Source organism: Microtus oregoni, unplaced genomic scaffold (assembly GCF_018167655.1).
Source record: "Microtus oregoni isolate MIOR12 unplaced genomic scaffold, Mior012 000026F_ref0000081, whole genome shotgun sequence".
Lineage (NCBI taxonomy): Eukaryota > Metazoa > Chordata > Mammalia > Rodentia > Cricetidae > Microtus > Microtus oregoni.
This window is the reverse complement of record NW_024543085.1, coordinates 27,523,876-28,100,591: the sequence shown is the minus strand read 5'-3', so window position 1 is coordinate 28,100,591 and position 576,716 is coordinate 27,523,876. Positions and strand designations below refer to the sequence as shown.

The window sequence follows — 576,716 nt, the reverse complement described above, 5'->3', positions numbered from 1 at the left end:
ATTATCTGCCATCATCCAAAAAAAACTACTGCTAATGTTTTGGTGAATATTTTTGCCAACATTTTAACTACACACACACACACACACACACACACACACACACACACATGCACAAAATACACATACTTATATGCATACATATATCTGCACAACAGTATGGTATAGTCTCCCTTATTAAAGTGTTTCAGAATTCAGAGTGTTTTGGCCATGTGCTGTGTGATGTTTCAGCCCATGAATGGAAAGGTGGTCCTAGAGATTAGTGTGGGATTGAAAAATCAGCAAGGGATGTCATAGTCATAGCTGTCTTTGATTGTGTAAGGACACTCTGTGACACTCTCACAACACTGAAGTTATCAAAGGACATGCTTATAACATGTCCCCGAGTTCATTAAATGATGCAGGACGGAGTCTATATGAGATCCTTTGCTGCTGGAGAGTTCTCTAAGTCCAAATCCCTGAGGTTTCAAAGACCTGGACATTCCGAGTGTCGTGTCAGCTCTCAGAAAGGTTCAGATTTAGTGGTTTTGGATTGTGGATCCTCAACTGGTGCATATATCTCTCTATGCAGTGTGTGTGTGTCTATGTGTCTGTATGTTAACAAACCAAAAGTAGCTGGATGGTAGGGACACACACCTTTAATCCAGTACTTGGGATGCAAAGGCAGGCTGATCTCTGAGTTCGAAGCCAGCCTGTTCTACAGAGTGAGTTCCAGGACAGCCAGAGCTACACAAAGAAACCCTGTCTTGAAAAGCAAGCAAATAAAAAACAAATAAAACAAATAAAAAAGCAAAGAAAAAAAATTGAGGTGAGACCTTGGGTGTGATTCTTTTCAAAGAGAACAAGGGGAAGACAGAGAGGAAGACATCAGTTCTCATGTGGTTCTCTTTGTGGCCACAGTGAGCTGTTTTTTTTTTTGTTGTTGTTTTTTTGTTTGTTTGTTTGTTTGTTTTTGAGTCAGATGACATTTTAGCTCAGCTATGTCGGGAGGAGGGGTGGGATTCGCCAGCAACCTCAGTGAATCAGTGAACGTGGGCAGATTTTGCATGCTCAAGAGCCACTGTGATTGTGGATAGCCCTGCTGGACCTCTTATTCCAAGTCAGGCAGACACCCAGCCTCAGTTGTCTAATCTATAAAATGGGGCTAATAATGGCACACCTAGAGTGTTTACATTTATACCCGCAGGCAGAGCCTGATTCAAAGAGCAAAGTCAGGGATTGACTTGGAAGATGGCCCAGGAGGTGAGGAGATAGGTCAGAGAAACAGGTCATGGCATCTCTGTCCTTCTTGGGGGCTCCTTTGGCAGATTGGAAAGATCTGCCTGGATCTGGAGAAGACCTTCCTCTTGGGACACAAGCTCTCTTCTGCTTTGGAGTGTCCCTCACTTGCAGCTGAGACCTACAGTGACTGGGAAGTGCTGTGAGCAGGAGATGAGATAGCCTTGGCTCCCAAAGCAGGGCACTGTTGCTGTAACACTTTCTCTTGCAGCAGGGGTCGAAACCAGATGTGGTGCAGGGGTGGGACCCAGGCCCTATGATACCTCTGGCCTCCACAGGCAGGAAGAGGAGATCAGACAGAGAGAGGCTATGGCATAAGTCAGGAGGGGCGGTGATTAGCTGAGGTCTCTGACGAGACATACGGAGGAAGGAGAGAGAGAGAAAGAGAGAGAGAGAGAGAGAGAGAGAGAGAGAGAGAGAGAGAGAGAGAACACAGCTATTTAACCTCCCGAACTTTTAAAAGCAGGTTGCGCTGAAATACACACTGTCTCCCCGCTTCCAATCCCTTAGGGACAATTGGCCCTGGTCTCACCCCATCATCTTACACCCCTCTTGCTTCCCAGGAAAAGTCTTGCATTCTAATATGGAGTAGGGTGGTGGTGGTGGAGGCGGGGGGGGGGGGGGAAGGTTTGGAGCTCACAGTCTCACTATAGGCCAACCTGGATTCATCTAGGCTAGAGGCAAGCGGGTCCGTCCACAAGAAGGAGCCATAGTATCTCTGGCGCCTGCAGTCTGCGGTGGTCGGTCCAAACGCCTGCGACACTGATTTGCGACTAGACTGGAATGTCTCTTAGGCTTCATTTCTAAGCAGTAATAAAAGGGGCTCAAATTCAGAATCATTTCCTACAGGACCAGTGAGGTGACTTACGCTAACCCACCAAACCTATCGAGGCCATCTGCCCTGGATACTGCCTTTGGTCAATGTCTTTGGTGGCTCGGGATTGGCCGTGGGAGTATTGACACCACGTGCATGGGTGAGCACCCCAAGCTGGGTGTTTGGAGATTAGGATGTTAACTATTGTCAGTGCACCACTGCCCTCTAGAAACCATCTGGGAAGGTTTCTAGAAACCATTCTGTGAATGGTGCTATCAACTATGCCGGGGAACTGTTTTGTGAATGGTTATCTGTTGTTCATAGGTGCCCTGATTTTGGGGTTGGTCGGTGCTAGGCCCACCAAAAGGAGGCATCATGGTCTAGCAGGCCCAAACATTCCAAGCTCCTCTGTGGGATGTATCTGCTTCTGTCCACCTTAATGCATGACCCCCCAAGTCACTTAGGTGCCTTTTACCAATATGGGCTGGAGTGTCCCCTCGGTCTCTGTCTCCTTCCCTCATTTCTCCAACCCCACCCACCAGGAGCTGCCTGCCACCAAATTGCCATGCCAGCAATTTCCTCTGCCGCTTAAAAGGCCATCAAGACGGCATCAAACTGCCTGTACATGCTAAACCCAAATGGCTATGGAGCAGAGCCCAGAGAAGGATGCTAAATTGGATTCTATCAAATCAACATCAGCTGCGTGCAAGCCGCTGATAATGAAAGGCTCCTAACGATGGCGTTCATCTCTCTAAAGAGATGATGAGGAGCTGAGAATGGATGGCTGTTGGCTCTTGTTGAGGAGAGGTGGAGGCAGCCAGGATAGGCCCTGTGATAGATGACCCTTGGTGGATACCAGCAGGAGGGAGAGATGCAGCACAGGCTAGAGAGGGCTGTTCTCCATTCACAGATCGGGGATGGGTGTTGGAAAGGTATGGGCATTCCTCTGCCCAGCTCACACACACAAAGCCCAGAGTCTAGCATTCATCAGGACCCTTCTCCCTCCATGTCCCACTTCCACTGTCCCTTTGCAAGTCTCCAGGCCCGTGATGGTAACTGCAGAGAGGAGGAGAAGAATGGAACAGCTGGTCTAGGGTCTAGTCTGGGGCCTCTTACCCTCTATTTACGGCTCCAGCTTTATTCTGGATTATATCTTCTTGACATGCGTGTTAGTTTCCTGTGGCTACTCTAGGCTCAAAACAACACAGACTTATTAGCATATAGTTTTAAAGAGAGAGGTCTCATGAGTCCTGCCCCATAGTTAATAGCATGTAGACCAGGCTGCTTTCCTCTCTGGGGCCTCCAGGAAGGGTGGTTTCTTTGCTTTTTCCAGTTTCCAGGGATCACTATCCTTGACTTTTGGCCCAGCCTCCATTTTCAAAGTCAACATGGCTTCCTGTTTTCTTTTCCCCTTCTATGGCAACCTCTCCCACAAAATATAGCTAGGCACGGGTTTTACACTATTAAGGTCTCCGATGATGAGGATGAAGCCACCTGGACAATCAAGGCCATTCTCTATTCAGTGGCCTTGACTTTAACCGTACCAGCCCTTTCTTTTTGTCATCTAAGGCGGCACCTGTGTGGGGGCATGTTTTGGGAAAGCCATTGATTTTTGCCTTTGTTGTATGCTGAAGCCTTTCTGTTCACATGTTCACGTTCCCTTCATTTGGCTGACGTGCTTGGTGATGAGGCTGCAGCCAGATGGGATCAACATTCCCAGCCTGGGCTGCCATGACCACAGGCAGACAGCACTGAGGAAGTGGCGATTGCGGTTGTCACTGCCAAGGTCTGTGCCAGCTGGAATGGAGTGTGAGAGGCCTGCTGGATGGGGCTGCCTCGAGTCTCCTTCCTGAGAGTCGGAAAGCCGGTGATGGCACTGTTCACTCGCTGGTCCGTCATTGCTTTCAAAGCCACATGGGTAAGGGACAGTGTGCAGCTTTGTAGACCCATGCTGCAGACCCTGGGACTCAAGACAGGTCAGGGACTTCCTTGTCCCTGGTGGCTTCACAGGCAGAGCTGGAACTCTGAATTTCTCCCAGTGCTGTGCTCGTCTGGAGAAAGCGTCTTGAGATGGTGCGAATGGCTTAGCTTGACAAAGGGCTCAGCAAGGTAGCAGAGTCTGCACAGGGCAGCAGATAGCAGAAGTAGCATGTGCTTGGGTGTCTTAGTTAGGGTTTCTTTGTTGCCATGAAACACCGTGACCAAAAAGCAAGTTGGAGAGGAAAGGGTTTATTTAGCTTATGCTTCCACATTGCTGTTCATCACCAAAGGAAGTCAGGACAGAACTCAAACAGGGCAGGAACCCAGAGGCAGAGCTGATGCACAGGCCATGGAGGGGTGCTGCTAACTGGTTTGTTTTTTCATGAATTGCTCAGCCTGCCTTCTTATAGAACACAAGACTATACCAGCCCAGGGATGGTACCACCTATAATGGGCTGGGCTCTCCTCTATTCACCACTAATTAAAAAAAATGCATTATAGCTGTATCTTATGGAGGTATTTTCTTTCTTCTTCTTCTTCTTATTATTATTTTAAAAATGTTTTTATTGAGCTATACATTTTTCTCCCCTCCACTCCCTTCCTCCCCTCTCCCCTTCTACCCTCTCCTGTGACTTCCACTGTCCCAATTTACTCAGGAGATCTTGTCTTTTGCTCCTTCCTATGTAGATCCATGTATGTCTCTCTTAGGGTCCTCTTTGTTGTCTAGGTTTTCTGAGATTGTGGACTATAGGCTAATTTTTTTTTTTTTGCTTTATGTCTAGAAGCCACTTATGAGTGAGTACATATTACATTTGTCTTTCTGGGTCTGGGTTACCTCATTCAATATGTTTTTTACTAGATTCATCCATTTGCCTGCAAATTTCAAGATGTCATTATTTTTTTTATTATTATTATTACCACTGTATAGTTGTGTAAATGTACCACATTTTCTTTATTCGTTCTTTGGGTGAGAGGCATCTAGATTCCATGTTCTTGCTGTTACAAATAATGCTGCTTTGAACATAGTTGAGCATATGTCCTTGTGGTATGATTGAGCATCCTTTGGGCATATAACCAAAAGTGGTATTGCTGGGTCTTGAGATAGATTGTTTCCTAATTTTCTGAGAAATCACCATACTGATTTCCAAAGTGGCTAAGTGTGCACGCCCACCAGCAATGCAGAAGTGTTCCCTTTACCCCACAACCTCTCCAGCTTAAGCTGTCATCAGTGTTTTTGATCTTGGCCATTCTTATAGGTGTAAGATGGAATCTCAGAGTTGTTTTGATTTGCATTTCTCTGATGACTAAGGATGCTGAGCATTTTCTTAAGTGTCTTTCAGCCATTTTAGATTTCTCTGTTGAGAGTTCTCTGTTTAGGTCTGTACCCCATATTTTTTATTGGATTGTTTGTTCTTTTGATGTCAGATTTCTTAAGTTCTTTGTATATTTTGGAGATCAGTCCTCTGTCGGATGTGGGGTTGGTGAAGATCTTTTCCCAATCTGTAGGCTGCCATTTTGTCTTGTTGACCATGCCCTTTGTTTTACAGAAGCTTCTCAGTTTCAGGAGGTCCCATTTATTAATTGTTATGGCAGCATTTTCTTAATTGAAGTTCCTTCCTCTCTGATGACAACAGCTTATGTCAAGTTGACACCAAACCAGTCAGTACATTGGACTTCCTGTCATAGAGTTACTCTATTATCCAGGCTTCTTATCTGCTTGTGAGATTTCTGTTGCTCACTAGTAGGGATGGTTGTATACCATTGGTATACAGTACCATTTCTGGCATGATGACTCATGCATTTATAGGACATTGGGAAGCCTAGTTCCCATGGGTGTCTGAGGTCTCAGGCTCACCCTTGCTACCTTATAATCAGTTAATGCTTGACCAGTATTTGAAGGGTGCCTTCACTTCTGCATGTGACAAGATGAACCTTTATGAGCAAGCCCAGGCTTGCTACTGAGAATCTTCAGGACTACCACCTCACAGTAACTAGACTCATGCCTGTGAATATGGGACCACACAGGACCACAGAGACAAAAGCCATTGTCCTGGGTATTGCTCCAGTGAGTGAGTGAGATTACCTCAAGTTCTGATATCGCATTCATTATTTTATAGATGCATCTGCATTTTCATTGGTAAGAATTCCAAGTACATGTGTACTCACAGGGAATGCTTAGAGTCTGTTATCTGACTAGCTTGTACCCAAAGTCCCCCCCAACACTCTGCCCACAGACAGCAATTCCTGATCACTAATTGGCCCCCAGGAGCTGTAGGCTATGTGTATGTGGAGAGAAATTGGCACTGGGGTCTAACAGAGGTAGTTTTGGGCAAATTGCTCTATTTGTTTAAGTTCTAATCTCTTCATTTGTAAAGTGTGATGTGGGATTTCCTTCTGTATGCGGTGAATACCATTTGTTGAAATACGGAGTGGCGGGCTGTGTCCCGCCACCCAGCTAGCTTTACCCGAAATAATTACACGGAAACTGTATTCTTTTAAACACTGCCTGACCCATTAGTTTCAGTTTCTTATTGGCTAGCTTTTACATATTGATCTAACCCATTTCTATTAATCTGTGTAGCCCACGAGCTGGCTTACCAGGAATGATCTTAACCTGCATCTGTCTGGAGTGGGAGAATCATGGCGACTCCCTGACTCAGCTTCTTTCTCCCAGCATTCCGTTCTGTTTACTCCGCCTACCTAAGGGTTGGCCTATCAAATGGGTCTAGGCAGTTTCTTTATTAATAAGAAATCACTCCCACATCATTTCCCCTTTTTCTGTTTAAACAAAAAAGAAAGGCTTTAACTTTAACATAGTAAAATTACATATAGCAAAACAGTTATCAAGCAAGAATTACAGTTACAATATTTATATCTATTTTATCTTTTATCATAACTAAGGAAAACTATAACTATCTATTCATTCTTCAACTCCATCAAAGACTCCAGAAGGATATAATACTACCTAAGTAAACAAGAAATAAGAAAACTCTAGAAATGACAGAGACATCTTGCTGCCTGGACAGTCACCCAAAGTTCTTTTGTATGGTTGGGGCATCCATCTTCAGCCTTCAGGCCCATAGTATCCAGCAGACATTTCCATGAAGCAGGAAATTTCAAAGACAGTTCAGTCACTTTTTGCTGTATCCTGCAGAATGTCTCGCAGACTTTCATGAGTCAGGAACCCCGAAAGACCATCTCACCTTTAGGCAAGTTTAGCAGTCCTCTCTCTGCGGGTTCTCTGTGTCCATTTTATGCAACAGTCCAGGCAAGAGCAGTTTCTTGCCCAAATGGCTATCCAACTCCATAAGGATCCTCTTTGATGCCCATCTTCCTCTCGAAGTAGATTGGTGCCACCAGGAGCAGATATGTCTGATTGTCATGAAAAGTCCTAAGTTATTAAAATATTTTAAATGCCATATTCTGCAGCCTTTGAGAGATATGGAGAATGCCTATCTGAAATATATCTCTATATATCTAAAAAATCTAAGTAACATGACTACAAACTTGACTATTATTTATGACTATCCATCAACAACCTATATTTCCTAATTATACATTACATTTTAAAAATGAACTACACAATCACAATACCTTAATCAAGATCAGAAATACATATACATATCACAAAATTAACCTTAAAATCCATACCAATGCAAATTATTCATACCTATATCATTTCCCCCTTTAAATGTAAAAGAACATTTATAAACAATATTTTGAGAACATGGGCGCAGTTTTTTCTCTCCAAACTGCTTTCTGCTGAATGGGGGCGCTGTTAATCAGATCATTTAGGGTATAACCTGTGTGCCAGGTTTATCTCAGTTGCCAGTTGAGTGAAGTAATTTTTTGAGGGTGTTCACAGGAACTTTTCGGGAGGTCGTGGTCTATCATACCATATCGGGATAGATGCAATCCACAGGGTCTGGTCCTCTGTGAAAACAAAAGAAGACCCTTTCCAAAGCATCATATCCTTAGATCCAAATTCTGAAATCGTAATACCCTTATATCCATTCTGGTTTAGCTTGGCAGCCCATGTAATGAAATGTCTGTCTGTACTTAGCTCCTTTACAGTCAAAAGTTTTAAAGAAAACACAATGTACATAATCCAGACTCTCTGTGAATTTTCCATTTTTACATGGCTTATTTTTTTTTATTTCTTTTAATCTCTTAACTATCTGTACTCTGTCTCTTTAAAGACTTTATCTTTTTTTTTTAAAACCATTAACTTTATTCTCTATATTCTTTTTCTTCTCTCTCTCAAGCCTATGTACATTCATCCAACAGTGTGGTCTTTTATGTCTGAATCTGTTTTATTGTGAATCTGTAACATTTTTTTACTATCCAGGAGCATTTCTTAAAATGTTAAGCAGTTCTTAAAAACTTAAGTTGTTCCATGTACAGCTAATACGGTACTGCCGGTGTCCTGCCCAGTTGAAAACCTTAAATGCGCTGTTTTTATGGTAATTACGGTAGTTCCTGCCTGAGACCAGCACAGTTCATGCCTCAGAGCCATTTGGTGCCCCTGAGCCACACACAGTTCCAGGCACACAGCAGTCCACATTGCCATCAAGCAAGCCGTAGAGCTTTACTCCAAATGCTCCATTTAAAAGCTCTGTCTCCCACAGGAGCCAGACAGAGATCGCAATGGCGGCACAGCCCAGAAAGCCAGCATTTTAAAACAGCCAGTTTTTTCCTGCTGCTGAGTCAGGACAATTTCTTTGCGGCACGCAACCCACAAACAGCAAAAAGCTGTCTTAAATTCTCTCTCTCTCCTTTTTAAGCCCTCTCAGGTTTTATGTGGAGTTCATTAGCACGTTGGGTGCCACTCTGTTGAAATACGGAGCGGCGGGCTGTGTCCCGCCACCCAGCTAGCTTTACCCAAAATAATTACACAGAAACTGTATTCTTTTAAACACTGCCTGACCCATTAGTTTCAGTTTCTTATTGGCTAGCTTTTACATATTGATCTAACCCATTTCTATTAATCTGTGTAGCCCACGAGCTGGCTTACCAGGAATGATCTTAACCTGCATCTGTCTGGAGTGGGAGAATCATGGCGACTCCCTGATTCAGCTTCTTTCTCCCAACATTCCGTTCTGTTTACTCCACCTACCTAAGGGTTGGCCTATCAAATGGGTCTAGGCAGTTTCTTTATTAATAAGAAATCACTCCCACATCAACCATTGGTGAATAAAGAAACTGCCTTGGTTTATTGATAGGGCAGAACTTAGGTATGCAGGAAAAACTAAACGGAATGATGGGAAAAAGAAGGGCAGAGTCAGAGAAAAGCTATGGATCCTCCACCTGAGACAGATGCTGGGAACATTACCCCGTAAGCCATGCCATGTGGCAAGACACAGATTAATAGAAATGGGTTAAATTAATATAAGAGCTAGCCAATAAGAAGCTAGAGCTAATGGGCTAAGCAGTGATTTAATTAATACAGTTTTTGTGTGATTATTTTTGGTTTAAGCTAGCCGGGTGGCTGGGAACCAACAAGCAGCCTTCTCCAACAAAAGTGGAGCAATGGCCAGTACAAGTCCTTATCAAGAATCTGTTTATGTATCAGGTCTAAAAGGGAGGGTCACCTGGTTATCAGCTATAGTTCATTTCGTTTGCACAAAGGCATTGTGAAGTTTAATTCTGTGTGCCAGCTTTACCAGGGCCCCAGCCCCAAGCATCAGTCTAGGTTTGGCTGCATTTGTACTTTATAATGGCTTGATCAAAAAATCAGAAGGTAAAGCATAAAGCAGCTTACCATCCATTGTGATTGACAATGAAGGCTGCCTGAATCCCATCAATTGAGGGGGGTCCCAATAGCGGATTCTCTAAACTGTCCTTGGACTCTCATCTGCAGCATGAATTCCTTCTGGAATTTCCAGCCTGACACACAGATGTGCAACCTGCAGCCCTTACAATTCCTGCATGCCTGTTCCTTAAATCAAATCTCTTTCTTTCTCCTCTCTAATGTGGACATTCTATGGCAGGAATGTGGTCATGTTGTTAACATAGATACGGAAATGAGACAAGCTGTGTTACCACAGCCAGAAGTAAATGTGTCTATTCATCTAGATGTCCTACATTTCCCAGCCTTCTGTGCACTGAGCTTGGTCATGGGACAAGGTCTGACCACAGGAATGTGGCACAGTGATGCATCAGAACTGTCCCTGTGTTGGGACTGCCCAGTTAGTTTGTGCTTTGGCTGAGTGGAGAAGTAGACCCAGAGGGGGTCTCTGAGAAGAAACCACCAAATAGTAGGAGCCTTGGTTCCAAAACTGTCCTGTGGAAGGCCAGCTTTATGGAACTGGGCTGTACATACACAAGAAACACACCCTTGTGGTAGGAAGTCAATTAGACTTTGAAGTAATTTGTTGTAGCAAATGATCCACTTTGACAAATCATGGTCTAAAGTTGCCCAGCCAGCAGAGGGCAGTCAGGAGTCCAACTCCAGCAATCTGATTTGTTCCTCATTAAGTTCCTCTACCAGGTAGCGGGGCTTCAGTGAGGCAGTGTATCGAGAATCGACCCTTGGGAGCCTCCTTGTATATGACAGTCACTACTCTGCAAAGGTTTCACCTCAGACAATTATTTCACAGTGACTCTTATAATACTGTTGTGGGCGAAATGGAATATCCCAGACAGAATGATGACTTCCTTACTGGTTGCAAATCATCCCCAAGATGCATTGATTAATGACCAGATGTCAACCAGAAGGTCCCCAGTGCTAGGTCATAAAGGCTTGCCTGTTCTCCTAAAGAACCATACGAGATGTCTGTCTTCTTTGACATTTTATCCTGATACATGAAGACATAAGAAGGGTGCTTAGCAAATTGATAGATGAAGCAAAGCTAGAAGGGAGAGCTAATATGCTGGATGACAGAATGAGCATTGGAAAAAGGTCTGGGCAGGCCAGAACAATGGGCTGAAACTAACAAGATAAAATACACGAGGTATAAATCAAAGCCCTGCCTTTGGTTTAAAAACCGAGTGAATACTGGATGTGGGCTGCTCCACACAATAGCAGCCCATGTAGGAAAGAGTCCTGGGGCTCTTGTCTATTAGATGGATGTGAGCCAAGAGAATGACAGCCTTTTTAAAAACGAGGACCACCATAGGCTGCATTCATAGAGGCATCGTGCTCAGACCACGCTCTTTCACTCAAGTGTATACTGATTGCTCACTATGTGCTGGGTCCCAGGATAGACAAGTGAATGACGCACATCAACCATGCCCTTATCAAACTTTTTTTTTTTGGTGTGGCAGAGTTATCCTTTGATCTGTAAGTAGGCCATAAGAACTCAAAACCATGTGGTGTGAGGAACCAGGAATAATGAGGTTTAGGGCACTTTGGAAACGCAAAGGATTGTGTCTCCATACAAGCATCACATGCATTTCAGAGGAAGAAAGAATAGTGGCGAGGGAAGGTGGCCACATCTAGGGCTTGGCACTATCTTCTCATTCTTTCCATTCATCTCCCCAATAATTCCGATGTAGACACTGTTTCCCCATTTCAAAGATGAGCAAACCAAGGCTCAGAGATGCTAACCCAGCTTGGATGTGTTTTCAGAGCAGACAAGTGGCTAAGACAGGATCTGAATGGTTTCTGCATGAATTTAGAGCTCTTTACTCTTTTCTGTTCATCACCTGACTCAGTGCCCTCCTGTGATTAGAGAAGGCATTTCTAGCATCTGCAGTGCTATGTAAAGGGACTTCCTTCCTTGGGGATGTTTTTGTTTTTTTCCAGAAGTTGTGAGTCTCCTGGGATCTCCCACAAAGGACTTCTCCACTGACACCTGGGAGATAGTGGTGATGGGAAAGGACAGGCTTGAGTGTCACAACCTGACCCTGGAAGCTCCTTTAACAGAGGCGCCATCTCCAACAGCTATGCGCCACCTACTTTTAATAGCTAATGCCTGCTTATCCTTCTGGCTTTAGTCCAAAATCACCTTCCGCAAGAAGCCTTTCCTTTTGCTCAACATTTGTCAGGTGCCTCCTTTATGGATTCTCAGCATGTCACTGGGCAGCTCAATGTCTATCTGAAGTTCTCTGAGAACGGAACTTGGATCTGTCTTATATTCTTCCTTGTCTTCATTGCCAGCACACAAGAGGTACTCGTAAAAGCTGTGACAGTTTACACCATCTCCGAAGATCTGGGGATGGTTGACACTGCAAAACCAACCAGTGTCTATTGGGTTTTGTACTTTACTTCAGTCAAACCTGGCTTGGGTGGAGTTGCTTTATGGTTGGGCATGGTGTGAGGATGGACCAGAGTGCAGCAGGGGCTGCCGGGTCTCTCCCTAGAATCTTCTCTACCATACTAGAAAACATGTGCTTGGTGACCATGGAACCAAGGACAGGCCAAGGTAGAGAGTGAGTCTCCCTAGTGACCTCATGGGTTACTTGGGTCTCTTTGTGGATTCTCAGCTACCTTATGTTTCTTCCCAGTATCCTCAGGACTGTCCTGTCTGGACCCGAGGACTGTAAGTCATTACTCTCTTGTTTGCTGTGTCCCTGGATTGACCCTCTGACTACAGAGAGGTCTGGATTACTGATGGTCATAGAGGATGATGTCAGCCATTAAGTGGAGACAAAAATTCCCAAGAGCTCTTTCCTTCTTATCAATAAGCACAATGGTGAACTCCATAGTTACTGTAATAAAGGAACACACAGAGGAAGTTATCGCTCATGACTAATGAGAGGACCGTTGTTCAGTGACAGGTAAGTATCAGATGAGGCAGGCCCAGGTCGCAAACTGAGTTCCCCAGGGAAAAGAGGGTCTGGAGTCCATTGGGTCACCTGGCCTGACTCTAGGGGAGGGGCTCAGCAGGGGTGGGTATTAAATCACATTTTAAATCACCTCTGTGTGGGAGATGCCAGTCAGGTCCCCTCAGTTGGGAAAGGTTCTAATCCTCCACTTGGAGAATGGTTTGGACAGAAGCAACTGGACTGGGTGGCTAAGGGCTGTCAACCAGCGGGATGACTTCCTACAGGAGGACGGCTTTGGGAGCCGTTGCACCCACAGAAATCCACTCTGGATACAAAGCCACCCTTTCTTCTTCAAATGTGCCACAGCAGCTTTCAACTGACTAATTCTCTAGAACCTTCCTTTGGCTCAGAAAAGAGGTCTTTTGACCCATCTGATGTCAGTTGTTGTCTGTTTTGATTCTGAGCAAAACAAAGGGAAGTAACTAGCAAATCTCAGTCAGGTCATCTCCACGTCCCTGCGTGGAGCTTTCCCACCCCAACCTTGACCTCACTCACTCCTCTCCTCTCAGAAGCTCATTGCCCATATTCTACAAGAAAGCTTTGTGGATAAACAGATGTGGTATATCCATGCAGTGGGGTGTTATACAGACTCCAGAAGAAGGGAATTCCAACACATACTGCAATATGGATGTGCCCAAGCCCAGTCTGAGTGAAGTAAGCCGGACATGTATCACTCCACTTCCAGGGGCAACCCAGAAGTCTTGAAATCAGAGACAAGAAGCAGAGGAGCGATTTCAGAGGCTGCAGAGGTGGAAAGGAGAAACTGCGTCTGGATACAGAGATTTAGCTACACAGGAAGAGAAGAGCCCGAGGGCAGTGATATTGGTTGTCCACAGTGTGAATCTCTTTACCACGGTACTTAAAAATGGGGAAGTTGATAGATTTTACATCCTGCACATTTGCTATATATAGTAGGGAAATAAGGCTTTTACCTTCTAGTCTGAGTCTTCACTAGGGTGACTGGGGTGCCCTAGGCTTTGATTGGACAGGTGACTGGGGTGCCCTAGGCTTTGATTGGACAGGTCGTGCTGTCTAACTTACTATCTCTGTGTACTTGGCTCCCACGTCTCACCCAAAGTGAAAACGTTAGTCCTCTGTGCAGTTAGACTAGAAGAATTTCATTCTATGTATCACAAGCAATCTCCAAACACTCAGTACTCAGCACTAGAGTAACTAAGTACTGGTCCCGAGGGTGACGAGCTGCTCACACTGGAGTCAATAGACAAAGGCAAGGACAGGCAGAGTCTCTGAGTTAATCCAGTGTGTTGGACTTCCGCTTCTCAGAACATGGTTTCCTCCCGGAAGGGGTAGCCGCTTTAGACAGGAAGGAGGACCAGGGTGTGGCCACCAGCTGCTTTTCCCAACATGAGGCAGATGGAAGACACACTCATATATGGTTCAGGCCATGAAAGAGTGAACATCTAGGTATACCCAGGTCCCTTCAGCTAACCCTGGGATATGCTCTGGATATCATATCCTGGTTTGAGCTAGGGCTGGAGCTGGGGGCCCGGATGGGGCTGGGGCTGTGAGCTGCCCACTCCCAGCTCAGCCTTATTGTCCGTCTCCCACCTCCCCCTCTTCCCATATTAAAGGCTCATTTGTCTTCTGCACTTCCCTGTTTCCTTCCACACCCCACTCTGCCCAAGTGCTATAATTTATTCACAGTGCACATCTCCAGCCTGCCGCCCTCAGTCGCTGATACCATCCATATTCTCTATTGCATTATTTAACTCTGGAAAATGTTCTGGCCCCATAGTGGAGAGCGAGAGACTCATTAGTCTAGGCCCCACGTATTTAGGTCTTCGAAACTTCAGAGAGCTTCACAGCCATTGTCCCCAACCCCCCCTTCTTTCTTTAGAACAGTGGCCACAGGAGGTAGGTGGGCCTTGGTTCTGGTGCCCAGTCCATACCAACCTTCCCAAGAAGGTACAGTGAAGGTTCCGACGCTGACCCTGTTTGTCGTTTGCTGACCATGGTTGGTCCTTTAATGGCACACTTTTCATTCTCTGTCTATGGTGGCCTCATGTGTGAAGTCTATTAGACCAAATGGCCTCCCAGACCTCTGCAAGGTACACACATACTGAACTCGAGTTAAAGCTAAACCAACTGCACCTTTCAACGTGAATTTCTTTTAAACACATTTTGCAACTCATGATGAATAGACATATTTCCAAATAAGCTCACTATTTTAGATAGTTTGAAGCAACTGAAGCCCGAGAATGCCCACTGCCAAGGCTTTACAGTCATTGAATTTATATAGCAGCTTTGTTTTCAAATACATGAGTGTGTTTGGTCTTCTCAACCTCGTTGCAGAAAGTGAGTTGAAGGGAATGAGGAGCCAGGTCACACAGAGGGAAGCTAAAGTTCTGAGAGCCTACATGTGTTCCTTAACCCACCCAGCTACACAGCAGCAGGGATCTGAGACTTAACGTTTTCTGGAAATTTCTCAGTGGGACACTCCAAAGCCCCTTGGTTTCCCTGGTCACTTGTGACAGGCTCTTTCTCTCTTCGGTCAGAGCCATCCAACCAGAAGTCTGGTAGCCCTTTGCTTTTTGGACTGCATCGCGATTCACATCTGATCAAGTACAGACTTGTTTTCTTGAGGATTCAGAAGCCCTTCCTCAGGTCTCAGCTAGACTGGACTCAGGCTCTAACTCCCTAGCTAGGGTCCTCCACCCCAGGCTTCCTTAAATCTGGTCTCCAAAACTTAAACCCTGGCTACTGCCCACCTATACCCTCGGTTTTCAGCTGCTGGTTTGAACGCCTTCCGAAGAGCTCATTGCTTATTGAGCAAAGCGTCTGTTTTCCGCTATGGTGTCTATGGCTGTTGCTTTCATCTCGGTTGCCTGTCTGTCCCACACCCTAGGCCTACACAGTTCTGGGCCAGCAGTGATTCTCCAAATAAGCCAGGTGGCTTTCTAGCCCCACTTTTTTCCTCCTGATGGTTTATTTGTACATCTTTCTTCTTTTTCATTTCTGTTTCTGTTTTGTTTTGAGACAGGTCTCATGCAACTGGGCTTAAACTGGCTGTGCAGTGCTGGGGAGCAAAACCAGAGCTCTGTCCACACTAGAGACGTACTCTACCAGCTCTGAGCAACACCCCCAGTCCCATGTTCGGCTCTTTATGCCTCATCCCCGTTTCTTGTCTTGCATGATGCAGCTCATATCATGCCCTGGGGCCGGATTGGGCACCATTCATCTTTGCTCCCATAACACCCTGCATCTACTTTCAACACAGTCTTTCCTGTGGTACAGAAAGAAATGTGTTTGCTTATCTATCTCCATTATAAGACTTTTTGTTTCTTAAGAGCAAGAAACCAGCCCTCACTCATTTTTATAGCAGCGATGCTGCATCGCCAAAGCAGTACAAAGTATGTGTGTGGTGGGAGTTTGAGAGCAAACACTCTCTTTGATTTTATTCTCAGAACAGTGGAGGGGAGCAAAATGCCTAAGGATACAGGGTGTCCTAATAAAGACTGTGTTTCTTCTATTTGTATTGATCCCAAGGGCCTCTTTCAACAATGCTTCTCTGAGGTTCAGATGCTCAGTCAAGGTCACCCATATCTGCTCAGCATCTCCTTGAGTTCCGAGTTCAAGACCGAGGACCCATCTCTCAAAGCGAGCTGTTAATTAAACATCTTAGACTTAGAGAATACTTTTGTCCAGGTATATCCAGTCTTTGCTGTTGTGATATGATGTCATCTGTAGAGTTCACATGTGAGAACTGCACAGTCAAGTGTCATAAAAATGGCAAAAATGTCTCATAATGTTTTAAGTAAGCTTGTGGTTTTATGTTGGGCTACACATGTTGCTATACTTGATCACTGGTGGCCTGTGGACCATGAGTTATCCCAAAGTCATAGATGTTCTCAGGAGTCTGGATGGCCATCTTTGGAATTAGTGTCCTTGTCCTCAAGGATGAGCTGGGTACAGATTAGGGAGGGATTAGTGCAAACTCACTCGTTCTTTTCATTTGGGGGAGGATAGAATGCAAATCTGAGACCCCCCCAGTGTTATCATCTGCATCTCAAAGATGCTGAGGGCTCCCAGATCGTTCCAGGGATACATACACACCTGGGCACTACAATTGCTTTCCTTGCTACTCAAGGAGAATAAACAAGTGTTGGGACAGAGGCTGGCAACAGCTAAGGGTGACCAGAAGTAGCAATCGCCTTTTTCCCCCTGCAAGGACACTTCATCCATGGACCTAACAAAGCAATCACAGTCACCCACTGCTTCTATCTTTTACTCAATCACCTAATGATTTCTCAGATCCGGGTGGCAGAACCACCGCCCCAGTATTAACACAGACTGTAATTACCCATTCTATTCCCTACCACCGCACCTCCAGTTTAAAGCTCTTAACTGGGCCAGATTTTTCCCGTCTTCTTGCTGTGGGCATAAAAAGGACCGAGGTCCTCTAATCACTGCCTGGGGCCTCCGAGCAGCCAGCCATAAACTGCAATATCTGCTCATTTATTCCTGTTCATTCAATTGGCTTCAAATTGCTCTGAACGAATTCTTGGGCTGCAGAAGATGCTGTGCGGGCTTATTTTCATTAGCAGAAGCACAATGAGCAGGAAGGTGGGGAACGAAAGGGAAGGACTCTATTGCTAGACTGTTCTCTGTGTTCCCAACCTTTCCCATCAACCCCAAGGCTCATACCTCCCCTTCCATGGAGGAAACTGGCCACGCCAGGGTCTTCTGCAGAGAACCTGGGTCTTATTGGTACAGAATGCTACTTCTGATAAACTCCCGATTTAACAGGTCCAGCATGGGAAGGAGAGTTATGCCTGCACTTTTCTCCAGCAGAGCTGTGTCTGACTATGGTTTTTACTTTCCCCTGGGAAGAACTGGTGGAGTTTGCTTAGAAGGAGGCAAGGTCTCGGCTGGACATGACCTTTGGGGTTTAAGCTGTGAAGTGATTCTAAAACGCAGGTGATGTTTCTCTCTTACCATCAATAATATCCTCATTAGGATCCCTCATCCTCCTAGCATCCTGGGCTGAAAGGATGCTTCTGAGGTCACACTGTTTGGTCTCTCTTCCTTGAGTTTTCTCTTGATTTTCTATTTTATGGTTTTTACACTTTAGGGGATCTCAGACATGTCTAATAAGAATTTCACCATATAGCAGAACCTCGTTGCTTTCTTTCTTCCTTTCCCCGTCCCTTCTTTTCTTCCTTTCTTCCTTTCCCTTCTTCATCTTGTCTATAACTTAGACTGTTAGGAAGTTTGGTCTTTTTTTTTTTTTTTTTGCTTGTTTTTTGAGACAGGGTTTCTCTGTGTAGCTTTGGAGCCTGTCCTGGAACTAGCTCTTGTAGACCAGGCTGGCCTTGAACTCACAGAGATCTGCCTGCCTCTGCCTCCCAAGTTCTGGGATTAAAGGAGTCCACCACCACCACCCAGCTAGGAAGTTTGTTCTTTAAGCCAGATTATCCTCAGTCCATAAACTCCATGAATTTTAGAACCATATAACTTTAAGAGCCGGAAGAAGTTCTGTTCACCGACCTTCCCCTTCTATTCATTCAGGCCAGTGACTTCTAGACACTCTCCAGTCTTTCCAAAAAGCTTTCAGAATGTTTCTACTTCCAATGACCTGTGTCACCCTGGAGGCTGAACTGAACAATTTAAAGAGGGGTTGTCGTTCTTTCAAAGGTTTCCTCCAGAGAAGTGGGTTGGACAAAGATTTATCACACTTCACTTTTCTCTTTTCTTGGCAACCATGTGGGATCTCAGAAGCAACACCCCAACCATTCAGCTTTGTGATGGAGAGCTTACAGGGGAGGTGGGCCTGTGCTAGGAAAAATGCTGGGTTTGTACCAGGATTCTTGCATTTGAGGTGTGGGCATGGATAGGTAATGAGGGCCTGGGGTGAAGGATATTGGTGATCATGGGCAGCACTGTATGAGGAGCATAGTCCTGCTGGAACAGACGAAACAGCCAAGAGAGAGTGAGGGAGGAGGATACTGATTGAGCGTGGGGTCAGTTTTGACCAGTATATGACGCATGTATGGGAGGATGTGGTCAGTGCTGGGATAGCATGAATCTTACTTTTGTTCTTCTAGGCTGTACAGACGATTTTTAAGGCTATTTATGCAACTGATCTCTGATTGATGCTTTTCTCTTGGACCAATGGTTTATGTTTGAAATCAGTGGCTCCAGATCTTACTGAGAATCCGAGAACTGCTGGATTTTGCAGGACTCCTCCATTTTGCCAGCCAGGAGGCAGAGAAACAGGTTGAAGAGACTGCTCATTGTATAAGGCACTTGAAATAAAGGTATGAGGACCTGAGTTAGAATTCCAAGGACCCATATAACTCCCAGGCAGGCATGGAAGCCTACCTGTAATCCCAGTACTTGGGAGGTATAGACAGGGGGTCCCTGGAGAGAGTTTGCTAACAGGACCAGCTAAACCAGGGAGCTGTGGGTTCAAGTGGGAGACCCTACTTTAGTCTATAAAGTGGAAATCAATCTAGGAAGATTTTTGCCATCAGCCTTTAGCCTTCACCTCTGTATTCATGCTTGTACTCATATGCATTCACGCATGTGCCCATATGTACACACAAAGATGCATACACACACTCACACAAATGCACACAGACTGAGCTTATCACATGGACAGACAACATGTTTCTGCTAGCTTCAACCCAACCTTTCTAAGCAAAAGAATCCAGCTGCTGTATTTCCCACTATCCTTTCTCTACCACTACCATAGCAATAGTGCCTTGGATACAATGACAGAAGTGGTCTAAAAGATGATAAGAAAAACCCTATTTTCCATGTTTTTGCAGACATTTTCCTCTAGTCTTCCTTGATCTGGTTGGGAGTTTTAATCCCCCAAACTGGGGCAAACAGTGTCTAGCAGTAGGCTCATCTCTTCGTCTCACTTCTCTCGAGGGCTTACCCCCCTGCCTACCAGTAACTACAGCTTTCTAGTGGCAGTGGAAGCTGGAGCAGGCTTGAAGCTCTGTAGTTTGACAGACAGAGCTGGGCACCACAGCAATCTGTAATGCATCCCAGAGGTGAAGGCAGGGGCAGACCATGATGACTCATGCTATTTCCCAAAACTCTAAGACTCCCTGGCAGCTGAGCCAGCTTGGGCTGGTAAGTCCGGAGCATGACCTTCCCAGAAGGTTCATTCTGACCTCAGAAGAGTGTTCTGGGTGTTAGGCTTAGGTCTCTTAGTGTTGAAATACGGAGCGGCGGGCTGTGTCCCGCCACCCGGCTAGCTTTACCCGAAATAATTACACGGAAACTGTATTCTTTTAAACACTGCCTGACCCATTAGTTTCAGTTTCTTATTGGCTAGCTTTTACATATTGATCTAACCCATTTCTATTAATCTGTGTAGCCCACGAGCTGGCTTACCAGGAATGATCTTAACCTGCGTCTGTCTGGAGTGGGAGAATCATGGCGACTCCCTTATTCAGCTTCTTTCTCCCAGCATTCCGTTCTGTTTACTCCGCCTACCTAAGGGTTGGCCTATCAAATGGGTCTAGGCAGTTTCTTTATTAATAAGAAATCACTCCCACATCATTTCCCCTTTTTCTGTTTAAACAAAAAAGAAAGGCTTTAACTTTAACATAGTAAAATTACATATAGCAAAACAGTTATCAAGCAAGAATTACAGTTACAATATTTATATCTATTTTATCTTTTATCATAACTAAGGAAAACTATAACTATCTATTCATTCTTCAACTCCATCAAAGACTCCAGAAGGATATAATACTACCTAAGTAAACAAGAAATAAGAAAACTCTAGAAATGACAGAGACATCTCGCTGCCTGGACAGTCACCCAAAGTTCTTTTGTACGGTTGGGGCATCCATCTTCAGCCTTCAGGCCCATAGTATCCAGCAGACATTTCCATGAAGCAGAAAATTTCAAAGACAGTTCAGTCACTATCTGCTGTGTCCTGCAGAATGTCTCGCAGACTCTTTCATGAGTCATGAACCCCAAAAGACCTTAGGCAAGTTCAGCAGTCCTCTCTCTGCGGGTTCTCTGTGTCCATTTTATGCAACAGTCCAGGCAAGAACAGCTTCTTGCCCAAATGGCTATCCAACTCCATAAGGATCCTCTTCGATGCCCATCTTCCTCTCGAAGTAGATTGGTGCCACCAGGAGCAGATATGTCTCATTGTCATGAAAAGTCCTAAGTTATTAAAATATTTTAAATACCATATTCTGCAGCCTTTGAGAGATATGAAGAATGCCTATCTGAAATATATCTCTATATATCTAGAAAATCTAATTAACATGACTACAAGCTTTACTATTATCAATGATTATCCATTAACAACCTATATTTCTTAATTATACAGTACATTTTTAAATGAACTACACAATCACAATACCTTAATCAAGACCATGAAATACATATACATATAACAAAATTGACCTTAAAATCCACACCAATGCAAATTATTCATACCTAAATCATTTCCCCCTATAAATGTAAAAGAACATTTATAAACAATATTTTGGGAACATGGGCGCAGTTTTTTTCTCTCCAAACTGCTTCCTGCTGAATGGGGGCGCTGTTAATCAGATCATTTAGGGTGTAACCTGTGTGCCAGGTTTATCTCAGTTGCCAGTTGAGTGAAGTAATTTTTTGAGGGTGTTCACAGGAACTTTTCCGGAGGTCGTGGTCTATCATACCATATCGGGATAGATGCAATCCACAGGGTCTGGTCCTCTGTGAAAACAAAAGAAGACCCTTTCCAAAGCATCATATCCTTAGACCCAAATTCTAAAGTCATACCCTCATGATATCTGTTTTGGTTCCACTTGGCAGCCCATAGAATGAAATGTCTCTCTGTACTTAGCTCCTTCACAGTCAAAAATTTTAAAGAAAACACAATGTACATAATCCAGACTCTCTGTGAATTTTCCATTTTTACGTGGCTTATTTTTCTTTATTTCTTTTAATCTCTTAACTATCTGTACTCTGTCTCTTTAAGGACTTTACCCTTTTTTTTTAAACCATTAACTTTATTTTCTATATTCTTTTTCTTCTCTCTCTCAAGTCTATGTGCATTCATCCAACAGTGTGGTCTTTTATGTCTGAATCTGTTTTATTGTGAATCTATAACATTTTTTTACTATCCAGGAACATTTCTTAAAATATTAAGCAGTTCTTAAAAACTTAAATTGTGCCATGTACAGGTAATAAGGTACCGCCTGTGTCCTGCCCAGTTGAAACCTTAACTGCGCTGTTTTTATGGTAATTACGGTAGTTCCTGCCTGAGACCAGCACAGTTCAGCATGGCAGAGCTGAGCCAAGCCGCTCCTGCCTCAGAGCCATTTGGTGCCCCCGAGCCACACACAGTTCCAGGCACACAGCAGTCCACATTGCCATCAAGCAAGCCGTAGAGCTTTACTCCAAATGCTCCATTCAAAAGCTCTGTCTCCCACAGGAGCCAGACAGAGATCGCAATGGCGGCACAGCCCAGAAAGCCGGCATTTTAAAACAGCCAGTTTTTTCCTGCTGTTGAGTCAGGACAATTTCTTTGCGGCACGCAACCCACAAACAGCAAAAAGCTGTCTTAAATTCTCTCTCTCTCCTTTTTAAGCCCTCTCAGGTTTTACGTGGAGTTCATTAGCATGTTGGGCGCCACTCTGTTGAAATACGGAGCGGCGGGCTGTGTCCCGCCACCCGGCTAGCTTTACCCGAAATAATTACACGGAAACTGTATTCTTTTAAACACTGCCTGACCCATTAGTTTCAGTTTCTTATTGGCTAGCTTTTACATATTGATCTAACCCATTTCTATTAATCTGTGTAGCCCACGAGCTGGCTTACCAGGAATGATCTTAACCTGCGTCTGTCTGGAGTGGGAGAATCATGGCGACTCCCTTATTCAGCTTCTTTCTCCCAGCATTCCGTTCTGTTTACTCCGCCTACCTAAGGGTTGGCCTATCAAATGGGTCTAGGCAGTTTCTTTATTAATAAGAAATCACTCCCACATCATCTTAGGGCACTCGTCATTGTCAGTCACCTTCCCTCTCTTTTCCCCAGAGCCTCTTGCCAGCTACCAGCTCCCCTCCTCATGGTTAACAATAATAACTTATACTTACTTATAGTCTACATACATATCTGATTTTTTTATAGTGTTAGGAGAAGGTGGTCGATATCATCATCTCATTTTGCAGAAGAAAATTCTAAGGATGGCGATATGGTTAGCTATTGATCTTAGGTCTCACAGAGAGGAAATACAGAATTGAGACTCAAATTACAGTTGGTCTGCTGCCAAAACTGTGGCCTAGCCACCACAGTATGACAAAATGGGAACCTGTGCTGTGAGGGATCCCGGACAGATGGGTCCTTTCGTTGGTCCTGGTGTACAGACTGTGGATCTTCCTGCCCAGCTAAGCTACATGCCTATCCTTTCTTCTAAACACCAATTGTCATCCATTCTACCGAGGTGAAGTCATTGAGAGGCAGCTGAAAACCGCAGATTCTAGAGACCTTATGTCTAGCTCTGGTGCTACTTACTATACCTTGTATAATATGTGACTTGGGACAAGTTGCATGGTTCTTGTCTTCTACAAAGTGGGAACATCTTGCTAATGGCTACCTTCTGTAGGGCACACTTTCTTGCAGGAATATCCCTTCCTGTTTGGTATACCTTTGTGTAGGGAATATCTTTGTGTGCGGCATGGCTTTCTATGAGGCATGCCTTCCTGTGTTTATTATTATTATTTATTATCATTATGGTGATGATAATATTGATTTTTTAGGTAGGGTTGCTGCTCTGTGTGGCCTTGTCTGTCTTGGAACTCACTTTGAAGACCAGGCTGGCCTCAAACTCACAGAGATCCACCTGCCTCTGACTCATTAAAGGCAGGAACTACCACTACCTATTATTATTATGTTAACCAGACACAAACTGGAGCCATCTGAGAAGAGGGAACCTCAGTTGAGAAAATAGCTCCACCATGTTGGCTCAACGGCAAATCTATGGGATATTTTCTTAATGATTGTTGTAGGAGGACCCAGCTCACTGTGGGTGGTGCCATCCCTAGGAAGGTGTTTCTGGGCTGTGCGGGAAAGGTGCCTAAGCAAACCATAGAGAGCAAGTCAGTAAGCAAGACTCCTCCATGACTTCTGCGTCAGTTTCTGCCTTTAGGCTCCTGCCTTGGGTTCCTGCCCCAGTTCCCCTTCATAATGGATATAACCTGTAAGTGGACATAAACTCTTTCCTCCCCCAAGTTGTCTTTGCTCATGGTCTTTATTAAAGCAATAGAGAAAAAATGGAGACATCTTTCTATGGGCTATATGTTCCCTTGGGGTAGTATATCTTCCTGTGAGGTATAGCTTCCTGTACTATATACCTTCTCTAACAGAAAGCATCGTGGACCAGGAGACAGATATTGGGATTCTCTTTTCAGGAATGACACATGACAACAGCCTTGTTTAAGCGTCACCACTAACCTCCCTAAGCTTTAACGCCTTTACCTGTAAGATGGGTCTTCTAATTCTCTGGAGTATCGGGGTTTTATTAGAAACAAGGAAGATAGCAGTGCTTTAAAGGCAGAAAAGATCTGTGCTACAGAGAAGATGGGAAATGATGATCCCTTGGGCCTGCCCATTCCCTGTGGAGTTGTTACTCAAAGCATCCCTGTGAGGACATTGTGGAGAAGACAGAGTAAGGGAGGCTAGGTCAGACGGTGGAAGTGGACAGGAGCCATGCACGCTTCTGAATGGGTGGAGCCCGTCACGGCTTTGACAATGTTTTCCCCAGGCAGGCCTACAATGACAGAGAGAGGGCTTAGTTCTAACAAACGCCTGTTTTAGGGTGCTACTGGATCATAGGAGTCATACGGACTTTGTGCTAGGGTTGACTGTGTTAAGACAATGCATTGGAGAAAAGGTTGTGGACGGTTCCTATGGTGGGACAAGAACTAAGCTAGGGGACTGTGTGTGGGAGGAGCTTCTTTTTAGGGCACTGTTGTCGTATAAGAGTCATGTGTCTGTCTTTGTGGTCACCTGTATTATGTGGACAGACATCTACATTATCCTTTAAATCTTCTGGGACACCCATTGTGGCAGCACATGCCTTTTTTTTTTTTTTTTTGGTTTTTCGAGACAGGGTTTCTCTGTGGCTTTGGAGCCTGTCCTGGAACTAGCTCTGTAGACCAGGCTGGTCTCGAACTCAGAGAGATCCGCCTGCCTCTGCCTCCCAAGTGCTGGGATTAAAGGCATGCGCCACCACCACCCGGCCACATGCCTTTAATCTTAGCACTTGGGAGGCAGAGGCAGAAAGATCTCTATAAGTGAGAGGCCAGCCTGGTCTACGTATCAAGCTCCAAGCCAGCTAGAACTACACGGTGAGACCTTGTCTCAAAAAATATCTAAGATAAGTGATTCCAAATTTGTCCTAGGTAAGCCAAACAAGCATTGGTAAGTTTAATATTCTGAAAGCGTGGGTCCACATCTCTCCTAACAGCCTCAGAAAATGTGTCTTAAATTCTAATGAAGGGAAGAGTAAAATTTGTCATCCCCCTTCTGAGGATCTGGTTCTTTTTCATGGAGTTTGTTCTGAAATCTATTAATGCCCAAAGCTGTGAAGGGACAAAATACTGCTTGAATTAAAACTTATTAAAAGCCTAATTTTGCTTCAAGTTGAGGAAGACACACAATCCTTGGATCAAAATGCAGTAGCTGAATTCCCCTATGAGGGAGAGAAGACAGCCGGAGGATGCCTGTAGCAGATACTTTCTATTGTTGTGATAGGATGCTATGATCAAGAGCAGTTATGGCAGAAAGATTTTATTGTGGCTATGGTTCCAGAGGTTCATAATGGTGATTCACAATGGTGGTGGTGGGGAGGTATGGCAGTAGGCAACCGGCATAAGAAGCTGAGAAATCCCATCTTTAACCACACCCACGGAGAGGGTGAACTGGAAGTGGAGAGAGGCCACATACTCTTAAAACCAGCTCCCAGTGGCTAACTTTCTCAATCTAGGCCACGCCTCCTAAAGGTTCCATAACCTCCCAAAACAGTGCCAACACCTGGGGAAGGACCATGTGTTCAAATACCTGAATTGATGGGAGATATTTCTCATTTAAACCACTGTAACCCTAACACACACACACACACACACACACACACACACACACACACACACTAAATTCCATTGTAGCTCGGCACCAGGAGAGCCATCATTGGGGTGAGTTTGGGACCCGCGGCAGCAGCCCAGGACAGGGAACTCAGACTTTCCTCATCCTCCCTATACTTCCTGGGCTTCCTGCTGGGCCTATACTCCCAGCATACTGCCTCTCTCTTCCTACCCCACCCAGCTTGCATCCAGAACCCTCCCCCCTTTCTGCCTCCCTTCCCTCTTGGGGCTCTGGGGCCGAATCCTGAGGACAACCTAGTGGGCGGGAGCTCCTTTGTTTCAATAACCTGCCTGCAGCAAGCAAGATAGGCGCTTTGTTTACGAGCTACCCAACCAGTACAGAGATCTGATCTCGGCATCAGGAGAGCCATCACTCGAGCACCAGGAGAGCCATCACTGGAAAGTGCCATCACTGGGAAGGTACATCAGTAGGCAAGGAGACCTGATCCTGTAAAAGAAGATACATAGGGAAGCATTCGGAGGAAGAGATGGGCAGACACCAATGCAAGAATTCACCCAACAATCTGAAGAACAACATGAAACCACCAGAACCCAGCGACCTCACAACAGGAGGACAGGAACACCTTAATCAAGAAAAAGTAGAAAAAAATTGACTTTATGAAAGCGATTGACGCCCTTAAACAGCATGTAAAAAATGCCCTTATAGAAATGGATGAGAAGTATAACAGAAAGTTTGAAGAATTGAATAATTCAGTGAATGATACCCTAGGAAACCAAGGAAAAATAATCAAACAGATAATGGAAACAGTTCAAGACTTGAAAACTGAAATGGAGGCAAAGAAGAAAACACAAACAGAGGGCCAGCTGGACATGGAAAATCTAGGTAAACGAATAGAGACTACAGAAACAAGCATAACCAGCAGAATACAAGAGATAGAAGAAAGAATCTCAGATTCTGAAGATAACATAGAGAAAATAAACACACTTATCAAAGAAAACATTAAGTCCAACAAACTCTCATCACAAAACATTCAGGAAATATGGGACACGATAAGAAGACCAAACCTAAGAATAATTGGAGTAGAAGAAAGAGAAGAAGTGCAGCTCAGCGGTCCAGAAAATATATTTAATAAAATTATAGAAGAAAACTTTCCCAACCTAAAGAAAGATGTACCTATGAAGGTTCAAGAAGCATACAGAATACCGAATAGGCTGGATCAAAAAAAATCCCCTTGCCATATAATAATCAAAACACAAAATATACAGAATAAAGAAAGAATATTAAGAGCTGCAAAGGAAAAAGGCCAAGTTACTTATAAAGGTAAACCTATCAGACTTACACCTGACTTCTCTATGGAAACCATGAAAGCCAGAAGGTCCTGGATAGATGTACTGCAAAAACTAAGAGACCATGGATGTGAGCCCAGACTACTATACCCAGCCAAGCTTTTGTTCACTATAAATGGAGAAAACAAAATTTTCCAGGATAAAAACAAATTTAAACAATACGTAGACACAAATCCAGCCTTACAGAAAATAATAGAAGGAAAATCACTAACCAAGGAGTCCAACAATGACCACAATAACTCAGACATCTAGAGACCCTTCACCAGCACAACTCAAAGAAGGGAAACACACAAACTCTACTACTAAAAAAGTGACCGGAGTTAACAACCATTGGTCATTGATGTCACTTAATGTCAATGGACTCAACTCACCTATAAAAAGGCACAGGCTAAGAGATTGGATACAAAAACAGGATCCAACATTCTGCTGTTTACAAGAAACACACCTCAACCACAAAGACAGGCACCTACTCAGAGTAAAGGGCTGGGAAAAGGCTTATCAAGCAAATGGACCTAAGAAACAAGCAGGTGTGGCCATACTAATTTCTAACAAAGTTGACTTCAAACTTAAATCAATCAGAAGAGATGGAGAGGGACATTTTATACTCATAACAGGAACAATTCACCAGAATGAAGTCTCAATCCTGAATATCTATGCCCAAACTCAAGGCAGCCATCAAACCGCACACAATAATAGTAGGAGACTTCAACACTCCTCTCTCACCAATGGACAGGTCAATCAGACAGAAACCTAACAGAGAAATTAGAGAATTAATGGAGGTAATGAATCAATTGGACTTAACAGACATCTATAAAATATTCCACCAAAATAGGAAAGAATATACCTTCTTCTCTGCAGCTCATGGAACCTTCCCGAAAATTGACCACATACTCGATAACAAAGCAAACTTCCACAGTTACAAAAAAATATTAGTAACCACCTGTGTCTTATCAGATCACCATGGATTAAAGTTAGAATTCAACAACAATGCTACCCCCAGAAAGCCTACAAACTCATGGAAACTGAACAGTCAACTACTGAATCATACCTGGATTAAAGAAGAAATAAAGAAAGAAATTAAAGTCTTCCTTGAATTCAATGAAAATAAAGAAACAACATACTCAAACTTATGGGACACTATGAAAGCAGTCCTAAGAGGAAAGTTCATAGCACTAAGTGCCCACTTAAAGAAAACAGAGAAAGCACATATTGGAGACTTAACAGCCCACCTGAAAGCTCTAGAAAAAAAGAAGCAGACTCACCTAGGAGGAGTAGAAGACTGGAAATAATCAAACTGAGGGCTGAAATCAACAAAATAGAAACACAGAAAACAATACAAAAAATCAATGAAACAAAAAGCTGGTTCCTGGAGAAAATCAAGATTGATAAAACCCTATCCAAACTAATATGCAAATTAATAAGATCAGAAATGAAAAGGGGGACATAACCACAGACACAGAGGAAATTCAGAGAATCATTAGATCTTACTACAAAAGCCTGTATGCCACAAAACTAGAAAATGTAAAAGAAATGGACACTTTTTAAGATAAATACCATATACCAAAGTTAAACCAGGACCAGGTGAACAATCTAAATAGACCTGTTAGTCGTGAAGAATTAGAAGCTGTTATCAAAAACCTCCCTACCAAAAAAAGCCCAGGACCAGATGGTTTCAATGCGGAATTCTACCAGAACTTCCAAGAAGACCTAATACCTATACTCCTTAATGTATTTCACAATATAGAAACAGAAGAGTCATTACCAAATTCCTTTTATGAAGCTACAGTTACTCTGATACCAAAACTACACAAAGACTCAACCAGGAAAGAGAATTACAGGCCAATCTCACTCATGAACATCGACGCAAAAATTCTCAACAAAATACTGGCAAACCGAATCCAAGAACACATTAGAAAAATTATCCATTATGATCAAGTAGGCTTCATCCCAGAGATGCAGGGCTGGTTCAACATACGAAACTCTAACAATGTAATCCATCATATAAATAAACTGAAAGAAAAAGAAAACATACGATCATTTCATTAGATGCTGAAAAAGCATTTGACAAAATTCAACATCCCTTTATGATAAAAGTCTTGGAGAAATTAGGGATACAAGGGTCATACCTAAATATAATAAAAGCTATATACAGCAAGCCGACAGCTAACATCAAATTAAACAGAGAGAAACTCAAAGCCATCCCACTAAAATCAGGAACACGACAAGGCTGTCTACTCTCGTCATGCCTCTTCAATATAGTGCTTGAAGTTCTAGCAATAGCAATAAGACAACATAAGGGGATCAAGGGGATTTGAATTGGAAAGGAAGAAGTTAAACTTTCGTTATTTGCAGATGATATGATAGTCTACATAAGCGAACTCCAAAACTCCACCAAAGAACTTTTACAGCTGATAAACAGCTTTAGTAATGTGGCAGGATACAAGATCAACTCCAAAAAATCAGTTGCCCTCTTATACACAAAGGATATGGAAGCAGAGAGGGAAACCAGAGAAGCTTCACCTTTCACGATAGCCACAAACAGCATAAAATATCTTGGGGTAACTCTAACCAAGGAAGTGAAAGATCTATTTGACAAGAACTTTAAGGCATTGAAGAAAGAAATTGAAGAGGATACCAGAAAATGGAAGGACCTCCCTTGCTCTTGGATTGGGAGGATCAACATAGTAAAAATGGCAATTCTACCAAAGGCAATTAATAGATCCAATGCAATCCCCATCAAGGTCCCATCAAAATTCTTCACAGATCTTGAGAGGACAATAATCAACTTTATATGGAAAAACAAAAAACCCAGGATAGCCAAAACAATCCTATACAATAAAAGATCTTCTGGAGGCATTACCATCCCTGACTTCAAACTCTATTACAGAGCTACAGTAATGAAAACAGTGTGGTACTGGCATAAAAACAGAGAAGTAGACCAATGGAATCATATAAAAGACCCTAATTTTAACCCACAAACCTATGATCACCTCATTTTCGATAAAGGAGCTAAAAGTATACAATGGAAGAAAGAAAGCATCTTCAACAAATGGTGCTGGCAAAACTGGATGTCAATCTGTAGAAGAATGAAAATAGACCCATATCTATCACCATGCACAAAACTCAAGTCCAAATGGATCAAAGACCTCAATATCAGTCTGAACACACTGAACCTGATAGAAGAGAAAGTGGGAAGTACCCTACAACAGATGGGCAAAGGAGCTCGCTTCCTATGTATAACCCTAGCAGCACAGACATTAAGGGCAACATTGAATAAATGGGACCTCCTGAGACTGAGAAGCTTCTGTAAAGCAAAGGACACTGTCACTAAGACAAAAAGGCAACCTACTGACTGGGAGAAGATCTTCACCAACCCCACAACAGACAAAGGTCTGATCTCCAAATATATAAAGAACTCAAGAAACTAGACTTTAAAATGCTAATTAACCCAATTAAAAAATGGGTCACTGAACTGAACAGAGAATTCTCAACAGAAGAAGTTCAAATGGCCAAAAGACACTTAAGGTCATGCTCAACCTCCTTAGCAATCAGGGAAATGCAAATCAAAACAACTTTGAGATATCATCTTACACCTGTCAGAATGGCTAAAATCAAAAATACCAAAGATAGCCTTTGCTGGAGAGGCTGTGGAGGAAGGGGTACCCTCATCCATTGCTGGTGGGAATGCAAACTTGTGCAACCACTTTGGAAAGCAGTGTTTCAGTTTCTCAAAAAAATCGGGATCAACTTACCTCTGTACCCAGCAATACCACTCTTGGGAATATACCCAAGAGATGCCCTATCATATGACAAAAGCATTTGTTCAACTATGTTCATAGCAGTATTATTTGTAATAGCCAGAACCTGGAAACAACCTAGATGCCCTTCAATGGAAGAATGGATGAAGAAAGTGTGGAATATATACACATTAGAGTACTACTCAGCGGTAAAAACAATGACTTCTCGAATTTTGCATGCAAATGGATGGAAATAGAAAACACTATCCTGAGTGAGGTAACCCAGACCCAAAAAGATGAACATGGGATGTACTCACTCATAATTGGTTTCTAGCCATAAATAAAGGTCACGGAGTCTATAATTGGTGAACCTAAAGAAGTTAAATAAGAAGGTGAACCCAAGGAAAAACATATAGTTATCCTCTTGGCTATGGGAAGTAGACAAAATTGCAGGGGAGAAAATTGGGATCTTGGGGGTGGGGTGGGATGGGGGTAAGGGGAGATGAGGAGAGAAAAGTGAGAAGGGGAGGATGGGGGGAACTTGGGGAAACAGGATGATTGGGATAAAGGAAGGTTGGATAGGGGAGCAGGGAAGCACAATTCTTAGTTAAGGGAGCTACCTTAGGGTTGGCAAGAGACTTGAACCTAGAGTGTCTCCCAGGAGCCCAAGGCGATGTCCTCAGTTTGTTCCTTGGGCAGCTGAGGATAGGGAACCTGAAAGGACTCTATTCTATAGCAATACTGACGAATATCTTGCATATCACCATAGAACCTTCATCTGGTGATGGATGGAGATAGAGACAGAGACCCACACTGGAGCACTGGACTGAGCTCCCAATGTTACAATGAGAAGTGGAAGGAGGGAGCACATGAGCAAGGAAGTCAGGACCACGAGGGGTGCACCCACCCACTGAGACAGTGGGGCTGATCTATTGGGAGCTCACCAAGGCCAGCTGGACTGTTACTGAAAAGCATGGGATAAAACTGGACTCTCTGAACATGGCGAACAATGAGGGCTGATGTGAAGCCAAGGACAATGGCACTGGGTTTTGATCCTACTTCATGTTCTGGCTTTGTGGGAGCCTAGCCAGTTTGGATGTTCACCTTCCTAGACATGGACAGAGGGGGGAGGATCTTGGACTTTCCACAGGGCAGGGAACCCTGACTGCTCTTTGGACTGGAGAGGGAGGGGAGAGGAATGGGGGGAGGGGGAGAAGGGTGGGAGGGGGGGAGGGAAATGGGAGGTTGGGAGGAGGCGGAAACTTTTTTTCCTTTTCTTAATAAAAAAAAAATTAAAAAAAATAAATTCCATTGTAGGAAAGGAACCCTGAATATATGGGACCCCGTCATTATCTTCCAAATTTGTTTGCTATACAAACATTCGTATAAGGTGATCTGGAGAAGTCACTCCGCACCTTGCCTGTAAGACACATTAAAATCCCAAGAGTTCCACAGAGAAGAGTCTCTCAATGTTGTTCTGTTTTATGTGTCTCTTTACTTTTGTCCCTAGCTTCTATTTCCTGGCCCCATCATATGTCAGGTAGTTATCTCTGAGGTCTAAGGCTTTTGTCCCTTCCTGTCCTGCCTTCTGGGTAGCACCATTCAGACATCTAACCTCTAGAGGCCTTCCTGGGGACATTCATGAAAGAAGTTTGCCTTCTTCTTTGAGGGTCCTCAAGGAAACAGCACCTGGAAGGTACCTGGTCTCATCTCCAGTCCTAAAAGCATGAAGACAAATTGGATGCAATTTAGAAGCAAGTAACTTAGGTGAGTAGGAATGATGTCAGGGGAAAGAACTGCACATGCAAATGTCTACTTGGGTTACAGAGAAGCAGCTGAAGGAGGGGACTCTGGGATGCATCCCTCATTTGTGAGTGCCAGGCATAGCGAGCCTTTCGTGATACAGACCTCCGGCTGCTCTCTTCCTGACGTGGCCTCCCTCTGCTTCAGTGTGTCAGTTACTTTTCTCATCACCATGACCACAATACCCGGCAGAGGGTACCATTTATTATAGGTGGCAGTGATATAGGACGGAGTGGTTTGGTACATGGTGATGGAAACCTGTGGTGTAGCTTTTCATATGGGGCCGATCAGGGAGCAGAGAGTTGAGCCAAAGTCAGGGCCAAGCTATAACCCTCCAACTAGGTGCTATTTCCCAAGAGTTCCACACCTTCCAAAATAGCGCTAACTGGCTGGGGACCAAGTGTTTGGAAACGTAAGTCCATGGGAGAGGGTGCCATTTTATATTTAAACTGTAACAGATTCTTGTCTTTTGAAACTGGATGAAAATGATTACTGTTGTTGCTGGAGATTAAAGACATACTGTGTATTAATAATTGCCTAGCCTTGTGCCTGGTACACTGGAAGAGCTCAGGCAATTCAATAAACGAGGACCAAAAATAACCTTAGCCTCATTTTCAGGGTCTCAATCCATAGAAGATGAAAGTGAAGGTCTGTGAGGCAAGTGGGTGACCCATGACAGAGGGCTCATCACAGAGGGAGAAATGCTAGCTCGATGTTCATTGGAATCTGGGTCTCTTGAGCACCAAGCTGGCACAGGAAATTTCTAGAACAAAATTTTCCCAGAATAATTAAGACATAAAAAGTCTGGAGAGATGGCTCAGTAGTTAAGAGCGTGTCCTGCTTTTGCAGAGGCCGTGAATGTCAGTTTATCATGCTTTCATTGTTAATGTCCATGCCATAAGAAAGAAGAATGGAAGCCTTTCAGATTCCAGGTTCTTCCATGTTACTTAAAAGAAAGCAAGTGCGTTGATAGCAGCTTTGCTGGCATGAAGTGGAATGTAGGCTTTTGTAGCAAAGGCCTTCCGAGGTTCTTCTAACTCACTTCAAATGTTGACATCAATGTATATGGATATGTTATTCTAGGGGCTCCGAAAGGCAGTCATAAATTCCTTATTTCCTAAAATTCTCATTAGATATCTCTAGGTTTATGTGAAGAGAACTTATTACAACTTCCCACAAGTAAATTAAGCTCCCTCTCATAATCCTGCTTAAGGATGCCAAAGCTCTTTACTTCTAAGGAATCTCACAAGGCATTTTTTCAATCAACATCTATTGAGTCAATAATGATTATGTCTCTACCTTCTATTAATCAAAATCAACTGCCAGTCAGAGCTTTTGATCAGTCTCTGACCATTGCTTTCTCACTGGGTTGAAACCGTTCTGGGCTATAAATCAAAAACATGATGTTTTCATATAACTAAGCAAATTTATTTCCAATGAACTATTTATGTTGTGTTTTTGGAAATATTGAGAGTTGCCCAAAGATTCTCATTACAGCTGCCAAGAAGCACTGGAAACCATTAGGCACAAGATCAAGAAGCTAGAAGATGAGCTATGATGATGGCTTAGTTGGTAAAGCACTTGCCATGCAAGTTTGAGGACCTGAATTCTCTTTCCAAATAAAGAGCCAAGTGGAAGCATGGTGGTGTGAGTTTGTAATTCTAATACTGGAGACAGAGACCGTCAGGTCCCTGGACCTACTGGCCAGCCAGCCTATTCAGGTCAGGGAAAGACCCTGTCCAAAAGCAAAAACTTAGATGGACAACTCCTGAGGAACACCAGCCGAAGCTGACCTATACCTCCGTATACACAAGGACATAGATGTCTACACACCAACACAGAAATGTATTCACATGTACATGTAGATAGAGGAAGATGGTAAAGGCAAAACAGTAGTAACATTTAGAAGGAACCTTATGAATAATATAGTTCAACCTCTACCTTCAAAGGAACTGAGATTTGAGAAACTTGTCTAAAAACACTAGCTGAGGTCTCAAAGAGTTGGCTTCCAGACCTGTTGACATGACCTTCTTTTCTGAGAATGACTGTGGCACAGGGGAAGACCTTATGGCCATTACTGGGCTATCCTGGCGAATTCCTTCTTATTGAGAGCCTGGTGACAACCGATTGTATTTCTTTTTTTTTTTAATGTTACGGTTTGATATGAAATGACCCCCTACAGATTTGTATATTGAATGTCTGGTGCCCAGGTGATGGCACCATCTGGGGCCTGGTTCTGGAAAGTTTAGGAGGTAGGATGGTAGCAGGAGGAAGCAGGTAATGGGGGTAGGCCCTTGGAGGGATCTTGTCCCTGGCCCCTTCCTCTCCTGCACTCTTTGTTTCCTGGCTACCACATTGTGAAAAAGTTCACATCACTACAATATTCAGCCTGCCCCAGGCCCCAAGCAGTACAGCCAACCAACCAAAGAAGGAGCCCTCAGAATCTGCCAGCCAACTACAGAGGGGTTCTCAGAATCTGCCAGCCAACCACAGAAGGGGGCCCTCAGAATCTGCCAGTCAACCACAGACGGAGCCCTCGGAATCCTCCAGCCAACCACAGAAGGAGCCCTCAGAATCTGCCAGCCAACCACAGAAGGGGCCCTCGGAATCCACAAGTCAAAATAAATATTTTTTTTCTTTAAATTGGTTTTGTAGGTATTTTGATCACAGTGATGAGGCTCACTCTTGACAGATGTCTTCTGTCAAGAGTCTGACATTCGAAAGAGACATAGGCCCTGACATTTTAAGGTTAGGCTGGGCCATGGGAGGAGTCCATGTTCTCCTGAGGCCAAGTGCTGGAGTCACACTCTCCTGCTTTCTTGTCATGTGTCTTAGACTTCCAGATTTCTTCAGTTTCCTGATATAGTTCAATGTCTTTCCAATGAATCATTCCTAAGATAAATAAATCCAATTTAGAGCTGATATTTGATGCTAGCTACACACAAAAAAACACCCTTCACTAAAAGAAGGTATGGGATTTATAAAGAGCGCTTTTGCCATGAGAAGCCAGACTGTGGGACTTTCAGTTTAATGTTCTCTGTAGCACAACATGTGCCTCAGAAATATACATATAAGTCCGTGATATAACTCATGGTTTGAGCAGCACAATAATTGTTAGACAATGGAAGTTCTAGGGGAGAAATCAATCTTTTGTGAGTGTTATTGAAAAATCGTTTTAAAATTTTGAGCTAGAGAAAACAGAACCACAATATACCTAAATTCTCTATTATATTAAATTAGAATAATGAATCTGGTTTACTTTAAAATGTGGTCTTATAACATGATTTCTAAGGTAGATTTGCCAAAACATCAATATGCAAAATAGAGCTTCTGTAGATGTTGAAACCACTTTTGCTGATACATTTAATAATACCACTTGGTTTTCCTGGGAGTTCTTAGTGGGCTCAAATGAATGTGCATCCCCAGACAAAAGAATACATATTTCTTCAAGACTGTGAGGGGAACAATGCAGAGTTTACGTGGTATGAATTATTTTATCCGTCGAGACACTCCATGCAATTGCTTGCCGTCCCTGGAGAGAAGGAAGTGTAGGAGTTGAGGGATGTTTGTATATGAGTCCATTCCTGTAGCAAGGTACTTGAGTTTATACATTTCAAACAGAGGAAATGTTTATTTTGTCTCAGAGTGCTGGAGTTTTCAGTCCATGCTCGGTTAGCCTGGTTGATTTCGGGCTTGTGAGCCTATCCTTTGTAGCAGGACCATGCTACTCACCTTGTGGTTACTGGTGAGCAAACAGAGAGAAAGAGGAGGGGACCTGTGACTGGAAACTTTTTAACTAGGTCCTATTTTTTCAGATATTCTTTTACCTCTCAACAAAGTTGTAGTTTGGGGACCAAGCTTCCACCACGGGGACATTTGCAAGGTGCACATTTAAGCCATGGCAGTAGGCTAGAGTTAACCCCAGGTATGTGTTGCTCTCCAAGTTACATCTTAGCTTTCCAAGAATATTTTGGACAAAAAGAAAATGATGGCTTGGTTTATGTATTGTCGTTATAACTTGTAGTGTCTTGTACATAAAGGGGTGTTTAATAAATGCTAGAGAAAGAATAGATTGGAATAGAGAAAGAAGAAAGGACTAAGGAAGAAAACACTACTGGAACGCACAGTGCCCATGGGCAGTTTATTCTGAAATTGTCTTATCAAGTCCTTGGGACACATGTCCCACAAACTCCTGTAGTTGGCTGGGAGACTCGTAGTCATCTTGGTTAGAATGAGAGGTGGGGAACTCATCAGCATAGAGAGACAGAGAAGGGGAGTTGGGAAGGGAAAAGAAACTGAAACAAATTAGAAGTGGGAGGAAGCAGGTAGGATTGAGCAGATGAGCATGGTAGGGAACTCAGAGTCCTTGGCCCCCAACCCTACTGGCATCCCCATCTTGCTCACAGTGCCTGCTCTTCTCCTCTTCCATCTCAGAACTTTCCGGAGGAACTTTCATAGCTAAGTAACACACCAGCTTCCTTTCAATGTGTTATCAGGACATTTGTGTTTTAGTAGATTTTTTTTTTTTTGCTATAGGAATGACTTTGTAATGATGGGATTTCTACCACCAGCCAGCGATTGGCAAAGTTTTGCTTGGTTCTGGAAATGAATCTTGCTTAATGCCTCTCACCGGTCCCTCCCTGCTTCCCCCATCTCCTTCCTGACTCACCCTCCTCCTCCATGCACCTTGTCTTCCATCTGTTCCCTTTTCTCTACACTCACTATTTGACTAGTAAGCCAAGAATTAAAGAATTCCACACACACACACATGCACATGTTCACGTGTGCACACACATGCATACACATGCATATACATACACACATGAACACACACTTATGCACAAGGGAAGGAGGTAATTGTACCGTCTATTCATAAAGAAGCATCTAATATTTTTGCAGAATGTAAGGAGTTTTCTAGAAGCTGTCTGTTTCTAGAAGCAGTTACTATAACAATGAGACCTGAAATCTAACTTTCTCAACATGGGCTGGTGCCTCTATCCCGAGGCACCTCAGTTTCCCTTCTAAATGAAAATCCTGTAGTCAATATGCCCTCTATTTTGTTTGGCCTTATCAACTATACCATAGAAACAACCTGAATGCATGCCTTGATAATATTGTCAATTACTCTGGTAATGGACTTTTGGAGTCAGCATATCAAATGTCAAGTTTATAAATACCAAGGTTCTATCCACTGTGTGGTACTGAGTTCCAGAGAGAGGCAGTTTGGCAGCGTTCCCTCTTGGCTCTGGTCCCTTGTAAAGCTCTGAGCAATCTGTTTTGAGATACAAAGAATGAAGTTCCCCACAGATGTGTCTCTTTGAGATATTCCTGTTTTGGTGAATGTTCCCAAGGTACACCATGGAGGTTGTTCAACCAGCTGCCAGTGGTTTCTGCCCTCCCAGGACAGATACTGCCACAGCCTGTGCTTTGGCTGGAGCGAAGTGAGAGGCTGGTGTTGGGATCTTAGCAGGTGGTGAAGTGAGAGTAGGAACCCTGCCTTGATACAGAGATCTTGGGTCATCGGACGTATGGACAGAGGACTGGGTAACATAGCATCCAAGGGCACCAACACACTTCCTTTCTGGTTTGTTTCTTAGAAGCATGTCAGACAGGATCAATATCATTCAGAGAAGGAAGGGGAGATCAATTGTTTTTCATATTTATTGATCTTATTCAGTGCATGGCTGAGGTAATGGGATGGGAGGGGAGAAGAGGAGAAAGGGTAGCCCTCAGAAGGTGAATGAGTAACCATCTATTGGAGCAGTGGGAAGGCCGGGGAGTTTGCTGGTCACAGCCTGCTCTGACTCCCTTCAAGGATGGGTGAGGGGTGGAGACTCATGTGCTTCTGGGGTTGGGGGAAACACTCACCCCAATAGGCGTATCTCTGTGCTGGGGGCTGGAGTCTTATTCAAATGCAGCAGAATTTTCTTTTCTACCCTGTTTTATGCTAGTTTAGAATATAATACATGTCCAATTTTAGAAAAGATGGCTTACAAAGGAGTAATATAGTAGAAAAAATTAATTCCACTTATGTTGCAACTGTTCCAACCTTTTTTTCTACATATGATTTATGTAAGTTTACTGGAACTTACATGTATGATATCATATCTTGTTTTTCTTGCTTAATAATAGAATATGTTGGGCAGTGGTGGTACGTGCTTTTAAACCCAGCACTCAGGAGGCAGAGGCAGGCAAATCTCTGTGAGTTAGAGGCCAGCCTGGTCTACAAGAGCTAGTTCCAGGACAGGCTCTAAAGCTACAGAGAAACCCTGTCTCAAAAAAAATAGTAAAATAAAATTTCCATGTTATTTAAATATATCTTCATACTATCCCTTAAATAAGACCTTTTAAAATATAGAATAACTATTACAGAAAATTTGAAAAATACAAGAAGAATAGAAGAGGAAGTGAAATTAATCAAAATGTTGCCACCCAGAAATGACTTCTATTGATATTTTAATGCTTCATTTGGAATGTTTTTCTATATCTGTATATCCTCTAGTCTATGAACCTCGATGGCATTGTCAGTCTTGCTTTTCACTTATGCTTCAAATTATCTGCAAAAATATAATTTATATACTATTTGATCTTATCTACATAGCAGTCTTTCACTATCACTGAATTATGAAGAACACAGTGATGGCTTTATTTGTATTTGTCTTTAACCGCTTGGGAAATGGGAAAGAATAATATTCTGGACAACTAAATCTCAAGGGCTTAGGAGACACATCCAGTTCACAGCTGTCATCTTGACAGGATGGTGTGGAACATTCCCACTGTCATGGACAGTCCTTTAGCACAAGCACTAGAGAAAAGAAGGCTGTTCCATGTCCTTTGTGTCTAGTTTGCTTCTGTATGGCTTAGTTTCTTTTCCCATTGCTGGGGTCAAAAGTACACTAACCAAAGCAATTTCATGGAGAGAGGATCTTTTTCAGCTCGTAGCTGAAGAGAGCAGAGCAGCATGGCAGAGGAGTCAGGGTGGTGTGGGAGGTCCTTCTGTCTATGTGTTGCTTTTATTGGTTAATGAAGAAAGGAACTGCTTTGGGCCTATAACAGGGCTAGGCAGGGAAAACTAAACGGAATACTGGGAGGAAGAAGGCAGAGTCGGAGAGATGCCATGGAGCCGCCGCCAGAGTCAGACATGCCAAAACTTTGCCGGAAAGCCACTGTCATGTGGCGATACACAGATTAATAGAAATGGGTTAAATTAAGATGTAAGAGTTAGCCAATAAGAAGTTAGAGCTAATGGGCCAAGTGTTTAAATTAACACAGTTTCTGTGTGATTATTTCAGGTCTAAGCTAGCCGGGTAGCCGGGAACCAACAAGCGGCTCCACTCTCCTACATCAGGGTGGTGGCAACTTGAAGCAGGTGGTTGCCTTACATCTACAACCCAGAAGCAGGAAGGAATGAACACCTGCTGTTACTCTGACCCCTCTCTCAACTTTTGGAGTCCAGGACCAGGGAACGGTGCCCCCTTCAGTGAGCAGTCTTTTTACCCCAGTTAACACAGTGAAGATAACCCTCACACTCACGCCCAGAGGCCCACCACCCAGGTGACTCTTGAGTCTATGACTCTGGTCATTAATGCTATTAAGATATGCTTTGGGACTCCCCTTGCCAGAAGCACTTCTAGAACTTTCTGTCTCCTGCTATAATCCTCAAATACCTCTTAGGAAGAAGAAGCTTTCAGCCTCTCCTTAGCCTGGTTCAGAGCTAGTCAAAGTCAGAGTTCAGGCAGGTCTTCCCTCGGTGTGCAGGAGGGTAAACATTCTCTGTATTTCAGCAGTGTTGACAGTAGGGAGAGGCTATGAGCTCCCATTCCCCTGATCTGAGGGCAGGCTTGCTATCATCACACCCAGACAGTCAGGGACACAGAGGCCTGGATCACAGAGGGAGACAGGGTATTAATTGCATAAACACAGCAGAACATTGAGAAGGAAAGGGCCTGGGACACACACCCCATGCCAAAGGCAGTTTAAAAAATTAAGCACAGCTTCAGTTCACTTAATTCATATTTCAGCATCCAAGTTCCAACTGTCATGTTATAAGCAGATGACCTCCCTGGGCCTTAATGTCCATGGGGAACATTTCAGTGGCCAAAGAAATTATTGCTAAAGATATGTGTTTGGCAAGATGATTCTGGACCCCAGTGGATATTGTATTAAAGAATCCTCATCCTTGTCCACCGCCTCTTCTCAGATGATATTAGAACAGAAAGGGATGAAAATGGAGATTTTTCTTCCAGAGAAGAGTGGGATGGGGGCTGGAGAGATGGCTCAGCGGTTAAGAGCATTGCCTGCTCTTCCAACTTCCAAAGGTCCTGAGTTCAATTTCCGGCAACCACATGGTGGCTCACAACCATCTGTAATGAGGTCTGGTGCCCTCTTCTGGCCTGCAGGCATACATGTAGAAAGAATATTGTATACATAATAAATAAATAAATAAATATTTCAAACAAAAAAAAAATAAAAAAAAAAGAGTGGGATGAGGGAGGGACCTGATACCTCCAAGCCCCGGGTCAACTCCTAGACCCCTACTTCTATAAGAGCAAAAGATGAGCTTCCTCTGCCACAAGACCAAACTCCAGGGTAGACACAGGGTCATATACAGGCACAGGGCCTGTCTTCCTTATCACCACAATGCATCCTCCCTTATTCAGCCTCAGTGTGCTCTCAAAAGGCGAATGTATCTTAGGAAAGACAGTGAGATTTGGGACCAGAGATAGTGTTTCTTTATAGTCTCTCTTAATAATATTAATTTTTGTTAAATGCCATTTAACACACACACACACATGTAATATGAGATACCTGTGTAATAAAGCAGGGTGATAAAGCACACACTGGTATAATCTGCCACCTCGACTAAGCCAAAATTTAACATCGTGGTGGATGTTGTTTGCATTGCTCACTCAATTCTTTGTGGATTCTGCTGTTCCACAGAGAAGCATTGTTGGACTGGGGCTGTAGCCTAGTGAGGGAAAAGCCCTGGGTTCAATTCTTCTCACTGAAGAATAGAAGATAGCCACTGTTTCGAGTTTACCATTCCCTGGACTTTGAAAGTATAATTTCATTTCTCTTTCTGTGAAGCCTTACACCGTATGCTGCTCCATTCTTCTTGCTTTTGAGCACAAGACAAAAGACATATGGATGATAATTTTTGAGGCTTGCTTTTTATTCCACATATGGTTCTAGGATTGTCCTTGTGATGGATGATAATTTTTGAGGCTTGCTTTTTATTCCACATATGGTTCTAGGATTGTCCTTGTGGCTGTGAGTAGCAGTATTACATTCATTTTTCACTATCTAATATTCTGTTGTGCGGGCTATAGTGGGATTTATGCATTTGCTTTTCCTGTCGGAGGATAGTTGGCTTTGCGTTCACTGTGACTGGGAGCATCCTTCCTGTCCTATGTGCTTGAGTCTCGCTGGGATGCACACTCACTGCAGAGCCACTTGGCCTCTCATAGGTCTAGTTTTAACTTTCAAGAGGTTTTCATTTTTTAAAAAAACAACCAAACAGCATTATTAATCTTTTTTTTTTTTAAATTCCATTAACCATCAATACACTAGGAGTTAAACATGACTAATTCCACTGGCTATATTTGCCATACTGACTCAATTAGAAAAGGTGATTTACTTTTTTTTGTTCTGGGGGATAAGGAGGGGTCTTGTAAACTGTAATTTTCTATTTTTTCTTCTCTTTAAAGAAGATAGGGCTAATGCCAGATGGCCAAGCGCTTTGGAAGGAATCATAAAGAAAAAGTAAGAATGAAGATGAATTTATCACTTATGGAAACTCAGTCAGATAATCAAAGTGTAGGAAGATTTTTTTTTTTTGAGACAGAGATTATATCAGGGAAGTCCAGAGCTTGCTAAAGCTCCACAGTAATGCTAGCCGTTCATAATTTCCTCTACTTATTTCTAGTCCTCGGTCCCACTGCTCCGTCATAGGGGACCAGAAAGCTTGATAAACAAGGTGGATAAGGAGAAACAGAAGCTTTGATAGAAACGGCATAAAAGGTATATGCCCTCTTCCATCTTCCAGAGCCTCACAGACAGTGAGCAAGGCAGGGAAGAAGTTTTAGCCCAAAACCAGGATCAAAGATGTCTTTTACAACTATTGATCAAATGGAGGCTCTGTTGTTTGAAATAATGATGATTAAGAGAAGTTCGTACTGATCAAGATTAACAACAAAAGTCATAGGACCTGTTTCATGTTTCATCCAGGAGGAGGGGAAAGTTCTGACTACAGAGTTTTCTTAACGGGATTCTGGGAGACAGGGGATTCTTTCATGATACTACTGAGCTCAGCTTACTCAATGTTGGGGTTGATTGTAATAAGGTTAGTAGCAATCATAAAAAAAAACCTGTGTCAAGTCATTCTATTATAATGTTACTTTATATGTAAACTGTTTGGCTATACATAAAATCAAGTATGGAAAACAAAAACAGTAACCTGGGACTAGAGAGATGGTTCAGTGGTTAAAAGTACTTACATCTCATATAGAGGACCAGAGTTCGATTCCTAGCACCCTTGTGGTGTGCTCATCCCCAGGGAAGACAATTTGCCCTGCCCTCAGCATTTCTTAGTTGCCTGTAGTTTTCTGTGTAAGGGTGAGGCCTCCAATCTGCACCCCAATCTCCACTCTTGTCTACATTTCGAGCTTATTGGTGTAGTCTCTGTTCAGTATGCGATAATAGTTAATGAAAAAAGAAGCCATGAATTTGAAAGAAGAGTAAGGAAGGGGGTATGGGACCATTTCAGAGGAAGGAAAGGGAAGGGGGAAATGCTCTAATTATAATTTCAAAAAGTAGCTTAAGAATGAAAAAAGAAGCACTTACCAAAGGATTGAAGCTAATAGAGGCAACTCTTATAGCAGTTTATAAGGGGAAATTACTGTGTCGTATTTAGTTAATGATCACAGAATTGATTTAAACCATCAATTTATGTGATGTCCAAACAACTTACATTTATCCTTGCAGTGATACTTTGAGTCCCACTGGTGTAAAGGGAATTATGATATTATAATAAAACCGGCTAAAGAGCGAAGGAAAAAAAGGCAGATGACCCCCGAGGAAGGAACGGCATCTGGGTTGACCTCTGACCACCACCCCCTTTGCAGATATGCATGTGCACTTGGATATGTGAGCCCGCAAGTACACACACCCCTCTCACCAAAAGGAAGTTGGCAGCATTTTCCTTGTGCCTGACCGCGTGTGTTTCCCTTGCTTCGTTTGGTGTATAAAGATATACCTCCATGGTTTCTCCTAAATGTTTTCCACTTTGCCTGCCACGGCTCAGCCCTCTGCTCACCTGGAGCTGATTTCCAGGTCTCACGATTCCCACTTTCTCTCCTTCCTTTTGTAGGCAGCCGTGGTCTCAGTACCATTTATTGTAAATTCATCTTTTCCCCGGGGAACCCGCAATGCCGCCCCTGCAACAAGGATATGGGTCTATGTCATAAATCTGGAAGTCTGGTTATGTAAGTCCTCTATTTTGTCTCTGCATAAGGAAACTCTTTGTCTTCTTCTTGAGAATCTGGGGAAGAGAGGTGGAGCCAGCCAGTGTCCTAAGTCACGAATACCTGGGCCTTTGAGCTTTTACAATCTGTCTGTGTGAAGCTTGCTTAGGAGGGCAGCACCATCGGGACTGTGCCAAACCCATCTGTCTGTGGTGCCCAGGCTCCCCATTCAATGTATGAAATGCCAAATCTCTTATAGCCTGAGGCTAAACTTCTAATATCCTTATAAGTCCTGAATCCCTAAGACGGAAGAACCATCTGACATAAATGTTAGAGTTTACCCAAGGACGGGAGAAATAGCAGGGTTGGCTTGTAAACCAGTTGTGCTGGATGCGGCAACCTGGGAGGGAAGCAGCCTGGTGTCGGAGCGGCTTCACAGAGCACAGAGGAAAAAATGAGGCGGGGGAGAGATGCTCCCCCAGGGATGTGTTCTCCCGCCCAAGCCTCTGCTCTTTGACAGACAGCTTTCGGGATGCCTCTAAAAAAGGCTGACATGACTCAGCCCAGAAAGATCTCTCAGACGCGGGGAGAATCTGCTCAGTTCCTGTACGATAACACTTGCTGTGTGCTTGTTACTATCCTAGGGGATGAAGGCCACAGGAGTAAAACAAGTTGCCAGCATTCCAATAGGAGGATCCAGGCATTAAACAGGAGCAAGGTAATTAGATACGAACAATGCTCGTCGAGAAGAAAAACATGATGCTCAGGGATCATGCCTCGAGGAAGGGTGAAAGGCAGGAAGGTGCAGCTTTGGGGACCTCTGCAGGGCTAAGGTGCCAGTTCTGAACTAGTAAGAAAGCAGTCTTACCATTCAGGGGTCACGGAGAACACCATGGGCTGAGGAGAAAGCAGTGTGGCAGGAGGAGGGAAAGGCAGGCAGCCACTGACGACTTCCATTCAGTGTGCAGGAGTTTGGTCCTAATTCAAAGAATGGAAATAAATCACTGGGAGGTTTCGAACAGGGACGCGAATTACGAGGGCTTAAAGTTGGAAAGCAGTGTGTGTTGCTCAAAAGACGCAACAGTTCTTGGAGACGTGAAAGGCTAGAGCAATCTTTGTAATTCCCTGTGCCTCTAGATCATTGCCTTAACCGTTCCTCTGACCCAATGTTTCTGTTGCTGCAACAAAATAGTCGAACAAATCGATTTAAAAAGAAGAGCAGGCTAATTTTGGCTCATGGATTTAGTTCATGGTCACTTCTCCCAGCCGCTTTGGACCTGTGATAGCACTGCACACCGTGGGCATGAGAAACGATGGTGGAGGAAGATTGTTTACTCCGTGGCTGCCAGGAAGCAGAGAGAGTGGAGGAGGGAGGGGCCAAGGTTCCAACAGAGCCATATGCATACTTTTGGTGACCTTCCTTTCATTGGGCCCACTTCCTAAAATTTCCTAAAATTTCCTAAAATTTCCTAAAACTTCTCGGTAGAGCCACAGAGTGACAGTCAACCCAAACCCTTAATGCATAAGACATCCCCAATCCACAGCAAAGCAGCCTGCCTCCAAAAGCCAGATGCTCTGAACACTGAACTCTTTGCCAAGAGGGGCTTGGGGCAAAAAGAATGGAGCTTTTCAGGCTTGGGTGGAGGTGGAGTCTGCATGCCTCTGTGTAGTCTATCTATCGTAGCTGCTTTACAAAGGATATGTTCTGACTGCAATATTTATCAGAGGATTATTCGGCTTCGTATAGAATCCAGACTGTGATTTTTGGAGACTACTGATCATCCTCTCTGATACCAGGGTCAGGGCTTCAAGTCTCTCACTTCCCTTGAGGTTATATTTCCTTCCTTCCTTCCTTCCTTCCTCCCTCCCTCCCTCCCTCCCTCCCTCCCTCCCTCCCTTCCTCCCTCCCTTCCTTTCTTTTTCTATTTTGGTATTGAAGATTGAGTCTAGGACCTTGTGTATGCTTGGTGTATGTTAGGCAAGCATTCTACCCCTGGGCTAGCTCCCCAGTCATCATGGTTTTTCATTTCCTCTGGACCAAAAACATACAGCAGGGTTCTGCAAGGGCCCATCACCTCATCTGGAGCAGCCTCAAGTTTTCTTCCATGCTCTTGGGGTGCCTCATACCCTGTCCATCCAATCGCTGTCTGGGTCTGTGATGGAATCCTCGGAGACGTCTGCCCAACTATCCTCTTCAGAGCTGCCCACTTCTTCCTGCAGCAGCCCCCGCTCCCACATGAGTCACAGCATCAAATGCTCCCAGCTGCTCCAGCCAACTTGGCCTCCCCTATTTTGTTACAATGTGCCAGGCTGTTTATGGCTGGAGAGTTTTAGCTTTGGACCTACTTTTGGACCATCTGTGGTGCAGAGGAACCATGACCGGAAGCTAGGAGACTTGAGTCCTTAATAGAGTCTTGCCGTGTGATCTTGAGGAAGCTCGTCCAGATGTACACTCAAGAAATCAAAAGATGGTATCATAAAGTCTGACTGTGGTGGAACTCACGTCTTCTCCCTCCGATAAAGCTAGTTGGATTTCATTCAAAAACTATTTTTATGTAATAGAAAGACATAGCTCCAGTGGGTTATATGCCACATAGAAGCATATTTGAATGCAACATGTTAAAATTTGTTTTGCTAGGCGAACTCATTAGACACAGATCTTAGAATAAAGCTCTTTCTGCCGTCTGTGTATGTGTATGCTCAAACTATTTATTAACAGGCCATTGATGGGGAAGGATTTGAACTTATTTGGCAAGTCTGCATCCAAGAAATAGTCCCAACAAGAGCGCTACTGCAGCGTGCATCTTTCCAGAGTGATCTTCCAGGGCTAGGCTCACATGCAGGTGACTTCAGTTTGCTCCACTGTCAGGCTCACAAAACCCATTGAACCTGGAATGTGCTGCTCTGTGTTAATAATCCAGTTCTCTCCCTCCCTCCCACCGCTTTTAGACAAGCATTTTATTTGGAAATAATTTTGGATTTAGAGATTCAGGTTTGGTGCAGCTTCCCTTGATCTCTTGTATACTCCTCTGGCCGTTGTCAGGGTGGAGAATGGGCACAGGTAGAGTATTCTTACCCAGGTACAAGCGTCACTCAGAGTTTATCTTCTAATAGCATCGTATTATGTACCAAGACTCATTCCAAGCAACCATTTGGCAACCTGTGGTCATATCTCCCTTGTTTCTTCTGGTCTGTCCCTTCTCGTTTGCCACTACCCTGACTCTGGAAGAGAACTGATCATGTAAGCCAAGTCTCTGTCTGGGTTTGTCTGATGTTCTTGCGTGATTATACCGGGGCCACAAGCTGTGATCAAAGCCTTCTTGGTCCCGCTGTGTCCATGCGCAGTGATCTTGCCCACTAATAGCTATGGTTAGTCAGCATTTGGAGACTCAACCCAATCCTGCTAGCATTTCTTCCTCATGAGCAGGATCAAGGATGGGTGAACATAGGGCCTAAAACTTGACCTCATCTTCTTCTACCCACCTACATGTGGGGGAGGGATTTGCTGGAGGAGGCCCCTCATTGAGAGCCACAGGGCCATGGAGCAGTGTTACCACTGAGAGTGTGAAGGCCAAGGAACGCATAAAGAGCAACTCCTGCTAAGTACCTTGGCTGAGGCTCTGTGGGCAAATTCTCTGTTTTATGTCACTGAAAATTTGCTAAGGAGTTGGGCAAGAATAAGCCAGTCATTGTCACAGGGAAGAATTACCGGAGAACACTGGAGATGGACAGCCAGCCTGTGACTTGAAGAGACAGCCCAGGTATATCTGTGAGCATATGTGTAGATCATATATGAATATGTGTATGTGTGTGCTTGCATGGGTGAGTATATGCATGTGAGCTCTTGTATTTGTGGATGTATGAGAGAGAATGTAGAGATAGGGATGGAGAGACACAGAAACACAGAGACAGAGAGACAGAGAAACAGAGAGAAAGAAGCAGGCAGTGAATTACACCCTGAGTTTTGTGTGTTCAGTGAGTACATCTCAGCTCCCTCTATCTGTGGCATGAGTCCCCAGCAGCCCCACCATCACTGTAAGGAAGAAATAAGTTTAAGCATCCTTGGGTGAATATAAAGTGATATACCTCCATTAGACAGTAACGTCAAGGCTAGCAAAAGTGTGAGTGAGATGTGCTATTCACAGACGGGAAGGCTGGCCCCATAGCTCAAGTCCAGCTTTGGTACAAGGTTGGATTCACCTGCTGTGTAGATCTGAGTAACTGCAGACTTGAGCATCCCTGCTGCCTGTCTTCCCACTTGCTGCTGAGGTGCAGTATATTATACACTAATTAAGGCTGTTAATGATTATGGCAATCTAGTAAGTAATCTCCAGTATTATCTTGATCTATCTCTGTCACACTCCCTTCAACAGGCCATTAAGGTGACAAGCATCATAGAGCGCAGTGTGCCCCTCTGTCAGCCTTCCTGGTGTTTGCCTCCCAGGAAGAGCTGTGAAGTCTCTGGGGCTGAGTCATCTGAAAATGCAGCTGAAGGATGAGACGGACTGAGTTCTTCTGCAACCCAGAGACGGTGCCACTCCTTGGAGCCTGGGCACAGGGGAGGTCTTCCTTGATTTCCTCCCTGTATAGGGGAAATGTTTATGTTTCCCTTGGGATTCATACGCTCATCTTTGGGGAATAAATACATTGTTATCTTTGCTTTGACAGCAGCAGCTTAGGGAAGGAAGGGTTTGTTTGGCTCGCAGTTTGAAGATAGACAGTTCATTATGGAGGGGAAGGTATGGCGGACGCAGCAGCAGACATCAGCAGCAGCAGTCAGGAAGCAGAGGGATAGGGATGAATGTGGGCACCTGACTCACTCTTTATTCAGACCAGGTCCTTGGCCCGTGTAATAGTGCCACACACATTCAGAAGAGGTCTTCTCTCCTTGGGGTGGGGGAGAGTCCTCATGAGCATGCCCAAGTGTTTGTCTCCTGTTCTAAATTCAGTAATGTTGATGATGAAGATAAATGAGGATTTGAGTCAGAAGGGTTTCCATGGTGGGATTAATATCTTTGGATGGGAGAAAGTGAGACAGAGGAGCTCTGGTCCCGTACTGTGAGGATACAGCCGGGTATCAGCCCAGAAGAGAGCTACTGCCAGGAGCCAAAGCTGCCTACACTCTGCCCTTGGACTCTTAGCCTCCTAAAGTCATCCAAGCTACTGGGTTTTGTGATGGTTGCCCTAGTCATGCAGGATATCCTGGCAGTATTTATATACTGAAGGGGACCTCAGGTGAGCGTGAAGGATGTGGGTCCTGCTTTGGATCCTTTCTGAGTATTCTTAGCAGCAGGTGGGTTTCCATAATTGGTGTTGTAAGTCAAGAACACACAGCTGAGAGACCATTCTGTTGCTTTCTGTTTTTTCTTTATCTGACAGCATCCTCAGGCTCTTACTGCTACAAGTACTTGTGCTTTCTCCCCTTGGGTGGTCATATAGGTTTGCCGACTGATTCAGGAAGCATAAAAAGAAAGGAAGTGGACTTCAGGATTTTTATCAGTCAAAGAGACGCAGAACCAACCCTCACTATTGCTCAGAGGCTAAAATTGGGAGCCGGAGCAGGGATGTCTTATGGTCAGTGACCTCAGTAGAAAGCATTTTCTCTGCCTCCCAGACATTGATTCATCATCTTTAATTTTGAATGGGATATGCATATTGTATAACCTTTCAAACCACAAATCAACTTCCATCTTTTTCTTCATCATCTTCATCATAAAATCTATCATGGAGGAGTTGTGCTATCCAGGGACCATCTATTTCCCTGGCACTCATGCTTAAAGGGGATTGGGATATCAAATGTACTTTTAGAGCAACGTAATGCTCTCCCCTGAATGGGGAGGTGCCTATGTGGTCACACAGCCTCTCTGCTGGGGAAGAAACAGGAAACCGGGGACAGCATTACTGCTTGGGCAGTGGTGGGAGGAGGCCAGGAGTAGATGCTGGTCTGGAAGGCTCTGAGACAACCAGTATGGACCTTCCTTAGCATGCAGGATCTCAGACATAGCTTAGCTCAATCTGTGGTCTGTACCTATGACTGAGAATCTCAGCAAGTTGTAGGGAGTGTGCACTCATGAGGTAGTGATCACATTCCTTTAAGGGCTGTGCACACATTTCTTAAGTGTGCTAACCACAGAGCAAACATCACTACTGCCTCTGCCTTATCACAGGGAGGAGATTAAACGACCAGGGAGGAAGAATCACAGTATTGGGATTGAGCCAACCTTGGCTTGACTCCAGCATCTGCCACTCTGTTCTCTGGTCCACTGGTTTTCACACACTTTGGGGGTGAAAAATCACAGTTGAGAAATGTATTTTTACTTCAGGGCACACTCTCTAGAGCGCTGATTCTCCACCTTCCTAATCTTGCAACCCTTTCGTACAGTTCCTCATGGTGTGGTGACCCCCAACCATAAAATTATTTCTGTTGCTACGTCATAACTGTAATTCTGTGACTTCTATGAATTGTAATATAAACATCTGATGTGCAGGACGATTTTAGGTGACTCCTGTGAAAAAGGGTCATGTTACCCCAAAGGGATTACTCCCCACAGTAGTAAGAACCACTGCTTTAGATTCATTTGAAGAGACTTTCATAAACTAATAATGACCTTATCCAAGGATGGTGCATCCTAACTTTAAAAAAAACACCTTTCCCTTTTCAAAGGTCAGTTGACCCCATTATATTGATTGACTTATTGTTGTATACTTGTAATCAGTCACTTCCTATGGCACAGATGGTCCTAAAGCCCTTATACAGCTTTGCATTTTAATAATACCACTTCTTTATGCTATATAAATAATCTACACAATGGAATAGAGAAGGGGTTTGATCATAATTTATTACATTTAATTACAGAAATGTTGGCTTTCAACATCTCCGACATCATTTTAGATACATTTGGATATAACCATTCCATATTGTGAAGTGTTTATTACCTAGAAAATTAAAGAGAGAATTGCCATAAATGAACCTTAAATTCTTTATTAAAATCTTGGGGAAACTCCTTCTCTGTTGCATTTTGTAAATGGTGTGGCTGTTGTATAAAAAATGAATTTATCAAACACTTAAACTATGTACTAACTACAGATAGCCCAATTAAATTTATTTTGCCATAGTTCCTCTGATGCTTGCATTCTCTTCTCCACAGTGAGAATTTCTGAAGTTGGTGTTTCTTACCATAAATTCTGTCTTGTAGTGTGCACTGGACAGTGATCATGAGTGTGGTGCCATTGTCTGTGGAACCATAGGTCATGAACAGTAGTCACATCATTATCTCTTTAGTTGAATTAGGTGTATGATTGATAACGTATGTCAGAGGTCGAGTTTATATTTAAAATACCTTCAAAAATGATGTCAGTCTTACTTGGCCCCGAAACAAAAGTATTTATGCACAAAGGATATAGACTAGCAGAGAGATGGTTTGATGTTAGCAAGCAAAGCAGATTTTAGCATTTAAAAGACAACATTGCTTCAATATTTTATTGCAAAATAACAATGGAATGCCTTACAGGGTGGTTATGAAGTGAATTTGGTTCCCCTAAAATTTCTGTATTGAAAATCTAACCCTTGCAGTGACTGTTTTTGGAGCTCAAGCCGGTACAGATGTAATTACGGTCAAATGAAGTTACGTGGGTGGGCTGGAATCTAATAAGACTGATGACTTTATAAGAACAGGGAGAGACAGCAGAGCTGTAGGATGCAGAGGAAAGGCCAGATAAGGACACTGGAGGTAAGCAGTCACCTACAGAGCCAGGAGAGAGTCCTCGGGAGAAATCAAACCAGGCCTTATCTTGCCCGTGGTTTTCCAGGACTTGACACAATATAGTCGCTGTGCTGTGCTATTTTGGTATGGCGGCCCAAGCAGGCTAATTTTAGAATCTAAGAAAGAAGCACAAGTGGGTGAAACTAGGAGGGACATTTCGTGGCTGACATTGGTGTGAAGGATTGTCTATCGTGGTCCTATATGAGAAGATGAACATTCGTCTTCAGTGACGGGTGTCAAGAGCTGGGAAGGAAGCCTTGGTGACAATCATGGAACATACTTTTGAGAGTTGCTGCCTCTCCTGTCATCCGTCTGAGGTGCCATCTTCAAGTCCAAGTTGGAAAGTGGCTGAGAAGCCTTAGACTCTAAAGTGCTAGGAAAAGCATCATCTACCTATTTTGCCTTTAGTTTCCTCCTGCCCACCCCTGTATAAGATTCACAAGAAGGCATCTGTCTTAAGATTCTTAGAAAAAACCTCTTTCAGTTAGACTGAATTAACAGCCACAGCCTGAGCTGAGAGCGGTAAGAAGTGTTGCATTTAGATGGGGTTTTTCTAAATGGTGCACAGACAATAGTCACACAGTAGTGACGGTGTTGGTTTTATAGAAGAGGAGGTATTAGTCAGCCCAGGCTCCTATAACAAAAAACCACCAATTAGGTCACGTAAAATGCAGGCATTGCTAGCCTTCGAGAGTGTCACATAAAATGCAGACACTCTTGGAGCCTAGAAACCTATACCGGGATGCTAGAAAATGTGTTTCCTGGTGAGTCCACTCTCCCTTGCTTTCCTTGTGTCCCTACAAGGACTGTTTCTTTGTTTGTATTGTAAGAAAGCTCTGGTCTCTCTTCGTCTTAAAAAGGCATCGGTCCAGCTGAATTAAGAGCACAGTCCTATGTCCTTCTAACCCTAGTTAACCTTTCCAAAGACTGTCTCCAAAGACACATGTCGGAGGCATAGGGTTTAGTATATTAATTCTGGGGGATACAGTTTAGTTTATAATCTCTGGTAATTTATTCATTTATTCTAAATCTCTCCTGACAGCTGACAGATTCTGAGGGATGTAATGGTTTTGCTTGTTAGTGCCACGGCGACCATGTCTCCTTTGGTCATTTGGATAGTTTGGATCTTAAATATCCTCTGTGGCCCACATGGTAAAGAATTGTTTCCCTGAACAGAATTATAAAATTATTTAATATGGAGCCTGTTGAGAAGTCTTTGGGGCTCACTCGCTGGGAGTGTGCCCCTGAAGCAGACCATGGGAACATGGCTGCTCCCTTGCCTTTCCCTCATTGGCCTGGGATGGAACAGTTTTGCTCAGCTCTGTTTTCCTGCCATGAAGGGCCGCCTTCGCACATGCCTAAAAATCAGTGGGTTCACAGAGACCCACACGGGAGCACCGGACAGAAATCTCAAGGTCCAAATCAGGAGCAGAAGGAGACGGAGCACGAGCAAGGAACTCAGGACCACGAGGGGTGCACCCACACACTAAGACAATGGGGATGTTCTATTGGGATCTCACCAAGGCCAGCTGGCCTAGGTCTGAAAAAGCATGGGATAAATCCGGACTAGCTGAACATAGCGGACAATGAGGAATACTGAGAATTCAAGAACAATCGCAGTGGGTTTTTGATCCTACTGCACGTACTGGCTTTGGGGGAGCCTAGGCAGTTTGGATGCTCACCTTATGAGACCTGGATAGAGGTGGGCAGTCCTTGGGCTTCCCACAGGTCAGGGAACCCTGATTGCTCTTCGAGCAGATGAGGAAGGGGGACTTGATCGGGGGATGGGGAGGGAAATGGGAAGCGGTTGCGGGGACGAGGCAGAAATCCTTAATAAATAAATAAATTAAAAAAAAAAATCAATGGGTTCACCCAGCCATGCACCATGCACTGAAACTATAGCTCCTTTACTCTTCGTAAAATAATTCTCTCAGGTATTTTGTTATGGTGACAGAAAGTGGACCATACAGTCATTGTATCTCACCTACAGTGGATCCATCTTGGAGTAGATGTTTCGTCATATGTGTTGGCTCACTGAGATCGCTTTGTAATCCTCTCCAATAACTGAGCCCAATTTTTGATTTGTGAAACCATGCTAGAGATGGGATCACCCACCTAAGTCCCCGACACTTGTGTCAAAACCAAACTCTTGGGAGGCCCAAGCAAGAGGACTGCCAAAAGTTTGAGGCCAGTGGTTACCAGGTCATCTAGGGCTACTGAGAAGCAAGGCTCTGTTTCAAAAGAACAAAACCAAAAAGTAAGAAATAAAAAAATAAAACAAGCAAAGTCCAGTATCAAGATGTTTTGAAGTCATAGTTCCATTGGCGCAGGTATGTGATGGGGTGCGGGTCAAGAAGCATTTGGCCACCTCCAACTTCCTGTATCCTTTGGCTTCATTTGGTTGCATCCCTGGCAACCCTTTTAAATGCTCAAGTTGAGGGATGACTTGGGTGTTCCCCAGGGAAGAGTGAGTGAGTGACTCAGTACCTGAGGTCAGCTGTGTTTCCAGATGAGAAAAGACCACAGATAGTCCCTCAATCTTTGCTCTGCTCCAAGTGGGCTTCTTTATGGAGTGCAAGTAGAAATCATGTGGGGTGACATCACATAAGTCAGAGCCTCTCAAAGGCTTGGGGTGACTCTAGAAGGACTTACAAGCTGCTCCCCTGGGCCTTGCATGGCCTTGTTGAGAAGACCAGTTGCTTGAGGACATTTAGACATTCACCAACAATGATAGCATGGAGGCGAGGGTGTGGGGCAACAGCTGGAGTATCCACAGACTCCTAAAAAGCCCATTCCAGAAGCTCAACAACCAAACACTAGTCTCTAAAGAGTGCCCCAACCCATGTTGGGCATGAGGCTGCAAACCTCAGTGCCCCTCTTTTTGCTTTATCAAGTAGTCAAGGCAGACCTCTGATGCTCTTAAAGGATGACCTCAAACTCTTGATTCTTCTGTTTTTCCCTTTTGACTACCAAGATCATAAGTGTATCCCACCACTCTTAGTTTATGTGGTGCTGGGCATTGAACCCAGGGCTTTGCACATGCTAGATGGGCATTCTACCCATCTACCAACCAAAGTAGTTTCACAGTCTGTGCATCCACATCTCTGCCCCACCTGTCTTTCTTGATCTGCCTGCCCCTGGATCGTCATCATCCTAAAGCGCTTTCCTGGAGGTCAGCCTCTAACGCCCTTAGAATTTGGAAAGTTATCGCACATAAGGGCTAACCTTAGATCTAGGGCACTGGGGCGCAGGTTTATCATCCTCATCTCTGTATTGATTTATTTTCTGTTACTTAGAAATTAATGTCACCGACTAGGTATGTTATAGCTTTGGCTCATAGCTCTGGTCCAAGGTCAGGGTCTATAACTGATGATGGCTGTCTTGCTGGCAGAGTTCCAAGGTGGAGCAGGGTATCGTATGGTATATGTGCTCAGATGTCTGCTGTTTCGCCCTCATTTTATAGAGCCTCAAGGATTCAGTCACAGAGGCACCATCTTAATAGGTTTCTATAATTCTAATTGCCTTCCAAAGTCCTCCTTATCAGTAAATCATGACATTGTTGCTATCTTCACAATTACTCACATATAGCGCTTAAATTTCAACAGTGAAAACACAAGTGGACCTCATTCTGCTATGGAGCTCTCTTCAGTAGGGATATCACCACCACCACCATCTCCTCCTCCTACTCCTCCTCTTCCTCCTCCCCCTCCTCCTCCTCCTTCTTATTCTTTTTTTTTTTTTTGAGACAGGGTTTCTCTGTGTAGCTTTGGTTGCCTGTCCTGTAGACCAGGCTGGCTTTCGAACTCACAGAAATCTGCCTGCCTCTACCTACCAAGCGCTGGCATTAAAGGCATGTGCCACCACCACCCTACCATCTTCTGAAGCTAGGGAACCTCAGTGTTCAGCCGAATAGTTTCTTGCTCTAGGATCTCAGAGTCTGTCTCATCCCCCACCACCCCTCCCCACCACCAACAGCAGCTGCTTTGTTTTATGTCCTTTGCAGATAAAATGTCTTCTTCTCTTTGGAAGGCACCACAGGCAGCCATTCAGACTTTCAGCTTTAATGAACCCGGCCCTCACACAGTCTTCCATGGTGTTTAGTGCAACATATATGTGTAGAACTTCCTGATTGTTATTATTGTTCTTGGCATCCTGGTTGGGTGAAGATTGGAAGACTTGCCTCGTGGAGTCTTGGAGTGAATTGTGTGGAGCTGGGTTTAGGAGGAGTCAGTCCTGGTGGCTGAGAACTTGTCTGTGTAGTTCTTCCTCATCAGTCCTCTAGAAACTATTGTTAGCACTGTGTGCTCACTGTTTTGTTTTTCCACCTTCTGTGAATGATCTATGCTGTATATTCCAGCTCAAGGTGATTTTTGAACCTAGCATGGAATTATCTTACATCTGTAGGTGGCATGTGTCCAAAAAGCTTATCAGTTCTCGAGGACAGAGACAATGTCTCATCTTGTTTTCTATGTAAAATAACAGTTAAAAAAATCTATTTGAATGTGGGCTATGTGGCATAGGGAAGGCAACCATAAGTGTCACGTGACCTTGTCACCAAAATGGAAGCTTCAGTGATGGGGGAGAGTCTTCTGGCTTGTGTTAATTTCATTGGTTAAATAAAGAGACTGCCTTGGCCCTTTAATAGGACATAAAATTAGGTAGGCGGAGTAAACAGAACAGAATGCTGGGAGAAAGAAGCTGTGTAGGGATAAGTCCCGCCCCTTAGGGGGCGTGTTCGCCTCGGGCTAATGTCTGCCTATAAATTTGGCGAGCAAGCTCCGAGCGCTCGCTTCTGCTTTCCTGGTCTCCACGGGAACGGTGGTTCTGTAAGTCTATTTCTACATTAAAGCTATATATATATATTTTTACTCTCTGTCTGCATTCGTTTACGCCGCTACATTTTGGCGCCCAACGTGGGGCTATTTTGCCCCCGACTCAAGCGGGTAGCCTGCTACCTAACACAGCACCCTCCCGGGTGCTGTTTTTCAGTTCGTGACTCCGGCCCCAGTGCCGAGTCCGAGACCCACTCGGCGACACAGGCCCATTCTGCCTGCCTTGGCTAAGTTTTGCAGCGGAACCCCACTGCCTGAATTAGCAGAAGCTCAAGTACTTGCGGTTTTGCAACAAAAGCTGCCACAGTGTCAGATTTGGTCTGTTACAAAGTGACTTAGCCGGGCGGTGGTGGCGCACGCCTTTAATCCCAGCACTCGGGAGGCAGAGTTTTCAATTGCTCCTGGCAACACCGCTCTATTCCCGAGAGAATGTTGAGCACCAAAGACACTCCACCTGGAGCCTTTCTATTTGGCAGAACTGGCCTTTGGGCAAAGAAATGCCCATACCTCAACCACTGACACAGATACAGAGCGTGCATCAATGGATAAAACAGGACTGTCATATCCTGCCAAGACAGGGTAAGATAGTTTTGAAAAGTTCCTTGCCTTTAATAATGGTATGTCAGTTATGTTAGGCCTTAGCCAAAATTGGTTGACTCAACATTGCAAACGAAACTTTGGGTGATTGCCCAGGTAGTCAGTTGTCTCTGTCAATTGTTGCACATTTTGGATATATCCCGTTTGTTGAGTAGTGTTTATTCCCTTCTCAGATCTTTGACTGAGTTGAAGATTATATAATTGTAGTTACTCTTTACATTATTTGGACTCCTTGAGATAGAATGTTTAGCAAAGCTTTTGTTCTCAATATTGTTTGTTATATTTATTATTTGTTGTTATTGTATGTAGTTGTATTTGGTTTAGTTCTGTCATATTTAGACAAAAAGGGGAGATGTAGGGATAAGTCCCGCCCCTTAGGGGGCGTGTTCGCCTCGGGCTAATGTCTGCCTATAAATTTGGCAAGCAAGCTCCGAGCGCTCGCTTCTGCTTTCCTGGTCTCCGCGGGAACGGTGGTTCTGTAAGTCTATTTCTACATTAAAGCTATATATATATATATATTTTTACTCTCTGTCTGCATTCGTTTACGCCGCTACAAAGCTGAGTCAGGGAGTTGCCATGGTTCTCCCACTCCAGACAGACGCAGGTTAAGATCTTTTCTGGTAAGCCAACTCGTGGGCTACACAGATTATTAGAAATGGGTTAAGAGGCTGAAACTAATGGGCCAGGCAGTGTTTAAAAGAATACAGTTTCCGTGTAATTATTTCAGGGCTTAAGCTAGCCATGTGGGCGGCCGGGTGCCTGGGACGCAGCCCCGCGGCTCCTATTACAACACGTCAGAAACATTTTAGCATGGCACAGTGATGGTCATAATGACGAATGAATGTATACCCCTGTGTCCCATCTCAGGTGAGAGCAGGTGGCCAGGGCAGGGCTCAGAGAGCTTCCTTCCGAAACTGAGACAAGGTCTGAACTGGTAGGTAGGAATTAGGTGGAAGGGAGGGTTGTCTATCCACGGTGAAGCTTGATAGAGGCCCAGCGGCACCACATAGCAAGTCAGAGGAGGCCCATGCCTTTGGAAGACTGAGTGTGGTTAAGTAACGTCTGTCGGTCTGCATGTTGGGGCCATGCTCCTGTGTGTATGTGCAAAGACACAAGGTTGTTGATGAAGGTGTGTGTGCGTGCATGCGTGTGTGTGTGTGTGTGGTCAAGGTACCCATGGATGCTCCGCTGGTAAGTGAGAAGAAACTGAAGAGGGGGTTGACTGTGGCTACATTTGCATTTCAGAAGCCCCGTTCGAGGTTATAGGGCGGTGGAGACACTGGTCAAAGCTATTCCCACTCAAGACTGATGAGGGTTGGAGTCGACGAACAGCTGGGGAAAATGCGTGAAATAACTCAGAGGAGGGATGACCAGAACAAAAGACTCACCTTCGGCTGTTCGGTTACGAATACACATTTTATGGCAGTCCAACCAAAGAAGACACGCACCACAAAGAATGGGGATGTCATGGCGCAGCTCTCTCAGTCACCCTGGGCAGATGTTATTTGTCTTCCCCTGTCTTGGGCAACTGATGACTTCATTTCATTTCCAGAGCTCTCTGAGCTCTGCAGTCCACTCAGAACACTGGCCTCATTTTCTCTGTCTCTCTCTCCATTTCCTCACCCACCTCATCTTACACACTGGCTCTTCTAGGGCCTAGGAAAATTGGGAGCTGACAAGAGTTTGGGATGAAGGATGTCTTGGAAAGGGGCAGAGAGGGGCTTTCCCAGCTTGGAGTGTTCCCAGTACCGAGGCCCAGGGTCTGTCATTCACCCACGCTTTGAGTGGACTTGGACATTCTGCTGTGGGTCCTGAGAAAACAAGTCAGTGACTCCAAGGGATCATAGCAGGATCCAGTTATTTCTCACTGATCGTCAGCAAAATGAGAAAAATAAGAATATATTGCTTTTCATAAGTTTGCATTTTTTTCTGCTTAAGAACCCGACTTCATCCCGAGATTATTTCTTCTCGTTTGGTGGTGTTAACAAGTCATTTTAAAAATGAAATGATAGTGATAATAGGATTTATTTTTAATGTGCTTATTTGGCAAAACAGAAACTTGGCAATCCTGTGTTGATCTACCCTCCCCCAAATTATTTTGAAATTTTCTTGGCATGCAAAGTCTAGAATCTGGGAGCTTTTGTGATAGATGTTCTGTTCTTGCTTCTGGGGGTGCCTGGCAGAGCGTTGTTTGACCTGGAGCTAGGGACAGCACAGGGTCACACTCAGTCCTAGAATTATGAGCCATGTGACTTCTGAGCTTCAGATTCCCAGTCCGTAAAATGGGATGAACGTAGACCCCATCTATAGAGGGTTGAGTGAGTTAATGTGTGTTCTGTATTATATATGATAATGCAACCAAGGTTCTCTCCAAGGAGCCTGGAATGCTTTCCCACAGCTGATTAATGCAACCTGCCTCCCTTGTCTTTCCCACGTAGTTTATAATAGGAAGGGGCAGAGAGACAAGGTGACTGACTGGAGGAAAAGATGGGAGAATGTTCTAGAGCTATTTGAACGAATAGTTGTATCTGGGTACCAAGGACTCTAGCAGATACCAACATCCAGGTACTCAAGTCCCTTCTATAAGTGATGTAGTGTTTTTTCATATAACCTGTGAAGATGGCATGTTTTAACCTGTTTCTAGGTTATATTATAAAAAAGATTTATTTCATTTTTAATCATGTGTATGTGTGTGAATCTGTGCATATGAGTGCAGGGGTCAGTGGAGGCCAGAAGAGAACATAGGATCCCTGGGAACTGGAATTACAGACGGTTGTGAGCTGCTGGATGTGGGGGATGGGAACTGAATTTGGGACTTCTGCAAGACATGCTCTTCGCCGCTGAGCTATCTCTCCAGTTCCTAGATTACTTTTAATACTCAATACAATGTGGAAGCTATATAAGTAGTACCTTCCTGTTTAAGGAATAATGCCAAGACAATGTCTGTATATGTTCATTGTTCACATAATTTGTGACTCTTTTGGTACATGGCTGACTGCACCCAGAAGATTGGAACTTGAGATTGGGAAGACTAAGATGGCAGACTCCAAAGGGAAACCAAAGAGATGTCAAGTAATTGTCTCCATGCCTTGGAAGTTGTTTAGTTTTCTTTTCCTGTTACTGTTATCCCTAGACCTGGCTCTCAGATGCGCTGGAAAGCTGAAAAAGTCTGTGCTAACCCCAGAGGGGGTTCCCCCTACAGAGCTCTCTGACCTCTATTGTTCCTAGAAGACGTGTAGCTGCCTCTGTACCTCTTCCCTCTGGGAGGTGTACAACTTCCTGCCCGTACCCAGTTCCAGGTACACAGAAAGACCCTGTGGTGCTTTTTCTTGGCTGTCCACTTGACTACATCTGGAATGGACTGCGGTTCAGAGACAGATGGCACACCTGGAGAGATTGTGCTTGGTTTGAAATGGGTGAATCCCCTTCTAGTCCAGACATCTGAGGTGAGAAGACGCAGGTCTTTAATCTGGATTTTACGGCAGAAAGACCCAAATTTGGGCCACACCTTCTGCTGGAAGCCTACATAGGGACGTGGAGGAAGGAAGCTTTTGCTTTTTGCCTGTTTGCCGCCCTTTCCTAGCAATGCACTCCTTCTCTGGCACTGGACCCCTCTTCTTTGGGATCCCAGCACACACTGAAGACCAGCAGAGGTGTCCAGCCTTGTGGACTGAGCAACTCCTGGATTCTTAGACTCTCTGTTTGCAGCCATTTTTTGATTACCTGTGCTGCAGCCTGTAAGTCATTCCAATAATACACACATTTATCACACCAGAGAAAAGTAACAAATATACCAGGTAAAGAGGTGACAAAGCTCACCCAGGACACAACTCCTCTGGGATCTTTGGGGAAAGGATAAGCAGTGAGAGCATGGGGAAGGCTCCACACCCAGAGAATCAAGCAGGGCACACACACTCGTTGAGTATTCATTCCTTCCCCTAGTAAACCGCTTTGCTCAACCATCTACCTGATGAAGACAGCCCTTCATTTCCCATCCAACTCCCGCTCTTCCTTCTAGATCCCTCCACTCACTTCACTCACTGAAGACCCAGTGCGAGTTCCTAGTGGTCTGCACTGTGTTTAGGGTTGGAAATAAAATATGAACGAGGCTCCTTGAGATCGACAGCTTGATCTGTTACGCTGAAGTGTGTGTCTCATAGAGATACAAAACAGTGAGAAAAATGTGATCGGTCTTCTGAAGTACCAGTTTGGCTTGAAAATTAGGGGAGGAAAGGAAAACAAAGCAACCTAAATGCTAAGTAATTTAAAATAATATTCTTATATTAAAATAAACAGAGCTAATATAGAATTAGGGGTAAAATTTGCATATAGTTAAAAAATAAAACTTGAGATTTCAAAGTAATTTCATGCAAGTGGTTGACTTTTTTGGACTACAGCCCAGAAACTTGGGAATAAACATGTTAATTCTCTTCTGCTGATGGGTGTTGGTTAAAAGTTTAAAAGCTCTTTCTGTGTGTCACAGAAGGAGATAAAATAATTTTAACGAGAGAAGAGCCCTAATAAAGATGGCAGATTAGAGATGTCACTCTTGAGGACTACTAGGTAAATTTACAGATTAAACACCTGGATTTGTTTCTGCTGCCTTCCCCGACTCCACGGAAATGACCATAAAGTTCTTTCTTAAGGCAAATAATGTCTGGAAAATTGTGTAAGGCAGAAGGCAATGAGCACATGACAAATGACGTGACAGGAAGAGAATTCTGTAATTGCACCAGGCTAAAAAGGAACATATTTGTTCACAGCAGAAAAGAGAACAAAGGCATCCTTCCTGGAAGTCTATTTTTGCAAATGTGCTGTGGACTGTATGCTATCTAACCCTCATTCATGTGCTGCGCCCTTATCCCTAAGATGCCTGTATATGTGCACAGGACCCTTCACAGGTAATCATGAGAGTTAACCCTGACTGTTAGTTTGCTGGAATTAGAATTCAGAAGTACCACGGAAACACCCCCAGGAGTACTGGGAAGGTGCTCTCGGGGGGATTTAGCTGAATATGGAAGACCTGGCCTCCGTGTGAATGACGCCACTCCACAGGTGGTGATCCTGGTCTTCATGAAGGAAGGGAGCAAGCTGAACACCAGCATTCATCTCCTGGATTCCTGTCACCAGCCTCCTCAGGCTCCTGCCACCATGCCTCTCCTGCCGTTAGAACTGCATCCTCAACTTGTGAGCCAATAAATCTTTCTTCCTCAAGTTGCCTTGGCTGGGTATTTTGTCAGAGCATTGAGAGGAGAAACTAGTATGACTCCTAATCTGATAAAGATAATTTTCTTATAACAAGAGATAGTGAAGAACCCCCCAGGGGACAAGATCACAGAAATGAAAAGCAAGATCAAGAAATAAATAAATAATGCACAGGGACACCATCACCACGATAACAACAGAAATAAATCTAGCAACACAATAAAGTTGGGGAAGATCTCTACGATAGTAAGTGAAACTAACTTAGAGACTGAGATGAAAGAGAGAAAGAAAATTGAGAAGACTTCAAATTTAGATCAAATATATTTAGAAAGGAAGACAAAATGAAAGAGAGGGTCCTGGGCAGTGGTGGCGCACATTTTTAATTCCAACACTCCTGAGGCAGAGGCAGGCAGATCTTTGTGAGTTAGAGGCCAGCCTGATCTATAAGAGCTAGTTCCAGGACAGACTCCAAAGCAACACAGAGAAATCCTGTCTCAAAAAAACCAAAGAAAAAAGTGAGTTTTAATAATAAAAGGTCCCACAAAATGTTAAGGACAATGGAGACCATACCACACTTAATCACAACATGGGTTAAAAAATAAAAGCTGGCACTGCTTAAAAGTTGAGTGATCGGTGGAGGGAATTCAGAGAGCAGAGACAGAAGGACGGAGGATGGAAGGAAAGAAGAAGGAGAGGTAAGAAGGGGATGAGGACGAAATGTGAACTATCAGTAGAGATCAACGAGATGCAGACCAACAACAGAAGACAGAGCAGGAGAAAAACCCTCAGAATTCTGAGGCAACATCTGTTTGAACCTAAAGTTCTCTATCCGGTTAAACCGCTTCAAATACGAGGGCGCAGTAGGTGTTCTGCGATGTGCTTCCCCAATGAGGACATCTCGGGTCCCTGCCCTTTATCAGGAGTCCAGAGAGTGGACAAATGATGACGCCCATGGCTGTGGTGTTGTTAGCTGCTGTGCTGAAGGAGAGAGTTCTGGGAAGGAAAAGTACAACATCTCATTAAAAGATTACCTATTCTACCTATTTTTACGCATGCCTTAAGGTAATCTTGCCTTTCCGGAGGTGGTCCCTTGGCCGGGTCAGTGACCCTGTCCAACTGGAATATTAGGTCTCCACCTAGGCCAAGATTTTATTCTCTTGACCAGAAGCGATTTCTTTAAAAAAAAAAAACAAAAAAACAAAAACAGAAACAAACAAACAAAAACTCTAACATTACCTCCTCTTAGGAAATAACTCTAAAGTTACTTGGGAATGAGATAAGAGACCAGAGCCCCCCAATACTTCCGGCACCTTTGGCCTCTGACAAGGTGGAGGCTGCCAAGAGACCCATGATCATTCATGGGGAAGGTTATTTAAGGCTTGGTGGTGAAACTGGTTCTGAAAGTAGTGGCTAGGGTGTGGGGAATCAGATTTTGCAAATTTGCCAGAGGCAAGGTCCTGGGAGCTGCTAAACTCCAAATCAATAACCTGTGAGTTTTGTGGACCAATTTCACAATTTATACCAGGACCCAGGAATTATGGTTTCCAGTCTCATGTATCCTTTTCCAAGACTGACTAGCCCTCAGATAGGGCTTTTCATGGACAATGGGACCTGGGTTTTGAGTCATTTTCTAAGCCATCCAGATGAGATTGTGCCCCAGTGATTTCTGGAATAGACATCTGGCGATTTGTGGGCTTTGTGATATGTTTCTGAGGCGAGGACCACCTTTTTTTTTTGTTTTTTTTTTTTTTTTGTTTTTTTCGAGACAGGGTTTCTCTGTGGTTTTGGAGCCTGTCCTGGAACTAGCTCTTGTAGACCAGGCTGGTCTCGAACTCACAGATATCCGCCTGCCTCTGCCTCCCGAGTGCTGGGATTAAAGGCGTGCGCCACCACCGCCCGGCTGAGGACCACCTTTCTTGATTGGAACGAAAAGATGCTGGAGATGTGTGAGCTGATCAGCCTGGCATATGCTTAGAACCAGGAGGTAGAAACCACCCATCCCTTGCATGTTGCTATGACCTCAGTGGGTAGATTGCACCTTCATTCCTGCATTTGAATAGCAGCATCATAGAATGTCATTGGTGAGGGAGCAGGAAAAGTATTGGTACTTGGAACCTGTGAGCATGGTTCCAGGCCCACCCCATCCCTGACCATCTGGGTCACCTTACATATCACCTTCCCTCTATGCAATTCCATTTCTGTTAGGAAGATGGCAATCTCTGACTTGTTTCCTTCAGGTGTTCTGAGGACTGCATAGGACAATCTCAGGACAAGTGCCGCATAAGCCCTGAAGGGCTTTGTGGTCAGTGTGATGTAACTGTTTCTCATAGCACACAAAAACGAAGCAACTTTCATTCCCTGATATGAAGTACCCACCATGTGCTGGGATTCTAAACCAGACACCGGAAAGACAATAGGCCAAGAGCAACTAAGCAGAATGCTGAATGTTTTGGGTCCAAGGCAGAGATTTCTACTTGCTCATTTTTGGTACCACCTCTGGGTGTGGGTCCATGCATTCTAGAGATTGCTTCCTGCCTCATCTTTGGATAGAAGAACATTTGTGTGGTCAGTTAATTTATGTTCTCAGAATAGCTCAAGGTTACAAGCGCCCATGAATGGGAGACAGAGCAGCCAGGATGGACCCTGGCCTGCCTCCTTGCTTTCTGTGCAACTTGCTTCACTTTGTAAGCTCTGATTGTTTGAAAGCTGCTACCTTGGTGGCAAGAGCTGGACGGTCTGTGTCCTTCATCTTTCCCAGCATTTGCAGCTGACTCATTGGTGAATCTCTATTGAAGTCCCCTTCCCATCACCCTTCCCAGTGGTACCCTGAGCCGTAGACAGCTTGTTATCATTGATGGATGCAGCCAGGGCATAGGAGCTTTAATTCCAGCTCTTGTATGTAATGAGAAAATGGCCGAGAGAATGACAAGTCGCCTAGAGGTGCGGGTCAATTTTCTCTCATAGATACAGGACAGCAGCCTGCACAAATGGCCTGTGATAGTCACCCCGCTGGGTAGCTGCACTTCAGGAGATACGCTGGGCACATCCCCTGAGGACTCTGCCTCAGGAAATTTCTCTGCTCCACACAAAGTTGACCTCGGCGGGTGACCTGGTGGTGGTTTCATCCCTGGCCTGAGCTCATGGGAAACACGCTAACAGCAGATATTATTCTCATAGTCTCTGACCCTCCATGATACAATTCTGTAGCCATTCAGACTCTGCAGTAATTGATGTTGGTGGTTGATAGGGCATTTCCACAGAACAATCCCCCAAACCTGATGTACTGGCAGTGACCAGAGAGACTCCTAGGAAGAGGTGCATCTGAAGCTGCTGTAGAGAGCAGGAAATGGATGGTGCCTTAGCCAAACTATGGAATATTCTAGAATATTCCAGGGTCTTTCTGATCCATGTAATTATTAACTGTTTAGATGGTTTCTAAGATGAATTATTCCATCCTGGGAGATATACTTAACTGCTCAGGGGACTGACCCTGAATTTCTTCAATATCTTCCACAGTAATTTTAATGAGCTAATTCCCAGTCTTACCCATGACTGCCATGATGATTAGATCCGTAAATGTTCAAAGTTTGTTTCTTTCTCACAGTAAATCCAAATAGGTGGTCTGGACTGGTAGGTGTCTAGTTTTCAAATAGCTATTCCTAGACTCGTCTTTCACCTGGGTTTCTGCCGTCTTCACCAGACAGCTTCCAGGTTCACCATATCTATTTGCAGTAAGGCAGCTGAAGGAAAAGCAGGGCCCAGTCCAGGAAGTGGGCACACCTAATTCCATTTCAGGGTCAGTGGTGGTGCTTAGGCGCAAGACTCTACCTATCTGGTCGGAAGCAAGGCACTTACTTAAGTTTATTTCAAGGAGCACAGTGCTCTTTAATGTTAGAGGATATTGTAGTCCTATAGTTTTGAACATAGTAACCGTCTAAAGAGTTTATCTCAAAAACATGGCTACAGAGTGCCGCTATTGTCCTATGAGTCTCTAATTATACTCTAATAGTTTAGCAGTTGGAGTGTTGCTATATGGATGGAATAGAATAGTGGGCTATACAGGCTTGTTTTGTTTTTGGAATATTCTAAACATTTTTCCAGGAGTATAGAAACAGAACGATGAATAAAATCACCATTTTACTTGTAGAGATTACAGTCCATAGATATTTCCTAGTTCCTTTCCTCCTTCCTTCCTCTTTCACTTCATCTCTCCTTCCTTACCCCTTCTTACCCCTCTCCTTTGGCAAAGTCTGACATGCTTAGGTTAATCTCTAGTTTGTTATGAATCTGAAGTTAGTCTCAAACTCCTGAACTTTCTGTTTCCATCTTCCAAGTACTGGGATTAAAGATACATGCCACCATACCCAGTTATAGGTATTTTTGTTGATAAAAAGCTAATTGATTCATAAAATTCTTATTTTGGTGTTTTTTTTCTTATAAGATTCTCTTGAATTTCAGTTGTCAGCTGACACATACTGCCAAGCACATACAGCAGTAATAAAGCTGATGAGCTAGAAGCTAATGATCACAAACAGGAAAATCAAACACCCTTTTGTGTGTGACAGTTAACCTTATGAACATATATGTACAGTCACTGTGTTAGATTTTACATATATGTCAAAATCACATTGTCTTCAGTCAAAATGGTTGTATTGTAAGTGCAGTTAAGATTACCGATGTCAGCTGGGCGGTGGTGGCACACGCCCTCAGTCCCAGTACTCGGAAGGCAGAGGCAGGTGGATCTCTGTGAGTTCGAGGCCAGCCTGGTCTACAAGAGCTAGTTCCAGGACAGGCTCCAAAGCTAAAGAGAAACCCTGTCTTGAAACAACAACAACAGACAAAAGATTACCAATGTCTCATGAACTGTTGAGACAATATAATAGTTTCTGGTCTTGATATTATCTGAAAATGGTTCAGAACCACTGACATATGCTTCGTTCTTTTATAGGACTGTTTATTTTTCCTAAGGTTACAAAGCAGGAAAGACATCGTCATGAAGAAGGATTTGGGGGATTTATTCCTTCCTGACATTTTCCCAGTGTTCTGAGTCATTCCCTCTGAGCCAGAGCTTGACGAGCAGCCAAGCGGTATCTAGGCCCCAGAAACACAGTCTCACGAAGCTTCAACTTTTCTCAAATAATTCAGGCATGTTTTGATCTAAGGAAGCCATAGCGGCACTCTTTAAGTATATTCTTTCCTACCCGCTTCCCTCATGCAGCTCCATTACTCAAAAACCATCCCCTCGACTCTCATCTTCTACCTCTTGTCTTTCCCTCACCTCCTTTCCTCGTGACACACAGCCCAAGAGTCTGAGCATCATCACAACATGAGTCTGGAGGAGACTTAGACTAGACCCTGAGGCAGGTGGAGCTGAGCAGAACTGGAGGAAGAGGGAGAGAAAGAATGGCTAGAGATGGATGGTGGTCGTCCCCGTGTTCTTCTACTGACAAGCCTCCTGCTCAACCGCATCTCAGAGAGGGCCATCCGAGGTGCCTTGAGTGCTTAAAATAAGAATCATGGCTGAGTCATACTGGGACCATCCAAATAATTGAGAGTGACATGATCAGCAGACCCTGGAATATTCCACAGTTTGGCCAAGAGAAGGACCTCATCCATATCCCGGTCTCCATGGCAGCCTCAGAAGAACCTCTCAGGAGGAGGCTTTGGCCATTGGTCAGTGCATCAGGCTTGGAGGACTGTTCCCTTGGAAATAGCTTATCGACCATCAAGGTCAATTACTGCAGAGACTCTGGATGCAGCAGAATTGTTTTGTGGGAAGTTAAAAAAAAAAACAAAAAACTACCCAGACATACTCACTTGTCAAGTGATTCATTTAGCCCTGTTATCTGCAGAGGACGTTTTCCGTAACACCCAAGATGCCTAACAGTGTGGATCAGTATTGAACTCTGTCCTACTATGCTTTTTTTTATGAGTACAAACCAATAATATAAATTGATTTCTAAATTAAACAGCTTATAAACAAGAATAAAATAGATTATAGCAATGTATTATAAAGAAACTACCTGAATGTGGTTTCTTCTCAAAATATCTTGTTTTGATTTATAGAAAGGGTTTAGCGCTAGAAGGGAAGTAAAACTGTGGAAATCAAAACTGGGGATGAGATAAGGGATGGCTACCATATGCATCCATTGAGTGTCTATAAAGAGCTGAAACCCAAGACACTGTGCTGTGGGATAACGGTCTGTACCCTGTCACTTGTATTTTAATAAAATGCTAATTGGCCAGTAGCCAGGCAGGAAGTATAGGCAGGGCAATGAGAGGAAAGCTTAGTCTGCAGTCATCACAGAGGAAGCTAGACACAGAACAAGCAAGATGAGAATGCCTCACTGATATAAGGTACCAAGCCATGTGGCTAACATAGACAAGAATAATGGGTCAATTTAAGATGTAAGAATAAGTTAATAAGAAGCCTGAGCTAATGGGCCAGTTTATAATTAATGTAGACCTCTGTGTGTTTCTTTGGGACTGAATGACTGTGGGACTGGACAGGACATAATCTTTGTCAACAGCGCTGTGCTAAACAGAATGAACCCACCTCAGCCTTCACGGGCTATGGAGTCGAGTAAAGCATTGACAATGCGATACCTGGATGATCTGGACCAATAGTCCAGGTGAGTACATGATCTCATGGGCTAGGGTTACATAGGGAAAAAGCTTCTTCAATAAGTCCTCATAATACACCAGAGGCTGCAAATTGTCCCTCGATATCCCTTCTTTTCTTCTCTCTTTAATACTGGCACTCCTAAAATTTAACTATTGGTGATGTAGTTGGTAACCACATTTCCCAGGCATCCTTGTGGTTGAGCTTGACCACATGACTGAATTTTAATCAATGAGGTGTGAGCAGAAATAATGTGTACATTATACATTATAATGTATACTGCTTCTAAGATGAAGAGTGTACCTTCCTTTTTTGGTTTTGGTTTTTCGAGACAGGGTTTCTCTGTAGCTTTGGAGCCTGTTCTGGAACTCACTATGTAGACCAGGCTGGCCTCAAACTCACAGAGATCCACCTGCCTATGCCTCCCAAGTGCTGGGATTAAAGGTGTGCGCCACCACCACCCGGCTGAGCCTTCATTTTCTTAATCTGCTGTCTAGAATGTGGGCCAAGAGGAGATAACATGATCAGCCACCAGTCTTGCATAATCTATTTGTCTTTTCTTTGTGTGTATGGACTAAGATACCAAATCATATAAGACTGAAAAGAGAATTCCAAATTCCCTCCTCTTCTAAACTACTTTAGATTCCATGGTACATTTCAGGAGCCATCTTTTGGTCAGTTAATCTGGACAGCATTTGGTAAGTGGTCTACCAATGTTTTAGATTCAGTGAGGTTGCCTCGGTTACTTATAGGTACTTTCCTATGCAATTCTCCTGAAAACTTCTATAAGACAAGGTGCTTCTGCCTAGGGGAGCTAGAAGATCAGCCTTAAAAGAATTCATGTTTTGACCTGAAAACAAACTCCTTTCTATTAGGAAGTCAGGGAACATATAGATACCAGCAAGACAGGGTCATCTCTTACCTTGGCTTAGAGCTCTTCAGCTCTAAGGTTCAACCAGGGTTCAGGGCTACAGTAGAAACTACCCCTCAGTTCTGGGCAATCCTCTTCCCATGTATGGTGAGAAGACTCACTCGTCTTAATCTTTAGGCTTGGTCTTCAGACTAGGGGTTATTTCATACTTCTTGACCTCTTTATTGCCACATTCTTCCTCCTTCATGGTGCTAAGACTGACCATCACTGTTAAGATGTATCTCTCAGTTTAGTGTGACTCTCAGAGAGACCAGACATAAAGAAACAAACCTATGATGATGGCAGCATTTAAGTTCCACACACAAAAACTGTTACTTGAGACAAATCACAGTGTGCTGTAGTAACAAAAACTTCTAGAGCCTAAGTCTAGCACTACTCAGCCAAGAGTCTCATTTTAGCCACTCAGGGTACCTGAGATGACCCTCAGATGTGGTCCAACAGGAGGCTTCAAGCTTCTTTGTGAAATGAGAAGAGAGACAGAGACCCATTTATTTTGCCTTTCAATCAAAAGGACTCATGGACTGGACAAAAGAAGTCATGTGACAACTCCTGACTTCAAGGGGAAGAGGGAGTAGGAAGCAGTGGTAGGTAGCAATGTTGGATGCCACAGAGGTCATCTGGGTAAGGGCTGAAGGTCAGGCATGCTCCACAGGATGCTTCACAGGTGCAGAGAGGCGTGAAGGACAGCTGGCTAGAGTCGTCATTTTCTTCTCCCTTTACGGCTTCTATTTTTTGAGTAGATCTGTTACTTCCATTATAACGAGAGTTTCTATTTATAATACACATAATTTTGGACATGTGTTGTATGTGATTATAATTACAAATAAATAAATATGTATATACTGGGGGTGGATGCTCAAAAAAGTTTTGGGAATAAGGCAAGCAAATGCAAATGTTTGGAGACCACTGGGCTTGAGGAATAGAAAACAGACATCCTTAGGTGGCGAGAACTAAGGGATCTTTGAAAATAGGGCACCCCTTAACTCTTAATGTGGGGTGCACATAATCTCAGTTTCCTTGGCCAAATTCCTTTCCGGAAGCTTCCAGATTCAGTGCCTGAGAGCAGAGGCTATGGCAAAGCGAGTTAGGGTGAGTAACTGTTGGCATCATCTGCCTGCAGCAAATGTAGAGGCATCTGAGCCCCTGTCAGAGGCACCTGGTCACCCTGCACATGCGGAATGTGGGGCACCCAGAGGAGAAGGCTCCTGAGGTGAGGAAGAAGACCATTGAAAACAGAAGCAGGAAATCCGGGTGTCACCTCTCACTGCTTTCCCTTCAATGGCTGGAAGCTTTTGTTTTTTTTTTTTTTTTTTTTTTTTTATTGCGAAAAGAAGAAAAAAAAACATAAACAAAAAACAAGTTTCCACCTCCTCCCAGCCTCCCATTTCCCTTCCCCTCCTCCCACAATTCTCCCCCTCCTCCCACCCTTCTCCCCCTCTCCCCACCCTTCTCCCCCTCCCCCCACTCCTCTCCCCCTCCCTCTCCAGTCCACAGAGCAGTCCTGGTTCCCTGCCCTGTGTTAAGTCCTAGGTCCTCCCCCCTCCGTCCATATCTAGGAAGGTGAATATGGCTGGAAGCTTTTGAAAGAGTCTCTTCAGACAAAAGCAACGACATGAGCCTGGCTGTTGAAAATAGTGCTGTGGGTGAGCAAAGGGAGGGATAACAGAGAGGGGTCACTGGAGAGAGGAGAAGGGAAGGAGGGAAGGAGAAAGGGAAAATTAATAGTCAAGAAGTTAATGAGCTGAGCATGGTGGCTATGCCTGCCTTAGCATGCTTATTCTAGTAGAGGCTGAGGCAGGAGGATCCTGAGTGTTCAAGGCTACCCATGATGAGACCCAATTTCAAAGACTAAACAAGCAAAGCAAAACAAAATGGTTCACAGGAGTGAGTTAGATGGCTTTCTCTATCCCCTGAGGATAGAGAGTAAGAGGGAATGAATAAATGTTTATGCATATGTGTATATATGTACATGCATATGCATTTGTGTGTTTGCTCACACATTGCTGGAAGCTGCTGTAGTTTCTCTGGTTAGAGTGAGTGAAGTCCCCCACATTTGGGACATGAAGAGACACGTTGGATCCATTTGTATGACCAGCTGAAAGGAAGACCAAGGATAAGAGAGGGACACAAGAGGAGCTGCCTGTGGGGCCGTGTGAGAAATTGCATCAGGAGACAGATCAGAAAGTATGCACTGAAAATGATGCCTTATTTTTTCCAAAGCCATGGAACTGGAAGTCCGTGGCCCCAAGAACTTGAGGACCGCCCAAGCTGGGGTTGGTTCTCAGCAACGATCTTCAAGAAAAGCCTGACAGGATGTGTAGGTCAGGGGCTCAGACAGAGTGAATCTAATGTGGGAAGGCCCTGAGTTGGGATTTTTAGCACCCAATAAAGGACAAGGAGAACACAGGAAGCAAGAACACTTTCCTCTGCAAGCAATCTTTGGACCCCCCCCCCCCCCCTCGAGAGGAGTAGCTGCTAGCTTACTTTCCTCTGTCTTCTCAGTTGACTCTGGAACATTGGATCCCGTTGTAGACAATACTTAACCCCTTCTTTCAAGATAGATTTCAAGGCCGGGCGGTGGTGGCGCATGCCTTTAATCCCAGCACTCGGGGAGGCAGAGGCAGGCAGATCTTTGTGAGTTCGAGGCCAGCCTGGTCTACAAGAGCTAGTTCCAGGACAGGAACCAAAAGCTACGTAGAAACCCTGTCTCGAAAAATCAAAAAAAAAAAAAAAAAAAGAGAGAGAGAGATTTCAAAGAAGGCTAAAGATACATTTTTCTTTTATTATATCTATATCTATCTATCTATCATCTATGTCTGTTTGTTTGGTTTGTTGGTTGTTTTTCTGAGACAGGGTTTCTCTGTGTAGCCCTGACTGTCCTGCAACTAGCTCTATAAACCAGGCTGGCCTCAAACTCATAGAGATTCACCTGCCTCTGCCTCCTGAGTGCTGGGATTAAAGGTGTATACCAACACCACCACCCAGCAAGGTGACCAGATATTTAATAATACCTTTTAAGTACTATTTAAATATATAGTGATACATGATATTTATTATGAAAATCTTATCTATAATCTTATGTTAATGTTCTTTCAACATGTTATTGATTTTTATCAAGGAATGATTTCCGCATCCTGGGACGCATGGGCCAATGTCTGAGACATTTTTATTATCATAACTACAAGGGCGATGGTTGTACTGGTGGCTAGTGACTGGGGAAGCTGTATCATTCAGTACCATCCCGCTCACGCTGCAGGCTTATCTCCCCCCAAATATCAATAGTGCTGATGTTGAGAGACAGGTGGAACACAGGTTTTTGCCGTTGGTTTTAGACAGAAAGAAAGCTGAATCTGTGACAGCCTGTCTCATGTCCCCTTAAGTATGTTGTGCCCTCTACTTGTAATAAAAAGCCAAGTTTCCAAGGTCAGAATGCTATGATGTTATATGGCTAAGTCCTGGCCTCTGAGACGTAAGGGGAGGGGTCTTATTTGGGGAAACAGTGGCTAAAACGGAGCTGACTTGGCTTGGGGGAAGGTCAAGGGGACATTTTTCTCCTGTGTGCTTTATTGTCTACTTTCCAGAGGTGAGCGTGTTGATGATGGAGCACCAAGTCAGGAAGGACCTTGGTCTCTGACGATTTTGTGGTGCCTGTTGACTCCCTCCCTTCTTCCAGGGTTCTTCCGCATGAGAGGATGCACCCAACCTATTGACGCCTTTGTTACTCGAATCTCCTGAGCCTTGTAGAACTTCATTCTACCTCTGGTGCTCCCAGGGAGGCTAAGCTCTAGAGTTACCCCCACCACACACACGCACACACACGTTCTTTCTTTTTCTCTCTTCTTCTCTCCTCCCCTTCCCCTCTTTCTTTTTTCTCTCTTTTCCTGTTTTCTTCCCCATACTCTCCTTCATATTCATTTTTTCCACAGAGATGAGGCTTGAACCTGGGGCCTCATAGTAGTAAGCTAAACACTCTATATTGAGCTGAATCCTCAGCCGTATGTATGTATGTATATATGTAGTATGTATGTATGCATGTAGTATGTATGTATGCATTTTAAACAAGATCTCACTGAGTTGCCCAGGCTGGTCTTGAACCCACTCTGTAGCTCAGACAGGTCCTGAACTTCTGATCTTCTTACCTTAATTGAGAGCACAGACCCTGGTGGAGGCATCACATCTCCTCTGGAGGCTCCATTCCCACCACAGCCATCTGTGTATCTGTGGGCACTCGTCACCATCTCCTGCTAACCTGCCAGCCGTCTTCAGGCACCATTGTCCCATTTTTTTAAATGCCAAGCCAGACTCTACCTTTGGGGAACGTAGCTCAGCCTTCCAGGGTGACATTCTCGGCTGCTAGTGAATTCTGTGCTTTGGATGCGCGCTATGGTGTGGGCACAATATACAGCCTCTTCGCACTCTGATCCTGGCAGAGGCGTTCAGAAGTTACGGAGGAGTGGGTCCCGAGGACAGCACGTGGGGCTCCGGGGCTGCTGTCGCTTTTGAAGTCTGAAGTTTGGTGGAGGCGCTTCGATTTGGAAGCGTTAAGGCGTGTTTGCCAAAGGCTGGAGTTTTGATGTGGCGTGAAGGAGCTGTTACTTTGAGGGGGAGAGAAACACCTTCCATTTCTTTAGGGAAAGATAAGTAATGTAACTTTGCCGTTTCACAAGTCAGATCTTCTGGAGAGCAGCTGTTCCTTCAGGAATGGCTGGTCCAGAGGCGACATATTTAAGTTCGCAAACACCACACATTTAGATGTTAGACATTTCAGTGTTGCTAAAGAAAACCAGAGGAAACAGCCAACTTTCCCTCTTAGTTTGTCAAAGAGAGACTTTATAAAATTAACTTGGCGCCTGGTAGAGGGACTGGCTCATTTGCCAGTCTCGGCGATGGGGAACAGGGTGGGTGCCGTACTTGGGGTTGGGAAGCCCAGTGATAGGAGGAGGGGCTACCCTAGCAAGGAAGGCAGTCTCTCTCTCATGGAGACGGGCAGAGAGCAGCTCCGGTGGCTCCCTTGCTTCTGCTCGCCCACCTCACAAGTAGCCCAGCTCTGCTCTTTCGAGAGGCAGTTATCTTCACAAGCAACAAGACAGCCACTCCCCCGCCATATGGACCGCTAATGCTTCAAAGATGCAGAAGGGAGGCAGGAACTGGTAGGGAAAAGAGCTTTCCGTGAATGAATGGAAGGCATTCCTTTGGATTTGGATGAATGACACCTGGGTTTAAAGGACATGCTTTGGTTGGATAAATGGCTTCTCTTAGCCTTACGCTCCCGTTATCTTTTATGCATGTGTTAGTTTAGAGACTAGTAGGAAGGCTGGATGCTGGCACAGAGAACTTGGATATAGCGGCAAGAAGCTGTTTCCAGAATTTTATCTTTAGAGGCATAGGAGGGACAGAGAGGATCTTCTAGAAGAATCTAAAGGGCTTCTTTAGGAGTGTGAGATGAGAAACCTGGAGATGGCTTTTCCCAATACTGTATTCATGGAGCAGCTATAGGGCTGGCCTTCCTCATAACAGCAAAACTCCATCTCCAAATGCCAGGGTCTGCTGGAAACAGGCAAAGAAAGTTTTGAAGGACTTGTTTCTCCTCCTTCATAAATCCCAGGGAGGAGCAGGGCCAGCCAGTCTCCTGACGTATTGTTTTAGGTCTCTGCCTGTACGATTGTTGACTTCATCTTCTCACTTTCTGCTCTGGTTCCTGGAAGTGACCCATAAATGCCCTGTTCTGTGAAGCTCTTCCTTAAAATAGTAAGAGGATGAACTCATCTGTAGGGCTGGAAGGACCTTCTCTTAGAATCAGGCATAATCACATCACCCTGGTTTCACTAGTTCACACAGGCAGATGGTGGAGAGGCAGGAGCCAGAAAACACGCACTCATCAAATAGCTCCCCACTCTTCTGCAGCCACAGGGGAAAATCAGCACCCTTCTTTCATCATAGAAGGTAAACAAAATGAGTGCGCACAGAACATTAGCTCCCCAGAGGTTGTGTCACCATGCCACACTTCCATAGGCGCCCCCCTTCCACCTAGAATAGTAGGAAGAAACAAGGCTTCCTCCAAACCATCAGTCAGAGGTTCAAATCCCAAGGCCGACACTGTGTGAACGTTGGCAGGTTAACCCCAGAGATGTTGCATTCTACATATAAAATGGAGCTGATGGTATCTATTAATCGAAGCAAATAAGAGTAATTGTACAACAGGCGGAGGGACCTCTACAGCCAAAGCTCCTTCGCCATGCTAACCAACTTCACTCTGACACCATCTAGCCGTCAGCTAAGCTGACAGTGATCACAGAAAAGAAGGAGCCAAGGAGGATGACTGTCCCAGGGAATATTCCCCCTCACTCTGCCATTGCTTATAGCCACATGGTCTTATAGCCAGGTCATAGGTGAAGGGAGGCTGGGGACACCATGCTGCAGGGCTTCTGAACCCATGACTGCACAGTTCAGGCACTGCCAAGGTTGGGGTGGGGTGGGTGGTACAATGTGGAAGCAGGAAGCTTGTTCAGACTGTATCATCTACCATCCGCTGCTGAGTCCCCCTACCTTGTGCCACTGAGGGATTCCAGCTACGAGAAAACAAAGCAAAACAAATATTCTTGACAAAACTGGAAACACCACAATCACCGTGTGCTGACTGCTACTTGTCTATCACTCCTGCGGACGCTGAGAACGTCCAGTAGGGACAAGGGATATTTGAGCAAGTAGCCTAGGAGAAGTATGGTAGTCCAGGCAGAGGGGGCAGAAGAGGCAGAAGGGGTAGAAAGGGCAGAAGGTGGAACCCTCTGCACCCATGAGGCAAAATAAATCCCCACTCCTTTAATCTGTTCTTTCAGATATTTTGGTCACATCAATACAAAAGTCACTAGTATATACCACAAGGCCTTTAAAGGGGTTTAATGCAGTCCTGGAGACAGGGAGACGTTGTGGCCAGCAGAGTAAATGGTTGCTGACCCTTCCCCACATGCTAACTCCTTCAGGAATAGCCACTGGGCTACACAGGGGACCAGGCCAGAGGAGCAATTCTAAAAGCTCCGAGGGCCTGACTCGGGGTAGCATCTTGAGGGACGGCTTGAAGTCATAATGTGGAGAGAGACTGGGAAGCCTTGGTGAGGGACTGATGATGGGCAGCAGGCCAAGGGTGATCACTTCATTGCTTTCTCAGGTAATTTGCATCTTGGGTCCACTCCCTCTTATGGCTCTTCGGTCATAATGCCTGCAGTTGATTTCTTCTTTGGCCATTGACCTGGGTGATTCTTGAATGCAGAGGCTATGTCTTATTCATTCTCCCCTCACCTCTCATGCTTATAGGAAGTAAGGGCAAACTGCCACAGAGCCAAGATGTTGGTGACGTGAACAGAGGCCTATGTAAAGGAGCAAATTACATCTCTCCCCGTACACTCATGGAGGATAATGTGTCCAGATGCTTTATTACAGCCACAAGTGTGGGGTCTCATGGATGTCTCTCGGGCCCCTGGGGGGCTGATGATGATGATGATAGACATGATGATGATGTGACATTAGGTACCTTCCTCTTTGCAGAACACAATGCTTCTGAGCTTACCTGGGAGCACAGGTGGTCCAATCAATAAATGTGAGCAAAGTGGCATGATTGGAACCTCCAGGCTAAAAGAGGCCATGGGCTCCAGGGACATTCCCTCTACATAGCAACCACAGCTATTATAGCTACAAGGGGTTCCACGAAGTCTCTTCTATCAACGGTAGATAAAATTTTTATCCCTTTAGCCTCGTTATTATACTTCAGAACTAGCCATCTCTCCATCTAGAAAGTTTCCCCAGATTCCTCAGCCACTCATATTTATGGCTGCTTTTCTGTTGTGTTTTTTGCTTTTCCTGGTGAGTTGTAGGGAGCCCTGTCTGACCTGGTAAAGTGGGAAGAGCCCAGGGCTGGCTGGGGAGGTAGTGGTGGGAAACAGAAAGATGAGACACACAGGCAATTTCTCCAGACTCCTGAGCTGGGATGTACTGTTCATGCTGCAGAAAGAATCTGCTGTGGGCAGAGGGAGGCCAGCTGCTGGTCCCTGGATTGCTTCAGCATGAGATTTCCCGTTAGCTGGATTATTGAAAAATCTTTGCTTTGGTTAGTCGGTTTAGACCCTTTGTCTTAGGCTGCTTCCTTCCCTTGGCCATTTGTACAGCCAACACTCTATTCCACTGAGTTGGTGATTCAGAAATCATTCAGGATCCTGATGTGAGGCTCACACCATCTGAAATGCCAATTTTTATTATAATCATATAATATAAGCATAGGTAATAGTTATTACCTACAATGATATAGGCCCATCCCAAAACACATTCTTGACATTTTTTTTGTCTAAATAACAGATATTATCCATTGCCTAAAATTTGCTGTGGACATGTGTGTGTGTGTGTGTGTGTGTGTGTGTGAGAGAGAGAGAGAGAGAGAAAGAGAGAGAGAGAGAGAGAGAGAGAGAGAATGCATGAGAGTGCGCATGCATATGTGTGTGTGTGTGTGTGTGTGTGTGAGAGAGAGAGAGAGAGAGAGAGAGAGAGAGAGAGAGAGAGAGAGATGTGGTGAGTAAACACGTGTGTGCCATGGCATTCTTCATCCTTGAACATGTCAGAGGACACTTTCAGGAGTCAGTTCTTTCACTGTGCTGTGGGATTCAGGAACAGAGTCTTTGCTGCTAAGCCATTTCTCTGGCCTCAGGCTCAGCTTGCTAAAATGTGGGTTCTAGGGATCGCTCTAGGTCCTCAAGCTTGAGCACAGACGGAGCTATGCTCTTGGCCCAGCTTTCCTCCTTTCTTGTGTCCATTCCCACTGCAAACTTCAGTTTGTCTTTATTTCCTAAAGCATTTTCCCCTAAGATTTATTATTGCCAGGTGGTGGTGCACATCTTTAATCTCAGTACTCAGGAGGAGAGGTAGGAGGATCTCTGTGAGTTTGAGGCCAGCCTGGTGAGTTACACAGAGAAACTCTGGTGTCCAGAGTGAATTCTAGGACAGCCACAGCTGTTACACAGAGAAATTCTGTCTCAGAAAAAAAAAGATTTGTTTATTGCTCTTATTTATGTATATGAGAGTTTAAGTGCTCCACAGGCACACAGTTGCCTAACAGTCCAGAGGGCGTTGGCTCTCTGGGAACTGGAGTTCCAGGTAGGTGTGAGCTGCCTTATGTGTCCCTGCAGCAGTAGGAAGTGCTTTTAACTGCTGAGCTGTCTTTCCAGCCTTCCTTTATGTCTTTTAAAAATCACTTTATAAAGTCAACAACAGATGATTCTAAATATATGAGGACTTGGGGGTTGCCTCCTGATTAATAACATGTTGCCATGCACCAGGCCCTCTCTCTTCCCTAAACGATTTCAGGCTAAAAGGAGGTGGCCCTTGTGAATCAGGACAGTTTTATGTCAACTGATTCCAGTCCGTCCGTCCCTCCGCTGACATGCTCAGTGAGTCTGGATGTTCAGTTAAGAGCAACAGTGATTGTTTCGTGACTAAATCTGTCTCAGTGAAGCTGATGGATCAGGGGGTGTGCTGAGCATAGCACGATTTGAAGCTCTACTCGTGATTTAGCCTGCGAGGAACACTAGGTGAACAGAGAAAGCTGTAAACAACTGAACCAAATAGCACCAGGCACACAATTTCTTCAGATACCCACCCGTGACCTCGGTTCACGTCACAGTCTAAGCCCCAACTATCCATGGCTGGGTTTTCATCTTCCTGTTTGATTTCAGGTAAACTTGTGCTACAGTCTGGATCTTGAATATCCCCAGGGTGGTTCTATTGAGAAGTTGTTGGCTCTTTGAGGGGCAAGGTCTACCGAGAGGCCATTAGGTCACTGGGACTACGTCTTAGAAGAAACCAGTATAATCCTAGGCTCTTCTGGGCTATGATGAGAGAAATTTTATTCATTATGAGGCTTAATGTGCTACACTGTCTTGCTGCAGGGCTAAGAATGATGAGACCAACTGATCATGTGCTGATACCTCCGAAACTATGAGCCGAAGTAAGTTTGAGGGTTAAATATTTCACGTATTTGAGGTTCCAGAAAGCTGACTTGACTACCACACCATACTTTCTGGTAATCCATAGGCTACTGCCTTTCTTATGCCATTTCTACAAGCAAATCAAGACTTTGTCAGAGCTAAGTACTATCTTTACTTATCATAGTACTTACGGGTTTTTAAAAGCCACTTTAATTTTTATTGATTATTATTGGGGTAGGGCGCATGCCACAGCATGTGTGTGGAGGTCAGAGGTTAGAGGACAACTCTATGGAGTCAGTTCTCTCCTACTCACCTTTAAGTAGGTCCCAGGCACTGAACTCAGGTCATTACGCATCAAGTACCTTTACCCTCAAAGACATCCTAACAACCCATTAGAGTCACTTAAAAAGTATGGTGGCACATGCTGGTAATCTTGATACTTGATATGTCGAGGCAGAAAGATCAGAATTCAAGGTCAATCTTGAATGGGTCCATAGTGAGCTCAAGGCTAGTCTCTGTTACATGAGACCTTGTCTTCAAAAAAGCACCAGTTTATAAGCATACAGATGTGTCATGATGCCGTGGTGTTTTCGTAGCATAGTGGTCACTGCACTCACCTAACAAATGTATCCCGGTGAAGCTTTTGAGTGTTGTACTCTGTATTCGTTTCCCCCTTACGAACTATGGGTTTTATCTCATAATTTTTACACGGTGACTAATAGGAACATCTGTGCTGCATTACAGCAAAATTGAATGCGACGGGGGAGGGGTGGTGTGTGTGAGCCTCAGTCTAAGTCGACTGGGAGAGCAAGACAGTTCTCACGATGGGGCAAAAGGATCCCGCTGAATGCAAATGACAGTGGATCTGACAACAGACAAGGCTGATTTCTCACCAAACACCCATTACTCAAAAAAAAAAAAAAAAAAAAAAAATTCCACTTCCAAAATGTACCTCCTACTTTAAAGAAATAGAAACCTGACAAGATTTCTTGGCTTATTGGGCTGGCATTGTTTCAGTTAAGCCTGTATCAAAACACAGACCGTGTCTTCACAGTCTGCACGGCGTGTCCTGAGATACATTGGCTGTGTGCAAAGACATGCAAGGGGAAGGACTAGCATGCAGTGAATCCTTAGGGTAGAATGGGTGGGCTCCAAGCATTGTCTTATTTGGCATCCGCGGCCTTTGCTCCTGTACCCCCTTGGACCTCCTGGGTCCTACCATGTAGCAGGTGTTTATCTGACGCCTGGGTGTCACAGCTGAGCAGGAGTCCACCTCTCTCACGAGGGAGCTGAGCTTCTGCTGAAGGGAACCACTGAACAAACAGAGAGATCAGTGTGCCCTCTACCTCCGTACAGGCTCCAGAGAAACGTGGTGCTGGGAAGGGGTCCTTAGAGCAGAGGGAATAGAAGGGACAAATGGGGGGCACTGGGGAGGAAGTAGTCAGGGCCTTCATCCTTGTTTCTATAGGAAAGGTAAAGAAAGGAGGCTCGTGTTGCTCGGATCCATCGGTGGACCTGTTAGGGGCAGTGGGAGGGAAGGAGGCTTTTTTTTTTTTTTTTTTGGCCTACCTATGGGGAGAAGAAGACAGTATAGACAGGGCTGGGCTGTTTTTTATATGGAAGCCTGTCTTGCCCCACCACCGTGTACCTTCCACTGTCTAACTACAATCTTCCTAATCACAGCTTCCTCTTTATTCCCCAGAACCCATTTAGGGGGCTGAGAAGGCTCTCTGACAAGTACTGTATTGATTTCCACAGGCTGGTATAACAGAGTACCAGAAACTGGGTGCCTGGAAGCCATAGCTACCTGTTGCTTCCTAGTTCTAGGGGACAGAAGTACTGCTGTCTGGGGTCCAGCCTCCAGCTGCACAGGGCTTTGGAAGGAATCCACAGAGTCGGCATAGCTAGACCTTTCTGTCTGAGGGTATTGATAGAAAAAGACACTCGCATACTCTCTTGATGGCTTCTTTTTTTCTTCTCTATTCTCTTGTGTTCCTTCTATGTTCTTTCTCTACTGTATACTTTTTTTTCTACATCTTATATACTCCAACAAAGTTTTTCAGGAAATATAGGAATCACAATGTGATTCTATTTTTTAAGTAAATGATTGTAATGAATACAGGTAAAAACATGATTTTCACTCTCTTACAATATTTGTATTTTATGTATTATTTTATGTATTACAGGTGAGAAATAAATTATCCCAAGAACTCACATATATTCACGCCCAAGCGACTTGTTACAGATTAACTGTGTGGGCAAGCAAGGTGTTCTTGTCAGGCCTTTTACTGGAAGGCTATATTTTGCAGTTACAAAGAAAAGACCAATTACTTTATTACATATTTTGAAAGGTAATCTTATAAGGAATCTTAAAGGAATTACAAACCTAAACTTTCATATATGAAAAAGAATTCTTAGCAGAAGAATTGTAAATGGCCAAAAGATGCTTAAGGAATTGCTCAACATCCTTAGCCATCAGGGAAATGCAAATCAAAATGACTCTGAGATACCATCTTACACCAGTCATAATGGCTAAGATCAAATACACCGAAGATAGCTGATGCTGGAGAGGATCTGGAGTAAGGGAAAAACTTCTCTATTGCTGGTGGGAGTGAAAACTTGTATAGTCACTTTGGAAACCAGTGCGGTGGTTTCTCAGAAAATTGGAAATCAACCTCCCTCAGGACCCAGCATACTACTCTTGGGCATATACCCAAAGCATATGACTAAAGGATGCACACTCATGCCACAAAGACATTGTTCAACTGTGTTCATAGCAGCATTATTTGTAATAGCCAGAACCTGGAAACAACTTAGGTGCCTCTCAACCCAAGAATGGCCAAAGAAAATGTGGTATATTTACACAATGGAGTACTATTCAGAGGAAGAAAATGGTATCTTGAAATCTGCATGCAATTGGATGGAACTAGAAAAAACCATCCTGAGTGAGGTAACCCAGATTCAGATAGACAAACATGGTATGTACTCACTAATAAGTGGATATTAGACCAAAGCAAAGGATAACCAGCCTATAGTCCATGACCCCAGAGAAGCTAGGCAACATGGAGAACCCTAAGAGAGGCATACATGGATACCCCTGAGAGGAAACAGACAAGATCTCTTGAAAAGATTGGGGGGGGGCTGTAGGGGATGGGGAGGGGAGAAGGGCAGTGAGGAAGAGAGCATGGGGGAACGGGATGAACAAGAAGAGAGAAAGACAGAGAAGGAGAGCAAGGAAAGAGATATCTTGATTGAGGGAGCCATCAAAGGGCTAGCGAGAAACATGGCACTAGGGAAATTCCCAGGAATCCACAAGGATGACTCTAGATAAGATTCTAAACAATAATGGAGAGGACACCTGAACTGGCCTTTTCCTGTAATCAGATTGATGACTACCTTAACTGTCATCACAGAACCTTCGCAGATACAGAGATCTACAGTGATGCACTAGAAACCATTCCAAGAGAAGGAGGAGTGAGAATATGAGCAAAGGGGTCAAGACCATGATGGGGATACCCACAGAAACAGCTGACCCCAAGCTAGTGAGAGCTCACTGACTCTGAACTGATAGTGGGGAAACCAAACTATGCCTATTGAATGTGGGGGACAGTTGTGAGGCTTGGGTGGGACCAGGATTTATCCATAGCTCTTGAACTGGCATCCTGGAGCCCATTCTCTTTGGAGAGATACCTTACTCAGCCTATATATAGCGGGGAGGGCCTTGGTCTTGCCTCAAAGTGAAGTGTCAGACTTTGTTGACTCCCCAGGGGGAAGTTTTATCCTTTCTGAGGAGCGAATGGTGTGGGGGGGGGAGAAGGGTAGAGCAGGGGGAGGAGAGGGAGTTGGAATTTGGGGATAGTTATGTAAAATGATTGTACTAAAAAATTCTTAATAAAAAGAAAACAAAAAAGAGAAAAAATAATCAGTCAGCTCTACTTTAAATCTTTAGGGTACATATCCACTCATTAATAGATTTTTATATCAGGAGATTAAGGGCAAAAATGGGCATAAGGAATTAACCATCACTTTGGGTCATCAACCAATCCTAGCAATAAATGTGTGTCAGTCAATAATAACTGGGCTGCTTTATTCTTGTTCCCTGACCTTAATGAGTTCCTCATTCAACTAGGTGCTTTTCTAAAACTGGATTGTCTTCTTGGGTTTTCCACCTCAAACAAAGCTATTAACAAAAACATCCTAGTCTAACTATGTTATTTTGAAAGCTTTGTTTTAGCTGTGAACATGTCTCTGACATTAATGTTAAAAGAATTTAAATTAGATAGGCTACTGGGACTCAGTCATGAACTTGAGCTACATTCTATGCAGCTCCTTAGGTGAAACTCACATACCCTGGCTATGAAATGTATCCTTGTATTTATGTTTATTCATCAAAATTCTGTATAAGCTATCATCATTATTATCAGTTAAGTAGTACAGCTTGGGGAAGAATCAACTTGACAATCCATAGATAAAAATACCCAGTAGAATGGGATGTTTCCAAGAGATAAACACACTATATTACAAGCAGTAGAGATCTTTCCACATTCATTTACACCTTACTCGATACCATAGAAATATTACAGTAACAAGCATTTAAAGGCACAGCAGAAGCAAAAGACATTCTGGGGTCAGTAGTTCCATGACCTTGCTTAAAATAAAATTCACCCATCAGAGAGCTGCCTCCTGGTGGGCTGACAGGTTGGACTTCAATTGCCACCTACTGCTCCATTAACGTGGCCACCAGCACTGAGGTCAGAAATCAAGGTGTCTCCGGGGCCATGCTCTCTCTGAGGTTCTAGGTAGATAAATTCTTCCTTATTTACCTAAACTTCTGATGGGAGCTATCAATTTCTGTGATTCTTGGCATTGTCTCTGCATGGCTCCCTCTGTCTCTTTCTTCCTAAGATCTCTTTTCTTTTGTCCTTGCCTGTGTCCAAACCTCCTTATCTGAGTAAGAATACTAGCTATATTGTGGTGTGGGAAGGTATTGCTTTTATTGGTTAATGAATAAAGAAACTGCCTATGGCCAGTGCAGGGCAGAATAGAGGTAGACAGGTGGGATGGGGGAATTAAACTGAATGCTGGGAGAAGGGAGACGAAGTCAGGGAGATGCCATGGAGTGGCCAGAGGAAAAAGATGCAAGCTGTAAGCTGGAACTTTGCTGATAGGCAGCGAGCCTTGTAGTAAAATATAAACTAATAGAAATGGGTTAACCAAAGATAAAAGAGCTAGCTAACAATGTGCTTAAATGATTGGCCAAGCAGTAATTTAAATAATATAGTTTCTGTGTGATTAGGAGTCTGGGCGGCTGGAAAACAAACAAGAGGCTTCCTACCACAATATTGGATTAAGAAGGCTCATGACCTAATCTTGATCGTGTCTGTAAAGATTTCACTTCCAAACAAGTTCATAATCACAAATACTTGGGGCTAGGACTTCAACAGTTCCACCTTCTAACAATGACATGTCATTCTCTTGTTCCAATCCCTTCCCTGGCCTCATATCTTAAGAACTGGGCCAAATGTACTAGTGCAATCTACCCACCTCCTAACAAAGCATCTGCGTGGGCCAACTTTTCATGGATGTGTCAAACACCTGAGGAGAACTACTCAAAAGGAGAGAAGCCTTCCTTAGGTTCATGGCTTCAGAGTCTTAGTTCATGGTCTCCTGGTTGCATTGCTTTAGGCCAGTGGAGAGGCAGGATCTCCAGCTGGGGAGTATGGTGGAGCAGAGGTGCTTAACCTACTGGTGCCTGGGAAGGACAGAAGGGTTGGGGTTCAACTGGACTTCACTGGACCTACTTCTAGCTAAGTCTAACCCCTAAAGTTCCCAGCACTCCCCAGTCTGCAGAGAACCAACCCTTTGACAGATGAGCTTTGGAAGCATTCGCTAGCCATAACTGGGAGGACAGCTTGGACTTTAGGTTTTCGCCTCAACCCCATTGTACTTATGACTTTCAGGGCCCAAAGTCCAGTTCTACTTTCCCCCCTTGAGTCCTTGCTGAAGATGGTGAATTCTTCATTTTAATGCATGCATGTGGGTGGGGGACCCTGGAGGCTAGAAGAGGGCTTGGATTCCCCAGAGCTGAAGCTACCCGAGTCTCTCCACATGAGTGCTGGGCACCAAACTTGGTTACTCTTCAAGAGCAGTTTGTGCTCTTGCCCACTGAGCCATCTCTCCAGCCCCTTCTCTGAATTCTTAAAGCAATTACTCATGTCATTCTGGTTTCATCTGAAGCAAATTATCAAATAGAAGCCTTATCTGAAGGTTAAAGTCTAAGGTAGCTAAAGGGTGTGGCCTTTATGCAACCCAGTTTGGACCTGAACACTGTTTTTTTTTTTTTTTTTTTTTTTGCCCCTTTCTAACTGTGTGCCCTTGAATGAATTTCTCATGCCTTTGGGCCCTCAGTCTCTACATTAATAAAATGTGGATGAGAACAGTGCCAATCTCCTAAGTTGTTGTGAGAATTAAATGAGGCACCTCCCATGGAGAGCTCAGCGTGGGGCCCGCACATTCACTATTTCTGTTGTAAATAGAGAGGACTTTGCCTTTTGAAAATGTCTTTTTTTTTTTCAGGTGGTGCTAAGGCTGAGCTTGAGAGTGCTCCCAGAGGTCCAGCCATTGAGGCTGAGACAGTAGGGGAGGCAGGGCCATGTATATGACACAGACAGTCACGTCCAGGGACCAGGCTGAGAGATGCTGTCCTCTACATGGACAGAGGCCTATCATGGTCCCTACCGATGGCAGAAACTCGCTTTCATAAATGAATGGATTGCCGAATGATAGGAGGTGTAGGTTGAAGTAGTTGTAGAAGGAGCAACAGATAGGGATGGGCTCCTATGAAATAATTATATCAAGTCAGAGATAGGGTGGGGGGGGAGTGGAGAAGGGCAGGTGGGAGTAGGGAAGGGCAGGAACGTGCAGCATACTTTGGCCAGTTCTTTCGTTTTTCCGTATGATATTTACCGCTCATAGAACAAGCATGGCTTACCACATTGAGACTATTATGTCAACCAAGAGCCAGCTCAAGCTGTCTTTAGCAGGAAGGGAACTTTATTAAGAGAAAACAGAGGTGTGAGTTTCAGGGAGCCCAGTGCCAGAGAGGAGTCACAAGCAGTCATCCAAATGTGCCTTGCTCTGTCTCCGGCCTCCTCTGCTCCTCTTCCAAAGCTCCATTTGAAGACTCACTTATTCCCCTGCTCATGGCCCAGCATATGTTCTTATCAGTTCCTGATCTGGTGAGGAGGGAGGCCAGTATGCCTAAGTGTAGTAAGGAGCTGCGGGCTGCGTTCCTGCCACCTGGCTCTCAGCTGCCTGGCTAGCTTATGCCCCGAAATAACAACACACAAATTGTATTCTTTTAAACACTGCTTGGCCCATTAGCTCTAGCCTCTTACTGGCTAACTCTCACATCTTGATTAACCCATTTCTATTAATGAGTGTAGCACCACGAGGATCTTAACCTGCGACCACCTTGGAGAGGAGAGCTATATCGTCTGCCTCATTGCCTTCCCCCCAGCATTCTGCTCTGTCTACTCCGCCTACCTAATTTTTTGTCCTATCAAAGGGCCAAGGCAGTTTTTTTTATTAACCAATGAAAGTAACACATAGACAAATGACCCTCCTCCATCACCTAAGTACCCATCTCCTGCTGAATCCTTCGGGGAAAGCACTCACATCAGCCCGCTTGATTGCATGCCCACTCTGGACCATAGAGAAGCTATTAACCAGTACTTTAGCCTCCACCTCTGCATATGAAAAGACTAGAGAGAGAGAGAGAGAGAGAGAAAGGAATCTCACAGAAGAGGATGGTGGAGGATGATGGATGCATCACAGCAAAGAGCCCAACTCAAGCTGTGACTTACTTTGGGGTTGCTGGGACAAAATGCCAGGCAGAAATCACATATAGGAGAAGGATTTATTTGAGCTCCGATTCAGAGTGCTTAATGCAGCAAGGAGAGGAAGGCAGGGCTGAGCAGCTCATATGACAGCAGCCTCCTGTGGCAGAGGCTTCTCTTCCACTTTGGAGGATTGGAAGGAAGGAGTGTTACTGAAAGTTAGCAGAGACAATATACCTATATGAACTCACCAGTTCCCAACTTTCTCTAGCTGGGCTCCAACTCTCAAAGCCTCCAGAACCTCAAAAAATAACACCACACATTCAAAAATATGAGTCTGTAGAGAACATTGCAAATCTAAACTCAAACTAGTCTTTTCCAGCAAGGTGATCTGCTCTGTACTTTGAAAATGCTATATTACGAAATCTTCACCATAACCCTGGGAAGAGGTCATCAGCATTTTCATTACGCTGGTTTAGAAACTGAAGCTTTGAGAATGGGTAATGGTGGTGGCTCAGTTGGTAAAATGCTTGGTGTTTAACCACAAGGGCCTGAGCCTGGATTTCTGTCACCCACAAGAAAGCTGGTAGTGTCTAGGAGTGTCAGTAGCCCTAGCGATAGAGAGTGGAGACAGGAGTCCCTGAAGCTCACTGGTTAGATAGTCTAACCAACCAGTGAGTTCCAGCTTCAATGAGAGCTCCTGCTTCAAAAAACTAAGGGAGAAAGTGATAGTGGAAGATATCCAATGTCAGTTTCTCCATATGCACACATGCATATACAAGTGCATGATCATCTGCACACATGTGCACGCGCTCACATGCATACACCATACATAAATATACCACACACACACATACTTGGAAAGACATCATTTACTTAAAGGTATAGTTATTATTATTAGTTTAAGATAGTAATCTAAGATTTAAGATCTGTTTAAGGCACCCTTCATGAGCTGATTTGCCAATACCAGAGTTAATTGGTAAATAAAGATGGACTGATTAATATGATATTTTTATTTATAAATACAGAAATGCTTACAAAGAAGTCATGCAGATTCACACAAACATACCCCTCTCCCTGCTGAAAGTGGTTGGTGCACTTGATTGCAGCTGGCCACCCATCTCCCAGGTTCTAAGGCAGACCCACCCTTGCCTCATAACCTGGGACTCAGCTGGGTACTGGGCATGTGAGCTCTTATGCATACCAGTCTTTGCTTGCCAGACATCTGTCTGTGAGGCTGAATCCCAGCCTGCAGATGGTCAAAAGAAATGATACTTATTAGGGGCCAGGCTCTCCTACTTCATCCAGTGGCTGATAATGGTACCAGAATCCTCATAGGGAAGGTCACTGATGCTTCTGCTTAGAGAGCAGACACAATCACTGGATTATCTGCAACTCAGGGCTGCCGAGTAGCTGGGCAGGAGTCATTTACAGAGGAATAATTCCCAACAAGGGATTCTGGTGACCTTATAAACCAAGAGATTGAAGCAACCCGGCTCCTCTCTTTTCAGCTTGGAATTAATTCCACCTAATTCTCTGCAGTACATTTGATATTCTTTTCTAAGAAAGAGAATACAGATTCTAGCTGTCGGTGCCATTTCTTTGAAATACTAAAACTACCAGTTTTAGTAGTGTTGGGGCTACTTGAAAGAAAATGGAACCCAGTATACTGGCTATGAGAGGAAGAGAAACGTGGTGTGGAAAGAGAGGAAAATTGGGAAGCCTACTTTAAACAAAACAAAACAAAAAACATTTCAATTTCTAAGTACATAGCTCTTTTCTGCACATTTTTGAAATGTAAAAATTTTATTTTGTTACCTGTGTGTGCGCATGTGTGTGTTGTACACATGGGTCTTGGTACATGCGTAGAGACCAGAGAACTTTCCTTCCATCTTCAGCTGGGCTCCAGGGATTGAGCTCAACTCATCAGGCTTATGTGGCAAGCCCCTTTTCCTAATGAATCACCTTGCTGAGCTTGTAATTAAAAATATTATTTTATTTATTATGTTTGTGGTGCTGCAGATCAACCCAGGGCCTTGCACATTGTAGGCAAACATTCTCCACTGAGCTACATCCTTGTCTTGGCTCTATTTTCAGTGGTTGGTTATAAATGGTTGATGGGGATATGTGTTGGGGATTGGGGGATGTAGTGGCATTTCATTTGTATTTTAATAAATAAAACTTGCCTGAAGATCAGAAAAGTAAAACAGTCACCCTGAGCAGTCTTACAGACCAGACAACAATGACAAACAGCTTAAATCCTAGTAGCCACACTAACTTCCCATAGCAACCAGGCAGTAGTGGTACACGCCTTTAATCCCAGAACTAGAGAAGGTTACAAGACAGGAGGAGGTGGTTCTCACTCACAGTCTCATTCTGAGATTCCTGGAGGCAGGATCACCGTTTTCAGATTGAGGTTGAGGTAAGAGTCAGTGGCTGGCTGCTTTGTTTTTCTGGTGTTCAGGTTGAACTCCAATATCTGTCTCTGAGTTTTTATTAATTGTGATTCATAGTAGGCATAAATGATCTTTCCTAGTGTCTCCTTTTGTTCCGAGGATTTCACAGATATTTTTCTGAGAGTATCAGGGCTATCCTCTCCTTTGGCAGCAAGTGGGAATTCCACCATCAGGCTAAGTGGAGACAGTCTGAGATCTGTTTCTCGGTGCCTCTCAGGGTCCAAGATGGGAATCAAAGGCCAAATCTGTGTTGTACTTCAGTCTCTGGCTAAGATAGGGACAAGGGCCTGTCGTCTACCCTGTCACTACCCTGATGGCTAGGTGTGCGAACATCAGGGGTGGAGCTCAGAACGAAAGAGACACTGAGCCTTGAGTCTGAACTTGCCTAGTAGTCAGAGCAAAACAACAAAACAACAACTCCTAATATTTTCATTCCTATTCAATACATGTTTAACTTTCATATCTCAGTTGATTTTTGAAAGGAACACTCAGACCTCAGTTATAGCCAGGAGACCACAGGAACCCTGGGTGGTGGAGAAACAGAGACCATATGACCTTTGACTGCACAGATTAAAGAGCTTTACAAGGAAGGTTTCTCTGCTTAGGCCCTCAAACCTTACTGTGGAACCATAAGTGAGGTAGACTCAAACCCCAGCTCATCTGAAGGAGAAGTCAGAGTAGCCTTTTGGGAGCCAAGCGCACTTGCTACAAAGAATAGACTAGATTTTTACATTTTTTCTTTTTCTTTTTTTCTGTTTTTTGAGACAGGAGTTCTTGTGCAATCATGTTGGCTGTTCTAGAACTCACTTTGTAGACCAGGCTGGCCTCAAACTCACAGAGATATGCCTGCCTCTATCTCCCCAGTGCTAGAATTAAAGGCATGTGCCAACACTGCCCAGCTTGGTTTTTACATTCTTATCTAATTGACTGTCTTTTTGAGAGAACTAGAACTCTGATTAGCTATAAAGCCAGAGGGTCAGACTCAAGAAAAATCATTCCACACTCTAGAAAGTTGGGGCCACTTAGACTTTGCTCCAGCGACTCCAATTCTTCTCTGGTAAGAACCTTTAAAATTGGACGTTTTATCAATGATTTAGTTCAGAAATTTGTCCCAAGAACTGAGTTCTATGGAAGAACGAGGGACTGTCCTCCTCAAGCTCCATCAAGGCTTCTTCCATGTATGAAATGGAGTTTTAACCTCACCTCCATTATCAGGTTTCTGTTGGGCCAAAATGACCTCCAAGAAAGGGGCATGTACAGTCTCGAACCTAATTCTATTCTGATCAGTTAATATGTTCAGTTACATGTCAAAGATACTTCCCTGTCCCATCATTCACCAAAGACCCCAAACAGAAACTTACAGGAAATAAGAGTTCATAATGAAGGCCAAAAGTGGTCACTGGGGACGCACCAAGGATGCTTCCTGACACAGGGAATCGGCGTGCTATTTATCTTGCTCTGCCGTCATGGAGAGGGACATTACCCCAAAGGTCACCTGCTGGTCCACTAGAGCACTATCCATTATATACCACGACAGAAAGCTAGACAAGGAAGGGGGGAGAAGACATCCCTCCTAGCTCTATGCTTTGCAAGTTGACTTGCCATTTTTACTGGTATCTCCTTGACCAAATGTTAATTGCTTGGTTTTCTTCCAAATGGTTATATACTAAGCTAAAATTAGAGTGTTATCAGTAATGGAACAGAAAAGAATGGGAGAATCAGGCTCTTTTTGAAAATATACTACCAATAATGAAATATTAGGAGTGTCTGAGGGTTTGTTTGTGTTTTGTCTTTTGACTCAAATATTTCAGATGATCCCTGGAGGTTCCATAACACAGTAAAGGGTATATTTATTTATACTGAAATTGTTGGCAAATATTCTAAGCATTACTGAGGTCTTTTACTGCTATGTACATGTTGGATTAAAATGGATAATACAGGCTGTCTGATCTCAGGGTGTTTATACTTCATTTATTTATTCAATAAACACTTGATATTTTAAAAACTTTTGTATATCATTTATGTGCTAATTTCTGAAGATATAAAGTCAAAACAAAACTATGACATTGAAACAAATAAGAGTAATTGAAATAAATATAAGGACAGGTATCAATAAAATGGAAAACAAAGTGAAATAATACAGAAAATCAGTGAAACCAAAAGTTGATTCTTTGGTGGTGTTAGTAAAACAGAAAATATTAATCAAGAGGAAAGAGAAGGTACAAATAAATAAAATACAAACTAGAGAAAGAACTAACTATAAAGTAAGAATTAAAACAATGATTGTATGTGTAAACATCTATATTAGGAAATATAAAGTGTCAAATTAGCACAAGATAAAGAATTTAGAGAATGCAGTTAGACAAATAAATGGCGAAGAAATTAGAATGGAAACAAAAGCCCTCTTATTTACATTCAATTCAGCCTAGGTCCAGATAGTCTTATATTTCTATTGTAAGAAACTGAATTCTAACATATATATAGTTAGAAAAAAAGAAAATCTATATATCCTAGTTCTTGGTTAATATTTATTTCAAAGTAAAAAGAGCAATAAGAAGTGAAGCTTTAAGCATGTTTTTCTTATGAATATAAACACAGAATTGCTAACTAAAGTCTTAGCAGATAAAATTCAGCAAAGTATTAAAACATATGAAGGACAAATAAGATTTATTCTTAGAAAGCATGGCTAGCCAAAACAATCTTATACAATAAAGGATCATCTGGAGGCATTACCATCCCTGACTTCAAACTCTATTACAGAGCTACAGTATTGAAAACAGCTTGGTATTGGCATAAAAACAGAGAAGTCGACCAATGGAATCGAATAGAAGACCCGGACTTTAACCCACAAACCTATGAACACCTGATTTTCGATAAAGGAGCTAAAAGTATACAATGGAAAAAAGAGAGCATCTTCAACAAATTTTGCTGGCAAAACTGGATGTCAATCTGTAGAAGAATGGAAATAGATCCATATCTATCACCATGCACAAAACTCAAGTCCAAATGGATTAAAGACCTCAATATCAGTCCGAACACACTGAACCTGATAGAAGAGAAAGTAGGAAGTACTCTACAACACATGGGCACAGGAGACCACTTCCTACGTATAACCCCAGCAGCACAGACATTAAGGGCATCATTGAATAAATGGGACCTCCTGAGACTGAGAAGCTTCTGTAAAGCAAAGGACACTGTCACTAAGACAAAAAGGCAACCCACTGACCGGGAGAAGATCTTCACCAACCCCGCAACTGACAAAGGTCTGATCTCCAAAATATATAAAGAACTCAAGAAACTAGACCATAAAAGGCTAATCAACCCGATTATAAAATGGGGCACTGATCTGAACAGAGAATTCTCAACAGAAGAAGTTCAAATGGCCAAAAGACATTTAAGGTCATGCTCAACTTCCTTAGCAATCAGGGAAATGCAAATCAAGACAACTTTAAGATACCATCTTACACCTGTCAGAATGGCTAAAATCAAAAACACCAATGATAGCCTTTGCTGGAGAGGTTGTGGAGAAAGGGGTACACTCATCCATTGCTGGTGGGAATGCAAACTTGTGCAACCACTTTGGAAAGCAGTGTGGCGGTTTCTCAGGAAATTTGGGATCAACCTACCCCTGGACCCAGCAATACCACTCTTGGGAATAAACCCAAGAGACATCCTATCATACAACAAAAGTATATGCTCAACTATGTTCATAGCAGCATTGTTTGTAATAGCCAGAACCTGGAAACAACCTAGATGCCCTTCAATGGAAGAATAGATGAAGAAAGTATGGAATATATACATATTAGAGTACTACTCAGCAGTAAAAAACAATGACTTCTTGAATTTTGCATGCAAATGGACGGAAATAGAAAACACTATCCTGTGTGAGGTAAGCCAGACCCAAAAAGAGGAACATGGGATGTACTCACTCATATTTGGTTTCTAGTCATAAATAAAGGACATTGAGCCTATAATTTGTGATCCTAGAGAAGCTAAATAAGAAGGTGAACCCAAAGAAAAACATATAGGCATCCTCCTGAATATTAACCTTCATCAGGAGATGAAAGGAGACAGAGACCCACATTGCAGCACTGCACTTAAATCCCAAAGTCCAAATCAGGAGCAGAACGAGAGAGAGCACTAGCAAGGACCTCAGGGCCGCGAGGGGTGCATCCACACACTGAGACAATGGGGATGTTCTATCGGGAACTCACCAAGGCCAGCTGGCCTGGGTCTGAAAAAGCATGGGATAATACCGGACTTGCTGAACAGAGCGGACAATGAGGACTACTGAGAACTCAAGAACAATGGCACTGTGTTTTTGATCCTACTGCACGTACTGGCTTTGTGGGAGCCTAGGCAGTTTGGATGCTCACCTTACTAGACCTGGATGGAGGTGGATGGTCCTTGGACTTCCCTCAGGGCAGGGAACCCTGATTGCTCTTTGGGCTGATGAGGGAGGAGGACTTGATTGGGGGAGGGGGAGGGAAATGGGAGGCGGTGGCGGGGAGGAGGAAGAAATCATAAATAAATAAATAAATAAATAAAAGCATGGCTAGTTTAACTGCAGAAACTCTACCAATGTAACTTGCCATTTTTTAATTTATTTATTTATTAAAGATTTCTGTCTCTTCCCAGCCACCGCCTCCCATTTCCCTCCCCCTCCCCTAATTAAGTCCCCCCCCCCTCAGCCCGAAAAGCAATCAGGGTTCCCTGTCCTGTGGGAAGTCCAAGGAACCCCCACCTCCATCCAGGTCTAGTAAGTTGAGCATCCAAACTGCCTTTTTTAATAGACTAAAAAGAAAATTTGCATCATATCTCAATTGATGTAGAGAAATTAATTGATAAAGTTGAAGTATTCATGGAAAAATTCTTAACAAGCCAAGAAGAGAATGGACGTTTATTCAACTGGTGATTTTATACTGAAAATATGCAGGGAACATTGTTATTTTGGAATGTTAAAGGCCTTTCTTTTAAGATTGGGAATAGAGTGCCATTATCACTGCCTCAATCTAAGACAATACAGAAAAATGTGACTCAAAAAAATGGGAAAAATCAGAGGCTGAAAGACTGGAAAGGAGGAGCTGAATGTTATTGTTTGTTTGCCTAGAAAACAGAAGACAAATGATTAGCATAAACATTTATGGGTCTCAGGCTTGCCTAGAACCAAACAGCATTTTTCTGCAACAGTCATAATCAAATACACTATATTTTACAATAGAGCATTATTCTCATTGACAATAAAAGCAAAAATGAATTTAAGAATAACAGAATTCTGCAGAGAAAAAGTTAATGCTGCTGCAATATTCAGAGCACTTTATCTGAGTGAAGATGGCACATGTCACGTTCAAGGATAGGATTTCAATATTTTAAGGATGTCAGTTCATCTCTAATTAACCAATAAGCATATTTAAAGCTTAAATGGAAACTCTAGTTTGTTTAAGAACGTCAATACATCTGTATTCCAAAACTTACATGGAAGGATAGATGCCCACATCAACTGAAAAGAGGGAGTAAGTAGAGAGAGCCATCAGAAGGCTAGGTACTTGGGAGGGGTTTGGGGAAGGAAAGGTGATGTAATTCTATTTTAATTTAAAACATTTATTAGGAGGCTGGAGAAATGGCTCAGTAGTTAAGAGCATTTGTTGGCTGTTCCAGAGGTCCTGAGTTCAATTCCCAGCAACCACATGGTGACTCATGACCATCTGTAATGGGGTATGATTCCCTCTTCTGGTGTGCATGAAGACAGAAGACTCACAAAAAAAACATAGAATACATGAATAAATACATTTAAAAAGCATATTTAAAAACAAAGTAGTAAAAAAAAAGTGGGTAGACAGCTTCCAGCATCCCAATAGGAAGTAGGATATTTAGTTAAAGTGACTCATAAATGAGTGTGGGCAAGATGAGTTATTTAATTAGCAGATGGGTAAATTCACATGCCATGTAGAGAAACATTAAGCTTGATTCCCATTAGTATTGCATATAAGTGAACTAGAGATAACTAAGAGGGAATGCGATGCTATGAGGCCACCAGAAGAGGACCTTTGAGACCTAGGATAAGAAAAATCATCTATAGCAAAATTTCAAATAGTAGGAGGACATTTAATTATAATCACATCAGAATTCAGGGTTTCTCTTGGATGAGGGATACAACGGAAAGTTAAGTGGCAGTTGATAATTGGCAGGAGACATTTCCCTGTGCCTAAAGTGGATGAAAGTTCTTTATCTAGAATGCATTGGACATTCTTGTAAATCAATAAGCAAAGGATGAAAATGTCAGATGAAATATGGGCAAGAGAGATAGACATGGATGGATAATGGAGAGATAGCCCATGGGATTGGAAATCTAACATGCTAACCAGCACATACAGAGATGAACCAAATCTATTTTTAAAACGAGGATTAAGAGATCTCTTTGACCCACGAGAAAGAGACAAATCAAGATGTGGAACTATGCGCTGTGACCCGTCTGGTTTGGGTCTGGAAATCTGACTGGGCAGGCAAGGGGATGGAGAAAGGACAGATACACAGGCAGAGAAGGGGTGAGGTGGGCTGTTCATAGGAGTGTCTATTGCTACAGACATTCCGAGGGACAGAAGGCCCTCATAAACACCCCATTCTAGGTAGACATGCCTTAGGCTTCTAAGCAGAGTTAGAGGTAATCTGGGTGCCTGTCAACGGGAGGTGAGTAGTTAGAAAATGTGACAGTAATGTACACAGTCGTTCAAAGTTATAGGTTGGATATATGTTCAGCAATATGTTTGGATGCTCAAAGCATAATATTAAGGGGAAAGATTAAGAAGCGTGTGAAAGTGTGTGTTTATACAAATTAAAATTTTAAATGCATAAAAGAGATTGACATTTTATAAGAATGCATACAACAAACTAGTAAACAAAGGAACACCATTAAATTCATTGTAATAGTAGTCAGTGACCTGTGATTTCTTAAAAAAAAAAGAAAGAAGAGAGACATAAATGAGAGAGAGAGAGAGAGAGAGAGAGAGAGAGAGAGAGAGAGTATGAATGAGCCCATCGTGAACTAGGAGCATGGTTGAGTCAGTTCTCTGACCCCACGTCTAGTAGACTAGAAAAGGAAAAAGAGGTGACTAAATATGATCACCAGGACTTAGGAGTTTGTAAAGGAGACAGACACATGCTGACTTAGTCACCACGGGACAGTTCTGCTCATGGCAGAACAGTGACATGAATGATGGGCTAGTGACGACAACTTAGGCGGGGGCTGGGAAAGTGAGGAGCAAACATGTGGAGGAGACAGGACATGAATGGGAAACTTAATAATCACATGTAGACATAAATATGTAAATACCCATAAGTGTATACATAAAAATAAATAATAAAATTCAAAAATGAATAAAAAAATCAAATGTGGATAACTATGGATACATCTGATAAGAATGCAAAGGGCAGAGATGATCAAGTCTCGAATCGGGAAAAACATCTTGGTACTAGGGTAAGCCCATTGCACTAGGCAGCCGACACCATCAGCCAGCCTGAGGCCATGTCTAATTTTAGAAGTAGACGCCAGTTGACTGTGTAGGAAAATACATTGAAGCTCTGCACAGTCAGAGACGAACATGGTTAGTTCAACGAGAGAGCTAATCAACACATTAGTAACAAAATAGAAACTATTAGACATGTAAACCTCTAATGTTCATCCTTACAGTGGAAGTGAATCCTTTTAAAACCAGCCCCCGCCCCCTTAAAGAGCCATGACATTTAGATCCTGCTTCCAAGTTTGAGGTGTAATGAGATGATTTATCATGGAAAATTATTGCTTGATCATCAAAAAGTAATGAAAATTGTCACAGCCTCCCTTCTTAATGATATTTCTCCCTGACCTCCTTCTTCTACCCCCAAAAGGAGCTCAAGGATGCTAGCATGTAGCCAACTCGGGGGTCCCAGGATAGCTAATTGATAGAAGAAGCCAACCATAAACACATTTTTCATAAGTAAAGATAAATCCTGTAACTTTTTAATTAAAGCATAAAAGCCCATCGTTAAAGGTACATAAATCACCGAGAAGCCTTTAATTCTTCATACTGTTTTGTTAGGTTTCATGCATGTTTCCAGATGGTTTCACTCCATACTCAAAGGGAACAGGCTTGGGAGCAGTGGCTCGGCAGGACTGGGACCTGGGTGTCCGTGCTGGGTGAGGACTTGGTATTGCCTTACACTCAGGAGAAAGAAACATGAGGGTTCAGCTCTCTTTCCCCCTTAATCTCAGTCTATGTTCATAGGTCCTGGTCAGTTAAGGCAGTGACCAAGGCTCAAGAGACAAGCCCAACAGCTCTGTGGAGAAACAATCCAATAAGGTGAGGCTATAAAATGTCCAATCAAGAAGAGGCATGGATGGGAGGGGGAAGGAAATGGGGAGGTGTAGGGAAGAGGGTCTGGGAGGGGAGGAGGGAGGGGAAACTGCAGATGTAAAAAATATATATATAATAAAAATCATTAAAAAGTTAAGAAAAAATGCCTGTCAAATGCTCAGGAACCTTGAAGTCAGCATCCTGAAAGAGAGGGATTTGGGAATTACACTGACATGGGTTGGCTCACCATGGAGGCTAGAAGCCCAAGCTCCAAGTGTTGACAAGGGGACAGATCTGTTTCAAGCCCTTTCTCTTAGCTTCTGGTAGTTCCTTGGCTTGTGACAGTGTGTCATTCCCTCAGTAGGAGTGTCTGCATCTGAAGCTCCATCATAAGGAAAGGAGTCAGATCGGAATAGGAGCCTGCCCACTCTAGTATGACATCATCTTAGCCAAGTATACCGACCGTAACCTTCTTTCCAAACATACTCTGAAGTGCTGAGGGAAAACTTCAAAATACGAATTTGCTGGGGGCAGGACATAGTTAAACGCATAATATTAGCATGAAAGTGATGTCCTTGTGTAATGATACCCAAAGCCTGAGTCTAGCTCATCTGAGGACCATAGGAACATCTCTCACTGCAAGCTGCCTCCAGTCTGATGCTCAGAGGAAACACGCAGTTCCCAGGCATGCTTTTCTGAGCCTGGGCCTATTAAAATTCGGTTCTGGCATGTATCTCATTGAACTTTTTTTTTGTGTGTGAGTATTCTGATCTTGTGATGGGTAGTCCCCTATTGTGTGTCTCTTGCTTGCCTCCCTTAACAACAGAAAGAGCATACTAACCTCCTGTCACCAATAAGCCAAGGATGGACATTACCTATGACTTAACCCCTTGACTGTATCCTCCTGGGATATCATCCATTAGAGTATGCAGAAACTCTGTGCTCCAGGGCTGGAGCAGTGCAGGAAACAGTCTGCTTCTGTAACCTGGTCCTGTCTGCTCAGCTTTTTCCTAGGTCATCCTAGAGGTCTTCGAGGTTTCCCACTTCTGAACCACTGATGCTCTTCTAATAGGTTCTATCTTTGCCTAAGAGGTGGGTGGAATCCGTTTCTGTGACTTACAAAACAAGCTCTGACAGATGTACCCAGGATGTCTTCCTGGTTACCTGGGGAGGTGTCGCTCCATCCATTTTAATCTCAGAACGAGTCAGGATGCATCATAAGATCGAAAAGATGACAGATGACCGTGGAGTGGTTGTTTTTTCTTTCCATGAGTAAGACCTCAGACCTGTTCTCTGAGGGTGTGACTAACTCAACCAGGTTGGCGCTGGGGTGGACAGGAAGGAGGCGACAACCAACTGCCACACACTAATTTATATTCCACGACAGCTCACGTTGTATGTCAACTGTGCGGGTAAACAGCTTCACTGGTGGCAGATCACAGGGCCCAGCGATGTTTATCTTGTTAAAATGGAGTCTAAACCAAAGAGATAAGCTCTGTGTCATCTTGGGGGAGGTAATCCACGTGTGTTTGGTTTAGCTTCTGAGATGTGGGCTCTGGTGTTATTTGTGTCTCCACAAACATAGGCAGGGTGGGTAATTCTTACTGATTTGAGTTGCTTTCAGATGTATGTGTGTGGGGACCTCCCCCAAACCAGACTATTTGACAAAATAGTATCAAGGCACGTGGAGAAATATCTATGGCAAACTGAAGGAGAAAGGCAAAATAAGAGGGAGGAAAAAAGGCATGTAGGGGGGTTATTTTTGATTAAAAAGCCTTGCTTTTGTATTTACCTGCCTGCGGCAGTGCCCAATCTAGTCAACAATGTGTAATTCCATTACCATTATCTCCCAGTTCACTTGAGAGAGGCCTCAGCCTGGACAGGCCGAATAAAGGACTTCAGTGTTCTGAACGCTTCTTTCTTATTTCTTCCGCGACTTTATTCCTTTATTGGCAGCTGGCTTAGCGGGAACTAAAGGGGAGCCAGTCAAATTGTTAAGTGAGATTTTAATGTGGGTTTTTAAAGCACTCGGAGAGGGGGAGGTGGTTAAATTAAATAAATGAACAATGCCTCCGCATCTCGTGTGACTGATGGCCGAAGTACTGTGGAGGGCCCTTAGCCATATAAAAGAACCTCAGCTTTTTTTTTTTTTTCTTCAAATCTTTGGGCTTTTAATGAGGAAAGTGATTTGGGTTGAATGGTAGGACTCCCGGGTGTCTTCTAGCTGTGCCACTCAGCAACCTTGTGACTCTGTTTCTCTGCCTGTACCCCACGACCATCTTTGTCTTTAGCCCACCACAGAGGTGACGCTGGGAGGAAGAAAGGGATGAGCTTCCTCTAGTGCCAGAAGTACCAGGGAGAACGGAGAGGGCAGGCGGGAGGTAGATACCGGCAAGTCTCATTTGCTCATGCTAATGGGACACAGGGTTCCCAGGGAGAAAGGAATTGCAAGGATAAAGCCCGGCTCTTGTGTTCAATCCTCGCCTCCCATGGGGTCTTTTATTTCCTGTCCTTACCCTCGTGGACTCTTCCCGGAAATGCCCACCAATCAGGACGCAGAAAGGACAGACGGTGGCTTGGAAAGATGCTGGGGGTGTTGTGACAGATGAGGCCTCCTGGGAGCGGCTTGTGTAGAGCGGCAGTTGTGATCTTACTTTCTGGGAGAGGAATTGGGGGTGTTGAAAAAGCACACGCTATGCATTGGTGTGTGTGTGTGTGTGTGTGTGTGTGTGTGTGTGTGTGTGTTTGAGGGGAGCTGGGAATGACTATGGCAGATGCCTGTCCTTGCCATTATGAATTGTAAGAACTCTACATCTGAAAGCAAGAACAGGGACGGCCTTTTTTTGAGGGCCCAATATGTGCGCAGTCTCGTGGCAAATGCTTTATATGCCTTGCATTCTTTAAAAAGTGCTTCTAACTTTCAAAAACTGGGCCTTTATGAGTAAATTTTTTGAGCGCTTCCAACATATGCACATGTATTTATTTATGAGTTATATATATGCTATTGTAATGTGTTATGTATAATATATGCACAACTGTATATATTTTTAAAGAACGAGGGACATAAATAGGGACAGAAGTTACACTTTCTCCCCGCATCCCCATGGAGCCGTGGGCAGATGCTAGGTGCTCATAGCTCACCCTGGCAGTTTCTGTTCCTCACAGCCTGCTTCTCAGTAGGTGTTATGGCTTCCATTTTGTAGATGAAGAACAGTGGCTGAAATTGTTTTAGGGATTTGCTCAGGTCTGGGGCTATAGTCTGCGTCTCTGATGCCTGATCTGGGTGTCTCTCCATCACTTTGCCCCTTCCTTCTTTTCTACCTACCCCAAGGGCTCTGATGCCCAGGCAGGAGTCCCTGTAGCCCATGCTCCCCTCCCCACTTCCTTCCTTCCTTCCTTCTTTCCTTCCTTCCTTCCTTCCTTCCTTCCTTCCAAGGCTCCCATGTTGATCAACAGGAAACACCTGCATTTTCACTCATTCACATCAATGTTAAATAATCCCATTCCTTTTTTTCCTTTTTTTCTTTTTTTGCAGATATTTACTGTCCCAGCCTCCCTTGCAGCTTACAATGGCCATATGACCCAGTTCTGGCCAGTCAGACGAGAGGAGGTTTCTGAGATTGTTTTCTTTGGCTATTGGACTGGAGTACTCATCCAAAAGAACACCCCGGCACCCCACTGCCTACTACCCTGCTTCTCCTCCCTCTGTGGATAATAATACATAGAGGAGAGGCTGGAGCACAAGCTGGACATTTTCTGACTCTCAGGAAACGAGCACAAAAATAAGAACTTGTCAAGAATAAGTAGTAAGAATAAGGAATAGGAAATCCGCAGGAATTTCTCCTGGTAAGCTCGCTCACAGAGTTGCTGCGCCAGTCTCAGGGACTACCCGCAGCCTTGTTGCTATGTGAGATGTGAAGTCGATCATCGGTAGAGCCGCTGGATTGGTATTTAGTTATTTACAGAGTCTTTCCGAAGGACACAGCCTCTATTTTGATCTGCCTCTCCCATTGTCAGCCTATTTCTTCCATTTCTCTCTGTGTTCAGTCTCCTGGCGCCGTGGTTGATCTTCATTGTCAACTTGACGGGCTCTAGAATCATGCAAGAAACGCAGCTCTGTGGTGTGTTGATGAGGACATCTCAAGAGAGTTTTAACTCAGGCAGACCCATCCCATGAGCTGGCTCTCCCAGGCTGAACAGAAAGGACAAAGACAATTGAGTGTTGGCTGTCATCTCCCAGCTTCTTGGCTGTGATAAACTGTACCTTCAAAGTGCGAGCCAACATCATGCTTCTTCCCGTCTTCCTTAGGTTCTCTTTCTCGGGTATTTTGTCAGAACAGTGAACAAAGTAACCAGTACAGAAAAACGATGCTGAGATAAGAGTCTGTTGATGTGGCCCAGCTGACCATCTTGTCTGTAAGCTTTTGGAACGAATTTGTGGGAGGAATGTGGAAAACTTTGGAGCTGTGAGCTAAACAAGACTTAGGGTGCTCAGGGCTTAATGAGTCATTCTGATTGGAGAGTGGGCAACCAGGATGCTGACCGAGGGCAAGCAGTGTAAACTGCTCATCAAGTTTCATAGCGGGACGAGAACTATGTTGGGGAGTGAGCTGGAAGCCATTTGTGTTATATTTTGGCAAAAACAAAACTAGCTGTATTGTCATAAAAATTAACATGAGACCGAATTCTAAGTAATGGACAGAATTATTTGATAGAGGAAATTTCAAGGCAGCATAACATTTGATCAATGTCTTAATTATCACTTATTGTACTTACCCAGCTTTCAGCAAGACAAGATCACACAGAGTGAGCAGGAAAGATGCAGAAATGTGCAGTTTGGTGAGAACAGGAGTATGTGCCCAATGAAAGATCGGACAGAGTATATTCAGACAGAGTATCTTTAATTGTTGCAAAGATTAGTGCTATAAAAGAAAAAGCTCATGTTCTTTGCAGTGATAATAAGAAAATTGTTCTGAGGATGAGATCCTACCTGTCAAAGGCTCCAACTTGTGAAAAAACAAATTTGTTTCAAAGGAGAGACCTGAATTGATAGCGCCGCGGAAGGGCTCCCTGCTTGAGAAGACCTGGTTAGAGGAATGTTTCCCCGGCCCATCCACCAGAAAATACAGAAGCCACTATACTGTAGTGGGAGAGGCCAGGGCACATCTTCAGCTGGCACAGTACTTGGTGACATTGTCCAGAACTGTAGAGCTTGTTTTGAAGATAAGCAAAATACAAGATTTTTAGATCGTGGAGGCTTGCCCCAAGGTTCCAGAGTGAAGCCAGGGAGCACGGGCTGGGTTGGAGTCCCTAATGAGGCACCAAAAAGGCTGCTGTGTGAAGCTGTGGAGGTGAATCCCAGTTCTGAGGAAAGCTGCCAGAGTGGAGCTCACTCAGGTGAGAGGCTATGTGTGTGGCAGGTGGCAAAACTGGATAGGCCGAGCTGCCCAGGTCTTTTGAAGCCTTGATGACGTCACCACAAGCTCACATTCTGGCACGGAACTGCTATTGCATATGGGAATTATGTAGTTTAACTCCTTTTGTAGGGGCTTGTAATTAAGATATTATATTCTTACTTAGAAGAGACATTGAACTTGGCTTTTAAGACATTGGGAACTTTGGGAGATGAACATTTTTTCATTGTGAAATTATCATGAGACTTTAGGGACCAGGGGTAGAGTGTTATGATTTAAAGTGACATGTTTGGGTGCCAAGATGACAAGGGGTAGACATGTGGGGTTGGCCTTTATTATCAACTTAACATTATTTGTGAACACCCAGGAGAAGCTTCGTGGGGCACGTGTGCGAGGGTATTTCCAGGGATGTTTAGCTGAGACAGGAAGACCCTCTGAAAATGTGGGCAGCACCATCTCAGAAACTGGAGGGTTGAGTGTGTCCCAGACTGAGCATAAAGAGGGTGAGAAGGAAGAGTTCCAACAGTCATCTCTCCCTGCCTCTGATAGCAAACACGGTGACCATTTGCCTCCTGTTCCTGTTGTCCCAGCAAGAGCCCCACTTGACACCATGCCTTGACATCATGATGGACTGTACCCCAAACTCGAGTCCGGATGAATCTTTTCTTATATTACATTTGTTAAATTTTTTGTTTTTTTTGCTATAGCAATGAAGAAATTGACGAATAGAATGAGTTGGCTTTTAGGAAACTGTGCTGGAACCAGATGGCACAAGAAAGGTTAGGACCCAAAGGTCCTTTTAGAGTGATGGTTAATTTCTCCTAACTCTGTTCTATGTCCTGCAGTTATGGTACTCTATATTTGTGTGTTTATCATGGCTGTTTTTCTCCTTCCCTTTTGTAGTTGTGCCCAAACTGACTCTCATAGTTCCCCCCACTTGCTTTCTTTAGAGTGTCGCTGCCCACGTAATCTTACCCCAGAGCCTTGTGCCATTTCCTTCTTCTGTTTGCTTTGGTCTTTCCCTGGCTAACCCTTTCTTATCCTTTAAGTCACAGCTCAGAGGTTATCATTTCCAAGAAGTTTCTCTAACCTGATAACCTCTTCCCCTTCTCATCTATTCTGTATATTTGTTTTCATAGAATTTACTACAAGCAGAACTTTTTCGTCTGCTGACCTTGTTTATTCTTATCTCTACCTACGATGTATGTCACAGGAGCAAGCACCTTGATTGCTATGAGCTCGACTTCAGCCCTGGTACCTAGACCAATGCTTGCCACATCATAGGAGATCAAGGCATATTTCCACAACAAATAGAAGAAAGGATGAATGGACCTGCTTATGCGAGCCCTTGTCCCCATTGGAGCATTTTGATATTTATGAAACAAGCATACTCCAAGTACAGCGATCAGCTTCCCAAAGGACTGAAAGTGCTTCAACTTTCCACCACTTAGAAGAACACGTTATGTTATGATTTCTCATGGAGGTGAGCCTTATTTCTTAAAATACTAGAATAGCAGAAACATTGTTGATAAATTTTAAGAAAGAATAATTACAACTTGAATATGATGATCTTATCAGAACCAAGAAGTGTTTGAGGAGTGACACCCTTTCCTTTAAGATCCCTTCCTCCCACCTGAGCCCCCGTGTCTTAGTCTCAGTCAGGACCCTGCTCTTTTTTTCTTTACTGCTTTGCCCCCTACTCACCTGAGAAGCCCGAGGGCAGTGACTATGGCTGAGAGCTTTGACCTGCAGCCCAGCGCCATATGGTAGGCATTACGTGGATGTTGTTTGAATGGGTGGCTCTGAACATGATATGAGTTATGCAAACTCTCTTGTTGGCATCTTCTTCCTTAGAATTACAATAAAACAGAAAAATCTTTACAGTCATGTAAAAATCTGTGGTCTTTGGAAGATACTTTTATCAGTGCCTTCATCTTATCAAGTTTTCCTTTTCTTCTCTTTCTTCCCCTTTCTTTATCCCTCCGTGCTTTCCTTTCTCACTCCATCCTTTCCTACATCCCTCTTTCTATGACATGACACATCGTCTTTCACTGTAAAACTTGAATGCTTGGGTAAGCATGGAGAATCAGGAGGACAAAGATAATGGGGCCTGAAAGGAGTTAGTCACTGGGGAGGAAAGAGTGGGATGCTTCAGTTTTTCTTTCAGGAGAAGAAGATGATGAAGAAGGGCTCACAATGCTCATGGTAACATAGAGGAATTACTGCCGGGAACAGCAAAGGGACATTTGGACTGACAATTTGGTGTTCCCGTGGAAGAAGCAACTGCAAATTCCTTCATAGAGAAGTTCACTTGATAATGAAGCAATTTTCCCCAGGAGACAGGTGAGAATGTGATTGTTCGGGTGATGGAGGATAAACTAGAAGAGGAAAAAGCAGCTGTTATTTATAGTTATCACAGTGTGGTCAGGTTAGGACAACACCCACTCAGCCCCAAGGCTTCCGGTTCCTAGAGTAAATTGGTATAAGATGACCTGATTTCCACTACCAGAGACCTCTCTGAGATGCTAGGTACTCAGTTTGGTTCTCAGACCCTTGTTGGCTATAAAAAGTTCTTACGGATAAAGGGGGTAGGGATGGAGGGGGAGAATGGGTACTCCTGGGGAAAGGAGAAGCTGCCAAGTCCATGGGAAGGCAAATCCATCTGGGCCCACACAGAAGAAAGACAGGACCCTGAGTTACATGGAATGCAAGGTGGGCTTAGAAATTGTCTTAGCTTAGTTTCCTGTGTCTGTGATAAAATAACCCAACAAAGCACTTCAGGGAAGAAGGGTTGATTGTACTCACAATTCCAGGTTATAATCCATGATTCTAGGGAAGTCAAGGTCACAAGAACTGAAACTGGTCAGATTACATCCACAGTCAAAAGCAGAGAGCAGTGGATTGATGCACGCATGTTAGTGCTCAGCTCACACCCTTCCCTCTTATACGGTCCAGGGTCTGAAATGGAGGGAGGGATGCTGCTAGTGGTGGGCAGGTTTCCCTTCCTCAATGGTGTAATTAAGATCCTCTCTTACAGATGTTCTCACGGGCCAGTCTAATCTAAAAGTCTCTCACTGGACTCTTTCCTGGGTGACTCTATGTGGGTCAGATGGACAGCTAAAACTAGCAGTCACGGAAACTACTGAGAAAAATTGAGAATCCTGAACTGGGTTATGTAAGTATTCAGGGGGAAGTGATGAAGAAGTGGCTTCATACAGGGCCGCATTGACTGGGCAGAGGTGGCATTTCTAAGGAAGACGTGGACAATCCAGGTAGGGAAGAGACAGGCTTACCTGAGGCGATTCCTCTCGCTCCTTCCAGATTGTTCAGTAGTAGCATCCCTGAGTTCCATCCTTAGTGGAGATCCTGGGTAGGGTGGTGGTTATCTCCCTTAAATGTGACCTCGTACACATTGCAGTGGAAGTCCATCGATACCTACTGAGTCAATGGTACTGTAGTAGATACAGAAGTATCTGTGAGCCTATGGCACCGTGGCAGATACAGCAGTAGACACAAAACAGCTAAAACGCATGATGTCACTAGACTAGAGATGGCCATTAGCCCAAATACTCATTTCTACTTCATCATTACCCACTTCCCCCCCCCGAACATGTCAAATGATGAAGAGCTCAGAGCCACTCCAGGAAATCTATTCCTTCAGAGAGCTCGGACTCCTAGAAAGACATTCCTCCTATGGAGCCTAAATGGCTCTACATAAACAAATTATGCTCATTGATCTTGCTTATTTATGTAGCTTATAGTTGCGTGAAACTGATACTACAACCCACCTCCTTGACAGCCCTTCAAATATCTGAAACCTCATGTTTCCCTGAGTCTTACTTTTTGAAGTCGAAAAGTACGGGTTCCTTTTTATTTTCTCAACTATATCGTGGTTTTAAATTTTCTCTTGAGTTGGGCCACTCTCCCCTGAATGTGCTCAGATTTATCACAAAGTAGAAGGCCTTGGGCTGCATGGATGATTCATCTCAAAGTGGAGCAGTGGCCACCACTCCCTCCGGGACTCCACTCTCTGTTAATGTACCTGACATCCAATTGACCTTGGCAGCATCCCGGGGTGACTCATATTGAGCGTATAATAGGTCTCAGCTCGTTGTAATATCTCCTTGGCACTTTATTTGCAAAGCTGTTCTCTACACCTGTGTATAGATGGGTGTGTCCATCTCAGGTGGCCATTTTTTCGGGGGCTTCCTGATTGATTTGAAAGCAGAGTGTGCTCTTCATTGCGAAGCTCTGGTCATACACCTGCAGGAGAAAGATAATGAGACTTCTTACTGTCACTTGACAATGTATCTAAAAGAAAGCAAGATCATCCCCTCAAAGGGTTGAAAATTGTAGAGTTCTTTACTGATGGCCTCTCTGAGAGGCAGAAAATGAGGACATCTGGTTCATCATTACTCACTGTGAAGGGCTTCCCAGAAATCTAGTGACAGCTACTGCTGTCTCCCTGCCCTCCCAGCCTTCCTCCTGCCTGGCAGGCCCCCCCCCCCCGCCCCGCCTGAGCTTCCCTTCCTGCCTCGCACTGCAAACTTCTCCCCATTACTAAATGCTGTCTTCCGGCACTCTGGGTTGCCAACTCGGATGTGCTTAACTTCCTCCCTTTTTCCCTTTCTCAGCACGAGACCTCATGTCAATACCAAACTTCCCAATGAACACTGAAGGCGTCCCAAATCCAAAGTTTCTTTTTTCTCTGAGCAAAGAGTTACAACACTCATGTTCAATAGCTTTAGTGTAGTCTAGACAAACTTGATAACCATGTCTCGTCTGTCTTCATCAAAGTCACTAGTAATTGTATTAAATAGGATCAGTTCAAGAACATATATCCCAAGGAAACTGTCCTTCATGCTGCCGCTGATGTATCTGTGAACCTCTTTGAGATTTAACCATTGAGCCCATTCATCTCTTAATCCACATAACCCATATTCTTCCAAACTTTTATTCATCAGATACCTGATACAATTCAGATATCCTCTTTCATATTTTCTTTTTAAAAATGTTGTATGTGGTTTTTTAAAATTTATTTTAGGAGGATTTCACACAATGTATTCTTTCCCCACTACCCTCCTCTCAGATACCACCACCCCAACTTCATGTTTAAACTTTTAATTTTTCTTACTCCATGCATGTGGGTGTTTTGCTTGCACATCTGTGTACCACACATGTTCCTGAGGTCTGTGCTTAGAGAGGGTGTCAGATCTCCTGTGACTGCAGTTATGATCGAATTAGCCACCATGTGGCTTCTGAGAATCAGATCTGGGTCCTCTGAAAGAACAGCCAGTGTTAAACACTGAACAATCTCTCCAACCCTCCTATGTTTTCTTCAAGCGTTACAGGCTTACTGAGTCATGACATGAGACTAATGAACAGAGTTCATTTTTGTGACTGCTTTGGAATAATTGTTTGTGATGCTCCTATGTTTATATAGTGCAGCCTGAAGCCCCAAACACTGATGGTACTTGGAGATGAAGTCTTTGTAGGTGATAGGGTTTGGAATATGGTCTTGTAGGGTAAAGAATCCACTTACGGTGGGATTCATGTCCTTATGAATAATGAAGAGATACTTAAGATCATTCTCTTTCTCATATTTCCCTTTTCTCCTCTCTCCATGAACCAAAGAAAAGCCTTGGGAGGTCATGGTCAGGAGTACTGTCCTCACCAAGAATCCACCCAATGCTGGTACTCATCTTAGACTTCCAGGCTCAGAATATTAGGAAATAAACATCTGTTTTTTTAAAGCCACCTAGTGTATGCTTTTTTATTACAGTTGCCAACTGATGAAGACAGCAATCCCTGGCTTATCCCTAGTGATGAACCAAGTCTTGCCTTGAACCACCAAGTTAACACCCTCTGACTAAGAAATTGGTCCATTGCTGGACTATGTGTATGTTCATGGACTTTACAGAATTTACATTGTTTTCCATTTTGTAGTAATAGAGTAATATTTAACTGTATTTGGCTTTCCTTCTATTCTACCATTTGAAACAATGCTTTCTTACATTAGTAACTAATTTTTGTTTTACTTTTTCATATTTTATATCCATACCATGTCTGGGTGTTACTCTCTTCAAGTTCCCAACCCTGCTACAAAAGAATATTTCCATTCTCTCACCCTAAGGTGACTTGTTCTGGTGTGGGAAAATGCTATTCGGATGTATTTATGCAATTCCCCCTGATCCATCTAGCATCAAGAAGAAATCCTCAGGTCAAGTTGACTGCAGACTGGTCGTTAAGTGACAACATGAGGACTTCTTTGCTCAGGCAGACAACCTGCTGAGTGATCTCCAATAGAGGAGCAGCTTGGAGCAGAGAGTAGGGAGGTAGAACAAAGGCAGCCCTGAGCACGATGCAGATGGGATGGAGGAGTGGTTGGCTGGGCTCGGAAGTGAGAGCACAGAGGGCTGGTAGTGCGATGAAGATGTTTTTAGCAGCAGCATTTGTTTTGTTCACTTTTAAATAAGCTGCTTAAAAAAATTGAGAATGCAGTTTTTTGCACATGGTAAAATGCCATAAAGAACAAAGGATATTAATAAAATATGTAATAAAACAATGAAGTATGCATTCCCGTCTATTTCCTGTTGAACTTTTTGGTGCATTATTTTAGAGTACTCTATGTATATGCAGGCCTATAGAGATAGGAACACACTTCCTGTATACTTGAAAATATGCAAATACATTTACAAAGCCATTGGTTTTCTGCAGAACAGAAACACATATATTAACTTCATCTCATTAAATATCTGCACAGTATTCTATTTCATGGTATGCCATAATTGTAATAGTAGTATTCACAGGAAAAAAAACAGAATTGATGCCGAACCTTGGATATTAATCATAAGTCTGAGTGGGGGGAATAAATGAGAGGTGCCTGTGGTACTTTGAGAATGTCCCCCATAGGCTCAGATGTTTGAGTATTTGGCAGCCAGTTGGTGGCGCTGTTTTGGGTATGTTTTGGAGATGTGACCTTCCTGAAAGAAGCATGCTCACTGGGGGTAGGCTTTAAGGTTTCACGATTACAAGCCATTCAAAGTTTTCTCTCTGTTTCCTGCCTGTGGTTTAAGATGGGGGTGCTCAGATGACTGCTTCATGCCTGCCTGATGCTTGGCTTCCACAACACAATGGTGATGGACTCTTATCCCTCTGGAACCATAAGCCCAAATAAACCCTTGCTTCTATAAATAGACTTGGTTATGGCGTTTTCTCACAGCAATAGAAAAGGAACCAATACAGCATCTATTAACAGATTTACACATTGAGCTTCCTGTGTAACCTAAGACAGATAATGTCAATATATTCTTTGCCTTGGTTTGTTGATTGGAGAAAAATAAATCACAGTCACTTGATAGAGCAAGAATGCATTCCTTTAAATACTAGGCTTGGAAAAGCAGCAAATGGAAAGAGTATATGTTAATGTTTTCTTTAAAAGTGATATGTGGGAAGAATAGAACACTCACTGTGGCTACCATGATGCTGAGTTGGGTTGGTGCTGTTGACACCTCCAATTATATTATGACTGGATCCCATTTGAACAGGTTTAGAGGTTTGGTCACCAGTGGGCAAATATTGTTGGGGCAGACTGACAAGAAGTAGAGCCTTGTGGGAAGTCTTCAGGGCACTGGAGCCTTTGCCTAGAGGAAGCATTGCAGTTCTCCTGGGACACCCGAATTAGTTCCCTCAAGAGTGTTGTTAAAAGGGAATAAATGTGGCTCTTCCCCTGTCTCTTTGACTTTCCACTGGTGATGTGACTTCTCTCTCTTTTTTGTGCTCTGATACTTGTGATGGTATTCGCTGTGGGATCCTCTCCAGAACTGAGCTAGTGCTGGCACCGTGCTCTCGAACCTACAGAACTAGGAGCCTTAATAGACCTCTTTTCTTTATAAAGTTACTCAACCGTGGCTATTATAGTATAGCAACAGAAGGTGAACTAGCACAGATGGAATCTGTTACCAGGCACCTGAATGCCTGGCAGGGTAGGCTAATCTGGACCAAACCTCTGTATCGAAGCCTGTCGTTGGTCCTCTTTAATGCTATGCCAGCTGATGTTTGCTAAAACAGTCCCCATTTGTGATGTATGCAATAGTCATGGTGTAAATATTTCCACAGTGTCTGATTTCCAGCTGCCAGCATGGCCTCACTGGGTGCAGAGATGGCGAAGGATGGGCATGATTGCTTTCCCCTGTCCTTATATGTTCCACACACCACTGTGCCTTGGACATCTGCCACTCTGAATTCCGAGGAATGTATGCCCTTTGCAAATCTGTCAGCAGAGGAGCCTTAGGAGGAACTCCTCCAAAAGCAATAAAAGAAAATGGACCTCAGGAGAACAGAGGCAAAGAATGGGGCCTGCCTCAGAGTCCTGGAGGGAGACAGTAAAGGGGAAAGAGTTACTCTGGGTTGAGACTTGAAGGAGAATCCTTTCTGAGACAGACAGTTGTTATTCCCTATTCTCTCTCTCTCTCTCTCTCTCTCTCTCTCTCTCTCTCTCTGCTTCTCCCCCCCCCTTTTTTCCTCTCTCCAAAACCTTTGGTTTTTGGTATGTGTTGGGAGTGAGGGGCTGAGGAAGGGTCTTGCTATTTAGTCTCAGCTCATGTACAACTGGCTATGTTACCCAGAATGACCTTGAAGTCAGCACTCTCCTGCCTCAGCCTCCTAAGTGCTGAACCTGTGGATGTGTGCCACCATGTGTAGCTCTTCTCTGGCCCTTGTGCAGGCCTGGCCCTCGTGATGATCCTGGCATCTTCCTGAGATCTCCACAAACTTCCCAGGATGGAGTAGAGAAGGTATAAAGACATTCTTAGGGGAAAATGTGGGAAGGAAAATCAAACTACTAGTCTGGCATTCCCTGGACTTTATTGTGCCTTCTATCCATAAGTACTGCCCATTGTCTACCCTTTTCCCTTGTGGTGTGATGAGGATCAAGATCATCTACAAGCAAAGCTTTAGGAGAGAGGCCCCAAGGGGAGTAGTGTTCTGCAGACACAAGGTCTCACACTGGGGTCCTACTCAAGTTGGTTTTCAGAAGGCTCTCGGTCAGGGGCTGGAGCCAGACAGCTCATTAAAATGAATAGGACCTAGCAGGCCTTCTGCATCTCTCCTGGACGTCTCTGATTGCTGACAGTCTGGAACTGATGACAGCCCACTTCAAGTGAATGCTGGACTTGAACGTTCCCTGTGTTTTGCTTCCCAGACCCTTGGTCTGGTTTTGTCGTTTTCATTTAACACAGTGAGATGTGTTGAGAAGCTTGACCCCAGATTCCTGCAGGGAGGTCCCGGCTGGGTGTGTATAGGAGATCAGTCCTGCCCCGTATCAGGATATCATGTGCCCCCCCTTCTTCCTTATCCTAAAGCCAAGTGGGCTCAGATAATGAGAGTGAAAGGTTAAGAGGCCCAGCAAATGATCTGTTCCCCCTTACCTCACTGTATCGGGCATGTATTACTTCCAACTTGCTCCCGTGAAACACCATCCGATCCCTGCATCCCTGCCCTGGAGAGCCCTGAACCTCTTTGGAAGATGCTGAGGCTGCAATCAAGTGTTTATACTTTCTTTTTGAAGAAAGACTGGAAGCTTGCCAGATCTGGGACCCTGCTGTTTCTGACCAATAGACTTAGGGCCATTCTCATCCTTTTCCCATGTCTTTCCACACCACCGCATCTTCTAACTTTTCATCGTCATTATTAAAGAGATAGTTCGCCAGTTGGTTGAGAGAGAAAGAATTCTACAGAGAAGGTGAAGAAGGCTAGGAAGGAGTGGTTGAGGCACATAGGAGCTGCTTCTAGGACCAGACAACCAAGATCCCCAGTGTCCGTGCACATGTAGGGTCTGATGGGGCATCTTCTCTGCCTTTGTACCCTCACTGTGCAGTCCAACAATCCATAGCAAAGCCGCATCACTGGCTGTTAGCAACAATAGAGACAGGCAGAGGAAAACCAAGATGTTTTCCTACCAAGTGACTGATGGACAGTGCATGTAATAGAGACCTTTGGAAAATAACACCATCAGCTCCAAAGTACAGTCGCCACAGGTCAGGGGGCAGGGTCTCTTGCCTTATGGAGGAGTCCCAGAGGGAGCTGACAGTGGTGGGCGGACAAAGCCTTAGATGAGTAGAAGGGAGTGAGGCACGGATGCTAACGTCTGCATTGTCATTGATTTCCATGGGATAGTGAAAAGGGAACCCTTTGGATCCCAAGACTATCACAACTATGGTGACAAGGATGCACCATCCCCACCCTCCCCAAAGGAAACCATTTTTCTGTCCTATGGCTCAGCATCTAGAAGATAGACCCATGTGTTCTAGGCTTACTTAGCCCCTTAATGACATGAGGAAAAATAAGTTTGAATGGATTGAGAAGCTGTAAAGCTGCTGTAGATCTTTGAAAGAGCAGTTGCCAAGGAACACGCACATCAAAGGCTGCTGGAGTGTATGGGGGACATCTTGTGACACATCCTGATGGTGGCAGGGCCACCTGCTTTCTGTCTACAACGCTGCCCCGTCGGTTTGGGCAGGCTAGGATTTCCCATTCTTTTCTATTTGGGATGAAGTCGATAATTATGCTCTCCTGCAGGTGGCGCCACAATGTAGGTTTTCAAGCAGCCTTTGGCCAGAGGTTTTTATCCTGAGCATAGTGCAGGACCCAGCTATGGGACAGCTCTTGGGAGAAAGATGTCTCTGTAGCACCACCAGACTCTGGGAAATTGTTTAATAAACAAACCTGGCTTTGTCTCTGTTTCTAAACTAATAAAATGGTCATAATTAAGTGAGAGGAATTTAGGAGTCTACTCTCTCCTCTTAAACCTGGCCCTTTTATTCAGCCACGAGAGATGAGCCATCAAAATCTCACAAAAATAGCTTCTTTAGAAAAATAGGGCTCTATGAAGCAATATGTCATTTAACTCCTCCCTCTTGTGGCCATGGGGCCAGGCGCTGACCTACCCAGCTCTGCCACCAGGCCAGGGATGCAGTGAGCGAGTCACAGACCCATCAAAAGCAGGGACCGGCTAGACTACCCAGAGTATGTCTGTCTTCACCCCTCATCAGCTGGTGGGGGTAGCAGAGCTAGACAGAGCTAGCAGAAGAGCTAGAGGGCTTGTCGCGAGTGCAGGGCCATGGCGTGGACCATTGCATGACGCTGGCTTTGCCCGTCTGTTGATTCACGGGGAAGAGTCAGGACAGCAAAGCGCCTGCCCCCTGCATTGTACCACCGGAGAAAAGAATACTTTCCTATGACAGGGAGGACACGCTCCTTCCACGTGCATTGCGTTAGAATTCCAAATCACGCTCACAGGGGTTGTATTTCGTTTGAATGCCACTGCAACCAGAACGCAAAAATGTGGCCGGGGAGGGAGGGAGCGTCACTGAGGGCACATGACCTGTGCAAAATGATAGTGATGGTAAGTACCAGAGTCAAGGAGCAGGTCAGTCTGCCTTCTCAACCCCCACCTCACTCTGGACTTGAGGGGACATTCAATAGGCCCGCAGGTCTCTTGCTGTGGCTATTTTGACCCTTTCTGCCATTCCTTACAATGGTATGAAGCCTGCCTTCCTCCTGTGGTATTCAGTGGGAGCCAGGGAAGCAAAAGGCAGTGTGCAGGAAGGTCCCATTAAGAACAGGAGGGCTGGCAGGGGCTGCACCTGCCCTTTGTGGCTCCAGCGTTCTGCACGCTCTTTCCCTGTCGCTGAGTTCCGTCATTACTCTTCAGGCACCATGCGGTATTCATTCCTCTGAATGAAAATAAATGACACCCCACACCAGGCAGGAGATAAAGGATAATAAACACACTTTGTTTGCTGCCTCTGGAAAAAAAAATCTTTGACTTCCTGTCCATCCATCAGGACATTGGGACTGGAATTTGCACACACACACACACACACACACACACACACACACACACACACTACAAGGAACAGAAAAGACAACCAGGCAGTATTAAAAACACTTGCTGGAATGATTGATGATTGACTGAGAAGGGGGTTAGTCCTCACTTCCTCTCTCTTCAGCGTTTTTACAGAAGTCCCCTGTAGCTGAGTGACAGTTGTGTTTGAAAAGATCTTGTGTATACCTTTAGTGAAGCATATTATTTAAGTAGCCTGGAAAGGTTTTCTGTAGGACTTCCTAAGCTGCTACTTCTAGGGTGAGCCAGTTGGGGTGGTGTCATGTGCCAATTTTAGAGGTTTGAGTCCAGGTGAGACAAGCCTTATGCAGACCCGCGGGGACAACTTCCTCTGATTTTGCATGCCAGGTGTCTCTGCTGTCTCATGTTAGACAGACATTTGGCCCCGGGGCTTGCTCGGTTCTGGAAGGATGTCAAAGCAACAGCAGCAACACGGAATTATTGTTATGTGTTTCTCTGGGCTTCGGAAACTAACTTGATATTGTGTGCTTTATCTCGAGTCGGGGATCCAGAGTTTCTGAGAAGAGAGGAGCCAGATCAATGCATTAAGGGGAGCTAATAAGATAACCCTTGCTGTTTTCTGGGCCTTGCCATGCTCAGCGGACAACCAGAGCCTAACCGGGCTCCATGCTGTCTCCTGGAACACCCTTTAACTGTAACAACGTCTGTCTCTCTCCTGCACACATTTAATTCATTGCCTCCTTCTGGGGAGAGCAATTTCAACCAGGTCCTGTGTGGGGAAGCCCAGGCCTACCCACAATATGTTGCCTGCCCCCAGGCCTTGTATAACGTGCCAGCTCACAGCTCATTTCAAAGTCCACCCAGTTTATAACTTTGATTTCTGTGAAAATATAACCCTTATAGGAAGGTGGAGGCATTCATACTGCTGTCGGTCATCTCCTAATAAGTAGCTTCTGAGAGGTTTGGATGAGAGGGGCAGATATTTGCTGGGAGTTGCTGGGGTTGAGGGAAGCTAAGACGAAGAAATGGCATGGGTAAGTGGCTTGGGAGTCCCAAACCATAGTCTTGAGACTATGAGTGGCTTGACACTTCTTTCATCACTGGCTACTCTCAATGGACATGGCTGCCAATGCCATTTTCCCGGAACTAAGGCAGAAGTAGGCTTACAGAGCTGGGCAGACACACAGGTCGGCATTCTGGTTTGTTTGGTTTTTTTGGTTGGGCATCTTGGTGGGGAGTGGTCTATGCAGAGATATTCTAGATAGTGCTATCTGCTTCCTTTCCCCACCGATTTCTTGCCTCCCAGATGTTGTCTCAACTTAAGCAACCTTGGGGTTTCTTTCTTCGGGCATCCAAAACTACTCTGACGTTAGCATTGTCTGATATATGTTTGGGCTATGGTCCAGGACCTAGGGCTTCAGAAACAGAGAAGCAAGGTCAGCCTCTGGACATATCAGGTTCCCCAGGAAGCTTTGGGGCTTCATTTCTTTTTTAGGACTAGAAGACTTGGGCTTGGGAATTCTCTAGTGGTCTGTAGGGTTACCTTGGTTGGGGGGGGGGGGGGGGGGAATAGGGCTGGACCAGAATTATCGTTTAGGGATGGGTGTATGTTTTGGCAGGTGTCTGTTAGGAATACCCGAAAGTGCCTCTGACAGCCTGAACCCACATGCCTGAGCGGGAGGGTGCCTCAATCCAAGCGTACTTGGTGTCACCATATATGCGCCACTCTGCCCTATGTCGCCACCATCAGGGTGGCTCGAAAGACCCAGGGGGTGTCTGCAAAGTCCACTCTGGGGAGAGCGGGCGAGCCTGCGGCGGCGTCAACGTGCAGGAAAGCGCCCCCTGCCCCCTCTGCCGGCCGTTCTACTTCGGTCTAGATGTCAGCCGCGAGCTCCGAGCCAGCGAGCGAGCCAGAGAGGGAGCGGCGGCGGCGGCGGCGGCGGCGGCGGCGGGCCGCGGGCGGCGGGGAGGGGGAGGAGGCGAGGAGAGGGAGGGAGGAAGGGAAGCAGGGAGGGCGGGAGGGAGGAGAGGAGGACCCAGAGAGCGCCAGGCAGCTGGAGTTTTTGCAGCGCTTGGCCGGGCTTCAATGCACAGCAGCAGCGAGCCGCGGCAGCAGGCAGCCCGGGAGCTCCGGCGGCGGCCGAGCCAGCGGCGGCCCCGCTCCCTGCCCCCTGCAAACTTTGCGAGCAGCCCGCCCGGGGGGCCGGGGGCGCGCCCGGGAGGCTCGGCTTGGACCACGGCCGCACTCTTGGCCGCCGCAGCGCCAGCCGCCGCTGTCGCTGCTATCACCGCAGCTCCGCGCCTCCCCGGGGAGCAGCCGGCGGCTCCCGCGGCCCCCAACCCCGGCCCCTGGGCATTGCCCGGCTAGTCCCCGGGCAGGGGTGGGGGTAACAGCAGCGCAGCTAGCCCTGGGCTGCTAGGGGTTGGCCGCCACTACCCAGGGTGGCGCGCAGAGGCTCAGAGAGCGCTCCCCGGCGGGTCCCCAACGCACTCACCGCCGCGCCAGGGCAGCGGCCCGACCCGGCTAGCATGGGCGGCGCGGAGTGACGCCGCCGTGCCCGCTTGGCATCAAGGACATTCAGCCCGCGGGGGTGGGGACGAAGGGGGGCAGCCCCGCGTCGCCGCCGCAGCCCCTGAGAGCACTGTCGCTGCTTGGGCTCCGGGGCTGGGTGGAGGAAAGGGGTGCTTGGAATCGATCCACATTTTCTGACCTTTTTGTTGGACATTACGCCCACCTTGGACGTTGCAAGAGGAGCTGTCAAGCCCGGCAAGCTCTGATTTGGCCCCCTCCGTTTTCCTCTGCTGCTCGTGGCTTCCCCGTGCCTCGGTGGAGTATTTGCGTTCGGGGCTGGGGCTGAAGGAGGCAGCCACACGCGCGCACACGCACACGTTCAGAGGAGGGCGAGAGGCAGCGGTACAGGCACCATCTGCAGTGTCAATGCGGCGCTGGGGCTGAAGGAGGGAAACGCCGCTCTTCCAGGTAAGGAGCCACCGGCCGGGCGCAGGGCCAGCGGGGCAAAGCGGGCGGAGGTGCCGGGTCCGGTCCCAGAGTCCTCGCCTGCTCCGAGACAGCCTGACACACACACACACACACACACACACACACACACACACACACACAAATCACACGCGCGCGCACACATGCATACACGCATACACTGAGCTCACGCACCTGCCCACGTCCCACCTGGACACCCGCGTAGGTGCAGCGCAGCCCGGAGCAGGGATTTCCCGTGTTCTTCTCTTCACCGGACCTAGACTTCTCTTGCCCAGGACTTTCAGGGTGGAATTCGATAAATGACTGACTCTCCTATCTAGCCTGGTAGGATGAGGGAGCGATTTTGCTGTTTCTAGCTCCTTTCAATTCCTAACTGGTTTTTACAAAACAGGAGAAGTCATGGGAGGTCTTAGGAGACCCGCCCAGTGCAATTGCGTCCTTGGCTTTTGAACACTCTATTTTTTCTTTCCTTTTATTAAATAGGATAAAGACAGAGAGATATATACAGATAGATATATAAAGGACAGAGATTAGGAGATTGTGGTCATCGGGCGCCTGGGAGGAGGCCACATAAGCTACCGGGGCTGCAGTTCTGTAGGGCGGCGCATGTGGAACAGACTCTGCGTTTTGCTAGTAAAGGCAGCACACACGCCTTTCCGAAGCGTGGCACTGCTTCCCCGGAATGTGCCGGGATTTCAGGCGGGGAGGGGCTTTAACATCAAAGCTAGAGGAGGGATCCTCGTCTAGGGAGGGTGCTGCGGTCCTTTAAGGAGGATCAACCCTTATTCACGTTGCCAGTTGCTGGTAGACAGCAAGCAGACAGGGCTTGGGGATACAGCTTTGTGGCCAACCTCTCACTCCCTTATCCTTCTCTGTGCAAATGAGGCAGTTTCCCAGGGTGTCTTTAGCTAACACCTGTCACATGTCTTGGGGTATGCGTCTGAGAACGCAACCTAGGAGGAGAGTAGAGATGGATGTAGACTCTACATCCAGGCAGAAAGGACCGTGAACATATTGGCATACCTGCCCTTTAAGGTATTGGGTCTACTGTGTCTCCCAGAGTCCAGATCCTCTGCGTGCAGAACTGTTTTCCAGAAGTCAATGGTTCAAGTTTACTTCCCCAGAGCTCCACCCCCTCAAACCCTAGTTTCAGAGCCTGCTCATTCTGAAACTTTTCCTAGAATGGATGGGGAGGGGGTTAGGGTTCCAAAGGGCTTTTTCATGGCTCCCCTATTAAAGTCTAAGAGAGACTTCTTTGGGGCCTCAGTTATTGCCTGGAGAAGAATAGAAGGTTCAAATACATCATGATTTCAGGCTCGAATACACATATAGAAAGTTTCTATCCTTCTATAGGTGTCCCTTTGTGGTGTTTTTGGGGCACCCTGATAAAAATGGGATATACTTCTTTCTTCTTCATAAGATCATGTGTTCAGAGAGTCTCATAAACCTACCAAAGGGAGAAATATGTTGGGAATCTTCCAGAAGGTGAGGGACAAGGACTCTTGAACAAGGGGGACTTAAGTGCAGGTGCAGGGTTTCCACTGTCTTAGAAACCCTGATGATGGGGTGCAGCCACAGAGGGCTTTCTTTGTACCCTCAGCTCTCCTGTTTTTCAAACTTTTTTTTTTTCTGACCCCACCAAGGTCTCTGGTTAGGCTTGGGGAGGGGGTGGGGAGCAGATGCCCTAGGAGGGAAGCCTTATGCCTTGCTATGTGTTGTGTGAGCTGTCCTTTGATTGATTGAAAAAGGTAGCAGGGATAAAGGAAAGCGTCTCACAATGAGAACCTGGATCAGTGAGAAACATTCTTCTTTTTAAGAATGGTGGGTGTGCACACATCCAGCTGCACACATGCGCCTTGCCAAATGCAGTCTTGTCCAAGCACGGGTGCCAGGGGCATCCACTTCTGACTTCTGGGTTGTGGAAAAACATTGGTACGTTACAGCGTGCACACACTTGGAGAGTGTGGATGGGGAGGGCCCATCTATGCATGCGCATGGCTGTGGCACATGGTTTGGAACAAGCAGCAAACTAGTCACAATGAGTATGTCCCAGAGAGGCATTCCTTCGTGGGAACTGTGAGGGCAGGAAGCTGGGGTGCAGATCTCTCCTGCCCCAACAGACGTCTCTGTTCCCCTCTTCCCTTTCTCAAATATTTGCAGCCTCAGGATCTGTTATTTTAAAGACAAGGCAACTACCATTATGCTGGCTATAAGCTAAGTACTGGAGCTCAAAAGAATCCCCACACTTTATGCACTTACCATTGGTTTCTAGGAAATGATAGACAGTAATTAACACTGTGTGTGTGTGTGTGTGTGTGTGTGTGTGTGCATGTTTCATTTCCTGGCTCTTTTGCCCAGCCCTGGAGTATACCACAATATCCTTGCTCTACTATTCTTCTGCGGGCTTTAAGTTCTCTGGTCCACACTGGAAGACACTCAGTTGCATGCACCAGGAGAGGCCCGGACACAAATGACTCTCTTTGGTCATCCTTATTGAGGCTGGAAGTTGTTCTGGAAGCATCCTGTGAACAGCAGGCATAGTTCACCCATGATCTGCTCTGCGCTCACTAAATCCTGCTTACACACACACACACACACACACACACACACACACACACACCACCCTGAAAATGTTTCAGGGAGGAATTTCTCTCCTAGGCAGCCAATTTGCTCTGGTCGCCTTCCCTGTCTCTCTTCTCCTGCCTGCAGACAGGGAAATCCACATGGCAGAATCTGCCTCCACTTGGCCTACAGATCCTTTTAATCATGAGGAGGGCTGCTGGGAATTAAATGGGGGCTTTCTAGGGTGGCAACATTCCTACCTAGGACAGAGAGCTCAGGGGGATGGGTTAGTAACTGTTGAGAGCTCCTAGGTATTGCCAGGCTTTGATGGGAAGAAATTATAGCAAGCGTCTCTCCTCCCAGCCAGCTAGGGGGCATTTCTCAGCAGCTCCAGCCCAGTCTCACCAGAGACGGCACTGCACAGACAATGCACACTGGAGACCTGTTGGAGTGGCTATCCGACTGGCTGTGATGGGGCGGCGGCAATACTGGGAGCCTACCATGATGTGATTCTGACTTTGATTACTCTGCAAAGGATGCATCGCTCTCACCTCGCCTTTTATTTGTGTACCGTGCTCCCTGATGGGAAACTGGCTCAGGCCCGCAGCAGTTGTGCAGGGTTCATTTCTTTCACGCGACACCCCCTTTCCTCCTCCTTCAAAGTCCTGTCCCTCCCTCCCCTGCGCTTGCGACCGCCGCCTCCCAGCTTTGTGCTTGTATCCACCAGCCCATTCACCCTCAAATTTGCTGCACTCCACGAAATCAATATAACATGAATTTAACGACAGCTGGATGATTAAGTGTTATTTATATTTAAAAGCGGCATTTAAAAAAGACATCGTGCTAATAAATCAAAGGGCTGTTTGGGAGATGCACATGATTAGGGTAATTGCCCTGGAGGCTCTATTGAGTAAGGCTTGGTCCACACAGAGCCCTGCAGACGCTGTCTCTTTAAAAGCTAGTCCTTACTGTTCCCTCCCCTAACACCCACCTGATCCTCTCTCCTGTCCTGCCTTACTCTGGGTCCCCCTCCTGTCCTTGCTTCCCAGGCAGCAGGCAGATATTCTAGTTATGACAGGAAGGTGGAGCCAGCAAGGAGACAGGAGCAGGCTAAGCCTCTAAGTGGAAGGAGGCGGATCTTAAAAGGGAAGGCAGGCAGGGGTCCCGATTCCCGGCTGGAGGCCTTGTTCCAGAAGAAGGAGGCTGCTTCTCCACTTGCTGAGAAGCAGAATAGCTTCTAGAAGTCCTGAGTGAGGAACCCTGTCCTTTGATCTCATGGGATCAGCCTCCCCAGGGAAGCAGCTGTGAGGACATTAGTGTTGGCCCTTATGAAAACCCTGGGATGGAAAATAAGTACTAATTAATGATGATCGTAGTGGCCGGTGCTTATGAAGCATTTCCTTTTGATCTGCCTTCATCTGAATACTCTAGATGGAGTTGCTCCCTTTAGTGTCCGTTAGCATCCAGAGGCAATGCCTACCGCTGTCCCTATATTCTCCCAAAGGAACTGAGATGAGGGAGGTTGAGGACTTTGTCCAAAGTCACATAGCCACCAAGTGGTGGAACCAAGTCTCAGTGCTGAGCAGTCTGACCTGGCTTCTTACTGCTTGCCAAGTGAGTGGGAGAGTGTGATGGGGGTCCTGATGGCTCCTTTGGATTATCTCCGACCCCAAGCAAAATGTTCTATTTGTTGAGCCTCAAATTTCCCTGTTAATTAAGGGGATTTTCCTTGGCTGAAGGTGGATTGCAAAGTTGCACGGATTTTCCTAGTAGACCGATCAGCTCTGAGGTTGACGGTTACTTGATTTGGAAATCTCTGTTTTTTTCTCTGAGAAAAACACAGAAGACATGGCCGAGGGACTGAATGGAGTCTCCATCTTTGCTCTGGATTTCGGGAAGCTCTAGGGGTCTGGTTCTTTGTAGTGAGTATTTAAAATTGTTGGTCTTGTGCAAAGCATACTCTCCCATGGAATGCTCAGAGAAGCCTCTAAGGTGGGGTATTGAGGCTTACCATTTTGATGGCATGAGAACTTAGGCTGAGATGACAGTTAAAGATGCCCCAGACCCAGGTTGCTAAGCAACAGATGGCCAGTTCACTGTCGGGCAAAAATTCGTGCTATGGCACCGCTCACAGGTGGTGCTCTGTAGCTGTTCTTTCATTCATTCACTAGCTCTTGGGGTTTAAATTTTAGGATCCAGAGGCAGGGACAAGGTCATGTCATACGCTGTGAAAGTTTCTGCCCAGGGAGGGTAATCCTGCAGCTGTAATGGAATTTGGAATTCAGAATAGAAGAAGAAAAGAAGGTGGAGTGGGTACAGGCTAGGAATCCCATTGTGACATGAAAAGATACACAAGTAGGGTCCCAAGAAGCTAGGCATTATGCTGGGTGTTGTCCCACCCAAGGCCAGGGCTCCCCAGACTCAGTCCATTGGGTCTTCATACTCTCAGGCACAGAATAAGAGAGGGTCTAGTGGTTAGGATTTCCCTATAACTTTCAAACAAGAGACTTTCATCCCATGCACAATGTAATTTGCTTTTCTACACTGTGCAGTGATGGAAAGTTCTGTTAAACTTCGGGGAGGTTAGAAGCGGCTTGCTTAGAATTTTATCACTCCCCCCCCCCCCGGGTGGGAGGGGGCAAGAGTTGGGAAGGCGGAAAGGACTCAGATTTAAACCAACAGGTGCCTGTGAGTTCTGAAGCATCCTAGGAGCCTGGGGCTGTCAGCTGGAATATCCACTCCCCTCCACGGTGCCTTTCCCATGAACCAGGATTCGCAACAGCAAATTGGATTTTAGGATGTTTTTGTCACCCCAACACAAAACACATCACTAGCTAAGAGGATCTTGTCTTCACAGTCAATGTACTGAACCCAGCCTAACGTAATCAATTCCGCAGCTCTTACAAGGAAAAGGCTTTCATTATAAAATGGGAGGAGAGGAACACTTGGAGATGAGGCCACTGAAACTACAGCTACTACAAGTCTTTCGCTGCAGGCCAGCGCTTCCCATTTGATGCAGCTCATGAAACTCTTCTTGGGAGAGCGCAGCTCACTTCTCCTGGGCCAGTGAAGAGCCAGGAACCAGAGGGTGAAGCGGAGCGAGCAAAAGTGGTGGGCTGTTTCTGTTTACACTGGGTGTAGAGCCTCGTGCTGGCAATTGACACTGGGTTTTCAATCGAGCCAGTCTATGTGGTGTGGCAGCATTGCAGAGGGTAGGAGGTACATTTTCTCACCCTTCAACTCAGGTTTGCTTCTTGAAGGTAATACCAACAAGAGAGCAGAAAATCCCAAAGTCCGTTCTGTGGTTGTGTAAATAGATATCATACACACCAAATTTATCAAGTCTAGTAAGTTTGAGACACTAGGTAATTTAAATGAGTTAAGCTAAATGAGCTTCTTGCTGTGGAATTTCTCACAGGCTGTAACACACCAGCATGCTCCATGGTGGTGTAGCACTGGAATCTATCAAGAAATAAACACTGTCGTGTGTGTACATGTGAATGCCTACATGGTCTCTCTCTCTCTGTGTGTGTTTTCATGTTCATATGTATGTGCCAGTGTGTGTGGATGTGGAAGCCAGAGGTCAATGCTGAGAGCTTTTCCAGTTGATCACCACCTTACAGTTTTTGAGGCAGGGTCTCTCACCGAACCTTGAGCTTGCCACTTTGGCTGGACTGGCTGGCCAGCGAGTCGTATACGCCCTTACTGTTTACAGCCCTAGTGCTGGGATCCCAGTGCCTATTGTTGTGTCTGGCTTCTCTGTGTGAGTGCTGGGGATTGAACCCAGGTCCTTAAGTGCTTGCATCCTGAACTCTTGATTGACTGAGTAATTCTGTAGCTCATGTTTTCTTGTGACCTTATTATTGACTGCATGATTTCAGCTCAACTTTTATAACCAAGTCTTAGGTTCTGGTGACTATGAGGTTCCCCAGTCCTCAGAATTTTGTCTCTAGCGTCAGTGTCTGCTGAACCATCTCCATGTTCTACCTTTCCCGTTGTCCTTCCAAGGTCATAGAACTTCTCAGGCATGTGGACATATACTTAGATTCATACATGATTCCTACACGTTCTTTTTGCTTGATAACCACCGGTGTTTTAGGAAAAGTAGGCATTGGATATAGCAAAATGTAAATCTCAGCGTGGTCATTACCAGAAAAGTGGTTTTTGGAGAGATTACTTTATGTCTCAATACTCTGTTACAAAATGAAGAGGTTGTTCTAGAGTGGGTGGCTTAAAAATATTTAATATAAAGTGGAGGAATTCAACTGAAATATTATAATTCAACTGAAATATTATATGAAATTCTAGTGACCATAAGTGTAAACAGCATTATTCTGGCCAAAGATGAGGATACCTGGATTTGCCCCCTAGCCTGTCTGCCCCTTGCCCCTATCTCAGCCTAGCTTCCTCAGATGCTGGTGGGACATCACTTGATGGAGAGATGGTGAGGCTCAGGGGCTGGACCTTTGTGGTTCTTCCTACTGTGTCTGGTAATGGAGCCTTTACAGGAGCCTGGCCTTGGCTCTGAAGGAGGAAAGGCAGTAGGAGCTTTAGGATAACAGGGCTGGTATGAGTTGTCACTGGGTCGCTTTGAGGGGGAAGCTGGAAGGAAAGAGGTGAAGTGACCTTTTCTCCTTCACTCTGTGGAGCAGTCAGGTTTATCCTCTAGGATTTGACTCCCAAGCTTTATTGAATAATAAAACATTAAAAGAAGCCATAATGTCTGGCACCTCATATTGGGCACCATATGTAGTGAGTCTTTCTCTGTCCTGCCAGCCAGCTCCCCAAAAAAGACATGGAGACTTATTGTTAATTATGAAAGCTTGGCCTTAGTTTAGACTTGTCCCACCAGCTCTTATAACTTAAACCAATCCATTCTTTTTATTAATCTACAACTATCATGTGACTCTTGCCTCTGTCCCATTCTGTGTGTCTAACTATATCTTTGCCTCCATGGCATCTCTTGTGTGCCTTGATTCATCTCCTTCCTCTCTCTCTGCCTGAAAGTCCCATTTGTACCTCCTGCCTAGCTATTGGCTGTTCAACACTTTGTTAAACCAATCACAGCAATATATCTTCACACAGTTACAAATACTCTACAACAGGGTGGGATAGGACAGATGGGGGCAAATGCATCAATTGAGCCTCATGTAAGGACTGTGTGGCTTCAGGGTCTTGACAGAGAGACGGGAAGGAATTCTCTAGTAAAGAACTCCCTAGATTCATAGAGTTGTGGTAGCCTTAGCCAACCACACTGCAGGTCACCCAACCCACAGCCCCCACTCAAACCACATTAAGAATGAGTGCTGGCATTCCTAGGGCTATTACTACGTTGTTTTTGCTCTTGACAGTGAAATTATTGTATAGTTTATAATGAGCTAATACTGATAAAATTGTTGAGTTGGTCATATTATCAAAAAGAAGAGTTACTGGACAGGTATCAAGACATTTCCCTGACGTTGAGCTGGGTTAGCTCCTGAAGCGCCTTCCAGCATGGTATGGGGGCATCCCAGGCTCATGAGTGGATACCACAGCTGCTGGGAAAGCAGGGGCAGAAGCCAGTGATCTGTCCCCTGGCTACTTCTGAGTCCTGTTATAAGCACTGAAGGGTGGTGCAAGAGAGGATAGTTCTGCATAAAGTTTTCTTTAAGTTGTTGCTTTTAACCAGCCCTGTTCCCTCAAAATTTTATTATTTATTTATTTATTTGTTTTTGGTAACACTTGCACTTTGAAGGCCTTCTCAGGTCAATCTGGGCAAAGGCTCAATGATCACACTGTGTTTGTGACCTCTCTCTCTCTCTCTCTCTCTCTCTCTCAGCTCACTTCCCTATTAGAGGCTGACCCGTCTTCCTTCCCTAGATGCACTTGCTTTTAACTACTGATGCATGTGAGCAGCTCACTGGCAGAGAGACCCGGGTTTGCAGCCTAGTCTTCCTGAGCGTTTTGCGCCCCACCTGTGCTAGAAAGCGCATCTTGTGCAATCAGGAACTCCATTCGTTCTTTTCCACGATGATAAAGGGGCTGTTGCCCGGCAAGGGGCAGGGATGACAATGGAAATCATGTACAACCTGCTCTCTGTATCTACGGGCTCCACATCTGTGGATTCAACTAACTGTGCATTGAAAATATTAAAAGCAATCACATTGCTGCCGCATGTGAAGAGACTCTTCTCCTTGTTCTTACTTCCCTGCACAATGCACCCTAATGGCCATTTACATAGCATTTCCATTGTATTAGTGTTATAAGTAATCGGCAGATGATTTAAAGTATACAGGAGGATAGGCCTATGCTGCATGCAGGCAAGTATTATATCATTATATATAACAGTCTTGAGTATCTGCGGAGGTTTTTTTTTTTTTTCCATCCATGGAGCGTGGAACTGTCCTGGAACAAATTGTTTGCAGATGCCAAGGGATGACTATATTTCCTGATGTCCTAGATTGAGAGGAACTATTTAATACTTCTTTTATACTCAGCCAAATCCAGAGGGTATCTTTTTGAGGTGATTGGTAAATGCTTGCTGAATGCGCAGGATGGGGGTGGATAGGGTGTGGTGGGCTTTTCATGTTGATGAGCAGAGAATCAAAGTACCACTCTCTGGGTGAAACTTACTGTGGGTTAGATGCTGATGGACGGAGAGGGATGGGTCAAGCTAATTTATCCAGAGCTGAGTCCACTGAACGTCCCCTCCTCATGTCCCACTTAAAAAAATTACATGACCAAGAAAGTTCTGCAGATACTTTCTCCTGTGTCCTCTCCATCTCAAAATTCTAGCAAATGTATTAAAGAGAAGCCTGTATATTATTAATCATGTTTTACAGTTTATCTGGCAGTGGGTTGCTTTGTGTTGATGTATATAAACCTGCTGACATCCCCTGGAATAAAAGTTCTGTTTGGTAGAAAACATTTTTGGGATGGGGATATAGTTCAGTGTTAGAGTATTTTGCTTAGCATGTGCAAGGTCCTGGCTTTGTTCCATAACTAGAGGAGTGGGGGAGAAAGAGGAGGAGAATGGGAGGGAGAAGGTTCGAAGGAGGAGGAGGACAGTAGCAGCAGCAACATTTTAGTAGATAGTGTCCTTCCATGGGATGTTTTTAAGTTCAAGGTCAACTTGGAGGAGAGCATACTAGGAAGAGGAATTCACTGTCCTAGCTAAGTGAAGACATGTGGGGTCCATCTTTCAGAGATTCTGCCCATCTCTTGTCCCTGTCAAATGCTTTTGAAAGGCCCTGAAGTGACTAAATTCTTACACCACTTCTCTGAGCATGGCCACACAGTCTGCAGGCAGGTGCAGGGTGCAGGGTTTGCTTTTAGAAGTGTGAATGCACCTCTGGTAGATCACAGAGCACATCATTGACCAAGGTGAATGTTTGCAGAACATGTAAGTAATGACATTCACCTTTTCCTAAGCAACTCTCATGGAAGAACAGACCTCAGAAGAACTGATCAAGGGAAACGTTCCTTATCAAATTGACAAATGAGACTTGCATTATTAAGACACATCTCCCTAAATTTTGAATAGTTGAAACCAATTTCCTCCTGAGATGTGTTGGGGAGCCTTTGTCACCCCAAAGGGGAATGAAGGTTTGTGATTTGACTATGAATTCATGGCCTTGATCATGAAATCGTGCTCCAGAGATTGTATTTCCTATAGGAATCATTTTAACCACTGGTTATTCAATTTTAAATAGGTAAATAGTGTGCGCATGTGTGCGAGGAGGGGTGGATTGAACAGAAGGTCCTGAAGTAATAAGGGCGGCGGGGCTGCGTTCTCAGCACCCCCGGCCGCCTGCCTGGCTAGCTTATGCCCAAAATAATTACACAGACACTGTATTCTTTTAATCACTGCTTGGCCCTTTAGCCCTAGCCCTTACTGGCTAATTCTCACATCCCGATCAACCCATCTCTAATAATCTGTGAGAACCGGTCTTACCGGGAAGATTCTAGCCTAGTCCATCCTGGGTAGGAGCTTCATGCCGGGAGCGGGCATGGTGTCTCTCTCAGGCGTCTGCTCCCTAGAGGAGAGCTGTCAAGTCTCTGAGCTCACTTCCTCTTCCTCCCAGCATTTTGTTCTGTTTACTCCTCCCACCTATCCTCTAACCAATAAAATGGGCCAGGGCAGTGCCTTTATTAGCCAATGACCTTCCTCCATCAAGGTCCTGGAGATTTTGTAGTTTGGTTGGTTAGAACTTCATGATTTCAGAGAGTCAGAACATTACAGATGGAGAACCAAAATCACATTGGGTTATCTTTAGTCTTTCTAGTAGATATTTATTGCTCACCCCTGGATCTGACTTAACATTCTTTTGACTACCAGATAAAACATTCAGAGCATATTCTTGAGAAGCCATTAGCTTCCATCAGCGCCAAAGCTAAGGATGTCATCAGATAGCATCTGAAATCTATAGCAGAGTTTCCCCCACTTGCTGTATCCACCTGCCCATGGTCTCAGTGTTTGGTAAATGTGTTAATTTATATCTGCTTTTTGATCTGTGTTCATAGTAGTTCATGAAACCATTTTCCATGGTGGGTCATGTTAACTGAGGCAACACAAGTCTGTGTTCCTCGACTACAACCACTCATATTTGGCTCAATGTATATAAACTATCTCTCACATTTTTTTGAAAGGAGAGTTGTGTTTTGCATGGACAAGGGTACCATTCCAAGTGGTATTTGGCTTTGGATTACCTAGGGACAGCAACCGATAGCTTGTTTGCCCAACTGTTGGGCCTCCAGTCCCCTCCGCCTGAGCACCTAGTTCCCTTCCAGAGTGAATAACGGTTGCTAACATACACTTACTAACAAAACTCCCCTGAGACCCATTCATAAAGAACTGCACTGGTGATTCTATCAGCATTAAACTGTTTGGTGACTGAGTTTAGAATTATAGGAATCGGGGAAATGAATTAGCCGTAAATCAAGTCCCAGCTGAGTTCAAACCCAACTGCAGTGAGTTTTAAATTTAAGCAATCTCACTCAGATGAAGCAGTTGTGAGTTAAGCACTGGAGGTCTGTTGCTCTTGACTTTGGAGAAATAAGTGTGGCAACCATCCTTTGATGGGAAAACCTGACAGCAGCTTGTATTGATTCCTAGCCGGGTTGGGAAAGTATCACTTCATTTCTTCCTTATAAACTCTTGGCTCTCTCTCTCTCTCTCTCTCTCTCTCTCTCTCTCTCTCTCCTCTCTCTCTCTCTCTCTCTCTCTCCCCACCCTTAAAGTAGGAATCCTATTTGCAGGGACACAGCAGAGGGCAGATGGGAGAGGGGCTTAGGCCCACAGGGCAGGGGGACTATACATCAGTTTCTCTTTGGCCCTACCCATGCCAAGTCCCAAGGAAGGGGACTCGGGGCTGCTGCAGGTGGTGTTCTGTGGCTTGCTTCCCTGCTTGAGCCATATTGGAGTCTTCCTTCTGGGAGATGAGCACAGACAATCGACAAAGAGAACACTGAGGAAGCGGCACAGACTGTCATGCTGTAGCTGTCAATTGTGGTCTAATAAGAAGTCACTTATGTAAGTTACAGGGTCCCCCAACTGGAGCTTGTCGGAAATGTGACTACAGCCTCTCCAGGCTGATTTTTTTTCCCTCTCCTGCAAAAATAATCCTGTGGTTTTTATTTTCAGAGCAATTGAATGTACTGGTCAGGGAATAGAGAGGCCTAGCTTCTAATCCCAAGTCTGCGGAGTATTCTCCAGTCACTTCTGTCTGGGCAATGCCTCTATTTCTCTCTTTTTGAAGCCAGGGATAAGCCCTTCTGTCCCCCACCTGCAGCCCAGGAGGATGAATATGGTCAAACATATTAAAGGCCTGGCTTCAGAAACCAAGGTCTTTTTACACACAAGGTCAAAGAAAATCAAGAAAGAGAGTGATGGAGCTAGGCTTCTCTCCATGAATCCTTTAGCATCTCCCCATGTTTGCGGCTCTGGTAAAGAGATATAAAGGATTAAAGCTATTTGCCCAAGGCCAGAAAGAACAATGCAATTGGGACAGCAGGAGAAAGTGCACTGGGATGCTCAACACCAGAAAAGAGGGGGCCTCTGCAGGGTGGGTGGGAGAGTTGGTTATTGTAGGTTGAGCTGGGGACTTTGGAGAAGGAAGGGGTCAAGATTTCCTTACATTCCCAGATTTCACTGTACTCCATCCAAATATACTTATTTTAGCTAGAGAAGTTCGCTGTGATGTTATAGGGGATTCTACCAACTATTCTATCAGTCATCCATTCAGCCAGTGTCTGTTGAGTACCTACGACATTGCCAGAAACCATGGAAGGATTGATTTGCAGAGGAAAGGGCCTCTTTACTGTCTGTAGAGAACAGTGGATTATGAATATAGCATGGTGTGAACGGAATCTAAATGAAACATGGTAAGGGTGGAGGCATGATGAGATCATAAGTGGGCATGTGTCCAAATATGAGAAGAAGGACATAGAGATGACTCTTGGCAGGAGGAGAAGTGAACTGAGTTTGAAGGGTCAGTTGAGCAGTGAGCATACGAAGAGAGGCTTGAAGTAGAGGAGAGAGCATAGGTAGGCATAGAGAGGGTACGAGTGAATCCATGGGGTCATATGAAATTGTTCAAGGCCAAGTGGGAAGGGGTGTGTAGAAGCCAGGCCAAGAACAGCAGAAGTGTCCCAGGGAGGGATTTGCCCTGTAGGTCGAGCTTTGGGGTATTCCAAAGAAGAGAGTCAATCTGATCAGATTCTCTTGTAGAAAGGCCTCAATGGGGAGCATGTAGATATCAGTTGGAAGTAAGGTAACTCTGACAACCTAGGGATTCCTGAGCAGGGGCCGAATAAAGTCAGTGGGAAAAGTGGGAAAGGAGGTATGTAGGACTTAAAGTTAATGGTGGTAGCTATGGTGGTAAAATAAGGGAAGGGGACCTGGGGATCCCTTATAGGTGTCTAACTTGGGCAGCTGGTGGCAAGTGAGATCCTTGATAAAGCGGAAGTTTCTAGATGGAGATGGGGCTGGAGTACAGATCAGGATAGCAGTGGTGCTTTCCTGTCTGGATATAGTGAATTGAAGGATGTAGGGAGTCAGGGTGGAGGGGATCAGAGACCAGTGACTTGACCTTCCTCTTCTTGCCCATGCTGTTTTACCACTGTGACCATGGACTTTACAAGCTCACTTTGGGATCTAGCAGCAGCTCGGTAAACAAGGAAGACCCACATGTGGAGTTTTGCATTTATGTGTGTGTGTGTGTGTGTGTGTGTGTGTGTGTGTATTGAGCTCTACATTTTTCTCTGCTCCTCTCCTTGCCTCTCCTCTCTCCTTCAACCTCTCCCAAGATCCCCATGGTCCCAATTTACTCAGGAGATCTTGTCTTTTTCTACTTCCCATGTAGATTAGATTTATGTAAGTCTCTCTTAGAGTCCTCATTGTTGTCTAGTTTCTCTGGGATTGTGATTGTAAGCTGGTTTTCTTTGCTTTATGTTTCAAAACTACTTATGAGTGAGTACATATGATTTTCTTTCTGGATCTGGGTTACTTCACTCAAAATGATGTTTTCTAGCTCCATTCATTTACCTGCAAATTTCAAGATGTCTTTACTTTTTTCTGCTGTGTAGTACTCCATTGTGTAAATGTACCATATTTTCTTTATCCATTCTTCATTAGATGGGCATTTAGGTTGTTTCCAGGTTCTGGCTATGACAAACAAAGCTGCTATGAACATAGTTGAGCACATGTCCTTGTGGCATGATTGAGCATCCTTTGGATATATACCTAAAAGTGGTATTGCTAGGTCTTGAGGAAGGTTGTTTTCTAATTTTCTGAGAAATCACCACACTGACATCCAAAGGGGTTGTACCAGCTTGCATTCCCCCCAGCAATGCAGTACTGTTCCCTTTACCCCACAACCTCTCCAGCATAAGTCGTCATCAGTGTTTTTGATCTTGGCAATTCTTACAGGTGTAAGATGGAATCTCAGAGTTGTTTTGATTTGCATTTCTCTGATGACTAAGGATGTGAGCATTTCCTTAAGTGTCTTTCAGCCATCTTATATTCCTCTGTTGAGAGTTCTCTGTTTAAGTCTGTATTCCATTTTTATTGGATTATTTATTCTTTTGATGACCAAGTATATTTTGGAGATTAGACTTCTGTCTGATATGGGGTTAGTGAAGATCTTTTCCCATTCTGTAGGCTGTCATTTTGTCTTGTTGACCGTGTCCTTAGATTTACAGAAGCTTTTCAGTTTCAGGAGGTCCCATTTACTAATTGTTTCTCTCAGTGTATGTTGGGGTTATATTTAGGAAGTGGTCTCCTGTGCAATGCTGTCTTGAACAGTTTACTTGAGATGTTTCTTACAACACCCCAGGCATCCACCTAGTTTTAGGAGAGCCCCACTATTTTCCAGTGGGGAAAAATGACAGTCCTGGGAGGTTGAGTGGTACCCACATTATTAAGGAGCAAGCCTGGGCAAAAAGAGGGCAATGGAGAATGAGAGGCCTTTTTTTTCTGCTCATTTTCTTGTTCGGTTTCTTGGTGCATGTCCCCCTCTCCATGTCAGCGGGGCCACATTTAAAACACTATAGTCTAGTGAAGGAGTTTCATCAACCAAAGAGATGACAAAGAGATTTTGACCTTTACCCTCAGGGATAATGACTTGTTTATCTAGACCAACGTCCTGAGTGATAGTGAGGTATGATAAAAAGACAGGGAAAATTAGGGGGCCATGTGGAGAGTTAGAAGCTTTTCATTCTGGGGTCTTCTTTTTCTTTCCTGCTGAGAGTCAAGACACTTGAACACAACTGATAAAGCCAGAATTGCCTACAGAGATAATATGTGTTTTCCTAAAGATGTCTCAAACAAGAATGTTGAAAACAATAGATTATACTTATTTAGGGTCATAATGTTTGTGCCCTTGAGTGTCCACTCTCATCCCTAAATTCAAATGATGCTACTTGTAAAACCATGTATGATTTCATTTACAAAAGCAAATTCTTTAAGGTTGGAAAAAGAACTAAAACAGATCATATATTTTCATTTAACTTTTAAGCTGGGATTTAAATCTTATTGTAAATTATGTAAGAATGTAACATAAAAAGCTACAAGATTATATACATACATACATACACACACATATACATACATACTAGCCATGGTGAAGACAACTGTGCTTGCTAATTTTATATCAACTTGACACAGGCTAGAGTCATCAGAGAAGGGGAACCCCAATTTTAAAAAAAATGCCTTCATAAGATCGGGCTGTAAGCAGGACTGTAGATCATTTTCTTAATTAGTGATTGATTTAGTTGGTTCCATCCCTGGGCTGGTGGTTCTGGGATCTATTAGAAACAAGACTGATCAAGCCATAGGAGCAAGCCAGTAAACAGCCCTCCTCCACGGCTTCTGCATCAGCTCCTGCCTCCAGATTCCTGCCTTGCTTGAATTCTTGTCCTGACTTCCTTTGATGCTGAGCCATGATGTGGAAGTGTAAGCTATATAAGCCCTTTTCTCTCCTATATGCTTTGGTCATGGTGTCTCATCACAGCAACAATAATCTAACTAAGGCAATGCCTAATTGACTACTTTCGAGAACATGTAAACCCATGACTTAGTTTACTTTTCATCCATTTCTTAAGCATCTCTCTCACTCTCTAACATTCAGACTTACCTGAACAAACTTACTAACTTTGTTTCCCTCTGGCCTGCCCCCCAATTCCTCTCTACAGGGAGTCTGGGATAAAGCTTTGCCTCAACAGAGGTCCCTGATAGGGGAACACCTCTAGATGCTGGTGGCAGATTTAGGTTGCATATCATCTGAACTACTACTAGCAGTAGGAGCCTGGCGACATAGTCAAGTTGATTGTATAGGTCTGGATTGGTCCAGAGTGCTAAAGAATATTTCATTATTCAAATACCTTTTAGGCAGTGCCCATCCAGGGGGCTCCCTGTGTGCACCTACTTTTCCTTCACACAGGTATAGTGAGGGCATTTGAATTAATATGCCAAGCAGAACTTGGCACCTAGTAGATATTAAAGCAGTGTTTGTTGTTTGTCTTTGCAGCATGTTGGGAAATTGACTAACATATCTATGACATGTGCTTAGCAGTCTATGGGAAGGCTTTCTTGTCCCATTTTGTGGTCCCTATTCACCGTAAGACATGTAGACTGGTCTGGTAGTGGATCTCTGATTCTGTGTGCCTGTTCTGAGGACTCAGCACAGGAACTGGAGAGAATAGGCTCTTTGCTTTAAGCAGAGTTTGGAGAGGAAATAATACCCAGCTCCTTGAATGCAGCAGAGGAGCGGGCTGCGTCCCGCTGCCAGGCTAGCTTAACCCCCGAAATAACCACACAGAAATTGTATTAATTAAATTACTGCCTGGCCAATTATCTCTATCCTGTTATTGGCCAACTCTCACATCTTTATCAACCCATCTCCATTAATGTGTATCGCCACTTGACTGTGGCTTACCAGCATGAGTCTCGGGCAGGAGAATCATGGTGTCTGCCTGTCTGTCCTTCTTCCCAGCATCCAGTTCTGTCTACTCCACCTACCTAAGTCTGCCCTATCAAAAGGCCAAGGCAATCTCCTTATCCAACCAATGAAAGCAACACAAATACAGAAGGACTCCTACACCACGTGAAGTCGATGCAGACCTTTTGGGCGCCCCGTGCCTCCGTGGAAAGGGATCAGTCTTGGGTGAGGAGTGGTGGGTTCAGTGCAGGATATCAGACTAACATAACCACTGTTCTGCTGGTTCTTTAGAGCTAGGGCTTCCAAGAGTTCAGCCCAGAGGCCGCCTGTAGCTGCAGAATTTCAGTGCAGTTCCAGGGGACATGATGCTTATGCTTTCTGCTAGATTGTTTATGGTTGATGCTAAACATGACTGACCTCCAGGCTTCCTCACAGAATGGAGGTAGAACAGGAGTGGGGTGGGGGCACAGGCCATGTTTTGGGGCACTCCCCTTTCGATAGTTCTGCATAAGCAGCAGGATTCCTGTTCATTTTTACTCACAGTTCTGTATCCAGTTTTGTGCATGCTGTGCTCTTCTCAGTATGTTAACTCCAAATGTGGCTGCATGTCTGTCCTTGGAGCAGTCAATGGTTTTCCAGGTTTATCTGGAAGTACACTCTTTCCTTTCTGGAGGCAGAGAGCATGGCTGGAGACCCTGGGGAGGGAAGTAATCTAACCGCAGGGCTTCTGGTCGGGATGGAAGGAGAGCTGTGGCCACACCCAGCTCTCCCTACACACGTGTCTCCCCAGCCCTGCTGCGGTGCCTCTAGAACCTACAATGAGGGATCTGAATTTTAGCCACAGCTCTCTCCAACCCTGTGACAAAGGTATGGGTCTCCACTGCTCCCCCTCTTCTTGCACTGCCTTCTCATTGGCCGACAGGCTATTAGATAGCCGCAGAGGTGCAACCCGTCACCTGGTCAAATGAGAAGACAAGAAAGGAGGCATCACATGCTTGAGATTCAACATGCCAGCCGCGTACATAAGTGTCAAACTGGATGGAAGTCTCCAGGCTGAGGGTGAGCTCCAAACTGTGTGTTGGGTGGAATTAGAGGGAGCAAGCTCTGCTGATCCCAGCCCTCTTTGTAGGAACGGCTCCTACTCATTCCATTCCTCTCCAGTCCTCCTTCCATGGCTTCAACAAGACTGGCCTTTCTTGGCAAATACTTAGAAACAGACTCATTAAATAATTTGTATAAACCGTGTTTATGTTACTGGCTGTCATTATCCAGTGAAATACTATTTTATTTGCATTAGGATTTACAGTGATGTAATTGCTCTCAGTTTTAATTTGATGAGGCCTGGGTTGGTGTGTTCAAGAGAGCCAGAGTAAAAGTCTAAGACATATCACACAACCAAATATAGAAAACGGAGTCTGCAACTGTCAAATAAAATTTCCCCGGCACATATTGTTTTGAAAGAATGGCATTTTCACCTAATACTTCTATTTGCAAACTTTAAAATATTGCCAGGCACGGGAGAGACTTTAATTGGCTAACCAAGGTTTTAAATGCGCTTACATTCCAACCATTTCCTGGGTCCAGTCATTTTCGTGTGGCAGGCGTAGCTTACTTAGAGACTCTCTGCAATATCAGGCTGCCAAGAGTTTCCTGGTAAATTGCAATTTATTGACTTTATTTTGGGTATTTCCATTTTCTTAATTGCACATTTCTTGAGAGCAACCGTCTTCTTACACACATTTATAATTCCCGCTGGACCCAACATAATGTTTAATTTTCTTCTTTCTCTCCGCATACTCACTAGGTTTTCTGATCTTCAAAAGAGAAGTGTTTTTGTTTTGTCTTTTTTAAAAAAATTATTTTTTAAAGATGGGACTTTGCGATATAGCTCAGTCTGGCCTTGAATTCCCAGTGAGCCTCCTGCCTCAACCTCCCAAGTTGCCTAGCTTAAAGAGGGGTGTTTGAGTGTTCAGATGGTTAGAGGACACTAACCACTGGAAAGCATATGAGTACGCAGGAAGCGGGAAGCAGTTTCATGGGGAAGTCTGCATATGGAGGTGTCTACGTGATAGCATTAGTGTGTTTATTCCATTTAGTCATCCTTACTTCCCAGTGGACGGCTAGAGGCATTTAGTGAGTTGGAGCTTGATCACCAACTTACCATATCCCATGGGAAGCACGAGGAGCTGCTAATTCTTCCTTTCCATCTTAAAAACACCATGAAACCAGGCTGATTTCCTGTTGTCTTGGGCTGGAAAATTCTGAGCTTTTATAAATACTTTTGAAAAGCGAGAACTCTGACATGGTTGTAAAAGTCCAGGAAATAGAGATCTTTCTTTGAGGGCACATGCAATTGTCCTTGGCAGCTGCTTACCTATTTTCATCCCTTCCCTTCCCTACTCTTTTTCTCTTCTGTGAAGAAACTATCAAATGGCAGGCTTTTGCCAACTCACTTCCTATCTGTCTTGTCTGAGTCAAACATCCTGGCGGGGCTGGCAAGTTGTGAGCCTTTGCAGGGGATGATGGGAACATCCCAACACTGTTAGTGGTTAGGCAGGCTCGTTCTCTTATGACTCCGCCTTTGATTGGCCAGTTACAATGTGCAGCAGGTGAGTATAGCAAAGGCCAGGGTCAAAGTCACATGCACAGCAGGCTGCTGGCCAGAGGCTTTAGGAATCAGGAGCAGCTCTGCCCACCTTCATCTTACATATGTTTTACATGATCCTCTGCAGTCTGGTGTTTTTTAAGTGTGTGTGTGTTTGAAATTTAAAATCTGAGCTTATTTTTATCACATTTAATTTGGGGTGGAGGGACCATTTTTTGACAGATTGCTCCCAACTGTGGGCCATCTCCATCAGTGGACTGAACCTTACTGTAATACAATGTGACTACTCTTATCTCATTTGACCTTCCCAAGTCTTGGAATTTGTCATCTGTAGGTTTGATAAATGTGATTCTCAGTCTTCATTCAAATTACTGTAAAAATGGGAAAAGCCTAGCATCAAGGACAGAACCCTTTGCCTGGACATTTCCTGGAGAGCATCCATTCTGAGTTTGATGAATAACCATTGAGTTACCTTCTCGAGGTCTGGGAAACGGTGGGCTGCCAAGGACCCAGCATAGACTCTGGAGGCAGACAGGCCCGCCAGTGCAGCTTGACTTATGCCAACACCACCGCAGGGACAGACTGTTTTCTGTAATGACAGGTAAGTGACAGCTGCAGGCCTCCTCTTGTGCTACCTGCCACCGAAAGCAGATTACAGATTACGAACTCACTGTTTCCTCTCCTACCAGCCTTTGTCAGCCATCGGGTCCACCCCACTCTACAGGTGAGGGAAGGCCTGCTATCTGTCAGTCCCAGTTGGTCTAGTAGGAGACAGAGTGCTAAGGTAGCAAGTACCTCCAACCCTGCCATGCAGCACACTCAGAGGGCATGTAGGACATGCAGGTGACAGAGGTCCCTTTTTAGGGCCTTGGGATGAGGCAAAACCCTTTTCTGTGTCATCTACATAGAAGAGCGTTTGCAATGCAGTGCCATGGCCACTCTGGTGAGTTCATCTGAGCTGGAGGCAGCAGCACTTTGGATGCAGTTCCCATTCCCGGTGGCACAATTAATAAAAACCCCGTGAAAGATATTGGGGTTCAATCTGAAGACCAGGAAATCAAACCAGCCAAGCAACTAGAGAGCTCTTACCTCTAAGAAATCCTCAGACTGAAAGAGAGAACGAGTTCCTGTCTCATCCTAGTTTATATTCCTCTCTAGTACTGGCATTAAAGGTGTGAGCCACCACCATCTGGATCTGTTTCTGCACTGATGTTGTGTAGCCCAGGGTAGCCTTGAACTCAAAGAGACCTATCTGCCTCTGTCTCCCAAATCCTAATATTAAAGTGTGTGCCTCCACTGCCTGGTAAGTATGACGGACCAGTGTGGCTGTTTTACTCTCTGATCTTCAGGCAAGCTTTATTTTATTAAAATACAAATGAAATACCACTACAATCCATCTTCTGGGGTAGTGGTTCTCAACCTTCCTAATGCTGCGAATGTTTTTTATGCTGTGGTGACCTCCCAGCCACAAATGATTTTCATTGCTACTTCACAACTGTAATTTTGCTACTATTATGAATTATAGTATAAATATCTATGTTTTCCAATGGTCTTAGGCGTCCACTGTGAACGTGCCGTACGTGACCCACAGGTTGAGAACCGCTGTTCTAGTGGGTCTGTGGGCAGACTGCTTGGAAGACTGGAATTCAGACAGAATGGGAGCCCTAGATAAGAACAGAGACACAAAGGACTCCGAGCTTGCTAGAGGGCAAAGATTCCTGGAAGCTACTTCTAACCAATCATCTGTCTTTGACATCACTTTCCAATGAGAAATTTTTCTTAACATCCCTCATGTTCATTAACAAATCCAGTAATGCCTGCTGAGACAGTGCGGCTGGAAGGCTAAGTGTAGGCTCTGAAGGAAGCTTTCCACCCCCAGTTCACCAGCTGTGTGTGTGTGTGTGTGTGTGTGTGTGTATGTGTGTGTGTGTGTGATCACACTGCTCCGGATGAGTGTGAGTTAAAGTGGAAAGCTGAAGTAGCCACATCGGTTCTCCTTATCTTGGGGTTTCACCAGCCGCAGTTTCTGCTACTTACAGTCAACTACAAGCCAAATACACTAGATGGAGTCTTCCAGAAACTCACGAGTCTAAAATCATGCACCATTGTGAGCAGCATGATGACATCCCATGCCTCCAGGTTAGTCTCTCCCAGGACACCAGTGATCTCTTTGTGCATTGTAGCTGCACTGCGCATGCTACCTGCCCGTTACTCAGAGCTATCTCCTTATGGTTTGCACGGTACTGCAGGACTTGTGTTCAAACAATGCTTAAGTAGTAGTCTAAGGCTATTACGCAGTGCCTACACATTTAACTTCACATGCTCTCGTCCCATAGGGATCAAACAATCACAAGTAGAGTGAGCCACTACAATTAGATATTGAGGGAGAGAGGGAGATTTCCATATTTATACTATATTCATTATAGTATATTGTCATGTTTATTGTTTTTATTAAAATCACTTATTATGCCTGGTTTTTAAATTAAAGTTTATCATGGGCATGCATGTACCTATAGGAATAAGCAGTAATATGGTATTTAATACTATACATATAGGAATAAGCTGTATATATTGTATTCAGCACAATACATATAGGAATAAAAAGTATATATAGTATTCAGCACTATGCACATAGGAATAAGCAATATATATGGTATTTGGCACTATCTATAGTTTTGGGTGCCCAGTTGGATGTATCTATCATTTATAGGTAAGAGGAAGACTACTGTAATTTACTGGCATGTTAACTTCTTTGGCTGTGTCCTTAAGTATGTTACTTACCTCCTCTGCTATCCAATCTCTTTATCACTGAAAGGTTAATACATTAAGGACTACGGTGACAATGAAATGGCACACATGGGAACCAGTTTGTATACTGTTTGACATATATTAATTGTTCAGTTGGTAGGAGCATCTATGATGTTGTGGAAAGTTATTCCTTGCTCTCCAGAACTAAACCTTGTTAGTTTTGCTTCTTGCCACCCTGAACTGGACCAACACACTTGATCCTCTTGGTTATTGTCACATCTGTGTTGTCCTGGGCTTTGGCAATCCTTGGGGTTCTGTGACCAAGTGGAAGAGCAGGTGGCTGTTCCTACCACATCCATTCTCTCTCTCTCTCTTTCTCTCTCTCTCTCTCTCTCTCTCTCTCTCTCTCTCTCTCTCTCTCCGACCTCTTGAAAAGGGACTTCAAATATTGATAGGGATTCCTTCCATTTTGGAAGCCTCAAGGATTCCCCAAGAGTCTAGATTTAGCAACTATGTCTACACAACCAATCTGGGCTGTTTGGCCATTTATTTTGCCAGTGTCAGCTTGCAAGTGTACTTTATTTCTACAGAACATGCAGAGGTGACACAGATAATGTTCCCCCAGACCATAGGTATGCTGATTGGCTTTTTATTTCTGGTTTTCTACCCAGGGCTTTAACTGTGGCTTTAGGAGAGAGAATGCAGGAGATTCTTGGCAGTGACTAACCACTCTAAGTACTTAGAATGGAGACTGTGCCAAGTATCATAGGACACGATCAGCTAATGTTCTCCTGCAATGAGTCCCAAAGCTGATATGGTTCACTGGAGACCAGAGAGGTGTGTTCAGTGTGTGTGGCATCTACACACTTGAATATGCTCCCTTGTATCCAGCAGAGAGAGTTATGAAAACACCCATTTCTGCTGTGTTCAGCCCCAGGCCCTGGTTTACTGCCAAGGCAACCTTAGACTGCACAGCAAAGGCCCAGGAGATTTTCTTGCATGGTTTTCACAGCGTGTGGCCATCTAGCCAGTCAGAATCCATTGCCCCGAGGCATCCTGGTTGTCAGACAATGTTCAGTTCTCCTGGGTTCTGAAAAATAAGTGACATGTCTTCATGTTGACACATTCTTCAGCTTGGAACACTGCACTATTCCCAGACACACACTTACGGGGGAAGAAGGAACCACGGGTTGACTGTGGAGAAGGGCAGGAACAAAAGCTCGGAGAGCCTGATAACTCTCTCTCTCTCTCTCTCTCTCTCTCTCTCTCTCTCTCTCTCTGTGTGTGTGTGTGTGTGTGTGTGTGTGTGTGCACATGTGTGCGTGTGTATATCTTGAAGATGATGTGGCTTCTAACCAACACAGTTTAGCTAGATCCGAATAGGATGGTTTTTCCACTGTAGAGCACGCAATACAGGAGAATTGTCACTCCTGTTCTACCTTTCAAAGAAAAGTAGGACTCTCTGGTACATATGTCTCCCTGTAACCCCGCCCCGATTCTTGTCACAGTCATCCTTTACTCTCCATCACATCTACGGTGATGACAGAAGAGCCCGAGGTTCGGACAGTCTGTGCCACGGCTGGAGTATGTGTCCTGGTAGTTTAGGTTTGAAAATCGTCATCATCTTCGTATCTGTGTCTGTATCTATAATCTTCCGCCACCATCCTAATAGCTAGCCTTGGACGAACTGAGAAGCTACATTTTGCTGTATGCACACCATTCAATGTCCCCTTCGCATCGCTCCTTTCTTTAGACAGGATGTCTAACTCTCTGTACTGTGCCTTCCTTATTTTCCTTATTGATTTTTAGACAGGGTCTCACTCTGTAGACTAGACTGGACTTGACACCACAGAGAGCTTCGCCTGCCTCCTGGGCTATAGTTCCTACACCCATCTTCCAGAGGTGAGAAAGACATGCTCACGTGCTCCATTGGCCAGTCTCGCATCGTCTTGCACAGGAAACTTTCCTTTCTCTTTCACCATGGTGATTTCTACTTACCATGTCCCGACTGACCAGTGGGGACAGAATTCCCCAAGTTTTGCTAAACATCTGGGTAGTCCAGTGAAGACCTGGATGTCACAGTCTCCTTCTCTTCCTTCCCCTGTGTGCCCTCTCCAGATCTCCTCATCTCAGGGATACAGATGTGATAGAGAACGCCCACTGAGGCAGGGCTTCTTAGACCTTGTTACTCACGGCTCCATTGCCTGAGAAATTTTTAGGTGATCCTAAATTTGTCAGTGTATGACAAATGTACATATAACTCAAAAATTTTCTAATTATAAGTCATAAAGAGTTTCTTTTAAAATAGCTTGCCAATTACATATAGTTTTAGCATTTATTAAAGATGAAAGTAAATTTACATACTAGTGAGGTGGGCACGCTTGTTTATTTTGTACATAAAGAATTAAATCTTGGCTAACTATTTGATACCGGCAGACACAGAACATTCTCATCATTTTTCGGAGTTCATCAGTATTTTTATTTTACAGTCACCAGTGGAAAGAATGCCACTTCATACAGATGCACAGTATGGAATGTCAGAAGTGTGGCTAGGTCCATTCTAGAAGTTGTTGGAAATTCTGACCTAATATGAAGCCATCTTTTATTTTTTTATTCATTTAACCATCTTTTATTTTTTTTTAAAATAAATGAAACTTAATCTGGCAACTCAAACAACAACTTTAAAAAATATTTACTTTTATTTATGTGTATGAGTGTTTGTGTATGTATTATTACTTGTCTGGTGCCCACAGAGGCCAGAGATGGATGCTGGATTCTGGGACTGGAATTTACAGACAATTGTGAGCTGCTACAACACAGGTGCTAGGGAATAAACTCATGTCCTCTGCGAGAACAGCAAGTGCTCTTAACCACTGAGCCCCTCTCCCAGTGCCTCAAACAGCATGGGTTTGAAACAACCCATATATTATTTTAAAAATTATTTCTTTTTTTTGAGATTTGAATATAATTACATCACTTCCCCCTTCTCCTTTTCCCTCCTAAACTAGCAGTTCTTAGCTGGTGGGTCATGAACCCCACAGGGTCGCTTATCAGCCTGCGTATCAGTATGTTATGATTCATAACAGTAGCAAAATTATAGTTAAGAAGTAGCAACAAAATAATTTTATGGTTGGAACTGTATTAAGGCACCATAGCGTTAGCAAGGTTGAGGACCACCACCCTAAACCCTCCTTTATATTCCTCCTTGCTCTTAAAAAATTCTTACACGTTGAGGGGTGATGGCGGGAAAATAATAAATGTCTGTATTTTCCCTCATCAAGTGGCTATGTTTGGATGAGAGCAGAAACTGTTGTGTGCAAGGTACAAACAGTGCAACTCATCATGCACAGGAGACTTAAACCTGAGCCGAGAGGCTTCCAGTAGTTCCTCACTGGGGTTGCTTGGCAGGACGGCACGCCCAGGGTGAGGTTTCCACGCTGTGTGTTCAGACCCAACTCTGCAGCGAAGCCATGTGATGTAACATAGGAAGAGCTGCCCAGCGCACCTCGGATTCATTACATGCTTGATTTGGAATTAATTTTTGGTTGTTATGCTTCCGGAAACCTTTCACTGCTGCCAAGGTTTGTCTCCACCTCCACAGTCAATTATGTGGTGACCCAGGGTTTAAGAAGCTGGGCGGCAGGAGTAGGTTGTTGAAAAAGCATAATGCTTGACCCGGAGAAGCCGCATGCCAACGTGGCACTCCTGGGGATGTGGATGGGTACGCGGGGACATCGCTAAAGCTTCTGTAACCTGACAGGGAAGCCGTGTGTGTCTCTGCTGAGCCACTGTCTCTGTTTCCCTGGTTCCTCGTGTGTTTGCTTGTGTTTGAGGAGCCTGACAGGAAGTTCTGCCCCTGAGCTAATAACTGTTAACCCCTTTGCGCTTCTAATGGGTCAGGCCAGGTCTAAACCTGGAGATGTCTCGACAGTGCCGTGAGTCTCTTGGGACAAAGAATGACTAGCTATCAGGTGGAAAATCACTCAAGAGCCACTAAGAGCTGCCTTCTCCCCCACACTTCCTTTAATATGCGTCCTCAGGGTGAGCCAGTCACAGGCCACACTGGTGCCAGAAAGAGAGTACAGGACGCAGGCCCTCCTGGGCCTTTAGGTCATACATGTGCAGAGATGGGTACCAGCGAGCTGCCAGCAGACAGTCTGTTGTCTGTGAGCCACTCTTAGAGACTGGCTTCTGCACCAAGCAGATTGAAAAGGAAGAGAGTTTCCATGGCATGGGGGCTCAGCTGCACCTCCATCGTCGACCAGGCTCAGGAGCCAGTTCTGTCACCTGGCAGGGCTTGCTACGGACAATACTGGGCGACTTGGAAAGATTTCTTGGCTTCTCATTTCCTTTGAGTCTACTACATGGTCCACTTCTGATGTTCCTTAGCTGGCTTTGGGGGAGTGGCTGAGGCACCCATGGACCTTGTACACATGGGTGTCACTCCTAATGTTCATCTCCAGGAAAATGAAAACCTGGGGTTCTTTTTCTGTGTAGGGCTTTGCTACCAAAAGGAGTGGGTCCCCGACTGGAGGAAATCAAGTTTCCGAGCTCACCTGAGCTCCAATAGCGGGCGGAGAGGATAATGAGACTCTGCTTACCTGGAAGCCTCACACCCGTAAAGTGTTTCTTTCTTTCACTTCTAGAACTTTCCTGCTCTGCTCAGAGGTGTGTTACAGAAAATGAAACATGGAATTGAGGAAGAAGAACAGTGTTCCCCTAGAGTGGGGACCCCAAAGGCTGCCCCTGAGGGTCAGGCCCCTGACTTCTCAAAGACGGGCATCGTAGGCTAAAAGGGAACCCAGACTTTGGGGGTGACTAAGACTAAGACCCCCTAAAACAAATGACTGCTACCACGGAATCTTTTGGAGAGGGAGTGTTCATTGAGAATTCTGCCATCTCTCCTAAGCTTGTTCTTAGTTTTTTTTTTTTTTTTTTTTTTAAATACAGCTCTAGGAGTTAGGCTTTCATACTTATGGATAATTCTTCTGCGATCTCTGACACCATCTCTGAATGGCTAGTCTCAACACTAGTTCACAGTCCTTCCTGCTGGCCATATAAACTCTCACCAGGAGCTTTCCCGTGGAAGGGAGGAGGCAGGGCAGGCACTTAGCTTCTCAGCAACTGTCAACTTGGACTGCATCTTGGTTGCATTCGGGACATTGATTTTGCATGTCCCCTCTCAGCAAACCTGCTAATAAGATTCCTTTCCCGCCCCTCCTTCCCTTCAGTCTGGCCGCGACTCCTGGTCAGACCTTGATTACATGTCTCATTGATTCCATTCAGCTATTTATTAATACGCTAATTAGTATCTTCATTTCAAGGAGAGTGACACCGCTTTTAAAAAGTAAACGGACAGAGGTGCGGGTTAATGGAAACTTCTGTTTATTTAGCGTTGATGGCTGGTGGGAAGAGGGTCCTTTCAGGTGTTAAAAGGACGTGGGGAGGGGGGGGATTTCCAGGGCTTAAATCGCTTTAGCTGACAGTCGATAGCACTCATTGAAAGGTGACACCTAGAATCATATTTCACTTTTCTTCTGTGATCATTGACTCCATGGTTTGGTTAGAGAAACTCAGAGAAGGTCAAAAATTCTCCTTTTGTGCAGGGCTGGCCAGACGCAGTCTTATATAAACGGCTCTGGCCTAGCTGGGACAGTCTGGCTGCGGGGCAGCGCCCAGGGTGCACACTCACGGCTCTGGCTGTAGGGCTGTCACATTCTGCAAGAAAAAGCCTGACAAGGGATGAACGTTGCTCTTCCTGCTGTCGGCTCTCTCTTTCTGTTGTTCTCGGGATGCTCGTTGTTAATCAGGGCAGGTAAACTCGGGAACAATCACCCACTCTCAGGGGGTAAATACTGTACAGTCTCGTATGGCGTAGTGTGTATGGAATTTTGCTCTACACAGGCATTCAGGATCCCAGGTTCCTTTTAGCTTGTTGTTCTGCCATCTCTGGGGCTTCGTAATTCAATACTGGTTCTTCTGCATCCCACCGAGAGAGGAAGAAAGAGAAGCTACAGAAGTCCCTACTCCTATGCTTTGGAGATAAATTCCAAGATCCCCTGTGGATGCCTGAAAGCTGATAGTTCTGAACTCTACCAAAAAAAAAATCATCATGAGAGTGTATCAATAAATCCGATAACTGAAATGGCTATTAAGTGGAGGTTGCATAAGGGATTAGTAAGGAAAAGAAACATATGTAATAGGACTGTGTGTTTGATTATGTGAGTCTGGAGAAACCTATAGATCAATACTGGATGCCAACATTTTCCTGAAAGAAAGAGAAATGAAGTGTAGAGAGGGAGAAGACAAAATAAAAATGGGTTTAGACTTCTTTGGCGCCGTTGGATGTTGGTAGCTAGGGATGGATTGAGACAGAGAGGTAAGCTAAGTTGATTTACTTCTTAGATCTATTTTGATGGCATGGTGGATGGTAGAGGAGCAGGGCATCACAGTGAGAGAACTGGCCACTATGATTGGTGAAAAGGCAATGGAGGGGTTGTCTTAGTTAGGGTTACTATTGCTGTGATAAACACCACAACCAAAGCCCTTTGGGGAGGAACGATTTTATTCAGTTCATGCTTGACAACACAGTTCATCATCAAAGGAAGTCAGTATAGGAACTCCAGGGCAAGTACCTGGAGGCAGGAGCTGATGCAGAGGCCATAGAGGAGTGCTGCTTTCTGGCTTGCTCCTCATGGCTTGTTCAGCCTGCTTTCCTACAAAACCCAGAACCACTAGCCCAGGGATATCACCACCCACAATGGGCTGGGTCCTCTTAAATGAATCACCAATTAAGAAAATGCCCCATCAGTTCATCTCTAGCCTGGTCCTATGGAGGTGTTTTCTCAGTTGAGGCTCCCTTCTCTCTGATGACTCCAGCTTGTGTCCAGTTGATATAAAACTAGCCAATGCAAGGACGGTGGATTGAGGGAGTCAACGGGAGAGATAGAGAGGATGTTTAGAACTGTGAACAGTTTGTGACAATCTATCTGACTTTGAGATAGCTATAAGGCCTGGCTAGAGGTATATAGGGTATGCTTGTGTCTCCAGTCTGGGAGTTAGGGAAAGAGAGAGAGTAGCTGAGGCCTTGACTAGGGGTAAAATAAGGTGTGCATAGTATAGCTGCTCCAAGAAGTGGGTGAGATGACAACAGAGCCAGAGCAATTTCAGGAGCCTGGGCAGGCAGAGTTCCTGGGCTGCCCTCATCTTCTGCCCAGTGTCGGTGGGAAGGTAACTGTGTTCGTAGACTTTTCAGTGCCACAATAAGCACAAAAGTAAGTCCCATTTTGGTTAAAATTGAAATTGTGATTTTTCTAAGTTACTTTGCTGCCCTTATATCCCGTGGACCCATTGCCACTCCACTCAAGGCGCACTGACCATTGGCTGCCCTCTGAACCTGACCCCACCAAGTCCCGTCCTAATCCCTCCTAGCACCAAGACCTCAGACCATAACTTCGAGTAAATCTTCTCTGATAGGTGAGGGATAATAAAAGGATCAGGAGAGTAATAGAGAAAGGAACTTTGCCCCTTCTGCAGCTATGTCTGCATCTCCGGACTTGGACTGTCCTCAGGGAGTGCCTTGAGGACCAGCGCTCCTCGGCCCATTCTGGGACATCCTGTCCCCAGAGGAAGGATGCTACAGGCAAAGGCACTCTGAGCTCAGAGTGGAGACCCACATCCTGCCTCTCACCTTTTCTCCTAGGAAGTAGCCTCTCCCTTCTGAGCGAACTTTCTTCTGAGGTGTGGAAGTGGGTGTGCTTCAGAGGCCTCCAGGACCTCAGTGGCAGACTTAGGCTGTCCAGAATGGTGTGTTTCCCAGAGTCTGGACAGAACTCTAGGTTGCTTCTGCATCCTAGACCCAAACTCCCCTTCTCGTGAGGTGGTGACCTTTCTGCTTCTTGGTTTTCTCCTTTTTTTTTTTTTAAAAAAAAAACTAATGTGTAAATTATAATTCAAGTGTAACTCCACAAGGATGAGCTGGGAGTTCCTTTTTGAAAACATTGAATTAATTAATTAGTTAATTAATTGTACGGTTTTACTCATGCCACAGTGAATGTGGAAATGTGTGGAGGGTATTGAACAACCCACAGGAGTCACCTTCTGGGTTCTGGGGATGAGACTCGAGTCATCAAGCTTGGTGGCAAGTGTGCCCTGAGCTGTCTCACCAGGTCTATGAGCTGGGTGTTCTAAAACCATTTTATTGGGGAAAAAAGGAGTTTTCTTAAGTCCCACATTGCTTTACAAGCAAGAAAACCCCAAGGGGAACATTAAAGATGCAGCCGCAACTTAACCCAACTGTTAGTTTGCATGACCGATCCTCTTCCCAAGCCCATTTTCTAAGACATCAAATCAGGTAGTAGCCCAGGCAGAGGAAACCTGCCCCGAGAGGTATTTCACACTCCATTTATTCTGAATGCTTTCTATTCAGGGTCTGTGCATCTGAGTTTCAAAAATCCTTGGAAGGACCAAATATATCACAAGTGTCTGGGTCACTATGTTGGGTCCCCTGGGATTTACCAACAGTTGCCAGGTGCGTCTCATGCGTACCCAAGTTCAGAACCATGTCAGTGTCTGGACTCAGCTGTTCCATTCAGACCTCAAGACCCTGAGAACTTGTTGAGTTTTCTGCACACGAGCTGAGGTTTCCTTGGACTGAAGTTTTCTTGGGTGGGGTGAGGATGCTCTCCATGCCAGGAGAGAACAGGCTGATGCTTTGTTCTCCTCGTCGGGCTAGGTGTTTATTGGGAAATGTCACTGTGGAATCCTTGGTCTGGATTACGGGTCATATTGTTGGGATTGTGGAGGAGGCAGCAAACCCCAAACATCTGCTGCCGTTCAGCTGCAGCTCTCTGGTTGATGTCCCTGTCATCGGTGTCCACGGCTGAGCCCCTTCTTCAGTCCTCTCCACCAAATCAATTCCCAGAATGCATATGAAATGATGAGACACAAAACAATAATAACAAGTTAAACAAACAAACAAACAAAAATCCACTTGCACTTGAAATTGCCCCAGGCTTATCTGCTTATCATAGAAATCTCAGTCATCTGCCAATTAGAATTAAACTCTACCCTGAATTAATTTTGTGTTAGGATTTAACTTGATTAAACACAAGGGCTGGGTGAGTCTTGAGCTCTGTTTCCTCCTATGACAACCAAGTGCAACTCAACAACCAGGACTCTCTAACCCCTTCCCAAACCCCACTGGATTATGGACGTGACATTCCTCGAAACTCTTTTGAGGCTTTCCAAAGCACTGCTTTGTCTGTCTCGTCTCTCTCCCGACTAGCGGCCCTGGAGCAAAGCCACCCATTGAAAGGGCTCTGTGTGCCTGGGTGTTTTCTTCAGTTTCATGTTTTGTTCGACAGCATTGGATCTGTTTGGGCTCAGACTCCCCGGGGCCGTATGTGCGTCAATGCACTCTTTCTGTCCTAATTTGGTCATGGTGATCTTGGGCTCTGTAGTTGTGGCTGCAAAGAGCCGTGGCTTCTACGTCCGTGTCATTCCCAGTTCTAGTTTGCAAGTTGCTGCATAAGGTTGGGGGCAGAGTCACCCAAAGGGAAAAAAAAAAATCAAGGCAAATCACATGCTGCCTCCAAAGACAGGGATTAGATTCTCCTGGTGGTTGAATCTGTGAAGTTTTGATGTTTTCTGACTCTTCTATGCTTGCTGTTGGAATGTCTGTCCATTGGTTCTTCCGCATTGGAGACAATTAAGTAGGAATACCTGCTTGTACTTCCAGGAAAAACCCTACACCCAGGTCCCAGCTTCTGCCACCTTCTGGATCCTCAGTCTTTCCCTTCTTGCAGTCAGAAGAGGAGAGATTGCACTAGAAGGACCTTGGCTAAATGTGATGCTAAACTTAGTTATCAACTTGGTTCCTAGAAAGAGGAAACCTCAGTGGAAGAATTGCCTTCATAAGATTGGTCTGTAGGCGTGTCTGTGGGGAATTTTCTTGATTGCTAATTGGTGTAGGAGGATCCAGTCCACTGTGGTTGGTACCATTCCAAGTAGAACTCTAGTTCTTTAGTAGACTTAAGCTGTATAAGAAAGGCAACTAACTGATCATGCGCTTGAGAACAAGGCAGCAAACAGCGCCCCTCCATGACCTTTGCTTCAGTCTCTGCCTCCAGGTTCCTGCCTGACTTCTCTTAGTGATGAACTCTTGTCTGGAAATATATACACAAAATAATCATGTTCCTGCCTCAAGCTTCTTTTGGTTGTGGTGTTTACCGCAGCAATTGAAAGCAAACTAGATCATTTAAGTAGCACTCAAAGAACCAACAATTACACCAAAGATGTACACATGGAAGCTTCAACAAAGTGTTATCCTGGAAACTAAAGGTGAAAACCATGGAATCCAATACACATTCAATTCACAGCCATTCCTTAGTTTGGGCAATGACTAACTCCCCCCTCACACACACACACCATTCCTCACACACACCAAGATGAGCACTGGGGGGATGGTCTTATCATCTTCATGGGTGAAGTAAGATGTATATAAAATGTTCAGACACGATGCTTGGCCTAGACCATACGTTGCTAAAAAGGGTGGCCTTGTTTATTTTCCTACTGGAAAAGATATTGAACTTTAAATCCTTCCTGCTCATGGAATCAGGGAAATCACCATGCAGCTAGTTCGCTGTAATTCAGTTTATCTTCTCATGAGAGGAAATACTTAAAAATGAATGCAGTTGTCAGGACACTCATGACTAAGTGCCATCGTTTTGGGCTCCCTTCCTTGAACAGTGGAGCCAGATGGTCCACTTGGGCATTTGACTTGTTTATGTTCATTTTGTGGGTACTGTGGGTTAGACTTATGATTTCCAAGTACTGATTAGCCTAGAATTTACCTGATGAACTTTGGAAAAAATGATTCATTTCCTAACCTCATCTTTGACTGATTGAATCAGAATCTCCAAGGTTATTGGTAGTAAGGAATGGGCATGAGGATTCTTCTTAATATACACACATATATGTTTATAACAAAAAGAGTAACAGATACTGGAGGGGAGTCCATGGGAGGGTTTAGAGGGAGGAAAAAGAAGGGAAAATGACATAATTATAATTTGAGAATATAAAGATTATTTTTTTTTAGGGGGAGGAAGAAAAGTGAGTTTGACGGTAATCAGTTTTGGAAGCCCAAGTCAAGGTCATAGTTCACTACCAGGCAGTTCGTTTCTGTCGTTTCCATTAATGGTGTTTCTTCTCCCCTCTGCTCTCCAGAGTATCATTAAAAAACTGAGTACTCAAGGGACCTTCGGCATCTGCCCCCTTCTGTTCCTGAATCTAAATGAGTGTCTGGTTGTGTGTTAATGATGGCCCTATTGGCCCAGTGATGCTACATTCTGGAGATATCCTTGCAAATGGCTTTCTCAACAATTCTTCTTTTTTTTGGATCCTAAAACTTTGACTACAAGTTGGATTCATGCCAGCGAAACTCTATAGTTTATTGACTCTACTAGGGCCGGCAAAAGAGCAGAAGATCAATTTCATCTTGAGTAAACCCAAGGCGGTGGCTTCCCCTGTCCCTTTCCTTCATCTTCTAGTCTCCAAACCTCTGTATGAGGGTTCATGCCAGCTGTGCCCATAGGGAGACATGAGAAAAAGAGGACAAAAGCCTAATTGTGTGGGTTCCTCTCTCACCAATTCTTGCTTTTTCTTCATTTTCTTTCCTACTTGGTGCTTGTTATTCTTGCTAAGTTTAGAATCATTGCTGTCTTTCAGCCCCACCAGACAGACACTGCTGGAGGGTCTACTTCATCTTTGTAGGAGAAAATATTCTAGGAAGCACTGTGGTTCCCTAGCCCCTACTTTTCTGTATCTCAAGAATAAGATTTAAATATTGTAAGTGATCATATTCTGGACTCATGCCAGCTTTGTTTTTCCTAGAAATCATATAATTCAAGATAAGGGCCAGGAGCCTCATGTCTGTTCCTTTATGAAGGCCTTGCAGCATTTTGATAACATGGCTCAGGAGTCATGAGTCAGGGGTCTCCCTTCTTGGTAGATAATGCTCTGAACCAGTCACTTGTGATAGGAGCTGTTGAGTCGGCTCTTGGCCGAACACTTTAAAAGGTCTTTAACTCAACGTCCATCTCCTGCTCTTAGGGAGGAACTAAGAATTATAAACTAGCAATCTAGAAAGCATTGGTTCCCCTTGAACATGGGCTGATGTCCTCAGAAAGGACTAAGAGAATCCCTAAAGCCTAGTGTCTTTCAAACTGACCCCAAACTAATGGTGTTCAGATATTACTGTTCACCAGAGCTTCTAAAGTCAGTTTGTATTCTGTGTTTTGTTTATACCCACGGAATGCTTTGCTGTGGCCAACATTAAAGGTTAGGAGATCACACATCAAATGTGGTTTTGCACTTCTGCAGAAGTGCAGGCCTGTCTGAGAGTCCTGAGCCTTTAATCCCGAGTGGAACATTTGAAGGGACCTGGAGCCACTTTTTGGTGGAGCAAGCTCTCCCACTTGGAAGGAACTCATTCTTCCTAGCTTGCTTTAGCACGTGATCTTACTTGTCTTCAGGTCTGGCTTGGCGCCTGAGTCTGGGAGTCCTGCCTGTGCTATAATAATGACCTGAATATCCTGTGAAGGTGCAGGTTTCCAGGCCCTGTCTCTTAGGAACTTTGCTTCCCTCGATGGGTTCCCACTCCAAAAAATTGTACTGGGGGCACAGTGGCCTAGAGCCCAAGGTTGTGGTTAGAAATGAGAAAGGAGAATATGATCACCACAAAGAGAACCAAAAAGAAAAATCGTATTGAGGACAAAGGTAGAGGGTCTAGAGTCCTGTGGTAAGTGTGGGCATGGAAGACCCCGTCAGCAGAGTTTTGCTCCCATCCTCAGAGTGTGGCCACTTTCTTTGTGGTTGTGATTGGTGGGCAATGGTTGTCTCAGTGAAGCCTCCAGGGAAACAGAATGATTCCTTTTGTATGCTCTTTCAAAAGAGAAGCCTCATGTTAGAGCCAGTGCCTGGAGTGCTTAGAAATGCTTCCAGAATCAGCAATGAGTGCAGGAGTGTGACCCCGAGTGGCCAGGGTAAGCAGGAGCTGAGAGAATAGCCCATAACAGTTGGATATCTAGTACTTGGACTGTCTTCTGTGCTCTATTTTTTTTATGACCCTAGAAACACCCGTTTCCTCCCACCTGTCGTCTGATCCTCTGCCTGCATTGCTATCATTATATCTCAGTCTGAATAGTAGCTTTGTGTGTAGACCTCAGGCTATCACTAAAGCAAGACACCCCGTGTTCTCCGTAGAAGGAGAGGCTGTAGGTGTGGCTCAGCGGGTGCACACCTCTGGAGCTCCTGTCCACTGGGACAGTTGTTAAAGCCGTACTCTCTTGGAGAAGCTACTTACTGACTGGAGTTGTGAAGGGCAATTGGCCACTCGCTAATGTTTCTGGGATTGGCTGGTTGCTAATGGTGCCCTACCACCAATAAACAGAAATAGAACCATCTACCCCCTGCTGGGTCTAGGCTTTGCAGGTGCCTGATGACAGTGGATGGTGTCAGCCAATCAGCTGACCTCTCCCTACCCGGCAACACTGACTTTTCTTAGCGGCCTCTGCCTCACCTCACTCCTTAACACCTCAGTCCTAACTTATCCTTCTCCTCACCTTTCTTTTCCTGTAAAAACCATTCACGGAGCCCTTCGTACCTCAGAATTAGAGGAACTCAGTCACTGCTTCCCCCTTTTAGGGAAGAAACACTTTGATAGGAAAGATGTCCAAACACACTCCCATGGAGGATGCTTCTTGGAACCGTGTAGTGAGAGTGCCGAGAGGGTCTTGGGTCAGTTCATGGCTGTGCTCTGGGGTAGGAAGCATAGAACTCAGCTATTGCAGCAAGATTGAGGATTCAGCAGTGAACTGGCCAATGTGACCTCATCAGCAGGGACTTGATAATATATTTCTGAGACAGTTTTCCTCAGCCGTCGCTTTGCGTAGTGAGGTTTTCAGTCACCTGCCCACTTCTGTGTTTCAATGTCTTTGAGGTGCAACAAGGCCACATCTTACAAATGAACAGATCTTACAAATGGACATCAGAAGACAGTATCCCTAAGGGAGCATTACAAGGAACTTCCATACGACTTGAGAACACAGGATATTGGGAGATGGGTCTCCACTCTCTTGAAGTCCAAGTGTGAAGAGGGAGAGAAGACCTGGGGCTGGATGAGGAAGAGGCTTTTGTAAGTTGTATTGATCTGGTAAAGACAATTAATAAAAGGAGGCGAAAGCGAGCAGGTCCTGTGGAGAGCTTTGCCGGATGTGGCTGGACCACTCTCTTCCATAGCTCAGCTTCAACTCAAATCGATGGCAGACTTTGTAATTTATTTATGAAATTATATATAGCCCTTCCTCTAGTAACATTTTACTTTTATTTTATTTCATCCTCCAGTTCCCAACAGTGGAGCAGGAGTTATTTCCTCATAGGAAGCTGCCTTTTGACACTTATTCTTATAAATGCAAGAGTGGATGGGGGGGGGGATAGCTATAGTGTATGGTGGACATTTAGACCAAATGCAATGTGATTATAGTTTAAAGGTTTACATTTCTATTGAATCCACCCCCTAGAAACCTGGCAAGTTAATCCTACTGGGCACTCTTTTATCACTCAGTGGAACCAATAATGAAAATCGGTGGGGTCCCCTAGTGTCACCGGTCCCACAGCAATGGAATGTGCCCCTCTTATTCTTTATACACTTCAGTCTATTTCTGCGTCCTTTGTCTTCTACGGTACCTCCTGGTTCTTGTTTCTATAGCTCAAAACCTCTGTATATTTATTAACAAGCATCCTAGAGAGGTGTCTCTCAAAAGGATAAAACCATCAACTGCCAACTAACATTGACTGAGAGAATGTCTGCTATCACTAAATAGGGTACACCCTCTATTTTCCCAAAAGTTTACCCTCCTGATCATAGTGACATAGATACATCCTCACGTGCCATCATCCCTCAGGGAGTTTTCTGGGTTGGGGAGAGGACAATACCACTCGCTTCAGACTGGGCTCTTTCCTTGAAGCAATGTCATGACTGAAGGACGGTTAGCTGTGGTTTAGACCACCTTTCCCCCTTTGTCTGTGAGGCATCAATGTTCAAACCTAAGTATCACTTGACTCTTTTCTTTTTGTTTTCTTTTTTTTTATTGAGAAAAGAAGAAAAAAGAAACATAAACAAAAACAAAACAAGTTTCCACCTCCTCCCAGCCTCCCATTTCCCTCCCCCTCCTCCCACCCTTCTCTCCCTCCTCCCACCCTTCTCCCCCTCCCCCCACTCCCCTCCCCCTCCCTCTCCAGTTCACAGAGCAGTCCGGGTTCCCTGCCTGTGGTAAGTCCTAGGTCCTCCCCCCTCCGTCCATATCTAGGAAGGTGAACATCCAAACTGGCTAGGCTCCCACAAAGCCAGCACATTAAGTAGGATCAAAACCCCGTGCCATTGTCCTTGGTGTCTCATCAGCCCTCATTGTTCGCCATGTTCAGAGAGTCCGGTTTTATCCCATGCTTTTTCGGTCACAGTCCAGCTGGCCTTGGTGAGCTCCGCGTAGATCAGCTCCACTGTCTCAGTGAGTGGATGCACGCCTCGTGGTCCCGACTTCTTTGCTCATGTTCTCCCTCCTTCTGCTCCTCATTGGGACCTTGGGAGCTCAGTCCAGTGCTCCTGTGTGGGTCTCTGTCTCTATCTCTATGCATCACCAGATGAAGATTCTATGATGATATGCAAGATATTCGTCAGTATTGCTCTAGGATAGGGTCATTTCAGGTTCCCAATCCTCAGCTGCCCAAGGAACTAACTGGGAACTCTTTTCTGTTGACTCCACTTTTAGTCAATTGACAAATCATATCATTCTACTATCTTATTTCCTTCATGTGGATTTGTTCTTATTCTCTAATTCCTGTCTTGTGGAGTAAGCTTAAGTCAAACTAGACATTGGTTGGTTATTTGCCCAAGATTTCCCCACTGTACTAGCATATCTTTGTAGGCGGGACACCATTGTTGATCCAGCGGTTTGGGGCTGGTTTGGTGCTTATGTTTCTGAAAGGCATTACCTTTCAAAAAATTTAAAAATATTTTATTTTATATGTATGAGTATTTGACCTGCATGTGTATCTGTGAACCAGGGCATGCAGTGCCTAGGGAGGCCAGAAGAAGGTGTCAATGGGTCTCCTAGAACTGGGGTTATATAAAGTTACAAGACACCATATAGAAGCTGGGACTTGAACCTGGGTTCTCTAGAAAAGCAGCCAATGCTCTTAACCGCTGAGCTGTCTCTCCACCCCAGATAGACACCATCTTGAACGGCACAATCTCAAATATTCAAATCCTAAAAGAACAACATCCTTAAAGCATAAAACTGTAAAGACCTAAATCCCCAAGAAATCCCCTGGAGAAAGGGATAAAATCCTTTTAGAGGCATTTATTTACATTTTTTAAACTTAAAAAAAGTCTGAGAATATAATTTAATTATGGCATTTCTCCCTTTCCTTTCTGCCCTCCAAACCATCTCATATATCCCTCATTGCTTTTTCAAATTCATGGCCTTTTTTGTTAATTGTTATATATATGTATATGCATATATATTCTGAAACATAACATGCTCAGTTGTATAATGTTTCTGGTATGTATACGCTTTCAGGGCTGAATATTTGGTAGTGGATAACCAGTCGGTGTGCTCTTCCCTAGGTAAGACTATTCCTCCAGGGTTTTTACCCATGCTCTTTGACATGTCAATTGGTATCTTCTTAGCTCAGCTCATTTCTGAGCAGACATGGATTTACATTTTTAAAGGAGGATTTATCTGAGAAACATAAAAAGTCACAAGCGAACACTTCTCAGATAGCTTACATGAGAAAATAGGCAATAGTAATAATGTATTATTGTAAGTATAGGCACTCAGGTATGCAAATGACAGTCAAATGAATAATGGCTGTGAGCAGGAAAACTACATTCGTAAAGAAATAGGTCATAAAGCAAAATGCATAAGTGTCTGTCGCTATGGCTGGTAATTGTGTACAGCCAGTTTTACAACTGTGGTGATCTGAAATGCATGGCAAGTGACCTGGGTCCTTTAATAAGATCAATCAAAAACAGCAGTAGGTCAACACTGCTTACACTGTTCCCCAAACATTCAAGACCTCAAGAAATTTTTTTCTTTCTTGAAATGATAGAAATACTCTACTGTGTTATAAGTTAACAGACAGAAGTAACCCAATGCTATCAGGGAGAAGACACTTTATCCTTCTCTCCAATGATTTTATGCCAACGTGTTTAAAAACAATGCCCAACATATCATCAAAGATAAGGTAGTCCAGGAGGAACCAAGTCCACACAAGCAAGAACTAGCCAAAGTGATGGATCTACAGGTTTTACAGATACTCCAGTTAGGAAGCACTGGCTTCTAAAATAAACAGACTTACTATTCCCAAGTGAAAAGAAAACAAGACTAAAAATTTGGCAGCAAACAGGGAACTACAGAAATTATATAGTAGGTTTGAAACAAAGACTAACTCTAGAATGGAAAAATGCAGCAATTTAAGTGGATTTCAATAGACAAATATAAAAAGAATTCAGAAACAACCAAAGATACAATAACGTGGGACACAGGGCAAAAGAAATCACACAAAATAAAAGTCAAGGGTCACAGAGGCAACATTGAGAATGTCTTGTTTATTTAATTGTAGTTTTATAAAGAGAAAGAATTGGGAAATTGTTACTTGAAGAGGTAATAGCTGTATATTTTCTAGAATGGAAGGAAAATAGCAATGTACACATGCAAAAGGCCTACACACTCCAAGGAAGACACAAAAGAAAAACCAACATCTAGCCATGTCATAGTATAGGCAGAACATTGAAGACACGCTGTTCTACTGTGCAATCTCCAGGTGACCCTCCGTGCTTACCCCCACCCTTTCATCTCATCTGTCTAAATGCCACTTGTTTACTAAGCACATTCTGACGAGCTTATTTTTTTATCTCCACCCGATTTATTATTTATATGGCCAGTGATAAGTTGAAGTCAACAGTATTAACACTATTTCCTTGGCTGGTGCTATCATATACTTATTTAGTTCAGGGTTCGTGTTTGTCACCAGCCACAACACAGTCTGGATTTTTCCATAAAAGTGGAACTCACCAGCCCTTCTGTGAATACATGTAGTACTTGACTTGTCATTTGCATAGAGAGGCAGTTTCACAGAGCAAGGCCTCCCTAAACTGGAGGTTGTAACTATGCATGGGATTGTCAACATTTGTTAATAGCAAAAGGTTACTGATGACACACTGAACAAAAGTTAATTCAAAAATCAAATGCACAAGGAATTCCAGGTAGTTCTGTCGCTACTGGCCCATGTCTCGAGACACCCCTTCGTTCCAGCTGTGGTTCTAAACACACCACATGTGCACACCTCACCACACATACCTTCACACCACACAATGCCATGCCCAAATGATGTCTGCAATACCTTGAAATCATTGTAAGGTGCAGATTTCAGTGCATATAAAACTTACTGCTCTTAAGAAACATAATGGTTTAATTACAGAAAACAAAGACTTTAATATTTTCCTTCCGTCATTTCTTAGTATATAAATATCAAATTAGTATTGTGTTAAACAAATGGGCATGTCGGTTCATTAGCATCTAAATTTCTTTTATCGTATGATGGGTAAAATGACACATATGTCAAAGAATTGTTGTAAAATAAATTTTAATGATGTGTTATCAGTAAACATTTGATTTGTGTGCCTCCTTTGTATACCCATATTTCTGTTTCGTGTAAACCTTAAAAGAGTCATTAGTAGAAAAAGTTTAAGATGTCTTGCTCTAGGGGAAGTGCCCCGCATCTGGCATGGCTCATACATAGTATGCACTCATTCATGTGCTAAATAAGTCTTGCATGGGGCTTGAACCCACAGGTCTGTGTCTCGACCCCACAGCCTGTGTCTCTAGAAGTTGAACAGGTAAAAGCAATGGAGATGGTTACCCTGTCCCCACACCTGCCCTAGCCGCTCCTTCTCACATGTTCAATTGAAAGTAGCAACCAATGCTCTACTTAAAGTGCCCTCGAAAATGGTACTCAAGTGTGTAACAAAGCTATTTCCCTGATGTGGGCAAGGCATTTATGGAGGGGTTGTTTTACCTTTGGCTAGGGCCTTTATAACCAGAAGCCATTATATGACACCCGTATATATGTCAAAAAAAAAAAACCCAAAAAACAAAAACAGAAAATAAGAAAAAGAAAAAAAAAACTGCCAAACTACTAGTTGCCTCCATCTCTATCAAGACAAAATTCTCCCCAGTTATTTTCTCCATCAGGCCGTGTCTCTCCCATCAGTATCTAAGGATCACAAAATATGACCCGAGGCCAGGAAAGTTAAAGCAGGAATTGTCCGGAGCAGAAAGAATAATTGCAATTTTGCCATTAGCATTCCAGGACTGGCTCTCTCTGGGTTTGTTCACCACCTCAGTTTGACAGCTTAATGGCTTGCGGGACAAGGGACATTTTAGCACACTCAGTTGCTATTCTGTGGGGAGGGGGAGCTGGTGAAAGCACAAGGTGGAAGTCCCTAGAGGGAGGGGCTGTGCCTGGGAACAGAGGTGTTAAGTCAGGAGAAATGGCCACCAACTTCATCAGAGCTGGAGGTCATCAATGCTTCAGGGGAACGGTGATTTGTGTGTGCCTCTAAGTGCTATTGCAACAGCCCCCCTCTGGTTCTCTGTCGGAGCAATGTTACTTTGGGCATTCTTCGACATAAATCTTTATTGATTCTGCTGATTAAATCTCCTCCTTGCACAGAAATTTTTACCTTCTGAACAGTACACACATTCAACCTTCTTCTGGCATCCCTTGCTTGTCTTTGAGTCATAAATAACTGTTACGAAGTTTTAAAGATAGGCCCACCCCACACCCATTCTCTTGGCCCAACATCAGTCTCCTATAGGAGCTTTTGGAGAACATGGGGACTCCCAGAGACTCACAGTACTGGGATACATTTGTGGACTCCCATGGAAGTGAACATCTGGGCTAGGTTCATAGGGAATAGTGAGCTAGAAGCCAACTAACTAAAGGGAGTAAGAGGAGTGTCTTGGGAGGAACTCATCAATGAAACCCAAAGTAAGAATTCTGGTAACTATGGTGGGAACATGTCTTGTGACATTGTCACTCTTCCCTGACACTATTGTGATTTGTTTGCCTGTGGCATGGGGTTCTTGCAGACTTTGGATGGTCAGGGCTTTTGAATGGAGGTGCTGAAAGCAATTTTGTGTGTGATAATTCTTCATGATTGACAGCCATCTTGTACCACCTGTAAGAAGAGAACCTATGATGTACTGTATCCTAAAGCCAGGTATACTCAGATGGCCATAGAAGCTACTAAATATTTCTAGAGGCCCATGGGAGAGGGGACTTGCCCCTGACTGAGAACTTCTGAAATCCAAGAGGAAGAAGAGCATGGTTGAGTCAGGTATGGTAGCTCATAACTGTCGTCTCAGCACTAGGGAGTCTGGGGCATAAGGATTGCTATGAGTTCAAGGTCAGCCTGGACTATAGAGTGAGACCTAGTTTACAATACCAGAAAAACAAGACGAAGAACAAAGGAGAGAATGGTTAATAAGTTAATAACTGTCCTCTTCCTGGGGAGATAGACTATTTTGATTGACAGCCCAGTAGCCTGGAACGATTCACTTTAAAACATCTAGGATCCTTCACTAGGAAAAGACTAATCTCTCAGATTTATTAAGAAGACAAATCTAGCAAATATTTACATAAGTGTGCAGGATCTTTTCTATTGTTTGTAACCAACCACACAAGGAGACAGCTGCCATCATTAGGCCAATTTTAAGTGGGCAGACTTGCTTTGAGTTCTACCCTGATATGGTAATTAAGGAGATACATCAAAGCTGGCCATTTATTTCAGTCAGTGGTTCTTAAACTTGAACATGCTTCAGGGTCTTCTGATGGGCTTGAGTCAGTCAGATTGCTGGAACCTGTGTCCAGGAGTTCCTGACTCTTCAGGGTTTTGTGGGTTGGGGAGTATGTAGTCCTCACAAGTTTGGCTCTGCCCTGCCACACAATCCCAGGGATTTGTGAGACCTTGGTGGCCTTATATGGGCTGCAGCAGTATGGCTGGGAGACAACTGGGTTGTAATGTCTATCTACTAAGACTCCTGGGTCCCTCAAGCCCAGAATGGAGGAGGCTAAGTCCTCAGTGGGCACTAATGAGGCCCTTGAGCCTTGTAGCAGAAGAGAGATGGGCAGGCTGCTTGGGAGTAGCAGCTACAGCGAAACAGACAGGGACTAGGAAGGTTGGGATGTCACACAAGATGTGGCTCATTGTAGGACCAGAGAACTACATTCAGAAAAAACGTAACGATTCCTGTGATGTGATGTCTGAAGTTTTCGAGACCAGCAGGTTTGCATTTCCTTTAGCTAGCTTCTGTTGTCAACTTGACACGCCTGGGAAGAGGGATTCCCCATTGAGGAACTATCTCTGTTATAGGAGGGCCCAGCCCTCTGGGGGTGGTGCCATCCCTTTTGTAGTCCCGGACTGTGTAAGAAAGGTAGCTTGAACAAGGCAGGAAGAGCAAGCCAGTAAACAGCGTTCCTCCATGGTCTCTGCTCCAGTTCCTGCCTTGGCTTCCTTTGATGATGGACAGAAACCTGGGAGTCAAACAAACTGTTTCCTCCTCAAGTTGCTTTTTAACAATTTAAATATTTTAATCTTTTTTGAGAATTTCATACATGAGTACCTTACTTGCATTAACTAGTTTCTCTCTTCCTTTTGCTCCTCCAACTCCTCCTGTGTCTCCTCCCTCCCTCCCAAATTCATGACCCATTCTAATTAGCATTATACACACATACGTAAATACGAATACAGTCTGTTGGGTCTATTTAGTGTCGCTCGCGGGTGCATGCGCCTCAGGTTGCTTTCTTTCGGTCAACGTTTATCACAGCAATGGAGAACAAAGTGGTGCTCAAGGTGAGCATGGGTAAAGATGTCCTTCAGCTCTGCTTAGACTAGGACATGAGGAAGGGAGTTACTTCTCCTGGCCGTCACTTGGTAGGGTGACCAAGGTTCAAGAAGACCAAAGAGAGGCAAACAAGGCATAGCGCTGCTGCCAAAAGTACTCTGGCAGCTGCCGCCCCCACCCCATCCAGAGATTTCAGTATTAGCGCTAGACCCAGCACTTGAGGTTGTTAGTGGCTACGTGCTCGGGCTTATGTACTGCACTTCGTTGTAGCTGCGGGGACGGTTCCTGTTCTCACAATCCATTATGTAGATCAAGGATGGAAGTTTGGGAGAAATAGAGACGCGCTCAGATTCGTGCAATGAGCATAGGGCAGCCAGACCAGCAATATCAGAGCAAAGCCCAGGCCTGTAATCCATCATTCCAGTGTTTACTTCCAGCCCTGGCTCCTGCTTGTCTAAATCAGGGAAGAACCTTCGGTTCCATTCAGCAGTCGGAAGCAACTAGTCCTGAGCCACGCGCAGGCTGTAGATTGCCTCTGCCACTGTCCTTGAACCTGACTTGGGTGTAGAACTTATGAGGCCTGAGTGCTTCCTCTGGGTGGGCACTCTATTTTCTTTCTCACTGTGCTGCTGTGTGGGTCCTTATGTGTCTCTGGGACCCTGAGAGGAGAGGCAGTTACACCCTCCACCCACCCCGGGAAGAAGCTCCTCTGCAAGCCGGGCTTTTCCAAGCCCATTGCCACACCGGCCTCCTTTTCCACATGAGCAGCAGCAGGAGGAGCACCAGGGGAGCCAGAAGGAGGGGACGGTTATGGTCTGATGTCCTTCCCTGGGTGACCTAGAAGCAAGCAGGTGGCGCTGGGATGAGACCATCAGTGTGTGAAATCCTGCAGAGGCAATGCCTTTTGACGAAGGGTTTTCTCCTCCGCTAGTTTGATAAATGATCCCTAGCTGTGGGAAGGGGTGGGGGGTCCAGGCCAAGCAGGTGGGGTGTGGTGGCCCCGCTGCCTGTGCACTTCCCCATGAAATTGACAATAGAGCTCACTGCTTGGAAGGGGTCTTAAGTCAGATAAAGACTTTTTCATTTATTTTTAGCTTAGGCTTCCATTCTTACTGGTGCTTTGCTTGTCATTATGGATTTGACCCCTCATTCCCAGAGGGCCTTTGGCCTCTGCTTCCTTTTTGCTCTGTGCCTTCATCTGTCCTCTCTCCTGAGTAGCATGAATTGAAGAAAGACGTGAGGAAATGAGGAAATGCCTCTACCCTCAGCTGGGTTCTCCCCAAGCTCCAGCACGGTAGATAATGCTCTTTAGTCCCAAGGCATCTGAAACCCTGCGTCTGGCCATTAGACCAAAGCAGGCAGTCTCCAAGAATGCCCTTCAAGGGGTCTTGGGCAAGTGAGATGGCTCAGTCAGTAAAGTGCCTGTCTCAGGTGTGCGAGGACCTGATTTTGGATCCCCAGAACACACTCACTGATGGTGCAAGACAAGCAGATCCCTGGCTCTTTCTCACTCAGTGGTTGGTGAACTGAGACTATTTGGTGACGTTCCGAGCCAATGAGAGATCCAGGCTCAAACAAAAGGTGAAAGATGCCTGAGAAACAATGAGCAAGGTTGCCCTCTGACCTCTACATGCCCATGTGCAGGTGTGCACATGCTCGCCTGTTTACACGTCTGCCCACTCAGACATAAATGTGAAAGCATGCGTGTGCGCTTGTCCTCCCACACCACCCCCAGAGCTGCGTCATTATTTCTGTCCGAAAGGGTCAGTGCCTACTACTGCTTATGTGTGCATGTGTGCCTATGTAAGTGTGGGCATGTTGGTCCTTGGGTGCTTTCTGCTTTTTGATTAAGATGGTTTTGCCCATTGGCATGGAGCATTGCCAAGTAGGCTGAACTGCCCAGTTAGTGAATTAGTTGTGGGGTTCGCCCGTCTCTCTCTGCCCTCTTGCCATCCCTGGGGTGACGGGTGCATGTCTGTAATCCTAGCACTCAGGATGGAGGAGAAGCATCCTTGGCTACATAAGTTGAGGCTAGCCTAGACTACACCAGGCCCTTACGCAAAACAGAACAAATAAAAACAAAGCAAGCTTCTTCTCCTGTGACTCTCACTGCCCTGACTTTTGGGATCCCAGGACCTTGGACTTGATAAACTCTACTGCCACTTTCTAGGAGCCTCTCATGATTTGGGAGATGCCATGGCTTACGAGTCACCGCTGTTGTAGGGACAAGCTACTCTCTTGCGTTTGCTGAGTTCACAGCCTGCCTCTCCCAGCAGCTGCCTCTCTGTGGGGCCTCTGGGCCCATTTGCCCAAGGACCAGCAGCCTAATTAGTCTCCAGGTGTCTGTGGTCTCCATAGGACAGCCTATATTTGGCAGGTTGACGCAGAGAAGAAGGCGTGGCTTGCCAGGTGTGGGCCCTGCGGGTATTGAAAAAAGTCTTGAAGTTACTTCTCCCTAATGCTCCATTCACATCCTGGGTCCATTCACTGAAGCTGGGATAGAGCTGTGGTGTGTGCAGAGGTGATGGTAAGGGTAGTTTAGACTTACCCTCTGTAATCACAGTTTCTCTCTGAGTCGATACTGGGCTAAAGGATAAGAGATGATTATTCATAGGAACAAGAGGACAGACTCGGCTTAAGCAACAGTCTAACACAGCAATGGTAACAACAGACACTCCCTGCTAACTCAGCACCGCAGCTACTCCGTTGAGTATGCTTTGAAGCTTTGGGTGTAGTAACTCATTTAAAGCCCCATGCAATATGTTCTAGAATAACCTCATTTGACACCCGAGGGATCTGAGGCTCAGAGCGAAACTTCTCCAAGGACAAATGTCAAATGTTTTCTACAACGTCTTCTTTCCAGACTACTGTGAGAAACAGTAGAGAGGTAAAATCAGAGATCCCAGGTTGAGCTTGAGTTTAGCTGGCCGTTTGAAATTACCTGCCCGCTGCAACCCCCAGTTCCTTCCTCTTTCAAAGGGTTTAAATAAAATCGGATGAATAGAAATGAAGGCGTCAAGGGTGTGGCCCAGTGTTTAGCGTGTGACCAAAGTCTTTGTGGTTAGGTCTTGTTGTATAGAGGAAGATGCTTTGATTTTCAGTGCCTTGACTGCGGCATCCGTGGAAAGGACCAAGAGATCAAACAGGAATCCAGGGACAAAGAGACTCAGGTTCTAGTTCTGTGGTATACTTGCCTTTGGGCTTCCTAGATGAATTTTTAGGACCAGGCATATGGGGATGGTTGCCACTGAGGTAAATGAGGCTCGTGATTTGCTTAAATACCAGAGGAGCCAACCCGTATGTCCTCTGAAGTAAAAACCCTGCAACTGCTGGGAGAAAAAAGGATGGTCTGAGAAGGGATGGGTCTCTTGAATGGTCCCAGTCAGCAGAAGTCGCTATTACACGCTTGTTCTCCTGGCTTCTCCTTGATGTCCACCAACCAAAGCTCAGTCCTCCTGTGCCCTGATGAACCAGGGCAACCCTCAGCAAAATGGGGAGAGGAGATGTGGCCTGTGATATAACGGAGGTGTGCCTCCACCAATAAGGCAGTGCCTACAAGTACATCAGGCACTTAAGGGGAAGCTTAGCCTTCAAGAAAGCGGGCCTCAGCTAGTTCTCAAAATAGTCTCCTGAATGATTTTGATTTCTTTTTGAGAGAAACAAGTGCCGACTCTATTCTGATTTGTTGATCCTAAGGCTTGTGGTGTGGATGATGAAGAGCTTGCGCTGGGAGTCAAGGGTGACCTCTTCATTTTCTTATTGATTAATAGTGTTTATGTTCCTTAATTTCCTACTTACACTGTCCTTGTAGGAATCTCTCAAAACCATTTGCTTGTTTTTTAAAACCACTGGATTGTTGAGGTGAAATCACTCAATAAATAATAAATTGTTTTAATTAGCTGAGACCCACTGTAATAGCTTATGAAATACCAATGGCCAACTAAGAAGTGAAGACACTGGCTCTGTCATTGAGCCTCATGGTGCTGGCTACTCTTAGGTTACCTTTAAGGTACATAGGACCCTGAGGACACCAACCCAGCTACCGTATTGATTTATTGGCTAGAGTGGCTTGCTTTTTTCCCTTTTGAAATGCAAATATATTTAAATAGAAGTTGTAATTCAATCATGTGTGTTATTTAATGATGGTGTGTGTTCTGGGTAATGTGTCCTCAGGCAATTTCATCCCTGTGCACATATTGCTGTTTGTGTATGCCATTATCTCAAGGCTAACCAATGGACATCAACCATGGATTCCATGTGGTATCTTCATGTCATCAAGAGACATGGTGGACATCGGATATCAGAGGCTGCTGCTGGCGTAACATACTGTTTTGCAGCCAACTCAATTTGTAACAATTAAAAGGATCACTCACTAACGATAAAAGCATAATAAACACATACAGCAGGAACATAGTGACAGCAACAGCAAGTCTTCTGTCTTGTGCATCAGTGAGGCACGGGAGTTTCTCAGCTCCATTTTCATCTTCATGGCTTACTGTTGTATGCAACCTGTCACTGGTAGGAATGGTTCTATGCAGAACATGACCGTTACTCCTTCCTCTACCCTCACTATGGCATCACTGAGTCAAGGCCTCAACTCCAGTCTACCTTCCATCTGTCTATCCCCTTTATTCTACTTGATGGCTCTTCACATTCTCCAATCACAGTCCCTCCCTTGGTTGCCTCTCATTCCTTTCTGCCATGGCTACACAGGGACGCGTCCCCATCAATGAATGACATTCATGGCCACCACTATATGGCCAGGTACTTGGCTTCTGTGTTAGGCCTAGATAAGTGGGTACCAGGAATGGGCCTTGGCAGAAGTTCTTGACCACGTTCCTCTCTTTTGAACACAGCCTTCCTTAGGTGGTAGGTCTAATGGAGAGAGTAGGTGGTAGGATCTGGGTCCTGTAGCGGGTTGCTTAGGAGCCCTGGATCAGGGTGAGAGAGGATGGAACTGTTTAATGGATGTATCCTCATCCCAGCTCCAACCAAGGCAGAGAACAGTCCTGTATCCTTTCCTCACTTTGCTGGTTTTTGCATTTCACTATGAACCCTCCTTTCCAACATGCCTTGAGCTGCAGCATCTTTTTTTTTTTTTTTTTGCTTTTGTTTTTCTTTTTTTAATCTAAGTAGGATCAGCCTTAGGAACCATTAAAAAAAAAAACAGTCATTTTATTTCCCAGCCTGCCTTTCTTCAGCCTCTCCTTACCTCAAGAAATATCTCTCAATTTCTTTATCTCTGTTGCCAGGATAGTTGCTTAAAACAAAACACCAACACCTTTATTTTGCTCTATTAAGCACCAGAAGACTAGGGTAAAGGAAGTGGACTTTGGAGTTTTGGCCTCATTCAAGGTGAAAAGCTGGTGTGTCTTGATGGTGCCCAGGCAGGCTGCAAGCTAAAGAAGGACCAGGTACTGGCAAGAGGTGGGGAAGGGCTGTTGAACATTCAGAGTCTATGGCCTGTGTACTGAGGAGCTGGCAGCCTCCATCAAGTCTAACTTTCTATAGAGGACACAGCCATTGCAGCACCCTAGACCAGCAATGCACAAGGAGACCAGATACCCTGAGTGTCAAAGAAGAGGAATTCTTTTTTTTTTTTTTAAGTTTTGTTTTTGTTTTAAGTCAGCACAAGAGACTTCTGGTGTACAAGGGCTCTTCGAATTGCTGGAAGACGTTGTTTGGGGCTGGAAAGCTGGACTGTGGCCAACCTCTGTAGATTTGGGGGAACCCTTTAAAGAAAGTATTGTCTGGAGGCAAGTTAAACCCTTGCATGCCAAAGCTTTACACCCATCTAATTCCTAGATTCCTGTCCTGCCCCAGCATTTGTCTCCCTTCCTTTGGGGTTCTAGGCATTATAAGGGTCCTCTAGGGGACAATTTAAAGTCATCTAACACTGATCATTTGTGCTTCTCACTGTGGCTGGGCACTTAGGCTGCTCTGTGCACTGGGCTAAAATTAGAAGCACTGTTTCTCCTCCATGGGGTTTCCTTAGCTGGGAGAAGTGGATTCAAACCAGATATAAACATTTCTGCAAATGCAAAGTAGGAAGTGATGAAGACCAATGTCTGTGCCTAGCATAGCCTCACCAAGGGCAGGAGCGAGATTCCTCAGGCTCAGAAGTCAGGAATGATTTGTGGTGGTGGTCACCACTTCTGTGGATTGCCCTATTCATTTTGATTCTTTGCTACAACTAGGAAGGTGGGTCTCAACCATTATTTCTATTTTATGGTCAGGATTCTGAGTCGTAGAATGTAATTTTCACAGAGTGAAATTATTGAGTATAGAGATAGAGAAGGAATGAGGAGAAAGGGATCCCAGGAAAAGGGGTTAAAATAAGTTGAAAGGAGAGCATGTCACTGAGCAATAGAGGGTCATTCTATTGGAGGCCATCTTTGAATAGGCCATCTGTCCCTCTCTCTATAGGAGGCAGGAGTCACCTGAGACTCTTGTATGGGAAGGTGTTATCAGCAGACTGTATTCTGGAAAGAGTGGACTCTGGAGGTGCCAAGACCATTAAGAGCCGACTCCTACCTAACGTGTGACAGGCATGCTGCATGTATAGGGGTATTATAATGTGATGCTATCTTGTCGATGCAAGGACAAAACTTTCCTTCATTGATAAGAGGCAACTGATATCAAAAGAATAAAGAGGGCAGCCTACATTCCAGTTCCTCCCCACTCCTGACCCAAGAGAGAGCCTCTGGTCAATTCTACCTCAGCCTTTCTGTCTCTTTACCCAATTTCTTTGGCAAGAATGCCAGTATTTTAGATCATTCTCATGCAACTTCACTAGCATGGGTAACATCTTCTATGCCTTCATTTATTGACCTGAGGGTCAAAGTGGGCACATAGAGCATCTAGCTCACTTGATGAAGGTTTATAGTAGGAAGATCCCAGAGCTCAGGCTCTTAGTCTCATTTAGCTGCTCTTGTGCTTGTAGGCTGTGTGGTCTCAAGAGTTTGGGTTTCCATCCCTGCAAAAGGATTCTAAGTTATTATTAGTGGGTCCCAAAGTGTGGCCCGGGCTCCCAGTCCCAGAGATAGCTGGTAACTTGCTAGAAATGTCAAATAATTTCCTGTTGTGGCTGTGTGGTTTTACATTCACACAGCAGTATTCAGGGGCTGTAGTTTTCATTTCCCCAATAGCTAATGACATCAAGCAGGTTTTCATGTGACTGCTGGACACTGATGTGTATTGTTTGGACAAGTATCTCTTGAAGTCACTTGCCTGCTTTTATATGCCTTTGTGTTTTAGTTGTTGAGTTGTAAAGAATTGCTTACATACCCTGGCTTCTAGTTCTTTATCACTTATTAGATTTTTTAATATTTTCTCTCATTTTGTCTATAGGTGTATTTTAGAGTGCAGTTTTATTGAGATATAATGGCTCTGCAGTTAGCTACATTCTTCAGGAATATACTTTAAAAAGTTTGGGTAGCATCACAATCAACTCCCAAAAGTTTTCTCATGTCTTTGTCAAAGTCTTTGATAATTCCTCCATTTTGATCTTCCTCTCCTTAGAGATTACAAATAACACCATGAGAGCCCTGCAGTTGGCACTGAAGCATGATGGGAGATATCTAGTCTGGGACGCAGAAGTCTAGGTTCCCATTGCTCTGGCTCAAGGCTGGAAAATATGCGATTTTGAAATCTCTAAACTTCCCCGGGCCTGCTTCCTCATCTACACATGACAGGACTCAGCTATCAGAGGTTCCCATCCACTCTGACTGAATGATTGAACATTTCACGTGAAGAGCATTTTAAAAAATACACTGTTATCTCCTGCAGACCATTTAAATCAGAGTCTCCAGGAGTGGGATCCTATTACCTGTATTTCTTTAAAATTCCTACACCCCAGGCCTCTGATGATTCCCAGCACATGCTTTGAATTCTAAAGTCCTGGATTCATACTTTATATTTCATATTGATTTTATTTCAATCTCTGAAAAACATCAGGAAATACGAAAGGGAGATGTAACCTACTCGGAGAAGCAAATGAATTTGTAGGATCCACATTTGCAGATTCCACCAATTGCACATTAAAATGTTTAAAAAGTCAGCTGTATTGAATATGTATAGACTTGTGTTACAATTGCTTAAACAATATAGTGTAAAAATGGCTGATATAGAATTAGCATTGCAGTAGGTATTATATGTCTAGAAGTCTAGAGATGAGTTCAAACATACAGGAGAATTGTGTAGATTAGAATTGTGTACATGAAAATGCTGCACCATTTTGAATAAGGTGCTTGAACATCTGTGGGTTTTGGTATTCAGGGGGATCCTACAACCAAATCTCTGCAGGTACCAAGGAATAGCTGTGTGTGCAGATTGCAAAGGCAAGTTGAATAGAAAGATACAGTGGGGACAGGAAAGTAGCACATATTGTTTCTTGTTTTATCAAAGTACTATCAACCAAGATGACACTGAGATTCAGTGAAAGTTAAACAATGGTGCTGGAGGAGCTGTCCTGGGTCAGGGTCTGTCTTTACTAGTGATCCCAGAGTAAAATATGTTTCCAGACTCAATTCACTCAAATCTAAGACATAGATGGTATTTAAGGAAGAAAGTTGGATTATTCTCTGCAGTGGGTCTTATCCAGTTAATGAAGGCAAGAGAGTTTCTCCTAGACCCCTCCATGGTCTTCATATGATCATGGGATCTGGATTGCACAAAGACTTCCCAAGAATCCCAGTGTGGTGCTCTCAGCTGTTGCCAGAGTCCACGGTAGTGAGAGCATAAGGAAACCACAGGGCGGGCAGCTGTAAGATTAGTCCACTGCCAGCAGCATCGTACTCCAAGACTTCCCTCTCTCCATCAGCCATTGTGGCCACATCATTGATGTCATTCCCAGGGACACAGAAAGCTTCGGCAGTTCCCAGGCACCCCAACAGCTAGACAGATTAGGAAGAAACATACTTTTCTTTGTCCAAAGGGTAATAACTGAATGTCCCTGAAGTCGCTAGCAGGTTTTCCATCACATCCAGTTGGCCATGTTTGGGTCAGTTGAAAGAGATCATTATGGCTGACCCAATCCAGCCTTGGTTAGTGGATCTGACTGTGTATCTCAGGCTTATTCCAACTGTGTCTGAGCCCTGCTCCAGATGTGGTCCTCCAGCGGGTAAACACTTGAATGAAGCTGTGAAGATACCAGCAAGAAAAAGAAAGCATACTGTAAGATGGCTGCCTGGCAGGAAACATGGCTTCAGAAGCAGAGCTTTCTCATCCTTAAGAGGCGTGTCACCCATAAAATGAAGCCTGACACATGGCTGCTATCACTCGGAGTTCACCTCTCTGGTGAGCCAGCCACCACCGCTCTCTCCCTGTGGATACTGTGAGCTTGAACCCCAAGCACTTCTTGCTCCTTGCTCTGCACTCCAGGGCACCACCTCGAGCTAGCTAACACCTTCTGTATAGTCCACTGTTTCCCTTACAGCCTTCTTGAGTTACATTGTTGTGCTGAGGATAAAACCTTGTCGCCCTGATTGGATTGCAGTTCCCCACTCTTTCTGCGGCAATTTAGGATGTCTCGTAAGGTGGCTTCTGCTGATATCCGGGGCTTTCACAGGGATGTCTTGATTGTAACTAAATTAGCTCTCAGAAGGTCACCTTATCTCCCTGTTCCAGAGGCTTCTTTCTCTAGCCTCCATATGCAGGCTTCATCAGCCACCTCTCAAGAGCTGTTTGAAGACGTTCAGTTGGGGTCAGGCGGATGCTCCCATAGATGTTGACTCTGGTACCCAGGCAATATGCTGGCAGGTGAGGTATGAAGTTTGTTTGGGTGAATACAAATATGACATCATGTGGTTGGGTATCAATTCAGGCGGAAATACGGGCCATTGGTTGGTTGCCCCATCGATTTTCACAGGTTGAGCATTTGCCTCATTGATTTTTTTTTCTTTTTTTTACTGCAAACTGAATCTTGTTCGTCTGCTCTCTGGAGATTGCTTCATTTCTTTTTCTTTTTTTGTACCTGTTTGGCGCTTTACTACATTGGATTGTTCTTACTCAGTGTCAATGCCAATCAGCTCTTTCTTAGGAGAATCTCTATGACCTTCAAAAAGACCTTTAACCTCCCTGGGCCTTGTTTCCCTCATCTGCTAAATGGAGGTGGTGACTTTCGTCTAGACTCTTTAGAAGCTTGGGCGGGTAGCGGGGAGAAGAGTTGGTGTTTGGTGGTTGGTTAGATTTAACCAGAGAATGGGCCCCTTGGACATGTATATTAACATAAGGCTCAGAGTTTAGACTCTATAATAGGGAGGGAACTTCTACTTGAGGGGTGTTGTCTAACGACTCTGATACCCACAGTTTGGGCCATGTTGCTTTTAAATGAGGGGGGTACAACTTCCCGATAATCCTCGGTGAGTGTATGTCTAATTCTCTGTTAATATCTAATAGCACAGCCGAGACAGTCTGTGCATCTTCACTGGGTGTTTCCCACAGCATGGAGAGAAAGGAAGTCTGTGCATCTTCACTGGGTGTTTCCCACAGCATGGAGAGAAAGGAAAACATTTAGAGTTGCTATAATGAGGTATGTGTGTGGTATCCATGTTATACCTTATTTCTCCTTATTGTCTCCTACAGTGAGGACACATTTTACTATCTGCTGTGCTAGGATGTCTGGTTTTTGACCCCCTCAGCAGACCCTCAGTATCCCTGGAAATTTAGGCATAAAGAGATCTTGAGGAGAATGGGATGTGCCATCATCCGTCTCCGTGATCTATCGGGAGTCACTTTTTACCTGGGTAGCATACCATTCTTAGGAAGCCATGGCAACCTTCACAAACAGGCCTGCCCCACAAATGAGGACAGAAGAGTGAGTGCCCTTCCCAGGACAGTCACCGCAGCCCAGGCTCAGGAAACCCCAAGTGAAGCCCCTCAGATGCTGAGTCAGCTCTTTGGGGGCATAACCTTGCAGGGCCCTTGAGTTTGGGAAGGGGGGAGATCAGATGAAACAGAGACACCTATCTTTTATTCTGAAGACTCATTTTGCTTTTCACTCTTTCCTTTATGTTTACCTATTTGTCTTCACAGTCTAATATAAGCATAGGAAACTGTGAGCCCTCTCTGCTATGCTAAGAGAAAACAGGGGAAGGGGGTTGTAACAGGCATTGGGCTCTAGGGGTAGGTCAAGAGAAGGAGGCTTGCACCCTGGAGTCATGGCAACGGGCATCACAGAGCTCACTACATCACTGTACCTTCACCAGAAAGAGACAGAGACCGCACCACCCATTCAAGTTGCTTCTCTCCATCTCGGGGTTTTCTTCCTAGATCTAAAATATTGCAGGCCTGGTAATTTGTTTGAATACATAAAACAAATTATCTTAAATTTCACAACTTGCACTACAAGGCTTTAGTAAGAGATAGGAGAAATTAGGCATACATGTGCTTTTGGGATTCAAATCAACATGCAAGTATTTCCTGAAGTGTGTATCATGAAAAGGGCTTCTTAAAGATTGCGGTAGGTATGAGGCTGCAAGTTTTTAGTCAAGTTTGAGAAACCTCGGCTCACACACTTTAAGGAAGTTTCATCATTAGTGTCCCCCAGGACTTTGAGTGAGCTAAAGTGCATCATGCTTCCCCAGGTGACAGTGTTTCTCAACTCATTGAACAGGGCTCTCTTTGGGTTGGGCCTTGAAGGAATTGCGGTTCTTCTTAGCATTACATTAGAATCATATGGACTGCTGGGAGGCCGTTTTTTTTTTTTCACTCAGTATGCGTTGACAGACACCTGTCTATATGTTTTCTCTAATTTCACTATCCTCATACCCATAAAACAGCACAGCAACTACAGGAGTTATTTTGAACCCAGGAACTTTATTGGAAGGAGAACTGCAATTATTTAAAATTAAAATTCTCATTGCCCCACATTGGATGAATCTTGAAGACATTAGACATTATGCTAAGAGAAAGAAGTCAGTTGCAAAAGGGACACATGCTCTCATCCTGAGTTCACGGCGTTCCTGGAGCCACCAGGGTTCATAGAGACACCGAGAAGAGTGACGATTGCCTGGCCTGGGACCAAGGAAGTGAGGATGTGTTTAACAGGGCAAGCTGGAGCCTGGGATGAATGGATTCTGGGGATGGATGGATGGGTGGATGGATGGATGGATGGATGGATGATGATGATGATGGTGGTGGTGGTGGTGATGGTGGTGATGATGATGGTGATAGCTGCACACCACTGCAAATGGATTCAAGGCCTGTGAACCACATCCTAAAAATGGTTGAAATGGTAAAATATATGCCATGCATTCTTTAACACACCTCTTTAAAACAATGGCATAGGAAGAGTCCCTTCCTTGGTCTGAGTTCTTTTGATTTCTGTTGAATTTTCATCAGCCTGGCTGTCACTGTTTTTCCACAGCCCAAGCTACTGCTCACGGTGTGACAAGGCCTTTTGCTAAGAACTATGTGACAGAGGCAGGGTGCCTCTTTGTGTTTGTTTGTTTGTTTGTTTTGTTTTAACCATTTACATTTGCTATTAATATGGGTTGGAAATTTAACAAGTTTACAGAATAGGCTTCATTGCAAAGACATTTTCAATTTCTCTTTGATAAACAAGAAAAGTTGATAAGATATAAGCATAAATTTCTAGGTTCTAAAATTCTAAGTAAGGCATTTTAGTTGATATCACTTCTGCCAGCCTAGAAAGCTTAGTGCAAAATTGGTACTACCAAGGGATCGGTCCAGGTGAAAGAGCATGGTCCCTAGGGTCCTTTGGTACTGTAGGTTCATATGCCTGCCTCATTTCATCTCGATTATGGAGAGCTAGTTTCTTATCTAGATATGATGACGTTAGCATCCTCTTAGAAACCTTTAAATTCCATGCCTTCCAGAGACTTTGTCCTTTGTAAGTCACTCCCCCTGGACAACCGTTGTGGGCAGGACAGCCTCTTCAGACAATCTAGCTCTTGAGGGTCCAAACAGGGCTCTTGACCTTTTTTTATACACCATGACTTGTTCTTCAGCCTTTCCCTAATCATTAAAAGAATGCCACCATCCACTCAGATAGGTACTCAAAACCGTGGAGGCAGGATGAATGCCTCTCTCCTCCTCCTCTCCTCTCCAGACTTACCAGAAAGCACACTGGAATAAGCATGCTTCATTTTCTGCCATGCCCCCTGGCTTAGGTCTGCTAGCACCCCTCACTGAAAACCTGCAGGTCTCCTCTTCCAGCCAATCCCATCTGAACATCACAGCCAGGCTGACAGCCAGTCCCACGCCTGGCCAGGCCGCTCCCTTGCTCTGCCCCTTCTTGGTTTATGATAAACACAAACTCCCCTCCATGGTTCAGTGCCCTTCAGTATCTGCTCCCTTCCTCTTGGGCTTCCCAGTCACCCTTCCATGCTTAGTCCATGGTTTCCGGTCTTCTGCCTTCTGCTTTTTCCTTAGTGGGCTTTTCCTTTTCCATGGTCTTTGCGATCACCTTTTCACTGGCCTAGAAGACTCCCCCCAAATCTTTGTATGGCGGTTACCCCTGGTTATCAGTCCCTTACCTGTGGATCCCTACCTGTACTGTTTTATCTTTAGGGAATATTCCTGCTCCTGTTCCTTTCGTGTTAATATTATCTAAACCCAGCTATTTTTGTTTATTGTTTCCATTACTATGAATATAGTAATGATGGAACCCAGAGCTTTACATATGCTAGGCAAGCACGCTACCTTTAAACTATGTCCCCAGTTCCGTCTTTTAATTAATATGTGTAATAGCATCAAAGGCATTGTTGTCCCATCCATGGCTTCACTCTTAAAAGGTAGGCTACTGGTATACATTGTAGAGGGCTGCATATATGTTATTGAACAAATGCTCAAATAGACATGAGACATGTCTTAACTTGCTGGTTGACTTTGACATTCTTAATCTGCTGTCTTCCCCCAAACTTCCCTAACAGGATCACAACATGCAAACACCAATGTCTGTCATTGTAATAATACTTTAAAAGGTTTTCAGTATGCTAACATGGCCAACTATATAGTTGTCTGGGACTTCAAGAATCATTTCCACTCCTACTTTTAGTATACAATCTCCAGAGATGACTCTGATGGAAGCTTTGTACCATAGGGAAAAACAGAATCAGCAGAAGCATTAATATGGTGTGTTGGTCAGTTTTATGTCACCTGGACACAAGAGAGAGTTGTTTGGGAAGATGGACTCTCCACTGAGAATATACCTCCATAAGATTGACCTGTGGGTAAGCCTGGGAGGCATTTTATTCATTAGTGATTGATGTGGAAGACCCAGCACATTGTGAGTGATGCCACCCCAAGACAGATATTCCTCAGTTGTATAAGAAAGTAGGTTTATCAAGCCATGGGGATCAAGTCAGTAAGTGGCCCTTGTCCATGGTCTCTGCTTCAGTTCCTGGCCCCAGGTTCCTGCCTTGAACCCTGACTTCCCTCAGTGATGGAGTGACCTGAAAGTTGTACACTGCTTCCAGTCACGTCATTTTATCCTAACAATAGAAATCCTAACCAAGATATATGGGAAACTGATGAGCTTCTCTGAGGCTCAGTCCCCAGCTTTGGGCACCATGAGTGTTCCATGCACTTGGGTGTTATGTTCGTGAAAGGTGGTGGTGGTGATGCCGGTAGACTCTGGGACCATGTGAGGAGGAAGTGAACTGGCAGGCACTTCTCTGCAAAAGATACTGTGTTCCCATCTATGACTTACATGCACAGCAGACTCGGGGTTACTGGAAATAATGGCCTCTTGGGCTTTGCAGCAGACTCAACCCTCTGTGCCCCCTCCACTGACATGGCTCTGAGCAGATCCTGAAAGAGGGTATCAGCAGCATCCAATATTGTTCTGATGCACCTGACCTTGCTCTGGGCCCTCTTTTAATTCTGAATTCTTGTCACCTTGGAAAGGGGAAGGGTACAGTCTGTTCACAGGGATGTTGCAGGAGAGTACCAGTATACTGGTAACATTGGAAACATCAGAGGTCTGGACTATGCTGCCCTTCCAGTGATGATGGTCCCTGATAGAATGCCATAGCTATTCCCACTAGGTTGGACATGAGCATCATGGCCTTGGAGCAGAGCAGCTGTGATGAATATATGAGATCTGGTCTATTGACATCCCTCCCAAGCATAGGGAGGCCCACAAGGTCCTCATGAAGTCTCACCTCTGAGTTCCATTTGCCACTATGGGAAGGGTAAACAGTTGTCTGCGGTGGTATTTGTAGCGGTGGAGTTACCAGTGAGTCACCTGTGCACTAGTAAGTAGCCCTGGACACTCACTAAACTGAATTTGATGAAATCCTCTCTGTGATCTGTCACTCCCTTTTTACTTCAGGTACATAAATACTTCTTATGTCTTCTCAGAAGACACCACACAGCACCAGCCTGAGTTCCATGGTAGCAGGACAGAAGACACCGTTTTCTGCTGCTTGCCCCATGTGTGGCTGGGATAAATACTGAAGTGCAGGGAGGTGTCAGCACTGTGGGGTTGACAGGGGAATAGCAGTGGGAGATAGGAACACGTTAGTTCAGCTGGAGTTGCTGCTAGAAGCTGTAGGTTTCTGCTTAAGGATCTGACTCGCGTGTGTGTCCAGTACACGGGAGAGTAATGATGTCTTCTCATCCAGTGGCTGGGGACAGTGTCTTAAAGCACGCATCAGTGCTTGAGAGTGAGCAGAGGGTGAGTCCAGAGTGACCTTAATTATGCTGGCATTACTTAACCAATAGGAAATGTTTTCAACAGTCATTGTTGTCATGGCAATGGAAATGGTTTCCAAACTTTAGGGACCAGAATCCCTTGTTCTTTCTCCTTTGCCTACTGCCAGGTAGTAGCAGTCCATGGTTTCAAAATTTTGTTGCCTCCATTCGGAATTTATTTATCTTTTTAGGGAGCAGATATAACTTCGTTCAGCTTCCGGCTGCAGTGGGAGTTTCTGCCAGGATTCGCGGCACACAGCTGAAATACATTTTGTGTTTTACGAGCTTTGCCTCGTCGTGGAATTAAATAGCACTAATCACACGAGTATAGACCGACAAGGCAGACAACTGTTCACTTCCTGATTTCCTCTAGGGTTGAAAAAGGAAGAGATAGATAGAGTAGGGGGACGAGGAAGGCATGTGAGGGAGACCACTAGACTTTGGGGGACAGTGGAGGTACCATCATCTGGCAAAGTGTGCCTCAAGTCAACTGCTCCTCTATGGCTTTGCTGTTGGTGGGGCTTTGGGTTCTCTGCATGAAGACTGTTGGGGATGGATGGGTAATGGCCGTTTCAGGGGTGGTAGCTGGAGAGACAGATACTCAGTCCCCAGGAAGATAGACTCTCAGCTTTGATTTCCTAAAACCCTGCATTTATTTTTATTGCTTCCAAACCTGACAACCTTCTTGAGTTAGGAAAGTCTATTTCAGGGCCTGCAATGTAACTTGGTCACAGAGCACTTGATTGACATGTATTGACATGTCTCTGTACTAAGTCCCCAGTAACACACACACACTCACAAAAGAAAATAAAAGTCTAGTTAGAAATTTTGTACCTGTCTGAGGATGGGAATGTCTGCCTTTTTCTTACTTGTCCAGGGAAGGGGAAGAAATGGGGCAGAATTAGCTTACATGAAGCTTTATATTAGACCTGTTTGGATGTGGTTGAGGGGCCCAGGCTTACAGATCTCCTGTCCATACTCTACCACCAACTAACTGTCCTACACAGTCCCAGGGGCCAAAAAAAAAAGCAAAGACATACTCCCTGGGTATTGAAATAGAGCAACACAAAACGCATGACGTGTGTCCTTCCCCCTGATCCCTCCTCTTGAAAGAGAAAAACTTAAGCTCTAGGGAGAGTGAGTGGGCCCACTTGACAGAAGAGGACCCCGAGTCCTCTGAGGTCAGGCTGCAGGATTAAAGCACGGTTGACATGCCAGAGATGCCCGCCATTTAGGTTGGGTAGCCAGCTGCGAAGCCACCTTAAGAAAGGTGCAGCGTCTCAAGAGAGTGACTTTAGGAGCCGGGCGGTGGTGGCGCACGCCTTTAATCCCAGCACTCGGGAGGCAGAGGCAGGCGGATCGCTGTGAGTTCGAGGCCAGCCTGGTCTACAAGAGCTAGTTCCAGGACAGGCTCCAAAACCACAGAGAAACCCTGTCTCGAAAAACCAAAAAAAAAAAAAAAAAAAGAGAGTGACTTTAGGGTCAGCCGTATGAAACGCTGCTGGTTGTTGCAGGCATTATCGTCATGCAGCTCTGCCTGGCACCCCTACAAATGTGTTCTGGGGACCCCTCCTAAAATCTGTGACAACCTGTGTTCTGGGAAGTCTGAAACTTCTCACTTCTCCTGTGGTTTAGCAGAAGAGCAACTTGGGCATGCTCTTTCCTACCCGACTACCAGTTTACGGATGGGGAAACCGAGGCATCAAGACAAATGGGCAGACCATGGCCTGTGAGGGCAGCTGTCCCTGGTGTCTGCAGTGATTCTTGGTGGCTCAGAGAGAAGAGGCTTCAGGAAATGCTACTAGCATTGACATGAATGGTTGTAAGTTAAGAACGCTCAGCTTCCTCCCTTGCCTCTGAGAGGAGACAAGGTCTTCAAAGTGAGTTTGCAGACATAAGACTATCCTGTGTGGCTCAAAACAAGCAAAAGGAGCTGGACTGTGAGTCTAAAGGGGGAGGGAAGTACTTTTCATCCCCTAGATGAAAAGTACTCGGCCATATAAGTCCTAAGCCTCATGCACAGGACAAGTGGTTCCCTTATGAGAGTCAAATGTCCACCATCTCTTATAACAGCTTCCTACAGTTTCACGATGACTTTGTCGCTTTTCCATGCTGTCCCTCCATTTCTGTGCCTCCAGAGGCCACTGCCAGTCTCTGAGGGTGGAAAACAACCCTGGGAGCAGGATAGCTGCCAAGAGCTTTCATATAAGCTGTGCTGGGATAGGAAACAGCAACCAGATCGATGCTAGTCTTCAGCAGTGGGGTCTGAACCCCAATTCCTGGTCAGCTTACTTCTTCAAACTAGAAAGAAGTTTCCCATCATTTGCTGCTCAGATATGCTTCCCTGGAGAATCTTTAAATCTTCCCAGCTAGGCTTGGAGTGGAGAGAGCCATTGTGTATTGACTCCTGACTCCCCTTTGGCATCATAATACCCAAACTTTCAAAGGCTGCCTCCTGGTCCTAACGAAGAGCTTCACCAAAGTTAGCTCTCTGTTCATGACCTTCCTGCATGCTGGGGTGTTGCAGTTTCCTGGGCATGGCACTGTCTGCAAGACTAAAGGACATGGTGGAGTCCCTGGCTTCTGAGGAGGGCTGAGGAAGTAGATTTCCGCATACTTCTCCAGGGGACAGCTAGAGGCTCTCTAGGAGACCCCTAGGCACTGGAGAGCAGGGACGTTATAGTCTGCTCTAGGGGATCTACCCTTTGGTCCCAGTCCAGAATTCCTCTTATGCCATATCATCAATTAGCAATCACTTGCTAGGAAAAAAAATAGCCATTAAATGAATGAGTCCATGCATGCTGGCTTCTAGCAATTTCTATCTACTGCGCTGTTTCCCCTCCAGTGCAACTTTCTCAGGCCCTGCTCCTGTTTTGACTGCACTGGATTTCTTGATTGAGGAAGGGCAAGTTTAGTTTGTAGGCCCAAGGTGACTTGTGACAATATTTCAGCTAATGAACTGCTGATCTCCTTGCAAATCACGTATGGAAGGTGTCGCTTCTCAGATGCATTTTTACTCATGTTTTAAAAGGACAAAATTGAGGATTTTAAGTATTTATAAGCCCTTGATTAGGCATAGAAAGTCAACTTTGTCAATCCAGACCCTTTTTGACCTTGTTGGTACAACATCGAGATTTAAATTGAATTTTAGCCATAGGTGATGCCCGCTGCCATCTCATATACTCTACGATGAGAGTCATTCATTTTTCCCCTCTTTCCTTCATACTCAAACATTTATTACATACTTCCTGTGTCTCAGGATCTAGGTTCAGAACTGGAGATATTCAGTGATGAAAAAACTCTATAATCTTTATTATTTACAAATTTATTACACATATTTATTTATTCTGTGTTGTGCCATGTGGAGATCAGAGGACAATTTGCAAATGTCTGTTCTTTCGCATCATGTGGGACCTAGGGATCAAACTGGGGTCATCAGCTTGGTGGCAGACACTTATCCGGTAAGTCGTTTTGCCAACCCCCGATCCTTATTCTTAAGGGACTATGGATATTGGAGAGGACAACATAGCTGGACAAACTTAACAGCTTGTTATCTGTGAATCTCTGGTGGGCACTGATTCCTGTACTCACACACAATCAGGGCATCTTAAAGTCTTCCTGGGATCAGAGATAGCATCATTTGAGAAGTGAATTAAATTCCAGACTTGAAAGCCACGAACAGGTGGAAACCTTGGGAGGTTTGTGGGTACAGACTGAAGATGGGGGAAACAATGTGTGGTTATGAAAGTCGTTACACCCATAACGACCCCCAAATCTTACTTGGGACAATGCATCAGCACTTATAGAACGATAGTCAATCACCGTGGACAGGGGACAAATCTATTAGGCTGGTTACTTAACCTCACTGTAGAACAGTCTGGTAGAGAGGAGGTGGTGATAGATGCTTTCAGATGTCTCTCTGTGCAGCTCAGGATTTGCCCTGGTGAGTTTTGTCAACTTGACACAAGCTACGTTCAATTAGGATGAGGGACTCTCACTTAAGAAAATTCCATCACATTGGCCCAGTGCTCCCACCACCGTTGGCCTGGGGGAAGCATGTAGGGCATTTTATTGATGAAAGGTTGATGTGGGAGTGCCCAGTGTAGACAGTGCCACCCCTGGGCAGGTGCTCTTGAGTTATATAAGAAAGCAGGCTGAGCAAACCATATCTTAGCAGGCCATCAACTCCTGCCTCCAGGTTCCTGTCCTGTTAGAGTTCTTGCCCTGACTTCCCTCAATGACATACTATGATGTGGAGTCAAAAACTGAAATAAACCCTTTCCTCCCTAGATTGAATTTGGTCATGGTATTTCATCCCAGCAATAGAAAACGAACTTATTTCATTAATGATTCCAGAAAACTGAACCTGAGCTAGCTTATGGAAAGGGGACAACTTTTGGCTCATGTATTATCTGTGCAGGGATTCGGGCACCTCTGATTATTTCTGTTCTCTTATGACATACAAAGAAGAGCCTTCATCTTCTTTGTATGTGCCCCTTGGGTTACGAGATGGCCTCAGCCATTCTTATTCTGTAACACTCTGAGATCACATTCAGTGAGAGCCCGAGAGTCACAGTGAACAATAAGGTCAGAACGAGGTAATGTACACGAAGACAACGCACAAACTGTGAAGGAATTTGGTGAGCTAATTGCTATTTTAAACCACTCTGTAATAACTTTCTTTCTGCCACTCAGGAATCTGAGAGGACGGTAGCACTTCATGAAAATTAGTTTGAGCTCTTCAAAACTTGCCATGTAAAACAAAGGCAGTACCAACTGCTTTAATCAAAATGATGATCAGCTTCTAAAAATGAGTTCCCTCTCCCCCGAGACTACTCAGAATTAAAGTCTGATTTCATGAAGGGGAGGTGACAGGGTGTTTAGGTTTGATTTGGTCTGTGGGTGTCCTGTCCTCTGTCCTGCTCACCCTGCCTGGTTCAGGAAACTCTTTGGGAACCTTGGGAGTGATTTGCTTGTATTTTTTTTTATTTTAAAATCACCCAAATGGATATTTGAGTAAGAAGTGATAGATGGATCAAAAATTGGGGTAAGGCATTCCTGGGCTAAAGACAGTACTTATATGGGTTGATGCCCGGACATAGACACTTCCATCCTTTGGAAGTTCCAAATTTGCAGTTTCATGAGGTCAGAATAACCTTAGATGACCTTGGGCAAGAGGGGGCTAGTGACTCTGCCCTTTTGAGCTGGGGTGGGGAGACTGGCATTAGCCAGCCCCACAGTGGGGTCTTCATTGAGCCAGCTGGTGCCCACGTGCTTGTCCAAACTGCTTCCTTTTCCATTTCTCTTTGTTTCCTAATCAATCATTTTTTCGGGGGGGAAAAAGAGAGGCCATTTATACCCAGCATGTGTTTCCATTTCCGTGTGCTCCCCTGCTCCTCCAGGAGCAGTGATTTCACCATCCCCAGATGAGAGTGGTAAGTGTTTGAGATGCATAACTGTGTTTCATTTCGGTACCCATAGAAGATGGCGAGTGAACTGTGGCCCCTGCCTGCCCAGGAAAATCATGATCATGGCCCTCTTTGTCTCGCCTGGAGCAGACTAGGGAGCTGTGGATTGGCTGTGGGCCTGTGAGTGTGTACAGTAAGGTGAGCCAAATGTCAGGCACGTGGCATGCTCTGATACAGGGTCTGCTGAGCGCTCCCTCCCAAAGGACTGGCGGCTGTGCCCCAACCTGCCTATGTCTTCCAGCGAGTATACCAGTCCCTCTGGAATTTGGCTGTTGGCAGAGCAGCAGTGAGAGCCCTGTTAGCCAGCAGAGCATATGGTGCCCGAATAGCTGCCACTTTCTAAGCCTGGGGAGCAGATGTTGGGGGTAGAAGAGGCCAAATGCGGTAGAAAGAGTACCAAAGGGGAATCAGTGGTCTGTGCTGTCCCTCAGTGCCATCTTTTAGTTCTATTTTGTTACTGATTGATTGATTGATTGTGTTTGTGTACATGGGTGGGCGTGGGTATACATACATGTTCTAGTGCATGTGTATCTCTGCACATACATGTAGAGATGAGAGCTCAGCCTTGGGATCCTTCCTTAGTAGTATTTTTTTGAGATGGAGTCTCTCGCTAGACTAGAACTCATTGATTGTATCAAGCTGGCCGGCCGAGGAGTTTTGGGAATTTGCCCGTCTTCCCCTCCCCAGGACTGGGATTATAAACAGATGCTGGCACGCTTGGCTTTCCAACGTGGTGTTCAGGGATCAAATTCAAGTTCTCATGTGTGCGTGGCAAGTACTTTACCAACTGGGCTAGCTCCACCCACCTTCATCTTTATCTCTCATCCCACCTGGCCCCTTCCGATATCACCGCCATTGCCTCTGAAATCAGGGATGTGAGCAACATTAAATCAGATTGCCTAGTTGAGAAAGCAAATTTTTAGGATCTTCTCTGCTCCTTGGAATTGGAAAGATAGTTCAAGAGGAACTGTCTTCACCTCATCGCTTGTCCTGAGATTCCTACTGTTTTAAGAGCAGGAAGGAGTGCCCTGCCTATCACAGGAACTTCCATTTCTCTTGGTTTGATAGGTGACATCCTGGGACCACTGTGTTTGGGACTTACTAAATTAAATTTCAAGGACTCCATATTCTGGGTCCTGGAAGATGCATTTCTAGAAAGTATATGGACTTTGCAGTGGTATAGACCTGGATCTTATCCCTAACTCTGCCCCTCATTGGCCACATATCTTTGAAGGACTCACTACTTCATCTGCAGACTAGGTAAAGCCATCTTGTTTCAGGGACAGCCATGCTGATCCTATGAGCTAATACAGAGGAAAGCATTTACCTTCCATGGTACCTGGGATATAGCCAGGGCTGCACAAACATTGCTGTTCCTGTCTGCGTCTGGCCCCTCTTTCCGCCAGTCAAGAAATAGTTGTTGAGCCTCCACTGGGTGCTGGGCAGGGCTTTGGTGGTATGGATGCACTCTGTTTAGGTCAGAACCTATTTGGCTCCTGGAACTCACCAATTAGCTCCAATCACTCCTCCAGCAAAGGAGGGTGGGGGATTTCTCTTAGCTTTTACTAAAGTTTGTCCTCTTTCCCCGGCTCTATGCATTTTAGTCTTGGCTTCTCAGTGATATCCTTCCAGGGCTCATAGCTTTCTCTCTTCTGCCATACCCTCTTCCCGGTTCTTTCCTGAGCTGTGTTCTCTGTGCTGAAGCTTCCTCATCCACACCCTGCTTGGCCGCTTCCATTGTGGATACTCTCTCAAGAAGGCACTGTTCTTCCAGCTTTGCGTGTCTTCTCCAAGTTCAATGCTGGGCTCAGCTCTGATGCCAACAAGGTTTCTGAAATCCTTGTTTCTTCTCCTCAAGTAAGAATGCCTAAAGCGTGCTGTCATATGTCACACATCTCACGCACTAAGTAAGTTCTAGTGGTTGTCACCCGGATGGGCAGCAAGTTGACAGCAGGCCCAAGAGTCCTACAATATCTTGCCTGTGTTGCATATGCACCGAGTACACTCTTGAACTGGTCGGTAGATAAACAGAGGCCCTTTATTTACAGGACTGCCGTTAGGGTAGTGTTCCCATCGGCTAGAGGCTTCTTTCTCTCATGTCTCCTTGAGGTGCTTTTTCTTAGGATGTTGACTGACAATGTAAAGCTTTATTATTTTCTTCTTCTTCTCTGGGTATCCAGCTGACCTGTCCTTTCTTCCTGCTGGGGTGACTTCTATGACTTTAACAATTTACTTCATCCCATAACCTCATTGTTTTTTTTTCAGGAGCTGAGGGGAAAGCTGAGATGCCCCTAAATAAGATATTGGTGATTCTGGCCCTTATGTCAGCCAAGCTGGGAGAAATGTGGTGCTGTCCCCCAGAAACACATGTAGAAAGTGTATTGAATAGAAATGAAGGCAACAGCTAGGATGGATGGCAATTTTGTGCCCTGGAGATGATTATTTGTTTGTTTGTTTGTTTGTCGGACCCTGGTTTCTGAAAGCCCCCTTTCTCTCCTTTCAAAGGAAAAATCATAGGAGCCGGAGGGGTCCCCACCATAGGATGCAGCTAAGATAGACCTCATTAAAATAATAGGAGATCCCAGAGCTGGGAAGTGTACCCAGGGTAGGCTGGTGGCCACTGCAACTTGAAGGGATGGAGGATGTAGGCTTTTACTGCAATTTCCCTGTACCATCTGAAGGTACAAAGGGCAAAGCGGGCCAGGGACAGCAGTTTTAATGGGTGGCTTAGCAATTCTGTTGTGGACAACAGGAGGTGGAGTCCAGTCCTTGCTGTGAGAGCCTGGGATCAAATGAGACGGCTAAGGCCAACTATGGACTCCTTCAGCCACCTTTCCCGTTTTTGGTGGTACAAGCCACAAAAGTCCCCTAAGATCACATTCCTTAGCATAAAGTGTGGTGTAAAGTGCCCACAGGCTTCTGTTGGCAGAAGTTAAAGCTCTGGCAGGAAACAAGATATGCAGATTTGGTCTTTTGAGCAGAAATTAATAAGAATATTTATGAAAGACTGGTTTCTTCAGGGAATAGTGCTGTTTTTTTCTTCCTCTTCCTCTTCTTCTTTCTTTTAAGGCAGGGTTTTTCTAGTCCGGACTGTCCTGGAACTAGCTCTGTAGACCAGGCTGGCCTCGAATTCACAGAAAACTTCCTGCTTTTGTCTTCTGAGTGTGGGATTAAAAGTGTGCGCCACCACAGCCTGGCTTAGGGCTGCCCTTAATTAGTAACAATGAGATCACGGTTGCTCTCTTAGGCCTGATGAAGTAGGCAGGGGATGGTCCACTGCACAGGGAGACAGAGAGGCAGAGGAAGAACCCAGTGCAGATGCAGATGGCTCCTCCTCTAGCTTTTATTGATGCTGTTCCTTGGAATCCCTAACTTGGGACCAGTACCAGGCAACCCACTGACATAGGGTCCACATGTGTCAACTCTGTGATCACAGGTAAATGTAGACCTTAGCTCTAGAAGGGCAGTTGGAAGATACTCACCACAGAAGGGTTACTAAAATGAAATGAGACAGTATCCAGAGGTGCTGGCCAGGGAATGGTGTAAAACCAGACACTCAGTAGGCAGTGTTGTTTCTTATCAGCATCAGCGCTACCATCCTCATCACCATTATCACCCATCATTATTATTGATAAGGTATACTAGGACTGCCACCACCAAGAGGACTGCCACCACCAAGAGGACTGCCACCACCAAGATAACCATCTCATGCACCTACCCCGGGGTCTGGAACCACTGGCCTCTGGCTTTCCCGAAACACGCTGGTTCCATGTTTGTACTAAATTCAGAAGATCTGTCGGCACCACGGAGCCCTGTCACAGTCCGCTCACGTTTTTAACCTTTTCTCTTTCCTAGGGGAGACTGCCCTGCTGAGTCCTGGCCCTCCGGAGGGACGCCTGTGCTGGTTGCTGCTGTGTGGACAGGACCTCGCTCTGAGATGAAAACCATGCCTTGGAACTGGACTTGCCTGTTGTCCCACCTCCTGGTGGTAGGGATGGGCTCTTCTACTCTGCTTTCACGGCAGCCCCCCCAGCTGTCTCAGAAGCGGTCATTCGTCACATTCCGAGGGGAGCCCACTGAGGGCTTCAATCACCTTGTGGTGGATGAGAGGACAGGACACATTTACTTGGGGGCTGTCAACAGGATCTACAAGCTCTCGAGTGACCTCAAGGTCTTGGTGACTCATCAGACAGGGCCAGATGAAGACAACCCCAAGTGTTACCCACCTCGTATTGTTCAGACCTGCAATGAACCCCTGGCCAGCACCAATAATGTTAACAAAATGCTGCTTATAGACTACAAGGAAAACAGGCTGATTGCATGTGGGAGCTTGTACCAGGGTATCTGCAAGCTCCTCAGGCTGGAGGACCTCTTCAAGTTGGGAGAGCCCTTCCACAAGAAGGAACACTACCTCTCGGGGGTTAACGAGAGTGGCTCGGTCTTTGGGGTGATTGTCTCCTACAGCAATTTGGATGATAAACTCTTTATTGCCACCGCAGTGGATGGCAAGCCTGAATATTTTCCTACCATCTCTAGCCGCAAGCTGACTAAGAACTCCGAGGCAGATGGCATGTTTGCTTTTGTTTTCCATGACGAATTTGTGGCCTCTATGATCAAGATCCCTTCCGACACCTTCACTGTCATCCCCGATTTTGATATCTACTACGTCTATGGTTTCAGCAGTGGCAACTTTGTCTACTTTTTGACCCTTCAGCCAGAGATGGTGTCTCCCCCGGGCTCCACGACAAAGGAGCAAGTGTACACGTCCAAGCTTGTGAGGCTTTGCAAAGAGGACACAGCCTTCAACTCCTACGTGGAGGTGCCCATTGGCTGTGAGCGCAATGGGGTGGAGTATCGCTTGCTGCAGGCTGCCTACCTGTCTAAGGCTGGTGCTGTGCTGGGCCGGACCCTGGGAGTCCGTCCGGATGCTGACCTCCTCTTCACTGTCTTCTCCAAGGGCCAGAAGCGGAAGATGAAATCTCTGGATGAGTCGGCCCTGTGTATCTTCATCTTGAAACAGATCAACGACCGCATCAAGGAGCGCCTGCAGTCCTGTTACCGAGGCGAGGGAACACTGGACCTGGCCTGGCTCAAGGTGAAGGACATCCCTTGCAGCAGCGCGGTGAGTCGGAGGGGATCTTATGCTATGGGCCTGGACAGTGGGGTGTGGTCAATAAGGACCCCAGCATTATAGTCTCCATCTTGGGTCTTATTGATTTGAGCTATCACCAGCCGAACATCCTTGGTTTGAAAGAGTCCAGAAGAGCTAAACTGTAGGTTTCCTATTGGTGCCTGGTTCTGTTCTCTTTCCCCTTGCTGTCTTTGAGAACCAGGACTGGGAATGGGTAGAAGGAAACATGTACACTTGATGTTCTTTGCATTTGGGCCCGGTGGAGCAGCTTAGAGAAAACAATGGAAGATTCAGGAAAGGAAAGTGATCACATGAGAAGTCATGTTTCATTAGAGGTGGACATGGGATTTCAGAGAATTGTGGTTTTATTTTAGCTCCAAGCCTATCTTTATGAATGACAAATGAGAGTAGAGGGGGATTAAATATCTCTGTGTTTATAGCACCGTGGAAGAGGCGTCTGTCTTATAGCAAGGTTTCGATGACTATGACCAAGACCACAACTAAAAGCAACTTGGGGAGGAAAGGGTTTATTTCCACTTGCAGATTACAGTCTTTCAGGAAGAGAATGCAAAGCAAGTATCCTGGAGCCATCCATTTGGGTCGTCAAGAGGGCCTACAGGACTGTTAAGAATCTGGGGGATTTTGAACAGTTCCTAAATGTAGGGAGTCAGTGGTGAACTATATTTGTGCTGTGTGTGCCATGCTCTTTGTGTGTGTGTGTGTGTATTACACACTTAAACATAGGCCAGTGGGGGGAAGCAGTAGAAGACAAGTATAGAGAAGACTATTAGAGAACCCTCATAGTTCTATAGTGGAGCACCAAGTCTGGGCCACCAATCATGAGCAGAAATTTATTTCACATAGTTCCGGAGGTTGCCATAGTCTACAATCAAATATTTGAATTTGTTGAGGACCCTGTATCATAGCAGAACAAGAGGATGAAGGGAAGGCAAGAGAAAGAGAGTAAGAGATGACTGGTCGCATCCTTAACCCACAGTAAAGTAATTGATTCAAGCTGGGAGTGGTGATGCACACCTTTAACCCCAGCACCCAGGAGGCAGAAACACGTAACTCTCTGTGTTCTCTCTGTAGGCCAGCATGGTCTACAGAGTGAGTGCCAGGACATCCAGTGCTACACAGAGAAACCTGTCTCAAAACAAAACAAAACAAAATAAAACAAAAATGAATCCTCTCATTAACCACCTCTTAAATATTCTACCTTATTTTCTTTTTAGTGTTTTGTGGAGGATGGGCATAAGTGTGCGGATACAATGTATGTGTAGCCCCCAGGCTGATGTGGTAAACATTCTCAATTATTCTTCCAGCCTATTCTTTGAGACAGAGCCAGCTCACTCAGGGGATCCCCCTGTTTCAGCCTTCCAAAGTGGGTGTGCATGCCCATTCAGTGTTTAAATGGGCTTCTGTGGACCTAAACTCAGGGCTCACACTTGTATTACAAGTTCTTTAGCCACTAACCTCCTTCCCAGCCCCATTATCCCAGAACCACTTACTACAGTTAACAGGCTATTGAATCTAAATCTGCAAGTGGGAGGGGGTTAACTTTAATCCATGGCACCTTGGTTAAATCTTCGTGTTACGTTTGAGTACCCCGACACACTTGAATACATGCAATAAATGTCTCCACCGATGCCCTTACACACCCATGTGCATAATTGATCATGCCAGTGGTTGACATGGAAGCCATGCTTGCTTCCTCAGCAGGTAGTTCTCCAGAGATCAGAGGGTTTAGCAATGTCTGACAGTTTCCTATAGGAAACACACCCAAAATTGTTTTGGGCTTGGCTTTTGGGAATAACAGTCCACCTGGCAGCACGAACAGGTATCTACCCTGCTCTTGCTCCTGCAGTAATACAAAAGCCAAGCTCAGCACGGGGCCTGTCGAGCAGTAGGCCCTAACACCGCATGGTATCCTCTGAGAGAACAGAGGGAGCACAGCACTGAGAGACAGACCAATGCAGGATGGAGAGTAATGGAGCCAGATAACAAGCTTTTGATTTTTTTTTCTTTTTTGGCTTTAATTAGCCCTTTCAAGTCAGAGGCAAGTTCAGGGCCGAGAATAGAGAGGAGGAGGCCAGAAACTGCACAGGGCTAGGGCTGTCTCCCAGCCAGTCTAAAAGGGCCAGGGCAGCTTTTAATGCTCAGTACCAGCTTCCTTTGATTTGCTTGGTCCCCACGTTACTTCGCTCAGGCTCTCTCGTTCCAATTCATCTGGACTCAGCTCAGACCACACGTGTCCCATACAGCACAATGTCAGCCCCAGCCAGGCCAGACTGCGACAGGGCCCCCAGGGTCAGCTCTGCTGGCATCCTGTTTTCCCCTGACCCATCCCCTGTGCTGTTGTTTCTTTAAGTTTAAAGGCAGAGAATGGACAAGATGAACTCTGGAATTCTCTTTTGCCTTTCAATCGGGGGCTCCCTTGGGGTCTGTAAAGTGGGAACCAAATCTCAGATGGTGCCTGAGTTAGGTTTTCTATTACTATGATAAACCCCATAACCAAAAGTAAGTTGGAGACAAAAGGGTTTGTTTAAACTTACAATTTATACCACAATGAGGAACAGAAGGAGGGAGAACATGAGCAAGGAAGTCAGGACCGCGAAGGGTGCACCCACCCACTGAGTAAGTGGGGCTGATCTATTGGGAGCTCACCAAGGCCAGCTGGACTTGGACTGAATAAGCATGGGATAAAATTGGACTCTCTGAACATGGCAGACAATGAGGGCTGATGAGAAGCCAAGGACAATGGCACTGGGTTTTGATCCTACTGTATGAACTGGCTTTGTGGGAGCCTAGCCTGTTTGGATGCTCACCTTCCTGGACCTGGATGGAGGGGGGAGGACCTTGGACTGCCCACAGGGCAGGGAATCCGGACTGCTCTTCAGACTGGAGAGGGAGGGGGAATGGACTGGGGGGAGGGGGAGAGGAATGAGGGGAGGGAGAGAGGAGTAGGAGGAGGAAGAGAGAAGTAGGAGCATGGAGAGGGAAATGGGAGGCAGGGAGGAGGTGGAAATTTTTTTCAATAAATAATAATAAAAAAAAATTATAGCACAGCCCAGCCCCAAGTGAAGCCAGGGTAGAAACTGGAGGTAGGAGCTGCTGCCAAGGCCATGGAGGAGTGCTGTTATTGATTTGCTCAGATGACTTTCTTTTACAGCACCCAGGACCATAGGCCAAGAAGGGGCCCTGCCCACAGTGGGCGGGGCCCTCCCTTATCAATCATCAACCAGGATAAGGCTTTTACACACTTGCCCATGGACAAATCTTATACAGGCACTTTCTCAATTGAGAGTTCTTCTCATCAAATCACTGTAGCTTGTGTCAAATTGACATAAAGCTAACCATCACAGCCGGATTTGCCCCATGGATTCTCTTTCCAGTAGGAAATAGCAGAAGGAGGCTAAAGCTTAAGATGTTCCTTTAACTTTTCCTTTGTTTTGAAGAGTGGGGGTCCTAGGGCTTTTACCATGGTTATAACTTGAGAACCTTTCAAAGGGATATGACCAGATTCGTTTTGATTACACCCTTCGTTCTAATCCTGTAAGGTATTGTTAGGCTTATATGGCCCTTCCATTTCCTGCAACCCAAATTCCTTCCTTGAACTCCGAGCCTGACCCTGAATCACTTGCCTACCCTACTAGGTCCGAGAATACCCTCTGGCTGTATATGGTGGCAGGTGTGTGTGGAGGAGGCAGAGGATGTCTGTGTGGCTCAGGTTACTGTGCTATGGGGCTTCCAGGGAACTGCTTGATGGGAAAGGTGTTGAATCGTGAGTCCAGAACCTTCTGACTGCAACTCTCAGAGAACTCAATGATGCTTCTGCTCCTCATGGGCCAGCAGGCTGGCCACATTCTTATCAGAGAGATTTCCGGGGAACAACCAGGAGTGGTCTCATCTGGGTGACTGAGAACACAGGAGCACTTGCAGGCATGAATCCCTGAGCTGTGTTGGATAGGGATTCTGTGGGAGCCAGCAAAGCATCTCTAGGTGTTTGTAGGGATGGGAACAGCCCTCAGCTTTGCTCTTGAGCCGCCATTCTTTCCCTGGGTCCCGAATGGAGAAAGCATCCCATAAAAGAGCTGTAGAGTCTGCACATCGCTGGAAGAATCTCATGAGGGCATAGGAGGCCTAGAAAGACCTGTCAGGCATCTCAGGTTGTGCTGGGACTCAAGGGCCTAAAGACAAGCCTGAGACCAGTTTGGTTTCTTTTCTACTTCTGTAGCTTCACACTCTCCAACTCTATCGCTGGCCCTGGCTCCTCTTGTAGCTTACTTTAAAGGTTCCCTGCAACTCTCAGTCACATGTAACTCTAGGCCTCCATAGTGAGCCCATAACCTAGTATTTTTATCTTGTGCTAGGACTCTGTGAAGGCCAGCCCATCCCACAGAGACACGACAGCTCTAACATGGAGTAGGCAGCCTGCTCCCGGGAGTACACTGTTGGGAGCCAAAGATCTGTGTCCTCCACGAGTCTAGGGGCTGTCCTAGATTTGATCACCTACATTCCTCTCCCTCTTCAGCTTGCTGGGGTTCCTCACACAAGCCCTAGGCTCTGCCTCCGAGTAAGCCCATGAGGAGAGAAACATCCTAAGTCCTGGGAATGTCTTAGGCCAAAAATCAAGGAATGACGTCAGTCTCCAGGAATGTGGAGGGGAAGTCGGTCATAATAGACTGTAGATGGAACAAAGGTTGTGGTCAAGCGAGTGTCTATCACTCCCTTTCCTGAAGTCTGAGTTTGAAACCAGCTAAGGAGTGAAGACAGACACCAGGTAGCACTGGCCTAGAGCTGATAATGGGAGGCTCACACAGAGTGAACGCAAATCACGTCCTCTTTCCTGTAAGCTTTGACCTCAGAGTGACCTTTCAATAGAAAAACTGGGTCCATGGGGTGGGAACTCTTATTTAGAGAGACTGCCTATCACCTGTGAGGCCCTCAGAACTGGGAGTAGGGAGCGATGGCCACCACACATCTGTACAGCCTTGCCCTGCCAGTGTGCAAGGTGCCTCACTCCCCTTTTATTATCCCTGGAGTCCTATAGGACCACAGAAGAGGCGGTCATCCTTTCTGGCTCCAGGGGAGGAGCAAATAGCACCTCAAGCCTGCTGTACCCCTGGAGTGCTCAACTGTCCTGACCCACTGCAGTGCCGCAGTGTAAGGTGGGTAAATTTGGCAGAGAAGGAGTAGTCCTGTGAGAAACATTCTCCAGGGGGAAAGTCAAGTACTTACCTCAGTTGAACAAGAGAACAGGAGCACATACTGTGTGTCTACATGCACAGCCCACTGTTTGTCCCATGGCATGTCCCAGTGCAAGATAGACAGTGTCTGGTTAGGCAGGTTCCTGCAAGGACCATCTGGGCAGAACAGGGTACGTGTGATTCTGGGCCCTGAGTGTTGGGTACAAGTGGAACTCTCCAGTTAAAGCAGCCTAGAGAAATCTCCCACGACTCCAGAGGTCCATCTGGAAGAACCATGGCTAGGCCAAGCTCCCATATGACTTAAAGGTTTACTCACTGATCTTGCCAGTCCCATGGGTACAAGAACCAGCTTCATTTTCACTTCCTGCCCAACAACATACATCAGTGATATGAAGGACAACCCCATCCCTATACGCTGTCTGATTCATCTGCTTCCCAGACACAGCAGGTAGTCCTAGGGAGAAGACAGGGTCATTCTCTTGAACTCAAGCTGACCTTGGGTCCTGGCCTAGATAGTCACTCAGGTTTGCCTGGCGCCTGAGATCCTGAACTCCATAAAACGAGCATCCGGAATGGCCAGGCAGCTGTCCCAGGCCAGTCTCAGCTGGTGTGCTTGGGCTGTTTTCGTTTCCCTGTCAGCAGGAAGCTGGACTCTGACTACATGGGCTTGTTTCCTGTTATGGTGAGAGGCAAAGGTTTCTCTCTTTGCTTGGCGCTTACTCTCTTTTGGTCCAGGAATTCCTCCTCTTCCCTACCCAAGTTTATGGAGTTCCACAGTTCAAATAGGTGCACATATTGCAAGTATCCCCCAACCCAACCTGATCCCTCACTTCTTACAAGCCCTTTGAGTACCACAGTCTCCCTTATTTAAGATTTGGATGCCTGTTTTAAGATGACCCCAAGAGAGAACTCTCCTCTGTCTTCCTTCAATGTAGCTCCCATGAAGACATCCATAGAACCACTCACCTGTCTTACCCATCTTGGTCAGCAGGGTTTGCGGTAGAAGTCTGCTCTGGGTCAAATGTCTTTTGGGATCATGTGATGATGGCTGAGACCTAGAGGGATGAGCTAGATCTAGTGGGAGGAAGTCTGAGGTTGGCCCCAGGCTGAATGTGTTCTCCCAGAATGCCATTCCCTGGCCAGCAAGTCCTTCGGGGTGGGTGGGGTGGGGTGGCTGCAGAACCCAAGAATCACACACACTGAGTTTTAACACTGGCAGATTCAAGAGACTCAGCATGTATGTTCCCAAGCTGTGGACTCCGGACATGGAACCTCCCCATGCTGAGATGTCACTTCAGCCCAATGTCACCCACGCTACTACACATGCTCACATGTGCACACACCTTCTGTGTGATTATTTTGGGAGTCTGTGCGGCCAGGAAATGAGCAGGCGGCCTCCGCCTACATGTCTCCCCTCTGGTTGATGTCTCTCTGTTGCTCTCTGATTTCTCCATGTCTTGTTCTAAACCCGGCTCCCTGTACCTCATCACCTCTTGGCCTCTCTTTGTGGCTTGTTCCCCCTCCTGCTCACACACTATTTTCAGCAGTGAATATAGCGAAAGTCCTTTCTCATGAGTCTACACACGTACATGTATATATGAGCACACCAGCCTCATTTGGTATGGCACAGCACAGCCTGAATGGAAGGCTGGACATCTTGTCACTGATCACTCCAGATGTGGAGTTCCCTCTAATTCTTTTCATCTACACAGGGCAGTGTCTTGGCAGGGATGCCCGCCAGGGAGTCTGGACCTTTGGGTCTCAGCCAGCTCATGAGCTATCATAGGGCCAGCAAACAGTTTCTCTTCTGCTCTAATTTTATGCTAAAGAAGGAGCCGGTGAGACGATATCTATTTAATAAGGAGCAGAAAAGAAGCACACAGACATTATTAGGAAGCAGGGAAAGGCACAGAACCGCTCGATGAATCCAGATGAGCTCAGCCCCACCCTGCACTCACTCACTCACTCACTCACTCACTCACTCACTCACTCACTCACTCCCACCTCTGGTTATACTGTCCACATGATGTGTTGCTGAGTCTTCGCCATCAGTCTCTTCCTTGGAGAGATGTGGGCTCTGCCTAACTGAGGTTACATACAGCTTCTCAGTCCCATGATGAATGGCCTGCCTTCCTTTCTCCGTGTGCACGGAATGAATGCTCAGAGAATGCACTAGAAGGAGACACCTTTTGAGCCAGTCTTGCTGCTCTTAATATTTCCGGTGTCCTTTTATTTTTGCGAGGCCAAAGGGAAAGATCACATATGCACACATTGGCAACTGCTCTTATTTCATTAACGGAGACAGAGAAGAAAGGAGCAACCAAGGTCACTCTCCTCATTCTGTCTGTCCGGTTAGATCCCTCTTCCTAGTGAGTCTGCCCTAATATGCTCTCCCCATACACACACTTGGGTCTGCGTGAGAGCAAAGCAAGCCAGTATCGCGCTCCACGCCATTACTGTGTCTCTCTGTCAGTGTTCCAAAATATAATGGGATCTGTTCTGCTGATTTATCCTGCATGCAGGCGACATTACCCAGACACACAGGCCCGAGGAGCAAGAGAGGAAGATACGCAGCAACATGAGTGGGGCTAATAAAATTTATTCCCACTAACAAGGGAATGACCTACCCCATAATTCAGCCTGGCGAGCAGGGCCACTGCTTCCCTGTACCCGCCAGGAAACACACAAACTTAATAATCGTGGCATTCCTCACTTCAATTATAGTTCGAGTGGTGGCTGTGGCTGCCTGCCTTAAACTCTGGGAGGGAGAGCAAGAGCTGGGGATGGATGGGCGGGCCGTGTGGGATTTATCTACCCTTGACAGGCAGCTGCTAGGGGCGTGTAGAGCTAAGGTCTGGAAGGGGAGGAAAGCTTCCAGAGTGGTATTGCTCCCAAGGCTGAGAAACTTCTCTGGGAGTCCCCAGGGGTCCAGCTGGGGCCACTGGGTTTGCTTCCAGCCTAGTCACCACCTGCAGCGTCCTGATTCTCTTTCCAAGCTGGCCCATAGCTATGGCCTGTGCAGACCTCCATTGTGCCACGTCCTGGCTGCTTGTCAGAGGGAGGAACCTGGGGCCCTCAGCAGCTGGGCTAATGAGGAGAAGGCCATGGGTCCAGCCCCCAGGATCCTGACTGAGCTCTCCAATAGCTCTGCTCAGCAACCCCTTGGAGGGTGTATGGCAAACACTTGCTGTTGGTTGTGGCCTGGCCTGCAGAAAGCAGGCTGGGATTAATGGTCCTCTCCTGGAAATACAGCAGAAATGACTGGCCTTCGTTCCCTGTTAGAAGGCTAGTTTGTTATCATGACTAGCAAAGGACTCTTTAGATATCTGTTGACATTGGGCCATAGTTGATCCCCAAATACACAGAGATTTCAAAATGAGTATACAAAGAAACACTGCCCTTGTTTATGACTCCCATTGCTCCATAGGTATGGGAGCTTTGGAAGCTGCCCCAACTCCCCACAGAGTTCCTTGGACACAATTGGCCTTCTTCTGTCCTGATATTTTGCCCCCTCCCCTCCTTTATGAGATGCCTGAAAGCAGGGCTCTTGGTTCTTGGGAACCTTGGCTACAATTTGCTGGGTTGTTTTTCCAGCCCCGAGACACTTTCTACTGAGCCCCTTCAATAACATATTTGTCTAACTAGGTTATTGTGGCTGTGGCTTGCTGGCTCCCCCTCCCCTCCTCTGTACACACTCATTTTCCCTACAGTCCCTTTGAAAAGGACACAATAAAGAATCACTCTGAGATAGTGCATTAGTAACTAAGTGGATGGCGGCGCTCCCCCACTCCCGTTTCTGCTCTCTATGTTCACAGCCTGGCTTCAGGGGCAAGTTTCACCTGTAACAGTGCCTCTCTGGCTTCCGTCTGAGAGTTCAAGGCAGTGGGAGTCTCAAGAGAGCTTACAGAGAGGGCTAGGAATTATGAGGGAGAAAGGGGAAGATATACAGATCAGGAAAGTCATCAAAGGACTGGAGGCGCGCGTGCGCGTGTGCGTGTGTGTGTGTGTGTGTGTGTGTTATAAAAATGATCACTTCTTAACAAGGCGAAACCAAAGCCTACGATAGTCTCCTGGAGTTCTTTCTAGGCTCCTGAGAGTCTTCTCTGTTTACCCCTGTGGAGACAGAGTGGAGCATACACAGCCTCCTCTCTAGGGGCCCGTGCTCTCTGTGCTGCAGGCCCTGGTGCATTTATGAGCACCTGAAGGGTCAGCAGCCATATTTGAGATATGGTTCCTAATAAGTGGGTGATGATTATCAGCCTGTACTGCCGGGCTTCACAATCGAGTCTGTATTTAGACATGGGCTATTACAGCTTATCTGATCAATACCGGCCTTAAAAAGAAATCCCCCATGCTCTATTCATTGAGGCTGGCTATGGGCAGCTCCTGGTGTGTGTGTGTGTGTGTGTGTGTGTTTAGTTTTAATTAACGCAAGGAGATCTACGGCTTGTGAGGATGAGGAACTCCAAAGGTCTTCTGTCCTGAGATGCCTTTGCTCACACAAGTCTCACCTTTCCCTCAGGTCTTGTATTTCTTTGCAAAGCTTTCACTCCCACTTCCTTTGGAACATATGGACACAGGAGAGAAATATTTGGAGTTTGATGATTGACCTGGGACCTACTCATGAGGGGAGGTTTGGTTGTGTCCAGGCTCTGGAGGTGGCAGAGGGCAGAAGTCCCCTCCTTAAGCTGTGGCCTCTCTTTTCCCTGAGTCTGGAAGATGCCTACTCTAAGGCTGTTGCCGAGTAACGTGCTGGACACCTGAGGTTCTGTTGTCGTTTGTTTATTTGTTTTCTCCTTCTAGACTGGGAATTTAGACTTCTGTTTTTCCTGTAACTTCAGAGGCTACTAGGGCAGCCTTATCTATGTCTTGATTTTATTTCCTGTAAAATGGGTTGATCTGGCCTGGTGACCTTACTTTCTTCACTGGAATAGTATAAAACAATGGTGGCATGCTGTGTTCTAAGCCAAGGAACATGACGCAGAGACCAAATCACCTCTGGACAGAGTTACTACCTGTTTCCACAGTAGCTGGTGGCGTTGCCCGCATTCTCTCCAGGGACGCCTGAAACAGGATCCCGACAACTTGTCTAAATATAGCTTAGGTCTGTGTCTCCGCTGGAGAAGAACAGTTTGGGGGACAGCAACTGAGACTTTTGCATCTTCATGTTCCTGGGACTTCCTTTAATACTTGGTCTTCTATAAATGCCCAGAAGCAAATTGGCAGATGAGGATCTGTTGGCAGCATTGTTTTCCCAGAAGCCCCAGTTTCCCCGTTGGGCAAAGTGAGGAGCTCCTCTAGACCAAGGAACACCAGCAGAGCCTCAGACAGCCGCACACTAGGCATTTGGGCTGTTTTCCTCCCTTATTTAATGGGCAGGGTGGTGACTCAGGGTCAAAACATGCTGTAGAGGTACTCAGAACTTCACTCGTGAGGCTGGGCAATACCCCCTGACCCAGGAAGGGAAGAAGGACTGGTTTGTTGCCAGGTATTTGGACTCTTCTGTTTGCTATCCTCAGAGCAGGTGTAGAAGAACCTGGTCTGGCCTTTCATTTTTCTTCCTGGGATCCAGAGCAGCTTGGCAGGTATGCCCACGGCCAGAGTGGTCGGCTGCATCCATCCATCACACTGGCTCACCTGACCTGCATTTCTGGGCCAGTGTGGGCTATTTGTAAGCACTGGATGCCTGGGGTGAGAGGGGTAGCCTGTGGCTATGGAAAAGACTATATCCCAGAGCTCAGCTAATTGGCCCACAGGGGTCTGGACCTGATGACCCCTGGCTCGTTAGCACTGCCTTTGGACTACTGAGGTCTGGCCTAGTTCTGACCTTTCCGTAATAAGGGTTCACTAGAGTTCTGGTAAAGGTGAGGCAACTGGGGGCCAGGGAGAGCATCTCTCTGTGGCAGGGAAGGGGCTGTGAGGAGTGGACCACGGGCCTGCCAGCTGGCACAGGGCATCATCAGGATCAGGTGCCAACCCACCTCCTGCCTTACCTTCTTCACGGTGGACCGGCCTGGCTGTCAGCATGATGTTTGAATCCTTAAGAGATGATCCCTGCCCCTGGGGTTGGAAGGTGATTCTAAGGAACTGAAGGAGAACTCCCACAGTTTCCCAGCTCTGCTTCCAGCCCTTCCCTGGTCTGGGCTCCTCAAGGGGCTGCCTTGTGGTTCTGTCCCAGAGCTAGGGGACACTGCTGGAGGGAGGCTGGCAGCCTCTTCGACCCCCTGGGTGGAGATGATAGAGTTTTCAGAGTGCCAGTCTCTGCAGAGTGGGAGCAATTTCCCTGTAATTGGTAAAGTAACCGTAACTGCTCTGTCATTTGTGTGTAGCGACACATAATTGCACGGTAACCTTTGCTGCTGTGTGCGAGGGAAGCGCGGTAAGCTATTAGATTGTAATTTGGAGTGTCAGCTTTGGCTCCCCGTGCCACCTCACCATGGCTGCCGGGCCTTCGCAGGCCACTGGGTAGCTGTTGTGGGGCCTTTGGCTTTTAGGTCCAACTTGAATGGGGTGCTCCTATCTAATGAGCTCTGTTAGGGGATAAAAGCCAGGGTGTGGATGCCCATCCCCTCCTCCGTGGGGATAAAGGTCACTCTGGCATCTCTGAAAACACAGAAACACTAAGAAGGTGGTGAATATTTATTGTCTTGGCCGCACTCAGATTGTCTGATGAGTGGTTTTGGTTGGGATACAGGTTTTGCTGTTTTAAGGATGTTGTTCCATCTTCTGGATCAAGAAAGACCATTCCTTTGCTTCTTCATTTAGCGTCCTGAGTCCAGTTTCTACCCCATCCGTACAGACAACTCTAGTCCCTCCGTCTCCACAACACTCCTGAGGTAAAAACCATGTATTTCCTCAGCACTACTGAGACTCACCAAAGTTGGCAGGTTTGTTCCTAGCTGGCACATTATAGTAGTCTAATAGAGTATACTGTGTGGTGGGTAGTGGTCTGAATGGACCAGATGATCCAATCATCACCATGGTGCTAGGAAATGTGTTCTGGTATTCCCATCCTTAGTTAAATGATTTGCCTGCGGTTACAAAGTTCAGGTGGGCAAACTTAGCTCTAAATCATTAGCCACTGTGACACCAAAGCTCTTACTTGCTCATCTGTCTACCTGTTTACCATCCTACTGTCCGTCCACCTCATGTTTCATAGCCTAGTATGCACTAAGCACTAAGATAGGAGTACAAAGATGCATCAGGCATAGTCCCTCTCCTCCTTCTCAGGGTCCCTGGGACACAGTGAGTCACCCGTCTTAAGTTATAACCTACACATTGAAAAAAATTAAATAGAATTTATATTAAAATCCTTGCAAATAAATACAAAGTGTAACACACCAAAATCAATGAGACCCAAATTTTATACAACTTAACAAACTTATATCTGTTTAGAATTGGTATTCAGAATGGAAGCTATAAAACTTACATTAAATTTCTCACTTTCAATATCAAGTAGATTTTATGCACTTATCCAACACCAAAAAAATGAAAGATCCATGACAAGATTCAAACTAGAAAAACAACTTTATATTCTTTATTATAACTTGTCTTCTTATGAGCATTCAGTCCTTTCTTATCTCCTAGGTCTCAGTTTTCCTTGCTCTTGTTCCTTCTGCCATATATTTGTATATACACACACGCATATATATATATGTGTGTGTATATATATATATATATACACACACACACACACACACACACACACACACACACACACATATTTGCCTAGATTCTATACTGTTAACTACTGGGAAAGCAAAGCTTTTATTTGGTTATCCATTCCCCTATCCCCTATCTGTTTGTCCATCCTTCTATCCATCTACCCGTCTGTATACCATTTGTATGCCTTAACCTATTATGAACCTAAGCTAAAAGTTCAAAGATGCTTAAAAGCATGTTCCCTTGCCTCACTGTTAGAGTCCCTGGGATGAAGCCAGCCGAACTGAATCGGTGAACTCAGGTTCAGGCAGGGACCCTGAGACCCTGTTTCTAAATATAAGGTGGAAAGCAATTGAGGACGATACCTGATATTGACCTGTGGCTTCCACATGCCATTTAGACCTATGTGTACATGCACATATGAACACACACACACACACACAATGGGGGTGCGTGAGGAAGATGGATCATGCTGGTAGCTGTACCATCCTCACGGGCATGTGTGGCGGGACTGGCGGGAGAGGCCAGGCCTGGGCCTATAGGCTCAGCTAGACTTCTGATTACAGCTGAATCTTGTCCTGGTTCCTGTGACTGGGGCTCTAATAATACTGTTAATGGGGCCCTGGGGAAGACCCAGGCAGGGTCAGAGCAAATACCCCGTATCCTCATCACCCAGGAGCTCAGGAATGCATGGCATCCTCACCTGCCCAAGTCCTTCATCAATTAGCCTGGAGCACAGGCATCTGCATTCTATAGGCATCTGCAAGTCTTTGGGCAGAGAGAGTCTTCCAGATCCTTTCCCCAGACTGTAATTGCCCTGAGGCTGCAGCTCAGGAGCCTGCAAGGACCTCTGCTCCTCACAGCTATTGGTCTGTGAGGAACATAGTCCTCTGTTGCAGGCTGGATTTCCACTAACAAATCCACAAAACTTCCCTCGCTGAAGTGCTTCCAGGTCACAGGTAGCCTTTTTCATTGCCCCATCTGAGTATGCTGGCCCCACCTTGCTATTGACACCCCAGGGAGGTGAGCCTCAGAGGACAGCAGTAGCAAGTTACACCTCAGAGAAGCAGTTCGGCAGCTATGCAGCCTTGCCCTTCGATCTTTTCTCAGTATTTCACTGTGGGAAGAAAAAAATCCCAACCCAAGGTGCTTCAGCTTTGAGGAAACTAAGAAAGGTCACTTCTCAGGATGGCTGGGGAACCTCAGCAACCCTGCTTGGTTATTCCTGGATCACACCCTCACCACCTGGGGTCTCATTCAGAGGGCAAAACTGAGCCTTGGGGAAGCCAGGGGTGGAGGGCGTCATTTTCCCATCATGTTATCCATGAGCCCTCAGCTGTATCCTCAGTCTCCTTGGAGCTGAAGGGCAATACTAGGGCAGGACGTGTGGGTGATGAGTGTCATGGGACAGGTGTGGAGACAGAACCCTGCCTCCAGAGCAGAGCCCCCAGCTCAGACAGCCAGGCTGGGCTACCCTAGCATCCTCACTTGGGGCCCTTTGCTTTGGCCAGCTGCAGCCAAAGAGGCTCACAGCTAGTCCACTTTCTGCCTCTGGCAGCATGGCTGGCTTCGTGGTACCGTGGCTTGAATGTGTAGTTTGTTTTTCAAGGTGACAGTCGACTTGTTTGTGTTCCACTCAGCTAAGGGGAAACACTGTTTGGTACCCGTGGCCGTTCAAATGCTTTTCTAGGTAAAAGTGGAGAAGCCTACATTTCCTGCTGCCTCGGGCTAAGTAGGGGATGTGTAGATGATGGCAGTAGCGGACTGTGACACATGGGCTCCCTCGCTCCCTGCCTCAGTTTCCCCTTGTGTACAGTAGATCATTGTTCAGATTCGGCTACCTGGAAGAAGGATCAAAATGGGCAGAAAGCAAACTCTGCTGGTAGCAGGGATCTGTGAGGTACAACGGAAAATTCGGGCAGCGTTTCCTTTGTGAACTGGAATCAGCAACGTTCAGGGACTGTGAGGCTTCTGGGCACCCCAGGGTGCCCTGGGAACCTGGCAGGATTGCCATAGTTGCGTCTAACAAGAAATAGGCATCATGTCCTCCTAACCTGGATCTTTCCCTCCCTCTTGTTTAGCCGTCTTTTACCTACCACCCGTCTCCTTTCTCCTCATGATAGTCAGAAAAATGCAGCTGAGACTAGATCTTGAAGCTTCATCATAAACTTCACTGCTGTGGTTTTTTTTCTTGTTTTTGTTTTTAGAGGGGAAGGGGAGAGTTTTGTTTGTGTTGATCTCTTGGACCAGATACCTGTAGCAGAGGCTGGAGGTATCCAAAGGCACGGGGCAGTCATGCGTTCTAGATGTGGAAGAAGGGGAGAGGTTCCAGAACTTGCAGGGCTCAGTATGCTGTCCTCCATCCATGATGCCTATTCCTGCTCCCCTTCAGGCAGGGAGTGGAAGAGCCCTACGTTCTGGAGAGCTGAGCTGGCCACTTTCACGGGGTTGTGTTGGCAAGAGCCTGCCTGCTGCTCCCCAGATGCCTCTTGCTCGGGCTGGATTTAAGCCTTTATAAAAGCAACACCTTGTATTTTATTTCACTCCATTCTCAGGAAGGTCCAAAGATGTTTACAGGCCTGAGCCTGATCGGCTTTATGGTAGCTCATCAAAAGGCAGGGACTGTGTCCTCCAGCTTTATAGTATGGGAACTAGAGAGCACAGGACAACAGAGTAACTCTTTTGAGGTCATACGGTGACGTTCCATAATAAGTTCCCAGCACCGTCAAGAAGCCCGGACCAACCAGAGCTGCTTGAGAGAAGTGTGAGAGCTCTCATCAGCCACTGGAGAGGTCTTTACCCTCCTGGGCATAACAGAACCCAGAGGGGATCCCCACTGTTGCATGGGGTCCCCTATATTGGAAGTAACTGTAAGTCTGGCATGTAAAGGGTATATAGACTGAGTGGAAAGACTGAGAAACTGGCGCAGGGACCCCTTCCTCCTGATCCCTGGAGGTTATATTTTCTTGGAGTCTAGAGAAAAGTTGGGTCATTTGTATCGCAGGCTGTTGAAGAGCCTCCCGTTTAGAAAGTGCTCGGCAGTGTAGACTGGTTTGACAATGAGATGTTTGGGGAAGCCCAAGACCAGGTACCTTCCTTCTTAATGGCTTTTCTTTTTTTTTTCTTTTTTTTTAAATATTTATTTATTTATTATGGATACAGTATTCTGTTTGCATATATGCCTGCTAGAAGAGGACACTGGACCTCATTACAGATGGTTGTGAGCCACCATGTGGTTGCTGGGAATTGAACTCGGGTCCTTTAGAAGAGCACGCAATGCTCTTAACCGCTGAGCCATCTATAACTCGCATGACATCAGGCTGTTTCTCAGGCGATTATCCAGGGGGTCCTTTGATGTGGGGACCTTGACTCACAGATCCTGTTCAGGGGAAGGTTGCTATAGTCCTGACAAGGCTACAGCTGCTCCTCTTCACTGTGCTCTAGGAGACGGGAACCCTGAAAGCAGCAGCCTGGGCAGATACAAGCTTTGCTCCTTTGAACCCTTGCCCTTTGCCGATCACTTGGGTGTGTCTCTGTGCTCCTGTTGGCCACACTTTAAGTGTCCAGGCTTCCTTCTCTTCTCTCAAGCCCTCACGAGCACATCGTCTCCAAAGTCGGTGTTTAGACACAGTCATGGAGGTTGCTTCTCTCTTACACCAGAGTCCAGGGGTTGGTAGCCCATGCAGGGTGCTAGCCCCGAACTTTCCATGCGATGGTGGAGGTGGACAGTCAAGTGCACTAGGCTAACACTTAGTAGGGGTACAGGAGACGCAGTGGTATGGGTGAGAAGCACCTTCCAGGGTCTGCGCTGCTATCGGCTTGCAGCTGTCTACCAGGGGAATCAGGACAAACCATTCCTCTACTGCTGAATGTCTCATGCAAAAAGTAAATAAATAAATAAATGGAGATTTGGAACAAATAGTCTATTGCTATTGCTAAGGAGTCTTCTAGTTCCAGCGTTTTCTACCTTCCCCCCCTTTCTCGTGTCCCCCCATGCTCTTTTCTAATTTTCTCCCGTTTAATTTTCAGCTCCTAACCATTGATGACAACTTCTGTGGCCTGGATATGAATGCCCCTCTGGGAGTGTCTGAAATGGTACGTGGCATCCCGGTCTTCACGGAGGACAGGGACCGCATGACTTCCGTCATCGCGTATGTCTACAAGAATCACTCTCTGGCCTTCGTGGGCACCAAAAGTGGCAAGCTAAAGAAGGTAGGAATGAGGTGCGGTCGTTTTGACTGCTGTGCAGACTGTCTGTCCCTGCAGCGTCTCACTGTCGTGGGCCTGGAAGACAGATTTGAGGAGACACTCGTTGTTGAAGTCGCGTGTCCTTTCTCTGCCTTCATTTGTAGGTTGTCGTGGGAATTGAGCTGCATGAGTGGGTGGATTCACCCTTGCCGAAAGCTGGCGTGCACATGAGACTTGTTAGCCCAGCCTTGCTGGTGGTTCCAAATGGTTTATTCTGTTCCGCTTGGCCTGTGCCCTTAGGCAAGGGCTCTATTAAGTCTAGGTGGCTGGAGAAGGTGGACTGGGCGGGGGGGAGGGCTGTGCCTGTTCCCCTTGTTCCAGCCCTTATGGGCTGGTGCCTCCATCTGGAATCCATTCAGGGAACAGATGGAGCAATGTGCAGACCTGCTTGAGAGCGGCTAATGGGGCTAAGAGCCAGCTTGCTCAAGGAGAACGCCATGGCTACAATGGAGACACAGAAGTGGCTTATGGATGGATGGAATCGTAGGGTCTGGGAACTTGACCTGTGACCCTTGTCTTGGCACAATGGGCAACCTTGGCCCTCTGGCAGCATTGGCTATACTTGGCCATTCAGAAATATTCTCAGCCATGGATCCTTAAGGGAGGTGGAAGTGGTCTATTGTGAGCTATCTTTGATGGGTTAGGTCTTCTAACTCCGGAAACCAGAGGTCCTGCTTTCTGTTGGCTGGTTATTAGTTGCTCTTTAGTTTGTCTTATGTAGGTTTCCCTGGCATTTTCCAAACATTGTGAGATTCAGACTAAGTAAAATAATGATGACTGAACCTTGATCCCTCCTTTGATGTGTTCTTGGCATTAACTCTGAATGGTCATGAGTACGTATTCTATGCAAGTTTAGAAGGCTGTGTCTATTCTACCGTCTTACTACATAACACCACAATCAATAAATACGCTTTCATGTGGAGTTAGTATTCAAGCAAAAGTTGTATATCTGGAATGTAGCAATATGGAGGGCATATGAGACAGGATCAGGAGCGAGTGGTGGGTGTATAGATAATTATTGAATATCTGGGAAATACAACAGGAACTACTGATTGAGTGCCATGATGCTTAGAAGAAAGCACACGTGGTACTGTGTGCCTAATCTCACACCTCGTTTCCATGTCCTGTCTTCACTACCATAGCTGAAGGATAATCTACCCATTGTCTGTACATCCTCAAGAATTATATTTCCTGGGTCCCTGCCCGTTTTGTGTCATGCATTATGAAATCCCTTCTCACTGGCTCTCCAGAAGGGTTCTGTTTTCACTATTATTCATTTGCTGGAAAGGTGAGTTCTAAATCCCAGAGTCATGTTATAGTTTGGATCATCTGTGAAATGCTTGGCCCTGCCAGAAGATGAAAACTTTCGGAGGTGTGGAATAGCACAATGCCCCGTGGTCATCAGGTCTTGCCCTTGAATGGAGTGGCCTGATCCCATACCATCATTTCTCTCTGCCTGCCTCTCGCTCTTTGTTTTCCTCGTTTGCTTCCCGACTTCTGCTGTAAATTCTTTCCCCATTGCGTGCCCCTGCTGTCATGTTGTGTCAACTTACATTCTCCCAAAACAGTGAGGCCAAGTGAAATTAAACTGGAACCTTCTAATTGTGAACACTTTCTGTCTTTATAAGTCAATTGCCTTGTGTATTTTGTGATAGAGCTAAGTCACTGTCCAATACAATCACCATATACAATTCATGCCATGACGGGTCTATTGTCTGGCTCCATCCGCTCCCACAGGGGGAATAAACACTATGGAGAGTAAGTCCACAAGCACTTTGGGGTGCTTTCACTCCTTTCTCTGGTGAGCCCCATATTAGTACAATGAAGAAGCTTCTTTCTTCACCCTAAAAGACTGTTACCCATGGAAGCTCAGACTAGCTGTCCAGACAGAATAGCCTCTGGATGAAGGGTAATTTTGTGTCATTTCTGGAGTTGTTTAGACTGTGTCGCCAGTGACAGGAATGTGGAGAGTTCTTTGCACATAACAGAACAGACAGTTATTGGTAAAAATATACTTTTTTTTAGACTCGACTACTCTGTAAATCTGAGATGATTTAGAACAGTGCAGAAGCCTGTCCCCTGCCACTGATATTCAATATCACACCACTCCATGAGAGGATGTAAGCACACCCCCAGGAGCCTGTGTAAGCAAATGCATGGAAACCACCCTTCTGGGGAACTGTAGAGACACAGCCATGCTTGGGTGACAGGCAACACCTAATGGGAAACTTGGGGGCATTCTCAGCCACATGCAGACTGGCATTTCTCATCTTCCCCTTGGGTGGGTTTGTATAAGAACGGTCCAGCTTGAGCCACCCGAGATGTTATATTTAATTTCTAGAGCGGTGGTGTGGGGCTGGCGAGGCATAACTATTTGAAAGCTAGGGGTAGAGGTGTTGCATAGGGGGAATGAGCTGACCCTTCCCCTGGGCAGGGGCGGGGAGTGGGGGACGTACCACCCAGGCAGCCAAAGTTTCTGCTCCATGGGTTCAGAGTGGCAGCCGCTTTAATAGCTTTGCTCAAGCCTGGTGTCTGCTTCTGCAGACTCAGCACAGCCAGCCCAGGGGACAGTCTGGGCTGGAAAAGGAAAGCAGGACTGCCGTGTCTGTTGTTAGAAATAATAAAAAGTGAAAGTGGCCCATTTGTTTATTTTCCTAGACAATAGAATTTCCCACTGCCGGTAGCTCCAGGGCGCCACACCCCTTCCCATGCAATAACTCTGATTTGCTTTTTCTCAGAGGTTATCAGACCTGCTGCCACCTTTCTGGGCAGAAGCCCAGCCGTAGCTGGCTGGAGGCTGCTGCTGAACTTTGCAGCAAGTTTTGTGAGCCACCGAGCCCAGGGTGTGAAAATAATGACAATCATACAGCAGCCGTAATTACAGAGCTGGCGTCTTCTAGCCTGTAATAATCTCCTGAGTGTACAAGGGCCTTTCAGAGATCTTTGCCGCCTGACAAGGGACGTGAAGTGGGCAAGGTGGGCGGAAAGGGGCTCGGGTGGTTGCTGAGAGTAAGGGAAGTTGGCTGTGGGCTTTAGAGACCCAAGAGCTAGACTCCAACTATCCATAGGCTGCCCTCGAAATCACTGACTTTTCATTTTGTTTGAAAGGTATGGGTTCCAATTATTTGCAGCCTTGCCTTTGATGACCATAATTTCACTCTTCAAGTGCGCATCACATGAGGCAAGGGGAAAGGAGGTGAGGAAAGTGCCAATTTGGATGTCTTTTGTGTTCTCTGGTGTGTGTGTGTGTGTACGTGTGTGCGTGTACGTGTGTGCATTTGGAAGACTTTCCCTGTGGTGAACATAAAAGGCATGTTCTGTTAAGAAATCTGTCATATCAATGCCGAAATCATCAGGAGGTGCCCAGGAACTCCGAGGAACCCATAGCCTGTTAAAATTTCATCTGCAGGAAAAATCCACGAAGCAAACACCATCTTGACTTGCTTTAGGGTGTCTGTGTGAATGTTGGGGTATCTAGATTAAAAATCTGTTTGCTTAAATATCTCCGCCGCAGTCCTTTCTGACGCCCTCCCTTCACTAAGTGATCGTATTTCATAGCTGCTGATCAGCACTGAACGGCTGCCTGACAACAGAGGGAGAGACTGACGTTCCTCGTGAGCCACAACATCACAAACTTCCGCTGGAGGTGTGATCGCTCCTTTCATTCTGTGCTTGTGTTTTTTCCCAAGTGCTTTTTCTGCTGCCATACACTGTTCCTAGCTAAGGGGCGGAGCACTCACCAGTGTTGGTTAAACAGAGCGCTGGCTCTTTCTGCTCTGTGCCTGTATTCCTGTCGCTCCTGGCTGTGTTCAAATACCTGCAAGAAGCAACTTGACGGAGGCGAAGTTTCATCTGGCTCTTGTTTCGGGGGATACAGCCCAGCCTGGATTGGGAGGCGCAGCAGTGGGGTGGGGCCTGTTCGTGGCAGCAGATGACTGCTTTCTCACATCTCTGTGGATCAGGATAGAGAGAAAGGGGAATGCCGAAGCTCAGCATTCTGGTTTTCCTTTGATTTCATCATCTTTTGTTTCCTGGACTTGTTCCTGGGCCTTTTAGGGGGAAACCAGTCCCAAGTTGAGGTGGGTCGTGGGGACTCACACTAGGTGTGATTCAGAGCACAGTTTCTCGGGATTGAATGCTGTGTGCATGTGCGTGTGTGTGTGTGTGTGTGTGTGTGTGAGAGAGAGAGAGAGAGAGAGAGAGAGAGAGAGAGAGAGAGCACTTGAGCCAGTAGGGCCTCAACCACCCAGTTGTATCATATCTGAGGCTCCGGTTCTGCTTCACTACTCCCCAAATACACCTGGGAGTTCTTTTCAAATTCTAAACTCTGAAAATTTGAGTCTACTTTAATTAAAAATAAAACCAGGAGATTGGCAAAGTGTCTCAGAGGGTAATGATGCTTGCCATACAAGCTTGATTCCCTGAGTTCAGTCCCCAGGAGCCCACGTGAAGTGGGGGAGAACTGACTCCACACTCCACACATGCACCACGACATGTGCGTGTGGGCACACACATACACACATGCACACGTGCGCACACACACACACAACCCCCCAACTTTTAATAAATAAAATACAAAATGAACTCATACCATGTAGAAAGTGTCCGAATATCTAGTGCAGCCCTGTGTTGGGGCGCCGTGTGTTGACCAGGAGCAGAGTAGACATCAGACCTTGCTGATTCAGCATTGGCGGTTCAGCCTGGTTGTGCTATGTACTTTTCCGTCTTGAGCTGCTGCTATTGCGAGTATGCCTAAGTTAGGAACGAACAGAAAAGAAAAGAGCGCGGGAGGATTGGTACTGAGCCATTTCCCCAGTGGGAGGGGGGAGCCTCTGAGAAGCCTGCTGATTGTTGGCACTGTGCGTTTTACAGGTCTTAGTCTGGATTTTGCTACTATTAAACCTTAATGAGTTTTAACCTATGCTTTATACACAAGATGGGGAAACTGAGGTTGACGGTGCTGCAGCCAAGGACCCTCCTCTAACCAGGAACAGAGCCCATTCTGCCACTAGGGACTGAGTCTAGGCATCCCAAGCCTGGCTCTTCAGAATAATTTTGCTCTGTGTTGACCTGTCTGCTTCTGGGCATTCCTCTCACCTCATCTCAATCTCTGCCATGTTTTAAGCTTTCTCCTCATGTTGTACCCAGTAAGCAAGGAGAACGACCCACTTGGCGAATGCCCTCTTCAACGTATTTTGTGTTTGATATCATGAAGTCCTCAACCGTCCTTTTATCAATATTTCTCCATTGGTCTTATTTTCTTCCTTTCTCTCATTTTTCATGAATTTGCCCATGGGTCCATCTACTTCCTCTGAAGGGATCTCAAGTGGTCATTTAAACATGACTGAAACAAGCATAGGGCATGTCCTTACTGTGGTCTCTTCTGTAGCTCCCTTCAAGGCAGTTTGACAGCCACGGTTGGATTTTGGTGCTCCAGAGACACACACTGGGATCCCCAGCAAACAGTGCCTCTAGGGCACCTGTCATTCTCTTCCCCAGGAGACCAGTGTTAGAGTTCATGCGTGAAGGATGGTGGTAGAAATGAGTTTTGCCAATTCAGAAGTTACTGATACACATGTCACTTCTTTGAATTGTATGTGTGTATACCCATTTATGTGGTAAGATCCTGATCACATATTAAAATGAAAAGACATCGAAATTGAAGAAAATGCCACTGAACCACCCTAAATCATAGCATGCATTCAGACAACTGATACCCAGATGTCAGGCACACTGGAGGAATTTATCCAGTGACACATGCAATTGAAGTAAAAGATTATGCTTTGCTAGAACATATCATTAGGAGGGAAACTAGGAGTCTGGCCATGTAACCAAGACAACAAAGATGGGAGAGGATGAGAGACACGATGTACAGAGGAAGAAGGGAGAGGCAGAAGGCAAGAGACACAGGCCCCAGCTGCCATTGCTCTGCTTACCTGCTGGGCTCTTCACTGCTAGACTCTCAATTGGAAGAGAATAGTACTTAGGGGCTCAGTACAGACAGGGACCACAGCAAGGATGGAGGGGATTCATCACCACAGGTTTCTGACTTCCTGGGCCACTTTGATGGAGAAGGCAGTATCAACTGGAATGAGTCACAGCAGACCTGTTGACGTTTTCATTAGGGATCTGCTTAGGGTCTTCTTCTTCTTAGGACACATCTGAATGTGATTGCCAGGCTTGCTTCTCGGTGATGTCATAGTGGTTTTCCTAGGAGCTTTGATTTATTGTAAAAACATCCACAGTGAGTTTTTTTTTTTAAAGATTTACTTATTATGTACATAGTGTTCTACCTGCAGGCATACCTGCACACCAGAAGAGGGCACCAGATCTCATTATAGATGGTTGTGAGTCATTGTGTGGTTGCTGGAAATTGAACTCAGGGCCTCTGGAAGAGCAGTGAGTGTTCTTAACCTCCGAGCCATCTTTCCAGCCACCACAGTGACTTTTTACAGCACTATCTCCCACACTGATTTCAGACCTTCTGTCCTGGTCCAGGAGACACAAGCATATTGCTCCCCTATAGCTGTGGAACAAACTCTCTCCAACCCCCAAGCCCAGGGTTTAGAACAATATTTGTTGCCATATAGTTTTTGGGGTTTAGGAACTCAGTGCAGCTTAGCTGAGTCCTTGGCTTATGACCACTGTCAAGCTGAGGTGACATGCTGGGTAGGACTGCAGTCATCTTGTGACTTGAGGCCTGAATGGCAGAGGACTCACTTTTAGGGCTGCTCAGGTCCTCACTGGAGATGTCAGCTCTTCTATGTGAACCCATCCTTAAAGGCTGTCTACACACTAACAAATCAAATCATAGAGCTTAATTCTCCAGATTAATGGGAGAAAGGGAGGGAGGTGGAGATGGAAGGAGGTGGAGAGGGAGGGAGGGAGAAAGAGAGGGAGGGAGGGAGGGAGGGAGAGAGGGAGGGAGGGAGGGAGGGAGAGAGAGAGAGAGAGAGAGAGAGAGAGAGAGAAACTTTCTTTAGAATCTGATTCAGAAATGACATTTTACCAACTTTGGCTATCGGAAGCCCACCATCTGGGTTCGCATTCAGGAGGAGGGGTTACTTTAGGCCACAACTACCAGGAGATGGTGGGGATTCCCAAGAGTCACTGCAGGGGCCATTTACCACACTAACACTGAAGTCCTGGCTACTGCGGGGACTGGAACCAATACTTTCAGTCTTCAAGTTAGTTTTTTAGTGAACAGTAGTGTCCCAGACTCTGCTCCGTCTTCTGGATCCTGAACCTTTGATGATACACACATAGAGAGTCAGGATGATGGCAGAGACCAAAGCAAGTGTACCACACTTTCCTCACGGTGGAAGGGGCAAGTTCAGGGATAGTTGCCTAGGGAGATAGTGGAGCTTTGTGAGGGATATGACCAAGGCCAATCTTCCAATCAAGGGCTCTGTTGGTCGTGAAGATCCCAGCCTCCTGACTAGGGCTTCTGGCTTCTTGTCAGGTGTGTGGCTGGCTGATAGGAAAGAGGGTATGATGGGCACTCACTAGACTAAACATCATCCGTTTACCTGTTTTCCCATGTATTTATTATATGATCCTTATCATTTCCTTTTGGGGGACATAGTATAGCCTCTTGCTCATGTGGAAAGGACTAACTGATCCTCCTGTGGTTAGAATATTTAGTCTAAAGTTTGCCCCTTGTCTCATTTATAAGGAAAAGCCCTGGGCTTTGCCTCTGGCTGACTTCTTGGCTGTGGGCTGAGTCTCACTCCAGGACCCTGAGGGAGGTGGTCTTCCTGGCTTGTGTACCTGGTCCGCGTGGCCACGTTTATCAGAACCTTGCACCTTCTCTCTGCCCTGCTTTGACTTGGACACTTATAACGGGTTTTCTTGTCTCTAAATGGTTGCCTCTTTAGTCTAACATACACAGGGTGGCAGATGCATCTCCCAGAAGCAGCCCATTCCTCTCATTCTCAGTGTTAAGAACAATACATCCCACTTCATCACTGTCCCTGCCTGAAGCTCTGTACAATGGTCAGACCTGGTGAAGAAACATGTCCTGCTTAGCATTTTAGTGAATCTCGCTGCACGTACATGCTTTCACTTCCTAAGGGCCCTGACTAAAGTTCAATACCGAGGAGGGGTGCCATCCTGAGAAATAACAGTTTCCTATACATGGGGACCATTCACATTCTACTGTCTCCTTCCCTCCAGCATGGCTTTCTATCCAGGAGCAATTGCACCCCAGCTCAGACCCTCAGGAGGCTGGGGGAGGCTGAGCGAGTCTGGGGGAGGAGGAAGGAGGCTGGGGGAGGGGGAGGGAGGCTAGGGGAAGCTGAGCAAGTCTGGGAGAGGAGGAAGGAGGCTGGGGGAGGAGGAGAGAGGCTGGAGAGCCATAGTTTTAAGAAAGCAGCAAGTTCTGCTTTTTGTCTTACCGTTAACCTGTGGCCTGGGATGCACTCAAGTCTTGCTCAGTCTTGGCTTTTGTGTTAAAACTCCCACTTCGCATTCCTTGGGACACTGTGGCTCTTGCTTCTTTTGCCTGTGGCAGGTCACCCAGGGTCCCTGTCTCTCCCCATTTGGAAGATGGCCATCTCTACTTAGCCATGTCAGCGGTGTGAGGGTCAGAGGTCTGACGCATGGTCCTGTTTCTGTGTGGTTCTGGTTTCCTGCGGCTGCTGGCCATGGTGAGCATCTCGCCACTTTTAGACAGCCGGCCTTGCCTTTTCTAAACGCCCTGCTTGATCCCCAGCTTCTTGGGTACATTCCTCCACACCTTCCAGGCTCTCCTCACTTCCTCTCACCCCTGACATCTTCAGCATTGCCATTTTAACGTATGGAAGATCTACTCCCAGGCCTGATCTTCACCCATCTGTCAGGACTGATGTGGGTTTAACAAGGTCGAAGGCAGCCATGAATACATGAGGCCTCCACAGACTGTGTGACTGGAGGGGGCCTTGCGAGTCGGTGGTAAAGAGACTACATTTCAGAAATGCATTTGCAAATCCCTTTAAAATTTATTTATTTGTTTGTTTGTTTCTTATTTTGAGACAGGGTCTTGTGAAGGCCAGTCCGGCCTCAGACTTACTATGTAGGTAAGGATGCCCTTGGACTTCTGGTCCTTCTGCCTCTATCTCCAAAGTGCTGGGATTATAGACCTGCATCGTCGTGACTGGTTTTACGCAGTGCTGGGAATGGAACCTAGAGATTTGTGTACGCTAGGCAAGTATCCTACCTACTACGTCACACACCCAGGCCTACACAGTTATTTCTATAAATGTTTTTAAAGCCAAATGTACATGTCTTATGTCTGCAGGGGCTCTGAAGGAGCAACATAATCTCTACATCCCACTCTCACTGTCCATTGTGGGAGGCATGGCCTCCACTACTCATGAGGAAGTCTGAGGCTTGTTAAGTAAAGAGAGGGAGACCACGCTTCTCATATCCTCTGTTCCTGAAGCAGCAGGGTGGAGGCTCAGGTCTGTGTGGTTGGACTGCTGAGTACATTCGGTACCCTTAGGATAAGTTGGCAAAGAGCTGATCTATTAGAGGGTCACACTGTTTACCCATCTCCTTGCCACTACACCCTGACTATAGCAACCCTAGTGCCTTTCCCAATCCCAGTTTTCCTTCTGGGTCTCTTTTGAATTTCCTTCCAGAAGATTCCTCCTCTCCCAGAGAAGGCTCCTGAGGCTTTATAGGCAAAGTGTTTGCAAGGGAAAGTGGTAGATTTCTGCTTCTCCACCCATAGCTCCTTCCCCACCAATATCGATGGGAGGGGCTAGGGCCGAGGCACTGGTCATAGTGGAGTGTGTCTCGGAATAGCTGGGCATTAGAAGACAGGAGAGTACCAAAGCCACCTTGCCACTTGCTCTCAGCGTTGTGTGTAGAACGAAAGCCCGATCCTGGTACTTCTGGTCATCCTCATGGGACACTCAGATGTAAGCTGTTGAGTTCCTGGCAGCATGACACCTGGACCATTGTGGGCATCTTATCTATACTGTGGGTTAGTGCGTGTGTGTGTGTGTGTGTGTGTGTGTGTGCAAACACTTATGTTCCTGTGAGTGTGCATTGTCAAAAATGATGATGCTAAAAGATCTGTAGGACAATAACTTAACTTTACACTGGTCTTTTTAAAGCAGCATTTTTATTGATTCTTTGAAAAGTTTTTACTATGTATTTTGAACATATTCACCCCCCTCCTGTAACTTCTCCCAGGACTTCCGTCCCATCCCTTCCACCCAACTTTGAGATTTCTTCTTTACTTAGTCTTTCTAATAAGTTATCAAAATTTTCTCCTGCGATAATTAAATTCTACCTTCCCCGTAGAGCATTGAATGTACCTGATTTCTAATGAGGAAAAAAAAAGATTCCCCTACTACAGGTGTTCTTCTTGATGGACAAGGAGGCTTTAAAGAAGTTGCATGTGACCACAATCCTATTTCAGTGCATCAAGTTAGCGTATATAGATGCATCTATTTACATAATATTCTTTCTGATGCTGGAGGTTGAACCAAGAGCCCTGCACACAGCGAGGCAAACTCGCTACCACTAAGCTCTCTCCCCATCCCGGAATATCTTATTTAGTGTTTATGATCAAATTTGTTCTGGGCCTTTTTCCGGTCATGCCCGATTAGCAAGAGGAAAAGATGCTTATAAGCCTGACTCAGATGAGTCTTGCTTAGGTCCAGTGAGGCTTAATTGAGCAGCATGGACTAAACCCTGAGTGGACCTGACCTTGCATATAAATGGCCCTCGGCGCCCAGCTGGCTGGAGCAAGTGTGACTTCTGGGACACTAGACCCCACCTGGTATGCACAGGGCTACAGGGTATGAGATGCTGGTTGGACTGACATTGCTTCTCTGCTTCAGCGAGGCTCCGGGCTTCTACACCTGCTGAAGTTGATGGGCTTTTGCATGGGCGAATGTAGCTTTATTGAAGAAAGCCAGTGAGCACTTTTTAAAAATGAACCATCCATTTCTGGAATTAATGGCCTTGTGATGAATCCATGTTACCAATTTGAATTTGTATTTAGTCACATCTTGATTACCCAGAAATTACAGGAAATAAGCTTCAACATTCGTAGCGGAGCGTTCTTTTCTAAAAGGAATGTGTTATCCAGCAAAATGAAATAAATTAAAAAGGGCGTGCTTACATTCTTCAAATGGAAAACACGGCTCATTGATATAGCCGCTCTTTCTTTCTTGATGCATATAAACACTTCCTCTCATGAGAACACAGGATCACCAGATTGCTTAAGGACATATAAGTCCATGCAGGTTGAAAAAATATATTTGGAGACTGACTGTAAGTAGTTACTGTTTTGCAGTATCTGCCTGTGCAGGTTTGTAACGGTGTATCAGCTAGCTTAGGCTAAGTTAGGATGAGGTAAGAAATGATTCCCAAATTTACGCAACTTGCGGCAACAAAGGTTATTCCCAGCTCCTGTTCGTAGGCACCTAAGGCTGGCAGAAGGTTTGCTCCACTTTGTTGGGGGACAGAAACTAAGGTCCTGTGTGGGATAATGCCAATCTCATGACAGAGAGAGAAGTGGCTGCATGCCCTCTAGTTTGCTGACCAGGCCAGATTGAGAAGGAAGACTAACACCACCAGAGGAAGGGGCTTGCCGTGTATGTGGGGTAGGCTGAGGTGAGGACAGAGAAGAGTATTTGTCAGTAGAGCTTGCTGCAAGTCTTCCTGGCATGAACATCAGCCTTCGGGCTGGGAATAGCACATTGCTCTAGGATGTGCTAGGTGTTTCTGGAGTTAAAGAACTCATGGCTCAAACTGGAGAAAATTTTTCTAAAGGGGAGGGTATGGCCATGGTGTGCCATCAACTCCAGATACTGCACTGCAGATATTTTTATTAAACTGATTTCTCAAAGCTTGTTGTTAATTTACTTTTTTTTTTGCCTCCCGAAACAGTACTGAAATTGTTCATTTTCTTCCATTAGTCAGGCTCTGGATGTTTGTATCTCCCCAAATTTAGTTTTCTTTGAGATTGAGGGTGTGTTCTGACTAAAATGCAATGATTAGATTGTGTTCAGCAGATGTCTTTTGGGTAACTAAATTATCCAAATTTATTGAATCATTTCTTTTACCTACAATTAAATAGAACCACCCAAATTAATTTTTCCTAAGTAATGTAACTTGCAAAGATCCTCTCACTTTCCCTCTGAACTGCCTCAGTTGATCATGATTTTCCAGAAATCCACTCTGGATGTCACTAGGACATTTCCCACTTGCTGCCTTTCTGGGGATAGGAACCTAAAGCTAACTGTCAGTCAGAACCTAGAACATGGTTCTAACGGTGTTGGAACCTGAAGCGGAGGGAGCCAGCGTGCAGATTGAGAAAAGTGGACTTTTACCTCTTAAGTTTATTTCCTGGGCTGCCAAATTTTTGGCCGAAGTGTATTTATTTAACTTGCACAGCATCGATGATGCCCGAGGAAGCACTGGAACAACGTTCACTGGAACACAAGATACGCATGCTCGCTGCTGAGCCAGTAACAGCACTGCGAGGGCCCTGGCGGAGCCCACACTTGTGCTAGGAGGTGCGCTCTGGTTCTTTCTGAGCTCTTCACGTTTTCGGGTCAACACGCACGTGCTGGTACATGCTTTCTTATGCATCACGACATATCTTTGCATGTGGTTTCTTCTGCATCACGGCATCTCCTCCCCCTCCTCCCCCGCCCTGGAGGACTCATCCTCAGAAGTGTGCACATGGACGAACTTGACTGATACAGCCACAGTCACCTGGTATAGCCATGTGGCCCACAAATGCTCAGGACCATGCACAGCCTTCTCTCTGCAGCCGAAGCCTGGGGCTAATGCCCCTGGGCTCTAGGCCTCTTGGATACAGCCACTACTTCCCTTCTACACTCCCCAGGAAATTAGCAGCCCACCCTCTAATCCGTTTACCTCTGACTCGAGCCCACTTTGGCCTAGAGATGATGACAGAGTACAGCCATTTAGCTGCCGAATGCTCTGACAATAGCCCAGATGGACAGCATCTCTGACATCGGAGTGGTTTCTCCTTCCTCCTGGTTGGGGGAGGGGGGTAATGGGTCTCCCACTTGGTTTTTTCAAGTGTTTCCTGCATCTGCCTTTAATTTTCGTGCCTTTTGCTTGCTGACCTCGCTTCCCAGCAGCCGGTCTGAGTGTGATTCCCATAATTAGCTTAGTGATAATTTAATCTCTCTGCTTTAAATTTGATTGTTTTTGAGGGACTTGGGTCTGGGGGTGGGGGAAGGAGACCTTTGCTTTTGAATGAACTCTTTCTCTGTCTAGAGGCAGAGATGAAAGGAAGTAGTTGGGTAGGTGGGGGTGGGATGGGGGACACGGTGACAGATGCTGGTGGTTCATGGGCAGATTCTGGACAGGAAGCTGGAATGGAGTTCATTTCTCTTTTTCTGTTGCTTGCTCTCTTTAGGGGTTTCCCTTTCTTTGTTCTCATTTCCCCACCTAAAAGTTCAAGGGCATGTAGGTACACTCACACACCACATATGGAGCTGTTAGCTGCTCAAAAGAGCAATTTAAGAACAGGAAAACACAGGCTGGGGCGGAAGCATGAGGGAAGCCCTGGGTTTGCCTCTCAGCACAGCATAAACTTGGAGCAGTGGCACACACCTAGAGTTCCAGCACTTGGGAGATGGAAGCAGGAGGAGCTAGAGTCTAGTCTCATCTGGGCTACATGAAGCCCTCTTTTTTTTTTTTTTAAAAAAAAAAAAAAAAACAAGCTCAAAATAGGAAAGCAATGCATTCCTTAGGTGGTCATGGCAGTTGTTCCGCAGGGAAGAGAAAGAAGAGAGGATGTCAGTGAGTGCCACCCCACTGCCTCCTGATTCTAAGACACTCCAGCCGTGTTCCTACCTAGGCAGCTGCTTGGGTCTGAATCCGCAGCTAGCTACGCCTCTGAAGTGTTTATAGGCAAACCTGGGTATTGTGGAAATTGCGTGGCAGCTGGGAAATCTCAGCTTTGTTTGTGGCTGCACTTCTGGTTTGAGACAAGTTGGTCACGCCGATGTTCCAACCTTTTTCCTCTTGTGTGATGAAGCTGTAGAATGTTGCTTATTTAGTCAATGGGTGCACGCGTGTGGGTACATGTGTGTGTGTGTGTTTGTGTGTGTGTGTGTAAGGTAAATATATGTGGGTACACATGTGTAACAAGGCCTGTGGAGGATGTCAGGTGTCTTGCTCTCCACTTTATTCCTTTGAGACAGGATCTTTTATTGATCCTGTTAGGGTTTGTTTGTTTTTTTGACTAGGCTAACTTGCGTGTAAGCTTGTACTGGATGTACAGGGACTACCAATGTTCATGGTCACCATTCCCAGCTTTTGCATGGGTGCTAGGAACATGAACTCAGGCCCTCATGCTTGTACACCATGTACTCTTACCTACCCACCAGACCCTGGAGAGTGTTTTTGGTTTTAATTGTTTGTTTCTTTTGTTTTGTTTTTGATACAGAAGGGGGAAAACGGTAATAAAGAGGATGGTGATGATCCCTATGTTTTTGTTTGGTATACTTCTAGGGACTGACTTCAACCTCCATGGATATAAACAGCCATGTGAACCCAGGCAAGGTGGGACAGCAGAGTGTAGGAAGTCCCCAGAGATCAGCATCTCCAGGGTACTATCAAGTCCTCCAAGTAGATGCCTTAACCAGCTTGTGGGATTGGGATTGCAGGGGGGAGCAATCCTTCATTGTGTGTATCCTAAGGAAGAAGAGGTGATGTGGCTCAGCTGAGCAGCCCTGGATCCCTAGATGAGCCCCTGGGAGGGAGGCATTGAACCTGGAGCCAATGGCCTGGGGGACCAGCAGGTTATGAGCAGCTGAGACACCAGGCTCTGCCCTCTATAGCCTGCAGCCTGGATACAAGGACCTACATTGATGAGCTTACATTTAGTTAAGGGAACAGAAAAAAAAAATCTCATTTTGACTTTTTAGGATGAATGTAGCATAATCAAACTTATTTAATCCCCCCCCCCCCCCCCAAGCCTCAGGATCCTAGGCTCTGTGATCTTGGCCTAGTACTGTGGTTCTGACCCCTTCCCCTGTTCTTCACGACCATGCCTGACCCTGTGGGCCCTTCCACTGGCTGAAACGTCTGCCCCAATGTTGTCTTGCTCTGGATCTTGCCACTCTTCTTTGCGACTTTGTCTGGAAGTCTTCACTTGAAAAAGATGTCATCCACCCTGTTCTCATGATCAAGGAACTTCCCTCCCCTTTGTCACAACAATGCTTACACCACCTCTGGCAGAAATGAGTATAGCCTGATGGTCACCCCAAGTTCTTGGTCTCCTTTGATTTCTCTGATGGCCCCTCAGTTATGTCTAACCATGAAACACGCTAAGAAATCTTGGGTGTGTCCCAGGATGGAATTGAGCAGACAGGAGGCCTTTGTTCTTGGGAACTGATTTCCTCTAATGTGACCGAGACTGACACGGGTTGGCCCTGGTGTGTTTAGATGCAAGCCTGGCCCTTCTTATATGACAATATTTATTCCCCATCACTGTCATCACCTTAAATAGCGTAATATGGATTGCACTTGTGGGTGGAGCCTACCTCCTGGAAGTAGCTGTCTATTTTCACATTTAGAAGTCCGTTTCCTTCTTTTGTGTAAGGGCCATGTCCATTCTCCTGAGTTACTTCCATGCCATCTTCAATCAGAAAGGTTTGTGGGATGCTGTCCCTTGGTTACAGAGGTAAGGGACAAGAAACCTCATCCTGGCTAAAGAACCTCCCTGGCACTGCCTCAATGGCTGCTTTCGGACAACGTTGCAACCCTTGTGGTTTCCTCCAGGATTGTCAGGGCAAAAGTCTAACCACAAAACACACTAAGAAACCTTGGGTGAACTGATCAGCAAGTCACCAGTAGGCAAGCCAGAAACCCACAGAGCCACGAAAAGGGAGGCTCCTGCTGGTGGAGGAACTGGGGTCTGGATTTGTGATGAATTTCCATTCTTTTCTGCAAAGGACAAAGGACAACCCCTTTGTTGAGCTTTGGTCTTGTTGGCAGAAGACAGAGCAATAAGCTCCAGCCCCTTCTGCCTTGTGCCCACTGTTGGATCTATAAATACGCCCCCACATAGTGTCCTGATGGTGTCGGGAGGGGCATGCTGGGACATTGGCCCTGACTCTGCAGTGGGAACGCTTGACCTTGCTTGCTGTTCATTTGGATCTCAGTGCTGATACCTGTGATCTTGAGTCTTCAGCACTGTGTGCCCAGGTATGGGAGACCCCAGAAAGAGCAGGGTATCCATATCTCAGGTCCCTTAGCCTGCCAACTGCTGGCCACACTCTGGCCAATGTTCCTCAAGGGCTTAGTGTTCCTCTACAGGGAACTTTGGGCCTGCCACCTATGTTGTAGGGGCCAGAACTGTCTGTCACTTCTCAGATTGTCCAAGTGATGCTTCCCTGAGCACTCCGAGGCCCCGAGGCTGCTCCGCAGGATGAGATCATTGGTACTAAATTTATCTCTGCTGACAGCCCGGAACTGGGTTCCAGGGCCCCAGGCTGGCTTGGGAGGTAGTCATGTAGAAGGGGGATGGGTGATGCTCCAGAATGATCTGCCCTAGCTTTCGCCGTGGTCAGTGTTGGAGTTTTCTTTCTTTCTTAGAAAATTCCCCACCCTGTCCTGTTTTTCCCCCAGGGTTCTCTGTATCAGAAGTGTGATTTTCTGCCCACAGCAGATCTTGACAACTTAAAGGGTCCGTCTGAAAGTCACGTGAGATGACACAGAGAAATTGGAAAGATCCTGATGTAGGAAGAATGGGCAGGTGTGAGGGACCTATTAGAGATGGCTAATTCATGTTTGGATCAAGCAGCCAGGATAAACATCGGAACAAATAAGCAAGAGTCAGGGAGGACAATATTTCTGAGCAAAGCACGATCTGGATTTGCACTTAGGAGAAGCTTTCTGTAGTCCAAGAAAAACAAGTAAACATATGCGGGGGGGAGGGGGGGATCGTTAAAAGCAAGAATGAGGGAAGCGAAGGGAATCTGATGGGAAAGAACCACCAGGATGGTCCCAGACCTCTTGGGCTTCTGGGAGATAACGGAGGGATTTAAAGCTGGCTTTCTGAGGTTTTTCTGCTGCATGCAGGTGCTGAGTAGCTCATGCCCACAGAAACGCCTTGGTGCTTGTTTGATCTGACAGTGCTGGAAAGGCTTCAGGTATGTAGGTTCTGCTTGATGCTTCCATATGGCGCAGTATATTTAACAATCTGAATCAAACAAGTACACAATTAACAGGGTAGAGAGTGCCGGCCAAGGTGAGCCAACACACACACACACACACACACACACACACACGCACAGAAACACACACACAAACACACACACAAATACGCACACACAAACACACACAAACACACACACAGAAACACACACACAAATACGCACACACATGCACGCACACACACACAAACACACACACAAATATGCACACACATGCATGCACACACACACACAAACACACACAGAAACACACACACAAACACACACACAAATACGCACACACAAACACACACATGCACGCACACACACAAATACACACACATACGCACGCACACACACAAATACACACACAGAAACACACACACAAACACACACACACACACACCTCACTTTGTTTATCTTCATGTAGTCACTTGGTGCCTAATACAGGAAGGGTGGTGAGGTGGGTGAAGTTGGGACCGAGGGTGAGAGTTCCGCTCCTCCTCAGCCCCCACCAAGGCACTTACGGACTATCGTTCTGACAAATCATTTGGATCTCCAAGGAAGGGTCCCAGTTTGAATGCTCACCTTACGAGACCTGGATAGAGGTGGGCAGTCCTGGGGCTTCCCACAGGTCAGGGAACCCTGATTGCTCTTCGAGCAGATGAGGGGGGGGGACTTTATCGGGGGAGGGGGAGGGAAATGGGAAGCGGTTGTGGGGACGAGGCAGAAATCCTTAATAAATAAATAAATTAAAATTAAAAAAAAAAAGAATAGTAAACCAGAACCCCGTGAGCGTGAGGGGAAGATAGGACTATGTTCTGTGGCAGGGGCTGGGGAATGTCTCCCAGGTCATCCCCAGGAGTTCCCAGAGAGACAGAAGAGCTTTTGTGCAGGGAAAACTCAATACAGCTTTAGGGATTCCAAAGACAAGGGGAGGGTGGGACCTACATTGCTATGGACCAGCAGTGTGTTACTGTCCTAATGCTGTTAAGATATATAGCCAGTTCTTATCGAGTTAAAGCAAATGTTACTATCTTCCTGCTAGAGATCAGAACGCTACACGGGTGTCATTGGGCTAAAACCAAGGTGCTAACACAACTTCATTTCTTTATGGAAGTGCTTGAGGACAATCTATTTCCTAGCCTTTGCCAGCTATTAGAAGCCCTCACATTCCTTGGCCAGGCTCTTCTTGCTCTATTCCTAGAGCCAGGAGCGTTGCGTCTCTCCAAGTGTCTTCCACTGCCATAGTTCCCTGTGACTACAGCCAGGAAAAGGTCTGTGCTTCTAAGTCCTGGTGTGATCCAAGCACGTCCACTTGTATCATTTAGGGTACTCTTGTCACTTCAAGGTCTTTAACCTTGTCACCTCCCAACTCCCCTTTGATATGTTAGGTGACAGCCTGTGCAGATTGAATGTAGACATCCTTGGGGGAGTCACAGTTCTCCTCACAGCAGAGGTTCCTGCAAAGTACCTGCAGAATTACCAGGGAGAGAGTGAGGCTGGACATGCCTTTGGGGAACAGCTAGAGACAGTGGGGCAAGGTTTTACAAAGACTGAGAATCCTGCCCAGTTGTTCTGTGGTTCCCAAGTAGAGTACTTGGGGTTCTCTGATCCAAGCTAGGTGGCTTCCAAGCTTCCGAGCCATCAGGACACCCCAGATGAAACACTGGCTCTATCTCTCTCTCTTGGGCACTGAGTAAGAGGACCCCTCTGCCAGCCTCTCGCTTTCATTGACTCGGCTTTGGCTTTCACTGCGTTTAGGACCAAAGGCGTCCCTTTGGTGTCAGGAGAGATTTCAGAATGGAAGCTTCTAGGAAATCTCACCAGAGTCTGGATTCCATAAGACAGCGAGACTTTGGGGTGTGTTCCGTGTGAAGATCTGGGGTAGCATGCAAGGCTGGGGATGACAGCTGCAGATGTCCCCAGCCTCAAAGAGATTCTCCATTGAGCTTGGTTATTTCCCATCAAGGGGAACCATGATGTCCTGGCTCATGTTGGCAGACTTCATTTTCTCCTGGTGCCACTGCCATCTTGTATTAACATTGTATTAACCACTAGGCAAGACATGGCTGACTAGATCCCTGAACCTTTTGGTTCTTCTGATGCGAGGCAAACGGAGCAAGTAGAAGAATTTGTGTATAAAGACTCTGTATAAGAGTATTGGAACAAAGACTGCAGACTACTTTCTGATTGACAGTGTGTCTCTGCCTGGCTTTTTAATCCTTGTTGCTGAGCCCTGTTTGGGGATGGGTAGTACTCCAGCTGAGTGGAGGTAGACTCCAATCACAGGAGTGAGGACCAACTCTGCCACCAGGTAAACAAATGGGGCCGGTTCTACTACAGAGGCAGAAACCACTCAGGGCTGGGGAAGGGAAGAGAAGGAGATGGAAAACAGAAACAGCAAACAGCTGCTCTCTGCTGGGTCCTGGGCCCCCAACACCTTATACATCTAAAGACTTTGATACTACCCTTAGAGGGAAGCAGGCTTGCTCCAGTTCTCCTGAAGAAGAACCTTTATACCCAGGGTGGTCCCATACTTGTTTGTACACAAACTTTAAGACCCATGTCCTTTTCAGACGGTGTGAGAGGGAAGGAAGGGGGTTCAGAGCTCATAAGCCTTTACATTAATTACCCACTTTTTGTAGATCAATTTGAAGTATATGAGGAAGCCATTGGGACCAATATCTCAGGTAGGCCTCCAAGAGGATGCTCTGGGCCTCCCAGGGCTTTCTGACCTCCAGGGAGGAGCATTTTCCTCTTGGCCCTGGACTCTAGCCGTGGGTTTCTGTACTCACAAGACTGAGTGTACTCCATTTTGGTCAGGTCTATGGAAATGAGCAGCTGACATGTTATGTAATTCCTTTTCTGCTCGAATGTGTAATAGCGTGCGCATAAATAGAGTGTATGTGTGTGTAGGGGGGTTGTTCCTGGAAAAGCTGGAGGGGACCTGCCTGCCATTTATAGCCACTTCTTCTCAACCTTTCTCTACCTCTGCTCTCATCTCCCTCCGCTTCTAACACCTCTGTAGTAGAAGGTACAGAAGTCCAGTGTCCTAACCCAGAAAAAAGGCCTTACAAGCATTGTTGGTGTTCCTAGTCCTTTCCAGTTTTTTTTTTTTTAACATCACCCTTGGATTTCCCCACTTGACCTAAGTTCTTTTGAGTCTGATAACATTTTCCTCTAGAGTTCACAGGAATTGGTCATGTATGGCACTCACACTATCTGGAACAGCAGTTTGCCCAGAGTATGAGACATATGTGTGTGAACCTTAGCGATGTCTCCAAACAGGAACTGTATTTTGAGTTTCCAGCACTATATAGCGTGTGTGTGCACACACCGTTTAGAGCCTCGCCAGATGGATGTGCAGCTTTTTCTAGCTCTGGCATAAGTACTTCAGGGACATCTTAGGCCCGGTTGAAATGAGGTGACCAAGGTTTGTGCCACTTTTTCCAGGCTGAAGGAGCAGAAGAGACCCTTCCAACTCCGTAACGTAAAGATTGATCAGAGAATGGACTAAGTAAACTCAGGGAACCAGCTGCGACACCAGTTGGAGCAGCGTGCACATGAGAGCTGGGTGGTGGTCATGTCTAAGGATGGTAATAGGAACAGGTGTTTCTTGAGGTCTGAGAGACTTGGAGCATCTTGTCATTACAGGGTGATCTGGGGACCCATGGCCAAGAAGCCAAACTTCTAGTAACCCCCCCAAAAGTGTATGCTACTACTTGGATATTACTGTCCTAACTAATAAGGGCATCTGAAGTATTAGAAAGCCCCAGGCCACCTTCTCTCATGCTACCTACATGGACATTCTCTTAAGTCCTCATAGAACTAGGCAAAGAGTCCCTTAGTCCAGAATCTCTTTAGATCATAGGAAGTTACTGTTTCTGCCCTCTGTGTTGATTTTTCCATTGTCTTGAGGTCCAGAATACATGTTTGGGACTCTTACCTCCCGGTGAGTCTTGGTGAGGTAGCTGATCCACGCTTGGGAGTCACAGATCCAGGAGCCAAGTTATCTGAAACAGGGACATCCTAAGACCAAGACTGTTCACATGTTCCTTGTGTAGGAGACAGCAAATGGCTCTGGGTTGGCCTGGGAAAGAATCTGCGCTCTTGGGATTTTGCTTACAAGAGAGTGTGACTAATTTCCTAATTCCAAAGGGAATACAAACCCCATGGCCTCACTATTGTAGGTCACATCCCCTTCCACCTCGGCTTTACCCCAAGACCACTTCCCCACAGAACTGTGGGATGGATGCGACCCTTACAGCAGCTGATTCCTTGATGAGCCAAGAGCTTGCCAACTCTTGCCCACCAACAATGTTTCAGGCTGTCTTGCATGAAGGAAGCAGTGGGTGTCTCACCTGATAGGGCTGCTTAGGGAGCTGCTAAGGATTATGAGGCTACCTAAGAGGCAAGGATGCTGAGTGTTTGCCTAAGAAGTTCAAAAGCATCCCAGACAAGTGATTTGCCCCTACAGAAGTCTCTTGCTAGTCCAGGAAACCCAAACCCAGGAGATTGTTAATGGTCAATTGTATCTATGGTCATGCATTACCTTTAGGAGAAGAGTCACACAGAGAAGTTTGTTTTGGGGTGCTGTTCATACCCTCTCTGCTACTCTAGCAAGTTTACTTGCCCCCTTCCATCCTTAATTAACAGGACTGACCCCAAAAGGGCCCTCCAAAAAAGGGGTACTCTGACCTCTGTAGTCAGCATGTGTTTTGATCTCATTAATTATACAGACTACTCTGAGTAATTTGCATTGTTTACTTGTTCCGTGCTCAGAACAAACCTGAAGAGTAGATACACTTATTATTACCACAGGTCTTTGAGGGCCCTGAGACCCGGAGAGATTAAAGAGCCAATATAAACCCATGAGCGTGTCCTTGTCATGTCCCATTGGGCTGAGGAGGATAAGAAGGCCTGCCTAAAGCCTGCAGCTTCTAAAAAATGTCAAACATCCCCCTCCTCGACTGAAGCTTGTCCATTTTCTCATATCCTCTTTGCCCCAAAGTCTTCCATGATCAACAAATAATACAGAACACTACCAGCTAACTGAGGAATGGCTTCCAGTTGTTCCATCTCTCGTGGGGCAAAACTGAACTGACAGATGTTTTCATGTGCTGGCCTCCAGATGCTTCCCGTGTTAAGATCAGGGCTAAGGGTAACATGGTGACCTGTTATGACCCCGAGTCTTTCTAACCGTGTCGTTCTCAACCTTTCTAATATAGCAACCCTTTAATACAGTTCCCCGTGTTGTGGTGACACCAACTATAGTCATTTCATTGCTATTTCATAACTGTAATTATGCTACTGTTATGAATTATAGCATAAATATCTGATATATGACTCCTTCCAAAGGAATGGTAGCCCTCAGGTTGAGGGAACTACTGTAACCTCTTTGAAGCCATGCTCTCCGGCTCCAAAATGACATCCATGTTTCTCTAGCCTTCTCTTCCCAGATCTGTGTTTTTCCAAAGCTGCAGACAGGTTTCTGGGCTTACTCCAACTGACTTCTCCAGCTTCCCAGTAAAAGGTTGTCTTCTTTCTGTGTTTCGTCTTGGCTTTCCCACCACCCCTGTTGGGTTCCCTTCCAAGCCTGAGAAGGTGCTTTCCTCCTCTGACTTTAGTTAACAGTCATGCTCTCTAGGATCTCTGGACCAGAGTGCATGGAAGAGATAGATGGACTTAGTCTGAGAAGTAGAAAATTCCTTGTCCTCAAGTATCATGGGCACACGCCCAGAGGTGCTCTGGATGCTGGTACTGGAGAACTACAGCTTTCTCTTAAGAAAACATGGTTGTTTGAGTAGGCAAGAAGGCTTTTGGATGACTTTTCTCTATCAGGGAACCAAGGGACTTTTTCCCTAGACTTCCTTTGGACATGATCCTGACTAGCCTTAGGACCAAAGATGTTGTGACTCTTGAGACCTTTCTTCCTGTACCATCTTATCTGGAAGGCAGACATAGAACTAATGAAAGTAATTTTGCATTGAAGGGGCAGGTGGGAGGTGGAAGATGCTTTCAGAGCTCTCTGTCTTCCATAGATCCTCTACCCCAAGGCTTTAGACATCTCATAGAACTCAGAGGACCCCATGTAGTACAGGCCCTACCTTAACATAGCTACCTGCCTTGTAAGTGACCTGGATTCAATCATGACGTTCATTTCAATGGCACACTGTAGTGGTTAGGGGCCATGAGTCTCATGTTGTAGGTGAGGAATCCAGCTGTCAGGATACTTGACCTCAGCAAGGTTAGAGGTAAATGAGGGCCATTGTTGTATCCTGTGTTGTTAGGTAAGGCCTAGGAATGGGGGAATACATGTAGGTAAGCTGATGAAAAGAAGGAGTTCTTCACTTCTTCACAGGAAGTAGCCTTGAGGCTCTGGGGGCTGGCTCAGCTCTTGGTAATTCCAACCAGAGACAAGTCAGCCCTTCTTCCTTCCAACTGAATCCAAATTATGAGAAAAGGGATCTCTTGGTGACTTTTGTCTCCTTAAGCAGAGATGTTTTTCTCTGAGAAACATCCATGAAGACTCGCATGTCAGGGAGATATGATTGCCAAACATGAATTCCGGTCAGGACCCATGAACAATGTCTGCGACCTTGACCCTGGAAAACAGGTACTGCTGGAATTTCATGCATCTTGCTGAGAATGAGTTCTCACTCATGGCCATTGTCACTTGGGTCATTGAGAAAAAGGTCATGTTGACGAGTGCCTCACTATTGTCACCAGACCTCCAGGGACCTATTACATTTGAGTGGCAGGCTATAAGTGGCCAAGTTTCTCTAGGTGACTGGGGTCACAGGTCTTAGTCACACTGCAGATAATGAGTGTGACTGAGAGATGCTGTCTACTCAAGCATGGCCACAGGACTGACCAGCGCTGTGATGGGTGTCCAGGATCAAATCCTCTAATCTTAGGTCCAGTGCCATTTCACAATGTGGCAGGTACATTTTGTTGGAGCATTTGGTGACTTAGATCAGAAGAGCATGATGATGCAAGGCCTTTAATTTCTAGATGGTTCTCTGGCCTCTCCTCAATCTCCCATACCCATGCTTCTCTTGCAACCCTTTGCAGGTAAGGCAGAGCAGACTCTTCCAGAACATATTCCCATTGTTATAGTTTGCATCTCAGCACCACGTGTATTGCTATTTTTATCCCTGTACTAGAAACTATTAAGTGGGGGAGAAATGTTAATTGGTATTATTACAGCAAACTGTGTCCTAGTAACATTGAATTCAGAGGTAAGCTCCCCACCCCCTCCCCTGCCTTTTAGGCATCTACAAGAATCTTGTTCATTTTGCTGACAGCCAGCATAGATTTTTTTTTTCCTGATGCTGTGCCTGTTGGGAGAACTATTAAGGACTCTGACATATACAGAAGTGGCTGGGCCTCCACTCTGCTTAGGCACCAGGGAAAAAAGTGGGGAAGCCGAGACTTGCCGTGACTTTAAGTTCAGTTTTAGCCATTGAAACTAGACCAGAAGGAACAGCATGGCTGTGTGGGAAGAACACATGCCGTGTGGCTCACGGGGCCTTTGTGAGAGATTCTGGGGTGTGTGTGCGCGCGTGTTTGTGTGTGCGTGTGTGTGTGTGTGTGTGTGTGTGTATTTCGTAGTACTAGGGATTCAACCTTAAACCTTATGCACGTGAGGCATGTGCTCTATCTCTGAGATATAACCCCTTTCTTAGGGTGTTTGTATTTATGATCTAGCTGAAATAGATAGCAAGCAACCTTCATGGTAGCATTCCTCTAAGTCAGAATGAGGAATGCGCAGGTCAGAAACCCATGGTGAAAAGATCCAGGCATGTTTCCCTAACTTCTAGGGGTCATATATGGACTGGGCCCAGGACACATGGGACCAAATCCTAGCAGTTTTCCTTTCTGGCTGTGTGGTCTCAAGTGAGTCTCTTGTCTTCTCTGGCCTCTGTTTTCTCACATGAACACTGGGTATACCTATGCCTCTGGGTTGCTGCTCGGTAAAGCATGCCCCTCCAAGCACAAATTAAAGTCTTCTGATGATGCTTCCTGAATTCTGAGAATCTCAAGTGTGGAGATTTGCTGGAAGCATCAAGAAAGAGAAAGGTCTAAATTCTAATGCAGTAGTGTTCACCGACTGTGTCAAGCTGACTGCAGATGCTAGCATCTTCTGCATTCTCTTCATCTCTTCCTTTTCTACCCAAATAAGCCAATTTGATTTCTTACAATCTCAAAACGTTTCTCATATGTCATCTGATTTTTTAGATGTAATGACATTCTATATTGTTTGAATAGAACATTAAAACAAACAAACAAACAAACAAACACCATGAAACAGAATAGCCCGAGAGGCTGAAGAGACGGCCCAGCAGTTGAAAGAACTTTTTATGCAGTCATGAGGCCTGGAGTTCAGATCTCAGAACTGTGAAAGAAGCCAGGGATCATGCAAAGGTTGACATGCTAGCTCTGAGGAATCCGACCCCCTCTTCTAGTATGGGCATGCCCTCCCCTATGCAGAAGCGCGCACACACACATAATTAAATATTTTTTAGAAGCTAAAAATAAATATCCTGAAATCTTACCATGTTAAAGTAATATTTATTGTGAGTGTGTCCTGGGCTACCCCCTCCCATGAACGTGTACTTTAAACATGGCCAAAGGTGAATCCCACAACCAGGTATGTATTAGTGTTTCACCCATCACTTCTTATTGTGAACATTTCCTCCTGTGACTCAGTGTCCTTCAGAACTAGGATTTTTAACAGTGGCTGATATTTCACGGTACACATCTTGCTTTTTCCTTCGTCATCATCTAGTCTTCTGATTTCTTTTTATTTTTTCGGATGACTTATTTCCTGCTTCCCTTTTATCCTTCATTCATTTTTGTTATATGGATTGACTGAATTTTCTCCGCTCTCCATCTCTGATGACGTGAACAATAGTCACCTATTTTAATTTCATAGTGATTACCCTTACTTTTTTTTTTTAAAGCATTCTTAAGGTCATATTCCCTCAGCATCCAAGCTAACACACACACACACACACACACACACACACACACACACACATTATGATGTTTATGCCTGTCTCCTCTCTCTGCTTTCCAATTATTACAATATAATCTTGCTTTTAGGGCCCATAGTAGTAGTTTCATATTGTGATAATTTCAATATTCACTCATCCATTGCAAGCATTGTTTTTTGACATTTCTACATCTGTAATTGAAATCACACCAAGTGTTTTGACATCTCCACTAGAGTATCATGGCTCATAGCCGTAGTACATTATAATTCTCCACCTGTGGCTTCTTAATTTTGATCTGTCTCCTGGTAGATTGGCATTTATTATTAAGACATCCTCCCCCCCACCCACCCAATGAAGGGATACAGGTAATAGAAAATTGAAGCTCTCGGCAACTGAGAATGTCATTCTGTTGACCTCACGTGTAAATGCAAACACAGCTTGGTCTTTTTCTTCCCTTGAAGTTATGAAATTGCTCAACTGTCCCTGAGCAGTGAGTGAGGGCAGGGGAGAAGCCTGGGGCGAGGTGAACTTTGATCCCTCTGTAGGTGATCTTGTCTCTTTCTCTGTCTGAGGCTTTATAGAACATTCTCCAGATATCAAAAACATGTTTTGGGATAAGTATGTGGGTTGACTTAATTTCTTTTGTACTGCATTTAAATCCGTCCTTCTAGTCGGCAGCCTTGTGTTTTGTATTTTCCCTGCAGAGAGGTCTTTGTTTGCCCACCATTATCCTTAAACTGGCCTTGTCTCTCTTCTGTGCTCTTTCTGTATTGGAGGATTGTGTGTGTGTGTGTGTGTGTGTGTGTGTGTGTGTGTGTTGTGTGCGTGTGTGTATGAGAGACAGGTAGGGAAAGAGAGGAAGAGGGAAAGAGGGTGACTCTCTATGTCAACCAGGCTGGCCTTTAAATCACAGTGTAGCCTCAACCTCACAGAAATCTTGCTGCCTCAGCCTTCCAAGAGCTGGGATTATGGAGATGAGCCACCACACACTGTTTGGGTGGTTCTTGGTGTGGGTTTGTACCCCTGGCTTGGTCCTTAAGGTCTCTCTTCTCTCTCCTCACTGTCTCTCACTGTCATCTAATTTTGCGTATGTCTTCACTGCCTGCTATTTTAGTGATGCTGTGACTTCAGCCGCTCATGCCACCTGCACACCTTCCCAGCTGCAGGTCCTTCCTCTAGCAGGATGAGGCCAGATGACAGCTCACATTTGAATATGCTCTGAGTGTTGTTTACATATTGCTGCTGTTGTGGGGAGGCCAATTTTCAAACAGCCTCTACCTCGGAGCTGCTCATGCTGACTCTCTGGCCTTTTAAAGGAGAAGTTTGCTGATCTCTGCTCCAGGCATTTTTTACTTGGACTTTACTTTTCAAACAAAAGTCCTCTTGAACTGTATCAAAATACGAATAAGAACTCCCAAACGTTTTCTTTCTCTCCTTTCTCTCTTATAATAACTTGCTTGTTGAGGGTGTTCCCTGTGATAGGCCTTTTTTAGACGTGGCATCTTTTTGCTCCTTTGGTAGCTCTTTTCGGTTTGCTCAACCTCACAAGGAGAGGTTTGGTAATTCTCTCGTGGGTCTGGTGTGGGTTCTCTTTTCTGAAATGTTTAAATTCTAATATCTCTCCCCACCCCCTTCCTTCTTTCTTCCCTCTCCCTTTCCCCATCTTCCTTCCTCCCCCTCCCCTTCCCCATCTTCCTTCCTCCCTCCCTCTCCCCTTCCCCATCTTTTTTCCTCCTTCTCTTCCTTCCTCCCCCTCTCCCCTCCCCATCTTCCTTCCTCCCTCCCTCTCCCCTTCATGTGTATATGTTTTCATCCTCACAGTTTTTAACATTTGAGACTGGCGGGGACTCATTCTTACCTAGTTAGCTAGTAAAGGAAGGGAAGGCTAATGGAGGCACAGAGAGCCTGTGGTGACACCCATTTGGGGTTTAAGTACCATCTTTTATTTTGAAGGCCCCCACCCCCTTCCTCAGCAGAAGGCCCTTCAACTATCCTGATTTCACTTGCTTCCCACTGGATGGAGCCTCACTCAGGGTTCTTCAGTGCCTACAATTCTAGAAAGACATGATTGGAAGGAGCCCCGGGAGGTAAACTGTGCATACAGCTAATTTTTTCCCCCAGGAGGCGATTTTTCAAGTTATTTGCCGTATTTATGATTTGAGTTCTTTTTATGTTGGGCCTATATTAGACACAGCTGTAAGGATTCTTGCTATTGTTTGCTGCTGTGTAAGTCACATAGCGGGACTTTCAGAAGCAGGAGGTGGGGTTGCCAGATGCACACAACCTTGTGTGCTTGCTGCTCTACCTAACAACATGCTCCCTAAAGATGGGACCTTGTGCTTTAATATGGGCTAGGGTGTGGGGACTGGCTTGTGAGCCCTTGTGACTGTTGACTCATGTGTGTGTGTGTGTGTGTGTGTGTGTGTGTGTGTGTGTTTGTATATGCACGCGCGCAGGGTGTGGGGGAGGTGTGTATGGGGGTTGTGGGAACCTGTCTGGGTGAAAACATGAACTTGAAGATCAGATACTTTTGTAACTTACCTGCCCTTCTAGAAGGGAGATGTACTATCAATGTCGTCAAAACCAGCAGATAATTTTAAAATATTTTCTACTTGGTCTTGGGGGGTTATGTGTCATGTCATGGCCCTCTCCCATCAGGCTCCTGAGGCCTTCCTATTGCAGAGCTGTTTACTGATTTGTGCCTTCGTGGGCCTAAGATGAAGTAAGTAAGATTTGCTGACTGGAAGCCTGAATGTCTGTGGGAGTGGGAATGTGAGCTAAAAATGCCTGAGTCCAAGGAACTCTCAAGAGCCTCGGGGCTGGGCCCTATCATTCTCTTCCCCTGGACATCCCCAACACCTTAATGTGCTTCAGCATAACAGAATCTGCAAAATCAAATCTGTTCTGGCCTGCCTATTGCTCATGGGTTTCCCAGAATTCCTCTCTGCGCTGCCAAGAAAATCGCATCCTTCTGTTTCATGCGCACTGCCATTCATTCGCTTCGAGCACCTCTTCAAGGAGAGAATGTGACCACAGACTGAGGTTCCGACATAAAGAGAAACGAGAGATCTTTTCCCCAATTTAAAAAAAAAAAAATCTTCCTGCTGCTCAGAAGCCCTGCCAGTGGCGACTACTTAAGCATTTACTTCACGATTCTTCGTACAATTTTTAAATTAGGGGCTCTGCCCCAGAAAAATGGTCTGCTCAGGGGAATTTATCCCCAAAGTAGTCTATGTCCTTGTTCAGACTGGAGCCCAGAGGGTCAGAGAGTCTCCCGGCAGGGTGGTAGGAGGCAGGGTGAAGGTTGTACCGACTGTCTGCTTTGGTCATGCCGTGTAAGTATACATGCTTCTCTTAGACCTGTGTAGATATATGTGTTTATGCCTCCTAAGTTACATATTTCGGGGCTGTAATTGCATCCTGTGTCCCCACAACATTACAGACATGAAGGGAAAATGAGGGCTTTGCACGTTCATGGAGATGTAATTATGATAATAGGCAGGCCTTGTTTGCTATGCTTGTCCTGTGAGGCATTTAGCCCAGCTCTCTTCTGCACACACAGCTTTGTGAGTGGATGGGCTTGGCAGAGGGACAATTTGTAAAGTTGAATTTCTTGGGAACCTTACACTGTAATATTGTCATATTCATACAGGATCATGTGTACATCCCAAAGATAGATCTTCCTAGAATCTTACCCATTCAACTCCTTCATCTTCTAACCTGCATCAAATCAAGGAACCTTCTAGTACCTTAAGCCCAGTCGCTACCCTCCAGGGACAGCCAAGCTCCCATGCTGATTCGCTTCACTGGCTATGCACTTGATCCTCACGGCACCATGTAGTCCAGACCACGCGTGCTCTGCTATCCCATGTGGCTTGTCCTACTGTATGGGTGTGAGAGTGAGCTGTGACATGAATGTATTTGTAAGCGGTTTAAACTCTCATTTTATTATTGATGAGGCTCTGAACGGTTTGTGATTTTTTTCCCCCCTTATAGGAACAGAGCCTTCTTGATACCCAGTGTAGGTCTCTTGTGCATGTCTTCCGGTGACTTTATCTATTGACTTCTTTCCTGGAAATATACCACCCAGAAGTGAAATTGCTGGGTTATTGCATGTATTCAGTTTTTATGGATATTTGCCAAATTTGCCAAATTTGGTCTAGATCACTTTAAAGAGTCTTGTAATTAGAGAAACTGGCAAACAACTTTACTCAAGAATATCTAAAAAGGGGAATCCTTTTCATTTTCATTTCCAGACTATACAGTATAACGGGTTTTAGAAGTAGACTTATGCAATCTAGCTTTTGAGTGCTTAATATCTAAGAATATTTAGACATATTAGTACCCTTTAGCTGCCGTAACAAATTATCACAAGTTTGATTGCTTCAAACACCCCCTGCCCCTTGTGTAATAAGACTGTTCTCTACTTCTCATGAGGATGTTGGTGACTGTGCTCAGGATCAGTGCAGCTAATATGAGGTTTTGCCCTCCTCCAGGTCCTTTACCGGATCACATCTGCACAAGAGGTTATGTAAGGTAACCTTCATAGGGTCTAGAAAATAGGACTTGGATGACTTGGAGGGGGGGCATCATTTAGCTCACCATGTGGGGAGGCAACACTGGGTCTTGACTTTTGCCTCTCATCCATAGAACCCGCCTCCAGGAAGCATATAACCACACCCTGAGTCACTCAACTCTGCTGCCCCTTTTGATCTCTCCCTTTGTTCTCCCCGTTTTGGCATCATGGAAGAAGGTTGATAGAGTGGACCAGGGACATGGACTTAAAGTATAGATGACTTAAGACTTCTCTCATCAAATTCTAATTTGCTTTTCTTAGTATGAAGTATCAAGGCACATGACACCCTCCGTGAAATGTGGAGCCTCTGATTGGATCCTGAGACAGCAAGTGAACATTAGTGCACAATGTCCCCCACAGGTTCACATGTCTCGATACTTGATCTCTAGCTCGTGGCCTTGTTTTAGGAAGTGGTAGAATCATCTGAAGGTAGGGTCTACCTGGAGGAAGTGGATCATAGAGACAGAGTGGCCCTTGGGGATATAGCCCAGTTCACTTTTGTCCCATTTATGTCTTGTCCTCTGAGGTGTGTGGAGGTGAGGATTTCCTTACACTCCTGCCAGCACGGTGATCCCACCTGCTGCTGTTCCTCCCCCACCACTATGGTGGATTGCCCACCTAATCCATGAACCATGATAAGCCTCTCTCCTCCTAAAGCTGCTTCTTGCCAGGTATTTTGTCACAGAAATAATAAAAGTGCCTGAGATGGTGGGACATTTGCAAACATATCAGTAGTTCAGCTTTCGGTGATGTGTTAATTTGACAGAAAATTGCTTTCCTCCATGTAAAATATTAGTATAAATGGTGTCTATGTGCAGCCTAAGCAGCAGCTCCATTGGTTACCTTTTTAAAAGTCATTTCTTGTATTCACAAAAAGTAGATGGAAATCCCCAAATCTCCTGTTTATGTAATACAAACAACAAGGTCCAGCGTTCACAAAGTATGTTTAGAAGATGAAAGAGAGAGAGAGAGAGAGAGAGAGAGAGAGAGAGAAGAGCAGAACAGAGGAGAGGAAAGTAGAGGAGAGGAGCGGAGAGGAGTGGAGACGAGAAGGGAAGGGAAGGGAATGGAAGGGAAGAGAAGAGAAAAGAAGAGAAGATTGCTTCTGTTTCTTTGGTATCTCCTTACAAATGTATGACTCATGACTCAGTTTCCCCTAAGGTCTTCCAGGGCAACAGAGTAAAGTCGGTCCTGAGACACAAGTGAACAGGTCCTGCTTGCCTGCCACTTTGGGTTAATTCATAATCTACCCCCTGGTGGTGTTAGTTGCTCTTCTCATTGCTTGCTGTGTCAGGATGTCTAGCAAAGGGTTTATTTGGCTCATGGTTTTATGGAGCGCAGTCTATCCTGGCTGGAGAGGCATGGTGGAAAGAATGTAGGGCCGTTAGTTACGTTACACAGTCAAGAAACAGAGAGGGAGTTGAATGCTCAGCTGGACTTTGCTTTTTTCATTCAGCCTGGGACTCCAGTTCATGGGCTGACACCACCCACATTCAGAGTGGGTCTTCCCCATTCAGTTAATCCCCCACCCCGGAAATTTCCTACAGACACATTCAGAGATGTATCTTCTAGATGGTTCTAGATTTAATCAGCATGACAATGAAGATTAGTATCACAAACCCATCCTTGTCAACTTGACACCCAAACACATCACTTTTAGCCATAACATTCCATTCCTGATCCCGAAAAGCTCATGGGCATCTCATAATTCAAAATGCACTTACAAAGTTTATTCTGAGGAGTCCTCTAAGTCTTAACAATTCTGATATTGTACAAAAGCCCAGGTACAGAGACTCTTCTGATATTGAAGGCAATCTCTTATTCATGAGACAAAATAAGTAAATCCTTTCTTAAGCTGCAGTATGCTAGATATCTGGTCACAGCAACAGTTAGGAAAGAAGGCAATAAATGTGTGCTGTCCCCTCTACCCCGCCACGGCCCATCACGGGCTCAGTCTGTTAAGGGCTCCCCAGTGGCCTGCTGGCTCATGGCTGAGTTGTTATCTTCTCGTCACACACTTATCTGGGCACAGTTAGAGCTCTGTAATAAAATTTGTTGCCGACTTTAATCCCATCGCTGTCCAGACCCGCTTGATTAGCCGCTGGTTGCTGCGGCTGCGTCCTGCACTGCCACATGCCTCTCGCTCCAAAAAGGCAGAGAGAGGGGCTCAGAACGACTGCTCAGGCTTTAGGAAAAGAAAACAGAGAAGACCCCAAGCTGTCACAACGTGTAAATACAAACAACGCCATCTCCCTCTTGCCCTCTGTCAACCCCTTTTCGGTCAGTCATAGATGAAAGAGGTGGACCTTACCCTCATTCTGCCAAAATCTGACACGCTCCCACCTTCCTCTGAAGTCTCTGGGGATAAGGAAAGGGGTTAGTGGATGTGGCCAAGCAGGGGAGCTGAAGATCTGAGGTTTGATCTTAGCCTACAAGAAACACGCTTCACTCTCACCAAAAACTGGCTGTGGGCTCTCTGGACCCCGCTCCCCTCCCTCCCTTTCACTAGGCCACATCCACGGTCCTGGCAGCCATCTCTGCTTGCCTAGCTCTCTTCACAGCTGCGCATTCCATGCAGATTTGTTGCCCAGAAAGAGGGGTGTGTGGAGAATGCAAAGTGGGGATTCTCCAAGGAGGGTGCTCACTCAGCACACATACAGTGGGCTCCCAGCAGATGTGCAGGCGGAGCATGTGTGTGTTACCCAGGGTGTGCACATGTGCATGCCTGGGCGTGAATATATTGCGATTTGACCTGTCTCCAGGTATGAATGCAGACAGTCCTTCAGTGTATGTAAGTGAATATAGGTTTGTGTGTGTGTGTGTGTGTGTGTGTGTGTGTGTGTGTGTGTGAGAGAGAGAGAGAGAGAGAGAGAGAGAGAGAGAGAGAGAGAAGGGAGAATATGTATATGGGTGTGTATATATGAATGTGTACAGGTATGTCTATGTGTATGTATAGGTATATGTGTATGTCCATATGTATGCGAGGGTGTATATGTGTGTGTACATATTTATGCATATATATATATATGCATATGTGTGTGTACATGTATAGGTATATGTATGGTTGCATTTCTGTGTATGAGCATGATTTAGTCTGCCACAATTCAACATGAGTTAATCTTTTCATTCTTTTTATTTTCTACTTTGAGCACAAAAGCTGCCAGCTGCCTCTCTCCAGTTCCTTCACACCATCCTTAGGGCCAGTGCTTCTCTGGGCCTTGGGAGCCTGTTCTCTGGAAAGAGACCTTCTATCTCTGCTGTGTAGGTCTCCAACCGCAGGCTTCCCACACTCTTCGGCACCTGTGGGAGGGCAGCAGACAGTAGAATGGCTGCTATGGCACCCCAGGTGATGGCATCATAGGGATGGACAAATACAGATGAGGCTTGAGATAGCAGGTGTCCCAGGCAGACAGCCCATCCTGTTTCTCAGAGCAACATGTCTCCTTGAGGTCTGGTTACCTCCATCGTCCTGCCAGGGTAAAGATGCCCCGAGCCTACACTGCAGGAGCAGTTGGCTGCTTTAACAAAGAACCATGGACTACATCTTCTAAAGCACCAGCGTGGCAGCTGTAAGCATTGGAAGTCTAAGGTCAAGCATCTCTGGTTTTTCTTAAAGTCTCCCTCCTCAGCTTGGGGATGGCTGCCTTCTCTCCGCATCTACTCTCTCTCTCTCTCTCTCTCTCTCTCTCTCTCTCTCTCTCTCTCTCTGTGTGTGTGTGTGTGTGTGTGTGTGAGAGAGAGAGAGAGAGAGAGAGAGAGAGAGAGAGAGAGAGAGAGATCCTAATCCTATTGGAAGGATACCAGTCTTCTTAGATTAGGGTCTGTCTAATTATTTCATATTAATTTAATTACCTCTTTAAAAGCCATTTCCAGATAAAGTCATGATCTGAGATTCTGGGCATTAGGGTTTTTATATAAACTTGGGTCAGGGGCACAATCCAGCCCCAAATCAGTCAGATCGTCTTGACACTCTTTCTTCCTGGCATCTTTCCTAGCTGGCTTCTGTTAGTACCGGCACGTGTCTCCCAGAACCTTAGCTCCTTCTAGGTGTGTGATGAGACTGCTTTGGTATAGGATTTGCAAGTAAACTTCAAAGAAAATGAAGAGATCTTGTCATTTTAACATTTATATGATATCGAGAAGGCAAAAGCAGGAACTTTGAGATGACTCCCGTCGTGTGGCCCTTACTAAGCGACATTGCTGCTCAGAGCCTGCTTTCTTCTGCATCAGGAGAGTTGAGTGAGGTGGTGTGTGCGGAGTACCGAGGACATGTCCCGGTACACAGTAGGTACTCGAAGCATCCTTGACTTTCAATTACAGCATTAGTGATGCCTACAGACCGCAGTACGTGGTGATAATGAATACCCAGAGCTCAGCTGGCCATTCAGCAAGCAAGCATACACTGTCCACACCAGGGAGCAGTAACAAGAGTCTGTTCAGCTCGTGGCGAAAACCTAAATCTATTCCCAAAGAAACCTCGAACTCAGAGACTATTTCTGCTGATGGAGGATCCAGGACAACATTGCTGGGTACCCGTGAAGGTGAGGCCTAGTCTCAGGGAGGAGATTTAAAGGCTTGCGGTGGGCAAAGGACGGAATGGGAAGGCAGAGTTTTCTTTCCTTGCAAGCTGGTTCTCAGAGTGTGAGTTTTTTTCAGGGACCTCTTGCCTTCCTTGCACACTCCCAGGTTTCTGAGCACATCCCCGAGTAAACAGAGTTGAGGTGGGCCTGATTGATAGATATTTTAGCAAACTTCTAGGAGCTACTGCTGTTCTGGGGATGTCTGGGACTCCTGGCCCACAGTCTCTGTCCTAGCTTAGGGTTCATTGGACTTTGTATCTCTAGCCTCCCTGACCCTCTGCTGCCCTGATCTAAATGCTTTACTTCCATCCTTTGCTGGAACTTCTCCGGCTTATCCCTCATTTGCATTTGATTCTGTTGGTGAGAAGTGGGTTCTTTAGCCCTTACCCATCATTCTCTTTTTTCTTCTTTCTCAACAGTTTTGAGCTTCCAGACAAGTAGGAAAAGATAAGACAATATACCCAGCTCCCTAACTGGTATTCGTAGTGACCCTAATTAGGAAGAAGCAGATGCAAAAGGAGTGGCATCCCCACTGCCCCCCTCATCTTCGGAAGTCCCACGTGACTCTACCCCAACATGTATCCATTCCCTGGTCCCAAATTCCCTAATCACTTTGCCAGAGTAAATAATTGCGGGTGTTTGGTGACCTGAGGTCATCGCCAACGGAGGAATGTAATTAGGACCTTCATTTCCGACCATCTTGGGAGCCGTCTTGCAGCTGATACTTGTTCCTCTGACCCCTTGCGTTGATGCTCATGTCTCCCTGACCCTTCCCCTTCCCAGTCTAGAAAGCCTGGACTAGAATAGAGTTGCCCAATGAAAAGCACACATGCCTCTCTTTGCTTCTTTTTCTATGGGTGTGACTGGTAGGGGGCCATGATCCATGGAGCGAGAGCCTTGGCCCTCACCTGGCAAGCAGTGTGAGCATGTGTGTATATGAGTATTCTCCAGGGACCATTTCAGGGAGGATCTGATACTCGAAACCACCTCTGCCACATCTATTTAAACACCCCTTCCCCCAACCCATCATGGCTACCATTGCTTTTGTGTGTGTGTGTGTGTGTGTGTGTGTGTGTGTGTGTGTGTCAGAACATTTACCTTTTCCTTCTTGCCTTTTGGCTAATGCTAATACATACTTGGTTGATATGGGCATGCTTCCAGCTCCCTGGGTACAGAGACCTTGAAGTACCTTGAAAAGTATCCTAGAGGGTGGGATACAAATGTAGGAGGCAGAAGCCTGGCCCTTCATTCTTCTCCCCTCATCCATCTCTCCATGCTGATCTGCCTCTTCTTGCTCAGCGCGCAGTGCCAAAATGCCTGGCCGTGGAAGATGAGGACAGATAAACATTTTAAAGTTCTTTTGGAAATGGTCCCCTGGTCAGAGTAAGGGGTGGGGGACATCTTCTTACCTTCCTTCTGACTCTCATGGCGAAGCCAGATTTGCGATAAAAAATAAAGCCAAGAGACAAGGCCAAGGCTTTCCTGAGTGTTTTCCCAGGGTTCCTTGCTGGAAGGGGTGGGGATTGGTGGGGAAGAGAGTGTGATGTCATGGTTTGCTTTCTGACACTTCGACTCTACCCCAGGATAGAGGATACAACAGTTTTTGAATTTAGGGAAGAATGAGACCATTGGTTATGTCTCTAGGGAAGTACTTCCAACCAGTAAACACACACAGCTTACATAGCTCCACCCCTGCAACGTCTCACATACCCAGGCTGCTCCAGGCTGCACCGGGAAGCAGTCACTTAGAGTCTCACTGGGACGGTGAGACTCTTGTCTCCTCTTTTAGACAGACCCTCCACAGGCAGAGACATTTTGTCACCTGCTCAGTCCACCAGGCACATCAGAGCACAGTCAGATATACAGTGCGAGCCCCCTTCTCCCCCTGCCAAAGAAAACAATGCAAGAACCCTTTCTAAAAATTCCACTTGGGAACAGACTTTTCTGTTTTCTTTTCTTAATATTTATTTTCATATTCGTTTCTATGTGTTGTTTAGCTCTTTGATTTTCTGGGATCCATACCCATTATCCCTATTATTTTATGTTCCCCAAATGCCTCCTGCATTGCCCAGCATATAGGCTCTTGTTGGTAAAAGTGCTGTGAACTAAAGTAGTTAGTAACCTCTATCATAGCTCCCTGCAATAACCCAAGGAACAGCACAGGGGTGTAGCTGAGAGGGAGCCCAATTCAGGAACATCAGCAGCAAAGCTGCTGGAGGGAGAATCCAGCTGGCTCAGAGTCACTCACCTGCCGAGGACTCCTGAGGCCTCAGCTATGGAGAGTGAGTCTGACCTGGAGAGAACAGGGCTTGACCTCTCCTCGTCTTTCAGTTTCCTTCTAGACTTGATCTCTTATAGGGTGAAAGAGTCCTCTCCATTTTTAAATGAGCATGGTAGCAAGTAGGACCCTTGGGCTCATGCGTTCCACACCTCAGGGGCTGAGGTCCAAAAGGGAACAGGACCTAAAGGCCTTCTAAACCTTGAGTGACTGGGTGACCTTTGAAAGAAAGAGCCTCTGCTGGTGTCCTGAACCAAGGTGCAAGAGACATAGCGACTACATTTACAACGCGGGGCCTCTGGCCCTTCAACTTTCCCAGAGAGCCCAGGTCACAATAGAACACAGTTCTTACTCAAGGATATGCAGAGATTATTCTGAAATTCTAGAGAAAGGGCTGATGAGACCCTCCATGGTGGTAGGGTGTTAAGTCCCTGGGAATCCTAGGTGTTTCTACAGCAGGTTGAGTTTTGTTTTTTTGTTTCGTTTTGTTTGCTTCAAGGATGTTGAGACGCTTCCCTTACTGGGGTCCTAGGCTCAGTGGTTCCCCCACCCCAGTTTCATTTGAACTGAATGACTAAGGAGAGGTGGCAAAGGAAACAAGACTTCTCGCTGCTGCTGAAACAGTAATAGAACTAACGGACCCTTTGAGTTCCCCATTAAGAACAGAACTCGTGTGTTAGAGTTGTTTATGGTCCTTGCCTTCCTGATGAAGCCCGGGATAGTGCCTACCTCTGTGAGAAGACTTATCTACATCCCAGAAGATCCCCTCCTCTTTGGAAACCATGTGGTATGGATTCCTAGAAGAGGAGGGGGAGGCTAGGGCTGCATTGCTGCCTCTCATGTTTAGGAAGACAAACACTGGGTAATGACATCAAGTAACAAAAGAGCCACATGCTCCCAGGCTGAGGCTCCAGCTCCAGCCCTCTCAACAACGTCCTGTGTAAGCCTGAACTCACTCAGCTTCTGTGCTCTGCTGTATGTGGAGGAACCCAAGGGACAGTCATCTTCCTTGGTGTGTGGGAAAAAGGTCTGAGCGATGACAAGCAGGAGTTAGTATCCAGGAAGGAAATGGAACTGAGATGGGCATTTCAGCACATGTTCAATACCGGAGAACTCCTCCAAACACATACACAATCAACGGGCGTCATATGATTTTCTTTAGGAAATATGAAGAAATGTCCAGTTACCTCCAAAAGGGAGAGATTCCATCCACTCCGATCTCCTGAACCATTTGGTTATTGGGGTTACTTACTAAAGCGTGGGCCACTGAAAGGTGAATACACCACTGGGAAATGCCCTGGGCAACTTATGTGCAACTGCTCCACTTAAGAGTATCACCTGAACACGGCTGACCCATGAAAAACTACACTAGAGAATCCTGGGCAACTGTTTACTTCGCATGTGACCTCAGGGAGGGGGAGGGCCTTGTGAGACCCTTATGAGGGTGTTTGAGTTCTTTGAGCCCCTTCCTCCTTCTACGAGGAAATGTTAGTGATCTCCAGAAGTTCTCTTGCAGCTGACCATAACTGCTCTGAATCAAAAGGGCAATGATCACGCCCAGTTGTGAGGAAACAGTACAACCCTGGCTTGGAGAGACTGCTGAACTCCACATACGGTGCGTGAGTGGGCATCTTTTAGAACACGCTAAGCAGTTCTCAGATGTCTGAGTCCTCCTAGGGGAGCACCCACTGGCATCTTTGACTGGAAGTAGCCTGGATTTCTCTCGATCACTAGATTGAGAGAACGATCTTGCCTCAGTGGCAACAGCATTGTTAGATAACTTTGCCCCGTGTCCAGGCACCAAAGGAACCTCAGTCGTGGCTCTGGGTAAAGATGTCAAGGAGCCTGTCAGAGGGAGGCAGCTACACGTGTCATGAGAGCCCAGTGAGAGAGAGCAACTTCTAATCTAATACTCACCCCTCTTCTTAGGCATGGCAGCTTCATTTCTTCCCTGAAGAAAATAATTACTGGTCAGGTTCTGGAAACTTAACTGGAGAGACTGATAGTCGTGGCGGCGGTGGTGGGTGGGTCCTGTCATCTCTTAAGAACCAGAAATTGTGGGCAGAAGAACTGGCCAAGAGCTCTCGGCTGCAGATTGGATTCTACGTGCTCTTTGTCTCCAGCCCGCCCTGAGTCTCTTCAGCTTGCAGAAGTGTTTACTCTCCATAGCTAACCGATGGATTCATGCCTTTTATTTCTTATAAATCCTGGATGGGTCCTGGAAAGGTACTGAGGACCTAAGCAATTACTAGGCACTTTGGTTAGTCATTGAAATTGAATTCAACTGTATGGGTAGCAGACCCCTGGCTTATCATCCAAGATCAGACTTTGGTTAGTCATTGAAACTGAATTCAACGTTATAGTAGCAGACCTGGCTTATCATCAAAGATCAGGCTTTCAATTACATTTTGTTTTCCAGCAAGGTTAAAGTTATCCAGCTGACTATGCCAACAGCCACCGAATGAGGTTCAACCTTGACATTCTCTCAGTCTAGAGTTCACGCCTCTGTCTCTTCTCATTCCTGCCCTGCCATTCCTGGTGTCCCTTTTGTTTGGATGGAAGTGTCACCCCAGCCCCTGACATTCATTCTAAAATGTTTTGGGTAAACTTTCCATCCCAAGTCCCCTCCCCTGGGAGTTGTCTCAGTCCAGACTCTACCACCAAGAAAGCCCACCAAATGGTGACTCCTCCCCAGAGAGGGTCAAGACCACTCCCACAGGCTATTTAAACTGTACCTCCAGAGAACAAACATGTGGTCTTTCAGGTTCTCCTTTCCTCTCTCCGTGGTTTCCTGGTCTTCCTCACTGTGGTGCCCGAAGGGCCACTTGGGAGCATTGGCATCCATTAAACCTGGGCTTTTTCTAATTCGGTTTGATTGGATCTTATTTGGATAATATGATCGTCAGAGAGATTTACTGGGCCACAAAAACTTTACACCTTTCTGTAGTTTTCTGGGCTTCTGGTCTCTTGTTAAGATCCATGAGCTTTGTGACTTGGGTTCTCAGTAAACCGAGAGTAACAAGGTCTCTGATGATGTGGGACTGTGGCCGGACTACTCCCAATAGCACAATCTAAATTCGAGTCAGGCCAGCACAGCAAAGCAAACGCTACCATTAGAGGGGGCTCAGAAGCAGGGAGGAGCCCTCAGTCCAAAACTTCCTACCAAAGACCGTTCATTTCAGGGGCACTGTAACCCAGGGACAGGGGGATAAATCCTGCCCCATGGGAGTGAAAAGGCAGCTCGACTTCTCACTGTGGCTCACCACCTCCTGGCCATGTTTTCTAAACTATCAAAGATTATGGATTCCTCGACTTGCCTCCATCTTACCTGCCCTTTCCATGCCTCTGCCATCACCTAAGTTGATACCATAGCTGGGTTTCTTCCTTACTAAACACTGGGGTAATGGGGGGTGGTGGTGGTGGTGTGGTGCATATGCTTTGTATATAGCAGAATGCAGTTTTCATGATGTAAAAATTCCTACTACAGTGAACACAAGCTATCAGTTTAACAACCTGACACAGTATTCTCATACCTAATAGTCCTGTGTTCATAGCCACTAGCCTCTGTACACCACTGCGGGGCCATGCCTGCTGAAACTGGAATGTGTTGGTAGAGTGGTAGTTCCTCTACAATGTCAGCACAGCAACCCACACTTCAGCATCCACTGGGAATGGAAGGTCAGGCAGGAAAATGTTGCCCTCTTTGGTACCTGGTTCTCCACGTATTTCTCAGAATCAGAAATCAGGGAGAAAGTGTGTGTGTGTGTTTGTGTGTGTTGGTTCTTATACTTGGGAGGGAAGCCCTCCTTTTTGAGACGAGCCTTCTGGTGGGTTAAGAGATTATGAGATTATGGTCCCTCTGCATACAACAGCTGGTTACAGCCCTCTTCCACTAAGTCCAACTCATCTTCCATAGACCCTGAGAACCATTTTTTTTTTTTTTTTGCTCCAGAGTAACCTCCTCATCTAAGGAACCCAAGTTACTGCAAACGTTAGTGCTTAGATCAAAACTCACGGACTCCCACCTCCCAGGACAGGCATTTTGTGGGGACCTCATCCTCTCCCTATTGAGGACTTTGAAGGATAGACGTAGAGTATATAGCCATCATTGGGGTAATAAAGATGGAGTCCAAGGGTCATTGTGTCTTGGCCCTTGAGATCAAAAAAAGACAGGACAAAAACCAATTCAGCTTCTCTGGGTGATGTGCTGTTTCATTCTGGGCTCCAGTGAGAGAGCCTGTTGAGTCAGCTCAAGGTCTCCAAGGGGGAAATCATCCAGGAATGTCAGTCAGGCAGTGGAGCGGGGCCAGAAAAATCAATGCTGAATTCGAGATGCCAGCAGGGGAGGAGGGGGGAGAGAAGGCTGGAATGAGAACATTTGTTTGCAATTCTAATATAACAAAGCAACAGATCACTGGGCAAAGAAGCTAATGAAAAACGTGCATTATGGATGTGAGTGGGTGGGGAGGTGGGGGAGAGAGGATGGAAGTCCAGGCTCCCGCTTGCTGAGTAGTTCACAGGTGTTTGCTTGCATCCATGCATTGTGGCAAAGGGCCCACGGGGTCCCAAACCTGGCAGTCCTGGGCTGGAATTACAAATCTTTCTCCCATAGGTCAAGTGGCCTTGGCCATTTCCTTCTCTGTGAAATGGGACCAGCAGGAGTAAGACAGGGAAATGTGGGGCTTTGCGAGGTTATAATGAGACAGAAGCACATGTCTGAATGTGTCCAGGGGAAGATGTTTTAGAGAAGATTAACTGAGGCCAAAGACCCACCTTGAATATGGATGGTACCATCCAGTGGACTGAGAGGAGAAAATGAGTTGAAGGTCAGGTGTCAGGTCAGGATTCCCTGCACACTGCTTCGCCATCTACAGGAGTCTGGCCGGCTCCAGCCTGTACCTCCCTAAGTGTAAGAGCATCTCATGCCTTCCCCTCTGTAATGGACTGGACTCTCTAAAATTGCCAATCATAAGAAATCCCTTAAAAAGAAAGAAAGAAAGAAATCTCTTTTTCCTAATTTCCATCAGATACTTTGTCACAATAAGAAAAATAGCCAGTACAGTATGTTTCAACTGCTTTGGCCATGACATCAAGAAATCTTGGTAAAATATATATGCACCCTCATTTCCTTCCTTCCTTCCTTCCTTCCTTCCTTCCTTCCTTCCTTCCTTTTTAATGTGGTAAAATTTCAGAGCATTTTGTATGTGAACAACGCTGGCCTCTACCTGTGAGTGCCGTAGTGTATATGGCTGACTGTGATTTGCTCGAAGGTCCTTATTTCTGGCTCGCGTAATGGAAATGCCATCCCTTCTGCTATGGCAGTGGGCAACCAGGGTGCTCCATGGGACATAACTGAGGCTGAACGAGTTGATACCAAGGCTTGTACACCTACCCAGATGCCACAAGGAGAAAGCTCTGGGGGCCCAAGAGAGACAGAATCAAGCTGGTGTGAGGTATGAATTCCTCCAGACAAAACGTTTCGTTTGCTTTGGAAATCACATGCAGAAGAAGCAGGAGGTAGGTTTGGGTGCTAGACAGTGTGTGCCAGGGCACAGATGGTGAAGCGGTTTGAGTGGCTGGATCTGCTGCTGTGATGATGCACTGATGTATGATGTAATGAACACGAAGTTCTGGAAAGGTGGCCTTTAGTGGACCTCGTGGGCTAGCTTTCAGGAGACGAATATGTTAAAGCTATTGCCTGGTTCTTCTGCTCTCCCAGAAAATCGATTCAGCAAGCAGGCTCCACGGAGGGTGGTCCGGAGAATGCTCTAACGTGAGGAATACAGAGGATTATGTAATTGCAGTTACAAACCCACCGCTAGACTCAGCCTCATCTTAGCCAGCCCGCTCCAGTCAACACAAACATTCCTACATGCATTTCCTTCTCAAGATCTTAAATCTAATTGATGTGTGCAGTGCTGAGGATAAACCCAGGACCTCGCCCTTTCTAGGCAAGTACCCCATGACTAAGCTTACATACACAGACCTTCACGTAGATGGATGTCTATGTGTATCAAGATATCTGCGACATCAAGGCTTGTATCCTTTTACATGCTAGCTAAAATTACCTGTGATCAGAATGCACACAATACAGAATGGGGACCTCCTTGTCAGGCAGTCAGTCAATTTCTGGTTAACCACTGAGTAGAAGGACATTGCAGAGAAGGTGAGATGGTTTGTTGAAATTTGAGGAAGAGGATTGAGTACGGGGTAGAGAGAGTCTTAAAACATAGGACTTCCAGACCCCAGGAAGCAATATTAAGAAAGGCTGAAACCCAGTAAGATTGTGTGTTTGAGTTCACACAAATGACCTTGACCGGGCTCAGGTATTTGAGGAGAAGAAGGAAACTAAGGTTTGGAGGGAATGCATGAGGCAGAGCTTCATTGGTACTGGTAGGTCCGCAGCTCCCTCTGCTCATGATGGGATCCTTCTGTTATTGTGTATCTTGGAATGAAGGCACATATTTTTAAAAAAGAAGCTGTGCCAAAGCCATTTTAATCTGAGAGAAGTATCAGTTTCAGAAACGAAGGGGAACCCGAGAGAGGCTGGATGTCGGTCTTGCGAAATTCCTGCAGTGTGTCCTTCGGCAGCAATGTCTTCCCTTTCGCATCAGAAACAATGGATGCAGACGGCTGGTTAATTAAGAAAGACATATATAGAGGAAGGCTGAGTTCAGGGACATCGGCAGCAGCATCGTGACCAGAAGCAGCAGTAGCGGAGGTGTTGGCAGAACGTGCAGAGGAAAACAGATGGCTGGCTGCCTGCAGCTGGAAATCCAGAAACATCCAAGAGAAGAGAGCATAGGGACCATGGTCCTGGCGCTGCCAGGTTGTCTTCTGTTCTGAGGGAAGAGAGAATACACAGAGTGGCGGCGGTGGTGGTGGACTCTGAGGAGATGGGTCCATGGATCTAGACCTTCAGTAGCTTGATGACTCCTTAGACAGGCTTAGGACTTTGCAACCACCAACTGAAAGCAGCCCAGTAAAGAGTAAGGTTCCCCCCAAAATAATGAGATGTAAGGGAAAAAAAAGGCTACTATTGTAGTGATGTGTCCTTTCAAAAAGTTCATGTGTTAAAGGCCTGGTATCCAAATGGTGGCACCACGAATTGGTGACTGGATCAGCAGGGCTCAGCCTCCACTCATGCTTTAGTCCATGGACAGGTTCATTTCTTAATTACATTATTTGCAAGTGATAGAGATGCAGGAAGTGGGGCCTGATGGGGGAAACAGGTCATTGAGAACATGTTCTTGGGTGCCATATTTTTCTCTTCCTGTCATTCTCTCTGCTCCCTGGATGCCATGGGGGTATAAAGCTTCCCTCTACCATGCCTTTCTGCCAGGGTGTTCCACTGTTCCGTGGGCCCAGAAGCAATGTGGCCAGCTGACCCACTGACCTCCAAAAACAGCAGCCAACATAAACCTTCCCTCCCCAGCTGTTTCCTCAGGTCTCTTGTCATAGTCATGAAAGACACGGCTAACACGCTGCCAGTGGGGTTAGCCTTTGTTATCAAAACATGAAAACATGAAAGATACGGCTAACATGCTGCCAGTGGGGTTAGCCTCTGCTATCAAAACACAGCCACAGTGAAAGGAAAGGCATGGAGCATTGAAAGGTAGCATCTTCCTGTTGAGCGTGGCTTCTTGTTCCTCCACAGACTACGGGATTTGGACCCGGGAAGAAAGAGAGGATGAAATGTGAGGACCCCTGGCCTGGGACAGCAGGCCATAGCTGGTCAAACTTCTTCGCCAAAAAGTCAGGAGGACCTTTAGAGGAAAATGGCTGCAGTACAGGGTCAGAAAACAGACCTGGCACTTCCTCTATTCATTGTGGTTCTCAACCCATGGGTCATGAGCTCCCTGGGAGTTGAATGACTCTTTAACAAGAGTCACCTAAGACCATTGGGAAAACACAGATATTTATTTACATTATGATTCATAATAGGGCAAATTTATAGTTAGGAAGTAAAAAAAAAAATGATGTTAGGGTTGGGGCCACCACAACATAAGGAGCTGTTTTCACTGGTCGCAGCATTAGGAAGGTTGAGAACCACCGTTCTAGTGCCAACAGGCCAGATCATGATGCCCTTCTTGTTCCAACATCCTATACCTTTAAACCTGTTGTACCATGGCAAGTTAGAGCAATAGAGGTCAGAGAGAAAATTTAGGGGGCAAAATATCACTTGTCGGGAAATGGGGTCCCATGGTTAGCTGCAATTTTTACAGCCATGTGTAAGCTTGACCTAAGAAGGTCTAGTGCTTGGTTATTATTCTACAAGTTGCATTCCAGCCAGGCCTGAGTCATAGGGCACATGTTATAAGTACCTCCTGGATGTGATGGGGATAGACTAACAACAAAGGTCAGTGTCTAAAAGAAAACGAAAACTCACAAAGAACAGGAAAGATCCCATGGTGAAGCAGCAGGTTGGAATCCAGAGAGAGAACGTAGGTGGCAGGGAAAGATGCCCATTTGAGAAAGTCAGAATCTTGAGGCATTCCCAGGAAGATAGGGGGTGGGAGGACATCTGTTAGAACTTGGGAGAACATGCTGGGGGTGGGGGATGTTTCTCTTTCCAGGCTCCCTCTCCCTTCGTTCCTGGTTCTCTGCTTGCTGACATCCAATGTCATATGCACTGGCAGCCTTAGCTGCTGTTGGCCTCTGGGACCTCCGTGGCCCTGACCACTAAAATCCAGGCCAGTGGCACCTCCATGGCTGGGCACTAAAATCCAGGCTAGTGGCACTTACAGAATTTTAACTCTGTCTTTTCCAAGCTGGATTTGCCCTCTCTTTTGTCTCTGTATCTCCCAGAGAGTCCTGAAGGACAGGCGTGATGATCATGGGGGTGGGGGGACCTTCCTCAAAGGGAGAGTGAGCCTGTGGTTGCCCAGCCTCAAACAGTGACATTTCCTCTTACCTCTGGCTCAGTGACTGATGGCTCCAGGGACAGGGGCATAGCTTCAGTGTGCATTTTCACTCAAGGGGCTGAGGGCATATCACTTCATGAGGCATGTTGGCACTTCTTGTCCTGGAGGGGTCTTCCTAAAATGGAGCCCAGACAGATCTGTGGCCTTGTTGAGTTGTCACCTTTGGAATCGTCCTTCTTTGACACTCAGCATTTGCTGGCCTCAGGTAGACCATTCTTCTCTAATCTCTCCAACTAGATCCAAAGCAAGAGGATTGTTACTTGACTAAATAGGTTTTTATACTGTGGTAGAGTCAGGATATTTTTATACAAATATGATACGAAATGTAAAAAGACATGAAATAAACTCTGAAAGCGGAGCTTAAAAAAGGATCTCATTCATTACTACCCCCCAAAAAGCTGAGCTTCGTGGAATGAGCGCATGGAAATGCTGAAGTCTACAGCCTTGAGCTCTGTGCGCGGTGGCCTGTGTTTCCAAGCACAGTGTGCTCCTAGCTAGGCAAGGTGAGTGTGAGCTGAGAGAGTCTTCTTGTTATCTTCAATTCGATTGAATAAGCATTTGTGGAGGACATGACATAGTCAGACCGTATAGATCCAGAAGAATTAACCATGACCTTGCCAACGCCCAGTCTGCCATGTAGACCAGAGCTCTGAAATACTAAAAATGGAGTAAACACCTTAGCCAAGATCATATCCCAAGGTCAGTGGCAAAGCCAGGTTTAGAAAGCCTGAAAGTTCCGTGGCTACTGTTTGAGGGATATGCGGCCTCACGGAGCAGATGCTAGCTGGAGGGGATAGAGAAGCCCCGTAGGGGACTTGGGTTCTATCTCTGTCCTAGATGAGGGCTCACTATGAAACTGGGGCCATGCACATAGATTATTGCCAGAAGGAGCCCAGGCTCCACCGTTGCTATTCTAGGGTTAAGTAGATGGGTCTCTGATACTCCCAGTCTTGGCAGATTTTCACAGAGACACAATAGAAATTGATAGTGGACTACTTACCAGGGATGAATCTTAATGAATTAAATGGGAGAATAGCCATTAGCATATTTTGAAAAAAATGAGTCCATAATGGTCTTGAACTCTGCTTTTAGAAACAAGTATTGTCTCTTTTTATCATCCCCTTTGGCACATCATTTGTGTCTGTCCCAGGTGTCTGCCTGAAACCCTGGAAATCCCAGGAGGGTGACTGCAAAGAGGTCAGATACAAATTTTAAAAACAGTCTACTTACAGACAGACATTCATTCCACAGCAGCTCCTATGCCCTGACCCCCTTGTAGTTAGCTCTTTCCACAAAGAAGTACCCAGTAATCACCCTTCATGTTGAAACATTTGATTTATTCGACGGAGGTCCTTTGGAAGGCCTTTTCAAAAGGAAAATGTGTAAAAACATTTGCCTGGTAGCTTTAGAAAAGGGATGGAAGAGTCCAAAGAATTACAAGCCTGCACACTTGGAATTGTTATCTTATTAAACCTGTGTTCCCCGAGCGTACAGATTTTCCAATGCAGTTGGGTCTCTTGCCTCTGGACAATGAAATTGCTATCCTTTGCCACAGAATAAATTACCTGTCAGGCTCCTTTAAGCGATTTCAGGATGGGGAGTTTAAAGACAGTAGCATAGGCTTCAGCAGGCAGCACTTGTGGGTTGAGAGCGCTGCCCACAGTCGCTGTTGTGTGTTGCTTGCGGTGCTGTGTTGGTCTGGGGTGATTTGACAGCCGCTCTGAGAGGCAACAGCCTCCGAGGACTGAGAGCCATCTCTCAGGGACTTCAGGGGATGGTATAGCTTTAACACCAAATATCCCCATGTAGCCCCAGGAAAGGTAAGCTAAGGCTAAAATCTGGAGAGTCTGGTGTTTTCTTTCAGGTTGAAGCTCAGTCGTTTTTTTGGCTGTCTTACTTGTGGGCAATTTGGAGTGTGTAAATGACCCCACTATGAAGATAAATATATGTCTATGACAGCATGGCGAAACCCACACAGACAGATTCATTTGCATGCACACACAGAGTAAGGTTTTCCAATTAGCCAGCCAACTGCATTCGTCCTCACTCATAAAGCTTCAGAGAAACCATACTGCTCAGTCAGTGTTAGGAGCTTTTCTAGGGTCAGGAACCAGATGTTTCTCACCTGGGTAATCCCCCAGTCAGCAGAGGTGTGTGTGTGTGTGTGTGTGTGTGTGTGTGTGTGTGTGTGTGTGTGAAGCTACTTACGGACTTAAAGAAAAAGGAGAAAGTGTAGAAAGAATTACAAATGCAAACTTGGTTGGTTGCCTGTCATGTGACCCTCTGAATAGAAATTGCACCTTCACTAGCATTTTGCAAAGGTTTGATTCTGCACGCCGTTTGAGCAGCAGAAAACGCCTCTCATTCTCTCACCAACATCCTTAGCAAACATGTTACCTAAGGTGAATGGGATGGGTTTCTATGTGAATCCTTTTGTATAAGAATGTGTGTGTGTAATACAAAAGTGTATAAATATATGTGTATATGCATATATGTATACTGCATACTTATCTTCACATACATCTGTGTTCTATAATATGAACAGCCAGATAGCATGTTCATATATTCTAAAGTGCGATGGTCACACATTCTGAGAGACCAGTGTGTAGAGGTGAGGGCCATCGTCGGAGCTTCTGGGAAATGCCTCTGGCAAGCATGGCTGCTGTGGTTTCTAGGTAGGCCTGACGCATCTAGAAGCCATGTGCCCGCAGCTCTAGCACCTGCCAGCTGCAAGTGTCGGGGCGGCTGGATCTGGCTGAGACTATTTTCTGCATCTCAATTCCCTCCAGGTCAGAGACAAAGATGAGAATTTCAGCTCATGAATGGTGCCAGAGCATAACCGAACCAGAGAGCACTAGCGTTCTTAGCAATATTAAAGCATGTAAGACTTGGTAATAAGCACAGGTTCATACTCGCTGCTTCAAATGGAGTGTAAGGGGACATGCCAGTTCATCTCGATGTTGACTGAGGAATTAGTGTGGCCACCCGTTTCACACAAACCTGTAAAAGTCAAGTGGGCGCACGAATCTTAATTCTGTCTTTCAGGAAACAAAGGAGGATTGTGAATTCAAGATTGAGGCTAGCCTGTCTCAAAACTGTCTCAAAGACTCTGCTTGAAACAATAACAGTAACAAACAAAACACCAAGTGAGCACACAAAGAAACCAAGACAAGTCCATCGGTGACTTACGGTCCACGAGCGACCACTTATCTGGAGCAGATCTTTTTAGTTTGCTATTCTGACAAAGGCAAGGACTCATAAGCTTTTCTTTATTTTTGATTGACAAATACTCATTGTATATACTTACAGGACACAAAGTGATGTTTTGATACATACACGACACTGTGGAATGATCAAATCAGGAAAACAGAATATCCATCATTCCGAATATGTATCATTGCTTTGAGGTTATCACATTTGAAATCCCTCCTTTCAGCTATTTACAAACTTATAGCAAACCAGGCACAGTGACTTACACCTATAACTTCAACACTCGGGAGGCTGAGGCAGGGGAATTGCTGTAAGTTTTATAGCAGGTAGTCTGGGCTACAGAGTCAGACCTTGTCTCTCTCCCCCTAAAAAAGGGAAGAGATATACAGCATATATCATGTTGCTACTAACCATATTAACCACCTATATATCTCCTGCTAATGCAGATACTATGATTTTGTACCTGTGGAAAGATATTAACCTCTTCCCCAATCATACGCTTCACTCTGCTTCTGGTAGCTACCATCCTAAGATCTCTTGAAGGAGCAGTTATTAGACAAAGAAGAGGATGCAAAGATTACAGCGCATCTAAATCTCCACAGAACCTTTTGAGTTTTTGCCAAACATTGGACTAAAACCAGCCCAATTACTAGCAAGTGGCCAAAAATAATTTCACAGTCTACTATCCGAGTCCCTGTCTTACCAGTACACTAGAAGATGCTTTTAAATATCCACTAGACTAACGCTGAGATGATCTAGGAAGAGCTGTCACCCAACACAAAGATCGCAATGAGTGGTTGAGGAACTAGCCGGTTCCTTGGTAAACTGGGCAATGGAACAATAGCTGTGTGGTAAGTAATAAATCACATTGTATACATATAACCTCATCCCTTTCTGGCTGAGTCATTTTAAATCATGGTGGTGGGAGGAGACTGGGAAATTATAATAAAGCAGATGAATATGTATCAGCTCTTACTATGCCAGGCACTTTTTTTTATGGGTTTTCATGAAGACCACCCTATGAGCATCAATTAATATTATTTCCAAGACATAGATAAAGTCCCGGGTGGTCACAGACTCCAAGGCTGGTAATATGCCTGGGATCTGTGGTCGTAATCATCATTTAACCCAAATTTACAAACACGCTTTCGTCCTGGGATGCACAAAGTTCCACACAAGCTGTTTTGTGGAGATGTGTATCAGATGCACAGAAACACCTTCCTGAAGGTCCACAGCTTGGGACCAGCTTCTTCCCAGGACACCAGCTTGATCCTCCAGGAGCATAACCACAATGGATGTAGCTCAGCCTCCCTCCAGGCCTCCCTCCTCCCTTGTTCATGGGGTCCCTTGTCTCTTTCACTTCTTCTATGTCTTCCTCCCACCTCTTTTTTCTCCATGGGGATGGCACTGTAGGTGGGGCTATCTGTTCAGTGTGAAGAGCCCCAGCTTCAGTTCATCAGGCTGCCCTTTCTGCTTTGTGTGCCCTTCTGCCAGCCGCACAGGACAGTGACAGTGGCTGAATGCATTTGTGTGCCTCCATCTCTGGTGTTACCTCTGGGGGTTTCTCTGCCACTCAGGTGCATTAAGTTAGCAGCGTGGGATTGATATAGGAGGGAGAGAGAAGGGAGAATTCTGTGACAGACAGAAGTTGAAAAGAACAACTAGGACTCAGTGGGCTAAGGGTTTTAGGGCTAGAACTACAGACCTAGATTTCTTTGCCTCAGATGCAACTCTTCCTCCACTCGTGATCCTGAGTTTTGCATAATTACATGCATAGCCTCCCCCACTCTCACACATCCACCCACACGTCACCAGTTGCTGCTATTTCATTTGTGAGAATGTGCATTTATGTATATGTGTATATATATATATATATATATACACACACATATACACACATACATGCACACACACATATGTGCAGGGTGGGGAGGGGAGAGAGAGTTCACATAGTCTCCTGCTAGATCTCTATATTATAGGAGTTAATTTCATTGGTACCCTTAATGGATTCATCCCAGGACCATGAGAAGGAAGGAGCCTGCAAATATGGACTCTGCAGAATCTTTCTGTGTTTCATGTCCTGGCCATTGAACTTCCAGGGTGTTCCCCGCAAATTGTAGAGTAGATGCCTTGCATTAATTGGTGCCTCACAGGAACTAGACTTTCTTCGTGAAAGGGCCAGCACAGTTATCCTCATCTGAGAATTCAGAGCACAAAAGAAAGGAGAGCCTGCAAGGATGCTCTTGAGAATGCTCTGGAGGATGCTCTTCCTTACCTATGTACTGGGTCCAAGGTTGAGATGGGCAATAATGCCTTTAGAATCACTCATGCTGGTGTTTGGATAGAGCACTCACAGGACCTTAGAGCTAGACAGCCCAGTAAAATCCAGAGATGTTCCACGTCTCCTGCATTTCTGAGTTGATCAACAGTCTAAATCGACGACAAGTTCCCAATATCTGGCCTAAGGTAGAGGATGGAGCCCATGCAGTCACCGCACATAACTGTGTCATGGCTTGAGAGCATGGGTAAGAATTACAGGTCCTTCCTAGCTGATGGCAAATATCTTTCAGTCTCTCCAATCCTGTGTTCATCTGCTAACCTTCTCACTGTGTCTGCCATATGCTGATTTTAGGTTCTTCTAATCTCATAACTCATCAGTCAGCAATGGAAAGTGAGCATCCCAGTTCTCCATGGGACAATTTGGGAGAGGAGCATGGGGATTTGCATGGGGATTCTTCTCTGGAACTCTTCAAGGGTTAGAAATGGGATCTCTTGTCCCTTTGGCTCCTACTGTGTTTCTTGAGCACACAAACACATTCCAGAGGGGACAGTTTCCTAAGTTGACTGGTTCTGTCCCCATGACTTACAATCCACGGGCAAACCTTCCTCTGCACTCCACCCCCTGGCTCCAGGACGGCTGGGTGAAGTCATTATCCCAGACAGCTGTGCGGGGTTCATGCCATCGCCTTACCTCATCAGCCCCCCATTTTTCACTAAGCTGCTTAAAATATAAACCAGACCCCTTGTCCCCAGTAGACAGACTCGCTTCAGAGCAGACCAGAGTGGTGTGCCAGATGTCATCTGATTTGCAGTGTGTTGGGGGTGATTGCCAGATGGGCATGAGACAAAAGAGGGGGTGTTAGCTATGAGCATTCCCAGAGAAGCAAGCTTATTTTTCTGGGGATAAAATTCCTAGACTGACACCTGACCCAGCAGGTGACTTTGAAAAGCTTCTCGCCTCTAGAATCCATCTATAGAGTGGAGAAACCTGTAAGTCTCCAGTCATTTCCTGGGAACTTGAGGTGTCTGGGGTGGGGGAGCCCCTGCGTCATAAAGCCTTCAGGTCAGCAGTGACGGTAGAGAATGTTAAAGCTGCACTTGCCCACCCCAAAACCGGCTCAAAAATGGTGGGAAGTGGCTCCTGTCTCCGTCCTGCCGGCCGTTGGCCTTGGCCTTTACCTCAGAGATTTAGCCTTTGGTTTCAGCTTAGAATTTTGCAGAAGGGAAGAAGTCTTGGTAGATGTATCCAACGTGGCCACACCCACAAGGTGGCTGACATCATGTGGATGCTCAGGGCTGATCATCATAAAGACATGTATCCCCATGACATAGGTAGCCCCAATAGCAGCTCCCAGTGATATCCACACTAACATCAGGCTTCGTCTTTGGTTTCTATTCTCCACCACTGAATACTCCTCTGCCTTTCCCATCCTCCACAGACTTCTTCCTGCAAAGCTTCCTTCTCCCGGTGTGCTCTTTCTATGGAGGGGGTGGGGTAATGAGAAGGTGATGGTGGTCCTACAGATGTCTCTGGAGCTCCATTTCTTCCTCCTGAGATAGAGCAAGGCCAGGTAGGGGCCATCGCCCAGGCTGGCTGAAGGCTATATCCACAGAGCTGATTGGAACAGGCTGCAGTTTGAGCAACTGTAATAAGGAGCAGTTGCCATGGAAACAGGCTCTTGATGTTGTCCAGATTTCAGAATCTTTCCCCTCACCCCTCCTTGGTTATTTTCCTTCCTTCCGTGTTTTTTTCCCCTGGGGCTATGGGTACACATTGAGCAGGAGTTGTGGACCAGCAGTCAGAGAGCCAGGCCTGCAAGTCTTAGGGAGACTTCAGTGAGAAACTGGCCTAGAACCCTGAGGCAAGGCATGATTATATTCAAATAGTCTGGATCTCAAAGATAGAGGATGATGTGTCCAGATTGTAGAAGACAATGATGCTCCCAAAAGTGCCTTTTATGAGATGCATAGGAGAAGATGGAGCAGACTAGGAAGCTGGACCTCAGTCTATCTCCTCCAGCACAAGAACTGAGCAGCTGGAAGGAGGGGTTTAAACTGCTATGTTTGAATTTCTCATTATCGGTGAAAAATCTTCATGGGGACCATATGACCACCCTCATCCCAGTATTCCATCCGTACAAGCAGCTGGGTTTCAACTCTTTTATCCCTACACTTAGTCAAGGTCATGCCTGTTCACATAGCTGAAGGTGGTCAGAGCAGAGCAGATATTGACATTTAAAATAGCATCCTCAGAGACCACATGCCTCAGTGTCCCTGAGTACAGAAGAATGGGGCTCGTGTGTCTTGATCTGATTGCATCTGGCCCAAGGATGGGGTGAGGCTGAAAAGAGACAGCAGATGGCAAGCTCTTAGGAATGGAGCAAGCATTACATAAAGGAAAAGGGGAATTGTTGAGAATCCATTGTTAAAGCAGCAGAGCTTAAAAAGAGCCCCACACTGATTTGTGTCTTAAACAATCTGAACACCAAGTTTGAGAACTCATGATGTAAGGGATAGACTCTGTGATGCCTCACCCTCTTGCCTTTCACCATGGGATATCCTAGTTAATATGGACTGGACCCCATCCATGGATGGCAGTGCTAATACCTCAACTGAACAGAAAGCAAGCCATGGGACTGAGGAGTGAGTGCAAACTGTGACCCAAATGAGACCAGTAATGTTGGAAGCACAGCCTCCCGGTGGATGCTGGGAGTGCAAAATTTGATAGCAAATCTGCTACTGACTAGGATCAGGAAACAGGAGACAAAACTAACCCACCAGAAGCTGAGGAAACATAGGAACAGAAGGAGAGTAAAAACAGGTTGGAACGTGTCCTCGGAACCGGGCAAGGCTGTATGGTGGTGAGTGAGTTGCGTAGTATGAGGGCCCAAATTGGAGCTCTTATATGGTAATTGCCTCTGGTAGGTTCTAAGCAGGCTCTCATTGGTTTCTTGGCACCGATCATCAATCTGCGGGGACCTCAGCCATCAGCTTTTCTCTCTGTATATCCTTAGCTTAAGTTTCAACATGTTGGCCATTTTTGTTTCTAATTTTTCTCCTCTGCTTACTCCACTGAGCAGAGTGATGTTTATGGATGGAATTTTCCCACTGAGTAGTTCTTTCTAGAATTCTAGGAGGCATTGCATGATGTATGCAACAGTCAAAGGCTGGGCCTAGTCCTTGCACCTTGTTGCTAAGGTCTGCGGTATCCCAGGTCCGGTCTGCTGCCTGGGGACCCCTCCTTCTCAGGGACAGGATGCACAGAGCTGTAAGTTAGGAAAGCAGTAAGACAATGGTGGGTAGCTTAGACACCAGCCAGCCCCTCCCTCTCTTCCCTTGGTGGTGTTTGTGCTGGCTCCAGAGGGAAATGAACGCTGTGCACGGCATCGACAGTATTCTGTTTTAGAGCAGTTCTGGCTGTGGCTGTGTGCTTTCTCTTTTGCTTTTGTTTCATTTGCCGTCCTTTTACCTCCAGCTGCCTGTGTGTGCAGCACTGACTAGCAACGAAGGCCCCTAAGCCTTTGCCGGGTGTTTAGGATGGAAGGCTGTGTATGCCTTGTCCACTTCAGGGACCCCAAAGGCATGCTTTTAGTATTGCTTTTGTTGCTGGGACAAAAGAATGCCATCAAAACCAGTTGCTGGAGTAACAGGTAATATCACATAGCTGTCAGAAGGGATATACATGTTTTCTAGTCACAAACACTGCCATGCTTTTTAGTCTAGTAAGAGGATGTTCACAGAATTTCAGAGAGCAAATGTAGCTCTTGTGGCCGAGGATGTAGCTCAGTTGGTAGAGCACTAGCCTCATATGTGAGGCCATGAATTCAATTCCTAGCACAGCAGGAAGAAAAGCTGTTCTGTGCCCTTGTTGCCCTTGTGGCATATATATTAACTAGAACCAGAAAGAAGAATTACGTGTGTAAGAGAAACTATGCCACTCACCAGAAGATAGTGGAAGCATTTTCATCTGTGTGTGGATAACTTACAAAAGAGACACAATAAAAATACTTTGTTTTAATTCTTTGAAGAGATGCTATAGAGATATATATATATTTTTAAAGCAGCTACTCAAAGAGACTCAGAAGACCCAAGTTCTAACCCAGGCAATGACATAACAAACTGTGTGACTCTTCTAGGCTTTATCTTTAAGAAGAATCAAATTTTGGAGAGTTTGCTTCTAAGAAAGGATGTCATAAAATTAAATGGGAGAATGTTAGAAGCATTATCCAAATGCTACTCACAGTTAGAAATTTTTCCTAAATCACCTTTTTTACTCATTGCCTCAGTTTCCCAACCTGTTAAATAGTTATCCTCCACTCCTTATAAATAGACAGCCCCCCTCCCACCCTCTCCCATGTTAGTGAAGAAAGAATAATAAGTAGGAAAAGCTTCAAGCTCTTTGAAACCAAAGAGTGGGATAAATACCCTATATTGATTATGATGATTATATCTGGGACTAGAAAAATGTGATTGCCTGGTTGCCAATAGCAACCAGATAGCGATGCAGGAGTAGGAAGCTGTGCAAAAAAGGTTCCCTGGGAATGGCAACGGGTTCTTTTCTTCTTCTCCTTCAAAACTGCCATTCCTGCTGCCTGGGCTTGCCCTTCTTGCTCCTGGAGACATGGTCATTGGTGAACGGATTTGAAGGGAGTTGCACAAAGACTGACTAGGGAATGCCGTGCACAGTGGGTGGGTCCTCCTTCACCAGTCATGTGTCATCAGAAGCAGAAATGATATCTTCAGCTGGAGTCAGAGGTGTGTGCTTGGGGTGGGGGAGGTCGTCACTACCATTGTGAGCGACACAGAAACGTCAAAGGACAGGGGTCATGTAATAGTAGCAGGGGACAACTCACCAGGCATAGTGGAGAGAGTGGGGTTTGGCTTACTATGGGTTTGCCTTTACCCCTTCCTCCCAAGCAGAAATGAAAGTCTAAGGCAGTGTTCTGTAGGAAAGAAGGAGGCACATCATTGTGGAATTTGAATCCAAAATGTGTCCCGTGGTTTATGTTTTAAGCTCTGGTTCTCCAGCCCGTTAGTGCTGTTTTAGGAGGCTGTGGACCTTTCAGCAGATGGGGCCTCATTGATGGAAATAGGTCACGAGGGTTGTCCTTCTAGGGATCACAGTCCAACCCTTATTCCAGCTCTGTTTTCTGCTGCCTGGTCCTCTGTGAAGTGAGTCAGCAGTACCACATGCGCCCACCAGTGCAGCAAGCCACCCTGCCCTGACTTTTCCAGCATGTATCACCATTCTCTCTAACTGCTAAGCCAAAATGAACCTTATTCATCTCCAGTTGTTTCTGTCAAGTGTTTTGGTCACCCTGATGCAAGAGTGGTCACTGTGCCCATCCTCCCCGTCATGGGGTGAACAAAACTTCAGCCGTGACGCTGAACCCCAGAATCCTCCATCTGTATGTGAGAGAGTTTAGGAACTAGACGACAGTTCGTGTTGAACACACATTATTTGCCATACCCTCATTGGCTGTTGATTATGTTGTCGCATGGTCCCCAGTGAGTGGCAAGGCCAGGCCCAGCATTCAGCTGGCTGCATTCAAGGCTTGTGTTCTCTATGCCATGACCTTAGACTCTTTGCCTTGCAGGTCAGAGGCCTAACAACTACTTGGTCACTGTGTCTTAAGAGCGAGGCTTGCTGAAATGAAGTCTAAAGATTACTGTCTGACTCTCCTGTGGTCAGAACCTTCAAGTTTCTGCACAATATTCCTGTGTTGTAAGAAGGCATTCGGCTTCTAGTTCAAGTCTTTTCTCTCACTTTTGCATAGTGAGGGCTATGGGTCCTTTTCTGACCATTGGTCACTACTAGCTATTGAGGAGGAACTGTGTGTGTGTGTGTGTGTGTGTGTGTGTGTGTGTGTGTGTGTATGTGTGTGTGTGTGTGTTGGCTCTTCCACCCAGGAGAGATTGGACATTACCCTTCTATTCCCTGGTGAAAACCAAACCAAACCAACCAAACAAAAAGAACAAAATCAGAAGCACAAACTTCTCTGACCTCAACGGTCCCCTGACAAATGGATAGAAATCGATCTTCGGCCATATACTAATAATGTCGTATGTTTCACATCCGCTCGGAGAGCCTCTTCCCTAGGTGGATAGCTATTCTGATGTAGAGCAAACAGTGACAGCCTATGTGTCCCGAGCCTCTGCTCTGTGCTTGAGGCTGCAGCCATCACTTCCCGTGTACAACCTCATCTACATGTTGTGATGACCCATGTAATTGTGACTCCGTTTCTTACCTCCATTGCGCAGACAGGAACACTGTATGGGAGACAATCGGCCATTGAGAGCTGTTGCTGGTGTTGGACTTGAGCCCAGTTTAGCTAATCCCAGGCTCCACTCATAAATACTAATCACTTTGCAAGTTCCACTGTATTCCAGGTGCCCAAGACCACTTCTTTGTTCCTTCTCATTGTAGCGTAACCTGCCTGTTTCTATCCTCCTTTAGTCCTTTAAATGGACTCTTTGCTCTCTACAGACCAGAGGTTCCCGGCCATGGTGTTCATTTGCCTCATCTCATTGCCACCCCTGCACTCTGGTGAGGCCGGTTAAAAGTTCTTTAACCTTCTTGGTCCCCTGTGAACTGCAGGCAGCTTGACTCTGGACTCTTAGTGGTTGACTCTGGTGGCCAAGCTTCATTGTGACTCCGCAAGCAGAGTTCTGGGTGTAGAGGCTCCATCATGCCCAGGACTCTCGTCACTTCCTTTCTTCTCTACTTTCTCCCTGCAATCCACCTGTACACCCCTGAATCTCATCAGGTTTAGCTTAACTGCTTCTACTGTTGAGGAGCTAGGTACTGATTCTTTATTTTAACCTACATCAGATTCATCCTCATTAGACTAAACATTTCCATCTCGCACAGAGGTTCCTTTGCTCACTCAACCATGTGACCTTGACCGAGTCTCTCCCGAGTGCCCCTACCCTCAAGGCACGAACACCACAGACACTTGGTTTCAGCAGGTGGCTAATATCCCAAGTTGACTTTTTAACTTGGAACAGTGCCATCTGTAGTGGGTCTGCCACTCATTCCTTGTTTGAAATGAACAAAGGTACCTGAATACTACCCGTGTGTGAAAGGAGAGGCAGTAGGAGCAAGGGGAAGCTAGATTGTGCTGCATAGGAAGGCAGACCTGCCTAGACAAAGCTGTGCTGGGGCAGAGTCTCTCTTCCATCTTATTCTGGGGAACAGTTACTTTTCTATCTGTGAAACCTTTCTCCCGTTTTCCCAGTCTACTCCTGGGGACTGAGTGCTCATAGATGGAAGGGACATAGCTAACAAATGTTGTACAGTGATTGCTAACAGCCTGATTGAACATGCCAGTGGGACTCAGCAAAGACTGGTCATCGGGGCTCTTTCCAAAGACTACTCTGGGTCTGAAAAGCCTATGTCTACAACTTATTTGCACACAGTCCATGAGGCAAGAGTGAGTTGCTTTTACATATTTGAAGGGCAAGAGAAAGAAGAAGGAAGGAAGGAAGGAAGGAAGAAAGGAAGGGATTATTTCATGGCACACGAAGTATTTTAGTGTCCACAGATAAGTTTCCCTGGAACATAGACAGCTGCATGTTTGTTCATAGACCACGGCTGCTGTCCTAACATGCAGCAATGTGGAGTGTTTGCAACAGAGCCTCTGCAGCCTGCAGCGCTCTGGCTACCTATCTGGACCCTTGCATGAAAGGACTGTCAACTGTTTGTTGGTGTTTGAGACAGGGTCGCATGGATTCTAGGCTGGCCTGAAACTCCTTCTCTGTCCAAGGGGGACCTTGAAACTCTTATCCTGCTGCCTCTACCTCTTGAGTGCTGTGATTCCAGGTGTTTGCCACCATGCCAAGTTTATGTGGTACTAGGGCGCAGACCTGGGGCTTTGTGCACGTTAGGCAAATATTCCGCCAACCAAGCTATATCAGAGCACCAGGATATCCTGCTCTCATGGTATATCCATCTGCTCCAGTCAAGAGGCAAGGACTTCCCTGCCCTCACAGGGGCTATCTTCCAGCTGGGGAATGTGTTTAAGAAACTCATGAATGGGTAAGGCATTGCCCAGACTTTGGAGCCTTGTGCTCTCTGATCTGGACAAGATATTTTCCCTTATCTTTGTTCCCCATCTTGGAAATGAAAAGCTTGGACTGTAGGATCTCTGAACCTGTCTTTCTTAAAGGTATGTGTGGTTGTCTGCTCCAGAAGGCCTGTTCTATAAAATGTATGGTAATGATAACCTGTGTCATTCTTTGAGACTGGATAGCACTGACCAACAGGTGGACACAGCAGTGTCTGTCCCCTTCCTCCCCTCTAGCCTCCGGGTCATCCTATTATAATGCTGTGAAGACCAACCTTTTCCCCCACACCCACACACCCATCCTTGTTTAGACCCAGTACAGGCTTTTTTTTTTTTAATTTTGAAGTGCCTGAGATCTAGGCGGACTGTAATTATGTAATTCTTCCTTGTTATCTTTTCTAATTGTTCTCAGAGCTGTTTCCTAAACTGATTGGAAACAATTGCAGACAGGGAATGGAGTGGGAGGTGGGTAAGGATCTGGCTGCTGGCCAGAGCCAGGCTGTCTGCGGGAGGAGGCTGGCTCTTTGTAGCAAAGATGCCGGGGTGAGTGTGAGGGGATCCTTGGTACCCAGGCCACCTGAGCAGTTGAGTGGTGGGGGAGGATGCATGCATGGAGGTGCTGGCTTACTCATTTAGAGCATGGCTCCCTCTTGTCCCCAGGCTCTAGAGGCCTGGCTGTTTTCCCTTTCCCTGCTGCCTGGGTGACGTGGATAGGGCTCCCCAAGGGATGCTGCCAGGGGCCAAGAGAGAGCAAAGCCTCTCCCTCCTGACTTCGAATTGTTTATGCTTTCTTGATAGAATAAAAATATGCAACTCTTGAGCCATCTATCACCCCCAGAAAGCCAGGGAGGGTGAATTTGTGGAAAAATCTTGGGGACTTGCTAGTTGGGTCCCAAGTGGGATGGCATAGGGTCCCTGGAAGGGCAGCCATGGCAGAACAGGAAAGGTATGGTTTTCTTTGGTTCTGAGCCCCAGAAAAACAATTTAAATAGTGTTCCCTGAAACCCTCTTACTGTGAGGACAGTGTCCTGTCTCTGTATGGAGCCCTGGAGCTTCTAGTAGCTACAAGACTGGCCTGCTGTGCACCTATTCTCTCTATCTGCGACGAGCTCCCTCCTCCCTGCTTCTTCTCATCCACAGTGCAAGTGCAAGAGGCTCCTAGATAGGAAAGGCAAGATGGGATGGGGCAGGCACCTTCACCCCACCCCCAGCAACATCTCCAGGTTCCTTGAGGATCCTCACGCTGTGTTGGGTCCAACCTTCAAAACCAAGTGTACCTGACTTCAGAGTTCTTCCCTCTGGCCTTTAAATTGCTCTCAAAGGGGAGACTTTTCAGGCCAGAAGCTTCCCCATTTGGAAGGTGGTCCAGAATTATTGGGGTTTTTTGTTTGTTTGTTTGTTTGTTTGTTTTTTGGTGGTGTGTGGGGGTGGGGGTGGTAGGGATTTGTCATTTGCTTGTGTAACAGGGCTGGGGAGAGCTGTCCATCTTACATAGCTAGTTCTCCTTACAGGCCACCAGCCTCTGGAGCTGGTTGAGTTGGGGGAATGTGGACAAAAGCGGGAAATGAGGGATACCAACCAGCATCAAGGACCCTACGGCCACCACCTCGGCCTCTCTCTGGAACATGCACTCTGCTCTGGCCTCTTTGAAAGCCTCGAATCCTCTCAACTTCTTGCTCCATTCTGTTGCCTGGGGAATTTACTATTCTGTTTCTCTCAGTGGAGAATTTACTATTCTGTTTCTCTTAGTGCTTTCAGGATGAGACTGGGTGGGCAGAGACGTCTGAGATCTTTGGTTTCACAGACATTCTCCTCTGACCTGAGAAAATGCACACTTCAGGATCTCCCACAGTTGCACTAGGAAGGCCCTTCACCTCAGAGAGCATTCTGGCTGTGCTGGGAGCAGATCCTCTCCTATGCCCCATTTCTTGTTTCATCGGCTGTGGTTGGTCTGAAGCAAATCGATAGATGTCAATCCATCTCTGATCATGTGGCCTACATTGTGACTTGAGGGACCTTGTCTCTGGGCCAGCACTTCTAAACTTATTTTTCATTATTACCCTCTTCTCCTTAGAGGAAAATTAAATTCAGATTTTTCCTAATGAGAAGACACGCACATTTGCTGGAGAGGGTGAGCTTCAGCAGACTTTGTAACCCATTATACAGGTTAAAATGCTGCTGTGCCCTCCAGCTTTTGACCTTTCTGGGGGTGCTCTATTCCCCCCATTAGGAACACATGCTCTGGGCTTTCCCAAAATTATAATTTCTCCATAGTCTCATTTAACATGTGGAAACTAGGGTCTTCATGAATGAAGAAGGTTCCAGCAATCCAGCCTAAGTAATGTTTGGCAGAGACCCCCACTCCTTATGCCATGACAACCTTCCAGGGCCATCACTATAGGCTAGGGAAGGGTTGGTAAACAGTGGTGGTGAGATCTTCAGGGTGACAGGGACATCTCCTTGACATGCCTCCAGATGTGCTGTGACCTCCGTCTGGGGGAGCCCTCTTGGCCCGTTTGCCCAGGGGAAAAAAGATCCAGGAATAAATCCAAGCAATGGGAAGGTCAAGACGGAGAGGAGGCAGAAACTGTGAGACGCCACCGTCCTCCCAAGCAGTCAGCCTGGAGCTTCGTGCCTGTACTTCATAAAGTGTTTTTCCAGCGTTAGTCCTGGGAGCTTGGGCAGGAAGCCTGAGAGCTGTGGAAGCCCCGTCTGCCTCCAGTTCAGAATGGGGTGAGCGTGTCCCCAAGTTCAGACTTAGACCCCCATTGCACCGAGGTAAAATTTAATGGAGCCCACAAATGAGAAACAGGCTCCTGGAAGTTAGTTGGGGCTCTGTTCTGTTCCTTCAAATGCTTCTTTCTTCTTCGCATGCCAGCCCCGTGCTCTCTGTCCTGTTTTTGATGCTGTTGTCTGGCCATGTGTCCGCTCACCTGCCTTACTCATGTCGTCAGCCTAAAGTCAGGTCCCCTGAGCAGGGCAGAATTGAGGTAGGGGTGAAAGAGCTAGGCAGACAGGGCAAGGAGGAGGAGGAGTCGGGAGGGGCCCAGATCCAGCACCTAGCCTGTGGAGGTCACCAAGTTACCCCCTTCTCTTCTCACCCAGGTCATAAAATCTGTTTCTAGCTTTTACCAATTCCCCTGTTGTACCAGAAACACAGTTAGTTAGCTTTAAAAGTGTCTCCAAGCTGTGGCCAGCTAGGAATTTATGACTCCTTTTTTTTTTATTGTTTTTAAAGCTTTCCTTTAAAGTGGCTAATTAGGTATATTTCTCCAATGGTAATTTAAAAAATGCTAATTGGTCTGCACTTTAGAAGGAGGAGAGAAAACTTTCTCCCTTATTATCTCAGCGCTAGAGAGAGGCAGAAAGGGGTTGATGCTGCCCACGCGGTTAGTGCAGCCTCTGAAGACAGAGACAGGGTGCCGCTTTTGTGGGCAGGGGAGGGTCAAGGGGGGAGGGTCTCAGTGGCCTTCGAAATGGGCTGCTGCAGTGTCTGGAGGGTAGTCAGGGGCTCTTAGTGGCTCACTCTTGGGGGAGTCATGGTACCCATGCATCCAGCTCTAGGGTGGTCTTGCCAGGAGAATGGATGAGCCAACAGGATTTATGGAGGGTGTAGCTTAGAAGAGAACTCAGCAGTGACCAATCCACGTGGTAGCAGACTATGCCAGGTTGAAGCTCGTTTTCCATGGAGGCTTAGAAGCTGTGTGGAAAGGAAGCAGAGTCTGAGTCTTACGATGTCCTCTACTCAGAGATGTTTGAGTCAAAAGGAGCACTGACATAGAACCACTGAAGCAGGGAGACCCTCTGACTGTGACCTGGAAGACAGGAAGGGCCTTATATCAAGGATTCTAGTGGAAGGATGGACATTTTGAAGGGTCCAGAACCCTCAACTTACTCATAAGGAACTCTCAGGATGAGCCCTTTACTAGTTCCTCTAAACTGGTCAAGCTGGATATTGGAAGGTGGCAGTGACTTTCTTGGATTTACGTCTTTTCCAAAAGTTACCCCAAGATGGGGCAGAATACAAGCCCAGAATCTGGGCCAGCTCATTAGCACCAGTGTGGGAATCCATACCTTTCCATTTCCAGGTCAAGAGTGAGACTCACTATTTTCCACTTGGGGCTATAGCGTTCACCGGGGTCCAGCTCTGGAGATGGCTAGGGTCAGTCCCTTCAACATCTTCATGGTGGTTCTCCATGGGAAAGATGAAGGGTCTCAGGTGGTTCTTGGCCTGTGCTCAGAAAAAAAAAAAAAAAAGGCGTGCTCTGAGAGATGGTCCAGCTGGCATTGCCTTGGTGCTCTGTCTGGTGTGCAGGCTTGGTGATACACTGCTCCGGAACTGCTGTGTGGTCCCTTTGGTCCCCATGCTGGTGGCTCTCATCCTGCCATCCTTGTGTGTTGCTGTGTGATTAACATAGCTAGGCAGACACAGACAAGGAGCAGGGAGGATTCGCTAACATTTCTGCAGCAGGAGGGGTGGGAGCCAGTCGCAGGAACTGTTCACTATCAGATCATCTTATAATGGAGCAGAATCCCAAGGACAGAGGCCAGGTTAGCTTAAAAGTCCATGGTTGTGGGAAAATGGAGTGGGGGAAAGGGTTCCATGCTCTCCAGACCATCCACAGCAGAGTATCCCAGCCCCTCACTTCAGCTCCAGTCCCATCTCACGGAAGGACAGAGTATATCTTAGGATTCTAGCTCTGAATCCCTACAGTTCTCCTCTGCTTTTCTTGGGAACTTAGTTTTATCCATTGGCAGAAATGGGACGGAAGAGAAGCCCCCTTCCCTGTGTTCTCTACACCGTAGCAGTGGGCATTCACAATTTGGGCTTTGAGATTTCCCCACTCCCAAATGATTTTGGAAGTGTCATTTCAGCCCATAAGCTTCGGTCTGTTGGGAAAGTTCAAATAAAATAATGTGTCAATTCTGCAAAATAGAAATATCGAGCCAATGTGATTATGGTAGACACGAAGGGGGATGAGCGATGTGGATCTGGTGTGCAGGCATCGTGGCGTCCCTCGATGGAGCAGATTTCATTTCCCCACCCGGCCTTCCTGGCCAATTCTGCAGCGTGCACACTGAATGAGGCTGGGGATGGGGTCCACAGCTCAGGAGCTGTGCAACCAATTCTGAGCTACTCCAAGGAACCAGGGGAGGGGAGGTGCAGAATGATAAATGTTCCTAATCAGAGTCCACACGCAATTCAATTTACTCTCCTCTGCTTTTCTGAATCTGGTTGGGTGGAGAAATTCTGGCTTCTTGAACAGGAGGTTTTGTTTGGGCTTCACCTTCAGGAGGTTCTCTCATTTGTACATCTCCTGGGGTGTCCAGCATTATTTAACCCTCACGACCCCCTTTCTGTGGGGTAGTAATATAGCTATTTAATCAGATTAGTAGGAGGATAATGGAGATTAGGTGTGATCAGGAGCTCTTGGAGCAGCTTTGAAGGTACTTAATGAATTCCTTTCCTCTTCCTGTCTCCACACGAGCGAGCGCAGTAGCCAGCTGACATGGGGATGCTTAGCTGGGTCGTCAAGGAGGCTGATGGGAGAGAGAATGACACCAGTAGGAGTGGCTAACAGAGATCTGCCTCTAGGTGGAATACTGATGGACAGGTAGGCTTCCTGCTGCAGTAGCTGCTTGGAAGAGTTCCCAAGTTCACAGATTTTGGAATTAGACAAATCTGTCTTTGATCCCAACTTTATAGCAACCAGCTATGTGACTTTAGATAGGCAGGACAGCCATCTGTGCTTCTTATCATGTCCTCATGTATGGAGAAAGTTGAACATCATGCTGGGAGTACACACAGAACCCTAGCATGTGCCGTCTGTATTCCCTCCTCTGTCGGGCACAGGTTTATCTGTAGTACATGGGACTCGCCCAGTCTCAAGTATGTGGAGTCGTTCATGAGGGTAGGAGGAGGTTCCATGTTCCCCTCGTTTCCTTGCTCCTTAGATGGGGCCGGGCATATGAAAGACTGAGAGTGTTCAGTGGGCAAATTAGTCTCCAAGTATCATCTGTCTGTAGGTGTGTGTTTGACAATGAGTTCCCTGTAAAAGGCTCACGGTACTTGGAAAGCATGACCTCATTGCTGGAAGGATTTTAGAGGCATCATTTGATCTGCTTCCTAGACAAAGCCTTGCTGGGGTCATGTGGAGGCCGTGATGTATCTGTGGCCCAGGACGTAGCTGCAGCGCTTTTAATCATAGTTCAATTGCCACCTCAAAAAAAAAAAAAAAGAGGTTTCTGGTGTTGGTAGTATGTGTGCGTGGAGCATGGGAGGGGGCATCCTTTGCAATAGTAGGAACAGTCTGTGGCCCTGAGGGGCATTACTAATTGACTACTACTAATAATTGTCATTATTTTAAGAACCAAAAGCTAAGATTTCTGTTAGATATTTCATACTTTGAAGTTGTTCAATTACATATAAGGTAGCCTGTTTCACTTTGTTGATGAAGTTCTAGGCAGAAACTTTAATAAAGCACAGAGCCAGCTAAGGATGGAATTCAGCTGGTGTGATCCCTAAAAAGCCCAGGCTTCTTGGTCATCATCATCAACAAAGGCAAAGTGGGTACAGAGAGATTCTAGAGGGGAAGAGAGATTGGAAACCCCTTGGCTGGGAGAATACACAGAAAGCTGGGTCAGAGCTGGGGAAACACAGCTAGCTATTTTCTTATGGCTTAGGAGAATTTGAGCCGTGGAGTATAAAAGTGAACGGGCTCCTATTCTGCCTAAAGTAAGAACAAATGTGACACAGATGAACCCTGAGGTTACGCTGAGTGGCATAAGCAGTGTAGGAGATTCTGATGTTTTGAAATATCTGAGTAACTATAGCCATAGAAACAGAACATAAAAGGGTATTTACCAGGACCTTGGGAGAGAGAAATGGGAAGTTATAATAGTGGAATGACTGTAGATTTTCAGTTTGGGAAGACAAAAATTCTGGAGATCAATCATGCTGAGTTGTATAGAACTGAAACTGTACTTAACTCCACTGACTTAAAAAAGGTTAAAATGACAAACTTGTTATGTCTGTGTATTAGTTATTTTTATTAAGCTGGTAAAGGCAGCTTAAGGAAGAAAGGGTTTATTTTTGGCTTAGTTCCAGAGGACACATAGTCCATCGTGGTGGGGAGGGCATGGCATCAGCAGCTTGAGGCTAGCCTGTCACATCACATCAGAAGCAGAGAATAAACAAGACATGAGGCTATGCTGTAGACCCTCAAAGCTCACCTTCAGGGATGAACTTCCTCCAGCAAGGCTCTACTGAAGATTCCGTAATCTTCCCAAACAGGGTCACCAGCTAGGGTGTTCAAACCTATGAGCCTATGATGGGGAAGAGTCTTCTGTTTTGTGTTAATTTCATTGGTTAAATAAAGAGAATGCCTTGGCCCTTTAATAGGACATAAAATTAGGTAGGCAGAGTAAACAGAACAGAATGCTGGGAGAAAGAAGCTGAGTCAAGGAATCGCCATGATTCTCCTACCGGACACAGACGCAGGTTAAGATCTTCCCTGGTAAGACACCTCATGGTGTTACAGGGGTATTAGAAATGGGTTAGATCGATATGTAAGAGCTAGCCAATAAGAGGCTGGAACTAATGGGCCAGGAAGTGTTTAAAAGAATACAGTTTCCGTGTAATTATTTTGGGTATAAAGCTAGCCGTGAGGGCATCTGGGTGGCGGGACACAGCCCCACCACTCCTAGTACAATAAGCCTATGGGGATATTTCACATTCAAACCACAAGGGCTTGGGAATGAGGACCTCACTGGACAGAGCACACACAGGGGCAGCTGGGGTCCTATGCTTCAGGTGGTCTGGTGAGGCTACATAATGCTGAAGTACAAGATAGCAAGCCAAGGAATAACTTAGACCAAGTCTGGGAGCAGGTTCTCTCGGTTATGGTTTGAGTATAAATATCCCCACAAGCTTGTGTTTTTGGACATTTGGTCCCCATTGTTAACACTATTTTGGGTTGTTTTGAAATATCTACAAGGCAGATTCTAGCTAAAGGAAGTAGGTTAGACAGGAAGCCTTGTGGGTTACATGTAGCCCATGCTCATGTCTGGTCCAAGTTCCTTTTTCCCTGATTCATCATGATGTGAGCAATAGTCTCCTTCCATTGCCATGGACAGGAGACTATCTCATGGTCATGTCTTCCCCTTTGTGAGGGACTGTTTTCCCTCAAACTTTGAACCATCATAAATCCTTCCTGCCTTAAACTGCTTCTTGCTGGGTACTTGATCACCATATGAGACACCACTAATGTACCCACTATATCAGAAGAGGAAGACTTTGAAAAATGAAGGTTCTCCCTTCTATACTCCATGGGTGTCAGGAAAACTCTAGAGATACAAAACTAACTTAGTAAAGTCATGACAGAGCAACACACTCTGATAACAAAGCTCAGGCAAATGATGACCCCTGGTTAAAAGTGTTCACACACAGACTAACACAAATGCTCAAGACCATCCTAGACCTGATCTTGGCACATGGGCAGCTATAATTAAGCTTACTGGGGCTCCCCGTACCACCAGCTAGTTGTGAATGCTAGAACCCACAAATGGAAGGTTGACAGCATGTCACAAGCCCTGGTCAATGGTATATTTTCTACAGATTAATAACTATGACCCACAGGGCATAGCCTGATTGCCCTTGATTTCCTACAGCCTATGAGGTATGATTCTTACAGTATTTAGTGGCTTAGAAAGATCAAAAGCAGAATAGCATTTCCTCTCACATGGAAATGAATGCCAGGCTCATAAGAAAGTTTTGCTGGGCTGCCTTTGTCCGCATCCCATCTGTGACTACATTTTATGCTGCAATGGCCCGATTGGGTCATGAACAGAGATGGTATGGACTGCAGAACTGACAGTAACTCTTATTTGCTCTTTATAGAGAATATTCCTGAATTCTGGTCTAGTCCATTTTTTTTCTAACCATGGGCCATAACATCCAGCTATAAATCAACTTAGAAGAACATGACCAGAATTCTAAACAAACAAACCAAACAAAGTGTGAAAGGAATGGAAAGAAAATACTGGAGCATGTTGCTTATCTGTCAGGCTTCTCCTTAGACCGCCATCTTTCTTTTAATTCCTATGTTAGTCAACTAGGAACGTGAATACTGGGGACATGACATGGATGGTATCTGTTATGCAGGATCTTGGTGATAAAACTTGAAAAGCTAGTCTGGGTCCACTGGGATATTGACCTCTATTCCTCTGGTATGTGGGACAAGGGCTAGGTGCTTGCCACTTGGGGACTTCTGCCCACAACACAAAGCCCGGATTCGGGGAGGCACCTGACCTTGATACACCCAGTTTTCTTCCACATGGAAAGGGTTCCCACTTTTTTTTCTAGTGGGAATAAATGAATGCATGAGTAAATGTTCATGTTTAGGCAGAAAGAGAAGCACATTCCAGGGCCAAGGACACAGAGCTTCCTTCTTGACCCCATTGATTGACATCTGATAGCAATAAGGGATGTCTCCCAGACAAGGTGACAGGAAGCCAGATCCAAGAAACCTTTGTGTTTACAAACATATTGCTTAAAGTGTCACGGATATAATTGAAAGACATCAATAGCAATCAATGGTGACAAATCACTGTCCCCGGCCATTAAAAACTAAATCTAGGCCAGGAGGAAATGAAGGGGAAGAATCTATTGAGGAAAGTCACATTGTGACATACTGTTACAACTCTTCTTCTCCCCCACCTCCCCCCTTTCCCTCTACTGTCTCCATTACCTCCTACCCTCCTGCTCATATTTTCACTTGAGATGCAGTGGAGAGAAATTTGCAGATCTATAAAGCCCTCTTGGTCTAAGTCTTTGGGGACAGTTAGACCAGCCCTCCCTGCTTTTCTCTTCCATCCTCCCAGCTGTGCCCAGGTGGCTCCTGAATTTCAAACTGAGTTTTTAAGCAATAACTCAGCTATGCTGCACATTCTCTGACTGTGGCTCTCCTCTGTTCTCAAAGGCCACGGTGGCTGATGCTTTGTCAGACTGCATTATTCCCGAATTCGAAAGTTAGCCATGCACTGTGGCTCAGAAACTTTCAAAGGTCAAAGAACTGTATTTACAAGAAGTCTTTGGTCTTCACATTGACTCACATGATTGTGGCAGGAAGCAGGTGCGTTAGCCTGTGAAGCAGGAGTGGTTGGTAGGCATTGGGTTCCAGAATGGAGGTGGAGATGCTGCTAGATTTCATGGGACCAGTGCAGACACTGGGGAGAGGCTCAAGGGCAGGAGAAGTGGACCCTGCTGTATAAGGAGGACCTCTCTTTCCTTCTTTCTTTCTTTCCTTCCTTCCTGCTACTCTACAGCTTGCAAAGGTGATGTAATCTTCTTTTTAAAAAGTAAGAATATAATATACAGCAACATCAAAATGATGGCATTGGTTTGAGGACTGAGCCAGTTTGAAGGTATGGTATAACCAGCCATGGCCAAAGTGGAGTTGGCTGGGTGCTGAGCTGTGGGTGACCACGGAGAAGTCTCTGTGAAAACTACTAGGATAAACTGAAAAGGCCAAGGAGGAAAGATGAGTACATGGCAGCTGAAGAGAAAGTGACAGAGAGACTAAAGGAGGGAGATGTGGGAAACTACAAGAGAACAGGGACCCAGGACTAGGACAGAGCCAGCAGTTGTGGAAGCAGCAGCAACCTGGGTGTGAAGCACCATTCTCTCTCCATATTCTGTCTCTCTCTCTCTCTCTCTCTCTCTCTCTCTCTCTCTCTCTCTCTCTCACACACACACACACACACTCATACACATTTCATTCACGCACACATCTATCCATTCATCCATTGTATTGGTTGTTTATTCTTCGAGGCACTTTTCTGCATACTGGGAACTCAGGTGTAAAAGGTTAAGAAATAAAATCTTTGCTCTCAAGGACTTCATGAGCTAAAATGTCACCTCATTCCTTACCCACCGAACAAAGCCTGCGTCTGAGATTGCTGTTATAGCTGCAGCGTTTCACTGGCTGAACATGGGATTTAAAGGCACACTGTGGACCAAGCATCTGGAGAGAGGCCGAGGAGGCAAATCCAGTCTGCCCAACCTGACTCTTGAAGAAGTAGAAAAAAAATAGGATCCTTGCAGATGGTGGTGGGGGTTACTTTAAGAGCCTTTCAACAGGAGACATTCTACAACTCCCTCTGTGGCTTTCAGAGCAATCCTCCACGCTCTAACTAGTGAGACACCAGGAGGGTGGATTGGTTTTGTGCAGTAAGGAAGGTTATGGTTGGTCAAGGTCAGAAGGGAGCTGACCTTCGCTGGAGGCAGTAAAGTCAGCCTTGAGAGTGTCTTCGGATTTCCAGAGCAGGCGAGACACTCAGCAACATTTCTTTGCAGCAGCTGAATTCCATTTTTTTGTTTTATTTTTTTTAATTCATAAAATTATTATTTTATGAGCCTCTTGCCTGCTTGTGTATATATGTACCACATACATGCCTGGTGCTCACAGAGTTCAGAAAGGGGTGTTGGAACCTCTGGTACTGGAGTTTCAGATGGTTGTGACGCATTGTGTAAGGGCTGGGAATTGAACCTGGGTCCTCTGGAAGAGCAGGCAGTGGTTCTAACCACTGAACTAACTCTCCCACCCCCTTCTTTGTCTCCCTACATGAGCAGATACAGTCACTTTTTTCCTACTGAGGCCTGAGATGCAGTTGTATATGTTCTGCATACTGAGACATTTTCCTTTTTAGTGGCTGATTAGGAAGCATCTGTGAGTACGTCGCTAGCAGTGTTAGGGGGTGGGAGAGCGGGGCAAGAGTCTGTGAAGCAGCTAAAAGACTCCTAGACAGGTGACATCCATCAATTATCCACCCATCCAGTCACCTACCCGTCCATCTAACCACACTTTAGTAGGTTTATTTGAGATGTTTACTGACTGCCTAGTCCACAGGGAGTAGAAAGGAATGAGAGTCTAAGTTTGCCATTTCTCACTCTTGTCAATTGCTGCCATTTAGCAAACATCTGGCCTCCATTCTTGGGCAGCCTTGTGCCATTATAAGAAAGGAGGACACAGCCAGAGGGGTAATACCTGGCATCTCTGCAAAGCAAGGCTTACCTGCTATGAGTCAGAGTAGTGCGATGTCGTAATAAATATTACCCCGGGCTCCTCTGGTGCTTTCTGGAAGTTGGGAAGGACCTAGAGTAGCAGGCTGTGGTGGGATAGGAAAGGCCCGGACTTAATGGATCATGTGATCCACACAGGTTCCCTCCCTCGTTGTCATTCTATCACTTGTAAGTAGGGGTCACACATGCTAACTGTCAAGGTCGCTTCCTTCTATGACAGCGAGTGAAGTCATACTTGTTAGTGACACCAACCTATTGATCTGTGCCCAGCTGCTCTCTGCTCCCTGCTTCCCTAGTCGCCTCCTTTCTTCTCCTTTCAAGATGCAAATAGCTCCCAGGTAATGCAGCGGCTCCTCCACCTGGCTTTCTGGACAGCGTGTCGGCTAGCTAGCCTCTGCTGTTCAATAGCCACCATTGTCCAGTGAGCATTCAATGGTGATGCTGATATGTGTCTGCACCAGACATTCTGCTAGTACCTCCATTGTGGTCAGTGTGGCTGAAGAACCGCACTTTCAATTGCATTGAATTTAAATTTATCTTTGAGTAACTGTGTGCAGCTTGTCACTTCATTTGGCAGCACAAACTCTTTTCCTACTGGCCCTTGGTCATTGTTGAATGCATCTACTCCATCCTAAACCACTGGTTAGGAATTAGGTAAGTGCTGCTGGAATTCCCTGGTTCCAATCCTTATTGATTAGTTACTATTCAAGGACTTTGGAGGCAGTTGATATAATATTTCCAAGTCTCAATGTCAGCACCAATAACTGGGTGTGTTTATTATCATGCCTGATAAGATTAATGTGGGCATTGACCGAGATACTGAATGGATAACACTGATCACAGAACCTGTTACTTTGTGTAGTGGCACAGCAGAGTTGACCGATTTTCATCTTCCTTCTGTTAAGAGAGTTACATCTTGAGTTCCATATTATCCAAGCATTAGTATCTTTACTTCATATGTGAAGACAACCCTAGCTCCCTCAGAGTTCATAGGGACATCCTTTTTATTTGACACATCCTCTTGCCCAACTTTCTCTATATCTGTGTGTTCTGGGCCAGGGCCACACAAGTCTGTTAATAATATCTAATTTTAATGTGAACTAAAAGACCATATCCCTTCCTTTACACAGACATATGTGCACACACTTGTATGCACGTGCATTTGAACATACACACACACACACACACACACACACACACACACACATCTTCCAAAGCACAATGGCCCATGATTTCATTCCTTCACACATATCTGTGTCTTCTGACTATGGCTATGACTCCTTTGGGATAGGGAGTAGGGTGACAACCCCATTAATTCTAGCCAGGCCCTTGTTACTTTGCAGGGCTCAAACTCCCTTCAGTCCTCCCCTTTGGCCAACTTTATCTCCCCAGTGACATCTCAATCCTGCCCCAGGAATCAGATGTCTAAATAGCAAATGAAAGATTAATGCCAGTGGCCAAGATTAGGGTGTGAATAATTTAAAGAGAAGAAAAGCCAGCTCCACTTACCAACATGGCTGCCTGGCAGAGGTTGGGGAAAGGGTTAGGGCCAACTTAGGGCTAGGGATAGGAGCTTGGGCATTCCAGTGCATTCATCAGGGGGAGGGTTTGTGGTCATTGGTGTTGAGAAGAATTTGTACCTGCAGTCTCCCCATGGATCCACTGACATTCTCATCAATCTAGACTCTCATGTCAGTTCCCTGCATGGCTGCCATCTTTCTGCAGACTTTGCAGTGCAATCTCTGCCCATTAAGATGCAGACGCCTCCCCCATCCCTTGAGATACAGACATCTCCCTGTCCCTTAAATGTGGACGCCTCCACTGCCCCTTAAGAGGCGGATGCCTTCCACGTCCCTTAAGATGTGGATGCCTCCCACCATACATTTTTCTTGTTGCTTTGAACCTGCTGGGCTATGGTAGTCCGCTTGCCCAGGGAGAGTAGCTGCCTGCTTGACTTCTTCCACTGTAATTGGTGAATTATTTCCAGGGTATGAGGCACAATCAGGGGTGTCTATTGATATCTGTAAAATGAACGGATACTTTATAAAAAGGTAGCTGTTGTCCAGGCAGGGGATCTCTGTATGGATATTTCCTTTTTGTCTTCCTGACATTCTGGTCACCTCTCTGCCACCCCAGCCTCCTGTTAGGTTCACCGCAGCCTTTCTTCTGATGGTTTGGGGTTTGATAAATATTTCCCCCTCTGGAAGTCTTTAGCAGTACAGCAAAAAGGTTACATGATGGATTCTTCCCATCACTTAATTGAAGCCATAAAAAATGAAAAGAGAGTTTCCAATAAACCAAGCCATTACTCACTGGTGGCTAGCAAGGAGAACCCAGAACAGAGCCCTGGGAGGCACAGCTGGGAAGCCCTCCAGCTCACTGCCTATTATGATTATTAATCACAACAGCAACAGGGTTCATCTGTTCCAAGCTCCTTAATGAACTTGGACTCATGTCCTTACAAGGTTGTAGCCATTACAGCAACTGGGGTCTTTCCGCTGTGAATCCCTGCAGGGTGTGTTGTTTGGGACGGATGTGCAAGTGGATGTTCTTATGCTCCCCAAATCATGAGATGTGTCTAGTGATGTCTAGTCCTGAGCAGTGGCAGGAGAAAATTATATTTGCTGTGAATGGCAGATTTGGGTGGTAGTTAGTGGTATAGGAGTAAGGGCATATGTGGACAGATAATAGCCATGTATCATAAATGGAATAGTGAGTTTTGTGTCCTGGGTGGTCAATATTGGGGTGGAAGTATGCTGTATATCATGGTAACAAATGTGTACTTGACAATGGCATCCTTTCTATGGGTATATCTATGATATTTGGGTTCAGGGTATATGATAGGTCAGAAGATTCTAGAATTTATTGTCATCACCTCTTAGAGGGCCCATCTCTTAATACCATTGCATTGGTGACACTTGAACTTCTGCACCGACCTATTTCAGAGAATAATATTGACTATAAAGGCAGGGTCTTGCTAGCAGCTAATAATAACTGGAGACAGCATTGGAAACACACTGTGTGGAGAACCATGCCTGCTTGGGCTGTTTCCCCCACTCTTTCTCTTCATATCCCGGGTCCCGCAAATCTTTTCATCAAATCATTTTGCCTCCAGAGCTTCTGGATTGTTGTCCTCAACATCACCAGCTCTCCTCTGACTGTGGCTGTCTATTTCCTGAATGACACCCCGAGGTTGGAGTGGTAAGGAGAAGGGGATGCAGATAGAACGTCAGGTCAGTTTTTCTCCCCCATGAAGGTCCTTCCAGTGATCTAGGCTCACTCTTCCTTCCCCACTTTCCTGGACCCATAGCGGGCAATGCCCTTAATAAAATGACAGCCAGAAGAAATCTCTCTCAGCTGTTTTTTTCTAAGACTCTAGTCCTTCTACCTTCCGCCCCAAAACCTAAGAACTCCCTTGCTCTGCCAGCAACTAGATAGAAACAGAAATGAATCCATCTGTGAGAAACCTCAACATGTCATCTGATCCTTATCCTTGCCTCATCGTCGCCTCCGAGGAAGATCTTATTATATTAAAAAGCAATTGCCCTCCATGCCCGTTGTGCTAATAGATTCTGTGTGATATATATGCAAGATTTCATTTTCAGCACATGAGAGGCTGTTGCCTCCTTCCAGCCCGTCCTTTACTTCTGCCCAAAGCGCCTAGAGTTCCAATTTTCCACTAGACTTCTGTCTGCAAGGTGACTGCCTCCAGGAGGGCAGTGGATGTTGAATTCACGGTTGTTTCCCCAGTACAGAAAGAGAGCCTGGTACATAGTAGGCATGCAGTATCCATCCGTCTGTCTGCTGATCCAACAACCTCGTTTATTTCATTTTATAAATGAAGCAAATGATCAGAAGGAGAGAGCAGGAAAACACACACACACACACACACACACACACACACACACACACACACTTTTAAAGATACAAGCAATTACCAAAGCTTTGAAAGCAATGAGGAGACTGACTTGGCATAATTGGGAGAAAGAGGATCTACACAGAGTGGAAATCTGTAATATTCTTGTGAGATCAAACCGACGATGAGGGACCCAGGTAGAACATTCCGAGTCATGGAGAAAGCTCTACCCGGAGGGTAGAACATTCCATGTCACTAGAAAAGCTCTATCTGGAGATGTGAGGTGGAGAGGGTCCTGGAGGGGCTCCTGCGGGAAAGCCTTTGTAGATGAAAAGCAGAAGGAATGGAGTGAGTTTGTAGAGGCAGTGGAGGACTAGGTCACTTTCCATAATATCTCTGGATATTAAGCATTTAGGCTTGGGACCATGTGATCTGTGGGTGGAGCTGAAGACCCTCATCCTCGAAATCTATGCAATTTAGGGTTGAAACACATGGTAGAGAAACATATAAGGTGAAGGTGAGGGAGCAGAGTGAACCAGGGATGCCACGCCGAAGATCACCAAAGCAAGATGCCAGGATTTCTGGATCTTTTCCAGCGCTGCAATGGGCACATCATTGCCTAGATATGACTTTGTTTCCATGATTATAGTAGTAGACACAATGCAATCATGAGTTCACCTTTGGATTCATATGCCTCTTGTTCACGTGAATAGAACTTGAAATTAGGCCAAAGACTTATGATAAGTTGAAAAGGTCCAAGTTTCACATACACACACACACACACACACACACACACACACACACTCACACCCCACACACTGCTGAGGTAATCGAAATCCCAATAATAGCCTGTTCTTAACTTCTGTGTTCTAGTGTCAGTAAATTTAAAGTAGTTTCAATTGGACATAGATTTAGAGTTGAGAGCCAAAGCCTGTAAAATATCCTTCATCAGTTACAGTCTTTTCAATTGCATATCAGAACTAGCCTTTGATGCGGGATTTTGGAGCCAAGACTCAAACAGGATGGAGAAGCGCCAGAACCCAGTCTGATTGGTTGGAGTTTCCCATAATGATGTGGGGGGGGGGTGGAACCTTTGATTCCAGGAGCTTGGGCCTTCCTTCACAATGAGAGGAGAGATGGGAGCATTGTTTAGACAAATGTAGCAGTTCATTAATTAGAACTTAAATGTCCCCCTTGCTCTGCCAACTCTGAATATAGTAAAGTAAAAACATGTGAGCACAGGCTCATTCCTTAGTGTTCATTCTCTACTTCTAAACATTTCCTTACATTAAGCCCACACATCTCTATCACTTAACAACCAGATCATGCAAGGGCATACAGGATTGGGATGCTGGCCAAGGTCCTGAAAATTTCCTTGGATGTTGCCAAGGACTGGTATCTCTTTTATTACTCATGAAGCTCGTGTCTATGGCTCCGAGTCCTTGTGGCGTGCCTTCCTAGCAAGGGTACTGGTGCACATGGATGATGCATGGCAGGATGGATAATGGACCATTAGAAGGAGGAAGGTGCCTGGTATCTCTTACCTTTGGGTAGAGTTTAGTAGAAGAATAATTATGATGGCCTTCCCTACCGGTGCCTAGAGGACAATGGTGGCATGTGCCTATTTTTGGCAAAGTAGTTGGGACAGCCAGCCCTCCGTGACTTTCTTGTCAAGAGGCAGCGTTCATAACCCTTCTCCCATGGACTCAACCTCCCTGGTGTCCATTGCAACACACTTTTCTCCCTCTCACAGAGAAGAAAATGCTATGCTGTCAAAGCCGTTCACTGCCCACTGGGGTGGAGGTGACAATTCTAATGATTATCTCCCTGGAGGGGTTAACAGTGAGGGTGAAGGGCTTCCCAGCTGTGAATGTGACAGGCAGGGTGACCTGAGGCCAGAAGCTCGGCCTCTCTGTGCTTCTTTCTTGTCTTGGACAAAGCCTGGAATAGCATCTTGGCTACCTCCTGCAGATGTCATGTGAGAGTTGTGATTAATGCTAGTTGGAGTGCTCAGAAAAACGGCAGCATGCTGCTCTAGAGGTCAGAAGAACTTCTAGCTTGGTGTGAAGACAGGAAGCATGAACACTGAACATAGCACAGAGGACATGAGAAAGAGGCACATAGCCTGCCTTTCCCAAGTGCCCTCCAGTCACTGTTGCCATGCCCCAGCCTTGAAAACCTCAAGCAATAGTGGCAACTTGCAGACCACTGTTACATCTGAACCATCCTGGTTATCCTATACAACTCTCTAACCCAGGATGTACCAGCAGGGTCTTTCAACCTAGTGGACTAACTTCAAGAAGAGAGCACACAGGTGAGCCAAGTACCTGACCATGAAGGGTGTGATGCTGGTCAGAGGAAGCCCCCTTCTGGGTAAAACAGGAGCCCTACCATAGGTTAGGAAGGTAACTGGGGAAATGCTGGTGGAATAACCTGCCCTGTTGAGGTGAAAGACAGTGGCCATTTACCAACTGTGGCAGAAACACACTGTGTTTTGCCATCTCTCCATCCTGTGCATGCTGTCTGAACATCAGATCCCAAAACAAGATGTAGTTTTTCCTCACTGTGAGGATAGAGTCTTGGGGTAGGGTTTCAGCAAGGAAGGAAAAAGATCCATTCAGCTCTCATCCAGGGTAGGAAGACACTTTAGCTCCTTATTTTCACTCCCAGGTGACCAACCCATCAACTGGTAGGGAATTATTAAGGAGTGACAGCCAATACCACTCAAGATTTAAGACTTAAAAACACGAAGCAGGCAACTTGTGAGATGAGTCTGTACCCAGCTCATATGTATACACACATATACACACAAACACATAGATATACAGACACAGATACACACACAGACACACACACACACACACACACAGACACACACACACACTTTTCCATGGAGCTTGACCAGGAGATGTTTGTGGATGGAGGCTGTAGGACAAATGGGTTGAGTATCCCATTGTCCCAAAACAGACCATCAAGTCCCTTAGCCGGCATCTTGGAAAAAGGACTCCTTGGGTGGAAGCCTAGTACAGAGCCCCCCACCTCTTCCAGCCATGAGTTCTTGGCTTCACAGCACAGCTGCCAGAGACCCCCTTAATTTGGATGTTTGGCTCCAGCTGTCCAAACCCAAGGACATCATGTCAGCATGTTTCTCTGCCGACTGTAAAGGAGCAGCTGCGTCTTCCAGAAGACCATCCAAGTCCATCACTCGTTAGGATGATTATAGTATTTTACTTGTAAGATGGTTACGCCTCTTGGACCCCTTTTGAGATCTCATTCTCTAACACAGAAGGATGATATTTTGAGATTCAGAACATTTCAACAGAATGGTTTCAGAGATCATGTGATCCCACATACTTGTTACAGAGATGGTGGAGAGGGGTGAAACAGTAGTGGTGGGGAGTGAGAGGGAGGCAAGCAGATTGGAATCCCAACTTCCCTGAGGTCACCTGCAGAGCTGGTAACACACATGTTACTAGACTGTCCTGTAAATAATGTTCTTCTGCGTTCAAAGCTAACAAACAAACAAAAAAACAGTGTACGTTTTTTACTTGGGAAAAAAACAGAAATATATAGGAAAAAAATAACAAGAAATTATACACACCGAGTGCCTCTGTCTTAGGGACTTTCACATATTTTCCATTTTTATGGCAATTATTTTCTTTTCAGATTCAATTTTGTGTGTGTTCTGTATGTGTGCATGCACTCTAGCGTGTGCAAATATACATGCACCTGTATGTGCAAATGGCAAAGAGAAAGACTGACTTTAGCTATTGTCAGTCATCCTCTGCTTTATTTTATTGAGGCAGGGTTTCACCACCAAATCTGGAGCCAGCAATTTTAGCTAGACTTGCTGGTCAGTGAGCCCCAGGCATCCATCTGTGTCTGACCGCCTAGGTCTCTCTAAGGTACCCCCGTGCTCAGCTTTTGTGTTGGCGTTGAGGATCAAAGCTCAGGTCCTCATGCTTGCACAAGTACTTTGCCTACCGAGATATCCTCACAGTCCCAAGATTATGTTCTATAGGTAAGAATATGCTTTCTCAGAAAATTAGGAAACAACCTCCCTCAAGACCCAGTAATACCACTTCTGGGTATATATCCAAAGGATGCTCAATCGTGCCACAAGGACATGTGCTCAGCTATGTTCATAGCAGCTTTGTTTGTCATAGCCAGAACCTGGAAATAACGTAAATGCCCCTCAACCTAAGAATGGACAAGGAAAATGTGATACATTTACACAATGGAGTACTACACAGCAGAAAAAAATAATAACAACAGCTTGAATTTTGCAGAAAAAAAAATGGATGAAGCTAGAAAACATTATTTTGAGTGAGGTAACCCAGACACAGAAAGAAAATTATCACATGTACTCACTCATAGGCGGTTTTTAAACATTAAGCAAAGAAAGCCAGCCTACAAACCACAATTCCAGAGAACTTAGGCAACAATGAGGACACTAAGGGAGACTTACATAGATCTAATGTATATTAGAAGTATAAAGTAGAAAAAGACAAGATCTCCTGAGTGAACAGAGAGCATGGGGACCTTGAGGGAGGGTTGAAGGGAGGAGGGTTGAAGAGGAGAGGGTTGAAGGGGGGAAGATTGAAGAGGTGAAGGTTGGAGGGGGGAGAGGCAGGGAGGGGAGCAGAGAAAAATGTAGAGCTCAATAAAACTCAATGCAAAAAGAATCAGGAAAAAAGAATATACTATATATGTGAACCTCCACCTATTTAGCAAACCTTGTAACTCAATTAATTTTCCCAGTTGTTACAAACCCTCCATAAACATAATTGTAAGCATCTGCTTAATACGCTAGTATGTGAATGTATCCCGATTTACTTACCTACTCTCCTTTGGTTTGTAAGATGTTTGTTACTTTTCATTTTCAAGTTATAAATAATGCTAATATGGAAATTATTGTGCATGAAGATTTGAGGTTTTTTTTTTTTTTTTAATTCCTGCATTGCTGACTGTTTCCTCTGGTGAGATTCCCAGAAATGGTATTTTAGGTCAGAGAGTATGAACATGTTAAAGACTGGTTATCTAGTACTAAATTGTTTTCCAAAAGAATTGTTCCAATATATGTTTTCAGTTGAAAACTATAAAATTTGATTATATCCTTGTTAATTTGGTAGACAGTCCTCATTTCTGATGTGTAAAATTTTGAGGCTTCTAAGTTCAAGGGTAGCTCTGATGTAACAAAGACTATGATTGGAAGAGGTTCGCTGAACATTCTTAAAATTTGGTAAACCCTGAACTCACTCTACAAAGCAAAGAATTAGCCCACTTCACACAACTGACTTTGACCTGCTCCTCAGACTAATGGCTGCATCCCAGGTCAGGAGCGATGCATTGATATAACTCCCAAGAATAAAAACAGAACAATGTAGACTGGTCCCTAGGCATTTTCTGAATGTAAACAATCGATGTCCTTTGCCCATATAAATGCATGTGTCCTGTGTGTGCATGTGTGAGAATGTGTTTGAGAACATGCATGCCTATGTGTTTGAAAGTGTGTGTGTGTGTGAGTGTGTTTGAAAGTGTGTGTGTGTGTGTGTGTGTGTGTGTGTGTGTGTGTGTGATGTATATAAAGCATGTCCTTTACTCAGAAGCTAGAGTATGTGATCAATGGACTCAAACACACATTCCCCCTAGAAATCATGAACAGTGTATCCTTGTGAAAATCACTGTGGTGGTTTTAGCTGTGTTGATGACTCTGTCAGGTCCCCAAGCACTGCTGTTCAGAGGCCATTTCTGCCATACCTAAGGAGAGGGCCAACTGAGAGGAGCAGCCAGCTTCTCATCATGAGATCTGGCAGGTCAGACCCTCGTAGGGTAAGATGAGTCTTTTTCTAGATGCAGTCTCAAGAGCAATGGCCAGGGGTCTCTCTAAAGACTGCTTGCTGCCACATTTGATGGCATAGTGGGGACATTGGGATGATCAGCCCTTTGAAAATGGAAATTCTATCTGGACTGGTCCTTTTTGTATCCCACAAAGGAGAAATGTGGCCTAGAAAGTGGAGTCTGTTTTCAGGGTCACTCTTCACTTCATTGTGGTTTTCTAGAGCCTGCCACAGTGATAGAGCTTAAGAGCACTGGGCATATAGCCCTGCTTCCTTTGTTTATGGAGAAGTCATTTAGCAAGCCAGGCTGAGAAATAGATCCCCTAATGCCGACTCTTTCTAGTCCTGTGTATGACTGTCAGGAACCCTCCATCTTTGTTGGTCATTGTCTTCTAACATTGAGGTAGGAAGCTCGGTTAAGTGACTCATGGGCTTTTTTTTATATATATATATTTGAGTTTTATGAAGTTCCACTGTGATAGAAATCAAGCCCTCCTGTAGAAGAGACACTTAAGGGGCAGCTGGGGGAGTAGTGTTTATTCTAGTCCATGGAGTCAGGAGGCTCCAGAGTTTTTGGTCGCTGGAAACATCCAAAAGGAGAAGTTCAAGGCAAACAATGAGTGACTGACAAAGGGCCCAGGTACTACATTCCCCAAGACTGCAGAAGTGAGAACAGAAAGAGCCTCCTTTGGACTAGTTAGTAACAGAACACAATTCCGAGGCAGTTCTTGGAGTAAGCGCTTGAGTGACTTATCACATGTAGGCTTCATTCATGTTCCACAAAGGAAGCACTCGCACTATTGTGTGGCTGGAGTGACATTCAGTACCTTTTAAATGAACCAACGCGAGGCTGTGTTCAGAATTAGTCTCTGGAAGGATAGAAACGGCTCTCCACGGATTGGCTGGCACGAGGATCTAGGCTGTCCTTTTAACCCTGTGTGTGATTCAGCCCTGGGGCTCGCCGGGCTCTGAAGTCTGCCCCTCTGCAAAATGGGATCTTGGCCAGCTTTGTGGCCACATTGAGCCATTGTCACTTCCCTGCTTCTCCAACAGTGCTTTCCAAACCATGGGTCACAACCTCTTAGTGAGTCAGGAAGTTAGTGGTTGTTTAAAAAAAAAAAATTAATAGACTAAATAAGGAAAATGTAAGTCCTTGCAGGTGTGGAGAGGAATGCTTGTTTTCCTGCAATCTTTTCTTTAGTCCAGTCTGCAAGGCTGGTAAGATCTCTCAACAAGCCAAGTCTCAACCAACAATTTCTAAAGCTGTTCTTGAGGGGTGGTGAGAGTCTAGAGGCTCTCTGTGCACCCTCTGTAGTGTGTGCTTCGTGTCACATGGGGACATACAGTGGAACACAGGAATATGCAGGGGGCGGCGAGAGTCTAGAGGCTCTCTGTGCATCGTCTGCACTGTGTGCTTCGTGTCATGTGGGGACATGCAGTGGAACACAGGAATATGCAGGGGGCGGCGAGAGTCTAGAGGCTCTCTGTGCATCCTCTGCAGTGTGCACCTTGTGTCACGTGGGGACGTGCAGGGGAGCACAGGAATAGTACTCCCCGAGCCGTGTTGCCAATGGGTTTGGGGATAGGAAGCTTTTAGGTAGCTCATGTCCTTCACTGTGTGGTCTGAACTTCTGACTCAAGAGACCTACAAAGCCAGTGTTTCCTTCTCTATGGATAGGGATAAGGAGGAGGGGCCTATAGCTGTCACTAAGCTTCCCAAGGCTGGTGGGGAGCTGTAGCTATTTATTCCCCTTTGTTTCCTGTTGTTGGGATGGCCAGGGAAGTTGAATTAAGGAAGGATAAAGGAGGAAAGACGGGGCTCAATGGCCAAGCATCTACTATGGTCAGTTTTCAGAGTCATTTAAGCATAGGAGCTATAGAAACTGAATTGGCCTGTGGTGGTTCAGTTCACTGGGACCCAGGAGCCCCAAAAGCTAAGGATGTGCAGCTTCCTGTAGCTGGTTTAAAGCTCAGGCTTCATCTCCACTGTATATTGGCCTCTTCCTGGCTTGGAGGTTCACATTTCAACACGCAGCTATGAGAGCTTTAGAAGGAAAGCTCACCCCTCACAGGGAAGTATGCAGCACACACATACACACACACACACACACACACACACACACCTTCACTCACATTCACACACATACATGCACATACATACACATTTGCTCACACACATATATACACACACACACGTACACATGCATGCACCAGGCTATGAATATTCGCATGTGAAATATCTCCCACAAGCTCATGTGTTGCAACTCTTGGCTGCCAGCTGGTGTACCTTTTTGAGGGATTGAAGAAGTTGTAGAACTTTCTGGATGTGGTACCTAGCTAGAGGACACAAGACCATAGGGGAGGGACTTGAAGACTATAGCCTAGCCCTTGCTTCTGGGCTGAGCTTTTTGTCCCTTGGTCAGTATCATGGCCATGTGAGAATCTACCTCATGTGCCACTACCATAGTGAACCATTCCCACCCAGTGTCTTGCTTTCTTCACCATAATAGACTGTGTATGTAACCCTTAAACCATGAGCAAAACAAAACAAAACCAAAGCTCTTCTATCTTAAATTGCTTCCACTAGGCGTTTAAAATCAAAACAATAAAGTAACTAATAAATACACCCATAGTCACCTCTCTTGTTTAGGTTATTCTGAAGTAGCCCCAGTACTCTCTCGGGAGCAGAAGATCAGAACCATATCTCCTAACAACTGGTACGAGGAAGGCTCATGTCTCCAACTCTGCAGCTTCAAGACTCCATCCTCCCATACCTGCGGGTCTCCCTGACCCTGGAGTAGTATGATATTATCAGGGGGTAGTTGGGTATGATGGCTTTTAATCCCAGTACTTGGGAGGCAGAGGTAGGCAGGTCTCTGTGAGTTCGAGGCCAGCCTGGTCTTCAGAGTAAGTTCCAGGGTGGCCAGGGCTACATGGTGAGACTAGACACTGGCTCAGACTGTCACCGTTCCTAGGAATTCATAGGAACTGGCTTAACTGACCTCTGTGCCCCACAAGCTGGTGATGCCACTACCACCCTCTTATCAGGGGTCAAAAGGAGGCACCGGAAAGTTACGTAGTAAGTTGCCATGTGGATGTCATTGAAGCAGTCTGACGTGAGAGTCCCAGCATTGACCACTAAATGACTACCCTGTAATAAGTGACCCCGTGTCACCGAGTTCACTGCCAGATCCAACCTGGCAATGCCAAGCAAGCTGCACTAATGCTGTGGCCAGTCTATTCTGTCAGATGGTGAGAGGGGCCCCTGCCTCTGTCTCTGTCTGGTCAACAAAGGGTAGAAGGGGCAGACTCAGCTGATACTCTGGATCTCAGCCTCCTTCCCTGTGAGGGTGGACAAGATAGCCCCTGGTCTAGTGCAGACTGGAGGGTGCTGTCACTGGGGGAGTCTCCGGTAGCTCTCCAGCAGGCTTCAGAAAGCTTTTGAGGTCTTGCCGAGGGTGGCACCAGATGAGACTTTCCAAAACAGTAGCACTGTGCACAGCTCGGTTCCCAGAGGGTCACAGAAGGTGCATGCTTCTCATGTGCTCTTGGGTCGGGGCCTCAGGGTTAATTCCACAAGGGGAGCAGACCCTTGTTGCATCATGGAGGTGCTGGGGAACCATGGAAACAAAAGAAGTGAAAGAAACTCTTCTCTCTCAACCACCCACAGAGCCCAGAGGAGTTCTGGTCCTCAGGATTGACAGGGCCCCCTGCAGCCCTCTCATCCTGATTAACTGGGAGATTGGCCCCTCCCTCCTATATTTCCTGCACAAATGCCTTTGGTGGCACCGGGATCTTGAGCAGGGGTTTGTGTTGTAGGAGGCTGGCTAGGAGTCCGCACTTTTCTTTTTGCTGGTCACTCAGTTCTGTAACCTCCCTCAAGGGCCCCCAAACACCCTCTCCTCTCTGTGTGTTTCTCTTTGCCTCCCACCAAGTGAAGCCGCAGACTTACATCTTGGGTCTGCAGGCAGATTCCCTGTCATCGCTTTCTGTGGTGAGGGAGAAGGTTCTTGAGAAAAAGTAAAGGAGGGAGAAAAGAGCCAGCGGGAACAAAAGTCCCTGTTTACAACCGGGCCAATTGGAGAATTCAGCTGATGCAGCAAGGAAACAAGAGTGGGAAGAAGTGAGAGAGGGATGGATGATTTATGTTTCACGCCTGAAATGCCACCGGAGACTTTCAGGTGTCTCCCGGGCTGCCCAGGGATCTTTGACAGCAATTAGAGCCCTCACCCCAGCACTGACCAAACTGTATCCTTGCCCTTACCAGCCTACCTGGGTTTCTACCTCTGCTTCCATACAGTGCTGTGGACAGGGCATTTCAAACCTTGTTCTTCCCTGCTCGGCTTCCTCTTCTTTGTATATTTGGGTGAAATCAGGACACTGGCCCCAGAGAAGATACTACTGAGAACCGAGATCCTAGAAGAAGGCCGTGCCAGGCTGGGCATCTGGAGGCTTCAACATGCAGCTTCCATTTCTCTTCCCTTGGTTCTCAGTCACCATGTGTCCCTCATGTCAGGCCTTTGAGTATGGGATAGGGACCTGGTTTCTGTTTAGCAGGAAAGGGCAGCCTTGGCTTTCTCTCAGCTCTGCCTCATGGGGTGTGAGTGTAGCAAAGTTACCACACCTCTTGGACATTCCCAGGGCAAAGTTATCCAATGGCTTTGATCTTTGACCTTTGAAGCTGGCCAGGGCAACCCAGTTAGCAGATGGAGACTCTGAGTTCCAATGATAGCATTCTATCAGCTATATCGATCAGCTATATTATATTCCCCATGCTTTACTAATGAGTAGTAAAGTCCTCCATGACAGGGAGCGCTCGCTCAGCACAAGATGTAAAGGGGTTAAGGACATGCAGCGTTTCTGATCACACTAGAACTGGAGTTCACAGCAAGACCCATGGCCCTCGAAACACTGGGGCTGTCACAACGGCACAGGAGAGGCTTCTTTCCCTTCCTAGTTGCCTTCAGCAAAGCCTGGTTGATGCCATAGGCTGAGTAACTCTGGGGAAACCTACCCTTTGCTCTGCTTGCCCCGACAGGACAATAGGCAGCACTAGAACAGGCACGGGATGGGCCAGTGTTTTGGTGATCCCGAGATCCGAATGATTAGGCCGCTATCCCCCGCTGGTCACTTGGAGCAGGGCTCTGTCACTCACTATCCTGCACATGTTGGGTCAGTTGATACCATTCAGACGCTAAAGAGAGAAGAGACTATCTGGGGCTTTTGGAACTTGGGTGGAGCATCTTAAAGCTCTCCCTCAGCTTTGCAGGGTCTCTCTTGTGTTCGGTGAGCACTTCCGGCAAGTTTGCATAGATGTCTCCCTTCCTCAACCATCAGGGTGTCTGTCACCTGTCACTGTTCATTGTCATTAGTAATCTTCTCTGACGTAGCTCTGCCGGTCCTGTTTAATTTGTTCTTTTTAATTGGCTGTGAGCTTGGCACCAGCCACTCACATTTATTAGACTTGGGTATAAAATAAGAATAGAGGCATTGAGCGGCGAGTGACTCAAGAGACCCTGTAAGTCAAGAGCATTAACTTGGTATGCGGGCACTGGAGATTTCTGTTAGCCTTTCCCAGGTCATGTCTAGGATTTTCTGGTACATGGCTGGCTTTTGAGCTGGAAATATCTAAGACGGTTATGTGCAGACAGGCAAAGGGACATGAGCCATGACGAGCACAGCTTACCTCAATCCCCATCAGTGCTGTATCCTGAAGTGACTCTAAGGTCTCCACGTTTGGTTGGCTAAGAGATGCCAAGTGTCTGCTGGAGAATTGGCTCTTTGCTGGCGATTACTCCTGACAGTTTGCAAGGGCTTATAGCTGGGCCAGGATGTACGTAGGTCCACCTGTTCCGGTGCCCAGCAGGAACGGGACAGGTTGTGATTTTTATAAACCTTCTCTCTATAAAGGCCCCCACATCCTCCCCTTCATCATCACAGGATAACACATTCTCCTTTACTGGCCTAGGATGGTTTTTGCCCATACACTGTTGTCCTCTCCTTTGCTACATCCTGAATGAATTCTATCTTGTGATGATACCCTTCAGAGGAACCCAGCCTGACTTCCTCTCACTTCCGTACATGTTCAGCCCAGCAGACCTCTGACTTCTTCCACAGCTAAGCCTTTGGTCCTAAAGGCATGCCAATGGCTTCCTAGTTTTATGATCTTTGACCTTCCTAGCCACCGTGAACAGGGGTTTATAGGCCCTGCATCCTGGCATTGTAGGACCCTTTCAAACTCTGATGCTGAGACTATATTCTAGCACAATTAACTCAGGCTTAAGCTTTTTAAAACTATTTTAAAAACAATTATAGAATTGCTCAAAATTTCAAAACATTGTGCAAAGAGGTCCCCTGTTCACTTTACTCAGTTTCCCCCATGGTAACACTGGGCAGAACTACAGTACATGACATGGCTGGGGATCTTTCTGCAAATCCACTTGGTGCTGGGATAGTGTGGACTGGGTTCCTGGAGACCTCCGCTGGCCCGTTTGCATAGATAGCTATTTGCAGGGCTCACAAATGAAATTGAAAATAGACCAAACAATGTGACAGTTTTCTGCTGCTATTTTTTCTTCCATGAACAGAATGTTCAGCATTATTTTTTTCCCCTCTTTGTGCAATCCTGCAAGTGAGAAATAATCTGACTGGAATGCTGGCTGATGCTGCTGAGAAACCCAGCAAAGAGAGTGTGTGTGCCGGGGACACATCTGGGGTCTTAGAGGGCGGAAGGGTTGGTGTGTGGCCAACTATGTTGTACCTGGGTACTGAGGAGTCTGGGAAGTCCTCGGATCTCAGTCTGTAAATGTTGGTCTTAGAAGGCCTGTGTCCTCTGGGGATTTGTGAAGGCTTTTAGCTGGAGAGCCCTCAGGCAGTAGTGTGGCTCACAAGCACAGACAGCAAAAGTGAGGGTACCTGGGACTGGGGCAGATCTTGTCTCAGGCTTGGTCAACTGAACCGTTGAGGAATAAATACTATGGGCCACCAACTTGCTTTGCCTGAACCAAACATGAGATGTTGTAGAAAACAAGGTGGGTGGCCAAACACAAAAATCCTCTTCCATACTCTGATGAGGACTCTCAACATTAGCATCACACAGGAGAAAAGGGACACTGTTTCTTTGGGAGAGTTTACCCTGGGAACAGTCATTCTTGCCTTTATTTACCAGACTTGGCATCACCCACTCGAGCTTGCTTCCAGGCTTACAAAGACGAGTGATTTAATGATCGACTAGGCAGTTGTCTCTCTATACGGGCTCGGCTTTGTTTTCTCTTCGCTCCTGAGAGGGGAGTAGGTCATTCTGATGTATTTTAGGTCACAGGTGCCCAGCAGATGTGGATAGTGAATGATCAGACTTAAAGGTTACGTTCTTATTCTTCATCCCCCACAGAAATATCCCAGATCTTGACAGGAGTTTCAGCTGCACAGGTAAACACATTTGTCAAAAAACCCATCACGTGTACACTTAAGATCTGTAAGTGTGTATTTTATCCCTTAAAACATTCACATCCTGGGCCGATATAAAAGAGAAAATAAAAGCCACCGTTAAGGAAAAACCCTTTTAGTCAGGGGTAGAACCCCGATTTTGAAATCTCATCCTGTAGCATTTCCCAGGTTGTAGCTCCCCGCAAAATAAAATGTGACTTCAAACCTCTGTCCTCCAAAGCATAAATCTGTGTCCCTGGCCAACTTTCTTCAGCCCTGACCTGGGGTGCACTGCGGTCGTGAAGACCCTGTCCTCCTGCATGAAGCCCTTCATGATCCCGCTGGTCAAAGGCCTCTTTCCCATTTCTGAATCGCTCAGTCCCCCTATGATGTGGTCCTTTATTCATCGTCTTTCACTTGTATTTTATAAAGAAGCTCACGCCCATAAGAGCTGGAATTCTCTAAGTACTCAATGAATGATCATTAGTATTTCTGTCATAGTTTTTGCTTACACAGTCAGTGTCTTTAGGTCCACATACAAGTTCAGCAGGGACATATTGTATCCTTTGGTGGGTAAGCATATGGTGGACACATGTCACCATTTGAATCCTTTAAAACCTGCGTAGATATGTGCCAACTTGCGGCAAACTCAAAGCGCATGTCTGGAAAAACCTGCTTGTACCAAGGAAGTGACTGGGGGAAGATTCTAGAAGGGACTCACTCTGTGCTTAGATAGAGCAGCAGACAGGTGTTGTGGGGAGGGAAGAAATGCCCAGAGTGCCAAGCCCTTCCTCCAGGTGGTCTGATGGAGCTGGAGACAAGCCTGCACCCAATGACAATAGAGGTCAATGGCCTCAGGACACTTGTAAATTATGCTTTATATTTTCTGTGGGCATTCAGGGTGGGGTAATAGGAAGCCCTTGGTGACAACAGCCCTGCCTTTCAAAGTGACACTCAGCAAAGGGCCACAATGACAAGAACACCTGCTCATCTCTCCTGCCCATATCCAGTGGGCACAGGCTGGGCCACCCTGCTCATTAGGTCAGCATCTGTCCCCACCAGACTGCTGCCAGCTGATGCTCATTAATCCCGGAGCCCCGAGCATGCTGGCCGAAAAGGGCTGAGCTTTTAGAGCCATTTATGGCTGTGAGCTCTGTGAGAGCTGCTAGATTGATTTATAATTGGGCTAAGGGGCCTCCCTGTGTCCCTGGAGCCCAGGTCCTAAACAGAGCCAGCCCAAGAGGGTAGTCTTGGCTCACTGACTTCCTGAAAATGTCCACGGTAGGGATGAGGTTCTTGCCAGACCAGAGTGGATGGCAGCTCCACTGACATGATGCCAGCACATTCCCCGGGGGCCTCCTGGCCTGGCTAATGCAGACAGGAGGTTCCTTGCTGAGAGATGAAGCAGAGACTGCACCAGTGAGAACGCAGTCCCCTCAGTGGGCACGATGCTCCACAGAGCCTTCTTGGCTGACCCTTAATAAGTCTTCTAAAATCATAGCATGATTTTGTTTGGTTCTGCTTTGCTTTTGAGAGTAGCAATGGAACCAGCAGATAATGCTTCCTGACTGCGTTGCGCTGAGGCATTCGATATATCACCTTATCCAATGAGGTAGACTCGTTTGGCAGGGGGGGAAACTGAGGCGCAGCAAGTTAAATAACATGCTTAGGAACACATCTTTGTAGAGGCAGCGGTTGACTTGGGGTTTTGATCTCTCTTCTCCCTATTGCCCCAGGGCCAAACTTGGCTCTATCAGCTTGGGCAACCTGTAATGTGTCATCGGAGATGCTGGGAGCATCCCCAGGATAGAAGGTGAGATCTGATGGCAGAGAAAGGAGTTGGGATGTTAACCTAGGGTTATAATTGCAGTCCAGCCACTGGACCGCATGCACTTTAAGGATCTTTTGCCTCCTTGCTCTCTGCCTTCAGTCACATGGGTGCACTGCCCACCACTGCAGTTTTAGGATGAGTATCCCAGCCTGCAGTAAACGGGAAAACTGTCCTTGACCCAGGAAAAAGGAAACACAAACTTGGATGGGACATCATATTTCAGGTGGTAGGTGGTAAGTATTTGAAAGTCTGGGTGAGTTTCATCCTGGACCAGGGGCGAGTTCTGGCTCTCTGTTGTCTTTTCCTTCCTTGCCTCATGGTGAGGGACAGGCATCTGGGAAGTTCGAGCCTATGTCAGCTCTCCTTCTCTCTGGTGTGAAGTTGTCTTGAGAGTGTGCTGCATAGGTGTGCGACTCCCCCGCCTGCTCCCCTGATCCTTCGTGCTCCCTCTTTCTGTCTCCCCTCTCCTCTCTTTCCCCTTCCTGCTGCTTCACTGTCGTCAAAGACAAGGCTCGCTCTCCAAACTGCGCACCCAACTGTCTCCACTGCTGCAGGTTTCAGAACAGCCCGAGTGGCGGTGGTGCTTTTCAGGGCAACAGAAGCTGCTGATGCATAATTCAACAAACAATCCAGAAATGCACCAGAATCCAAATCGCTCACATCAGAAGGCTCTTGATGTTAAACGGTGTTTCTGAAAAAACCCACTCCATTCATGCCGATCCCCATGCTTTTATCTTCCGGCATTTGTACAGTTTTCGGGAAGACTGGTTACAGAGAGGAGTCTCAGCCTCCAGTGGATAGCTGGGTTTCCCAGCAGAGTGTGAGTGGTGTGAGGTCCCAACCCCCCACCCCTGGGCAGCTGTCAGAGTGGCAGGAGCCTGGGGACGAGTCTGTTGGGTGGAGTCCCCCAACGTCAGGTGAGCATGGAGCCTGGCCAGCCTCAGAGTTCTTACTCCAGGAAGGCAGGGACAGGCCCTGGAAAAGCCCCTGGCCTAGTTCACTCTGGAGAGGTTATATATAGCTCATAGTGGTTAAGAGTGCAGCCTCAAGCTGTCAGTATAGCTCAACTGGTAGAGTGCTTCCCTCGCAAACCCTGGGGTTAACCTCTAGCACCACATAAACCGGGCTTGGTGCTACACCCCTATAATCCTAACACTTAAGATGCAGAAGCAGGAAGTTCAGAAGTTCAAGGTCATTCTGGGCTTCATAGTGAATCCAGGTCCGTCTAGGCTGTATGACACTCTGGGAGTGGGGGAGGAGTGCAGTCTTTGGATGGAACATCTCCAAGTTCCAAGTCTGACTATTGAGAATCTATTGTTTGCCTTTAGGCTTGACACTTAACCATCCTGGGCCTTAGTCTTTGTGGCTATAGAATGGCCTTCCTATTGTGAAAACAAGAGTTCAATGTATGTGAGTGCAATATAAGGTGCTGGCTTCTATAGCTCTCTAGGGGATTCCTGGGTTTCCCCATCCCCTTAAGGGATTCCTTCCTTGCTTTTCATTTCATTGGCCTGGCTAGGCCTCCTTGGTGGGTGTCTGGCTGAGTCCCCTGTATACTGCCCTGTCAACCATCCTGGCAGGGACATCCCAAGGTAGGCTTGATGCCACAATATCAACTACCACCTTTGTATTTCTGGGATGCATTTGATCTAAGCCATGTCAGGTCTAATCGTACGATCATAGAAGGCCCTAGGCCGCATTATTCTTCATGGTAAGGCTCCAGAATCAGTTTATGCCCCATTGAACTAGAACATTCTTGGGGAACCATCTTCCATAACTAGGGAGAAAACAGACAAAGAATCTCCAACAAAAAGACTTCTGTGCACTTGAGTACAGGCAGGTGGGTCTGAGGGGGCCAGCCTTGCACTGGTGATGGACTGGTTTCACCATGCATATCTTGGCCATCAAGGCCCTGGTACCCACCATCATCTCTTCCAGCTTCAGAGGCTCCTGGTGGAATTTGCTTCTGTGCTTTCTGCTTCTTCTTAAAGGCAGAGTCAGATGCCATTTTCCCATCTTTCCAAGGAGCTGGCCCAACATCTCTTAGACCTTGTCTGTAATTTGGCCAGCCACAGTTGCAAGATGGTCTATCTTAGTTCTATTTCCTCTTGCTGTGAAAAAATACTACGTCAAGAGGAACTTAAATGAGAAAGGGTTTATTTGGTTCATAATTCCGGGTTGTCATCCTTCATGGCAGATAAATCAAGATGGCAGAAACTTGAAGCAAATGGTCACCACAGTCACCAGCAGAGAGAGATGTATTAATGCACACATGTTAGTACTTAGCCTGATCTCTCCACTCTTAGACAGCACAGGATTCCTAGCGTAGAGGATTGTGCCACCCATAGTGGGTGGATCTTCTCACCTCAATTGACTTACTCTAAACAATCCTCCATAGACATGTCCATATGTCAACCTAATTTAAGCAATTCCTAATTGGGACTTCCTCCCCAAGGGACTTTAGATTATGTCAAATTGACTATTAAAATTAATCAGCAGCCAGGCCATGGTAGCACACACCTTTAATCCCACTACTCGGGAAGCAGAGGCAGGCGGATCTCTGTGAGTTGGAGACCAACCTGATCTACAAAAGCTAATTCCAGGACAGGCTTCAAATCTGCAGAGAAACCCTATCTCGAAAAACAATAAAACAAAAACAAACAAACATACATACAAAAATCATCAAAGGGTCTATCAGAGGCATTGGTGCATCCTATTGGGCAGGAGGGTCTTCCTCTCTGCTTCTGCATTTACAGGCCTTGGTGACCACATATCACATATTACACTTAGCTCGGAGGTATGTGGCTGCCTGAAAAAACTTACAAAGGATGCTACCTGGCTCCAAGATGCTGTCCCTATTTTTTCTTTCCATATCTTCCCTCTTCTACAGTTTCTCCAGATTTTGATTTATATCCTCTGTTCATAGTATTGACTTTGAAAGCAACTTCCTGCCTGTTCTGTCCCATAAATCCACCAATTTCTCTCTGCCCAGATGACCAGCAACCACTCTCTCCCTCCACTGTGCTCAATAACATATGAGAAACAGATTCTCAGTCTTGGCATTTCCCAGGCATCTGGAGGTCTCGCTAGGCCAACCTCCCTATCAGCTCAAACCCAGTTCTCCTTGTTGGATTTTTCTCCATCCCATCCAAGTAGGAAAGATGCAGTTAAATGCTCAAATGTCCTCCTTTCTGGCTAGTGTCCATTTGCTGTAGGTCTGCAGAGGGAGGCCACTCACATCTACAGGACTGTGCAGCTAACCCATTGCTCCCAAAGGGGAGGCTGTGTATAAGGATGTGATGAGAACCTGGAACCCCAAAGGCCCAGGTAATTCCCAGACTGAGAACTTAGTGGCTGACAGATCTAAGCTGCTGATGGCCATGCAGAACTTGGGAGAGAGAGAGAGACCCCTGGAACGCAGCTCAGAGCAGGATAGGCATGATGAGTGGACTCTAGACTGGAATCCTAGGCAAAGGAAGAAATAGAGAGAAGAGCTTCATGGATTCCCCTGACTCCTTCCTGGGTTCAGGGGTGGCCTGTACCCTTTGTGTTAATTCCATTTTGACCCCATTCTGTATGGGATATGACTTCACACAGTTTGCTAACCTTAGCATAACAAGGTGAGAGAATTGGCCCGGGACTACACAGCAAGTCAATTGTATAGAAATGAGGACCTGGACTGTGTCCTATCAAACCAGAGCAGACTCAGATCCCAGGCACCCCCAGGCTCAGAGAGGTGTCCCTGTGCAGTGTGACGTGTACAATGTCATCAAACAACCCACTCGTTACAGAACCGGGATTAGAACCCAGGTTTCCGAATTTTAATTTAGTGTTTGTTCCACTTCTCCCCCTTGGTCTGGTCCACTGGTTCTTTCACCTGCTCCCTCATTAGCCAGGAGGAGGGAGCTCCCCTGATACTGGCATCTGCCAGTGCCATCTGCACTAGTTCAGTCTGGCAGTCCCTAGAGGGTAGGAGAGAGGCAGCCCTTCCCGGCTGGGCACCACTTCAGAGGCAACTTGGCTGCCCTGCGCAGGGGCTGAATGGAAGAGCAGGTTTAGCATAAGCTGAGCCCCTCCCCCTCTCCCCGCCCTATCCCATGTGTCCTGGGTCTCAGCCAGGGCTTGGAAAAAAAATAAAATAAATAAATTCTGGGTGGCTGCTAGCCAGACAGACACCCAGGTCATTGGAGGATTGGGGAAGGTCAGCCGGGGAGGCCAGTTAGCATGGGAAAAAAACAAGACACTGGGTGTGAATGAGTGGCCTGGGTCTCACGGGCTCTCTGCCTGGAATTGTAATGGGTCTGGTGGCGGGTGGCTTCTGGCTGCAGGGCCAGGTTTCTCAGGCAAGCCCTGGCTTATATCCTTACTCGGAAGGGAGATCCATGTCCTGGTATCTCAGCTGCACTTGGCTTCCATTTAGCCCACTGAGGGGGACATTCTTTGCATCCATGGGGTGTCTGGAGCCTCAGTCATGGGTACTTAGCACAGTCTTTCCTATTCTGTCTTTCCTGGTCCTGGCATCTGCAGAGAGTTGGTGCTGTGTCATGCTGCCCTCTGTGTTCTCAGAGCACAGCTCAGTGGCCTACAGTATGATCTCAATAAGTGAATACTTAGATAATAACATTGAAAGCTGAGCAGTAAGCTTGGTGGGGCTCTTGGCCCTAGCTACTGGTGCCCAAAGTCCAGTTGCATGTGAGGCTGTGTTCTTTCTGTTCATGGCTCTGACACCGGGTTCATTTCTCTCTCTCTCTCTCTCTCTCTCTCTCTCTCTCTCTCTCTCTCTCTCTCTCACACACACACACACACACACACACACACACACAAAACAAAAACACAAAAACAAAAACAAAACCCAACCCCAGTCAACAACAGCACCACTGTGTGCCTGACATTTAGGTGTTGCCTGATAGCCTTATAAGAAGGACAGATTTGCTAACTTAGATGGGCAATGTCTGGACAGGGAGTCAGACTGGCTACCTACAGGAGCCCCTGCTAGAGAAAGAAAGTCTCCCTTTGGACTTGGGGGGAGAGGTGAGGGCTGCCTCTGGAGTAGGCAGTGGTGATGGCAGGTGGGGGTGGGGGGTAGGGTAGGGTGTGTGAAGATGTCAAGTAGGTGCAGGAGCAGAACAGAGAGTGCAGGGCAGCTGTGGTGGCTCAGTAGACAACTCCAGTAGCTGATGGGGAGCAGTCTCTGAAATGCCAGAGCAAGACGTTGACGGTGCAGGGTTCAAGCAAGGTGCAATGTAACTGTTCTATGCGGTGAGGAGGGGCAGGCAGGGCCTAACTGGAGAAGGTTGGAGTGGTCCCTCTTCTCGCCCCAAGAAGAGACTTTTCTGTGTTGCTATTCCCCCAGCCTGGCTGCTTTCCTGGTCCAGAGGCAGCACATCTGAGCACCACTGAGGTTTTACGAGCAACACTATCTGTGTGTGTGTCTACTGACCAGCCAGGGCCTCAGCAAAATTTGGGCTTCTGTGACCACTGCCTTGGCCTGCACAGTGACCAGGACAGCTGTGATTTATAAGATATCCACAACCTCTGAAAGGGTTCCACTGGGAAGGCCCAGAGGAGGTTAGATACTGGCTGTTGCCACAGTAACCACGAAGCCAGGCACTTGGCAAGACAGAGGGAAACACTCCAACCCACATAGACACACACTGAGACCAGACAGTGACTTGGGACCTCCGGGGTTCCTGATTCCCATCCAGAATGTCTCTGTCACTGGAGCCACTTGTCAGGGTATGGTGAATCTTAGCTGGGTACTCAGAGACGAGAACCCTGGAAGTAGACAGTGGGTAGGCTGGGGGAGATTGCTCACTTTAGAAAGACTGCTCTAAAATAAGGGGTGTCTGAAAAGAATACATGTCATTCCGACTTGGAAACATATCAGGGCCCCATTTGTCCCCATTGTGGTGAAGTCACCCTTTTTCCTCCCTTCAGATACTCATTCACTAGTCTTATAATAGGGGATGAATGTCTAGGGGTTTAAGTTCAAAGGAGGCTAGAAACACAAACTTGTGTGGCTTTTGGCATGTGCCTGTCCTGGGTCTTTTATTGAGTCCAGCAGTCTTCATACCCTCTGTGGACTGCCGAAGTCACCTGTCCCAGTGACAGGGAACAATGAGGAGCCTCAGCAGAAGAATGGCAATGGAAAGGAAGAGCTAGGGTTTTGTCCCCCAGGTCCTCATTACAACTGGTAGCCTGAACTGGTTATATCCATCCATTAGGTCTCTCCTTAGCATGTTCTACTCGTTATTCCTTCCTCTTGACCTCCATTGGCCCTGTTCGTTCATTGCTTCTCCAGGTCAAAGGGTGGCCAGGTCCTTCCCACCTCTGTAGCCTCAGGGTAATGTGTTATTTATCCCCGTGGTTCATGGAGCGGAGCCCAAAAGCAGAATAAGTAATTGTGAACACAGAAACCATGCTTCCAGCAGAACCCCAGCTCAGGCAGGCTCCACAGGCCTCCCCCACCTCTTGCTGGCTGCTCCTTTGCCCTTTTTACCTGCAAGGGCATAAAACTAGAAGAGCTTGGAAGGAAATAGTCAAGGATGCTGCTGTCCCAATCTGCTCTGTCCTTGTCTTGGCGCTAGATGGTTCCCATGTCTCATCCTGCTGACGTCACCTGGGAAGGTGGCCACACCAAGCGTTCTGCCACACCTGCTCTGATCAACGTGTGGCCTGCTTCACACTCTTAGCTGGATGTGTATGGTCTTTCCCATCATGCCTTCTTGTTTCTGGGGGAGACCACACACAGGGATCCATCAGCCCTTTGTTCATTCAGGAGGAAAGGGTGAGGGCAAGAGGGAACTCCCTGCGACTGTGGAGCCTGGGAGAAATGACAGAGCTAGCCCTCTGTGTCCGTTACTGCTCCACAAGCCTCCTCTGCTCCCTGGCTTTTGAGTCACCAGCCAAGAATTTCCTCTTTTACTGCTGACATCACTTTCTAAGACTGAAAACACAAAGCGTGGAATGGCAAAAAATAAAAAAAATAAAAAATGTCACAGCCTATGTCATGACCAACCAGTGGAAGTCCTGAGCTGAATGTTCTGGTTCTCAAATGAGATGCTATGTGTGGACAAGCATTGCCAGGGAAACTCTGAGGATGGGGTGCTCTGACACACGGGACAATTGTGAGAGGGTCACACTCTGGCTGGTCTGGGGACTAACTTTGTCAGAAGTTTGCGATGGCTGAGATTATAGTTATGCTTTCCAGTGGGAGCTGTGGGTAGGCTACCAGCTCCCATCTGAGCTGCTTGCTTGGCACTCCCTGTTATTCAGGGCCCCCTCATCTGTTATAGGGCTTGGTGGGAAGGCGCCCCATCTTGAAATGTGGAATTACGAAGACTACTGTTTTCCCAGTGTCTCACGGGGTTAGAAGGGAGGAGGGAATAGGACAATCCCATGAACCTCCAATTTGAAATCCTCAAATCCTGAATTCTAAACCTGAGTGATTCTTGAAGCTAGTGTGCCCCTGCCAGAAGGCCAGAGACTCTAGGGACAAACACAGAAGAGCAGTGGGCCAAACTCATACAGTTTTATCCTCCAGGGGCTTGCATGCTAGAGCCCCATTGGGAGGTAAAGATACAAGGCCAAGGCCAAGGAAACTGGAATAAATCACAAGGAAGTATTGTGAACACAAACCGAGAGTCAGGGTGGATGATAGTGACATGATGTTAGGCACACAAAAATGTCACTATCATTTGGTGACCAAGCTTCGTTAATCCCTAGACTTTGAAAGTATCCCTTTCCCTTTATTTTGGTCTCAGGCAGGGACACAGACTAGCTGGGTGACTTGTGGAAGAGAATTCCTGGAGACTGCAGTTTCAAGGGTCACCCAAGATTTAAGAATTGATTATATCAGAGGAAGAGAAGGGTCTCCATTGGGGGTCACACTGAAGTGAGCATCAGACTTAGAGGTGCGAAGGGGATGCTCAGAAAACTCAGGGGTGGCTGAAGCCATCATGCATCTCTTGTCATTTCTGGGCAGGTTGAGTGTGTTCATTAAATGCTAATGTGTGACGTTGATTGAAACAAGTCTGCAGAGATGGAGGCCTGTGAGAGAATGGAGGGACAGGGAGGCCCCTGGGAGTATCCAGCCTCCCTGACTCTATACTGGAGATAGTCTAGGATGTGGGGAGTACTACATGGTCCAGACAGGTTAGGGGAGAAGTTACAGTTGAGGGTGCACAGCCTTGTGACTGATAACCAGTTCCCTGAATAGGAGTTGGCCAGCCAACAGACACAATGTAAATAAATAGACTATGGTCTCTGGTCAGGCCAGCTCATTTAGTTATGAAATCAACTGTCCCCTTTCTTCGCCTTGGACATCCCAAGTCACCCTCTGAAATGCTCTACATCCTCACAGCAGTTCAGAAATATCTCCCATCCCTCACACTTACTCTGGTGGACGGAAGCACAGTTGATCTAGCCTGTATGGCAACTCTTATCTAGAAGCTTCTAAGCCACAGTATCATCTGGCCACAGCTGGGACGCTCATCCTCAGCCTTTCTCTACTCTGTTTCTGCTTAGTTACTGACTATTCATAAAATGTTTCAACTTGGAGACCCTGTCCATCTTTATATCTGCCTTCTACTCAGTGTAGCTGAAAAACTTTGGAACACGTGTATATGTGTGTCCATATAATGCTTGTGTGTGCAGGCATACATGTACATGCGTGTGTGTGTTGTGTGGAGGCTAGAAGACTATTCCAGATGTCATCCCTATGAAACTATCTACCTCCTTCATTCTCCCCACCCCCCCGGCCTCCCTCCCCACTCGCTAGAAACTTTCATTGGCCTGGTACTTGCCAAGTAGGCCAGGATGCCTGCCAAAAATCCACAGGCATCAGTTTGTCTCCACTTCCCCAAAGTTGGGATTATAAGTATAGGCCACCTCATCTGGTTTCTGTTACATGGTTCCTAGGGTCATACTTAGCTCCTGTTTGAAAGAGGAGCTCTTTACCCTTTGAGCCATTTTCCCAACCCCTCACTTAAGACACTTTAATGTGAAGTACATTGTTTGCTCAAAGACGTCTCTAAAGTTGAGTGTGAAAAGACTTTTGTAGTACATTAAACAACAAGCCTGGTCAATTTCAGTGTATCTGAAATGTTGACACACTCAAAACTCATGTGGGTTTTTTTTTTTTCAAATGTAAGACTCTCACCCAGTAGGTCTGGGGTGGGGCATGAGATTGGGCTTCCCTGATGAGCTTCCATGTAACTCTGAAGCTCTGGGTACCGGACACCACATACTGAGTCTTGACTAGAACGAAGTGTGGTCTGTGAACTCTTTGTCCACGGTCTGTGCGGGGACAGACATCAGAGAGTGAACACTGGGAAACATGCACAGCATTTTGCTGTTGTGCAGCACCGTGGAGTGTGCTCAATGGATTTCCATGGTGTCATTTTCCATTTTATTTTTCCTAGTCATTTTTCTGGTATTTGACAAAAGTACCCTACAAAAGACTGGAAATGTTACTGAATGGCTCTTCTTTGCCACAGATAGTTTGTGAAGCCTTGGTTTAGACGCTGCTGCCTCTGAGACGTTCCGTGGCTCTGCACTCACGCACAAAAGTTCCCCTGTCTTGGGCAGCATATCCTGGAGACGGTAATCCCTGCTAAGAGTTTCCAGCCAGGTTTTTGGCATCATCCCATCTCCCTGTTTTCCAAACTCAGCTCAGTGTTTTCTTTTCAGAGGCAGAATTCCAGGGATCTCAGACAAAGGTTAAGCTTATGGGGGTGGGGCTATGCCAGGAAATGCCAGGAGAGTGGGTGCTGGGGAACCTGTGTGCACAGCCCTGAGGTGCCACCCAAAGCCTGGGCGGCTCATTCTCCCTTCCCAGCAGGCTCTCCTTCTACTGTGGCAACCATCTGCCCCACTTCTGGGAAAGAAAAAGCCAGTCTGAAAAACAGGCCGGTGAGGTGGCTTCCTGCCCCACTGGCTGGAAGGGGAGGGCTGGGTTAATGAAGCCAAGTGCCGTTATGACGGGACCAGGGCCAGCTGGAGCTCACCCAGGCTTGACCTACGGGTCCTTTGGCAGGACCCAGGCTGCTGGGGGAGTGGCTAGAGACAAAAACATAGTCTGGTTTTCTCCCTTCAGAGGAGGGCTTTGTTGCTCTTGGACTACTGTGGGCTGTCGTGCATGCTGGCCAGGCCCTGGTGGGATGACCCTGGGGAGTCAGGACTGGCAGGTCTCTTTCCAGCTCACGTTCTTCCTTCCATTCCCAAGCCTTGGTGTCTGGTCCTATGCAGAACAGCTGAAAGGTCCCTCTATCTATCTATCTATCTATCTATCTATCTATCTATTCATCTAACTATCTATCATCTGTCTATCATCTATCTATCTATCTATCTATCTATCTATCTATTCATCTAACTATCTATCATCTGTCTATCTATCATCTATCTATCTATCTATCTATCTATCTATCTATCTATTCATCTAACTATCTATCATCTGTCTATCTATCTATCATCTATCTATCTATCATCTATCTATCTATCTATCTATCTATCTATCTATCTAGTTGTCACTCAGTCATCTAGGTTTCTTGTTTTGCTTTGTTTTTGAGACTGAATCTCACTATATAGTTCAGGCTGCCTTAAACTCATGACCGCCAACCCCAGCCCCCAAATTCAGGGATTGCGGTTGTACACCATTGTGCCCAGCTGCCACACCTGTTGACGTCTGGGTTCTTTTGCCCTTCTCTTCTGAGCTTCAGGGAATCCTCTGCAGGGGGCCGCTCCACAGATCATCTCGCTATTTTTACTAGATGCCAATTAAAGTAAAATGACTCGGAGAGTAAAAGAGATCAGGGTTGAATAACTATGATCTGAATGAGCTCGCATCGTTTGGAAATCAGCCACTCCAGTGTTCAAAAAGGATGATTTTGGTCAGGCCCGGATTTAGTTAAGTGCTTAGATTTGGATGTGTGCTTGTGTTTTATTGAATGACCTCAAGCTGCTTCATCTCTCAGTTTGTATAATTTGTGAGTGAGGTGTCAGGTTGGTCAACAGGAGGACTTGTCATTGAGAAATGCGTGTGTGTGTGTGTGTGTGTGTGTGTGTGTGCATGAGGATGCACATGTGCAAGAGCACCCATGTTTCTCCTCCTTTATAAAAAAGAGATTCTAGATATGGTAAGCTTCTAATATTTTCTTCTAGGGAAGGGGTAAAACATTTCTGGCACATGGTTACAGACAGGCACAAGGAAAGGTGTGGCTTGACCTCGGGGCTGCTCTGCTGTCCCAGTCAAATGTGAATGTTTGTACATTTTGTTGGTCTCAGCGTGTACGTCTGCCCACCCGGCCTCAGAGGCTGGTGTGGTTGTGAACCTTGTGTTGTTCCCTCTTGCTATTTGTGACACAGGTCACTTACTCAGATTACTGTACCTGTTCCTACGGTGGTTGTGACACACAGATCCCCAGGATTATATACTAAACTCTCTGGCTGACCCAGGATCTGGCTCAGGGCAATGTGGCCTCATTAACGCTGTCCTATACCAAGGGTCTCACAACATGTGCTGACTTCAGGATTTACATTTTCTGGCAAAGGAAAGCAAGGTGGTGGGGTGTTGGAGACACTTCTGTGTGCCAGGGCCCCAGTCTGCAATGACACTGGAAGCTATCACCTTGTTTATTACTGATACTAACCTCTGTCTACCCTTCTCATCGGGGCAGATAGCCCCAGCTTCCAGTGAGCAACAGTTTCTCCATGGGCCTATTCTCCAACTGTTAACCCCACTGGGAACTTCAAAGCCACATGAACTTAGTGGCATCAACCTTGGATACTGAAAAATGGAAACAGGCAAGCCAGCATCTACCTCAGCAGGATCCTGGGTTTGCATCATAGCTCATCTCTTGCCATCCTTTGGGCAGGGGAAAGGATTCTGTCATTGTCTCTCTGCTTCATTTGGTTAAGTAAGGCCTCTTGTCCCTGCCCTGGGCTACTTGGACACTGGAATGTGGGCCCGGTCAACTTTTCTGGTATTAGTGCTACAAACATCGGATAGACTAGGTGACTCCCTCACTGGACTACAGGTGTCTCTCGGACTTGGCTTATGGCTTTCCTCAGAGATGAGGGATCTGCTCATGGTACCACTTCTGTAGCCAGTCACCTGGACATGGTGCTAGGGAATGGAGGAGCCCAACTTACTGTGGTAGCATTAGGTAACTAACTCGGCCTCTAGGGGCAGGTGGCCAGACGTGCATGCCGAGGCCAAGCGCAAGTGCAAAAGCTGCGTTCTTGCCTAGTACACTAGAACACTCCCCAAAGTTAGTTCAGCCTCTTTTCCTTATATCTGGTTGTAACCACATGCTGGCAATGTCTCCTGCATGGTCAGGGTTTGGCACAGTTCTGGAATTCTCCATGAGGAAAGTTGGGGAAGTGAGTGGTGCGGGAGGTGAGAAAACTTGGTGTCATGTCCCCTTATGATCTCTACTAGGTGCCTGGGGAAAAAAAAGAAAATGAGAACATAGAGAGAGACAGTTGGTAAGATGGCTCAGCGGGTCACCAACCTTCAAGCTTGATGACATGAGTTGGATCTGCTGGACACCCATAATAAAAAAGAAAGAACCAAATCTGACACACACATGCATGCCGTGGCACATGGGCTCGTGCACATACACTGTACCTCTGCATACACATGCATGCATTGTGCAAAGTAGAACAAAACAAACAAAAAACAAAAAAGAAACCTGTAATAAGCATTTTTTTTTTAAATTCAGGAAAACAGAATCTAATCTAATCTAAACCAAAGTTAGAGACTACAGCACCTAAGCAGAAGTGAAAGGGCTACAGATTTGGTCCTCTGCTAAGAACCACCAAACTAAACAAGGATAGTTCCCGAGGAGTACACAGAAACATCATCCTTGCTAGAGTGTTCCTCGCCTGTAGGCATGGATGGCTAAGACAGTTTCCCAAGGACCTCATCTCATGGTTGCTATGGACATGAGTCTTCAGGATGGGGACTTTGTTGGAGTGGACCCTCCCTTGTGTGACAGTCTCCATCTCAGGATGGAGGTTTGGTGCGGCCCCTCTGTAGGCACAGAGGGGGAAGGTAAAGCAGGGAAGTTGAAGGCGCGGAACAACAACATCATAAGCCATTGTTGATAAATGATTCCCAGAGGTGCACTTCCAAACCGGCTCTGTTTGCACCGAAGCGTGGCTGTGGGGATTCTAACTAGGGCCACAGTCTTAGGAAAACAATTCACAAATATTTAGCAACAGCCTCGCAAACAGTCAAATCCTTTGAACTAGTGGTGGTTTCTGCAGGAACCAACTGTGGATTTTAATCACCTCGGCACCTATTTCAACATTACTCAGCATACCAGAAACTGAAATTACACTGGCCATGGTGGTAGATGCCTGTAAGCCCAGCTCTTGGGAACCCGAGGCAGGAGGATTGGCCAGTTTGAGAGGACAGTTTGGGCTACAGAGTTAGTTAGTTAGTTCCAGGCTAGTGTGACCACATTTAAAAATTGAAATTGATTTAAATACTGTTTATAGGGAATGGCTAAATAGATTTTGTATATTACACAGCCCCTGGAAATTTAGTCTCTAAAGGGCAATCTTGTAACTGAGTCTCACGAAATAGCAATAAGCAAAGACCGTGATACAATTAAAGCCTTCTGTAGCGCACAAGTGAAAACTTGAAAGTAATCTACCAAAATGCTAACTGTAGCTGGGTTGGAGAAATGTGACAATGTTTGCTTTATTAATTTTTTCCTATTCATCCACATTTTTCTAGAGTTTCCTTAATGAGCATTTATTACTTCTGTAATTGAAAGAATTTGTAAGAAATAAAGAAAAATTTTGGGTCTTAGAACAAAGACATTTAAAAGTCCAGTGTCCTGTCCATGCCAGGTATACAGCTAACTGGCCAATTCGCTCAGTAACGATGTCATCTTTTTCTGAATTGGTCACTGGGCTTGGTTGGTGGCTCAACTGTCTCATGACATATGCTAGGAACAAAATTCAAGGGATAGGACGTGAATGGAGCCTGAGCCTTCCCCCACTTCTGGGCTGAGTTGGCTACCCAACAGTGTTTATTTAGAGTTATTTGTTTTAAACTAAGGAAAATGGCAAAGAACTGCATGGGAAAAATCATTGCCCCTAAAAAGGTGCATTCCCCGAGGCTGGGGTAATCACTCAGTGGAAAGTGTGAAAACTGGAATTTGGATGCTAAGCCCCACAAAAATGATAGATAGACACAGTGGCCTTTCTGTAAAGCACCTAAAAATCAGAGACAGGGGATCCTGAGGGAAAGCTGACTAGCTATACTAGCCTATTGGCTAGCTACAGATTCAACTGAGAGACCCTGTCTCAAAGAATAAGGTGGAGAGAAATGTAGGAGCGACCAACTTCAACCTTGCGCCTCCATGTGTGTACACATACACACATGCACACACATGAGAACATGCATACACATAACGCATGAAGAACCAAACAACAAATTTCCTAATTATATATGGATAAGATGCTTATCCATATATAATACATGATGACATGTAACTACATTTGTGTATATGTGTACTTGGATGTGTGCATTTATATAACGTACACACGTGCAGATATATGTACTCACAAGCGCACGCCTCAAGCACCCTCAAAAGTACTAGTAGATTGGACAACATCTGATCCTTGTGCGATGGAAAATAAGCACTTATTATACCATGTTAGCTGCATTGTCTTTGAACACAAAGGACGGCAGATCATTTTGACAGCAGTGACAATGACTGCAGACCATGTCAATACTCCCTCTTTTATTAATGAGCCGATGCTGGAGCGATCTTCCATTGGTGAAATGCCAAACCTAGCCATGTTAAGCTCTCCACCCCTTTGCCAAAGTTGACTACACATGCTCAGCATGAGAGACTAGCACGTTTCTCACTTGGGTCCCTCCAGGTGAGTTGGAACAGCTCAGTGGCTTGGATCCAAGAAGGGCCCGAACATGCTGCAGGACGTTCCTAAAAGCTGGCATGATATGGAGCTCCTGCGTCTGCACCATGCTTCTCAGCTGCTCAAATATCACCCAGGCCATCTAGGCAAACAAGCATAAGAGGCTCCTGTTGGAGCCTGGGTCAGTGGTTCAGGCCCTGCAGGCCCGTGGTGTTCTTAGCTCTCCGGCAGCTGCTTTCTCCAGGGCCTTCAGGGAAAGAAGGACAAATGTCACATTGCATTAGGAAGCACATCTAGTGTCTGCCCTTACGCCTCCCAGAGAGCCCCTGGATTCCTTCTATTCCCACCCTGTGTGGCGTTTTTCTTTTCTTTTATCTCCCTTAAAGAAGGCAAATAAAAATGTGAACGTTTGATTGAGAAAGCTCCGGCTGGCTGACAGTTCTGGAGGGAATTATGAGGCCTGTGGAAGACATAGAGGAGGCGGCTCCTGTGATGGCCAAACCTCAGGCTCCTGCCCTGGAGGGGTTGCAGGTTACAAGGGGCCTCCAGTGCCCTGTGACCACCTGCCCGCCTCTGGGCCTGGCTCAGGACTCTTGGAACTGGCCTTAGACCTGTGTCAGTGCCACGGGGGCCTGGAGGTGGTTTTCTCTTTTAATCCAATTTGGATCACACCAGACATGGTGTCTCTGCTTACTGAATGTGTCTTGAAGTGGAATGTGGGTTTGTGGTTAAATTCTTGGCATTATTAATATGTAGGCTAAAGGTTACTAGGCTGTTTTCTCCATAACTATGTCACTAGTTTATAAATAATTCTCTGGTTAGATACCTTTCTAGCGTCTCTCTCAGTCTGCCCCACCCCCTCCGTCACAGTTTGAATCCCAGTCTTCATTCATACATGCTTGGCAAGTTCTCTGCCATAGAAGTACACTCCCAACCCTCTCATCCACCTTGAGAAATGTTATAAGCCTCCTCTCTGAAAGTCACTGTATACTTAAATTTTATATTAAATAAATTATCTGATAAAGCTTTTTTTATTTTTTTATTTTCTGAGATTATAATTACTTCACTTGCCCCTTCTGTCTTCTTCCCCCAAACCATCCCTCATACACCCCTTATTCTCTTTCAAATTTATGGACTGTTTCTCTTTGAATTGTTTGTTTCTCTGTGTATGTATGTGTGTGTATGTATCTGAAAATATAAATATTACCCTCTCAATCTTTATAGTGTCACTTGTATGTATATATTTTTTTAGGGCTGACCATTTGGTATTGCCTAACCAAATTGGTGTTCTCTTCCCTGGGGTAGATAATTCCTCCTGATTTCAGCATTCCATAGTTGCCTGTTGTTCTTAGCCTTAGGTTGAGGCCTCCTGAGCTTTCGCCTGTCTGTGTTAGCAAGTCCATTGGTGTCATCCTTGCTCAGGTCATGTTTAGGCAGCCATGTTGGTGAGACTTCATGGGAATAGTTTCTGACTTTTCTAGGAGACACAATCTCACAGAATATGTCCCTTTCTCTGGCTCTTACAGTCTTTCTGCCCCCCCCCCCCCCCCCCCCGCTTCCACAATGATCTCTGAGCCTTAGGTGAAAGAGTTTAGTGTGGAGGTATCAGTTGGGACTGGGCTTACAAGCTCTGCATTTTTATTGGTTGTGATTTTCTGTAATGGTCTCCATCTGTCACAAAGAGAAGTTTGTACAAAGGGGATAACTACACTTACCTGTGGGTATAAGGATAAGTATTTAGAATGCAGTTAGGGTTTATGCTGTTCTCGTAAAGTGGTCATTGAAGGTTCTTCTCCAGGATCCATGCCTTCACTGCCCCAGGTGGCTGGCTTGGTTTACAGGACCAGGCATGACTTCTTTCTTGTTTAGTGGACCTTGTGTACAATTAGAGAGCCGTGGGTTGCTGCCGGGATACGTGTGTCACTATTGTAACCTTAGGGTTACCATGCCACGTTGGTTATTGTCATCATAGCTGCTGAGGACTATTGGTTGCAGCCCTCCTTTGGAAGCTCGCATGGTGCCTTCTGGTATCATGAAAGTTCAGGAAGAAAGCTTTGGGGTCAGATCCAGCTTGAGTGCTCTGGGCCCCATGTCAACAATAGGGACTTGCCTTTCACATCTGTGGGTCAACTAAGGCTGAAAGTAATAGACTATGATGCTTTGGGAGTGCCTTTGACAACCCTGACCAACAACTCAAAAGAAGACTCATGCCCTGTGTCAGTGTTTTTGTTAGATTGTCCCTTGCTCCTGGAGGGAGCATTGTCAGCCCAGATGGAAATAGGCTATTAGAATATATATATATATATATATATATATATATATATATATATGTATATATATATGTGTGTGTGTGTACATATATATGTATATATACATATATCTATAAGTGATAGATGATTATAGTATGTGTGTATACACTGACACATATGTATGACTTTTTTATAGACATTCTGTTATTTACCCTCCTTCCTTCTTCTCTATTTAACTCCCCCTCCCCTAACTAAAGTCCCTCTCCCATTTCCACAGGCAGATCACTTATACCCGCTGTTCTCCTCTAACCAATAGATGTGTTGGACTATGAGGATGCATTTGGGGTCACCTTAAATTCTTTTTGTTTTTAACGCCTTGAGGGCATTGTCTTAAGTTCCTAACTGAGGGACACGTTAGGGTGTCTAGCTCCTCTCCGCACCTTATATCTTACTTCAACACAACTACAGATGTGACTTTGATTCCTGTGTTATCTCCCTCCTGCCAGTTTGAGACGTTGTAGGACTCTTGAGTCTTGGGTTTTTTTGTTTTTTTTTTTATCCACAAGGATAAAAGGCAAAACACGCAGTTCTTAATCAGAACCTGCTATTACAGGTGCCATTCCCAGTACATGCTTGGAATACAGCAGTTACCCCAACCCCCATATGAAAAAGGGGTTATAAACACAAGTTATGACAGGTAAAGTTGCCTTGCTACTAAGAGGGACTGATTTGGATCCATTTGGGGAACATGAGTCTTCAACACAGACTTAGGTTTCAACAACTCTCCTTATAATATGATCTCCTGTCCAGCCCTTAACCTGGACAGTGGGGAGTTCTACTGATACCCCCCCTATTCATTGGTGTTGAACCAAGGCCATTTCCCCTAAGGCATAGCTCCTGAGCCAGTCACTTTAGCATCACCTGGGGGCTTAGTTAAATATATACATTCAAGACCTGGGCACAGTGACTCACGCCTGTTCTTCCAGTAGTCAGGAGGCCGAGGCAGGAGGGGCATCATGAGTTTGAAGTTGGCCTGGGCTACATTGTGAGTTCCAGTTTATAATACAGAGTTGTATCCAGTCTTAAATGCTCTCTCTCTCTCTCTCTCTCTCTCTCTCTCTCTCTCTCTGTATGTGTGTATGTGTGTGTGTGTGTGTGTGTGTGTGTGTGTGCACGCACACAATGGAGGAGAGGCGTGCAAAGTTATGTATGTGTGTGTGTGTCTGTGTGCATGTGTGTACAATATCTTGTTCTTGGTAACCTAAACTTACCCTTTCTCCTTGCCCCAGGGTAGAATACTGCCTATTTCTTGGGATCTTGGGATGTAGACAGGTTGTTTAAAATCAGGATTATGAAACTGTTTGATGCTGACAGCCATCCATCCTTGAGCCTCAGCCCAGGATGTGAGGGCCACATCTTATCTGCACACCTCTGGGCAGTTCCTGTGATATCACCCATCTGTGCTAGGCACCAGGATTGAGCCAAGAGGATTGAGCTATTGCAATGGAGGGAAAAACAAGCTCTCTGGGGGAGGCGTGCTGGATAAATATGTCTCCTTGTTATCACCATGGGGCCTGGCGCTGCCCTTCACACATGACCACAGCACAGCAAATTCCACAGGCACCTCTCCGTGGGGAGCTGGGCGATGGATAACAACTGTCAGGAGGGTTTTTTTTTCCTTTGGTATTTTGGTTCATTAAAAAAGTTATCTGTAGTTCCCAGAAGTCCCTAGAGGATGGGCTGCTTTTACTCCTGGAATCCCATGTGGGGCCAGTTTCAGTGACTTCTGCCCAATTCTCAACTGTATGTCAGCCAGGACTACGACATTACTCAGTGAACCCTGCCTTGGAGTGTGAGGGCAGGGAGGCGAGAGGGTGGTGGCGGGTCCAAGACCATGTCAGCCAGTAGTAAGCATCAGACATGAGTTAAATTCCTGGTCTCTCCCACAAAGGTCTTTAAAGCTGCAATAGTGCAGAGACTAAGCAAGCTAATCATTTAGATAGTGTCTCTCATTCTTATGAAATCAGCTGTCACTGGATGAGCTACATCCCAGGGTCTGGAGCCTGAGCTTTTCTGTCCTTTTGTCACTGATGGTTTGCGGCCTTGGGCAAGATTGTGTCTTCATTACCCATTGGTTCTTTCCTTCCAGAAAACGTGATTTGACAGATGCTGACTAAGTTTGTTGCTGGGTGTTTATCAGACTAGATGCATAGCCTCTATGATAAGAGATCCCACAGTTGAAAGAAGGAGGTGTTTATAAAAGCATACAGTACACAGAAAACTCAGAGCAATGGCTTTCGTGAAGCATGAAGGTCTGCACCAAGTCCAGGGCATACCAGAGGAAAGAGTCATAGATGCTAGAGTAGCATTTTTTTAAACATGGTTTTGAGATGCTGTCTCTAATATATCTTCCCCTTCTGGGGTTTTACAAACGCCAGGACATATCAACCTAGCGGTAGCTGACCCATAGCCCAGACATCTGGCAGTTCTAGTAATAGAGAATGCTGGCACCAATGGTACGGATATCTGTTATAAACAAGATAAAGAGTGCTCACATCAGGCCTTTTAGACCAGAGGATAGGTGCTCATTTCAGGATTGTACTGGCTGCCATATTGGTTTAAAGTAAACTAAATCTCAAAGAGCAATGCTGTTATGAGCAGAATTCCAAACTTCAGTGGTTCAAACACTATCAGAAGTGGCGGGGATGTTATCTATAATGTAAATCACCCTCCGTTCTCTTTCTTCAAACACCATTTTATTTTGCATTTCTGAGACAAAGTCTCATTCTGTAGCCCAGACTAGCCTAGGAAGCACCGTGTAGCTCAGGCTGGCCTCCAAATCATGACCATCTTCATGCCTCCATTCTCCAAGTGCAGGAATCACAGGGGTGAGCCACTATGGTCAGTTAGACGTCGTTTTATACGCAAAATTTCTGAGACCCAAAGAAGTTATCTCACTGGCCCAAGTTACTATTTGCCATGCTATTCTCTGTGAAACTCTTGAGAATATCTGGTAGTTTTTCAGAGAATGGGGCGATGTAAGAATGTGAGAACGTTGCTCACGTGACAGTGTTGGGTAGGGTCCTCAGAAGTTAGGTGGCCGTAGAGGAGCTGAAAGAGCTTAACACAGCGTGCTGCATCCCCCACCCCCACTCACACCCCCTATTTTGGAGTGGTTAATAATATCCAGTAACTCAAAAAGTAATTTCTCAGAGCATTCTGTCCAGCCTTGTGTGGGGGTGATAAGGAGGCAGAGCCTTGAATGAAACCCTCCACTCTGCCCTAAGCATCCCCAGTTCTGAAATGGTAACAGTAATCAATTTCCTGGCTTCAGAACACCAGCCAGGTGGCACAGGAGACCAGTTCCTGGCATAGATGAGACTAGCATAGATGTTTCTTAGAGAAATACAATTAATGGGGAAGCTAAAGAGAGATTTCACAGGAGCACACGATGAGGGTGCCGGTGGGGGTGGAGTCTCCAAGATGCTGCACATACCCTGTCTCCTGATTGTCAGAGAAGAACACCCTGTTAACACAAGCAGGAGGATTCCTCCGAAGGCCCCTCTGGCACCTCTTACACCACAGCCCGAGCCTCCTCCTCTCCACATCCAGGGGCCCTTTACACTGTGCAGCTGGTGTGTTTTTCTTTTGTCCCATCCAAGACCGCATTGTTGTGTTGTGGGAAACAACCTTTCTTCGCTCCACTCAGCCCCAGGGCTCTCTGACTCCACTTGTCACTGCCAGCGCCTCTCCCTGCCCACGGAAGGCTCCTGGAGACCAAAGTGCTTCTCAAGTAGAAAACCGAATGGCTATGCCGTGCATGTTGGGGGCCACAAGGGCAGCTAGAAAATCAAATGGTCTTCACTGCTAGATAGCATAGGGCTGAGGGGAGGGGCAGGCCCTCAGTGGGTATCAGGAGGGAGAGGAGTTGATGCTGCAGACACTGGAAAGAGGGGAGGATGAGAGGCTGCGCACCAGGCTTGAGGCTGTGTCCATTTCTGGGTGCTACCAGACAAGATGTATAGAAAGGATACAGAGAAGGGATTGAGTCTGTCACCTCAACTTTGTTGTTCACTGTTTGATTGATTAGTTGATTGGTTAGTTAATTGATTGATGGATTTTTTTTTTCTGGCCTGAGGCTGGCCTTGAACTTGCTATGTGACATGCTCAGAAGATAAAACGAGGAAGGAGGTGCTTTGTGCTGGTTTTCTGACTCAGTGCCTTATGCATGCTAGGTGCCATTCTGTCTACAATGCGACATCACTAGCCTTGCACCTTCATTTTCCAACCTGCCAGAGGGAGTGGGTTTTCTCATTCTTTCATCTTGTTTTTCCTGTCCTTCCTCTTCTTCTGGGGGAGCCAGGTGGGGAAGCTCTGGACTTATCAGAGAATGCCTTCGGCTTGTACCAGCCTCTGAGAGTCTATGGGCAGGAAGCAAAGGGCATTTAGCTCAGAAAAAAATGATCCCCTGTATTGAGATCATTTAAAGCAATTTTGGTAGGAAGATGAGAGGATTTATTTATTTGGGGATCTGGTTCTTTTTCAGCTGGGTCCCAATAAGCAAGGCTAGTAAGCTATTTTATAGCATAAATATTTCATATTCCACAGCTTTTTCTAAATAACGGGAGAAGGAGGAGAGAGAGAGAGAGAGAGAGAGAGAGAGAGAGAGAGAGCAGGCAATTGTCTCATAGAGAATATCTGGGGAATACAGTGTAGGTTTTTTTTCCCTTGTGTTTTGTTTTTTACAAAATTCATGAGGCTTGCAGAGAAGTTTTTGCTAGCATTCATGTTTGATGAAGAGAGAGCAATGCAGGCAAGAGAACTTTCATAAACAAGCATTGCCAAAGGCACCCACACTGCTTGCAGGGAGGCAATTAGCCTGTCTACGCAGGTGGACATGGCAGAACAGGCGGAACAGACACCGGCAAGCATCTGGAAGCTTTGAGGCAGGTGGGCCAGATCAGCTTATGCTCAGTCTGTGTCCTTTCTAGAATATTCTTGGGGACGGAGGATTGAACGGTGATGGGTGCTGCCCCCCTTGCATGATGGAGCTGTTGGAGGGCTGGGGGCATCTCTTCTGCCTTACCAGTGGTCGATCAACTCCCCCCCCCACACACAAGGAATGGTTCTCATGGAGTAAATCTCTTCTTGGTAGCAGAAATTTAACAGCTGCATTTATTTCTCTTGTGGTTATTTCTTGCTGCAAGTGCCTTGCTTAATAGTGTTGGTTTTATTCCTGAAGTTTGGAGGACCCTCAAATACACCCTTTAAGGGAAAACACCTGGGAAAGCTGAGTAGAGCGTACATGAGGATAAACACCTACTTGCTCTGGAAGCAGTGGGTACTGGGCCTTATTTAGCATCAAGCCCTGCAGGAAGTGCAGCAAATGGAGAGATGAGCATCCTCCTTCCCGTGCCCTGGACTGGTCGTGCTTTGCATTTTGAAGAGAATGGGTGCTTTCTTTTAGCATATAAACTCCTAAGATTCTTTAGCACAGATTGCTCAGTCCCGGGCCTGTGCTCACACCCCCGCTGGTGACGGATAGCACCTTCCTGTAGCTTTCTACTTTCTTCAGTTTTCAAAGCAGCAAAGCTTTGTTGGTGGAGCCCTGTCCACATTTGGTTCTCAGAGCAGAATGGGAGTCAGGCACTGTAGGGCGATCATCTTTGTCTTGAAGATTGGCCACTTGAAGATCGGCTCTGTGGTGTCCAGGCGTTGTCTGAGATCACACCCAGAGAGCTGAGAATCATACCCCACTGTTTACCTACGTTAGAAAAAAAGGCTATTACCTAAACTTATTATTTATTGTGCATGGGTGTGCACGTGTGTCACATAGCTAGCTAGTGTAGAGGTCAGAGGACAACTATGGGGGCTCTCCTCCCACCATATGGGGCCTGGGGAACATTTTTAGGCTGTTATCCTTGACAGTGTTTGTCTGTACCTGCTAGACCATCTTGCTGGCCTGTTCTCCCTTTTTTCATCCAGGGTTCCATGAACTGGAAGGACGGTCAGCCCCTGCTTTCCTTTATTGCATTAATTGTTTTTTTTCCTAAGTATCATGAAAGTTCCACCTTCACTCTATCCTTACACCTCACCAACTCTCAACTGCGCTATTCACCCAGAAGCACACTTAGGTGCCATTCCCGCCTCCCTAACCGAACATGGCATATCCTCTGTTCACAGCATCTTTTACCCATCCTCTCGCCCATCCCAGCTGCTCTTTCTCAGATATCACCTCCCATGGGAAGCTGCCTTTGGTCTCCTCAGTCCTTTCTGCCCTCTCCTGAACAGACCAATTCCTTCTTGTCCTGCTGGGCCTTCCAACATGCCCACACTGGACAGTGCTGTAGTTATATAATCCACTGTCTGCCATTCTTATTTCATTCTGTGTTGGGCAGCCGCATTATCTTGGAGCCCTCAGTGCCATGTGCTAACTGTGCGTATGGTACAGATACTTCTTAACTTCTAGACCTGGAGTTATGACCTGAAAAACCCATTATAAGCTGAACGGATCCCCAGTTTCAAAATGCGTCCATTTTAACTAATGAATTTTCAATAATTTTAACTATTGATTTCCCTGGCTTAGCCTCACCACTTACCTTATGGGCTGCAACAGAGCAAGTCCCGTAACACGCAGCCCACTTGATAATATGCTGTGTACCTAGTGTGATTTACTGGCTGCCCTCCTGAAAATGGTGAACAAGATGCTTCTGATGCTCATGTGGGTAATTTGGTTTTGATTAATGCAGTGAAGTGTCAAAGGGCCCAGTCTGTGTGGCCTTGCCCTTCAGTGTCCAGAGCCCTTTCTACTTCACGAGGGCCACCAGGCTGCTTCACTCCACGGAGAGGATCTCTGTGAGCTTAACCATGCTACATGAAACCCTTCCAAGGGTTGGGTTCAGGATGGAATTAAGGGTGCTTGGGACCTCTGGAGAATGTTAAAAGGTAAGGAGATGACAGGAAAGATAAGAACAGACCTATCACAGGGCACCTGAGAAGCCCCGCCCCCTCCCTGAGTCCCTATCTGCCAGGTGCTCCCACAGCATTGGTCTACCCAGTTCTCTAGTGGGAAACACTGATGTGGAATGGGGACAGAGATGTCATATGTCAGAGGACTCGTGACAATCAGATGGACAGGGAGACAACCTTCTCTTTGCTGGTCTTTTCTCCCACACACTTAGACTTGCCATCAAAATCACTTCCCAGCACCCACTCCTCCTGCCCATCCCCGAAATGTACAGAAAGCTTGTTTCAGGGCAGATAAGATGGCCATTGTGACCACCTACCACCTATGTTACAGTTTTTCTCTACAGATCTCCTTTGGCGAATTTAGGAGCAAGTATGTCTCTGCATTGATATAGAATTGCCAGATAAAAACTACACGCTCCATGTTACTGAAAGGACTTCACACGGGCTCATTACACCAGGCATAGTATTTCTTCTTGTCTTGGGATCACAGCTAGTGTGTGTGGTGTGTAGAATCGCTAGAAGCTATGTTTAGAATTCAAGGGTTTAGCAAGCAATGATCCCTTGGCAATAGTGGAGGAAGAGCCCAGAACAACACCGCTCCCATATCTCATACTGGCTATGGGTGTGTTTATCTTTACAGATTTCTGATGGATGCATTCTGATACCCACCAGTGACTTCTAATTATCAGCTGCTAACTCTCAACTTCCCTCCAGCTCTCACTGGCTCAACTTGGCATCTATCAGCAGTTCCTTTTGACACCCCCCCCCTTGTTTTGAGAAGGTGCCTGTCATAGAATATTAACGCTCAGTGGATCACTCCCCTCAGAACTGAGAGGGAGACCCCCCAGATAGAATTGAATGCGACAGGAGAGATGAATTCATCGACATCAACAGCTCCTAATGAAGACAGTGGCTGGGCGCTAATGGGAACCTTAAGGAGCTAGGCTTGGATTAAAGACGCTGAGGCTTTCCAGTGCAGATGTCCCCTAATAAATCACATGTTGGAACTCATCGCTTACTCCTTGGGTCCACTTTTAATGAAGACCATGGTGAGCTTGCTCCTCAGCACGGGAATGAATGGGAGCCAAGCTGCCATCTTCACTCGGCCCAGGTCAGCCTGGAACAGCTCATGATTGTTCTCTGATGTGCAATGAGTGTGTGCTGCCGGGCAGGCGGCTCTGCAATCAATCCCGGCTGCTGAGCTGTGGGCTGGGCCCCCCGCCACCTGAGCCTCAGGTTGGAATCATCTCTTATATCCCCATTAAACCCTGGCCCCCCTACCACATGGGAGAATTTGCAGGAAAAAAAAATGAGGTTTTATTAAAGCCGGGGGACCTCCTTGACAGTACAGAAGGCCTAATAAGAGCTATATGGCTCTCTTATCTTGGATGAGACTTTCCATTTTCCCAGAGTCCTTCCTTTCGTTGCTGCTGTTGCATGTCCCCATTTCCACGGGCGCCTCATTATTTGGCTAAAAAATGCCAAAAAACCAGTTAGTAGCCAAACTATCCAACCGCTTTTCCCCTCTAATGAAGGCCCCATGGCTTAGAGTACATGTGTTTTAATGTCTGCGCACAGTGACTTCAAAAGGCATGTGAGCATCCCAGTACTTGTGTGATCTGGATTTCCTAGAGGGGGAAAAAAAAGAGGTAGGCCAGACAAATGGGTCCATCTTTGTCCTGTGACCAGGCATGCCCAATCCAGCCTCTCACAGTGGCTGCCTTGCGGTTCTCACAGCATTTTAAGCATATCTACAACTAGAGAGACCCAGCCAGCCTGACCATAGCACCCTGTATTGGGGGCACCAGGCACACATTTTACCTTCCCTTGATTTCCTCTGGCTTTGTCCGAGCCTTGCCGAGAGCATTGCAAGACTGCGCTGGCCAACCACTGGGCATCTGCAGCAAGTTTTCCTGCAATCTCTGTACTAGGACTGCAGATAAACTCAGCCAGATACTTGTCAAGAGTCAGACTAGCTTGCCTGCTTTGCAGATTCGCCTTTCCTTCTGATGACTGGTCACACGGTACTCTGACCCCTTGCAAAACTCAGTACACTTGTCTGTGTCAAGTGGAAGAGTGTGATGATGGCCTTTACTAACCACACCATGGTTTGAAGGTTGGCAGGAATAACGGATGCTTGACCTTTAGAAAGTTTTCAGTATTATGTCATTGGACTCATGAACACATTTCATTATTTTGCTAGTCAATGCTTCAGAGATGCTGGTTTCCGTAGCTCTTGTGGATGTCTATGCCAGACCCTCTGCCGAGCCCCCAGATAAAGCTTACCTTCTTCAGACTTCCCAGCTCTATTCCCTTATCGGTGAGAAAGTTGAGGCTTTTAGAAACTGTGCGGCATCACAGTGAGTGCAGAGCCAGAATTTCATTTTCTAGATGCTTAATCCGTGACTCCTGTGGCCAGACTCCGGTAGCCCTGAACTCAACCTTTGTGGTTTTATTCCAAAAGCCACATTTCCAATTCATCTTTAGGGCTCCCAGGGTTAAAACAGCGACAGGGTGGGAGCAGACATCCTGCCCTAGAAAGCATCAAGTCAGGAAGTGGGCACACCGGTTGGCTCAGTGGCTTCTCTTCTAGCATGGAGCCTGGCTTCCATTGCTCAGCTCACGTCACGACGAAAAGAGATCCTCCCAGGACCCATCCTAGCATACCAGAGGACCCAAATCCACCAGCCCTTAGGGGAAAGGGCATATTTACGGTGAGGGAAGAATGGTTTATGTCTTTGTTACTCTTCTAGTGTGATGAAGAGATATCACAAGGCAACTTATAAAAGAAAGCATTAAATTGGGGGTTTGCTTGCAGTTTTGAAGGATAGCTTGTGATTATCTGTTATTGTGATTACTGAGGTAGGAAGCATGGCAGTAGGCAGGCATGGTGCTGAAGCAATAGCTGAGAGCTTTATAGACTCATCTAATGGTAAAAGGTGGCGGCGTGGGATGGGGTGGGGGTGGGGGAGAGAGAGAGAGACTGGGAATGGCATGGGCTTTTGAAACTCAAAGTCCATTCCCAGTGCCACACCTCCTCCCACAAGGCTATACCTAATAATCCTTCTTAAACAATTCCAACTGGCGACCAAGAATTTAAACACATGAGCCTATGGGGTTCATTCCTATTCAAACCACCACCATTGTTTGAACAGGGCACCAACTATATCATGTCCAGGATTGGTATGGTGCATTTTGTTCCAGGGAATTTAAAAAATACCAAAGAAGTTGACTACTCAATGTTATCATCTCTAGCTTGAATTCAGTCTCCAAGGATTTCTGCTCCTTTGGGGTTGGGAAATTTGAACTTTCTGCTGGCAGAAACAATGTATGCCTATGTGGCATAAATTTTCCCAAAACATCATGAGCATGATAGTGCGGACCATGGAGGGTGAATTGAATGATAAAACTCAGGTTGGAACAAGAATCAAGCAAAAGTCCACCCTGAGATGATGATCAATATCAATGATCAGTAACCAGAGCTGATCAAAAGTTCATGACTTTCGTACTGGAAGGCCCAGTGACATTTTTCATATCTATCAAAACTTCCCTTTCCACCCAAGGTTATAAATCTCAGCCTGTTTACATGGACCAAGGTCCTCTTCAGGAGCAGGGGTAGCCCAGCTCTCTATGTGAGACATGAGAAGAGCTCAGAAATATTGTCGTAGGCCATGATGAGGGTCGTCCTGTCCCTAAGACCATTGCTTTAGTTCCTCCCTACTAGGTACTGGCGTGACAATCTCTTGCTCTTGTACCTTCTCTATACTTTCTCCTGAGTGGCCCTCCCCTACCTTTTAGCCTCTTCAAGATTCTTTTGGGAGCACTATTCAACCATCCATTTACTGTCACGGAGATGCAGGGAGAGCTGTAAGACCCTGGTGGCAAAGAAACAGAGATGCTGAGGCTACTTACTTGGAGGGTGTCTAGGAAATACCTGGTATGCTCTGGGAACACATTTTGGTAAGTTTCTCCTTGGATACCCAAAGGTTAACTTCTAGGGTTTTCCTCTCATCTCTCTACCCCTACCTAGTAGCACATATGCCTTTATTTTACTGCTGACCCCAGAGGGGTGCCAATCCACCCCGCTTGTCTATTCTGGGATTTCCTTTCCACTCTTTTCTTTGCTGTCTGCCTTGGTCCACCTGTGGGAACACGATTTGCAGCAAGGACTCACATAGCCACCAGCTCTCATGTGTGCCGTGGTCTTCATAAACCCTCACTGGGGAGCCTCAGAGACAAAAGTAGGTTGCCAACTTTTGGGGTGAGTTTTGCCCTTTCAAGAAACAAAGTCCTGCCGAAAGCAAGGAATATTCTAGCTCGGTCCCGCCCGTGAATACCTGATTTGGGGCAGGGTAGGGAGGGTGGGAAAGGAGGAGTCAACAAAGCTCAAAAAAACAGCTGTTTGCAGCTCCTCCAGGTTTGCTACACATGGGCGTTTGTTTGTGTTCACTTGTGTTAGTGAATAAGATGAATGGGAGTAGGCTAACCACGCCCCCTGAATCCGGGAGAGCTGACATCACTAAGGGTGAGCATTCTTAGGTCTGTAGATTGACTCCAGGATCCCCTGAGAAGGTACAGAGTCCTTTACATAACACAGCACAGTGTTTGTACCAGCCCTGTGCACACCCTCCTGCGTGTCTGCATCATGTACACTCCTTGACACAAAATGAATACTATATATAAATAGTTATTAGACTATTGCTTAGGGGGAAATGATCAGAAAAGCTGTACATGTTGAGAACGCGGCTCAGTGGTTAAAAACCCATCGTGCTCATGAAGAAGACTCCATCTGAGATCCCAACACTAAATGTGAGGAGGCTCACAACTGCCTGGAACTCAACTCCAAGAGATCCCACACCTTCTGTTCTTTGTGGACACACACACACACACACACTTAAAAATGAAAAGCTAAAACTAAAATCATTTTTTTAAGGAGTATCACCAAAGTGTCACCAAGGAGGTCATATTCTGGCTAAGAAATCACATGACCCTGACTCTGGAAGTTAGTAACCCCCTTGTCATCTGTCTTCTACCTTGTCACTTCAGGCTACGGTCTCTCAGGCCAGTGAACCCACACAGTAGAGCTTGATTAGGGAAGAATGTACGTTCTGCTTCCCGATCAGGAACTGGCTTGGGAGGAAGAGCAACCAACCTCAGCTCAACTTTTCAGCCTGAGGTGCTTGGGTTCTCTGTAAAGTGGCCGAGCCTCCAGCTGGTTATCTGGAGCCACACAGCATGCTACCCGTTTAAACGGTCCCTACTGCTCAGGGAACTGTCTTGGACCTATTAGGCATCAATATCATTTCTTTCCAGAACACCTATAAAAGCACACTTTGTTTGATGAGCTTGTTATTGGCAGTGACGGTGTCCAAGCAGTCACAAAATGCCTGCCTGTCTGCTGAGGCTTTAGCTGGACATTTGTCTGTCAAAGCTGACTATAGGTGCCTCTTTTTGGGGTGTATATTATACCCGTGGGAACGCTCCCTGCATTCCGCACAGCCCCCTCGCTTCTTCCATTAGCAGAGCCAGTACAATCATTATCCCGCCCCCTTGGAAGGCTCCTCAGGTTTGTGAGCAGATAACAGGAGCCATCGAACCTGCTCTCTCTCTCTCTCTCTCTCTCTCTCTCTCTCTCTGTTTCTCTCTCTCTCTCCCCCCTCCCTCTCTCTTCTCCCCAGGCCTGGGAGCTTCCTGCTTACTTCATCTTTGTCTCCAGGAAGCCTTGTCCTGTCAATTTGCTGAGAAGGGAAAATATGCTTATGATATCAGCAAGGGGTCTGCTGATGCGTCTTAGCAGGTTGCTGGCGCCTGGGTGGCTCTTGGGGCCTGAGAATCAAAGCAGGGGCTTAGGCCACTAGGCTCAGTGTTGTCTTTGCTGCTGATTTTGCCAGAGGGGAAGTCAGGAGTTGAAAGGCGCTTTCTTGGTCCACTGGCAGAGGCACTATGGATCCGGGTGGGAGAGGGTTCTATGCAGACAGGCCAGGTCGACAGACCCAGGCAAGGAACTGAATGCAATAGCATGAAGGATTGCAAGGCTGGGGATTAGAGCGAGTGTGGGAAGCAGGGCAGCAGGGGGAAGGAAGTCCCTCATGAGGTCCTGAACAGCTGACACTTCAGACTGTGCTTGAGGTGAATGCAAGTCCAGGAACATATCTGCATCTGATTCCCAAGGTTACTGCTGGAAATCCAATGTCTTCACATGCCTTGTGGCTGACACCAGCTGAGTTCATCCTGGCAACCACACAGCTCGGAGGGCTTTGCTTCAGGGCTCTGCAGACAAGTGCTTGTCAGTTCTCCTCAGCTAGGGCCGTGTCCGCAGCTGATGTCTGAGATGGGCACGGTGCCCAGGGCAGAGTTGGATGTCCTTGAACTGGGCAGGAGGAGTCTCACCTGTGCGCTTGGATGTCAGATTCTCGGAGCCCAGTCCCGTGTGCTCTCCCACGTGTCAGAACAGGGGCGGCAGTGGCAGAAGAAGACAGGACCATGGCTCCTCCTCCACTCCTCATACCCACAGGGGGACCCCAGCATCTGGGCTAGCCCCTGGACATCTGCCCGACAGGCTGTGGCAGGGAAGAGCAGAACAGAAGGAGGAGAGCCTGTGTGTGCGCGTGTAGAGGCCGCTTCCCTTCTCCTTTCTCGTTCCCTGGGACATCACAGCTTCTCTTTTCCGCGGGATCTGAAGAGTTGATCAAATCCTTTTTGCATGCTAACTTAAAAAGGGAAAAAAACCTAACTAACCAGAACAAAATACACAAACATGCTCCCTTGTACACACAGGGCCCCTCCAATCCTTTCCCCACAGCGGCCACACTGCTCCCTGCCAGTGGGTTATGCTGTCAGTGTTTGTTGTGGCTCAGGTCAGCACCCTGCCAGGAAGCCCATTTCCTCTCTTTCTACTCTGATTATACCTAGGTGTTTCCTCTGTTGTCATAGGAAACTTGTCCCACCCCTTGAATTCTGCTGTCCCTCAAGCCTGCAGTCTGAGCAGAAGAGGACATTGGAGAGTAAGCCTGGCAAAGGACGACAGTTCCAGCGGGAGAAGTGGGCCAGCCACCCGCCTTCTCCCTAACAACTGTGGTAGGACCAGATCCACCCAGGGACAGAGACTGGCTCTCAGTCATCCTCCCCTCCTTGGCTCACTCCTTCCTATGTTCTCGGCAGGCCCTAGATGTGTGTCCCCTTGAACACACCTCCTCTATGTGATCACCTGTCTCAGCTAGACATGTCCAGCCATTGACTAGCATAGCTTATGTTCCATGGCCGTACTAAACAGCATCAGTAACTTGCAGGGAGTGTTTCAGCTTATAGTTATAGTTCAGCCTGAAAGGAAGCCAGGGCAGGCTCCCCAGATAGGAACCTGGAGGCACGACCTGAACCAGAGGCTGTGAAGGAACTCTGCTCATTGGCTTGCTTGCTTGCTCTGGCTTGCTCAGTTTGCTTTCTTATATACCCCAGGACCACCTGCCAAGGGATGGCACTGCCCACAGTGGGCTGGGCCTTCCACAGCAGTCATCCCCCGCCAGCTTGGCTACAGGCCAGTGTGATGCGAGCGCTTCATCGAATGAGGGTCCTTCTCTTTTCATTTGTCTTAGGAGGTAGTAGAGCAGGGGACCTTGCATCTTGCTAGGCAGGACCTCTTGGCGCGGGAAGTGGGACACAGATCTCAGAGCTCTCACCAGATGCTGTAAAGCAGTGGTTCTCAACCTTCCTAACGCTGTGACCCTTTAATACAGCCCCTCATGTTGTGGTGACCCCCCCCACCCATAAAATTATTTCACTGTTTCTTTGTAATCGTAATTTTGCTAGCGATGAATTGTAAAGCAAATATCTGATGGGAGAAGCCTGTGGGGTCGCGACCCACAAGTTGAGAACCACTACTTTCGATGTCTCCACAGCTGTGAGCACTAGGAGCGGCATGGGAATCAACAGCATCACTGCCGTTCACTGCCAGGTTTCCAGTGTGGCACTCCTCATGACCAGACCCTGATTTTAAGATAAATTCTTTCCTACTCGCTCATCTTAAAGCTTTTCTGAAGGAAACCATGAGCTTACTGGAGGATGGGCAAGCAGGAGACTGTGAGGGGGAAAGAGACCTGCCTGCCAGGACTAGGGATATGAAGTGGTAAAGCATGGGGCCTCTGCCTTTCCCTCTCTCCACCAACTGCCCAGTATCAGGAATAGACTTTGTTTTCTAACCCTTCTAATTTGATGAGAAGACATTACCATTAATAAATGCCCAAATACAGCTTTTGGGAGCCTCAATAGGAGAAACATTGGTCATAATGAATGTCTATCAAGGGGTATTTGGCTCCATCTTTCTCCAGAAGGTCACCTTCATTGAGATGGATAGCAGCCCTAGAGTCTTTCATTGTGCCCATACATGCCAGGCTCTTATAGCCTTGATTGAGTAAGGCAGGCAGCCTACTGATCTCCAGACGCAGATGGAAATGTGTGGGGATGAAGCCGTGGAGCTGTAGTGACCTCCTTCTGTTCCCAAACTGTGCAGTGTCCCCTCCGGTAGTCCAACTAAGTCTGTCTGATCCCATGGGAATTCTCGTAGTACGGAAAACGTCTGCTCTTGGGATGGATCGTTTCCCTACCATCTGCATCTGCTCTCAGCAAGAAGGTGGGCAGAAGGCTGGCCATCAGTGGGCCTTTTGAACTCCCTTATCTTCCCCACAGGTTTACCACGGCGACACCAATTTCCCACCCAGAAATGAATGCCGGGGGCTCTGTCTTTTTAAATAACCTTCATAGGCTATCAAGAGGATTAGCAGCCTCAGCTGGGATGCTCCCAAGCAGCTCTGCCTCTTAATGGCTCCATGTTGGCATTCCACCACTGCTCCATCGCCGAGAGGGCAGGATCACAAACTCTGCGCTCTCGCAGACTGGCCCTGCTCGCGCCAGCTGCCAGGCCTTTGTGGAACAAAGAAAGGCAGTGTGTTTCTTTCTTTGTAGCCCATTATTTGAAAGCGGTGTCTATCAGAACATCCTATCATTAGCTCCACATGACGAGGTCTGAACATAAATATGTCACAACTGAAATGCTAATGGCTTCCTCCCACCATGGCTGCCCACCCTTCCCTCTTGTACCCTCCCCCATCCCCTACCCTTGTCGCAGATGGAGCTGCTTTTTCAGGGGTGACATCTGAGTGGTACCCCTGCCAAGGAAAACACTGCATCCGATGAGTGAGAAGGTTCTTCCCCACAGGCCCAGGGACCACCTGCTCTTCACACACCAGGAGTGATAGAGTGGACAGGCTCAAGCTGTTTCTCCTCTGTCCTGGACCTCCGACAGAGCAAAGTAGCCAGGCAACTGCAGTCAGGAGGCATCCGGAGAGGGGAATATCCTAAGTACTCCTGGCCAGGCACACATCATACGTACTAAGGTCAACGTGAATTTCTTCAGTCTTTGCCTTCTTAGGATCTTTTGCTATCTCTACCAACTATGTCAAACAGGCATTACTAATATAACTTTAAGACTAGAGGCGTGCGGGAGTTCCTTTAAAAACTAAGTTTATGATTACCGTAGGATCTACTAATTTATTTCTGAGTAATGACTAAAAGGTATTGGAAGCAGGATCTCAAGCAGATTTTTATACATTCATGCTCATGAGAGAACTGTTCATAGTAGCCAAAGGTATACACAATCCATGTCAATTGATGGATGGATAGATAAACAAAAGGGGATATAGCCATACAGTGGAATAATATTCTGCCTTGAAAAATGAAAGAAATGCTGGAACATTTTAGCAGCAGGAAGGGATCTGAAAGATGTTACGTTAATGAAATAAGCCAGTCGCGAAATGACAGCTCACCTGTGGTTATGATACCGAGACTAGTCAAATTTTACAGAGACAGAGCAGGAGGGTGAGAAGAGAGGTTGCAGTGAATTTGCATTGAAAATAGAAAATCTAATGTTATTTATTTTATTAAAGAAAAAAAGCAAGGCATGTCTGAACCTATTTCACAATGCAGAGTCTTTTCTTTCTCAGTGTCTTTGGGCTCCATGTCCAGAGATCTTTCTAGTGAACCAAGGTTGGGCATATACATGATATGGTCATTTACAAGATTCCTGCTTAAGTCTATCTGCACACTATACACTACTTCTCTGAGCCTGTATAAGATACAACGTCTGAGTAATTCTTCACTGATGCTTCAGGCAGTCACTATCAATCAGTCAGAGTTTACACACATCTTACGACTCACTTTCCATTTATGAATTTTTGTTTTGTTTTGTTTCAGTCAGGATCTCATGTAACCCAGGCTGGCCTCTAGCTCACTCTGTAACTAAGGATGACCTGAATTTCTAATCTCCCTGCCTTCATCTTCTGAATGTATGGATTACAGCATCTATCACCATGCCCAGTTTTATGCAGTGCTGGGGATTGAACCCAGAGCTTTCTGTGCTCTTGGCAAGTACTTTGTCAATGGAGACAGATTCTTTATCGATGGAGACACATCTCAGCCTCCATGCCTGCACTTTGACATCTGCACCAGTTTCTTAGTCTAAGTATGTTTGCTCTGCCACTGTTTTAGAGAAGTGTGACACTGGTGTCCCCTTCCCTGGGGAGTCCCCTTCCCGGGAGGGAGCACTGGAGCTAGTTACAACCAGTCCTGAAATGAGTGCTTATAGCTCTGTCTCCTTTGAATGCTCCACATCTTTGGGTTTGGACCAGCGCCCTTCCTCCATGGATGTCATTCTTCCCTTTCAATGGACACGTGCATCTCAGACCTTGCCCGTCCGTCCTTTCCCACCTTGGTCTGAGTTGGCCAAGTTCCAGTATCTCTCAATGGTCTCATGTCTTAAGTGGCATCCAGGAAGGTGACAAGGCCTATGACCAAGAGAGGACTCTGCAAGGGGTCTAGTAAACTCACAAACCACATTTACTAACCGCTGCTGCTGTTTAGTTATGGCCAGCCTGGACTGGTAGCTGCTGACTCTCCCTTCTTCTCCCTTCACATGCAGTTGTGAAGGAAAGAACCAGAACAAAATAGGTGTCGATTTCTCTTCTTCTTTTGTAATGCCCCCTCTTTTCTTAGAAAGATCAAAGGAGGACCACATAGAACTCTCTTTTTGTTCTCTTCCCCCCCCCCCCCCATCGTAATAGAACACAGGAGGGAAAATTCCAGCAGACAAAATTGTTCTCAGACATCTCTTTAGTTCTTTTCAGTGGCTTTGATTGAGGTCCTATGGCTTTAATCAAAATATTCAGGGAGGCACAGAAATGATTCAGTTAACTAACTCCTGGCCCCACAAATGCTTTTCCTTTTCAAATGCTTCCTCCTTCCTCTTCACACACCACATCTTTAGTATTATTATTTTTTCTTTACTAATGTGGGTACGAGAAAATATTCTTCCAACAAAGGAGAAAGTGAGGACAAGGGAAAATTTTTTTTTCTTCTGAACTAATAACTGGATGCTGGTGCAGCCACTCTGCAGCTGACAGTCCCCTCTCCAAACTCCATTGTCCCTGCCTCCTTCCCACTCTGCTGAATTCATCCATCACTCTGAGCGCCACGAATAAAAGGCCCAATAAAACAATCAATCCATCACTTTTTGTGAGCTCACTTGATGCCGGCAGCGGAAACACAGGTGGGCCCTGGTCAGCGAATCCTCATCCCAGGCATCACGAGTCCGTGGCAGCCTTTAGAGATACTAGTCTCTGTCACTGAGCTGGCACCAGAAGTGGTCCCATGGCTGCCATCACTGTCTTAGGCACATCTGAGATGTTTTCTCTCCAAGCACCTTTTCATGTTCTCGGGAAGGAATTCACTGGGCTCCAAGGCCAATAGCTGTAACTACCCCTGGGGGGCCTCAGTATGGCAGAGACCTTGTGGGGATGGGATGGCGTGGAAGACCGCCCAGATTAAGGTCACCATTATGAAACAGCTGGTCCCACAGCTGGTGGTGCGCTCATGGATGGTACTCATCCCTTTGTTGTATCTAACATTCATCCTATGAATGTTTAATGAGATACTACACAGGATTGTGAGAAGCTTAGTTACGAGGAGTGAAATGACGCATGGCAGACATGACCCTGTACTCCAGCTGTGTTTGATAGAGCCACACAACAGGTTGGGAATGGGGGTGCACATAGAAGCGGACATGCCAGCTTTGAGGCCTATGCCTGCTACCACCAGCCCATACAGGCCTCTCTGCTGATGTCTTCTGAATTCCTGGATTGGTGGAGAATCTGGCCATAATACAAAAATTAAGGCATGTTTTCCTTCATGCCTGTCCATTTTTGTCTTGGCTTTGTTTGATTTCGTATCATTTGGGTTGAGGGAAGGTACTACTGAACTCCGGAGTCATTGCTTGCTTAGTCTTGTCACTTCCAGGGCCAGGCACAGAAAAGTCCGTTTATCCCTCTGAGACCCCCGGAGAACAACTGATTGTGTTTCAGACACTATCTTTGCCCTGATCCCAACAGTGTTTTGTGTTGGAGTTGTGGGAACAGAGGGACACCCAGAACCTGGGAGAGATGCGCAAATTGGCAGAGCATTGGGGGCTATTCCTGCAATCTTTTCTTGAAGTTTGTCAGGAAACATGACAGGCCACAAGAACTTCACGCTTGTGTGAGGATGGTGGCCGGGAAGACCTGGCGTTATGGTCTCCTGCAGTCTCTGAGACTGGACTGGAGATAGGCGAGTTTGGGGAAAGGAGGTACCCACACTTTCAGGTATGTAGCAGTGGTCCTTAGAGCTGTGGGCTTTGGGAGGATGAGAAAGGGGATGCTGCCGAGTCTGTCACAAGTCCCTGAAGGGAATACATTTGTTAAATGTTATAATTACCCTTCCACAGTTGAACTCCATGGCAAATGAAAACTCAATAGCAATTGAGAACTGCATAGCAGTTGAAACCACACAGAGGCCCATTACTGTTTCGCAAATGATGCATTCATTTAGATAAGGCAGGCAATTATACATCTTGATTAGACCACTGCCCCCAAGGGGATAAGGTATTTTTCAGAATTGTCTCCTCCTTGTAAATAATGCCATAGAACTGTAGCCCAGGTTCCATATGTCTCTCTCTCTCTCTCTCTCTCTCTCTCTCTCTCTCTCTCTCTCTCTTTCCCTAGACATAAATGGTGGGGTATGGGTAGAACTCAGAGGTATGCACGTCACAGTCATTTCTGTCACTTCTCTCAATCTTAGGGTCAGTGTGACGACACATCTACATGATCACGGCAGATGTCAAGGGTAATAATCATAACAACAATGTGTTTTCCTTTCCTTTGCCAAATTTACAAGCACTATTTCTTTTAAGGACTCCAATCAAACAGAGCCTGTGAGATGGCTATTACAGGCCTTGATATTTTTTTCCTTGATACTCTTCAAAACACCCGAAGGTGCCTTGCCTGTTTAAACACACCTTCTTTGCTTTCCCATTTTACAGATAAGAAACTGAGTCCCAGGTAGCTCAGTATTTTCTAGGGATAGCTTGCTGGTTAAGCCAGAACCCAGAGTCCAAGTCCTCTGCTCGTGGGGTCTACGGCCGTCAGCGAACGCTTCCTGCATTTATGTCAGCAGCAAACACTCTCTGAAGGCCCTGCAAGCCTGTTGGTTTTAGGCTGGGCCTTGCTGGAATTTCCCCTTCTCGCTCTTTACGACGCACCGCCCTCCTCCTACCTAGAGAAAGCCCATCTGGTAATGCTTAGAGCGTGCCTCTCCCATTGTCACCAAGGGCCATATAGTCCCTTTCACCTTCCCTTCAGAGTTTCCCCTGTTGTAATAAACCGTTTGCTGAAGTTTTAGACAGTCTTGACTTTTTTTTTATGCCTTTATTCCTCCCGCCTATCAGGTTTCCCATCATAAAGCGGACACCAGATTAATATTCCATAAATGAAGGCATGCGCTAAGGAATTAACTAGGAGTAAATAATAGCCTGGAACCTAGAAATCACCATATCTAAAGATCCTGCGCAGCTAATTATTTCCAGAGAATTTAATAACGGCTGTCATCTTCTTGCCCAGCTTTCTTTCCACAAACACACTCTTCCAAGTTATTTTGCCAATTCCTGCCCTACTTAGAGATGCTGCTGTTCCTTGGTATTAATAATAATAACTAATGTAATATAGTTCTTAAGATGTTTTTTGGACCTGGGAAGATAGCTCAGTTGGTAAAGTGCTTGGTTTGTGAGCATAAGTCTTGAGAGTGATGTTCAGAACCCGCAGAGAAAAACCTGTTGTGGCGGTATCTGCTTTTAATACCCGTGCTAAAGAGAAAGGGACTAGCAATTCCCTGGGGTTTGCTGGCCACCAAGCATCGCCTATTTCAGTGGTTTTCAGGCTAAGAGTTGTGACACCTATGGGCCACATACAATTATAAAAATAATTTTATGCTTTGCATCACCACAACATGAGGAACAAACTGTATTAAAGGGGGTCGCAGCATCGGGAAAGTTGGGAACCAATGGCCTATTAGGTGAGATTACGGCTGCTCAGACACCTTGCCTTTCAAACATCCAGGTGAGTGGCACCTGGGGAACAACAGCCAAGCCGTCCTCCAACTGCCACATATGTGTGCAACAATATGTACACTTACAAGTGTTTCTGCTGGTATGCAAGTGAAACACACACACACACACACACACACATATTCATACCCATTTTCTTCTTCCCAATGAACATAAGCCATTGCTCCAGGGTCACTTTCTCATAGGAAGGACATCCCTTAGACAAACTCCTTTCCTTTTCACCCCCAAGTCACAGACACTTTCTAGAGATGACACACATCTGGGTTGAATTGAAAGTGTAGGGGAAAAGGGTTCGTGCGTTTTGAAACATCTGGATAATTAAATTAAGTGTCCTTCCAGATGGTTGGTGGCACAGAGATGCAGCCACAGAAAGACTTTGTTTTAAACTTTAAAACCGACTTAATGGGGGCCGTGGAATCTGAATCTTCTTCACAGATCCCCGGCTCCATTGAGATACAAGGGCAGGGGAGGAGGAGATGCTGTGGTCCTTTCTGCTGCGTTGAAGGTTGTGTGTCCAGTTGCCTTCCGCCTCCAGGTACAGGTTTCCCTGTAATTCCTCTCTCAGACACTGGCTTAACAAAATCCTCCACTTTCACTTGGGCTCAGCCAGGCACTGTTATTTATTTATTAGAGTTGCCTGCAGAGTTCTGAGACCACCGGGTGTACGCACAAATCTATAAAAACACACAATGCAATTTCCAAACACCGCGGTAAACTCCCCCTGAAGAGTGCACCGTCGTTGGGGCTGTTAGACTGAAAAGACCTGTGATGGAGGCAGAGGGGGTTGGCTGGCTTTCTGTAAATTGAATGAGGATGGAGAGGTACAGCCCTTAATTCTTCTTGGGGAAACATCTGAGCCCCCACACGGGCTCAGATGAAATGAGGGAGGCTCCCCTTGATCCTGTCTTTATGACAGCCCGGTGGGCAGACACTACACTGAAAGGCAGGAATTTCACTAGGCGGGTCTTAGAAGATTCCAAAGGGGACCTGGACTAGGAGCCAAGCTCTTGCATGAGCTCGGGAGACACTGTGTGTTAAGAATGTGGGAATTAATCCTTCTGTGGGCCTGGGATCCAGGACAAGAGCATCTTCTATGAGTTAGACCCTTGTGAGAAGTGGAAAGAAGCAGAAAGGCCTCCGCTGAGCCTTGTGATGGAGGTGAAGGGGTATGAAGGAAAGAGGGAAGCTGAAGGAGATGAAGGGCAGAACTGGCCTCAGGAAGTCACCGGGGCATTGCTTAGTGTTCTCAGATGAATGGTCAACAGAGACACAGCCTCCTCCCCTCATCCCACCTTCCCCAGAGAGATGGGCTTTTCCTGTAGCTTCTGTGGAGGAGGTCAGGAAGTCCTGTGGAATGAATTGAAGGTGCTTCTGATAGACTCTTGTTCCTGGAAGGGACCTCGTGCTGACCCACATTCTGTAGCCAGTCGCCTTCTCAGTCCGTTTGGACACTACATCACTTTGAAGCAGAGCTATCCTCTCTAATGTGAAAGACCTGAGAGGGAGACTTTCTTGAGAACTTGTGTCCCTGTGTTCTTCACCCTGTCATGTGACTTTCTCATGGGACATTTTTGTTGTTGTTCTGTAAACATGTTTCTTCTTCAGAGAAAGATGGTTGTTTCCGATCCATTCTATGGGATCTTACTAAACTCTGTTGTTTCTTGTTTTGTGTAAGTTTTTCTAAGTTTTCTCGCTCTTTTCTTTTGACCATCCCAACAGGCTTTCACTTGTAATTATCAAAACTTGCTTGACCTATGGAAGCTGTACTGCCTGGCTCAGGCCAATTGTCTAACCGTGACCTTGTCCTGTAATACCTCTACCCAAGACTTCTGTTTGGTAGCCGAAAGCAGTGGACTCAGATCTGCCTTGGGAAATGACCACAGCAGGCACCGAAGACTGGAGGTGGCGCCGCCTCTCCTTCCAGGGGTGAATGGGAGTGAGAACGAGGGAATACTTAAAGAATGAACCTTCCGCGTTTGTTTCTTAACAACAGCATTGACCGACTGCAGGAAGTTCATCTTTAATATCACTGTTTATAAGCTGCTTGGCGATGTTTACCATGGTTATAATTGGTATCATTAAGCTTAGGTGACATTATTAATGCCGCTGATTAAATTGCTATAAACCCAACTCTGCCATTTACACAAACAGCCATGGCAGGGCTCCTGGCACATGTGTTGAGCGCCAGGGTGGACGAACAGGGCATGGGAGGCGCAGTCTGGGCAGGACGCTGGACCTCTCAGTTTCTTACCCATCTTTTCGGAGTTTTAGAGCTCTCTCTCCAGTACCCTCATTTGCTATTAGTGATGTCATTTTTTTTTTTTTCTAAAGTGACATCCAGGTTCTACTAGCACTAGGAGCATGTGATGTCCCTTTCTTTGTCCCCCTGTCTCAAAACCCCTCCGGTACCTCAAAATGAGCACCCATGGCTGGCTGCTTCCTTGTATCCCTTGCTCTACCACCTACCTCACCGTTTAGCATAATGCTATTGTCTTCAACTCATCCAATGACAGCTTCTTTGCTGTGGATGAATTGTCCCCACCAAAACACATCCTGTGACTCAAATGTTGTTAGAGCAGATCATAAAGATGGAAACCTTAGGGAGGTGACTCCTCCTTTATGAATAGGTTCCTATTTTGGGGCTACTTATTGCTAATCATCATAGGAATGACTTTGCTACAAAAATGAGACCGTTCCTCCCCCTCTCTTCCCATGTCTTTCGGCCAGACAACCGACACAAGATATCCGCTGTCCACCTTGAACTTCTCGGCCCCCAAGCGTGAGCTGAAGCTCTTGTTGCCACCTACCCAGCCTGTGGTCTTATGTCATTGCAGTATGGACTCCCCTATGCTATCTCTTCTCCCAGAAACACATCCCATGCCTGCCGTGGGAGGCCCTCCATTTCTCCCTCCTCCTCAACATCCCTCTGTTCTGATGTCTGTGTTTCCATGTCTGTGGGGCTTGCCTGTTTTCTCAGGGGAGGCTGGAACTCTTGTATAGAGGCAGGTTGGAGTCAGTGCTGAGAACTGCTGGCTGACTCAGTGGGAGGCTGTTAGGCAGGGATGGCCTCATTTGACTGGACCTTTGATGGAAAGCAGGGGCTGCGATGAGCGTGTCTCTACCTCCCAGGCACCGGCCCCTCCCTTCTGGCTCATGAAATCTGACAATAGTTGTCTTTGGAATTTGCCAGTTAGAGTTCCTATTGCAAGGGACAGGGACTGACCAGGATATCATAATCACAAAGGGAATCTATAGGGCTCCGAGAACAGAGGGATAGCTGGGGTACAGACTGGGACCAAGCACAGGATGTAGGTCACTGGGGCAGCTGGAAACAGCAGTGTCCCTTACATGACACGTTAGCCCCTTCTGTGTTATTCCATCCTGCATGGTTTCTTCTCGTCTCTCTTTACCCTCTGGAGATCCGGAGATGGGGAAGTAAAAGTGTACTGTGTAGCAAAGAGCCCTGAGCGCCGCGACCAAGAAGAGGAGGGCTGTGGTCCTTTTGGCATCACAGTAGGACTATTTGGTCATACCTGCCACCACAGCCGCCTATAACAGAAAGTCCCTCCAAAGGAGGGGCCGCTTGCATGCTGGATTCCCCTGAAACACAGTGCTGCAAAGGAATACCCACACTTCCTGGACTTTGTATAGATCAAATTTCAAAGCTGCTCAAAGACTCCTCCACCCTGCAAGCATGCAGGTGCTGCGAAGTGCCCCAGACACCTCCTTCAAAGTTTTCTGGCACTGTTAGTAAGTTGCCTGCAAGAGGGCCTTTGTGGAAGTCATGACCCCTTGCCTGATTCTCTGCCTTTGCCACCTCTGCGCATGCCAGTTGCTAAGCAGAGGGAGGAGCTAGACCAGTTTCCTCTTTGAAGACAGCCATCCCTCCCCAAGAGCTTTCCTGGCCCAGAGTAATGCTGACATCTGCAGAGCAGGGGTACCCTAGGACACATCCATGTGCCCAGGCATCCAAGGATCATTCACCGTGAAACCGCCCCTGTGTCAGTAATTTACGTGCCTGAGTGCTAAGCGGCATGAGCATGACGACAACGCATTATGACAACAAGATATTTTTATCAAAGGCTCCAGCCTGACACCCTCTGCCACGCGAATATTGTTTTCCCCGGTGGGAAAAAGAAGAGCTGTAGTGGCCAAGTTGTGGCTATGAGACCAAAGAACACATTGACTCCAGATAACTGAGCCCTAGAAAGATTTTTTTTTTTATTTTTACCCCAATGGGTTTCAAATCATTTTTCATCCTGGATAAAGGACGAGTGCCTGAGTTTCACCGTGTGTGATCCATGTTTGTGGATTTCCTCCTACTCCTTCATATGCTGGCTCGGCGCTTCCCCTGCTCCCTGCTTCCAGGCAAGCGCAACTGGACCCTATCTGTAATGATTCAAATGCCTTTAATCCAAACCCAGTAGGACAGTTGTCCCTTTGATGTCCCCTTGGGGGAACATTCCAGGAGGTCCCACTCTTACTGATGTGGAACTCTCTGGGGGTCAGTGTGCATTGAGGACATGTGTTGGGGGTACAGGGAGGGGAGGAAAAGGAAAACCATCCCCTGGGCTCAGGCTCCATGAGGGAACCAGATCTGACTTGAAAAGAGCAGAGACTTAGAGGGGCAGCAAAGCTCTCCAGAAGCTCCGCAGACTTGGTGAATGCTTGGCTAAAGGGACGTCCCCAGAGGCAACGTGACAACGGGTACACCCTCTCATGTCATGACTGGGCAAGATACTCCCTGGCCCTTAGTTTCCTTGCTTCCTGCATAGGAGAGGGCTTGCTTTCTCTCAAAGATGGAAGCAAAGGTTCCCAGGCACTGATCAAATAACTAGGGTAGGGGAAGCAACAGCTTCCAACCGGGAATCACGCTGGGCTGAATTTTTTTTATTTTTATTTATTTTTTTTTGGTTCTCGTTCTCTCCAATGTCAGGTGTGATACTATGTGTGGGCAACACAAAGGTCCCAGGGAATGTAAAAAGACATTGTTTATCAATATTAGATTTACAAGCAACTTTCCCCAACATGTGTACGCCGTGCTGCATAGAACGGAGCAAGCAAGCCTGTGATTAAGTAATAATGATAAGATTACAGCAATTGGCACCACACTGATGCTAAGTTTATACCATAACAATTAGCCCTCAGATGTGATTTAATACAGGCAGGAGCACATACTTAAGAACGGATCTAAGAACTACTCAGAAAGCGATCGCAGAAAGTGTTCTGGGCCGGAGCCATAAAAATCGGGCCAGTAAACCTCCGCCAGCCTACCAGACATTCTGTTATTTGATAAAACTAATAATGCAAAACTTATTGCTAGAGCAGGAACGTCATAAAAATGTAGTAAAAATAAACAAGCACATGGCTCTGGCAGAAGACTTGAAAACAAGTGTGGAAATTCAAGACATCAAAATATAGCCAAGAAGAGCCTTGGCAAGTGGGAACGAGCGACAGTCACATGTATTAGTGAAAATTCCTGAGGAATTTTGTGTTTTTTTTTCATATTTGAGCAATATTTTGGGAAATGATATTTCATACATCCTTGTCCCGGTACCAAGATTTTTCTCATCCCAGCATTATTTTGTAACACGCTTGGTTGGTGACGTCTGTTGCTGTGGTGGTGCCACTTAGTAGAACTACTTAAAGCCCAGAAAACAAAGGAAAGAGAAGGCTTGAAGGTTATAAAGCTTCAGAAGCACTGTTTTACCTGTGTTCTCCGGGTTAGTTTCCAGAACATTATGGAGAGCGAGAGGGCAATGTAACCTCACTTTGCTGATGAGGTAAGGATAGCTTTTGTGGATGTGATGTGAATGGGGATCCTGGCAGAACCCCAGGCTAGACCATTACATGCCTGCCTGGGGTGTCTATCCTTTGGCAGAGGTAAGGATGGAGTACATTAAGCCAAGGTTGGGGATGCATCTGAGTTGGTAGAAGCCCTGCATTTGCTCTTTACCGCTGCATAAAGCTAGGCATGTTCATCTGTAATCCCAGAACTTGGGAGGTAAAGGCAGGAGGATCAGAAGTTCAGGGTTAGCCTGGGCTATTTTGGTGAGCCAGGAAAATCAGTGGCCTCTGACTGAACCTGCTCGCCTGCCTGAGGAGCTCACAGCCTTCCGTGGTGGGGGAGCTCTCTCCTGTATTCCTTCCCTATTCAGATTCCACCTGCCCCAGGGGTCATTTGGGATTCAGAAATCAAGGTCTGTGCTTCTCATTTCAAATCGTCCTCTACATCATGGCTCCACAAGGAAGCCCAGCACTGTCTGCTGTCACTCAGTGGCTCCATCCAGTGGCCTAGAATCCAGAGAGGCAAGCTTAGCCTCTTTCCCACTCTAGTTGGTAGCCATAGCTTCTGTAGCTAGAGAGAGAGAGATGTCTGTTAGGCAGCAATGGGCACAGAGATGAGTGAGAAGGGTCTGCTCTGGGACAGCCAATCAGAGGAGGAGAAAGGGAAACTGCTCTTTGGAGTCAGAATGGGTGACAGGCCCACTCGGCGCCTCGTTGGTGGCCAGAAGGGAAAGTTCAGATGCTGTGAGAAGAATACTAAGTTTCTTCTTGCATGGCGCCCATTCCAGCCGAATGCAGCCTCCTTGCCCTTAAATCCAATTACAGGCCGATATTATGTCAGTGGAAATGTATGCCAATCCTAATATAGTCTAATAAGGCTTAAAATAGCACTCTGCGAGTGGAAAGCCCTGTGGTTTAATTTGATTCGCAGCCCAATAACAGGTTTAATAGGAGGGAATTGGCCCCCTTTTATTTTTCCAATGCTCTTTTCTTTCTTTGCTTCCTCTTTCTCTTCTTCTAAAGCTTTCTGGAGTGACAGAGCAAGGGAGGAACGAGCGAAAGATGAGCACTCCTTTCCCTGCCGAGCTTAGGGCAGGCAGCCTCAAGCTCCTGCTACCTGAGGGGATGTGCTCCTGACACAAGGCAGGCCCTCCAGGTCCTTTGCTTGGTCCTGCATTTGACTTATGCCAAGCCCGAGCAAGACGGCTCCTCTATGCTTCTTGCCTCCCATTGGCAACAGGATAGTGGACAGAGGGCATATTTCTTGGGTCTACTCCCTGGATGAGGAGTCTCCCCACTCCCTTCTTCATAGGCCATGGATCTTCCTTTCCTGACTGGTGGGGACAGGGGCCATTCACATTCTCAGTGGCCCAGCAAGGAGATGACAGGCTGCCTAGCCACATAAGAACCTAAAGAACTGTGTAGAGATTGATCCTGAAACTTTCCTGGTGGCCCCGCCTTGGCCCAAGGATTCTTAAACACTTCAAGAGCAGAGTTGGGTTATTCGGTATATTTTTCTACTGCTTTAATGAAATATAATTCGCATTCCATATAATTCACCCATTTGAAGAGAGTATTCAATGGCTTTTATAATTCAATAGCTTTTACTACATTTATGGAGTTGTGCAATCATCACCATAATCAATTTTAAAACATTTCTATTAATCTAAAAGCAAACTCCATACCATTTAGCCATCACCCTTCAACTTACCATGCCTTCGAGCCCTTAGCAGCCACTTATCTTCTTTGGCTGCAGACCTGTCAGTCTGGGCATCACATACCTTTCATGCCTGCCTTCTTTCACTCGGCATAATGTTAATGAGGTCCATCCACATAGTGTATGTCAGCAATTCATTCCTTTTTATTGTCCAGCAATATTCCATTATGCAGCTAAGCTACATTTTATGTAGCCATTCCTCATCGGATGGACTTTTGGGTAGTTTGGGCCTTTAAAAAAAAATTAACAGTGTCTCACATAGCTCAGACTGGCCTACATGTCATCATGTAGCCCAAACTAGACTTGAATGATCCCCTTGGCTCTACCTTGTAAGTGTTTGGATTGTGGGGATATACCATCATATTGGACTTGACTGTTAGATCACTTCTACTTCAAGGTTGTGATGAATGAAGCTACCATGAGCAGCTATGTGCAAGAGCTGTATTACATTCCTCTTTGCTGCCAACAAAAGAGTAGCATTGTCATGTAGTGGTGTCTCGTAGCAAATCTCTATCTAGCCACTTGAGGAAGACCTTGGCTAGTTGCAAAACAGTTTTCTCCTTGATATGCACACCAACAATACATGAGGGTCCTGATTTCGCCACTTCTTCACTAGTACTTGTCACAGTCAACTTTCATGGTGACCATCCCAGCGAGTGTGAAATGGAATTTCCTTGTGGCTTTGATCTGCATTTTCCTGAACAGAGCTGAAATCCAGTTGTTACAAACTGATGTGTGGGTGCATAGATGACTAGATTGAACTCAAAGCTCGGCTTACCCTGATTTGGGGGACATATCTGATTTCTCAGACTCTCCATGTACAGATCTGGGAAGCTGAGCTGGAGCTGCATCCTCAGATTGAGAAGATGCATGAGAAAACTTGGGGCAAGCATTCGGCTGTGCTTTCCGCTCTCGTCTCGTCCTTCCCTGATAAGTATGCCCCCATCATAATGGTACGGTGGGCAGGAATGCTATGTATGTGCACTCTGCTAATTTCGCCACAAGGTCAGAAGAAAGATCATAATTTTAAAAAGAAAGGAGGGTGATGATGGATTACCCTGGGACAAAGGAAAAGAGCTTTTCATGCCAAGATAAAGAAATCAGAGTTCAGCTCTTTTCCCCCCTCACAAGGAGAAGCGGAGGGTGAGGAGTGACATAATAAGCAGCTTCAGTGTAAGAGGTTATTATGAGGAGCATGGTGACCAGCTGTTTCCAGTGCTATGGAGGACTTCACAAGGCAAGGGCACTGGAACTGTGGGAAGCCGCCTGGAGCTAGGTTATTAGGGACAGCTCCTTCGCTGTCAGGGTCGTGAAACATTGCAATGGGAATTCATCAAATTTCCTGTCCCCAAAGTCTTTCCAAATGTGATAAAGTGTGATAAAGTACATCCAGAAGTGTGAATAAGATGCCCAGAGGCAGAAACCACATGTACACACACACACACACACACACACACACACACACACACACACACTGAAATTCTTGGCACCCTACCCACCTCCGTCATCTTCCCTATGCAGTCCCCTGCACATGATGCCAGGGCAGCATCCTCCTCATCCCATGTTTTGGCTGGATTGGGTTGCTTTCCCCTCTCTCCCTAAGTGCTGTGGGGGCGTTACCACTCTTCTCTATTTCAGTAGAGAGTGATAGGGTTTCTATACATAGCCGCGGCTTCTAATTTCTCTGACAGCTCCTGGGTTGAAAGATGCTGTTAAGAGAGAAGGAAGGGAAGAGCTAAACAACACCTTTACTTATTTATTTTCAAAAACCTCTCAAAGGAAAGCACCCATGTTTTGGTCCTTCAGAGTGACCGCATGAGGGGGCCATGTAGCTCTGGGCAGGTCATCTAGGCTTAGAAGCTGAAAGACTGCAGTGTAAAGATGGGCAAACCCAAGGACACAGTGGGGGAAGGCTGGGGAGGAGGGTCACAGAAGGAAAACCTTGTATTGTGATATGTTTGTCTTTCCATTAGGAATCGTGGTTTTGATGGGAATGGTCATAGCTCTGTAACCAACATTCTCCCTTTCTCCTATAGTAATTAGATTTAAGAGGGTAGCTCCACCCCCAGGGCTGGAGGAGGGCTTCTATTGGCTCAGTGTAATCAGGGTAGTTTAGCCATCTTGTCTCTAGGGTTAGGTAGAATCATACTCTTTAAACTCATTAGTGCCCTGAGTTTCCGCAGCTCTTGAGACTGTAGCCACATCCTTTGTAGTTTTGGCTTGCCCTTTCTTTTCTGTCTCTTGCTTACATTACAAGGATGTTGATCCCCACAGCCCTGGGAGCCTCCAGGAGAGTCTAGGGGCATCCAGAATCCCTGGAGCCCCTTCCCTGCAGCAGTTAACAACCTCTTCAGTTTACTTTGTCATTATAAAGACATTAGGATTTTTCTAGTGTGTTCTGTTAGGACAAGGGTTAGGCAGCACTGAACCAGAAAGAGCCAGGTTTGCCATGAGAAGAATCTATTCACTCTTGTACAGTTGGATCTGTCAGTCATGCCCTTGAACCAGAGCAGCAAAAGTGCTAGGGACCCCTCAGAACTCTGTGCCCCTTTGTGGGAGACCGGAGTATCCACTACTTGTACACAGCAGTGGTTCACATACCTAAATAAACAGATTAATGGACAAGGACTTGCTTTTGTTCAGGCTTTCAGAGGGTTCAGTGTCGGGTTGCTTGGCCCCATGCACTTTGGCAGATTGTCAAGGCAAAAGATATTATTTACTTCATGGAGGGCAGGAAGAAGAGTGAAGAATGGATAAGGACTATGGATCCCCTTTGAAGATGCTCCCCAGGAACCTATTTCCTTCCGTCTCCCAAAACGCTAGACCCCCATAGTAGCACAACCAGCCGGGGACCAAGTAGTTATCAAATAAACTTATGAGAGTTGTTTTTTATTCAAATGATACCAGTCAGTTTGCCAAGGTTCTTATACAGAAGCCTAGGAAACTGAGGCAGAGAAGACGGTGCGCTAGAGCAAGCATCTAGTTAGTGAGTGATGAACTGGCTCCTTCATGCTAACCTATGCACGGGGGAGGGAGGCAATGGATGAGGTGGGGGGAAAGAGGAGTCTTATATATAACACCTAATCCAACACATAATTCATGGAAGGACCCTCGAGCAGCAACCTGAGGGAAAGCAGAGACAAGTGAGACTGGCTCCTTCCTTCCCATTCGTCCTTTATCCTACAGCTGACCCAAGAGAGCCATCCCAAGGATGACACTCAAACTCTAGCGTCAATCTTGTGCCATGGCTCTCGACAGGGGAAACTGAGTGAAGACGAACACATGGGAAGCACTGTGTGTGGGCGTTTCTCTCAAGAGTGGGCGCTTCCTGGGAAAGGTGATAAAGCCAATGGAAACAGTAATATGGCCCCAGGTTGAGTAAGAAGGTGTAGCAGGGTCTAGGCTCTGACACTGTCACTGGGATTCTGGGCAACTGTCCCCTCTCCCTTCCTAGTCCTCTAGTACCACCTGAAGACTCTGCTAGAAGGCGTACTGTCCCTGTCTCATGGGTAACAGGCTCAGCATTAAGTCTGATATTTCCTACCTGGCCGTCTTGGATGGCTGTCTGGGTAGCAGAAGCTCATCTCCAGAAATCCGTCTTCCTTGATTCGATCAGTTCCTCAGAGTCTACGTCTTTTGTTTCCTCTCTCTCCATCCCAGATTAGGTACAACCTACACACGAATTCAAGCAGGCCCATGCTTATGAGACTCCAAACTTCCCAACATGTGCCCCCCACCCCTTTGTATATTGTTTAGTTAGAGTTTCCAGGTGATGAAACTGGCCTTGGCCTGGGTGGTTGTCATGGAGATGCATCCCAGTTTCCCTGCTCACACCACTAGCCTTTAAGCTCTTCCCAGCAACTTCTCTGGGCTAGGCAAGGGAGAGAAGTTTGCCTTTGAGCTCTGTGTTTCCTTTGTCATGGGGGGGGGGGGGTTCAGGGTTTCATCAGGGGGTGCTTTAGTGTCATTTAATCCAGGTTATTCAGAGGGGATGGGGGAGGGAAGTGAGAGCAAAAACTCCAGGTGGTTTTCTATTTGGCTTATTGTACTAGCTAATTATCTCAAGTGGTAATCAGAATAAAAAGAAAAAACTGGAGCAAGGGTAGCATCCATATTATTTATATTTTATCATGTTTTCCAAGCTCACAAAGGGAGGCAGTTTCCTTTCCCTGCCCTTTCCTTTAATGTCATCTCCTTACTACTGATCAAATCTTCCTGCCTAGTGATATGACTGTCGAGACTGCCTCACCTTTTCATTCAACACTCTGGATACACATCACATCAATAATGTCTGCCAGAACCTCAGCTGAGCCACTTCCGCTAGGAGCTTGCACTCAGCCGAATTCCTAGGAAACTCCGTGTGTGTGTGTGTGTGTGTGTGTGTGTGTGTGTGCGTGTGTATGAGTGTGTGCGTGAATGCGTGCATGTGTGTGTATGTGTGCATGCGTGCATGCGTGTGTGTGCATGCCTGCATGTGTGCGTTGTGTGTGTATGTGTGTGAGTGTGCGCGTGCATGTGTGTGTGTGTGTGTGTGTGTGTGTGAGAGAGAGAGAGAGAGAGAGAGAGAGAGAGAGAGAGAGAGATTGATTTACCCAGAAGAGATCTCCAAGCATCTCAAAATACTTTAGACAGTATCTTTTATAATATGGGTACAAAAGGCCACCTGATTCAAAAAAAGAAACCCATTGAGTTGAAGCTTCTACCTACTTTTCTTGAGGTAAGCAGAAGTTGTGAAGATCTTGTAAAGCACACAAAACATGTTAGGAAATAGGAATTTAATGAAAGCATCGAGATATCTCCTTTAGCCTTTCACACATTCTACGAGGTCAGCGTGTTGCGTGAGGCTCAGAGATGTCAAGCAATTTGGCCAAAGTCACATCATAGCCAGTAACTAACTACACCTGAACCAAACTGTACCATCTTAAACTCGAGGGCTTCTCACAAGCCCGCAGCTATCCATGGGAACAAAGTTTACTCAGCACTGAGGCAAGATTCAGATGGAGGGTCATTTCAAGGTCATTCCAACAAACAGCCTGCTGTCCCAACTTTGGGATGATATGCAGCCCTGTTGACCAGGAGTGATAGCGGCCTTACAGCTCATACAGCAGATGGGAAAGGGGCTGAGTGGGAGACGGAGAAAAATTACAGGGAAAAGGAAGCCATGAACACAGTCCACTAGCCTGCCAGAGCAGAGGGTAAATGTGCCATGCTAAAGTCCTTTGAGCCAAGAGAAAATGTGAGTCTTTATCTTTGTCAGTACAATTTATGGTCCAGCTGGGCTCTCCTGTGAGGTTGGGGCTATTCTGGCGCTGCCTAAAGAGTTCCTCTTGGGGTGAGACACTTGGAGCCTCTGGGACCCTGCCAACCGCTTCCTGTAGCCATGGTTATTGGAGGATTTTCTCACTGGGGTTTGACTGGTTCAGCCGGAAGATTTAGGGGACAGATCTATGGGGTTCCCAGAGCAGCCAGCTCACCTGAACTCCCGGGAGGTAGATCCATGGGTTGCATAGGTTCCTTTCCCGCTGACCCGACAGACACTTTCCTGGATTCATTCCGTCACTCTATTCATTCCGGGGCAGCACAGCAGGCATGGTGGTTGGGGCTACCATAGGGAAGACTTTGTATGTCATTCTGTGGGTGGGCTTGGTGCACTGGGTATACTTGCCCTTAAGAAATAAGCAGGAGCAAAATGTTAATGTTTAGTGCATGCATAACAAGCACTGTGGATGGATAAATTGTAGTTCTTTGTTTCTCAGATGGATTTTCTGTTTATATAGTTGTGCATGTACAGAGTTTAATGATGATCTTTGGTGTGTAGGATTGGTACAAGAATCACTTAACCAATGCTATGGAGTACTGAGTGCTTTGGAGGTGTTTACCCTCAGTGTACCAACAGTCAGGACTTAGTGTTTATATTTGGTTGGTTATTAAATACTCTGTTCTTAAGACTTTCTACTTTTCTACCTAGGCCCATAAGGAGTGATTTTTAAAGACCAGCCCCCAAATGTAAATATACAGGCATGCATTTGTTGGGTTGCTCACTCCATTTGACCAGTATCTATCGGTGCTGGCTCGTGTCTATTCTGTGGGGGGAGTATTTATCCTCTGCAAGTTAGCGGCGAGAACATGGAGGCAGAATGTTTCAGCAGGCACATGCAATCCAGCTAGCTTACACCAGACATCATTTCCCCTTTTAGGCTAGGAAGTCTGCTCATTGTGGTGTGGCTTTCAACCCCGGGTATTACATGCTTTGGAGGCAGTACTATCTCTCATCTCACTGGCAAGCAACAGCTCAACTCATCACTTCCTTGTCCCATATGTAAGTTCTGGTACCGAGAAATGAAATGACCACGCTTTGAGGGCAGAAGTAAAAATAGAAAGTGTTTTGGTAGGCAACTGTTGAGGATCCACAAGAAGCCCACCATGTCGTTAATACGGAAGCTGAAGGAGAGAAGAGGAAGGGGACAAGCTAAAGACAGAGGACGGGAGAGGGTCCAGATCAGGCTCTCACTCAACAGAGGCTGGTGTTGGCTATTTCCTGTAGAGGGAGTAGATAGGAACATCAGATGCTCTATGACCTGTGGGTTATGATTTCCTTGACAAACTTCTATGTCCAAAAAATATTTACATTACAATTCATAACAGTAGCAAAATTACAGTTATTAAATGGCAATGAAAATAATCTTATGATTGTGGTTCTCCATAACACGAGGAGCTGTATTGAAGGGTCCCAATGTTTGGAAAGTTGAGGACCCCTGCTCTATGGGATGAGACATTCTCCATGGTCCACAGTGGGTGAGATGCTGAGACAGCTCTTCACCATTCTGGTTTCTCTTATGCGGGGAACTGAGTTTTACTGAAGTCTTTGTTCTGTGAATAGTGAGGGATCTTTATTACATCGTGGCACACATAGAAATGATATCTCTGGGATACATAGCAGCAGACAGCTGCCTCCCTGGGATCCAAGGTGGGGGAAGCCCCTGACATGATATTCCTCTAGCCCAGTCATAGCCTGTCTTCTGTGCTTTTTGCACTGCTAGAGTGAACTCACAGGAGAAAACTTTTCTCCTCAGCAAGAACATGGCTTCCAAAATGGCGTCCCACCTTCTCTCCTGCCTGAGACACTGTCATTTAAGAAGACACAGCCCTTCAAAGTGGCAGTGGGTACGACAATGATGAGTGTGGGGTGGCATCTGCGAATCTAAAGAAGTGTTCATCTGCTTGCCCATGCCACTTTACTGTGTAGCCCATGGTTCCCTCCCTTCTGAGCCTCTCTTTCCCCATTACAAGTGGCTCTCCAAGGATTTGAGAAGGCTCTTCCATTTTCAAGTGACAATAATTTCACAAAGCTCACTGAGAGAACACACATACTTATTATGAACTAGTCCAAAAGAACTTTCCACATGGACCTGCTAGTGCAGGCTTGTAAATCCAGGTATTCAAGGAGGTAAAGCAGGAGGATCATAAGCTCAAGTCTAGCCTGGGCTACATAGGTCTTGATATTGTCTCCTGAAAACATACATCTAAGTAACATTATACAGGCTAAATAGGTTGTATTTATATATGAGAAATATGTAGGTATATATATACACATATGTAACAACAATTCATGAAAAAAGGGCCCATGCATTTGAAGGAGAGCAAGGAGGAAGGCTTGAAAAAAGAGACAAAAGAGAAGGGAAATATCGTAACATTATAAACTCAATTTTTAAAAATAAAATACAATAGCATAAATAAAAATATTGAATAATTCCATGACTTGATAAAAAGTAAAAAATATAACAAAGTGAAATTTGCTCTGTTTTTAAAATATTAAAAGATGCAATGCTTTGGTGGAGTGCTTGTGTAAACTAGGCCCTGAGTTAAACCCTAGTACTTTGTTTATTTAGTGTGTGTGTGTGTGTGTGTGTGTGTGTGTATGTGTGTTTAGTGGCAAGTATCCCTACCCACTGAGCAAGGGCCCAACTAGTATTATTTTTTAACATGTATTTTTATTTGTTTGTTTTGTTTGTTTGTCGTGTAGTCCAGGCTGGCTTGAATTCATTATGTAGCTGAAGATGACCTTGAACTTCTGTTCCTCCTAACTCCATATCCGACTACTAGAACTAAGCATGTATCATGACACCTTTTTGTTCTTTTGCATTGAAATGGTGCTGGATTACATAAGGGCATATTCACACAAGCATATGATGTAATTTGAGTGTGTTCCCTGCTTATTCCACTGTCTTCCCCTTCTCCCCTCTTCCTTGTTCCCATTGTTCACCTGGGCAGTTTTGATCCTACTTTCATGCCACACGTATGAAGGTAATCTTATATGCCTATATAAAATCTATGAACCACAGATAAAGAAAGCATGCAATATTTATCTTTCTGAGACCAACTTAATTCATTAAATATGATTATTTCCAGTTATACCCGTTTTCCTTCAAACATCATAGCTTTATCCCTCTTTATGGCTGAGAAGATCCCACCACGCTGTCTCAACTGTTCCTCTGTGGCAGACACCTTGATTGGTCCTGTGACTTAGCCATTGTGAACAGTGCCCCAGCAAACAGTGATGTCCAGGTATCTGTGTCATAGGTTGGATTGCTGCCCTTCTGGCAATTTCTCAGGAGCAGTGTAACTGACTTATATAGTCCTTCTTCTGGGGATGATCATCAATGTGACACCTTTGAAAACTGTCCTCCTTTTCCAAGAGCTTGGTCCTTGAAGAAACTTCCATCAGTTGCCTGCATCCCTTCAGAAACATCCCAGAGAAGTCTTTGCCTGTTCAAGCAGGTTTGGCCAGCTCTTCTTTAGGTGGCTTAAGTGTCAGAGGTCACTGATATCTCTGCTCATCCCAGAGCTAGAGAAACAAAAGGCAGAACTCTGTGTTGGGGTTGTGCTTTCAAATGTATCAAAAGACACAGTTGTCTACACCCTGTTTTTAGGCCCAGCCTAATTCCTAAGAACAACAACAAACACAGAGGCTTATTTTACAGCCAAGATGAATCTGCTTGCAGCTCATTATATTCCTAGATCCTTTATTTGACTAAGTGTATTACTATGGCTCATGAATTCTCTCATTATTATCAGCATTGTTATTCATACTTTTATTCAGTGTTATTATTTTTATCTAATTTCCCGTTTCTTTAGTTTTCCATAATGCCGCAAAGCTTTTGTTTTATTTATAATCATACATTACTCACGGCGGAGACAGTTTTGTTGATGTTACTGAGAAGAGGAAGAATGAGGAACAGAGTCGGACTGGATGGTCCCTGCAAAGCCGTTTTCACACCAAAGGAAAACCACGACGATGGATTTGTTCATGCCGCTTCATGCCTGGCATGATGCCCGTGCTTAAAGCCACTCGGATCCAGAGAGACTAAAAGTGGACAATGGTGTCTCCCAGAATGTGTCTGAATACTATTTTGACTAAGTAATGCTGTCAGGAGCTTGAATGAATTCAGCAGAGTGACTACCCATAGCTCACCTTTGTCAATGGACCACATTAGTCCCTGATTCTCTGTGTGGTATAGATGGTTCTTAGCTCTCCATTGGCGAGAAGACAATATTTAAGACTAGTTCAGTGACTCTTGCTCTTTTCAATAGAAGACATGAGACAGCCAGCTGCTAACCTGCGACAAGTTCCGTGTTAGATTGCTCTGCCCAGCTGCAGACAGTACCAAGCGTGTTTAAGTAGGTGTTAATGACTTGCTGGGGAAATGTCCCTCATAGACTTCTGTGTTTGAATACTTGGTCTCTTATTTAAAAAAAGAAATAGTTCTGAGAGACTGGGAAACCTTTTAACATGGGACTAGTTGGCCTATAAGGCAAAGTTTATGGGTTGTAGCCTGGCTCGATTGAGCCTGAGTCTTTCTGTTTCCTGATCTACCACAATGCGTACCAGTTGCCTCGTATGTCCGCTGCCTCAGAGGCCATGCCCAGATACCATGCCTTTCCCTATAATGGACTGTCGCCGTTTAACCAGAGCCAGAAGAAATCCTTCCTCCTTTTAGTTGCTTTGTCAAGCGTTTGGTCAGACTAATGAGAATGGTAACTACCGCTAGTCGAGGCCAAGCTAAGATGATCAGTAGGTTAGGTATGTTAAATGCATTTTTCTTTTTTGCAAATGACATTTTCAACTGAGTATGGGTATCAAACCTGGTCATATATACATATATATGTGTCTGCATATACGTCTGTCATCTGACACCCGATAGATGCTCAATAAATATTAAATTATTGCTTTATCTTCCTTAAGGAACTTCTAATAGATTGAAAGTAAAAAAAAACCCAAATACTCAGAATTATGCTCTAAAGGACAGGAAAGGGGCCATGTTAAATACAGAAGATAGAAATGTCCCCGATGGAGGGGGCTGTCTATCTCCTTTCTGGGCAAAAAAGACAGTCTCAGTCCAGGTCTGGATAGAGTCTGGGTGAGCTGGTGAAGGAGAAACAGGGCTGGCTGAAACTCTGGTTCATGGCAGGTAGAAAAGGAAGACAGAGTCATCAATCAGGCCCATTCTGTGAAGGCCTTGAATACTGTTGTAGAAGATTTAGGTTTGACTATATTTTAGCAATTCTAAAATACACATTTTTTTCCTCTCATTTTCAACGTTTCTGAAACTGAATGCATCTTACAATCAATGCATTGTCATACTTAATTGCCAGCCTTTTTTGGTCCTTTCTTAGTAGTACATAAAATTACAGTGTGCTGTACAATTGGTGCTTTAGCTTAGACAGAATATGGTGCATTAAAGGCTGCAAGACCCAAGGACTGCAGAAAGCTTCATGCTACTATTTTTTCCTTTGTTATTCCAGGGACTTGTTCAAAGCTTATAAAATGTGCTCAATTGTTGTCAGGGTCAACTCAGTGCTGATGAGAGACCTCAGTCTTCCTAACTCCTCAGGGTTGTGGCCCAGGGTAGGGTTGAGACCCTTGATATGATCTATCACTTCTTACAGCCTGCTTTTCCTGTCTACACAGCTCCCTGGACTCTACAGACTGGGCTTGGGGGCAGAAAACTGTACTTGCGGGATGATGCTCTTTTTCATGCCTTTTATTGCTTCCAGTTTGTCTCTGTTTTTCTCTATTGAACAAATCTGTCTTTAAGGGACACTAAATCCATGGTTCTATCTCTTGTAGAGACAGGGGTAAGGAGACCAGGGTAAGGATGTACCTAAAAATAAAAATAAAAAAAAAATTCCGATAGCTGGTACTCAGAAACATGAAGTCATGGACCTTCAAGTCACACAGAGGCACTACTCACTTTTGTGGTGTACCATGGCTGGTTGCCTAGCAACATTGTCCTCTGCTCTTCCCACACTTTCTCTTCAGTCTTCATTTTTCTTATTTCTCTTTGACCATCCTACTAAATTCACTCTCTACTCTGTGTTAAATGTGAGTGGTTAAAATGAACAGGGATGGGAGGAGTACTTGGTCGGATTTTCTATGGGTACTCAACTTTTTAAATTCAACCAGGCCACTAAGAACTGAGTGGAACCCTCTGATGTCTCAGATTCGACTAGCTGTGGCTTGTTAGATAGAGTTTCTTGAATGGATACAAAGCAAAAATGGTGAATGAGACCCAGAAAGTGAAACAAAACTGAGATCTACAGGACCCATGAGGGCACCAGCTAGCCATTTTCCCTACAAGGGAAAGTCAGGAAAACTGAGTGATACTTACAATCTATATCCTGATTACTTACCTTAGGCAGTGGTGGGTGGGTGTATATTATAGTATTTTGCTAAAAAATTAATGCTCTCTGTTATCATTAGGATCAGCATCAGTGTTGGGTTCTTTTGGAAATACTGTTCAGTGCCTGCAAGAGGTTTCCCATGAGAACCCAACTTTATAATCTCATCACAGTGTCCCCCACACAGGCTTTTCAGGGACTTTAGCCCCTAAACCTAAAGAGATGAAAAACTCAGATCTTAACACTGTCTGAGGAGTAGAGGTGAGTGGCTTCATCAATGCTCATTTACTTAAAAGTAAAAGAAAATACATACTTTTCACAAATGTAGCAACTGCCCTTCCTAGTTAGCATTGCTATTGCTGTGATGAAATACCACGACCAAGGATACTTAAGGATGAAAGGGCTTATTTGGGTTTGAACATCCAGGTAACAGTCCATAATCAAAAGAAGCCCAGGACCAGAACTCAAACAGGGCAGGAACCTGGAGGCAGGAGCGGATGCAAAGGCCATGGAGGGATGCTGCTTACTGGCTTGCTCATTATCTCTTGCTCAGCCTGCTTTCTTATAGAACCCAGGACCACCTGCGCAGGAATGCCACCATCCACAGTAGATGGGCCCCCCTTCACTAATCACTAGTTAAGAAAATTCCCTACAGTTGGCTCTTTTGTCTTTATGTAATACTTGGTATTTTTACTTACTTGTTTTATTCTTCTCTCATATTTTATACCCCGACTGCATTTTCCCCTCTCTCCACTAACCGCGGTCCCACCTCCCCTCTACCCCAGACCCAATCCTCCTCCATTACAGAGGCATTTTCTCAACTGAGGTTCCCTCCTTTCTGGTGACTCTAGCTTGTTTCAAGCTGACATAAAACTAGCCCGGACAATGACCGTGTTCCACCTCTGCCTTCGTCATTTTTTCTTACCAAACAGGGACGGGCAGAGTGTCAGGCTTGACGCTCTGTGCTCCAGGTGTTATTCTTTCTTCACTGAGCCTCCCTTTATGTGGTCTTTAAAATGACAAGGACGGCCCTGCACTCTACATTCCCTTACGGAGTGGTCATCTGCGTCCATGCAGAGGAGGTGGAGTAGAGACTCTCATCAGAAACCCTTCCCTAGGGTTGTGTTTATCTTCTGCAGCCCTTCCAGAGTCCCAAAAGGAGCTGTCACAGAGAACAGTGACAGCAGCTGATGCCATCTGACTGGCATTTATATCAGTTATCTTCCCCTGGTTATTGGCCTTGTAGAGAACTCAACATCTGAGTGTGACTTTATGATGTGTAGCGAGAAAAGGGCTGTTTCCTTGTCCACCCCGTGCTCAATGAGCGAAGTGGGCAGCAGGACCATCACTGTCCATAATTATTTTAGGACGGATCCTGTGTCTTGTTCAGTGGTATGTCTCTAGAGGCAGACCCTTGCACCCTCTGATATTTGCAGTGTGGTCACTAAGTAATTATTGACTGAATGCTAAGCATTGTTACTCTTAAGAGACGTTCCAGGCTAGACTAGGAGGCTGTGTGTCTATCTATAGAATATCTTCCTATAGTGAGGGTCAGGACGTCAAATAATCACTGTGTAAATATCTCTGTAATTACTCTGCTGGCGGCATTTGAAAGAAAATTTGTCTTGAAAGCATGAAACAACTCATTCTTACAGACACATGTCGGCCGGCCTTAGTAGCTGGCTAGCTCTGGTGACATCTAACGTCTTCTGTTAATGTATAACATTTAAAAAGAAAGGAAGGAATGAAGGAAGGAAGGAAAGAAAGAAAAGAAAAGAAACTGACATTTATTTTTGACCCAAGAAGGATCATCTTGGAGTGATCTTGAAGCCATCTTGGAGTGATAAGACTTTCATGGAAGGGTCTCAATGACCTACTAAAGTGTCACTGTCTCCTTTAGAGACTAAGAGGAATGTGTGTGTGTTCACTGTTCTGGTTCCCAAGCTGGTGGCAGAGGCAGCATAGACCTGGGTCTCTGGGCTCCTAACACAGTATTCTTTCCAAGACACACATTTGAAGACCACGGGCATTAGAAGACCACGCCCTCACTGCAGTGAAAATGCAGCTGGGAACCCGGATTCTGTGAGTGTGAAAGTGGGGGTGAATTTGAGAGACGTCCAGTTTCAGAGGTGAATACGGGGTTTCTGTAGTGCATACGTGATGAGCATCAGCTTCCCCTCGGCACCAGAGTTACCAGGCTTAAATCGCTCTTCCGGGAAGGACAAAGAACAAGCAGTCGGGAGAACATGCTTACATTGCTTCATGGACTGGCCAAGTATGGGGTCTGCAAAGGTCAGCACAATGACCCAGATGCACCCAATGGCCAGCCATGACTTTTAGCCCTACCATTACCACATGCAACCATTATCTTCCAACGTGAAGAGGAAGCCAGCTAGTGCATGTCCAGCTGGATCCGCCACCACAGGCACAGCCTCATGTCCCCTCGAGCTGATTATTTCCTGCTCACCTGGGCCTGGAGCTGCTTGTGTCATGTTAAAGGGCTTCTTTCTTAGAGATAGGTCAGGCAGAGAATGATCCTGATTTTAACCACTGCTTTTAAGGTAGAGTTTAAAATTGCAATAACTGGGGTATATTTGGTTGATGGCAAAGTTCCATGCAGTAGTTACAGGTGGCATAGGCATGCAAAGAGAGGAGTATACATCCCTGTCTGTCTAATGCTCTTTCGAACACCAGTGTTGAGCAAAAATGAATGTGTCCAACCTAGGTTAGCCACACTGTCATATGTTTCTGCGTGTGTATGCAAGTATTCACATGTGCAGTTGTACGTGTTTCCTTAGCCAGGGGATGTGTGCTTGAACATGCATGTGTATGAGACTCCTGTGAGATTTTGTTTGCCCATTAGCCCACAGCACATGTGTTTATAACAGGTATCTAAAGTACGTCTATTCTTATTTTGCTCATGTGACCCCCCTCCCATCTTTCTAGGGGAGAAAGCATGTGTGATGCCGGCCATATAATAAAGAGAACCAGATTTCCATAGAGCCCTCCTTTGCCCTGCAGACACATTGCCACAGCTTTTATACAATACATTACACCGTGGTGAAATTTAGTTAATTTTATGGTTTGTTATTACAGCAGCAGAGTGGATTGAGAGAAGCAGCTTTTGTTGGCTCCAAGTCCCACATTTCCTGGGTGTGAAGGGAGTGAGTAGAGGCAGGAAGTTGGCTATGGTAGGAGACAGAGTCCGTACAGAAGCAAAACGACTGCTCTGATTGGCTAATGAGTTTTAGCCCTACGGGAGTTGTTTCCTTCGTCAGCAGAGACTTGGCTGCCTACCGCCATGGAACACACATCCTGGTCAGGGAAATGGGAGGGACAGGCAGAGTAATGAAGAAGAAAACAGGTACACAGTTTTGCAGAGAAGCATTTTGGTGAAGGGAGCATTGCAGTCTGAGCATTCCTTGTTCAAATCCCACCTTTACCAGTTCTGTGCTCCCTTGTCTCTGACCTCAACTTATGATGGAGGAGGGTCATCTTTCTATCTGTTGTTTCATTGGTTAAATAAAGAAACGGCCTTGGCCCTTTAATAGGACATAAAATTAGGTAGGCAGAGTAAACAGAACAGAATGCTGGGAGAAAGAAGCTGAGTCAGGGAGTCGCCATGGTTCTCCCACTCCAGACAGACGCAGGTTAAGATCTTTCCTGGTAAGTGCACCTCGTGGTGCTACATAGATTATTAGAAATGGGTTAAGAGGCTGAAACTAATGGGCCAGGCAGTGTTTAAAAGAATACAGTTTCCGTGTAATTATTTCGGGTAAAGCTAGCCGTGCGGGTGGCCGGGTGCCAGGAAAGTAGCCCTCCACTCCTAACACAACAAACTTACTCATTTGTTTTCCTTGTGAGTCAAGGGTTGGCATGGCCACTGCTGCAATTTGAATCTGAATGTCCTCCAGGTGAAGTCTGGTGGAAGGAAGTTAGGGCATTGGGAATGTGCTCTGAGAGTGGGTATAGGGACCTCAGCGCATCCTCTTTAATTCCTAGTCATGAGGCAAATCAAACTCATTATTCCAGCTGTTATATACAGACTTATTACAGGCCCAAAGGTGACAAGGCCAACTGACCAGGGACTGAAAATGCTGACACTATGAACCAAAACAATCCTTTTCCCTTTATAAGCTGGTACTAATAAGAATCTGACTTGAGGACCCGATGGTGGCACACTCCTTTATTCCCAGCGCTTGGGAGGCAGAGGCAGGTAGATCTCTGTGAGTTTGAAACCAGCCTGGTCTACAAGAGCTAGTTTCAGGACAGTTAGGACTGTTACACAGAGAAGCCCTCTCTCAAGAAAGAATAAGAAAGAAAGAAGGAAACAAAGAAAGAAAGGAAGGAAGAAAGAAAGAGAGAGAGAGAAAGAAAGAGAGAGAAAGAGAGAGAATGAGAGAGAGAGAAGGAAGGAGGATGGAGGGAGGGAGGGAAGGAGGAAAAAAGGAAGGAAGGAAGGAAGGAAGGAAGGAAGGAAGAAAAGAAGGAAGGAAGGAAGCAAAAAAGGAAGGAAGAAACTGACTAACAGACTAACAGCTACCTTCAGGTACCTGGGAAGCCAACATCTGACACGCAGTAAATTTTAAGGAAATATGCTATCTCATCTGTATTCTTGCCTAGGAAAGTTACGGAATACTTCTAGAAACTTCTCAAAAGAAAAAGCCAGAGCAGTTGGGTTATGAAATCAGGCACTTTCTGCCTAATAAATCCCCCAAGGAAAACAACTTGAGAAGAGTAGCTTGACTGTGGTTCTTGGCTTCATGGTTGGCTGGTCACGAAGCAGAACATCACGGCAGCAGGAGCGTGTGGCAGACAGTTCTGTTCACCTTCTGTTGAACAGGAAGCCAAAAGAGCACGAGAAAGAAAGTCTCGCCCATAGCCTTTTAAGTTATAATTTCATCAGGGATCGATCTGTTCATGAAGTCAGAATTTTCATGATCCTATCACTTTGCATAGGCCCTCTCTGTACACGAATGCATGGGAGATCAAGACTTCAACATAGGAACTTCCTGGGGGCATATTTCAGTTTCCCAAGAGATAACAGATTCCAAGTGGATGCATGTGTCACAATTTATGAGTCTCCACTCCCCACTCCAAACCTCTAATCAGGATATACAATTAAGAATTTGGGAAGGGCTATTCTGGAAAATGCAGACTACAGAAAATGTAAGCTACTTGGATCTTACGCTCAGCATGTTGAATCTGGCTGGGAATAAAGCCCATTAGCTGATTGGGGATACACCATTGGTCGCTCTGAATGAAGCAAAGCTATTGACATACTTATTTATATTACTAATGGAGCTAATTAAATCTTAAATCCAGAAACAGTTAGCATGGACTAGATTACTTAGAGAGCAGAAGCTATTTTCCTGAGAACATGGCTTTCCCTCTTGTTCTCAGCTGGGTCCTCAGTCGCTGCCATGAATGGGAGGCAAGCAGATGATGAAGAATATGTCATCCCCACTCTCATTCCTCCAAGGTCTGGCAACTTCTCTCTCAGTCTGGGAGGCTGTTTATGTCTGTGCCCGTGGTGTCTTCCTTCTCAGCTGACAGTAGCCCGGTGGCTCTGCTGGTCTTGCCAAAGGTATCAGCAGGCCCCCATCCCCTCCTAGAATGGGGAGACTCTCTTCACAAAAAAGCAATAAACCAGATAGAATATAGGCCTAGGGGTGTAGGTCCTGATCATCATGAGGAGGTGCTATGCGTCCATGTTTGCTGATAGTCTGAATGGTAGGAAAACAATGTTGTCTTTGCTTCATGAGTTGAAACTCATCATTTCACGACCAACATCAGAACTCACCAATTTAATGTAGGGTGGCCTTGAACTTTAAAGCTAAAATCAGGGTTGGGGAAGCTTCTATTCTGGTTCAGGGAGTCCCAGAATGAAAGTACTTGAAAACCTCCAAACAAGGCTGAGTCATTTAAGAAAAATTAACTGGTGATGGGGGCAGTAGGGAGAGGAAGGTGGCATTGGAAATGAGCAACCTCTGACAGAACACAGGCTTCTGAGTCAGCACGTCATAGAATAATTAGATCTTGGTAATTGCTGAGCCACCCCCTGTTGTAGAAAAAGAAACACTGTTTATTTAGTGTCATCCTTCGAGGCTCAAAGGTTCATATTGCTCATTATCCCCAAACTCTTAGTTTTCATTGACAAATGCATGTCTGTGTATGTGCGTGCATGCACATATGGCACACATGGGTGGGGGTAGGTAGGTTTGTGTCAGGAGGAAGGGTAGAGAACAACCTGAAATGTCATTATTCAAGAAGACTACCTATATCGTTTGAGACGGGGTCTCTTGTTGGCCTGAAGCTCATTAGTTGGGCTAGACTGCCTAGGCAAAGGACTAAGAGATCATCCTGTCTCCATAGCTCTGGGATTACAAACATGTGCAAGCATGCACAATACTTTTTATCTGGATTCTAGGGGTCAAACCCAGGTGCTCACAGAACTTGGACGACATGCACTTAGCAACTAAGCCACCTCTACTTCCTAGTCTCAAAGCCAATTTTCACTTCACGGAGGTCTGTGTATAACCAGCTCCCCTGTAAAGGCTGTGCCTAGAACCTTCGATGTGTACCACATGCAGCCCAAGGGGGAAGAACTGTTAAGAGATTTAAAGGCAGTGAGTCGTATTTCAAAATAAAACCATGCTAATATTTTTAAATTAACAGAAGTAGTGAAGATTTTCACAGGGCTAAGAGCACTCGTCTCCCCGATGCTGAGCTGTCGGCGTAGAGAACCGACATTCTGGTTAACAGAAAGACCCAGGAAAGAGAACCACAAAGCTTGCATTTTTTATTAAAGAGTTTGAAGGAACATCTAAAATAAATTAGCCCCTGTGGACAGCCACCTTGTTATAGCCAGTGCTGGCATCCACGCCGCTGCTCAGTGGGCTGTCTGAGGGCAGGCTTGAAGGGATATCAGGGAGACTGTTTTTCCTCTAGTGAAGAAGGGAGGGCTGTGGGATCTTTACCCTCTGCTAGTCCACCCACGTGCTCCAGCCCTGATTCTGGCCTCATGCCCTTTGTGAACCTGAACTTGGACTTCCTACTGGTTCCTATCAGGCCACAGGACCCACAGTGTCTCTTGCTACAGTGAACAACATAGCTCACGAAGCACCAGGGGGTAATTCTTAGCAGAGGGTCTAGTTCTTCGTGAATATAAACATGAGAGTACTCTCTGTGCAAAAATTTGTCTGCTTCTATCCACCCCCTGCTGCTGCTGTATCTTATGCCGGGCCACACGAATTCTATTAGAGAGATGATTCATAGTGCAGAAACAAAAATTTAGGGATGCTATAAAATCATGCCAATTATTAAATGCATCTAATGAGCATGCAAACAGGAACTAAATATGGGAGCAAAGCTCTGCTCGGCTTAAAGGGCTTTATAAAGGGAAGTAGGTGAGTTCTCTTCTTGGAGGAAAAGTGGGAGGGGCAAAAGGATCCCTGAGTTGTGCCTTTGCCAACCGGAGGCCTCCCTTGAGACGCTCCTGGCATGGTTTATAAGGCAAGGGCATGGTGAAATCCCATCCCAGCCCTCGCTTTAGGAGAGGACCAACCCTTAGGGAGCAGCACCCCTACAAATATAGATATCTCCTTAAAGATACCATCGGTGTTAGCTGCTGAGGACCAGCTACAGCTGGCACCTGCTCTCCCCGTTAACCCCTTAGCAGTAGGTGCCAGGGAGGAGAGCTTTTCTGTGTGGCCTCCCCTGCTACTTGCCCTTGCCTAGGTTACTTGTGGTTGCTTGGTACTCATGGCTAGCTTCTCCCCTCCCCCACTGTTTCCCTCTGTTTCCTCCCAGGGGACTAGGGTTGAGGGCTGGGAGCTGATGCAGGGGTAGCTTGCAGGGGTAGCAGAGCTACCCTCTATGACCACCTGGTCAAATTGACGTTAGGCTGGATTCCCCTTAACAAACCTTCCTTCTGGAAACCTCTTTCCGTGAACCTCCAGCAGCCGTGCCAGGGAAGGCTGTCATAGAGTCCCAAATTGGACAGGGAAGAGCCAAAGGGCCGTCTTTCCTGATCTCTAACAACATCAGAAGTGGACACCGTTCTTTTGCAATCACCTAACCCAGAGATTGTTGTGGTGAGAAACTTATTAATGTGTCATGAAAACAGCTTAATGGGTCATAAGCTGAATTTTTCTTTAAGAGAAGATGAGAAAAAGGAATATAAAAGGAACGCTTGCTTCAGTTGGCTCCAAGCACGTATGTCCTGGACGTGTAGCGGAGTCTGACTCTAAGTCTCAGACAGAAAGCTGGAGAGATGCTACATTGGTCTACCCTGTGCTGCCAGCTCTGATCACCCGGACAACTCTCCGCACCAACGAGAACCATCAAGAAGAAGAGTGTGGAATGCCCACTCATCATCCCTTCCTGCCGGAAGTCCTCCCATGCTGTGCCAACCTGAATACAGATCTCTTTCTTTCTCTTACTGGGTGCTAGGATTCCTCCTTCCCTTTGTAAGAATTGTCTTAGTTTAAATTTTACCATGAGAAATTTAGGAATTCCCAAGTCCTCAGGTAAGAGGTTGCCAAGCTTTTCCATAGATGATGGCTCCCCTTGCCAAGTTTGAAAAGACACAACTCAGCGGGATCATCCTCCCCTTGGATGTGGCGTATCAACAACCCTTGGATATACCTGTCTTACTCTAAACAAGACAGGATGGCAACTGCTCTGCCCCCACACGCTGTGAAGATAAGCCATCACAAGAGGGTGGCAGGAAGGGCAAAGCCTTCTTACTACAGGGCAGACCAGGTTCCTAGGGGTAGTAAGGGGTGAGGGGCTGGCATACTGCAGCGCCTCCTTCTGAGATGGAACTAGAATGATGGGAACTTTCTTCCTATGGCCTGAAAATCTCCAAGGTCCATGCGAAGAACTGCCCCTTTCTCTTTGCCCTGGCGAGTAGACAGAGTGAGTTCTTGCCTCTCCTTCCAAGTGGGCATGGAGGAAAAGGAAAGAACTGGGCACTTCAGAGAGTTCTGAAATGTTCCTTTCAATTTACAATGACTTACTCTTACTAGCGTGAATACTTGAAGGGAATTTAGAAGTTCCCTCCGTGCCCTTTATTTTACATAGATGACATGCTGTCCATGAAAGTCCAGTGGTTTGCCCAGGGGTATGGAGAATCTTGTGACTGAGCCGGACCTGCAATCAGATTTCAACCTCTAGGTTCCCCATGCTCTTTCTCACCGAATCTCAAGTCTCTCGCGTGACGTGGTGTCTCTGCTGCTCCTATGGGTTGGCGAGGACAGGACTGGCTGTGTCCCTGCAGTATGCATGGCACCTTCACGCCTGCGCATTTCCCTTTCCACAGAGGAGCCCAGAGGAAGGAAGATCCCAGGGCTGGTGCTTGGGGCCCCTAAAGGGGAGGAAAGGAAAATTTTTCTAAATGGTAAGACAGCTAAGACCAGTAAACACACATGATAATTCTGAGAGAAGTACTGGACACGTGGGGTTATTATTAGATTTAATGGCCGAGTAAGCAATTCACTTGGCCCTACCAGAAAATTGCTCCTAACAATTCCCCATGGTCACATGGTTGCAGGATCTCAGGGGAGGCCACTGAGAGAAAGGCGCTCTCACCTCTGCTGGGGAATGGAATATGCCGGAGTTAGGTTGGGGTAGCAGCAAAGGTAACTCCTCACAGGGCCTGCAGCTTTGGACAAGGATGACAGCGGAGAGTTGCCAGCCTGCGGGGTCCAAATGATTGCCCTTGGCAGAGACCAGAGCACAGACATTGGCAAAGAGGAGACCATGTGCACGGGTGTGATGGCCTCTTGGCTGGCTCCAGTTGACATGGTTGAGGGGCTGGAGCCGGGAGAAGCCCCTGTATCCATCTGCTTTTTGGCTCTCAGCTAAGCCCATTAGAAATGTATCTCTGCTTCCTGATTGCTCTTCTGTGCTATTAATTTGTAGCTGTATTAATTCCTGCTGTTATAATACAGCGAGGTGATGCAGAACAAAGCTCATTAACGTGGCCCAGGAGCCGCTCCCACTGCTTGGGTTGATTCGCCCCTCCCTGCCGTCAGGCTCCATTCCTATCTCTACTCTGTCCTGGCGTGAGTGGAGTCTTGAACCTTGGAAAGCGACTGGCGGGTCCCAAGACCCAGGTAGCTATTTGGAGTCATAGATGCCTGGTAGGAGACAGGAAAGGGGATTGTTTTGCTCTGCGACTGTCCTTGGCTGCCCTTCCCTTTTATCTAAAAGCATTTTTAATAGTGCTCTTAAATACTACCGGCTACTCCTTATGCCAGATGCCTTGGGCTGCTGTGAGGTGAACAGAGACCGGAGTGCACCAGGTCATTTCACGTGGTGTCTTCTGGGCATGTTGGGACTGTCTGTGGTCTCAGATACCTCCTTCCTTATTGGCTATTGACTCATGGCCTAGTAGGAGGCTGAGTGGGTCACTTCTTTGTGCCCAAGCCCAGGCACAGTTGAAGCTGGGAAGGATCATAGGAGAACCTGAGGCTTAGTGTTTATGCTCCTGCATCTTCAAGGGTGTCTTACAGAAACCCCTGGGACTCCTCTGGACCAGAACTTTGACTTTAAAACCATTTAACTTTGAAAGGCTGAGGACTGCTTCTGCCTGTCCTCTGTACCTGTCCCCTCTAAATTGTTCACTAGTGAACAGGTTCTAGTTCACTTGGGAGTGTGATTGTTTGAAAAGTTAGATAGTGTTGTTCTCATGCGCACTCTGCCACTGTGAGCCGACGAATTAAATCATGGCTGGTGTCCCAGAGTCCTCCAGTGTTGGGTAGCTAGTACTTCTTAAGCCTATTACTCTGTGCCTCTCTGTGACCTCAGCTTCAGCCAAGCTAGATGCCTTCCAGCCATGAGACACTTCCTGTCACTCCTACGTGATGTCCCTTTAACTGGACCACCTCCTCTCTTTCCCCCTGGAAGAATACCTACATGTCCTTAAGAACCAGCTCAGGGACATGTACTCTGCTCTCCCCGCAGGCTCTCAGCATTTTAGCAACAGCTTCCAGGCCACAATGCAAAGCCCCTCAAAGTGTATTAAGGGTGGTCCTGGTGTCTAGCACAAAGCCTGGTCTCTATGATCCCCCAGACACCTGCTACCCACGCAGGAAAGTCTCCCACAGCTTCCAAATACAAAACTTTCACCATGGGTCTCAGAGTGGCTGAGTCAAGGACATCCTTTGAAATTTCAGGGACAAGTTGAGGCAACGGCTCCCTGGGCAAAAGTATTTGCTATGCCCACATAAACCAAAGTTGATGGAGTGCATCCATAATCCTATTACTTCTCTGGCAAGGTAGGAGGCTGAGGCAGGAGAATGTCTGTAAGTGCACAGGGTAGCTGGCCGGGAGTACAGAACAAGAGACCCTATGTCAAACAGGGCAGGAGGTGAGGTTGCCCTTTGACCTCCACATGCACACATGTGCCTACAGATACACACAAACAAGCAGGCACACATACAGACATGCACACAACGTGCACACACACAGAGAGGGGGGATGACTCAAGAAGACTCAGGCAACAGAACTAGAGAATTCAGCCATTCCTGGGGTTCGACCCCATTTGTCAATCAGAATGGTTGAATTACCAGAGATCACCTATGTGACTCTTTGATCCCTCTTGAGAGCGGTTGGTGCAAAGAGCTGGCAGTCTATTATTTTGGTAATTAAAAGCAATCTGGTGGCGCAGGAAGCCTGTTGTGCAAACAGGGTAGAGCAACTGGAATTGGCTCCTAGCTCTGGGCAGTGCCGCCACAATTAAAACTTGTGCCTAATCGATTCTGTCTGGTGTCTGTGAAGGCAGTGAGTGGCAGTCAATGCTTCCCTAGGGTGTAGGGCCAGTAGCAAGGCTATAGGCAGGGTATAGGGATATAGGGCTGAGCACCCTAAGATGGAGCCCCCAGGGAGTTAATGCGCATGGGCAGATCTAAAAGATCTCAGCAAGTGTGAGAGGCAGACCAGGTAAGGAGATGAAAGGGTGGCTTCTGAGGACTCTGGGGCCTCCAGAGGGCTCTGGAGTGGGCTTGGAAGAGTAAGGTTGGAGCTTGACTCAAGAGACAGAGTCGCTTACAGTCAGGCACTAAGAATTTACATTTGGCCTGGGGCCCAGGGATGTCCAACCTTTTGATATTGTGATGTGCTATTGTCACCTATAAAAGTGTCATACCTCATCTATAACCATCTTGGGGGCATACATAGCCTATGTAGGTCAGACATTCCTAGTAGGAGTTCCTATTGTGGATCAGCAAAGGAACCTTTTGAACAGATGTCCTAAGCTTGAGTTGGCATCAGATTCCCAGCAGGGCAGAGATCGCTGGGCTCTAGCCTGAGGTTTTGATCCAGGAGGTTCACAAGAGAGCATTTTGAATATATTAAAGAACACTAATGATGGCAATCTCATGGCTGTGTCTGGAGAACCACTATCCTAGAGAAATAAAAGCAAGCTTTCTGAGGGAACAAGGCAGTCTGCACTGTCTGAGGCATGCTCAAGTCTTGGGTCTTGAGAGAAGATCACCTTTGATTGTCTGTAGTGGTCTCTCCCTTCCAGAGTTGCCACGAACCTGACAGGGTGTGGTGCTGACAATGTACCCAGCAGCGCCCAGCATATTTTACTCAGCTGAAGGCAGTGGACTTGACAAGTTTTCGTTATTACTGCTTGTGTGAGTTTGCTCTGCCAGCTTGAGATGCTCTTCCAGGTGGCTGCATGGTTCAGAATCCACGCTCCTCGCTCTGCGTCGAGACAATCATCTTGTAAGACTGGACAGTCAATGGCCCTAGTGACAATGTGAGTGAGCCTATACAGCCTATACCTGGGATGGAGAGAGAACCAAGCTTGTAGGAAAATAGCCCTCTCCACAGAGAGAGAGAGAGGGGGGGGGGAGCCCCTTCCTACCAAATGCAGTGGCAGGCCTTAAGCAGCAGGAACCTTCTGTCTACTCAGTTTGGGGAAGCTTTGGGGCACAAGTCCATGACTGGAGCTGGGACATCCCACCGGAGCTGACACCTAGCACACACAGCGACATCCGTTTCTATCACCACCTGACTTGGCGGTCAGCTCCAGGGGCCAGCTGGCTCACTACCCCTGCTCCGGCCTATTACACCAGCAGCAGGATGTGAGGTGTGTTCACTAGGGATGCTTTTTTGTAGGCTTGATCGTGCTAGGTGAGCTGTGCTGATTGGGGCTGTGGTGAGAGGTCATGGTGGCATTTTTGGGGCATGCCAGCTGCCCAGGGAAAGAAAGGCCATCTTCTAAGCCTTCCCTAGAGCTTCAGGAGAGCAGATGTGTGCTTTTCCCAACTGGCACAACAAAGGGACTTCTGGATTATGCACCGATCTTGCTGGACAGTGCCCAGCATTACCCAGTTGCAGAGATTTTTCTGGATAGCGCCTGGGTAGAGAATATACTTCTCATGTTCTCAATTCTAGCTCTCGTCCTGTAAACTCCTCTAAAGAAGTTTCACCCTGCATCTAGGGTGCATGTTGAGCCCCATGGTGTCTGCTGATAATGCCCACAGTAGAATGTGTCTATTATAGCAAATGGTGGTGCCCACTGGTCCTTGTGGCTAAGACACTGGACCAAGAGGTAGCAGGTTTGGATAGGGTGAGAAGACTTCCCCATTCTGCTCTTCCAGCATCCTGTACAAAATGCTTCTTTGTGTATTCCTCCCCCAAACTTAGGATCTCAGTGATGTCATGAAGAAGTTTGAAGGAGGAGGGCCACCATGTGTATGGGGGAGGGTGACATGGGCTTAGAGGATCAGAAATGCAGCTGAGAAGGTGGCTCAAAATAGCTCATGGAGAACAGGCTTTTGCTTGACAGGCTGACAAGGATGTGCCTGGAGCCAAATGTGCCTCTTTGAATGCTCTGTCTCCTTCTAATTATGGATCTGTCAGGAGGAAGAGAAGCCAGCGCCTGCCTGACCCCTGTGACCCCTCACTTAACGTGGAAATGGGGAAGTAAAGCCGAGTCCCCATTAACAGGGTCAGGCGCCTAGAGGAAAACGGGCTGCCAGGGCCAGAACTGGGAGGAGAATTCAAAGGCTCCTTCTGTGACATCTGGCACTCCACCACTTCCATCAGTACTAGAAAGTTCTCTCTGGCCCTCCCCTACTACCCCAAGCTCACCTGGGTCCCTCGGGAGGAGCAAGGGTGCCCATGTTCTCAGAGTGTAATAGCCAGGGTTGGGACCTCCTTCTCCAACACTTACGTGAACCAGCTGGTAGGTAGAGAATTTACCACTTCACCATGAAGGACTGGCTATATGTCCCTTCTTGATACGCAGGACAAAACTGACCATGTGCCTGACGATAGTTTTTATTTCCTTTTTTGAACTTATATAGGAAAACTTCTATACAAGTATTTAAAAATTTATCCAATTTGATAAATAGCTCATGCAAATTTAGGTTTGGCTTTTGTCACGGAGGATCCGCTTACCTGTCTAAGGACCCAGGACAATAGCACATCTTGAATGTGTTCTACAACATGGTAACTATGCTGCTGTAAGAGTGACCAGTGCAACGCAGCAAAGCGGGCTCAACTTTCCAGGCAAGCAAGATGTAGATGGGGCTGATTCTGGGACAATAATTAGAAGGTTTTGGAGTAGAGGTGAGAGTTCCCTTTCTTCTTTCTTTTCTTTTCTCCTTTCCTTCTTTTCTGATTCCCTCATTCTTTATTTCTTGCCTCCCACTACCCTTCCTGAATGTCAGGTCTGTCCCTGAATAGGGCACAGACACTGTAGGAAAGAAAGAGGCAGGCATGGTTCCTGCCTCTGGGGAGTTTACATTCAAAGCAAAGAGACAATACAAAACTAGTTGTAGTTTCAAGTGTCACGATAATGAAATATAAAATAACAAAAATATAATAGTAATAAATAAAACCAAGAGAGATGTGTTAGAGGGCTGAGAGACATTAAGAGCTGAGAATGTCAGGGAAGGCATCCCAGAGAGAGGAGAGGTCTTAGTTAGGATTTCTATAGTTGTGAAGAGACAGCATGACCATGGCAACTCTTACAAAACAAAGCATTTAATCGGGGTTGATTTACAGTTCAGAGGCTTAGTCCATTATCAGCATGACAAGAAGCATGGCAGCATTCAGGCAGATATGGTGCTGGGGAAGGAGTCCAGAGTTCTGCATCTGGATCAACAGGCAGGAGGAAGAGAGAGACACCGGGCCTGGCTTGAGCATTTGAAACATCAAAGCCTGTTCCCAGTGACATACTTCTTCCAACAAGGCCACACCTACTCCAACAAGGCCACACCTCCTATTAGTGTCCCTCCCTATGGGCTTATGGGGTCCATTTTCATTCAAACCAGCACAAGTAGTGATTGGGAGACCAGGTTAGGAGAGGAGACAGCTGTGGAAAAGGGACCAAGGATCAGAATCACTTTGAACAAAAACTGGTATTGGAGGGGCAGTAAGGAGGTATCATGAGCAAGTGGTATTCAGAGTGGGAAGCCCTGGAGCCATTCATTAGCTAAGGGCTTGATGGTTGTCAAGCCCAAGGCTTATTTGACTTCATCCTCCAGAGAAGTTGAAGTTGTTTACATGACAACTGTATCTGTGTATAAAGTTATGTACATGACTGCATTAAAAACATTTAACATTTCTTAGAAATAGAAGCTGGAGTTCTTGGTCCTCTGCTCTCTGTTCATGATCCCCTCTCTTGCCCCTGTCTCTTCTCTTCGTTTCTTACTCCCCCATCCCCTTTCATAGCACAGTTCAGTTTGTTGGCCATGTTTAGTCTGGACTCTTCCTGATGTCTCTGGCTGTTCTCTTCCTCATATCTACAACAAAATCCTTCTCTTCCACCATAACACACACACACACGCGCACACACACAAACTTGAATAAGATAATACATATAAAATATGTTGATTAAGTTATGATTCTGACTACCCCAAGATTATATATTGAACTCTTAACTCCGGCTACCTCACAGTGTGACTTTATTTGAATGGGATAATTGTGGATATAATTAAAGTGAGATCATTAAGATGGGTCATAGTCTGATAGAATGTATCAGATTCAAGTGGAGATGTGTAATACAGTATTTGTATATTCACAATTGGTTCTCTGTGTATATTCATACACAGAATGCTTACATATTCATTTTTCACTGACCCATATCAATGAAGACTGCCGAGTCCTAGAGGTTGACCAGTTGAGGAATCAAGATGCTGAGTCTGAGTATGAAACCAGGAAACCGGAGTCTCTGCTTGAAAATAGGTAGACAGGAGCTGGGCAGTGGTGGTGCATGTCTTTAGTCCCAGTGGTTGGAAGGCAGAGGCAGATGGATCTCTGTAAGTTCAAGGCCAGTCTGGTCTACAGAGTAGAACAGCCAGGGACACACAGAGAAACCCTGTCTTGAAAAAAAGAAAGGAAGAAAAGAAGTAGACAGAGCACATTCTCTCCCAGCGTGCACATTTACCATTATTCAGACCTGCAGTGAATAGCTGGTGCCCACCTATAAAAAGAAGGGCCATCTGCTGTACTCTCTTCTTGACTCCAGAGTTTGCCTCGTCTAAAAACATCTTCACAGATGAATCCAGAATAATCTTTAACTAAACATCTGGCTACACTGGGATTCAGTCAAGTTAAACCTAAACTAAGTATTACGCAAAATGACTCAATTAAAAGTTTTTTTATAAAAAAAAACTGCCAGGTGGTGGTGGTGCATGCCTTTAATCCTAGCACTTGGAAGGCAGAAGCAGGCCGATCTCCAAGTTTGAGGCAAGTCTGGTCTAACGAGTGAGTTCCAGGAAAGTCGGGACTACTCAGAGAAACCCTGTATTGAAAAAAAAAATTTTTTTTTGATAAAAAGAGAGAATGCAAAGAAGGAGGTTGGAAGGTTGCTGTGTCCTACATGTTAGCTTCTGGGCATTTATTGTCTGTCCGTCTCTGGGGCTCTTCAAGGCCCTTGTCCACTCTTCCCTCTACATGGACACCTCTAACTTCCCAGAACAACTTGCAGGGTTTCATTGTATTTTTTTTTTCACACTGCTCCAGTTATGGAACATCATAAACTGGGTAGTATGAGACACTGGGAATTTATACTCTCAAGATCATGGAGGACAGAAATTTGAAGGTAAGGTGTTGGCAGAGATGGATACCCTACTCCAAGGTTCAGGATGAACCCTTCCTTGACCACCTTTAAGCATTGGCTATCTGTCTTGGATATTCTTGACTTCTACAGAGTTACTCTGCTCTGTCTCCATCTCCGCATCGTGTTTTCTTCTTACAGTAATGCCAGTAATGTTGAATTAGATTCTACTGAGTTCTCTTATTTTGATTATATCTGCAAAGATACTACATACAAATAAAGCCGTATTTGCAGCTAGTGGGTGGGATTCCGTATGTCTTTGGGTAACATATTCAACCAATGACTCTCGGATTCCTGGGTTTCTCACAGTAGCCACAGGGAGGACAACAAAGGTCTGATTATTAAAATGGCAAGAATGGCATTGTTCTTTCAATTAGGAACAAACTGTAAGTGACCAGGGATCTGGAAACTTGTCTTACGTCTTGAAGCACCCTTGCCCACACCTCAAATCCAAGAAAAATTTTTTCCTTAAATTTTTTTTAACATTTATTTGGAGAGAGAGAGTGACAGAGAGACAGAGAGATCTCCACACACACTTGTGGAGATTAGAGAATAATTTATTGGAGTCTATTCTTTCCTTATAAATGGACTCCAGAGACTGAGCTCAAGTCATCAAGCTTGCTTAGCAAATGCTCTTGACCAGAACCATCTTGCCAGCTCCCCAACAGGAGATTTTAGACTGTCTAAAAGCCACTGCGACCATCTGTACAGTTAAACAGGAGCCACTGAGTGAGGTTTTCTTCCTTCTCCATGATACAGCCAGAAGTCACCAGAATCAAAAACAGGTAGGACAGCCCTGGATGCAAAGGCAAGTAGGCAGGTGTCTACCTGGCCACCAGTGTTCCTGTGGTAGTCTGCCAGTCAGGGGTCCCAGCAAAATTCTGGGAAGAGAAGGAGGCTGGTGCCTGTGCTCTGTGCTTTGTTGGGGAGGAAATTCTTGACTGTAATCCTTCCCCGAGGACACAAAGAAGGCCCATAAAGTATATTCTGTCTGCTGTCCCTCACTGCCTGTCATTCAAATACCCTCCCAGGAATCTTTGGCGCATCTATTTTTTGCAAAATTCAGTTCTCCTCCATTTTCTCTTGTCTCTCGCTCCCTGTAGCACCCATACAATCCTTCTAGAACAAACTCTGGCTTCTGGCAGGACTCCCATTAGCCCTTGGGGGGAAACCATTTAATCTGCAAAATTACTTTGAACTTATCTGAAGGGGACTCTCGGATTCACAGTGTGTTTTCAATAGCCAAATCTCATTCCCCTCTCCATGGAAAGATGAGGGGAGATTTACTCCAGCCATTTTATCCCAAGTAAATCTTGACTATCTCCATTTTACATTTTAACGAGAAACAAGCACTTTATAATAATGGCCCAGATTAAGCTCCAACATACTTTCAAGCCATTAACCTGAAGGGATTGTAACGATAAATTAAACATATTAATGATGCTGTACTACAAGCTCAAAATTTGTTAGGAAATTGTAGATTATTAACAACCAACGCAACTTATCACCATCTATCATTGGGGAAAATGAGCTAAAACAGTGATTACATGACATGCACACCCTGCTAAAATAAATAAAAACAAAAGTGGCTGTTAGGAGAAAATGTACATCTGCTAGGGCAATTTCACTCAGGATTCAGACTGGGCAGTTCTTTTCTGGGTGTTTCTGTCTCTCTCCATCCTTCCTTCACTCCCTTTCCCATCTGCTCCCCTTTCTCATCTTCTCTTCCCATCCATTATTCTCCCTCTCTCCTTAGATCTTAGCATCCCAGTTGAGCATTTCCTGGTGAAAGTCTTTGTCTGTGATTCTCCAGTTGCTTTTTAGAAGGTGCAAATGTCTCCAGGCTCCTCATTACCTGTTGTCTTGTTGCCTCTAGTTTATCTTAGAGTTGCTCAGTGTGATCTGGGTCCTCATGGGTCCTCTGGTGGATGCTGAGATTATATGCACCTGAATTCATTTGCATTCTGTGTAGATTCACAGGCTACATGCTTTGGAGGAGTCACAATGAGAGAGGGGTCATACGTCTATAGATGGTAGGGCATCTTTCCTGTCACTTCCAAGATACCGAAGAGATAAAATGATGACAATAATGGTGGTGGGGGTGACATGACCACCTTGTAAACTACATCATGGTGTTTTCAATCGTGGCTTGTGTCTTTTTTTAGAACCTGCAATAATGTTCTTAACCTAATCATGGTCACCATTCTAGGCATTAGCAGAGTCTTCTTCAACCATGACCCATGAGGTCCTCCCAGAAGAGTGCCTGGTACAGTAACACCCTGCACAGTGGAGCCTTTGAGAGACAGGAGGACAATAGACCTGCTCTGGAGGAGAGTATATGCCTCTGTGGCTAGAATAAATCCCCCACATCATTCCTAGGAGAAGTGTTCTGGGTAGTTTCATGTTGACTTGACACAAGTTAAAGTCATCTGAGAGGAAGGACCCTCAATTAAAAAAAAAAAAGCCTCCGTAAGATTAGACTGTAGGCAAGCCTGTGGGATATTTTCTTAAATTAGTGAAGATGGAGAAGAACCCAACCCATTGTGGGTGGTGCCATTGTAGGACTGGTGGTCCTGGGTTCTGTAAGAAAGTAGGCTAGGCATTCCATAATGAACAAGTCAGTAAGCAGAACTTTTCCATGACCTCTCCATCTTGTGCCTCTAGGTTCCTGCCCTGCTTGGTGTCCTGGTTTCTTTTGCTGATAACAGTGGTGTAGAAATATAAGGCAAATAAGTCAAAAGTTGCTTTTGGTCATGGTGTTTCATTGCAGCAGTGGTAATCCTACCGAAGACAAGAAGGAAATGAAATCTGGCTATGAATGAAAACATGCTATGAATCCGAAAGTCCACTCCAGATAAGTTCAAAAATTAGAATAATTTTGCATAGCAAATGGTTTCGGATGTTAGTATATGAATTGTATTTTGCATATGAGAAGGAGATAAGTCAATTGTGGAGTTGGGAATTAGTGCTGAAGGCTCTTCTGTTCCCTCGGAGACTCTGGAAGCAAGTATGGCCGTCCTCAGGTCACTGTCAGGATTGGGGGAGCTGATGCAAGCTCTGTTTAGTGTGTCATACTAAGACCAGATGGACCAAGCGGTACTATGATTATTCTACTCATCAACACACCCACATCTTTACACTGTGTGAAGAGCTAAGCAAATGTTCATTTTGCCTACCATCGGTTCCTCTTTCCCCTCCAACACTGACAAATTTGGACAAATACCCGGAGGGTACACAGTAACAAGAGAGAAAGGGACATGGGGATGGTAGGAAGTAGAGAGAAGAAAGCAAGCCTGTTGACACCGTTTTTTTTATGGAGTGAACCCATGTGCTTGACTGACTTGACCATCCCTCAGGGTCCCAGGAACAAATCAGTCCTGAGGAGATTGGCTAAAGAATGTTGTAACAGGCACAGTGTCCACCTAGGAGTCTCCCATTTTCCATGGCTTTGCATTGCCACCAAACATCTTGTCATTGTTTGCATGAATCAAGTGCCAGTTCTAAGCAGTGTGCAGGCACAGGTGATTTACAGCTGTGTCGGGGGAGGGGGGATGAGGGAGAAAATAGAACTAGACAAGGTGAAGTCATGGGGATCACAGCTCAGTGGCCACCTGAGTTACGAGTCTCTCCTTCCATACATCTCTTCCCCCCATGGATTCCTATTATGTCACCATAGTGTTTCATAGGCACCAGAAGAGAACAGGCTGATATAAATAGACCCCCTCCCCCAACCTTGTATTTCTCATCCTGAGGTCTTCCTGCTTGCATTTTCAGAAGACACCTCAAAGCAATGGGGTATTGAATGTCCTACTCCATCTGAATGCCTCTGAGCCACAGAAAATAGACTCTTGGGAGTTTGTGACATCACTTTCATCCTAAACATCTCTTTGTATTTCAAAGAGTGACCCAGCAACGTCTTAAGCCCACAGTACAAAATAAGTCACAATAGTTTAAAAATACATATGTCATGCGAGGTTTTTAAGAAACGGGGATAATAAGGATGACCCCAGCTAAGACCCTCAGCAATAGTGGAGAGGGTGCCTGAACTGACCTTCTTCTATAATTACATTGGTCACCTTAGAACCTCCATTCAGTAACTGGTGGAAGAAGATGCAGAGACCCACAGCCAAGCACTGGGCTGAGCTCCCCAAGCACTGGACTGAGCTCTGAGAGTCCAGCTGAAGAGAGGGAGGAGGGATTATAGGAGCAAGGGGCTTCAAAATCATGATGGGGAAACCCACAGAGAAAGCTGATCTGAGCTTGTGGGAGCTCACAGACTCTAGACCAACAGCTAGGGTGCCTGCATGGACCCAACCTAAGCCCTCTGCATGTGGGTGATAGATGTGTATCTGGGTCTGTTTGTAGGGCCCTAGCAGTAGGACCAGGATCTGTCTCTGGTACTTGAGCTGGCTTTTTGGAACCTAGTCCCCATGCTGGGTGGCTTGCTCAGCCTTGATGGTGTGTGTGTGTTTCCTGCTTCAACTTGGTATGCCTTGCTTTGTTGACTCCCATGAGAGACCTTACCCTTTCTGAGGAGTGTGTAGGGGGTGGTAGAAGCAAGGTGGGAGGAGGGAATGAGAAGAGAAGAGGGAGGGGAAACTTCGGCTGGTATGTAAAGTAAATGAATAATTTTAATAATAGTAAAGAAAGAAGTGGAAATAAGGAGATGAGTGGTTTCAGCTCCCTGAAGCAGTAGTAGGAGAAAGACTCTGTCTCTCCAGGACCAGGTTACTTTGGGGCTGGAGCGTGTTCTGGGGGTTGAAATGGCATCAGATCACTGATTAAGAGGAAGCTGTGGTCAGGACACTCAACTGCTCTCCCTTTTGTTTTTTTTTTTTAAATTTATCTTTATTTTATGTGCATTGACATTTTGCATGTGTATTTGTGCGAGGGAGTCAGATCCCTTGGACAGTTTTGAGCTGCCATGTGGGTGCTGGGAATTGAACCTGGGTCCTCTGAAAGAGCAGTCAGTGCTCTTAACCACTGAGCCATCTCTCCAGCCCCTCTCCCTTTTGTTTTTAAAAATTATTTTTAAGTGTGTGTGTGTTTGTGTGTGTGTGTGTGTCTGTGTGTATCTGTGTGTGTGTGTGTGTGTGTCTGTGTGGGTATGTATATGTGAGTGCCAATACCTTCTGAGACCAGAGGCACCAGATCTCTCTGAAACTGGAGTTACAGGCCCCTACGTGGGTGCTAGGAACCAAAGTTTGATCCTCTGCAGGAGCAGCACCATTCTTAATCACTGAGCTATCTCTCCAGCCCCCGTGCTGCCTTCTTGCTGGGTGGCACACACATCTCTTGCATCCTGATGTGGATGGAATGGGAATAATGTGGGCAGCCCTTTTAGAGGCGCTAAACTCAAGTAAGCCCTTGTCTGTCTGGCTTATAGATTCTATGCAAATCGGGTCTTAGACCAAAGTGCCTGCCTGCGAAGATGTTTAGATTCCTCGCACAGTCTCTTCGCAAGCCCCTTCCCCTCTCTGAATTCATTTTGATAGAACAATGATTCTACTATGATGATTCCTGGTTTGTGACTGGGAGACAGAAGATGGGAAAAACTGGGTGCAAATTTGCTAAGAACCTCTGTTTGCTGCTACCTTCTATTGGAAGGTTTGGAATGCTAGGGGATCCTGTGTTTCTAACATTCTTTCCCTTTGCCCTTCCACAACTTCCTTTCCTGACCATGTTGGAGCTGGGCAGAGTTGGTACTTGGGACTGTCCTAGGGGGTTTCACCTCCTTGTGTACACATGTACACACGTGCACACACACACACACAATACACTTTTAGTACATTATCTTATCTCTCTGCAGAAGATTTTTATGACCCTCTGCACCTCACCACTGAAATAGCTTTCTTTCCTTGACTCTTTACCGGGCTCTAACACTTGTCCCCCAGACCCCCTGCCTACTTACTGGTCTGTGTACAAACAGGCTCATGCCAGCATCTAAGGTGGCCGGGAAATAGCCTTTCCAGGAGATCAGAAATACAAAGAGGTGCCCCGGAGTGACCCACCATCCCTTACTCGTGGCAGCTGTTCATTTCCTGGATCAGGCACTGTGTACAGAGACTGTCACTTCTAGCAGAAAGCACCTCCAAGAGGTTTCCACTGGCAGCTCCCTGGGAATTCGACCATGGTTTTAAAAACAAAACCTAACAACCACAAAAGCTTGCTTCGAACTCAGACACGCTAGGATAACCGTGGATCTCCCGTTCACACACACACACACACCCTGGGCTTGACATCCTTGCCTTCAGCAGCTTGGCAGATAGAAAAAAAAAAACCAACAGTTTGTTTTGTGTGTGAGCAGAGTTAACTTAACCAACCTCTGTCAAGACAAAGAGCTGCAGGGAGGTGAGGGCATGCAAGTATGTCTGAGAGGCAGCCAGGTAAGGAGAGACGGAAGGCAGGCTGTGATCACCGGAGGCGTGGACAGCTGACATTCTCCAGCTGCTCCCAGGAGGCCCTGAAAAGGGCCCCAGGGAGGAGCACACCTGCCAACAGAACACAACAGAATGGGGAGATATTTGGCAATGAGATATACACTATTGCTTGCAGTTGCTGGGGGCCCCTCATGACCTCTGCTCCTGGAACCATCCCTTCAAGCATAAGAAAGCATCGAGGGTTGTTCAGCGCAAGCTACTAGTACAGATCTCCTGCACTTATTACTGAGTCCAAGAGTTTGCGTTACCGAGAAAGAAGGGGTGCTGCTACAAGCCAAGGAATACCAGGGGTTAGGAGCAGCCGTGGGAACAAAGTGGGCAAGAATGGGACCTGAAGGCCCGGGTGCAGGAGGGCGGCATCGGAGCAGCTGAAGAGCAGAAAGCGGGTGGAAGGGATTGGGATGATAAATTAAGAAGAAAGGGGAAGTGGGTACCTTTTAGTGGCCCCTGCCAAGGTATGTCACCAAGGAAGAGGAGGACTCACAGTCCTCCAAAAGATGTGACGCTGGGAGCACTATGGTTTGAGACTTTGGAACTTCAGGACTTGGAGAGAAACTTTTCTGTTGTCTGTGTCCTGTTTCTCAACTGTGTCTGTGGGTACAGCTTCAGGTCACTCACCGGTGGCCTCTTTTACCAGGTAGTTGGGGACAGGGATGCAGGAGTATGGGGAGGGCATAGGAGCAAGGTTGGGGTGATCGGACTCCTATCAGCAGCGTGAAGAAGTCATCTTAGGGAACAGGAAGCCTGGTAGTCTCATGAGTCCAGGGAATGACCAGGAAGAAGGAACAAAGTGAGCAAGAATGGGAACTGAAGGCCCCGGGTGCAGGAGGGCGGCATCGGAGCAGCTGAAGAGCAGAAAGCGGGTGGAAGGGATTGGGATGATAAATTAAGAAGAAAGGGGAAGTGGGTACCTTTTGGTGGCCCCTGCCAAGGTGTGTCACCAAGCAAACAGCGTTAGTGCGAGGGGTTTGTTAGGCGATGGGGAAGAGGGAGAATGAAAGGGTGGAAGGCCATGTTGGAATGGAGACGTGAGAGAGGCAGGCAGGCTGGCAGACAGACAGACAGACAGAGAGACAAGAGGAAAAGAGAGGCAAGAGAGGAAAGGAGAGGCAAGAGAAAAGAGACACGAGAGGGACCTGTTCCCTGGTGGCAGTTTTAAGGATGCACACCACACAAGGGCGACATCTGCTTTGGCGGCAGAGGCAGGCTGCTGCCGCGGCGGAAACCAACAGGGGTCATAAACGACACAAGGCCTGAAGGCAGGTCCAGGTGGCCCTGTACACCGTAGTTTTCTTTCTCATTCTGAACCCACCATGCCAACCCCCAGAAGTGTCTATTTGAAATTAAAGCTCCCAGGTCCCTGCAGCTCTGATGAGTGACAGTTCCAATGGATGGGACCTGGGAAACTGCATTTTCACAAACCCCACAGGTAGGGTTAATGTTCACTCCGTCTAAAAACCATACTACAGACACTTAACAGATGTGAATAAACATCCCCCTTTCTAGATAAAACTAGGGAGGACAGAGAGAAGCAGAAGAGAGCAGGAGCGGCAGACAGGAGATGGTAAGAGTTTTGGCTAGCTCTCCTTCAAACCATGGTGAGAAAGGACCTCTGCATAGGCCACCTTGGGGTACATGTGGACATATTCTCCCTCCCAAGTCCTGACCCTAATGCCATGAGACTGGAATCGGCGGCCTGTCACAGCTCTGCCACCTACTGGCTGCAGGAGGAGATGCAAGATTCAGTGTGGATTCCACACTGGTTTAAAGAGCATCTTCAGAAAACAGCAAATGAGCAGGCACATAGGTGCACACGTAGGTATAGTCATAGCCATTTTTAAACGACACATAAATGTCTACACACCTCACTGAGCAGGCCCCCTCCAGCCTCGTGAAGCCTGCAGCAGCAGCTGGAGTTCCCTGTTGTAGCGAGCACAGATGTATTAAATGTGTGTCTTAAGAGACCCATGAGATTGGAGTGAGAAGAGAGAAGGAAAGCCACGCACACGATGATAACTAGAAGCTTTGAAGGATTCCTTCCTATTCCTAGGAAAGAGCACAGACATCAAAAGTGTGGCTGAGAGTGGTGGGCCTCCTCCCTTGGGGGGGGGGGCAATAGGAGAGTGGGACATAGAACCTTAGCTCCCAGTCTCTGGGAGGGGGACAGGAATGAGGGGAGCAGCTGAACTTCCTTCCATCAAGCTCCCCAATATCCAAAGCAACCGAGCACGGAGTAGTAAGATGTCTTTTCCCTGATGCTCTGAATTCTGGGTAATATTGCCCCCTGTGCCCCCTGCTTCCCTTTAGTGAGCAGATGGGGTTACCAAAGGGTTAAACTCACTGTGACCGCCTCTGGTGCTCAGGAGTGTGGGAGTGTTCACCTGTTTGATTAGGAAGGATGCCAGTCCCCCCCCCCCTCCCAGGGCTACTCTGAAAAGTGTCGCCCTCCTGTCTACCTGCCCCCCTCCACCCACCTGTAAGCCCACTTGTAGTGTGCGGATGAACTTCTGACTTTGCCTTGCCACTGTCTGTGACCTATGTCACAGCCACTTAGGATTGAGTTTCATTGACCGAGTTACCTTGGGTCTGGAGGGAAAAGAGATCGCAGCCTTTCCCAGGAGTCAGATTCTTGCACTCTGAGAGATTGCTTGCTGGCATGCAACCCAGCCCCCGGGCCCCCACCCCTCCTTACTGCTCTGCCTGCCTCTTCCTTGTTTTTCACTCTCTCCCTGCTCCTGGCTTTCTTCCCTGACTCCCTCCCTGCCTTTGGCTTTCTGAAGCAGCCTGAATGGTTGTCACTTGAACCAGCCAAGGAAAGGAACCAACTAGGAGGGTCCCTGATGCTGGTGGTCAGGCAGTGTGGTACCATCCTCGGCTTGAGGGGCCCCACTTGGCTGTTGCACACACAACTTGGCCACCGTGGCTCAGCAAGTGTGGGTAAGTAGGTGCTGGATGCCACAGAATGTAAGCACTCAGGAGAGAAGTGGCGTTCAGTCTTACTTGAGCACACCCAGACCACTAAAGCCAACCCAGTTCGATTCCATTCAACACAACGTAACCTAATCTAACCCAACCCAACTCAGTCTACTCCAATCCAATGCATTTAACTTTTCCAATCCTGTACATTGAACTCAACACAGCCTAATTAAAAATAACACAACACGATCATATATACCTAGGTCCAAGCGACGGTAAGATTTATAGCACCCTATTTGTTTATGCTAATTGAGGCATTGATCTATAGTGGGTGGTGAGGGACTAAACAGTGGGTTTTCTGAGATAAGTCTTTGATGCTTTATTTGCAAAATTGTTGGGAGAAAAATGGATGTCAAGGCTGCGCGATGATGGCAGTAGGCTTAGAGCACAAGGAGCCCTAGAACTGCAGTGGGAAGGAGAATTTGTGGTCTTTTCACATCCAGCTTTTGGTCACTTGTCTGCTAGAGGACTGGAGGACTGGCACCTAAGGATTCAGTAAAGCTGGTTCGCTCTGAGGTTCTGAGGGTCCACTGATGTGACCTACGTGAAAACCCTTTTCAGAGTCTGAGGTGTGAGATTCCTGTTGAGCAAACGCTTCGTGGGGGAAGTTTTAAATCTGTGCTTTACAATCTTACAGGCTTGTGAGTGTTGAGCGTCTCTATTCCCAATAACAACTCCATCAGGGGAGAGCGACATTAAAACATTAAACCTATCATTTTCCAGAAACCTAAATTGATTAATTCAGATTCTGTTGGGAATGTGAAGGTTTTCAAAGCTTCAGGTAGACACCTTGCTGCAAAGATATATGTTATGACCACCAATGTAAACATAGAAACTTGATTCGGGGAGAACTGAGGGAATATAGTTGATGCTACAGATAATCTCCAGTTTATGATCTTAAAGACTTAGAGACTTTCAACTTGACAACGGCATGAGAATGGTTCGTGTTCCAGAAAAGTCACACTTGAGACTTTTGAATTGTGACATTTCCTGGGCCAGAGCTCCAAAGTCTGATTCTCTCCTATGATGCTGGCCCAATCACAGTCCTCATTTGGTCACATGATCCGAAGAGGAACAAAGCATGGCGAATGGTGTATTCTGTTACTAAAGTAGGGTGTTGGGTCATGTATCCGCTACTTTTGTTGCTGTAACAAAATGGCTGGTAAAAGCTTCTGAAGTAAGGAAGGGCTTGTTTTGACTCCAGGTTTGAGGAGATCTAGTCCACCACGGCAAGGAAGGCCTGGCAGTGGCACATGAGATAATCCATCCACAGCCAGGAAGCAGAGAGAGATGCACATATACGCTCAGCTGGATGCTTCTTTCCATTCAGCCTGAGACGTGAATCATGTTTGCATTTAGGGTGGGTCTTGCTGCCTCCATGAAGCCTTTCTGGAAACAGCAGAGGCGTGTCTCTCAGGGGACTCCGAGTCCAGTCAGGCTGACAATGAAGGTTAGCCATCGTAGGCTGGCCAGGAGGATCAGATGACTCTGCAGCTTAGGATGTTTTATCCTTAGCATCCCAAGGATTTATTGGGATGTAGCCTCATTGCAAGCCTCAGAACCTCTGTCATCCACCTCCCAAGACAAAATAGGTGGGCTTAGGGTGGTGGCATAGAATTTTGTGTTTTCACTATTTTAGACAATAAGCAAATGTTTACCTCTGTGGAAGGAATGACTTTGTGCTCCTTTAATGGCTTTATATACAGCACATTCTCCAAGTTGGGAATGAGGGGCAAAATTACATTATCTTAATTTTATAAAGAGCAGACCGGATCTATTACCATCTCATTAATATGCAGCCTTCTCCCCTTTGCCTCTAGACTAACCCCAGGGCTTTAAAGAACAGTCAAAAGTCTCTTATACCTCTGTCCAATCTGCCATCCCGGAACCCCTCTTACCGTGTTCCTCTAATCACATGCCTTGACCACATCCAACCCCTTTCTCTTGTATACACACAGTACTTTCTTCCATCTCTGCCCCGGCCCCTTACTAGCCTGTCCCAAAATGTACGTTCTTCTTCCTTTAAATTCAGTTTAAGTTGTCACCAGGCTATGAAGCTCCCTTCTCACCCTCTCTTTAGGGCCCACACAACCTGGAATCTGAATATACGTCATTCAAGAGGAGGTGGTATGATTGGCAGGACATATTGGGAGAAGGCTTGTTGGGGAATCCTGAGCCCACCACTTACTAGCTATTTCAGGCATTTGGGTGTATCATTTGGCTCCCATGGCTCTTCATTTATTTATACATGGAACGTGAAGTAAAAAAGCTGTCCTCTTTACCTTCTTGAGGTTGTGGCTCATGCTAATGTACAAATGTTTATTGTTCACTTACTATGCTTGGTGTGAATCAAATTGGAAAATATAAATGAAAATGCTTTCTATATCGCCTTGTGACAGTTAACTACTTCAGTCAGGGAGACTATGAAGGTAGGAACCAGCCAAATTCTCTTTGAGTCTTCCCTGCCTGTGAGTAGGATTTTACACAGTAGGTGTTCACTACGGAGTGAACTAGACAAAAGGAGACACTCAGTCCACTCCCCCAGTGGGCAAGAATAGGATTTTACACAATAGATGCTCACTATGAAATGAACTAGACAAAAGGAGACTCTCCACCCTCCCCCTAGTGGACCATGATAGGATTTTATACAGTAAATGATCACTATGGAGTGAACTAGACAAAAGGAGACTCTCGGTGGACCAGTGTAGAGTCTTTCTGGTCCTATCTCTCAAGCCCTAGTCACAGAAATGTCACTGCATTCCCACCCCTTCGAAGTGCTCATCTTAGGTACCAACGCAAAAGCCAGGGAAGAGATAACTACAGAAGAACACAGAATCCAGCTACATGCTTAAGAGAGTGGAGGATAAAATAATAATATATAGTGTCTGTATTAAAAAGTGCTCATGGCCCATTGGAGACCAAGGAAATAATCCCTTGCCTAGAAATCCAGGAGGAGGTTATGTGATAGAAGTCAATTTTGTCACTGTACCCCCTCCCCCCCTTATTTGTCTCTTTGTCTGGAACATAACAGGCTGGTACGATGAGGATCATAATAAAGGAGGAGCCCTGAAGTTATCCCATCATACCTTTCTCGGGTCCACTTTGTGGGATGGGAAATCAAGTAGTTAGCCAGCCAGTCAATAGACCCATGTCTGTGGACCAAGAGGAGGGGTTTCGCCATAGGGCTTGTGTTTTGATAAGACTTGATAGATACCACATTTTGCAGTTGAAGAACATGGAAGCCCATAAAATCTCAACTCCCCTACCTTCACACTCTTCTCATCCCCTTTCTTCCACCTCCTTGCCAATTAGGGTCAACTTTGGAGACCCCAAAGAAGCAGAAAGGAAGAGGTGGTCTCTGGTGATGGACCCGGCTTGAAGTTGACCAGATGCACTGACCTAAGGTCTACAGAGGAGGAAAGGAACCAGCCTCAGAGTACAAATCATTCTGTTTCAAGCCTAAACCACTACAGGAAATGAACTCTGAGGAGTGTGTGTGTGTGTGTGTGTGCGTGCGTGCATGTTGTATGTGATGAATAAATAGTTTTTGAAATTTGAAACTCACATTGCTTTGGGGACAAGAGGAAATCCCCGAAACAGTTTTAAGTAAGATTATAAGATTCGTACAAAGAGATACATTTCTTTAATCCCTCAAAAGCTCTTCCCACTCCCCCACCCTGATCTATTGTGGTTTCTTTTGCCCATTTGTTGACCTTTACACGCACACATGTTTATATGTACATTATGTATAATGAAGATAGATTTATGCTTATAGTAATATGATTACATGTAGCTATATATAATTATAGATATTTATTCTGTATAATTTTATAATTTGGACCTCAAGAGGCATCTAACCCCATCGTTTTGCAACAAGCAGTGTGAGACAAGGCCACGGAGCCTGCCAACAACTGGAGCAGGCCATACTTAGATCTGTTTTCAGGCGGGGATCTCTCTTTGCCTCCCTCCCCTCTCCCAGGGGTCAGCTGTCCTTTAGCAAAGCATTGGTACCTTAGGAAATGCTTAACTCCAAGGAAAACTCCTCACTTCCTAGAATCTGGAGGTGGTGGTCATGATGTGGGGGAGGTCTTTGCACAAGTGTGTCTTCCTGGGTGCCTGTTGAAGTTTCTGTGGCTAAGATACACAGCCTGTCACAGCTACATGGCTTTTGGGAAATGAGTCAACTTCTCTTGTCTTTGTTTTTCTCTCTCACGAGACTCGATCCCTAAGAAAACCTACTCCATTTGGCTGATGTGAAGGTATAAAGAGGAACCAGACTTCAACTCAGGTCCCAGCACACTGTCAGAACTAAACTAAAGTCGTTATCATACTGACTCAGACCACACAGCCACAAGCTCCCGTCCCTAGCCCTGTCACTGTGAGGGAGAGAGGGAAGCCATGCTATTTTGTACGGTGCAGCATAGAGGTGGGTAGCAGAATCTGAGACACTTCATTTTTTCTTAATCTTCATGGTTTACAGCAAGAGGTGGCTTTGGACCCTGGATGACAGTAAGTATGGTTCTTGACATCTGAACTCCTCCTCTGCCTCCTCCATCCCACTTCAGAATTTCTCCACCCTCTCTACTTCAGCCTAGGGTCAGGACGAAGCTAGTTGTGATTACACAAAGTCTCACATGGGAAATTCATTTAAAGTATTTCTTGTATTTGTAGAACATGTTAAGGGGTGAGCTATATTGCATGGTAGGAGTCTTAGGCTATATGGAGGTAATTTCTTTGTATGAGGTAGAGGGGAAATACCAGTCATATGATAACTGTAAAGTCCAGTAAGAACACTTAGCTTGGTAAGCAGGAAGTGGGGAGAGAGAGGAAGAGCTGATATGGAATATCAGTTTAATAATCAGTGACAACCATGAACGACTAAGATAATGGTAAAAGCAAGAAGCAAGCAGGGAGAGAAAACTAGTCATGTGTGGGAAGGAAGAGCAAGTTTGAGGTGTGCTGACCATCAGGTGTTGGTTTCATGGTCAACTGAGGGTCTGGATTCCGTTGGAAATTCATTCATGTCGTTCTAGAGGGAAACTATGAAACAAGACGTGAAGACATGTCCCACTGCTATAATTTGGGCACACATTCTACAAGACCATCTTCCCCTCTCTGTTAGGGTCACACTGGATGCAGATCACAAATCACGGAGCTCAGACTGACAACATTTTGGCTATGGGAAAGAAAACAAAGTCTTGTTTTCCAGTGTCCCTTCATGTTCCTCCAGACCACACCCCTCATCCGGGGTCCAAGGCTACCTCCTGCGGCAAACCATTAGATTAAGAAAGATTGAAGTGTCGTGGATTTCACCACCTACCTCTGTGTTGTGACATACAGTATAGCTGGTGACCAGAAATTTATGGCTATGTGTTCCGAGTCAAGGAATATCCTGTGATAACAGCTTGAGTTTGCTCTGATAGTGCACTGAGTCCTGAGCTAAAATCCACTTGCTCATTACATCTTCACATCAGCCAAATGGGGTAGGTGCTCTCAGTGCTTGGGCTTCGTGAATGAGGAAAGCAAAGGGCAGAGAAGTTGACTCATTTTCAGGCAGGACTGTGATTGGAAGCTTCAGAGGTTTCTGAAATCATTACATTAGTTAATATCTTGGCAAGCCTACTGTGATCAATATTCTTGGTTGGAGACTTGACAACATCTAGAATTTACTAAAACATAAGTGGCTTAGTACACCTATGAGGGATTTGTTTTTAAATTAAATAATCTGAAGAGGAAGGACCTACTCTTTATCTTTTGAGGTGGGAAGGTAAACATTTAATCCAGATCTTTTAACATGAGAAGATCCACCTTTAATCTGGGTCTCACTTTCTGGTGGCAGCCCGTATAAAAGACATGGGAGAAGGACACTCCTGGCCTGCTTGCTCTTGCCCTTGCTGGCGATTCTATTTCTTCACTGGCATTAGGGCCTCCTTCTGGATTACGGTGTATTCTGAAGAGCAGTTGAGACATCCAGGCTAGTAGACTGAACAGTTGTGGGATTCTTGGACCTTCCATTGATAGATAGCCATTGTTGAACTAACTGGGCCACAACCTGTAAGTCATTCTAATAAATCCCCATATATATTATTAATTCTGTAAGTTCTGTTTCATTAAAGAGCCCTGACTAATGTACCTAGAACCTAAGACCGCCCGGACAAAGTAAGTGCTGACCAGATGGATACTTGGATATGATGCTACTAGCATGTTAATATAACATTTGCACATTATATGAGTGTATTGATGACTGATTATTCCAGTCCTGGACTCCCGTGATCCTGGTGACTTTGATAGCCTCAGTTTTCACATCTGAAGCATGGGAGAAACAATTCCCACGGGGACAGGGACAGTGCCTATGGGTTTTGCTCAGTGCCTCCGAGTCCTGAGATCAATAGTGTAATTGCTGTGAAACACATAGGCCATGGTGCCGCTGCATAAATAATTGTAATCACTGTGGCCAGTGACAGATAGGATGGTTTTCCAATATCTTATTCTAAAATGCATTTCTCTGCAATTAAATCCACAGGCTTTTGGCAGAATGAGCATCCCATATAGGCACATAGTATTTTTGTTTCCTTGCTAGGCATGGAGGCACTCCAACTCTGGCACCTCCTTCTCCTCTAGGCACTCCCTTACTGAGGTCAAAGGTTACCATCTGACTTGAGTGTGTCTTTAGGCCCCTCAGCTGAGGGTGGGGGTGAATAAGAGGTGGTAAAAAAGAGCCTTTGTAGTATCCCAGTCACCCCCTTTCCCTGGATCCTGGGCCCCCAGCTTTCTGCATCTGTGCATTCCAGCTCTATCTGGTGATGTCATTGGGACACAGGAATGTCCTTCTCAGATCCACAACTTGAAGTCAGGGTAGGGTCCTTCCCCACAGTGCCGTTGGGGACAGATTTTTCTGACTGTGACATGCCTCACCCCAGGCATCAAGAATTCCTAGGAGCTCATTTGTGACAATTCTAAGCATTTCTTTTTCAGAGTGGCTGCAATTAAAAAAAAATGGAACATGGAAAAAATATGGAGGCTGCACTTAGGGAGACCTATAAGAACAGTGTAGAAGGAAGAAACATGAAATCACACGAGACAGCACTGAGTGAGGCCCACTCCAAGAGACTGCATCCACTTGCTACTGGACAGTAACAGATATTATCACCAGGGCATGTGACAACATTTACCTTTAGATGCATTATTGCCAAGTACAGGTTTGAAGCCAAAAATGTCAAACTCAAGACTGGGTTCCTCTGGTGTCTTTTGTACTCTGAGCACTGGTGTCTTCTAGCACACAGACAGGAGGAAGGCTGAAGGAGCATGTAAGGAACCCCTGCTGAGATGCACCATGGGAACTCCATGAGCAAGGCGTGCATGGACAGTTGCTGTAGTACGTGGGAGGCATGGACCCTGTCTGGCATTCACTGGAATGGTGGAAGGACCTTCCGTTCTCACTGACACTTGAGCTGCGTCTGCAGTAATGTGGTGTGCATGGATGCTGCTTCTCACCTTGCTTTGCTCCATCTATCTATCTATCTATCTATCTATCTATCTATCTATCTGTCTGTCTGTCTATCTATCTATCATCTATCTATCTATCTATCTATCCGTCTATCATCTATCTATCTGTATGTATCTAGATCTACATCTATATCTACAACTATATATCTATATCTATAACTATATCTGTCTCATCTGGTTCTGGAGCTTTCAAGCCTCTTAATATCTCAAAGCAACCCTGTCTTTCAGCCAGCAGCCAGGTGGCATCACTTGGACCAGTGTGGCTCTCAATGTGCAGCTATCATGTGGTCCTAAGGCCAAAAGGTTAAAAAGGGGAGACTCCCAATCTTTGTTTGCATTCTCCCCTTTTTGGCTAGCTGATTCTCCACTCCTTTGTCCCAAGTAAACATGGACTGTTTGTGTGTGTGTGTGTGTGTGTGTGTGTTTGCTACACAATGGCAAACACATCTGTCCCTGCAAGCAAGCCTTCATGCTCCACAGAAAGACTGGTGCCCCAGCAGCTTGATGAGGCTGTGGGGAAAGGACCAGAGCAGAGCTCATCAGTGAGAGCAGATGTCGAGCTAATACACACTTTCTGATGCTCCCTGGGTTATTTATTTCTCAAGGAAATTGCCGAACAGTGCCCAAGGGATGAGCAACAGTTGGTCTCCCGAAGTTTCCCACTGACAGCTGGGAGCAATATAAGATCAGAACCATGGAGGGCTGAGTTCCTGAGGTTTGGGGTGTTAGGAGGACTGGTGGTCTTTTAGGATGATGCGACATTAGAAGAGGGAAGCTTAGGAGATAGTCACAGGGTGTCTAAGAACGCTGGGAACCCTTCGGGTATTTCTCATTATGAATGGAGTGCGCACGTTCATTAGTTAATTTAGTAAACACCTATTAAGGAACTGGTGTGCGGTGGCTATTGGGGACCTTGCTGGGAAGCATGTTTCTGCTGTGTTGCCATCCACATCTTTTGGTTTCATCTGCATCTCCACACTAATCAAGCACACTGCATACCAATCAGCTCCAACTCACATGCATGTGTTCTTACGCCTAGCGTCCAAGAGTGGTTCATAATCTACATGGTGAAATCCCCACAGTGATTCTAAGATGGACCACTCTGAGCCCTATATTACATCTGAGGCCACCCAAAAGACCAAATGCATGCTGAGGCAAGATGGTAGGTGTATGGTTGGATCTACGCAGGAAACACAAGAGGAAGACAGGAAATGCTTTGGAGTCAGCCAGAGTACATGGTAGTTTCATTTGATGGCAAAGATGCCACGTTCAGAAAGTGGTGGGACTAGGCAGGCATGGATTAAAAAGAAAAATCCTAATAGTGCCCTGGGGCCAGTTTCAGAAGGACTGGTGAACTAGACAGGTTGAAGGGGAGTAGAAAGGATATTGAAGAAATATGTCTTAGTTAGGATTACTATTGCTTTGATAAAACACCATGACCAAAGCAACTTGGGGATGAAAGGGTTTATTTGGCTTACACTTCCACATTGCAGTACATCATTGAAGGAAGCCAGCACAGGAACGCAAACAGGACAAGAACCCAGAGATAGGAGCTGTGCAGAGTCTATGGAGGGGTGCTGCTGACTGGTTTGCTCACCATGGCTTGCTTAGCCTGATTTCTTATAGAACCCAGGACCACCAGATGGCATCACCTGATGGCTTTCACCCATCCACCACCAATTAAGAAAATGCCCCACAGCCAGATCTTATGGAGGCATTTTCTCAATTGAGGTTCTCTCCTTTCAGAGCACTCTAGTCTGTGTCAAGCTGACGTAAAACCACCAAGGACATATGAGGAAGGGGCACAGATGAAAGGACTATTTGCAAAAGGCCACTGTGTCTTGGAGAGCCTGGGCCTGCCTTGCTTTGGATGGTTAATATTCCACTCTTATTGGGAAAGATGGGGAGGGAGGGACCAGGAAGAGTCTTGATTTCAGTGGGGTGCTGCTCTAGATTGATGGAGGCCATATGTAAAAGAGGGACTGAAGGCAGAAAAGATAGGATGCAGATGAGGACAGAGACATCTGCCAAGACACCAAGGAAATGGGGTTTATACCCAGAGACTGGAGGATCCCAACTGACTGGTAAAGTCGGGGGTATAAAGGAGTCAAGCCTAGATGAAACCTTGAAGGCTCTCTTTCCCCATCCAGTTCACACTTGTCATGTCTACTCTGTCCCCAGCTATATGCTGTCACCTTCCAGCTTTAGTTAGAATTTGACCGTTTCAGATATAGCAACAGCAACAGCAAAGATGCTGCAACTTGGGCAGGGTACCATTTCTAGGCCACGTCTATTTTCCTGAGCTTCCAGCTAGAGAGGCGTCTTCTGGATCCCTGCAGAGAGTGCTGGGTGCTCCTCATGTCCACAGTCAATGAGAATGACGTGGTTTTTCCGCATTAGCCCGTTCGTTATGGTAACTGTGCACATGGCATGTTCTGTGTGTGCACATGCATATGGACAGAGGTAAAGCATGAGTGTTGGTCCTCAGATGCTACCAGCCTTACTTTTGAAAATTAGGTCTCACTGGTCTTGAAGTGGCCAAGAAGACTGGCTCTACATGCCCTATCTGATCAGAACCAGATTAAAAACAAGTACCACTCTGACCAGCCAATTTTATGTGGGTTCTGGGGATCGAACTCGGGTTTTAGTGTTTGCAAGGTGAACACTTTATTGACTGAGCTATCTCCCTAGTCCCAATAGCTGGTTTTTTATTGAAACATGATGGTTACCCCTTTATTAAATATTCTACATGCTTGGGGGTATTATCTTTCTGACACAATATCAATAATGATGAAGCTGTTATTATTTCTACTTCTAACTTGAACAAAGCAAGGCGGGGAAAAGCTTTAGTGGATTGTTTCAGGCCACACAGCCTAATGTGTCAGAGCCAGGAGTCACAGTGCTTGCCTGTGAGCTTAGCTGCTGTCTGCTGATGTGCCTCACCTCTGGACTCTGAAATTTCATAGAACAGATGGGCACGGTCCATCTTCCAGGGACCAGAAGGAGCTGGTGCATGTTAGGCACATGGCATGGTACCTGGCTCATGGTAGGTGATAAACTGAGTATCTATCAATTTGTAGTAGTGTTCTGGGAGTGGGAACAATCTGCCCAGCCTCCCATTTGAGGAATGGCTAACAAAAGTTTATGTTGGAAGACTACTCAGGACAAAAGGTGGCTAGCAACACCAAGCTTTCAAACCTATATGATGTATCTTCATCATATAGGCTCCTAATGCATCTCTGGGACACGTAGAACAAGGGGACAATTTAAAAATATCCTGTATTGGGAATATGTCAGTCTGAGCCTTCTCTGGTCCACGCTTTAAATCAGCCATGTCAACTTTGCTTTTCATTTCTTCAGATTCTGAACCATCTACAGGTGGAGATTTTCTCCTGTGTCACCGCCCATGCGTGTATGCAGTTCAGAGGGCCAAGGTCCCTGGATTTATTTTTGCTTTGGACAACGCAGGGCAGGAAGGTCTAATGCCTGCACAGAAGACATCACTCAGCCCTTTGAATGTATAATAGGGGACCCAACGGAATTGGTTTTGCCGCCAGTGTTTAGTAACGCGGTCGTGGCGTGGGATTCATGCACACACAGTGCCTGTCTAATTAATTGCTGTTTACAGTCTTATTGTTCCTTTTGTGTTCTCTTTCTCCTGGCTAGAATCAAGAAATCAAAACAAAGAGGCTTCATTGTGCTATTCTGGGGCAACTTAAACTGGCTAAACATGGATGCGAGGTACAAGCCCACTTTCTAAGTCTCAAAACGGAGAGGCACCCCACAGATTGTAGTAGATGGAGTTCACATGGGTAGGGAAACAGGGCACAGTTGCCTACCGAGGCCTGTGGAAGGCAGCTCCAGAGCATCCTGCCTCTGTGTCTTTCAGTTAGAGCATCCCTTTCTGTCGCTGTGAAATAGAGAAGCCCTATGTTATGAAGGTGAATAGAGATATTGATAGATATTTTTTGTTCGTTCATTTATTTGTTTGTTCACTCACACAAATATCTCAGTGGTTACTCTGTGGATGGTTCAAGGGTTTGAGAGATATACCCCATAAAGGTGTCTTCATTCCAGCAAGGGTGCACACAGTAACTATAATAACTGAGTACATTGTAGAGTAAGTTATAGGATAACGGATGCTATGGGATAAGAAAAAAGAGGGCCAGAGAAAGCAGATGGGAAGTGTCAGCAAGGGACCAGGGGTGATTTCAAAAACAAAAGCCCTAGAGAATTCAAGGTGTTACTGAGTGAGGTTTTCTCAACAATGTCTTTGGTTTGTAGTTTCGTGCTTCCGGCAGGAAGTGGGTATAAAGGGAGTGAGGGAAGTCTGCTTTGTAGCAGGAATACTTCTAAGCTCCCAGAGTTGGATTGGAACTTGAGGCCTCAGTCCACCGCCATAAAAGTTGGCATCTTCTCCCTAGGGATAGAGAAGGAGTAAGGGATTGCCTTCCTAAAGTGTTTAACACCACAGCCAGCCTAAGTACTCAGGCCTCATCCCAGATCTGCCTCTGTCTTTGAGCCAACCTACTATATCCTTCCTGGTTCCTTCTCTTCCTTATCAGAGTTGAAAAACCTGTGCTACATCACTTCCCATGGAATTATACCAGGGAAGTTCCAAAGGCTCTGTTTGAACTGAGACTTGCTTCTTTGAAGACAAAGCCTGTGTAGATATGTGGGTGTGTTCAAATAAGTGTGCATACGGAGGTGTGTATGTGTGTATGTGCATGTATGGTGTATATATATGCATGATGGTTCTGACCACAGTGTCTCATACTGGAGTTGGCTTCTCTAGATCATGCATTTGACAAATGACCACCTATTATGTCGCTGACTCTGGCATTCTGTGGTGTAGTTAGTTTTTCCCCCTTCATCTGCTTCTGTAGCCTTTATAGCAAGATGTTGGGGCAGAGGCCAGACTTACATCAGCTATAGCCTGTGATGATCAACTGAATAAGTTACCACCTCAGATCTGATGGCTCCAGATGTGTCTTTCTGAGAGAATGGAAGTCCTCTAGTATTCCTGAGCACTCAGCTCTTACCAGGGGCCCTCATCACTACTGCCTCGAGGAAGGTGAGACAGCCAAACTCATGCACTTGAGACTTCCGAGAGGAAGAGCCAAAGCCTAGGTCCTTCCCCTTCCTCCTTAGGTACTTTGCTACCCCTGCCTGTCTCAGCAAAACTTAACTTTGCGAAGTAACTGCTCTGCATTTTAATGCATAGAGCCTTCTTCAGCTTCTAGGCACATGGGAGGCCAGACCATAGTGCTAGCCTGACTTAAAAATGGGGTGTGCCACCTGCACTACACCATCTGGAGAAGTACAGCCTGACCAAACCTCCAATCTGGGCTCACAGCGAGCTTGATCTGTGCCTCTGTGTTTGAGATCAACGCTCCACATAGACTTAAGAGTGGGACGGGGCACACCTCTAAGTTTAACTTGTACCCCCTCCCCTCCATCACCAGTTCTGCCTCCATTTCCCTGCCTACCAGGGAAAAATGCAAACAAACTGATTCTCACCTTTTTGTACCTGGACACAGCCGAACAGCCCTGCAGGTATAGCTGTCCACAGGGAAGCTAGAATAGACTATGCAGGGAGGGAGGAAAAGGGGGAGTGCAGGGGTGGCCTGAGTCTTCAGAGATGAATGGCACTGTTTGCTCATTAGGGAGATTATTTCAAGCAAGACGGCAGCCAGAATGCTCTAGTGCAAGCATCTGCCTGCTACTGGGAGACGATATTTATTGTTCAATCCTTCAATGGATGTAAATAAACAGCCCGGCCCAGATAATGTTCCAATAAACAAACAAGCAGCTGCCAGGAGCTCCCTGGATGGCTGACCTTTGTGGAGGCCACCCTGCTGATGTTTCAATAGCAGTCTGCCTGGCAGCTCAGAAACTCGCTTTGCCAGGGATGGAGATAGGTGCCTCGCTGACTGGTGGATAGGCAGGGGGCCAGAGGCTGAAGGACAGAGGCTGGCTGCCTAGAAAGATTCTGGGCTTGGAGACTGGTTGGCTAGAAGACTGAAGGTAGATAGAGTAGCCGGGACACCCAGAGTAGCAGGTGTGTATGTGTGTCCTTGCTAAGCCACATGGAGGGAGTTGTACGTGGCATGCTCGATGCTGTAACAGAGGTTCCTGTATGGGTCACGAAGGAGTGATGTTCAATTGTTAAGTCCTGGTGTGGCCTCTCCAGTTGTCAATACTGAAGTGCATCTGTGTACTTGGTAGTTAGCCCATTACCGTCTAATTGTCTGGCTGCCACCTTCTCCCCAGCAGATGTAGCTGATATAGCTGGAAGCCTCCAGAAACCTGCTCCCACAGCAACTGTTTGACTGGTTGGTCCTGTGCCACGAGCAGATGTTATATTTATTTTGACTACCATCCAGGGTATTGGGAGTCCTGCTGTGCAGGAGGCATGCCCAGGGTGTGGGGAGAAAGGCAGCTGTATGTACAGTAGAGCCTAGCAAGTGCCAGGCTGGGTTCGAACCAGGGCCTTGCATCTAAGCATCTCGACTTCCTTGACTTGAAGGACGCTGTACCAAGGGTTGATGCTTACAGCCCCAAACATCGCAAACATGAGGACTATGAAACACACTGTCATATGCTACAGCTCCCTGGGAGATCCTAGTATGTTGTGGTTGGGAAAGACATATGCCTATGGAAACCCCAAGACGGTAAATGCCAAGCTAAATTCTTAGCCAAGTTGCTTAGTAACTGTAGAATACGAGTGTAGGGATGAGCGCAGTCTCGAATGGCATCATCCAATATGGCAGCCATTTACCCACACAGTGAGCACCCAAAATGTACATGTCCCAAATAAGGTGTAAAATATATGTAAAATGTCACTCAGATTTCAATGATTTAGCATCAGAAGAAGTATGTAAAACATCTCATTGATAATTTTGCACTTAAACATATGTTAATGTAATCATATTTGGAACATACTGGGTTAGATAAATGTTACAATCATTAACTTTACTAGCTTTTTTTTTTCAAAATGACCATTGATAGAAAGTTTTAATGGCATAGATGGCCCACATTAGTAGTTTACATATTTCTCTTGTTTAATGTTGTTCTAGAACATTCTAGGGCTCAGATAGAAAACATTTAGATCTGCTTCATTCATTCCATCCTCATGACAGTGTTGAAGAAAAATGCCCACATACCCCCCTCTGATATCATTTTCATATATTTAGTTTTGCCTTCTTCCTGCCAGGCTCTTGTAATTTTATGAAGCCATTAGTACCATCAATTTTGCTCCATTGGTTCAGTGTTTTTATTTATTTATTTATTTTTTTCATTTTTCGAGACAGGGTTTCTCTGTAGCTTTTGGTTCCTGTCCTGGAACTAGCTCTTGTAGACCAGGCTGGCCTCGAACTCACAAGAACCGCCTGCCTCTGCCTCCCGAGTTGTGGGATTAAAGGTGTGCGCCACCACCGCCCGGCTTGGTTCAGTGTTTTTAATGACCTAAGAGATTTAGTAACCCATGAAGGGCTTTTAGGATACCTGCTATGTGTTCTGATCCAAAGTCTCGTGGTCAGATGCGCTGTGTTGAAAGCCCTTTGCCATGCGATCTGTGATCTATCTGTTTCTTGCTATCACTTGAGGCTCTGCTTACCGTCCCTGGTTATACCCCAAACTGTTGTTCAGACTCCCAGGAAAGAACCAGTGGCAGTGTTTAAACACCTCTGTGCTCACGGACCTCGTTGGTACGAACACTCAACCATTCAGAAGTCAAGCCTCCTGAAAGGCCAGGCTGGGACCACTTTTCCTCTGCAGAAGCTAGCTCAGTCTAGGAAGTCATTCTGCCAATATAGAACACAGAATACATGAACACATCCCTACAAGGGAGAACTCAAAGAGAGGGGATATAATTTCCTCATTAGTGTTTGCTTCAGAGACTAACATCCTCCAATATCCAAATTTGCATCCATGACCACCACGCAATTGGTTTCCCTACTTTTTATGCCTTTAAATATAACGCCCTTCTTTGTGGATCTTTTCCCACCGCTTAGTACCCACAAGTATCATCTGCATTGTATAAAGTGACAAACCTTGTTTGTTGATGCTGACACTCCAAAAGTTTTTGGGTGGCCTTTATACTATGACTGAAGCACAGCCACTGGCCGACAGTCTCCTTCCTTGTCATGGTTTGAGCTGTAGTTGCTGAGCTGGTCATGAGCTCCTAACATCTGAACTGTGTTCCTACCTTCTAAAGCCCATGTGTAGTGGTCAGGAAGATGGCTCTGTGATATCCCATTAAATGCTGCCCTGGGGTACTAGAAGTAGAAAATGTCATACTGGGGTCCCCTTTCTTGATTGTGGTGTCTCTTACCTTAATCATGAGTAGCAACTTAGAGACTGTTGTTGGATTGGTAGAGAGTAGTTTTCATTTACCGAATAATTAATCACAGAATGCCAACCATACCCTATGGTCTATGAGCAATGCAATAGAGGTGACCTCTGACCTTGAGTCTCACACCTCCTTATAATAGTTCCTCCCTTGCTGTCAGCCACAAAAGACAGTACCTCTTCCTGTCATTCTGTCCCCATTGTTGAGTTTTTTTATTAGCCACCAAAGCTTAGAATCATCTTTGAAGCTTCCAGCTCCCTTCTCTGGACCATGCCTTTTAAAAAAAAATACTACTAGTGGCAACGCTAGTGTATAGGGAGTTCTCGATTCTATTTCTCCATGCAGAAATGTGTCTTTTCCTGCCTCTAAGTCAGTTCTATGTCTTTGGTCAAACTGCCTGAGATCCCATGGAGACTCATTATTTTAAAATACCTTTTCATGTGGAGCCTTGTCAAAGGCTTTGGAAAAACTAAGGAACTCAGAGGCAAATGCTGAGCCAGCACTCGGGAAAGGCCTGGGTTCTAGTCTAGCCATTGTTTTCCCCTGAACTTTGGGCAAGATTCTGATCAGTCCCCATTTCAATTGCTTCATCAGTAAAATGAGAAAGATTGCGCTGATAGTCAACATCATAAAATTTTACGACTATCCAATGAGAGAGTGTTATTGAAGAATACTTTGCAAGGTCTAAAGCGAAAATATAAGGGCTCCTTATTTTGAAATTTCACACCATTATCGTCACTCATATGCATATTCTTCCCCCAAAGAACAGCAGTAAAGACTGATTCCTTCACCACCCCCAGGGCAATGTTTGCATAACACAGACTTCTAGGCAGAATGCAAATTTATATTAGCAATAAGATTGAGTTAAGTGTTAGGGTTTGAGGTCCAGTGTAAGGTCCAGTGTAAACTCATGGAAGCACGGACAATGGAGTTAGTCAGGTCTGGCCATGACTCCGTGTCCATGTTCACTAGATATGCAACCTTGGACGAGTTATTTAGCCTTCCATGCATCACCTGCAAGCATGGACAGTATTAATATTGGCGACAGATTTATGGGATGTAAATGCCAGACATGGTCTATTCCATGAAGAGTAATTCCTATTTGTCTAGGTAGAGTCTGGAGAGTTGAAAGCTAGTCCATTCTGCCTCAATTTCAGGGCTATTCACCAAACAGCCAATTTTACAATAAACTTTTGTTCATGTCTTGTGTTTAGTTCTCTAAGGGAATAGGTACATGAGTTCTTTTCTTTCTGTAGTTTATAAAGCTGTGATACGGACTATAGTAGGGGAGAGGAGAAGCGGGGGGGGGGGGGGCAGATATCTTCCCAGCTGTTCTCCTACTCTGGCAGAATAGGGAGGGTCAGGAACAAAAAAAGCCAGGCCTATGAAAATTTGCCTTATTGGTGTCTGTAGGATCCTTGGTTATTCCATAGGACGTCTACTACATCTGGCATATCACCCTATCCTAAGGGCAAGGAAGTTAGAGGCAGGAAAAAGGAGCACTCCCAAGGCGCTGAATCTAGCTTCTCATGGGGATCAGACCAAGAGCATGGGGTGGTTCTTATGGGAGCCTGTGTCTGTCAGGAGCCTAAGAGCCGAGAGCAGCCAGGGAGTTCAGCATCATTCTGTTCCCACTCCAGGGCTCCTCCTGACTGAGGATGAAGCCTGGATAGGCCACTGGCCACAACCATCACTTCACCTCCAGGCTGGTTCTGCATTGATCTGTTTCATTTTGGTTGAGAAAGTGCCGGCTCAGCGGGGGGTTCGGAAATGGAGGGTGGGGGTGCCTCTCAGACACTGAGGCATTGCTACCTCAAAGCGGAGCCTCTCTCTTCAGGCTGGTTTTCCGGTTGTTGTTTTCATGGGCATAATGGGAAATCAGCAAAGAGGAATCTCAATTACATTTATTTGTTCATTTGAAAATAAATAGTGGTCAAGGGATCAAACTCAGAACCACAAAATTAACTAGTATCCGAGTTCAGTGAACTTGGCAGAAATAAAGCATTCTGGTGTATCAGTCGTCACCAGTTGTGATGTCCCCTTCCATCATTTAACTCCTCTGAATTACTCTTTTATTCTCCTTGATCTCTTAAGAGTTGAAAATTATAAGGTAACAATTAAAATGACGGCATAATGGTGGCGCTTGGACCGCAGTGTGTTCTTTAGTTTTGTTAGTGGAATCGCTAACGCTCCCCCCAGAGACGCCGTGCAGAGTCTTGTATCAACAGCAGATCACCAAGTCCTCCAGTCCATAGACTCTCCCTTTGCCACATCCTCAGGAGTACTTGTCCCCGCTTACATAGATGGTGCTATCCTCGTGGGGTGGGGATCCTGTTGAATCGATGTGCTTGCATTTCAGGAAACTCAGCAGACTTGGGCCAGAGGCCAGATGAGCACTGTGTCAGGTTGGGAAGCCCAAGTCTTTCCTAGGTTTGTTCTCCATAACGCAGTGTGCGTGGAGGGGGACATCCATTCTGGTGGTTTCCACATTGTCTAAACATTTCTAGGAAGGCCTTGCTGATGGCCCAGGGATCGTGTAGTCCTCTAAGCATTCTCAAAAGACTAAGGATGGCTCATGCCCAAGGCATGTTTTCCTTCCCTAAGACCATGAATAGAACTCCACAATGAGCTATTTCAGGACCCACCATCTATTTTAAAACCTGAAGTATAAGCTACTAGTTTCTACAGATCAAAGAAGATCAGAGATGTGGAGCTTCGGGGATCGACTCCTTGAGTCTCTTCCAGTGCAGAGCAGTGATATCTGGGTAGAAGTCTCAGTGACTAAACCCACATTCATATATTAAAAATACTTCTGCTAACAACTGTTAGCCTTTCTTCTTGTTTTTCTTATGTGGGATGATTCCCTCACCTGAAACTGCCTCACTACCCAAGCCCGGATCCTTCATCCAGATACCAGCCCCATTCTCATCTCCAAAGACTAGTACCACCTCGGTTGACTGATCCTAAGGCATAGAAAACAGAGACAAAAACCAGATTCTTTTCAAAGCTCCCTCCTTCCTCCATGAGCTTCCATTAGTAGGTCACAGTGGGCTTCTGTCACTTATATCTTTGATGTTGGACTCTGAGATTTGCAGAGACAGAGCTCCCTGCCTCTCCCTTGACCATTGGGAGTGTCTCTAGGCTAAAGTTGGGTTGTAAGCAATATGAAATCTAAAGCCATTGTAGTGGTTTGAATGAGAAGTCCCCCGTAGTCTTGGACATTTAAAAACTTGATTTTCATTTGGTGATGTTATTTGGGGACCCTTAGGAGGTGTGCCTCTGTCGGAGGAGGCATGTCATAGGAGGTGGTCTTTAAAAGCAAAATACTTCACCCACTGCTGGTTTGCTCTGTCTTCTTCATACGTATGGTTCAAGATATGAGCCCTTGGCTTCCTGCTGCCATGTCTGCCAGCGAATGCTGTACTTCCCTGCCGTCACAGATTTGTCTTTTTCTGTAACCATGAGCCCAGATAAGCGGATCCTTATGCAAGTTGCCTTGGTCATGGTGTTTTATCACGGTAATAGAAATGTAGCTAAGACATTCACTTCACCTTTCGTCTCCTTTTCTCTGCAGATCCGAGTGGATGGGCCCAAGGGCAATGCCCTCCAGTATGAGACTGTGCAGGTGGTGGAACCAGGCCCCGTACTCCGGGACATGGCATTTTCCAAGGACCACGAGCAACTCTACATCATGTCAGAAAGGCAGGTAAGGCTGTTGAGCTCTGCTCGACATTTGTCTTGCAACGAAATGCTAGCCTGTGGCTCCATAGAAACCTCCAGGAGGCCAGCTGCAGAGAGGTGATTTGATTTATTTGGCTCAGTGTGTTTCCTTTCAGTCATGCTGCCTGGGGACTAGGGCTGGGTCTGCTCTAACAGGAGTGGAATATTTGAAATAGGAAAATATCCACAGGTCTAGAACAAATCCACTGGCTTTGAAATGATGGAGTGGCTAGGCTCAAAACCAACATTTACTACCTTAAAGAAAAACTCTTAAGTTAGAATCTCAAGTTCTAGGTCAGATTTCCCTACACAACAGATAACTGCCTCTCAAAGTCACCTTTCTAGTCCCAAGAGGTTTGTGCGATGGCAAAGATATTTCTGTAAGAAACCGAGGTAAGCGAGCATCATAGAAGAGCCAGATGGATGAAGGTTCGGAGAACAGACAGTGCCTTGAAGTGAGATGATATATTGTGTGCCCTGAGCACTCCTGTGTAGCTCCAACCTTGTGGGACCTCTAGAACATCACATGAACGCCAATCCATGGACAGATAGGGCATAGGGGTGATTGTTGGTTGAAACAAAGTAGGACTTAGCAATATTGGATTTGGTTCTGGAGTTTAGCCAAGTGCTAAGTAAGTTGATCAGGGGTTCTCAGTGCAGACCAGAGACAATGTCATATAATTAGAGGGGTTTCCTATAGTCCTCTTCCTCACTGCCCAGAGTCTTACTTTCCATGGTATATCCCAGAACCCCAACGGTGGGTAGGCACTGCTGGACCTCTGCCCCATTATTTCTAGGAGGTCATATTGGAAGCTGTCCACCTAGTTCATGAATATGGATGCCTTAGCACTGAGTGATGAGGCCGTGGCCGTGAGGGACAGCTCTCTCTCTCTCTCTCTCTTATTCCTCTTCATCAGTGCGCCTGAACTCTCTGGAGGACCTTGCTGACAGAGTCTAGATTGTTCTGCCTGTCCCAGCGCCACAGAGTGAGGCAGATGAATTCTACATTATGCCGCCCACAGTACTTGTATATTATGTCCTGGAAGCCTACAGTAGCCCAACTTTCTTTAGGAGCTTGATGACTTCTTCTCTCAGTGGGAGTCTCTGGATCTGCCAGCTTCAGCAAGACAGGGATTCATTGTGGTGCCCTTCGGAGGTCGCCATGGCTTGGGGATGGTGAAATGTTTTGGATACAACTGGGATGGAATGAGCAGCTGGTGATGAATCCATCCCCTATCTGCATTTTTTGCTTTTCTTAGTGTGATGCCCCACTCCTCACTCTCTGCCTAATTCCACGGCTGTAGGAGATGGAGAGGGCATTCTTTGATGGAACTGAATTCGTTAAAGAAGGCCCAAGACCTGACTATGACAGAGAACATTTCAACATGCCTGGCCTGATCTGAAATCCGAAATTTCAAAACCTGGGAGTTAAACCATGAAAGGACCTTGAAAGACGTAAAAGCTAAACCACTAGTGTAAAATGATCAGCCCTCTGATAGCGCTGAGCATGCGTACACCTCTGCCTTTGAGGAATCCAGCTGAAGACTTACTTGGCTCTGTTCTCATCCAGCACTGCTTTCTTTAGAGTGTTCCCTCTCCACTCAGGTTTGCTGATGAGACAAGCTGGGCACCTGATTGTGACATACTAGTCGGGAAATTAAGACAGGAGTGAGAAGGCCAGATGTTCGTCCATTTTGGAGTTGCACTTCACAGATACCCAAAATCAAAACCAGAGGTCCCATTGCCTGGGTCAGCACTAGTGTCCGATGGGTTGGCAGATTCTTTGTGTAGGACAGTGGCTAAGGGCGCAGGTCCCACAACATCTGAATATATTAGTTGCTTATCATTGCTGTGACCAAAACACCTGACAGAAGCAGCGTGAAGGTGATTATTTTATAAAGTAGTGCAAGGAATATAGTACATTAAAGCAGAGAAGACCGGAGAGGGTCAGTGCGTGGAACTTGAGCGGCTTGCTCATATTGGAGTAGCAAACAGGAGGCCCAAAACTCAGGCTAGATGTGAGAGTTAGATTCAAAGACCTGATTCCAGTCATCTGTATCCACTGGCTTAGCCCTGTGTCTCAAATAGCCCATAACCTCTCCAACCAACGCCACCATTTGAGGACCACGTGTTCACACACATGAGCCTATGAGCACATTGCACACTCAAACTGCAACACTGAGCATCAGCCCTGACTCTCCCATTTGCTAAACAGAGTATCATGTAAGTTCTGGAGCTCAGAAAGGACCGGCATCCTCTACTGTTATCTAACAGCCGTGTGCCAAACATAAGTGCGGTGACTCTTAGGATACGCTCAGCTATGAGGTCAGTCCTGGATTTCCAGCCAGACCCATCCTTAACTGGCGGGCTGGCCCTAGACATACCGTTTGAGTTCCCTGTTCTGATTTGCTTCCTCTGGTACTGTGATGAAACACTGGCCGAAAAAACTTTGGGGAGGAGAGGATTCATCTCCACCCTTGTTGGAAAGGTGGAGTCCACTGCTGATGGAAGCCAAGGCAGGGACTCAAGGCATGAAGTGAGGCTGAAACCATGCAGATACGCTGCTCACTGGTCTGCTTTCTATGGTTTGCTTAACTTGCTTTCTTAGCCATCTCAGGACCATCTGACCAGGGGTGACACTGCCCGCAGTGGGCTAGAGCCTCATACATCAACCATTAACCAAACTTTCCTCAGGAAGATGGCCATGGACCAACCTAATGGAGACAGTTCCTCAATTGGGTTCCCTCTTCCCAGGTGACTCTAGTTGGTGTCAAGTTGACAAGTAAGTGGCACATTCCCTGTCTTGACTTTATCATCTGGAAGGTAACAGTGATGAGCTACTTCACTTGAGAGCTTGAATAATCCAGGACTGACATGTGCTAGTTTTCAGATTACTATTTTTTTCTTCAGATGAGTAAAGACCTGAATGAGTTAATGACATGAAATACCAAGGAGTCAGTCCTGGGATTCATTTTTTTCTATAAAGCCTCCACCAATGTGTAGTTGAGGGTTCATGTACCATATGGACTCTGCTGCATCATCCAGCTCTGCTGTGTTGACATAAAGCTGCCATTGATAGCACAGAAGCAAACAGGTGTGGCTGTGCACAGTGCCACCTCGTTCATAGAAACGAGTTGCAGGCAATAGTTTTACAAAATTGGAGTCAGTTCTTAAGCGGAGATGTGTTGAAGGATTCCCCTAGCATTGGTGCCTTGGTAGAGCTATTGTTTGAAGAAGCTCAGAGAAATTGAGGAAACAAAGTCTTTGCCTGTGAGCTTCAAAGCTGAGAAAAACTAGTCTGTCTTTGGATTGTTGGATCTAAGGTCCCTCAGCATCCCGGAATTTCTGTTACCTCTGTAGTTCCTGCTTCTTGATTTCTACCTGCCCTTCTCCTCTCTCCTTTGTCTCCTTAATGTTATATTATTCCTTAATGATGATGATCAGTCCAATGGCTTCACATCTTATCTGGTGCTCTCCACCCAGCTCTTCTCACACAGCTGCTTGCCTTTTTAGGCATCTTCACGTACGTACCTTCCATATGCTTTCAACTTAACGTGCCCAAGGCAAGATTCGTCATCTTCCTCCACAGTGTTCCTCACCTGTCGTAATCCCTATCTTAGTTCATAGCAACCAAGTCATCCAACTAAAAACCTTATATCACCTTTGACTTCTTTTTTTAACCCATGACTCTACATTCCAACATATTAGAAAATTTACTGGTTCTAAAATATTTTCAAAATATAATTTTCCATGTCACTGCCACCTACAATCCTGGATCAAGTCTTATATTTTCAATAGACCTCCGTCTACTTTCTCTGTAACCACGTGTTTTCCCAGACTTTGTTCAAGGCATATAAGCCAATTTCTTGAAGTTTAATAGAACATGCTGTCATGTTCTGTACCAGCAAATCCTTCAGCCCCAATGAGAACCCAGAAGTCCTGTGTATCCCTTTTATTCATTCGTTTGGTGGTTGTTTATTTGTTTATTTATTTATTGGAGCAGGGTATTGTGTATCCCACCTGGTGCTTGAACTTGCTACGTAGCTAAAGATGACCTTGGACATCTGATTCCCCCCTCCCCTGCCTCTATTTCCCAAATGCTGGAGTTGTAAGCATGCTATTGTTCTAGTTTCATTTCTGTTGCTAGGGAAAAAAAATACTCAGACCAAAAACACTTAGGGAAAGGGGGTTTATTTGATTTACAATTTCAGATACTAGTCCATTATGTGGGGAGGTCACAGAGGCAGGAACTTCAAGTTGCTAGTGCCATATTATACCTGCAGTAGAGGCCAGAGATAGATAAATAAATACATGCTTGCTTGACTGCTTGCCCGAATCTTAATTTCTCCATGCTTACAAAGCTTAGGACCTTCTGAGTAAGGAATAGTTCTGCCCACAGTGGGCTGCATCTACCTACATCAATTAAGGCAGTCAAGATAATCCCCTACAGACATTCCCATGGGCCAACACAATGTAGACAGACCCTCCCTGAGAATCTTTTCCCAGGTCATCCTCGGTTTTCTTAAGTTGTCAGTTAAAGGCAACCCTCACAGCTACTGTTCCTGGTGATGTTCCATGTTCTAGAAATAGCTAACCTCATCAACCCCTATCCCCCTCTGCTCTCCACACCAGCTCTGCAAAACTCATGGCAGGGCAACTGTTCCAGAGAAAGACGTGCCCCCAGGTGACAGCCGCTGCTATGACAGGAATTCTCCTGCCTTGGGGTCTTTGCTCTGATGATTCTCACACCTGAAGTTGTCTCCAGACAGCTGCAAGTTGACGCTCTTCGAAGCCTTTGTCCAGGAAGTTCTCCTGAGCTCCCAGATAAACTCTAACCCACTGTCCACCAGATCAGGAACTACCAACCCCCTACATTCCTCTAGTTCTATCCAAGAAACTTTGTCCCTCGTGTTTACTTCCCATGCCTGTTGTGCCTGTTATTGACTTACGTATCTTTCTTGTTTAGAGTGTAAGCACCACGAGAATAGAGATGTTGCTAGGTTTCATCTTTTTAGTTCTTGTATGTCTGCGGGGCTCATTCTCATGCCTTTGCCAACCTCTTGAGAAAGCCTGAGGGCGTTTCCCCTTGAAGTTTAGAGAGAGGCTCAGACCGCAGCACTCATGTTGAATGTATGCAGCATGAGAGTAGAAATGATGGGATGTTTTATCTTTTTAGTTCATGTATGTATCATAGCCCCCCAAACAGTATCTGATATATAAGAATGCAATGTATATGTGTTAAATGGATTAAAGAATGGACAAACAGCTTCAGAAGTCTATGGCCTTGAGTTTCTTGTTTCAATTATGTTGCTCTAGACACTAAAAACATGACCATAAAACACCTCAGGGCCTACATTTCACAACCCCATGAGCTGGGCAGACTCACTCCTAAACCCAGTGCAATGGCCGTCTGAATCACAGCCCACTTTAGAGTGAAGGACCTGTGTCCAAGGGAGCTAATGGAGAACCCGTGCCAGAGGAGCTGGTAGTGGAGGTGCCAGCCATGCTCCACCACATCTGTTTAGAGACACCCTTCCAAGCCTCATTTGGAGCTTTTGCAATTGCAGCAAGGCATCAGCCTAAAGGAACTTTTGGTTCTGGTGCTGTGTCTAATACAAGATGCTGTGTCTCACGCAAGAGCCAGAGGAGGCAACCTGGTGAGCAGTAGAGAGACAGGAGAGAGTCTGGAGGTTGTGAGCAAGCTGGCTGAGTTCTCCTACCACCAAAGCTGTCCTGGTCCTCGTGGCATAAAACCCGACTTCTAGACTTGGGCCCTTGATTCCTTGCTGTGACACTGCCCAAGATCATTTTGAAACCCTTTCCTCTGCTTCCCTTGTGCCAGCCTATACTGTATCCCTGAACCTGTACGTTTCCTTAGGTGTAGGACCTTTGCTGTCTCTGCATGCCCCACTAGGCATCCTTGGCTGTTCCTTCTTGTGCTGCTCATTACCCATCTAAAGCTCTATCCAACACCTGCATCATGGTTCCTTCCTGTCATTCTAGTTCCTTCCATTGCCTATCGACTTACTTTTTTTTCTTGGTACCTTGGCGTGAGAAGCTCCAGAGCGTAGGGACCTTGCCTCTCTTGTGTCTGGAACCATGGGAGAATGCTTTTCTCAGAGTCCCAGAAACCCTCTTAGTTCATGTGGGGTTGATGTCAGGGATGAGCCTTGGGTCTAGTTGACTCCTGGGAAAGCACAGCCCTTTTCTTGAGGCCTGGGACACTAAAAAACATTCAGATGAAATATTCAGCCCTGACTTTGGGGTAAGACCCAGGGAGTATTGGTTCTGTGAGCTGTTCAGCAGCTCCAGCATGTCCCTGTTGGGCCTGAGGAATTTTTTATTTTGGTCATTTAGTGAGAGACTAATGCAACAATGGATACTCTCTTTTCTAAATGGTGCCCATCCTCGCTTTCCCCAGGATCCTTTTGTGATGTTAACCTCTTCTGACTCAATTCCATGTATGATACATTGTATTCCACACCAAGGATATATTGTATTCCACTAAGCTGGGGAAAGATTTTATACCGATTTTGCCCTTGTGGTGCACCATGAACTTATAGATACAGAAATCCCAGAGTCTTCTCGCTGCTGTTTAAGGTCCCCCCCCTCCCCCACTGATTCCAGACAACCTCTCACCATGGGCCAGCTCTCAGTGTGAGGCAGGATGGTAGGATGCTGGTAGTAAGGAAATCTCATGAAAACAGAGGAAGAGAACGAGGTGGGTGGTGATCATACCTGTAGAAGACACCTGCGTATCATAGGCACCTGCGCTCTTTCCTGGCTCTGTAACTCCAGCTAAGTTACTAGCCTCCTCAGTCACTTATTCACCTGGTACTCATCAATGATTTACTGAGCACCTGCTGTGAACCAAGCTCCCTCTCGATCTTACGAACTCTGTGTGTCGAGGCGTCAAGGTCTTCTTCATTGAGTAGAATACTTTGTGGAAAGTGAAGGGATAAGTGAATGGCTTCTGTCAGATAACAGTGAGCACAGCAGAGAACTGAACTGATTTGAGAGTGAAGCGATGACAGAAATCTGCTCTTTGAAAGACAATCCCCAGGGAACTGTTCCTGGAGAAGGACCTTCTGAGCCTTTACAGTATAAAATGAGGTGGCAGGAGGTGACAGTCATGGGAGGAGCCATCCAGGCAGGGAGGAACATAGCGAGCTCTGAGGTCCTGAGAACATAGAAGGGTTGCAGTGAGAGTGGCGGGCGGTGGGGAGGCCATGGCAGAGAGAGAGAGGCACATTTGGGACACACAGGAACTAGGTGGCCATCTTTGTAATCAACAGGGTCAATCTGTACATTCAGTGAGGACTAAATGAGCTACATTGAGAAAACGCTGGTCTTGACATCTGGTAGCCAGACAGCAGTGAGCAAAAATGGGCGCCTCGTTTGATTGTTTGCAAATTGTGCTGTCAGAAGCCAGGACCTGGTTTCTGTTCTCTCACTCAGTGGGCTCCTGTCCCTCACTCAGCCACCACTGCTCCTTTAGAGTGGATGTGCGCTCACTGCCGGGTGTCAATGTCATTTCGCCACTGTATTCTTGACTCTATGTCATTTCTGTCTCTCTCAAATTTCCCTTTTATTCTCCACAGTTCTAAGCATCACTCTGTTGTGTGTGTGTGTGTGTGTGTGTGTGTAAGAGCATGGGCAACACCTTGTTACTGTCTATCTCTGTCAGCTTCCTCCTTGCTGGGTGCATACATGTGCATGTGTGTGGTATGTGTCTACTGGACCTCCTTAAACGTGGAGGGAATATCTACACCATTAGGGAATTACTGTGTGATTAAAAAAATGTGCCAAGATGATGGGAGGGACTTGCAAGGAAATGTCAGCAGGCAAATCAAAGAGGAGATGAGGTGACGGAACCAGGAATCCTGGGGTCCTAGAATGACCCCAACAGGAGTAGAAGCATCTTCTGCTAGTTAATGCAGAAGGCTCCAGAAAGAGAGAGATTTCTCTACCATTTTTACTGTCTCTGCCATCCCAAATCACAGCCCTTCCCTGTCTGAGATCCAAGGGTCCCCAACACATATCCCTAGTAGCTAGAGACCTGCTTTCCATATCCAAACCAACACCATCTTTTATGGTATCCTTTATTTTACTAACTTCTATAAAGTGGATGGCAGCCAGGTATCTGAGATACCGCTAAGCCTATCTTAACTCCTGGAAAATGAAACTACCCCCAGAGAATAAAACACTGGAGGGGCAGTCCTGCCTGGCTTCCTCCAACACAACCCAATAAGCAAACCTTTGAGACAGTTCACCCAGGACTCACTCAGCAGAGAGTCACAAAGCACCTACTAGGTGCTAAACGCTAGTCAAAGTATCTATCCCATTTGGAGGGATAGATGGATAGCCTTGATTTTTAGCAAGAAGCAGCAGCCAAAAAGAGATGAACGTAATTCATACCTCACCAGAGTAACTTAGCAGGTGATAAGGGCTGCAGAGGAAAAAAAAAAACGAGGCAGAAAGTTGGACTCATAGTCCTGGTAGGAGCAAAGATTGTGATTTGACAGTGTTCAGAAAAGGATGTCCTAGAACAGACAACATCCAAAAGCATAAAGACAGGCAGCTTCATGCCCTTCCCCCTTCTCTGCATGACATTTCTTTTAGGTCCCTTGCCTGAAATTTAAGATTCAGAGATGATCAGGCTTTCTTGAAGGAGGGAACTAGTGAGGGGTTGCCTTTTGACTGTGGCTTTACCCCATACTGAGAATTTCTGAGGGAAATGTGGTTCAAGGAGAAGGTGGTACTATACGGTCAAGAGAGGGCTGTGGGTCTGGAGAGCTGACTCTGGGTAAGAACAACTGCTGCTCTTGCAGAGGACATGGGTTCATTCCCAGCATCGACATGGAGCCTCGCAGCCACCTGCAACTCCAGCTCTAGGAGAGTCAATGGCCTCATCTGGACTTCATAGGCACCAGGCACACAAGCAGTACATGGGCATGCATGTAGACAAAATAAAATAAAATAGAAGTGTTTGTTTGTTTGTAAAGAAAGGTCTATGCCACTCAGGGCTTAGAATACAAAAGCCTATGGTATTTCTATCAAGAACCTCCCCATATTACAAGGACATGACCGCATTTTTTTTTGTGCCTCAGTGTCCCTAGAGATATTTTGAGTGTATCTAATATGACCTGTCACAATCTTAAAACTGGCATTAAGTTTGGCAATCTTGGACACTAATTAAGTGGGAAATGCTAGTGTGGGGGCTAGATTGTTTTTCCAGTTGAAGGTACTAGGCTCCTGAAGAAGTGGTCCCCACTCTCTTAGCACTGACTCTCCTGGATCCTCTCACCTAAGGTGTGTTTGACAGGGATGCTGCCACTATCTCTCCAGCATCCTTCTCGTTTCTGTGGGGGACCAAGTTGTCAGTTCTGGTTTGTCTGGATGCCTGACACCGTGACAAGCTGGTTTGGACATTTGCTCCTGGCACCCAGACTGGGCCGTGTCTGATAGCTCCTGGGAGTGTGAACTTGAAATGTAGGCTGCAAAGTGAGTGACAGGAAGCGGAGCCACCTCGGGCAGTCACTAAGAGAAAAGCTGTTGCAGAAGTCCTCTACTTTCACTCAAGCGGAAGCCTTCCTGTCGGTCTCAAAGGGATCCCGAAGGCTCGCGTGTGTCATTGCTGAGATCTTCTCTCTTCCACCTTCCTTCTCAATCAACAAAGAACGTCTCCATTTTACAATTACAAAGCCTCAGCGAGCCAGAGGAAAGGCAATTACCTTTTCCAATTTCCTACAAACCTCGGTGCTGGCATCCTGGATTTCCCAATGTGCCCTAGCCCTTGGAATAGGAACATTCCCAAGACTCTCTGATGGAACATTGTCCTCCAGCCTGCTTCCCACCCAGGACTAGCTAGCAGCCTTTCCAGAATCACACAAGTAAACAAGAAGCAAGAGTCAGGCTGGAATTAAGTTCTTTGTAGTAGCAAGCAATGCTGTCAGTCTTTAGCTTCTTGGCAGGGAAGCTATACACACTACTTTCAGAACACACCTTAGAAGGTAAGAGGAGTCCCCGGGGATGGTGAGGCAGGGTGAAAAGGTGAGAGTCGGTAGATTAAGATCCACCCCTTTTTCCTAGACAAGATGGCCCCTTAATTTGGTCTCTGTTGGCCTTGGCCTGGTACAAGTTGGGACTAGATCCTTTTTACAACATCTAGAGTACCTTGATATATACAGAACCCCAGGAAGAACTAACTTCATCCTGCCAGAGATAGGAAGGGAAGCATCCCCCCCCACCCATACTTTCCCAACAAATATGTTTCTAAGTGGCAACTCATGTAGTAGAAAGTCTCTTAACATCTAAACATGAGAAGTTTTGTTAACTTCTTTTATAAGAAAGCATGGCTCTTACACTATTCAAAGAGGTACCCAGAAGGCAGAAGTGTGTATTAACTGGACACCATGAGGGTTCGTGACTAGATCATGAACTTGGCTTTTTATCCAGGCCTTCACTTCTCACCACCTCTACTGACCAGAGTGAATTGTTCAAGCAGTTTATGCTCTGGTTCCTTGATGTTTTGGTTGTGAATCTTGGCCGTCAATGGCTGAGCTACTGCTCTAGTCCATCCTAGCCATTATTATCATTATTATCGGAGGCTGTATTATTAGGAAACAAGACACCTGAACAAACTTCTGCTTGAGACTGAAGCCAGTTCAGTTCCCGGTACCAACTGCTCTCCAAAAGCCTTGCTTCCTTCAAAATCCCTCGGGAAATCCCAAGGTGTAGTCTTCCTTCATACCACTGAGCAATGCCTTCTAGGATATACAGGAATCAAGACCTTGGGATCCTGCTCCATCAGACAAAGCTACGTCACCTCAATGGAGCTTTGTGGATATTCCTTTGTTATTCTTCCCATTCCAGGGAAGGCATTTTAATACATTGAATCCAGTCCCACTGGATTCTTAAAGTTTATCTAAAACTGGTAAGCTGTATTAGTGTTCACTTCTATGGCCAAAATACCTGACAGAAAATAAGAAAGGAAAGGTATGTTTTGGCTCATGGTTTCACAGAGATCAATCCGTGTTCATTCAGCTCCATGTGCTTGGGCAGGGGAGCAATGTCAGCAGAACAGTGTGGTGGAGGAGAGCTATGCATTTTCTGGAGGACCAGAAACACACGGGGTAATGGGAAGTTGGAAGGATAATATATCCACCTAAGGACTAACCCCTAAGGACTAACTTATTCTAGCCAAGCCCCACCTCCTGGTTTCCAAGTCCTTGTAAAATATTACCACCAGCTCGATGGAGAACCAAGCATTTAAAACGTGGGCTTGTGGGAAGCACTTCAGAGTCAAACCATAATCACAGCCGAAAGGAGTGGCTGAGTTCTCGTCTTCTAGGACATCCAGATAGATGGGGAGATGGCTTGTTCCCCTCCCTCTGTCTTGGAACAAGATTTATATAAAGGCAAAGCACAGGCAGACGAGGGAGGGATGTGAAAACAGAAGAGACGAGAATTTTAAATGTTTATCGAACAGGTAGGTTCTGTAAAGGAATATAACACATATATGTATATTTATATAAAAATTACTAAAATGGCTTCCATGGTAAAGGGTGAGTAATCCAATGGCCACCTGCATCCTGGCAAGGTTAAGAATGAAGTCAGTGTTCTGTGTTCTACCTTAGCAGTCCCAATCTGGTACTGAAGGTCAGGAAATTTCATAGAAAGCTGTTGGTCTTCAGTGAATGTTGAAAGTCAAAGAAGCTGAAGCTAAAGTCTTATGTCTGTGAAGGACAGCAACAGCAGCAGCAGCAACAGGGATAGATACCTTAGGCGGCAAGAAGTTAAGGCAAGCAGACAAGCAAAACCACGTTGTTCTTCCTTTTTAGCTGAGCCAGGCATCAGAAGGTGCAATCCACCCTTGGGAAGGGTCCCTTCTCCTCAGTTAATCCTTTCTGGAAGTGCCCTTCCAGATATACTCAGAAGCGTGTCTCTCAACAGATTCCAGAAGCCATCCAGTTGACAATCGGGATTAGCCATCGGGGCTGATGACTAGAGCAAGTGTCGACAGCTTCCTCTCTGCTCCTGAGCTCCATTAAGCATCTGTCCCTGGCAATTGCCCTGACAGTCATTCCTTCTCTTAATTTGGTGTCAGCATCCTGGTACTCCAGTTCGCCTGAAGTGCCATTTTTAAAGACAACCACCTGGGATGCTACGTAATGCATCACAAAAGGTGACTGCCATGTGGGCACACAGGGCCCTGGGCTGTGTGGCTGCCACCTCACCTCCTGCTCTGTGACGATTACACAGATTATTTTTCTGTAAGTTTGGGCTTGGTAAGTGTGTTAGTCAGATTTCTGCTGCTGTGGCCTGTAAGAATCAAATCAAGACAGAGAATTTTATTTTGACTCAGTACTACAGGTTTGGTCCATAGTCACTTGACTTCATTGTCTCTTGGACTATGGTGATGCAGAACACGATGACAGGGAATAGATAGTAAAGCAAAGACACTCACTTCACGGTGGTTGAGAAGAAGGCATGGGAGCAGGGGAGGGATCGGGGACAAGAAATAGCCTTTAAAATGCCTGCTCCTATGGCTTTCTTCCTCTAGGCTCTACCAGCTCACATTTTTGCCATGTCCCTCTTGCCTATTACTATGAATCCATCAGTGAATTGATCTACTGACGAGATCATAGTCCTCCCCATCTAGTCACTCCTGAGGGGCCACACAGCTGCAGATTGCTGTGCTGGGGACCAAGCCATCAAAACATGAGCTTTGGGAGGGGCACATTTCCAATCAAACCCATAACAGAAAGAGAAATGACAGCCACCAGCAGGATCCTTTATCTCCCCTGTTAAAAGGACACTGGCCTGGATCCTGAAGCTCTTGAGATATCACTGGGTCTATCGGGAGCCTGGGTGACTGATTCACTTTCTTACCCAAGGCTCCAAGTTTGGGAAGTTAATGCACACACCCAAGCCTTGCTCTCCCTATCCTCTCTAAAAGGAAGTAATGAAATTCCATGAGTTCTGATTGACTGGTACCAGAGTTCTCTAGATACAAGAGCAGCAATCTTAGATCCTTAAGTACACTGTGTACTCAGTTTGAATATTGATGGGATATTTTCCAAAGTAAATAGGTGCTGTTAATGTATGCCATTGTTCAAGACGACTGCATGGCATTCATGTTGTCGTGCAACTTTACCAAATGCAATATAAGAATAAAAGTGTATTCTTCCTCCTTCTGCTCCTCATTTGGACCTTGGGAGCTCAGTCTGGTGCTCCAATGTGGGTCTCTGTCTCTATTTCCATCCATCGCCAGATGAAGGTTCTCACTCAGGATAGTGTTTTCTGTTTCCATCCATTTGCATGCAAAATTCAAGATGTCATTGTTTTTTTACCGCTGAGTAGTACTCTAATGTGTATATATTCCATACTTTCTTCATCCATTCTTCCATTGAAGGGCATCTAGGTTATTTCCAGGTTCTGGCTATTACAAATAATGCTTCTAGGAACATAGTTGGACAAATGAGGAACAGAAAGAGGGAGAACATGAGCAAGGAAGTCAGGACCATGAGGGGTGCACTAACCCACTGAGACAGTGGGGCTGATCTATTGGGAGCTCACCAAGGCCAGCTGGACTGGAACTGAATAAGCATGGGATAAAACCGGACTCTCTGAACATGGTGGACAATGAGGGCTGATGAGAAGCCAAGGATAATGGCACTGGGTTTTGATCCTACTGCATAAACTGGCTTTGTGGGAGCCTAGCCTGTCTGGATGCTCACCTTCCTAGACCTGGATGGAGGGGGAGGACCTTGGACTTCCCACAGGGCAGGGAATCCTGACTGCTCTTCAGACTGGAGAGGGAGGGGGAAAGGAGTGGAGGGAGGGGAAGAAGGGTGGGGGGAAAGGGAGAGGAGTGGGGGAAAGGGGAGAAGAGTGGGAGGAGGGGGAGGGAAATGGAAGGCAGGGAGGAGGCAGAAATTTTTTCAATAAAAAGAATAAATAAATTTAAAAAAGAATAAAAGTATAGATTACAGATGGCAGAACTGTATCTCATGTGAGTTCATAAAGTGCATTTGAGTAGGACAAGAAGACAATGGAAATGTGAACTTGAAGCTGCCGTGGTACTGGATGCAGTGGTTTCAATGTCTACTGGTGGGCGGGTGGAGTGAACTGGGTATTTATTTCAAGGCAGTTGAACAGACAGCGAAGCAGTGGAGAAATGGGGGAAAGACTGTATCTTTTCCTAGCAGCGTCTCTACGTGGAGTCCCACGCTGAGGCTAGAGGTGGGTCAGACCAGCGCTCCTTCCTGAATCCGTTTTTCCACTTAACCTTGAGTAGGTTATTTTACCTCTGAATATCTGAGATTTCTTGCAAGCATAATGAGGCTATTTCCATGTCCACGGACTGAGTGGTTATAGTTAATGCATAATCAAAATTATGCCTATAATTCTTAGAATCCTGGTACGAAAGGGTCCAGTCAGTCTTGGCTTTCGCTTCTATTATTTTCAGACTGTTTGTAATTGCCTTAAGGTTGTCCAAGCTTTATTGGAAGAATCCACCCAAAATGGTTTTCTTCTGTCACTTATAACCTCATCCCTGTAGCCTTTGGATTGATATAAGGCCCTGCGGTTTGGGGGCCGAGAGTAACCGAGAGCAGACTGGTAACTTCCTCAGAGTCTGAGTCAGTGGGTATCAAGGAGTCTTCAGCCACCCTTTTGGGTATATATTACCAGCCCTACTTCCCTGAGACACATAGGCCTGTGACTCAGTTTATCACTTGTGCTCAAGGTTGCTTTCAGAAGTTCTACTCTCCTGTCTGTGAGATCAGGAGCTGCACAGTCGTTTTTGTTAAAATGCCGGGTCTTAGGGAGCAAAGGACCCTGCATGTGTTCGAGACCTTGCCCACGGTCCTGCCCGGGCACAGGGTTCAGCAGCTGTCAATCTAACATTTCCCAAATTTTGCTTCTTAGAACTAAGGAGTAGAACTAAGGAAAGTTTCTTTAATCAGCTGCATCTGGGGAAATCTGAGTTGAGTAGATAACTCCACAGAAGCGCTTCTGGAATGTTTAATAAGTTAGTGTTATGAAGCTGCAAGCTCCACTGACCGTGTGGGAGGCAATGTCACTCAGACATATTTGGCCGCAGCATTCAATTAACCAGGAGCCCCGAGAGCTGGGGGTGCACTCAGGGACCCTTGCTAGGGATGACTGAATTCTCTCTTCCCAGCTCCTGCTGGTTCCTCTCTCTCCTTGCTGTCTAGCTATCCTGGCTTTGACCCCGACCCCGCTCATTCTTTATGATCTAATGTCTCCCAGGCACAGGCAGACTTTCAGACCACAGCACTGGTGATATGGGGAATCAAAGTTCTTTCAGCAGATCCTCAAAGCCCCCAATACAGCTGAGCCGAGACTCTCCTTCCAGGCACTAGCATCTGGCCCAGCCCAGCTTCTAGAAACTCACAGATCTCTGCGACCTAAGCTCCCTCTGGCTCTGAACTTAGCCTTCAGCTTTACTCTGTCACCCAGCACCCCTTTCTAAAACGTATTCATTCAATTAAAACTATTGAAATCCTGCCTCTGACTTACTGGTGACACAGTTCTAACTGGGAGTTGCATCCTCTCTGGTGGTTTCCGGTTAGGGACCGTTGTTTATCCTTTGCCTCCAACTGTTCAAATCAACACTCACCATCCAGGATCCTGAAACTCACCATGGTCTGGAGGCATTTATTAACGTACTCTTTTGTTACAAAATATCAGAAACCAAACTCTAAAACATATAGATTCACATTTTTCTGATCTTTTAAAAACTATTATTTTATATATTTGAATGCTGTGACTGCATGCATATCTGTGTTGCGTGTATCTATGTACATTGCCCATGTACTGTGTATGTGTCTGGTACCCATAGAAGCCAGAGAAGGCATCAGATCCCCTGAGTTACAGATGGTTGGGAACCATTATATGGGAACTGAGATTGAACCCTTGTCCTCTAAAAGAGCAGCCAGTATTCTTAACTACTGAGCCATCCCTCATCTTGTCATAGTACTCTGAAACTGCATTTTAATCCGAAAAGGTGCTGAAAAAAACACTCTAACCGCTGAAGGGAAGAGATTCTTACCACTTTTACTTTTTTTATTTTTATTTTGGGGATTATAATACAATTACATTATTTCTCCCTTCCCTTGCGTCCCTCTAAACCCTCCCCACACACCCCTCCTTTCTCTCTTCCAAATTCATGGCCTCTGTCTTCATTATTATTACTTTTTAAGTTTTCTATTTAAAGTGAGAAACATGGCTTTATTTGTGTTTCTCATCAGCTGATACTTGTTCCCTGGACCCCCACCCTGGGCCCACATCATTGTGCTCATCATCCTTCAGCAGTCATTGACCAGCAATCAGGCATGGAGCTCCGTGGGCTTCACAGTTTAGATGGAGGAACATTCCTTCTAGGTGATTCTTGTACATATTGCAATGGATTTGTAGTTTATTCCTGACAGACATTATCAATGTCATAAACACAACTCTTTGAACAGCATTTTATGGTGTTTTGCAGTTCCATGGAAGAGACTTTTTTTTTATTTTATAGCACAGAGATATGCTGTTTTTGGAAACTTAATCAAACAGTTTTCTTTCAAAGGAACCAAAATGTTCCACATTCGTTGACCTTTTCGGTTCTGACAAGCAGCTGTCAGGAAATGCCACTTTTCTGATAACTTTGAAGACAATAAGCATTTCTTCTTACCCTTCGGCAGCAAGGTAATACAGTAACGGTGAGTGGGGAAGTGGGTCCTTTAGGCAGGAACGATAGCGTGGGAGAGCACTGTGGGGAGAATGTCTGGAATATGTTTTTACCATGGTGTGGCTTGGCAGTAATATGAGTGTGCCGCTGAAAAACGTATACCTAAAACTTTGAAAACTTCGCCACCAACCTTCTACACTCTGTGGCTCCCTTGCTAAGACTCGCGTGAAAACTCAGCGCTGTCCTGTGGGTTGTAATAGAGCTGACTGACATCCGGGAATTAAGATTCTACTAGCCAACCTCCAAGACAAGTCTTCACTTAATCGGCTCAGGAGCCTGAAAAAAAGTAAATGATAATTACCTTGAGTTAGTCAACTTAGCCAACAATGCCCATTTTTGCACCTGTTTTTCTATGGGATGCCCTTCTCCATGTGGTAGCCATTGATAAATGATGTGGGAGTGATTTCTTATTAATAAAGAAACTGCCTAGACCCATTTGATAGGCCAACCCTTAGGTAGGAGGAGTAAACAGAACGGAATGCTGGGAGAAAGAAGCTGAGTCAGGGAGTCGCCATGGTTCTCCCACTCCAGACAGACGCAGGTTAAGATCATTCCTGGTAAGCCAGTTCGTGGGCTACACAGATTAATAGAAATGGGTTAGATCAATATGTAAAAGCTAGCTAATAAGAAACTGAAACTAATGGGTCAGGCAGTGTTTAAAAGAATACAGTTTCTGTATAATTATTTCGGGTAAAGCTAGCCATGCGGGCAGCCGCATGCCAGGGACGCAGCCCTGCCGCTCTTAACACAACAGATAAAAACTATTGGAATATATTGAACCCCAGGTGTTGGATTCCTGTATCATTAAATGCCAAACCAAGTTTTTTTTAAATGAACCCTAAAGCATCATTTCTGTTGATATTACTAAGAATTTTCTTGATGATAGTAAGATGTTTTTATTACTCATTAATTAAATAGAAATTAAGATGAAATTTTGCCTTTCTTTGATTGTTGCAATGGTGATAGTTTGGGGGCTAGAACTCAGCCTGGCAAAGACTAAGCAAGAGCCCTACCACTGTGTTCTAGCTCAGTTCAGGCACTTTATTTCATCTCATGTTCTTATATCTGCATTGAATTTTAAATTATTAAATATACAAAATAGCAGTTTTTTTCATGTGGGATGAGATGAGTGTGTATGTGTACATGTGTGATGTGTGTATGTATGGTGTGTGCACACATATGAATGCAGCTGTGCCTGCGTGCATGTACATGCATAAAAGCCAGAGAAGAACACTGAGTGTCTTGCCCTACCTCAGATATTTCTGTGACAGAATTTCTCACTGTACTTGGAGCTAGACCAGTGATCAGCGAGTTTCAGCAAGTCCCAGCCATCCTCCTGTCTCCTAGCACTGGGGCTACAAGTACGTACATATTAATTCCTGGCTTTTACCTTAGGTTCTAAAGTCTGAACTCAGGTCCTAATGCCTTTCCAGCAAGTGCTTTTATTCACTGAGCTGTCTCCTCAGCCCCCGTGATAGGCTTCCTTACAGCATCTTCACATGTGTATTTAGCTCATGTTGGCAAATATTATCCTCCCTTTTTCCTCACCCTGTCATGCTGGCCCCCTTCTTCTCTCCAAACATCCCCCATTCTGTTTTCATGTTGGTGTGTGCATGTTGAAAATCTAGATGCTGTATATTTAAATCCGAAATATTTAAATATATATTTAAACTTCGGTTCTTCACGTAAGAGAGATCCTTCAGTGCTTGTCTTTCTGTTTTCCCTCTCATCCTCTCTCTTACTCTGTGCCACCTCGCGTTGCTCTTCTACTCCCTCTTCCAAAATAGTCCCTTTCTGCTTCCATATTATCTATATATATAGCATATATATTTTTATTAGATTCTACATGCAAGAGAAACTGATGTTTGTCTTTCTGGATCAGGAAGGTTTTGTTTTGCTTTGCTTTCTGTTTTCTGAACTTGATAAATCCAACTCCACCCATCACCCATTTTCCTTAAGATTACATAATTTCCATTGTACTTTTTGCCTGAATAGACTACATCCTTATCCATCTATGTGATATCTGTATTATATATGTCTTTAGTTTCTAATTGTCGATATATCTTGGATCAGAGGAAGAAGGCTTTATCAACTCCCAGACTGATTCACATGAAGAACAACTTTGTCAGCATTCAATGGATCCAAGGCTGTAGTCCTAATCATGGCTGTGCCTATGTCAACAATGCAAGTTCCCTTAGAATTTCGCTCACTCAGGGCTTCGTCTGTCCACTACAACCACGGGCGTCAGTTCATCTGCAGCTTCTCTATAAACTATTCTTATCTCTCTTTAATTAACTGCCTTCTTAACTTCTCTTTATCCAACAGTTTACGGCCTCACCCCTGCTCAGAAGTCTCTAGAGCCTACTCTGAATCAGAAGGAAGGGAAAAGTGTGGTTAGCATCCTTGCTGAGTATTTGCCCCATGCCTTCTAGCTCTTGGTGTAATCCGTATCTGTGAGCAATGTGTGGGAGATTCTCCCTTGATACAGTGAGAAGGAGCTAGATGGGGCTGACGGACCCATGCCCAGATACACTGTTAACACTGGGGGAAAGCTCATGGCCAGAATGACCCCTGAAACTTGAGAGCAGTGGCCAGAAGATGAGTCTATGGGTACAGGACATCCATCAGCCCAAGACAGCTATCAAGCCAGGACTCCTTTCCTCACTAGCTCTCTCATTTCTTGCTCTTTTTTTCTTCCCACTTTTCACCTCAACTCATCCTTTGTTATCCCTCCAACCTTCTCTCATCTCCACCCCTCAATCCCTGTCCTGCTCATCTCTACATTCAGCGCTGTCCTTCCAGTCCTTGAGGAGGCAGGCAAAGCTGGTAGAGGGTCAGGCCAGTGTTTTTCAGGTTGCCAGTCTTGACACATTAACGGGTCAAGAAATCAATTTGTAGGGTCATGAAATCAATTTAAAGGGTCATGGCCAGAATTTTGTTTTAAATGGAATCAAATCAAATCAAATGGTGTCTATCAAACATAGTGAAGATACGTACTATTTGTTATACTGTATATGTACATGGGGGTACATCCCAAATGACAATGTGAAACATGTCTCTTCCATGCGCCATGGTCAGAATGAAAGAGGTGGTCTAGAGAGGATGCCTCACCTGTGCTAGCAGCACATTGCCCTTGGCTTTGAACATTCATCTCGTATTTCAAGCCACACTAATGTGATTTTCGATATTCCCATTCATTTTTGTTCAAGTGATTTCTTAGTTTTGGGAATTGGGCTTGAACAACTCTCTGTGTACATCTTCTTATTCCTCTGTGAGTATTTCCGTAGATAGCTGTGGATCAGGGCCATGAGGAAATGGGCAATCAACCAGTCAGATGGTAGGCAGGCTTCATGTCTTTTTCAAAACTCTGAACTATCCTATCATTTATGAACCAGGTCAAGATTTTCTAACCTGTCACCACAGGAAAACAATGGCATTTGTAAGGAGATAGAGGCCTCCTCATAGCCACAGGGGACCAATATCTGGGGATACAGTCTACTCCAGGCCTTTTCCAGCTGTCCCATTGGCCGGTGGCATCAATAAGGTAGCATAGTTAGAATCTGTCACACTCTCCAGTTTGGAAGCTCTGTGGAATACTACATCATACTGCACAGCCTTGGAATCTTCGTTCCCACAGTTCTGTGTAGATGTCCATGCTGGGGATAACCACAGATGTACAAACAAGGTTGGGCCCTCTGGATCTTACTATTTGGTGCTTGTAATTACCACCTACACTTTGAAAGTGATGCTCTGTGGTCTGGGACACAGAGTCAGCCTAGTGATTCTGAACACTTACTGTACAGTCTCCTCTCCTTGCCTGAAGCCTTGACATTTGAAAGTCTCCTTTGTCTTTGTGGGATCTAAGCCCCCACTGCTCCCAAACAGCCTTCTAGTCTTATTACTTCTTCATTATGGACATAAACCCGGGGCAAGCCAAGATAAGAAGGACAGAATTCAATGGGTCTTGAATTCTGTGTGCTGAACAGGAAAACTCTAATTACTACCTTTTGAAAGAACTGGGCATGGATGAGATATGCCCTTGAAAGTGACCAGCCGAAGTGCATCCTGAAAGCCATTGTTCCCCATACACTGCAGATCTCTCTCCTAGAGCCTTTACCTCCAGGAGGACCCCTGCCTTAGGCCATTAGTGAAGAAGCTGGTCATTATTAACTCCTTGGCATTGACTGATGCCACCAAAGGGGAGTTTTCGCCATGCATGGATGGTGGCAGGCACTCAGTTGACCCCTGGAATTTAGAGTTTATTCTGCTGTGGAAACAAAGAGGCTAGCAGGAGCTGGAGCTGTCCCTCATCCCATCAAGCCATGCCTATTGTACGAAGCTTGCCTCCCAGGCCCTCAGTTATCACCCCAAGACTGGCCATGAGAAGAGAAATCCTTTCTCTTAACTGTGCCTGGGACTTTGTTCTATGGAGGGGGTGTCTTTTGAATCTCTTGCATAACAGAGGAGATTCCGAACTGTGGATTGCATGTAAGAGACCCATTGTTTAATGTGCGTTTATCCAATAGTTTGCATGGTACATGTACCATGGGAATCTTTCTGCCTAGAAAATAACTCTTGTAACAGGTTCTGCATGGGTTTACTTTGTTGGGTGAGATCTGATTTTTTCTTTGAAGCGAGATTCATTGTCATTCAGCGGTATCCTTTCAACTCAATTCAGCATGTGCTTATAGTTCATCTATTAGAGGAGCTGGCATGGTGCAGCCCAAATCTGATCAAACGCCTGCTTTTGTGGGGGAAATGTTATTGGAACTTGGTGGCCCATTCATTTACATATACCACGTGGCACTGTTTACCACAGAAGCAGGGTGGCATAATTTAGACAAAGTCAAAAACATAAACTACCTCTGTTAGAAAGGGATGTGGGTTTTCCTGACTTAGAGGTATGTATAAAGAATAGAACAAAGTCTGTAACAAGGTCTGTATCCCGAGGGAGGTTATGTTTATTGCAGAGTGAGACCTTAAACACATAAAGCATATCCTGCTAACAGTTTCCCATCCTCTGCTTAGCCACATGATATGTGGCCTCCCTCCTGAGCCCCTGCTTTGATCATCTGTCGAGGACACTCTGTGACTCATATCCCCAAGGAAATTCCATGCAGGCTTCCGAGCCCATGATCCATACTGAATCTTCCTTATGCACATGGCATAAGCTCCATGCTCCTGCAGGGCACAGCCTGGGCCTCCTATTTGTCTTGCAGCCATTATCTCCCCACCCCCACAATGGGATATGCTTGGTGATTGCACCTTGCAGATTCCCAATCAGCATTTGGTTCAGCTGAGTGAATGTTAAGCGCTGATTTCAGGATAGAAGGGACTTACATGAAATAGCCTTCTCGTAAGCAATGGAAAAGATAATCCCAAATAGACCCTGAGCTACACTCAGCACAGGAAAACCCTCCATGTCTCTGTGGGCCAGAACCATGCTTTTGGCTTTCATGCAGAACCAAAACACTTCAAATAATCAGCCATCTGGTAATTGTCTTCAAAGCAAGACGTTGTTTCTGGAGAATATCTGAAAATTTTTGCTTTATAAGAAAGAGAAGCCAAGTATCTCCTTCCTACTCAGTGCTCTTAAATCCCACACAAAAGATTTTTTTTTTAAAAAAAAATCAAGATGAAAACAATAATTTTCTGTGACAGGAGTGTTTATATGGCAGCTTTCCCCCCGATGAGCCCATCTGGGGTTCAGCACCTCCCCCCATGCCAATTCATAAATCAGAAAATGCTATTACCCACTGGCCATAAAAGAAAAACCTACCACCAATGCAGGGGGCTCATTTCAGAAGCAGCAGCCCCATTTCCAGGGCAGAAATGAGCTCAGAAAATCAACTTGGCTGACCAGAGAGAGGGAAGAAATGTCTTTTCCTTGACTATCAGTCTTTCTTCTCTATCCCTTTCCCTCCTTGAAATATGTAGAAAGTGGGGCTACCTGCCACCCTGAAGAAATAATAAGAATAGCTAACTAGATTGGAATGGGGCAAAGGGCAGCCATGGGGAAGGCAAGGTGCCTGTGGGTTTCCTGAGCAGTCTTTCCTATTGGCTGAAGTCTGGTTCATGAATAAGTAGTGTAGAGAAAACTGAATAAGAGGCCTCCCTTCTGGGCAGGTCTCCTGATCACACAGCAGGCCTAGGCTGAGAACCAAGAGAAGGCAGGGTACAAGGAAATTCTCCAGGGAAGGCCAGGAGGGAGAGGTGGGACTCCCATATGACTTTGAAATTCCCAAGTATCTTTAAAGCCAGCCATCAGCGCCTCCTCATTTTCTTCTTCCTCCTTTTCCTTCTCCTCTTTCACTTTCTCCTCCTTTTTAATAATTTCGTTATACAGAGAATGAAACCCTGAGTCTTGTACCTACTAGATAATTGGTATACCATCTAGCTACATTCTCATCCCTTACTGTTTTCATTTTTAATCCCTGGGGAAGTGTGCTGGGAAGAAGCCGGGGCATAAAGAAAATTGAAGATGACGAAAGGGATGAGAGGATAGGAATGAAGGAAGGGGAGAGTCTGGGGGGAAGAGTCCATTTTAGGGTTCCCCACACATACCTAAAGGGTGAACAGTAGTAGCCAAAGGCAAAGAATACCGCGCTTATGAGCCATGCATCTCACGGACTGGGGGAGACCTTTGAGAGACAAAGAACATGGTAGAGTCAGTTACTACAATACTGTCTTCTCATGGCTGGGCTAGAAAGAAAACTGTGTGACAGAGAGACACTGAGATGATAGATAGGAGGGGGTAAACCAGTTGGCCCAGGAGGCTGGTGGGATATCATGGGGAGCTAGTTGCTAAACACCTGAAAGGAAAAGAATTTATATAGAGAGAAAAGCAAGTGTGAAGGCCCTGACTAGTGTTATGCTTTGTATATGCAAATGACAGGAAAGTAGTTAGTCAAAGAGAGGAAACAGGAGGAATCAGGAACCCATGCTTATACAGAGGGGAGAACTTGTGGACATTACTCCAGTAGTTCCAGAGACATACTGGACCCAGGTATTCATGAGTCTTTATTATCTAATCCTTCCAGATTTCAGGCTAGGGTTATATAAGTTATATATGAAACACAAATGAGTTCCATGTTTAAGCTACAATACCATCCCCAGGAGATTCCTTATGTCTGTTCAAATACTCCATTTGAAAAACATTCAAAATTCAGAAGCACTTTTAGTCCTAAATATTTCAGATAAAGGATATGTTAGCTGTGAATTTATGGGTGTTGCATTGAGGAATGAAACAGAGAGAGAGATTGAGAGAGAGTCAGAGACAGAGACACAGAGAGAAACTTTTCCTTGGAATAGCTTAGATCAAGAGTGAGCCCACATTTTAATTCTCCACTTTTCTTACGGTGTCTTCCATCTGTCTGTAGTTTGTGGTTTGGGACCTGTGGCCTGTCTGTTACACGTGTGTGATCTGTGTCTGTCCCTGTTTGTTGTTGTTTTGGGTCTGTATTTATTGAATAGCACAGAAAACATGATATGAACAAGTAATTGGGGGGGGGAGGGGTGCTTTTCTACAGAATCTTTTAACAGAGATTCTCAGGGGAGGAGGTGACTTTACTACCCAGAATATCACTCAACACTATAACCAGATGCTATCAATCTATAGCCGTACTCTTTGCTTCTGGCGTCCATCAGATAGTTGTTATTTTAGGTCATTTTCAACCTGTTGGCTGTTTTCAGCAGGCGATTACCACGGCATATACACACACATTATTCTGGGTCAGAGGCATGGAAGAGTACAGAAGACCAGAACTATGCATTTGCCTTAGGTTTTAAAAAAATGGTTACAGGGAAACCGAAGGCATGGTAAGGTTGGTTACATCGCTTTCTTAAAGGCAGGCTAAAAAGTAGTCTGGGTGTGCATTAGGACAGAAAGTTAAGGACATAATCTTAAATGGTTTCAAGGTGTGTTACTCGTTTGATTGCAAGGTCTGGCAAAAGTTCGGTGTCTTCAAAGGTGAGAGGTGGTTTCAGAAAAAGATGTCACCACAAAACTGTGTTTCAAAATAAAAAAAAATTCAAATTTATTAGGACCAAAATTTAAGAGCATAAGAGAGAAGGTAAAATTGTAAAGTAATACCACATTAATAACTGCTATAAAGGAGATCTGCCCTGGAATACAAAAATCAGTTGGCAAGAGTTTTAGAAGTGGTATGCTTGAAAACTTCATTTATTTCCTCAGCAGCTTGATTAACACAAAGTGAAAAGCATCCTTACACCAGGATCCCCTTTAACCCAGACATCAGCATTGCCATCTGTAGCAGGGCCTGCCGGTGTCACAAGCCCCCTAATAAGCAGCTGAAGAGTGCAAATTCATCCCAACTCTAGAAAACGCCAGGCAAGCCCAACAGTATGCAGATTGTCAGGCATTCTATAAAATATCTGAGCAGTCACCAAAAGCGCCAAGCTCAAGAAGACAGTGGGAGACGGAGGACCTGTTGGAAGAAGGTTGTGCCGAGGAGGTAACAGCTAAGAGAAAGTGGGACCCTGGAAAGAATACAAAATGAAATACAAAGGCCAGGGACACGAGAGTAGAGCCTAGTGCATAGCCACAGTGTTGTAGCGCTATCCGTTTCCAGGCTGTGTTCAGAGAACAGTTGTGGAGGCTCTCAGCATGAGGGAAAGCTAGGGATGCGAGCTCTCACTACTCTTTGTAACTTTATTGGGTGTCAAGATAGATTTGTTCAACAGACCTAGGGCCGGAGATGGAAAGAAATGGAGGTAACAGTGTAGTCACTATGACAACTCCAATACAGACACTTGCATCACCCAACAAAGTCCACTCTTGCATTTTGTAGTCCATCTTTGTCCCCTTCTCCAGCTCTGGGTGTTGCTGGTTTTCATTCTGGGGCTTTGCCCTTTCTAGAATTGCATGCACATGGAATCAGACATTTTGAGGCCCTTTGTTTCGGACTTTTTTTTCACTCAGCCCAACACTTTTAGGAATCTCCCATTGTATTGTTCCTTTTCTGTCGCCTCTGAGCATTCTCCAATGTGGATGCATGCTGTTTTCCATCCAGCCGTTTATGATTCGTTCACAAAGTTCCTGTAGACACTCTATGTGACCATAGCGTTCTGTTTCTCTTAGGTTAAAGAACCAGGAATGGGACCACTGACTCACAGTGTAGGGAACTGACAAACTGCTTCCCAGGCTGGTTACTGTTTGCATCTTTATCAGCAGCGTGTAGGAATTCCAATCACTTCTCAGCCTCACCAACATTTAGTATTGTTAGATTAGAAAAAAAAATACATATTCACCTCTCTGGATATAGCGGCACACACTTGTAGCCTCAGCTCTTGGAAAGGAGAGGCGGGAGGATCAGGAGTTCAAGGTTATCCTCAGGTACACCACAAATTCAGGGCCCACCAGGAATAATAAGACCCTGCCTCAGAAAAAAATAAAAAACAAAAATCAAAATCAAAACTACATCAACAACAACAAAAAGTTACTCATCTGGTCATGGGAACTAAATTATTATGGGTTTAATTCACACTTTTTTGTATGACTGATGATTCTAAGAGTCTTTCCATATGCTTATTTGCCATGAATATATCTTCTTTGGCAAAATGTTTGATGTTTTGCCATTTTTAAAACCATGTGTCTCATTAACTTATAAAGTTAGTCATATTTCTGCAAACCCACCTTTTGTCAGATATGAGCTTTGCAAATATTCTATCGCAATCTATGGTAAGGGTTGGGTCTACAGAATAGGAAACCAAGGCATCCTCAGCTCATCAAGGATGAAGAGATTTTCCATTCCAAAAGCTTGTCCTCTTATCCTCTGAGCTATAACCGACTCTGGATGGTCACCATACTGGAGGGCACAAAGATGCACCATCATCCTGGTCCTCAGTTAAGCCTGGTCCATCAGTTAAGCTTGGTCCATCAGTCAAGCCTAGTCCATCAGTTAAGCACTTCCTTTCTCCACCCTACAAAACTCCACAGTAACCTCTGCAGCAGCCACTGGGATCATCAGTGGGAACCACACAGCCCTGCTCCTCTCCTACATAGACCTCTATTTATAGAACATTCCTCTATAAGTTGAAGACACACCTTGTCAGCCATTTGGTTTCTATAAAAATGATCATTCATTAATTATAATTTCTTAACCACACATAACAACCTCTTCTTCTGAAAACAAAGGGGATATTCTTTGTCTAATGATACTCTAGGCTTATTTTAGCTCCCTCTGCTTAGTTTTTGGCAGCCTGGTTAGATATTTCTCTTGCAGCTTGTCATGCATTTCTAGAGGAGAGGGCAGAGGGTGAGTGGTTCTTTTCCATGTTGAGGTTCTGCATGTGGTATTGAGGACACTAGCTTTTACCTGAAGATCCTTTGAGTCATTTAAGATATGGAGCCTCACTCTTTGCTTCTTGGATCTTGGCCGGTAGGAAAGATCTAGAGTTATAAAATTCTTCCCATTCTGTAGTCTTGAGGAAAGGAAGACAATGTCAAAATTGTGACTGTAGGGAGACAGTCACCAGGGAGTCTGAAGATCTTGGCCATTGTCACCCCCAACAGCTTCATTCATTACCCCTTCCTTCTCTTCCTCTGAGCCCAAATCCCAAGCCAACATGGCAACACTCTAGGAAACACCTAAGCAGAGATGACACACACCAGAAGTATAGCTTTCTATACCCCAGACCCAAAGGAAGAGGATTGCACATTTGATTTTAGTCTGAGAAGCTGGATGGAATTTTCTAGGCTGAACTAGTCTATAATGTTACGAATCTGGAGACAAAGTCAAGGGAAGGCTTGAGTACATGTTTGTGTATGTAAAAGATGTATTAAAAACCAACAAAGTGTAAATTGGAAAGCTTTTGGTATAACATAGTATGTTGCATCTTCTTATGATTGCAGGTCTTGATGAAAGCAAGTAATCGTTAGAGCACATTACATATGCTCCGTGAAGATGTGGACAATGTAGAGGTGGTTTTATGCCTTCTACACTGACCGGTTGCATTGTGGTTGCTCTATGCAGACATTCAATTACTACTCACCAAATATTTGATGACTGCTTGTCAAGTATGAGACGCTGGTGTAGGCAAAGAAGGCACAGAAACAAATCAAACGGCTCATCCTTTAAAGAGCTCATGAGGACTGGCTGTCATCATACAAACACACAAACAATATCATTATAAATTAAGCATGACAAGAGTAGTGAACATATGATAAAGCGCCAGCAAGGAGTCTGATGATGACCACATATGAGCCGAGTTACAGGGATGATCAGCAGTTCACTCAGGAAACCAGAGAGAAATAGAAACATTCTGGGTGGTAGGAGAAAAATTATAAAGTTAAGGAGCAACTTAAAATATTGTGGAGTCTTAAGGAAAGCTATAAGGTTTTTGCTGTTGTTGTGTGTGTTTGTTTGCTTGGTGTTTTTTTTTCCTGGAATATCCACTAAGATGAGAAATCATAAAGGATGGAAAGTCTGACAAGATTGATAACAGGCTGTGTCTTAAGCTCCAAGCTAACAAGAACCCTGGACTTGAACCCGTGGACCATAAAACTTCTTTGTCTGATGCTGTCATACTCAACTAATTGTGCAATCATTTGTGTGTTTGCATGATGACAGTTATCATGAGCTCTTTGAAGGATGGACTGAGTTTGATCTGTTTCTATTCCTTCCTTGCCTACAGCAATACCTCACACTTGACAAGCATTCATTAAATATTTGATTATCAAGATCATCCCGATAACATTACAGTGGCCCAAAATTTCAGGGCTATCGAATTTAAGAAATTTTTATTATCACTATGTTGGGTACTTATTTAACTTTCCAGACAGTGCTAAAAGTAGTTTTATTTCCATTTTGTAAACAAGAAACTGAAAGATTTATAATTTGCCTGTAGTCATGCAGCTGGTAAGGAATAAAGTTGGGATTATGACAGTTTCATCAGAATTAAGGACCTCATTTAAAAGGCTGTAGGAATAGAGACAGCAATGTAGGATTAAGGAATACTTGTGAGGTTACATAGCCTTGGTGATGGTAGAATATAGGAGGTCGAGAGAGATGCAATAGAATGACTGCTTGGGATGATTCCTAGATGTCTTGATCATTGGAAACCGGTTGTATTTGATGCCAACTGCTTAATAAGACATGTAGAAGGACTACCTTTGTAACACCTTCATGTGACCCCCATCTTATGGTAAGTATCTTCTATCTGTGTTCTAAGTCTCACCCCCTTCAAATGCAACCTTCTTGTCTGCATCTTTAAAACCATGTCTCAGATGTAGCTCAGGCTGGCCCTGAGCTCAAGATCCTCCTGCTTCAGCATTCAAATGTTGGGATTATAGGAGTGGCTACCATGCCTGGCTACCTTCTAAGCTCATACTTCCTGTCATCAGGTGGTCTTATCTCCATCTTCAATCATAGTCAACTTTGATCTATTCTCTCTACCTACAGTCTTGTTTTCTTTTCTTTGCCACCAAATAAATTTGAATCTGTGGTTTAGATGCCTACTTTGAGTTTTTCTAACTTTCCCCCACCTAGAACTCTGTAATCTAGACTTTCTAATGAAACAATTCTCTTAAAAAAGGTAGCCTGTGACCTCTGCTTGACCAACTTTCTGATGTCTGTTCATCTCTCATACTCTTTGACCTTGGCTTGATGCTCATTTATCATCTTGTGGCTGTGATACTGACCATAACCTGAATTCATCCTACATAGAACTCTGATCATAAGATCAGATTTTTTTCATTGACACTTTTAACAAATGTCTAAAAACAAATGGAATTTTATGTCAAATAAGCATCTAAGTCTCTGGAAATAATTCTTTGATAGCATTTGTGAATAAGTCAATGCAGAAGTCACCACTACTGGGGGAAGGACACTGCCAGTTGTATGTCTTCTTTTTTCCATCCATATGACTAATCACTTTCCTTCCTTATATATTTACTTAATTTCCTTAACATCTGGATGAGGTTTTATTGTGATATACTTGATCTGTAGACAAAATGATTAATTTAGAGTATCAATTATGATGGGGTAAGGCAGCATCAGAGATGCTTGAAACTTTCATGAACTTAAAACACAGAACGTTTGATTTCTATTTCATTCTGATTTTCCTATAGTTCTGGCAGTCCTGTGGGGATGGACCCTTCAGATGAGGTATTTTGGGGTCCACACTGATACCCTGTGTACCTCTGTCTCTGACACATGATCTGTCTTGTTACTGCTTCTGGGAAAAGAAAAAGCTACATACTCACACATTACCTAAAAAGTGTGGTACAAGAGTTAGATATAGAAATTATGTGTAACCTCCCACCTCCCACTTGCCAGGAGTATGGCCTCATACCCATTCAGGGTAATGGAAAAGTCTGTATATCTAAGAAAGACAGAAAGCCTGAGTTTAAGTGACTATTTCTATTCACCTCTATATACCACATTCGCAGAGTTTTTCCTTGATTCTCTAGTGGTGAATGAATGCTCATTTGCTACTACATTATTCATGTGTGACCAAGCAGAAACTCTCGTTAGAACCAAGAACACACGCTAGTTCACATTGGAGAGGTATTTCAAAGGCTAAAAATCGGCGGTGCTACATATCAGTACCGGAGCTTGAGGACAGCTCCCCTGCCCAGTCCACTGTGTGTCAGTTTTCCTAGAGGTACTGATAGGCAGATTTTTCTTTGGGGTGTAAATGTATATGTAATGTCAGATACAGCAACTAAATCTCCTTCTTATTCTCAGCCCACTGGCCCACCGATTGGAGCAATGTCCTGGATGAGCAGACTTTAAGTGCTATTCTCTATCTCTCTGTGTTTGTTTGCCACGTCCGTCTAAATTTTAAGCAACAACCTGTACTCTGTGCTTATGAGTCTGCACTGCCTTTCACCCTAATGAAACTGCCAAGTAATTTTGGAATCACTGGAGAAAGTCTGGCTCTCACCCCCAGGTGATAGATTGAATAACTAGTCTCTTGCTGACCTCCATCAGTCTATAATTTCTAGCCATCTTTGGCTCTCACCTCTGAATCTGTCCCTCGCTCCAGGTTCTATTTGGAAGCCATCTTCATGCTCCATATAACGTAAGGAGTCCTGGGCACACCAATTACCCATGAAAGAAACTCGTGTGTGACAGCTCTCTCCGTATGTGGTATGGAAATTAATAAGTATTTGTTTTCTGGTAAAATTAAAGTCAACTGTAAGTAGGGATAGGCCCTTGCTTTTCCATATATGCATATGTCTTTATACTTAAGGTTTCTTGCCAAATAAGCATTTAGGAAGATGGGTTCAGCTCTTAAAAACCTGTGAGTGAACAGAATGGATTCTGAGCATGCTGGTGTTCTCGATTACACCCGTCAGCCCCTCAAGCACGTTTCTTCATGATTTCCCATTATAAGTGGGGTCTCAGCACACTGACTTCCCATAACGTGCTGAGAGCAGCTCCCGCCACCCTCCGCAGGGCTCCCTATTTACCTCGTTTCATTCTCCCTCAAGATAAAATGTCAGACATCCCAGCAGTGGGTTCTTATTCCCCCATACCTAGCAGCCTCTTAGGGAAAAGGAGAACAGGACAAAGCCACACATGGAGGAAAAACTAACTCACCAGAAGGACATGTTTGGGGAAGGGCAATCCCTGGCAGAAAGAAAGTGACCGTTCTTACCTGGAAGAAAAGAGCATTTCAGAGTATCAGCATTAGGTCAACTTTTTGTTATTTCTCTAGTAAGACAATATTTGTACTTTGAGATCACACTGCCCTTTGTATGCATACCCGGCCCATCATCCAAACCACTCAACCAGTAAAATGCTTGCCATATAGACTTGAGAATATGAGTTTAGTTACCAACACCCACACACAAAATAAACTCAATGGCATTTTTGGAGGTTCCTTGTCATAACGCTTTGCCTGGGCATTTTCTTCCTTTCCTTCTTTTTTTTTTCTTTATAGTCTTTCTGCATAAATATTATGGTTTCCAGTGTTGTGATTTTATGGATTTCTGTGTGTGCAAATGTGTTTGTCTCTGTGTCTATATGTGTTTCTTCAGCCTTTCCTTTGGATTCTTTTCCCTTCTGGTAGATCCCATTCTTGTTTATTTCTTTTTATCTTACTTATTATTTTTTAGATTCCTGTTTGTGTTCTAAATGAGAGTCGGGGAAAGATCTGGGAGGAGTTGGAGATTGGAAATGTAATCAGAATATATTGTGAAAAGATTTTAAATTAAAAACAAAAATTTGGAATGGTGACATGTGCTTGTAAGTCTAGTGCTGGAGAAGTAAAGTGCTGGAGAAGTAAAGATAGGTAGATGCCTTGCACTTCCTGGCCAGCCAGCCTTGCCAAGTCAGTAAGCCCTGGGTCCTAATAAGAGACCCTACCTCAAAACACAAGGTGGATAGCACCTGAGGAATAGAACCCAAGGCTGACCCTTGGCCTGCACATGAATGCACATACGCTTGCAGTACTACACACCACACACACACACACACACACACACACACACAGAGAGAGAGAGAGAGAGAGAGAGAGAGAGAGAGAGAGAGAGACCCAGAGCTATATTTCAGTGGTAGGGTGTTTTCCTAGCATGCACAAGGTCTAACATTCAATCCCCAACACTGATAAAGAAAACTTCCTACCAACTCGTGAAGCCTAGCAGATGTGGTGATCCATTCTGCTTTAGGACTCGTGAGCTGAATTGTTTAATTCCCTCCAAATCTATAATGTTTGCTTACCAATCAGAACATCTGGACCCATTCCAAAAACAAAGAGCATGGGCTAACAGAATAATAATACCTCAGATTTACATAACACTTTCCTTGGAGAGACTCCAATTACTTTCTCAGTTACATTCTACTGGCCCTCAAAGAGGGGTTACGATCCTTTGTTACTGACAGGGACAACTGCAATGCCAATGAAAGAGACTTAAAAAGGGAGCAGTGCATTCCCGTGTCTCCTGGGCATTCCATTCACAGACATTCACCTGCATATGACATGCTAGGAACATGCCTTAATTCACAGGGGTGTAGCAAGTGATAAAAAAGAAAAGACTGGAAACCTATCTGCCAGGGGTTCTGGCAGTCTTACTCCTCCAAGAGGAAGCAGCTGTCTGAGATGCTTAGGGGGGTGTCCTACCAGCCAGCAGCTACATTGTGCATAGGAACAAAAGCAAGTGATAGCTGTCTGTTTCAACAGCCTATGGGGCAGGGGTTCTCAACCTGCAGGTCACAATCCTTTCGGGGTGTCAAATGACCCTTTCCCAGTGGTTGCCTAAGGCCATCAAAAAACATAGATATTTACGTTATGATTTATAGCACTAGCAAAATTACAGTTACTAAGTAGCAACAAATATATAATTTTATGGTTGTGGGGGTCACTACAACAGGGGGAGCTGTATTAAAGGGTCACAGCATCAGGAAGGTTGAGAACCACGGCTAGAGGGTGAGCCTCTTAGCCCTTCAGGAAATCAGTTCCTCGCTTTTTCTGCTCTCCACATTGGGCCTGTTTTAAGTAATTTCTCCTAAGTATTTCATGACCAGGTCTATGACAGAAGCATAGTTTCAGGTTCATGAGAAAAGCTGAGCTCCAGGGAGGTGGGGCAAAGACAGAAGCTGTGAGAGGTTTTTCAGTACAGAATGTGTCCCTCTGTGATACTTTATAAGCAAACTAGGCCCATGCACAAGGGAGGGTCACTTGCGAAGAGAAACCACCCTGTCTCCTTCCTTGTGTAATAAATTCTCTCCCGTGAGAACAGAGCACTCACAACAAGCCAGGGAGTTCCCTGCCCGTCGGGCCATAGCTCAAGTCTGCAGACCATAAAGTGGACCATAGAGGTTGGTGAGTTCATAAATTATCTTCCCCGTCGCGTTGATCGCATTTTTAATCCGGGTGTGCACATGAGCACTAATGGCACTGGCTTAGAGAATGAAGTCCCAGTATTTATCTTGTTTTAATTATATTAGAAAACAGCGATATTCAATTAACCAACTAATCAAGCGAGCCAATCAATAGGGGACCTGGCAGGATTCTCCACTGTCGGGCTGGGTTAACTTGTTGTGGATGGTAGTGTGTGCTTCAGAGTGTGTGTATGTGTGTGAACTCTTGAAGGCTTCAGTGGTCTTACTAGGACGTGAGAGAAAGGAAGCCAGATTGTGGCTTTCAGATCAGGGCAGAGACTCCAAACTTTTCCCTTTGCCTGACGATAAGGAGTGTCTGCGGCAGATTCCTTTGGGGTTAGGGTGCAATTTGTTCGACTTGTAGGTTTGGTTTTCCTCGAATAGCTGTCTCCATTATCCCCATCTGATTGGTTCCTGAGCCCCCGGTGGATAACAAATCTGTAGGTACTCAAGCCTCTTCTCTAAAATAGGGTGCTATTTTCATATAATTTGTACACTTATCTCTGAATAGTTTAAGTCATTTCTACAGAGCTTATGGATATCTAAAACCATAGAAATGCAAGAGAAATTCTACTCAAGTTCAGTAAAGATACAGTTTATTTAATATTTTTTGCTTCAACGTTGGCTGGATGTAGAACCCACTGACACAAAGAACCAACTGTGCATCTAAAGTGCCATTTTCCTGCATTCCCAAGACTCGAGCTCTGAGAGTTCTATGTTCTGCCACAGGACAAATACAGTGTATTAACTGCGTCTGCAGGTCTGATGCTCTCTGGGGTGACCTGTGGTCTCTTGTTTCACAGACTGTCGCACAGCATGTTCTTCCCCTGGAAAGCCTCTCCCAGGAACACTGGGACGTGTGCACGTGTCCAACATGGGGAGCAGCCAGATGTTGAGGTTAGGGCTGGGGACATGAGATGGGTACACACTCTGCCCTCGCCACTCACATGCATAAACAAGTTGCCTGAAACCTGGGAGTGATCGGTGGCCAAAGACTGTACCTGTTACTTCTTTGCCTTCACCAGGCTCCCGCCATCAACCCACCTGGACATGCAAGTTGTAACTCAGCTTCCCGTGATGAACTGGTGTTGGAAAGTTTCTAGCATTATCTGACTAGATGTATGTGTAAACGCTCATTCCAGGGGACATCCCCAAGTGTCATTCCTCAGGGTTAGTCCACCTTTTTGTTTGAGGCAGGGTCTGTCACTGTCCTGGAACTCACCAAATGAGCTAAGTTAGCTGGCTAATGAGATTTTATGGGTCCTCCTGTCTCTGCCATCCCAGTGCTGAGATTATAATCATTTGCCATGTGCCTGGCTGTTTGTTGCTCACATCAGATTCTCATGCTTGTGAGGCAAGCACTTTATGGACTTAGCTAGCTCCCCAGCCTAGCTCACTATTTTGTTTGTTTTTTTTAAACTTGTAGGGGGAAAATCCAGTGTGGCATTTGCCCCTAGGTGCTCTCAACTTTGGTGGATGTTATCCTCTGTGCCCTGAGCTCTATTAGTCAGGGTTTTAGGACTTCTCATCAGGCCCACCACAAAGTCCAGGGTCTCAATGAGAACAATTGCGGGACCTTTTCCTGTAGCTGAAGATGGGATTGGGAAGGGAGAAGACCTCCTAAGACAGATCGCATTTCCATATCCCATCCCATAAACTTACCACTGCCTAGTGCTAGCGTGGTATATGCAGAAGTTCAATTGCCCAGAAGCCCAGTTAAGTGACTGGGAAGAGGAAGGAAGTAAAGCGAATGAGCACAAAGAACACCCGAGGCCCATCCTTTCAAATTCAACATCTCCAAGGCATCCTCAGAGGGCCAGGGGACATACGTGGTGCAACCCAGAAGCTGATGCCCATGCAATAGCTTTCTGTCAGTTCAAGAAGCTGCCTGAATCTCCCAGGTCTTGCTCCTCTGTGAGCCACTACTCCCTGCTGTTTTAGACGACCGGGTATTCCTGGAAGGCAGCCATGTAAATGTAAGGGAGTGGATGGGAAAGAAAGTTATTTCACACAGAGATGTGTGAGAAAGAGAAGAGCTTGAAGGCTGCTATCATTTCCCCAACATTTGATGAGTTTCAGTTCATTAAGAGTTTTGCAGGCTTGTTAATTTAATAGGGGCAAATAGCGCTGCAGTGTCAGACAACAATTGGTAATTTGAAGGGGCTGAAGAGGGATGAGAAGCGAACTGGTCATTACCTAGCAGTGTTTAATCAGAAGACAGGAGCTTTCGGCCTCACTGCAATGTCGTCGAAAACTGGGGATCTGGGATACACGGATTTTTTTTTTTTTTTTTTTTTAACCATGGCTGGCAGGCTAGGAAAATGGCCATAGTTGAGATAGATTTTAAAATTCAACCTTTCTGTTTGCCTCTCTTCAAATACAGATAAACACACTCAGTCTTCTCTCTTCCCCAGAGCTACACTCAGTCCAGGGAATAGAGGGGGCATCTTTATCATAACGCCTGGGGTCTGTGGGGCCTCTCCTGGGTACCAAATCAAATGTCCATCTCTAAATCATTCAGGCATCCTCTTTCCCCTTTTCCCTCCTTTCTTCATACCTCTTTCCATGCTGCAGTAAAGTTTTCCATGCATGCCCCACTAACCCTGTTCTTCACCAGGAAGGCAGTGGCCTAATGCTCCCTACATCCTGTGGACACAAGGTCCAGTAAGTGTCCATGTGTGTGACAGGTAGGCTCACAACACACAGTACTTACTCCTGTGCCCTGGCCTGATCTTCCGAAACTGTGTAGAGTTCCATTTCTACTGGGAGAACCTGGGCACACGTGCCTGTGCTAAACACCTTGCAGGTTGGGGGTGGGGCCTAGGATCCTGCCTGGCCTATTCCTAAACCGATCCTTTCCTCAGGACTGAAAACGAAACCCATCCTGGCTTTTTGTTCTTTGGTACCCATTCCCTCCGTGCATCATACTGCTACTTGATTCATGATGCCAGTTGGCCATTAAAGAATATGTTAAAGATGTAATGGTTCAGAAAGCATCTTTGGCTTGAAGTTTTCTGACCTGGACCAGCATAACATGGACCTTTTCTTGGGATAGATGCCCAGCAAATACTGACCACTGATGAGCAAGGCTTTGCTTTTAAAGTCGAAATCAACCTGCCTGTGCTGATACAGATGTTTTAGGGTGGCTTTGGGCCTTGGACCATCACGTGAAGATGTATCAAGCAGGACTCAGCTGACCCCACAGTACAGCTGATAACACTCAGAGTTTTCCAGAGCTCTGGACCTGGTACATGGTATGGTTGGGACTCAAACCCTCGTCTCTCTAGCCCCTTTCCACTCTACCAGGCTGCCTCCTTTCTGACCCGCTGCACTAAAGTCATAAGCAACCTCCATTATTATTTAAAAGCTTGCTACTTTGTGTACTCCTGAGAATAAAAAGGGGACATATGGGTATTACTCGTAGTTAAATGATGTCCCAAGAGTAGGGGTATCTCAGAGCTTTGCAGAGCCCTGATAAGTCTGTGGTCTGGTCAATGCTGAGATCCACCTCCCTCGGGTACCACAGAGTGGCAGAATGGCTAAAGAGCAAGTGCCCCAAGAGCCAGTTCCAGCACGGGAGTGGGAGTTACTGTCATTACCAGTGCGACAAAATGCCTGACAAAAGCAACATTGGAAGGGAGGGATTTCCTTTCGCTCACAGTGGCTGGGTAGAGTCTGTCCTAGAAGGAAGGTTGGGCAGGCAGGAGCCTGAGGCCACAGGTCACATTGCAGATGCAGTCAGCAGGCAGAGAGACGTGAATGCCTCCCAGATTTAGGGTGGGTCCTCCACTTCGGCTTACTTCATCTAGTTAATCCCTCACAGACATGCTCAAAGGCTTGTCTCCTAAGTGAGTATAGATCCGGACAAATTGATAATCAATACTAACTATCACAAGAAACCATATGAGGCCTCTTTTGCACAAGCAATGAATGAGTTCTGAATCATAAAAATTCCAGGACAAAGCCAAGAGTGCCCAAGCCTCACACGTGATAGTCATTCCATTGTCACCGCTGAGCTCTGTAGGCTGCATGTCCTTAAAGAAGAGTCACTGAAGTATCTGCTGCAGAGGGAAGGGCACTCTGATTAGGCCTTGGTTTTCCAAGCGTATCTGCCCTATGGTCCAGAACTTTCAGTATCATTAAACTAATACGCAAGCTTTGGGGGTCTGTCTCTGCTTCTGGCTGCTTTTTTTCCCCTCCTCTTCTTCTTTATGCTTTGTATGTTGTCAGTGGTCTCACTTCTCCCATCCAGTATCACAGTGTAGCGAGACATCTGAAAGAATTACTAGTGACTATAATGATTATTGTCTGTGTCCCTCAGAAAGCTCAATGTAGGTGAATTCTAAACTCTCTCTGCTGATAGGACAGCAGTGGCAGATGAAAGGGTACCACGGTCTTTCCCAGACTTGCAATTTCCAAAGTGCTTTCTTCAGACACTATCTCCTTGAACCTGTCCAGCATCTGCTCACTATTAGTACAACAATCTTAGGGAAGCAAGTGAGAGGGGTCAAATTATCTTTTAAGGTCTCACCACCGAGGTACAGAAGGCAAGTCTGCAGCCCAGATTTGGAGCCCAGGGCCTCTGCAATGACTCCAGACACAACCCTGTGTCTTTTCTTGGATGTAGCTTTTCATTTTCTGTCCCGCAAAATCAATGAAGCAAATGGCCAAGTAGGTAGGTTTTGAATAGTATCGCCTTTCTGTCTTCTGGAAGACCAGCTAATGGGGATGAAATATTCCAGCTAGCCTATGGTTGGGAGGCTCTCATATCAGCCAAGGCAGAGATCATTAGTTCTGTCCAGAGTGAAGACGCTGAGGCTCAGAGAGGCCAGAGAACTTGTTCACAGCTGCTGGATTGTGGGGAGCCCATCCAGGTTGCTCAATGGTGACATACAGGGAAAAAGTTGACTGATAGCTCCCTAGGAAATGGAACGTTGAGGTGGCTGTGGATTCAAATGAGTAGAGCACATTGGAGAGCCCTGCAGTCCCTTCCCACAAACCACATGTGAGCTTTGTCCCTCTGGTGGTAGCAGCCTGCTGGCTTTCCTCTTGCATACGTCTCTTCATTTTACCTATCTGCCAACTAGACCCAGGCAGGGAAGGTCAAGAAGGTTCTAGAATTGCAGGGAGAATCTCAGCCTCCTCCTGCTTGGCATGTGTTTTTACCCATGGTCCTGTGTTGGCTGGAGGCACACATGTCAGCCTTGGGATTCCAGGCCCAACGTAAAGTCTCAGAGGCTGGAAATGGGTTTCTGATTCCATGGCGACAGGAGCTGGTGCCACCGGGCCAGTTGCTCTTTACTGCTTGCATTCTTGTCTAAGCCTCAATTTCAGCATTGTTTGCTTGTATAAATTTGAGCCCTTGACTTAGGGGATCACAGATGGGGGTTAAAGCCAAGAGCCAAGCATCCTTGCTGCTTTTACCCCTTAAAGCAACACCCTATCAGGTACAACACTCCCCATCAGGTACATTATTACACTGGAGCCCACAAAAGATCCCTCCCCGCCCCCACCCCAAATGGCCATCTGAAGCAGATGGCACCTCTCTCACTGATCACATAAGGAATAACCCGAACAACAATATTAACTGATCAGCTAATTAATTTAAAGACTTGTTGCCAGGGGAACCTGATGGGCACATAGCACTGTGTTGCCACCCGCTGGGCAGTCTGTGCCCCTGGGTCTTCTATTCTCTCCACCAAGGAGCTCTATAGAAAAACAGCCCCAGCCCCAGCAGGTGTATCTGCCTACCCCTAGAAAGTGAGGAGAAAGCCCATCATGATCCCTTGTCAAGGGTCCACTGGAAACCAAGTTGCAAGCAGTCACAGTGTGTTTCGTAACATCTGGGCTCCCATCCATCAGCCCAGGACATCATTAATAACCCACAGCCTAATGACAAAGATGAATATTGAAGCAGAGAGTAGGGAGGGTGGCAGTCTCAGAGCAGCGAGGCGGAGGAGGAAAGTGACATATTAGGCCAGTATCTGGTGTAACCTCCCCACAATCAGGCTGGGCCCTGAATGATTTATCGATACGGTAAACGGATTTTTATAATTAAAATTGATTCTTTTTTTGTTTTGTTTCAGTGTGGTCTAGAAGGGCTGGGTCAACTTCAAGAGGGAAGATGGGGAAGGAAAGGGAGTGCACTCTCAATTATCCTTCTATCTTAGCTCATTAAAGGGAGATGGAGACTCTTGTTTTACAAGTGAGAAAACAGTAGTCTGGAGGGGCTGACCTACTTGGCCAGCCTCCAGAGGCCGAGAGAGGCCAGGCAGAGCTGGGGCCGGATGGCTGAGACACTCTCCTTTGCTCAGCGCCGCCCATGCAGGCGATCATGGACCCACAGTACACCCCTGTGTGGCTGATGGCTGCTTCACCCCAGAAATGACACCAATGACAGACAAAGAAATGATTCTTCCCAAGCCTGGCTTGGTGAGCCAGTAAGTTTATTAGGATTAATTATAGGAGCCTGGCCGACTTGAGCAATTGCATCACCAAAAGACTCACCCCAGCGAGTGGCTCAGAAAAGCAGTATCTCTAGAGTTTCCTGCACAGCCTGAAGGCGGTTCCACTGAGGAATTTCTACCTCCACTCCCTAAGCCTTGCTTAGACTTCCATAACCTCTGGGGAGACCTTGTGGCTTTGAGAGTGTCCGCAAAGAGGGATTGTTACAATTGGAGGAAACAGTTATACGATAGTTGCCCACCACACAAAGACACTCTCTCCACTAAGGGATGATGAGTTAGGACTTACGTGGCGCCGAGACTTAGGTGTGAGCACAGGGCTCCTGCTAGCGGTGGCTGAATCCACAGGCTTTTCTGGGACTGTTTCCTTTAGAGTCAAGCTCTTGCTGAGCAGTTGCTGTGGTCCTCTGCCCCTCTGCCCATCTGCCCTTACATCATAGCCCAGTGTTCAAATGGCTATGCCGGAGTTACTCCAGGGTTTGGTGTAGCAATGGACGTACATCAGCCCAGGCATGCAGCTCTGACCCAAGAGTGGCAGTCACAAATCTACAGATGAAATGGTGATGTCCGCACGTTGAGACACACACACCTAAGCACATGAGTAAGGCAGGCATGAACACTTGAGCATATATCATACTTGACTTCCCTCTAGAGAAGCCGGGGAGGGGGTACTCGTGTTCATCGCGAAGTTCATTTAGCCACTTCAGTCCATCCTATCACATGACTTGAATCCAGAACTCTGAGTCCTTCCCTGTTCTTGATCTCCGTGACAGGGTTCTTAGCAAATGCAAAGTCCCAGGCAATCCTGGCAGAGCTGTTCTCACTTCCCCATGTCCACTGGGTGTGTCATGCATGACAGACTGTATAAGGAAGTAGCTAAGACTGCAAGTACATGAGCATAGTCATCAAAAGTTGGTAAACATGGAAAGATAGCATATTGCCTCCTCCCCTTCCTGTTTTAATAGATTCTTTTAAAAAGCTGTTTCAGGTTAATCACAAATTTGAACATTAAGAATCCCCACAGACCTGTCTGCCAGCCCCCATGGCCTTCCCCACTGCTCTATGGGTCTACATGGACGTGTAATGGCTTGTATTCGTCATGCTGATGTCATATAGAATGCTTTCATTGCCCTAACAGTCCGCTGGCACATTTTGCTCGTTCTTCTGCCCTCATCCAAGAAGGACATGTTGCTGAATCATACAATGTGTAGCCTGTTCAGTTCTAGTAACACGTACTTGCGGCTCCTCTGTGTCTTTTTCTGAATTGACAGCACATCTCTTTTTAGAGCCTAGTAATACTCCTTTATCATGTTGTATCTTCATCTTTAGCAAGTCTTCCCATCAAGGGCATTGCAGTTGCCTCCAAGTGTGCGCACCGATGAGTGCAGACGCTTTGAACACCTATGAGCCTCTAGGTCTGGTTTGCCTTTCCACTCACCTCACTACTGCCTATACTGGGGAGAAGACCCTGGATACGCAGGGCTTTGGTGAGCGCAGATGGGCTGAGAGCCAGCAAAGGTCTTTCACACTTTGTCTCCCAGCTCCCAACCCATGCTCTGATCCCTGATGGAATTCTCCATCTGCTTGCTGGAGATGAAAGTGGGGGCTCTCCAAGACTAGCTAGCTATGAAACATGAAGAAAGCTCAGCAACCTTCATTTCCACAGTTGTGAATGGATCACATGTCACACCCTGCAGCGAAATACAGTTGAATGCTTCATAGATTTTATTCGTAAGTTAGTGAAGAGTGTGCCTAATTCTTTTTGAAAATATTTTAATTAAATGTATTTATTTACTTATATGCATATGCAAGGAGGTCAGAGGATGACTCGAGCAAGTCTGTTCTCTCCTTCTACCATGTGGGCTCCAGGGATCAGACTCAGAAAGGCTTGAGCTCTCGCTCACTGAGCCATCTCACCACCCCGTGGGACCGTTCTTATTGTTTCCTTTCAAATTTGTGTAACTGGCAGACCCTGAATGCATGGAGCGGGGGGCGACTAATGAAAGGATATATTATATGGGCTTCTGGGTGATTGAACTAGCTCCGTGTAGCCAGCCTATGCTTTGGTAGCTCTCCCTGTGGGCTTGCTCATGATCTGGGTGACTATGGGTAACTTTTTCAGAATCACAAAGTCTAAGTTTGGATGTGTAGAATAATGCACACGAAGGTGACCAGGAGCTTGGTCACCATCTGTCTCAATCACTCTTCTATTGTGAAGAGACACCACGACCAAGGTAACTATTATAAGAGAACACTTTTAATTGGGGGCTGGCTTACAGGTCTAGAGGTTTAGTCCGTTATCATCACGGCAGCCGGCGGGTAGACACTGGCGCAATAACTAAGGGCTACAGCCTGATGTGTAGGCAGAGACTCTGGGTTTGGCAAGGGCTTTTGAAACCAGCGGCATGCTTCGGCCATGCTTCCTAACCCTTCTAACCCTGTGCCGCTCCCTAGTGACTAAGTGTTCAAATGTATGAGCCAATTGGGGCTACTCTTACTCAAACCTCAGTAGTCACAGAGGACAGAAAGAAGAAAGGAGAAAAGGCTGCCCTATAAGCAAAGCCCCATAAGCCCCATCAAGCAAGGTGTCATGCTTCTGAGGTCATGGAGAACACAGGGCTCTCACTCCTGCCTCCTGCTGGTGCTCTCAGAAATGGCAGGACATGAGCCCGTTCATGCCAAATACAGAGTGAGCAGGGACTCCATCTGGGTGATTGCCAAGATTCTTCTTAGAAAACCGAAAGGGGACTACTAAGTCGGAGGAGCCTGTCTGCCACATCCATGGTGATGTGCCTGCCTTGTGCTCAGTGCTAGCCTCCTTCCATCAGTACTTGGCTACTCCTGTGTTCTTCCCTCCCGGAGGAACAGGGGACCGAGAAAACCACAGGGCCAGGGAGATCCTCCAGTCTTTAATGAATCTAACCGAACCAGATGTAGAAGAAGACGGCCAACTATGGACCTTTCTGCGTTAAATGCCCTCATGTCTAACCAAGCCCTCATGTCAAAGAGCCAATTTTATTAGACCCATGCTGTCTTTGAGTGTTTGAGTGCCTATGGTCCTGATGGACTCTTCTCAAGGTCAGGAAGCTGAGATGGGATAATCAGAGTGGATGCCCTACAAAGCTGAGCCTCAAGTACCCTGTTCCCCCAACTGGAGATTCTTCAGGTCATACGTATTCCTCACCACTACTGGGAAGGTCACTCCAAGGGCATGGCCCAGGAAAACCAACCCACAGCAGGGCCTTCAGATCTCAGCTCTAGCATGTTGGGAGCGGGGATGGGGAATGCAGCTAGACCTGAAGAGTTGGCCATCTGTGAGCTTCTGTTAGCCCCTGCTCCTTGACCCTCCCCACTGAGGACCAAGGCCGGATATGCATTCTCTATCTGGATATGCATACTCTGCCCCGGGACACATACCAGCCCAGAAGTCTGCTACCCCAGACCATAATAATATTTCCCCTGAAGACAAGCATCCCCTCCTGGTTCCTGCCAGGAAGAGAACATTCCATAAGGAATGATGGCCTATAGTCTGTGATGGCCCAGAGTCCTGTCTAGTCTCACAAGATAGAGTTTTGAATGAGAGTGTCTGGAATATGAAGACAGACAGCTTGCCAGGAAACACATGCTCTCAACGCAATTATAAGATATGTTTGTCTGGGACCTGGCCAACACCAATGCTTTCAGGCTAGTGCTTTTATGACTTGAAGTCACTGCCCAGCAACTGATTCAGGTAGAGTTTTTTCTTATAGGCAGGGGGACTCTTACCACTTAGCCCCTGCCATAGAGGGCTCTTCAGAGTAAGGAGGCTGTGCTGTGCCAGGGAGTGCTCAGAGGTCAAGGACAAAGTGTGAATGAGTACGGGCACAGGCACCCACTGCACGACCTTAAGTCAATCACTTAACCTTCTCTAACCTGTGCCCTACTCTGTAAAATAGGGTCTGCCATCCCTGACACGGTGACCTTGCCACATTGTGGTGGGGGTCATACACGATCACGACTGTGAAATTGCTTCATCAATCCTGAAGCTATGCCCCGCTGTCTGGTGTTAGTGCTAGCCCCACCCATCTCTGCCTCTACAGCCTTCTGCCTGCTGGGTCTGTCAGACTCTAAGACAAGGACATTTCCCTTACATCTCTGACTCCACCCTCCCTGGGCAAGACCAGTTGTCCCAAACCCAGCCCATCGTCAGGGTCATCAGTGGTGGTTGAGGAGAAAGAGAGAGGGAAGAGAGGGAGAATGTTTTGGGAAAATCCATTTCGGCTAATCCATCCTAGCCCTTGTATAGCCTGATTTGACTAGGCTCAGCTCTGCCTGAACGTATTTTTAAAGTTGTATGTATGTGTGTATCTGTATGTATGTATGTCTATGTGTCTCTCTGTGTATGTATCTGTGTGCGTGTAGCTGTCTGTCTGTCTGTCTGTCTCTCTCTCTCTCTCTCTCTGTGTGTGTGTGTGTGTGTGAGAGAGAGAGGGGGGGGAGGGAGAGGGAAAGAGAGAGAGAATAAACTGTTGGAGTCAGGCCTTTTTTTTCATTATGCATGTCTCCAAGAATCAAATTCAGGTCCCTGGCCTGAGCATCTCTACTTTTTAAATTTTATTTATGTATTCTTCTCTCATACAATGCATCTTAACTGTAGCCTCCCCTCCTCCCAATTGCTCCCACCTCCCCTCTCCCTAGACCAACTTCTCCTCCATTTCCCTTCAGAAAAGAGCAGTCTTCCCAGTGATATCAACTGAACTTAGTATAACAAGATGCAATAGACTAGGCACAAACCCTCATATCAACCCAGTGGGAGGAAACAGGTCCCATGAGCAGGTCAAAGAGTCAGAGACGCTCCTCCTCTCATTGTTAGGAATCTGACAATAACCACAGCATGTATGCAGAGGACCTGGTGCAGACATGCAGCATCCATGGTCGCTGCTTCAGTCTCTGTGAGCCCCTATGTGCCCTGCTTAGTTGATTCTGTGGACTGTGTTCTCCTGGCACCCTTTATCCCTCTGGTTCCTTCAATCCTTCCTCCCTGTCTTCTGCAGAGTTCCCAGAACTCCACTTAATGTTTGACTGTGGGTCTCCATCTGTTCCCATCAGCTTCGGGAAGAAGTCTCTCTGAAGACAACTGGGCTAGGCACCAATCTCTGCGGATAGCAGAATGTCATTAGGAATCATTTCATGGACTTTTTAGTTTTATTTATTTATTATTTATTTTGTAAGTTGTGTTTGGTTCTCCCCTAGATCTCTGAGCTGTCCAGCTTCCCTATCTTAGCCATAGACTCATGGCTTGGGCCTCAGGTTAGCCCAGTCATCAATTGGGCACTCCCACAAGCTCTGAGCTGTCATTGCCCCCAGATTATCTTGCAGGCAGGGCCTGCTGTGGGCCACAGATTTTGTGACTGGGTTGGTGTCTCGGTCCCACCACTGGTTACAGAAGATGGCTGGTTCAGGCTCCATATCCTGGCTTGCTAGGAGTCCTTGCTAGGGTTAACCAAGCATCAGTATTTTTAACAACTATGAAATCAGTTCTGATATTCATCTAGGTTTGGGGGCTCTTCGCAAACCTCCCCCCCCCCCGATAATCTGCCTTTACCCCTTTTCCAGAACTTCACAGGAGTACTGATTGTCCCCTTGAATATAGAGGATTCCTGAGGGGGCCTGTAACTCCCCAGCAGCAGCTCAGTGAGCTTGCCAGGAGGGACATATAACCCAAACTAGTCCCCGAGAAGCTAAAGATGCTGCATTCACAATGGTCTACCAAACGGACTTGATGGAGAAGGAAAGGCAGCTGCCAACGGCTGGCACTTGTAGCAAGCTCCCTGCCTTACACAACCGCATTTGCTGCCTTGCTGCTGCCTCAGCCCTGCGGTCTGCAGGTTTGTTTGCAAACTCAGCAAACAGGGAGACAGCATCCTCATACCCTAGTCACTGCAGGGACTGCTGGACTCTGTGCCAACTGCTACCATGCTGGGCCTCACTGCCCGACCCTGGCCTGCCAGACATTTGGTGCCAACCCACGTCCCTACATGCTGGCATGCACCATAGCCTCTCATGCTTGGCCAGGAACCAGCTCAATTTTCTGTCCCAGACCCATGGCCAACTTTGGATTATGTCTGTTCCCAGAGATCAGGGAAAGGTCAAACTGGAGAAGTCTGCAGATGCCTCTGTCCTTGCTTCATCTGATTAAACTGCTCATTGCCTTCACCCAGTCTTCCCAGGTAATATGAGGAAGAGAATGAACCTTCTGACATTTCTCTCCTTCTCTGTGCCATTCAAATCAGAAGAAAAATTTGGTCTGGGAAGATAGCTAAGTCATTAAAGTACTTGCCAAGCAAGCACGGGAATCTGAGTTCAGATCCTCTGTGCCCACACAAAGCTGGGAACAGTGGCATAATCTATATTCCCAGCATTGGGAGGTAGAACCAGAGAGTCCCTGGGGCAAGCATCCTAGCTAACGCAGAACTGGTGAGCTTCAGGTTCAGTGAGAGACTGTCTCAAAATATAAAGTGAAGAAATTAAGGAAGATACCCAGTGTTGATATACCCACATGCTCATGCATGCACATGAAAAGCTAATGGCTGGAGAACAGAGGATTTTGGCTGGAGAACTTGGGTTCTGGCTGTATCACTAAGTCTCTATTAATAGGAAGAATTTCTGCATAGCGGAGACCCTAGGGTATTATCAGGGATTGGTGACTGGTTCTAGAATGAGATTGTAAAGCCCCATCTCAGCTTTTTTTCAAGTCCTGTTCTTTTCCTGGCAGCTAATCATAGGCCACTGAGGGCAGAAGTGGTTAACCGGGTACCTCTAGTCACCTCTAGTCATCCTTGAAGTTGAACTGTAAAGTTGACCTTTTCATTCAAAGGGATGCCATCTGTTCTGGTAGAAGCCAACGCCCTGTTTGTCCTGAATGTGATGACGGCCACTAACGATTTGGGGTGGATGCTGCCAGGGGAGGTCTTCAGTTCCTGTGTGCATTATATGATTTAGTCTGCATGACGTCTCAGAGATTTTGAGGATGGCGAGTGCCCGGCTGAACTACGAAATGGTCAAGTGAAGAGCTTAGGTTGCAAAAGCCAGGTACCATCAGCTGCATGTCCTGGTTTCCAGACCTCGTGACTCCTGCCCAATCCCAAGTCATGGGGACCCACTTGCTCTCCTCCTCCAGCAGACACCACACTTTTAGATACCCCTCCCTCCCAGATTTTCTACCTGTTAAACTTCACCACGGTGAACAGGGCGGACACTCCAAACCTTTCCCCAGGATACCCACATTTGTCGGCTGAAAATACCCCTTTAGGTAGAAACAGAGGCCTCCTCCTGCACTCACACCCTGGACCAGCAATTACTTCTGACCTAGCTGAGTCTCCCATCTCTGTATAGTACTGGCAGTCATTTCTCGTTTGCTAGGAGCTGCTCTGAACTCTAAAGTGATGCTGATTAGATTCCTCATCCACAAGATGTGGAACAGGTGTGTTGCCTCCCCTCCCCTCCCCTCCCTTTGGAAAGTGAACCTCCTAATGGAAGCCATCGCCCATCCCTTTTGCCCCAACTTCAGTGTGGTGGGGCCAGCACCCAGCAGACAGAGGTGTGAAGCTCTGCTCATCTCTGCCTCCTTGGGAAATGTGACCGTTCACACCACACTGCTGGACCTGACTTTCTTGTCCCACTTAGAGACAGACAAACAGCTCACAAAGGATTTACCTGGAGCCTAGGAGAGGAGAGTTGTTCATGACTCTCATTGGACAGGTGGGGAAACTGCGGGCAGAATTTGAATGTGGGATGGGTTAGATGGCCTTTGAGATTTCCATCCCATCAGGCTTGTCTAGCCAAAGCTCCTCATGGATATATTGATTCCTTCACTTACTCTGTGGTTTATTTTAGTGAGAGAGAAATTGCCGTAGTAAAGGTTGGTTGCTTTAGACTTCATCATCACAAGCTGTGGTCTTTTACCATCATAGAATTCAAAGCATGTGCCAGATCAACATCCTCCAACTCTGTCACAGACATAAGAACAAGGACAGAACTAAGAATCCCATTGTGAACACAGATCCAGTTCTCAAGATGGGGGTAAATTTGGGGGAGATCCCGAAGCAAGGCACCTGGGCCTTTTCCAGTCTTAAGTTAGTGCGTTTTGAGTGTTTGCTCTCCCAGGAAGGACAGTGGAGATCCACCCTGAAGCAAGAACATCTGCTCAAGGTCTTACTTCCAGTTAGGGAAGAGTTTAGGATGTGCACGCAGGTCTGAGGTCTCCCCAGTGCTGGTCTAGCACCCCATACTGTCTTCCTCATGGGGAAGGGAACCTGCCCCAAACATGATGGAGTCTACACCCATGGGGACCACAGGTAAAGGAACTCTAACCCTTGCCTGGGATCTTCTGTAGAGGGTGGAGACTTCTCCATGTTGGCTGGGAATGGCTTGATGTTTCTTCTCCAAAGCTTTTGGCTGAGCACTGTGATGTCAGTGACTGTCCAGTCTATGATTTGGTCAACTTTGCTAAGAGAAAATACTCAGACAGACAGACAGTGGTCCGTCCTGCCAGCCACAAAATGAACCAGCCATGAATCATATTTCTAGAATGTTTGAAATTATATGAATGTTAAAAATAGAAAACAAGTAACACTTTGATCCTAAAATACACTTTGGGTTAACCCATACTTCTAGCTAATTTGTGGAAAATTCAGATTTCCTACTGTTAACGCCTGCTAGCAACTTCACTATCTCGCCAGAAATTATTCTTTATGCCAAATCGGCCTGTCCATAGTACTGTGAGCCGCATCGTTCTCTGAAAACTAAACACTGATCTCGACACGGTGGCGCACACCTGTAATTCCAGCACTTGGGAGATGCCAGAAGGAGGGTTCATAAGAATTCGGCCTGCTGAAAGAACAGTGAAAACCTGGCACGTGTGTAAAATGGAATACCATTCTGCTCAAAAGAAGAATGACATTACGGGATTTGCAGGAAAATAGATGGGGTAAGGAGTAGGTTAGGTGAGGTCACACGGAACCTGCTTGTGCTCCCTCTTCCGCAGATCACAGCCTGTAACATATGTGTTATAGTGGCACACAGATGCCCATGTGGATGCAGCATAGCATGGAGGAAGGGGAATGAAAAGGCATGGACATTAGGAGATGGGGAAGGACTGAATGCCTGCTGTGGGCACGAGTCATAAAAGAAGATATGAAGCCATTATTTTGTTAGGATTAACTCCGCCCAGGATTTCACTATTGTGTGTGGGTGGGGGTGGGGGGGTAAAATGAAAAAAATATATATTTGATAGTGAAGATATAAAATCTAATATAAAGAGCTGCACTGCTTCACAATGGCTATTCTAACTGTATAGAAGTTCACCAAGATGTATAGATTTTAAAACTGCCTAATTTAAGCTGGGCGGTGGTGGCGCACGCCTTTAATCCCAGCACTCGGGAGGCAGAGGCAGGCAGATCTCTGTGAGTTCGAGACAAGCCTGGTCTACAAGAGCTAGTTCCAGGACAGGCTCCAAAACCACAGAGAAACCCTGTCTCAAAAAACAACAACAAAAAAAAAACTGCCTAATTTCCCTGCATATTTTTGCAAGTTCTTTACAATAAAGTTTAATTTAAAAAAAAAATCTGATTTGAGACATGCGCTAAGACCCTGTCAAAAAGAAAATTTGAGTCATACAATGCCTTTTTTTCAGAATCATGATTTTTTTTTTAAACTCAAAGATGGATCATGGTTATCTGTCCACGTCAACAGATCTCAGACCAGTATTGTCCCAGAGTATGAATATTTCACCATAATCCACCCTGTGGACGGACATTCAGGTTTTTTCCCAATGATCACTAGCACAGCAAATAGCCACAGTCACAGGCTCAGGTCGCTGGGATTTCTGCAAAGGGATCCTTGCTGGTCACTTATTTTAGGTTTTAGCCACCGCTGCCAAATCACCCCTCAGAAAAGTTGTGCCCACACATAGGAACCCCTTCCTCTTAGCATGCTGTACTGTAACTATTGCCCTTCCATGCATAAAATGCCCTCCCTCGCAGCATCTTCTTCGTATGAAGGGAATGTGTCATGCCTTTGTGGGCACAGATGACCTAGTGAGCAGAGACTCTCCTTCACTTCACCAGCAGCAGTCTGGACCCATCCTACAAGCAGAGCCTGGATGGGTGCTGGCAAGAAGAAGTTCAGGTGACCTCGTGGCACGCATGCCATCTCTCAAAGCCAGCGGCCCCTGAGAGTCCGGAACCCTTAAGGTTCCTCCATGAGAGGTGTCACTGTCCATGCACTAGGACACAGTGGCTTTCCCAGAATCAAATTCCCTCTAGAAAGAAGATATTTGCCTCTGCTCAAACGATACGCATGTCTAGTTCGGTATGTCTGCAAGGAAAAGTGAGGTGTTTTCTTGTGGCCCAGAGTAAGCAAGGATGTGGAGAAAACGCTGCTATGATCAGACGCTATGACATACTCCCTTGGTTGCTGCATGCATGCTGACATGAATGGACTGTGGAAAGTTTCCGTAGCCAGAGCAAAGCTGGGGACACTGGCCAGTGATGCCCTTGACCGAGAAAGTCAGGGGGAACTGAAGGGCTCTGGGCGGAGGAGACCCATCCACCTATCCTGCTGCTTCCCAGGAAGAGGAAGAGCCAGCCAGCCAGAGGAGGGCTCGGCATATGCCTCTAGACCAGCTTGTCTCAGCTGCCTGTGGGGCCTGGAGTTTAGGTGTCCCTGTGCCAACCTCTCCTCCTCCCTCTCCTTCTTGGCTGCAGGAACAAAGGCCCCCGCTGAGCAGGCTGAGCTTAGAAAACTCAGCCAGCAGGGTCCCCAGCCTCGGCTCACATGAGTGCATCGCCTTTGTTGGTGTCACTGGTGAGAGATGGCTGGAGCAGGAACAACGCTTTGATCCCTAGTACAAAAGCTACTTTTCACCTGCTAGATGGAGGCTGGGGAGGGAGCCCTTATCCCCCACTGCCCCAAATAGGTTCTGGTCCTCTGAGTTTGTCTCTTCCTTTAGCCTTGACCTGAAAACTAGGTCAAGAATTAGCACTTTAGCCATATTGGTTGTATTGGGTGGCAAAAGAATAGCAGTGGAAGCTGCATGGCCTTGGACAATCCCTGAAACCACCAAAGGGAATGGGGGACAGAAGATAGATTATCCCCAATATCCCTTTCAGCGTCTTAACTTTAAAGATGCTAGAATGCTCATTCTTTACTCTGGCTCTATTTTCCCTGAATGTAAGCAAGGCTCCTGTCTGTGTGGGATGAGTGTGGTTGCTAGGCTTCTCCACTGGAGCATGTTGGTCCAGGAACGTGCCCAGCTTGCACCACCACAGCTCTGGAGACTAGGTCTGCGGAGACAGCTGTGTGATGGGAACATGACACTATGTAGGGCAGAGACTTTGACCTCCTACTGAAAACATGACCTTGAGACTTGAGGCAATAATCTGAATTTGAGACGGTAATCCAAAAATGGTTGGTTTGAGGTGGAGTCAATATTTTGCCAAATGAGACTTTTTTTTTTTAAGGTATAAGAGCTTGACAGGGATCAGTTTCCCTCATTCAATCTTTCATTCATGCATGCATCTGTGCCTTTCTGTTTGCATGCAGGCATGCATTTCTGTGTGCATCCATTCTTGCACTCATGCACACATGCAGTCACGAAGACAGGCATTCTCTCTCATGCCTGTTCTCATCGACCGTGCAGGAGTGGAATACAAGGTGTGGGGGTGGGGGAGAGATGACTTCTAGCTGAGTAAGATGCTGGAACAATGGATGAGCACTTAATATTGGCATTTCGCTCACACACTCCTATCTGTGCCATCCCAAGGAACCCCAGCCCTCCAGCAGGAGTAGAGGAGAGGAAGCGTAGCAAAGAGTGGAGTCGCCCACAGCACATAAGACGTGGCAGACACAGTTCTCAGACCCAATTCCGTTTTCCCCCCAACTCCAGCTTCTCACTTGTTACCGAGACACAGCTATTTCAACCTTCATTTCCTTCTCTGATTATGCTGGCAAGAGCCAGAGTGTATCCCCTGATGAGGACGTAGTGCACAGAAAGCAACCACTGGTCTCTCTTTAGGGCTCCCACATGGTGCTGGCTTCTTTGCTTACAAAGGTGATCGATCACCTCACCCCCGAACTCAGCCAACCAATCCTGGCCTTATAGTAAGTATCCTGTAGGTCTGTGAACTTTGCAAGCCAAGTCCTAGGTGTGGGTGTGAAGTGACAGGTTCCTCAGTCCCCTGGGTCATATGTGGGAAGAGCCAGCGGTGCCTAGAAGACCCGCCGGATGCCTGTACATAGCTCTGGCTTCATTTCCCTTTCTGCCTTTATCACCACCCTGCCAAGTGACCTTGGGAAAGCTGGTCAGTCTTTGTGGGCCCTGGCTTTTCCAACTGTGCAGCAGGAGAGGGCTCAGCGCTCTCCTTGGGAAGGGTCTGACTGAGGATGATGGCGTGCTGGCCACGGAGGTACAGTTCCCAGCAGGAGGCTCAAGAATGGGGTGAGGTGCGGGGATCAGCTGAAGTGGGGGGATATAGAGATTTCTTGAGGCTCCGCAGAACGCCTAGCGCTCCTCGCCCTGCTTCCCAGCTACCACCACTAACTAATGAGGAGCAGCATATGTTGCTGATTCCGGCGCCTGCACTCACTCCTTAGCTGTCCAAGATCCCAGAGCAAACTGGCTTCCTATTAGGCATTTATACTTATTAATAGCAACAAATTGCAGCCCTCCACAACATCTGCTACTGTTCACTGCAGAATGCTTCCTGAACCATGGGTATTAGTATTTTTGTGACCAATACTCGGAAATATCACTGCTTATCCACCTATCTGAAAATGAATCCCCTGTAGCCTGATTGTGGGGAAGAGCTTTGTCCAAAGTCACCAATGCATCCAGAAGAGACTGAAGCTCAGCTTTCAGCCTGCCAGGCTTCATGCTCTGGAGTTATTATGCTACTTTAAGTATCAATGACCTTGACCCTAGAACTCCTACCTATAGGCAGGGGACACAGTATTGGCAATACTGGCACACTCAAGAATATTTCCTGATGCATTGGCCCCATGGTTCAGACATAATTGGGAGAAGTCAAAAAGTTCAAAGGAAACTAGTTTCCAAGGTTAGAATACCAGGAAGTCAGTTCAATGAGCCAAAAACATCAGGAGAGTTGGGTTCTCATCCCAGAGTCTTTCTTGGTACTTTTCACTTGGCTAGACTCTCTTAAGATCTACTCATCCATAGACATAGATTTAAGAGAGCATGACGGGCGTAGAACACATGAGATGATGCACTGAGCCATACGGGAGCTGTGAGAAGTCTCTGAACATGCACCTGCTACCACCAACCTCACTGTGGGTGTGGCACCGATGCCCCGGGGTAGAAAGAAGCTAGCACATCAAAACCTATCTCTCCTCCATCTAACTCTTTCCCACTACCTCTCGCAAGGCTTTTGTGCCCTTCTGTAAGTCTCTCCCCAGCACCTGTGCCTCAGTCCGCTGTTGCCACAGCAGTGTATCTAATTGCCAACACAGACTCCATAGGACGTTTATTCTCACACCCGCAGCCTGACAGAACAATGCAGTGTCGGCTCTCTCATTGGGTAGCTCTGCTTCAAGCTGGCTTGACATCTGGTTGCAGGTGGGACTCAGATCTTGTTGCACACAGGTTCTTTGAGGCCCAAGAGGAAGTGGAGACCTGGGAAACTCTTCTTGTAGAGATGTCATAGGCACAGGAGGTAAAGTCAAACCCATGAACAAATCTCAAGCATGTACTGGCCCTGTTATCCCTACTATATCATTGGCCATGGCGAGTCTGGAATCACTCCCAGTGTCAAGAGTGGAAAAAGTACATTCTGCCTCCTTGTTCTCCATGAGGCCATAGCAAGGGTGATCCTAAAAGGCTGATTTAAATGAACTGAGATGCAATGCCTGGACCAGTGTCCTGGCAGCTGCCTTTTTCAAGTAGCTGAGTTAGAAAGACCCCTACCCCACCGCTGCTCAGAAGAGAAGTCAATTTAAGGATTTCACACACCTGGAGGAATTCAACCTTAGGTGACAGTCCTGACCACAAAGGGCTTCCAGGAACTTTATGAATTTATTGCATGGTCCAAGTCAGAAGAAACAAACCTGGAAATGTAGCCAGAGTCCACAAAAGGAAAGAAACGTCTGAGGAGAGACTGTAAAAGCTCCCCAAGACCATGCTCCTGAGATGCATATGCATTGCTGAGTTAATTCGCTCCCAGAAGGGGACCAACTTTCTTCGGCTACACTTCCCTTGCTTGGGAACAGGAGACAGGAGGACAGCATGAAGGATGGCGCCGAGTGCCACATCTGTGCAGCTCGACAGCTCCCCAGGAGCTCCTTCGAGTTTCTTAATGGGCCTTCTTGCCTCTTTTTTCCCTTTCTTTCCTCTGTCTCTCTTTCTCTCTCTCGAGTTTTGAAGGAAATTGGGTACTTAGGAAGCCTTTTGGACATTTAAATTAACTCCAGCCATCAGGCTCAGTGTAGCCACTGTGGCATTAGCATCCAATTATAAGAGTAGAGATGGAGTAATAACTCACATTTCGACCAGGATGTCAAATACTTAAACAAATGAGAGATGCACACAGAGACGGCATGCTTCTGCAGAGTAGCAGGTGCCCTTTGGGATGAGAGCTGCAACAGACAGAGCAGGGCCCCACTGCCGGAGAAAAGCATCTTGCAAAGTATGGGGAAAGCAGACAGGGAGCCACACCTCACGAGACCACATCGATTCCTCCAGCCGCTAGGGATAACCTCTAGGAATGGAAGAACAGAGCCAGGCGTTGAAACAGGGATGGGTCCTTTGTTCTATTCTGTCCCTCATCACCTCCCTAGCCCAGGCTACTGTTTTATAAATTGGTGGTCTTTGGTCATGAGACCAGTGAGGTAAGGAAGATAACAGTGATGACGATGATGACAATAATGATGATGGTTCTATTGATAAAGGTAGAGATGGGACTCAGTCAACAAAAGTGCTTGGCTTATAAACATGAGAATTTGAGCCAAGTGTCGAGAACCCATGTAAGACATCCAGGTACAGTGCATCCCTGTGATTGGTTAACTAGCCAAGTTAGCCTACTCAGTGAGCTCCAGGCAAGTGAGAGACTCAGTCTTGAAAAAATAAAAATATAAATAAATAAATAAATAAATCAAAAATCAAAAACAAAGTTGAGGACCTGAGAAATGACAGTCAAGTATGCCTCTGGCACATATGCACACACACACACACACACACACACACATACACACACATACACATGCACACACAAACAAAAGTAAGTGGTGATGTTTTTTAATGTAGCCTAAGATCAAGCCAAGGTATACTATATTAAGGAAGTTAAGCTTAGTTGGAAAAGAACAAAGAAAATCAGTGTGGTTCCTAGGAAGGCAGTCCAAGGAGGGAAAGTATTGGGGAGTGGGGATAGGAAAGAGCCCACAGGTCATACATAGGAAGAAGTGTGTTATCTGAAGTCAGGATTGGGCTGCAGAGATGCCACAGAAGTAAAGAATATATACTGTTCCTTCAGAAAACACAAGTTCAGGCTCTCAAACCCACATTAGGGAGCCCACAGTGGCTGGACTCTAGTTCTGGGGAACTCAGGGCCCTCTTTTGGCCTCAGAGAGCACCTGCACGCAACAGACACATAAACACAAATTTAAACATAGAAGAAACAAATCCTTATAGTCAGGGGCTATTCAACCATCATAGGAACCATTTGGATTCGAAGCCTCTTGGAGGGAGTAGAGGAAAAGAATGTTCTGGATAGATAAGATGTGACGTTATCTTTTCAAATCAGGAAGCAATGATATATATCTATGCGCTATGTCTATAGCGCATGATAGACTTATCTCCAAAACCTTTGTCCAAGGAAGATTACACTAAGGAGCTGCGAAATGAATGCTTATTTATTACAGTACCTCAGAATATCTCAGGAGCGTGAATGCACCAGCCTGCTTGTCACTGACCCTGGGAGCTGAGCGGGTGTTCTCATGTCATCTCTGGGCTTCTGGAGATGCGCCTTTAGCCAAAGCCCACGCCGAAGACCATTTCTTCAACATTTTAACAATGGCCATAAAATAGATATACCATGAAACTCGCTATTGTAACTGTTTCTGGGTGCTTGTGGGCGTTAGGGCCTGCATAAATGGTGTCGCCATTTCTAGAACATTTCATCTTTCCAAACTGAAGCTCCATATCCATTCAGCAGTAGCTCAGTCCCCATCCTTACTTCCAGGCTCTGTCAGCCACCATTCTAATTTCTTACTGTGCCTCTCTAGTGACTTTGTATGTCTTGCCATCATTGTTCTTTTGTGTCTTACCCATTTTATTAACATATTGTCCTTAAAGTTTGTCTAGAATTTCTTCCCTTCTTCCCTCCCTTCCCTTTTAGCTTCTTAAGATAAGATCTCTCCATGTAGCCAGGGCTGGCTTCAAACTTAGTATGTAGTTCACACTGGCCTTGAACTTTTACATCTCCTGTCTCAGTTTCCAGAGTTCTGGATCATAGGCATGTGCCATCACTCTGTCTTCCTTTCTTTGAAGACTGAATACCATTGCAGTGTAAATACATGCCATATTTTGTCCATCTGTTCTTCTGTTGATGGGCCCTGGGTAACTTCCATTTTTAACTTTTATGAATGATTCTACTATAAATATGGACATGCCAATGTGTCTCCAAGGTCCGGCTTTCCTTTCTTTTGATTCTGTACTCAGTAGTCACGTCACCATGTCACATGGCAAATCTCTATGTTTTTGAGGAACTGCTCAGCACCTGGAAAGCTTCTATTATACAAAGGTAGAACAGCTTGCCAAGACAACGCTGTGCAGATCCCATCTCCTCTTCCAGAAGCCACATTCTTCCCGGGCCCTAGTGTAGGGCTGGTCTTGAGAAGGGCTGGGGCTCCCTCTCTGGAAGCACTACAGTCTACATTGTGGCCACATCAATCAACCACCCTCCTGGAGTCGAGTGGCCAGTGGAGGGACCTCAATCTTCTGTGGTCTCAGATACCATCTATCATTATGATGGCTCAGGTCACATTGTCGTCTGATTTGTTCTCCCAACAGAAGTCAGCCCCCTGACACACATACACTTTTCTTCTTTCACCTCTTCCTGTGGTCTGAATTCCCTGACTTGGCTAATTAGCATGCCTGGCACTGTAGCTTAAGACTTTAATCAGCGTGGGGTGCTTTTAATTAATCGTGTGGCTCTGCATCTGGAGTGGTTTGTGTTTCCAGGGTCAGGAGAGGAACTGAGGTGGGGGATGGGTAGGCAGCTTTGTTTGGTGTCCAGTGTAGGTAGAGAGTCCAGACACTGGGGTAGAGAGAGGAACCGTGGGGCAGGGTGACTGAGGAACCATCTGGCCATCTTTGCAACATACCAGCACGGTGTGAAAAAAAGCTGAGGACTTCAGATATATATTTTGCGACTGAGGCAAATGCCTGTACTAATTTCAGTTTGCAAAAGTGAGTCTAAACTGTCAGGAAAACTTCTGGCACATTCTAGAATTGTCCACAGGAAAGCAATGTTGCGGCAGGAGAAGATGGAGCCACAGAGGCAATGCTGGAGAGCCCTGTTAATTTTAGCATCCATACTTTAAGAGACTGGGAACATTTAGATCAACCTCAGAAGCAAGTAGTAAAGATGAGACAATGCCTAGTGGGAATGAGCTACCAGGAAAGCAAAGCTCTCTGTTGTGGGCCTTTCAAAGAGAAAGTTCTAGATTCCCAGACGATAACCTTCAGGGTGTGTTCTCTTGAAAGTCTTCAATATCATGTTTACACATATACATGAAAGTCAAACAAGAAAGAGGGACTAGCTTGGGTGAGGTTTTGTCTGGACACTTAGAAGTTGCTGGAATGTCAGATTCAAAAGGATTTCTAGAGTGAGTCCAAATGGTTGCTTATTTTATAGATGATTGAAAAGAAACTCAAAGGGAACAACTGTTCACGATCGTCCGGAGAGCTGGAAGCAAAGCAGTAGCTAAGACCTAGTTCTCAGACGGTTGGGGATTTGTGCCCTGTCCCGCGTAGATGTGTAGCTGAAACCCAAGTACAGCATGGGCTAACTTGGAAGCTAGGAAGGGGTCTGAATCAGTTCAGGAAACTCAGGGAACTTCAGAGCCTCATCTAGAGAATGAAATGGTAGATGGCTTAGGGGCTGATGCCACATTCAAAGAGGAAATGACACCATGAGGGGACTAAGGAGGAAAACGTCTTCTGGATCTGGTACCTCCCAGTGTAGCTTCCCAGACCTGGGGAAGCCTCAGAGCACGTCTCTGTGACCCAGAGGACGGGTCAGTGCAACACACAGCTGGGAATGAAATGCCCATCACAGAACAGCCTGGGATGACCTTAAACATCACCTGTGGACTGCTGGACCCTGGACCCGTTATGAACCCGTTTTGTGGTCTAGTGCTTTAGGGAATAGAAGCATGCGGTTTTTTATCTCCTGTTTAAGGACAGGAAAAACAAGTCTCAGAGACAACAGGGTCTTGTTGCTAGTAATGGCCAAGAATGTTTTAAACCTCCCTCTGCAGGCTCTGACATCTTTCAAGCCAAACAAAAAGGACAACTCTTTAAAATCAAGAGAGGAGGGATTTTTATAGTTATGGCCTATCGACATTATTAAACACCAGTTATCCAATTCACCCAGCAGCTGGTTCATTACTCAAAATGGCACACCCCAGACTTCCAGAGAACAGGAACACCCTGTAATCCCAAATCACACTCTTAAGAACCCTGAGGCATCTCCTGGAGCCCCATGTACACACCAGAAACAGAGATTACATTCCAGAACCCCAAGACACACCTCAGCAACTCAGAGTATACTTGAGAATTATAGGATACACCCTAGAGTTCAGGGTTCACCCTGGAACCCCAGGGCACACCCTGAAATTCCAGGGTATATTCCATGAAAGACTGATTATTAAACATGTTGACAGGAGAATCTGGGGAAAATGTTAAGTTTAGACCAAAAACATTCTTTTGATTGAACAAGCTATGATATTTTTCCTTTAAGCCCATGCAAAATATGGAGTGCCAGACAGGCAGCTGGGACCCATGAACACATGATTATGTACTTACGGTTCCCAACTTTCATCATCTATAGCCCTTTTTATTATTTTTCCCCCTTGGGGAGTCACATTTTTTGAAAGATTCTGTCTACTAAACAAACTACATTTATTAAAGAATAATATACTTCCTACTTTAATATGGGACACACATGAGTATGCATAAACACATAAAATAACAACAATCCAATTTCCATTAGGCTTTTGGAAATATTGAAACTAGCTTGTGAATCTCATTCCTACCCCTGAATTCCTAGGAGCCAAGGTCCTCTGGGTTGAGCACTATTATGTATGTGTTCATATGACTAGAAGGTATTTGCTTGAGGAGGGGCAGAAAAATTAAAGTGACACCAGGAATAAGCTAAATTCCTAGCTTCATGTTAGAGCCAGCAGACTAATTTAAAAAAAAAAACTGATCATCAAACTTAATCTTAAAGACATTGAAGTCCTGCGGGGAATCACCTGGGCAATGATAGAACCTATGATAAAATTCTAGGGGACAGAGAGGTGGCTCAGCGGGTACTGGTGCTGTCACCAAGCCTGATAACCTGAGTTCCATCCTAGAATCCACAAATCCTGCAAGTTGTTCTCTGACCTCCACATGTGTGCAAGACAAGCACACACATAAATAAGTGTGGAAAGCATAGAAAATTCCAAATGCAAAGAAAAGCCATTGAGAACAAGCCGTGGAGGCCAAGGGCAAATCTGTAAGAGTGAGCAGAGGCAGCTACCAAAGGGTAGATAAAAGAAAATGAGGAAATTAAGGAAAAGGAGACCATAGTGGGATTTGGAATTAATTATTAATTAATTCCCAATGAGTGTGGAGACTAATTGAGCAGGCTCTGGTGCCAGCTCGCCTGTGCATGAGTTACAAGTAGCCCCTGCCAAGTGGACATAATTGTACAGCGCAGATGCTTTATGGACCAGCAGGGGAAACACAGCCCCTGCGCTCACTCGTGAGCAGATACGGTTCAGCCATGTCAACATGTACAGTTTACCAGGCTGGTTCTGATGACGACCCTGGCTAGTTGTCCTGGCTCTAGTGAAAAGACTAGGTAGGAAGTCCTCCACCAAGATTTAAAAAAAAATAGATATATAAAAATCCCATATGAAAAAATATATTTTAAAAACTTTTCATAAAGAAGAAACTGGTGAAATAGAAAGTAAAGACCAAGGCTATAAAAAAATTCAAATAACCATTCGATCATGAATGTCATCTTTAAATACCTACTACGTAGCAGGTACTTGGGCATCATGTAAGGCGACATCAAGGCTGCCTTAGAGAACAAAGAAATCCAAACGGCATTTAAGAGCGTGCAGGAAATGGAGGCATTTGGGCTAAGTGAAAATGTCATGTGGAACATTTTATGTTAACAAGCTGCTGCTGGAAGCTAATGGAAGTCTCTGGGCTCAAGAGGAAGCCTCGAATCCTGGAGAGGGTGTGAGCTGGGGCCATAGCAAGGCTGATCTTTGAAAGAACTGCAGTGAAATCAATTTTTGGAGCAAGTTTTGGTCAACAGTATGAAGCAGGAGACGGCAGGAGGCAGCCAGAGGGTAGATCAGGCACCTTGTTAAACAGCCAGGAGGAAGACGAGGGAAGGGTGCTGGGTGGGAGTTGAATGCTCTCTGGAAAAATAAAAGTGCTGAGGTCTAAGGGAAGGGGGTGAGGGAAAGCAAAACAAGATGGAGAAAGAATGAACATTGAGTTTATTACTTTGATAGGAGACAAATATGTAATGGATTGGTTATTTGCAGAAATATTTGGGGGATGAGGATAATAGGAAAATTTAACTATGTGGTGTGGAAGCCTCTTTTGGTATATTTTATATGGACTCAGTGTGGTCCGTGTTCCCAGATACATCTTAGAGCCTAGAAAGTAGGTATATCCTCAGGATGCTATGCGGTCATCTACTCCAATATGGCTCCCCAAAGTCTCTTTGACATTGGACTCTAAGCACCTCCATGCTCCTCCGGAGTCTTGGGTGATGCAGTGATATCTAGGATGGCAATTTGAGCTGTGAACCTTTAGGTTCTCTGAAGATTCTTGACTGCTACACCCTCATTGTGCTGTTCCAGCTCACCAGAGTTCCTGTGGAGTCCTGCGGGCAGTATCGGAGCTGTGGCGAGTGTCTTGGATCGGGTGACCCCCACTGTGGCTGGTGTGTGCTCCACAACACGTGAGTACCATTGGCTGCTCCCTCCCGCCTCCTCCCAGTGGCTCTCGCCCTCCTCTCTGTCCTTCCTCTCACCCCTTTGCCCTCTTCTCTTTGCGTTCTTCCATCCTTGCACCTTTGGCAAGCTTCACCGCTCTTCCATGCTTTCTGGGTTCACTTTAACTTGTCTGGTTCCCCTGAGACATGGACGGAATGACGACAGGTCAGAATATGGCAGTCACCCTGGCAATGACACCCTGGAGAGTCACAGAAGACAGATTCTTGGACTCGTCTAACTTCAATTTGCTGACTTTTCAGCAGAGCCCCCCCTCACCCACACACACCCCTGCCCCCAATGACATGGAGTTTTGTTTTGTTTTGTTTTTTTCTCAAAATTCACCCGGACGACTAAATTATCTACTAGGTATGTGGTATCCATCTTGTAACTCAGCATCCATTCATTATGCCCTGTGCTGTAACCATAGAACCTCCTGTGACTTCTATGTGGGACATGCCTGAGGACCCTTTTTTGTCTTGCCATAACACCTATAAACCGGCTACAAATAAACTTGGGCTTCGAGTCAGGAGGGAAGAAAGGCCAGGCCAACTGCTAGCGCAAGCCCTTGTGCTTCCTCCCCTATTCCGTTTATTCTCTAGCGGAAGGGAGAAGGCGATCAGATTATAGTGGAGACAAATAGGAACTTGATGGATGAACTGAGAGATGCAGACAACTAGCCAGGAAATAGGAGAGAACCAAAGATCATTTTTAAACTCTAATTAATTTTTATCTTACATGTATCAATAAGTATGTCTGTGTACCGTGTGTGGGTTTGGTGCACACAGAAACCAGAGAAGGGTTCAGATCCCTCAGCACTAGAGTTACAGATGGTTGTTAGCTGCCATGTGAGCGCTGGAAATTAAGCCTGGGTGCTCTAGGGGAGTAGTTACCCACTGCACTGTCTCTCCAGTGCCAAGATCTTTATTCTCCCTTCCTGGAATAGCCTTCATCGTTAGGCCCCATCCTGTGGAATCTGAGCCTACTAGAGCTATGACTGATTCCTGTGGCCACCTGAAACCTGATATTCTCTAAACTAGCCACAGCATCATAAGATAAGATTTTAGTTTTCCCATTCACAGCCTGAATTACTTGGTACCAATGACATTTGTTGCAATTTTCAGTGATTTTGAACTATAAGAAACTGGAGGTGGAATCTTCTCTCTCTCCTCTTCCAAAGGCAGGAAACACTCTCTCAGATTCTGACAGTTAAAAACACCCTCCTAATTTCTCACACAGTCTCTCCAATAGAACAGCCAACTTCCCCCTTTCTGGGTGTCGGACATAATGAGGTCTTGAGTCCCTTAAGGGAAGGCCTGAAATCTGTTAGGCGTATTATACCAAAAAAGAAATTGAGAACCACTGAGCTGCGCTGAAACACAACGACTCGAAGGCAGATTGGAAGCTGCACTGAAACGGACAGCGAGGTCATCTCGTAATAGTGCAGCACCCCAGGATTGGCCCCCACGGAGAAGGGTGGAGAGGGGCAGTTAGAATGCGTACCAGCATGTGCCAAGCCAGAAGAGGCTCCTGATGCTACCTTGAAAGGAGATGAGGTTTTTTTGTCCAGCATAGTAAGATCTCCCAGAAAAGGAATGGATGCATTCTCAACCTAATGCCTTCCTTGGGAACTCTGGAGCCACCTAACTGGCTGCTGAGCATCCCTTAGTTCTCATAGCATGGTACAAGTGTAACTTCAGGGCAATCATAAAAGCTGGCCCCTCCCTAAATCCTTCAGGACCAAAGCACAGGTTTCTGTGCCCCTTATGGTCTGTGTCATGATGCTATCCCCATCCCATATGGCACTGATCTTGGTGAGCATTCAGGACACTGGGGCTTAAAAAAGGTTGCAGAAGGGCCAGAGTGCCCTGCCCCTGCACCTCAGCTCCACAGCTGGGTTGAGCACGTCTGAGGAGAGAAAATACCATGCATTACTTCTTATACGGCTCCAGTCTCTCCTTGTATAACAGCATACCTGACTCCTGTGGCAGACAGCAAGAGTAAACTAAAGCCAGAAGGAGAGTCAGGGTGATTCACCGAGCAGACCATCACATAGGAAAGCCAGTAGCTTCAGTCTCAGCATGCCATAAAGGAAAAAGTCATGGACATGTGTCTGACACAGAATCCAATCCAAATCTCCCCGGCATCCTAGGCCCTCCTCCGTGACCTGGAAAGAGGAGTGCCTACTTTGCTGGGTTGTAGGAGAACTGACAAGGCTAACCATTTGAGTCAGAACACTGGCAGATCAGGTAGGGTAGTCACCAATCTCATGGGCTGCAGCAAAGACTGAGAGTTCATAAGGGTCCTTCCTCTCAGACTGTGGTTGACTCCAGTGGTTTTCTAGATGGCCCTTGAATCCCTGAGGGTGTCACAGTTTCAGGACGCCTTTGCTTAACCAGCAGATGTTCCTGCTGCTTTCCCGCCCCTCCTTCTGCCTGGTATCACATCTCACGCCAGTTTGCACGTCAGATGTCAGCCCTTCCTAAACATGGCTCTCAGAGAACGGGGGCCATACAAGGGCTGTCCTGTCTGTTGCCCAACACTAAGCTGCCGCTTCTGGGGCCTCTCTTCACCCTAGGAGCTACAGTGGGAGCCACTATGTAAATACGACAGGGAAGCTTGCAATGGTTACTGAAATTAGTGCAGTCTAGTCTAGCTCTCCTGTCTTGTACATTTGCGAGGCTGTTGAGTATAGCGATTCACGCTATGTGCAGGAGTGGTAAAGACCTCTGTAAAGACCTGTGAACACTGAATTAGAAAACACCAAACCACTGCCCCTAAAAGACACAGAGTGTCAGATTCCTGAGAATCTCTGGTCTCAACCTTTTCATCAGTGGGTTGATGTATCACCTCATTTGTTGGACATTTGTATGAAGATGTCTTCCTTAATAAACATTGCCAATTCATTAACATTCAACTCATGACTCAGAGAACTGTAACTTCATACCTGGATGAAGATTCTCATGATCCTCCTGCCTCCACCTCTTCTGCTTATCTTACCAGCATGTACCTCTCCAGCTAGCTGAACGAAGCTTCCTCTCTCTCTCTCTCTCTCTCTCTCTCTCTCTCTCTCTCTCTCTCATGCACACACACACACACACACACACACACACACACTTCTCTATGTCGCACCATGGCCATGATGTGTTTAGGAATACTGGGCAGCACAGCCTTATAAGATTTAAGTCAAAACAGGACAGAACTTGAAAAGCATGGCATTAAATAGCCATCAAATGAACCTCATTTATAATGCGACTACTTAAACAAGAAGGAAGAATGTCACCTCTTCTTACCCAAGCTGTAAACATGTGACTTGAGTCATCCCCACTCCGCATATGACCATGAGTTAACTCAAACGTGCCATGAAGACAAGCTTGGAGGCCACTAATAAATGTTAGCAATTAGCTGCATTTGAAATACGGAGTCCACAGATATTGAGGGTTGACCATAACACTGGATGGGAGAGACTTGGTATCTACACCTGTAAGAAGAGAGAACCGTGGCTTCTCATGCTGCTAACTAGAGGATGAGATGGGGTAATGAAGGCTGCTCTGTGAGTCCAAGGAGCTCTGCACCGTCAGGGTGCTGCTCTCCATAACGTTGGGCTCTCAGCAAAGTGAATGCATGATGAGGGCAGACGGACACTGACATTGGAGCTGTTTCCACCGTGTCTGATAACTTCTATAGCAAGACACAGCTCATGAGTTCCCATAGGCCCAGACTATCTAATCACAGAAACACTTGTCAGGTCCTTCCCCTGAGTTCAAGACCAAGAATAGCTCCTGCACATGGTGGCCAAGCACGGGAAGGCCCCTGGGTCTCTAAGATTCAGTTTTAAACTTAACTAAACATAACTAAAATGCACAGATCTGAGGTGGTCCATCGGGAAAGCTTTAACACATGCAAACCTGCTTCCTCCTAGAAGGTTCTCTCATCCTAGTCAGTGCAACCTATGGGTCTTGGCTCAGGTCAGATACACAAGTTGGCTTCTACCGTCCTGTCCTTCTTTTCAGTGGGCACAATGTGGCCATACATGATTGGAAGAGGCAACAGAAGGGATGTGGACAAAACAGAAGAAAGAAGAGGTCTGGAGAGGTCTGGTGTGGACAGTGAGCAGTCAGTGTGGGAACCAGTTTATAGATGCTGGTCCTGAGAGGTTCTGCTAGGAAAGGAACAAAGAACCAGAATGTTCTCTAAAGCACTGTGTTCTCTCTCTCTCTCCCTCCCTCCTTCCTTCCCTCCCTCTCTCTGTCCTGAAGCTTCTTGGGGAACAGGCCTTTGCTGCAATGATGGGGTCCTAGAATCAGCACATTTGTCAGGCTTCCATGTTGGGCAAGACTCTGTGCTAAGTGACCCTGGCCCTTGCCAAGTACCTCAGCAAGCTTGGTCTTCATTCAGTCCATGACAAAGAACAACACAGGACCCTCTGAGTGTGAGAATGATTCTGTTTTCTGTAGTCATTTCTGACAACTTTTCCTATGGTCATAGGGAATAAGGTGGTGTTGTGGTGTGTGTGTATGTGTGGTGTGTGTATGTGTGTATGCATGTGGTGTATGTGTATGTGTGTATATGGTGTATGTGTAGGTGTGTGGGATGCGTGTGGTGTGTGTACGTGTGTGCGTGTGGTGTGTGTATGTATGTGTGCATGTATGTGTGTTAGACAGATACTGACAAAAAGAACAAAAGAGAGTGGGAGAGAGCCATAGAAAGAACCAGAGGAACAAGCAGCCCAAGGACGGAGCCTCTGCAAACAGGTGTCCGTATCACTGAAAGAGCTTTTGCATCAGGAGGGTCATAGGAGGGCTGTGAGCTGAATATGCCGAAGAGACGACCCAGTCATTCAAATCCTTTCTGCTCTTCCCCGCTCTGCACTAGTGAACGTGACAAAGGGCCTACCTGCCAGCCTAGGGGGAAGAGAAGCACCGCCCCTCCACTCTCGTTGCCCTCTTCTGTAGCCCCTGGCCCTGCCTACAGGCCTGTCTGCCTAAGGGCCAGGGCAGCAACACAAAGCTGCCTGTTTATTCAGCCTGCAGTTTTCAGCCTCATTCCCAGGGCTTTCCTTTGTGTCTGAGCCCACCTGTTCTGATTTGGGCAAAGGGGAATAAAACCTTCCAAGTCCAGTTTACCTTCGCCCCCTCACAGCTGTCTCCTGTCCTGAGCTGGGAAAACACACCCTCCAGGCTTGGCAGGTCCCCAGCCCCCACCCCATCTTCCCCCTACTTGGCACCATTCCCAGGCAAGAAAGCCTATCTTAGTCTAGGTGGTAATGGGATCCCACCGCCAAGGGTAGAGCCAACTCATTGATTGGCCCTAGCACTAGGAAGAGTCCTAGCATCGCTCCTGGGAAGATGGTGTAAGTGGAACTCTGTAGGGTGATGAAGTACAGATGTCTCCATAGCATCTCTGTCTCCACCCTACAGATTGCCTCTGTTAGGAGAAGCCCCACCACACCCCAAGCAGGTGGCACAGGGGTTCAGTTCTTCCTCCTTGTAGAGCAGCCGTTCACAACTGCTGGGAAGACCACAACCTCCCTGGAGGTCAAGCTACCCTTTTACAGGGGGCTACTTAAGACCATCAGAAAACACAGATGCTTACACTGTGATTTATAACTGTAGCAAAATTATAGTTATGAAGTAGCAATGAAAATAATTTTATGATCAGGGGGTCACCTCAACATGAGGAACTGTGTTAAAGGGTTGCAGCATTAGGAAGGTGGAGAACCATTGCTGCAGAGTCTTGGCCACACAAGACAGAAGTAGAAAGGACACAGCCTGCTACTCAGAGTAGCATGAGTAATAAAAACCCAGAGACTGATGATCAGAAAAGCAAAGCAGTCAGTCACTGCCTCTTACCTCTACCTCAGACTGAAACGGCAGTCCTTCCTCAATGAATCCTCAGAATAAGACTTAGCCTGAGACTAGTCTCCTCCCGTTTTATATTCCTCCCTAGTGCTGAGGTTAAAGGTGTACACTACCACCACCCAGCCTCTATGGATAGCTAATTAATATGGCTGCTGGGATTAAAGGTGTGTGCAACTACTACCTGGCCTGTATGGCTGAGTAGTGTGGCTGTTTTGCTTCATTTATTAAAACACAAATAATACACCACTATAACCCAGGTAGAAGGAGAGTGAAGTCTGAGATGCTATCTGTGGACAGACTAGTCAGATTCCATTTCCTAAGGTCTGAATGTTGGTGAGAAGAGCCAGTTTACAGCCAAGCTGTGAAAGCCAGAGGATGGGATGCGTAGGAAACCCCTTCAGTGACCTAGAACACAGGAGATATAGCTCTCAGATACAGCTATGGTGACTGTGACCATGTCACTGGGGGCTGGGGTCAGACGCCAGGGCCTTCTTCCTAGAGTCCATTCTCCTGGTTCCTTCCACAGGACTGGAGTGAGTGTTGGGCCATCCATTATTGGAAACTCATCCTCCCTCCCTCCCTCCCTCCCTCTCTCCCTCCCTCCCTCCCTCTCTTCCTCCCTCCCTCCCTCCCTCTCTCTCTCTCTCCCTCCCTCCCTCTCTTTCTCCCTTCCTCCCTCCCTCCCTCCATCCATCTTTTTCTCCCTCCCTCCTTCCCTCCCTCCCTCCCTCCCTCCTTCCCTGCCTCCATCCATCTTTTTCTCCCTCCCTCCTTCCCTCCCTCCCTCCCTCCCTTCTTCCCTCCTTCCCTCCCTCCCTCCCTCCTTCTCTCCCTCCCTCCCTCCCTCCTTTTCACCCTTAGGGCAGCTTCACCACTGATCATGCATTTAAGCTGCCATGCCCACAGGCCACCTGGGCACAGAGTAGTTTGTTCCCTAAGCAACATCCTTGGTCATCCTCTGAACAGACAGTTTGACTCTAAGATGTGAGTCCTTCCTTGCTCCATATCAGCATGTCCTAGAGCTGTGGTTCTCCACCTTCCTAATGCTGTGGCCCTTTAACACAGTTTCTCATGTTATGGTGACCTTCCCCAACCATAAAATTAGTTTCATTGCTACTTTATAGCTATAATTTTGCAACTGTTATGAATCATAATGTAAACATCTGAGGTACAGGATATCTGGTATGCAACCTCTGTGAAAGGGTCATTCTACCTCCAAAGGGGTTGTGACCCACAGGTTGAGAACCAATGTCCTAGAGCCTTGTTTTGTTTCTTAATTTTTTAACCTACTTCCTTCTAACCTAGGTCTCCTCTAGGACTGCTGGCTCAAGACTTACAGAGTCATAGGGAACTTGAGGATCTGCTTCTGCCAGCATACCTGTTTTGCCTGACTCCTTACCAAAGGTTGTCAGTCTCTGGTTCAGAGGAAAGTCTCAAACTCAATTCTAGTAGATTCAGTCCCTTCCCTGTGGCTAAGTAGCTACAGACTGGCTTAAGGAAACTTGCTTTCCTTTCTTAATCCTGACTCCTTCCTAGCCCCCAGGGGGGCTCTGTGTGTGTGTACGTGTCTGTATGTGTCTGTCTGTGTATGTGTGTGTACATGTCCATTCACACGTATTATAGATGCTTCGTAATGAAAGGATTGCTAGTAAAAATGCCACCTTCTCACGTAAATTACAGAGGGGCAGGGGAGATGGCTTAGTTTATAAAGTTCCTGCCATACAAGCTAGAGGATCCAACCTTAACTCCCTGGCATTCACATGAAAATCCAGGTGTGACAGAATATTCCTGTAATCTCAGCATTAGGGAGGTGAAGACACAGGGATCTTTTGGGGCTCACTGGCCAGCTGACCTAGCTGGGTCACTAAGTTCCCCATTCAGTGGGTGTCCTTGTCTCAAAAAATAAGGGGTTAGTAATCAAGGGAGACACTGCTTGTCCACCTTGCCTTCACGTTTATATGTGCATACATGTATCCACATACCCATCTATGTACATACACAAACACGCATACACAAGCATACAGCGCACACAATACACCTTTATGGTTAGCTTACCAGTCTGACATCTTGGCTCCCTAGGGACATTCCAAAGAGCTGGGTTTCTCCTAAGGCTTACATTTACACACACACACACACACACACACACACACACACACACACCCCATACCAGAGAGAGAGAGAGGATGGGGGATGGAGTGGAGACGGAGAGAGAGAGACAGAGAGAACCACACTGGTACCCACACAGAGAAAGCAGCCAAGATTGCACGGAGCAAAGCGTTTCCAGCCTGCTATACCTTATGACACTAATGGACATGAAAGCGCCAGGATGTCAGCTAAAGTGCATAATAGAGCCGATCGGAATCCGTTGTAGTCACTGCGGCAAAGTGGCACGAGGGAAAGGCGGTGTCTCCCTCAGTGCAGACGGTGTTAGAGACAGAAGAGATCAGCTGCATCTTTACCTTCTCCTGCTCTCCTTCCTACCCACCTCTCCTCTTCCGTCAGTTCCTTCCTTGTGCCCACCCGTTCTTTCATGTTTGCTTGGTCCTGTTACTTTGTGCCTGTGACAACATGGTATGTCATGGCGGGAACATGTTAAACATGTAAAACAAGAGCCTCATTACATCATGGCATCTTGGAAAGCAAAGAGAGAAATAAGAAGGGCCCTGCTTCCATAGATTTCTCAAGGCTGTTCACCCAGTGACCTAGTATCATTCTAGTAACCTCAAACTCCTAGATGTTCTACCACTAGGCCAGGAAACAAGGCTTTAACACAGGGACCCATAGAAGACACTGAAGACCCAAACTATAGCTGGCTATCTGGAAGACCCCCCCCCTGCCTTATTCCTACCCCCTCCTCATCCTCTCCTCCTCCTCCCCCTGTAGTCTCCCTCCTCATTCTCATACTCCTCCTCTTATCATTCCCCTTCTGTTTCATTATGATCTAAGCACAGAGCTCCTAGATTGTGTTCTTACATAGGCCAACGCCAATGCAACCATTGAGGACTGGAGTTCATCTGAGGGAGAAGATAGAAACAGGCTCTGATTTCTAGGCCCAGTGGGTCCGCACTGGGAGGCCTCGGGAGACAGGCTAGCTGTGGTCCTTCCAGCTGGGAAGCTTACCTAGGCAGCCTGTCAGAGAGCCTGGTTTCCATGCTGAAATCTGTTTGCTTGGTCAGTAGCACTGGGAGTTAATATTTCTCTGTGTGTGTTTAGGAATTAATTTCTACTAAACTTAATCACCCCCTCTCCCCTTCCCTCTCACTCACCCCCTTCCTTCTCCATTCCTTTCCCTTCTAATTTTCCACTTGGCTGGGAATTCTCCAGCAGTGAAAGTTCAGACTTAGGGGAGGGCGGAGGTAACTGCTTCATTAGAGGGGATAATCTCATTGGAACCACTGGCTTGAATAATAACCCCTTGCAGGGGCCTGGGGCCTTTCTCCCTAGAGCTGTTAGAACCTCTGATCTAGGGCTGTAAGGGCCCAGTGCACAGGAAGTGGAATGAGAAAGGGAAGAAAGACAGTTCGCCAAGGAAGCCCTTAACCCAGGGGCTGAGGGAGGTGGGTCTCCTTGGGGACTGCTGGTCACTTGCACATCTGTATTTGGGGCAGAGGCCACAATTGAGATAACAGAGACAAATGCCTGAGAACTCGTGCATTTTGTGAGTCTACATAAGCCCCAATTCCCCTACCTGGGAAGTGGATAACGTGGGACCCTGATGCCTCTACTGTCTAGGGGAGAGCCCTATTTTCCCAGGTACTAGAGTCCTTGGTAGGAAGCAATTAAGGGGCTCTTCTGGGACCAGAGATGAGCCCCTTTCACAGTCTCTAACTCTGGCATGAGCTGCTAGAGAAGCACAGCCCTCAAAAGGCTAAGGACTATTATCTTGATGGACCCCATGGGATACCAGAAGCTGTGATCCTTCCCCTGCCATCATCCCATCAAACTGAAGGTCAGTTATCTGTGTTTTTGGACATTTGCAGCCTGTCCACTCCTGTACTATGAAGGACGGTAGACATCTCACAACATCCCTGGTCCTGACCTTAAACTTAACTTTCCACTGAGACAGAGCTCAGTTCTCCAAACACTTTGATAGCCGTTAAGGAAACAAGCTACCACCCATAGCATGCTCTCACTCTCCTGACCTTTCTGGTTCTGAGCCTCCCTCCATCGTCAGCGGGGGAAGCAGCTTTAGTCTCCTCTTCTCCCTTTGATGTGCCAATGAGCCAGTCTGCATCAGCTGCAGTTTAGAGCCCCAGGAACTAGGAAGTGAAGGAAGTGATGGGGTGCCAATCCCAGCTGGCACTTGTTGACACCCCTCTCGAAGCTATACACCGGTCTAACTACTTACAGCATACTCTTTCCTGCAATCGTTAGGAAACTCTAGTTGTCTGATACCATTTTGTTCCCATTTTAGAGAAGAAAAGACCAAGGCACCAAGAGGTTAGGCATTTGGGATTGATGCTTAAAACTGTAAATTACATGTGGTTCCTATACTCCGTACTTTCTAGAACTGTGGCAAGATGCACCCTAGAAATCTGAGTAGCAGCAAACAATGCAGGTTAGACTTGTCCCTACCTAACTAGTTACTTACCTGTGCCTCCTCCCCCAGTCTGGGAGAGAGATAGGGTTCATCTGTTCTATTTAGTAACTTCTGGTGATGTTTGGCCTGGGCAGCTTTACACACACACACACACACACACACACACACACACACACACTTCATAATTTAATCAAAGGTACTCTTTTCAGACCTACTGATTGCTCTTGGAAACAGAAACTTCAAAGTTGGGGAGTCGGTGAATAATTGAAGCTGTACCAGTTCTCTGGGACTGCTGTTAATGGACGTAATAACACTATTAATAGCGATGTCAGCTCAGACACTCTGGAAAAGTCCATAACATTAGCCTAATGGCTGAAGGTAATGGAGTCCTTGCCGAGGAGCTGGCCTGGTAAATTAACTCCCAAGACTCAGAGGCAGACACTCTTGCTGCCAGTGGTTTGCTCGAGCCGCCAAAGAATGCCATGGGGACCCCCAGACTCACTCCTGACCTTTCCCCTCATGACTTGGGGCCCTTGAAGTAATCCCAGGGAGTTCAGGTTTATCCAACAAGGATAGATGATAGTCACGTGCTTGCTGCTGAATCTAGGAGGAATGGTGAAGAGGAAATGTTTAAAGAGCCCTAAGAATGTAAGAGGAGCATTAAGACTGCATGGCACCTGGGTTTAGTCTGCAAGGGGGTGTGTTCCCTTCCTTCTTCATCCAGAAGCTTAGCATGGTAAAGAGCAGAGGCTCTGAGTTTACCTGGGCTGGATATGGACTCACATTAGCTGTGAGATACCTGGACGAAGAAGTGACCCTTTCATCCTTTTCTGTGGTTTCTTGACCTCTGAGATGACTTGGCCAAGGACATTTAAATGGCATAAAATGCAAAGCCCTATCACAGTATGCTAGCACACAGTAACTAGTGGTTATGATTGCATTAAGTAGAGTTGGGTTGACTTTGGTGTCATCCATCCCACTGACTGTAAGGCCCTCCTTCTGCTGCAGTCTCCTGTGTCCCACCTCTTCCTTCCAGGGCAACTTTGGCTGTCACCGTGTGTGCAGTTAACTAGTTAACTAGACACTATCTCTAACTCTGCACTTTGAGGCCATCCTCCATCTTTGGCTAACTGTGTCTTCTTTTGCTCTGATGAGAAGGACAGGCAACAGCTTTCTTCTACAGCTAAGAGTTGGCCTACAAGCCACTCAATACCCTGGTATTTCCCCTCCCTTCCTTTCTTCCCCCACCCCACATCTGTCTGCCTTTCCAGAAGAAAGTTCTCTTCCCATGTCCCTTCCCCCTTTTTGCTCCCTATCCCCTGCTACTGTTCCTTCTGTCACTTTTCCTAGGCCTCTCTCAACCTCCAGACATCGTCAGGAGTCATTTCCCTGTGATTACAAGTACAAAAGAGCTGAACTAATCTGTAGATCTAGATAGAACTGGATAGGTAAAAACGCATGGAAAACCCAGACAGAACTAGATGAACAAAGGCAATAAAATATGTCTCATGTGCTATACACATATATGGGGGAGAAGTGAGGTTTGCTAAAAAATAAAGGGGATGGTGAAGGGTGTCAGAGGCTGTGGACGGACAAAAGTAGACTGGCCAAGATGGTGTGACTCATGTGTGACTCTTCTCTCCTGTGAAGGGGGTGGGCGAACTGCTACCCTTTTCAAAGCTGAGCTTGATAGAAGAAGGAAGTGCATAATAGAAGCTTGGAGAAGGAGGGGCAACTAGCCCTTTAGGTTTAGTAGGGCCCAAGAGCTTCTGGATATGCCCGTCCCTTTCTGGGTCAACTGATCGTCATTGTGTCCTTTCCAGGTGCACCCGGAAGGAACGGTGCGAGCGCTCCAGGGAACCCCGAAGGTTTGCCTCGGAGATGAAGCAGTGTGTCCGGCTGACAGTCCATCCCAACAACATCTCTGTCTCTCAGTACAATGTGCTGGTGAGTGGGGAGGCCAGAAACCAGGGCAGAACTCTCCCCTGGCAGAAAGCACCAAGGCCTCTTGGGAGCAGCTCTAGGTCAGGGTCAGGGATGCTCGTGAAGAAGTGGGAACCCGAGAAAGGTGGAATGGACAGAAACACTGAAGAAAAGGTTCCACTCATAACGACAAGGGATTGACCATACCGAAGGTGATCAGGAAATACAAATAAGGCTATGCTGAGAGTCCATCTCACTCCATTGGCAGTCATTAAGAAAACAAGTAAAAACAAAATGAGGACAAACATGTGAACTGGTATAGGCACTATGGAAATCAAGGCAGAGGCTACTCAAAAAACCAAAAGTAACTCCCTCCCATATGACACAGACATAACACTCAATCCTTGTTATGCAATGCTCAAACACTTATGTTTCCGTAAAAAAGAACAAATCCATGTCATTTGCAGAAAAATGGGTGCAACAAGATCATATTATTAACTGAATTTCAATCTGTCTCAGAAAGACAAGTACCATGTTTTCTCTCATTTGTGGGTGCTAGGTTTTCTACATATGTCATAAAAGTGGAAGCTCTTTTTTAAAAAGAGAGGAAATGGGATTAGCTGGAGAGTACGGGGGGGAGGGGCAGGTAGAGTGGTAGAGCATGGGGTTCTGCTCAAAATACATATTTGTAGGAAAATCATATTTGAGGAAAATAGCATTATGTGACCAAGCAGAATAAACAAAGTAGTATTTTATTATGATCCAAATTATGCCATGGGTATACCTAAATATCTCTTAGCCAATTTGAGATTAATTGGCATGCAAATAAATATAGAATGATAGAATAAGGCCATGTAGCAATGAGTGTTGGGAATGATCCCTTTATCTATGCAGGGGGCCAATGTAGCTACATTGGGAGAATGAGATATGGACTCCCGAGTTCTAGCACTGGGCACACAGCCATTACCAAATAGAAGGTAATTTCCCGTCAGCCAGTCTGGTCCTGTTCAGAATTCCTCTAGCACACAAATCCCCTAAGCATTCCTACTCCCCAGGGTCAAATCCATTCGGATCCTAGTGGCTTTCTTTAGTCTGTGCCTCTGCCTCCCACTGCCTTCTCTACCCTTCTCTTGTAGCAAACTGATCGGTGTTAATAATTCTCCTTTGTCTGTCTATTCCTCCTCCTGACTTTCTCCCTTCCTTCCCCCCTCCTCTCCTCTTTCCCCCCTGCCTGGCTGGGCTATTCACAGCTGGTCCTAGAGACGTACAATGTCCCGGAACTGTCAGCAGGTGTCAACTGTACCTTTGAGGATCTGTCAGAGATGGATGGGCTGGTAATAGGCAATCAGATCCAATGCTACTCCCCTGCAGCCAAGGAGGTGCCCCGCATCATCACAGAAAATGGTGAGCAAGTGGTCCCAGGAGGCAAAGTTGGGTGGCAGACTCTTCATTGTGCCTGGGTAGCAGAACTCGTGACAGATGTGGGGAACGGAGAGAGCCTAGGGGCAGAGTTAAGTCAGAGCGAGAGGGCTGATGGTTGAAAGGAGTAGAGGTGAGAGTTTCCTTTTTTACCCCTGGAAATTGACTGGTACATCCCAGCTTAGCAACCAAACTTCTACCTCATCCTGGTGAGGAAGAGCCACTGAGACGGTAGATAGAGCCAGGCCAGAAAAGCAGTAGTATGGGTAGGTGATGTCATTGTTTTAGCTGGCCTGGGGGAACTGTGGAAGAGGGAAGCTGGGAGCAAGGGTATGACGGGGCAGGTCCAACGGCTCCATAACCCTTTGTATACCATCACTTGAGCGAGTCTGGCTCTAGAGCGCTTTCTCCCCACACACAGCTGCCTGTTGCTCGTAACCAACTCTATTGGGAAGGGTGTGAGTGGACGGCTTGACACTGGTAAGGGACAGGCTGGCCTCGGCAGATTGATTCCATGCTGTCCCTCCCATTTGGGCTTGTCACATTTATTCAGAACCGATTGATTAATGAGGCTCTTGGGGAAGGCAGAGAACAGGGCTGCAAGTGGGGTCCAGGGTCAGGGCTGTGAATTAAACATGGGCTCCAATGTCTCTTTGGCGCCAGCTGAGGAGTCTAATATCTCGTACCCCTATGGAGCCACGTCCCGCAGAGACAATAGTATCAGACCTCGGTCTCTCTGCACAGAGATCATGAGGTGAACTCATATGTGCACACATTTGCACATACATGCAATTCCACCTGTGCCATTGGCAACCGTTTTCCTGAGATACTACATTGTTTTCCTCCTTGGCTACTCATCACTGTTTGTGATTCCAGGAGGCTTTTAAGTACAGCATGTAAGGGTGTGTGTGTGTGTGTGTGTGTGTGTGTGTGTGTGTGTGTGTACACGCACGCATGTCCACAGAGACACATGGAAAGTGACTGGGGGTCTAGTGACATAACAGAGAAGGGGAGACCAAGCACAATTTGTTTTGCTTGTATGAGTGTGGAGGGTGGGGTGGTCATCCTGGAAGTGAACCTTGCTGATTCAGGGACCTATGAAACCTGGCAGTGTCCCAGAGGAGCAGTCTCTCTTTCCCAGAGTGCATTGCCGCTAACGGATGTTTGGCTTGGGTTTTAAATTTCCCCTGGCCCCCGCTGGTGGGCTCTGCCTTATAGGAGACCATCATGTTGTCCAGCTGCAACTCAAGTCGAAGGAGACCGGTGTGACTTTCGCCAGCACCAGTTTTGTCTTCTACAACTGCAGCGTCCACAACTCGTAAGTGCCCTGGCTTTCCTCGCCTTTTCATGGCTAGGGTCAAGGTTCATGCAGAGTTCAGAAGACCCCATTGTGATTTCCAGGACTCATTGTATGGAGGCTTCCAAAGAGGCCTCCTTAATGCTAGAAGACGGGCCTCTCTCTTGTACGGAAGGGAGTAGGAAGAGACAAAAGTGAGCGCCTAGGGTGTGGGCCCTGCAAATCCCTAGCCCATGCGTCTTCCCTGGCATAAATCTTCTAGCCTGAATCCCTTCCCACCGTTCTACTAGGGATGATATAGCTCACCTGAAGGACATCAGTTCACACCTACACAGAGGAAGGACCAGGGAAGGGAGGGCAGCCTTTACATGTATCCAGGAGAGGTCAGGCAGTCTAGCAAGTCAACTGAATGTTCTGCCCTATAAGCTGGGTCAGGACTCATACAGACTGAGTCAGGACTCATAAAGACTGGGTCAGGACTCATAAAGACTGGGTCAGGACTCATACAGACGGGGTCAAAGTGCAAAAGGAAAGCCAAAGACACAGTGTGGCAGAGGCCCCGCTATGGAGACACAGAAATCTGACTCTGACTTTGCTTGACTTTGGCATCTCCCCCTCTAAATAGCAACCACGGACAGGAGATCAGTTAGAGGGTTTAGCCACTCTGTGCACTAGTGTCCTCTATAAAAGGGGACCTAGAGGTACTGGCACCACAATATTTAGTGAGTGGCATGTGTTAGCTGCTTTTCTAATAGCTGTGACTGACACACTCCTTGGTGGAAGTCACCTAAGGGAGAAAAAGTTTGCTCTGGCTCATGATTCACGGCATACAGTGAGTGCATCATGAAGGGGACATCACGGTGGCGGGAAGGGTTTGTCTGCAGCAGAGAGAGCTTGTAGAATGGCTTCCCACATTTTGGCAAATCAGGAGGCAGGTCAGGCCAGAACCAGAAGGGAGCATTATCTTCAAGGCCTGTTTCCAATGACCCTCTTCTGTTACCTATATCACAGTCCTCAAGATTTTACAAATTCTCCCAAACAGTACCACTAACCAGGGACCATGAATTCAAGCAGAGGAGCCTGTTGGGGACATTTCATATTCAAATTGCGACATAACATCCCAGGAGCACTGTCCTATCAGAGCAGTCCTGGGATGGGACACTGCTGTTGTCACCACTGTATAGCAGACCTGGCCCTCCCACAGGATGGCTATAAGGAGTAAAAAGAGCCACTGTAAGGCATCCTTTAGAATGCCATGTGGCTCACTGGTTACGTACTACTCATGATTTTTGCTATGGTTATGTTGATATTTCCTCTGTGAACTGATGAGATTGAACCAGATTGGAGATGTATAAAATTTCTTAATGTAAAACTTGAAATTAGATATGCAAGTCCAGCATGCAAAACAGATGGAAGAAGGGGCTGCTTACTGGGGGAGCTTTGAGTCCAGGAGCCCCTCTGTCTAGGATCCCCATGGCACTCTATATAGTCTCCAAAGGAGCTCCACGGAACCTTTAGAGTTCCATAGAGAGAGTTTGGAAAACACATGGCTTGACAACATGCCCCCTGCCACACACACACACACACACACACACACACACACACACACACAACATTTCTGCTTATTTTAACATGCAGGTTGCATTCCTCTCTTTACAGGGTAGGTATCTAACATGACATTTGCTGGCCTATAATTTGATAAAAAATAATTTAGGGCTTATGTAGGATGTCTGAGACTAGAGCTTATCTTACTCTGGGGACAGACATCAAGGAAAGAAGCATCTATCCTGTTTGGCCAGAGCCGGCTGTATCAACATCGGGATTCTCTTCTCTCTTCCTGCCATGGAGTTGTCCACCATCTCACCTCTTGGGGACACGTTCCCTCCCTCCCTTCTTTCCCCCTAGAAAAGCAGAGTCAGGGATCAAATCAGATGTGGCGTTTCATCCCAACCACAGTGTTGCTCATCAGATAAAGGATTCACAGATTCATAAGATCCCAGCACTCAGGCCCTGCCCTCCACGGCAACCAATACCTGCCCAGTTGCTTGGTGGAGGTTTGCAGCCTAGGCGCTCTGTGGAAGAAATTGATGTTTAATAACAAAATAGAACACCAACAGATTAAGAGTATCTCAGCAGAGAGGTTTACCAAATGAGGGTCCAGAGGGGCCAACTCTCCTCTGGCCAAGGGTTGGTCAGTGGAGAAAAGCAGAAAGCTCCTACAGATGGTGGGGCAGCCTGCGGGGAACATGGGGTGTGCTCAGACAGTAGCACTGCACTCTTGTGGGGAGGGTGGAGCTCGGGGCAGCTCTGCCTGTGTGGCAAGGCATTTGAGCTTATGACAATAGGGAGCCCTCCTGGGTTTTTAAGCAACAAAAGGCTCGTATAAAGTTGCCCGTTTCCTGGAGGTAAGGAGTGGGGTTGGCAGCTGTGCTGGGATGCAGAGTGTGGAGCCTCAGCAGCTTCCTCTGTCACCAGGGCATCATCCTTAATAGTGTAGGTTCTGAACAGTGAGACTCAGAGGCAATTTGAATTAAAACCCAATTTGGGGTTTGTCTTAGTTCTTATAGACTCCACTCCTTATTGCTGTCTTATTTACAAAAGACCATGCGGGGAGAAGGAGAAACAGGGTTCCAGCTCTGAGTAAGGAACTCATTCCCTGAGGCACTGAGAACAGAAGAAGGGTGGTGGATTTGTACGAGGCCTTCCTTTGGTCAACATTCAAGGGTCATCTCCCTTAAGAGCAAAATGTTCCCCTAGAGTCTGGAGACGTAGGTGTTTGGGTCGAAGTTCTAAGATGTGTGCTTCTTCTCTGTGCCCAGATGTCTGTCCTGTGTGGAGAGCCCATACCGCTGTCACTGGTGTAAATACCGGCATGTTTGCACCCATGACCCCAACACCTGCTCCTTCCAGGAAGGCCGAGTGAAACTGCCCGAGGTAGGTGCCGGCAGCAGGATGAGGAGAGGCACTGCTGGTAAGCACAGAACATATGTGCAGCCCTTCTCGTGAGAGGACCCAAGAGAAGATCCTGGGGATCTCTTCCTTCCTCCTTAACCTCGGCTCTCCAGGCACTCTGTGTGAAAGCAATGGACGAGCTTGGCCTTGCACTGACACCATGGTTCTGGCTCGGCTGGGAGGTTCAGGTACAAATGCGTGAGGCTGAGTCTCCTGGGTGTGAGTTCTTTCCTTCCTCTAACATAAATGGAATGACACGAACTTGAAGGAAATAGCAGGGACAGGAGTCAGGCAGCCAGTGGGCCACCATGGCATGAAACCTGGAGGAGACTGACAGTCTGGTCTATGGGTCAGTCTTGACTTTGAGGATAGAAGCAGAAGGGTAGAGTGACTCCCTTGAGGTCAGAGGTCAAGGCTCCAGGAAACACCTATCTAAAATCTGTCAGGAGCATGATAGAAGTCAGACAAAGTGGCTCTCAGGTTCTCTCCACTCTCCAAATAAGTAAACCTGACCAAGGTTTGGGAGCAGAAAGGCCCAAGACTGATTGGAGAGCAAAAGCAATGGATTTTGTGGGTTGCAAACGCCTCCCACCACCCCCTTACCTTGGAGGAAGCTTGCAATTTTTTCTCTTTCTTTCTTGTTTTCTTTCCCTTTCCTCTTGTGGCAAAGTAGTCTTTGATGTTTAGAAAGAAAGGTTAAAAGAACCAAAAAAAAGCAAAGAACTACCAAGTTTCCCAGAACAATGGCAGAGTTTCTGTGAGTGATGGTACCTTGTTTATGCCTGGCTTTGTTAACATCTGCTGGGGATCTATGGCCACTCAAAGGGTTGGATACCAGGGCTTCCGAGAAAGGAGAAGGCTTTGAAGAATATGGCTAATTACCAGGGCATGGAGACAGATCCAGATGTTGCCATTACCCTTCAATTCTTTCCGTTTTCCATTAGCTGGACATGGTAACCATGAGACTCCAGCATAACTCAGAATCTTCCATTTCTCCCTGTCACGGTATGGTATGGAAAGAACTTTGGCTCTTCTTTGTCTTAGATTTTGACCTAATTTAAGAGAAAAAAGTTCTAAGAGTTTGCTTCTCAGGGCCATTTTGTAGGGAGCCTAGAGGAAGAGGCTAAGTTGATTATCTTATCTGGTTGCTGTGGTAACATCTTCCCAGAGGATGTACCTAACGGAAACTAAGTAAATAAACATTATGAACCATTGACTAAGACTAGCTATTTGGGTTCAGTGAGAAAAGGCCATTGTTTTCAGAACCTGAAACAGAATCCCTGCCTCCTAGTGTAAATGTAGCATTTTTTAATGCCATTGGCTTTTGTTTGTTTCCTGACATAAACTATAGCAGGAATAAAGGATACAAAACGAGGGTTTTGTTGAGCAGTGTTTTTTCTGATGCCAGTGAAGTTATTCAAGGACTAATCATCTAAACTTTTGCTACGGTGTTGATCAGATTTCTGATACTAATGCAAATACCTGACATAAATCAAACTTAAAAAGAAGAAAGGTTAAAAAAAAAGGGTTAGAACAGAAAGAGTTCAAAAGCCAAAGGATTGGGGAGTCTGCTGTGAGACTGTCTCCTAGGAATATCAGGAACTACACCCATAATGTCTCACCAACATGACTGCCTACACATGAGCAGAACAAGGACAAGAGACATAGAAAAGTGGATGGGGGTAAACCTACTAGAAAATCCTCAACCCCACACAAAGAACTACAGGCAACTAAGAAAGGCGGAGAGTGAGAGAAATAGTTATCCCTTGGGAAGAGCACAATTGGTAATCCAATACCAAAAAGTCAGCCCTGAAAACGTGTATATGAGCTGCATATTCAGACTGAGCAGGTTCTATTTAGGAAAATATAGATGCATCTAACAACAATTAGTGGAGAGAAAGCCATAAATTTGAAAGAGAGCAAGTAAGGGGTCTATTTGAGGACTCAGAGGGAGTGTTCTCATAGGGCAAGGGTGCAATGAATGTTCTTATGGAGTGTTCTGGTCGGGGGCACGTCCAGTCAAGGCTTAGAGGTCCAAATGGTATCTGACTGGGTAAGTCATAGTCCTAGAGCCTGAAGTTCCTCCAGACACCTGCACCAAGACCCCCCAGAATGCTGGAGAGACTCGGGCCACAGCGATTCTTCTGGAAGTCCTCAGGTTCAGAATCGCCTTTACCCTGTGAAGCTATGCAGATCAGGTCCTTTTGTTTAGCCATGAGTGAGGCTGCCAGGTGGCTTTTCGTCTGCTCTGCCCTGCATCATCTTGTATCCCAGGAATGCTTTCATCTTGCCCTTCCAGTTTCGATGCTGGCTTCACTGGCTATCACCAGGGGTGTTGAATTACTTCTTTCCCCCTGAACAAAGAGCACGTTCAGGCGAAGTTATTGGTCTGGAATGGAGAACTGGTGGACCATTGTAGTTGTGTTATGAACAGCAAGTATTCAGGCATAATTACAATGATTAGGAATAGAATGGCCAGTCACATATGTCGTTTATAGTAACTATATCCCAGTTACAAGGGATGGTTTTGTTTCTGCTAATGATGGCATTGTGATGACAACGTAGACCTTTAGATGGGCTGCTAGAGCCTGGGCAGCAAATGGGAAGGGAGAGGAGAGGAGAGATGAGGTGACAGCATGCTAGGGTGACAGCGTGCCCCTGCTTGCTCTCATTCCTCCCCTCCCAGTATCCACAAGGCTTCCTGCCATCTCCTGGAACGGCCTTTGCCTGGATAGACATTAACAGAGCTGCAGGAGCCTCTGTCCTTGTGTGCACTGGACAGAGTTGCTGGCTCCTGCACAGCCTCACCTGAACAGATCAACCTGGAGAGCACAACTGGTAACGATGCTTAAGATGAACCTGCTATAGCAAACAAATCCCCAGGCAGGAGGTGGTCCTTGGTGAGCTGATGCACTGTTTGTCCTCATCTGAGCTGAAAAATCAAAGTGAACCACCACTGAATCCGTGTTCTCCAGGGACCAGGCTAGGAAAGTCACGGGTGTGTTGGTGCTTCCCAGGTGAGCAATCTCAGAGAGGATGTCCCAGGTACTAGTCTTCCTCTTGAAGTTCAACCAGTGTGCTTACTCCAGAGAACAGTTCTAAGATCAGAGGAGAAATGCATTCAGTTTGATCTGCAATGGTGTCCTTGAAAGGTTTCCCAGCATCCACTGCCACCGGTATGGGCGTCTTACGCTAGGACCAGTATGATGAGCTCTGGAATCCTAAAGGTCAAGTTCACTTTAAAACTACAGAACCAGGAAGGAAGACTGCTGCTTGTCTCTGGTGCTAAACGAAATCCACCCTTAGATAAAGGTCAGCAGCATTTACCCCAAGCTTGACTTTGGAGAGAAATTAGTCTGCCCCCCATGGCCAGTGATTCTGCTTTATTTCCATCTGACAGCCATTCCTGGGATCTACTTCCGCCATGCCTTTAACCCTCCTTTGAGAAAACAAAGCCAAACCCAGCTCAAAAACTTGTTCCTCACCCATGCACACATCCCCCCGTCAGGTATTCAATTACTGGGATGCCATTTCTCCAGACAACTGCACTTTCCATCAATCTCACTTGTCCCTCCCCCTTGAGGTTATGGGTATTTCCTTTCTGTATTATTACTTCGCTCTCCCCATAAACCAGCCCATCGTAGATCATGCTAATGGCATTATAAACTTGGGGAACAGCAAGAAAATATATGGTGCATTACATCTTTGTATTGAGCATCAGGGGTCTGAGAAGGCGAGTATAAATTTGGGGAGTTGTTAGGGCTACTAGGGCCGGCTCCTGTTTAGAATTGATTGGGGTAGAGAGACTGAAGTGGTATTGGGGGAGAAGTGACCTGCAAATCATGTTTCCCTTAGCCACTTTAGATCTGCTGTCCCCAAGAGCTTTACATTCTCCCAATTTCACTATAACAACTGCTCGAAACCGAGCTTTCATCTTGCAAATACACCAGGGGCTGTAAATCTACAAGTCTGTCCCCCTAGCCCTAGGCAGCCCCAGGCAGCCCCAGCCCTGACGGCAGTGTTCTTTCTCCCAGCCGAGGAGCATTCTTTATGTCCTTGTTCAATTATTTAAATATGCTACGAAACCTCTGCCCAAAGGAGTCACCGGCAAGCTGGACCAAGGGGATGGAAAGGCAGCTCTACCGCTTTCTACACTGGCTTTGCTCCCTGCACTCAGCACCCCTACCCTCATTTGTGTGCACTGAAGTGGAGACCACAATATACAAAGGGCCCGTCTGTGGACCCGGAATCATCTGGACCCACCTCCAGAATGTCAAGCTATTAAATATTTGCTTGTGCCTCAAGCCACTGTCCCGCCATATCTTTGGTCTATTCTTACAACTGCAAAATGCAGCCACAGGGTGAAACAGCCTCCAAGGGAGACTGCTTCTTATTGCTTGCATTCACGTCTCCGCATAATCTTGTCAAATTCAGGTGTTTTCCATTCTGCAGGAGTTGGCCCCTTTCAAATGATGGTTCAAAGAAACGCCTGCTTTGAAAGGAGAAGGGCAGTGTGTTTTGGAGGGAATCGGTGTGGGGTTAGATAATCATCTGTGGCTGGAAATAAGATGAGCAGAAGAAAATATTGACTCACCATTTCTGAGTGCTGGGGTTACCACTTATTTGAGTTGTCTTCATTGAAATATCAGGATGATGACATGAGTTGTGTTACAAAACAAGAGCGCCCATGGGGAGGGATGTGTGTAGGGGTAAGGAATGAATTCCAACTGTACCGAGTTAACCACATCAGCTAGAATTGCAAGAGTAGTGCAGGATGCCAACCAGATCCAGTAGCCAGGACTAGGAGTGACCAGGCTGAAAATACCAATGACTAAAATAATAAAATACTTCCCTGCTGATAAATAACCATATTTCCTTGTAAAGTTTCCTGTCACCCTTGCTGTTTTATCATTCATTCCGTTGATTGGCATTTGAAATACCACATTTAAACTAGTTGAGCAGATACTATTTTTGTTATTGATTTTTTAAAGTTAGCCTGTAAAGAAATAGATTTGATCATGATGTTTGTGTATGTGTGTGTGTGATTATTCTTTGTTCTCCACTGTTTTTGAGAATATATTTTTACTCCTATTGCAGAGATGGGGAAATTGAGCTGCCAAAAAGATTCTATAGATGAATCTTAGATCATCTATTGGGCTAATGATGGAGCTAGGACCGAAAGGACAGCAAACCGATCTTCTCCTTATGTGACACTCATGACATCACATAGGTCATTTTTCCTTGCTGAGTTCTTCTCTCATCTTTCCCAGACGCCTCATAAGAAGCCTACAATTTGCTTCAGATCTGAAGTTGGTGTCAGATCCCACAAGTCAAAGGGCTCAGTTCCACACGCTCACCCCCACTTAGGATGCCATTCACAAGTCACTAGATATGGTCACCTGTGAGTCTGACCAACCGGCTGTAACTTGGGCTCCCTAAACCCCTTCCTTGCATGTGATACTTTGTTGCAGGGGGTCCCAGCTCTCAGAGAGACATCTATTTACATTTTCTGGTTTATTAGAAAGGATACTAAGAAGGATGCAGAGGAACTGCTAGGTAAAACTGTAGGGTGCAAGGTCTGTGGGAAGGGGGCCCACTGTCTTCATTCCTGCTTCATGGGGATACCCTCTCAGGCCCTTCACCTGCTCACCAACTAGGAAGTTCCAGGAATTCTTTCATGTGAGGTTCCTTTATTTTATTTATTATTTATTTATTTATTTATGTGTGTATGTACACAGAGGCATGCACATGGCAGAGGAGGCAGAAAGAGGGCGTCAGATCCTTTGAAGGAGGAGTTACCCAGGTTTAAGAGCTACCTGGTGTGGGTGCTAAAATTCAAACTCCAGGGTTCTGCAAGAGCAGCAAGTGCTTGTCACGAGTGAGCATCTCCTAAGCTCCTTGGGTGGGGTTCCTACGGCAGTCCCTTTAGGCAGACATGACTGATTGACTCCTCTTGAGGTGCAGCCAGCATGCTTACTCCACAGAACAGTCATAAGATCAGAGGAGAAGTGCGTTCTATTTGAACTGCAATGTTGTACTTGAACGGTTCTCCCACTATCCAGTTCTGCCCTGGCCACTGGTACTGAACTCAAGCTTTAGTCCCTCTCTCTTCTGCAGCATCTGGGAAGATCCTCTCATCCCACACTGGGCTAGCAAATAATCCCCATCCTCGGATGAGCTCTTCACTGGCTTAAACTCAGATATGGTTGAAATGGCCTTATTGAGAACAACAGAAAGTTCCTGTCACCATAATCATTCAGGAAACTCCAAGGGTTTTAGAAGCTCTGTGCCACAAACCAAGGGCAAAGCCCAAAATATGTACTTTATATTATGCCTTAATATCCAGAACCATAAAAATCATCTAGTCCACTCTGGGTCTTTATTTTATGGGTGAAGAGAGGGTTTGGCCCTGTGGTTGCCAGTGGGTCTTCTGTCTTAGAGCAAGTGGCAATGTAACTCCAGAATGCTACTTCTCCTGATAGATAGATGCAGGACCAGATAGATGCAGTAAGGTACATGGATGGGCCACATAGACTCCCTTTAAGAGGACGTCGTGGTTCCCAGAGATCCATCTCTTTCGAGCTTCGGGATCGCCTTAAGAGGAGAAGCAAGGCTATGGTCCTCACCACCGCTCCTCTTGCCACCCTGAGACTTTGCCGCTCCTTTGTGGTTGGTTGTTTTAGTGGTAGTAAAATATACAAGTAAAAACAATGCCATTCTAACCCATTTCAAGGTTCCAGAGTCCTGTCTACTAGAACAGAACAATCTCAGAGAGAGGATTTCCAGTAGGAGAGCCATGGATAGAGGACATGCCTCCCTACCTGTTTCTCTTATGCTTGAGGCAGTTGAAGGTATTGAGATGAGTCAGGTTTAGCAAGAGACATGAAGTCTAAAAGGCTTGGAAATGATGCTGAAAACTGATGATATAATTCTGGAAAAGGCAGAGAGATGGGAGTGGGTTAAACCAGTCTTATGGACAAGAGGTAGAAACTGGAAACAGAAGGAGGACCGACTCCAACCTGAGCTGAGGGAGGCAAGGGAAGAGGAAACACTTGCTGGATGCTGGATGCTTCTCTCTGAGTCAGCCACTGTGCACATGTTAACTCATAGAATCTTCAGAACATACATTTGGAAGAAGATTGCTCATCCCCGGAGTTAAGCCAGCCAATGACAAATGCACCCTTATTGATTCTGAAACCAGATGAAGCAAACGAGGACTCCATAACTTAATTCCCAGCACCCCAAATGTTGATGACTATGGTGTCAGTGTTCCTAAGGCCCTGGGCTGGGAAACAGGGCTTCAGACTCAAGTCCTGGGGGGAGTGTGGCACTTTCTCTGACATTTCCCATTGAGCTTTGAGTCTGTAGGTGGTTTTGCACCTGGCATCTTAGCAGGCAGCAGGTCAGTCTGGCATGATGGGTGGGAGGAAGGGCAGGGTGCTGGAGATGGCCTCTTCATGCCTTGTTGCCAAGGGGAAAATTGCCATTTTACATTTCAATTAAGCAGGGGCACTGGGGTCAACCATCAGCACTACTTGGAGGAAGATGTGTCCAGCCCATCCCTGGGCCTCTCCAATTATTATTAATGAACTTCCTCTCAGAACTGCCAACCTTTTTATATGCAAACTAGGCCTTTATGGGGCCATTGCTAATCAGGACTCATTAGAGCACTTCTAACAAGCTTTGGTGAGAATCTTACAGGGGACAAGTGAGAAAGGCTTCAGCTCTTGACATCTCTGGACAGGGCAGACCTCCAGCCCAGCTCACGTGGAGCGCACCGCTCCAACTGACTGAGCAATACCATTCCAAGAGGGACCTGCCCATGGCACCTGATCTTCCACAAGCAGGAGGAAGGATGGGGATGCAAGAAGTCGGCTTCTTCAGCTGTCCACCCATCTGCTAACACTGAGTTATTCCTTTTCCTCTCCCTGACTCAGTTTCTCCATTAGGAAGGGCTCAGTCAATTTGTTCAGAGGAGTCTGGAATTCCAGGTTCCCTGTGCCTGATCGTGGATGGCAACATTTGCTGGGGATGTGGATGGGAGAGGTGCCAGTACTCCCTGGCTTTCTCACCACATGCGTCTCAGGTCCAGCTCCCTGGGGGGAAGGCAGTCCTAGCCTCAAGCAGAAGTGGCTCTGCAGTATCCAAGGACTGGCTCGTGACTCCCCATTATCATGGAACCGCTGCCCATAGTCCAGCAGCCCCCCCACACCTCCCTATTGAACCCAAGCATCAACCTCTTCATGGAACCATCCCTCTTGCCTATGTATGCCACATTGGCATCTTGTCAGAGCATGGGGGATCAGATAGATGGATGCAAGGGGTATGCAGGATTGGAGCCACTTAGACTCCCTGTGAGGGCATCTCCTAGTTCCCAGATACCCACCTCTTCAAAACTTTGAAACTTCCTGTAGGAGGAAGATCAAGACTGTGCTCGGTCCTTGCCTCCACTCCCCTGCTGCCCTGAGACCTCACCACTCCTTTATGTTTTAGGAGTTTTGGTTGGTTGATCTTAATGGTTGTGAAATATATAATGAAAACAACACAATCCTCACATATTTTGAGAGTTCAGTTGAGTGCATATACACTATGTAGAACCACCCCCACCGCCCCCAGCTAAGCACACCCCATGGAGTAACAGCCCATTTCCCCTTACTTGTCCATCACCATTTGCCTTTCTGTCTTGAAATATCTCTACTCTAGCTGCCCTGTGCACATGAAATCATGTAGAGTTTGTCACTGTGGGGCCAGCTTATTTCACATGGCCAATGTGCTCAGTGTTTAGCCATATGGTTGTGTGGGTCAGAATTTTCACACTATTTAAGGCTGTATACTTCTCCATTGTGTACGTATGACTTATATATTTTTAAGAATTCTGTCATTCATTCATCTATGGACACTTACGGTGTCTCTGCCTCTCAGCCGTTGTGGTTGATGCTATTGTGAATGTGGCCTACAGTCATCTCTTTAAGTCCCTATTTTCAGTGTTCTGGGGGACACCTAAGGGATGGAATTACCCTGTGTGCTGTTCTCTTTTGATCTGTTCTCAAATGCACAAGTCCTATCCAGTATCCAATAGGACAATCTCCAAGTCCTGTCTAATGGGCAAAGGGATGTTGAAGCTCAGCGCAGGGGTGTGCTAGGGTGGACTAGAAGCTCAGTGTTATCCTAGTGCAGCTCTCCGTGACATAGGGAGCCAGCAGGCTCATTTGCTTTGAGAGACAGCCTCCAGTTACCTATAAGACACCTCTAATACGCCTCCCCCATGGTTTCTTTAATCAATATCGCCGCATGAAGAAGACCTGTACTGGGGAGAGGAACAGCAGCCTCAGCTGAGACTCAGCAGTGAGACTGTGTATCAGCATCCCCAGGAAGGGCATGGGTGCTGTGCTTTCTACAGTCAGCTTGTTCAAAGGTCATCTGGTGTGACAGTGCCCAGAGAGAGGGTGGAACCTGGGGGGGGGGTACTTCCTGGCACAAAGCCCAGAGCAGCCATCCCGTCTTCAGACTCCATTATCCTCCAGGCTCATTCTGGCCTCTCAAGTTAGTGCTGATTGTTTCCAAAGAAAGGGACACGGTGATTCATTTCTTCCCTGGCAAAGCCCCTCTGTGGTTGCATGGTTAACAGTGCTATTGCAGGCATCAAAGATCAGCGCTGCGTATCTGCTCGGGGGGGGGGGGCATTTCCTCAGTGCCAACCATCCTCAGAGCTTAGTCGGAAACTTCTAGACTGAGGAGCCCACCAAATTCTATTCCAGAGCATCGCCTAATGCCACTCAGCCCACATACGAGAGGCTCCCTTAGGTTCCCAGCTGTGTTCCAGATTTGAGTTCTATGGGCCAAGCTGAGGACCAGGCTGCTGCCTCCGTGTGTAGCTTCCCATATGGTCCATCTGTCCTAACTCCTGGCTGCCTGGAACTTGGCAGGCAAAGATGCCATGAGTCCCCAGAGGATCAGGATGCTCAGGCAGCAGGATCATTCTCTGCCAAGGAAGGAAAGGAATTAGGAGGGGCCCACAGACCTGCTAGAGATCTGGGGTATAAACTGGTACTAAAATTAACATGAACTGGTCAAGGATAGATTCCATTAGGAGTGGCCTCAAAATGGTAACACTAAGATTTGAGATTTCTTACCCGTACTCCTTCCCTGCTGTCTGAGGATGGGCATGCAATCCTCTGGGGATAGGCCATAGCAAAGACCAACATCTATGTAATATTTGTAGCAGTCACTGTCTTTGTAGGGTTTCCTACATGCCCAAACTGAGCCATGACTTGTGTCCCTAGGACTGCCCCCAGCTGCTGCGAGTGGACAAGATCCTGGTTCCAGTAGAGGTGATCAAGCCCATCACTCTGAAGGCCAAGAACCTCCCACAGCCTCAGTCTGGACAGCGAGGCTACGAATGCATCTTGAACATCCAGGACACCGAGCAACGGGTTCCTGCCCTGCGCTTCAATAGCTCCAGTGTGCAGTGCCAGAATACCTCTGTGAGTTACCCTGCTGGCCCCATTACTATGGGCCTCCGTGAGCCCCATCAGCTCAGCCCTGCTGGGCTCCCTACTCACTTGAATCCTTCCCCTACTCCTGCTCTGCTTGTCCAATCCAGTCCCTGAACCCGTGGTAGAATGGGTTCTAGAGCAACCATAATGTCCACCAGTTGCTGACTCTGATTGCAGCCATGGTGTGATGAGGGTCACCTACACAAGATGTAGTGTCGGGCCCATGTAGGGGTCCAGAGCCCTGTTTAAGGGCAGATGTAGCTACAGAAAGCTGAACTCCCTCCTTCTCAAAGTCTGCTCTAGAAGTCTTAGGCCCTTCCTTCTCACCCAGCCTGACCTGAGTGTTTCATTGGAGCCCACAGAAGCCTGCCACTGCCTTTAAAGTTACAGAAAAGCTGTATCTTAGCAGATTACACACGAAATGTCACCATAGAGCACCACTGACGGGGTGGGAGTTGACTTGGGTCAGCTGGCCCCTGCCCAGAGTTTACAAGCTCCATAGTTAAGATCAAGTTCTGCCAATGAAGGTCAGCAGTCCCCAGGTTGCCAGCAACTGTCCACTGGATCCCTAAGGAGCTCGGTGTTCCTGACGATGTTCCTCTTTCCTTCCAGCCTAACCCTTTCTTTCTCATGTTGCCCTCCAGCCTTGACGCTGCTCCCTTCTCTTCACCCTGACAGCAGCTAATGTTGGTTTAAGGACTTACAGAGTTACAGTGTTCTCCAACAATGAAAAGCTGTGCAGTTCTTCACTGTACAGAAGAGAAGACAGAAGGCAGTTATGGTGGTGCCTTATTCGTATAGTCTCAGCATTTGGGAGGTTGGTGCAGGAGGATCACCACAAGTCTGGGTCTAATGTGGGCAATGGAATAAGACCCTGTCTCAAAAAAAAGGAAAGAAAGAAATAAGGAAGGAAGGAAAGAAGGAAAGAAAAAAAAGGAAAGAAAGGCAGGAAGGAAGGAAAGAAAGAAAGAAAGAAAATAGAGAAAAATGAGAGCAAGGCAGAAGAAGAGGAGAGAGAGGGAAAGAACATAAACGCCCCAGGTTGGGGGGCTCAGATTAATGCTTGGAGAGCTGAGATGGATGTAATTTGGGTACCTTCTTTAGGGTTGAAACGTAAGAAGCATGAAATTAGATTTGTGGGCAAGTCTTAACAGGGCACCTGAGGGCAAGTGCAGACGATGGAGCTGAAGCTCCATTTGCTCTGGGCACCCTACCCCTGCTCAAAGGGATTGGCTTACTCAAGGTCACATAGAGGTGAATAGCGGGGCTGGCTGACTTTGGGGTCCCCTCCTGTGTCACGCTATCTTCCAGGCACTCATCTTGCTGCTATTGAGTAGGAAAACACTTATTTGAGAGTGTAACTCTCAGGGCCTAGAGAGTCCCCCACAAAGGGCTGCATGGGAACACCCCTACTTTTCCTGCAGGAAGTAGTCCAGGAAGAAATGGGGTTCAGAAAGCCCACATTCTTGTTCTGTGTCACTCAGCAATGCAGGGGCTGATCTGTCCCCACAGCTTCTTCTCCTGTTTCATCCACGGGCAGCCAGACTAGTTTTCGGATTTCTGCAGTGTTCTAAACCTGCAAGCACAGGAGATATTAACTACTTCCTCACAACCTCCAAGGTCAAGCAAGTAACCTCCAAGGTCAAGCAAGTCACCTCAAGGGTTTGGCTCAAGTAATTCTCCCCCAAGACAAGAAGGCGCTAGTGGGGGGAGGAGTAGCCAGGATCCCCCACTGGCCTCTGCAAATACAGTGAAATTTTAAACCTTGGGGAAAACCTCCTCTCTTCCTGGGAGAAGCTGCTGCAGGGCGTGGGAAAATGTCTGCAATGAGGAGACAGTCTATGACCTTGGTCATAGAAAGAGGGTCACAATGTCATAAGATGCTCCTGGGACCCCCATGCTTAGCCTAACCTGATCCCATAAGCCCCCTATAAACTTTCTTTGTGCCATGGAGACTAACTGACCTTCGAAGAAGCTGATTTAGACCAGCTGCTCATCCTCCTCAGTGATGAGTCAGAATCAGCCTGGATTGCCGTGTCCTCAGCAACCATAGTGGAAGGACCGCTTGCCAGTGAGCCCTCGGTAGGCACAGGAGACTCCCTGGATATGAGGGTGACACTAGAATTACCCAAGAAAAAGGACTCAAACGGCCAGGCCAGGATTGTCCCTTCTTGTTTAGGCACTTGGTGCTAGCATGAGAGGGGACAGGACAGGGTAGGTATCTGTCTCATCTGATTCTGAGTTTGGCATTTAAGGTCTCAAAAAGAACACAGCTCCCCATGGGAACCCTCTTGTCTGGAAACCCAGTTCTTCAAACCCCATGGTTACCTATGATTTTGCTGCAAGCCGAGGCCTCTGCACTTAAAAGAGTGCTAGGTCCCACACACTTCTATGTCTGCTTCTAGAAGATGTGGAGCCTTGTGACTGGCTGGATCCAGAGGCCAAAGTTCTGACCAGCCACCACGGACAGTTCTGGGCCCCTCAGCCAGCTCTGCCCATGTGACCTTTATCACTTAACTATAGTAATAGGAGAGTTTTAAGTCTCCCAAGGCACTGAGACAGCAGGAGGTATAACTTCGAAATAGATCCAAGAGGAATCCCCTGTCCTAACTAGATCCCTGGGGCCGCACCCTTCAGGAGGGCTCAGCCTGACTTTCTCTAGGAGCCCCTATTTTGGGAAGACTGAGAGGCAGTCTCAGGTAGATCCCAGGGTAATGTGGATCTCAGCCAGGATGCCAAGTAACCTCCTTAATCTGGGCAAACCCTACTCCCAGAGTCACAGAAGCACAGCTGGCTTCTGATTAACAGAGGGGAATCCGATTAATCTTCTGGATTCTGTTAACAGAGGTGACTCTGAAACCGAAAAGTTGAGCAAACCCCAGCCATGGAACTATTATATTCCAAGCTTTGTGCTGTCCCTGAAAGCACCTGTGATGGGCAACTTCCGGGCAATGTGTAGAAGGGATTGTTTGTCGTGATCTCTTAAGTAACCTGGGATGGGGAAAGGGAGTGAGTCTAGTTGGCAGATCAGTGACAAAGGTATCAGAGAAGAGCAGAGAAAGAGGGGAACCCTGAAAAGCAAGTCTGCTCGAGTGGGCATGCCTTTGGCCTCAATATGCAGATGGGATCACTTCCAGACCCACTATTTAGAGACAGGCCTAGTGCCAGTGGCTATAGCTCCTGGGGACAGTGGGAGGAGCAGGGGGGCGGGTTACAGGCAGCCACTGAGGGAGCCACTGTGGGGATGCTTGGCCTACTTTAGACCAAGGCTCCAGGAAAATGTCAAGTGCTGCTAATAATAGAGCCTGCCACCTCCTCTCAGGCTGGCGGTCACGAGCATGAGTGGGCTGCAAAGGGCACCGGCCCACTGCAGTGCTGGTCGAAGAGGGAAAGAGGCCATGAAGCCGGCCAGAGCCCTGGAAATAGACACAGCGCCCCAACCAACTCCTGGTGTGCTCTTGTGGTTTTCTGGCTTATTCATTCAAATAGCAGAACTCTCTGGAAGCATCTTGTAGCACTCAGGACAAGGGAGTGCTCAGAGGCAGGAATAACTCCATGCAGAGGTCTTCTCTGCCTTACAAGGAGAGGAAGCTGGGGGTCATGCACCTCCAAGGTGATGGAGAAGTCATCGACTAGAGGGATCGCAGTATGCCAGCCTTGATTGAGACACTTAACCTCCTGACCTTCTGGAGCCTGTAACCTCTGGTCCCTGCATTCTGTGTCCTGTGCAGCCCTGAACTTTGCACAGACAAACTGCCTGCTGATTACAGAGAACTATATAAATGCTAAGTGGGGCAGAGTGAGGGAAGTCGGGGATGGGAACCCGAAGTCCAAGCTGCCCAGCTTCGGGACACACTGAGAGCTCCTACTGTGCCCTATGTGCCCCATATAGATGCAGGTCATCTAGAGAGGGCAGACATCCAGAACATGGTGACCTCCCTAGAGGCTCAGGGCTGGTGGGGGGACCTGGGTTAATGATGTCTGCAGTATTTCCCAGTTGCAACCTCAGAAAATAGGAGAGAGAAAGGAAAAGCACTGCCCAGCATATGTGATCCCCCATAGCCTCTTGTCTTTTAATTTTCTTCAAAAGGAAAACGCACATAGACGTGTGTACACACCAGAACACATGAGCATCCTCAAGTGCATACAGCTCCATATGTACCAAGTGTCTGGCATGCAAACACTCAGTTCATGGCTGCTATTATTATTCGCCATAAACATAAACACAGGCAGCACAAATAGAGTTCCATTCCCAGGTGTATACACGCAGATTAAAACACACAATACTCTTTTGGGGCTTAGAGCAGGTGACAGACGCTGTGCTCAGAGCTGTGTGTATTATCTTCAGGCCACGTGGTAATCATCAAAGGTGTGGATTGTTTCTTAATTCTCACTTTCCAAATGAGAGACCCAAAACTTGGGTCATTTGCTCATACTCATGTGCCACTCTGGGAGTGTGTGTGTGTGTGTGTGTGTGTGTGTGTGTGTGAGAGAGAGAGAGAGAACATGTAATCATGTTTGCACACAGAGACAATCACACACATGTATAGTAAGAATTTCTTGTCTTCCTTCCTGGGCCATTTCAGAACCATCTGGAAAGGGGCCTGAAGACTTCATCGACATCAGGCGAACTCCATTCTAGTCAACATGTGCTGTTCCCACACTGGGTCCTGGCTAGCATGGCCTTGAAGGATAGAAGCTGGGCTTCAAGCCTGACGTAGCCACACCAGCACCCTTCCAAATCCAAGTCTCCGGATGGCCATTGCTGCCAGGTGTTCAGTTGGTAGACCAGATCAGATGGCCACGTTTAGTCACCTCACTCACTGGGGTCTATCGACCTGCAAAGAAGAAGAAGGGGACCAGGAAAGAGGTCAGCCAGAGCCCCACTGCTCTCTTTCACATGAAGGAGGGCACCTTCCTTTACAGAATGCTCCCTCTTCTGGGCAGCCCCTGACTTCCGACTTCTGGCAGGATTCTTAATTCGTGGTCATTACAAGAGCCACAGGAAAACTCTTTCCAAACACGTCCATCTCCAGATAGTGGAATTAGCCATTTCTGGGGTAGGGTCCTAGGTTTTGCATCTCACTCCTCGTTCTAATGTCCACTCCCAGGGGCTGGAGTGACATAATGTGGGGTGACCCTGTGCTGTGTGAAAAAATTTCCTGGAGAGATAGCAACATACATGTCTCCTTATCCCAAACAGGGACCCCATGACAGACCAATATATGGATACCACTGAAGTCCAATTTGGTGAATCCATGCGATTTATTGGTGTTACTTACAGGAGTATGGGTGAGGGGTTACTCCCAGGAGCAGAAATGACTCAAAGGCAGCTGGATTACCAAAGCTCACTCCTGGGTGACAGCTCACAAAGCTGGAAACCTGGAGCCCACTGCACAGCCTGCAGTTAGCTCAACATGTTGGAAAGTGTCTTTTCCAGATGTATAAGGTTGGTCTTGATCTCTGTCAGGCAGGTCTGTCAGTCTCTGATTCTTCCAGGCAACTGCTGTGGCCTTGGAGTCTTTGCAGTTTGTCTAGTCTGAGAATCTTCTTTGCAACTTTATTGCTTACTCTGAGAGGGAGGGGCCAAATGAATCTTGTTACTTTAGGGTACTTCCTGATGCTGTTTTGAGTTGATTACCTACCTGATTAAACAGCTTCCCTGCAGAAAGCAATGTTCCAATCTCAGGAGAAACTGCTAAACAAAACCCAGCCTGACTAACACATAGCTCAGTCCCTGGGTAGTTGCCTTCCCCTGCCTATAATTTTACTTTTCATCGTAACCCATTGTCAGCCACAACCAAAAATCATTAAATGGAAAAATCCCAGAAATAGTTTTAAAATGGAATTGACTCCTCCCCCTTTTTTCCTGCATCGCAGAAATGAGCCAAGCCTTTGTCTCCTGTATCTATCCCATATATGCTACCAGACTGTTGATTACTTAGTAAACAACTTGGTTATCGTGTTGGTTTTGTTAGCTTATTGAGACAAGGTAACCTTGGCTGGCCTGAAACCCACTGTGTATACCAGGCTGGCCTCAAGTTTACAGAGATCCTCCTACTTCTGGCTGGGTTAAAGGCATATAGGCCACTATACAAGCTTTTGGTTATCATGTTAACAGATACGAAGTTACCAGTTTGATAGAGAGGAGAAAAGGGAGAATATGCGTGTGACTTTACAGTGTGTTGTAATTGTTCTACTTTTTTATTGTATTTTATTTATTTTTTATTTTTACTGTGCCTTAATTATGCCTACATCATTGGTGTGCATGTGCAAAATAAAAACAGCATAGAGTTAGATGGTCTCTGAGGTTTCAGGTAACTAATGGGGGCTCTTCAATATATTTCTCAGATTTGGGGGTCACAGCCATACTGAACCAAAGCCTCTGCTGTCATTTCCTCGGGGCAAGGGGCCTTTGCTTTCTCCTCCGTACCCAGCAGGTGTCAGTCACAGAACTGCTGAGTGAGAGGGTCAACAGTGTGCTGGGAGCGTCTCCATGTTCAGGGGAATGCCAACTGTTTTTGGCTGAGCTGGGTTTTTGCTGCTCGGAAGAGGGAAGTTAAAATGTTTGAATGTTAGGATTAAACCTGAAGAGGCCTGACGGCACACACTGCTTGTTAAAGAACCCCCAGCACACTCACCGTGTAGTTTATTCTGTAACTCAAGGCATGGGGTAATTCTCTAGGCTTTAGAAGCTGCTACAACAAACAACAGATCTACTCTTGCCCAGTGACAGAGGCTTGGATTCCAGCCCCAGAAATTCTCGCCAGGCCGGGACGTCCAGTGTGTGTGGCTGATTTCCCCTCCTGATCACTGGAAGTGCTACAGCCATCTTGGAGAAGGGACACTTTCTACCATCTCCCTTGAGATCCACCCACAGCCATAGAAGTTCAGACCCTCCAACCCTTGACTCTGGGCTGAGAGAGCCCATTGGATTTGCAAGCCTAACTTCTAACCAACAAAATGCCAGTCCTTAGCCCTTCCTGTACAGAAAAGTATGTCACAGCTCCAGTCCTTTGTCCTACCCGCTGTGACAGGAAAGTCTGCTGGTATGATGATGATGATGATGATAATAATAATAATAATAATAGCACCAGGTACTTTTAACACTGATGCCCGTGGCAAGCTGGGTTTCCTCTGCTCACTGCCCTTCTCTTCACTGACCAGTAACTGCAGTGGGAAGCAAAGCAGGGGCTGCCACACACAGAGCCTTCATGCTGTGCCTGGCATCTCTGAGTCAGCATCCTCTTCCCTGCCTTCATCATCTCCATCTGACCATGTACATGCGTCTGTATTCAAGAAAATACACATATGCACAGCCATGGCTAGTCCTGAACCCTGTGTGCTCTATGGGGCCCCGGGCTAAGCACTCGGGTCTCCATAGAGATCTCTGTAACATTTTTTTTTGCTCTTTCCACACCCCCACCCCCAATCTGGTTGCAGTATTCCTATGAAGGGATGGAGATCAACAACCTGCCTGTGGAGCTGACAGTCGTGTGGAATGGGCACTTCAACATTGACAACCCGGCTCAGAATAAAGGTGTGAAGAGGCTAAGGCCGGTAGAAAAGGCATGAGGAGTGGGAGTGGGGCAGGGGAGAGAAGAAGAAAGCAGAGCAGCGTGGCCTTCTTGGGTCATCATCTCATCCCCACCTCCCAGCACCCATCAATCTCCCTTGGGCTTTGAGTCTTTCCTTCACAAACCTAGCTCTTGTCCATCCACGTTTCCCTGCCATTCTGGACCCAGGTTCTGCACTGTGGTGGCTCCCAGGGGTGGGACAGAGGGACAGGAGTTTGATGGAAGGATAGCTGAGACCAAATGGGGACCCACAGTTTCCCCTGTAGCCATTCTCAGTCCGTCCTCATCCCAAAGTGCCTCTTGTCCCTGTCTTCCACAGTTTACCTATACAAGTGCGGGGCCATGCGTGAGAGCTGTGGGCTGTGCCTCAAAGCTGACCCAGATTTTGAGTGTGGCTGGTGCCAGAGCCCAGGCCAGTGCACCCTGCGCCAACACTGCCCTGCCCATGAGAGCCGGTGGCTGGAACTGTCGGGAGCCAACAGCAAATGCACCAACCCTCGGATCACAGAGGTAAGCCGCTGCCAGGCCTGTAGCTCACTCCAGGCTGCCAAGCCACTCTGTAGCCTGCTAGGGACCAGGGCTTTAAAGACAATGCCTGGCTATATGGGATTGATCAACCCTTGTGGTCACCAGGTAGACTTGGGTGCTCTGACTGGCTGGGCGTTTTTCATTTTCCTTTATAGATTCTATGGACGCTTAGGCTTGGTTCAGAGAACTTTCTATCCTTCTTACTCATCACCATTAAAATGCATCAGGGAATTACTGCCCCTGAGATTTATATGGGCAGTTCTGTCTCCTGCCCATTCTATACTTCTGACTGGGGTGAGGTGGCTTACCTAAGGTATTCTTCCACCAGGCTTCAGATCCTTGCTCTCTTCTTAAAATGAAAGAGAAATGCAAGTCTCCTGTTGTCTGTTCCCCAACATTAGGATCCCATCTAATATAATCCTCCCATCACCCCAGGAACAGGGCTTAGCACACAGTAGGTGCTTACTATCTCTTGGATTTGGAGGATGCTCATTATGAAAATGAGGTTGATGGAGAAGAGGGGAAAGAGGAGGAAGTAAGCAGCTGTATATGCATCTGTCAATCAGGAGGACACACCCAGCTTTGCTCAGTTTTGCTAATGTTTCCATTCCATGTTGAGCAATGGTGACCATGGTCCTAGACTGTGGATATGTGAAATGCTTTGGAGTCTGCATAGTCCCTTCACATCCCTGGTTAGTAGGCACATAAGCCCTGTTATATTGGGCTCCTGGGGTTTTGTAATCAAGCATCACAAACCACGTAGCTTAAAGTATCACTATCCTGGAGGTAGGAGTTCAAGATCAGGACATTGGCAGGATTGGTTGCTTTCAAAGGAGGTTAGATGTCAACTGTGCCCCCTTCATGTCTCCCTCTATGCACATCTCCGTGTGTTCTGGTTCTCTCTCTCTCTCTCTCTCTCTCTCTCTCTCTCTCTCTCTCAATAGCACAATGATCACAAGGGTTAAAGCCTATACTAATGACCTCCTTTATGCTTAATGGTCTCTGTAAAGACTTATTGCTGCCTAAAGTTACATTCTGAGGTACTAGGATACTGTGGTTTGAATATGAAATGTCTTTTACAGGCTCCTGTGTTTGGACACTTGGTCCCCAGGTGGTGGTTATGTTTTAGGAGAATGTAAACCTTTTAGGAAGTGGAACCAAGCTGGGGGACATGGGTCCCTAGAGGATACACATTGAGATTTAGAGCCCAGCTTCCTTCTGAATTCTCTGCTTCATGGACAATACCGTGCCATAAGCAGCTGCCACATGCTCCTGTTACCAGAGATCAAGTCCTCTGCAATGCCTTCCCCACCATAATAGATATAACCTCTGTAACCATCAGCCAGAATGGATCATTTTCCCCTGTAAGTTGCTTCTCTCAGGTAACAAGAAAAGCAACTAAGTCATAAGATTAATTAGAACCTCCACCTATGAATGGAGGGAGGATCATAGTTAGGATCTCCCCCTATGAATGGAGGAAGGAGCATAGTTAGGACCTCCCCCTATGAATGGAGGGAGGAGCATAGTTAGGACCTTTCCCTATGAATGGAGGGAGGAGCATAGTTAGGACCTCCCCCTATGAATGGAGGGAGGAGCATAGTTAGGACCTCCCCCTATGAATGGAGGGAGGATCATAGTTAGGACCTCCCCCTATGAATGGAGGAAGGAGCATAGTTAGGACCTCCACCTATGAATGGAGGAAGGAGCATAGTTAGGACCTCCCCCTATGAATGGAGGGAGGATCATAGTTAGGACCTCCCCCTATGAATGGAGGGAGGATCATAGTTAGGACCTCCCCCTATGAATGGAGGGAGGATCATAGTTAGGACCTCCCCCTATGAATGGAGGAAGGAGCATAGTTAGGACCTCCCCCTATGAATGGAGGAAGGAGCATAGTTAGGACCTCCACCTATGAAGTGGCAGGGGTGGGGTGGTGAGCACAGTTCAACCCTTCACACCTGTGAAGGCCAAGGTTATTTTCTTCCTCTACCAGAGAAGAGTAGTGTCAGAGCCACAGTAGCTAGAGTATAAAGAAAGCAGTGTGCCTCCCAAATCCTGATTCCCAGATTCATGTTCTCCTTTACACAGAGAAGGGACATGCACGCCTTACAAACTGTGCCACTGGGATGGGTCTGAGCAGAAACGGTATTGACTACTATGATAGAACCCCCTCAGCTACCTCAGGGTGGCCTTCCAAATGCATCCCTCACCTGAGACCGTTCATCTTCGGCATTCCTGGCGATGGTAATCTCAAAACTGGGACTTCCCTGAGCCCCCAAGTTCACTCCGTTGTCTATGGTGACTTCCAGGCTGGAGAACTGGGCAGGGGGCAGACAAATGCCCTCCAACTCACTATCTCACATCCCTACCTCTCTCTTCCAGCCCTTTCCCAACCCTGAACCTCCTCTGTGGAGCCACTGCCCTCATGCTGCTACCAGCTACCCATCCCTGGGGCTGTGGCACATGGCGGCTCACAATGCACTGAAACCTATCAGCTATATTTGCTTTCTCCTTGGCCTGGTTCCAAGAAAATCATAGGAAAGGTGACAAATTAAATAATCTCCCTTGGGTAGGGGCGATTCACTGCCTCCAACCTGGCACCACCCCTCCAGGGGACCATGGACCAGTCCAAAGATAACCCCTCTTACAGGATGGCAAGCCAGGGCTGGAACTTCGTGCTGGCACCCCCACCAAGTGTTAGGGATGCACTGGGGACTCGCCATCTGGGCGAGCATTGGGGGAGAACCTAAGCACTCTCCCCCTGCCTTCCACACATCTGACCACCTCACCTGAGCAAAAATGGGTCCATTTCTGCACTGAAACTGTTTTCTACTGTGATGGCAACGTGTTCATAAAAACTCTCACACCATAAGCATGCTGTCTCCATAAAGAGATATGTAAGAGGAAGGAAGTTGCTGCTCTTTGGTTAATGAACAGTCTCCCCCTAGAAAAACTGCCACTAGGGGAGCCCAGTCTAGTGCCTTTGGTTCTTCCAACTTTACCAGCCATCCAGGAAAGTGCCCCATGTGTAACCCTTTCAGAATGGGGTAGTGGAACATTCTAGAAAAAACTAGAGACTTGCCACTCAGATTCTCCCTCGGGGACCTCACTTCAGGTGTAGTGCTCTGAGAACCAGGAACGGAAAAAGGCCTTACTGTGGGAAGTAACAATTAGATGTCCACAGTCCGTACCACAAAGTAAGCCAGGTCCTAGTTGACAGCTCCCTGCCTTCTAATTATGAGCGTTAACATCCACGGTGACATCTCTGGAGGAAAGGACAGTCACTCTGACCAGTGTAAAGTCTGAATTCAAACCTCTACCATGGCAACCAAGCCAACAAGGAAGGTAAATAAATGGTATTGCCAAATGCTCTGAAGAGAGATGCTGCCACTGACAAGAAAGGCGGGCAGGGGCAACTGGAGACAACTCTGGCTCTTGGAGACTTAAGGTCAAAGGGGGCTGGGTGGGAGAATGGGGAACTCAACCTGAATAGCGATTGTCACAGAAGGAGTATGGCAGGTGCCTTGGACTTTCAGTGAAGAGAAGCAACCTGTGATTATGCAGACTAGACATTTGGTGTGGGGAGTGGATGCGATGGTCCTAGGTACAAGTGGTTCTTGGCAGATAAGAGGGTTGTATTGGATGCCAGAAGTCCATCCTGATTTTCTCTGCAGTCATATTCTCTTCTTCTGTGAGATAGGAAGATAGACCAGGGGCTTGAGCGCCACAGAGAAACACAGACCTCTTTACCCAAGGATAGCACCCATTGACATCCACATGCCTTCTGCACCTGCTGAAGAAGTATGCACAGAAGCATAAAGGGCCATGTCCCCTCTGTAGCAAGAAGGCAGTGGTGCTTCTTGGGGCCTGAAGGATCACCTCTCTCTTCTCTGCAGATCATCCCAGTGACGGGCCCTCGGGAAGGGGGCACCAAGGTCACCATCCGAGGGGAGAACCTGGGCTTGGAATTCCGGGACATTGCTTCCCATGTCAAGGTGGCTGGTGTGGAATGCACTCCCTTGGTGGATGGCTACATCCCTGCAGAACAGTAAGTGAAAGCCTCCTGGGATGTGGAGGCAACCAAAGGGGAAGGGGGGATGTGGTATCACAGGCTTGAGATGATCACAATACTTGGGACCAGAAGTGTTTTGGATTGGGGATTTTTTTTTTCTTCAGACTTTAGAATGTTTGAATAGACATAATGAGATATCCTGGGGATGGGCCCTAAGTCTAACAAAATTCATTTGTGTCTCATATACACCTTATACACATAGCCCAAAGATGACTTTATATAGATCATCCCAGTGATGGGCCCCCTTTAAATAATCACCAAATAAAGTTTCTTGGTATAAGATTTCCCATTGGTGGTGCCATATGAAGGCTCAAATGGCTCAGATTTGGGACTTGCAGAGTAAGAACTGATTGATTAATGGCAAACTCTGAGCCAGGTTGGAGGGGAGGGCTTAGGATACAACTAACATTTTAGGGTGACTACAGGTAACCCTCAGCTCTTTGCCTTGTGTACTTCTGAGGTGCTGTACTAGGGAGCTAGAGACAAGGATGGGAAGTAACTGGGGGGGGGGCAAGTAAAACCACTGCTGACTACTGGGGGCAGGGTACAGAGAGAAAGAGGTGAGAAAGAGCAAAATTAAAGTCTTCCAGGGAGTGTGAATTCAATTCCCTCTATTGTCTCTAACTCCCCATGAGCTTCCCCACAGGTAAGCTAGCCCTGGGCTATCCTACGCGGAGGCTGAAAATGAAATCTCAAACTTATTCTCAGGCCTGTGAGTTCCTTGGCTAAATTTTCTCTTTGCAAACCCTGCGCAAAAGGGTCATTCAACAGATGACCTTGACCCTTAACCCACCTAGTGGAGGATATCCAGTGAGCCGTGCATTGTCTGGTCAATAAGCAAACACCCCTTCCCAGCCCAGCAAACAGAGCTATGGAATGATGGCCAGCGTAGTGGAATCTGTATTCCATCCTGTGCCACCCAGACTATAACATTATCAGTTGTCCTGTGAACATTCCACGGGGGCTGCTGACAGCGTCTCCCTTAGGCCTGGCAGTGCCCTGCATGTCTGCTTGCTGGACCGGAGGATTCAGAACCACAGAGATGGTGCATGTGCCAATTCCTCCTGACTTCCATTACGGCGATCCCACAACATCTGTAGAACAGAAGAGTCCACAGTGACTTGGAATCAGCCCCCTCATCGACCATCGCTTAGTGACCCAAACATCTATCCGTGGCACCTACACTTCTGTGAGAATTTTCTGAAATCACAGCAGAGCCAGCTTTATATGCTGATAGGGCACAATGTGGGGGAGCTTACAGCCCCGGCCACAGAGCAGGCGTCAGCAGTATTATTGTAAAGCCCGATGATGAAAACCCCGCAGTATCAGTTAGATCCACGGAGTGATAGAGAATGCTCGGGGCAAGCATCCTGACACGCGAGAATTCAGTGTGTGATGAGGGTGACAGTTCAAATCAACACGGAAAGCAAAGATCCCTCAGCAAATGGTGCTGGGTAAAGCCGGGAGAAGAAGAAGATCGGATCCTTAGTTCACATTACACACCCGAATAAATTCCAGGTAGATTAAAGAGTTAGGGGCACAGAAATGAAGCTGAGAGATTAGAAGGAAATGCAGGTGCAAACTCATTTGATTTCATGAAGGGGAAGATGTTTTGAGCATGAGCTGGAAAATGAAACATAAAGAAAAGATTAGGGGTTTTGAGTATATAAAACTCAAAAACGTATACATCAGAAATCAGTGTGAGAAAATAAAGGTGAACGAAGAGCTGGGAATATGGTTATACCCATCACCATTAATAGACACCTTTTTCTTAACAGATAAAGAGGCTTTATAAATAAAAGGCAGTTATCACAAAATGAGCAAAGAGCCATGAATGTATAATTCACGTGATGCACAAAGAACCAAAAACTCATATGAGAAATGAAATTGCAAATGTCGGCAATGGAGAACACTTTTCAAAGGTTAGAGCTCCAGAGGCCAGAGATGGAGCTCAGTGGGTAGGGCGCTTGTCTAGCTGAGTTCAATCCCCAGTGAGGCAGACACCAGGTGTAGTCCCAGGACTAGATGGGTAAAGACAGAAAGATCAGAAGTTCAAGGTCAGGCATCCTCAACTGCATAGTGAGTTTGAGGTTAGCCTGGACTACACGAGATGCTATCTCAATAAAAACAAAAATAAAAACAAGCACCAGGTGCAATTGGTTCATTTACTTGTGGTGGGAGGGAATCTGGGACCAACTTTCAGGAAGGCATTTGGACGCGCAGATTAAAAAAGTCTTAGCTGGAAGCTCCATATGGCTGCATGTGCCTGTAACACCAGCACTGAGGGACAGACAGGCAGCTCCTGGGAGCTCACCTAACTGAGGGGGTAAGCTTCTGGTTCAGGGATGGATGCTGTCCAGGCAGTAAGGGGAGGATAGTGGTGTGAAACCCCCACCTACTGCCCTGCTATGGCTGTGTGTGCATACCCACCCACCCACTCACATGCATGCATCACACACATAGACCATATGCATACAATCATGTCATGTGCTCTCCCAAAAGAACCAACAGCAACAAAAACCAGAAGTCTTAGCTGGCACTTTATGTACAGTTCTGCAATTCCAGCTACATGGGAGGCTGAGGCAGGAGCAGCTCATAGTCGAGTCCTGCCTGGGCTAGAGTGAGTGAGTTTAGGGCTAGCCTGGGCAGCTAAGTGAGACTCTGTCTCAAAATCAAGAAAGAAAAAGAAAAAGAGAAATGAAACTGAGATGTAGCTCCGTGGTAGAACACTTGACCTCAGGTTCAATCCTCAGTACCACCCCCCCCCATAGTCTTTAAGTCTATCTAATATGCTTCTAGAACATTCCCTAAATAACCAGACTAGCAAAAAATATTTAACAATGCTTATCTCGGTTTTATTTATAATAGAAACAATTCCGAAGCAATGATATATCTTAAAAGTAGGGGATTTATCAGTTCAAAAAGTGATTGTATGGATGTCTCTCAACCTTACATCTCTTTTGGACATGGTAGGGACTGAATCCAGGACCATGTGCACTGCCAGGCAAGGATTATGTCCCCGAGATGCATTCCCAGCCCTTGGCACTGTGTCTTGATAAACCAACCCTTCATAAGCTGAAAACAGCATAAGCTGAAACTGTTAATATATTCCTAACCAGCTACCAGTGTTGTTTCTTCTTGTGGTCCCTGGCACACAGGGCCCTGAAGCTTTCTGCCACCGGCCAGCATCACAGAGAACATCATAGAATATGTGGCTAGCTCAAGAAAAGATCAAAATTCAAAGTATGAAATTGTAGACAAGAGTTGACAGACTTATAAATCACTTTCATACTATTATAAAGCTGGAGCTTATAAGTTAAAGTGAATCACAGACCGGCACCTAGTCAAGGTATCATATGTGCACATACACAGGTGACCAAACAGAATACAGCTTTGAATTAATTTTGTGGAAGAAAAGCCAGAGTCCATGTGTCTTTCCCCCCACACTAAACAAGTGTTTATTATGCTGTCTATACAGAACACACACACACACAGACAGACCTTTCCTTGGTACTTCTTTTTAAGAAACACAAGACACAGAAACTACAGGGTTAGGGGTGTGGTTTGGTGACAGAGTGCTCATGTGGCATTTGCCACGCCCTGCGTTTGCTCCCCAGCACCGTGAAAGATAAAACTGCACCAAAACCAACTAAACAAACAAACTCCACGGGACTCAAAAGGTAGAAATGGAAAAGTAAAAATTGGCATATTTACCCACATAGATGCTTTCGCAAGCTAGCGTGGCAGAATATTCTGAAAACCAAGTTAAAGGGCAGGTAGCAAGTGGACAATCAAGAAGAAAATAATTCCAGTATTTACCACAAATAAAAATATGCCTAGTCAAGAAGGTTTCACAGAAAGACAATTGGTCAGCATAATATAGAGAGGTCTCTAATAGAGACATTATATAAAAAAGAAGACACATGAGCACATGCATCCTCTGTATTAACCACTGGACTTAACATGATCTTTTCTGTCGTACACTGGAAAAACTTTCAAAGGATTGTGACTATATAGTCTTAGCTAGAGTAGTGGACCACTGATACAAATGCAGATTGGTACAGTTTTTAGGAAACATTATTGGGCCCTATTAATGTTAAATAAACTGTTTAGTCAGTGCATTCCCTCCTGCGGAGTCTGTTCTAATAAACACATGATAATTTTTAAGCATTTGTATGTTGCCTATTTGGCTGTTTTATTTGTTTATTGTTTTTTGAAGCAGGAGAAAGATCAAAATATTTACATGCCCATCAAGATTATAAGAAGAATATTATTAAAATGGTGGTTTAAACAAGCATATAATATTACAAAGCTGTTAGGAAGAATAAAGTAGATGCATGTAGAGGCTCGATGAAAACACATGAAATGTTGCTAAATACAAACTGGTATTTAGAGCAGCGCTTATGCTACATTTTATGTGTATCTTTTAAAATATGTGTTTATGCATATAAATATACAAAGTTGTACATAATCATAAATGTGTGTCTTAACATTCATGTTTTGTACATGCATATAGAATATGTGTACATGTCTAAGTATATGTTCTTGTATGTAAATGGTATCTTCTTAGTACCCAAAGGGGATTTGTCTAAGACCTTCTGAAGATACCCAAATTCATAATGCTCAGGTGACTTCTGTAAAATAGTAGAGTCCTTGCAGACTACCTGCGAGCATCCTAGTGCATACTTTAAACCTCTCTCCATTACTTATACCCAATTCAACAGAAATATTAGATGAATGGACATTCTATTGCATTGTCCAGGGACTCATAAGAAAAAAATAAGTCTGGGCACTGAAGAGATGACTCAGTGGTTAGGATCACTGGCTGCTCTTGCAGAGAACCTAACTCGGTTCCCAGCACTGACCTGGAAACTTAAAATCATCTTTAACTGCAGTTCTAGGAGATCTCATGCCCTTTTCTTACCTCCATGGGAGCCAGACATGCATGTGGTACACACACACACACACACACACACACACACACACACACACACATATATATATATGCATAAAGTCAGGCATATAAGATAAAAATAAATGCATCATTTTTAAAAAGAAAAAAAGGAGTTGAACTTAGACAATACAGATAATGATCTATTTTGTAGTATTTTTGACCTATGGTTGGTTGAGTCCATAGTTTTGATACCATGATGTTAAACATACAAATATGTAGGCAAACTGCCTAACTCTTCTGTGTCTCAGTTTCTTCATTTGTGAGATGGAGAACACACACACACACACACATCTGCACTAGTAACCATACCAATATATACACATTGAAGCATCTCCTCTCCTGGCATAAAACTTGGGACAGCTGGGAGCAGACTTACATCACTGAGGCATCCCAGATGCTGGGAGCAGGAACTCCCAAGAAGAGACTTGAGAGCCTAAGGTCAGATTCAAGTTCTGGATCACTTGATGAACTCACGCCGATCGGCTAACCTCTCTGGGCTCGCTGTGGGCCTAGGCCATGGTTGGGAGTCCTGAGGCTTACCCAGTCTCCCCTTTGTTCCTATAGGATCGTGTGTGAGATGGGAGAGGCCAAACCCAGCCAGCATGCAGGCTTCGTGGAGATCTGTGTGGCTGTGTGCCGACCTGAGTTCATGGCCCGCTCCTCCCAGCTCTATTATTTCATGGTGAGTCCTGGATGCCACTGGCCTGCCTGGGTGCAGAGACTGCAGCAAATCTTATGGCTGCCAATGCAGACTGGGGCCTCCACCTATCATCTGTGTTCAGGAGACCCCCCCATGAACAGAGTAGGAGCATAGCCTGGTGCCCCAGAGACCTAGATCCAAATTCCCTGCCTCCTTGTATAACTCCAGGAAGTTCCCCTTGGGTCCCAGTGTCTCCTGTGTGGCCAAGCAGCAGGCTGATTCCCAGGAATTGTGCCCAGACTCAGCTGCTTCCTAAGTGGGAAAACTCAGACAAGCTGGCTAACTTTTCTGTGCCTCAGTTCCTTCATTTGTAAAATGAAAATGATATTTGTGTGTCGTTCATGGTATGGTGATAATCGTATAGTCTCCATCTCATGTGGTGCTATTTTCTATGTTAACCACGCTCACCACTATGCCCCGCTATCTGCCCCTACCCCCTTTTAGACCTTATGCTATCATGAGCAGCCTGTATTCTTTTCCCACCCATCCACTGACATCTCAGGACCTTCTTTATCTCCTTTTTGCTTGTCCTGGACCTAATCCCACCTATAGGCCTCCTCTATTTCCCCCGTCACATCCTGACCCCACCTCCCGTCCCACCATTCCCCAATCTCCTTCCCATAACCTCACCCAGGCCTCACCCCAACCATTCAAGTTACTCAAGTCCCTCCTGAACAGTCCAGGCTTGCAAAGCAAAGCTGCCTGGCTCACAACTCTGGGGAAGGGGGAGAAATCTCCTGGCCTCGATCCTTCCATTTTCCACTTTAGATCTTCAGAGATCCCATGTGGCTGACATTAGAAAGTCTTCCTCCTTTATCCCTCCATCCCTCTTTCCTCCCTTCTGCTTCTTCTTCTTTCTTTCTGATGAGTGTTTATCAGCTGGCATGTTTTTTTCCCCCTCCCACTCAGGAAAACCCAGGTAGGCCTGCAGGATAGTGTCTACCATGGAATAAGGTGTATTTAAGTGTGGGTATTCAGGCAGTGGGCAGTGGGCAGGCAGTGTGTGTCCAAGTGGGCCTCTGACTTCCATGAAGAACTTGCCTGGCCAGTGTTTTCCCTAGCATAAAACTGACCCATGGACTCACACCCAAAGACAGGAGTGGAGAGGGGAACGAGGAGGGGAGGCAGTAGGAGTAAAGAGGCCATGAGAAATGATGAAAGTAATTGCTACAAGGCAAGTGCCCTGGTCCTTTGCTCAATGACCTTTGTCACTTTCCTAGTTGAAGGGTTCTTCTAAGGAAATGGCCTGGTGCCACATATCCTCTAGGGTAGAAATTCAGGGAGGAGGAATGCTGGGGACCTCAGCCCCTTCCTCTGCCCCGTGTTCACTTAGGGGTGGAATCTTGGAGGCTAGATATTTCCCAGTGGAAATGAAAAGCAGAGGTTACCAAGAGTTGCACAGGGTCAAGGGAAACAACAGACTCACCTGATCATGCGTCAGAGTAGCCTGGAGTCCTCATTGCCTTCCTCTCGGCTAAGAGGTTTGTGGGGAGAAGACACCTCTCCCATGGAGTTCTGGGATAGCTTTCCCCAGACTCCTCTGGGGGTTTCTAAAGCTCTGGGGGCCCTTTCTTGGTGTCCATCCAGAGTGATTTCCAGACCCTTAGATCCTGGAACCAAGAGTTGGACAGACGTGGATAGCGGCAGAAGTAGGTGATTAGAAAATGATACATTTTCAAGGGCGGAAGCTGTCTGAGGCAGGGCGAAAGTTTACAAGCTGAGCCCAGAGCCCACTGTGTGACTTTTATGACTCATTTCACAGGCTTTGGGGGTCATTTGGGCTTTCTCACACCTGCTCTGTTACTTTGAATTCTCCTCCCAGTTTCATGTAACTCAGGGGCTCAAGTCTCCACAAATGGAGGAGGGGGTGTTAGTATTATAATAGTGCACGGATCACCTACAGACACTGGTGCCCTGTGCCTGTACTGGGGACTCCACAGTCTGAGTCCCCCCCCCCCCCAGTTGCTGGTGGTGTTCCCAGCCTTCCTCTTTGCTAACAGGTTTTTCTCCCTTACTAATTTTGCAGTCTTGCATGTCCCAGGTCTTACCCTCTGCTCCACTCTCCTGCTTCAGGAACAAACTTGGGTTTCCTTCCATTTCTTCCCACAAATCAACCCAGGCTCTGATGTGTGGGTTAGTCACATGAATGTCAGAGCCCAGATCAGGCGCCTGGCCTGCCACCCGCTCTGTCCCAGGAGGTCTCCATGCTGGGAATGCTCCTTCTCCCTCTCCCTTCTAGTCTGTTCGTTCGTGGAGCCAAGTGAAGAGCTGGCAAATAATTCAGACTTTGATTTCCCGTGCAAACCCACCGTGAAATATTTATGAAGCATGACTTGAATAATTAATAGTTTCTCACAAGTCTAAAACATGTTTCCATAACACTCTCTCGCACCCGGAGCAGACCTCTTCCAGCCAGTCCCCACCTCAATACCACTGCCACCAGGCAAGCACTGGTCCTTCCCAGGTTTGACTCTGGATCTTTCGCCATAGCCCCGGGGGCACTGAACCCCAGCAGACGGACTCAGCGTGGGGGTGTCGTCAGTGGGGACAAGACACACTTTGGAAATAGCTTATGACTATAGTTTATTGAACAAGAGAACCATCATGGGCCCTGAAGATAACAACCACTTTGGGGCTCAGTTCCCAATTGTGTGACCAGAGGAGCTGACTATCTTGCCCAGAGTCACACAGCATGATACCAATAGTCCCTGGTCCTTGGCTGATCAATCACGAAGTCAGGACTTCAAACCTAGCCAAGGAACGTAGAGTCAAGGTCAATGAGTGTCTCCCTGTGAATGCCCCCAGTGTGCCCTTCTCTAGGGTGGGTTTGCTGGCCCCCGACAGGAGGCCTCTTGAGAGAGGGTAAGCATGGCCTGTGAGCCCAGGGGGTTCAACCTCAGCACAGAGTTCTTTTAGGGGCTGTGGCTGGGGGAAGAGAAAGAGAAATCTTCATTTAAATGCAGATACAAGCTTTTCACCTGGGACCAGAGAAAGTTTTTCCATTAAAATGCTAATGAAAGAACAAACTGCAACTTCAAATCCCCTGCTGTCTGGGGCTCTGCTCCCCCACCCCTACCCCAGCGGGCTCCTCACCTCCAGTCAGGGCAGGGGGCTTGATAGGCCTTGCAAGGTCCTCACAGGCCCCAGGCTCTCTGGTCACTGGAGGGGTTCCCCAGGGAGACCTTTGGGAATGGCAGGTCTTCTTCTCTGTCTATCGAAGAAGTGATTGGAGACCAGAGCTGGCGTCAGGTCTCACCTGCAGTTTTGGTCCATGTGACCTTGGAGAACTTAGCTAAGCCCTCTGAATCCCATCCGTGAAACAGATAAGAGTAGCCATTTAAAAAAAAATCACGGACTGGATAATTAGAGATATACATATGTCTGTATCACTAGAGATAAAGGCTGTCACGAAAAACAAAAATCCATACACAGCACCTCTCGTGGCCACTATAATTCATGCGGATATGAAAGCTCTATTCTCACAAGAATACAAAACAGCCCGCAGAGGCCACAGGAGTCAGTGCTAGATGGTGGCTCTTCAGTAGGGCATGGGACACTGCCCGAGGCCTGAACCAGCCTCCTCCACCTATCCCAGCATGCCTCAGTTCTCTGTTTTTCTCTGCAGACCCTGACTCTTGCAGACCTGAAGCCCAGTCGGGGACCCATGTCTGGGGGCACACAGGTCACCATCACAGGCACGAACCTGAATGCAGGCAGCAATGTGGTGGTGATGTTTGGGAGCCAGCCATGCCTCTTCCACAGGTAACTCCTGGGCCCAGTGAGGGTCCAGACAGGTGAGCCACCTGGGAGGGAAATGCGGGATCCCCCAGAGATGAACAGAAACTTCCCCTTTCCCAGACTGACTGTTACAAGGCCCTCCATAAGCCATCACTCTTCCTCTCTTTAGGGGAGGTTAGACCCACCTTCCCTGGAAAGTGGGGGAGGTGTCACACTGCTGTCCACCGTTCAGTCTGGTGTCCTAGGATGTAGCCTTTGCAGAGGACGAGGGTACCACTGAGCATCCAGCTTGGGACCAGCATGTGGGAGCTGCCTAGGAGCACCTCGTGTGCTCTAAGCAGGTGATGCCCGAAGGTCAAGGCTGAGCCAACAAGGGCCAGAAGCCTTCCTCCCTCTGCCTATCTGGGCTCTACAGCCCAAAGGAATACACCTTACCTAACCAGGAGCCTGGAGTGGGGGCCACAGGGAGTCCATCCAAGGAGTGCTGTGAGAGATGTAACCAATCTAAGCCCAAGTTCCCAGGGACAGGTAGGTATTCCTAGAGTAGATTATGACAAGAACTGTGACAGATTCAGAGTCTTGCCTTCCTGCTATCCGAGAAGCCATTACTCCGTGAGGGTGGTTAGGATAACTTTGCTCAAAGCAGCTGCCATAGGACTGAGTCTCCTAAGAGGACAGAGGCAGAGCTCAACCCCAGTGCAGCAAGTATGGTTAAAACTGGGTTCGGGACTCAGAGTTACCGGGAGGAGGTGGCAAGGAGCTGATTTCCCCCAAACTCTCTTCAGAGGATTGTCACCGCAGGCAAACCGGGATGAGACATGAAGGGAGGAACCTCAGCAGACTTGCATAGCTAGATCTTTACTAAAACTGGGCCGAGGGCTATGGTTAAGGACAGTCCAAAGACCAGGCATCTTTGGAAGCTGGGCTCAGAGGCACCTTTAAAAAAGTTGGTCCTCATCCATGGTTCGTGAGCTTTCTATCTGTGACAGTGTCTACCCTGTACTTCTGTAAAACCTGGTGCATCTAGGAAGGGACTGACTACCACTACCCTGAAGGCCTGTGCTCTGCTTTCCCCTCTAGGCGCTCACCAACCTACATTATCTGTAACACTACGTCTTCCGATGAGGTGCTGGACATGAAGGTGACCGTGCAGGTGGACAGGGCCAGGATCCGACAGGACCTTGTCTTTCAGTATGTAGAGGATCCCACCATCGTGCGTATTGAGCCAGAGTGGAGCATTGTCAGGTAGGAGGACCCATCCCCTCTGCTTCCCCCCCTCTCCTCTAGGCTTCAGTTTCTCTTTCTCGGCTCTCAAGAGCCCAAGAGACAAAACATGCTGACGTGAGCCTATGATCCCAGTGACCTGGAAGACTGAGGTCTTTTCCCAGCCCTATTACCTGCTTGCCTTTGTTCCTCTCAAATAACAGACTCAACCAGGCCTATTCCTTGCTGCTTCCCCGGCACCCAGTACAAATATACTAAGCAAAATGACACAGGAGATGAAAGAGGACATGTGACCCTGCTCTAGGGAGAACCCAGGCAGGGAGTCCAGCAGTTCAGTACCTCACACAGGGCAAGCCCTGGCTCATCCTGGGTATCTAGCTTTGGAGGATTTTCCTAGGTATTGAGAGACTACAGGACCTCTAGGGTGTAACAGTGTGGAGAAGGAGCTGCAGGCACCTGACTGTGTCCAGTCTTCCAAGCCTGGAGGACTTATCAGGATGAGAAAGCCCCACAGAGGCTGTCCTTTCTGTGAGGGCCCCTGGAAATCACTGGGAAGCCACCGTTCTGGGCTGTATAAAAAATACAGTGAGCACTTAGGGTCCGAAAGAATGGGCTTAGTCCCTGTGGCTTACCTGACAGATGACCTTAACAGCACAGCATCTTATTGTCCAGCTTTCCCTTGCTCAGTGCTCCCCACAGTCAGCTCCAGACAGGAGGGCTCCCAGGACTGGAGAAGTTTGTGAAAACATAATAAAGATGTGCTCTGCTCTGGCTGAGGCAGGGGCAAGTCTAGTCTAGGGGGCTAAACTTAAACTAGGGACCCGAAGGCCATATCTGACTCGTTGCCTGAATTTTTATAAATAAAATTTTATTGGCACAGGGCTCTACTCACTGGTTGTATTGTGTTCTCATGACTGCACAGACTTGAGTAACTGTGACAGAGACCATATGGCCTGTGGAGTCTGAAATATTTACTGCCTGGCCCTTCACAAAAATAGTCGGCCACTCTCTGCTTGAAGACCAGAGAGAACCAGCCCTGACTGCTGGGATGAGAAAGGCCATTGGCTGTCCTTAGCTAAGGCATGAAGGGGAAACAGCCTTTCAGAGCCGTGTCAGGCCTTGGTCTCAGAGCCTGGTGATTCAGGGAGGTGGCACAGGCCTTTGTGACTCACTCAAGAAGCTAGGCAGTGATGCTTGGAGACATTTATGGCCTTATTGAATTCGGTTTCCCTTCATGTTGTCTCAGAAATAAAGGTGTCATCTTCCAAGCACTCACCAGTACCCCAAGTCATGCTCCTTCCACGAGGGAGGTTGGACACACTTTCTAGACTGCCCGCATCTTTGCTTAGGTTAAAGAAATCTGGGGATGGGGTGGCCTTTGCACAGTGTGTGGATTTGAGCTTCCTATAAGTGTTGTTTGGAGACAATGATGGGATCATTTTCTACTGTGCGCAGAATTAGCAGTTGGGAAATCTGAGGGCAGGGAGGGTAGATACAGAAACTCACCTGGACTGTGCTGTGTGTAGAAGGAATCCCACAGGCACACCCGGAATTATATGTGTGCATGTGAGCTCGTGAGTGCATGCAAGACACACTCAATGGAGAGGAAAGTAATGGGAATTTAAAGATGGGAAAGTAGACAGATGGATCAAAACCCATGTGAGCACAGAGAATCCTAGCCACTAAAGCCTAGAAATAGTTTACCTACGACGCCCTACTTTAGACAGCAGGATGTTTGCCAATGACACTCAGTTGGCTAGCAAGCAAGCCGTTCCACACTCTACTCCAAGAAGGACATAGCCAAACACGGGGCTGCCCATCCTCCCCACCAGCCTCTCAGCTTTGCTGGGCACAGAGCGTAGCATCCTCTGAAAGGCCACACTGAGGTGAATCACCTGCATCCACCTTATCTGTGTCCTATGTCACTCCAGGGCACAGGAGACTCGAGTCTCAGAGCAGGTCACACTGGTAACCCAGGAAGAGGTTTCTGGGCTTGGACCATGGCTTTCATAGGTCTTGGGTGGACTGAAGCCACCAAGGAGGAAACATCAAGCACAGTTGCCATGGAAAACAGATGTGCTTAGACACTGGAGGTTCTGCTGGGGACCATTATTGTAGAACAAGACCAAAAGTGGTGAGGACCAGGAGAGGAGGCTCCAGGGCTGAAACAGCAGGCTCCAGGCTGGGAGCCTAGGTGAACTAAGGCCCCTGTTGTAACCTGGGCGTGTTATAAACAACTCATCAAGGAACAATATGGGTATCTGGTACCCACTATCTTCTCTCTGGGCTTCTGAGGGACTTTTTCATTCTTGTCTCCAAGGACACAACTTGCTTCCTCATCCTTATTGTCATAGCTCACTCTGATAACCATTTTGTCATGGCCATTGCATCTCCTATGGCTGTGGTTCACACTCTCTTTTCTTTCTTTCTGGGCAGTGGGAACACACCTATCGCTGTCTGGGGAACTCACCTGGACCTCATACAGAACCCCCAGATCCGTGCCAAGCATGGAGGGAAAGAACACATCAATGTGAGTCCCTTGGCAGGGCCTTGCCTACATACAATGACTCATGGCGGCATGGGACATCTCCACATCCTGGGGTGGTGGGATAAGGGAGTTGGCATGACCATGTTTTTAGCTTTTGGGGCTGTAGGCCTGAAAGACCAATCACTTCCACAGTTCACTGGGTTTTTGTTCTCACCCTACCATTTTTACCCAGTTTAGAAAATACCTAGTCACTGCCATATTCACTCTGGACAACGTCAGAGATAGGAAACAGCTTCAGGGTGGGATCTGTGAGCAGCCAACAGTGTGACCTGGTGCTCTCCTCCCCAGTAGCATATAAAACCCCATGTAGTACCAATGGCACCCAGGAGGTATTTCTCATTGTCCCCTCTGACTCCTACAGATCTGTGAGGTCCTCAATGCTACTGAGATGACCTGCCAGGCTCCAGCCCTTTCCCTGGGTCCTGACCACCAGTCAGATCTCACTGAGAGGCCTGAAGAATTTGGTTTCATCCTAGACAATGTCCAGTCTCTGCTAATTCTCAACAAGACCAACTTCACCTACTATCCTAACCCTGTGTTTGAGGCTTTCAGTCCCTCAGGAATCCTGGAGCTCAAGCCTGGCACCCCCATCATCCTAAAGGTATTCCAAATACGTTTTCATAGCACTTTAATTATCAATTACTGATTTCTTACTGGGAGAAAGACTGGATATTTAATATATAATCTGTTATCTGCTGTTGTCACAAAACACTTGATGCTGGGTACTTATAAAGGAAAAAACAGCCAACTCGCTCATTGTTCTGAAAAATGGAAGACCAGTAATAGTCTCGGTTCTCATGAAGACCTTCTATCAGGAGCACATACATGTAACACTGGAACCAGGAGGGACCTTTAAGATGTGGGGAAGTCATGGTCTTCCATTAAGTCCCACATCTTTAAAGTCCCATTATCTCTTACAGTATAGGGGACCAAATTCCTAACACAGAACATCTAACATATGTACCAATTCTTAGGACTTCTTACTGATGACGGCCTCTTTCGCAGTTCATCCATAAGATGGCATAATGGTTAGGAAGTCATGGAAGTCACCAGCAGCTGAGGTCCTGACTCAGGTTGGAAATGGGGGCTTTCCTGTCTGCTTAGGGCAAGAACTTAATCCCACCCGTGGCGGGAGGCAATGTGAAGCTGAACTACACCGTGCTAGTCGGGGAGAAGCCGTGCACCGTGACAGTGTCCGATGTTCAGCTGCTCTGCGAGTCTTCCAACCTCATCGGCAGGCACAAAGTGATGGTGAGGCCACTGAGATCCCATTGTGTGCGGATGGGGCTTGAGGGATGCTGGGTGGGAGTGGCTCAGCTGGAGACTTCTGCCCACTGACAGCTTCCCTCCCAGCTCACCCAGACCGTTCCCATGTGCCTGTCCCACTAGCCAGCTTCTAGGGTCACTCTGTCTGTCCTGACTGGTACAACAAGGGCAAATCATTAAACAGAGTCATGTTCTGTCTGTTAGGGCCAAGAAGGCCTTTAAGACAAGGATCGTATCGGTGTACAGTGGTCCATGATGCCATTTCTGTGTCTTAGTTCTCAACCTGATGGCAGGACAAGTCTCAGGGAAGCCAGCTGTTGGTGTTATATCACTGTGTTTGCACTGCAGTAGTGAGCTGTTCCCTTATGATGACTGTGTCCTCCTGAGTGAGAGATGGGCACACTTTCTAGCGGAAGGGTGGTCTCTGCTGTCCATGCTCTCTCTTCTATTTTTCTGATGGGGTGTGTGTATGGGGGGGTGGCTTCTCACTGACAATCACGTTTCCCTTCTGACTTAGAACTCTTCCCCAGTCTGCCCTGCTACAGCCCCTCTCTTCTCTGTGTCCACAGGCACGGGTGGGTGGCATGGAGTATTCCCCTGGGATGGTGTACATTGCCCCAGACAGCCCGCTCAGCCTGCCCGCCATCGTCAGCATCGCAGTGGCTGGTGGTCTCCTCATCATCTTCATCGTGGCGGTCCTCATCGCCTACAAACGCAAGTCCCGAGAAAGCGACCTCACGCTGAAGCGACTACAGATGCAGATGGACAACCTTGAGTCCCGTGTGGCCCTGGAGTGCAAAGAAGGTACGAAGTGTCCAGGTGCTGGTGCCTGGTGTGGAGTCTGTGTGTGCACACGTGCGTACTTGTCACATACAAACAAGTACGCAGGCTGGGCAGCAGTGGGTAGCGTTAGAGGCTATGTATGCATGTAAACATAAATAAGACAACATATGTATGTATATACACATATGTGCCTCTTTACAACACCAATAAGCCTTGGCAGCATTTGACAGTGCTGAAGGTTATATACATGTCTGTAAGTCCATTAGCCAGCTGGTGGAACTGCAGTGAGTGGTAGTTATGTGTGTAAATATACACATGTGTTCATGTCTTTCATTTACAGGCCAGCTAGCTAGATATAGCAGGCAGGGATGGAGGTTGTGTGTATACATGTATATACTTGTGTGAGTCAGGGTGTGTGTGTGTGGCTACCTATGTGTGTGCCTCCCATTCACAGGCCAGCAAGCTGGGCTGCACTGGGTGACCTCACAGGCTGGGTATTTGAGCTGCAGAACCTTTCTGCCAGTCTGAGCATAACCTGGGTTCCAGACCCAAAACCCTATCTAGCAATCTATCTCTGGTTTACTCCCCACTCCATCCAGATATGCTGCTGAGATCATCTATACACTAAGAACACTGTCCAGATTCAGAACTCTGGTAGCAGGGGATGGGAGTTGCCAGTCTCCTCCAGGGAAGACCTGGGGTTGTCTCCACATGATACATGCAAGCAATCCCGTTAGAAGAAGTTTTCTTCTATCAGCAGGAAGGGAATTCGGTGGGCTTGATCTGTGATTTCAAAGGAAGAGTGTTTCACAGCTCATATTTGAAAAATGTACCCAAGCCACCGTGAAGGGAGATCAGCGGTGTCAAACCCAAGAAGGCAGCTTAGCTCGCAGACTCTTAGAACCCCAGGACATCCTTCTGTAAGCCCGCTCTGTGAGGAAGGAACTGAACTGTCTCTCAGTGGGTTGTATATACCCAGTGTTAATCCAGCCCTGTACTCCAGCATCATACAGGTTTCCACTGGTGAAGCTCTGCCTCTTTTGATGGGGACAAGGCTCCAATGCATCTATGCATCCTTCAGCTGTCATCCCGGCATCTGCCTTGTGGGACTGTTAATTACTGCCTTTTATTATATTTACACTGCTTAATTTTTTTTCTCTGCAATGTACTCTTCCCTCTAATTAGGTGTAGTGATTAGAATCTCTTTTATGTGTGGCAGGCGTGAGGCTTTGAATGTTGGAGGCGCCGGGTGACTTAAAGGAAACTGCAGACCCATCAAACCTGACTCCCTCCTTTTTCTCCTGGCCAGTGAAGCAGCCCAATCAGAGGAGGCAGCTGAAGGGAGTGGGGGCGGGGGTGCCAAGCTCCTCTAGATGCTCCTTGGGGAAGAAAGGCTCAGTGGGCAAAATACCTCTGGAGTCCCAATGGGACCATGACTTCTAGCTGGGGACCCTTATGATACTGGGTGGAAGGAGGCATCTTACTGCAAAGAAGTTGAGCATGGAGGCACTTTCCAGGATGCCAAGGCGACTTCTGCATGTTTATGAGGCAGCTTGGGCTCAGGGCAAGGGTTTGTGTGGAAATTTCACTGTCAGCCAGGAAGCTACCCACACCTACACTAGAATACGCCAGCGTAGCCCTGAGCTTTGGTTATATTGGCATACATGTGTGCAAGCACACATTTCCATTCTGCATCCTCACTGACATGCTTGCACACCCTTATATAAGTTAAAACAGGCAGACACTCAAACATGTGCACCCCACTCCTTCCCACTTACACACACACACGCGCGCGCGCACACACACACACACATACACACACAGAGAGATATATGTTCTTTACTCTGGATATGCACAAGTGTGTTGGTCAGTTTAGAACACTGATCGAATGACCCAACCAAACCAACTTAAAGGAGGGCTTCTTTTCTCATGGTTTCGGAAGGTTCATCCATCATAGAGTAGGTGGAGCATGGTAGAGCGCTAAACTGACAGCTGACAGGAAGCAAAGCAGAGCAGAAACAGAAAGGGACCCAGGCAATACATAGTCCCGAGGACAGCCCCACACTCCAGTGATCCCAGGCCTCATTTTCCATAAATCGATGCCTTCCCATCAGCAACATCATATTATGAATCCATCAAAGGATGAGTCAATCCATCAATAATTACTATCTCACTGTCTCTGAAAATGCCCTTACAGACACACCCAGAGATAAGCCTCACTAATCTCCTAGGTACTTCTCAGTCCACTCAAGCTAGCAATTAAGATGAGCCATCAATACCTGTTTGTTAGGCTGTGGTGACGGTGCATGCCACAGAGGTCTCCTGGCTTCCTTTAGGAACACGCAGTTGCTCGCATGCATTGGAGTGTGTTCAGAAGCATTCGGGCTTCTGCCTCTTGCGTCACTGCTTGACAAGAACCCCAGCATCCACGTAACAGAATGGGGAGCAAGGCCATGGAAAGGGAGCACCAGAAAAGGCTGTGGTCTGCTAGTGTCCAGCTAAGCCCCCATCCTTACCAGGGCTCTCCTGGCATCGAGACTCATGGAAACCCACAGACCTCACGTCAGTTTGCCATAGCCACCAAAAGGGACAATGCAGGACCCCGTGTGCAGTTCAGGGTACTTGTATCATGCTTATATGTCACCATGCACCATTAGGTAATGGGCTTGCTCTTTGATGTCCCTAGAGCCCTTAGAGCTTGTGAGTCCCTTCTGAACCCACCAACTACTCTTTTCCCCTAGTCTTAAGTTTATATAAATGAAAATAAACATTGGTTAGGCAACAATCACAACTTGTTCTTTGTCAGTGTGTGCCAATGCAATCTGTTCATGTGTGTACATGTATGTTTATACATGCATGTATGCAGATGTGTGTGGGGACATGCATGAAGGAGAATGCCATACTTTAGCAGGACTGACAGCTGCAGCTCTTAGGTAGCAGAGGATGGCCTCAGGGGGCACTGTGCCAGGATGGAGTATGCCAGTGTTGGCTCTGGGCTGTACTGCATGCCAGATTTTCCTTGCGGCCAGCTGGGGCCTTGTGACTGTATCCATCTGGAGGTCTAAGCTGCCCTCACAGACAATTATAACCCACCAGATAGCATTGCATTGGTGCAGGAAGGTCAAAGGTAAGCCTTCATATCCATGCAGAAGATATAAGTTAGAGTGGCCGGCCCTCTGCCCAAGCCTTGGTTTCTAAGAATTACATGATCTAGAATTGGATATTCAAACTTTTTTTTTTATTGTTCTTGACTTTGTAAAGAAAACTCAGTTCAAAGTGCAGCACTAAGCATAGGCTAATCTCTCTGTCCTGTCCCCTCTGTCCTCCTGCCTTTTTATATTTCCCTTCCCAACAGACTTTGCAAACCTTTTGATCCCTATAGCATTATGTCTGAGGGTAGCTTTCCATTCCTTTGCTATTTGAAAGACTTGAGGCTCCAGACCAGCTTTCTCCCACGCTGATGCCATCTAGCCCTGTCATTCTTACATGCACAGGTCCCTAGATAACACCCCCAGGAACCAGGGTGATGGTTGTGAGCATTCTTAGAGAGGTAACTCTCAGGCTGGCCCTCATCCACTGGCCCTAGCAGCTCACAAAATTCTCTGCTGTTTTTCTTCAGGCTCTGCCCACCTTGTTTTTTAAACCAGGGTCTGTCACTGGCCTGGAGTTCTCCACCTGGGGTAGCCTAGCTGGCTAGTGAGTACCAGGATCCTCCTGACTCTATGTCCTGAACGCTAGGCTTACAGTTGTGTACTACCATGCCCAGGAATTTTTTTTTTTTGAGATAAGGCTCAAAGCCAGGTCTTCATATTTGCAAGGCAAGCGTGTTACCTAGTGAGCTGTCACCACAGGCCCCGCATGGGCTTCTCATTGTGCCAGCTTTTGCAGAGCTGCAGACAGATATCCATGAGCTCACCAGTGACCTGGACGGAGCTGGGATTCCCTTCCTGGACTACAGGACCTACACGATGCGGGTGCTGTTCCCAGGGATTGAAGACCATCCTGTGCTACGTGACCTGGAGGTAAGAATCAGTGCCCCCCCTCCCACCCCCCTCCCGCCGCTGGTGTCGTGGCAGGAAGCGCAGCATCCTGATTCAGAAGTGAGAAAACTGAGGTCAGGAAGACAGCACGCCTTGCCTATGGTCCCCAAGCCAGTTTCTTGGTAAGATGGAGTCAAAACAGATCACAGGTTTTAGTGGAGCTTTGAGGTCTTAGGTGCTCATAGAGCCCTTACAGGATTGAATGAATAGAGAGAACCTTCTTCCAAGAGAAACTATACACGTATGTCTTAGATATTTTTCTTTTGAGTGGTGAGACACCCTGACCAAGGTGACTTACAGAAGAAAGAGTTTATTGGAGCTCACAGTTTCAGAAGGTGAGTGAGTCCATGAGCATCACGATGAGAAGCATGGCCGCAAACAGGCAGGCATGGTGCGAAGCGTTAGCTGAGAGCCTACATCTTTAGGCAACAATCATAAAACAGAGAGATCTAACTGAAAATGGCACAGGCTTTTGAAACCTCTAAACCCACCCACACCATCACACCTCCTCCTCCAACGGGGCCATATTTTGTGAACAGTGCCACCAACTGGGGACCAAGCGTTTACATGTATGAGCCTATGTGAGCCGTTCTCATTCAAACCAATCCAGTGTAGACACAACCAAATATTATGTCAGATAAGCATGGAGAGTTCATGGACTTGGGTTTAGTAAACCACGGTATAAAGGGTTTTGCTAATTAATTGGTACTCAATATGTGTATGAGGGATTTTACCGTTTGACGCTTCCATTGGGAAAGACAAGCAATACATGAGGAAGGGAGGTGGAAGTGGGAATGATAAAAACCCTACTGTTGTACTGCTATCTTTTGAAAACGTTATCCCATTTGCTGTCTTGCATGCTATCTCACTTATGCATATAGTTATATTACACTCTATTCTGAAAGGGCTTTCGAACGGCTTATCAAGATAAATAGCAGGGGAAAGTGAAGAATGATGAATGAGGAAAACAGGGAGAAATAGGAATCCTGAGGGATGACCATCAGAAGTTGTGAGCCCTTAAAATCCTTACTCAGTTTTAAGTAGTTTTTATGCATTCAGCCATCTACATTCCCAGGACAAGAAGATTAAACCCATTTTAAAGGTGTGCAAAGTATGAGGGCAGAGAAGCCCAGGGAGTGACTAGTGCACACAGTTGCTGGGGGCTGAGCCAGAAGCAGAGTCAAGGCTGCCAGACTCCATGTGTCTTCCGGCTGTGAGCCTGTGTGCCGTAACTCTGGATGTCCTTCGGCTCTGCTAGCCTATCAGGACGAAGCAGAATCGACAGATAAAGCAACAACAGAAAGTAAGATGCAAGTCCGTGTGCACACACAATTGTCCACACAGTGAAAACAGACCCTGTGCTCAGTGTTGTAGATACTGATGTTGGAGGAAGTGTCCACATGGGGTCTCTTTAGTTGCAGCAGGCTGTGCACCATTGCAACACATGCTGCTCATTCAGTCATGCTTACAGCACCGTGTTTCTCCATAGTTGTCTATTAGATGATGCAGAGCATGTATGCATGCAAGTGTGCATGCATTCACATGCACACATGCATGTGTGCTTGTATATGTAATTTTCTAATGAGAAAATGTGTGTTTCTGTCTTAGAGATAATCTCCTTGCCCCTCCGACCTATATACTCTACTAAGCACTTTCAGAGACTGTAGGCAATGGCCCCACCTTCTCTTTGACCGTGAGCCTCTAGTCTCTCAATATATGCGTGAGTGTGTGTGTGTTTATACTTGTGCCATATGTTTATGCACAAAGATACTAGGAATCTCAGGACACCCACCCCATCCATTGCCTTCTTTGGACTCTTCATCTTTGCTCCTCCCCCTACTACTATTTTCCTTGTCTTTCATCTTTCCTCAGCCTCACTTTAATTTCCACCCAGATTCCAGACTTCTCAGAACATAAAAGAGCTCATGAGTTTCTAACCCAGAGAAGTTGGGGCGGGAGGGGGATAAGCAGATAGGTCACTGTCTGTGTGTGTGTGTGTGTTGCTGGTGTAGAGACTATGTCCTTCACCATCATGATCTGAGGTGGGGACCCTGGCATAGCGTATCAGTGCCGGAAACATCTGAGTGAAAGAATGTCTGTCTGTCTGTCTGTCTGTCTGTACTAGAGAGGACACAGCAATCCTAGCAAGGGTGGTAATACCCTGTCTGTGGACATCAGCAGAAATAACCTAAGACTTCAACCAGGCTGGGTATATAGTTATTTTGTTCATTTCACTAGTTCAAAATCCCATCTGCATGAGCATATAACTTTTGAATGGGGTTTTTGAAGCCCATGTCAAAATTGGACCCAGAAATCAGCTCTACCATGCTAACACTATGGGATTTGTGGGCGTTATGTGGTCTTATTGGACTAATATTTGTTCGTTTCCAACTTGTCCTTGCTATGGAACGTTCTTCCTTGGTGTTCTGGGTGTGGAGATACCCCATTTATGAAAGCCGTGTTTCCCTGCCATTTCATCCGCATGGCCACATGGCCGCAGCAGAAGGTATAAAGGGAGCCTGTCTTCTTGCTTCGCTAGGTCACTAGATCGCATGGGGCAATGGAGGCACTCGAGGAAGAGACTTTCCTGGTCCTAGTCACATGCCAGTCCTTTAAAAACACAAAGAACTACCAGCCCCTCATTCCCAGTTTCGACCCATCACTGGCTCCGAAATTCTAACCTATTGGGTTACAATTAAAATTTACTATCCAGTTTTATAGGCGCAGAATTCAACTAAAGTGCAGAACCATCTGGGTAATAAAGAGTATTTGGTTTCAGAGTGACTTTGGCCAGGGGTGGGGAGGGGCGGCAGAGTACGAGCGTGGTGGTTCTGGGTACCCTTTCCCAAGATGCTTCACTTCCATCTCCACTCTCTATCAGACGGGGAGAAAATGTCCACCTCCAGCTCCAGGACAGAGAGGGATGCATGTTAGACATCTAGAAACTCCTGGCAAACAGAGACCAGAAAACAGCAGTCCAGGACATGCAGAGACAGATAGTAAAACCACTGCTGATTCTACGCACAGGCTGCGTGCCACGTACTCCACACACATTATCTCATTTAGAGTTCGTAAAACATTATGACACAGGCCCTCATATTCCCATTTTATAGACGAGGCAGTAGACTCAGGAGGGGTTGGATTTCTCTTCCACACACAGTTCCAATGCCCTCTGATTCCAGAACCCAGGCTGCTGACAGTGGTATCTTTCCTGCAAGAGGCTAGCCAAAACTGTCCTGCCTTGAACCCCAGGTGCTTGCTGGCCACGGGCATAGGAATTTTTTTAAGGTGCAAGAGAAGCTCACACTGTAGGTTCAGAGGGTGGAGTGCCATGGAGCTGGCACAGTGTCCTCTCCATATGCTGCACTGCCAAACCTGCTCGTGACTACCTCTCCCTCTGACAGCCTCTCTCTCGGGACAGCCTGAGCAGCTGGGTGGGTGGCTGTGCCTGGGAAAGCTGCAGGGAGAAGCTTGTGTTAGCTTTGAGATAGCCCTTGAATCCAGGAGTGGGATAGATGTGGTGACAGGTGGGGAGACTGGGTTGGAAAATCCAGCACTGCCCTTTAGCAGTAGGGTGGCCTGCGACAAGTGTGGTGATTTCTCTAAGACGCTGAGAAGATCACAGCTGTCCTGTGTAAGACTGTTAAGAATGCACACAATATGTGCAGGGCACACAGTGCCCAGGAAACAGTAGTATCTGCCATAGTTAGTTCAAGTAACAGAGGAGTCACGCTGAGGAGAGCTGGAAGGAGAGGATGCAAAGCATGACCACGTGTGTGAGGAGGCAATCACACTTTTAGGGAAAAAGTCAGGAGGAAGCAGACAGGTGGTAAATGAATGCTTGAGCTGTGGCAGAGGGAGGCTACCATGGATCCGCTGCCAGTACTGCATCTGTCCACCATGGGTCAGGGAACCAAAGGAGCTGGGTATAAGGTAAATCAAAGCTGGGCCCTCTTGTGACAATGAGGGACTCAGGAGGGTGGGGCTATGATGAGGGACAAGATGAGCTGCCAGGTTGTCCTAGCTGATACCTACTGTATACTCTTGGATCTGTCCTCCCTTCTCCATCTGAGAACTGGCTTTCCAAGTACTAGTGCTGCGGTCAGAGGATGACACGGGACTGGTTCTGGGAGCATACAGGCTTCCTCTGAGATTCCAGAACCATCAGAATGACCTGCTGCCAGGAAAGCTCGCTTAAGACCCCCTTCTAGGCAGAGTAGATGGAGGCCCAGTGCGCCCTCTGCAGAGGAGCTGGGGACTTGGAACTTGCTTCTAGCTGACATCAACCTGGATCCAGAACACAGGGGCTTCTGAGTTGAGGGGAGAATGACTATTTCTGCCACCTTCTGTGACCTAGAGCCAACAGGCGATCTCTGTCTGCCTCTGTCAGCCCTTTCTAGTTGAAACCCCGGGAGTACGGCAGAATAAAATAGCCGCCCTCTGTGACTCCACTGTGGGTGGCACTCAGCACAACAGGCTTCTCACAAGTTGTCTGTGCCATGCAATGTCCCATGGATAGGGTAGGACACAGTCCTGACAGCTTGGGTCATGGCCTAGCTTTGAGGCTTCTGTCTTGGGATCCTGAGGAAGCTCCTGTCCTCATGCTGTTCCAGAGGTCCTAACACAGCCTGCACCCTAGAGTGTTCTGTGGATTAAACAGGCCAATACATCAGAATCAGTCCAAAGGAGACTTGGCAGAGAGAAAGGTCCATATGCATATTAGCTCTTTCAACAACATACTTTTCTGGTGAAGAAATTAACAGCTAGTGAGTGACGGTGACAGAATTTAGCCCAAGCCTGACCAACTTTGAAACAATGTTCTTTGACATACATGGCAGTCCTGCAGTCCTTCTCAAAGACCTGAGGGGTTGGGACATAGCCCTTAAGAATCTCTCTTGGCATCTCTGTCCCTCTGCCTCACAATACATTCAGGTGATGCACTCAAGGAGACAAGCCCGGCTCAGTGTTCCAAGAAGGAACCTATGAGGGCCAGGCCTGTGGCTGCATTCCCAAGAGTTCATTGGTTTTCTCAAAAGCAAACATGCAAAGCAATATGCATATATCACTGCTCAGGACAGTGACTGACAGGTCCTCAAGAGAGCCCACCTGTCCCATCCATTGAGTCGCTGTTCAGATCAAGAGGCAGCACCAGGTCTCTAGGCATCCTGTGTGCCCTTCCAGCTGCCCAAGCAAACAACCTCACTATTACTGTTATCTTTCCTGTCCAAAATCAGAGTTTGAATGGTACTCTGTGAGGAGTGAGCCACTCTAGTGCCCGTCTAGCCCTCTCTAGTGCCCGTCTAGTCCACTCTAGTGCCCATCTAGCCTACTCTAGTGCCCGTCTAGCCCACTCTAGTGCCCATCTAGCCCACTCTAGTGCCCGTCTAGCCCACTCTAGTGCCCGTCTAGCCCACTCTAGTGCCCGTCTAGCCCACTCTAGTGCCCGTCTAGCCCACTCTAGTGCCCGTCTATCCCACTCTAGTGCCCATCTAGCCCCCTCTAGTGCCCGTCTAGTCCACTCTAGTGTCCATCTAGCCAACTCTAGTGCCCGTCTAGCCCACTCTAGTGCCCGTCTAGCCCACTCTAGTGCCCGTCTAGCCCACTCTAGTGCCCATCTAGCCCACTCTAGTGCCCGTCTAGCCCTCTCTAGTGCCCGTCTAGTCCACTCTAGTGCCCATCTAGCCTACTCTAGTGCCCGTCTAGCCCACTCTAATGTCCATCTAGCCCACTCTAGTGCCCGTCTAGCCTTCTCTAGTGCCCGTCTAGCCCACTCTAGTGCCCATCTAGCCCACTCTAGTGCCCGTCTAGCCCTCTCTAGTGCCCGTCTAGTCCACTCTAGTGCCCATCTAGCCCACTCTAGTGCCCGTCTAGCCCACTCTAGTGCCCATCTAGCCCACTCTAGTGCCCGTCTAGCCCTCTCTAGTGCCCGTCTAGTCCACTCTAGTGCCCATCTAGCCCACCCTAGTGCCCATCTAGCCCACTCTAATGTCCATCTAGCCCACTCTAGTGCCCGTCTAGCCCACTCTAGTGCCCGTCTAGCCCACTCTAGTGCCCGTCTAGCCCACTCTAGTGCCTGTCTAGTCCACTCTAGTGCCCCCGTCTAGCCCACTCTAGTGCCTGTCTAGCCCACTCTAATGTCCATCTAGCCCACTCTAGTGTCAGTCCTCTTCATTCAGTCTGTTCATAGCACTGGCCACTTTGCTATGGTGAGGAGTGGAACATTTCCATCTCAGGGCTATGGAGCATCCATCCCTTCCCTTGCTGCTGGGTATCTTGGAGACACCAGCCTGAGGTTCTTCTGAACAGGGCTACTGTGCCCCTTCCTGGACATCTTAGGGACTGCCCTTCATGCTTAGCTAGGCAGCCAAAAAATCTCTCTTAAGATGATTGTACCCTCCTGGGTATTTCCCAACCCCCCCTATCCTGCAGGGAAGAAGGTAGAGTCACCTTCCTTCTCCTGGGTAGAGAACACAAGGGTGCTCCATTCAAGGCCTGTCTCTCCTTTTCCTAAAGTAGGTAAGTTGAGGTCCCTAAGAGATAAACAAACTTGCACAAGCTTACAGAGTGTGGTAGTTTGAATGGAATTGGCCCCCATAAGCTTATAGGGAGTGGTACTATTATGAGGTGTGATTTTGTAGGTGTGGTCTTGTTGGAGGAAGTATGTCACTGTGTGGGTGGGCTTTGAGGTCTCCTTTGCTCAAGCTTCTCTTAGTGTGACACTCAGACCATTTCCTATTACCTGTGAGATTAAGATATGGCTCCCTCTCCAATCTCAGCTCCTTCTCCAGCAGTATGTCTAACTGCTTGCTGCCATACCCTGCCATGATGATAATGGGCTAAATCTCTGAAACTGTAAGGCACCCAATTAAATGTTTTCCTTTATAATGGTTGCCATGGTCATGGTGTCTCTTCACAGAGACTAAAGCCCTAACTGACACACAGAGTGTGGTGGTGTCAGAGTCCTGGGAAAATTCAGTCATCTTGATTGTTTGATCACAGGACCTCTGGGAATGGAGAAGGAAGGGGTGGGTGTTAGCTTAACCGGGAGCCCAGGCCTGGTAATCCCTGAAACAGAACACAAACCACAGCAGTTCTGGCCTTTCAGGGCTCCAGAGAGTTAGGAGGTGATCAGGAGCACAGGCCCTTTGTTGACTCTGCATCACCATCAGGGAAGTGCTAAGGTTGTAGAGTCTCCTCAAGTGGGTTCAAATCTCATTGCTACTTCTTGGGAACTGTGGTTAATTCTCCTAGTATTAGTGGCTGGGTCTCAAGACTGTAACTACCTCCCCGCTTCGTGTGCTGTGATGGAGGTTAAAAAGATACTAAGCCCCATGCCTGACACCCGAGAAGGACTTGGTAGTGTTAGCCAGATCAACTGTGTCTAGACTAAGGGGAACAGGAGCCTTGTGAAGCAGTAAATGGGGCACTCCAGAGCTCATGTGAGGACCCCGCATCCTGCCACAGGTCCCAGGCTACCGGCAGGAGCGTGTGGAGAAAGGCCTGAAGCTCTTCGCCCAGCTCATCAACAACAAGGTGTTCCTCTTATCTTTCATCCGCACTCTTGAGTCTCAGCGCAGCTTCTCCATGCGTGACCGAGGGAACGTGGCCTCTCTCATTATGACGGTCCTTCAGAGCAAGCTAGAATATGCCACCGATGTGCTGAAGCAGCTCTTGGCTGACCTCATTGATAAGAACCTGGAGAGCAAGAACCATCCCAAGTTGCTGCTCAGGAGGTAAGAGAGGCCTAAGGTGGTCAGCAGAGGTCAGAGTACTCCTACCCCAGCCCAAGCCTTAGGTATGAATCCTGGAGCCCTCTGTGTACCAGGTAGGCTACAGAGGGATCAACTATGCTTCCTATAGGTAAAACACTGACCTGCAGGCGGCTAGTCACACCCATTACCTGCATGCCTACAGACCAGCTCACCACACATCTGTTTCCCTGATACCCTGCCCTTCTGCTCCTGAATTACATAGCTCTGTATCAGAGATCAGTTAGGCCATGACCTGGCCTCATTTAGGCCAGGACTAGAAGTAGAAACAGACCTCAGACTCTTGATGGACCAGCAGCAAGAACAGCATACAAGACTAAAGAAATGAAGTTCTTGGGCCACTCCCAGACCTGATGGGGATCTACAGGTTAACAGTGAACTAAGCAGCTTGAATGGGTGTTACCATTTGAAAAACAGAAAGTGAAAGTCTTTGGGTACAACTGACTCAGTGCAGCCCAACAAGCAGGTCCTGACCCCTGCTATGGGCTCTGGATTCTCTGCTGGACAAAGTAAAACGGTATTAGGTTTCTCATTACTGTGGCCAAACACCTAATGCAAGAGAATTAAAGTAGGAAAGGTTTCTTGTGGCTCACAGTTTGAGGAGGTAGAGTCCATCATGGTGAGGAAGGAAATAGTGACTTTGTGGCCATCCTTCAGCAATGCTCCACCTCTTAAAGGTTCCATGACCCCCAAAATAGTGTCACTACCAGCTTTGGAGACCCAACATTTAAACACATGAACCTGTGGAAAGCATCTCATTTGAGCCATAACATTTGCTCCCTCCCTCCCTCCTCTCTCCCTCCCTTGTCCTTCCCTCCCTCCCTCCTTCTCTCCCTCCCTCCCTCTTTTGGTTTTTTTGAGGCAGGGTTTCTCTGAGTAGCCCTGGCTGACCTGCAACTCACATTGTAGACCAGGCTGGCCTGGAACTTAGAGATCTGCCTGCCTCTGCCTCCCAAGTGCTGGGATTAAGGACATGCACCACCACTGCAGGGCAGGTGTGTTTCTAAACCCACAAGGCCAGACAAGTGTCAGCCATTCCTACCCTGTTATTTGGCTTGGTTAGAAAACACAGGACTCCTATTCTATGTGGACATCCATTTGAAGGGTACCCATTTCTCTTCTCAGCTGTTATTCCAATAATAATAGCCCTGGTACAGGTACAGTTAGAAAACACTGTGGAAACCACCACATCCAGCTCTCTGGCCAGACCACTCCATCCTGTCTTCCTGACCTTTGCCCCCGTGGTCTCTGGGTCAGACTCCAGGACTCAATACTGCTTCCCTGTCTGGCAGATAGATGTACTTAGCTTTCCAAATAGTTTGTTTTAGACTTGGGGGGGGGGTGCACATTTGCCTGCCCAGCTGCAAAAGACTGTGGTGCCAAGGAGAATCCCACAGCTCTGCAAACGGCAAGGTAGATAATGTTGATTTTTGTTTTGCTTTCACCATGTAGCCGCCCACTGGCATAATTCTAGGGTTGCCGCCGCCTGCCGGCAACTCCCACTGACAATTTCCTGGCATGGTCTCATGGTCTCGCTTTGGGTCTCTCTCCTCTCCTTGTTTTCTTCTTGTGCTCCCCGGATGCTCCTGCACTTTCCCTCCCCCACTTCCTTCTGTTCTTCTTGCCACTGGCTCCCCACAATTGTCTTCCTCTTTCTCTTTCCTGTTTCTCTTCCCTGCATACCAGCAGCTGCCCAAACACCTGGAGGTTTCAGTTATCAGTATTTTCTAGCAACTATGTATTTAAGTTCACCAAGATCTGTCTAGACGGGCTAGTTTGTCGCTGGCATTGACTATACTCTCAGCACAAGTTTTAATCCTTGAATGTGTGCAGTTCAAATCAGCAACACTTTGACAGCATCTTCTTCTTCTTCCCTCGCTCCCTCCTTCCTTCCCCCATCCCTCTTTCCCTCCCCTTCCCTTCCCCTTTCTTCCTTCCCTCCTCCTTCCTCCCTCTCCCCTCCCTCTCTCCTTCCCTCCCTCACATCTTCTTTTGCTTTTTTGAGGCAGAGTTTCTCTGAGTAGCCCTGCCTGACCTGCAACTCACATTGTAGACCAGGCTGGCCTGGAACTAGAGACCCGCCTGACTCAGCCTCCCAAGTGCTGGGATTAAGGACATGCGACACCACTGCTGGGCAGTATCTTCTTTCACCTAAGGAAAGAATAAGCAGGCTTCAGCCATGACATGAAAGATAGCGGTTATACTCAAAAAAGTATTCCCTGCCAGTGCAGAAGCATTCCTTAGAAGTACTCAGCAGCCTTTGAGATACGACAATGTTAGCTTATCTGTGGACAGGCTATGGTCACCCTCTGTGTGGCAGTTAATGCTCTGAGTCTAGATAAGGTAACAGGCTTCAAAGGGAATATCTTGTCTCTCTACTGTATCGCCTTTCTATGCCACTTTCCTTCCTATACCCTGCCCAATTAATAGCCCCCAGCCTTTTGTTTTGATTTTCTTTCTTTCTTTCCCAATAGGAATGCATTGGTCTCTCCCCAAGTTCTCCTAGGGCTGTACTATCCAACAGGCCTTCAGCTACATGTAATGACTCAAATCTAAATTCACTAGATAAGTGGGCAGACTTTAGCTCCTCAGACACACTGACCACATTTCAACTATTCCGTAGCCACATGTGACACATAGCAACTGGACAACTTATGTGAAGGCCATTGCCATTGCTGTGAAGTGGGATGGGATAGCACCTCTGTAGACAAGGAAAACCTTCACACAGCACATGCAGGCCCAGCAGCCAGGCTCCAGATTTTCAGAAAATGCTCGTTCTCAGCCCTGGGGGCCTGGCACGCCGTAAGACTCTCCTGTACGTTAGGTCACCAGACACTGTATTCAGCAAGATGGTGGCAGGTTCTTCTCCCACTCTACCTAGCCCATGGCCTCTGACCAGCTACTTCTTGTCTTCTTTCCCCTTTTCCCTTGGTGATGGATGCCAGGACGGAGTCAGTGGCTGAGAAGATGCTAACCAATTGGTTTACCTTCCTCCTCTACAAGTTCCTCAAGGTAGGATGTGATGAGCACACATTTCCAGTCCTACTAAAGTTCTTCCTCTCCTGGATGTAAGCCTTTTACCTCCTCAGCCTGCTACACTCGACTCTATAATCCCTATATGTCTATTCTTATGGAGCCCGACATACCCAACCCACAAGTTCTTTATTGTCGGGAAACTGAACTGAAGAAAGACCCAAGTGAGAGGGTTCCATGTGGTCCTCAGCTAAATTCCCATTTTCAGCTGAACACAAGTCACCTGTGAGTTCCCCATTTCCTCTCCCCTCCCAAGCTCCTCTTTGCCCCCAGTATCAGACTTATGGACGCTGATGAAGGGTCCCAGGGCAGGCACGTAGTCATGCTGCTGCAGATAAACTGAGGGTGGGCCAGGGAGGCAGAGGAGTCATCAACTCAGAGAACCAACCTCTGCCTCTTGATTGGTTCACAAAGAAAGCAGGATGGGGTGGGGCGGGAGAAGGAGCAGAGAGGATAGTAGAGAGGGAGGGAGGGAGGAAGGGAGGGAGGGAGGGAGGGAGGAAGGAAGGAAGGAAGGAAAAAAAGGAAGTAAGGAAGGGAGGGCATGTTCTGAACAGGTGGCAGGAAATTACAGAATCACCTGGGCCCACAGGGCAGGAACCCATGCAAATCTGAAGAGCATAGAAGAGGAGATGGGAAAAGTGAGCCAAGAAACAAACAATCAGGACCAGGACAGCAAGGACAGTAGGGTGAGCCCTACATACCTTGGATCCCTGAATTCTAATTCTGGGATTCTCCTCTCACGCAGGAGTGTGCTGGGGAGCCCCTCTTCTCCCTGTTCTGTGCCATCAAGCAGCAGATGGAGAAGGGCCCTATCGACGCCATCACAGGAGAGGCCCGCTACTCCCTGAGTGAGGACAAGCTCATCCGGCAGCAGATCGAATACAAAACCCTGGTAAGCCCTCTGGCTGCTCCCGTAGGTCAGCTTTGGCACTTGGGCAGCCCTTTCCTGAAGAAGAAATGGCGAAAATGCTGAACAAATCACCTTTCCAGCTTTGTTGGTTGTAGGGCCCAGGCAGATGCCTGCTGTGGGCCCACCTCTGCTCCCTGTGGCCCATGCACCAGGGTGCCCAGAGGCTCAGCTGCATCTCAGTGACTCCTCAGCCGATGCATGGGCGTGGCTCCAGACAGGTGCTGTACCGAGTAGTCAGGATCGAGTGGGGATGAGGGTGGAGGCCAGGCTAGGAGAGACAGGTGCTCACACAGACACGTTCAGATCCTATGGCCAGGTAGGAAGATGATCCCCCTCAGAAAAAAAGCTATTTCTGCTCAATGGGAGGCTGTCCTGATTCTCCCATCCCCATCTTTCCAAGGGCCCTCGGGAATCCCAATAGACTGACTTGCTGAGAACCTGAAGACATGGCCTGTGAATGAGGCTTCTGCTCCCTCTCAGTTCCCAGCTCACAGAAGAAAGTCACAGACTGCAATTAAAATGGAGAAGGAACACACCCTTCCAAAAATAGAGGCTTGAATGGATTTCTTAGCGAGAGAGGAATACCTTTAAATGTCTCCCGTCCCACCCGCCTCCATCCCCGTGCAACACAATGAGTTATGATCACAATCATGCTCCAGTCCTAAATTGCAGCAGCCTTTATTTCCACTGCCTGAAAGATGGTGCCCAGCTGGTGGCAGGTGACAGACTTACAGAGAATGGGAAGAAATCATTAAGTTGGGAACATCTGAAGATAGGCCAGGAAAGCAAGGGAGAGAAATGGGCGATTATCTTGCCTGGACGTGGCAGGGCTGCGGGAAAGGATGCTCCTACCTGTGAAGGGGACGCTCCACCCAGTGGTGATGCAGGAAGATGGTCCCGCACCAGGACAGACAGAGCAGCAGAGACTCTTGCTGAGCAGCTCGAATATAAAGGTGGGAAGGGTGGGGTCATGCAGCAACTGGAGGAGCCCTGGGAACTCTGGCTTTGCTGTTCGTGGCCTGGTCCCGATGAAAGTTGAGTTAGCACAGCCATGGGAGATCTCCAGGATTTACACTGCAATACCAGGGAGCCTGCTGGAGTGCTAGACACTCACATGGTTACCTGCCAGGGAGCTTCCTAGAAGACTAGATGCTTGCCAGGTTACCTTCTTGAACACTAGATATCCGGGAACTTGGTAGGGTGTATAAGATGCATACCGAGTCACCTGCCAGAGTATGAGATGTGTGTCCCCTGGGAGCCCACGAGCTGTCTAGGTCTCTCCACCCCACCCCAGGCGCCTGTTTGAACATTGCATCCCTTCCCAGGAACCTGAGAGAATGCTAAATGTTCCCTGGGAGTCCTCCAGATGGCTAGAGCCTCCCTGGGAACCTGCCGAGAAAGCACCTGGTGCATGGGTCTGAAGCAGTTAAGAGCCAGGAGTAGAAGACATTTTTCTGAACCTGGGACCCTGTCTTCTGTGAGCCACTGCTTCCACCTGGGAAGATCAGTGCCTGCCCTGACATGCTTTGGGAGATCACCCTTCAGCATCAGTCTCTGCTTCATGGTCCTTCTGGGGAAAGAGTCTGGACAAGGTTCTGTTGCTGCCTAGGGGAGGTGGAACTGCCCATCACTGGCCTGGCAACAGGACAGGACAGCACGGTGGCCAGAGCAGAAGAGAGGGGTATGGGAGGTTCTGAGAAGGAACGAGGAGTGGCTGGGAGAAGGCCTTCATAGGCATTCAGCTCAGAGGCCTGGCCTCCCTTATTTTATTTTCAGTGCAGGACATTCTGAAGGTGAGAGTTTGATTTTTATAGATTTAGGGCCCCCCCTTCTTTCCCTTCTTAATGGAATAAGCATGTTCTGCATTTGTGCCCCTAGCAGTCCAGCTGCTAATGAGAGGCAGGAATGAGGGCCAGGGTTCTGATTACCACCACATGGAGCAGGCGGAGGGCTGGAGTCTGGTTCTGTGAGCCAGATGGGGCTATTGGGAAATGGTTACTGGGAGGGGCATGGGGTTTTGAAGTTCTGAGAAGGAGAGGGACATGGAACACTCAGGCTCCAGGGACAAAAGGCTAGCTGGGAGCCCAGAGAAGCAAGACATCTGGCCTCAAGTCCCCAAATACCCAGGGCTCTCTGCCTGGCTCTTATATATCCCTCACCATTCCCATACCTCATACCCGGCTTTCTGTTCCACTGAAGTCCACCCAGGGAACCCCAAAGTATCAGCAATACAAAAAGAACACACTATAAGGATGGCCAATGGAACACTTTGAACTTCTCAAAGGAAGCCAACAGCTGGTGAAGCCGTTTCAATTTTTCCATCTCTTTCTGAAATGAGAACTAGAGGCCGTGCGCACTAGCAGCAGCCTCCTCACCTGACCAGGGCTTCAGGGTCACAGCCAGCAAGGCCTCTTGGGGGGCCTGAAGCTGTAGTTTTTAAAGGGCACCTTTTTATACTTAAAGAATACATTAAGTTTCTAATAGATCCAGCAGCCCCCAATCAACCTGAAATGCTTCCCAAAACCAAAGCTATTAAATCTTTTTAAACAGGAGCCCGGTTTCTCATTAGTACTGAGCATGTGTGTGAGCATATGTATGTATGTATGTATGTGTGTGTGTGTGTGAGAGAGAGAGACAGAGAGACAGAGATACATGCAGAGAGAGACACACAGAGAGAGACAGAGAGAGAGACACACACACAGAGAGAGAGAGAGAGAGAGAGCTGCGATTGTGTATTGGAGGAATAAGGCAAACAGTGATAACATGAAGTGGACTTTGAAGTGATGTCTCGGTGTGCTAATGGGGTGTCCCCTAGCATACGGGTATACAAGTGAGGAAACTGCATATGTGTGCATACTTCTATATCTGTCCTGTTATAGATGCTCTCCCTACCATCACTTCCGTCACTGTTCCCCTTAGGCAATCAGAGCATCCATCCTGATAGGAAGTTCAGGGGACAGCTTATACTCCTGCGGTGATGTTGAAGACATGGTGCCATCCTGCCTTTCTGCACAGGATGGAGTTGCCCTGACCCCTCCATAGTCCATCATGGAGAGGAGCCATTCACGAAGGATCCCAGGGTGATGCTGAGATTGGGGAGTCTTTCCCACTGTCCTCACCTGTGTGACCTCTTCCTGCCACCCTCAGGTCCTGAGCTGTGTCAGTCCAGATAACGCTAACAGCCCAGAGGTCCCCGTGAAGATCCTCAACTGTGACACCATCACCCAGGTCAAAGAAAAGATTCTGGATGCCATCTTCAAGAATGTACCATGCTCCCACCGGCCCAAGGCTGCAGACATGGACCTGGGTAAGAGGGCTGCTTCTCAGGGCTATCCCTGTGGCTGGTCTTGGTCACTTCGTGCCTTCTCGGGTCAGCAGTAAGCGGAGCTGGGCTTCAGGGAACAGAGAAGGACCAGTGGGTGGAGGGAGGGAGGCAAGCTGAGTTTGCCTTTATAATCTGCTTGGAATAGGTGGGAGAAGGTTCATGAGTCTCAAACAGAAGAGGGGACCAAGGTCACTAGGCACACTGTTGGCAAGCCTTCCTGGCAGGGAGTGCCTCTGTGGTCCTTTGAGTTGTTGAGGTCTGGGACTGCAGGTGTCATATCCAAATGATGGTCTGTGAAGGCGAAGTCTGCTCTTCGCAGCCCCTGGGGCCAAGTTCTCGACACTGCCTTTGTTCCCTCCAGGCTCTCCCTCCCCTCTGTGCTGGGCCTATAATTTCTGCTGAATACTCACAGCTCAAGGGATCTGGGTCAGCCATGGAGGATGGAGAAAGAGAATAGAGGAAAATGAGATGTGACGGCCCACTGTAGAGGAGGGTGACACTGTATTTGAATGTTCCGTGAAGAGATGGCATCGCCTGTACAAACAAAGGCATTCCACCCCGGGTCATTTGTACTTTGCCAGAGTGCTCTGCAGAATGTCATACTGCGGTGTCCTCTGGAGGAGGCTCTGAAGAGACTAGGATGGAAAAGGGCAATTCTAGCATTGTTGTGGTACCTGCATGCAAAGCCTCATGTCCCTAGGACCTTGCTGTATGATCTCGTCAAAAGTACTTAGACTATCTGTGCCTTCTTTTTTCACCCATGAGGTAGAGATAATTACAGCAACTACTTCATAGTAAGAGTTCAGTGGGAGTGATACATTGAAGTTTTTACGTGGCATGTCTGGACCACAGGAGGCAGGGGGGAGGGAGATGCTTGCTGCTAAGGACACTGGCTGTGACTGTTTGTGGATCCTGGAGGGTATGAGGATGGTGTTGAGTCCTGGAAACCAATATGGGGGGGGGAGACCCCCCAAAAGCCCTGAGCACACATCTGGGCTCTAAGCTAAGGTGAATAAGACAGATGGGCATCTATGATTTTGCTCAAATCCAGGGTAATGTTTCAGCCTCCCCACCCAAACTGCCACCTCCCCCAGATTCTGATGCCTAAAGATCCTGAAAATCAGGAACTTCAGTTAGCTCCTTGAATGTCTCAGATCCCCTCTCAACCCTGTCTTCTCCCACTAGGCTTAAGACTAGATGTGTGCAGGACCCTGTGCCCCTTCTTGGGTGGGGTCTCTAAGTGTCTTGTTCTTAGGACTGGAGGAGTCTGTGTGCCAGTACTCCCTGTGGTAACTCTATACCCAGGTACCCGAGCAGACTGCCTCTCCCACGTCGGTGCTCTTGAGCTTGCTCTTGAGGAATCACACTACCCTGTAGCCGAATGGTTACAGCAGAAACTCAAAGCTAGTGTCAATTCAGGGCTCACAATCTCACCAGCGTGAACCCGAGATATGTCCCACGGGAGATGGTATCCTGCTGTGTTTTCCCAAGGACCCCCCCCCCCCCTGCTCAGCCCAGCTGTGTGTTCTTCTCCCGAGGTTGTTCTTCTTTTTTAAAATTAAAGCAGGAGTTTGGGGCAGCCCCCAAACTCTAGTTTTCTTCAGACCAAAACGAGGTTGCAAAGCATGGAAAAGAAAGCCTCCTCCGTCACCCGAAAGTTGTTTTCTGGCCTTGTAGGGAGAGGGAGGTGAGGCGAGTTATCCATGGGGATGAAGGTGCTTTAGAAGCTCACATCAAGGTATAAGAAAGGATGTCATTGTTACCACAAATCAGTCAATGCCAAGGGCCACCTGGCCACTTGGCACACAGACCGGGTGAGGCTCTGTCATCCTGGGCAGAGCCAAGAGAGCAGATCAGCGCCCCCCCCCCCCCCCCAATCTCCTTAGCTCTTGCTTCTGCAGTGGAGGGTGTCTCCTCTCCCCAGATGACTAGCCCCTGTCCCGGACTCAACTGAAGCAAGAAGTCCCTTCTAGCACCTCTGTGATCATCCCAAAGATATCCATCCCCTGCTCACCCCTACCGGGCATGAACTACAGTTTCTTCTTCCCAGTGGTCCAGCCTGCAGCTGCTGTCCCTGGCACATCTACTATGGCTGCTTGGATTGGCGCTTTCCCAGCATTCCCTTCACCCCTCCATGAGCTTGTCTAGATCCAGATGTAAAAGTAACTATGTGGGCAGCTGTGATTGGCAGGGATCTGAAGGAAACAGAGCCAACAGCCCAGTGTTCTATTGCTCACGGCCAGTGACGTGTTCTACCCTGTACAGCAGATCTTCACCACATTAGAAAAGGCAGGCTTTGGTTGGATAACTTGGCCCAGCTGTGGGGCCTATTAAGTGCTCTAGTGTGTTTAATCTTGGGTCATCTAGGATATATTTTTCTTTATATGGTCCACTTAGGGTGGGTTTATCTGGGCATGACTCTGGCTAAGTTGAGGAACATCTCTCTCTTCCCTGTGTGTGTGTGTGTGTGTGTGTGTGTGTGTGTGTGTGTAGGAGGGGTGCATCTTCTACAGAACTGACAGTATGATTTTGGAGGCTGCCAGGTCCAAACTCTGCAGGTTGTACTGGAAGGCTGGAGGCCCAGGGAACAGCTTATGGCCACCTGCATGCAGAATTCCCTCTGGCTCATGGATGGCCATCCTTTTGCTCTCTGTAGACCTTCAGCTGGTTGGATGAAGCCCACCCACATTCTGGAGAATAATTGCTTTACCCCAAGTCCCTGGATTTAGAAGTTAATCTTCTGTGTCCATACCTCACACAAATAGGCTAAATAAGATTTTGTCGAGTGTACTAGGGCCCTGCCTAGTTGATTCAAAAAACTCACCATCACAGGACCCAAAGTCCAGGGTCTGCCTGGATGAAAGCTGCTGGAATGTATGGAAGGAAAGATAGTCACGGACAGGTTTTAGGAGAGCGGGGTTCTCAAAGCACAGTGTCCAGGTGGCATCCACTCTGAATGTACTAGCTGGCCCCATCAGTTCACTGCCATGACTACCCTGGAGTGTCTGGACAGGGACCTGATTGCATCTCAACTCTTCAATAGCTCGTCCATCTTCAGAGCTCACCTGTTGTAAGCTACCTGCCTGGAATGGTAACCAGGAGACTAGGAGAAGGTCGCCACGCTAAACATAATAGCAGGGGCAGACAGGACGTTTTTCTCTCTGAGATAAGGAATGCTTCTTGACATCTCCTTCTGTTCCCCAGAGGGAATGTTTACTTTCTGCTTCCTAGCACAAGTGGCAAATTGATTCAGAGGCTCAGAGAGGCATGGTGCTTGGGTCTATGTCTCACAACGGGGAGGTGGAGAGAAGACCCATTTCCATCCCGTCGTCTCCTCCATAGGCCTTTCTTCACCCTCTGCTACTGCCTGCGACCTCCAGAGATCCCTCTAGTTTAAGCCAATGCTATGTCAATGACTCCTGGATCTCCACCCCACCCCCACCTCTGTCTTGCTGCTGAGGTCATTCAGAAAGGATATATTTTTTTTCAAATAAGAAATCCCTGTATGCAATAAAAGAGGCATCCTCTTCTGGGTAGAATATAAAGAGTTCATGGCAGCTGTCTCTCCCCCCCGTTTGCATTTTCTGCTGGGTGATGGGAAGGACAGATAAAGATAATGGGATTTCTTCTTTTTTTATTTCATCCCCCCCCCATTGGAAGGTGGGAGTATAACAAATTGGATTGTGAGTGAGTCTGTCCTTTGTCCCTGGTGCCTGGAGCAGGGCGTGGGCCCGTGGGCTGAGCTATGGTGAGAGAGGCCACAGCCTGCAATTTTCTCTTGATACATGCGAATGAATGCCAGGGTCAGCTTCCCTCCTCGCCAGGGCCACCACCTGCCTGTTAATTCTGTTTTGACCCAGCACACAGTCTGGAGCCAGACTATGTCAGAATATCTACTGGAGCCTGAGTTGATGGTGCAGCCCAGTGATCCCAGCTATGGAGGAGGCTGAAGCAGGAGGATCCCAAGTTCAAGGCGGGTATGCCCAGGCTACAGAATGAGTTCAAGGATAGCCGGGCAACTTGTAAGGCTTTGACTCAGAGGGTAAAATGAAGAAGAAAAAAAAAAGAGAGCTGTGGGTGTTGCTCAGTCAGTGGTTCAGTGCTTGCCTAACACACATAAGAAAGACCCTGAGCTCAAAAGCCCACTGAGCTGTGGCTAGGCTCTCCTTTGAGAGAATAGCCAGAGCAGGGCACTTCCCAGTTTACAGGACCTACATTACATCCCCATTTTTGAAATTATTCCTAAGCCCTAAATTTCATAGAACAGTCATTTTCTACTTGAGAACTCGCTGTCACAATAAATGTTTTCTCTTTAACAATATAGTTTTAGATGGCCGCATCCCCCACGTGGGTTAGTTTTCTTATTCTTTCTTGTGTGCTATCAAAGGTCTAGGGATTGAACCTAGAACCTTATGCATGCTAGACAAAGCTCTACCATTGAGCTATATGCCCAAACCTCTTTTTACTTTCTGTTTTGAGACAGAGTCTCCACTAAGTTGCCCAGACTGTCCTGCAACTTGTTCTGTTGCCCAGGCACTTTTGAACTTGTAATTCTCCTGCCACAACCCCATGAGTAGCTAGGGTTACAGGCCTACAGTACCCTGCCAAGCCTTAAGCACTCACTCCATACCCACTACCATCTCATAGCTTTTCCAACTGCCTGTGGTCCCTGTCCCAGATCCCTCAGGGTAGTGAGTAGAGGGAGAGTCAGGGCCCTTTGCTGAGACTGCCATGGCCTCACCTGCTCACAGGTGTACACAAGAGAATCTTGCTCTTCCTCCAGCCTCCCAGGGGTTCTGTGTGATGGGGCAGAGTGGGCTTCCGGGGAGAGCCGGCCCCGGAGTCCAAGGGGTGGAAAGTGTTGCCTCTAGGCTCTGGCTTTCCCCATGCAGTCTCCTCACTTTGCCTGTCGGCATCAGCCCTTTGGAAGCCTCCTGGGACAAGACCACCTGAGAGTGTTCACAGGAGAGCTAGACCCTGGGCTGTCACAGCGTGTGAAGGATCCCCTGCCTGGAATAAAATGATGAATGAGCTATACTGCTACGCCTCCCCACCCCCATCTCTCTATCTCTCTATCTCTATCTCTCTCCTGCCTCCCGTGTGTGTGTGGGAGGGGGTATACACACATGCATGTGTGAGCCTACCTGTAGACAGTGCTGCAAGGGCCAAGGCTGGAACTGCTGCATACTGCAGGCCTTGGTTCACCCTTCAGTAGAACATCTGACTAGGTGCTCCCTTTGAGGCAGTGTCCCCTTCCAGGTCAGCTGCAGGCGCTGCCTTCTCCACTCTGAGCCCAAATCTCCGCTGCCAGTCACATGCCTCCTCACAGATGGGTGGACGCCCAATTCCCATCTTCCATCCACAGTTCAAAGTGCTTCTGGCCCATGTCCCAAACACTCATGTGATCTTTGCCCTATCCCCTGCCTGTCTTTTCCCACCCCTCATGTCTCTGTCTCAAAGAAAAGTAGCCTTCTTTATAGGTCTCTCTCTCCCCATTGCCTTAAAATTGCCTTTCCCTTTTCCCAACCCACAGCCTTCAGCTCAACCTCACACACCATGGTCTGACCCGACGGATCTTGTGGGAATCTTCTGATAGCCAAAGTCCCTCAAGCCTTTTCCTCCAACCTACTCATTCATGATTTGTGAAGGTCACACAAGTGCCCCTTTGAAACAGAATACCCAGTCAGTGTCCTCACCTGCAGAAGTATTGTCAAGAGCTACCCAGCCCCAAGGTTCATGTCATTCACTGAGCTTGGCATCTCAGCCTGGAGGAGTTCTGTATCTCCCCGCTTCCTGGCTTTGAGGGCAGCCCCATCTGTCTCAACGTCCACCCAGAACGTTGCCATTGGCTGATTCATTGCACTGTCCCTTGGTTATCCCAACATGGTCACCTCATACAGAGCAAAGAAGGGACATACAGGGAAGGTTTTTATTTTTATTTTTAATTTGTATCACATTTTAGTTTATTTTCTGTACATGTGATGGGGTATGGAAGCACACGGGTTCTACATCACACATATGGAAATTAGAGGACTCTCTCCACAGTGTGTGTCCTGGGGACTGAACTCAGGTTTGCAGGCTTGGTGGCACCTTATCGGCTGAGCCATCTCACCAGCCCAAGAGTATTTTTAACACTGGTTTTCCTAGGTTTTAGGAGACACTCCTCTGGTTTCCGCTAACACAGAACTAAGGATTTGGAGACCGGAGCTCTTTTTTCCTTCTATGTTCTTCATAACACCTAATATTGAACATGCAACAATATGAAACATAAATAAGAGGTGACCCCTTCTGGGGCCCTCCCCAGCTGATACAGGCAATAGTGCATGCAGCATGGGGCCCTGGGCACTGCCGCTTATAAGACTGTGGACAGGAAGGCCTAGTCTGCCTCCCAAGTTCATCTCAGGTTTGTCTCTTTTGCAGTGGGGTGAGGGTTGATGGACCCAGCATGCAGATCAGAGGTGCTGGCTGCTTGTAGGACAGAGAGAGCAAATGACTTTGACTTGATTTGGCTTCTCCTTGGTGCCTGCCTTCTTCCCTAGAGCGCAATGGCTCACACTCTCAGGGCAAGCTCAGGGAGTAGAACAAAAGCCTCCAGAAAGCTGAGCCCAAGTCTACAGTTAGATTCTTCCGGAGGCCTTCTAAAAATGAAGGACATATTGAATGTTTATTTGGCAAAGAGATGACCGAGTGAATGAACAAATAAATGAATGAGGGGGCAGTGGGAGTCTGGATGAATGACTGACAGTGGAGGTCTGGGTCCTCTGAACCTGGGTTTTCAACATGGTAGGCACAGGACATAGGAACAGTATATGGCTGAAAAGCCAGAAGCCAGAGCTAGCCTCTGGGAGGCTCTAGGCCAGCATGGATAGTTGGTCAGTGTAGACATGGAATGGAAATGGAGCTTTCCAGCAGGGCAAATGTGGAGACCCTGGCCAAGTTCTGGGGAGCAGTTTCCTTGTTGATCTACTGAAAGTCGGCCTGGAAATTCAGGGGTGCCTTCCAGCTGTGCTCCCCTATGCCCCACCATCCAGAGATCAGCTCTGTGGACATTGTTTCTTTATCCCAGACTCAGGAATGGAATTCCCAATAGCAGCTACTCATCCCTCAGGTTTTCTTTCGTCAACAGTGGTTTGGGATGGTACAGAACTTCATTTTTTAAAAACCTTTCAGATCGTTCAGGTTAAAAAGCACATAGCAATTTTTCTGTGTAAAAAGTAACAAAAATAACAGGCTTAAGGACTCTGAAGGCAAGGCTAAGTGCCCCCTAATTCTATCTTACAGTCCTTATATTGATATTTAAGGAGACATCCCTAACTGCTTGAGACTAAAAGACATTAGTTGCCATCTTCCAGGTACCCACAGATACATCTGCCCTTGTGTAGGGCTGGGATGGGGGCTGTAAGACTGGGCAGCCCAGAGACTCTTTCTGTAGCCCTAGACCCTGTGTCTAAGCATTGGCATCAGCGGTAAGTATGTGTCTCTCCTGCCCACTGTCCAGCATCCTTGCTAGTATCTTGGATATAGGGTAAAAATTGTGCCCATCCCATCAGTATGGCAGAACACTGTTAAGGAAGGCTCCAGGCCTAAGAAAGACCCCCAAAGTCCCAAGTGGGATTTTTTGTCAGGACAGCCACATGCCAGTATCTGCCTGACCACAAGTGAGGGTAAAAGCCCATCCCTTCCTTTCCCTTCCTCCTCCCAACACATGGCTGGCCCTAGGTGGCAGTGCCTGAGCTCTGCCCACACACATCCTATGCATGGAGAAGTGCCAGAACATAGTTACTCCTTTTGTGAACACTGAGTGACCCCAAAGGGGGAGTCTGTGAAGACACCTAATGTAGTTGTTCTTAATCAAGTCTCCATGTTGGATACCATATGGAATCATATTTTCTCATTGGGACCGTCAGCCCATGAATAATGACATGGAGACATGATTAACTATGAAAGCTCAGTCTTAGCTTAGGCTTGTTTCTCATCAATTCTTATAACTTAAATTAACCCATTTTTTTAAATCTATGTTCTTCTACAGGGCTCATTACCTCATCTCCATTATGCCCACCGTGGCATATCCTACAACATTGCTCCCTTTTTGTCTAAATAAAGGAAAAGTTTCAACGCTAGCATAGTAAAAGTATATACAGAAAGAACAATGATCAGATATTGTCTAAATTAAAAGGAAGGGTTTGAACTCTAACATAGTAAAATTATATGCAATAAGGTCAATTATCAGATAAGAATTGCATTGAATCCAAAGACAAACACATAGGCATCCTCATGAATATTAACCTTCATCAGGCGATGAAAGGAGACAGAGACAGAGACCCACATGGGAGCACCGGACAGAAATCTCAAGGTCCAAATCAGGAGCAGAAGGAGACGGAGCACAAGCAAGGAACTCAGGACCACGAGGGGTGCACCCACACACTGAGACAATGGGGATGTTCTATAGGGAACTCACCAAGGCCAGCTGGCCTAGGTCTGAAAAAGCATGGGTTAAATCCAGACTAGCTGAACATAGCGGACAATGAGGACTACTGAGAACTCAAGAACAATCGCAGTTGGTTTTTGATCCTACTGAACGTACTGGCTTTGGGGGAGCCTAGGCAGTTTGGATGCTCACCTTACTAGACCTGGATAGAGGTGGGCGGTCCTTGGGCTTCCCACAGGTCAGGGAACCCTGATTGCTCTTTGAGCAGATGAGGGAGGGGGACTTGATCGGGGGAGGGGGAGGGAAATGGGAAGTGGTTGCGGGGAGGAGGCAGAAATCCTTAATAAATAAATAAATTAAAAAAAAGAATTGCATTTACAATATCTAGTCCATTTGTATTTGGCAAATTTGGAGAAAATATTGTATTATCTATCCCATCGTAGTGAGCCCAAAATTTTATATCTAAACCTTTTTTAAATATAACTTGTATTACCATCCTAAAAATATCTTTTTAAACCTTAAAACATCTTCTTAGATGAACAACTTAAGCTTTTACGTTTATCAGACTTATAAATTTTACATCTTTTATGCAAGTTTTTTTTCTCTGAATTTCATAACAAAGTATACTATATAGCTAACCATCTAGTCTTCAATTCCCATCAGAGACCCAAGAAAGATAAAATATTACTTTAGCAAACATGAAGTTCAGAGCAAGCAACTTCCAAAACTAGGGAAATGACAGAAACAGCTGGCTGCCTGGTCAGCCGTTCACGTTTCCTCTGCGATGTGGGAGCATCGTTCCTTGGCCTACAGACTTCTCTGTGAAGCAGGATTTTTTTTTAAAGGACTGCCCTACGTTGTCTTGCCAATGTTCAACAGTTGCTTTCTTTTGTGTCCTGATTGTTCAATTTAGGCAGCATACCATCCGTCAGCAGTCATGGAGAGGGCAGCTTCTTGCCAAGTGGATAACTTTGCCATGTGAAAACACACTCCATGTGGAGGTTCTTTGATGTCCATCATCTTCTCTGAAGTAGACTGGTGCTGCCCACTGTCATGAAAAACCTTAAACATCTTAAATTTCGTATTCTGTATTTGAACATTTAGGTCTCCGAAGTATTTGAAGAACACCTGTCTATCTAAATATAGCTCTGTTTGACCTTGGAAACATACCTAACATGACCATAAATGTGTTCGTTAGATGACTAACTACTAACCATATGTATTAATTAACCTATTTTGTAATAATAACTTTCAAGGACTCAGAATTTGTATTATATTGTTAAATGAGCTGTATAGGCACAGTACCTTAAACAAGAGTAGAAACATATATACAGTATAACAAAAAGAATCATAAACATGCATCAATATACAAAAATCCATGCCGATGTAAACTATTTAAGATTAGTGTTGTGAAATATTAGTTTTAATGGGTTCAATTTGTGTATGCCGTGGAATGTTTAAATACTTATGTAAAGAGGTGTTGCATTTTTTATGTTGCATTTGTTTCACTTTACTTAAAGCTGTGTTATTTTGCCTTTCTAAAACACCTGATTGGTCTATTAAAGAACTGAATGGCCAATTGTTAGGCAGGAGAGAAAGGATAGGTGGGGCTGTCAGGCAGAGAGAATAAACAGGAGAAGAAAGAAGAGGCAGGAGCAAGAAAAGGAGGAGAGAAGGATGCCAGGATCAACCACACAGCCAGCCACGGAGTATGAAGGAAAGAGAGGTATATAGAACTGAGAAAGGTAAAAGCCCAGAGGCAAAAGGGAGACGGGATAATTTAAGAAAATCTGGCTAGAAATAAGCCAAACTAAGGCCAGGCATTCATAAGTAAGAATAAGTCTCTGTGTATTTATTTGAGAGCTGAGTGGCAAGCCCCCAAAGAGTTTTAAAAAATAAAACCTAAAGAGTAGTAGTTGCTTTTTAGTTTTAAAATAGATTCAACAATCTCCAAGCCCATTCCTTCCTTTCCCTTCCTCCCGGAACACAGCTGGTCCTAGGGCACAGTGCCTGAGCTCTGTCCACTCCCACCCTCTAACTGAGAAGACCCGGAGCACAGGGATTCCTTTTGTGGACACTGAGTGACCCCAAGGGGGAGCCTGTGAAGATCCCTGGGTGTGAACCTAGCTGGCTAGTACATTGAAAAGCAGCCTGGTATGATGGCCTCCATGTCTGGCTTTCTGACCTGACCTGTTTTTTCATTTTCCTAGTTATAACATTGGTGGAATGTGGGACAGTAATCAAAGACCAGGTCACATTTCTCAGTTCCCATAATCCTTTATCCCAGGTTGCTCATAGCATTTCACAGTTCACCTCCAGCTGTCGCTCATGGTCCATCTGCTAGGGATGCAAACATGAGGTCCTCTTTTGACTGATGATAAAACAGGCAACCATTGCCAAGTCATAGGTGCCTTTCCCCATTTGCTTGTTTGTTTGCTTATTTATTCATTGAATGAATATTTGTCAAGTGCTTCCTGTGTGCTGTGCACCATGCGAGCCCTGCTGGTAAGCATCAGGCATCATCAATTTCTGACTCCAAGGACAGTCTGTGCCCCTAGGGAGACACGGCCTTTTTCTGCCCTACTTTTTTGAATGGGGGCATAGAAACAGACTGTCTCCCATTTGCTTACCTAATTACTGGACAAGACTCACAACCATGGCTGCTAAGTCTATCTGGATAGTCTATGCATTGCACAACTTCAGGAGGAGTTTTGCAATGGAAGTTCTGCACTGGGGTCCAGCTCAGATGCCGCTGAGACTTCTTTAGCTCTGTTAGAAAGGGTACCAGTACGTTAGAGGGCTGGGAGCTCGACCTTAGGGAGTATCTTCTCCAGCCCAGCTGGTAGGCTAAAGTGCAGAATGCTGACCACCCTCTGTGGTGTGTCTTGAAGTTTTCTCTGTGCTGCCTCCATCCAATCCATACAGCTTCTGACTTCACCTGGCATCATTCACCATGTAAGCAGAAGATGCCCACTGCCATGTTCCTCAGCCTACTGGTCTTCACTGAAGTCCACTGCACTGAGAATCAGATGCTTGACCAGAATAGAGATTCTTCCTCTGCTGGCATGAGAGCTTGTAGACCTATGGGGAATTTAAAAGAAGCAGGGCAGCCCAGTGGCAGATGGGAACTTGGGTCATCCAAGTGCTTCACAGAGCACGTCCCCCCTGCATAGCATCCTTCCAGCCCCAGACCCAAATCACCAAAAGCGATTCCATCAAGGTCATCTCAAGGCCTCAGAGATCCACTCCAGCGAGCAAGCATCACTGCTTGAATCATCCCTTTGAGTTTTAGCATGGTCCTAAGCTGGGCATGATGGATGCCCTGGTAAAGGAAGGCTGGGCTCAGATACCAGGATCCCCTCTGCTCCTCCTCAGGGCATGATGCTTTCCCTTCTGGGTCTGGATTCCATGCTTGATGGAGTCAACAGTTTTAACCATTGCACTCACAATGTAGGAAGAAACAGAACTTCCTGTGCCTCACAGGGACCAGCAGGGGAGGCACAGCCTGGCTGTAGCAGGCAGGAAGCAAAGTAGGGAATCTGCACATGTGTCTCTGGGGCCCATAGGAAAGAACTGTGGCAGGCCAGCCAGGTGGTGTGACGCAAAGTATGCCTGCATCTATCTACATGCACTCTGAGCATGCCCAGTGTGCTCTGCACAGTTCAGGAGCTCCAGCAGCTGAGAACCAGGAAGCACTGCCTCGGCTGCCTGGAAGCCAGACCATCAGCTTCTTGGCCAGGACACACGTTATGATTGACTTTAAGAGACAGTAATTCGTGTTGGGTGTATGTCCAGTGGAATGGTATCTGTGTGTACGTGCACACGTGTGTGAGCACATGTTGGAGAGCTGCCGTGCACATGTACATCCACTTGCATATTTCAAGGTTGCAATGGGTTCTCCTCTCATGTGTGATCTGTGCTCAACAGGACAGCAAGGTCCCGGGGTGTAGATACTGGAGTAGGGGATAGGGAGGCAGGGATTTAATTTGTATGTATGTCTGTGTGTACATAAGTATGTATGCATGTATGTTAAGATAAATTAAAACAATTAAGTTCTGTCTAGATTCTGTGATGGATGTTATTAACATCAGTTTGGTGGAGAAGGGAGTCTGGGGATATAAGAATGGTCCACGTGCCTTTCACCCAGTCCTTTTCTGAGGGTGGCCCCTCCATTCCTACAAGGCAGGGAAAAGGTAAAGGGCTATAGTGAGGGACCTGCAGCACAGCTTTGGTCGGCACAGGGACTTCCCACTATGGACAGCGAGTGGAGCTGCCATGATGGGGCCACCTTCATTTGCCAACGCTTTGCTGAGCGCTATGTGTCCTGTTGAGTTCCCAGTTCACTCACCCCATGAACACTGCATAATGTTTCTTGATGTGGTGAGCACCGTGGTGAGTGCCCACAGCAGATAGGTGCAGGGGAGGACAGGTGGACACCCCCCTTCTTTTGATTTTAATTCATTGAATTAGGACCAGAACTAGTGCTCAGGCCCTCTCTGCTTGAGAGCATCTAAACCAATCCTCTCTGGGGACCTGTGTTTGCATTAGTCTGTCTGAACGTGTTCTGGAGATGGCACTATGTGATACTCATATGGAGAGGACGCAGGATGCTCCCAGGAGGGACCAGAGGACCTTTCTAAATTGCTACCACTCTCCCTGCAGAGTGGCGGCAAGGAAGTGGGGCAAGGATGATCCTACAGGATGAAGATATCACCACCAAGATCGAGAATGACTGGAAGAGACTCAACACGGTAGCCCACTACCAGGTGAGCTGACGACAGAAGCCAGGAGCTGGTCAAGTAGGTTGTAAATTGCAGCCACTCAAGGTTAGACCCCAAGTCCCCAATGCATTATACACCAGCAATCCATGACCCTTGGTGACCCCATGGGAGCTAATGTCACCCAGTCAGAGATCCTTAGCCTCTTTGGAGATAGGATGGTGACATGCATGTTTCTTGTAGGGCATGGACCCTTGCTTAGAAGGCCTCCTGAACATTTAATTCTGGGTGATTTCCAGAAAGCCTAGGGAGGGAAAAAGTGAGGGGAGGGGCGGCTCCTGCCAGAACTTATTCCCACAGAAGCCCTAAAGCTGCTAGTACTAAGGTCTTTGTCTTGTCTTATCAAAAGGGAAAGGAATGGACTCCAAAGCCCAAGTTCCTGACAAAGTGCTAATTGTCCCTCATTCCCCCATATAATCCTAATTTGCCCCCTTTTTCCTGGAATGGGTGGGAAGAGATTCCATGCCCAAGCCCTTAGAAGCCTTTACCCTGTAGGTGCCAGATGGCTCTGTGGTGGCTTTAGTGTCCAAGCAAGTGACAGCCTACAATGCAGGGAACAACTCCACAGTCTCCAGGACTTCAGCAAGTAAATATGGTAAGATCTCACCAGGCGTCAGGAGTGGGAGGTAGGCACATCCTGAGCAGGTGTTGTCAACAGACCTCATTGGCTTGGGTAGAGGATCAGGTCAGCTGACCACTGGGGAAGAGAGCCAGGATGGGACAGAGGTAACCGGTTCCCATCACTAGCTTTGAGTCATAAATATGTACTTTATCTGTGGGCAAAAAGAAATTTGGGGCCAGGAATAGCTGAATTGGTAAAGGGTCCTGAAGGCATGAGGATCTAAGTTCGATCCCAAGAACCAAAGTGAAAATGCCAGGCATGGCGAGATGTACTTGTAATCTCAGCTCTGGGAAGTGGAGATAGGAGGAGACCTCGAGCTTACTGGCTATCCAGCTTAGCATAATGGTGAGCTGTTCAGTGAGAGTACCCGTCTCAAAAATCAAGAGGGATGGCATCTATGAAATGACACCCAGGGTTGACATCTGACTTCCATATATGTACATACACATATGCATGCTCACCAAAGAGAGAGAGAAAAAGACACACAAATACACACACACACACACACACAGAGAGAGAGAGAGAGAGAGAGAGAGAGAGAACCCACCCTTCATGAGGTCATACAGTCTATAAGTCTTACCTTCCCATCATCTCATATCAAGCACACAATAATCTAGTGAATTAAATAATTGTTATTTCATTGGTAAGCTATAATTCAACAGCACAGAGGTCAAAAGACCGGTAAAGGTCACACAGTCATTGTGCCGTGTTGTGAAAGGGAAGGAGGGAAAGGGCTCTGGGTGTAAGGCGGAAGTCCAGAAATGGCCTGCTCTGTCACGTGTGTGCTGGGGGACATCTGACCACCCTGAGCAGTGGCATTCTTGTTGTCGAGCAGGGATTCGGGAAAAAGGGCAAACCTCACAGGGTATTGTGGATGCTAAGAGGGTGAACATATAGGTCACACGTGGACAGAGTAGGACATTATCCTCTCCCTGTTCAGTTCCCATTTTACCACAATTAAAATATGGGAAGGACGTTCAGCAAGAAGTTAGAAGGAGTGTCCCAGGCCAGAGGGAGGCAAAGACAAACAGATGCCCTGGTGAGCCCTCCCCTGACCACTTCACCTGAGTCTTTAAGGGAGACAGGCTACCTGTTCTTACTTAAGCATTTAATTGGTCACACCTGCCACAGGACTTGCAAACCTGCACAAGGAAAAGTGTAAAAGAAGTACAAGCTTACATTTTTACAAATGGAATAATTAAGGGTTGACTCAATGCCAAGTACAGAAGGAGGGCGGCCTAAGTGGGTGGAATTCGCGACAGATAATTCCTGGAAGTGGCAGGAAAGACATACCGCATTTCGGGGAATGTGCCACGCGGAGGCAAGGTAGCAGCGCCAGCCAGTGGCAGGAAGGATCAGACAAGAGTGGCCTGGCTGGGGAGAGGAGCATGCCGGGAGTTGCCGGGTCCAGGACTCTACGGACTTACTTGTACCGGGCTGCATTCTTTGCTTCGGCAGAAAACATGATCCGGTACACAGGCAGCCCTGACAGCCTCCGTTCCCGAACACCCATGATCACCCCTGATCTGGAAAGTGGAGTCAAGTTGTGGCATCTGGTGAAGAACCATGAGCATGGAGATCAGAAGGAAGGGGACCGGGGGAGCAAGATGGTGTCTGAAATCTATCTGACACGACTATTAGCCACAAAGGTATGGAACGTGAGAGCCGTGTGCAGGGGGTCCCAGTGGTCACAGGAAGGGCCTTTGCCTGCCATGAAAAAACCCGGGCCAAGGGCTGAGGACATGGCTTAGTTGGTAAAGAGCTTGCTAGGCAAGCCTGAGAGCCCAAGTGTGATAGCCTCATTAAAAAGACAAGCTGTGCACAGCGCCTTGCGTGTGTGTGTGTGTGTGTGTGTGTGTGTGTGTGCGGGGGGGGCTGAGAAAGGAGACTACCTGGGATTTGCTGGCCAGCCAGTTTAGCCAAATCTCAAGTTCCAGGTTCAGCAAAAATTCTGTCTCAAAATCTGTGGAGAGAAGCTAGGTGGTGGTGGTGCCACCTTTAATGCCAGCACTCGGGAGGCAGAGGCAGGCGGATCTCTGTGAGTTCGAGGCCAGCCTGGTCTACAAGAGCGAGTTCCGGGACAGGCACCAAAGCTACAGAGAAACCCTGTCTTGAAAAAACAAAACAAACAAAAATCTGTGGAGAGGGATCGAGGAAGATACTTTGCGGTTGTCCTCTGGTTTCCAGATACATACACACGTGTGTACATACAACTGTGCACATACGTGCCCACACATCACACATACATAATTGCTCACACAGTTGCTAAGTGTGTGCCAGCCCCTTCTGTTGCCCTCTGGCCTCAGGCACTGTCATGAGCCTGGGATCCAGCTCAACCTGTCACTCCGGGCAGATCCCGGCAGACATGATCACACAATCTGAAGTTTTATATCCCCACCCTCCTCAGCACCCTTCCTCGGCTATAGACACATGCGACACCTATTCCCATTCATTCCAGGGGTGCCACGGACCATCGCTAAGGATGGAGACTGGGACTGTAGCCATAGCTTTGCTGATGCCCTTTCTAATCCTGAGGCTGGGGTTAGTCCACGCCTACTGTTCCAGCCTTTCTCCTCAGAGTCTGGGTTCGCAGGTCTCTCTGTGGACCCAGATGGTCATTAGCCAGGATGGGCAGTGGCCAAACAGGGCCAGCAGATTGTATTCGTGAGCTCTGACCAAGCAGGCTCGTTAGCGTTTTCAAAAAGTGATACAAGGTCACCAGCAAAGATGTGCGGCCAAATTCTGTAGCTGGCAGGGGAAGGTGGTTTGGGCTCTGGCTTCTGGCTTCTGCCTGTTGTCCGTGCACAGAGGAAAGGTACAACCGCCAGAGACCTGCAGCGGGGGGGGGGGGGGGGGAGGGGAGGTCTGGTGCACAGTGTCCCCCGATGTCATGACCTCGCCTGCCCTGTCCCCAAGGCAGCTTGCTGGGCTAGATCTAAATGTGTCCCCCTTCCCCAGGGCACACTGCAGAAGTTTGTGGATGACCTGTTCGAGACCATCTTCAGCACAGCCCACCGTGGCTCTGCTCTGCCCCTGGCCATCAAGTACATGTTTGACTTCCTCGATGAGCAGGCAGACAAGCATGGCATCCATGACCCGCACGTCCGCCACACCTGGAAGAGCAACTGGTGAGTAAAGGGAGAAAAGGGCAGTCCGGAGAGGCACTGACTTGCCCACCCCTGGGGCCTCTGTCAGGGAGGTGGGGTTTCTGGAGAGGTCCTGGCCACTGTCTACCTCCTACCAGGGTCTCTTCTCTTCCTCATCTTCTCCCCTCCACCTCCTCTCATCCCTCTTTGTACCTTCCTCTCCAGCCAGTTCTTCAGTCAACAAACTATACTAATCCAAGGAGCAAAAGCTACCATATGCCACCCTAGCCAGGCCCCTGCCACATCTAGCCACTTTATGGATGTGGAAGTTCGATATGTCCAACAAAGATCTCAGGGTTCCTGTCCTCGGTAAGCTGCAGATGTGGATATGGGATGAGAGAGGCGGTTGTCTGGATATGTGGACAAATACTAGCACAGAGAAATGCCTGAGCTGGACAGGGCCACTGAGGAACAGCATTTCATAAAGTCTTGTCAGTAGGGTTTTGGGGTGCATGCACATGGCCCCTGGATTCCAATTACACCCAATAAGCTTATCTCTTTGTTTCCCCCCGCACTCTTTTCCAAAAGCTGCTGAGGATCATTTTGTGCTCCCTGGAGGCCACAGGACTGTCTTACTACTGACAACCCTCCAATCATCTCCACTGCGGTCCCCTCTCTCCTCTGAGTGCACAGTATCTTCCCTGCCATCTGTATATCGTGAGGGTTTCATTTGAGGTTGAAGTCACAAGGCCAAGCATCAGTATTCAACACAGGATGCAGGACCTTGAGGAAATGGGGCTCGGTAAATATTGATGAGACGCAGGCAGGGATGGCCTGCTTGAGAGGTTTGCCTGTGGCAGAGCTAGCTGATGTTCAGTCTCATCCTAGAACTGCATCCTTGTCGCCTTTCCAGGCCACTATGCCCCTGCTTTTCCTTCTAATGCAGCATGGATGTGGCACCTGGTGCTAACTACTCGGATTGCTCGTGTTCCAGAGTAGAAGTGGGTACCCTGATGCCCAGCCAGGGGCCCAGACACGAAAACAGAGGAAGAAGTCAGCCTGGGGAAACAGTGCTATTCTCCTGAGCATGCTGTGGCCTTTCCCTCTTCCACTTGTAGAGGAGTGGGAGCCCAAAAAGAGGCTCATCCCAAGCAGCAGAGTCCTTACCGTAGTCCTTTTAAAGCAGGGCCCCTAGAATCCAGGTTCCATTATATGCAGCCACTCTGGTGAGGTGGCTTCCTCCTCTCAAATCCAGTGTCGGTCACCTTCACATCAAGCAGGTGCTCCATCAAGCCCTATCCATGTTGGCCAGAGATACATGATTTTGCAAGCAACCTCTAGGTGCCATCCTCCTTTCTGGGTCATCCCAAGGTCCCAGGTGCGACACAGAGACATGGACTGGGCAATGGAAAGCTAGGGAATTAAGTACACTCCACTTGTTGTAGAAAGAACTGCACCAGCTTCAAGTTCTCCCTAAAAGGGCATCTCCTGCCCCAGCCTGATCCCCTGGTTCCTTGGTCAAGACATAGTTAGGAATCACTTCTGCCAGTGGACTGGAGTTTATTGTCCCTGCTGCGGGCATTGTCTCTTTATTCCTGACTCAAGGTGTGACTTGCCTGCCTCCCCCACCCCTCCTTCTGCAGTTCCCTACAGGTTCTCTGTTAAATAACACTCCCTCTCATTTAGCCAGAGTGGCTGTAATCAGCCAGAGATGAGCATCACCACGGATGTTAATAGCATGCTAATATTTCATTAGGCAGGGGCCTCAGTGGCGCCTCTGCTTCCTGTGTGGTACACCTGCCTACCTACTGACTTGAGGAACAGTAAAAAATGGTGACTGCAGCCACGTGGGTTCCCAGGACCTCTGATCTGAGCGGGGCTTAGGGAAACCCAGGGAGATTGGGGTAGCAGAGTTGACTGGTAGGGAAACTTGATCTCTGAATATTTAGAGTTCTAAGCCCAGAGCTCTTAGCCGCATTTTAGTGAGGTTGAGAAGCTAATGTACGCATGGGCTCTCATTCCATTTACTTTTTACTCTGGATTCCCAGCGATGAAGCAAGTGACAGACACCAAATATTAGCAAACCTCAGTGTGCCTGCCCCAGCCCTACGTGGCACTCATTGTAAAGACTTAATAAATTCTTATTGATTGATTGGCATCTGTGAATGTCAGGTCATCCTTTATATACAGTGTTTGTTGTTTGTATTATACAGACTGGCTGCTGCCAGGTAGAATAAGAGCAAAAAAAAAAAAAAAACATTGTATCCGATGCCTTGAAATAATGTAATTCAAAGATGTTAAGTTCTAAGAGGCAAGCCAAACACGACCGGGCATTCTAACTATCACCAACCGTGAGCACAGCCACCAAAACAACAATAAAACATCAGGAAAAGAGGTGGGAGGCAAAGAGGTGGGAGTAAAGAGAAAGAAGAAAGCCATGCCTGCACTGTCCCCTCCTTACTGGCAGCTCAGCTGGCTGGTGGGAGCTGCAGAGCTAGAACGGGCAGGGAGAGCACAGCTCAAAGAGGCATTGGGAAGTCCTTCCTCCTCCAGGCCTTCTGTCTAGCAAATGCAGGGACTGCAGAATCAGGACACATTGCATAATTTTCTCCTCTTTGTCTCTGTATGTGGATTCCCTACTTGCAGCCCATCCAAGGAATACACCTATGCAGTGTTTTAAAATAACTCAAACGTGGGCCTGGGGATGTTTGAGCCCTGAGTTTGCTCTTCAACACTACCTAAAGCTGTGTGTTGTGGTGCACACATAGAAGAGGCAAAAGGATCCTCAGATGCATGATAAATTTAAGGACAGCCTGGGTTACACGAGAGTCTATCTCAAAAGAATGGGGGGATGGGGAACTGGGAAGATGGTTTGGTTGGTAAAGTGCTTGGCATGCATGCATGAGGACCTGAGTTCAGTCCTCAGCACCCATAGAAGATTATGATGGTATCCACTTGTAAGTTAGCAAAGCAATAGGGTTTCCGAGGATTTCTGGCCAGCCAACCTAGCCTAGTCAGTGAGCCCCAGGTCAATAAGAGACCCTGTCTCAAAAGAGCAAACTAAAAATACAAGGCTATAGGGTGACCTCTAGCCTCCACATGTACAAACACACAGATAGATCCCCCTTCTTCCAACAAAAACACACAGCAGCACCAGCAACAATGAAGAACAAACTTATCAAGTGTCCCCTATGAAAAGGCTCTCTGCGTGGGCTGCTCTGAGTAAATTTGGCACCTAGCTCAGTCCAACATCCTCTGCTCTCGATATGAAGTGCTATTTGTGTGCCTTTGACTGTATGTGTCTTCCCTACAAACCTGAAATTCAGGATTCCTCAGTGATGGGATGTGTCTCAGTCATTGTATTCCCTGTTGCTATCCTAGTTCTTGGAAGGCAATAGGTACTGACTGGAAGACAGGAGGGGAGGGATGGGACACTATGGATTAGATAAGGGGTTGGTGCTATGTGGCAGCCTGGTGGTTTAAAAAAATCATTTGATTACATCCACCCTTAGAGCCAGTTCCTTTACCAGGCAGGAAGTAGCCTGTGGCACTAGAGAGGAAGCAAGGGGGTGACTTCTGCCAAATCATCAGTTGCAAAACCTAGATTCCTAATGAAATGGTCCCAACACCAGGAAGACAAGAATAAAGAACCAAATTCTGCTTTAATGCATTTACTTGGGTAACTCCTACACCAAAAGGAAGGTGCAGAATTCTACATCACAACTGGGTATCACGGCCCCTCAAGTTTCTCCAGTGGTCCATCTCTAGATGACACCCTGACCTTATTGATTTCCTGTATGCTGAATAGACCCACATCCTTCCTGTCCCCTGTCCCATGGCAGCCACAGACGGGTCCTGCGCTCTATGAAATCTAACTGTTCCTTCTTGGAAGGCTCCACCAAGGTACACCCCCCTACCCCATCAGCCCTGACCAGCTGCTTCTTCCCTCCACACAGCCTGCCCCTGCGGTTTTGGGTGAACATGATCAAGAACCCTCAGTTCGTGTTCGACATCCATAAGAACAGCATCACGGATGCCTGTCTGTCTGTGGTGGCCCAGACCTTCATGGACTCCTGCTCCACTTCAGAGCACCGGCTGGGCAAGGACTCCCCGTCCAACAAACTGCTGTATGCCAAGGATATCCCCAGCTACAAGAACTGGGTGGAGAGGTGAGTGTTAGTCCATGGAAACCTGAGGGTGCCTGGCTGGAGCAGGTCCTGGGTCAGAGAGTCCTCCGGCAAGCAGGGCAAAGCTTCCAGACTAGTCGCTGTCACAGCTGGTCCTGCAGCTGAAACACCCACAACTCATAGCCTCCACATTGAAGCAAGCACTAGAAACCATGGCAGAGCTTTCTGTGTGACCCACGTCTTTATATGGAACAGCATGGATCTTAGTGACTGAAGTGTCTCTTTGGCCCAGAAGGAGATGTGATTCCTGATCTTCCCTCCCTAACCAATACACACAGACACACAGACACACACACACACACACACACACACACACACACACACACACTAATGCATACATCCACACATATATTACACACACATGCTTAGCATATATACCCTGCATGTCTACAGACCATATACACATGCATTCACAGTATTGCAGGAATGCACAGGCACCATGAACACATCTGTGTATATATATGTACATGTATATACATGAAATCACCAGTGGATACATATACATACCTCCATGCCATCCATGTCCATTTACATACATACCGTACATATAGTACACACACATGCATTCATGGCATACTTCTTCCCAGTCGTCCTTCCACCATCCTTTCTCCAGCCTTCCACCCCACTTCTGCCTCTGCACACCTCCTAATGGTAATGGTGCTGACCTCCCGCAGTCTGTGCACCTTTCCTCTCCCCATTGGGGTTCTGCTTGTGGTTAAATTTGGGCAGAGAGGAAAGCCTCTTGCTTTCTTCAGAATTGTTGACTGCTGCACTGACCTCACTGAGCAAACCCAACGTGCAGACTCCTGAAGCTGGCATATGATTGGCTATCATTTCTATTGTATTTCCAGTAACCGTGAACTCTACTTTTATTTGACTTGGCTTTTCTTTGTTTTGCCGTTGTTTGTTTGAAGATGATTGTTTTATTTATTATACAAAGGAATGGGCTTTATCATGACATCTTCTGCATGAATATCCTGCCCTCTGCCTACATGTACTCCATTACCCTCTGATCTCCTGATTTTCTTAGATTTTAACTGGGAGAACATCAAGGGTGTCCCTATCAACATGAGCCCCGCTAATTTATCCTCTGTAGATTTTGTCTGTAGAAGCGAAGTAGAGAAGAGCTGCTGTTGGCCCACTAGGGACTGCACCATGGTGTGCCATGCATTAAATGCCATCTATGACATGCACCATAGCATCAAGAAAGCAACAAATTTCAAATATGTAAATACACCAAATGGATTCTGTGCCATCCAGCTATCAGTCAAGGCTCATCAAGATCCCTGGCTTTTGTTACAGATGAAATTAACATTGACCCTGGTAGCAGCACTGAGGGCAGGCTGGGCAGCTGGTTTTTCATGCTTACGTCCACCAAGCTGACAGTGGTACCTCCATGGGCTCCACTCTGGGTGTACTGGGAACATGGGAAAGGTTGCACCTGACCCTTTCAGCTTGTGATTCCCACATCAGAGTGTCTGGCAGGCTCCACAAGCTGAAGTTGAGGGGGTAAAGGAGCAAGGCCTTTATTCTGCTGGGTCTGGAGACATCACTCATCCACATCGGTCATTCACAGAGGCCCCTGAAAGCCACAGTTTGAGGTCATCACAGCCCGAGGCTCAAGATGGCTTTCATGTCTGCACTCCTGCCCTCTTACCATTACTCTCAGGTGACGATTCCTTCCAGATTCTTTCAACCCATCCCATCCAGATTCATGCACATGGAAGTATCCAGCTCCCTGAGCTATGATGTGGGGCCCCAGGGGCTGGCATCCCGCCTAAGTTGGGCAAATCCCAGCAAGGAGAGAGAACTGAGACCAGGGTGGGACCCAGCCTCTCCTTGTGAGAGCAAATGGCAGTCAGCCTTCCAGGTTGCCAGGGCTGGCCAGCTCTTGTATAGGAAAGCGGGTCTAGCAGATGTTCGGTAACTCTCTGAAGAGGGGGCTCATTTGTAGGTAGAAATCCTGTAAGTTCAAGGGGGCGGGGGTCAAGGCTGACCTTTCTGTTCTTCGCATGCAGTCAGCAGATGAGAGCTCTTGTTTGAAGTTCATTGTCAGGGTTTTATTGCATTCTTAACAATCAATAAAGCATCTCAGCTGAGGTCCCAGCATGAAGGCCAGCTTGGCAGGAGTGGGAAGGAAGCAATTGTATACATGGCAGAGAAGATTCCATGCAGGGTCATGGTCAGGCTTGAAGGGGGGGCAGGTTGGCTAGCTGTGGGCTGGACAGTGCTCTGGAGCAGGTGGAAATATTTGTTAAGCCCTGCAGAGAGGGTGGGACCACTTAGCAGCAGGCAGCCTGGGACTGAGAACGAGGTAGAAAGCCAGTGACTTGAGTAGCCTGTAGCCACTTGCCTCCACCCATCTAGAACTTTCTAAAGATAAGGCCATGTAGTTGATCCACCTGGGGGCTAGCGGAGGACCACAGACATGCCCTGGTTCAGTTCATTCTCCTCAAGGAAAGAGGAGTGTGATATGAGACCACCTTGGGGGGCTGGGGGGAGACCACACGACACAGCTAATGTCACATCAGGGAGAGCAGGGAGAGGGACTGCAAGATCCATGCCAGTCAGCCAGAATGTCACCCATCACCTTCAGATGAGAAGGTTCCAGTCCACTCTTATTTTTCCAACTTTCTCCATCCTCTCTCATCTCATCACCTGCCCCCTCCCCCATGAATTCTTCCTAAATATTCTTTTCGGAGAAATATATTACTCAAGCACCCTGCAGGAGGCAAACTGTTGCTAGGGAGAGATGTTGAGCATCTTCTGTTTCTGGCCTGGAAAAGGTCCTCTCACTATGTAGACAGTGATCTCTAGCCTAGGCTGCTAAGCTCATCAGGGACCACGAAGGCAGCAGTAGGGGCCTGTACCGTTTCTAAGTAGCATGGCACCTTCACACGCAGGTAACAAGGAACAGCAGGGGCCTTCACTTCTGTTGACAGTTACGTCCTCTCTGTGGGAACCTGAGTTTTCCATCCTACTCAGAGACTCTGGTTTTTTAAGGATGACAGAGTAGAATTGTCTGGACAAAAGCTTTGGGCACAGCCACGGTCCATGAGCTGCTGGAAGTGAGAGAAAATACTGTTCATGCTTCTCAGGAAAAGGATCGCAAAGATAACATTCCATGGGCAAACCTATCTTGCTTGGTAGTTATGGCATCCATGAGGGCACAGTGGCGCAAATCTCCTTGGCAATGACAAGGTCGGGACCCATCAGTGAAACCTATGTTCTTCTGCTATAAAATGGAAGGTTGGCATTTATTAGATCCAGATATAGTTTTATTCGTGGCCATGAGTGGCGACACCTCCTGGACCTTTACTGCCTGGAATGTCACTAACTCACCCGAACCTTCTGCATTGGAGCACTGATACAGAGCTTTAGTGTGAAGACTACCTTGGAAAAATAGTTGTCTTCTGGGGTAAAAGGAACCAAAATGAAGTAGGTCAAGGATGGGAGGACTATGGGCTTCTGGGGACCAGAAAGGAATGGGAGAGAGCATTGTGAAGGGCAGGAAGAAGTCCAGATGAACCAAGGACAGCATATCTTCTTATGTCCCCAAGCTGCTTCCTGAAAAAAACTCATCATTCAGCCTGTGTCTTACTCTTGCCTAGGCTGAAGGTAAAGGACCAATACCTCCTTGCCAGTCACAGCAGGATCCACTCAACAGGCAGTGGGCACTGTGTCTGCTTCAGGGAATGGGTTTCTGAGGCCACAGGTGTTTCCCTCTGATCCATCCCCTTCCCTGGCCAGAGACCAGATGTCTTCTCCTCACCTCTTCTTCCCCGAAGACACAACAGCAATCCCAGAAGACTGTAGCCCAAGGCAAACAGTCATCTCAGCCCTTGCCTTCCCAGGAAGATGTTGGTCACAAATTGAGCTGTCATTTATTGTAGCCTGGAGCTGATGGCTGGAGGAGCCAAGACCATTTCTGACAGCCTGTCGTCTAAGTACGGGGCACTGCTGGAGACAGACAGAAGTCAGGGAAATGGCATGGGAATAAGGCAGGAGCACCCTGTCAGAACAGAAAGAGATATAAGCTGAGAAAGACACGGAGCAGGGCCGGTGTGGGGGTCACCTTGTGAAGGAAGCCTTTGAGGCCTCATCACGGACACAAGTGCTCATAACAACTTAAAGGAGTTTCCCTCCTTAAATACCACATTGGCACCCCACCTGTCTTACCTAGTCCCTTCCCTGGACTCTCTTCTCCCTCCCCCTATTCTAGTTCCTCCTGCTGCTGGCTTCAGCCCTGCAGCCCAGGGACTTGGTGTGACCTGGGCCAGCAACTGCAATGCCTCTTGACTTGCAAGTGACACCCTGTCTTCGCAGTTGCCTCCTCTCTTTTTCCTGCTACCAACAACCCCAAAGCACATTGTAGAGGATGAAAAAGTGGCCATGTTAGGGGCGCAGAGACCTCTCCTTTCCTCATTAGGAAACTACGCAGCTCTCCTCCGGCGGGGGACTCGGAGGTCTGGTGCATAAAATGTCAAATTGCAGAAATTAAAAATGTAAATGCTGGCTTCTAATTAACCAGTTGACAGCAGTGCACAGCTGCAAGTGACAGTGACTGATTGCCTTCTGCCAGCCTCTCTCTCCCAGCAACCTCCGCCCCCCTCCTCTCTCCCCTAACCCCCAGAGAGCACAGGCCATCAGGGAAGAGCAACTGTTCAGAGGAACTCTCCATCCCTGCTGGGGAGGCACAAGGCAAGCTGGAGCTCTGTGCCAGGAGCAGGGAACAGAGGAGATGCTCTGGGCAGAAGCCCTCTGACTCTTGGTTCTTCTCTAATCCTCCATGTCCTTCCCTCTGTGCCCCCTATGTCAGAGCTGCAGAGCGCTCTCTCTGGCTGTGACACTGAAGCCAAGATGGGACGCTGTTCCGCTCCGCGGGTCGTCACAGAATCTCACCGCTTGGAGCTCCCGTGTCTCCTCAGATGCTCTATAGATTCCAGTTCCTCTCTGTCTCCCACCCCTCACAGGTATTACTCAGACATCGGGAAGATGCCAGCGATCAGTGACCAGGACATGAACGCGTACCTGGCCGAGCAGTCGCGAATGCACATGAACGAATTCAACACGATGAGCGCCCTCTCCGAGATCTTCTCTTACGTGGGCAAATACAGTGAAGAGGTAAGCTTTGCCCTGCCCTGCCAGGGCCTGGAGAGGCAGAGATGTGGGCGTGTCTGAATGCTTCATGTACAAAAACAGCTCCACGGTTGCCCCCCCTGATACCTCTATTAGGGAAATTCTACCAGCCAGACCTAGGACAGTATTGTGGGACGGAAATGGGCACTGAGAATGATCCAATCCTTTTATCTGCACCAACTCCTATTCTCGGATATAGAAATTTCTTTTATTCCTCTCTACCCCTTGCCCTGGGACCGAATCCAAGGCCTCCCACACGCTAGGCAAGAGTTCTACCACTTTTTGAGATAGTCTCCAGAAATTGGCCAGGCTAATCTTGAGTTCATTTGGCACCCCCAGGCCTCAGCCTGACCTTGAACTTGTCTCCTGCCTCAGTCTTCCAGACTTTCTAGGAATACAGCGTGCCCCACCAGCCCTAGCTTATTCTTTCTCCATTATTGCCTTTAAATTCTTTTCATTTTCCTCTCTGATCTAATTCTCTTTGAGCAAGGATTTCATCACCTTTATTGATGACATAGTATATTATGGCATCCCGTGGAGTCGAACAGACCAGAGCAGAATAGAAACAGAATGGAATAGGATGGAGTCCAATGGAAGAGGCTGGAACAGAAGAATAGGGTGGAATAGATGGGCAGAATAGAAAAGAATGGAAACGAATGAGCATGAACAAAACCAGAATAGGATAGGGGTGGAAAGCATGTATTTTTCATTGTTGTACCTGGGTAACGGCCACTAAAGATTCTGCCTTCATTCCGGTTAACATAAAAGCACTATGGGAGTTGTTTAGCCGTGCAGACACAGACTTATGTGGTTTGGGATCTAGAGTCCCTGCCTCCAAGCACACAATAGCAGTCTTCTTGGAGCAGAAAGTAATACTAAGAGCTGAAGCCAGTGCCCAGGCTCTCTTATTCCTTACAGCCTTGCCACCCAGAGAAGCTTAAGAACCCTGTTACCAGACCCCAGCAGGTCCAGAGCCCAGTGTCCTACAGGCCATGAACAACATATTGTATGGCCCTAATGTTAACAGAAAGTGGTGGTGAGTCTCCTAGGGGAGGGACTGCTACCACCAGTCTCCAGACCAGTTATGGTCCAGGGCAAAGTGTTCCTGTTTGGGGCAGTCAAGCTCATAAGGCTGTGTCTCCTGCTTTGTCTTGAAAAGAGCCATCCCTTCCCCTACCAGAACACTTGTCTACTTTTAGTATTATAGCAGTACAGGACAAGTCCTGGCCATCTCAGTAGGCAACTCTAGCCTTATGTCCCCAATTAAATATGCATTAATTAGTCATAACATACGAAGCCCACAGAGCCTCCAGGCTGCCTTGGCCACCCTTCTTTGTTCTCCAACCCTCATCCCTGCCCTTCAGACCAGAGAACATCCCATCCTGCTTGTCTGGTGCCCCATGTCGAGCAGGCATTGTGCCTAGGGTGCTCATGTGTGTGACCTGGCCTTAACCACTGAACCCAAGCAAAGCAGAGGTGGACTCCAGAGAAGCAAGCATGATCCATCAGAAAGATCATGTTTCACCTCAGGTCACCATGCTGGCAACGGGCAGAGCCATGACTCAATCTGGCTTGTCTTGAGTCTCTGGGAAATCCCAGAACCTTTCCACAAACACCACCATCACCCATCATTGTCCTCTATCAATCACCTGGCTACAGAAACAGGTTTGGGTGACCTTAGCCACTATGCACCAATTATAGTCTAGGGATGGAAAGCGTGTTCAACTTACAACCTCGCTCCTTTAGGGATATTTGGCTTTTAACAGGCAAAATTAAGCCAACTGGCTTTCTAAATGTGGATATTTGGGCTCCAAGGAGCTGCTGAGGAAGCTCTTCCTCATATTGGAAGGAAAGGTAGGACTTGCTAATATCAGAAAAGCACACTCTGGCCCCCAGCACCCCACTTGTGCACTGTCTATGGAACACCCCCCCCCCAGATGCCATTGAGACTGTAGGTGCCAGTGGCTTCTCTGTATAGGCGTCCTCAGCAAAGCTTCTCCTCCTGCCGGCTGTCTCTCACAGACAATGGGACGCACACATTATCAGACATGAGGGAGGATGTTTTGGCGTCCTGTGCTGCTGGTGACACGGGTGCCCATATGCCTCCCACCTCCCCTACCCGTGTCTCTCAGGCTGCTAGCTTACATAGCACTGGCAGTAGCAGCAGGTACACTGATGCCCTGGCAACATCCATGCTATCGTTGTGTACCCTAGAAACACGGATACACATGCCCAGACTAGTAATCTTCCATTTTGATCTTTCCACAGATCCTTGGACCCCTGGACCATGATGATCAGTGCGGGAAGCAGAAACTGGCTTACAAACTAGAACAAGTCATAACCCTCATGAGCTTAGACAGCTGAGAACTGTCCTTCCAGGGCCATCCTGGAGGGAGGGACACACCAAGCCGTGCCTCGGTCTAGATACCATCTTTACCAAGTACAAGTTCCGACAGGCATCAACAGCAGCAACCCCCCCAAGTGCAAGTTCCGACAGGCATCAACAGCAGCAACCCCCCCAGCAGCGCCGTCTCTCCTTTCGTTTCTCTCCCTCTTCTGTCTCTCCCTCTTTCCGGAGTCCCACCTCTTTTAGTTGCTCTGCCAGTGTGATTGGATCACGTCACTGATCCCTCAGTCAGTCCAGGGATGGCCAGGCCCATGGTGAGAGACCAGACCAGAAGATATCAAAGAAGCTCTCCCTCCCGGCTGCTCCTGGCCCCGTGCATCAGCAGCAGGGCTCAGATAAGGATGAGGAGCTGAGGGCGGAGAACTTTCCTATGCTGCTACTTCACCTTCTGCGTTGAGAATCCCCATTGTGGTCCAAAACCTGGCTTCGGGAAGCAACTGTGAGCTCAGTATTATCTGAAGTAGGAGGCATCACTCGGATCTCCCTGTCCACACACTCAACAAGAGGCCAGGCAGTGGCCTGGGTGCTTTGTAACTGTGGGGAAAAGGCCTTGCCTCCTACAGATGTTGGAGTAGGGACCAGTGGAAGTTTAAGGATGCTCTCTCAGGGGCCACTGCCTACTTGTTTGGTGTCCAGCAGCCTTCCATCCCCTTCCAATATCCTTGGAGGCCTTCCAAGTATCCATCCTGACCTTTCTCCCCTTCCTGTGAAAAGTCAGACAGGGGAAAGCTAACAGTCACATTCCACTATGGAGATGCTCCTACGTCACCTAATCTGGTTCCTAATAGCAGAAATGTAACATGGAGAGAGAGAAGAGGAAAGAGAGTATCATCTATGCCAGAAGCAACATTTATTGTTCTCTATTCACCTCCAAGTACAAATGCATCCTGACAGTCGTCAGGGGTCCATTGCCAGAGCCTCATGTGTTGTCTAGAGAAGGCATCTCCATGCTCCTTTGTCACCATCGTCTCAGCTCACCGTGAAATGCAGAGTGCATCTAGGAGATTCTACCTCCGGCCGTCTCCAAGGCTCCATCCCCGCTGTCATTGAGAATGCCAGAGAAGGCCAGGGCAGACAGCCCAGCCCCTGTCCCCACTGCAGAATCTGGTGCCATTGCTATGCAGATGACTTTGTCACTGGACGGTCCAGACCTCTGTGGGAATTGTCTCATCAACATCTCAGCTGTCTCTTCAGTGGCTCGTCTTCCTCATCTCTTCTGACGTCATCGCTGGAGGAAACATACTTAAGCACAGCCTCTCCAAGACAAAGCAAGATGCCAGCCAGCCAGCCTCAGACACCAGCTTGTGCTTGGAAGGGACTGGAGAGCCAAGTGAGGGACCTGGTTGGATACAGAGAAAAGTGCATGCCACAAACCATGGCCTTGGCATTTATCTTTCCATTGTATTTTTCCATCTATGGATATGCCATTTTGTGTTAGCCAGTCAGGCAAACGTATGCTCAGAAATGTAACACGTGGTTATGACAAGAGGTGGTCTCCTAGTGGGTCCCCTAGTGGGTCTTGGGGACCTACAATCTTGAAGGGATCTTAGATAGTGAATGTTCCAGTCTCTATCATAAGCACGAATCCCTTTTGGCAGCTCGGGCTTATCCACCACTCACGGAGAAAAGAGAGGCATTGGAGAAGGGGCTGTTAATAGCGTTCTACATTCTTGCCTTCCTTCATGCTCCATGCTTAATGTTGTTTCTTCCATCACACAAAAGAAGTCTCACATGGAGAAGGAGCTATATCATGTCAAACCAAGTCCATGTGATATCCTGCAAACTTTAAGGACATGAGCCCCTTTGTGTATGAGAAAGCAAGGTTAAGGGAGGCGCTTAAAATTCTGCAGGAAGCATGGGAAGGCTTTTTTGTCCCATGTTGGAGGATGCTGAGATGGTCTCCTTCTCTGTCCCCTGGCTCATCTGTCCACCACTCAGTGTCAATATAACACTGAGTGTTAATGTCTGTGGCAAGAGCATTTTTCTGTCTATAGGAAATCAGGATGTCACCTGCCTGTCAAAGGGTGAACTTTGGCAACCCAGAGCAGGAGGCACCGTGTGGTTTTGCTGTGGACAAAATGGCAAAGACACACCAATGTAGCAAACAGGAAGAGAGGTCCAGGGAAAGGTGCATTGGAAGTGGGGAAGGGTGATGAAAAGAAAAAACAAAAACAAACAAACAAACAAACCCACCAGAGGTTTTGGCAAATCAAGTGCCAGGAGGAAACATGTAGAATTCTATCGCTGATTGTTGTTCTTCCTCCATGAAGCCAAGGGACCTGGCAGGCTTTGGGGTGCATGTGGGAGCAGGCTGAAGGAATTTTTTTTTGCACATATGAAAGGTTGGGGAGGACAGAGACATGAATATATTTAAGACAGGTTTGCCGGATGGAAGCTTTGTGTGTGTGAGTAGGTGCATGGGTGAGTGGGCTTTGATTTTTAAGTTTTGCACAGTTCGAGAAAAATGAGCAAGCAGCAAAAAGAGACTGTTACCATGGCTTTGCTGATGCTTTTTTTTTTCTGTATGATTTTACTGTTGTTATTATTATTTTGTCGGTACAGAATTTTTTCCTTGCTTTTGTTAACAAGCAAAACTTCAAACGCCTCAGAGACATACACTTATCAGGAAGAAAGAGGCGCGGACAGCCTCGCCTGTATTTCCTGGGTCACCTCATTTCTCTTGAGGGGGGCATTTTTCGGCAGATTATTTTACTTTAATTGGCAATGTGGGTTCTTCCTGGCACTTCATAGGCATTCCCTGTGGCCTGCTTGAGGACTCAGAAGTCAAGCCAATCTTACCTGTAAAAATCTTTCCTTTTGCTGTTTGCTTGTTTGTTTTCCATTTGTTTTTATTGCAAGTGTGATACATTTAAAACCAAGGCTAGGCAACATTGTCCGAAATCCATCAAATCCTCCCAGATATTCCTTCCCAACACCCCCTTGGGATTCTCTAGTTGCTTTTAGGCAGAGAAACTAGGACATGTGACAGAGTGGTACCTAGCCTTCTGCCCAGAGTTCACTTGTGGGGTATTGCAGACCTGCTGAAGGTGGAACCTGTATTTATCTCTTGGAGTTTGTTCAGAGGGTAGGTGTGAGGGAACAGGTATTCTCTCTCACCTCCGATTCACCTCACTTTTGCATCCTCCTGCTTCTGACCCCACTGATCAAAATGGTACTGATCACACATCCCGAATGACTGACCAGGTGAGGATTTGAATCTTGAAGGGAGAAGACTAGCAGGGCATAGGAGAAACCTGGGAAGCGTATCTGCAGGCTGGTTACTTCTCTGTGGCATTTGTCTCTCTAGGTGTGGGCGTGGTCTGGTCATGTCTTCATCCTTCCCTGTAAGGAGACACCGTAATGTTTCTTAGTGCCATGAAGTTGTTAGCTTTTGTGTCAGTAACTTCCTCAGGAAAATACTTTCTTGCCTTCTTCTTTCAACACAGTTTTTAACTTGGGGACAGAGAATAAACACAAAACACCCCTACCCTAAACCAAGGTACTTTGCAACCCTGTGCAACATGGCATGACCAGAGCCAGCCCCTGGAGCCTCCATATTGGGAGTCCACAGCCTTGGAGTGAGCTCAGGATGGGTGCCTGAGTGGGGACACATCTGGAAAGAGAAATGCTTTTAATGAATCCCACAGCTCAAGGCAGTGTATCCAGGATGATTTGAAAGATGCAGGAGTTGCTAACAGACAGAGTCTTTCTGTGCTTGCAGGTTCAGGTCCTGCTTAAACTGGCTTCATGTTGATATAATAATGCCCAGCATATCCAGCACCCTAACATTCCATTCTGGAGCTCCATGGTGCTCATGTACCACCCCATACCGATCCACCCACCCCAGTGTACATGTCTGACTCTTGAGTGTGCCCTACTCTGGCAGCTAGCTTCCTCCCTGTTCTTCCCTGTTCCCTCCCTCAGGCCAAGCACTAATTATGATACAGGAGTTATTCAGTTTATGAGGAGTGAGTGCTGCCCCACCCTAGCTTTGGCTGCTTCCCCTGACTCATAGGGTGTCCTCTCCTCTCCTCAATGCCCTGCAGGTCCTCCACTAGAGGAGCCACAAGCAATGGCATCCCAAATGATCTCTAAGATGCAAGGCTCTGCCACACTTTCTGGGACCCTGGGTGTTGCTACTGTAGTCCATCCTGGCCTAAGCACCTCTCATTTTGACATAAATAGGAGAACCTCCTTTCTGTCTTCAACCCTAGCACTCTCTGCCTTTGGCTTCACCAGACAGCAAGCAAATGCTTCATCTCGAGAAAGCCCAGTGCTCCTGTAATCAGGAATAAATTGCCCCCCTCTTCTCACAGAGAGCCCCAGAAACCAGGAGATGACTGACATTGAGAGGTACCAGCAGGTGGGGGAGACTCAGAGGTACTCAGCTTATGTCCCTTCCAAGGGCAGCACTGAGTGACAGTTCCAGCAAGCTCCTAAAGGAGGCTTGGTGTTCAGGGGCATTTCTGTGAATGAACCAAGGTGACCCTGTCCAGGTAGCTAGCTGTCCCGGCTCTTCTCTGGCTTTTCCTCCATGTTCCTCACCCACATCTAGGGCCTCCACACATCCTTTCAGGACAGGGGGACCCTGACTTCATAGCCCTTACCTTTGGAAAATAAAAGATATGGGATATTTGATTGGGGCTTTGTAGTTCATTAGTTTTTTTGGTTTGTTTGTTTTTTTTTTTTTGCCACTTATCTTAAGAACTTGAAAGTAATGAGGAAGCCTGGATGTGGATATTAAATGACTAAGAGGAAGAGTTAAGCAGAATATTAAATTTTTCCAGTGACTTCTAAGCAGATGAGGCGATCTTAAAGGTGAGCGTGAGAACTGCCCCTTCATTAGTAAAGAAAAGTGTTCAGAGATTCCTCCATGTGAGCTGTGAACATGCCAGGAGAAGCATCCTCGTGGCTGCTAATACCCTCACGCTTCCCCTGCCCTTTTGATAGACAGAGCCCACTCCGGATTCACCCCAGGGCATTCTGCATGGAACCAGCTCAAGCTTCATTCTTATAAGTGGGTGGTTGGGCTACCATTCCAGACGATGGTAAAGGGCCAAATCCCCAAAGAGGCTGGGATCTTGTAATCTTCTCCTGGTGCTCTGAGGGGGGGGTGGTCACACCATTCCTCCCATTTAGGAAGCAATCACTGCAGGAAATGTTTTCAATATTAGGAGAGACTTTCTGTTTTACTGCAAATCATTGCTCTTCAATAATATTGCTTTTTATTAGATGGAGCATCCAAGTTTAAAAAAAATATTTAAGTCTTTCGGTTGTAAAGGCAGAACGTCTTCATTGGCGTCCTGTTGGAATCCCTTGAGTAGACTGATGGCTAACAGGGCTGAGCAGAACAAGCAGTTCCCGAGGAGTGAGGAGAACGTCCTGTTCTAGCTCCTAGAAGAGATGGCAAGGGCTCTAAGCGGTGGGGTCTTTGCTTAGGGAGTCTCACGTCCCTCCTCTCTCTTTTCTCCTCCCTTTTCCTGGGCTCCTATCTAGTCCTGGCTTTCTGGGCTGTCTCTGGAATTGATGAATCCTTTATATTGTTTCTTGGCTTCCTTTAAACTGCACTGAAGCTCAGTTTTGGGGGACCCATGTTCTCCCTCCCCAATAACACAAAAGCAAGTGGACAGTCATTCAGCAAGTTTCTGCCTCTTTGCCCATTTCTTTTGTTGGTATCTTTAAACTTAAGACTCAAGCACATGTTGGAAGGGCTCCCTTATGAGTGTAGAGTTCAAAACAGCAGAGGGTACAGTTCAACAGCACCCCCAAAGACACTCTGAAGCAGAGAACACTTCAGCAAGCAGAACTGAGGAAGGTTCCTGTGCAGAGATCAGTTCCATTGGAGCAAGAGGCGAAGATGGGCTATGTGTCCTCATCTGTCTTCCCGTTCCTTCCCTGGCATCTTGTCAGCTTGAGGACTTAGGAAACCTTCTGTCCTTTAAAATGAAAAGCTAGTTTACCTCAAAGAATCTTGTTTCCATTTGGAAACCAATGACATGGCTTGAGAATGGATGATCCTCCCCACATCCCTCCTGGCCTGGACCTGGTGTCCTTCGGGCATGTGATCCTAGCTTAGTCCTGGGTTGGCTGCCCTGAGAAGGAACCAGGTTCCCAGGCCTAAACTGGGAAGGAAAGACTGGATGCAGCCTTCCTCCCCCACTTAGCCCACAGGAAACAGCCTCTTCCAGCAGGGTCCTGTGGAGTTACCATAGCAACCGGCAACTCCAGGTATCACAAAAGACAATGACTCCAAGAACTAAGATGTGGGAGAGAGCAGGGGTTCTGGCCTGGTCAGGGTACCCAGAATTAAGCCCCAGATGCTAGGAGGGCAAAGAAGGAGGAGAAATAGAAATGGACGCACTATTGGGTTAAGCACCTCAGGGGCCGAGCGAGTTTGAACGAGAGGCCACTGAAAGCGGCGGGACAGATCATTTCTGTTCTCATCACTTGCCCCTTTCCGGCGTGCCCCACTTCTGTTCCAAAACGCTCACCTTGAATACTGACCCTTCGAAAGAAGAAAGCAAAATGTATCTTTAGACAACAGTGTTACCCTGAGCCTCAAGGGCAGGTGGATGGGGTCTCTGAAAAAAAAAAAAAGGGTCTTCTGGTTTCGATTTTTAAAGAAGAGTATCCTAGTAAGATTTAAAAAAAAATTTAAAAAAGTTTTTAAAAGAAAACCTATGCTATTTAAATTGGAGCCCAGTTGTAACTTGGTAAAGGCAAGCTTCTGTACCTTTGTTATAATTAATTGTATACCTGTGTATGTAAATATAAGGCATTCCTATTTTGCAGTTCAGAACAAAAAAAAACTATTTGTAATATAGAATAAAGTTTATTAAAAAATAATAAAAATGCAGTTTGAGATTTGGAGTCTTTATGTGACTATGTGGGTAAGGTGGACCACAAGTAAGCAGTGCCCTCCTACATAATGGCACACGGCATCTCCTCTCTCCACTCATCTGAGAGTAGTCCTGCTACTTAAGACTTAGTTCTCACTTAAGGCAGCTGTCGGGGGTTTCCTCTGCATGTTTGAGAGAGTAAGTTCATGTCCATGATGTTGACAATGCTTTGCCAGGGACCTCAATCCCCGAATCCATCTCCTCACGGCCTTCAGCCCTCACTCTGACCGCCAGAATCACTTTGCAAAAGGAACCGAGCTTGGCTATTCTGCTCTTACTCTTCCTGGCAAGCTGCTCTCCAGTCTCTCCAGATGTAAGGCAGGGCCCCTGCTGGCCAGTGGAGACTTACTCACTGGGAAGATGGCCTCAGCCATAGTAAGTGGTGAGGCCATCTGGCCTTAGAAAGGGGCTGGGAGGAAGCAGCCACGGGCGTGCCTATGGCTTGACATCTTTGCCTTTCACCTCCAGGGAGTTGTACTGGAACACCACAGAACTACTGAAAAAGAAGATGAATGAGATTGGGAGGCAGCAACTCCTAGCAGACACAGACAGCCAGGACAAGCAAGTGACACAGACAGACCTCAGCAGTGACTTTGTGAGCAGAGGGAGACATGTCTGTGGCCTCCAGTCCTGGGAGTCGGTTGCTCAGACTCAGCCAGGAAAGTAGCTAGTGTCAGGGAGGATGTTCTCTTAGTAAGCAAAGAGGCTGTGTAGGAGCATCTAGATTGAGATGCTCCACTCCAGCCTAGCCCCGCCACATCCCTGGCGGCAGATTTTACCAGTATAATCTCAAGTTTCACCAGACCCCACCACCATGACCTTGAGCAGCCAGACACTTCATGGTACCTTTGCTTCTTTATTCACAAAGTGAGGATTGTTCTAATTTTGCCATGAAGCCCGGAAAGGCTTTTTAGTTGGGTTTGGATAACTGATTGAAAAGAGATCGGATGGTCTGCAAAAGGCCACACAAACACGCATGGTTTTATTAGTCATGAAAACAGCCCTGAACAAGCACAAGTGGGTCAATCCTAGAGCCCCAGGGACATGTAGAGTGGCTGCCTTAGGCCCCCACTGGAAAACAAAATAAAACAACAAAACAGTAAATACCTCACACCTTGTGAGCAAATACTATCATTAAACTGGGACTCTTAAAGGCGGTAGCCGCCCCTCAGTTGAATTTACCCCGGCTTAGCTCGGTGACTCACTCAAGGAGATGCTCAGTCAACTGTGGATGAATTGAAGGAGGGAGAAAGCTGTCGAAGTACACAAAAGTAATCAGCAACGGAACTGGTCACTAAGCTGTCTTCCCACCATTAACACAGGGGTCATCATTTTCCACAATGGACCACACATCTCATAAATACTTTACCTTTAGGATGAGAACCTCAGCTGGGTGTTGTCTTTTACAGGTAGAGAACAGGTATTGTAATCAAATTATCAGAGTTGCTCCTGGCCTAGCAGAGGGAATGGAGGCCTGGGAGGGTCCTTTTAGCACCTTGCACCTCCTCTAAACCCACCTGGCTTCTGTTCGAGTGAAACGCCTTCCTTGAACATAGAGGCAGAAACTGTAGGGCTGCTGAGAGAACCCACTAGAACTAAGGACACACGTGTGATTTTGGAGTCCTTCCTAGAGACAACTGCAAGTTTATGTATCTGTTCCATAGTTTCCACCTTCCCTCTCTGGGGGAAAAATACAATGTCCCATGCCGATAAAGTGCATCTGGCCCACAACTTGCTTCCAGAGAGCTGAATGGGATAAGCACCTGCAGCGCTCTAGGGAGCAGCCTGCCCCATCTACCTGGACAGAGAGTCACCAAGTGATCCTGGTAGATATCCAGATTGAGTTCAAACTAAATCTTTGCTTCTCCGTGTCACTAGAATGTGCGAGTTCTTGCTCCTGAGGCAAAATAAAGCCCATCCAACTGCTGCTGGGAATAAGATTTTCTCTGAGCAAAGCAACCGATGAAATTAGCACTTTGGCCTACAGAGAACAGAGAATGATTCTTTTGGTCAAGATTTTAGATTTTAGGATGTGAAAACTAGATTTTAGCATTCTCTTGCATCTCTTTTGGGTTTCTCTCTCTCCCTTCCTCCTTTCCTTCCTTCTCTCTCCCTTCCCCTCTTTCCTCTCTCCTCTCCTCTCCTCCCTACCCACTTCTTTCTTTGACAGGCTCTCACTACTTTGTTCAGGCTAGCCTCAAGCTCATTACCTTACTGCCTGTGCCTCCCAAGGGCTGAGATTTCCAGTACTTGGCCTACGTCTATTAAAAATCTAACATTGACTATTTGCTTATGAGATGAGTCCATTTTTTTAATGTTCCTAATTTTCCTGAACTGGGCCTGGAACAGAGACAGACTGAAAGGAGAACACGAAGAGAATGAAGGAGTGGCGGGAGACAACTGGCCAGGGAGACGTGGGGTTTATCAGGCAAGGATGAATGCAGCCAGGGTTCCAAAAATAACCTAGGTTTCTGGGCATTTTGATCCTGATCCTCAATTGGAAGTGGGGAAGCAGATGGCTTGTCTCACTCAGGGACAGAGACCTTACTGTGCCTTCTTATTCAAGCGCTTCAGGAGCCATGGTGTAATTGTCACGTCCAAGAATCTCACCAAGCACAAATGGTCACTCAAATGGCACAGAAATAATATTAAGAAACCCCAGTCACAAGATACATGTCTCTTAAAAGTAAAGACCTCAAGTTTTGGGGGAACATGCAGTTTGCCAAAAGGCACAAGAGCGAGCTTAAGAAGATACAGGCAAACAATGCCAAGGTCAAGAGTACCAAAGACATTAAGCCCTCACTTCATCAAACTCAAGGAAGTAGAGCCCAAGGTCCAAAAGGGTGGCGACCACATGCTCCACCACCTCACCCACTCTAAGCCTATGAACCAAGTTCATGCTCACATGGCCACAGATCACTGTACTGTCCAAAGACAGAGGCCCAGGCATACTTCTCTGGGTCAGACCAAGATGCCATTGGAGGCTCCCAAAGGTGTCCAGGCCTCCGGGAAGGTCACAGAAAAGGCTGGACACATGGATGAGTGTGACGATGTGACTCCCTGCCTTCAGCGGCCTTCTGAAGGTGGTTAGTATCCTGAAACTGAA

At 46.3% G+C, this 576,716-nt stretch overlaps 1 protein-coding gene and 1 long non-coding RNA gene across 3 annotated transcripts; one reads left to right on the top strand and one right to left on the bottom strand.

Moving 5' to 3' along the window:
* Positions 1-98,526: 98,526 nt before the first annotated feature.
* Positions 98,527-119,359, bottom strand: LOC121463239. 2 transcript variants are annotated; one of them, XR_005976423.1, is made up of 5 exons: positions 119,267-119,359; positions 108,271-108,491; positions 107,522-107,680; positions 105,933-106,606; positions 98,527-98,797 (listed from the first exon to the last, which is right to left on the bottom strand). It is a non-coding gene; the product is annotated as an uncharacterized LOC121463239 (long non-coding RNA). The 2 variants fall into 2 exon arrangements; XR_005976424.1 differs by lacking the exon at positions 119,267-119,359 and adding an exon at positions 118,806-118,942.
* Plxna4 (plexin A4) lies at positions 118,994-573,561 on the top strand. Its single transcript, XM_041675360.1, has 32 exons — positions 118,994-119,074; positions 188,376-189,642; positions 206,553-206,735; positions 401,612-401,743; positions 462,975-463,075; positions 475,331-475,454; positions 476,681-476,834; positions 478,068-478,167; positions 480,966-481,080; positions 491,382-491,582; positions 499,038-499,134; positions 499,491-499,681; positions 503,596-503,747; positions 509,290-509,407; positions 513,051-513,187; positions 514,244-514,408; positions 516,824-516,917; positions 517,297-517,536; positions 518,040-518,186; positions 518,771-519,005; positions 522,864-523,006; positions 530,489-530,757; positions 533,739-533,805; positions 534,575-534,721; positions 537,887-538,046; positions 551,155-551,258; positions 551,766-551,865; positions 553,351-553,541; positions 554,851-555,020; positions 558,935-559,147; positions 564,139-564,289; positions 566,573-573,561. The coding sequence occupies exons 2-32, from the start codon at positions 188,458-188,460 to the stop codon at positions 566,666-566,668; spliced, it is 5,682 nt and encodes a 1,893-aa protein (XP_041531294.1). The 5' UTR covers positions 118,994-119,074; positions 188,376-188,457; the 3' UTR covers positions 566,669-573,561.
* The last annotated feature ends 3,155 nt before the right edge of the window (positions 573,562-576,716 follow it).

Coding starts and splice junctions, on each gene's coding strand:
- Plxna4 (XM_041675360.1), top strand. CDS start 188,458: ATGAAAACCATGCCTTGGAACTGGACTTGCCTGTTGTCCCACCTCCTG. Junction 476,835..478,067: donor CCGCATCATCACAGAAAATG/GTGAGCAAGTGG, acceptor TCTGCCTTATAG/GAGACCATCATGTTGTCCAG. Junction 555,021..558,934: donor CACACCTGGAAGAGCAACTG/GTGAGTAAAGGG, acceptor CCCTCCACACAG/CCTGCCCCTGCGGTTTTGGG.